The sequence below is a fragment of the Kogia breviceps genome, chromosome 14 (assembly GCF_026419965.1).
Source record: "Kogia breviceps isolate mKogBre1 chromosome 14, mKogBre1 haplotype 1, whole genome shotgun sequence".
Taxonomy (NCBI): Eukaryota; Metazoa; Chordata; class Mammalia; order Artiodactyla; family Physeteridae; genus Kogia; species Kogia breviceps.
The window spans coordinates 77,524,912-78,101,627 of record NC_081323.1 but is presented as its reverse complement, the minus strand read 5'-3'; the positions used below and the strand labels follow the sequence as shown (position 1 = coordinate 78,101,627).

Genomic DNA, 576,716 nt, shown 5'->3' with positions numbered 1-576,716 from the left:
TCAAATAACACTTCCTGGTTGAACTTTCCCTGATCTTTCCAGGCAGAATGAATCCTCCTCCTTGTATGCTACCACTGCATCTTGCTTATACATCCACTTAGCATGTTTTCCTCTATACTGTATGTGAAATCACTTATTTAAGAGTCTGTCTCTCCCATGAGACTGTTAAGTTCATCTTTCCGTCTCCACTTCCTTGTAACGGTCGAGCCCAGAGGAAGTTCTGAATAATAACAATTGCCAGATTACATGTACGCCTGAGAGACGGCCCAGGTGATATGGCTGTGGTGCTGAGGAGGGCAGTCAGGTCATGGTTCTGTAAGGGGGGTCAGTTTCTAGATCCATCAGGCTTGCTCCAAGTCAAGGATCTTCCAGGGAGGAGATCCCATTCTGCACACTGATGCCAAAGCTGGGGCTGGTGACCCCTGTCCCAGGATTGAAATGGGGGTGCAGAGCCTTGTCTCTGAAGCACGATTGCCCTTGGCTGGCTCTGGAGGGCAGGAGCCAAAGGGGAAAGTGGTTTTAGTTACAGCTACACTCACCCAGCCTCTCCGACAGCCTGGCACTACATATCCACCATCTCCAATTTAACACGTCCAGAAGAACTCTTGATTCCTTGTTTCCCCCACCCAGACTCTGTCTCATTCCCTCCCTCCCCTAGTCTCCCCAGCCCTGGAAAGGTCCCCCTTTGCTCAGGCTGAAAAGCCCTAGGGCTGCTCCTTCGCTCCCTTCTTTTGTTCACTCCCCATGTCATCCATCCGCCGGTCCCAGAACCACTACCTTGGGAATAAACCCTGAATCGGAGTGCTTCTCATCCTCTGCCACCAGCACTGTGGGCCAGGCCGCCAACATCTCATCTAGACAACCGCAGAGGCTCCTGACCTCTGTCTGCTTCCACATTTGCCTTCTCCAGGTGTCCCGGGGCCCATTCTCATGTGGTATCAAAGCGTGGCGCATCCGAACCAGAAGTCGTCTTAACAGTGGGGTCCTGAGGCTTTAAACAGATCCTAGAAGTTTAAGCGTTGCTCAAAAGGAGTCTTTGGGGACCCAGGGAAAAAAACGGGAGTGATGGGTTTGGCCACCAGCTGAACATGGAGTCTTTGTACAAATTACTAAAAGTAGCCCCCTTTGGGCAGGTGCAGCCCTCTGGGAACATGCCTGGCATCAGACAGGGTCTTTTTTTTTTTTTTTTTTTCCTGTGGTACACGGGCCTCTCACTGTTGTGGCCTCTCCCGTTGCGGAGCACAGGCTCCGGACGCGCAGGCTCAGCGGCCACGGCTCGCGGGCCCAGCCGCTCCACGGCACGTGGGATCTTCCCGGACCGGGGCACGAACCCGCGTCCCCTGCATTGGCAGGCGGACTCTCAACCACTGCGCCACCAGGGAAGCCCAGACAGGGTCTTTTTGCAAAGGAAAGGGCACAGGACTTGGCAAATGAACCAAATGATTCCAAACGAACCAAATGAACCAAATGAACCAAAAAGGCACAAATGATTTAGCAGGCTGGAGTTTTGGTGCTTTTGTGCAGTCGACAACCTGCTCCTGTATGGCCTGTGGTAGGCTGAATGATGGCCCTCCAAAAAATATCCACCTCTTAATCTCCGGAACCTGTAAATGTTACCTTCCTGGCAAAGGGGACTTGCATATGGGACTAAGTTAAGGATCTTGAGATAGAGAGATGCTCCTGGATTATATGGGTCGGGGGGAACCTGAATGTAATCCCAGGGGTCCTTGTAAGGGGAGGCAGGGAGGTCCAAGGAGGATAGGAAGCAAGAGCTTCGAGTGATTCAAGGAAGAGATCATGAGCCAAGGGATGCAGGCGGCCACCAGAAGTAGAAGAGGCAAGGAAAGGGGTTCTCCCTCGGGCCTCCGAAGGGGTCAGCCCTGCAACACCTCGACTTTAACCCTAGGAGACTGAGTTTGGACTTCTAACCACCAGAACTATAAAATAATAAATCTGTGTTGTTGTAAGTCACCAAGTCTGTAATTTGTTACAGAGGCAGCAGGAGCTGAGTACACAGCCCTTGTGCTACCTCTTTCAAGTAAGCCTTCTGGTTCCGTCTGCAATGTGCATTGGGCTCCAGGTAAGACTGCACTTGAAGAAGGAATACTGCTGCTGAATATGTTTCAGACATCCAGCGCTGGATGGTAAAGTATTGTCTTCAGTGTTAAATTCACTGAAGTTGATAAGTGCACTGTGATTGTAAGAGAATACCTTTATTCTCAGGAAATACATACAGAAGCATATAGTACAATGTATGGAACTTATTCTGAAATGATTCAGAAAAAAATGTGTGTGTGTGTGTGTGTGTGTGTGTGTGTGTGTACACACACACACACATATATGTGAAAAGAGAGTACATGATAAAGCAAATGGGGAAATATTCATAACAGGCAAATCTCAGTAAAAGTATATATACATATTTGTGCTCTTCTTGCAACCTGGCTACAAATTTTGAAATTATTTCCAAAGAATAAGGTTAAAAAAACCCAACAACCCCACTGTGAACCAACTCCTTTCAGGGTATGAGTAAGAACATGGAGGTGGTCAGGAGCTCACACAAGACCTCAAAAACAGTTTGTAGCTGAGCTGGGTCTAGACTCCCTGGCTCCTGATCTAAATGATGTTTTTTTGAGGCAAACGCCCATGGGAAGTCATAGTACATTAAACTAGTTCATGCTGATATAAATGACTTCCTGGCTATTCTCCTGACCCTGGAATCTTGGTTACTTGAAAGCATTTTGATTCCGTAGGTGGATGCAGAGAATGATCTGGAAGCTTGCCAGTTTTTCTGTGCGTTGTCTTGTCCTGCAGGCATCCCATTATGACATTATTTGCCACTATCCTGGATGTCCTTCTACTAAGTCCTGGGGAAGGCTCTGTTTATTCATTCATTCAATCAGTCAACAAATATTATTGAATACACACTATGTGCTCAACTTATTATAAGAGCTGGTTTACACAGATAACACAGCGTGAAAAAGAGAGATGGATCTTGGATGGAGTTTCCCTTCTAGGGGAAAGAGAGAGAGAAACAACAAACAAACAAACAAAAGAAACATTTGTTTAGTGTTAAGTGACAAGAAGACAATAAAATAGGGAGTTAGAGTAGAATAGCAGTTTCCAACTCGTTTTTGTTTTTAAGTTTTTATTTTATCTTTTTGGTCACACCACGCCACAGGTGGGATCTTAGTTCCCTGACCAGGGATTGAACCTGTGCCCCCTGTAGTGGAAACGTGGAGTCTTAACCACTGGACCACCAGGGAAGTCCCCCAACTCTTTTGATTGTACGTATCAAAATTTTTTGAACACTTGTCATAAACACACATTTAGACACATATGTAGTGGTTTATAAATAACACTCGTGTGCCACTGTACTAATGCATTATAAAATATACACAAAATAAAAATGTTACAAAAATAGAGTAGGGCTTCCCTGGTGGCACAGTGGTTAAGAATCCACCTCCGAATGCAGGGGACACAGGTTCAAGACCTGGTCCGGGAAGATCCCACATGCCGCAGAGCAACTAACCCCATGTGCCACAACTACTGAGCCCGCGTTCCACAACTACTGAAGCCTGCGTGCCTAGAGCCCGTGCTCTGCAACAAGAGAAGCCACCGCAATGAGAAACCTGCTCAGTGCAACGAAGAGTAGCCCCTGCTCGCCCCAACTAGAGAAAGCCCGCGTGCAGCAACGAAGACCCAACGCAAATAAATAATAAAAATAAATAAATTAAATAAATAAATAAATAAAATAGATACAACATTAAAGACATAAAAAATGTTTAAAAATAAAAAAATTAAAATGGAGTAAAAAGTAATAGAAATGGAAGTCTATCACTTTCTTCTTGTATCTCATTGTTTCATCTTTGGCACCCCAGCAAGTGTGTCCTATTCTAGGGATCACTGAGAGAGAAGAAAAGGGAAGGGGCTTGCTCTAGACAGAATGGTCGAGGAAGCTCTGAGAAGGTACTACCTGCCCTAAGACCTGACCAATGAGAAGAAGCTGCCAAGAGACCTGTGGGAGAATCTTCTTTGTACAGGAGCCACCAGCTTACCAGGCCCAGAGGAGGCAGCAGGCTTGGTGCTTCTGAGGAAGAGACAGAGGGTCAGGGTGTCTGGAGCAGAGGGAGTGGAGAGCAGAATGGCCAGAGGGTGGTCTGTGAGGAGGCCAGAGGCCAGATCCTGGAGGCCTGCAGGCCATGCTGGGAGTGTGGATTTTATTCTAACACCACAGAAAACAATTAGAGGGTTTCCAGCAAGATGGTGGTGGGATCACATGGACATTTTAAACAATTTCACCAGCTGCTCTGTGAGAAGGGATTGTAGGCGCAGGAGCAGAAGAAGTGAGACCAGGTAGGAACTTCCTGCAATAGTCCAGGGAAGAGATGCTGATGACTTGAAGTTGGGAGGTAACTGAGGAGTGAGCAGGAAGTGGAGGAATTGGGATGAATGAATGAATATTTTGGAGGAAGAGTTGACAGGATTGGGTTGGAAGTGGGGAGCGGTCTGGTGATGGTAGGAGAAGCAGCAAGACTGACTCCCAGGTTTCTGGCCTGAGTCGCCAGCTGAGAGCGGTGCCATTTCCTTGTCTGGGGAGGTCGGGGTGAAGACGTAGTGCTCACTTCTGCTCCAGATGGGGGAGGCAATAAGTAGGCACTTGTGTATACATGTCTGTATATGCACATGGGGGAGGTCAGGACTGCGGGTGTCAACTTGGCTGTCCCAGGGGACAGAGGTGAGGGGTCTGAGGGCAGCCTGTGGGCAGCAGGGGGCAGCTGGAGAGCCCAAGATAGGGAAGCGCTGCAGACAAGAAGCAGGAAATCATCCAAGAGAAACTGCACCCTTGTCACGCTTTGCCCAGATTCAGCCCAAATTGTTTCATATTGTGAAGCAACGCAGTTTGGCCGCAGCCTGGAGCTGCCGCCGCGGGCATGCCTGGAGGATCGACAGGTGGGAGGCTCTGAGCCCCTTTGCTGGGGGAGAATGTCAAGTTCAGACCCCTGGCAGCAGGTGGCCGGGTTGAAAGCCTCTCCACCCTGGCCCCCGAGGAAGGCCTGAGAAGAATCACAGCACTCCCTGACCACCTCCTTCCACTGCATTGCAGCTGCTTCCAGGGCCTGGAGCTCGTGACACCTTGACAAATGATGCAACTGGTAAAGCAAATCAACGTTCCAGCCAGAGAGCTGCAGGTTTCCCCTCGGGGGGTGGGGGTGGGAGCAGGGGGAGATGAATGCATTTTCCCGAGTTTGCCCACAAAGTGGGTACGAATCCCAGCCACGAATCCCTCCTGTAAGAAACTGCGTTTTATTTTCTCATAACTGAATATAATTTCTATGTCAAGTTCCCATGCCACCCAGTGGCAGAAGACATCACCTCCATCAAGTCTGAGTTTCCCGTTTCCTTGAGGTTGTGTCCAGATGCCAGGGCTCTCAGAAGCCAGAGGTGTCAGCCGGGAGGGGGGCGTCAGGCAGGAGGCCTGTGGGTCTTGGTGTTGTCATCTGTGTGGGCTGCGACATCCTTGTGTCCCTCTGGTCCTTGGTCATCCGTCCATTCCCCTCGGGGCCACCAGCTCTCGTTCCCACTCCTCAGCCATCCTTGGGTCCGTGGGGGACATTCCACTGTGCCCCAGTTTCTGGGCCCTTGGACCATCTGCTTCAGGCTCCTCTCGATATGTGTGTTCATGACACTTTTGTGCTGCAACCCGGAATATGGGACCTGCTGAGATCCCATCATGGCCAGTCTGCCCAGTTACACAGCTCTGGTCGATTCGGCTTCTGCCCCAACACAATGGGCCTGGCAGTCCCAAGTTTGGGCCACTTCCTTGGGTTCTGCCCAGGGAACGGGTAGGAGGCTGCTTCGCCCCTTGGAGGCCTGAGCTTATCTAGAAATTTTATTTTCCCCTTGGGTGCAGCCCAGGGAATAGGCCGGAGGGGCCCCTTTGCTCGTTGCTTCCCAGATGCTGATGTTCTAAGAGGCTCAGGACTGCCAGCCTGCCCTGCTCTCACTCGGCCCCTGCCCCCGCCTTTTCTCCACAGGTGGCTCTTGACAGAGGCAAATAAGGTAGATGGGGCAGAGATTCACTGATCGAGCAAACGTTGGTAGAGAAGGTGACCCCCCCACCAATGTGTTAGGTCTGCCTTTTCAGTTCAACTTGGCTTTGGTTAAGACCAAATTCCCCTTCGTTTAACTGGCTGCTTGGGGTTCGATGAAGTAGCTGCATTGGTGTGGTTCACTTCGCAAGGGGTTGGAATGGAGCAATTTAAGTGTGTCTGTAGGCTGGGTCCAATGATGCCCATAGACCCGGTTTCTAGGTAACAATTGGTCTAACAAGAGGAATTTCTCTTACAACTGTTTGTTTTTATGGCGAATGTATTTTATGTCCACAAAACCAGCAGGGCAGTGACAACTTTAATCCAACATAATAATTCATCATTGTACAAAGCCTTATACGTTGCAATGTATATTTCTATCTGCATCCTCATTTGGGAGCCATAAACACCCCGAGAGAAAGGCAGGATGTGTATTAGTTATCCCTGCCTCACCAATAGGGGAAAGTGATGACTGGTCTGGGACCTTGCTCTCCCACCTCTGCTCCGGCACCCTTTCAATTTCCTGGTGTTTCAATCTTCCCACTGAATTGCCTGGTTTTGCAATATGCACCCTTGTGGAAGTAGCCATCCTGACCCACTCTGACCAGCTGTAGACACTGCCTGGGATGCATGCTGACCCTCCGATGTTCTACAGCCATAGGACAAATCCTTGTACTCCTGCCTCCAGTTTGGAGAGATGAGAGAGTGGTTCTAGCACTCAGGAGTGAGGGTCCACCTCACTGTGCATCGAGATCATCCGGGAACTTTAAAAGACAATGTGTCTGCTATGGAAAACAGTATGGTGGCGCCTCAGAAAACTAAAAATAGTATTACCATATGATCCAGCAATTTCACTCCTGGGCATATATCCAGACAAAACTGTAATTCAAAAAGATACATGCACCCCTATGTTCATAGCAGCATTACTCACAATAGCCAAGACATGGAAACAACCTAAATGTCCATCAACAGATGAATGGATAAAGAAGATGTGGTACACATATACAATGGAATATTATTCAGTCATAAAAAAGGATGAAATAATGCCATTTGCAGCAACATGGATGGACCTAGAGATTATCACAGTAAGTGAAGTAAGTCAGACAGAGAAAGACAATACCATATGATATCACTTACATGTGGAATCTAAAATATGACAGAAACATACCTATCCACGAAACAGAAACAGACTCTCAGACATAGAGAACAGACTTGTGGTTGCCAAGGGGGAGGGAGTTGGGGGAGGGATGGAGTGGGAGTTTGGGGTTAGCAGATGGAAGCTTTTATATATAAAAAGGATAAACAACAAGGTCCTAATGTATAGCACGGAGAACTATATTCAAAATCCTATGATAAACCATAATGGAAAAGAATATTTAAAAAACGAATGTATAAATATGTATAACTGAATCACTGTGCTATACAGCAGAAATTAACACAACATCGTAAATCAACTATACTTCAATAAAACAAAACAAAACAAACAAAAAAACAGTGTGTCTGGGTCCCACCCCAGAGGTTTGTTTTGATTGGTTGTTTTTGTTGCCATATTTAAGCTCTTCCAGGTGATTGTCATGTGCAGATAGGGTTGAATACCACTGGGCTACAATATGACCCATTTTACCTTGGCCCTCTTTCTAGGCATTAGACATTAGGTGCATCATTTCTCCTCAGCAGTGGCATTGGCTGCTTCTTGTACTGAAACATCTCTTTTGTGGGCCTCCTGCAGTGCTCCTGGTCCCCCGTGTATGATACAAGAGAGGGTGCCATTTGCTCTCATCTGAGGAGAACTGAGTATCAGTCCATAGCCAGGATCGGGCCTTAGTTGGGGGAAAGTTTGAGAGGACAAGTTCTACCTGCGACAAAGCAACAAAGAGAGACTTGGTCGATGGTTGCCACAGAAATGCCGGTAAACCCCCACTTCCGTGTCCCATCTGAAGTCTCAGGAGTTGGCCTTGTGTGTGGGAGGCTGAAGAGGCAAGCCCAGCACTGCTGACCTCTACCTGGGAGGGATGACCCACTTCCTGGGCCCACGATGGCTTGCTGGCATGGTGGCCTTTCCTGGACCTGGCTCTTGGCCAATCCCTGAAGTGTTGGCCTGGCGTGAAGGAGCACAGGGAAGAAGTGGTGCCTGAGGAAGGCTCAGGGAGTCCTCTTTGAGGAAGCAGCATTGGAGGTGGGCTTCAGAGGATGAGCAGGAGATCCCGGAGGTCGAGATGGGAGGAGATGAGAGCCTTCCTGGCCAAGGGCAAACCAATATCACTTCCCACACTTAGGTATCGTCAGCTCAGCATCGGGGAAGTGGAGAATGGGTTGATTCGGGTCAACGGAAGGGTTGGGCAAGACTCTGTACCTTCTCCGATGCCCTGTGCGGTTGTGGCTGAGGTTGTCAGGCGTGCTGAGCAGCTGCAGACACCACACTTAGGACCAGGGCCCCCAGAGGGAGTGGAGGTTGCACCCCACGCCCTATGGGTTCCTTTGTCCCTCTTTGTCATCCTCATTATCACATAATAAGAACAGGATGCTGTTCAGCTTTCAGGGGCACCACTGTCTCACAATCTTGTGAAGCAAACAGGACTGGGATCATTGTCCCCATTTGACAGATGCAGAAACGGAGGCTCAAAGGGGTTAAATGACATGCGTAATGCATACCGGAACGGCACACCCGATTCCAGGCTCTGGATACGAAGGGCTCATGGCTTCCTTTTTAGGCCTCAGGCACACTTGTGATGGAGACTGAAGTGGCTTTAGGCGCAATCCCCACCAAGACATCCGTACCTGGCCCCGTGCTTCACTGGCAGCGGCATCGTAATCAAATGCTTACTATGAATTGCTCCAAACATCCTCTCTGTTAATCCACGTAGTCCTCACGATATCTACATTTTACAGATGAGGAAACTGAGGCACAGGTATTAGCTGATCAGTTCAAGGAACAGCCCCAGCTCTCAACCATGAGGCCCCACCACCTTGAAAGGAGGCCGACTGGAGAAGGCAGGGACGTCCAAATCAGACAAGTGCAAGTGTGGATCTGGGGCTGTGATGACTTCTCCATCTGAGTCTCCTGCCCGTGACCAGGGGAGCGCTCACTCTGCTGGCTTGTCGTAAAGGTGAGATGAGTTTCCCTCTGCAGAGTACCCTGCGCTGTGCCAGGGACCTGGTCGTATTCACTCTGCACTAGGGATCCTGACTCTGAAACCAATGTTGAGCGTATTGATCAGGTCAGCGGGGACGGGGGGGAGGCTGGAGAGGGATGGCAGGCCCAGTGTGGTGATGTCGCTCTCTGGCGGGACCTGCGATGCCCCCACACTGCGCTCCGCAAAAGCTGCTCCCTTGGCCGAAGCAGAATGTCAAACTAGAGCTGGAAACGTGGCATTAAAATATCGCCACGGCAGAACCACCAGCCATTGGGAATCTGGACAGCAATAAATTAAATGATGCTCCTAGTGTATGTGGCTTCCTGTGGCCTCCCAGGAACACATTTCTATCTAAATAATTTACCAGGTAAAGGGATATTGAACCGGCCACATGGAGCTGCAGGAATAATGATAAATTCTGGTTTTGTGAATCAAAGCGAGGCATCACCTTGTAAAGCAAGGGCCCTGGATCTGGAGTCTGAAGTTCTGGGTCCCTGTCCTGGGTTGGCCCCCGGGACAGCAAACCCACTGGGTGGCTTCGGGCAGAGCCCCGCACACCCCTGGGCCTCTGTCCAGAAAATCAGGTGCCTGCTCAGGCCAGAAAATCGTTCACGTAAATACTTGTACGATTTTTCCTCAACCTTCTCTTGCTTCCTCCTAGCTGCTCTCCAAACAGTGAGCCCTTTGGCGAGTCAGGCCGACTGCAGTTGTTTGAGAGGCATTTCACACACATGCACACACACCCACACGACACTGCAGAAAGAAGTCCTTCTCTCAAGTGTTAACTGTGAACAGATGAAAAATAATGCAAGTGATTTTTCAATGCAACGGAAGGCAGAAGGCAAGCGGACAGGAGGGCAAAGTGGAAATGATAATGGCCAGAGCCCATGGCTGGAAACGTTAACTGTCTCCTTGGGATAGCACAGGAAGGGGAAGTAGCTATTACCCCAGGAAAGGAGCCGGGATGCGTCCTTTGTGGTGCCTCTCCAAAACTCCCTCCTTTTGTTTCAGTCCAGGTTGCCTCCTTGGGCCTGGAGGTCAGTTTCTCCTCTTTCATCAGGACGGCAGCACTGGCTCTGAGCAGGTATGTTGCTGCTGTACCACGTTGCCAGACCCAGCGACCTCTTTCCCGGGCTCACCCTGCCTCTGCTTCCAGCACCGGCTCACGTGTGGGTTGTCTTCTGCTCTGGAGTAGCTATTTTTACTGTCGCCACTTCCCAGAGCTGAGCCTTGGTCAGGAGCTGAGTGTTGGAGCCAACAGAGGCAGCCTGTCTGGTCCATCTCAGCCAGAAAATGAACAAGCAGACAAGAGAAGCTATTCAGTTCCAGATTAGAACCAAAAAGTCTTTACATTCTAATCGTACCTTGATGCCAAAAGAGAATATATTCCACAACACACTTTGTGATCAGAAATAGGTACTGAGTGCACAGAAAGTCACCTCAGGACACAAGAATTCTCTCTCTCCTTCTCTCCCGTCTTTCGTCCCTCCTTCCTTATGGAAATATTTCTCAAGCACATATTGTGAGGAAGAGACTCAGAGTGAGACAAAGGGGGAGGGAGAGAAGACAGAGCCTCTGCTCTCCCGTAGGAGATACAGAAACATTAGGCAACAATTTCAAAGCAGCGCATTAAGTGTTATAATAAAAGGAATATAGGATGCCAGGGGTGCAAAGAAGAGGCATCTTATTTGATTGTGAAATACATAAGATTTAGTATCAGTAAAGCTTCCTAGAAGAGGAGATACTGAAACTGAGCTGCAATAACAAGGTGGGGCTCAGAGCAAGTCAAGGTGGGGCTCAGAGCAAGTCACTGCGGGACAGAGTAACATTCCAGACAGAGCATGCACAAAGCAACCAGCCAGAGAGAGCAATGCCTGCAGCTGAGTGCAGCAAGACAGTGAGGCCAGAGTTTTGCAGGCAGCCTGGACTGCATCCAAAATGAGATAGAGGCATGGGCTCGGGCCAGGTCACTGTAGGCCCAGAGTGCCATGCTAAGAAGTCATAGCTTTGTCCCAAAGGTTCTCTGGAGCTGCATCAGTCAGGGTCTGGTCAGGAAGACATGAGAATCCCACTAGGTATTTCAAAGGCAGGGATTTAATAGAGGGAATTAATTGCACAGGTGCTGGAGGGCTCAAAGAGCAGAAAGGACTCAAGGGAACCCAAAGATAATTGAAGAAAACAGCTACCACCTGTAGGACTTGGGGACAAAGGGAGGAGGGGATTCATGAGAACCTAGAGATGCAGAGGAGGGAGTGCTGTGGAGCTGGTGCTGGGGTCTCTGAAGGGGTGTGTCAGGCTGGTCCTGGGAGTATCAAGAGAAACCAGTCTTCACCCACCTGTTGCCCAGGGCACAGGGCACTGTTTGTGTAACTGGGGGCTTTCCCCACCACCAAGCAATTCTCCAATACCAGCTGGGTGTCCTACAACCCAACTCAATTCTGACACTGTACCTGGAAATACCATCCGGTCCCACAGGTTAAGGGCTCAGTCCCACAAGAGGCCCTCACACCCCCCACCCCCTTCAGATGCTGGTCGCAAATCCAGAGTTTGCGACAACCCCCTCCCTGGGTTCATTTAGTTTGCTAGGGTGGCTCACAGAACTCAGAGGGAAGCATTCTACCTACTGGATTACTGGTTTATTATGAAAGGCTATAACTCGGGAACAGCCAGATGGAAGAGACGCATAGGGCAAGGGATGGGGAAAGGATGGGGAGACTCCATGCTTTCTCTGGGGTATCGTTCTCCCAGCATCTCCACATATTCAGCAACCCTCTCTCTGAACTCTGTCTTTTTTACGTTTTTATGGAGGGCTTCATTACATAGGCATGACTGATTAAATCACTGGCCATTAGTGATGGATTAAACCTCCAGCCCCTCTCCCCTCCCTGGAGGTCAGGTGGGTGGGACTGAAAGTTCCAACCCCCTAATCACATGGTTGGTTCTCCAGGCAACCTGCTCACATCCTCAGGTGCCTCCAAAAGCCGCCTCATTAACATGAAAAAAGACCCTTTATTCTTCCAACTCTCACCATCACAGGAAATTCCAAGGGTTTCAGGAGCTCTGTACCAGAAACAGGGACTAAGACTAAATATATATTTCTTACTATAAGTCACAGTATCACAAAATCACAATGCCACGGCTTGGGTGGAGTTGACCCACGGGAAGGAGCAAGGCCCTTTTCCTCATGCAGAACCTGATGGGGACCAGCTGGCCACATGGTTCACAGAACCTCAGCCCAAGCATCACAGAGCAGGGTGTTGAAGGTGGGTGTGGAGCTGAGAGATACGAGCTGAAGAATCCACATAAAAAGGGACTGATGTGGGTTTGGGTTTTAGAGAGAGCAGTCTGGGTACGGTGTGGAGAAGGAATAGGATAGGCTGGGCAGCCCGTGAGGAGGAAGATGCCTTTCTCCAGGGGGGACATGGTGGGTGGCAGGAGTCAGGCTGGGAAGAAGATTCGGAGATGAGGTGAAGGAACCTGGAGGTCAACCACCCAGTGGGTTTGGGGTAGAAGGAGAGATGGAATTCAAGGCTGAACCACAGACCCCTACTTGGGCGAAGGCATTGGTGGTACTGCTCCCAGCATAAGGCCCATGGATGAAGATAAGGGGGGTTGGGGAGTGGAGAGACAGCCATTCTACCTCTGCTTGTCACTTCGAAGAACAAGACTGTCCGTCCTTGGCAGGACAGCATCCCACTGGTCCCTGTAATTGCTAACATCTCTGCCCTTTCACAGAGGAAACAACTGCCTCCTACAGTCTCCATGCACAGGTCCTAACATCGCCCTCCAGAGCTACACAGAACATTCCTCTTCTCCCAGACAAATATTTGAAGACAACTGTTAATGAAAAGAATGAATAAGAGGTGTGTAAGGGGTTGTAATTCAAATTAAGACTCGCAGAGTGTTTGCTTTTTGGCCCAAAGCAGCACTAGCCAAGCATGTGTCAAGGGCAGGCTGGAACTCGAGGCCGAGAGGAGGTGACGGATGCCTTAGCCTCCCGACAGGGGCTTTTCAGTGAGGGCGATGAGCCCCCAGACAGAATAGAAGAAATGCTGCAGAAAGGAAAGTGGGGGATGCGGAGGATGAAGAGCAGGGGATGGCGTTGGCTTGTGCAGCAGAGTCAGATGTCAGCCCCTTGCAGGCCATGCTCCAATCCCCTTGGAGGTCAGGTGATTCCCAAGGGGTCAGCCTATCGGTGTTGAGAGAGTGAGGTTGTGATGGGCACTGGTGTGGTCTTGGCCCTGGAGACTGTCTGGTCAAAAATAGTGGCCTGGGGCTTCTCTGGTGGTTCAGTGATTAAGAATCTGCCTGTCAATGCAGGGGACATGGGTTCAAGCCCTGGTCCAGGATGATCTCACATGCTGCGGAGCAGCTAAGTTCATGCACCACAACTACTGAGCCCGCGTGCCAAGAGCCTGTGCGCCACAACAAGAGAAGCCACTGCAATGAGAAGCCTGCACACTTCAACAAAGAGTAGCCCCCACTCACTCCAAGTAGAGAAAGACTGCATGCAGCAACGAAGACCCAAGGCAGCCAAAAATAAATAAATAAAATAAATTTAAAATATAATAATAAATAAAGTTTAAAAACAAAACAAAACAAAAGAACAGAGGCCTAATAAGGCTGTAGGGACACACAGCTCCTCACTGTGGAAGTGACAGAGACCAGAGGAGAAATCCTACCTGCTGCCACCATGCAGGGACAGGTGAGGGGGCCACAGGAGACTAGAGAGGAATCCATGGACCTGTGGCCAAAGATGATGCAATACCTGAGATTGCGGAAGGCAACAAGACTGTGGGGGTGATAGTGATAAAAGAGATATGATTTCTGCTCAATGCCCTACACCACTTTGCTAGGGCTGCCATAAAAAATACCACAGATGGGGTGGCTAAGAGAACAGACGTTTATTTTCTTACAGTTCTAGAGGCTAGAAGTCTGAGATCAAGGGGGTGGCAGTGTTGGTTTCCTCTGAGGCCTCACTCTTTGGCTTGCAGATGGCTGTCCTCTCCCTGTGTCCTCACATGGTCTTCTCTCCATGTGCCTGTGTCTTAATGTCCTCCTTTTATAAGGACATTATTTATATGTGGTACACATATACAGTGGAATATTACTCAGTCATAAAAAGGATGAAATAATGCCATTTGCAGCAATATGGATGAACCTAGAGATTATCACACTAAGTGAAGTAAGTCAGACAGCGAAAAACAAATATATGATATCACTTATATGTGGAATCTAAAAAGATCATACAAATAAACTTATTTACAAAACAGAAAAAAAAAGACCCTATCTCAAAATACAACCATATTCTGAGGTACTAGGGGTTAGAACTTCAACCTATGAATTTGGTGGTGGTGGGGACACAGTTTAGCCCATAACTCCCTCTGAAAACAGGGACCATGTCTTTTATATATATATATATATATATTTTTTTTTTTTTTTGCGGTATGTGGGCCTCTCACTGTTGCGGCCTCTCCCGTCGTGGAGCACAGGCTCCAGACGTGCAGGCTCAGCGGCCATGGCTCACAGGACCAGCCCCTCCACGGCATGTGGGATCCTCCCAGACCGGGGCACGAACCCGTGTCCCCTGCATCGGCAGGCAGACTCTCAACCACTGTGCCACCAGGGAAGCCCAGGTCTTATATTTTTAATGCTCTTTTTCTACAACTCATTCTCAGGCCACAGACATAATTGGCCCAGGTTAACTGACTTGAAAACATAGTCTGGGCCCAGCCCTAAAATATCCCTCATTTGCTTTGTTGAATTCTGAACACTTTTTCAGGGCCTCGGTGGAACCCCCCAGGCTCTGCCTAAATATATGGCCTGAGTTAACAACTTTTAGTAAACCACGAAGTATTTGTGAATGAAATCTATCAAAACCCTGCAAATTTTTATTCATGCAGTTTCCATGTATAGAATGATAACTTGTTGGATTTTTTTCCTGGAAGCCTAATGAGGTTTGTTTGTTTGTTTTCCAGTGGGAGGTAGATATTAATGAGCTTTAGGAGAGAAAGTTAATAATTCAATATGATGTATCATGGGCACATCTGTACAAACATATATCTGTCAATGTTTCAAGAAATTTAGAGAAGGGAGTGATATGACACATTCTTCAGTCTCTAGGCCCTCTGAAAAGGACAGAGGAAGCTTTATCCATCAAGAAAACTACTAGAGTTCTTTCTAAACTTTTTTGAAGCATGATACTCAAAATGGATATCTTTCTATTTTCCTTGTTGGACGTCTCATTTGACATAGGCATGAAAACTTGTTTCTTATTTCACTGGATGCATGAAATATGCATTGAAGCTTGCTGTTATACTCAAACATAAGATACATTTTTTATCACGTATGCCTTGAAGAACCAAATTCATCAGAAACTTATTAATTCAAACACGCCTTAGAGCTCCTGATTGCCAAGCATTTAAAAAAGATTATAGCTTTGCTCTACATGCCTACAGAAGAGCCTTCATATTATTAATAATAATGGTTAACATCTATAAATTTCTTACTCTGAGCCTGGTGCTCTGCTGTATATTTTACATTGCATCATTTCATTTAATTCTCCCCATAAGTCTACGCGGTAAGGGTGATAATATCTCCATTTCCCCAAAGCTTAGAGAGCTCATATAACTTGCCCAAGGTCATATAGCTAGAAAGTGTTGGAGCTGAGAGTCAAACCCAAGTCTGGCTGCCAAAGCCTGACTCAACAAATCCATGCCCATGACCTGTCATGGTCCAGCAAGAGTGAGATCCAAGATGGCATTCACGTACTGTATAGCACAGGGAACTCTATTCAATATTCTGTAATAACCTATATGGGAAAAGAATCTGAAAAAGAATATATATATGTATATATATAACTGATTCATTTTGCTGTATACCTGAAACCAACACAACATTGTAAATCAACTCTACTTCAATAAAAATTTTAAAAAATATATTCACACACACACAAAATGTCAGTCAGGAATCCCTATTCTGTCAACAGATATCTACTATATGTCCCAGGCAGGGCTAGACTCTGTGCTAGATACTATTTTTTAAAAAATGGAAGACTCCCTCTTGTGAGAGCACCGGAATCACAACTAACTGCTGAACAATCATCGACAGGAAGACACTGAAACTCACCAAAAATATACCCCACATCCAAAGACAGAGAAGCCACAATGAGACAGTAGGAGGGGTGCGATCACAGTAAAATCAAATCCCATAATTGCTGGGTGGCTGACTCACAGACTGGAGAACACTCATACCACAGAAGTCCACCAACTGGAGTGAAGGTTCTGAGCCCCATGTCAGGCTTCCCAACCTGGGGGTCCAGCAACGGGAGGAGGAATTCCTAGAGAGTCAGACTTTGAAGACTAGTGGGATTTGATTGCAGGACTTTGACAGGACTGGTGGAAAGAAGAGACTCCACACTTGGAGGGCACACACAAAGTAGTGTGCTCAACGGGACCCAGGGGAAGGAGCAGTGACCCCATAGGAGATTGAACCAGACCTACCTGCTAGTCTTGGAGGGTCTCCTGCAGAGGTGGCGGGTGGCTGTGGCTCACCATGAGGACAAGGACACTGGCAGCAGAAGTTCTGGGAAATACTCCTTGGCGTGAGCCCTCCCAGAGTCCGCCATAAACCCAACCAAAGAGCCCGGGTAGGCTCCAGTGTTGGGTTGCCTCAGACCAAACAACCAACAGGGAGGGAACCCAGCCCCACTCATCAGCAGGCAAGCAGATTAAAGTTTTACTGAGCTCTGCCTGCCAGAGCAACACCCAGCTCTACCCACCACCAGTCCCTCCCATCAGGAAGCTTGCACAAGCCTCTAAGATAGCCTCACCCACCAGAGGGCAGACAGCAGAAGCAAGAAGAACTACAATCCTGCAGCCTGTGGAACAAAACCCACATTCACAGAAAGATAGACAAGATGAAAAGGCAGAGGGCTATGTACCAGATGAAGGAATAAGATAAAACCCCAGAAAAACAACTAAATGAAGGGGAGATAGGTAACCTTCCAGAAAAAGAATTCAGAATAATGATAGTGAAGATGATCCAGGACCTTGAAAAAACAATGGAGGCAAAGATGGAGAAGATGCAAGAAATGTTTAACAAACACCTAGAAGAATTAAAGAACAAACACCTAGAAGAATTAAAGAACAAACAAACAGAAATGAACAATACAATAACTGAAATGAAAGATATACTAGAAGGAATCAATAGCAGAATAACTGAGGCAGAAGAACAGATAAGTGACCTGGAAGACAGAATGTTGGAATTCACTGTTGTGGAACAGAATAAAGAAAAAAGAATGAAAAGAAATGAAGACAGCCTAAGAGAGCTCTGGGACAACATTAAATGCAACAACATTCACATTATGGGGATCCCTAAAGGAGAAGAGAGAGAGAAAGGACCCGAGAAAATATCTGAAGAGATTATAGTTGAAAACTTCTCTAACAGGGGAAAGGAAATAGCCACCCAAGTGCAGGAAGTGCAGAGAATCCCAGGCAGGATAAAGCCAAGGAGAAACACACCAAAACACATAGTAATCAATTTGGCAAAATTTAAAGACAAAGAAAAATTATTGCAAGCAACAAGGGAAAAACAACAAATAACATACAAGGGAACTCCCATAAGGTTAACAGCTGATTTCTCAGCAGAAACTCTACAAGCCAGAAGGGAGTGGCATGACATATTTAAAGAGATGAAAGAGAAGAACCTACAACCAAGATTACTCTATCCAGCAAGGATCTCATTCAGATTTGATGGAGAAATCAAAAGCTTTACAGACAAGCAAAAGCTAAGAGAATTCAGCACCACCAAACCAGTTCTACAACAAATGTTAAAGGAACTTCTCTAAGTGGGAAACACAAGAGAAGAAAAGGACCTACAAAAACAAACCCATAACAATTAAGAAAATGGTAATAGGAACATACATATCGATAATTACCTTAAACATGAATGGATTAAATGCTCCAACCAAAAGACACAGGCTCGCTGAATGGATACATAAACAAGACCCAAATATATGCTGTCTACAAGAGACCCACTTCAGACCTAGGGACACATACAGACTGAAAGTGAGGGGATGGAAAAAGATATTCCATGCAGATGGAAATCAAAAGAAAGCTTGAATAGCAATACTCATATCAGATAAAATAGACTTTAAAATAAAGAATGTTACAAGAGACAAGGAAGGACACTACATAATGATCAAGGGATCAATCCAAGAAGAAGATATAACAATTATAATTATATATGCACCCAACATAGGAGCACCTTAGCATAAGGCAACTGCTAACAGCTATAAAAGAGGAAATCGACAGTAACACAATAATAGTGGAGGACTTTAACACCTCACTTACACCAATGGACAGATCATCCAAACAGAAAATAAATAAGGAAACACAAGCTTTAAATGACACAATAGACGAGATAGATTTAATTGATATTTATAGGACATTCCATCCAAAACCAGCAGATTACACTTTCTTCTCAAGTGTGCATGGAACATTCTCCAGGATAGATCACATCTTAGGTCACAAATCAAGCCGTAGTAAATTTAAGAGAATTGAAATCATATCAAGCATCTTTTCTGGCCACAACACTATGAGATTAGAAATCAATTACAGGGCAAAAAACCGTAAAAGACACAAACACATGGAGACTAACCAATACGTTACTAAATAACTAAGAGATCACTGAAAAAATCAAAGAAGAAACCAAAAAATACCTAGAGACAAATGACAATGAAAACATGACGATCCAAAACCTATGGGTTACAGCAAAAAGCAGTTCTAAGAGGGAAGTTTATAACAACACAAGCCTACCTCAAGAAACAAGAAAAATCTCAAATAAACAATCTAACCTTACCCCTAAAGGAACCAGAGAAAGAAGAACAAATAAAACCCAAAGTTAGTAGAAGGAAAGAAATCATAAAGATCAGAGCAGAAATAAATGAAATAGAAACAAAGAAAACAATAGCAAAGATCAATAAAACTAAAAGCTGGTTCTTTGAGAAGATAAACAAAATTGATAAACCTTTAGCCAGACTCATTAAGAAAAAGAGGGAGAGGACTCAAATCAATAAAATTAGAAATGAAAAAGGAGAAGTTACAACGGGCACAGCAGAAATACAAAGCATCCTAAGAGACTATTACAAGCAACTCCATGCCAATAAAATGGACAACCTGGAAGAAATGGACAAATTCTTAGAAAGGTGTAACCTTCCAAGACTGAACCAGGAAGAAATAGAAAATATGAACAGACCAATCACAGGTAATAAAATTGAAACTGTGATTAAAAATCTTCCAACAAACAAAAGTAGAGGACCAGGTGGCTTCACAGGTGAATTCTACCAAACATTTAGAGAAGAGCTAACACCCAACCTTCTCAAACTCTTCCAAAAAACTTCAGAGGAAGGAACACTCCCAAACTCATTCTATGAGGCCACCATCACCCTGATACCAAAACCAGACAACGATACTACAAGAAAAGAAAATTACAGACCAATATCACTGATGAATATAGATGTAAAATTCTAGCAAATTCTAGATCTAAAATGCTAGCAAACAGATTCCAACAACATATTAAAAGGATCATACACCATGATCAAGTGGGATTTATCCCAGAGATGCAAGGATTCTTCAATATATGTAAATCAATCAATGTGATAAACCATATTAACAAATTGAAGAACAAAAACCATATGATCATCTCAGTAGATGCATAAAAAGGTTTTGACAAAATTCAACACCCATTTAGCATAAAAACTCTCCAGAAAGTGGGCATAAAGGGAACCTATCTCGACATATTAAAGGTCATATACGACAAACCCATAGGAAACATCATTCTCAATGGTGAAAAACTGAAAGCATTTCCTCTAAGATCAGGAACATGACAAGGAGGTCCACTCTCACCACTATTATTCAACATAGTTTTGGAAGTCCTAGCCATGGCAATCAGAGAAGAAAAAGAAATAAAAGGAATACAAATTGGAAAAGAAGAAGTAAAATTGTCACTGTTTGCAGATGACATGATACTATACATAGAGAATCCTAAAAATGCCACCAGAAAACTACTAGAGCTAATCAATGAATTTGGTAAAGTTGCAGGATACAAAATTAATGCACAGAAATCTCTTGCATTCCTATACACTAGTGATGAAAAATCTGAAAGAGAAATTAAGGAAACACTCCCATTTACCACTGCAACAAAAAGAATAAAATACCTAGGATAGACCTACCTAGGGAGACAAAAGACCTGTATGTCGAAAACTATAAGACACTGATGAAAGAAATTAAAGATGATACAAACAGATGGAGAGATATACCATATTCTTGGATTGGAAGAATCAATATTGTGAAAATGAGTATACTACCCAAAGCAATCTACAGATTTAATGCAATTCCTAACAAATTACCAATGGCAGTTTTTATAGAACTAGAACAAAAAAATCTTAAAATTTATATGGAGACATAAAAGACCCTGAATAGCCAAAGCAGTCTTGAGGGAAAAAAATGGAGTTGGAGGAATCAGGCTTCCTGACTTCAGACTATACTACAAAGCTACAGTAATCAAGACAATATGGTACTGGCACAAAAGCAGAAATGTAGATTAACGGACCAGGATAGAAAGCCCAGTGATAAACCCATGCACCTATGGTCAACTAATCTATGACAAAGGAGGCAAGGATATACAATGGAGAAAAGACAGCCTCTTCAATAAGTGGTGCTGGGAAAACTGGACAGCTACATGTAAAAGAATGAAATTAGAACACTCCCTAACACCACACACAAAAATAAACTCAAAATGGATTTCAGATCTAAATGTAAGACCGGACACTATAAAACTCTTAGAGGAAAACATAGGCAGAACCCTCTTTGACATAAATCACAGCAAGATCTTTTTTGATCTACCTCCTAGAGTAATGGCAATAAAAACAAAAATAAAGAAATGGGACCTAATGACACTTAAAAGCTTTTGCACAGCAAAGGAAACTACAAACAAGACAAAAAGACAACCCTCTGAATGGGAGAAAATATTTGCAAACGAGTCAACGGACAAAGGATTAATCTCCAAAATATATAAACAGCTCATGCAGCTCAATATTAAAAAAAAAAACAACCCAATCCAAAAATTGGCAGAAGACCTAAACAGATATTTCTCCAAAGAAGACATACTGATGGCCGAGAAGCACATGAAAAGCTGCTCAACATCACTAATTATTAGAGAAATGCAAATCAAAACTACAATGAGGTATCACCTCACACCAGTTAGAATGGGCATCATCAGAAAATCTACAAACGACAAATGCTGGAGAGGGTGTGGAGAAAAGGGAACCCTCTTGCGCTGTTGGTGGGAATGTAAATTGATCCAGCCACTATGGAGAACAGTATGGAGGTTCCTTAAAAAACTAATAATAGAATTACCATATGACCCAGCAATCCCACTACTGAGCATATACCTAGAGAAAACCATCATTCAAAAAGACACATGCACCCCAATGTTCATTGCAGCACTATTTACAATAGCCAGATCATGGAAGCAACCTAAATGCCCATCAACAGATGAATGGATAAAGAAGATGTGGTACATACATACAATGGAATATTACTCAGCCATAAAACAGAACGAAACTGGGTCATTTGTAGAGACGTGGATGGATCTAGAGACTTTCATACAGAGCGAAGTAAGTCAGAATGAGAAAAACAAATATCGTATATTAACGCATATATGTGGAACCTAGAGAAATGGTATAGATGAACCAGTTTGCAGGGCAGAAATTGAGACACAGATGTAGAGAACAAATGTATGGACACAAAGGGGGGAAAGTGGCAGGGGGTGGGTGGTGGTGTGGGGGGATGAATTGGGAGACTGGAATGACATGTATACACTAAGATGTATAACATGGATAACTAATAAGAACCTGTTGTATAAAAATATAAATAAAATAAAATTCAAAAAATAAAACATAAAAATGGAAGAGAGGGACTTCCCTGGTGGTCCAGTGGCTAAGTCTCCTCACTCCCAATGCAGTGGGCCTGGGTCTGATCCCTGGTCAGGGAACTAGATCCCACATGCTGCACTTCAAGATTCTGCATGCCACAACTGAAAAAAAAAAAAAAAGACCTCGCATGCTGCAACTAAGACCCAGCATAGCCAAATAAATAAATTAATAAATAAATTAATTTTAAAAACAAATGGAAGAGAAGCTACCTTCCAGAGACTGAGGAGTGGGGGAGTCCAGGCATAGAGGATCCATTTCCTGAGCCCAGAGGGGAAGGCAGCCACGTACAGGGTAAATTAGCCCATGACAGGCCATGGCCGGAAAGGCACAAAATGTTACATGAGCACAAAGGGACACGCAACTAACCCCAGGGAAGAGGGCAGAGGCGTGCAAGAGGAGGTCGCTGACCTTTGCCCTGATTTTACAGGTAGAAGCAGGAATTTACCAGGCAAACAAGAGGCATGAAAGACAGAATGATTACAGTTGTGCAACGGCCTGGCTGGTTTGAGGGGCAGCGAGGCTTTCAGCAGGGGTGTTGAAGAATGACGATGGCCCCGGCTTGGGAGGCTCAGTGGATGGTGATGTTCATTGAAATCAGAGAGCGAAGAAGATGAGTGTGGTGATGAGGTGTGGAATTCGGGGGGCCTGCAGTACTTTCCAGGGAGAAATCAAGAATAAGAGTGGATGGAGGCTTGGATTTGGGCATCATTGACAGACAAGGGATTGTTGGAGCTGAAGTCACTGATAAGTTCACCCAGGGTGGCATGTAGAACAGAGGGTGAAGTCGGCAGAGGCAGAGGCCTGGAGAAGAGCAAAATCGAGGGGAAGGTAGGGGTGTTGCAATTGGACCGGAAGCCTGGGAGGACCACTGTCAGAGAGGAAAGGGGGAAACCGGGAAAAACCAAGACTTAGGGATGGTCAACAGCATTAGATGCCTCCTAGAGCATTGAGTGAGAGGCTGGTGATAGCCCATTGACGGAGTATTGGTGTTCTAAGTTTCAGCAAATGGTCCAAGTTGAAGAAGGAAGAGAGTGACTCTGGGAGACTTGAACACGCTGGTGAGCTGAGCGGATGCGGGCAGTGAGCACGGAGACGATGCTGTTAAAGCGGAGATGGGCTAACGAGCAGAGCCAGGTGAGGAAGAGGAGGACAGGGCTGAGACCCCGAGCACACATAGAGGAGAAGGTGTCTCTCCAAGGCAGGGGAGGAGGATGGGTGAAGTGAAGTCCAAGGAATTCCTGGGTTGTGACTTCTGTTTACCCTGGGAAGCTGGGGGAAGTTCACTTGTGAAGAGTCGGATGAGAGTGGGTCAGGTAGGTTGAAAGGGAAGGTTGATAGCGATAGTGAAGGTGAGTGAAAGCCAGTGAAAGCGGTGGGTCAGGGCCTGATAAGCGACCAACAAGTGTGTTTAGGAGCCAGCCACACCTCTGTGGTCTCACGACCTGAATATTTATGTAATTTTCCTGAGTAGCACGCGGCCCTTTTGGAGGAAGATAAAAGAAAATAGACAGTTAGATAGACCCTGACCTGGGATATTTGCAGGTGGGAATGGGGGACGACGGGGACACAAGACACATGCAAATACTGGCAGCTAATTCTTCATATTGACCCAGAGGGTCAGGCTGGCTAGGAAAGCCAACGGAGCAAGAAGAGGAGAGCTGAAGGTTGGCAAGAGTAAAGGCTAGAATTCTCCATGAGATTGAAAACAAAAAAGGCAGGCAGGAGAACAAAAGGGCTGGAGCTGGCATGCCACATTCTAAAACTTCTAAGAAAGTGCATTCTGGGTAACGCTGGCGTCCGGGATGGGACTGAGGAGTGGGGGAGTCCAGGCATAGAGCAGCCACTTCCTGAGCTACATCCTTTCCCCATTCACACGCATTTCCCCCAAGTTTGCCTCTGGCCCAGCTTCCAGGCTTCTTTCCCCATGGAAGACAGAGGGGGTGACCGAGAAGGACAAGCAAAGTCTGTGTGTCCTCCCGTCTCCGAAGCATGTGGCCCTGGCCCCCACCCCTACCTGACATGGGCCTCCATGCCTCAGCCCTGGGCTCAGGCCACAGAACCAGTCTTATGGACGGCAGCAGCTGCTAAACCCATCCTCTGCCACCCCCAGATTCTGGGGGGTTTCCCTAGGTAAGTGTGAGATGGCTACACTGTGTATTTACTTATTTTTTATTATTAACTAGAACAGGGAAGGAGAGCCAGAGCTGCAGTGTGCTGAGATCGCAGTGACATCAATCAGCAGGACCCACTGGCCACAGGTGGGAAACCAGGTAGAAAGCCTGCCTCTCCCGCCCGCACTGGGCCATGTCTGATCACTCAAGAGACTGCCATCCGTGCCTCTCGGGGCCGCACACCTCGGGGCCTGATGGAAGGGGACCTACCCCAGGAGCACCAGCCTCTGACAGGTGGTCAAAGGCACCTCACCTCCGCCAGGGGCAGCATGGATTAGACCCTCTCAGCCCCGCACCTGCCAAGAGCCCGAGACACTCTCCGCAGCTGCAAATGCCCACTGCGTTCGTCTGGGGTTCCTGGAGTGTCCATGACATCATCCTGCAGTCCCAGGCCTGAATGGATGAGGATCACCTACAGAATACTGAGGACAGAGGGTCAGAGGAGACGAAGGAATTGCTTGTGCCTGAGCCAGAGCCCCGGCTGGGAGAATTAAGGGGATTTTTCTTCCCTCTCTCTCTGTGAAAGATATAGAAAACAGACTCCGGAGAAGCATTCAGTGTCTCTGCTCCATGGGGCGGTTGTCTTTGCTCCATCAGCACGGTCTGTGTGGCCAGGACTGATTAAGGGTGGAAACAAATCCCCTCCTCTCCCAGTCCTAAGTCCGTTTTTTGTTTGTTTGTCTGTTTTTTAATTTTTTGGCCGCACCTCGCGGCATGTGCGATCTTAGTTCCCCAACCAGGGATCGAACCCACGCCCCCTGCATTGGAAGAGGAGTCCTAACCACTGGACCGCCAGGGAAGTCCCTTCCATTCCTAAGTCTGGATCATGGGAAGCCAGGCTGGTTTACACTCTCACTGAGGCGTCCAAGCAACCAGACCAGAACTTTCTGGTTTCTTCCTGCTCTGTGATTCTGTGTCTAAAAGGTAACATCTCAGACTCAACTGAACATGCAGTCCTGGATTTTTTTCCTTCTCTGAGCGAGTGAAAGTGTAATGGAGGTAAAAAGTGCCGCTAGCTTTCTCAACTAGAGATTTAGCTCCAGAAAATGACTTCGCTTCTTGGCAAGAGGTTCCAAAAATAAAGGTGTTAAAAGTGATGCCTTCAGAGACTTTTAGGATGGCAGAGTGTCTCCAGACTGTTGACTATTCTAAACACCATTGCTCTTAAAAAAAAAAAAAGTTATGTACCAAAAAAAGCAAAGGTTCTCATTTTTCTGACTTTTTTTTTTTTTTTTTTTTAAGTCTCTCAAAAAAGGCAAGCTTGCCAATGGAAGGGAGTAATAATGTGGTAGGTTGCCAAGGGGGTTTTCTTTCAAGAACAAACAACCAGTCACTCCCAGTGGCTCTGGACTCCATCCTGGCCGGTTTGACTCTCTGCTCAGCTGGGGCTGAGCTACTAAAGGTTTCTCAAGCTTCTGTGTTCCCCACTGCAGACAGAGTGACTGTCTCTTTTGCAAGTGAAGTTCTGTTACTTATGAAGCCTCATCACAAGCTAACAACCACGCCATACATATACACATAACCAACACTGGCACTTTTCTCATGCCCCTGAAGATGAACCTTTCCCCAAGTCTGCAACTACAATGAAACATTCAGGCATTTTGTTGTGTCCAGGAAGCAGCAATTATTGGTTCAAAGCAATCTGAAGATCTCTCTAGGTGTTATTATGTCTTCACATAAAAGTGGTCCTTTTACCAGTGTGTGTTTATTGGTAAAACAATACGATAACAACATTAAGGCCATGAAAAACAGAAATAGTCAAATTATACCTTCATCTGTACACGACTGTTATAAATAATACTGAAAGTACATTTCAGTAATCAATCTTTGTCGACTTTTCTCGTTATCGCCTACGAATTTATCCCTACAGGAGGCATTATTGGCTCTAAGAGCAAGGGTATTTTTCGAGATTATTGATACATTTTGCCAGACAGCTTTCCAGAAATAGCATTTTACCACCTCATTGTTATTTAATTTACATTTCTTTGGTTATTAATGAGCTTAAGCAATACTTTATTTGCCATTTATATTTCTTCCTATGAATTGTTTATTTACTTCCTATGTCTCTATACCTTTTTGTCAATTTGTATGAACTCTGCTTATTAAGGTTCTCATATTTATTGCCAACATTTCCCCATTTGCCCTTTAATTTTATTAATATTTTGATATATAGAATTTTAACAATTTTATGTGTTCAAATCTGTTCAACTATCCTTTACTATTTCCGGAATAATATATACCATTAATGGAACACCTACTACATGCTAGGCAATCTGTAAGAGGCTTTATGCTTATGTTCTGTTTGAGCCTTCTGTCAAGCACTGGACACAGGTGATATTATACCCATTATACAGATGAGACTGTGATCATAATGAAATAAAATAATAACAACAATAATGATGGCTAACTTTGAGCAAGAACCATGCTCCAGGTATTGTTATTAGTACTTTAGATGTATTATTAACTCATTTAATACTCAAAACAACCCTACAAGGTCAGTATGATTATCATTCTCATTTAATAGAGGAGAAAACTGAGGACAAAGAGTTAAGCACATTGTCTAAGGATGCATAGCTGGAAAGTGGCAGAGGTCAGACTAGGGGAGATGTCAGAATTTGTCCCAAGTCACAGAATTATTCAATGACAACTGCGTGAGTCAACCCTGGGTCTGATCCTGACAGCCAGGGGTCTTTCTTTTACTGTGGAGTCCTTCCTTATTCAACCATAACACTTGACCTAGTGTCTGTTGTCCTATATTAAAAACCTACATTAATACGGCTCTTGTTTTCTTCCTCATGTCTTGTGTTGCATGAATCATGCTTAATTTTTCATTTTTTACATAGATTTGGAAGATAAACATCTTATATTTTATTCTGTGGCACGAAACCTCACGGTATCTGGGTTTTTGCTGCTTAATGCCACACAATATCCCAAACAAAGTGCAATAAAAATAACATATAAAACCATCAAGACTATTCATTAAAAGGGTATATTAATGTCTCTAATGTGTATTATATACATGTCTGTTTTATTCTTTCTGTGATGAAGGCCATGGCCATTTCCAAAAGTCATGCTTCTCTGGAATTAATGTAAAATGTTGGGACATTTAAATGTCGGTGATCTTTCTTTAGCAAAAGCCCATGAGACCAGGAAGAAGGAGGAGGGCAGGAGAGCTGCCTATGTGTAAGGGAAGAAGCCGTGTATAAATCACGTTCAAAGCAAAGGGCTGCAGAACTTCCCTGGCGGTACAGTGGTTAAGATTCCACGCTTCCACTGCAGGGGGGCGCAGGTTCTATCCCTGCTCAGGGAACTTGCATGCCGTGCAGTGTGGCCAAAAAAAAAAAAAAAAAAAAAAAAATCCCAGAAAACAGAGCAAAGGGCTGACCTTGAGTTAGGGTCTTATGCAGGGAGCAAGGCTGGGTCACATTGAGCTCACACAAATTCAACTACACACATTGCAGAGTGATCATAGGAGTATGTTTTCCTGCTTCTTGGAATGTCTAGTAATTTTAGATTTTGTTTTCTTCCCTCAAATACTGTGCTGAGCTTTTGGCAGGCAGATAAGCTACTGGTTGATCCCTTTGATCCCTTTGAGCTTTGCTAGGGTGGATCTAGAGCAGCCTCCACTCCAGTGATAGTTGAGCCCTACCACTAAAGTGGGGGTCTCTGGGGTCTGCACTGGGTAATCAGTGAGCACTCACCACTCTGCTGATTGGAGCTCAAATGTCTCCCTGCTCTGTGTAGGCTCTGGGAATTGTTCAGCTTAAACACTCAAGGCATCCTTTGTTGCCCTAGTGGAGTTTACTCTACGCATATGTAGCCAGTGCTTGGCAAACAATCGAGGGGATCCCTGTACAGATTTATGAAGCACTTTTCATGCATAGCTCCCTCCTTTGCAGAACTCTGCCCTGAATTTCCAGCTGCCTCAGCCTCCCCAAGCTTCCAGCTCTATCTCTTCAACTCAGAGAGTCCCGACTGTATTCCCTTCCCTACTCCTGTGTTCTGCAAAGAAAGCTGGGCAATCAGAGGGTCACCTCAGTTGTTTCTCTTCCCCCAGGGTTCACAGCCCCGTGCCATCTGTGCCCCAAAGTCCGAAAACAGTTGATTCACAGTCCAGAACCTGGAAACAGAGTGTCCCGTTCTCTAGTTGTTTATGGTGGGAGGTAAAGTTCAATCCTTATTACTCCCAAATAGTCCAACAAGAGTGAGAACAATTTAAGTACCATGGGCTAATCTGCCTGGTGAGTGAATGCCCCAGAGAGCTGTGTGAAAGGAGATCTGACTCTCCTGCTCTCTTGGTTTGTCTTGGGGTCCTTGGGCTACTCTGGGCTGAGGTTCACCCTGTGTTTAAAGAGATGTATTTTTCATACAATATGGCCCCACAGTGCAAGTCAATGGATTCACGTGGTGCTCATTCGAAGAACAAAGGCCTGTCCTCGCTGGAGGAAGAAGTGCCCGGTTGGACTTCTTGAGATATAGTATGTTATTCTCCAGTGGAGCAGACTTTCCAAGGGCCATTTTTACTCTAGGCAATTTTTACATTATGGGCTGATGTTAGGACCCAACCTCCTCCTAAGACACACTCCACAGTACTTGGATCCCCTTTTAGAAGTTGGGTGAACCTGCCTTTTTGCTTAGGAGTCTTGGGGTGAGGAGTTTTGCTCTATTCCTCAACTGGAGTTCCCAGAATATTCTGCACCCAACATTGTACTATTCATGACCAATAGTTCCTACTTTAACCCAGGCCCTGCTTCTACCGAATGACATTTGATACCTACTAGCTTTCTTCCATGGAAGAATCCAAGTATTGTAAATCTGGGCAGGCTTGGTATTAAATTTTCCCTCTTCCTCCTACAGTATAAAGACCAAGGCACAGTCTTTACAGCTCTGAGCCTTGATCTTCTCATTTGTGAATGACAGTAATGATTCTCACCTTGCAGGGTAGTTGGGGTGATGAAATGAGTTCATGCCTTTCTTTTTCAACTCTCTGGTGTGGCTTCCAATCTCACCTCTTCATGGAACTGCTCCTATTAAAGTCACCAACACCTATCAGGTGTCAAATCCAAAGACCCTTCTCTGGTCCTCATTTTACTAGATTGCTCAGCAATATTTGATATTGTAATCACTAGCTTTTTCCTGAAACACTTAAAAAATTTCCATGACATCCTATTCTTCTAGTTTTCCCTCTGACTCTCTGGCCACTCCTTGGCTGGCTCATATTCTTCTATCGCAATGTCCAAATCAGTGGTCTTTCAATTTAATTTTCTTTTGAATCAATCTTAATTTAAAAAATCTCATCCTCAAAATTGTGTATGTTTTATAATGTACAGAATATTTGAGTACAGTGGCTCATGTACATAATTTTAAGTAAATGTGCACATTGGGAGTAGAGGCCTAACATCTTTACTGATGGAGGTGAAGTTGGAAATGCTTTGGAGGGTATCACTGCTCTAAATGTTGGAAATGCTCTGTCTCCATCCTCACAGGGCCATCTTCCCTCCCTGCGCCTCTGTCTTCATATGGCGCTCTCATCTCTGTGTCTCTCTCCTTTTCTTATAAAGACATCAGTCATATAGGATTAAGAGTCTACCCTGGGGCTTCCCTGGTGGCGCAGTGGTTAAGAATCTGCCTGCCAAGGCAGGGGACATGGGTTCGAACCCTGGTCCAGGAAGGTTCCACATGCCGCGGAGCAGCTAAGCCCGTGCGCCACAACTACTGAGCCTGCGCTCTAGAGCCCGTGAGTCACAATGACTGAGCCCGCGTGCCACAACTACTGAAGCCTGCGCGCCTAGAGCCCATGCTCCGCCACAAGAGAAGCCACTGCGGTAAGAAGCCCGTGCACCACAATGAAGAGTAGCCTCCACTTACCGTAACTAAAGGAAGCCCGCGAGCAGCAACAAAGACCCAACACAGCCAAAAATAAGTAAAGTAAAATAAATAAAACATTTTTTAAAAAAGAATAGATTTCATTTGCATTAAAAAAAAAAAAAAAAAGAATCTACCCTGCTCCATTATGACCCATCTGAACTCAGCTAATTACGTTTACAACTACCTTTTTTCCAAACAAGTTTCTTTCTGAAGTACTGGGGGTTTCGACATACCTTTTTTTGAGGGGGGACACAGTTCCACCCATAGCAGCACCTATTTTTCTTTGGTAGCAATTTTACTGTTTACAGTTAATTTTTTGTGTGTGAGGTTACTAGTTTAAAGCTTGTCTCCTCTATTAGTCCATGAGGGTAAAAACTGTGTCCGGTTTATCACCACCGTCTACCCAGAGCCCAGCAGAGACCCTGGCGTAACTATAGTGTCAATATAGAGTACCTACCTAATAACTGGCACATCAAAGAATCCAGCAAATGACAACTCCTTTTGATTCTTTAGGGAATTGCTGGAATATTTTCCATTGTAAGTATCTCACCGGAATCTATTGTATTCTGTACACGTCCAAGGACAGGGAATGAGGGTGGAGCTAAAATACCCAAGGGACATGTGTGTTCATCTTTAAATATTAAGAGTCATGCATGACCGAGGAATGGAATGGCCCTGCTTGGCCCCAGGTGTCTCTGAGGGGACCATGAGCTGCCACGTAAGAATGAGGCCCCTGCTGTGATGCCGAGGTGCACAGGCGGCCTCCGACCGTCTGGAAGAGAGTCTGCAACCCTGCCAGTGATCATCCTTTACCTCTGTCATCCATTTGCCACTGGCAGAGCTTTCTCTGTCTGGCTCAGGGGGGGAATATGAATCAGGCTGTCCCTGGTATCCAGAATTAATAATTTCTCATTCAAATTGATTGTGTACTCCCAGAGCACCAAGTTGAGCCAGAAGTTCTGGAATCTGTTTTCTAAAAAGATTTTCCAACTTGGCAAAAATGTTTCTGCTGGTGGAGGGGGAAAAGGTGAGTTAGGGAGAAGACGGTTAAAGCTTTGTAATAAGGGAATTGATTGTGGAGAGTTGAGATGAGAGCTGACTGCCAGCCAATAGGAGGATGATCGGGCAGTAGTGGGAGGGATGGGGGAGACCAGTGGGGATCAGGAATTCGCAGTGGCATCTTTATAGGGGGTGGTGGTCTTTCTCTAGCACCTCAGTCAGCTGAGAGCCAGAATGAGGCCTTCTTTGGTAGGGGGTGCAAGAGATGGGGGTGGGGGCAAGGGATTTTAGTCTGGAATAGAAAGAATTGACGAAAGTAAGAGCATTAGAAGGAGAAATAAAGGGGTCAAGGAGAAATGGAGCAAAGGAAGGGGTATAGTGGTGAGACAGGCTGGGACCCGGGACCCTGTGCTGAGTGCTTGCACCTGGACAAACGTCTCCTCAAGGAACAGAATACAAGAAACTTTTATGAGAATAAAAATAGCTGTGTGCATGCGCAATTGGGGCAAATTATGGACGACAAGATACAAAAACAACAAACACCCCACCGCCACTTCTGAAGAGCCAGGAGCAAAAGCAGGGTACTACCCATGTCCCCTGCACACAGCAGCACCAAGGGGGTGGGCAGACCACCTAAGCCACGCCTCCAGCCCAGCCCCTGGACACACCCCTCCCCTCCCCCCATGTAAGGAACCAGCCTGCCCCCACCTGAGGAGCGAGCAAGGGACCCTGTTACAGTAAGTCCCCTACATACAAACGAGTTCCATTCCCATCATAAGTCCAACTTGTTTGTGAGTCCAGTAAAGTAAGTTTGTAAGTCAAAGCTGCAATTTCACTCATGCCTGATGTTGATGGAATGCACATTTACATCTTTGAAAGTTCTCAACTTCAAGTTTCATACGTAGGGGACTTACTGGACTTGTTTTCGCTCCCTCCTGCTGCAGCAGGAACCCCTATAAAGCATTGCCTGAATTGTTTTGTCTGGCCCCTTATCAACTTCTATTGATTAAGGAAGGCCAAGAACCCAGGTCAGTAACAGTGAGATAAAGAGGGGGAGTGCTGAAAGGACTGAGGTTATAACACTTGAGTTTAAGATTTGAGAAGTGCAGGTATTCAGAGTGAAGGGGAAAGAAGATCCATTAGTGCGTGGCTGAAACGGAGTGGCAGTGGACGTGACTGGAATTGAAGAGGGAAGGACAGCAGTGGTACAGCTAAGTCTCCCAGCCAATCCAGGCAGGCTTTGAGCCCACCACTCAGTGGCAGCTGCTCTCATCAAGGTCCACAATGACCTCTTGGTGCCATGTGTCTCACCTCATCACACTCCACCTGTTGGCAGCCTTTGACAAGTTGACCACTCCCTCTTCCTTGAAATGCTTTCTTAACTGGTGCTCGACCCCCTAAGCTCTTGGTGTCCATCTCTCCTGGCCACCCCTTATTTCCTTTACTGGCTCCTCTTTCTGACTTCCTAATGTGGACATGCCCAGGCTCTGCCCTCAGACTTCTCCTCTGCACTCTTGCTCTAGATGTTCCCTTCCATACTTCCATTTAAGTACCATGGCTTAAATGCTATCCATACCCTCATGCCTTCCAATTTGCATGTCTAGTCTCTACTTTGCTTCTGAACTCCAGGTATCTGGATCCAAAGGCTTCCTTGACATTTCCACTTAGGTGCCTCATTGGCACCTCAGCTTTAACCTGTCAAAGACAGAAGTCATGATTTCCCTTGCCTAAATGTCCATCCCTCCTGGTCCTCGGCTTAGGAACTGGTGACTCCATCCTTCCGGCTTCTCAGATTTAGTTCAAGATGCTAAGCTTCTTTGTGTTTCCATTTTCTCATCTATAAAACAGAGTGAGTGTTGGTGCTTACTATATAGGGATCCTGTAAGGATTAAATCATTGTATTCAAAGCACTTAACATTGTATCCCAACTCATAGAAAATACTCCTAGTGTTGCCTATTATTACTGTTAATATATATATGCAAAATCCTGACTCTACATTGCCTGCAGCTAACTGATAATGAGCTCCTGATAATGTGACTGGTTTAAAATGGAGTTGTTCTTGCTTAAAAACCATGAAGTCTGGCTTAATAAGAAAGAGTTCAAGATCAGTGTAGGTATTTAGTATTGGGGGAGGTAAGAAATTCCTTATGCTGTTTTAAATTTTGTTTTGGTAGCCAAAACATCTGGATAAAAAACGAGCATTTCATCTGGACAAAAAAACGAGCATTTCTACTTTCAGACATTCTGAGTCTATGAGGCCAAATGTCTGTTTTTTGGCAACCTTGGGGAAACCCATTCCCCAGGCAGCCCGTGCTGGGGCCCCAGCAAGGTCTTGTGGCCAAAGGCCCAGGCTACAGGGTAAGAGTGGGCAGTGGCTGAGCTTTATTCCAAGGTCTGGAATTTAAACAAATCCTGTTTTCAATTATCTAAATATTTCCTAGCAAACAGATGTTTAACATCACATAGCTGCTATAGAGAATAATCAGCTAAAATTCCCAAGCAGCCAGGAGAGAAGTGGAAAAGAACCATCCCTCTTCTGGAGGGTGGCTACAAAAATTTTGCCGCTGGTATTCTGCACCTTCTTTTTCCCCTTCTATAAACCCTTAGGCATATTCTTCAGCTGTGAGAGGAGATGCTATTTCAGAGCTCCTAACAGTTTCTCTCACACTGTTGCCATCTTGGTCATTCCACTCCTCTTGTACATGGCTCTGAAGCTGGGGGAAGTAGTCTTCTTACCGCCATGTCTGGAGAATGCCCTTCTTGAGTGGGAAGGCCATCCTCTTCCACCAAGATGCAGCATTGCATGGGTTGCCTTTAAAGGATTAAGGAGAACTGTGAACTGCCCTTCTGGACCATCCAGGCAGTCTCATCCCTAAGGGCAGATGGAATGATGGAGGTCCCAGCCAGGTCCCCTCGACTCCAGGATGATATTTATAGGAACTCTAAGGAGTAGGCTTTACATTTTAAAAAAGAAATCAATAAACCAAGATTTGCTAAATTTAAACTGCTCAGAGGAAATCAAACATAAAATCTTGAGAGAGAATAAAAACAAATAAATGAAGACATGAAGACTCTGAGGTTGGAGACTCTATAGTTGATATCTCTGTGTCTTAAGTGACAGGTTTTGGAGTCCTGAGTATTCTTGCCCCCAAAGCCCTTTGTCATCTAAGTGGAAGGGGCATGTACAGGGCTGGAGAAAAAGAAGGGGAAGGAGGTTGTGGTGATGCATGTGCCTACGAATCCCCGCCATGAAATGAACCACGCCGTAAGCATGCGGGTATTTTGTGTACATCGCCTCTGAGAACAGACATGTTTCACCTTCAACTTACCACTAAATCTATGATTAAGTACTTGGTGTTTATGCCCACAACCTGAAAGAGGACTGGGGCTCCAGTGCCTTTGTTTCCCATTAATCCAGCCAAGACTTAGTGCAGTGGATGGGGGGGTTGTCTACTGTAGAATCTGCCGCAAGTCCTATCACTGGATCCTGCTGGCCAGCGGAAGATACAGGGAGATTCTGTTAAGAAAACTAAGAGAGAATAAAAAAAAGAAAGAACAAAAAGACGAAGAAGAAAGGAGAAAGGCGAGAAGGAATACCACATCCCCCAAAGAATAAAAGTAGTACACGGTAGGCAAGGGGCTTCTGTGCCTGATGCCAGAGAAAGGCTTGAGAAATAGGAGTGAACGTGCACATTCAATAAAGAATTACCCCCCTTTCAAAGTAGTCCCCTTGAAAGTGAAGTTGTTGCATCCTTTTCTTTTTTAAATTGGGCTATAGTTGTTTTACAATGTGTTGCACCCTTTTCTTGGAAATATTCTGGCAGTCTTTACCATGAACCCCAAAAGTGTTCATACAACTTGAAGAGTCCTCCTTTTATTAGGAAGCAAGTTTAATAATGTGAAATAAGAAATTGTTTTGTATGCAAAGATGTGCATCTCAAACAGTGTTTCTCAACACTTTTCATCCACTAGAATTACCTGGTGAGTTTTTAAAATAGGACTGGTGTCTGGGCCTCAACCCAAACCCTAGGGTGGAGGCAAAGTACAGCTAGTGATGTTTGCTGTTGTGGTTGTTTGTTTTTAAGCTCCCTGGATGAGTCACCACTGATGGAGATGTTTGCTTGACTGAAGCCCTCACACTGGTCAGGACGAATTCAAATTCCATTCCCTCTGAAAGGTTGTCTTGACCCTCCGTCCAGTCCCACACTCCATCCCAGATACTCTATTTTTCTGGTTCACTTTTTTCAAGGTTTATCATCTATTTCTTTCTCCCTGTCTTGCCTTTCCCTAAGATCTTATATCATTATTTTTACTTGGTCTCTAATTCTGAGGACCTGTACTTATGGTAGATGTATGGTAGATTGGGGGCAGGCGATGTGGTGATGGGTAGTTGGTTGCTAGTTATTTAAACTCTAGCCTGGAGAGGCCATAAGGAAAGTTCTGGTCACTTCTCCAGCCTCCCCGATTTCCTGCAGCAGCAGTCAGAGACTCCTACTCTCCAGGCCAATGGTGTTTCCATGACTCCTCCTAGGGTGGCCTCTTCAGCCCCTCAGGTCATCCATTTAGGGGATGCTGTGAGAATCCCCCAGGCTTTGTTGATTCAGAACTCACCTTCTCTGTGGGTTAGAAGCCAAATCAGAATTGTGATCACCAGAATCTTCCACCAGCTACCAATTTTCAAAGGGTAAGCCAGGAAGTTGTGCCCTACTTTGTTCCTAGGGAATTTGAGGACTGTTTTTCCCATTTCAGTTTTTTCTATTTTCCTTGGCTCATTTTGTTAGCTTGGGGAAGAGGAAGAATTATAAAGCCCGTTTGACTCATCATTGTTATCAGGAAGTCAGCAAAAAGGTTTTGGTAATGTAATAAAATGCTGATGTTATAGTGTTCAACCCCCAAACCAGGCTAGATAGATAGTGACTATTTTTAATATAAAAAGTGTGGGCAGAAATACAACAAAATGATAACAGCAGTGGAATTTTTTTGAAGGAATTTCAAAAGAGGTTTAGTTTAAAACTTTGCAGTACTTCTCAAGTTTTCCACAACATTCTAATTTTGCTTTTATAGTGATAAAAGGTACTGTAAAAAAAACAAAAGCACAAAGCAGTCCTCTTTGGAGGCTAAACCCTTTACCTCATAACTCTGTTGTTGCTCAGATAGATAACCCTCCTCTTTCAGGATTGTCTAGATTCTGTGGTCTCTTCTTATGACTGTTGTAACTGAGGGTCCTGTTCACCCAAAGCCTTGGGCCAGGTTTGGTGAATCAGTGAGTGACCTGTCTGGGAAATCCCATTTAACCTCACTGATGGTTAGGGAGCATGGTTAAGTGGTTGGCTTTGAGGTGCCCTCCCAGGGAAGAGCCCCAAGCTGCTTTGCAAACTGACAACAGCTAAAGTTTCTCAAGTGCATACCCTGTTCCAGGCAATACCCTGAGGACTTCATGTGTTCGAGCGCACTTAACACACAAGACAACCCCATGCGTTTGGAATTATTTCAATCCCAATTTTGTAGATGAGAAAACCGAGGGTAAGTCACTTGTTCAAGATCCTGGAGCAAGTGGCAGAGCTTCAATCTAAACTCCTGAGCCCACACTCTCAAACACTGTTCTGTACTAACCTTTGTAGCAAGATGGTGGCATCATTGGGAAGATCCAATGTTCCAAAGAGATGCATTAAAGAGGGCAGGTATGAAACACCTGGTATTACTGTTTCAAGCTGATTGGTTAACTGCAGAGTGACGGAGTATGAGTGAGTAGGGGATGGAGTGGTGGAGTGTTATCCATATTGGGTACCGATCTGTCCCCAAGCACATGGACCGCCGACTAGTGCCAGTACCCAGCAAGGCCGATCCCTACAGCTGAAGGCACTTCAGTATCTTCATAAAGACCCTCATCTGCTATTCTGCCTTGAGAGGGGAAGTTGGTTAAACAGGGCAGCACGTGGGTCATGGTGTCATTTGGTCCCCCAGGACTTGCTATCTCACAAGCATCCACCTGCACACACACCCTTTCCCGTGAGCACTTAGCACTTGGCATATTTTAGAAACAAGCATAGGGCTCCAGTGCTTCACCTAAGGGCTACTGTGCGTGGAATGGTTCCTATTTCTTTCACTTCCCTCCCTTCTCTGTCTCTGTCCTCTTCCCTTATCCTCTCTTGACACTCCTCCTTTTCCCCTCTTTCTTCACTCACCTGCCTTTAAACTGTGCTTCCTAATCTTTTACGAGGTCACGGATGCCTTTGAGAGTCTATGAAAGCCACTGAACTTCTCTCCCACTAAATGCACGGATTCACACACACACACACAAATTCACATACATATGTGCATGTGCGTGTGAAGCTTTTCCATGGACCAATCATGCGCCTCTCTGTGCCTTCAGAAACCCCTGACCTCTGGGTGGAATCCTCCCTTCATCTTTTCCAGAGTCCCCTGCTGACGAGAGCATGCACTTGGCTTCTAACATCCTCTTCATGGACCAGAGAGTGTGTGTGGTCACCCCGCCCCCTTCTCTCAGGCCCTTCCCATGGCCAAGCGATTGAAGGCATGGACCCTGAGGATGGGTCATCTGGGTAAAAATTCTGGTTCTTTCCTTCAGTTATGTGCTCTTGAGCAAGTTTCTTCACCAACACATTGAGAATAACTGTACCTTCCCTAGAAGGATTTAGTATAATTCCTTGCATCAATAACTATAAAAGCCCTTAGAACAATGGCTGGCAGGGAGTAAATATCAGTATTTACCATTTTTATCATTTGAGGGCCCAGTGAAAGAGGGAGCAGGATGTGCCTTTGTTTTGAGAGCTCATGGTTGCTTCTTCCCCTCCATCCTTGTTTCAGGAGGTAGTAGAACTGAGTAGGAACGGCCCAAATAATTTAAATATCTAGGAAACACGGAAGGCCTCTGGGGATGATTAAGATACACTTGTGATCATTAAGGAGCTTAACATTTAGCCCCAGAAATAAAATAACCCAAACAAGTTTAATGCAAGGCAGAATCTGACAAATGTTTCAAGAGAGGAATAAATCCAGGGCTGAGAAAGAGACTCTGTCCAGCTTTAAGGGGGTGGAGGGCGGCCACGGGGAATGTGCAGGGCAGGCCGGGGTGAAGAGCAGGGAATTCTGCAGCAGGAGCAGCGTGGAGAGGTTCTGAGGCTGTCGGCGTCAGAGGGGTCAGGGAAACAGGAGAGCCTGGAGAAGACTGTCCTGGGAAGTGTCAGAAGAAATGTTAAAGAAAACTTTAACCACACGTGTCTTAGAGATAATTTGGTTGCAAGAGCAAAGACCCGCTCAAGCGAACTTACATAAGTAGCGATTCATTTTAAGATATTGTAGTTTCTCACAAAGCTTATGGAGATGACGTAGAGCCGAGTCCTTCAAGAGACTTGAACTGGGAACCAGGAGAAGTACCCACCTAGGTATCCTTCACACTCTTTCCTCATCCATCCATTGCCCCATCTCTCTGCCCTGCTGTGTCTTCATTGCTTTTGAGTCTGTCTCCCACATGTCTCTTCTATTCTCTCTGCTTCCTCTCTAGCATTCGGGATCTCGAAACGGCGGCCCTAAACCCACATCCAAGCGATTTCTGGGGTCTCCGTACCCACAGACCGTCCCCATCCTCTCAGCAGGGTTGCTGTGGATGGTTGGGCAGGTTGTGCCCTGCACAAAGTTTCTCTGCCAAGGGGGTGAGTGACAGCTGAAACCCAGTGAAATTCCCTCACTGATGTATATTGGCCAAAGCAAAGCCCACGAACAAATTTCAAAGGGGATGGGGATGTTTATTTCTATCATGGGTCCAGAAGGTCTTCGTGGGTCCAGACATATTTGGGAGGAGCTCTAAAGTGGATCACGTGGTAAAAAAGTTTAAACTGTACAAAATAATATTCAATGAAAATAATTTTCCACATCAGCACATTCCTTTTAACTGCTGAACATCTCATTCCTATTATGATATGGTGCGTAATATTCCATTCTGTGGCTGTATCATGATTTGTTTATGCTTCCTTTTTAAGGGATATTTGTGCTGTTTTCAGGCTTTCTTTATACTACAGATAATGAGGCAACACATTTCGTTGTATATATATAGAGAGAGAGAGAGAGAGAGATTTTTTTTTTGAGAACATATATCTCTAGGATATGAAGAGAACACACACACGAAAAGATCATCCCCCACTGTTTCAAAAAGATAAAAGCTGGGCTTCCCTGGTGGCGTGGTGGTTGAGAGTCCGCCTGCTGATGCAGGGGACATGGGTTCGTGCCCCGGTCCGGGAAGATCCCACACGCTGCGGAGCGGCTGGGTCCGTGCGCCATGGCCGCTGAGCCTGTGCGTCCGGAGCCTGTGCTCCGCAACGGGAGAGGCCACAACAGTGAGAGGCCCATGTACCGCAAAAAAAAAAAAAAAAAAAAAAAAAAAAGATAAAAAGCTGACCTGGCATCACATTAATGACTTTCTGTGAACCTATCAGAGAATTGAAGTCACAGGACAAACAGCCATCCTGAAGAGAGACGACAGGTGCCTGTAGGGAGACACAGGACCCGAGAATTTGCTTATCTGGGCACAGAAGCTGCTGAATACCATATAAACTGGTAGAAGCATTTTTAAAAATTAAGTTATTTTATTTATTTTTGGCTGCGTTGGGTCTTTGTTGCTGTGCGTGGGTTTTTCTCTAGTTGCGGCAAGCGGGGCCAACTCCTGACCGCAGTGCGTAGGCTCCCCACTGGGGTGGCTTCCCCCATTACGGAGCAACTTGGGGGCCTCAGCAGTCGTGGCTCGCGGGCTTCAGAGCGCAGGCTCAGCAGCTGTGGCTCATGGGCTCAGCTGCTCTGCAGCATGTGGGATCCTCCCACGCCAGGTCCAGAATCCGTGTCCCCTGCATTGGCAGGCGGATTCCCAACTACTGCGCCACCAGGGAAGCCCCTGGTAGAAGCCTTAAACTAGAAGTTTTAGTGATTTGCTGGAGGCCAGATATGGACTAATATGAGAGTATGGGGAGCAGAGATTCCCAGCCTTTTGGGGTTTTTTTCTCCAGGAAACACACCAGGCTCTCACAGGAAGGATGGGGAAAATTTAGAGACATTGGCTGCACAAAGGGAATGGCAGGCACAGTTGAAACTCTACAGAGGCCTTTCTTCCTCACAGAACAAAGGGTTTAAACTGCAGGGGGGTGTATATTGCCAGAGGCCACTCTACTCAGCTCCAGCCTCCAGGTCTCACTTAAGGGAAAAAAACTCAAACTTAATCTGCAGGGATGTTCTCTTCAATGATTGAAGATACTGGAGGCTATTCTCTGCTGCAAGGGGAAGGAATAGGGGTAGAGGGATAAAATAGGGGAGGAGAGGCTGAAGCCATCGCTAAGGCTACATCCCAAGATACAGTATGCTCTGCATACTCCAAAGACTGAGACTTCAGTAGAAAATTAGAGCAGGCTCCCTGTCCTCCACACCCTACCACCATGCTAACAAGCATCTGGTAATAATGATAGTAAGTAAATAATCGTCAGCATAGAGATGGGGGAGCTCCAGAGGCAAAAAACCAAAGACAAAGTCTTGAAAACAGCTGCAGAGGGAGAGGGAGGAAACAAACAAACAAACAAAAACCTTAGTTACAGAGGAACAAGGATATGGCTGTTTTCTCTTCATAAACCATGCAAGCAAGAAGACAAGGGAGGAACACCTTTAAAGTACCGAAAGAAAAAAAACCCTGTCAACCTAGAATTCTATATCCAGTGAAAATATGCTACAAAAGTGAAGGAGAAATGGAGACTTTCTCAAACAAAAACAGGGAATTCACTGCCAGCAGGCCACTATACAAAATAGGGCAAAAGAAGTTCTTCAAGCAGAAGGAATATTAGTAGGGTGAGAAATGTAGATCTACCCAAGGAAATAGAGTACTGGAAATGGGATAAAGGTAAATTATAATATTTTTCTTATTTGTAGTTGCTTGAAAAAAATAACTGTGTAAAGCAATAACAGCAATGATATATTGGTGTTTATGTCATATGTAAATGGGTACATATGTCCACAGTGACACAAAGGAGGAAGGAATGGGGAGTATTCTGTTATAAGGTTCTTTCACTACACATGAAGTGATACTAGAGTATTAAGATAAAATATTGTATAGTGATAAAATATGGACTCAAATTATCTAAAAATGTATATTGTAAGCCCTAAGGAAACCACTAGAAAAGTTAGAGAGAAGTATAAATAATAAGTGAATAGAGAAGATAAAATGGAATCATCAAAGTGTTTAATTAAAACCAGAGAAGGCAAACAAAGGAGGAAATAAGAAACAAAGAATATAAAAAAAAGAAAACAGCCGCAAAAATGATACATTTTAATCCAAATATATCAATAATCACTTTAAATCCAAATGGTATAAACACACCAGTTAAAAGACTTTATAAGATTGGATTTTTAAAAACTCAAGCTTCAACTATATGCTGTCCAAAATAAACACACTTGAAATATAAAAACATGAATAGGTTAAAAGAAAACGGATGGAGAAAAATATACCAGGAAAATATTAATTAAAAGAAAACATGAGTAGTTATGTTAATTTTGGACAAAGTGGACTTCAAAGAAGATTATCAGGGATAGAGAGGGACACCACATAATAATAAAGAGGTCAGTTCTCTAAAAAGATATAACATTCCTAAACCTGTATGAACCTAACAATATAGATTCAAAATACATAAAGCAAAAACTGACAGATCTGAAAGGAGAAGCAAATCTACAATTATAGCTGGAGACCTTAACACTCCTCTCTCAGTGACTTCTAGGAACAGATGACATGAAGAACATTATCAATCAACTTGACCTAAATGACATTTGTAGAACACTTTATTCAAAACACACATTCATCTCAAGTGCACGTGGACCATTCATCAAGAGAGACCATATTCTGGGCATGAACTATACCTTCACAAATTTAAAAGAACAGAAATCATATAGTATGTATTCTTGTATCACATCAAAATTAAATTAGAAATCAATAACAGAAAGATACTGGGAAAAGCCCAAATAATTTGGGAATTAAACAATACACTTCTAAATAGCCCATGGGTCAAAAAGGAAGTCTCAAGGGAAATTTAAAAATACTTTGAAGTAAATGAAAATACAACTTAGCAAAATTTGTAGGATCTGTAAAAAAAAATGGACTGTAAAAAAAAGTGTACATCCTGTTTTATCATCTGCATTTTCCAACTCACAATATATTACTTTTCTACGTGCATATTTTCAGTTGAGTTCTGGGTTGAAAACATGATTGTGAGGGTGGAGGAGTGAGAGGAAGGTGAAGGGTTGGAGGTGTTTGGACTAAACCTCTACCAAGCTCAGTGGTGACAGGAAGGAGAAACATGGGGCAGCAGCCTAAGGATCGGCTGGGTTGAGGAATCATATTTTAAGGATGGATGAAACCATCCTCTTGTAGACCAAGAAACAATTGGGAAAGCGAGAGGGGACTAACGGGAGGAGGTAGGATGGCAGCAGAGGGGGAGGGGTGCTTTTCCAGGAGATGAGAGAAAAGGAGGGGAGTGTGGGTGAGGACACAGAAAAACTGATGCAGAGGGGATGGAATTCAGAGAAGTTTACTTTGTGTGATTCCAGTCTCCCTGAAGCAGATGAGGTCATCAGCTGAGCACAGTTCAGACTGATGTGTGTTTGAGGCCTCTAGGAAGTGGAAAACATTTGGACCAGAGGCTCTGGGAAATGCAGCAGGGAGTCAGTCAGAGCAGCAGAGAGAAGCCAAGTAGGGGAAGAGTCAGAGCATCCACACGGCTCTCTCCAGGACCACTCAGGACTCCGAGAGTGGGAAAGATGGCAGGGAGGCTTGGGCACGGCCAGGGTGCAGACAGCAGGGAGAGATGGATACAGCAGAGCCCTCTGGCCAGGACGAAGCACACTTGGATGTCCAGAACCAGAGGACAAAAGCAGGGGGAGGTTGGCTTTCATGAGCTCTGAGCTCTGCCATCTGCTCAGATAACCTGCCTTCTGCCTTCTTACTTCAGGGTTTCCATTTATGGCCTCCCCCCAACCTGTTTGGCCCTGCCTGGCTACCAGCCTCATCATCCCCTCCTCCTCACACCTGGGGCCTCCTGGTCTCCAGGTGTAGACCCTCCTCATCCCCAGATGCCAGGGAGCAGGGGAAATCAAGCAGTGATCCCCCTGCACCCTTGAACTCCTCAGCAAGGCACATGGGTTCTCCACTGACCCTGCCCAAGAATGTTCAGATGGCTTCCCATCACCCCATGTCCCACCTGCATGACTGTTCAGATCGACAATGTCTTGAGCATCCTTGTGTCAGGCCCTTTGCTGGGCACGAGGGGTGCAGAAATGGATCAGCTCAAGCTGCTGCCTGAGGAAGTTCAGAGTTCAGAGCAGAGACAATAGGGGTAACCTCTACCTCATCCAAGCAAATGATGCCAACACAGCAGGTTCCACCATGACAGAGGTCTGCAAAGGGCAGCCCTAGAGGTGAGCCCCGCAGCACAGTAGGAGGGAATAGGATGAACCCCAGGAGCAAAGGTTCCGAGTCCAGACGAGCCTGAAATGTGGCGTCACCACGATCAGAGCAACCAGAGCCCTTGGCACTGCAGGCCCCGAGCCCCGACAGCGCAGGCTTGCATGTGCTTTGCTGTGGGCTGGGCCCTTGTCCTGCCATTGCTAAGGTGTAACCCAGTGAGGTTTCCACATGGTCTTGGACGCTGGCTGGGCTCTCGGGGCTGCTCAGCCACGCAAGTCCTAAGCCTTCAGAGTGGGCGTTTTGCTCTATATCCCCTCGCTTGGATTCCTGCCTGTGGAAACGTCTCTCCTCCTTTCCCCAATGCTGTCATTCCTGCCAAGGCCTACTGAACGTAGTGGGGACACTGGCGCCCCTTGATCTGTGTTTAATGGAGTGCATTTCCCAGCCGAGTAGCTCCCTCTCCCTGGGTGTCATTTTCTTCACCCTCGCAGAGGGGGGTGCCTAGAAGACATCTAAGACCTCCTCCAGCGCCCCAGTCCAGGTGGCTGCACCCCCAGTTTGCCCTGCCTCGCCTTTCCCCGCTTCCTTCTGCTGAAGCTGCGCTGTACCCTAATCCTCGCCAGCAGGACACATTGTGTACCGTGGTTCATCCTATGCTAATAATGTCATTATGTGCTTATAGGATCAGGTCAGCGGAATACCAGCCAGGACAGGAAATAAATCAAAGCTGGGCGTTGCAGGGAGAAGGTCCAAAATGTCTCTTCAGCAAAAGCCCCCACTGGGCTCCCAGCCCAGGACGTGAGGCCTCCTAGCTGGACCAGGGAAGGAATTTGATGCAGCTGCCTGGCTGTTAATTCGAGGGCAAGTGCGGACAGGCCCCGCCCTCCCAGACCAGCTGCCCCTGGGCCTGGTCGCCAACTAGTGTGGAAAAATGGGGTCGGTCACTAAGGGGCACTTCACAGGTTTCTGAGGTTTCCTCCTGTCCAAAGGAAGCCTGGATCTTAGTCTGGTGTGGTTCTCATACCCATGGTAAAGAGCAGAGAAGCACCTCGGAGTTCATGACCTTGCTAGTTAGGCATGCGAGCTAGCTCCTTAGCGCTTGACTAAGAGACTAGAACGGGTCTTCTGACCCCAGAGAGAAGTGATTTTCACTCCACTCAATGCCCCCTCCAGTACTTGCCCAATCACTCTGGTTCCTTCGGAGCTGAGGGGTCGGGGCGGTGGGTGGAGGCATGGATGCTCGCGCTGGGGCGAGCACAGGTCCCTCCCTTAGATGGTGCTTTTGATACGGTGAGTCATTTAATTCCCACGACAACACTTTTCCGTAGATATCACTCTTCCAATCTCTTACTCACGAGCAAACTGAAGCCTGTGTAAGTAAGAAGGTTGAATAAGCAATAGTTGGCCCCCTACATGGGGCCCTGATCTTGCGTTCTCCCTGCTGGAGCACACTTCCCATCCATCCCGGTACCTCTCGAACTGCAGTGGCCCGAACAGATCCATCTCCACACTGCCAGCGAGGGAAGGCTTTGGTAGAAGGGGGAGGGTTATTGCAGGAGGACGGCATTCACCTCTGCCCTTTGTTTTCTGCCTCTGGCTTTCACAGATGCGCGGGGAACTCCTCTCTCCCAACTGTGGGAAACAGTGGCTTAGGGAAAAAAATACCTTTCCCACAGTGAGGGGCTGGCTTTGAAGGGAAGGGTTCTTTGGGGGACGGCTTAGGACTGCGAAAGCTGGCTCTGAGAAAAAAGGAGAAAGAATTCTAAGTATTAAGGAGAAACAAGGATGTGGTTTGGGGAGGACCCCCAACCTCACCCTCACGGGGGCGGCTGGTAGCTTGGCCACTAAGCCACTCTTCTCAGGCCCCAGTGGCTCTGAGGATTCTACTCGGGGGGTAGCTCTGGAGGGGTGTCAAGTCATCGATTTTGAACCACTAACTCTTGGGTTGAAAGAGGAAGAAATAGGATGAAAAGAAGGGAGAAGGAAGATGGGGGAAAGCAAGAGGGAGGAAGCAGACCCACGTGAAACAGGCCAGGGCTGCGGAGAGCTGAGTGATAATTATACCCCAGTGACCGGGGCCCATCACTTTCCTGTCTCTACGGGCAGGATGGGCTTTCCAAGGGGGAGACCATGAGCGAAGGATTTTTTTTTTAAATTTAATTTAATTTAATTAATTTATTTTTTTTAAACATCTTTATTGGAGTATAACTGTTTTACAATAGTGTGTTAGTTTCTCCTTTACAACAAAGTGAATCAGTTATACATATACATATGTTCCCATATCTCTTCCCTCTTGCATCTCCCTCCCTCCCACCCTCCCTATCCCACCCCTCTAGGTGGTCACAGAGCACAGAGGTGATCTCCCTGTGCTATGCGGCAGCTTCCCACTAGCCATCTAATTTACATTTGCTAGTGTATATATGTCCCTGCCACTCTCTCACTTCGTCACAGCTTACCCTTCCCCCTCCCCATATCCTCAAGTCCATGCTCTAGTAGGTCTGTGTTTTATTCCAGTCCTACCACTAATCTCTTCATGACTTGTTTTTTTCCTTAGAGTCCATATATATGTGTTAGCATACGGTATTTGTTTTTCTCCTTCTGACTTACTTCACTCTGTATGACAGACTCCAGGTCCATCCACCTCATTATAAATAACTCAGTATCATTTCTTTTTATGGCTGAGTAATGTTCCATTGTATATATGTGCCACATCTTCTTTATCCATTCATCTGTTGATGGACACTCAGGTTGCTTCCATGTCCTGGCTATCGTAAATAGAGCTGCAATGAACATTGTGGTACATGACTCTTTTTGAATTATGGTTTTCTCAGGTTATATGCCCAGTAGTGGGATTACTGGGTCATATGGTAGTTCTATTTGCAGTTTTTTAAGGAACCTCCATACTGTTCTCCATAGTGGCTGTATCCATTTACATTCCCACCAGCAGTGCAAGAGGGTTCCCTTTTGAGCAAAGGATTTGTTCATGGAAATCCTAAGGAAGAGTTAATGAGGCTGCCCAGAGGCTCCCTCTCGTCTCTTTCTGGAAGCTCTCACTGCCAGGGGCCCTTTCCCCTCCAAGAACCTCCCAGGACCTGGATTCCATTAAATACCAGGAGGTAAAATACTTTTTAACCATCTGCAAGGTTTGAACTGTTAAAGGCCCATGTCAGTGCTTCTCAAAAGGCAGCCCCTGGATTAGCACCATCGGCGGCACCTGGGAGCGTGTTAGAGAACCGCAGAGGCAGCTAAATTCAATAACAGCGGATTGGAAAGCATCTCTCCTTCAGCAGTTATCCTCTGGCTGCTGATGCCCTTGTCCTGGAGAAGCAAGGAAAGACCAACATTTACCAAGCGCCTGGCAAGTGCCAGGTACGGCGGCAAACACCTCACGAGACACCTCTGTTTTGCAGGGGGAGAAACTGAAGATCAGAGAACTTCAATGACTTACTTGCCCAAGACTGCACCACTACAAGGTAACGGGGCTGGCATATTTGAACCCAGGTCTGACTGCTTCTCTTCTGACTCAGAGTTTCTCTGGAGAAGCCGTCTTCCTTGGGAGATCTGCGCCCCTGGGAAATTGTGTCCACGAGGCCGGTCAGCAGAGGCAGTGTTCTTAAGCCCTTAAGTTCCTTTGAGTAGAGCAGCGGTTTTCACGTCTTTTTGATCTAAGAGTATCTTTGCATTCTGAAAAATTATCGTGAGCCTCAAAAAGCTTTTGCTTCTCTGTGTGTGTGATATCCAGTGATATTTGCCATGTTAGAGGGTAGAGCTGAGAAACTTTTAAAATACGAATTAATTCATTTTAAACAACGATAAACCCATTACACATTAACATCAATAATGTGCTTGGGGAAAAAGAAAGCAACTCAGATTGTTTTTTAAATAGTGAGAAGAAGGCACTGTTTTACATTTTTGCAAATCTCTGTAATATCTGGCTTCACAGAAGACAGCTGGATTCTCATAGCTGCGTTTAATCTGTTGCGAATACCCCATGTCATGTAGTTTCTGGAAAACTCCACTGTAGGCTTGTGAGAGAATGAGAGTACAAACATGTTCATATTATTTACAAGTAGTTTTGATCTTGCAGACACCTTGAAATGTCCTCGGGGGCCCCAGAGGTCCATCTTTCATAAATACTGGATCATCACATCATCCCATTTAATTCTTACAACAACCCCATTTTGCAGCTTTGGAAACTGAGGCATGAAGTGGCTACAAGACTCACCTCAGATTCCATGTCAGCTCAAGAGGTGGAGCTGGAGTTTGATTCCATGTCTGGTCCTAAAGCCTTTCTTAAAGTTGAAGTAGAGTTGATTGAAAGTATTGTGTTAGTTTCAGGTGTGCAGCAAAATAATTCCGTTCTCTATATAGTGTTTTCCAGATTCTTTTCCATTATAAGATTGTGAATACTGTTCCCTGTAGTATATAGTAAATCCTTGTGACTTACCTATTTTATATATAATAGTGTGTATCTGTTAATTCCATACTCCTAATTTATCTCTCCCCCTCTCCTTTTCCCTTTCGGTAACCATAAGTTTGTTTTCTATGTCGGTGAGTCTGTTTCTGTTTTGTAGATAAATTCATGTGTATTATAAGTGACATCTAAAGCCCTGCTTTGAATGACTGTGATAGACACCCCTCCTTCGGAGCCCAAAGAGCAAAGTCAGCTCTTGGGGTGCCACGTGCCATGAGAACCTTGGGGCTGTTTAAGACTTTCACACCGCAGTAGCCTCGTCATTCGGGGTCCTCCAGCAAGCAGACACCAAGACAGGAATTAGACGTGCAGATTATGTGAAAAGCCCACGAGGCTAAGATAGGAAGGAAGCAGGTACAGGCTGGGGAAGACCTGAGACAGTAATGTAAGTCTGACCCCATGAAGGAGAGAGAAGAGGAAGGAAGATCTGGGGCTGCGTGCGGTGCTCTGACGAGGCCCAGCCAGGGCGCCAAGTCTCCCAGGGGCGGGCCTGCCTGAGTGTCCCCGGAGCGCTCAGACGGCTGGGAAGCACAGCCTCAGTGTAAAGGTAGCGATCATCTATCTCAGGGTGCAGCAGCTGGGGCCCAGCGGGAGCTCTGGAGGTGCATTTCCATGGCTGCCACATAGCAATGCCTTCACTGCTTAGAACCAAAGGCTTCCTGGGTTTGACTCACGAGGATGGCGAAACAATCACGCCGACACACGTGGGCAGGCACAGTGATCCCCCCAGGAAATGCCTTTGGGCTCCTTGGCTTTCAAGCTTCAGCTGGACTCTCTCCAAGGGCTCCCCAGAAACATGCCCTCTGAAGCTGCTCACAAGAGGAGTGCAGTCCTTCTGGGGGAGGATGCTGGGAGCCGTCACACTGCCAACGGGTGGGCGAGAAGGAGAGAGAGATGGGTGCAGGGCCAGCCACAGACATGGAGAGAAAACACACGTCATCAGAGAAAAGAAGGGAGGACCCGACCCAGAAGCCTGGGACACGAGGAGGTAGGAAGAAGGCCCGGGGTTACGGATAAGCTGAGCCAGGCTCCAGGAGGAGGATTCAATGGCCTGCAATTGGTTGCACCATAACAGGGCTGAGATGCCAGGCCAAAGCAGGAGTGAGAGGCAAAGTTGGGCTTAGCAGAGAGACACGCCAGGATGCCCAGGACTGGCCACTGAATGCTGTTCAAGCCCGTACACTAGAGAGAAACTGTGGTAGGAGGCCCAATATTCTGTGCCTCCTTAATATCCGGGAAAAGCAGAAGGGCCTCCACCCCGTGTAACTGCAAGCTCCCCTCCACCCTCTGCTCCTGTGGATAAGATATGCCAGCCAAACCATGCTCCTTATCCACTGACCAGGCACAGTTCCTGCTTTTCCTGAGTACTGGGTCTCCGTTCCCTCCCGCTCATGGAACCATTCAAACAAGCCGATCACATCTTCCTGTGGGAACCAGGGTTCACCCCACCCTCTTGAAGCTACAAAGCCTGCCTTGCACAGCCCCTCCTTGTTCATTCAGCTGCCCGTGCAACCCCCTGTGGTCTTGTATGGTGTGTCATGTCCTCTTCCCCCCAGGCTATGAGTACATGTGACTGAGAAACAGCTGTTGATCCCGTCTACCCAGTCCTGTGTGTTTGGCCATCTTCCTAGCCCTAGGGCAGGAATCCCTCCCTCACCAATGGGATGATTAAGAGGTGACCCAAACAAGAACAGACTTCGGCCATGCCCTCAAGGAGTCCAGCTGGGAAGACAAGATGTGAAAGATAACAAAGTGTTACCTGAGCTGCCAGACCAGACAAGAAATCAGTCACTCAGCAAACAGGAAGTGAGCTCCCACTATGTGCCAAGCACTGCTCTAGGCCCTGGAAACACAAGTCTGAAGAAAACAGACCAACTCCCTGCCTCCGTAGAGCTTATACTCTGGGAGCTCTAAGTGGTAGGGAGACAGACAATACGGGTTAGGAAGAAATCGAAGCAGAGTACAGGAGATGGAAGGACCAGGGTAGAGGTGGGGTTGCTATCTGGTTTACACAGGATGCTCGTGGGAGATCTCTCTAGTGAGGAGATATGCAGACAGGAACTTAAAGAACGTGAGGCAGCAAGCCGCGGGAGAAACTGAGGGAAAAGCATCCCCAGCAGAGGGGACAGCCAGGGCAAAGGCTGTGAGTGGAGGAGAGGATGAGGGCTTGCTGTGCGCTAGGAATTTCCGGAAGAGGAAGACTTGAGTAAACTTGGAGAATGGGCAAGTTTTGACCAAAGGAACTTGTGAGATCCTATGTGGACCTCTTCCATGAGCCCCTTATGGTGTGCCCAGGAGCTCAAGAGATGTGTAAAGGGGGCCTGGCGATACCTGGACTTAGACTGCAGACTGGAGTCTAAGAAGTCTCTGCAGAGCCCCATTCCTACCCCTACTTTACAGGACTTGGACCTTAACAAATTATACCAGCTCTAGACCTGATTCCAGATTTCTCCAGCAATAGGACAGATTAGGGCTCACGTTAGGGGCACAGATGTTTGCCTCTATGTCCCCATCCACTTCTGTTGAGAACCAACAGCCTCCTTCCCACTGGCAGCGTGGGGCTGCCCACCTTCCATGAAGGAGCTCACCACATCCCGCCTCTCTCCAAGATCAAGGCAGTGTGCTTAACACCATGGAAACTCTCTGAGCCTCCTCCAAACTGTGGGGTTCCTCAGAGCCATCCTCTTCCACAGTCATCTATTCATTGAACAGTTATTGAGGTCTTAGTCTGGGCAACTCTGCTGGGTGCTGGGTGGACAGATATGAAAAGACGGACTTGGAGCTCGTGAGTGATTTATCCAGCCCGCCAAGATCCCTTGCAATCCCAAGGCTTACAGCTCTTCAGGGTTCCCAGAGGCCACTGTGCTCATTTAAATGCCCAGTTCCTGGGCTTCCCTGGTGGCGCAGTGGTTGAGAATCCACCTGCCGATGCAGGAGACACGGGTTCGTGCCCCGGTCCGGGAAGATCCCACGTGCCGCGGAGCGGCTGGGCCCGTGAGCCATGGCCGCTGAGCCTGCGCGTCCGGAGCCTGTGCTCCGCAACGGGAGAGGCCACAACAGTGAGAGGCCCGCATATCACAAAAAAATAAAAAAATAAATAAATAAATAAATAAATAAATAAATGCCCAGTTCCTGACTTGCCTGGTGGTCCAGTGGTTAAGACTCCTTAACCAATGCAACTTCCAATGCAGGGGGTATGGGTTCAGTCCCTGTTTAGGGAAGTTCCGCATGTCACATGCTGCGGTCAATACAAACAAACAAAAATAGTAATAAATGCCCAGCTCCATCACTAGGAGCCATGACTATGACCCCCCCGGCTAAGCCAATGGAATAGCTACTCCTCCACCCCGAAGCAGACATCCTGCTGTGGACACATGGCCTCCACACACACACATGCACACACACACAGAGCCCTTTCCCTGCATAGGATTTCTGCCTTCCAAGCTAGCTCCATTACCTCCTTTGTACTTTTACTGTGATTAAATTTATTTAATATATTACATATATGTATGTTGGTATAATACATATATTATACATGTATAAAACATGCATAAGATGTATCTGTACACACTGAGGCATTTGTGGGTCAAGTGATGTAACACCTGGAATTGGCTTTAAAGTGCCTAATGCTCCCCCAAATTGGGAGGCATGCATATGTGACACAAAAATAGCAAAAGCAGACAACTGTTGAAGCTGGGGTTTATCATACTATTGCCTCTACTTTGGAGAGTGTTTGAAAATTTCCAAAATTAAAAGTTAGGGCTTCCCTGGCGGGAGAGTCCGCCTGCCGATGCAGGGGACACGGGTTCATGCCCTGGTCTAGGAGGATCCCACATGACACGGAGCTGCTAGGCCCGTGAGCCATGGCCACTGAGCCTGCGTGTTCGGAGCCTGTGCTCCGCAACGGGAAAGGCCACAGCAGTGAGAGACCCGCATACCAAAAAAAAAAAAAAGTTAAACAGAAGTAAATAAAGCAAATTGGCAAAGAATTATGAAGCAAATGCCCAGGTAACTACCATGTAGGTCAAGAAATAGAAAATTGCCAGCCCCCCAAATCCTCTGTCCCCTCACCACACAGAACCATTATTCTAGCTTCTGTGATAATCATTTCCTAAGTTGCTTTATAGTTTCACTACCTAAACAATATACTCTAGTGTTGCCTGTAATTGAGCCCTGTAAATGGAATCACATAGTATGTGTTCTTTCGTGACAAGAGGGAGACAGTTGTGAAGGTATGGGGAAAGAGCATGGTTGAATTGGGAAGGGTTTGTATGAATTGGGAAACTGAAGCCCAGAGAGGTGGAATTCTCACCCCTGGTCCCACAAGATGAAGAGGCTGGACGCCAGGGGTCTCCTTGCATCAGGGCAGAGCTATTCTGCTTACCTAACAGTTTTGTTCAAGGTCATATATTCAGCAGTAGGACTGGGAAGAGGGCCATCATAACAGCTTGAATGAACTTCATGAGGACTTCTGGCCACCAGGTGGATCTGCACACGAAGCAGGTTGCTCAAGGTGGATTTAGCTCAAGGAGGTATAGTTTGTAAAGGACCAAAGTACTTTCATACAGAAGTGACAGAGGACACAACTCCTAGGGAGTAACTTTGAGGACAGTATCATAGGAAGGGGAGCCAGTGCTTTACTTCACAGAAATTTATGCAGTATGTGACCTACGATGTAGGTAGGCTGAATAATGGCCCCAACAAGTCCACATGCTAATACCTAGAATCTGTGGATGTTACCTTACATAGCAAAGCCTTTTCAGATGTCATTAATTAAAGGATCCTGAGATGGGGAGATTATCCTGGATTACACGGTGGTCCCTAAATGCAAGCACAAATGTCTTTATAAGAGGGAGGAAGAGGGAGATGACAGATAGAAGAGGAGAAGGAAATGTGATCACAAAGGTAAAGATGGGAGTGATGTATCCACAAGCCAAGGAACACCAGCCCCCACCAACATAGTAAGAAGCAAGGAACAAATTCTTCCTTAAAGACTGCAGGGAGAGCACAGCCCTGCCAACATCTTAATTTTGGCTCTGTGAAATTGATTTCAGACTTCTGGCCTCCAGAACTGGTGAGAGAAATCTGTATCGTTCTAAGCTACCAAATTTGTGGTAATTTGTTACAGTGGCTGTAGGAAAATAATACAGATGTATGTATTGACTATCTACAGTTCTAGGTACTTGTGATAAAAGAATCAATTAGACATAGCCCCTGATGTCAAGAATTCTAAATAGTCTGATAGAAGGAGAGATGTGTGAAGGAAGGCTTCCTTGGAGGAGGTGATGCTTGAGCCCAATCTAAAAACAATGAGCATTCTTTTTACTTCTTTTTCGCCTCTGATTGCTGTGGCTAAAACTTCCAAAACTATGTTGAATAATACTGGTGAGAGTGGGCAACCTTGTTTCCTGATCTTAGTGGAAATGGTTTCAGTTTTTCACCACTGAGGACGATGTTGGCTGTGGGTTTGTCATATATGGCCTTTATTATGTCGAGGTAAGTTTCCTCTATGCCTACTTTCTGGATAGGTTTTACCATAAATAGGTGTTGAATTTTGCTGAAAGCTTTTTCTGCATCTGTTGAGATGATCATATGGTTTTTTATCCTTCAGTTTGTTAATATGGTTTATCACATTGATGGATTTGAGTATATTGAAGAATCCTTGCATTCCTGGGATAAACCCCACTTAATCATGGTTTATGATCTCTTTAATGTGCTGCTCGATTCTGTTTGCTAGTATTTTGTTGAGAATTTTTGCATCTATGTTCATCAGTGATATCGGCCTATAGTTTTCTTTTTTTGTAACATCTTTCTCTGGTTTTGGTATCAGGGTGACGGTGGCCTCGAAGAATGAGTTTGGGAGTGTTCCTCCCTCTGCTATATTTTGGAAGAGTTTGAGAAGGATAGGTGTTAGCTTTTCTCTAAATGTTTGATAGAATTCGCCTGTGAAGCCGTCTGGTCCTGGGCTTTTGTTTGTTGGAAGATTTTTAATCACAGTCTCAATTTCAGTGCTTGTGATTGGTCTGTTCATATTTTCTATTTCTTCCTGGTTCAGTCTTGGAATGTTGTGCGTTTCTACAAATTTGTCCATTTCTTCCAGGTTGTCCATTTTATTGGCATGTAGTTGCTTGTAGTAATCTCTCATGATCCTTTGTATTTCTGCAGTGTCAGTTGTTACTTCTCCTTTTGCATTTCTAATTCTGTTCATTTGAGTCTTTTTCCTTTTTTTCTTGATAGTGTGGCTAATGGTTAATCAAATTTATCTTCTCAAAGAACCAGCTTTTAGTTTTATTGATCTTTGCTATTGTTTCCTTAATTTCTTTTTCATTTATTTCTTATCTGATGTTTATGATTTCTTTCCTTCTGCTAACTTTGGGGGTTTTTTGTTCTTCTTTCTCTAATTGCTATAGGTGTAAGGTTAGGCTGTTATTTGAAAATTTTCTTGTTTCTTGAGGTAGGATTGTATTGCTATAAACTTCCCTCTTAGAACTGCTTTTGCTGCATTCCATAGGTTTTGGGCTGTTGTGTTTTCATTGTCATTTTTTCTAGGTATTTTTAAATTTCTTCTTTGATTTCTTCAGTGATCTCTTGGTCATTTAGTAGCATATTATTTAGCCTCCATGTGTTTGTATTTTTTACAGTTTTTTTTCCTGTAATTGATATCTAGTCTCATAGCGTTGTGGTCGGAAAAGATACTTGATACAATTTCAATTTTCTTAAATATACCAAGGCTTGATTTGTGACCCAAGATATGATCTATCCTGGAGAATGTTCCATGAGCACTTGAGAAGAAAGTGTATTCTGTTGTTTTTGGATGGAATGTCCTATAAATATCAATTAAGTCCATCTTATTTAATGTATCATTTAAAGATTGTGTTTCCTTATTTATTTTCATTTTGGTTGATCTGTCCATTGGTGAAAGTGGGGTGTTAAAGTCCCCTACTATTACTGTGTTAATGTTGATTTCCCCTTTTATAGCTGTTAGTCTTTGCCTTATGTATTGAGGTGCTCCTATGTTGGGTGCATAAGTATTTACAATTGTTATATCTTCTTCTTGGATTGATCCCTTGATCATTATGTAGTGTCCTTCTTTGTCTCTTGTAATAGTCTTTATTTTAAAGTCTATTTTGTCTGATAAGAGAATTGTTACTCCAGGTTTCTTTCTTTCAAAAAAAAATTTATTTATTTATTTATTTATGGCTGTGTTGGTTCTTCATTTCTGTGTGAGGGCTTTCTCTAGTTGTGGCAAGTGGGGGCCACTCTTCATCATGGTGTGTGGGCCTCTCACTATCACAGCTTCTCTTGTTGCGGAGCACAGGCTCCAGACACGCAGGCTTACTAGTTGTGGCTCACGGGCCCAGTTGCTCCATGGCATGTGGGTTCTTCCCAGACCAGGGCTCAAACCCATGTCTCCTGCATTGGCAGGCAGATTCTCAACCACTACACCACCAGGGAAGCCCTCCAGGTTTCTTTTGATTTCCATTTGCATGGAATATCTTTTCCCATCCCCTCACTTCCAGTCTGCATGTGTCCCTAGGTGTGAAGTGTGTCTCTTGTAGACAGCATATATACAGGTCTTGTTTTCGTATCCATTCAGCCAGTCTGTGTCTTTTGGTTGGAGCATTTAATCCATTTACATTTAAGGTAATTATAGCTATGTATGTTCCTATTACCATTTTCTTAATTGTTTTGGTTTTGTTATTGTAGGTCTTTTCCTTCTCTTGTGTTGCCTAGCTAGAGAAGTTCCTTTAGCATTTGTTGTAATGCTGGTTTGCTGGTGCTGAATTCTCTTAGCTTTTGCTTGTCTGTAAAGGTTTGAATTTCTCCATCCAATCTGAATGAGATCCTTTCTGGGTGATCTTTTTTTTTTTTTAACATCTTTATTGGAGTATAATTGCTTTACAATGGTATGTTAGTTTCTGCTTTATAAAAAATGTGGAATGCTTCACAATTTGCATGTCATCATTGCACGGGGGCCATGCTAATCTTCTCTGTATCGTTCCAATTTTAGTATATGTGCTGCCAAAGCAAGCACACTGGGTAGAGTAATCTTGATTGTAGGTTTTTCCATTTCATCACTTTAAATATGTCCTGCCACTCACTTCTGGCTTGCAGAGTTTCTGCTGAAAGATCAGCTGTTAATCTTATGGGGATTCCCTTGTATGTTATTTGTTGCTTTTCCCTTGTTGCTCTTAATATTTTTTCTTTGTATTTAATTTTTGATAGTGTGATTAATATGTGTCTTGGCATGTTTCTCCTTGGATTTATCCTGTATGGGACTTTCCGCACTTCCTGGACTTGATTCCAAATCAGAAAAGCAGAAGTAAAATTGTCACTGTTTGCAGATGACATCATACTATACATAGAGAATCCTAAAGATGCTACCAGAAAACTACTAGAGCTAATCAATGAATTTGGTAAAGTAGCAGGATACAAAATTAAGGCACAGAAATCTCTTGCATTCCTATACACTAAAGATGAAAAATCTGAAAGATAAATTAAGGAAACATTCCAATTTACCATTGCAACAAAAAGAATAAAATACCTAGCAATAAACCTACCTAAGGAAACAAAAGACCTGTATGCAGAAAACTATAAGACACTGATGAAAGAAATTAAAGATGATAGAAACAGATGGAGAGATATACCATGTTCTTGGAATGGAAGAATCAACATTGTGAAAATGACTATACTACCCAAAGCAATCTACAAATTCAATGCAATCCCTATCAAACTGTCAGTGGCATTTTTCACAGAACTAGAACAAAAAATTTCACAGTTTGTATGGAAACACAAAAGACCCCGAATAGCCAAAGCAGTCTTGAGAAAGAAAAACGGAGCTGGAGGAATCAGGCTCCCTGACTTCAGACTATACCACAAAGCTACAGTAATCAAGACAGAATGGTACTGGCACAAAAACAGAAATATAGATCAATGGAACAGGATAGAAAGCACAGAGATAAACTCACGCACATATGGTCACCTTATCTTTGATAAAGGAGGCAAGAATATACAACGGAGAAAAGACAGCCTCTTCAATAAGTGGTGCTGGGAAAACTGGACAGCTACATGTAAAAGTATGAAATTAGAACACTCCCTAACACCATACACAAAAATAAACTCAAAATGGATTAAAGACCTAAATGTAAGGCCAGACACTATCAAACTCTTAGAGGAAAACATAGGCAGAACACTCTATGACATAAATCACAGCAAGGTCCTTTTTGACCCACCTCTTAGAGAAATGGAAATAAAAACAAAAATAAACACATGGGACCTAATGAAACTTAAATGCTTTTGCACAGCAAAGGAAACCATAAACAAGACCAAAAGACAACCTTCAGAATGGGAGAAAATATTTGCAAATGAAGCAACTGACAAAGGATTAATCTCCAAAATATACAAGCAGCTCATGCAGCTCAGTATCAAAAAAACAAACAGCTCAATCCAAAAATGGGCAGAAGACCTAAAAAGACATTTCTCCAAAGAAGACATACAGATGGCCAACAAACACATGAAAGGATGCTCAACATCCCTAATTATTAGAGAAATGCAAATCAAAACTACAATGAGGTATCACCTCACAGTGGTCAGAATGGCCATCATCCAAAATTCTACAAACAATAAATGCTGGAGAGGGTGTGGAGAAAAGGGAACCCTCTTGCACTGTTGGTGGGAATGTAAATTGATACAGCCACTATGGAGAACAGTATGGAGGTTCCTTAAAAAAATAAAAATAGAATTACCATATGACCTAGCAATCCCACTCCTGGGCATATACCCCGAGAAAACCATAATTCAAAAAGAGTCATGTACCACAAAATTCACTGCAGCTCTATTTACAATATAGAGCTGGCTATTTACAATAGCCAGGACATGGAAGCAACCTAAGTGTCCATCAACAGATGAATGGGTAAAGAAGATGTGGCACATATATACACTGGAATATTACTCAGCCATAAAAAGAAATGAAACTGAGTTATTTGTAGTGAGGTGGATGGACCTAGAGTCTGTCATACAGAGTGAAGTAAGTCAGAAAGAGATAAACAAATACCGTATGCTAACACATATATATGGAATGTAAGAAAAAAAAGGTTCTGAAGAACCTAGGGACAGGACAGGAATAGAGACATAGACTTAGAGAATGGACTTGAGGACACAGGGAGGGGGTAGGGTAAGCTTGGACAAAGTGAGAGAGTGGCATGGACATATATACACCACCAAATGTAAAATAGCTAGCTAGTGGGAAGCAGCCGCATAGCACGGTGAGATCAGGTTGGTGTTTTGTGACCACCTGGAGGGGTGAGATAGGGAGGGTGGGAGGGAGACGCAAGCGGGAGGGGATATGGGGATATATGTATATGTATATGTGATTCACTTTGTTATAAAGCAGAAACTAACACACCATTGTAAAGCAATTATACTCCAATAAAGATGTTTAAAAAAATAAAAAATAAAAAGAGTGAGCACGAGTTAGCCGGGTGAAGAGAAAGAAATATATGCCAACAAGAAGAGTAGCATCAACGATACAGTGAGGACTCCCAGAAGCCCAATAAGGCCTGAGGACCACACCCAGAGGGCATGTAAACAGGAATGAAGTTCAAGGTTGCACTGCAGCGTGGCTCCATGGAGACAGGGCTGCCACTGTGAGCTACTTTTCCTACCCCTCCACTGGGGACTGCATGAGAATTGACCCTATGACTCAGGAATCAGGATTCAAAATGCAGCTGCCACAGCAGCTGCAAAATGACCCCAGGTATCCCCTGCTTCTTCACATTTCTAACTTCAGACTTGGAGTCCAGGCAGGGGCATGTGGTCAGCTGAACCAGGTGGTGGGTCCATGCCAAGCTTCAAGGGAGGCTGGGAAAGTGAGTGTATTGGACTTTCAGCTTCTCAGTTGAAGGTGGGCTATATCAAGAGGGCTCAGAAGCTAGGCAGCCAGAAAGAAAGACAATCACTAGGAATGGAAATGAGGGGATGGATTTAAACGGCTTTGCAAATTTCCTCAGAGAGAAAGTGTCTCAATTACTGAAGGAAATTAAGGAACTCTTGGCCATTAGGATTTTATTAAATCCTAAAGTGAGCCCTCCACTGCCTAAGTGGACACTCTGGCCTTGCAAATTGAATGCCGCTCTCTGCAGTTGCATGATGTTTTATGATCAGCATACTTTACAAACCATCGGCCATTAAGGAAACAGCATGTGTTTCCATCACTGCTTCTCTGATCAGCCCAGTCTGACATTTCAAGTATTTTCTATTTCAACCCAGAAGCCCACGTTCATGTCTTTATCCTGAGCATCTCAGAAGGCTGAGGAGACGATCCTGGGGGCTACGTCTTCCCTAACAGGGATGTGGGAGCCCCCGGGAGCATCCTGGCTTACTCAGTCTTTGTTAGGAGGTCCCGCTTCTCCTTAGAGAGATGCTCTCCCTGGAGTTGAATCTTTTCTTGCTTCTCCTTCTGCAGGGATATCCTCAAATCCAGACAATTTGGAAAGATTTCCATTTTTCCAGAAAACTTGAAGTCACACATCATTGTCATCATTGTTATAATAACCAACTTTCATGGCTCAGCAAGGGCCATAGAGTCCCTTCACTTAATGCCACAACAACTTTTTGAAGGCATATAGATTGTAATTCACATTTTTGGGGGGCCACGCCGCGTGCCTTGCGGGATCTTAATTTCAGAGATTAAACCCGGACCCCAGCAGTGAAAGCGCCGAGTCCTAACCACTGGACCACCAGGGAACTCCCTGTAATTCACATTTCATAGGTGCGGAAGCTGAGACAATGAGAGATTAAGTGATCTAGGTAGCGAGGGTGCCAGGATGTGGATCAAGGCCAGAGGGGATGTGTTCTTCTCTCTCTACATATTTAATCTTAGCTCTGGTCACTCACAAGGATGTAGTAGGGCTTCACACTCAGGTCCTGCTACAGTGACATAAAGAAAAATCCTCTGGGAAGGTGTGAAGAAATGCAACGGTTTGCAGCAACTGAAGATTCCGCTTAGACCCCAAATACCCAGCTGAGAAATACGGACATTTGCTGTGTGGTGGGGAAAGCAAGCAAAAGCCAGTACCATGCTCAAGACTCAGGACCCAGTGACAATGCTCTCTAGGTCCTGCGTGGCAGAAGTGGCCGTGGCCCTGAGAAGCTAGCTCAGGGGCACCGTCAAGGGCAGCAGCAGCGCCAACAGTGCCAGGAGCATGGGGCGGCTACTACCAGCCGTGAGGACTCCGCTTACAGCCAGGCCGGGGGGGTTCAGTGCCGGGGCCCGCAGGAGGAGGGCATCGGTGACCCCTCTTGTACCCACAAGCTCGTGGAGGCTGGGGTGTATGGCGGTCACATCTGTGCTCCTCTCCCCACTCAGTCTGTGCTGACTCGCTGCCTTTCTGCTGTGTCGCTCGCATTTACGTTGGCCACTCTCCCTCTGTGGTGCTTACCGCTTGACCCCTCTCAGACATAAACATTAATGTTGTCAGGAGTCGTTATTAATAACCCAGAGCTGTCACATGGCTAATTTAGGGGAGATAAACGGCGTTGCAGCTTTCATCTTCCTCAAATGAGAGAGGAAGGGGAAAAAACTGTGGGTACCAAAATAGATATTTCTGGATAGCAGCTTCTAACAGGAGAATGATGCTGAGATTTCCCATTTATTTTATGTGCTATGAAGTCAAATCGTTTATAGGCAAAAACAAACACATTACTGAATTTTTAAGAAACCAGCTTATTTAAAAGTGCTAACTCTTTATATGTACCTGGTAAAACCAGTTGAACAGAAAGAATGTGGAGGGGAAAACATGGTAACTTCTGCATTTCAGAGGAGACTGGGCCTGAGGTAGATGGGCTCCCTGGGGTCTGGAATGTGCCCATCCCACCTACATCTTTCCCAAGCTTAGCCTCTTCCCTGGCCAGTCAACTCATCACTGCCGCAAGCTGGGTACCAAAGAACGCAGCAGGATACAAATTTTGGCCAGTAAAAGGGATCCTGATGTATTGCTTGCTGTGCTCTAGGCTTGGCTTTTGAGCCTCGTGTGCCTTAGTTGCCAGTGGAGAGAATATTTCCCTTATGGAAATAAATCAACACACAATTGCTACATAAACCCAGAAGCGACCCACGTGAGTTCCTTATGTCTCTTTAGAGTGGTGGCCTTCCTGTTCTTCCTGTTCACAGCTTTTGCTGCTGTAGCCACTGCAGACCACTTAACACACCTGCTCCCATTTGCTTCCCTAGGAAAAAAAAATTACTCATCAAAATGAGAGAAACTGTTGCTACGCCTGGTGAGACACCGATAGGAAGCAAACAGTGTTGAATTGTTGATTCATTTCTGAAAGTAAATATGCACATAGCCAAATGCAAAACACAAGCCACGTTGCTGGGTCAGGAAACAGAAATGATAGCTATCCCATTTTTCTGTGCTTTTTCTGTATGAGCATGATGTGTTTCAGGGGACTCAATTTAGAGATCAGCCAGAGGAGCCTATGCGAGACTTCTGTGGACATCCAGGTTCTGTGGACATCCTGTGATCTGTGCAGTGTGCAAAGGCCGTTAGCAGTCTACACGGCTGTGGGCTTAGTAATTACTTCTCTAGGGTCTTAGCTGAAAGTCTTGAGATGTGAGCCCCTGTTTCAGACATGCCCACTACGGGAGCCAATTCTGCCAGAGCGGATTAAAGGCATGTGTGGTAGGACAAATCTCTTCCTCCATTAAAGCCACCTTATCCTTGCCTTTTGAAGATGACACTTCTTCTTTTGAAGAAGCCACAGTCACCAGCATGTAAACGAGGAGCTCTTTTCCCAGGATTGGAGATTTTTCCAGTTCTATCCACATGTTCTGGCCTGCTGCTTCCGCAAGAATTGTCAGGTACTGGCCAAGGTCAAGAGACCTGTCTGTGCCCCAGAGGCTGGGACTCAGCAAACTGGCAGAGGAAGGAAGTGACCCTGTGATCCCTTGAGCCAGCCAGGCTCATCAGACCCCAGAGGTGGAGGCAAAGATGGGGAGGGGGGAGAACGCTTAGAGGAAAAACAGTTGACATTTGAACAATGCAGGGGTTGGGGAGTTGACCCCCTGTGCAATCAAAAATCTGCCTATTATTTTTGACTCCCCCAAACTTAACTACTAATAGCCTCCTGCTGACTGGAAGTCTTGATGATAAATGGTCAATTAACATACATTTTGTATGTTATACACATATCCATATATATTTTATGCATTCGTGACATACCTTTTTCTTTTTCTTTTTTTTTTAAATATTTCTGGGCTACATAGTTCATCGTGAGCTTTTCCAAATTTTTGCAAATTTCCAAATTTTCAATGTATTTATAGAAAAAAATCCATGTATAAGTGGACCTGTGCAGTTCAAACCCGTGTTGTTCAAAGGCCAACAGTACCCAGATTTGTTTCACTGTGAAGCTCTCAAAATCAGTCATTTTAATCACAGCCTTCTCCGTGCAGCTTTTAATCAGTGGCTCCATCCTTCCATTTAATAACATCCTTAGCACTTTTTTTGGTCAGAATGCTAAAGGAATTGAGGAATAAAGAGACACTAGGATGCTGTTGATTGCACAAAACAGTCAACACTTGAGAAATTTTAATAGATAAACAAATAAACAAATTTACATGTAACTCTTACACTCCCACACCACGTTTCATTCTACAGAGGCTCTGAGGTAGCTTACAAGAATATAAATAATATGATAAATAAGAGTTGAAATTTTAAATTATAGCATAAGAAAATATAGACATAATAAAGAGATATGTCTGGTAGAAACCCAAGAGTTACATATGGTTCAATAAGGCAAAAGGGTAACTATTAAAATTGGGGAGAGTCTCCTGTCCACCAAAATAACTCAGAAATATAATTTATTACAAATATCACTGTTTGATTCCTTTCCCTTGAATCATATTAATTCTTTGGGCTAAACGAAAATTTTCTGATCAGTGGGTCTAAAATTTTTTTTTTTCACATGGAGCATCACAGAAGAGACAAAGCAACAGCTTCAACATCATGTCTGCAGTAATGCAGAAGTAGGTTTGTGCAGTAGTTTCTTATAGCATTCCTCAGTGTGAGCAGAGGGGCCATTTAAGAAAGACTCTTTTACAAATCAGTGAGCTGGAAGCCAGAGTGGCAGAAATCACTGCCACGGAACAGAATAAAGAAAAAAGAATGAGAAGAAATGAGGATAGCTTGAGAGACCTCTGGAACAATGTCAAACACACCAACATTCTCATTATAGGGGGCCCAGAAGGAGAAGAGGGAGAGAAAAGGCCTGAGAAAATATTTGAAGAGATAATAGCTGAAAAATTCTCCAACATGGGAAAGGAAACAGTCACCCAAGTCCAGGAAGTGCATAGAGTCCCATAGAGAATTAACCCAAGGAGGAACACACTGAGACACATAGTAATCAAACTGACAAAAATTAAAGACAAAGAGAAAATATTAAAAGCAACAAGGGGAAAGCAACAAATAACATACGAGGGAATCCCCATAAGACTATCAGTTGATTTTTCAGCAGAAACCCTACAGGCCAGAAGGGAGTGGCATGATATATTTAAAGTGATGAAATGGAAAAACCTACAACCAAGAATATTCTACCCAGCAAGGCTGTCATTCAGATTTGACAGGAAAATCAAAAGCTTTACAGACAAAAGCTAAAAGAATTCAGGAAAGGCTCTTTTGCTGAAGGAACTAAGTAATATGTAGTTCTCCAATGGTTGGGTCTAATGTCCTCAAGTACATTTGGTGTACTCGGTGTACATCAGAATTATTTGCTAACTTGTTTAAAAATATATAGATACTTAGATTCAGTATCTTGCCATAGATTCAGACTCTGTGAATTGAAGTGGGCATCTGTAATTTTAATAATCTCCCCAGGTGCCCCTTATATCTGCCAAAGACTGAAAACCATCGGTCTGTTCTAGTCCTAGAACTTTTCTGGTTCCATCAGGTAGGGTCCTTCTCTGGGGCTTCTTTTTAGATTTGCTTAACATATTGAGACACTTTAGGTAATTGCTTCAAAAGACACCTCACTGGACCTCCCCAAGTAAACGACCAAATCAATAATCTCAAGACATTTAAAGCTTTACTTTTATATACCAGATCAGCAAGTGCAAGGAAACTTCCCCTGTGTCTTGGATTCTACCATATTTCAGTTGTATAGCATGAATTAAAGTTATATTCATTAAACACCAGGAAGGTAATTATGTTTGGGGATACATAAGTGCTTTCCCTCATGGGTAGGAAAAAAGGCATATTAGAATCTCTACTGGATTCATTTCCCTTTCTCCTGATAACTTTTCCCTTTCCAGAATGTTTTCTTTGTGTCACATGGGGCTCCCAGTTCAGCAATTTAGCTGAAATAGTCAGCTGAATATGAGTTAGTTTGGTTAACAAAAAGTTAATTAAATTGTTTGCTTATTAATTAAATAAGTAGCACATATGTTTAACAAAAACTGGCCTCAAAAACCTACAAAATTATTACATGTACACAAAAATTTTTCAATGAATCATTAAATATATTAGCAAAATATACACATTTAAACATCCATGAAGGAAGGTGGCTAATTAAATTATGTTGTATTCACAGGATGAACTAATATGCAGTCATTAAAAAGTAATCCATTCACCATAAAAAGGAACAAAGTACTAATATTTTGTGAATGAACCTCAAAAATATGATGCTAAGAGAGAGGAGTGATGTCAACAAAATGGCATGAGAGGATGTCCCCAGCTCATAACCACACACACAAATAACAATCTGGCAGCCATTCATGGACAAAAGTGCCTTTGTGGGAGCTTTGAGAACCAGATGGAAGGTTGCAAAAACCTAGTGAAGCCCAAGATCAAAGAGACCTGCTTTGAGAAGGCATGTCCACATCCTGGTGGAAGGCTTGTTGAATGTGGTCACAGCTGCAGACTGAAAGGGGTCTCATTCCCTTGTGGACTCAGCTCTAGCTTCTCTTGGCCATTGTCCTGCAACCAGTCCCAACTGCCACCAACCTATGCCCCTGGTAAGAGGCCTGTTGGCCTCGGTTCCAACTGAAGACTCTGAATCAGGCCCCAACTCCACCATGGTCCAGAGTCAGCCCTGCCTGCCCTGGGACCCAACAATGCCAGTCTTACCCCCTGGTATCAGGCCCATTGACCTCAGTCCTGACTCTGGACTCTGAAGTATCCCTGTGGCCAGCTCTAGCACTGCTGTACTGAAGTCTCAGACCCAGTTCTGCCTGCCCAGGAATGGACCTAGGGACTTGGGGGGAGGACACATTCAGGGACCTGACAGGAGCCACACTCATCTGTGCCACTGGGAGCAGGCTTGCCAGCCATGTACTCACCCATGGACCCAGCATCAGCTACAGGATGAAGCTCCAGTCCCACTCAACTATGATCTCAGAAGCAGTCTCAGTAGGAGAAAGCCTTACCTGCTAAAACCAGTCTGTAAAGAGGTGTTTCTTCTTCAAATGCACAGACATCAATGTAAGGTTACATGGAACATGAAAAAATCCAGCAAACATGACACCACCAAAGCAAACTAATAAAGCTCTGGTAACTGACCCCAAAGAAATATAGATCTATGAATTGCCTAACAAGGAATTCAAGATAATTGTCTTAAGGAAGTTCCGTGAACAGCAAGAAAACAGGGATGAGTCAACAAAATCAGGAAAACAATACATAAACAAAATGAGAACTTCCTCAAAGTGATTAAAAATGATAAAAATAACCAAAGTATGGGACTGAAGAATACAATGAATGAAATGGAAAAAAATGCAATTGAGCTTCAACAGCACAGAAGAAAGAATGTGTGAAGAAAGTAGAAGAAAATATCAGTGAACTTGAAGACAGCTCATTTGAAGTTATCTAGTCAGAGAAAAAAAAAGAAAAAAAGAATTTAAAAATTGAAGAAAGCCTGCAGGATTTATGAGAATCATAAAGTAAATCAGTTTAGGCATTATGGGATTCTCAGAAGGAGAAGAGCAAGATAAAGGGGCAGAAAATTGATTTAAAGAAATAATGGCTGAAAACCCTAAATCTTGGGAGGAATATGGACATCCAGGTTCATGAAGGTCAAAACTCCCCAAACAGGATCAATGCAAAGAAGATTACACCAAGCCATATTATAATTAAAAAGTATCTAAAGTCAAGGACAAAGAGAATTTTGAAAGCATCAGGAGAAAAGTGACTTGTCACATACAAGGGAACCCTGTAAGTATACCAACAAATTTATCAGCAGAAACCTTGCTGCCAGCAGAGAGTGGGATCATAGATTCAAGTCCTAAAAGAAAAAATTGCCAACCAGGAATATTACTCCCAGAAAAGCTATCCTTCATAAATGAAGGAGAGATAAAGACTTTCTCAGATGATCAAAAGCTGAGGGAGTTCATTATCACCAGACCTGCCTTACAAAAATGTTAAAGGGATTTCTTCCAGTTGAAACAAAAGAGTATTAATTAATAACATGAAAGTGTATGAAACTATAAAACTCACTGGTAAAGGTAAGCATATAGCCAAGTTCAGAATACTCTAATAGGGTATTGGTGTTGTGTAAATCACTTATAACTCTAGTATAAAAGTTAAAATTTGAAAATATTAAAGATATATATTCAATAATTTGTTCATGGATATACAATATAAAAAGACCTAAGTTGTGACATCAATAATACAAATGGGGGGGAGAAAAGTGTAGAGTTTTGTACATGATTCAAGTTATCAGATTGAAATAGACTATTATAGCCTATTATGTTATTTTATGTATGCCTCATGGTAACCACAAAGAAAAAAGTCTCTAGCAGATACAAAAAGAGAAAGAAATCAAAACATACCACTACAAAAAAATTATCAAATCACAAAGGAAGATGGCTAGAGAGGAAGAAAGGAACAAAAGAACTACAAAACATTCAGAAAACAACTAACAAAATGGCAGTAGTAGGGATTCCCTCGTGGCGCAGTGGTTGGGAGTCTGCCTGCCGATGCAGGGGGCGCGGGTTCGTGCCCCGGTCCGGGAGGATCCCGCATGCCATGGAGCGGCTGGGCCCGTGGGCCATGGCTGCTGAGCCTGCACGTCCAGGGCCTATGCTCCTCAGCGGGAGAGGCCACAGCAGTGAGAGGCCTGCGTAACGCGCAAAAAAAAAAAAAAAAAAAAAAAAAAAAAAAATGGCAATAGTAAGTCCTTACCTACCATTAATTGCTTTAAGGATATATGGATTAAATTCTCCAATCAAAAGACATACAGTGACTGGGAAAAAAAACCCCACTAGATCCAACTATATGCTTTCTACAAGAGACTCACTTTTGCTTTAAAGAAAAACATCAGCTGAAAGTCAAGGGATGGAAAAAGATATTCCACGTAAATGGTAACCAAAAGGGAGCAAGAGTGGCTATATTTATATCAGACAAAATAGCCTTTAAGTCAAAAACTGTCACAAGAGACAAAGCAGGTCATTATACAAGGATGAAAGGGTCAATTCAACAGGAAGATACAAAATTATAAATATATATGCAACCAGCATCAAAGCACCTAAATGTATAAAAGCATTCTTTAAAGGTAACCTGGACTTGGAAAAATACATAAGGAACTGAACTCAGTACCGAGGAAAGGACACCACATGGTGAGTCACGGGGCCTGGGGTCTGGCTCCGTGGGTTGACACTGGAAAGACCTTTAGCCCCTCTAGGCTTTGGTTGCTGTGTTATTCAGGCTTCTCCAGAGAAACAGAATCAATTGGATATATACATTACATGTATAATATAGACATGCATATATATCAAATAATCATATACATATGAAATCATATAGGAACGGCTCATGAGATTATGGAGGCTGAAAGGTCCCATGACCTGCCATCTGCAAGCTGGAGAACCAGGAAAGCCAATGGTGTAATTCAGTCCAAGTCCAAAGGCATGAGGACCAGGAGCACTGGGGTCTCATGGCAGGAGAAGGATGACCCAGCTCAAGACATGAAAACAAATGTGCCCTTCCTATGCCTTTTTGTTCTCGTTAGGCCCTCAATAGATTGGATGATACCCGTCTTCACTGGTGACGGTGATCTGCTTTACTCAGTCTACTGATTCAAATGCTAATCTTTTCCAGAAACATCTTCACAGACACACCCAGAAATAATGTTTTACCAGCTATCTGGGCATCCCTTAGCCCAGTGAAGTTGACATAAAATTAACCATCACAGTCTCCTTTCTTGTAAAATGATAAAGTTGAAATTAAATGGTCTATAAAATTTGCTCTTTCTGGAGCCAACATTCATTCTGTGATTCTACTTCTAACTCCTGCTGGCCCGATCCTGACTCTTCCCCCCTTGTACCTTTCCTATGTCCACTGTAGTTGAGAGCCTTGCACATTTGCGACAGCAGCTGCCATGCTGTTGCCTAAGCCTGTTAGATCTGCCCACTCCTCTGGGCATGCTGACTTTTTTTTTTTTTAATTTATTTATTTGTTTTTATTTTTGGCTGCGTTGGGTCTTCGTTGCTGTGCGCAGGCTTTCTCTAGTTATGGTGAGCGGGGGCTACTCTTTGTTGCAGTGCGCGGACTTCTCATTGTCGTGGCTTCTCTTGTTGCAGAGCATGGGCTCTAGGCACACGGGCTTCAGTAGTTGTGGCACACGGGCTCAGTAGTTGTGGCTCGCGGGCTCCAGAGCGCAGGCTCAGTAGTTGTGACGCATGGGCTTAGTTGCTCCGCGGCATGTGGGATCTTCCCAGACCAGGGCTCGAACCCATGTCCCCTGCCTTGGCAGGCGGATTCTTAACCACTGCACCACCAGGGAAGCCCCGTGCTGACTTTTTGTTCTTTACAGGTGTCTGTGAGAGGAGACAGGCCCATGGATTGATCAGGCAGCCCTTGCTGTGCTGACTCAAAGCCTGCTGCTTGGAAAAATCACAGGTAAAGCCTCTGACAGCATCATTAGTGTGAGTCAGTGTGGTGTTGTTCAGGCCCAGTATAATGGGGGGAGTGAAGGGTATAATTTGCTTGAACACATACATTCTCCTGCAGAGTAATTACTTTGCAGCCCACATACTTTTAGGGGGCCAGAATTCCTCGTGAACCAAGCACAGCCTTCCTTGTCATATTCTGTCTGAAGAAAGACAGCTTCTCCATGGTCTGAGATGGAAGGTTGAGAAACAAATGGAAAAACAAATAATGCAGAGAGGCAGGATGTTTTTTTTTTTTCATCATGTGCTGCTCAAAGGCTTTCTTTGCCACTGAGAGGAGTAGACACCCACATACTTCATTGTTTCGGACTTTGGTACAAGCCCAAACAGGAGACCTGTCTAGCTTCCAAGCAAGTCAGTTTATCCAAAGCACAGTGCTCCTGATGGCATATGAGACTCTCACCTGTACATGTCTCCCAACCTTTGGAACCATGCCCAAGGTTCCTCCCCAACCCTGGTCTGTTATCACCTCTGCTCTATGCTATGAATCTCGACTTGGAAAAACATATAAGGAGCTGAACTCACCATAGAGGAATGAGCACTACATTACATGCGGAGTCAGGGTGCCTGGGTCTTGGTCTGTGAGTTGAACTTGGAAAAGCAGTTAGCCACCCCAGGCCCTGGTTTCCTCTCTTGCAAAATGATATGGTTGGAATAAACAATCTGTAAAATTTGCTCTTTCTAGAGCCAACATCCTGTGGTTCTATTACTACCTCCATTGACCCGGGTGTCCTGCTGACCTTGACTCTCCTCCCCTCCTTGTCCTTTTCCTATGTCCACTTATTTGAGAGGGCTGGATATTTGAAGACACTGAGGACATACCACCATGGTTTCAGTGATTTAACATAATTCAACATGCAAGTACAAAATAAACCAGTCCAGGGCTTCCCTGGTGGTGCAGTGGTTAATAATCCTCCTGCCAATGCAGGGTTTGAGCCCTGGGCTGGGAAGATCCTACCTGCCGTGGAGCAACTAAGCCCATGAGCCACAACTACTGAGCCTGAGCTCTAGAGCCTGTGTGCCACAACTACTGAGCCCACCTGACACAACTACTGAGCCCACCTGACACAACTACTGAAGCCTGCACGCCTAGAGCCCGTGCTCCGTAACAAGAGAAGCCACCCAATGAGAAGCCCGCGCACCACATCAAGAGTAGCCCCCGCTCGCCTCAACTAGAGAAAGCCCGCGCGCAGCAACGAAGATCCAATGCAGCCAAAAATAAGTAAATAATTCATACAAACAAACAAAAAATACCAGCCCAGTGAAATTATTACCATTACGCTTTCTTTACTGTTCATATAGTAATGAATATTGGGTTTCTGCTTTGGACCTAGCTTGGCACTGGGCTCTCTGAGGTATATCTAAGGAGAATGCGACGTGGCCCCTGTTATACAGAATCTAAGGTTCCCTTGAAGATATTCAACCCTCATGATTTGAGCATTAATATGCGGGCTGACACATGAGAATAAAAGAAGCGCAAAGATGCACTGGACAAAGGTGGAGAGACGTATTTGGGAAGCAAGTATTTGGGGTTGAGGTTGGAGCTTCAAGGATGGGTGGGATCTGTATGGGCAGAAAGAACCACAGGAAGACGGGGAGGAGAAGTCACCAGCGTTGAGGGGCGGTGAAGATCCTGTGCTACTTGGAGCAGAAATTACATGTTGGAAATGAGGTAAAGTAAGAGAGAGGTGTTTACAATCACGCACATAAAGCAGTTGACTCATGAAAGAATTCTTTGTCTGGGTTATCTCGTGTAATGCTTATAACATCCCTCTGAGGGATGGCTTCTGAGGGATCTTGTTTTCTCTTTTGCATAGGTGAAGAAACTGTGACTCAGAGAAGTTACATAACTTGTCAACAGTCACAGAGCTGATGCAAGAAGCCCATGGCTTCCGAATTTAAGTCCAAGTTCCTTTTCTTCTGCAATATGCTTTGAGAGCCAGATTATAGTGGGCCTTAACTGATAGGCCAGATATCAGGAGGAAAGGCCTGAGATTCTAGACTCACAAAGGTTATCATCATAACTTCCATTTTCTCATGTTGTCCCAACAATTTTTACCTGTTTGCCTGACTCAGCACAGAGCCATGGCTTTCGGAGAGGAACAGTTGGAGGGCAGACAAGGGCAGAGCACATGTCTAAAGTGAGGGACTGGTCTGGCTAGGAATTTTGAGGTAGACTGGAGCAAGAGTGGAGGAGAAAAACTCAGCTGGAGGAAGTTAATTCATGGAGAACTTACCACTTCAAGCTTCTTTTCACATATTAAATATTTTATGGAGTACCTACTATGTGCTAGGCGCTAGGCACTATGCCAGGTACTACTTTTTCTTCTTCAATGTTGCCATTCCAACAATGCCTCACCACCTTACAACAGTTTCCTTCTGTGTCCCTCCACTGTTCTGACCTTCAGCTATAAATTCATTTGCTGATCACCTATAACATAACAATCCCTGTGTTAGGCTTAGAGGAAACATACACACTAAAGATAGGCTTCCCACTTCTGGTACAGGAATGAAAAAATTAAATAATGAGATAGAGTTAAAAACAGAAGGCTCTGAAATAGACACAAAATGAATATTGAAATTTGATACATAATTGGAATGGCATTTAAAATCACTGGATAGTGCTGAGATCACACACAATTTGGAAGGCCTTGAACTTGGATCCCTACCTGTACAATAAATAGATAGATTCTGGATGGACTAAAGAGTTAAATATAAAGAAGAAAAACCATAAGAAGAAATTAGAAGATCAAGTTTCTCTTCTCTTTGGATGGGAGAGATTTTTCTAAGCATAAAAGCAAGAGAAGAAATCATATAAAAATATCAATAGATCTAACTTCATATTTTATATTAAAAAGAAAAGGTACACACAAAGAAAAATACTATAAACAATACTGATGGAGGTCTTCCAGGGCAATTTGATGCTGTGAGTTCATGGTTGAATGATGTTCTTTGCTAGAAACTCAGCAACGATGGATAAAAACAAAAAGGAAAACTAAAAGATAGACTGTGGCTCAAGTACAAAATAAATGTCTTCGTAGATTGGACACAGCAGAAAAACAAGCTGAAGCCATAGGCTTGCTGGACCCTGGGTCCAGAATCAGGCCGAGAGTGGGATATCTAAGCTAAAATCACTGCTCTGTTTGAAAACAGTCACTGAAGAGAGGTTTATGAACATCATAAAAGGAGGCTGAAAGCAAAATGCTACAAAAATGCTGCTGAAGGAAAGGAAAACATCTCAGATCATACATCTGATAAGGGACTTGTATCTAGATCACATAAAGAACTCCTATAACTCAACAGTAAAAAGACAAATAACACAATTACACATGGACAAAGGATTTGAATAGGCATTTCTCCAAACAAGATACTCAAGTGGCCAATAAACACATGAAAAGGTGCTCGATGTCCCTCATTAGTCATTTGAGACATGCAAATCAAAACCAGGATGAGATACACGTCACACCCATTAGGATGGCTCTAATAAAGACAGGGAGGGGCTTCCCTGGTGGCGCAGTGGTTGAGAGTCCGCCTGCCGATGCAGGGGACACGGGTTCGTGCCCCGGTCCGGGAGGATCCCACATGCCACGGAGCGGCTGGGCCCGTGAGCCATGGCCGCTGAGCCGGCGCGTCCGGAGCCTGTGCTCCGCAACGGGAGAGGCCACAGCAGTGAGAGGCCCGCCTAGCACAAAAAATAAAAATAAAAAAAAAGAGACAGGGATAATAACAAGTGTTGACAAGGATGTGGAGGAAATGGAATCCTCCATTCCCTCAATCCTACATTGCTTGAGGGAAAGTCAAATGGCACAGCTGCTATGAAAAACTGGTTGGCAGTTCCTCAAAAAGCTAAACCTAAAATTAGCATATGACCAAGTAATTCCACCCCTAGGTATATACCCAAGGTATAAATGCCCATGTAAAAAGTTGTACTGAAATGATCATAGCAGGTGCTATGGATAGCACTGTGTTCCCCCCCAAAATTCATGATGGAAGCCCTAATCCCCAGTGGGATGGAATTTGGAGGTGAGGTTTTTTTGGAGATAATTAGATTTAGATAAGATCATGAGGGTAGGGCCTCTCTGATGGGATTAGTACCCTCATAAGAGACACCAGGAGAGCTTGCCCGTAAGCTCTCTCCCCCAGCCCCCTCCCCAGCCCCACTCTCTCTCTCTGTGCCATGTGAGGACACATCAGGAAGGTGGTCATCTGCAAGCCAGGAGGGCAGTTTCCACCAGAACCCAACCATGCACGCACCCTGATCTCAGAATTCCAGCCTTCAGAACCATGAAAAAGAAATTTCTGGCTTCAGCCACTTAGTCCAGAGTATTCTGTTATGGCAGCCTGAGCTAAGACAGATTTTAATAACAGACAAATCTGTCTTCTGAGCTAAGACAGATTTTAGTACAAAGAAATGGGAGTGCTAAACACATAGAAGCCACTTTGGATCTGGGTAATGGGTAGAGGCTAGAAGAGTTCTGAGGTCCATGCTAGAAATGTGGATGTTATTATTCGACACTCATTCCAACGTGTGGGGTTTTTACCCATACCAAGCAATTCTCTGACACAGCGGGGTGTCCCACAATTTAACTCAATGCTGATACTATCTACCTGGAAATAGAATCAGATCTCACAGGTTGAGGGCTCAGTTCCACAAGACTGCTCACAATTCAGATACCAATCACAGGTCTAGATTGTTACCTGTGCTTCTAACCAACTGGCTGTAAATCAGAGGTTCCCATGACCCCCTCCTTGGGTTAGATTAATTTGCTGGAGTCAACCATAGAATTCAGGAAAACCAGTTCATGCACTAGATTACCAGTTTATTACAAAAGATATTAAAGGAGACTAATCAACAGCCAGATGAAGAGATACATAGGGTGAGATCCTGAACAAAGGAGCTTCTGTCCTCATGGAGATTGGGACCTGGCATGGTGGCACATAGATGCATTCTGGTTTATCAACCTGGAAGCTCTCTGAACTCCATCCTTGTGGGTTTTTATGGAGGCTTCATTACATGGGCACAATTGATTAAATCATTGGCCATTGGCAATTGATCTAGATCTACAGTGCCTCTTCTCTCCCTGATGTCCAGGGATGGGACTGAAGTTCTAATCCTCTAATCACATGGTTGGTTCTCTGTTGGCTGGTCCCCATCCTTTGGTTACCTAAGAGCTTTCCAAAAGTCACCTAGTTAACATAAAAAAAGACACCTTTACAGCTCTCATCACTCAGGACATTCCAAGGGTTTTAGGAACTCTGTTCCAGGAACAGGGATGAGGACGAAATATGTATTTCTTATTACAAATCACAGTATCACAGATGTTAATGGTGATTCTGGGGAGGACTGATAGAAATGCAGAATATGATATGGAAACTGGAGGAAAGGCAATCCTTGCTTTAAAGTGGTAAAGAACTTGGCTGAACTATGTTCTACAGTTCTGTGGAAGGTAGAACTTGTGAGTGATGAAATTGGAGATTTAGCTGAGGAGATCATTCTAAGCAAAGAGTGGAAGGAGCAGCTTTGTTCTTCCTGATTCCTTAGAGGAAAATACAAAAGGAGAGAGATACATTGAAGAAGGAATTGTTAAGCCAAAAGGAACCAGAACTTGAAGATTTGGTAAAATCTCAAACTATACATATTGCAAAACATGAGAAAACTTTGTTCTGTAGAGAACACTAATGGTATGATGGAACAAGCATTTGATAAAGAGATCATGGGTGCACTCGTGAATATAATCAGCTATCTCAGGAGAGGCCAAATAAATAAATAAATAAATAAATAGAGATGGTACTATCCCAGCAAAGACACTACCAGTCTGAACTGATGGGGACAGAGAAAGTGGGATGGAATGAAGGAAGGCTGTCATACTTCTTGGATTCTACAGAACTAGACCATTGACATAGTCAACGAAGAACATGCATTATTCTTCATAAAAAAGAAAGAATGGCCTTCAAGGCAATTCAGAGATCATCAGGACTGCCTCCTTGGTTTCAGAGTGAGGTCTCTGCCTCAGTTTCAACTGGCTGGACAGCCTCCACTAGGTGGAGGGTGGGACTGCCCAGAACCTTGTAGCCAGGACCTCTGCCTGCAAAGCTGAGGAGGCATGATTACCCCCTGAATGTATCATAAAGGCAGGAAGATGGGCTACCAGGCCAAAGAGGATCATTCATAAGACTAAAGATGAAATTCGCCTTGCTAGGTTTTGGACTTGCTTGGGACCTGTCACCCCTTCATTCTTTCCTATTTCATCCTTTTAGAATGTGGATGCCTATCTGGTCCCACAATTATATTGCACATAATTTGTTCGGTTTCACAGGTTCACAGGTAGAAAAGAGGTTTCCTTGAATGTGATGAGAGAAAAAAAAAACAAACAAAAAACCACCTTGTGAAATAAATAGGTGTCACACTCTTCTCATAAACGTTGTAAATGCTATATAAACTTTTTTTTTTTTTTTTTTTTTTTTGCGGTACACGGGCCTCTCACTGTTGTGGCCTCTCCCGTTGCGGAGCACAGGCTCCAGACGCGCAGGCTCAGTGGCCACAGCTCATGGGCCCAGCCGCTCCGCGGCATGTGGGATCTTCCTGGACCGGGGCACAAACCCGTGTCCCCTGCATCGGCAGGCGGATTCTCAACCACTGCGCCACCAGGGAAGCCCCTATATAAACTTCATATGAGCAAACAAGCTCAAAAATGCACATTCATCTCAAAAGTACCATTTCAGTACAAGTTAGAGCAAATTAAGATGAATCTAAGCAGAATAAGTGAAACTAATGTCAAAATCACACATTTATATCTAAGGTAACTTCCTAGGTTCTAAGGTGATATAGAACAAATCTAAGTGAAACTAAGCAGACTGTTTGAAACAAGTAAGAAATGACACATTTAACTCAAATGAAATAGGAGTTAGGGTGAGTTTAGACAAAACTAAGCGGTTTGTGTCAAACAAGCTCAGAATCGATCATTCTTCTTTTCCTTTTTAATTTAAAAAAAAATTATTTTATTTATTTATTTTTGGCTGCATTGGGTCTTCATTGCTTTGCATGGGCTTTCTCTAGTTGCGGCGAGCAGGGGCTACTCTTGGTTGCAGTGTGAAGGCTCCTCATTGCGGTGCCTTCTCTTGTTGCGGGGCACAGGCTCTAGGCAAGCGGGCTACAGTAGCTGTGGCACGTGGGCTCTAAAGTACAGGCTCAGTAGTTGTGGCACACAGGCTTAGTCGCTCTGCAGCATGTGGGATCTTCCCGGACTAGGGCTCAAACCCATGTTCCCTGCATTGGCAGGCAGGTTTCTAACCACTGCACCACCAAGGAAGCCCTATCATTCTTCTTAAAACCAGTTCCTCATGAGGCTTTAGAGCAAGTTGTAGTTGATACTAAACAGTTTATATGAAACCAAGCTCAAAATCACTTGTTCACATCAAACAAAAGTTCTTCCTGCTCATTAGAACTAATTAATATGCAATGAAAAAGTTTATATTAAATCAACTGCAGACTCAAACATTCTTCTCAAAAGTAACATGTTAGGATGAGTTAGAGTGTATGTAAGATGAAAATAAGCTGTATATGTGAAACAAAGTTTAAAGTTCCTAATTCATTTCAAACAAAACTCCTAAGCTTCATAAACTTTTTTTTTTAACATCTTTACTGGAGTATAATTGCTTTACAATAGTGTGTTAGTTTCTGCTTTATAACAAAGTGAATCAGTTAAACACATACATATGTTCCCATATCTCTTTCTTCTTGCGTCTCCCTCCCTCCGACCCTCCCTATCCCACCCCTCTAGGTGGTCAATAACCACCTAGCTGATCTCCCTGTGCTATGAGGCTACTTCCCACTAGCTATCTATTTTACATCTGGTAGTGTATATATGTCCACACCACCCTCTCACTTTGTCACAGCTTACCCCTCCCCCTCCCCATATCCTCAAGTCCATTCTCTAGTAAGTCTGTGTCTCCATTCCCATCTTACCCCTAGGTTCTTCATGACCTTTTTTTTTTCTTAGATTCCATATATATGTGTTAGCATACGGTATTTGTTTTTCTCTTTCTGACATACTTCACTCTGTATAACAGACTCTAGGTCCATCCACCTCACTACAAATAACTCAATTTCATTTTTTTATGGCTGAGTAATATTCCATTGTATATATGTGCCACATCTTCTTTATCCATTCATCTGATGATGGACACTTAGGTTGCTTCCATCTCCTGGCTATTGTAAATAGAGCTGCAATGAACATTTTGGTACATGACTCCTTTTGAATTATGGTTTTCTCAGGGTATATGCTCAGTAGTGGGATTTCTGGGTCATATGGTAATTCTATTTATAGTTTTTTAAGGAACCTCCATAGTGGCTGTATCAATTTACATTCCCACCAACAGTGCAAGAGTGTTCACTTCTCTCCACACCCTCTCCAGCATTTACTGTTTCTAGATTTTTTGATGATGGCCATTCTGACCTGTGTGAGATGATATCTCATTGTAGTTTTGATTTGCATTTCTCTAATGATTAATGATGATGAGCATTCTTTCATGTGTTTGTTGGCCATCGGTATATCTTCTTTGGAGAAATGTATATTTAGATCTTCTGCCCATTTTTGGATTGGGTTGTTTGTTTTTTTGTTACTGAGCTGCATGAGCGGCTTGTAAATTTTGGATATTAAGTCTTTGTCAGTTGCTTAATTTGCAAACATTTTCTCCCATTCTGAGGGTTGTCTTTTGGTCTTGTTTATGGTTTCCTTTGCTGTGCAAAAGCATTTAAGTTTCATTAGGTCCCATGTGTTTATTTTTGTTTTTATTTCCATTTCTCTAGGAGGTGGGTCAAAAAGGATCTTGCTGTGATTTATGTCATAGAGTGTTCTGCCTATGTTTTCCTCTAAGAGTTTGATAGTGTCTGGCCTTACATGTAGGTCTTTAATCCATTTTGATTTTATTTTTGTGTATGGTGTTAGGGAGTGTTCTAATTTCATACTTTCACATGTACCTGTCCAGTTTTACCAGCACCACTTATTGAAGAGGCTGTCTTTTCTCCACTGTATATTCTTGCCTCCTTTATCAAAGATAAGGTGACCATATGTGCGTGGGTTTATCTCTGGGCTTTCTATCCTGTTCCATTGATCTATATTTCTGTTTTTGTGCCAGTACCATACTGTCTTCATTACTGTAGCTTTGTGGTATAGTCTGAAGTCAGGGAGCCTGATTCCTCCAGCTACATTTTTCTTACTCAAGATTGCTTTGGTTATCCGGGGTCTTTTGTGTTTCCATACAAATGGAAAGTTTCTGTTCTAGTTCTGTGAAAAATGCCATTGGTTGTTTCATAGGGATTGCATTGAATCTGTAGATTGCTTTGGGTAGTAGAGTCATTTTCACAATGTTGATTCTTCCAATCCAAGAACATGGTATTTCTCTCCATCTATTTGTATCATCTTTAATTTCTTTCATCAGTGTCTTATAATTTTCTGCATACAGGTCTTTTGTCTCCTTAGGTAGGTTTATTCCTAGATATTTCATTCTTTTTGTTGCAGTGGTAAATGGTAGTGTTTTCTTAATTTCACTTTCAGATTTTTCATCATTAGTGTTCAGGATTGCAAAGATTTCTGTGCATTAATTTTGTATCCTGCTACTTTACCAAATTCATTGATTAGCTCTAGTAGTTTTCTGGGAGCATCTTTAGGATTCCCTATATATAGTATCATGTCATCTGCAAACAGTGACAGCTTTATTTCCTCTTTTCCTATTTGGATTCCTTTTATTTCTTTTTCTTCTCTGATTGCTGTGGCTAAAACGTCCAAAACTATGTTGAATAACAGTGGTGAGAGTGGGCAAACTTGTCTTGTTCCTGATCTTAGTGGAAATGGTTTCAGTTTTTCACCATTGAGGATGATGTTGGCTGTGGGTTTGTCATATATAGCCTTTATTATGTTGAGGAAAGTTCCCTCTATGCCTACTTTCTGCAGGGTGTTTATCATAAATGGGTGTTGCATTTTGTTTAAAGCTTTCTCTGATCTATTGAGATGATCATATGGTTTTTCTCCTTCAATTTGTTAATATGGTGTATCACATTCATTGATTTGCATATATGGAAGAATCCTTGCATTCCTGGGATAAACCCCACTTGATCATGGTTTATGATCTCTTTAATGTGCTGCTTGATTCTGTTTGCTAGTATTTTGTTGAGAATTTTTGCATCTAAGTTCATCAGTGATATTGGTCTGTAGTTTTCTTTCTTTGTGACATATTTGTCTGGTTTTGGTATCAGGGTGATGGTGGCCTCGAAGAATGAGTTTGGGAGTGTTCCTCCCTCTGCTATATTTTGGAAGAGTTTGAGAAGGATAGGTGTTAGCTTTTCTCTAAATGTTTGATAGAATTCGCCTGTGAAGCCATCTGGTCCTGGGCTTTTGTTTGTTGGAAGATTTTTAATCAGTTTCAATTTCAGTGCTTGTGATTGGTCTGTTCATATTTTCTATTTCTTCCTGGTTCGGTGTCAGCAGGTTGTGCATTTCTACGAATTTGTCCATTTTTTCCAGGTTGTCCATTTTATTGGCATATAATTGCTTGTAGTAATCTCTCATGATTCTTTGTATTTCTGCAGTGTCAGTTGTTACTTATCCTTTTGCATTTCTAATTCTACTGATTTGAGTCTTCTCCCTTTTTGTCTTGATGAGTCTGGCTAATGGTTTATCAATTTTGTTTATCTTCTCAAAGAACAAGCTTTTGGTTTTATTGATCTTTGCTATTGTTTCCTTCACTTCTTTTTCATTTATTTCTGATCTGATCTTTATGATTTCTTTCCTTCTGCTAACTTTGGGGGTTTTTTGTTCTTCTTTCTCTAATTGCTTTAGGTGCAAGGTTAGGTTTACTGTTTCTTGTTTCTTAAGGTAGGATTGTATTGCTATAAACTTCCCTCTTAGAACTGTTTTTGCTTCATCCCATAGGTTTTTGGTCATCATGTTTTCATTGTCATTTGTTCCCAGGTATTTTTTGATTTCCTCTTTGATTTCTTCAGTGATCTCTTGGTTATTAAGTAGTGTATTGTTTAGCCTCCATGTGTTTGTATTTTTTACAGACTTTTTCCTGTAATTGATATCTAGTCTCATAGCGTTACGGTCGGAAAAGATACTTGATACGATTTCAGTTTTCTTAAATTTACCAAGGCTACATTTGTGACCCAAGATATGATCTATTCTGGAGAATGTTACATGAGCACTTGAGAAAAATGTGTATTCTGTTGTTTTTGGATGAAATGTCCTATAAATATCAATTAAGTCCATCTTGTTTAATGTATCACTTAAAGCTTGTGTTTCCTTATTCATTTTCATTTTGGATGATCTGTGCATTGGTGAAAGTGGGGTGTTAAAGTCACCTACTATGATTGTGTTACTGTCAATTTCCCGTTTTATGGCTGTTAGCATTTGCCTTATGTACTGAGGTGCTCCTATGTTGGGTGCCAAAATACTTACAATTGTTATGTCTTCTTATGGGATCGATCCCTTGATCATTATGTAGTGTCCTTCTTTGTCTCTTGTAATAGTCTTTATTTTAAAGTCTATTTTGTCTGATATGAGAATTGCTACTCCAGCTTTCTTTTGATTTCCATTTGCATGGAATATCTTTTTCCATCCCCTCACTTTCAGTCTGTATGTGTCCCTAGGTCTGAAGTGGGTCTCTTGTAGACAGCATATATATGGGTCTTGTTTTTGTATCCATTCAGCCAGTCTGTGTCTTTTCGTGGGAGCATTTAATCCATTTACATTTAAGGTAATTATCGATATGTATGTTCCTATTCCCATTTTCTTAATTGCTTTGGGTTTGTTATTGTACGTGTTTTCCTTCTCTTATGTTTCTTGCCTAGAGAAGTTCCTTTAGCATGTGTTGTAAAGCTTGTCTGGTGGTGCTGAACTGTCTCAGCTTTTGCTTGTCTGTAAAGGTTTTAATTTCTCCATCAAATCTGAATGAGATCCTTGCTGGGTAGAGTAATCCTGGTTGTAGATTTTTCTCCTTCATTACTTTAAATATGTCCTGCCACTCCCTTCTGGCTTGCAGAGTTTCTGCTGAAAGATCAGCTGTTAACCTTATGGGGATTCCCTTGTGTGTTATTTGTTGTTTTTCCCTTGCTGCTTTTAACATGTGTTCTTTGTATTTAATTTTTGATAGTTTGATTAATATGTGTCTTGGTGTGTTTCTCCTTGGATTTATCCTGTATGGGACTCTGTGCTTCCTGAACTTGATGAACTATTTCCTTTCCCATATTAGGGAAGTCTTCAACTGTAATGTCTTCAAATATTTTCTCAGTCCCTTTCTTTTTCTCTTCTTCTTCTGGGACCCCTATAATTCGAATGTTGGTGCATTTAATGTTGTCCCAGAAGTCTTTGAGACTGTCCTCAATTGTTTTCATTCTTTTTTCTTTACCCTGCTCTGCAGTAGTTATTTCCACTATTTTATCTTCCAGGTCACTTATCCGTTCTTTTGCCTCAGTTTTTCTGCTATTGATTCATTCTATAGTATTTTTATTTCATTTATTGTGTTGCTCATTACTGCTTGTTTCCTCTTTACTTATTCTAGGTCCTGTTAAATGTTTCTTGCATTTTCTCTATTCTATTTCCAAGATTTTGGATCATCTTTACTATCATTATTCTGAATTGTTTTTCAGGTAGACTGCCTATTTCCTCTTCACTTGTTAGGTCTGGTGGGTTTTTACCTTGCTCCTTCATGTGCTGTGTGTTTTTCTGTCTTCTCATTTTGCTTATCTTACTGTGTTTGGGGTCTCCTTTTTGCAGGCTGCAGGTTCGTAGTTTCCGTTGTTTTTGGTGTGTGTCCCCAGTGGCTAAGGTTGCTTCAGTGGGTTGTGTAGGCTTCCTGGTCAAGGGGACTAGTGTCCGTGTTCTGGTGGATGAGCCTGGCTCTTGTCTTTCTGGTTGTCAGGTCCACATCTGGTGGTGTGTTTTGGGGTGCCTGTGACAGTATTATGATTTTAGGCAGCCTCTCTGCTAATGGGTGGGGCTGTGTTCCCGTCTTGCTAGTTGTTTGGCATAGGGTGTCCAGCACTGTAGCTTGCTGGTCGTTGAGTGAAGCTGGGTCTTGGTGTTGAGATGGAGATCTCTGGGAGATTTTTGCCGTTTGATATTATGTGGAGCTGGGAGGTTTCTTGTGGACCAGTGTCCTGAAGTTGGCTCTCCCACCTCAGTGGCACAGCCCTGACGCCTGACTGGAGCACCAACAGCCTTTCATCCACATGGCTCAGAAAAAAAGGGAGAAAACATAGAAAGAAAGAAAGAGGATAAAATAAAATAAAATAAAGGTATTAAAATAAAAAATAATTATTATGAAAAACTTTTAAAAAGTAAAAAAAGAAAAGAAAAGAAAAACAGAACGGATGGAATCCTAGGAGAAATGGTGAAAGCAAAGCTATACAGACAAAATCTCACACAGAAGCATACACATACACACTCACAAAAATAGGAAAAGGGGAAAAATAATATATCTTGCTTCCAAAGTCCACCTCCTCAATTTGGGATGATTTGTTGTCTGTTCAGGTTTTCCACAGATGCAGGGTACATCAAGTTGATTGTGGAGATTTAAACTGATGCTCCTGAGGCTGCTGGGAGAGATTTCCCTTTCTCTTCTCTGTTCGCACAGCTCCCAGGGTTCAGCTTTGGATTTGGCCCCACCTCTGCGCGTAGGTCGCCAGAGGGCGTCTGTTCTTTGCTCAGACAGGACGGGGTTAAAGGAGCAGCTGATTCAGGGGCTCTGGCTCACTCAGGCCAGGGGTAGGGAGGGGTACAGATGCGGGGCAAGCCTGGGCGGCAGAGGCCGGCGTGACATTGCACCAGCCCGAGGCACGCTCTGCGTTCTCCCGGGGAAGTTGTCCCTGGATCACGGGACTCTGGCAGTAGCGGGCTGCACAGGCTCCCGGGAGGGGAGCTGTGGACAGTGACCTGTGCTCGCACACAGGCTTCTTGGTGGCAGCAGCAGCAGACCTAGCGTCCCATGCCCGTCTCTGGGGTCCGCGCTGATATCAGCGGCTCATGCCCGTCTCTGGAGCTCCTTTAAGCGGTGTGCTTAATCCCCTCTCCTCACGCACCAAGAAACAAAGAGGGAAGAAAAGGTCTCTTGTCTCTTCGGCACCTCCAGACTTTTTCCCGGACTCCCTCCCGGCTAGCCGTGGCGCACTAGCCCCTTCAGGCTGTTTTCACACCGCCAACCCCAGTCCTCTCCCTGGGATCTGATCTCTGAAGCCTGAGTCTCAGTGCCCAGCCCCCGCCCGTCCTGGCCGGGGAGCAGAGGAGCCTCTCGGTCTGGTGAGTGCTGGTCGGCACCAATCCTCTGTGCGGGAACCTCTCCGCTTTGCCCTCCGCACCCTGTTGCTGCGCTCTCCTCCATGGTTCTGGAGCTCCCCCCCATCCGCCACCTGCAGTCTCCACCCGTGAAGGGGCTTCTAGTGTGTAGAAACCTTTCCTCCTTCACAGCTCCCTCCCACTGGTGCAGGTCCCATCCCTATTCTTTTGTCTCTGTTTTTTCTTTTTTCTTTTGCCCTACCAAGGTACGTGGGGAGTTTCTTGCCTTTTGGGAGGTCTGAGGTCATCTGCCAGCGTTCAGTAGGTGTTCCATAGGAGCAGTTCCACGTGTAGATGTATTTCTGATGTATCTCTCTCCATAAAGTTTTTATGTGCAAATAAGACAGAAGAAATGTTCCTTGCCCTGGTTATCAAGGGGTCATTGGATTCAGTGACAATTGGTGCCCACCCCTTGAAAGTCAGATTTGGGTTGTTTTGGATGAAAAGAATAATCTTAGCAGCTCCTTGGGGAAAGCATTTTAGGGACACATTAAGGATGATTTGAAGGTGCTCTAAAGGAATGTACAAACAGTGATGGGACAAAAAGTTAATACCCTCATTGTGTAAAGGGCTAATGAAAATCTGTAAGAAAAAACTGTAAGTCTCCAGTAGAGGAATGGGCCAAGTACAGAGAACTCACAAAGCGGGAAATGCAGTCAGCCAAGAAATATTTGAAACATCTGTAACCTCGAAGGAAATCAGAAAATGTAACTAGGACAAGAAATTAATTTTGCCTCTCTGGATTTCCAAGATTGAAATGATAAACTCTCCATTGTTGCTTAGGTTACAGTAAAACAGGAACTGTTATGTCCTCCTCCTGGGAGGGTTCATGGAAGCAGCCTTTCTGGAAAGCCATTTGCCAGCATGTGAAAGGAGCCTTAGACACATCCACACCTTGCTTATTTATGCAAAAATAAAAAAACATGGGAAGGATAAAGTAAAAAGTAAACAAATCTGTTTTCTATGGAGGAGGGAGAAGTATAAAGAAGGGGAAAGAGGAAGGAAATCTTAGGGACAGGGAGCAAATGACCCGTCTGATATACATACCTTTTATATAGCTCTGAATTTTAGAAACATTGTAATTCTTTACATACCCCCAAATTAATGAATAATTAAAAATCAGCCAGGGGGCTTCCCTGGTGGCACAGTGGTTGAGAGTCCACCTGCCGATGCAAGGGACACGGGTTCGTGCCCCAGTCCGGGAAGATCCCACATGCCGCGGAGCGGCTGGGCCCGTGAGCCATGGCTGCTGAGCCTGTGCATCCAGAGTCTGCGCTCCGCAACGGGAGAGGCCACAACAGTGAGAGGCCCGCGTACCACCAAAAAAAAAAAAAAAAAAAAATCAGCCAGGAAGTAGAGAGACCCCAAACAGAATACAGATAGCAACAAATGAACCTAATTACATTACAAATGATTAACCACACTGAACATAGTGGGGAAGAGGGGAATTAACCTTAGTAACTTTGGAAAATGGGATTTTGACTAGAGATTGCAAGACTAAAGACCCAAAGAGCAGTAAGCATACTGTGCTCAAACTGGTAAGTGTGTTCCTCTCAGGGGTGTAGGCTAATAATTCTGAAACCACTTTATGTGTATAGTAGGATGGAATAAATAAATAAATACGTTGTAGACAGTATATGCAGGGCTTCTCACTGTCAGAGAAAGAAGTTGCAAATAAGGAAAGAGGGAAGGTAGAATTAACCCTGTGGTTTGGGATTGCAGTCAGAGGTATCAGTACGAACTCAGTTCTCAGACAAAAACGTGCAGAAGTAAGCATAACGGTATCTGTATGTGTGGATTAGTATAGCTTCACAGACTGTCTAGCTATGTCCACTGAGAAGGCCTAGAGGCAATGACAACCTAGTAGCAATGAGGATACTTAGCAACCAGATCTTCATTGCTAAACACCCAATGAAAGGAACCAGGACTTGTTGGAGAATTGGATGATTCCAGAGCTGGGGCAGGGAAAAATGCAAGATGAACCTGGAGCATCTTGTGTTGCCAGAAATTAAGGAAGTACTCAAAAACAAAGAAGACACTGAAGGAGCCCCTAATAGCCAAAGCTTGAACAAGTGAAGCAGCAAAATAAATAACTATATTGTGGATTTTAACCCATAGAGTGAAAAACAAAGAAACAAAGGAACAACAAAAAGAAAAGCCTTGAGTCTATATTGAAACAAAAAAATAATTGAATAAATAAATTAATAGGAGTAAAGGGATAACTCCTCTTTATAGAATTTCAATTCATAAATGTAAAAGGAATGAAGAGAATTTTAAAAAAATTATTAGGCAAACACCACAGTAATAATTGTAAGCAAGTTCTACCAACAGATGCTAAAATTAGTAGGAAAAAATTGACATTATTTGTGTTTCCATACACTAACAATGAACAATGTGAAAATGAAAAAAAATTTTTTTTTTTTCCCCGTACGCGGGCCTCTCACTGTTGTGGTCTCTCCCGTTGCGGAGCACGGGCTCTGGACGCGCAGGCTCAGCGGCCACGGCTCACAGGCCCAGCTGCTCCGCGCCATGTGGGATCTTCCCGGACCGGGGCACGAACCCGTGTCCCCTGCATCGGCAGGAGGACTCTCAACCACTGCGCCACGAGGGAACCCCATGACGTTGATTTTTAAAAAAATAAATTTATTTATTTTTATTTTTGGCTGCGTTGGGTCTTTGTTACTGCACGCGGGCTTTTTCTAGTTGCGGCGAGCAGAGGCTACTCTTCGTTGAGGTGCACAGGCTTCTCATTGCGGTTGCTTCTCTTGTTGCAGAGCACAGCCTCTAGGCACGTGGGCTTCAGTAGTTGTGGTACGCAGGCTCAGTAGCTGTGGCTTGTGGGCTCTAGAGCGCAGGCTCAGTAGTTGTGGTGCACGGGCTTAGTTGCTCCGCAGCATGTGGGATCCTCCCAGACCGGGGCACGAACCCGTGTCCCCTGCATCGGCAGGCGGACTCTCAACCACTGCGCCACCAGGGAAGCCCTGGCAGGCGGATTCTTAACCACTGCGCCACCAGGAAATCCCCATGACATTGACTTTTTTGAAGAGCCTGTGCTCTTCAAAGAGCCCCCAGAGCCTGTCTGTCTGACAGTATGCTCTGTACTCTGAAATTGTCACATTACTTCCTTATGGTGTCAGCTGACTGTATCTTCTGTTTTCTTTCAGCTAGAGGTTAACTCTGTACAATATGGTGGCTACTGCCCACATGTAGCTATTGGGTCCTTGAAATGTGGCTAGGGTGACCAAGGAACTGAATTTTTATTTTTATTCAGTTTTAATTAATTTATATTTAAATTTTTTTTAAAAAAGGATACTGCTTACATTCATTGGGAACTTTCAAAGTAACATCACATAGTCACAATCACATAACTCACATATGTGGATCTATTTTTTTTCACTGTATGCTATGAACTCTGATTTGAGATCTGCTTCAGGTGTAAAATACAAACTGAATTTTGAGGACTTGGAAATGAAAAGGAATCCATCCAGCCAGCCAGCCACAAAATCTGAATTCAAGTCGTGGTTAAGAAATGTAGTAACACACACACACAAACACAATTTAAAAAGTCAGAAAGGCACAGGAAGGCAAGGGCAGGCTGAAAAATGACTCACCGGATGGGAATCCTGTATCCCTTACTCACCAATGTATCCGTACTGTCTACACAATACCTGACATGGAGTGGGTGGGTAATGGATATTCGTGGAATGAATGAGAGTGAGGAAGGGAGGGAGTCACCAAATGGTCAGACCCTCCAGGAAGGAAGAATGGCTTTCTTTGCTCAGAGAGTGAAGGGGGCCCTTCCCAGTGGACCAGCCAGCACAAAGAGGCAGACAATGATGCTCTAATATTTTTTAAAAAGGGACTCAAGTGAGCAGAAGCAGGGAGGGCTGGGAAGACCTGGCAAAAACCCAGGATAGCATTCCGAGTTCCTGGCACCGGCTCTGCCGATGCAGCATGGCTGCCAGGGGAGCAAAGAAAGTGACGGAATGAAACGGGATCTGGACATTCTTAGTGTGGGCTTGTTTTGGCTAAAACACCCCCTGAGAGGGGCAGCTCGCTGGGGTCTGCACGTGGGACATGGCTCCTGACAAGCAGGAATGCAGGGTGACACCCGTGGTGGTGAGTGACCTGGCCCAGGTATGAGCCCTGGAAGCTGCATCTGGCCTCCCTGTGCCCTGAACAGGCACACACACAGGGACAGCAGCAGAGACCCTCTTGTCTCTCCCGGGCACAGCATTTGTCTTTCTTTTCTAGTAGAGGACTTGGCAAGTTGGGAACTAACATATGCATATTTTATCATATGAGTTTATTGTGCAAAATACTTAAGTACGTTCCAGATATTATTCTAATCCTGATGCACACTTTACAAGGTAGATATCATTATCCTCAGTTTAGACAGGAAGACATCTGGTTTCAGAGGGGCTGAATAATTCACCTAAGGTCACAAAACTAGTCAGTGTCTGCACCGGCTTCTGAGAGTAGCTGGTCCCCCAGTTGACACTCGTTTTTCACTTCTCCACCTTTCTCTGAGGGAGAATAAGACTATGTAATTCCAATTCCTGTCTGGGTTGTCTTTGCACAGCTTTGGTATCTGAGCCCTACAATAAATCTCTCTTATTAAGTTGTGCTTCCCTAGAGGTATATATGCCATTGTCTGCATTTATATATAAATATTGTATATGTGTATATTACATATATATTGCATTTTTTTCTAATTATATTATAGGAAGGAAGTCTTGCCTTCCAAATTTCTGGACCATATTATTAAAAGCTTGAGGGAAAAACTATTAAATCATAACTCAACTGGCACCAAGCTATTCCTCATAAAAAATGGTTTTCCACATTTGAATCGAATCCGATCCCTAGAACGGCACGGGAACTGTCTTCTTGTAAGACCAGCACTTCCAATCAGTGTCAGACCTTATTGTTTACTACAGAATTGTAGCCTTGGCTCAAGATGCCAAATCCTGGGAATGCAACCCTATGCCTGTCTAAGTGCTTTTATCTAAACATTCTTCCACCGAAAGGTTGAGTGTTTCCATTTGAGAGGGCTTTAGCTTTATAGTGATCAGAAAGAGGGGGGGAAGCATTGATGCTCTGGCTCCCCCCTGAAGCGCATTATCTGTGGAGAGCATTTAAGAAATACTGAACAAGATCCACTTTGGAACCACAAATAAACCTCACTGTGATGCGGTCTGGGAAAACCAAGTTGTACAGAGCTCTTGAAGACTCCTACGTTAAAATGTGGATTGAATATGTACACTTATTTTCACTTCCTTCCTAAATCCAGCTGAAGACAAATATGTAAACACAAATGTATGGGGAAAACAAGAGATGAGAAGATAGCAAAAAATTCTGGGGAGATGGATGGAAGCATATATTTGGTAACTGACTTAGGAAATCCAATAAAGCTACATCCTAAGCCACTGGTGGGCGGAGCTGCAAACCATTCTGATATATCCTGCAAAATCTTGAAGAGCTGTGGGAATTGGTACCTCTGAATCGAGGGGAAAGGCAATGGCTAGAGTGAGAGAACTGGATAAAAACCAAAAAGATCTAAAGCGAGGGAAGTGGAGGGGATGTAGCTCTGGGACCTACATCCTTATGTGTGTAAGATCCAAAGCCATCTTGAGAAGGCTAAGCTAGGCAAAGCCTTCTGTGTGCTTCTCTCCACATCAGCCTAACATGAAACACATCAAGTAAAATTTGTTAAAATAAATGTCAAAAAGCAACTTTTAAAAAGGCAACTGCTTGAGGTTGTAAACAGAGTGAGAATTTGTAGATTAATGGTATGTATATAAGAATTAGTGGTTTTGCCCCATCGGACTAAATCCTCTCCCTCCCTTTGTGTACCTCTGATGGTAGGTGGTGGGAAGTTTCTAAAATATAGAGCTCTGGGGAATGACTCAAATTTCTTAGAGCTAAAAGAATCTCCACCTAAAGGCCCACACAGCTGCTGATAGAAAAACTGTCAGCTTCCTAGAATTTCTTTCTTGCCACCAACTGCTATAAACACCTTTGAGTTACACATTTCTGAAATTCATGAACTACCTTCTAGAAATATACTGAGAGGTCTTTGTCTGGGCTTGGTGGTTTGATTTTCCAGCTATCTGAATTTAGCTCTCGGTCAGATGTAGTAACCTGCCATGGCTTCAGCACCAATGGTATTATAAAACGGCCTAGAAATAATTTTTGTGACAGGTTTGAGTAGTAAATAGAGAGACAGCTTAATGTAGCATAGCATTTTTCAATTTTAAGTGAAGAATCTCCTTGAAAGGGAGGTAAAAACAACAACAACAACAAAAAACCTTTCACATACCTCAAGCATTGACTCAAATTATTTTTTGTTACTGAAACATATACAAACACTAAACAAGACATGTATATTCCTTATGTTTATAGCTCTTAAGCTATATATATAGAGCCAAAACAGGGCTTCCCTGGTGGCGCAGTGGTTGAGAGTCTGGCTGCTAATGCAGGGGACACAGGTTCGAGCCCTAGTCTGGGAAGATCCCACATGCCATGGAGCAACTAGGCCAGTGAGCCACAACTACTGAGCCTGCGCGTCTGGAGCCTGTGCTCCGCAACAAGAGAGGCCGCGATAGTGAGAGGCCCGTGCGCTGTGATGAAGAGTGGCCCCCGCTTGCCACAACTAGGGAAAGCCCTTGCACAGAAACGAAGGCCCAACACAGCCATAAATAAATAAATAAATAAATAAGAAGACCCCAAGATCAAAAAAAAAAAAAAAAAAAAGCCAAAACAGATACTCAAATTTAAACAAAATAGAGCAAACAAATAAAAACAACACTTTTAAATTGATTGAGTTCCCTATAGTTTGGATATAGAAAGTCATGGCAGATTATTGCTCTTGTCATAATGACGAGGAAATAACTGGATAAAGGGAAACTTCACATTTTAAAGATACCAGAGAGCTGTGCGTGCAAATAAATTTAAAGGAATAAATTCCAGGGAGGAGAGAGCCCTTCTTAGGTGAGCAGAGATCAGCAAGCTTCCTTCCTAAAGGAATTTGCCAAATTTGGGCATAAGCAGAGGTTCAGGCTTTGCATAGGCAGATAACTTAGTAAAGGTCATGTGATGGAAAACTGGCAGGTGGGAAAAACCATCTTCCACTTCTTCATGACAATCCACAAGGTCATTAAAAATTATAGTGGCTTCTCTCTTCCTCATAGAGTTTACAAGGGTTGTGATTAAGCCTAGGGCTTGGCTAGAAAGGCAGAGAAAGTGTCCCTACAACCTTCTGGTTCTTGGGAAGGATAATCTCTGGAGGGGAGACCCTGAAATAAACATAAGACAGGTATCACCCTCAATATAGTTGAAAGCAAAGGATAACTAAAACTAACTTAACCTGAAACACAGCCCCAATGCAGCTCAGTTACCTGACAGAGAAAACAGCATGTTTTGTCTGGGGAAAACAGCATTGGTCTCAGTCTCTGTGGCTCTATTATACACAATATCTGTCAGACAATAAAGAATTAAGTGATTTGCAAGGAAACAGTAAAATATGATTCATACTCAAGAGAAATAACATTCTACTGAAACAGACCTACAGAAAACCCATGTTTTATAATTAGCAGAGGACCTTAAAATCATCAGTATAGATGTTTTTCTAATCAAAGAAAATCTAGGCAAAAATGGATGAAAAGATAGAGAATTTCAACAAATAAACAGAATCTATATCAAGAACAAAATGCCATCCTGGAACTTAAAAATACAACATTTGGAAGGAAGAATGGGGTGTGGCAGGGGGGGAACAGGACTTCCTAATTGGTGGAGTGAAAAGAATTAGCAAATCCTCTCCCCAGAAGCAGCTCTAAAACTGGGCACAACTGTTAAGAATAACTACTATAGGCTCCTTGCCTTGTCAAAATTTCTTCTTTTGATTCTTAAGCCTAGATTTCCTGCCAAAACTAGTTCAAGTTGGATTTCTACATTTTGCAACCAAAGAGGTTCTGACTGATGTAATTTTCACCATAAGGAAGAAATATGGAAAGGAATGGTTTAGATCACATCGTCATCACAACTGGAAAAATAATTTAAGTGCTCAAATACTAGTGGCATGTTAGTGATATCATCTTTAAGTATGGTGAACAATTTATATATATATATATACACACATATATATGTGTGTGTGTATACATATATATATATATATATATATATATATATATATATATATATATATATCTCCTCTGAAGTACAGTACTTGCTGAGCCAAACAAACACAAAAGTGGTCCTTGCCAATAAACAATTATAATTCAAAACAACAACAACAACAACTATAGGACTCTGGAAATTGGCCAAAGGCATACAAAAAACTGAGCAGTATTTTATTTGAGAAAAATGACTGGACTTCGGATGAGAACAGTGGGAATCTGTGGTATTTTAGCCTGGAGCTGCTTCTATTCACCATGCTTCTTCCCTCCCCAGCTCTGCTGAGGCAAGTAAAGAAATCCTTCAGCTTGAAAGGGACTGACTTGATTTGTTGCTAAATGCAGAAAAATCCATATTCAGGGCATTGTTGAAAACTATAGTGATCTTGGTAGTAAAACCATCAGAAAAAGCCAATGTCTTAACTAGCCTATTATTGCAGTGAGCAACAGATCAAGCACATTAGCCAGAAATTTAAGAGATCCAGGGAGTGAGATAGACATAAAGGGCTTTGATGAACTTCCTGGTAATTTGTATCGAAATTTGTATGCATGCTCAGGGTTGCTCAGAAATTCAGGAAAGACTGGAGAGGACACTAATGATCTCCTCTACATGTATAGGAGGCCCAGCAGAAAGTATAAACTAGGGCCAGGACCTATAATTTGCAGAGCCTGTTGCAAAGTGAAAATGCAGGAGTCCTTGTTAAAAAAAACTATAATGAATTTCAAGATGGCAATAACACAGCATTAAACAAAACATGAGACCCCTCTAAGCAAGGGACCCCATGAGACTACACAGATCACACACTCATGAAACTGGCTCTGGCTGGAGCTGACTTTTAAACAGTCTGAACTCTGAATGTGTTTCCCAAACTATACACAGATTGGTAAAGAGTAGAAGATTTACTGGCTAAAGGTATTTAAGGCCAACTTTTGACCAACCATTGGCTGATCACTAAGCTATGCTGACTCAGGGTCAAACCTTAAGAAGGGAGGCTCAAGCACAAATACAAATAAACAAATAAAAAACATTAAAAACTGAGCAAACACACTAGTAGCTACACACTGTTGGGGAGACAGGGTCTAAAGAATTAATATAGGCAGGTCACTGAGCAAACAAAATCAGCAACAATAATGATCCCAGAAGGAGAGAATCAGAATTCAGACTTGCTACAATATATTACTTAAAATATTTAGTTTTCAACAACATAAAAACTGTGAGACATGCAAAGAAACAAGAAAGTGTGACCCATACCCAGTAAAAAAAAAAAGGAGTCAACAGAAACTGTCTCTGCTATGATCAGTTGCTGGTATTAACAGCACAGACTTGAAAGAATTTATAAATACGTTCAAAGAATGAAAGGAAACCATGTTTAGTAATTAAAGTGTAATGACAATTTCTCAAAGAAAATATCAATAAAAAGACATAAAATAAATAAAACATAAATAAATAAGAAGAAAATGAAAACTCTGGAATTGAATAGTCCTGATATGAAAAAATGCATTAGAGGAGTTGAAAAGCAGATATGATATGAGTTGGCAGAAGACAGAGTCAGTGAACTTGAAGACAGACAAATAGAAATGATCTAATCTGAAGAACAGAAAGAAAAAAACTATGAAGAAAAGTGAACAGTGGCTCAGAGACCTGTGGGAAACCATCGAATACACCAGTATGGAGTTCCAAGAGCAGATAAAAGAGGGAAAGGGACAGAAAAAATACTCAAAGAAATAATGGATGAAACTTTCTCAAATTTCATGAAAAACATTAATCAACACATCCAAGAAGCTCAATGAACTCTATTATAAATACAAAGAGATTCATACCTAGATACATCATAGTGAGAGAAATTAAAGATCTAAATAAAGAGACAGTCCATGTTCATGCATTGGATACTCAATATTGTTAAGATTGCAGTTTTCCCAAGTTGTGCAATAAATTCAATGCAATCCCTATCAAATGCAAGCAGGACTTTTTCTGGGGAGAAACTGATAAGCTAATACCAAAATTTACATGGAAATTAAAAAAAACTTAAAATCGCCAAAACTATTTTGAATGAGAAGAACAAAGTTTGGGGACTTCCAGTAGCTGATCTCAAAACTTTTTATAATCAAAGAAAGTGTGATGTTAGCATAAGTATAGACACATATATTAATGGAACTGAATAGAATGCCCAGAAATAAATCCTTACATTTATGGTTAATTGATTTTTGGCAAAGGTTTCAAGGCAGTTCAATGGGGAAAAGACAGTATTTTCAATAGATGGTGCTGAAAAAATTGGATATCCATATTTTAGAAAAGGAACTTAGACCTTTGTTTCAAACCACATACAAAAATTAAATCAAAATGGATCATAGACCTACATGTAAGATTAAAAATTATAAAACTTCTTGATGAAAATCTAAATCTTTTTTTTTGCGGTACGTGCAGAGCACAGGCTCCAGACGCACAGGCTCAGCGGTCATGGCTCACGGGCCCAGCTGCTCCGCGGCATGTGGGATCTTCCCGGACCAGGACACGAACCCGCGTTCCCTGCATTGGCAGGCGGACTCTCAACCACTGCGCCACCAGGGAAGCCCTAAGAGAAGTCTTTTTAACCTTGAGTTAAGATTTCTTAGCTATAATCCTCCAAACACAATTTCTATGAAAAGAATAAATTGAACTTCTTTAAAATTAAAGATTTTGCTCATCATAAGATATCCTTAAGAAAATAAAAGATAAGCCACTGACTGACTGAGAGAAAATATTTGCGAGTCATATACCTGATAAAAGACCTGAATCCAGAATACATAAAGAACTCTCAAAACTTAAAAATAAGAAGATAGGACTTCCCTGGTGGTGCAGTGGTTGAGAGTCCACCTGCCGATGCAAGGGACGCAGGTTCGTGCCCCGGTTCGGGAGGATCCCACGTTCCGGGGAGCGGCTGGGCCGGTGGGCCATGGCTGCTGAGCCTGCGCATCCAGAGCCTGTGCTCCGCAATGGGAGAGGCCACAGCAGTGAGAGGCCCGCGTATCGAAAAAAAGAAGAAGATAATCCAATTTTAAAATAGCCAAAAGATATGGAATAGACATTTTACCAAAGAAGATATATATACAAATGGCTATTAAACACATGAAAAAATGCTCAATGTCTTTAGTCATTCGGGAAATGCAAATCAAAAACCACAATGTGATACCACTTCGCATGCACTAGAATGACTATAATCAAAAATATTGACATTACCAAGTTCTGGTGAGCATGTAGAGAAACTGGAAACCTCATATATTGCTAGAGGGAATGTAAAATGGCACAGTTACTTTGGAAAACAATTTGGCCGTTTCTTAAATAGTTCAGCCTGTGCTTATGATATGACACAATAATCTCACTTTTGGTGATCTATGAAGAGAAATGAAAATATATTTCCATGTGAAGACATGTATGTGCATGTTCATAGCAGCATTATCTATAATATCATCAAACTGGAAACTCAGACATGCATCAACTGGTGAATAGATGAACGAAATGTAAAGTTTGCATGTACTTGAATGTTATTCAGCAGTAAAAAGGAACTATTAATACATGTTACAACATGATTGGACCTCAAAAGTGTTATATGCCAAGGAAAGAAGCCAGACACGAAAAAAATACATGCTTTGTAAACCTGTATTTATGTGAAATCATAGGAAAGTCTAGTCTCTAGACACAGGAAGCCGACCACCCTAGTGAGTATCTGGGGCTGGGAGTGGGAGTAAATACTGACTGCCAGTGGACATAATGGAACTTTCTGGGGTAATAAAAATGTTCTGAAACTGTATGGTGGTGATGGTTGAACAACTGTATAAGCTTACTAAAAATCACTGGACTGCACATCTAAAAAGGGTGAATTTTATGGTATGTGAGTTATATACCAATTCCCCTGTTAAATAAATCTGACAAGGAGTTGGGGTAAGGAAAAATTACAGCCTCATTTTACTCATGATCACAGATACAGAAATCCTACCCAGAACGTTAACAGACTGAACCCATGAATATATACAAAAAAGGATGCAGTAGCATCATGAGATTGTGTTATTCCAGGAATGCAAGGTTGGTTGAACATTCAAACTTGAACAATGAACATACTCAGTGGAAATGATGAGACCAACGTCCCATCAGTTTCTGTTGGGTCAGTGGTGAGGGTTCTGCCACCTGGCCCAGTGCGTATGTGCTCAGCTTCATTGGTTGCCTGTCTCCCCTAGTGGTTTGGGGATCCAGCCCTCTGCCTCAAGGGAAGCGTTGTTGGGATTGGGCTATTGGGATTGGGCCCATGGATTGGGCTGCTGCCTCTGCCTAGACCACGAGGCACATTCTGTACTTTTGTCTCAGTCAGATGGAGCGGGACTTTGGCTGTGGCTCTAGGCAGATGGGCTTCCCCACAGTTACCTTTCCAGAAAAGCCAGGATAATCTTCCAGCTCACGTATTTACTGGCCATTACTATGGTTGGGCTGATGTAGGTAACCAAGTTGTTCATAAGATGGTAGTGAGCCTAGGAAGGAACGTACACTACAGTAGCACTAGAAAGTCCATGGAAACTCATTACACGTGATACATAAAGAGGGTTCTACGGAGGAATCCTCAGTGTGGCCACTTTTTTTGTGGTGTTAGAGAATCTTTAATTCTACAGAGGAAATGATGTATTAAGTATACATAATGAGCAATCCATTAGCTTGTGATATATAACCAGAATTCCTAAGGAATTTAAGTTTAGAGAGCAATTAAGCAGGTAAACTAAAGGACATTTCTTCTGAAAAAAAAATGATGGAACACTCAAGAATGTTACTTATGGGTAGAAAGGGATGGGAGTAAGTACATATCATGCCGCCACTAGTATGACAGCTATGTTATCCCCCAATTGATTATTCATTGGTACCCCCCATTTCTGGCCCACATCTACTCTGCCCAAGAAATGCAGATAAAATTCACAGGTGTTCATCACCCTAATTGGCTCCTCAGCTGTAGGTAGGCATACCTGTCCCTGATCCTGTCTCATAGAGCAAATGTGCTTTAGTGACCCCAGGTGACTCCATCCCTTTGCTTCCTTGTATGAACTGAACTGTGGTCATTGCAACCACATCATGTACCAGGAAGGTTGATGCAGGAGAGAGACAGAGAGAGAAGGGGAGAAAACATATGAATGAAACCAGATTTCAGGTTGTATACTTCTAGTCCATCTCCATCTCTTTTTCCTGGCTTCTTTCTATGTGTTTTAAGCATCTTATTCTGGTCTCTGGGCCTTTCTGTTCTGTGACCTCCAGGAGATGCTGCCAGGTAATGCACTTGAGTATCGTTTCATCAAGGTAATTTCCCACATGACACCATTATTGGCTACCTCAAACCAGAAACGATTTGTGATTCTTCATAAAGATAGATTTACCAAACCATGAATGGATTTGCTGAATGTTTGAAACATAAAAAAAAGACAATTTCTTCCTGGTTCTCAAATGCAAAAGAATGAATCGCCACTACTGAAAAATCATCTTATTTATTTGTTCACTGTTATCATGTCTTTCACTGCTCTCTCTACAGTCTAATTCTTGGTTATATTTTTAAAATGAAACAATTTCCTACGGTTGGAATTCATTTAAATTGTATAGTGTAGTTACCATTTTATATTTCAAATGTCATATTAAGCCCATATTGTAAGAGTACTAAGAAGATTAGTTTAAAATTCAAGATGCTTTGGTTTTCTTTCCCCTTCTCCTTTCCTTTCCTTCCCCTTCCCTTCTCTTCTTTTCCTTTCTCTTTCGTCCCCTTCCTCACTCTTTTTTCGTTTCCCTTTTTTGCTTTCCTAAACAATTCAGTCCTGAGGCTGTTAGATAGAACACAGCAATAGAGGTGTCCATGGTGGGAGACATGATGGTCCAGAGGTGGGTGAGGAGGGTGTCCGTACTGGGATGGCCAGAGTGGGATATCAGAGCCATAACAGGGTCATACATAAAATTCATTTCCAGGTTGATCATAAAATTAAATGTGAGAGGCAAAAAAAATAATAAATAAAAAATAAGCTTCTAGAAAATAATACTATTGAATACTGTGTAACTCTGGATTATGGAAATGTTTCTTAAGCAGTGCCATAAAAATCACTAACATAAAAGAGATTGAACATTAAAAACAAAAACGTTGTTCAAGATAAAGCACCATTAAGAGAACAAAAAGACAATCAACAGAGCAGAAGAAATTTGCAATACATATAACCAACAAAAGGGCTTGTGAAAGAATATATAAATAACTTCTACAAAATCAATAAGAAAAACACAGGGAACAGAAAATAAAAATGGACGCGGGCCTTGAACAAGTACTTCAAAAAAGAGCATAAACATCCAATAATCATATGAAAAGGTATTAAATGTCATTAATAACCATGAAAATGACAATCAAACCACAAAGTTATACCACTACACACCCACCAGCCTGGCTAACACTTAAAAGTCTGATGATAACACATTTGTTGACAAAGATGTTAAGCGAGGGGAATTCTCATATACTATTTGTGTTAGTGTAAATTGTTAAAACCACTTTGGAAAATAGATTTTTAAAATATATTAAATTTAAAGATACACAGGACCCATGACCAAAAAACTTCACTCCTAAAAATTCCAACCAATATGAATCCATCCTTATGTGTGCTAAAAGACACGAATAAGAATGTTCTTGAAAGCATTACTCATACAATATGTTACTAATAAAGAATTTGTAATTAAACTATATATAAATTCTTACACATTAATAAGAAAATAATCAACAGGAAAATGCATATAGCATATAAACAATCACTTTATAAAATAAGATATCCAAATGGCAAATAAGCATTTGATAAGATGTTAACCTCATTAACCATCAGGAGAGTGCAAATTAGGACCACTATTCAGTAACACTAGATGCCCACATCACTAGGGAAAAGCAAACACACACATTTGAATGGTTTGACATTCAAACCATCTGAATGGTTAGAGCTCTCCTATATTGCTGGTGAGAGTTTAAGCTTTTGCAACACTGTTTGAACTGAAGTTAAACATAAGGCTGTGTATCTCCCATGACCCTATGACATAGTAATTCTTCCACTTTTAGGTACAGACTTAGGCGAAATGAACACATGGGCCAAAAGACATTTATAGCAGCCTTATCTGTAATAATCCTAAGATGAGACAACCCAAGTTCATGAATGAGTCAGTTGTGATATATTGATTCAGTGGAACACTCGACAGCAACAGAAGTGGATGAACCAGCTCTACACTCGATCACCCAACTGGACCTCATAATTGTAATGCTGAAAGATGCGGGCACAAAGAACGCATAGTATATGAAAACAAACAAATAGGAAAAACGCCAGATGGCTTCACAGACGATGTCTATCAAACGTTTAGAGAAGAGTTAACACCTATCCTTCTCAAACTATTCCAAAAAATTGCAGAGGAAGGAACACTCCCAAGCTCATTCTACGAGGCCACTATTACCCTGACACCAAAACCAGACAAAGATGTCACAAAAAAGAAAGTTACAGGCCAATATCACTGATGAACATTGATGCAAAAATCCTCAACAAAGTACTAGCAAACCGAGTCCAACAACACATTAAAAGGATCATACACCATGATCAAGTGGGATTAATCCCAGGGATGCAAGGATTCTTCAATATACGTAAGTCAATCAATGTGATACACCACATTAGCAAACTGAAGAATAAAAACCATATTATCATCTCAATAGATGCAGGAAAAAGGGAAATGACACAGTTAGGGATGTGTGGTTAGGTGGTAAAACTGTAAGAAAAAACAAGGAAGTCCTTACCATCGACAAAGATTGCCGTTTTGGCCAAACTCTAGACATGCTCCCCAGAGCGTCTTTTTGACTAGGTCTCAACCTTGGCTTATAACAAGGACAGACTCTCACCGAGTCCCCTCACATTCAAAGGCTTAAATAATACTAACACAGTTTCTAGCAGCAAAGGGCCCATCCCTAGGGTGACCTAAGTCCCCTTAAAGTGCCTGCCTGAGAAAGTGCAAGGCTGCCAAGCGGATTTACTGTTTGTTCTAGCCAGCCCGTGAATATAGACCCCTGGCCACCTGTTCTTAGAGCAGGAGCTAAAAATCCTTCCTCTGTCCCTTTGAGATGTATTATGTATCTCCTACAGCTCAAGGCTGACTTTCTTAAGCACCTGAAAGCCATTCCTTTAAAATGTAATCATGAGGAAGGGCAGGTGCCCTGGCTCCCAGTGTCCCGGGAGGAAAGAATCCTAAGGATAATTGCCAGGGACCAGAAACCCTAATCAGCATTGATGCGAACCAATCCTTTGTAATGTTTCACTCACCTGATTCTACTGAGCCCCTGTCTTCCCCTCTTTCTACTCACTCATCCTTGCTTTAAGACACCTAGTCACCTCTGTACAAATCAAAGTTAAATTCAACTTGGGCCCTCTTCCAATAGTATATATTACTAACTAAAGTCTGTCCTTAGCACTTTAGTGTCTGGCTTTATCACTGACATAAAAATGGAGGTGGGGGAGGAGGATATAGATGGCAGGGATGCAAAGAGGGCCCCTGGGTGCTGAAGTTCTAGTTCTTGATTAGGGTATTTGTTACACAGGGGCTGCTTGCTGTTGGTTCCTTGAGCTTCCCTTTTTGGATTTGTAACCATTTCTGTAGGTGTGTTATATTTCACCATTTTTTAAAAGGGTTAAAAAAAAGTACAACTTGCTTTGCTCCTCGCTGGAGGCTGGTACTCAACCAATCACTTTCTAAGAATGTCAACACAAATGCTCATTATCAGCTTCAGGAGACAAACTGCACGGACTTAGGTACTGCTGATATGATTTACTGTAGGAAGAATATAGATTTTTATGTATTTGTAGCTTTTTGAGAAGCCACTTAGATTAGATTTTAAACTTTTGATATTGAATCCTCCCACATGCTTAATCGTTTCTTGACATTTCTTGAAGTGTGTATGACAGCGTAGGAAACTCCTAGGGACTATAGCATCCTGGTAAATCTTGGACTTTGAAGGAAGTTGCATCTTGCTGTTATTCTTTGGTTTTTCTCTAATCAATCACCTCCTCTCACGAGCACACCAAAACCACAACTATCTGCAGAGCAACCATCAATGAAAAAGACCGAAATCTACCAGAAAAGATCTTCTACAACTAAAGACATAAAGACTCAGGTAGGAGGGGTGCAATCACGATATAATCAAGTCCCATACCCATGCCCACCGCCCGTTGGGTGACCCACAAACTGGAGAATAATTACAGCGCAGAGCTTCCCCCCAGGGAGCAAGAGTTCTGAGTCCCACCTCGGGCTCTCCAGCCCGGGGGTCCGGCATGGGGAAGACGAGCCCCCAGAGCACTTGGCTTCGTAGGCCACTGGGGCTTAATTTGGGGAGCCCCATGGGGCTGGGGGAAATAGAGACTCACTCTTAAAGGGCGCATACAAAATCTCACGTGCGCGGGGATCAGAGGCGGAAGTAGTAACTTGATAGGAGCCTGAGTCAGACTTACCTGCTGGTCTTGGAGAGTCTCCTGGAGAGGCATGAGCACAGACAGTGGTGGCAGCCATATTCGGGAGCTCCTGCAGAGGATTGATGTGGGCAGGTCTCATGATGGGGCCCGCCCTCTAGCTCATTAGCACCAAGACCTCCCCCGCCCAACAGCCTGCAGGTGTCAGTGCTGGGAGCCTTGGGCCAAACATCTAAATGGGCCAAGACACAGCCCCACCCATCAGCAGATAGCTGCCTAAAGACTTCCTGAGCCCCCAGCTGCCTCTAGATATGCATCTAGAGGCAGCCCTGCCCACCAGTGGGCCAAGACCCAGTTCCAGACACCAGTGGGCAAGCACTGGCCCTGCCCTCCGGGAAGCTGGCTCTAGCCTCTAGACCAGCCTCATCCACTAGTGGGCAGACACCGGATGCAAGAAAATCATAATCCCACTGACTGTGGACCAAAGCTGCCCACAGTAGGCTAGACCCTGCCCCGGGACCAGCTGGGCCCTGGCTCTGCCCAGTGGCAGACCAACACAAGCTGCAGGACACCCTGTACCCATCAGTGTCAGGAACCACCCCCACTCCCCCTCAGCGATCTGACACCAGCTCTGGGATCCCCAGGCCCTGAAGCCAGACTCCAGATCCCGGCTCTTCCTGACATCGGTCCTGCACTAACCCCAGGACCCAGCTTCATTCACCAGCGTGGGGGCAGGGAGCAGAGCCCCGGAGGCTTCCGGACCCTGAATCCACCCACCAGTGAGCCCGCACTAAGCCTCGGGGCTCCCCGGGTTCTGCAGTCAGCCGCCTCATGACCAGGCCCCACTAACCAGCAGCCAGCAGCACCCACACAAGGCAGGGCCTGGCAACACACCAGGCCGGAGGCCAAGCAAGCCTACCAGATGTATTCACATTATAGAGGTCCCAGAGGGAGAAGAGAGAGAGAGAAGGGGGCTGAGAACATATTTGAAAACATAATAGCTGAAAACTTCCCTACCCTGGGAAAGGAAACAGTCACCCAAGTCCAGGAAGTGAAGAGAGTCCCATACAAGATGAACCCAAAGAGGAACACACCAAGACACACTGTAATTAACATGACAAAAACTAAAGATAAAGAGAGAATACTAAAATCAGCAAGGGAAAAGCAGCAAATAACATACAGGTGAACTCTGATAAGGCTGTCAGCTGATCTTTCAGCAGAAACTCTACAGGCCTGGCACAATACAACTACAATACAGTCAAAGTGATGGAAGGGAAAAACCTACGACCAAGAATACTCTACCCAGCAAAGCTTTCCTTCAGATTTGATGGAGAAATCAAAAGCTTTACAGACAAGCAAAAGCTAAAAGAGTTTAGCACCACCAAACCAGCTTTACAGCATATAAAAGAACTTCTAGGCAAAAAAAGAAAAGGCCACAAGGAGAAATAAGAAAATTACAAAATAAAAAGCTCACTGGTAAAGGCAAACGTATAGTAAAGGCAGGAAATTGTCCACACACAAAGCTTGTAGGGAAGTTAAAAGACAAAAGCAGTAAAATCATCTATATCTACAGTAAGCAATTAAGGGATACACAAAACAATTAGATGTAAAATATAATGTCAAAAACAGTAACCGTGAGGGGAGGAGAGTACAACTGCAGGGTTTCTAAAATGCATTTAAAATTAAGAGATTAGCAACTTAAAACAATCATGTATATATATAGAGAGAGACTGCTAGACAAAAACCTCATGGTAATCATAAAACAAAAATCTATAATAGATATGCACATAAAAAAAGGAATCCAACCATAATGCAAAAGATAGTCATCAAATCACAAAGAAGAGAACAAAAGAAGAAGAAAGGGGGAAAAAGACCTACAAAAGCAAATCCAAAACAATTAACAATGTGGCAATAAGAAGGTATATATTGATAGTTACCTTAAATGTAAATGAACTAAATGCTCCAGCCAAAAGACACGGACTGGATGAATGGATACAGAAACAAGACCCCTATGAATGCTTCCTACAAGAGACTCACTTCAGATCTAGAGACATATATAAACTGAAAGTGAAGGGATGGAAAAATGTATCTCATGCAAATAGAAATCAAAAGAAAGCCAGAGTAGCAATACTTAGACAAATTAGGCTTTAAAATAAGACTGTTAAACCCAATGTTCATAGCAGCTTTATTACAATTGCCAAGGTATGGAAACAACCTGTGTCCATCAACAGATGAATGGATAAAGAAGATGATGTTTTATATGCATACACACACACACACACACACACACACACACACACACACACACACAGGAATACTACTCAGCCATAAAAAAAGAATGAAATTTTGCCATATGCTGCAACACGGATGGACTCGGAGGGCATTATGCTAAGTGAAATAAGTCAGAGGAAGACAGATACCATGTGATATCACTTATATGTGGAATCTAAAAAATACAGCAAACTGGTGAATAAAGCAAAAAAGAAGCAAACTCACAGATATAGAGAACAAACTAGTGGTTACCAGTGGGGACAGGGAAGGGGGAGGGGCAAGATAGGGGTAGGAAAAAAAGAGGGGGTTATTACGGGATTATATGAAATCATGTGCGTGAAACTGGTGAAAATTGTAAAGCACTATAAAATTTAAAGAATCTTTCATTCAATAAAATAAAACACATTTCTGAGTTAATGACTACATCATTCCTGCTTTAACCTCTGTGGACACATGATCAACAGTCATGACTTGACTACTTCCATCAGTCTGCCCTCAAGTTTAACTACTGTAAATTGAATCCATTGTAAGAAGTCTTGGGTACTCCAGCCCTTTCCAAACTTCTAGCTAGCATTCATTTCCCTCTTTTTTTTTTTTTTTTTTTTTTCCCCAAGGCCAGTCTTAGACCCCAGCCCCAAACAACAAATAAACTTTGGAAGAAGTTTCTAAAAACAGCCTTGGAATTTCCTTCTGGGGTATAGTATGCCTCAGGGCCATTGCAAGAGAGGCCTTGTCAAGATTTGTTCTGCAGAAACAAAGGAAGGACTATTTGACTTTCAAAACCTCTGTTCCAACTGTGAGATTCTGCAGTTTCCTGGTTAGACAGAATGAAGGATGGAACCCTGGCATTTACCTATTAAGGCAATGAGGAGAAGGTCTAATTTGTGGTATCTCTAACTGATAGTTTGCATTTTAAGGTTAAGATATTTTATTGCTTCCAGATGGTCAGCTAACTTCCAGCCAGAGGATAGTTACTGCAGAGTTTAAGAATAGCTATGATACAAAGAGAGATTTTAATTATCATGTAAAGGATCTAATTAAAAAGACATACAGTAGTCGGCTTTTCACATGCTCAAGCCTATAAAAATCAGTAGTTTAAAAAATTACCTTAAGGAGGAAATTGGAAAATTATTCAATTTGAAACAGAGACACAAGGAATTTCTCAATGTAGGGAACTAGAATTAGGCTAACTGCTTGTTTCTAGATGCCTTGGAATCCACGTTGTTCCTTCTATTCTGTTTTATGGAACAAGCTCATGAAGGTTCTTTGAGTCTTTTTGCTTCTTTGTTAGTTTATTTCCGGAATAAGGCAGAGTCTCTTCAATCAAGCAAGCAAGGAAGCAAGCAAGAAATCTATTGATCAATTTCTGCATCTCTGAACTTGACACCTGTATTCAGATCCAGATCCTGCTGCTGATTGGGTGACCTTGGGTAAAGCCCATAACCTCTCTGAGCCCCAGCTTCCTGGTTTGTAAAATGACAAGCCCTCTCCTTAGGGTTTCTGGAGCGTATCCTGAGACAATAAAAGTTAGCCATTGTTACCTGCAGAGGTTTAGAATGTGCAACTATTCACAGATGAGGCCAAAGACTGTGGAAGACGGGTAACTAGTGGGTGGAATTCTACAGGCAATATTCTACAAGGCACTGTCTTCTCTGTGACTTCCTCTCCCTGGCTCCTGAGCTCTGCAACACAGAAATATTTTGCAAGAGAAACAGTGATCAGTGTTTGTAGGAGGGATGGGCAGCGTCCTGTTGGAGGCCAACTGAGCTCCTGGATTTAATGATTTGGAACCAGAAATCTACTGAATTGTAACACAATGACCTTGAATAAGCACTGTCTCCTCACTTCCCTGCATGATACATCAAGACCTCCTGACCCACCCGTCCCATTTTTTCTGTTTGGCACCTTGGCACAGTGCTGGAACAAAAAGCTGAAAATGGCCAGCAAACTCAATTTAAAATAAGCCCCATCCATACTGTTTAACTTTGTGGCCTCCAGGTGTCTTTTTTTTTTTCTTTTGTAAAAATTGAAATATAATTGATTTACAATGTCGTGTTAGTTTCAGGTGTATAGCAAAGTGATTCGGTTATACATATATTTGTGTGTATCTATCTATCTCTATATATTCTTTTTCAGATTCTTTTCCCTTATAGTTTATTATAAGATAGTGAATAAAGTTCCCTGTGTTGTACAGTAGGTCCTGTTGTTTATCTATTTTATGTATAGAAGTGTGTATCTGTTAACCCCAAACTCCTAATTTATCCTTCTCCACCTTTCCCCTTTGGTAGCCATAAGTTTGTTTTCTGTGTCTGTGAGTCTGCTTCTTGTCTGCAAATAAGTTTATTTGTATCAGGCCTCCGGTTGTCTAAAAGTCGCTCTAGTCTCCCCACACTTTCTCTCCTTCTCCCTTCCCATTGGAACTTGACCCAGGGAATTCATTTAACCTGAATAAACCTGAAGACTCCAAATATGTCAATCCCATTCTTGGAGGCTGCTCCATAGCAGCCAGTCTGCTCCATAGCTCTGCTAAGTGCAGTAGGCTTGGCCAGATGCTATGAAAGGAAAAAAAAACATCCCTTCTCCTATTGCTCTGTGTTGGAAACCCTAATTTATTTGGTACCAAGCCTTCCTCTTGATAAGCATAGGCCAACCCAACAGCTGACCCACCACCTGTGGAATCTTTACATTTCTGAAGGGAAGGTGATTGAGAGCTGGAGGGGTCGTTGTGTAGTGTAGAGATCTAATGGACAGCATGATGACTACAGTTAGTAATACTGTACTGAATACTGGAAATTTGCTAAAAGAGTAGATTTTAGTTACCCTCAACACAGGAAAAAAAAAAGTATGTGAGATGTGTTAATTACCTTGATTGTAGTAATCCTTTCACTCTGTGTATGTATATCAAATCATTGTGTTGTACAACTTAAATATATAGAATTTTATTTAGGAATAAAATTAAACGAATATATAACTAAAACTTTTTAATCTTGCAAGTGGTAGTTATTACGAATGCATATATTTGTTAAAATTCATTGAAATATATGCTTAAAACAGGTATGTTTTATTACATGTAATTTACACCTCAATAAAATTGGTCTTAAAAAAGAATAGGAAAGCCCAACTCTGAACCCAAATGAATAAACACAAACCAAAAATATTGCTAAGACTTCCGAGTGGGCTGAGGAATTACCATGGGGGTAAAGTAACCAAAACTCACAGCAGGAAGGCAAATCGGTTGTGCCAAATCAGAAATAGTTCAGGTTTCTTCAGGAAGAATTTTTTTCTTCTAGGGGAATTTTCCCCTCCGTAGTAGTTTGCACAGAGCTGTCTTTCTCCAACTGTAACAGTGGTCTGGCTGGTTAAGTTTGAAGGACAGACAGTGGTTAGGTGGTTCTCTATAAAATCACATCTATCAAGCTAAGAGTAAAACCAAGTTACTTGTAAGTGGCAGACGATAAAGGGAAATCAGGGGTTTCTGAACTCAGAAAATGTCAGCTAACATGCTTTTATAGGTCTTCATTGAGACATGAATAAGCTTAGGGATACTCTTATGGGTCTGGGAGGCACAGGGCAGATGCTATGATGTTGGCTTTATAGATACCCATAAAGAAATTCTCCCGTGAATTGGACACAAATAAGCTTTTACCACCTACCAGATTCAAAAATTTCCTTCATTCTTTTTTATAGGAATAAAAGCCTGTATGTACCACATCAAACACAAATCAACTTCCAGTGGAGATGCTCCATATTTCAGGGTGAAGAACATAAACAAGGGCCACTGTGGGTGAGCTTTATGACCCATTCAGACTAGAGGCTGTTCATTTATTTATTAAGTTCATTAATTCATTTACTTCTTCAGCCAATATGCATTGTGAAGCTATCGCATGCCAAGTGTTGAAGACATAGGACATGATTCTGACTTTAAATCTCTAACAGTCCGTTTGGTGACAGCAACGCGAACAAATAATCACAATGCAATATGATCATCGAGGTGAGCATTCACAAAGCGGTGGGAATACAGACAAAGGAGTAACTAACGCAATCCAGGGAATTAGGAAGATTTTTTGCATAGACACACACACACACACACACACACACACACACACACACACACACACACACTCATCTGACAGAGATGCCAAGGCCAGTTTGGTGAGAGATCTCTGACCTTCAACATTCCCTTAAACAATCCACAGTAAGTATTGTAACCGAGCAGGATCCTTAGAGGTCTTCCCAGAACAGACCACCCCCCATGTCCTCCATCTGCCTTTTGCCTGCAGAAAAACTTGAGTCAAAGAATAAATTTAATCAGAGAAGTGAGAACATGAAGAAAGAAAAACAGTCAAGCAAGACAAAATAATAATGCTTTTGTCATTAAACAAAGTCAAGGACCTTCAGTTCTTCCTCAAGGACTGTAGATAATATTCTGAGGCACGTCCTTTGAGCTGTTTTGCAGATGCTGAAAATCCCATCAGGTGGAAGAAGTTAACTGTACGCTGCCCACAAACACATAGACCCTAGACCGGTGGGAACCGGAAGGTTGATGATGCTGACTCCCAATTACCTCACCACCAGCCAATCAGAAGAATGTCCACGAGCTGACCACGCCCTGCTCCTTGAACACTGTAAGACTCCTCACTACCCCCTCCAGGGTGGGACACACAGTCCCGAGGGCATGAGCCCGCTGTGGCCCCCTTTGCCTGGTAAAGCAACAAAGCTATTTCTTTCTACTTCACCCCAAACTCTGTCTCCGAGATTTAATCCAGCACCCGTGTACAGAGGCCAAATTTCGGCAACAGTATATCATCCGTGGATTTCTCTAAACCCATCTAAGGCTGAAAATAACAGAAAAATGAGTAAAGTTGCTTGGAGTGTCTCCAATTCTGGGATGGGCAATCTTATCTCCATCATCCTATGAAAGCATAAACCATCTTCTGGGTCTGAAGAAAATAGCACTTTGGTATGATTTATTCATTCATCTTATTTATTACTGTGTGTAGATGAACATATTGATTGCCATTATGCAATGATACAGATACATTTCCCCCAAATCCACAAGATGCTTGGATTTGGTTACAACACTCTTAACTTCCCGTCTTCGTTCTGGCTTTCCTTGTCTTCCTTTGAGATACCTTCAACTTACTGGTCCTTCTAGGTGAACAGATCAATAAAGAAAAGTGTTACTTGCACATTTTGCAATGACATTCTGAAAAATGCGGGTTAATGATAGAGGACTCTGGAGCTGACTGTATGATGGAGGAGGGAGGGACCTGCTCTGCCCCCTGGGTTCTCCCACAGAGCCCGTCTCCTCCCAGTTATAGATGCTTGATGTCTACCCAAAGGTTCCACCCCTTTCCCCGATCTGGGAGCCAGCCCGGCTTTCAGCTGTCATCGGGAGGCCAGGACATAGGGAGATCATATGGAATGACGCTCAGGGACTCCGCGCATCTGGTGGACCACACTACCCGTCCAGATCCCCAGGTCAAAGTCTCTCCTTGCCCCCTGGTGCTCTCTCTGATCCCTGCCTGGTAGCCATTAGCTCAGGTGTCCTTCTTTTTCCTGGTAGGTCTTCTCTCCCTGATCCCCTAACCTGTGGCCAGGAATCTAAGACCTGATGACGGACCCATATGGTATGGATCAGATCCTTGCATATTTCGTGCCCCAACTTGATCTGGGACTCAGTTTCCTGTTACTGGACCTATCATGGTCCGTTGGGTGCCATGTTTCATCAGCCTGCCCGGACTTCCTCCGTCACCTTCCTCTTTGGTTCTGCCCACTCCCTCAATGCCTGCTGGCACTCCCCTCTTGCCCCCTCCAACCCCCGTGAACAGCATCCTGTGAATGACACCCACCCCCACCTCCACCACGAAGGCTGCTCTTAGTCTATCTCGTCCCCCTGGAGTTGGGTCCCCTGTGTATAGTAAAGATGAAAAAGAGTCATTTGCAAGGCTTTCTTCAGTTTGTTCAGGGCCGTGTTTGCTAAAGTGTGATACCTGTATCCCTAACGGAATCTGAGAACAATAAGTTGGTCTGTGGGTGGGCCATATTGTGTAAAAAAGTTAATCACTTCATGTGCATTTTGAGCAAATATAGTTCTCAAAACAAACCCATGAGAAGAGGCAGCAGCCTATAATGGTTCAGAGCATGAAGTCTAAGGTTAACCTACCTGGTTCCAATCCTGGCTCTTCCACGTACCAGCTGAGGGACCTTGGTAGTTACTAAATGTCTCTGTGACTCAGTGCCCCCATGTGTTAAATAGGCACGATAATAATAGTATCTATGTTAGAGGGCTCTTACGAGGATTAAAATGAGTTAACGCATGTAAAACATGAAATAAGTTAAAACATGTATATTAAAAGCATGACATGACACATTGTAATCACTTACTAAAATGTGCTTTTTAATTTTGTGGCTATTATTGCCTAAAATGTAGCTAACTGAAAAGAGAAGTGACTTTGTTCAGTTAAAAAATGATGTTCATAATAATACCATTGGTACGTAAACATTAAAAGATTGGTAAATATATCCATTAGGGATGGCTCAGTGGTTGCAATGAACAGAGCCCCCAAATTCAGTGGCTTAAAGTACAAGAAGTTTACTATTTTCTTCGCAATGCAGGATAGGTGTTTCTGGTTAGCAGGTGGATTTGCTCCATGTAGTGTTTTGGGGGCCCCAGGGTCCTTTAATCTTGAAGCTCCTCCTATGACTTTGGGTCTCATCATCACCTGCTTGATCAAGGTTGCATTGCTATCTTCAGGTTCTTCAGAGTGTCTTAAAATTCCTGGCCCAGAAGTGGCAACACTACTTCAGCTCATATTCCGTTGGCTAAAACGTACTCACATGTTCATACCTAACTGCCAGGGGAGGCCAGGAAGAGGGGTACAGCTGTGTCCCACGTTTTGGTGGATAGCTAGCTGACTCTGACTGTCAATGACTGAAGTTTGGGAAATGCTGCTCTTGGGGTAGGTGGTGGGATTCTTCTGAAGACCAGGGTCAAGGAGCAAGATGGTAGTTAAGGGATTCCCTGTGACAGGGAAGTGCCAAAGAGTTTTAGGCCCACGGATAGTTAATACTGAGTTTTACTTTTCTCCGTTGTCTGTTGTAATTCCCATGATACACTCTGCTCTTTCAGAAAATCTCTTACATACATGCTTTGAGTTGGAGGGGGCTGGGGCGTGAGGGAGGGGACTACGATAGGGAGAATAATGCTTCCCGCCACCCCACAAAGATGTCAGCACCCTGATCTCCAGAACGTATGAATGTATTAGTTTATCTGGCAAGGAGACTTCGCAGATACAATTAAGATTAAAGACCTAGAGATGGGAGAGTGGCCTTGATTTTCCAGGTGGGGCCAGTCAAGTCATATGAGTCCTCGTAAACAGAAAATCTTTTCTGTCTGTGGTCAGAGAACCAGAGAAATGGCAGTGTAAGAACTCAGCCTGATATTCTTGGCTTTGAAGATGGAGGAAGGGGCCATGAGCCAAGGAATGCAGGCAGCCTCTGGAAGCCAGAAAAAGCAAAGACATGGATTCTGAACTAGAGCCTCCAGGGAAGAGGACAGCCCTGTCAATACCTTGACCTTAGTCCAGTGAGGGCCATGTTGTGCTTCTGATTTACAGAGCTGTAGGATACATTTGTGCTGTTTTAAACCTCTTTGTTTACGGTAATTTTTCACAGTGGCAATAGAAAACTAATACAGGGACCTACTCCCTTGGTTGAGAAAAAATGGCAACATGGAGCATGGAAAAATATTGACTGGGGAACAAAGGGTTACGAGAACGAGATTACAAGGATGGTCAGGTGAAGATGAGCAAACCCAGGGAATCTTACCCTTAGAAGGACTGGGGGAGGGCGTTGGACTTCCTACAGCAGCTGCGATGGAGGATGTTAAAGGAAAGGGTAACCCGGGAGCCTGGAGAACTTGGGGACAATTGGTTTTCACGTCCTTGGCCATGGAGTTAAGGACTGCCAAGACAAAAATCCCATAAACTTCCATTTATTCCAGAACCTCCACCTGCACCATGAGAACTCTAGTAACCTCGTTCTTTTCTGCAAGTACTTGCAGAATGTTTTGGGCTGTTCCACATGAAGTATTAAAAATGATGCCTCCCTGGGTATTTCCTCCAAACGAGTTGTTGCATTCAGCAAAATAACCCAGGAAGCTGTAGTTTCCAGGGTTACCTCTGGAAGCTTCATGAAAGCAACCAGCAGAGCTAGTCTTGAGATCAAGCCACTACCCATTGGAGAGAGGTTCTTGTACCTTATCGACCAGCAGATACGTGTCGACTGAAAAAAAATGCACAACGTGAGAGTTGTGAGTTAAGTTTTATTTGGGGTAAAATGAGGACTATAGCCCAGGAGACAGCATTTCAGAGAGCTCTGAGAAACCACTCCAAAGAGGTCGGGGGAAGGTCAGTATAGATGTGATTTTGGTGAAGGGGGAGTGCATGCAGTCAAGCTCATATCTTTTTTTTGCAGAAGGTTTCTGTTAGTCTCAGGAAGGTTACTGCTAGTCACGAGAAGCAGAAGTCACCATGAAGGATGTTAGTGCTTTACTAGATATGAGGAGAATTGCAAGAATTGGGCTCATAAAATCTTCTCCTGAAAATATCTATCTGAAGACCTGTTCTGCCTGTTCTTCCCAGAGCACAGAGTGCCTCATTTCTGATCTCCACCTTGAACTCCTTTCAGGGGCTGTTGCAGGTCAGCAGCTGCGGCGGCTCAGAATTTAATTCTTGTAGAGTTAGATGGCAAATGCCATTCTGTAGTGGCAGATGTAACAAGAAAGGCATCGTGGAGTGTATGAATACACATTTAATACGGCTCTGGCGTGGAGGTCAGTTTGTGGACGGAGAAAGCAGAGTTGGTGTGGAGGCTGAGGGGAGGTCAGGGAGTGAGGGTTTTGTTGCCGCCCCTCTTCTGGATGATTCCAGACCCTGATCGTCCCCTTTCTTTCTGAGCTGCCTAGTCCACTCAGGCCAGGGTCCTGCTGATCAGCATCACACAGCATCTGTGTGGCCCACGACGGGGAGAATCCAGTCCCTTGGCCTCTCTCCTCCACACCCTCACTCCAAAGCCAAAGCAAGCACCGGTCCTATGAGTTTTACTCATAATAATAATGAGCCATGAACAGACAGTGAAAAGTCACCTTCCTTGCTCCTTCTCTGTGTGTCTCTCTTTTTTCCACTTAGAAAAATGACAGCTCTTTTGGCTGCTATAAATGTTAATTAAGTTAAGAAAAGTTGCATACTTAAATACAACAGGAGCTCCTGCATGTGAAGGACTAGGGTAAGGTTCATCTACACTTGAGAAGAATGTCAGGGCCCAGGCATTCCCCAGCAAGGGAGCTGTCCTTGGGAGGAGTGTGGGAGTCCCTGAGTGAGAATGAGAAGGGGTCCAGCAGCAGGGCGGAGGGAAGGGTATTCCCCCAGCAGCTCCTTGGACTTGGCCCCCTGAAGCCCTATGACTGTATGAACAAACAGCAACCCCCCGCCCCTGCCCACCCCCCAGCGTTAGGCCCCGTTGTTTCTCCTAAGTGCAATTTAATAATTTTGGTCTTACGATTTGTTTACTATTTGCCTGTTCTGCTAGACTGTAAGCTCCCGAGGGCAGGGAACATGCGTCTACCATACCCTGCACACAGTGGCGCACAGCAGGTGCTCAATAAACGTTCAATTAACGAATAAGTCAAGGACTAGATACTTTGTAGATTTGTAGATAAATTTGTGGGTAATTTGTTGATAAAAAGCTGTGCATGTTTAGGCCCTCTGATAGGACTCCACAAAGATTGGGTTGCTGAAATGGCCTTATAAGGGTCTTTTGAGTTTTAGAAGGCATCCAACTTCTGGCAGAAAGGGAGCATTTTAGGGAAAAATACAACCCCAGGGCTGCCATGCAACTCGGCCAGTAGGCAAGTATTTCCTTTTCATGGCAGATCCTACCAGGAAAAGATATGAGAGGTACGTGCCCATTATATGTATCATTATTTCCATTATTTCTTTATTTCCAATTTTTTTTGGCTGTGCTGCGTGGCTTGCAGGATCTCAGTTCCCCAACCAGGGACTGAACCCTGGCCATGGCAGTGGGATGCTGGAAACCTAACTGTTAGGCTGCCAGCAAACTCCCTATGTATCCTCATTTAGAAATTATATCCATGCATCCCTGTCACCGTATATATTAAATATCAATATACGTAGATTTCTTTCTCATTTTGGTTAACAGTACATAGGCGTTCTAATATTTTATTTCTGTGCCCTAGTGGGTTGTCTTGCGCACCCGCTTTGGAAGCCACTGCTGCTGTCTGATGAGGCTGTGGTCAGCGGAGTGGGCCCTGGGCTGGAGGGGGTGACCTACGTCTCTTGGACAGGTGGACCTGCTTTGATGTATGTTTCTACCAACCAGTACTCTTTCTTAGTTCTCAAAATTTTAATAACAGCAATAATAACTAATATTTATTGAGTGATGAGAGGCTGAAATACAAACAGTGGCCAAACCATCTGTGACTGTACAACTCTGACCCACAACCTCTCCAGCAAGCAATCTGGGAAGCCCAACCATAGCCCTTGCTGCCGGGGGCTCAAAATGGTCAGGATTTAGTCAGCAATTGCCAGCTTCTTTAGTTTTTGTCCCCACTTAGGTCCAAATGTAGGACCAATCATAGAAACCAACCAATCGTAGGCCCTATCGTAGAAAGCAACCAATCGTAGGACCAATCATAGAAACCAACCAATCGTAGGACCAATCATAGAAACCAACCAATCGTAGGCCCTATCGTAGAAACCAACCAATCGTAGGACCAATCATAGAAACCAACCAATCGTAGGACCAATCATAGGAAACCAACCAATCGTAGAACCAATCACAGAAAGCCAAATATGTTCTCTTAACTGCTTGATTGCTAGTTATTCTGCCTCTGCTCTCCCCAGGCCAACAGCCTCCAATCAGGGCATATCTGAAGCTTTCCCTTTTTCCACTATAAAGCTTTCCGTCTCCACTGCTTGCCTTTAGTCTCTGCCAAACACAAGTAATGGTGGCTGACTCCTTTGTGTGAGTGAAAGAATGTTGCCTGCCTTATCGGTAAACAAGGGATGTTGCAGCCATCAAGCCATCACATTGCAGCTGCCCATAATGGTGAGCCCTGAAGGAACTCAGGGTGGAAACAGGACACACACCCCCACCCGCCCCTCGCCCTGCATCAAGCCATCAGCCCCTGCAGCTGCCCCCAAACAGTGTACCTGAGGAGACTCAGCATGGGAAATCACAGGATACTGGCCCCATTTAGCTGAGGTACATATCAGAGGAATGATTTCAATGAGCCCAGACATTTGCATCTTCCCATATAGAAAAGCGCTAAATTCCTTAACTCGAGATGCCTGATTTTCTTTAATTAACAGTAATCTTTTGATGTTCTGACCACCTGGTCTTTGTTGCAAAAACTCTTATACATCCTGGCTCCTCCGTGACCTCTTCTGAGCAATCTCTCAGACCAATCTGAGAGGCTGCATCCCAGGCTTAAGTCCTCAGTTTTGTCTGCCAAATAAAACATAATATTCAACTTTTAGGTTGTGCTTTTTTTTGTTGTTTTCAGTCGACACTTGCAATAGCAAACTGAATATACAACCTTTGCTTGTCCTCCGTTGGATGATCTTTATTTCCACAGTGCTTACTATATGCCTAGCCCTGTGCTGAGTGATTCACATGCATTTATCGTTGCAACTTCATGAGGTAGTATTATGGATATCGTTCCTGTTTTACAGCTGGGGAAACAGATGAGACCCAGGGAAGTTAGGTAACTTGCTCAGAATCGCACAGCTAATAAGTGGTGAGTCTAGGCTGATGTGTGTGCAGTGGCTGGCACACAGGCAGGCCTTCAGCACACACAGCAGCTTGGTCTCTCCCCTTTCATTTATCCCCCCCTGTCATAGTCTTTTCTCCCCTTATACTATGCATCCTTGAAGTGGAGGAAAGGATGGATTCTGTCTTTTTTTTTCTCTTTAAAAAGAAACTCCAGTGGGATCCTTTCACAGTGTATACATATATCAAATTATCACACTGTATACTTTAGATTCTCAAATTTTTTTTGTCATTCATATTGCCAATAAAGTTGGGAAAAAAAGAATAAGCAAAAACAAACAAACCAACAAAAAAACCTCCAGTGAAATAAGTCAAACAGAAAAAGACAAATACTATACAACCTCTTATATGTGGAATCTGAAAGCAAAAACCAAAACCCAGAATCATAGGTACAGAGAACAGGAGGGTGGTTGCCAGAGGTGAGTGCTGTGGGAGAGATGGGTGAAGGTGGTCAAAAGGTAGACACTTTCAGCTATAAAACAAATAAGTCATGGGAAAGCAATGTACAGCATGGTGACTGTAGTTAATAATACTATTTGTATGTTTGAAAGTTACTAAGAGAGCAGATCTTAAAAGTTCTCATCACAAGAAAAAAAAATTTGTAACTCTGTATGGTGATGGATGTTAACTAGACTTATTGTGGTGAACATTTCATAATATATACAAATATTGAATCATTATGCTGTATACCTAAAAGTAACGTAATGATGTATGCCAATTATAACTCAGTTAAAAATCCAAATAACAATTCCAGTATCTGCTGTAATGTTCAGGGTTCAGAGTCTCTACCTCTCTGCTTCTGGAAGATTAAGTAAACTCACAAAGCCTCTGGAGAAAGATGAACTCCGGGTTTTCCTTGATGAACTTCCAAGTATTTTTTGTAATAATAAACTGGACTTTGTCAAAATTAAAAGCTTTTCTTCTGCATAAAACATTCTTAACAGAATTAAAATAATATTTGCAAACCATATTTCTTACAAAAGTCTTGTATCCAGAATACATAAAGAACTCTCAGGGGACTTCCCTGGTGGTGCAGTGGTTAAGAATCTGTCTGCCAATATAGGGGACACGGGTACGAGCCCTGGTCTGGGAAGAACTAAGCCCGTGTGCCACAACTACTGAGTCTGCACTCTAGAGCCCGCAAGCCACAACTACTGAGCCTGCATGCCACAACTACTGAAGCCCATGTGCCTAGAGCCCGTGCTCTGCAACAAGAGAAGCCACCGCAATGAGAAGCCCATGCACCACAACGAAGAGTAGCCCCTGCTCACCGCAACTAGAGAAAGCCCGCACAGCAACGAAAACCCAATGCAGCCATAAATAAATAAATAAATTTATTTAAAAAAAAACAACTCTCAAAACTCAACAATAAGAAACAATTTGATTTTTAAAAAATGGTCCAAAGATTTGAATAGACATTTCACCAAAGAAGATATTTGGATGGCAAAGTATTTATTCTTTTGGCTGCATGGCATGAGGGATATTAGTTCTCTGACCAGGGGCCAAACCTGCACCCCCTGCATTGGAAGCACATGTCTTAAGCACTGGACCACCAGGGAAGTCCCAGGATGGCCAAGTATTTTTAACTTTGGTGATGGATTCGGCTGAGATGCGAGAGGTTTTCAACAGGCAAGCAAAGGTAACAGTCCAGTCAAAGCTCCATATCTTCTGGACCCTGGCTGATGAATGAAAAATGTATCCGGAATCAAAATCCTTGGTGACCTACGAACAGAAATACATCAACCTCCTTCCTCTGTTTGCTAAACAAACAAATATACCAATAAACCTCTTTTAAAAAATGCTGTTTGTAGTTTAACTGAATTTTATGCTTAGGAAAGATTTTTGGAGCCATCCAAGAGAAATTTCTTATTTTAAAGTCGAGAACTGACTTGCTTCTTGGTAACAGGGGTAATAAAACCCAGATCCCCTGGTGAACAGACCACACAGCCACTGAGGTATAATTTCGTTGGTTTTACTAGCTGGATTGGGGGCAAATGGTATGTAGACAGATGGTAGTCATTGATTGAGGGAGGTCACTCACCCCTCCGGGAGCCTCTGGGCACATGGCAATTGATGACCCTGTCATCGGGTCCTTTAATCTCTGTGTATGTAGTTTAAGTGGCTAGGTGTGCTCCTTTTAGGCCTGAGAATTTACTCAGCAGGCAGACTCTATTTAGGTCCGTCCCCTCACATCAGTTCAACCTTCATTCATACAAGCATGTTGGCTTTAGTCCAGAGTTTTCTTTCTTCCATCAAGATATGCAAGCAACTGGAGAGCTCCATCAACCTTGTGGTGCCTTGGCACCACTGCTTTCATAAGCAGCTGGCCTACAATAAATATTCATCTGCTTATGTTTTTGCATATCTAACATATGCCAGGCAGGTTCTTAAAATTTGGGTGTCACTGACCACATTAAGAATCTGAAGGAAGTTATGGGTCTTTCCCCCCAGAAAAAATAGCCAAATGATATACACACACAAATTTCTGTATCTGATTGAGGGGTGTTTATGGATTTCTGGTCTACCTCGGACATCTCTGGGGAGAGGAGCTGATTAGGGCCGTGGAACAGTGTTTTTGAGCAGAATGAAGGATCCAGCTCCCATTATACACCACCAATTGGTAATGTCCCCAAGCTTTGGGGTGATATGGTTTTCCAGGTGTCCTCTCTTGCCTGGGTGGGATTGATTCAGAGGTGGGGATAGCCAAACTGGGGGCACAGTGGGAGACGGTGTCTACGAGTGTGTGTGAATCAGGGCCACTACTGGGAATGTGTTTGAAATAAATGAGTAACCAGGAAGGGTAGAGAAGGAAGTCAAGAGGGCATGGAAGGGCTGAAATACTGGGAAGGGAGAGAGGGGTTGCTGGTGGCTGGAGAATCTGGTTGGAATTGAGAGTAGGAAAGCAGTGGGCATAGGGTGGGATCTTAGTGCTGGATTGCATGAGTGCAGCACTTCTGTGTGATGATAGGGTTCAGGGTGTGACCATGACAGTGGGTCACTCATTGGGTCTAGAGTGTCAGATGTCATTTATAAATGTAGCTGTCCAGGAGGCATGTGGAAGGTGAGGGGAGAAACCTGTAAGATTCATGATAAGATCATCAGTTAATTTGGGGAAGGGACCTCTCTGGTTTTAGAGGGAGAAAAGAAATTTCACTGAAGTTGAATTTTGCCTGGAACCATCTCCATTACTCTGAGGCCATTTCCTCTAATTTGCTTCCGGTCTCCTACTCTCAAATATGCATATGCCTGGGAGTCAGACCCATCACGGTTTAGAGCCACTTACTACTGGGACACCCTAGCCTAATGGCTCAACCTCTCCAGCCGCAGTCCTGTGGATGAACGAATGCCCCAAAATTATTTTTGCAGAAGCTTCCCTTGATTGTGCTAGCTTCCCTCCGAGCGTGGTTATAATAACACCTATCTCAGCTGGGTATTCAGTGAGATAACACGGAGAGGGTGCGTGGCCCAGTGCCTGTCTTATAAACTGCTCAATAATTCAGGTTTCTTCCTACTCAACCCCTTTCCTGCCCTACCTGTGGGGTTAAAAACTGTCCCTTGTGGCTTTTGCTGTGCCTTTTTCATCTAACAGTTTTGTATTCACTTTCTTGTAGATTATACAAAGCAAAATCTATTGAACCAGGACACAGAGTTCCAAGGGAATTAAATTAAAACATTGTTATCTTTTTTCATTCACTTAGATTCTATGTTGAAAGTCAACATTTCAAATAATAAATCAGCAACAAAACAAAACACAAAAACCGGGCTTCCCTGGTGGCACAGTGGTTGAGAATCTGCCTGCTAATGCAGGGGACACAGGTTCGAGCCCTGGTCTGGGAGGATCCCACATGCCACGGAACAACTAGGCCTGTGAGCCACAACTACCGAGCCTGCGCGTCTGGAGCCTGTGAGAGGCCCGGGCGCGGCGATGAAGAGCGGCCCCCGCTTGCCACAACTAGAGAAAGCCCTGGCACAGAAGCGAAGACCCAACACAGCAAAAATAAATAAATAAATTAATAAACTCCTACCCCCAACATCTTAAAAAAAACACCAACAACAAACACAAATACCCAACGGTAACGACAACAACAAAACACTTCAATGAGATCGAAATGGTAAGGTGGAAACCACCAGATTTATTGGGCGTCGCTGTCCGATCTTTTTTAGTTGGCAGCCTTATTTCTTGCTTCAGGCCCAAGGAATTAAATGGATCAACGCGGGGTTTTGAATTCCAGCATTTGGAGCTCCTGGCTTTGGGAAGAGGAAGAGATTTCGGAAATCCAAGAGCCAAAATATGGTTCTTACGATAAAATTCGTATAGAGGTGGGAGTGGACACAGAAACTGTAACCTGAACGACGAGAATTCTCACACGGAGGGAACTCACCCAGCCCACTAACGCTCGGCCTGGCTCCCAAAGTAACAGAATCCGAGTCTCCAGGCCAGATTTTCCCTCTAGCCATTCCTGGCCACGCAAAGCGGAGCTGCGAGCACACAGAAAGGGATGTCTTCATCGCCAACCAGGATGGAACAAACCCGCCCGCTCGGGGAGTGCTGAGAACCAAAGGGTCCCTCCAACGCGGGCAGCCGTCAACATGACTTGACTGCCCCCATCGCGCGCGGTCCGCACTCTCCAGGCGCCCCCGGCCTTTCCGGGTGCGCGCGCAAGAGCCGGCGAGCCGCGGAGCTGTGCGTCCAGCAGCCTGCGGGCGGCGGTGGCCGACTGGCTCGCCGGGAGAGGGTTGGCCAGCAGTGGCGGAGGAGGAGCTGGCGCTGCAGCCGGTCCCCTCGGGCCGCGCCCCGCCCTCCGCCGCCACCTGCGCGTCCCCTCAGGGCTCTGGCGCCCCGGGGCAGTGTGGGCTCTCCCTGCCGCAGCGGCGGTATCACCGCGTCCGCCAATTAGAAGACTCGGCGTTTGGCTCCTTGGGGCGCGGGAAGAGCCGCGCTGCCTGTTTTGGCGAGTGGAGGGTGCGACGGCGCGCGTCCCTCCCCTCCGCGCTCCCCGCGACGTTCGTGGAGGGGGTTACAGAACTGCTGTGACTTTTGAGGTCCGACTACTCCTTCCGGCTAGCCTCCCAACGCGCCAGCTCGGAGATAGGCCGGCGTGACCGGCAGGCCCAGAAGACTCGCTGCGTGGGCTCGGGACTTGGAACGTGTCCGGGAGCCCGCGGCGCTGTGCGCGCTGTTGAGTTTGGCGGCGGGGTGGGGTGTCCCTCGGCGCGAGGGGCGGAGAGGACGTTGCGCTCTGCCCCTTCGCCAGCCTCCTTAGTGCTGCCCCCACTTTGAGAGTAATCGAGACTTGAGTGTGACTGCGGAGCCGAGAGGATGCGGGCCCTGGGCGCGGGTTTTTCCTCAGCTCGGCGCGATGGAGCGGGTCAGTGAGCGGAACAAAGGCGCCCGCCCCGGGGAGCCGGTCCTCGGCTGAAGACCGCGGGGCGCGCGCCACGACGGCCGCCTGCGGTCTAGGGTGGTGGCTGTGCGGCCCGAGGCGCGGCGCGCTCCTCCGAAGGCGGGCGGCGAACCCTGAGCCCGGCACCTGCGCGCCGCTCCTGCTGCGGCGCCGGGGCAGCCCCGCCTGCCGGCCCGCGGGCCCCGGGGGTCCGCTGCGCTGGCAGCCCCGCTCCCGGTGACCCAAGGTCCAGCGGCGAACCACTTGGTGGTGCAGAGGAGAGACCCCCCGGCCCTTCGCCAAGAAGCCGAGGCGCCTGCTAGGGGCCGCGCGCCGTGGACTGAGCAGGCATCATCTCTGGGAGCACTTCTGCAGACCGAAGCCTTCGGTGTGAGCCATCTAGCTCTCCTCGCGACCGCCCGGACCTCCCAACAGTCTCCGCTGCCCTAGCCTCCGCGCCGTGGGGCCGGGAGCGGCTGGGATCCTCGCCAAACGTCCGGAGCGCGAGGCTCGCACGGCCCCAGGCTGCCCCGCGCCTCGCCGGAGCCCGAGGGGGCGCGGGTCCGGGGCAAGGGCCGACCGGGCGTGTTTGATGGCTTCATTGAGAAGAGTCAAAGTGCTGTTGGTGTTGAACTTGATCGCGGTGGCCGGCTTCGTGCTCTTCCTGGCCAAGTGCCGGCCCATCTCGGTGCGCAGCGGAGACGCCTTCCACGAGATTCGGCCGCGCGCCGAGGCGGCCAACCTCAGCGCGCATAGCGCCAGCCCCATACAGGATGCGGTCCTGAAGCGCCTCTCGCTGCTCGAGGACATTGTCTACCGGCAACTAAATGGTAAGGACGCACGCGAGTGTCCACGGGGCTTGGCGCGGGCGGGCCGGGCACCGGCTTCCCCCCCCGGGGGCCCTGCGCGCGGTGCGGGAGGCAAGCACCTCCTGGCTCCCCCTCGCCCTTTTACTCTTCCTTTCCAGTCTCGGCCAGGAGGCCAGGGTTGCTGGAAAGAATTACCCGTTTCTTTTCTGTTCTCCAGCTGTAAGTTTGCTTTTATCGTGGAAACACGTCAGCACAGCTGGCTCCCGGGCTCCGCGTGCAGGAATGGTTACCTGGCCGCTCCGGCCCAAGTGCGGAAACTAGACGCGCGGCCAAATGGGACTGGAGGCGCAGGCGACTTAAGGGAGGAAAGAGCTCTTACAGCTTAGCGTTTGGTGGGGTCGGACAGGGGAGGGACACTGGCCTGCTTAAATGTCTACAAAAGTCAAGGCCTCAGGTCTGGAGCTAACGCGCTTCGGTAGTAGGTTGGAGGAATGTCATCTCTCTAGGAGGCGGGCTGCAAGCTAGCAATGAGGACTCCTCCCTTCCCGCAGCTGCCTTGGTGAGCCTGCTATTAAAAACAAGCTCGGATTCTCCCGAGAGAGCTGCCTGAGGGCAATTGTTAAAGTTTGAGGTGGGTTGGGGAAGCAGGTTTTTAGAGAATGTAGCAAAGAGAGGTGTGCCATCCAATCAGCGATAGTTGTCAGAATCTGTCCCATATAAAATGTTCTCCTCAGTGCTTCAGGAGAAGAGGGAGACTTTTAATATACCCTGGTCACATCTGGTCCAGGAACTGATGGGTCATTGGACATTTGCTGCCCCCAAGGTCAGAGTATTACTCACTTGAGTATGGGCAGCTCTCCAGGGTCCATGTGACTGGTATCCAAGTCAGATTCAAGGCTGCCACCTCCCTTCCTGAGTTTCTAACTCATGTCCTCATGGTAATTCCAGAGCTACTGATAGTCATAATGATAATGATAGTAATTAGTGGTGGAATTCTTACTGTGCCAGACACAGTGCCAAGACGGTTACAAATGCATTATCTCACTGACTGGTCACATCAGTCCAGGCTGGTTCCTTCCATTCCCCATATCAGAAATAAGAAAAGGAGGCTTGGAGGGGTTAACTAAGCTGCCTGCTATCCTGCTGCTAGTAAGTGGTAGAGTTTGGAGTCAGAACCCCATGTCTGGTTGACCAAAGAGCCTGTGTTCTTGACAACTTCTATCTACTGTCTCCTCCTAGTTATAAGGAGTATTCATTTTGATTACAAAAAGATTCTACATTAGTAAGACCTGACTCAACTACAGTCCTACCTGCATTTGGAGCAAGAGACCAGTCCGGTGGCAGGCAGGGAGAAGGATGTCACCATATTGTCTTCCTCCTGCTTTCCCATGCTCCCTTCTGGGTCCTTCCTGGTGGGATGGGGTCAGATTTCCAAGCACCCTCTGAAAGGACCCCTTGGTCTTCTTGATGTCATTCAGCAAGTATCCAGGGGATATCTTGAACTTGTATCTGCAGTGGGACGCTGCAAATCCACTGACCCCTTGTAGATAGCGGGGCCCAGCTGTAGGTGTGGCCTGGCTGTAGGTGTCCCCTGTGGGGTTCTTGTGGGAGCTCTTCTCCTGAGTGTTGAAGAACCAAGGCACAGAATGAAACAAAAGCCCACAGTTCATCTCTGGAGGAATTAGATGCTTATGGGATGGGCCTTATTATTTTACACAGATCCGTGCCATAGACCAATCCATAGGACCCAAAAGAGAGAGTGCAAGATAGCTGGTTCCCTCAAGTGTCAGGTTGTACCCAGGGACACAAGTGATTTCAATTAGGAAATGAAATATGATATACCCCCACCCACCCAGTGCCCCAAATCAGAATAATAAAATTCTAAAGGGTATTTACTAAGTGCCACTAAACACGCAGGGACTCGTTAAGTCTTTCCAGCAGCCCTAGGAGATGGGTGCCGATACTTCCCCCTAAGTAGCTTGCTCACAGCCACCCAGCTAGGGGATGACAGAGCTGGGAATTGAACTTGGACAGTCTGGTTCCAGGATTGAGGTTCTCAGCTGCTGCACTGGCGTGTCTCAGCCTTTGCCGTGTGTCAGAGTCACGTGGAGGGCCTGTTAAGATGCAGATTTCTAGGCCCCACCAAAGAATCTCAGATTAAGTAGATCTGGGTGGGTACCCGAGACTTTGCATCTCCCACAAGCCTGTGGCCTGGACCATGGCCCAGTGCCCTCTACTGCCTATGCCAGGCAGAGTAAAGAGGAAAATCCATTTGCCTGTTGGTTGGAGTGGGGGTGGGGACTTCTGGGAAGCTGTGAGTTTGCTTCAGATGGGCTGGGGTTCGGCTTCTTTCCTTGTATACTCCCCTGCCTGGTAAGCGATTCCCTGGGGGTTTGGGGATGTCTGCCACTTGGGACTGGTTAGGTTGGGTTGGGTTGGGTTGGGTGTGGTGGGGTGGGAAGATGAGTTTCCTTTACTTGCAGTCTCTGAGGAAGGCTGGGTTGAGAACTTTTCCTGGGCGAGCCAGGAATTCAAGCTGTAACTAAGGTAGCTGTTCTCTTCCTGGCTGACCAGTGTCATTTGTAATGACCCTCCTCATCTGCCCCCCCCCCCCCAGCGCTCCATCCTCTGCCTGTGCTACTTTTGGGTAAAGCGTGCCCCACCTGTTGATACTGTAGGCCTGCCAGGGTCTACTTGCTGTGGCGGGAGAGTGCCATGGGAGGAGAGTGCCTGGGAGATGGGACCTGGATTTCCGTGTCCACTTGCTCTGCAGCCTGTCTCCAGCTCTTGCTACCGAAGGAGGAGAAGGTAACCTTGACCTTGGTGTTCTTTAGTTCTCAGGAATTAATGGAGGGCTCGAGAGAGCCGGGCACTGGGCACACAGGAGGGACAGAGCCACTTGGGTCCAGCCCCTCGGGTACCGAGTGGGAGCTGGTGTTTTAGCGATGGCTCCGATTTCTCAGACCTTTCCAGTGGACCCTTACGAAGTTCAAGCAGGAGGGACACAGCACAGCCATCTCCAGTGTTCTGTCACTCCTGGAACGGTTTCCTTGGGTTTCCTGAGAGGGGCCCCTGGGCTGGGGGGGGGGCCAGGGATGACCCAAACTTCCTCAGAACTGGCCTCTCCGCTAAGACTCTCGGTGTCTGCCTTTTGAAAATCAGTTACGCGTTTTTATGGTTTTGTTTTTCTTAATATAGGCTGAAAAGGACACTTGAAAGGGAAAGTTGGTATGGAGGGGAAAGCACACAGAGATGAGTTCATTTTTGCCCCTCCAGACTCTCTTGCACCTGCCCTTCCATTCTTTCTGTGAGGTCCCGTCTGCTGCCCCCTTGTTGGTGCTGCAGTACCCTTTAGCCCAGGGCCCTGCCACCCCTCCTTTCTGTGTTTCCAGCTGTCTGCGTGGAAAGCACCTCTTCCAAAGGGCCCAAGACCTTCCGGTGGTTTTGTGTTTCCTAAGGAACCGTGGTCAAGCCTGGAGGCTGACAGGACCACTGCCCCCTCCACCCCCGCCATGTTCCCGCCCTGGTCCAGTGCCTCGGCCTCTTCGAGCAAGACTGCTCTACTTGCTGAAATAACCCTGCATTTGTCTTACGATTGTAGCCTCCACGTTTCAGCCCCCGTCTTTGAGAAGTGCTAGCTGTCCTGGTTTGCTCTCCCCGCCTCCTTTCTGCATCCATCCGTCCTTTAAAGCTTAGCTCAAGGTCACCACCTGGGGGCGGGCAGTGGTGCCAAGCCACACGTCTGAGCTCCCCCTGCTTCAAGGTGCCTAAAGCTTTCTTGTCTGTGTCCATTTGCACCCATGGCTTTGACTTTTGTGCCTCGATGGCTTTATCTTTTGAGTCCAGAACTGGACTGCAGGCTTTCTAAGGTCTCGAACCATATATTGGGTTATTTAATACCACCTCCATCCTTCAGCATGTGTCACAGCACCTTGTACATAATGTGGGCACCAAAGGTGTATTGGTTGATTAATTGGATGGGAGCTAGTTTCAGGAGGTAAATGATAGCCACAGAGGAAATAACCTTGACATTGTAAAGGCTGGATTGGGTTGGGTGGGTTGGGTGGGTGAGGGGAAGGAGTTGTGAAGACTTAGCTGGGCGACTGAGTGTTAGGTAGCCATCTTGCCTGTACCATCCTGTCTCCGCCATCTTGCTTGTGCCATCCTGTCCCCGCCATCTCGCCTGTACCATACTGTCTTCACCATCTCGCCTGTACCATCCTGTCTCCGCCATCTTGCCTGTGCCATCCTGCTCCCCCCATCTCACCTGTACCATCCTGTCTCCACCATCTTGCCTGTACCATCCTGTCTCTGCCGTCTTGCCTGTACCATCCTGTCTCCGCCATCTTGCCTGTGCTATCCTGCTCCCCCCATCTTGCCTGTACCATCTTGTCTCCGCCATCTTGCCTGTACCATCTTGTCTCTGCCATCTTGCCTGTACCATCCTGTCTCCGCCATCTTGCCTGTACCATTCTGTCTCCGCCATCTTGCCTGTACCATCCTGTCTCCGCCATCTTGCCTGTACCATCTTGTCTCCACCATCTTGCCTGTACCATCTTGTCTCCGCCATCTTGCCTGTGCCATCCTGCTCCCCCCATCTTGCCTGTACCATTCTGTCCCCGCCATCTTGCCTGTGCCATCCTGTATCTGCCGTCTTGCCTGTACCATCCTGTCTCTGCCATCTTGCCTGTGCCATCTTGAGGCTGCTCTGGTCCTTCACCAGATCCTAACTAAAGAGCAGCAGATCCTTGGGAGGTGCCTGGAAGTGAAGCAGTCCCCAGGTTAGGGACCAGCACGTTTCAGTATGTTTCCTTTGAATGTGTGATTTTATGACATGATGGTTTTATGTTCCTTTCTCTCTCTAGAATGAAATTAATTCATGTTTTATCGTGGAAACTTTGGAAAATCCAAAACGATTATACAGAAGAAAATAATACCGTGTTAAATTTTTTTTTTTTAATGGTGGTTTTGTACTGGTATAAGGAAAATGGACACAGGGATAGATTTCTTGTTAGAATTCCCGTGTAACTCTGTACAGGGCTTTTGGCTGTCTGTCACCTTCTGAGGAAGTTACTGGTTTCTCTCATTTTAGAGCTGAGAAAAGTGAGACACAGAGATACTGTGTGACTTAGCCAGGATGACACAGCCAGTGAGGGGTAGAGTCAAGATTCCTGAATATCATGGTACTTTTCCCAGGTCCAGCATCCCCCTCATAGGGCAGGCGGGGTGAAGGTCCTGTGCCCCATGCAAGCCCTGAGCTCTGGCTGGTGACCCCGTCCCTCATCCGCACCCCCGTGCGGTGAATCACAGGGGCACGTGTGGCTGCCCCGCCCAGTAAGCCCCGGGCCCCACTGTCATAAGAGGAAATGCAGCCGATTGAGGTTAGGTTCCAAATTTAGTTTTCAGAAGGATATTGAATAGAAGTAGGGTTGCTCGAAGAAATTGAATATCTTTGCGGGCATGGAGAGAAGTCAAAATTACCCAGCCTAGGCCTGCCCCCAAGCCACACAGGCAGATGAAGCTGGAGTCGGAGTTGCAGAAAACCAGCACGTTCCCAAACAACCCACATGTAGCCCACCCAGCCTGCCACATCGGCCAAGCCCACCAGGTGGGGAAAGTGAGTTGGTGCAGAGGGACAGAGGCAGAGATGTGCTCTGTGGGCCTCCCAGTTGGCATCAGGAGAGGGATCGTGTGTTGAAAGCATCTCTTCCTGGATGCCAGAGCTGGCCCTGAGCTGTTGCCTCTTTCCTGGAATATACATATGCTTACATAGACTATTGAGCCGGAAAGTACCAGTGTTTCCAATGGGAAGGAGCTACGGGGGAGAGAGCAGAGGGTGCGTGTTCGTATTAAAATCCCTCCTTGGAGTGAACATGAGAAGGAAACCAGGGCAGTGCAAGCCTTAGGTGCTGCGTGCAGGCCTTCATCGCGGCCTGGTGGCCGGCAGGGGCCCAGGTGTGTGGAAGCCTGGTCAGCAGAGCCAGAGCCTGGGTGCCGGAGGGACACTCACTTCTTTGACCTCCGATCGACTGATCACATCTGGTGGCTCCTGGAGAGATAGGGAGGGAGCCCAGTTCTTGGACAACCCTCAGATACAGGCACATCTGTGTTGGCCAGTGTGTGTGACAGGCTCCCTGCCAGCGGGGGCAGCTGCCGCCTGTCCGGCCCAGAGGTAGCGGGGAGAGGCCTCCAATGTCATTCTCGAGGAAGAACTCCAACACCTTGACCTTTGCTGTTGCCACATCGGGAGTGTCCTTTGTGGGCGCGAAGAAGGCTCCATAATTAGAGCTAAGAGTGACAACGGGGAGGTGGAATGTGGGCGCAGTGAAGCCCATGTTGAGTGAAGAAACACCTAAGATCAGAAACCTCTGAGCCTTTAAGAATAGAATGTTGGGGCTTCCCTGGTGGCGCAGTGGTTGAGAATCCGCCTGCCAATGCAGGGGACACGGGTTCGAGCCCTGGTCCGGGAAGATCCCACATGCCTCAGAGCAACTAAGCCCATGAGCCACAATTACTGAGCCTGCGCTCTAGAGCCCGCGAGCCACAACTACTGAAGCCTGTGCGCCCAGAGCCCATGCTCTGCAACAAGAGAAGCCACCGCAGTGAGAAGCCTGCGCACCGCAATGAAGAGTGGCCCCCGCTCGTTGCAACTAGAGAAATCCCGCGTGCAGCAATGAAGACCCAACGCAGACAAAAAAAAAAAAAAAGAAAAAAGAATAGAATATTGGAAGAAAGGGTGTCCTCCTGGGCGGCAGGCAGATTAGGTTTGATTTCTGGTTCTGTCACTTATTAGCTGTGTGACCTTGGGCCAGCCTCCCCACCTCTCAGCTGTGAAATGGGGTCGCTGTGAGTCAGGATGAATTGGGATTCAAAATGTACAGCATGGGGCTTCCCTGGTGGCACAGTGGTTGAGAATCCGCCTGCCGATGCAGGGGATACGGGTTCGTGCCCCGGTCCGGGAAGATCCCACATGCCGCGGAGCGCCTGGGCCCGTGAGCCATGGCTGCTGAGCCTGTGCGTCCGGAGCCTGTGCTCCGCAACGGGAGAGGCCACAACAGTGAGAGGCCCGCGTACCACAAAAAAAAAAAAAAAAAAAAAAATGTACAGCATGAGCCATTGGGCCTGATGAGTGGCAGCTGGGAGAATGCTCATTCTTTGAAGGAAGGGATCTTGCTTCTTACTCCCTGTCGTCTCTCTGATGCCGAGAACTGCCCCAGCCCATAGTAGGTGCTCAGCAGACATTTCGGGAATGAATGCATGCACAGCTGTGCTACCTTGAGGCAGTGTGTGGTCGTTGTTACCTGCGATGTAAATCTCAAGATGGGGCAGGGGAGGTCCTTTTCACTCAAAGTTGCTTAGACTCTGAATTAACCTGGGATCCTTCTCTTCCATGCATTTGTTTGAGGCTGAATTCTGTTTCCTTCCTCCTTCTCCTTTCTTCCTCTCCATCTTCTGCTTATAATGATGGTGTCTTTGGATGATCACTCTTGATGCTGGGGAGAAGAAATGGTAGCCTGTACATGTCCAATCCCATTACAGAAATGTTGGTCATTTCCATCTCTTTGTGAGCACTTCCTCACTGCTGGGTGTAGACTAGATGCCGGGATACAGAGAGATGCAGATGCCACACATACTTGGACATCTGTGGTCCAGTTAGAAGGATGCATTTGTAGTTTTACCAGGTATATGCTAGATCTCAGAGGAATAGTAAATGAGTATGGGGGTGGTGAGACTTGACTTGGCAAACAGTAGGTTCTTGACCAACCCCTGATGAACAAGAATGACAGAACTCAGAAGTTTTAAGACATGGAACAGAGGACCCAGGCAGTGACACCACCTGGGGACCTGATCTGGAAGCAAATCATAGAAGATGGTCAGGGCCCAGGACTGGGAATCTGCAGGGCAACTGGCAAGGGGGACGGGTAGAGGCAGAGATGTGTGTGAGGACACAAGGAACAAGTGGATCTTGTTGAGAGGACTAAGTGGAGGCTGGACCCAGCCAGGCTTCAGTCTCAGGCTGGTTTGCATGTAGTTCTGTAGACATGGGGAGCTGTTGGGTGACAGGTCACTGCACTGATGTAAGGGGATTGACGCTGTGTTGGGGTTTAGGGTGTGCACGAATAGGCGGGAGAGTGGGTTAGAATCCAGTAGTGGGTGGAAGACGCTGGCGTCGCTGACCCAGCCATGCCTCTGGTTCAGGGCTCAACCAGCCCTCCAATCCTCAGTGATTCCAGGTGCCCCTCACCTCAGACCCCCTCCTTGGCCTCATCGTCAGCTAAGAGTCAGCATCTGGAGTTGCTCCCTTTGGAAAATCTGAATCAGCCCTCAGCGCTCTGGCCTGAGCGCTCCCCACCGGACCCCCAACTTCACTGAGGTGTACTCAGCCCCCCAGCCATGCCCCTTTCTTTCCCTCCCTGTGGCTCCATCCTTCCACGTCCAGCCTGGACAGCCCCTCCCATGGCGAGCCTGTCGGGAGCTCTCTTACCAGCTCCTCCAGGGTCCTCACCTCTATCCACGCCTGTCCTCTGCTCTATCCACCCCGTGACCCCCTAGTCCTGGATCAGCTGATTCCCAAGGAAAGACCCACCGTGGTGGGGGTTGGCGCCCTTACGACGCACACTCTGCAGTCTTAGTTTGACCCTGAGCTTGTCTAGCACCTGATGATAGGTCTCCCTTTCTGTCCCCCATTCCTTCCTGAGCCAGAGGAAGTGGGGTGGGCTGGAGGGATTCTGTGGGAGGCGGTGGTGGTGATGGATGGGAGGAGTTCTCTGCTCCAAACCCGTCTCCTCCCGCCCCTCCCCCACTGCCGCTCTCAGATGACACAGAAGCCTGTCCACTCCATCTGCCGTGGTAGCAGCCCACTGCCCTCAGGCTTTATCCCAACTGTGGCTGTAGCCACAGTTCCCATAGGTCTGCCTTCTGAGACCACCACCAGGCGTCTGGGTCCTCTTGCATTTCATGGATTCAGCTGGAGTGCCGTGTTGCAGGGTAAGACCTGCTTCCTCTGCTGAGGGGACCAGATGATGGAACTCAGAAGATCAGGGGCGCCAACTCCCCACAGGGTGGCCTTTGGCAGCAGGGACAAGATCTCCCTCAGCAGGGAAAGCATTTCTGAATGCAGGGTAGCACTTAAAAATAGATGCAGGACTCACTTGGTTGAAAGACCTTCCTCTGCCTTCGTTATTACCCCTCGCAGGTCTTTAGACTGCTTGACATGTGGATGACAATTGGCTTAGCCACTGATAGAGAAGTTTTCCCTTTTAATAGTGTCCCTGTCATGGCTAACTGTGGAGCCTCAGCCTTGCCATGCATGAGTAATAAACCGCAGCCGTAATTACAGGCGTCCACAGCCACACGCCAACAAACTAGCGTGCTGACAGTTAATAGGGAGCAAGTTTCCAGAAGAGCCTCCTACCATCCCTGCCTCCGACAATGGCTAATCATGTGATTAGTGTTTACTGAAGGGTGTCTTGTGGTTACGTGTGGCTTGTTAGGTGCTGTACCTCCCTGGTAGAAAGAGTGTGAGGAACAGTCAGGAGACCAGGGTTCTAGTTCTCTGTATTTCTAGGGACCAAAGTGTATAAATAAAAGTGATGTGACTTTAGGGTCTTTTAACTCTCAGATTTTGAATAATACCCCCTTCCTCCCACCTCATCCTATTAAAATCTCATGCATTCTCCAAGACCAATTCAGAAGCCATTTATTCCCTGAAACCTTCCCTGCCACTTGGAATTAATTGTTCCTTCTTCTGGGCTCTGATGGTACTCTATATGGGTCTGCTTTTATTTTTTTGAATTTTATTTTATTTATTTATTTTTTATACAGTAGGTTCTTATTATCTGTTTTATACATATTAGTATATATGTTTCAATCCCAATCACCCAATTCATCCCCCCCAACTTTTCCCCCTTGCTGTCCATACATTTGTTCTCTACATCTTTGTCTCAATTTCTGCCCTGCAAACTGGTTCATCTGTACCATTTCTCTAGGTTCCACATATATGCGTTAATATACGATATTTGTTTTTCTCTTTCTGACTTACTTTACTCTGTATGACAGTCTCTAGATCCATCCACGTCTCTACAAATGACCCAATTTCATTCCTTTTCATGGCTGAGTAATATTCCATTGTATATATGTACCACATCTTCTTTATCCATTCGTCTGTTGGTGGACATTTAGGTTGCTTCCATGTCCTGGCTATTGTAAATAGTGCTGCAGTGAACATTGGGGTGCATGTGTGTCTTTTGAATGATGGTTTTCTCTGGGTATATGCCCAGTAGTGGGATTGCTGGGTCATATGGTAATTCTATTATTAGTTTTTTAAGGAACCTCCATACTGTTCTCCATAGTGGCTGTATCAATTTACATTCCCACCAACAGTGCAAGAGGGTTCCCTTTTCTCCACACCCTCTCCAGCATTTGTTGTTTGTAGATTTTCTGATGATGCTCATTCTAACTGGTGTGAGGTGATACCTCATTGTAGTTTTGATTTGCATTTCTCTAATAATTAGTGATGTTGAGCAGCTTTTCATGTGCCTCTTGGCCATTTGTGTACCTTCTTGGGAGAAATGTCTTTTTAGGTCTTCTGCCCATTTTTTGATTGGGCTGTTTTTTTTTTTTTAATATTGAGCTGCATGAGCTGTTTATGCATTTTGGAGATTAATCCTTTGTCTGTTGATTCCTTTGCAAATATTTTCTCCCATTCTGAGGATTGTCTTTTCATCTTGTTTATAGTTTCCTTTGCTGTGCAAAAGCTTTTAAGTTTCATTAGGTCCCATTTGTATATTTTTGTTTTTATTTCCATTACTCTAGGAGGTGGGTCAAAAAAGATCTTGCTGTGATTTATTTCAAAGAGTGTTCTTCCTATGTTTTCTTCTAAGAGTTTTATAGTGTCTGGTCTTACATTAGGGTCTCTAATCCATTTGGAGTTTATTTTTGTGTATGGTGTTAGGGAGTGTTCTAATTTCATACTTTTACATGTAGCTGTCCAGTTTTCCCAGCACCACTTATTGAAGAGGCTGTCTTTTCTCCATTGTATATCCTGCCTCCTTTGTCATAGATTAGTTGACCATATGTGCATGAGTTTATCTCTGGGCTTTCTATCCTGTTCCATTGATCTATATTTCTGTTTTTGTGCCAGTACCATATTTTCTTGATTTCTGTAGCTTTGTAGTATAGTCTAAAGTCAGGGTTTCTGATTCCTCCAGCTCTGCTTTTTTCCTTCAAGATTGCTTTGGCTATTCGGGGTCTTTTGTGTCTCGATACAAATTTTAAGATTTTTTGTTCTAGTTCTGTAAAAAATGCCATTGGTAATTTGATAGGTATTGCATTGAATATGTAGTTTGCTTTGGGTAGTACAGTCATTTTCACAATATTGATTCTTCCAATCCAAGAACATGTTATATCTCTCAAACTGTTTGTGTCATCTTTGATTTCTTTCATCAGTGTCTTATAGTTTTCTGAGTACAAGTCTTTTACCTCCTTAGTTAGGTTTATTCCTAGGTATTTTATTCTTTTTGTTGCAGTGGTGAATGGGATTGTTTCCTTAATTTCTTTCTGATCTTTCATTGTTAGTGTATAGGAATGCAAGAGATTTCTGTGCATTAATTTTGTACCCTGCAACTTTACCAAGTTCATTGATTAGCTCAAGTAGTTTTCTGGTGGCATCTTTAGGATTGTTTATATATAGTATCATGTCATCTGCAAACAGTGACTGTTTTACTTCTTCTTTTCCAATTTGTATTCCTTTTATTTCTTTTTCTTCTCTGATTGCTGTGTCTAGGACTTCCAAAACTGTGTTGAATAATAGTGGTGAGAGTGGACATCCTTTTCTTCTTCCTGATCTTAGAGGAAATGCTTTCAGTTTTTCATCATTGAGAATGATGTTTGTTGTGGGTTTGTTGTATATGGCCTTTATTATGTTGAGGTAGATTCCCTCTATGCCCACTTTCTAGAGAGTTTTTATCATAAATGGATGTTGAATTTTGTCAAAAGCTTTTTCTGCATCTACTGAGATGATCATATGGTTTTTCTCCTTCAATTTGTTAATATGGTGTATCACATTGATTGATTTGCATATATTGAAGAATCCTTGCATCTCTGGGATAAATCCCACTTGATCATGGTGTATGATCCTTTTAATGTGTTGTTGGATTCTGTCTGCTAGTATCTTGTTGAGGATTTTTGCATTTATATTCATCAGTGATATTGGTCTGTAATTTTTTTTTTTTTTTTTGTAGTATCTTTGTCTGGTTTTGGTATCAGGGTTTTGCTGGCCTCATTGAATGAGTCTGGGAGTGTTCCTTCCTCTGCAGTTTTTTGCAAGAGTTTGAGAAGGATGGGTGTTAGCGCTTCTCTAAATGTTTGATAGAATTCACCTGTGAAGCCATCCGGTCCTGGACTTTTGTTTGTTGAAAGATTTTTAATCAGTTTCAATTTCAGTACTTGTGATTGGTTGGTTCATATTTTCTATTTCTTCCTGGTTCAGTCTTGGAAGGTTATACCTTTCTAAGAATTTGTCCATTTCTTCCAGGTTGTCCATTTTTATTGACATATAGTTGCTTGTAGTAGTCTCTTAAGATGCTTTGTATATCTGCGGTGTCTGTTGTAACTTCTCCTTTTTCATTTCTAATTTGTTGATTTGAGTCCTCTCCCTCTTTTTCTTGATGAGTCTGGGTAAAGGTTTATCAATTTTGTTTTATCTTCTCAAAGAACCAGCTTTTAGTTTTATTAATCTTTGCTATAGTTTTCGTTGTTTCTATTTCATTTATTTCTGCTCTGATCTTTATGATTTCTTTCCTTCTGCTAACTTTGGGTTTTCTTTGTTCTTCTTTCTCTAGTTCCTTTAGGTGTAAGGTTAGGTTGTTTATTTGAGATGTTTCTTTTTTCTTGAGGTAGGATTGTATTGCTATAAACTTCCCTCTTAGAACTGCTTTTGCTGCATCCCATAGGTTTTGGATCATCATGTGTTTGTTGTCATTCGTCTCTAGGTATTTTTTTATTTCCTCAGTGACCTCTTGGTTATTTAGTAACGTATTGTTTAGCTTCCATTTGTTGTGTTTTTTACGTTTTTTTCCCTGTAATTTATTTATAATCTCATAGCGTTGTGGTCAGAAATGATGCTTGATATGATTTCAATTTTCTTAAATTTACCAAGGCTTGATTTGTGACCCAAGATTTGATCTATCCTGGAGAATATTCTGTGTGCACTTGAGAAGAAAGTGTAATCTGCTGATGTTGGATGGAATGTCCTGTAAATATCAATTAAATCTATCTGGTCTATTGTGTCATTTAAAGCTTGTGTTTACTTATTAATTTTCTGTCTGGATGATCTGTCCATTGGTGTAAGTGAGGTGTTAAAGTCCCCCACTATTATTGTGTTACTGTCAATTTCCTCTTTTATAGCTGTTAGCATTTGCCTTATGTATTGAGGTGCTCCTATGTTGGGTGCATATTTATTTATAATTGTTATATCTTCTTTTTGGATTGATCCCTTGATCATTATATATTGTCTTTCCTTGTCTCTTTTAACATTCTTTAATTTAAACTCAATTTTATCTGATATAAGTATTGCTACTCCATCTTTCTTTTGATTTCCATCTGCATGGAATATCTTTTTCCATCCCCTTGTTTTCAGTCTGTATGTGTCCCTAGGTCTGAAGTGGGTCTCTTGTAGACAGCATATATATGGGTCTTGTTTTTGTATCCATTCAGCAAAGCTGTGTCTTTTGGTTGGAGCATTTAATCCATTCACATTTAAGGTAATTATTGATATATTTGTTCCTATTACCATTTTCTTAATTGTTTTGGGTTTGTTCTTGTAAGTCCTTTTCTTTTCTTGTGTTTCCCACTTAGAGAAGTTCCTTTAGCATTTGCTGTAGAGCTGGTGTGCTGTTACTGAATTCTCTTAGCTTTGTCTTGTCTGTAAAGCTTTTGATTTCTCTGTCGAATCTGAATGACATTGTTGCCGGGTAGAGTAATCTTGTTGTAGTTTCTTCCCTTTCGTCACTTTAAATATGTCATGCCACTCCCTTCTGGCTTGTAGAGTTTCTGCAGAGAAATCAGCTGTTAACCTTATGAAAGTTCCCTTGTATGTTATTTGTCATTTTTCCCTTGTTGGTTTTAGTAGTTTTTCTTTTTTTTAACATCTTTATTGGAGTGTAATTGCTTTACAATGGTGTGATAGTTTCTGCTTTATAACAAAGTGTGCCAGCTATACATATACATATATCCCCACATTTCCCATAATTTTTCTTTGTCTTTAATTTTTGTCAGTTTGATTACTATATGTCTCAGTGTGTTTCTCCTTGGCTTTATCCTGCCTGGGACTCTCTGCAATTTCTGGACTTAGGTGGCTATTTCCTTTCCCATGTTAGGGAAGTTTTTGACTCTAATCTCTTCAAATATTTTCTTGGGTCCTTTCTCTCTCTCCTCTCCTTTTGGGACCCCTATAATGCGAATGTTGGTGTGTTTAACGTCGTTCCAGAGGTCTCTTAGGCTGTCTTCATTTCTTCTCATTCTTTTTTCTTTATTTTGTTCTGTGGCAGTGAATTCCACCGTTCTGTCTTCTAGGTCACTTATTCATTCTTCTGCCTCAGTTATTCTCCTATTGATTCCTTCTAGTGTTTTTTCATTTCAGTTATTGTATTATTCATCTCTGTTCGTTCTTTAATTCTTCTAAGTGTTTGTTCTTTAATTCTTCTAGGTCTTTGTTAAACATTTCTTGCATCTTCTCAGTCTTTGCCTCCATTCGTTTTCTGAGGTCCTGGATAATCTTCAGTATCATTATTGTAAATACTTTTTCTGGAAGGTTGCCTATCTCCCCTTCATTTAGTTGTTTTTCTGGGGTTTTATCTTGTTCCTTCATCTGGTGCATAGTCCTCTGCCTTTTCATTTGTCTGTCTTTCTGTAAATTTGGTTTTCATTCCTCAGACTGCAGGATTGCAGTCCTTCTTGCTTCTGCTCTCTGCCCCCTGGGTCTTGTTTTAGCTGTTTTTTAAAAAATTATTTATTGATTTGTTTATTTTTGGCTGCATTGGGTCTTCGTTGGTGCATGCGGGCTTTCTCTAGTTGTGGCGAGCAGGGGCTACTCTTTGTTGTGGTGTGCGGGCTTCTCATTGCGGTGACTTCTTTTGTTTCAGAACATGGGCTCTAGGCACATGGGCTTCAGTAGTTGTGGTGTGCAGGCTCAGTAGTTGTAGCTCGTGGTCTCTAGAGCACAGGCTCAGTAGTTGTGGCACATGGGCCCTGTTGCTCTGTGGCATGTGGGATCTTCCTGGACCAGGGCTCGAACTCCTGTCTCCCCCTGCATTAGCAGGTGGATTGTTAACCATCATGCCACTAGGGTAGTCCCTTTTAGCTGTTGTTTATCTGTGTCTTGCATTAGAATGAATCATTTACATGGTAACAGTTTGCAAGAGAATAGGCTTTATTCATTTAAAATTTATTATTATTTATTTATTGAGTAACAGTTGATGTACAATATTATATAAGTTAACAGGTGTATAACATAGGAGTTCATAATTTTTAAAGATTATATTCCAGTTATAGTTATTATAAAACATAGGCTATATGCCCTGTGTTGTACAATATATTCCTGTAGTTTATTTATTTTACATGTAATAGTTTGTACTTCTTAATCTCCTACCCCTGTCTTGCCCCTCTCCCATTCTGTCTCCCCACTGGTAACCACTCATTTGTTCTCTATATCTGTGACTGTTTTTTTCTCTTTTTTATATTTGCTTGTTTGTTTTATTTTTTAGATTCTGCATATAAATGATATCATATAGTATTTGTCTTTCTCTGTCTGACTTATTTCACTAAGCCTTATATCCTCCAAGTCCATCCATTTTGCTGCAAAGCACAAAATTTTATTCTTTTTTATGGCTGAGTAGTATTCCTCTGTATATTTAAAAATTCTTCTCCATGTCATTTAGGAGTTAATTCATCAGAAAGTAACTTGTTCTCACTTAACAGTTCCAGAAGTAGTGGTCACCAGTGTTGGTTTAGAACCAGGAGGTCATCATTATGACATTATAATGTCATAGTTCATTATATTTCCTTGTTTTTTACTTCATGGTTACAAGATGGCTGTGGTAATTCCAGTTATTGCATCATTTTACAAGGTAAGAAGTACTGTACCACTGGCCACATCTCCTATTGTTTAATCAGGAAAGAAAATCTTTTCCAGAAGTCTTCCTGGTAGGCTCATGTGGTCCAGAAAATGGCCACACGACTAACCTTGCTTTAAGAGAACAGTGGCTTTTCAGAGAAAGTAAGTATGGTGGAGGCAAAAGAGAAGGAGAGAAGGAATGGTGTTTGCATTGTGAATCTGTGGTGTCTACCATCCTCTCTACACCCCAATACCTTCTCAGCAAATATTAAAATGAAGCAAGACTCTTTGTTCTCTGGAAATTCAGTGAACTAGAATACTAAGTCCGTGGGCATCCTGGTTAACTTGGACTTGACCTGAAGCCACCTCATAGGTTGACACTACCATGTATAACCATATTTCGTCAATGCTAAGATGCACATTTTTACATCTCTGAAATTGAGATTCATTTTATGATAGTGGTGTGTCATAGTTTAATTGGCAGCACTTCCCCCGTTTCTCGGTGTATAAAAATGGTGCCACTTACAATTGAAGGCATCTTAGATTTGGTGAAACACAATATATGGACTTTGTAAATATGCATGCATACTGTAGTGTGCCATATGCAGTATTTTTATTGGCATCTAATACATATCCAGTGTTTTGTGTTGATTAATTCTACATCAAACCTGTGTACACTATTATACCCATTTTACAGTTGAGGAAGCTGTAACTCAGAGAAATCAGTTGTCCAGAGACATCCACCAGCTGCCTTTCTGTGTCTTCCTTTGTGAAGTTGGCGTTTGCTGACTTCCGGGCATGGAACTCAGTCCCAATTAGTGTTGGTGGCTGGTCCAGGGATTTCAGAGGGGTGGGCATGGGAGTGCAGTGACAGGAGGGCAGCAGGGAACCTTGCTTCCCTTAGGTTTAGCAGCTACTGATGTGTAAAGTTGTAAAGCTGTTAATTCTAGAGCTCTAAATTATGCTGTGTGAGCTTTAGATCCTGCCCATAATTAGAACAAAATGTGAGAAAAGTGAGGTTGATATTAAGTTAATTAAAAGGTTTTGCTTATATTTGCAAGGAAATTAGCACAAGAGTGCTAACAAGTGCGAATTGTTAATTTCTTCTTCGTTTGGGCAACTCTCAGCAGGCCTCAGGCAGGCTTTGTTCTTGGCTTCTGCCCTGTGCCCTCCCTACCATTGAATCTTCATCTTACGGGCGGGTATCATGGTGGCTTTAATTGGGCAAGATGCAGTGTAATCTTCTGATGGTCATTTTTTAATGGATACCAAGCCTTGAGTAGGAGCCACACCATGCAGCTACGGGCCCAGGCCCTAGAGTTGTGTGTGTGTGGGGGGCGGGGGGGTGTCAAAGCTGTGTGTTAACATGAAGCTGATGCAGATGACTGATGTGGTTCCCTCATGTCCAGAAGGTACGCCCTTTGGCCCAATGCACTCTTCTTCTCATTCCTGTTCACCATCTTGATCTAGGCCACAGACCTGGGTTGACGTGTGCAGTGTACAACTTTAATTTGGAGTTCCTAGAAGGGTGGGGGCAATCTTTCTTATGGAATCATTTATATCAGATCAGGGTCTGGGTTAGAGAAGCTGGTATCAGGCAATCTAGAACTACCTTTGTCTCTAGTTGGGGTGGCAGAGGCAATGCCGTGTTCACCAAGAGATTGTTTCTTCCTCTTGGGCACAGAGCAAATCTTCAGGCTCCCCGCAGTTAGGTGGGGGGCAAGTGATTGAGTTCTGGGCATTGGAAGATGGGAGGAAGTGATGTTTGCCGCTGTCAGACCTGGCCCACAAAATATCCTGTAGGGTCGTACATGCCTTCCCTCTTTACCTTCCTGTGGTAGCCTTGGAGTCTACCTCTTGGTGGCATACAGGACGGAAGGATCCTCAATCCCTGAATGACTGTGTGGAACAGAGTATCATCCCATCCTCCCCAGCTCTCTCTTGATATCTCTGTTCATTGGACATTTGTGTTAAGCCATTGAGATCTTGGAGCTTATCTGTTACGACAGCTAGTGTTTTATCATCCTGACTAATTCAATTAGGCAGGTTTTGGAACACTAGTCTCCCTGAGTCACAGGACAATCTCTCTTCATCCTTGATTAATGTGTCAGCAAATACTGAGCAATAAGTTGGGTGGTGTAAGGCGGTTGAATGAAAAACCACCTGCCTCCAGACCTGCTTCTCTGTCCCTGCTGTTGCCTTTAAGAAAGCAGTCTTATTTGTCAGTGTCCCAGTGTTCTATTTACAGAATGATGCAATGATTATAATCATCCCCTACTTATGCTCCATGTTGGAGCTAAGGGATAAGTATTGAAATATGGCTAAGTTGTTTGCAATTATAAACAACTAAATAATATATGCATTGTCTTTATTACGCCTTTGCCTGTTAGGAACTGGCGTTTTTCAAGAGGAGACAAACTGCAAAGGTTAGTTTAAGAATTAGCAATTAAAAAAATCATGATCTTTGCTGCCACTGATTTTAAATCATGCAAACATTTATGTTTGTGCCAGAGTTCCACAGTTTCCTGTAGAGCAATTACTGAAATGCATTCACAAAATAAAAATGGAGTTCAGGGAAGAATATTTAAGAGCTCTTTAATGATGTTAAAAACTTTGCTAATTTGCCAAGTTGTTCTAAAATTCACTTCAATGTTTTTTTTTTTTTTTCCTTCCTACCCATCTTCCTGCAATTGAACTGATTCCAGGAGATTTGAAGAAAGGGTCTGAAACTAATTTTAAAATACACAAATCTCATGAAATATCCTTTCAGGAGCCTTTTCCTCTTCCTTCATTAGCTGAAGGTGAACACTCAGGAAGGTCTAAGGACCCTTGGGCTGTGTTTACTGGCACAAAGCAGTTTGGGGAGAAAACAAAAGCTAAACAGGAGTTACTAAGGGGTGGTTTGGATTCAGTTCTTTCCTTAGATTGCTCTTTGGTAGCGTATATGCATAGGCCTTTGGGGAGGAGTAGACTGCCTTAATTTCTTCATCTTCATCCTCCTTACTCAGATCTCAGCTTGGCTCAACTGCAGCCAGCAAAGGGCTGTGGTTCCGCCAGCATCACTGCTCCATGGGTATTCCAACTTCCCATGGGTCCTGGGGATCCAGTTCCATCCATCCTCTCCTCCACCAGAAAGGATCTAGTGTAATGGTGCACATTTTCATGAGAGTGTAAGTTCATGGTTACCTCTTATGGATGAATCTCTTGAAAGCCTAATCTTCAGTAGAAAAAGTTCAATAGCATTGAGTTCCAGGCAAGAGGTAAAAATGCAACCCTGACCCCCGACAGCTGACCCCACCAGCTACTTCCCTAACCAGATGACCTCTGGGAGGGTGGGAAGGGCATACAATGCACCGAGTATGGGCTTTCCAGCTGGATAGATGAAATCTCAAACTTCCTTATGGCTGCTTAACAAAGCCAAGGCAAAGCTTGGATTTTGGGTGACTCATGACATTGCTGAGCCCCAGTTTGCCCATCTAGAAAACAGCAGCTGCTTCTGTAAGTATGATAAAGATTGTGCAAGATGGGACTTGTCAAATACCTTGAGGAGTGCCTGTATTTAGGAGAATGTCGATGAACCGTTTTATTATACTGTGGCAGTGGTAACAGAACTGTTACTGCTCCTTGGAATAGACATTTAGCCCCTCAGAGAGTCAGCTTTCTCCCTGGTGAACTCTAGATAAGATCTGAAGTCTGTTCAAGTTGCGTAATTTTATGGATCAAAGAGGTAGTCAGTGAATCCAAGAGTGTCTTTTCATGTAAACAACGGCTGCTCAGGATTGGTGAGATTTGCTTTTTTTAAAAAAATTTATGTATTCTTTTAAAAATTTTATTTATTTATTTTTGGTTGCGTTGGGTCTTCGTTGCTGTGCGAGGACTTTCTCTAGTTGTGGCGAGCTGGGGCTACTCTTTCTTGCGGTTTGCAGGCTTCTCATTGCGGCGGCTTCTCTTGTTGTGGAGCACGGGCTCTAGGTGCGCAGGCTTCAGTAGTTGTGGCTCGCGGGCTCAGTTGTTGTGGCTCGCGGGCTCTAGAGCGCAGGCTCAGTAGTTGTGGCGCACGGGCTTAGTTACTCCGTGGCATGTGGGATCTTCCCAGACCAGGGCTCAAGCCTGTGTCCCCTGAATTGGCGGGAGGATTCCTAACCACTGCACCACCAGGGAAGCCCTAGATTTTTATCTTTTGGCAGCAATACAAAGTTCAATCTAAAGGAATGAGAAATGATTTTCCTAGGTGTGGTGGATGGAGGGGGAGGTCTAAGAAGTCTCAGCTGTTCCAGCTCCCAGCTGTTTCTGTCTTTCCAGTGCACGGGCCAGACATGTGAGGGAACAAGCTTCAGTCTCCCCAGCTGATGCCTAGTGGAGCAGACACGAGCTGTCCCCACCCTAAGCCCTGCCCAAATTGCAGATTCATGAGCAAAATAAGTAAAGTGGTTGTTTAAAGCCACTAACTTTTGGGGTGGTTTGTTCTATAGCAATAATGACTGGAACACTGGGCTGGTCTCCTTGTGTTCAATAAAGTGTTTTCCCCTCCTCACCGTGAGGAATAGGGGACTTGATGTTGATGATAACGGTGTTAACAGTAATACACATAACAAAAGCTAACATTTCTTGTGCACTTACTAAAAGTACCCAGCACTGTGCTAAAGACTTAAATGGATATAAAAGTAGGTAATGAATTTTTTTTCTAAGTCTTAAGTTTCTATACCACTGATAGACTATGGATAGCAGCCTAACTATTGCAGAGGGGGTTAGGCTGGCCAAGAAGCTGAGGCATCTTTCAGCCAAGTTTCTGCCTTGGCCTTGACCACAGTGTTTAGGTGGGAGAAGGAAGGGGGCTGGGCCTGCGGTGGCTCTCTCCCACGTAGGCCTCACTTAGTTAACATAGAACATCACGTCTGGTCTCATGGACCCTTGCACCAGTTTGCAGTTGCACAGTTTCCAGTTGCATTGTTTCAGGTCTTATAGCAGAGACAAGAGCACGTTTGACAGAGCCTGTTTCCATAGGAGACAAAATATTTTCCACTTTTCGTGGAACCTGGAGAGTTTGGTGCTTCTACAAAGGATATATATACACTGCAAACCTACAGAGTACCTTATTCTGCAGAACTTTGAATAATAGTGCAAACTTCTTTCATTCTAGTTAAGTAGAGTGGGACATAGGGGGCTTGTCTGAATTATAACAGGAAACAAATCAACATCCCACTATTCCCAGAGTGAGGACATTTTTAATTTCAGTCTGAACTTGAACGCACACAATACCTATGGCGTCAACATTTACTACAGACTAGGGATGCCATAGGCCAGCGGTTCCCATGCCTGTCTGAGCTTCATATTGAGGTGGGGAACTTTGGGAAAAAGTACTAATTCTCAGAACCCTCCAGCTGCATGTTCACATTTTTCAGGGTGGGACTTGGAAAGCCTTATTTTTCAAAAGCTCAGTGGGTGATTCTGAAGAGCAGCTGGGAGCCACGGAGATGGTTGACTCCTCTGCTTTGAAGTGCTTTCCAGTCCTTTCCTGGTGGCAGAAGCTTTAAAGCCTTCATACCGGTGAACTGCTTCTTGGAGGGTAGCTATCACTGCTTGTTTCAGTGTCTGCGTCTGTGAAAAATATCCATTTTATAGGGCTGTTGAGAGGATTAGATGAGTTTAGGCACATCGGATGTCTGATACATCTGTGGCTTCGAGTAGATGATGACGACGATTTACTTTCTAACACTTGATTAACTTAACCAGCATTTGCCTGTTAATTTCAGCGTTTCAAAATGTACCTTCAAAACTGATCTTTTTTTTTTTTTCTTATTATAAGAACATTTAACATGAGACCTACCCTCTTGATAACGGGCATTGCTGTGGCCCATGTTTTTGTGGCTCAGGCAGTGGGCACGCCTTTTGGGGCTTATGGTGCATTCTCTTCTGCCTGCACCAAGCCTTCATCTCATGCCATCTGGGGTGTCTTTTGTTTGATAAGCTGGATCTGGGTGAATATATTTCATTCTGTTTGCTCAGAGGACAGTTTTTACCTTTTCATGTACAACCTGCTTTTCCTCTAGTGTTTCCTAAATCCGTATATTGTAGTATTGATCTGCTGGCTTTGCAAGCTGGTACCTTCCGCCTTCCTTCTCACACCCAACAGTTCTCCATAGCCAACTCCTGATAACTCCCATCTCCTCCATCCTGTTTCTGTGGCCTCTTCTCTGTGCGGCCCACGTGTCCTATGACTTGGGAATCGACTCTGTAATTGTTTCCCCCTCCAAACTCTGCTCTTTTGAGTCTGTGCTGCACTGCACCTCCACTGTTCTCTTCCCCCAATACAATTTGGATGAGGCCACTCCTTCCCTACGCACGCGTGTCCTCAGCCTGGGATTTGTCCTTCATCCCTCGGAGTGCTTCTCAGCCTTTACTGGAGATGTAGCTTTCTTGAAGAAAGTGACCTGTCATCTCAGAGTTCCTGAAAGTTATGGGAGGTTGGTTGGACATGATAACCTAGACTTTAAGAAGGCAGATTCCACAGAGCGCAGAAACCTTCCATATATATTTTTTTATATAAAATAAAAATGGACTTTGCTACAGTTGCAAGTAGTTTTGTCTTTATCAGAGATGCATAAGATGCAATTAAATCTTTAAAACGATTTCCAAACCTCAGATCTATTTAAATAATTTTATTTTAACTTTTGATATTTACTAATTAACATGTATTTTTGCATTTTGGTTAGAATGGGTAATTTTGAATATTTTGCAAGAAAAATAACTTTTTTGAAGACGTCTAAAATAATTAAATTTCAGCTTCTTGCGTTAACACTAATTTACATATTGATTGAACTATATTCAAATTTCGTATGTTTTAATATAATTACATTTATTTTTAATCTGTTCGATTAGTGCTATCAATGGAACACAGATTATGTGAAAATCTTTCTTTTTTTTAATTATTGGTAAGGAGGGAGCTCTGTCATTTTGCTAGTTATTTTCCATATACTTACAGATTTTTTTTGTCCCCCTTTTCTTTTTTTAATTTTTAAAAAAATTTAATTTTTTTTTTACACAACAGGTTCTTATTAGTTATCTATTTTATACATATCAGTGTATACATGTCAATCCCAATCTCCCAATTCATCCCCCCACCCCCGCTTTCCCCCCTTGGGGAAATGTATGTGTCCATACATTTGTTGTCTACATCTTTGTCTCCATTTCTGCCTTGAAAACTGGTTCATCTGTACCATTTTTCTAGATTCCACATATATGCGAGAAACCTTCCATATTTTAAAAAATTTATTTTAAAACTTAATTTTAACTTTATTTATTCATTGAAGTATAGTTGATTTACAGTGTTGTGTTAATTTCTGCTGCACAGCAAAGTGACTCAGTTGGACACATATATACATTGTTTTTTATATTCTTTTCCATTATGGTTTATCCCAGGATATTGAATATAGTTCCCTGTGCTTGACTGGGAGTTTGGGGCTATTTGATGCAAACTATTACATACGGAACGGATAAACAACAAGAAACCTTCCATATTTTATGAACTTTTCCAAATCACGTATGGTTGTCTTGCCCACGTCTAGTTGTCTACCTTCCTTTGTCTAGCTGTTGTTTGAGTCTTTCTAAAGCATCCAGCTTGGTTTTCCCAGTCACCCTCTTTCTTTTCTCACTCATAATGTCATCAATTTATGTAATGTAATAGAATTACATAATTACAGTAACAAGCACAGCTGGTATGAAGAGGTTTGAGGAAACAAACCAATGAACCGTTGGCAGGTATACAACTCAACGGGTGAGAGAAGAAACAGAAAGGCCCATTAGAGAGAGGGGTGCCTACTAGCCTAGCAGACAGCGTGCCCTGGGCATCTTCCTTTATTCCATTTTACAGAGGTGATGATGGAGTGTCATCTGCACCATCAGTGAAGAGAGCATCTACTGGACTTCCCTAGTGGCGCAGTGGTTAAGAATCCTCCTGCCAATGCAGGGGACACAGGTTCAAGCCCTGGTCCAGGAAGATCCCACATGCCATAGAGCAGCTAAGCCCGTGCGCCGCAACTACTGAGCCTGTGCTCTAGAGCCCACGAGCCACAACTACTGAGCCCGTGTGCCACAACTACTGAAGCCCGCATGCCTAGAGCCCATGCTCCGCAACAAGAGAAGCCACCACAATGAGAAGCCCACGCACCGCAGCAAGGAGTAGCTGTTGCTCGCCATAAGAAAGCCTGCGTGCAACAACAAAGACCCAATGAAGCCAAAAATAAATAAATAAAAAATAAATAAATTTAAGAGAGCATCTATTGTGTGAAATGAGCGTGTTCACTGTGATAAATTGTGGAAACAGGGAAAGATAGAAATGAGAAAATAAAATTGTTATAATTCTACAGCATTAAAATAACAGCATTTTGCTGCTTTTTTCCCCTGTAAACATTTTTGCATCTTTAAGATCATACTCTTATTTATTATTTTATTTTATTGAAGTATAGTTGATGTACAATATCCTGTTAGTTTCAGGTGTGCAGCACAGTGATTCAGTTATATATATATGTATTTATTCCTTTTCAGATTCCTTCCCCTTATAGGTTATTACAAAATATTGAGTAGAGTTCCCTGTGCTGTACAGTAGGTCCTTGTTGTTTATCTTTTTTTTTTTTTTTTTTTTTTTTTTTGTGGTGCGCGGGCTTCTCACTGCTGTGGCCTCTCCCGTTGCGGAGCACAGGCTCAGCGGCCATGGCTCACAGGCCCAGCCGCTCTGTGGCATATGGGGTCTTCCCGGACCAGGGCACAAACCCGTGTCCCCTGCATCGGCAGGTGGACTCTCAACCACTGCACCACCAGGGAAGCCCGTTTAATCTATTTTATATATAGTAGTGTGTATATGTTAATCCCAAACTCCTTATTTATCTCTCCCCTCTTTCCCCTTTGGTCACCATAAGTGTTTTCTATGTCTGTGAGTCTCCTTCTGTTTTGTAAATAAGTTCATTTGTATGGTTCACATTCATATTTAAATGTTTGCATCCTTTGCTTCCTCTTAACATTTTTATATAAATATTTCCCCATATTATTAAACACATTATAAACATTAATTTTAGTTGTTAGATATTATTTTCATGCAATGGTTTTACCGTAAGTCACTTTCTTACTTGCCTGTAGGCAGAGACATAGATTGCTCTGTTAGAAAAAAGTCAGATTATTTTCTTCCTGTGTAGGGAAAAACCCAGGTCTTCCCTCCTGTTTCTCTTCTGTGTGTCTCCTTTATCACACAGAATACTTTATTTTTGACACTTTTGCTCACCAAATGGATGGAGGTTTTCTCCCCAACACCAAACAGTTCTCTGTACCACCACCTGGGTGTCCTACAGTTCAACTCAGTTCGGACATTACCTGGAGATAGAATCAGATGCCATGGGTCTTAAGGGCTCAGTCCCTTAACCTCTCTCAGTCTTGAGAGACTACCTCCCTCCTCCCCCACTTCAGATACCAGTCATGAGCGCAGATTGTCACCTGGGCTTCTGATCAGCTATAGATCAGAGGTTCCAAAGACCCCCTCCTTAGGTTTGATTAATTTCTGGAGTGGCTCACAGAACTCAAAGAAACATTTTACTTACTTTTACCAGTTTATTATAAAAGGATATGCTGAAGGATACAGTTGGACCTCCAGATGGAGGAACTGGGTAGGGCAAGGTATGTAGGAAGATGTGAGGGGCCTCCATGTCCTCCCCCGCCACCGCTCTCCCAGCATTTCTGTGTGTTCACCAACCTAGAAGCTCTCTGAACCTCGTACTTTTGGGATCTTACGGAGGCTTTATCGCATGGACATGACGGATCATTAACTCTATTTTCAGCCCTTCTCTCTTCTCAAGAGAATGGAATGAAAATTCCAAGCTCCTAATCATGGCTTGGTCTTTCTGGTGACCAGTCACCATCGAGAGGCCATCCAAGAGTGACATCATTAGAACAAAAGACACTCCTGTCACCCAGGAAGTTTAAAGGGTTTCAGGTGCCCTGTGTCAGGAACTGGGGGCAAAGACCAAATATATATTTTCTATCATCTCACAATTGCTTTCAAATTTTTATTATAAATAATGATGTGATGAATATCTTAATAGATAGAACTTTCTATCCAGCATCAGAAAGAAATAGTCTCAATTGTGGAATAATTAGGCCAAAAGGTATTGGATTTTTTAAAGGCTTTGGATATATTTTGCCAAACTGATTTCCATTAGGTTTTTTTTTTACCAGTTTATACTTTCACCAATTATGCACGAAACGTCCAGGTTATCCTCTTTCACAACGAATAGATATTATAATTTCTAAAACCTCTCTAATTTGATAAACAATCACATCTTCCTGTTTTAGCATGCGTTTTCTTGATTGGTAGTGAGATTGAATATTTTTCCAAATATTTTTTATTTGCAGTTGCATTATTGTAAAATTTTAAGTTCTGACCTGTTAAAAACAGAATTTCTCTGTTGATTATTGCGATTGTTGATTTGCATGTATTTTTTTAGGTAGTGAAGAAATTATCTTTGTCTTCAGTGTTTATTAAAAATAGCCTTTCCAAACTCATTGCTTACTTTTTAATGTTGATGATTTTTTTGGATGGGTTGTATAGGTTTTACATTTTCATAAAGCGTTTAATCTTACAAAGTTTTCTCTCATTCAGTGTTTGAAAAAAATATGTTTTTTTCTGGCTTTATTTAAAAAATTAAGTTGAATTTTTAGCATATGACTAAAAAAAAGCATGGGAATTATGCTTGGAAATTATCCTTGACATTTGAGGTTCTAACTTGATCTTTTCCACTTATTTATTTCAGCCCCATTGGTTGAGTAATGCTGCCTTTTCCACGGATTTGTCATCCTCTTTAATCATGCTCTCAATTGTTATATAGATAAAAAGATAATGTTTCTGAGATGTCTATTCTGCTCTCATGCTATATCTGTACCTGAAGCATTGCCGTGTTCTATTAATTATGTGATCATATTATTCCTATTGTTTCTCTTCTCTTCTTCCTTTTTTTTTTTTTTTTTTTTCCCTTTTTGCTGTGCTCATTGCTGTGTCTCTTTCTGGTCACAACATCTACATACCGGAATTCTTACTTTTGTCTTTCGAAGACCAGTAACCTTCCCAAAGGAAAGGTACATAGATGATAGATTTTCAGAGATCTGCTTTTGTATTTTTCCTTTGCCTTTACATATGTATGCCTTGGCTAATTATAAAATTCCTTTGTCAGAATCTTTCCCCTGAAAGCTATGACATTTAATATTGCAGTGCCTAAGTATAGGTAGTCTGTCTGTCCGTCCATCCCCCCATCCATCCATCCAATCCATCCATCCGTCCATCCAGGACCAGCTATGTAATGTATGGGGTCCAGTGAAAAATGAAAATGCGGGTACCATGTTCAACAATTAACAGTTTCAAGATGGTGACCGCAGAGCATTAAACCAAGTGCCAGGGCCCTTCTAAGCGCAGAGCTCTGTGAGACTGTATGAAGTCACTGTGAAGTCAGCCCTGCCTTCATCCATTTCATGGATACTTATTGAGCATCCACTGTGTGTTGTGTGCTTTAAGGGAAAGAGCCCTGAAGATACTCACAGTCAGTGGAGGACACAGGTGAGTCAGCCGTGGCATGGTTAGTACTTCATGAAGGTGTGCATGGGATTTGTGGATGCACAGAGGAGAGAGAACTCCACCAGAGAGAAGGATTCTGGAGGAGATGACACTTGTACTGCTGTTCTAAGACTTTTGCCGTGAGTGATGCTGGGAGCCTTTGGAGGGTTTTCAGCTCCAAGCAGTGACATGCTCCAATTCAGATGCTTTTAAAAGGTCACCCTGCTGTGTGGAAATGGTGTTTTAGGGGACCAGGGTGAAAGCAAGGATGGAAGCAGTTAGGGGGCTATTACAATAATCCAGGCAAGGGAAGGTGGAAATGGTGGCTGGACCTGTTTGGAATAGTGGAGGTGGTGAGAAGCAGTCATGTCCTAGATTTATTTTGAAGACAGCATTGTGACAACCTGTGGATGAAATAAATATGAGGTAGGGGACAAAGAGAGCAGCTAAGGATAACTGTGAGTTTTAATCTAATCAGTTAGAAGAACAGAATAGTCATTCACTAAGATGGGGGAGACTTGCAGGGGAGTAGGTTTGGGGGGGGAGATGAAACATCCAACATGCATTGAGTTTGAGATACTTACTAAACATCCAAGTGGAGATGCTGAATAGACAGTTGGCTGTGCAATTCTAGATTTGGGCTTGATCAAAGAGGGGGAAGAGAAGGGAAGGAAGAGGCTTTGCCAAGGATGTTGTTGAAAAGAAAAGAAAGACACTGTCGATAAAGTGTTCTTGGTGACTGAGTGTAAAGAGAAGACAGAAACAGATTTAAGACAGTGAAACTGACCAGCTTTTAAGGCCCCTTCCCCCTCGTTCCTCCAGCCTTGGAAGTATTTCTTCTAGGTCAGATTCCTGTGGGAGATGATGAAGGTAATTTCTTGATATTTATTTATGATCAAGAGAGAATTACTGTCACTTAAATGTTGCATTATTAATGATTTAGGAGGAAATGACTTCTTTCAGAAACACCAATTCTGAAGGCTTGTTACATAGAGGCCAGGTAGTAAATGACTTCTTTCAGTGTCAGACCTAAAGAGTTGACGCGTTTTTGAAAGGGGTGCAATGATTACCTTCCATAGGTTGGGTCCAGGCAGTCGTGATTTTGGAAGCAAGTCCAGGGTCAATTTGCTTATGATACTCAGCACATTTTATTTTATTTTTTTAAGAAAGCTTTTTTAAAAATAGATTTATTTATTTTTATTTATCTTTGGCTGTGTTGGGTCTTTGTTGCTGCTCGCGGGCTTTCTCTAGTGCGGCGAGCAGGGGCTACTCTTTGTTGTGGTGCACGGGCTTCTCATTGCGGTGGCTTCTCTTGTTGTGGAGCACGGGCTCTAGGCTCGCGGGCTTCAGTAGTTGTGGCTCAGGGGCTCAGTAGCTGTGGCTCGCGGGCTCTAGAGCACAGGCTCAGTAGTTGTGGTGCACGGGCTTAGTTGCTCCGCGGCATGTGGGATCTCCCCAGACCAGGGCTCGAGCCTGTGTCCCCTGCATCGGCAGGCGGATTCTTAACCACTGCGCCACTAGGGAAGTCCCAACTCAGCACATTTCAGAATCTCATCTTTGCTCATAGACTCTGTTACTCTGGGATTAATCCATAACTAGGGTGAAAGATGGGCCCTCGAGACCCTGTAGATTTGGAACTGAAACAGAACATTTCTAAGATGCAGGGAGGAGCCAGATGGGTCCCAGGCTATTCTGATCCGACTGGCTGAGACCATTCTTCCAGTGTCTGTCTGTCTGTTCCCAGGCGTGGTGGTGAATTACGCAGGGGAAAAATGTACATCCTCATCGCCTTTCAAAATCAAGAGGAATTTTTGCAGAGAAGGGAAATCTGGGAGAAGTACCCTTAAGTAGCACTTGCCATGTGTATTCTGACTCCAGTAGGAAATTCAGTGAGCGGACAGAAACCACAGTGATAAGCTCAATGAGGGGATCAGGTAAATGGTCAGGTAGCCTGGTGAGCGTGAGTGTGTGGAAGTGATAAGGTATTTATTTTGTCATTAACTCAGCCATTCACTCGCTTTCAAAGAAGAGGTTAAATTATCTGAGGACATTTGCTGTGTTCTGAAATGGATTAAAACTCGGCTGTATTTCCAGTGTGTGATTTAAATATTGTATAGCTCATTTCTAATTGAATAAGAACGTAGTGGCTCTTTACAGATTTTGAAGGCATTCTCTCCAAAAAGGCTGTTTTGTTTTCTCCTTTTCAAATAAACATGAATTAGCATAAGAAATAAGGAGCCTGTGAAAGGAATCAATAAAATTAACTGGAATTGGATTTCACACTTTGAATGCCTTACACGTTCCTATTAGGGGAGATATGGAGAAACAGGTAATCAGTTCAAAGAGAAGCTCAGGCTCATAAAAGAGTGACCTATTTCCAGAAGATGAATATTTAAAATAAAAAAAGCTTGAAAAATAATTTGCTTTACACCGATGGACTAAAACTTCAAGTAACAGGGAAACCTAACAAAAAGACAGGCTTTTTCCTGGGATTGGAAAGGACTGGGTGGACATTGTCTTGGGGGTAGCACAGAAGGGTGGGGAAGAAGACAGGGCTTGGAGTCTGAAGATCTTGGTTTGAGTTCTGATGCTGTTGATTAGTTTATTTGAAATATGTGTTTTAGTTTCGACCCTTAGAACTGTTTTCCTTTGTATTGCTAATGGAATGGAATTGACTTTAAAAAAATTTTTTTATTGGAGTATAGTTGTGTCAGTTTCTGCTGCGTAGCAAAGTGAATCAGTTATATATATATATATATATATATACACATATCAATGCTTTTTTTTTAGATTCTTTCTCCATATAGGTCATTACAGAGTACTGAGTAGACTTCCCTGTGTTATACAGTAAGTCTTTATTAGTTATCTATTTTATGTATAGTAGTGGGTGTACGTTAATCCCAAGCTCCCAATTTATCCCTCTCCCACCCTTACCCCCTGGTAACCATAAGTTTGTTTTCTACATCTGTAACTCTGTTTCTCTTTTGTATTGTAGATAAGTTCATTTGTACCCTTTTTTTAGTTTCCACATATAAGTGATATCATGATAGTTGTCTTTGTCTGACTTACTTCACTCAGTATGAGAATCTCTAGGTCCATCCATGTTGCTGCAAATGACATTATTTAATTCTTTTTAATGGCTGAGTAATATTCCATTGCATATATGTACCACATCTTCTTTATCCATTCCTCTGTTGATGGACATTTAGGTTGCTTCCGTGTCCTGGCTATTGTAAGTAGTGCTGCAATGAACACTGGGGCGCATGTATCTTTTCAAATTATGGTTTTCGCCAGATATACGCCTAGGAGTGGGATTGCTGGATCATATGGTAACTGTAATTTTAGTTTTTTGACTTGACTTTTAATGTTGGAATTATGTCTAATTTCTTGGATGTAACAGTGAACCAGGAATTTAGGAGTTCAGACCAAGTTAGATCCAGAATGCAGGGGCTGAGGATGGGGAGTGAGCGTGTCTACAGGAGTGAAAGCCACCTCCCTTGTCTGAGATAGAAGGACCTCAGGGAAACCTCTCTTCTTCCCCACCTGAAGCTCTCCTTACCTCTGGCGGGCGGGGCCTTCTGTAAATGGGGTCCTATACCACGTGGTGTAAATATTCAGGGAGGGGCTCAGTGAAGTGTCTTCCTTCTGAAGAGTTGTCCTTGACAGAATTGTCCTGAGCTCATCCTTAAATCTCAGTGTGTCCATCTGTGGATTTTTCTTTTGCAAGTGAATCTTGGGTCTCAAGGTCGAGCAGCCTGATAGAGCCAAAGTAAAGTCCTCTGCTTACCTGGCAAGTAACACTGAGTTTCCTCCGGAATAAAATGGAGATGATGCCCATCCGATGTGCTCAGAAATCTCCATTCCTTTTTATTTACTTGGGCTTCTTATGTTTTTTTATTTAAAAAATTAAAAAAAAAATTTTTTTTGGGCTGCACCATGAGGTTTGTGGTGTCTTAGTTCCCCGACCAGGGATTGAACCCATGGTCTCGGCAGTGAAAGCATGAAGTCCTAACCACTGGACCACCAGGGAATTCCCTATACATTTTAAATTTTTTTAAAACAGCTTTACTGAGGTATAATTAACATGCAATAAACTGCACATGTCGAAAGGGTACGATTTAATACATTTTGATGTATGCACGCACCCCTAAAACTATCACCGCAATCAAGAGAATAAACATATTTATCACCCCCCAAAAGTTTCCCTGTGCAGTTTTGTAATTCTGCCTGCCCGCCTCTCCCATCCATCTTTCCCCTGGCAACTACTGATCTGCCTTCTGTCACTATAGATTAGTTTGCATTTTTTCCCGAGTTTTACATAAAGGGGATAACATGGAATGTATTCTTTTCTGGCTGATTTCTTTCACTCAGCATAATTGTTTTCAGACTTATCCATGTTGTGGTGTGTTTCAATAATTCATTCCTTTTTATTGCTGAATATATTCCATTATAAGGGTAAGCCACAGCTTGTTTATCCATTCTCTTGTTGATGGACACTTGGGTTGTTTCTAGATTTGGGCTATTCCAAAGAAGACTGCTGGGTACGTTCATGAACAAGTCTTTGGATGAACATAACTTTCATTTTTCTCAGGTAAATACCTAGACGTGGAATGACTAGATCATATAGTAAATATATATATTTAACTTTTTAAGAAACTGCCAACCTAGTTTCCATTTTATAGTCCCTCCAACAGTGTATGAAAGTTCCAGTTCCTTCAGGTCCTTGTCTACACATCTAGATTGTAGCCATTTTTTTTTTTTTTTTTTTTTTTTTGTGATACGCGGGCCTCTCACTGTTGTGGCCTCTCGCGTTGCGGAGCACAGGCTCCGGACGCGCAGGCGCAGCGGCCATGGCTCACGGGCCCAGCCGCTCCGCGGCATGTGGGATCTTCCCGGACCGGGGCACGAACCCGTGTCCCCTGCATCGGCAGGCGGATTCTCAACCACTGCGCCACCAGGGAAGCCCGATTGTAGCCATTTTAATGTGTGTAGTAGTACCTCTTTGTGGTTCTAATTTGCATTTCCCAAATGACTAATGATGTTGAGCATCTTCCTGTGCGCTTACTTGACATCTGTTTACCTCCTCGGTGAAGGCTGTCTTCAAATCTTTGCACATATTTTCTCCTTCTTTTTCTTTTATTATTGACTTTTGAGAATTCTTTATATCTTCTGGATATAAGTACCTTATCAGATATATGACTCACAAATATTTCCCCCAGGTCTGTGGCTTTCGTTTTCATTCTCTTAATAGTGTCTTTCGAGGAGAGGTTTTAAATTTTGATGAAGTCCAATTATCAATTTGTTCTTTTATGGATCATGCTTTTGGTATCATAGCTAAAAAAATCTTTGCCTAACCAGTTGTCACCAATGTTTTCTTTCGTGTTTTATTTTTTTATGTTTCATAGTTTCAGGTTTTACATTTAGATCTGTGATCCATCTTGAGTTCATTTTTGTATATGAACAAAGTTATGGATCGAAGTTTTTTTTTTTTTTGCGGTACGCGGGCCTTTCACTGTTGTGGCCTCTCCTGTTGCAGAGCGCAGGCTCAGCGGCCATGGCTCACGGGCCCAGCCGCTCTGTGGCATGTGGGATCTTCCAGGACCGGGGCACGAACCCGCGTCCCCTGCATCGGCAGGCGGACTCTCACCCACTGTGCCACCGGGGAAGCCCCGAAGTGTGTTTTTTATGTAAATGGGTATCCAGTTGTTCCAGCATCATTTGTTAAAAAGATTATCCTCTTTCCATGAATTGCTTTGGTACATTTGTCAAAAATCAGTTGTCTGTGTATGTGTGGGTCTATTTCTGGACACCCTGTTCTGTTCCATTGCTGTGCTCTTCTACATTTACAACAATCCCGCACTGCCTTGATTACTATAGTTTTATAATGTCTTGAAATGGATAGTATTAGTTGTCCAGCCTTTATACTTCCTTAAAATTGTTTTGGCTGTTCTAGGTCCTTTCCATTTCGCAAAGAATTTTGGAACCAATCAGTTTCTGAAAGTGGGGAAAAATCCCAGTTGGCCATCTTTTAATTTTTTAATTGAAATATAGTTGATTTACATTGTTGTGTTAGTTTCAGGTATACAGCAAAGAAATTCAGTTATGTATGTATATATATATATATATATATATATATATATTCTTTTTCAGATTCTTTTCCATTTATAGGTTATTACAAGATACTGAATATAGTCCCCTGTGCTATACAGTAGGTCCTTGTTGTTTATTTTATATATAGTAGCGTGTATCAATCTCAAACTCCTAATTTATCTCTGCCCTTACTGGCCATCTTTGAAATTTATTGTTGAATTTGATTTGCTAAAATTTCTTTTAGAATTACTGCATCTGTGTATCTGTTGACTGGTAGCAACAGACACTTCTCCTGGACGTTTGTGAGTCCCAGGCACTGTTACCTCTAATCCTTCTGGGAGGTTCTTTCCCCAGGCTTGGATCCTTTCTTCACACTAATGCACTGATCAGTTTTCAGCTGACACTTGAGCGGCGCCTCTGCAGATCTCTGGAATTCTCTCTCTGTGCAGCTCTCTCCTCTCCAGCATGCTGCTAGCAAATTCTAACTGCCATGGTTTCCCTGGACCCTCACCTTTATCCCCTCAACTCAGGGAGGCTGCCGGCGGCCTGGGTTCCCTCCTCCTGCGCTGTGGTCTGGAAATGCTTTCAAGGTAGTGGCTCATCTGTCTCTTGGGAATCACTGCGCTTTGTTGTCTGATACCCACTGTCTTGAAAACTGTTCTCTTCATATATTTTGTCTATTTTTCTGGTTCCAGGTGGGAGAGTATTTGGTCTCTCTTACTCCATCTTGGTTGAAAGTAGAAGTCACTTACTTGGGTTTTACATCATGGTTTCTTATATCATTTGGTTTACTTTTTAGATGCGGTATTGCTGTAGCCAGGCTGTCTGACCTTTTTTATGTGAGTGCAAATTCTGTTCATCCAGAGTTCCCTTTCTTTGTTTCAAATTTATAACACCTTGTCTTAACTCCTGTCATTGTTTTTGGGGTTTTTTTGCTTTTTAAAAAATTGTTTCTCTTTCCTATTTGACTATAGTCTCCTTGTGGAGTATGCCTGAGTTTTATTTACATCGAGCGCTGATAGTAAATGTTTGTTTATATAATGAATGAATGAGAATGAAATTTTCCATTTCCATAAGAATATATAGGCTGTTTCTCCCCTCCCCCGCAAAGAGGTAGATCAAAAAAGAATGTGTTCTGTTTAATGGCTGTAGCTCTATTTAAAATTTAGCTTATTTTGAATTTTGAGTGTGTGTTCGAGTGTACATGCATGCAATAATGATGGGGTGCTTGGTGTTTTAACATTGGTAAAGGGATGGCTCATTGGGAGTTAAATTGCCCCCCAAATAATTCATGGTGTTTTATAAATTTCTCTCCAGGCAATACAGGTCTGGGACTATATGGTCCTTAACTTTGCTTTTTAATGGAAGTTTACTAAACAAGTGACATTATACGTTATAGCTATTTTAAATAATCTGTGCTGTTTAGTTCTTTTTTCATTTTTATTGCTAAGTGGGATAGAGGAAGAATTGCTCAAATACATGATTAATAGGAAGTCTCTATGGGAATTTTCTGTATTTAAGGTGCCTAGTGAGTTTGAGGGAAGAACAGCACTAGAGAAAAAATTTAGTAGAGGGATTATCTCTATGAATAATTATTTTAGAAAGAAAATGTACATCTCAGAAATATTCTCATTAGATTTTTAAAAAAAATAAATTTATTTATTTTATTTACTTATTTTTGGCTGTGTTGGGTGTTTGTTGCTGCATGTGGACTGTCTCTAGTTGCGGCGAGCCGGGGCTACTCTTTTTTTTTTTTTTTTTTTAATAACTCACTAATCGTTTTATTTATTTATTTATTTAGCGGTACGCGGGCCTCTCACTGTTGTGGCCTCTCCCGTTGCGGAGCACAGGCTCCGGACGCGCAGGCTCAGCGGCCATGGCTCATGGGCCCAGCTGCTCCGCGGCACGTGGGATCCTCCCAGACCGGGGCTCGAACCCGTGTCCCCTGCATTGGCAGGCAGATTCCCAACCACTGCACCACCAGGGAAGTCCCCGGGGCTACTCTTGGTTGTGGTGAGCAGGCTTCTTATTGCGGTGGCTTCTCTTGTTGTGGAGCACGGGCTCTAGGTGCACGGGCTTCAGTAGTTGTAGCACGCAGGCTCAGTAGTTGTGGCTCGTGGGCTCTAGAGTGCAGGATCAGTAGTTGTGACACATGGGCTTAGTTGCTCTGCAGCATGTGAGATCTTCCCAGACCAGGGCTCAGACCTATGTCCCCTACATTGGCCGGTGGATTCTTAACCACTGTGCCACCAGGGCAGTCCCTCATTAGAAATTTTTGATTTCCAATTACTTGTAAGTTACTAATTTGGGGAGGTGAATTTACTCATTATTATTACCCTGTACTTTGCTCAATTCTCTGTGATTTGTGCTTATAGCTATAGCAGAATGTAAACTGTAAAATTAATGCAGACTGGGTTTTTAATCTAGGTTAGCAATTTGGAAACTTACGTCCCACTGTAATGGAATTAGCTGTGTAGCGCCAAAGAATTTTTTGATTCTGAAGTTTTTGTGCTATTTATTTCTGTTTTATTTGAAAAAGATTCTGGGATGTGGCCAGAGACCACTGGGAATTGTTTGTAACTATTTTAGAAGTACACGCGATGTGGTTGAACGTGGAAGTGAGGGCGCATATGTTGTACATCATTTCTAGAGTTTTGCTGGGCTTGGAAATGGTTTTTCTTTAACTGATTTTTGTGATCCCATTTGTGAAGAGGTAGCCACTATTGTGAAGAATGTGGGATTACGGGGGTTTTGCATCTAGAACAACGTGAATGAAAGTTTCTATAGTGTTTTCCTTGACTATTTTTAGTTTTCCATTTGGTTTAGATTTACTTTCTGGAAAGAATACTCCTCCCCACCCCCCCAATCTGATCTTCTTCTTGACTTTTTTCAGCTGTTGGGGTTACCTGAATGGTCTAATGTAAGAGGTTATTTTATGGAAGGGAAGGGGATTGAGGGATAGATAGGAGGTAATAACCCTGTAGGACAAAAGAAAACATGATGTAGGAAGAATTTTGGAAGAGGGCAAAGAAGTAAAAAAGAGAGGTGAAGGTGTGTGTGTTCATCAGAACTATTGATGAAGTTAGCCAGGTTTCGGAATGGATTCTAGAGCCCTGAAGTAATCCTTTTCTGTCTCTAGTCTTATCTGAGGATCTTGGTTATGCCTCAAAGCAATGGATAGATGTAGATGACATCTTTTTTTAAATAAGTCTTGTGCCATTGATAATACTTCTTTTTTAAAAAAGCTTATTGAAGTATAGTTGATGTACAATGTTGTCTTAATTTCTGCTATACTGCAAAGTGATTCAGTTATACATACATATATATATATTCTTTTTCACATTCTTTTCCATTATACTTTATCACAGGATATTGAATATAGTTCCCTGTGCTAGACAGTAGGACCTTGTTGTTTTTGACTGCTCTTTAATGCTGATGACCCCATAAAGACTAAGCCCTCTAGAATGAAAGCTATGGAATACTTGAGGGCAAGACTGTGTCACCATCTCCCAGTTTCCACAATGCCTTGCACATAATAATAGCTTAATAAACGTTTACTGAATAAATAAATGTCCCTTAGCCTTGAAATTTCACTCAAACCTCATGAGTTTTTAAAATAAACAGAGTAACCTGATTACTGAGGTAAGCAGTTTGGGGGGCTTTGAAATGTCTTAGTACTTTGGGTTTGGTTTAGAATGAGGATGTTGTTCTGTCCTAAAGGCAAAGAGAAGAGAGGTTATGAAGAACTGACAGCAAGACAAGGAAAACCAGGATAAGGAGATGGGGATTTGGGTTTTGTGTCACTGCCAAGTGACTGTATATTTCTTGTTATCATGATTAGGATTGCTCTGCTTTAAGAGGAAGACGTTTTTTTCTTTTCCTGTTTTTGGTCACAACACAATGCATTGTGTAGCTGCTGGACACTGGCCCTGGACACTGTCCTGTCCATTCTAGAAGAACCTGGGACGAGGATATGCAATGATTTGGTGGTTTCTCTGAGCCTCAGATGTGGTAGGTGGTGCATGTAGGGCCCTCAGGAACTCTCAGGGCTTGGCGGAATGGTTCTGGGTGTGGGTCCTGGAATCCCCAGCCATGTCAATGGGAAACAAGATGGCAGGCCTGCCCTCCTGGGGTCATGGTACGACCATGGCCTTCAACTCTTGGGCTGTGCATATTTTGATACAGTGATGTGTGTCATTGCTTAATGGGACGAGAGATTGTTCAGCCTAATGATATGACTAAATATTTTATCTTTCTAATACTCTTATTTTTCTTATTAAAAGGAAACCACATGAGCACAGAGACTTTTGTCTGTTTTATTCACTTCGTTTCCTCAATACCTAGAGCAATACTTGGAACAGAGTATATGCACTCAGTAGATGTTAGTTGAATTTGTAGGCTGCGTAACTACAATAAATGGGGGTCAGGTGAGGGAGGGAGAGGGTGAAGAGGACTGAATACACTTGTCCTTGAACGGATTTCTGTCTGTTTGAGATTTTTTTCCTCTGAGGCAACTTAAGAGATTCTTCAGTGCTTGCTGTGTCCCAGTGAAACAAAGCAGGACCCTATAGGGTCCTTCCCCCATGTCCTCCACCTGCCCTTTGTCTGTGGAGAAACTTTAGCCAAAGAATAAGTTTAATCAAAGAAGTGAGAAAATGCAGAAGCAAAGAAAACCAGGACAAAACAATAATAGTTAAGTCAGTAAGCAAAGTGAAGGCCCTTTAATTCCTTCTCAAGGGCTATAGATAATATTCTGAGCCATATCCCATGAGCCGTCTTGTAGATACTGAAACCCACACCGGGTGGAAGAAGTTAACTGCATGATTACCGGACTAGCCATGACGTAAGCTGCCACAATTCCAAGAACTGGCCTCAAGGAAATGGGAACAAACCGACCCGGAACTAAAGACTAACTGTACTTAAAACAATCAAGATGACGCTGGTCAGAGCACCACAGGACCAATTTGAAGATGACTGTCAGAGCTGACTGTGCTGTTTCTGTATGTAGCCCCCTCCCTCCATCTATAAAAGCTCTTGCCCGCTGATTGTCAGTGGGGGAGTCGGCCTTTGGACAGGAGTCCACCCTCCCCTGCAGTTGCCGGCATCCAAGATAAAGCAAACTTTCCTCTCCACCAACCTTGCCTCTTTATTGGCTTTTGAGTGGCGAGCAGCCAGACCCCACTTTTGGTTACACCAGCACAGCGCCAGGTGCCGAGTGGACCCATGGGGGAGACCCAGCCTTGCGCTTGAGGAGGTCTTACTCAAGCCAGAGGGAGATGGTGGGGAATAAACCATCTCCATCTCTTATCGAATAAACCATAAGCCACTTAGAGTGCTGCTGTGGGGTCTGCTCGAATGCTGGGGGAATCCTGGTCAGGCCTCCAAGGTCAGGGAGGCCTCCCAGAGGAGGGGACATGTGAGCTGAGTGTTGACACCTTCATAGATGGCAGAGAAAGAAACCAGGGGGAGTTCCTCTACCCAGAGGTCACTCCAGAGCACTGGCACCAAGGTGTGAGGTCTTGGCCCCATCAGGGATCTGCATATGGTTAGGTGTGCTTGGAGCTCTGGGGGCCTGTGAGGGGCGGTCCAGGCATGGAACAGGGCATCAGCAGAAGCCAAATGAAGAAGAAGCTTGGGTATCATGCTTAGGAGTTTGGATTTCCATCTGGAAGTAACTGAAGGTTTCTTTTCTTTTTTTTTTTTTTTTTTTGCGGTACGCGGGCCTCTCACTGTCACGGCCTCTCCCGTCGTGGAGCACAGGCTCCGGACGCGCAGGCTCAGCGGCCATGGCTCACGGGCCCAGCCACTCCGCGGCATGTGGGATCCTCCCGGACGGGGGCACGAACCCACGTCCCCTGCATCGGCAGGCGGACTCTCAACCACTGCGCCACCAGGGAAGCCCTGAAGGTTTATTTTCATTTTTAAAAACCATTTTAAGTAGAAAATTTTAACATGTATAAAGGTAGAAAGTACAGTACATGATATCCATAAACTCAACCTCTAGATTCTATAATTTTTCCATATTTGGTCCATCCACCTTCTATATATTGTTTGTACATCCATCTATCCAGGAGTTTAAGTAGGGATGTGATTTGTGTTTAAGAGGGCCCCTTTGAGAGGACCATGGAGGATGAAAGAGTGAAGGAAGGGAAAAAAGGTTGGGAAAACTCATTGAGATTCTGTTGAAATTGTTGTGGTGAGAGCTGATGGTGGCCTGAACTAAAATTTGATAAAACACTAGGTGGAACAATATTGAATGTTATGATGTAGGCTTTGAAGTCATGTCCCATCACTTTCTGTACCTTCTAGTCATGAAGACGGTCACAAGTTCGAGGAGGGAAAATAGTCTTCACCTCTTGACGGGGAGTGGCAGGATTCTAGAAGTGCCTGTGGGTCTGGAAATATTGCTGTTGACCATTTTTGGAAAATGCAGTCTGTCCAAGGGCTGAAATGACAGAATTTGTAGTTGGATGTGGGGAAGGAGGAAGGGCAAGGAGTCTGAGATGACACCTAGACCTCTAGGGTGAGGGGGCATCATTCATAGAAAGGCAATAGGGACAGGATTTATTCATAGAAAGGACAGAGGGACAGGCCTCACCAGGAAAGGGGAGATGATGAGGAAGGAATTTGGGCTTGGGTCCCATTGATTTGTCCGTAAATCCTGCATCAGAATAGCTTTGTAAACTGCAAAGCCACAGGTGTAGCATTGTTCTAGGAACGGTGAACTGAGTTCGCCAGTAGTTTTCTGATAGCTTTGAGCTGAGTTGGGTTTCCTGGCCTCCTTGCCTGTTGAGAATGCTGTGGCCCTCAGCATTTGCTTTCTTCAGTGGAGTTAGAGCAGCCAGTCAGGACCCGGCACTTATTGAATTCATGCAGCAGGCATTTATTGAGCACCTGTGGTATGCTGGGACCAAAAGAATTCAAGTGTAATAACCAACATTGTCAGTGATGATGCCTGGGGCTACATGCTCTCCTCACTAAGCTCCAAGGATACAGACTTCCCAGCAGGAGCAGATGTAAAATACATCTGCTGGGCCCTTCCTTGCCTCTGGGTTCCCCACGGGGTGCACTGCTGCCTCTTTTGGAGCCACATACATTTTTATTCAAGAGAAGAGACCAAGCCACTGTCCTCACATGATATGGGACATTTAGAGACATTGGGCTTTTTCAGTTCCCAGATCAAACTCAGCGTCAACAAGGTTACATCCCCTCCCTTGCCCCTGGGGCAGAAGGCAGAGCCGGTGCCCAGATGACCTTGACCTGTATCTCTGTCTCCATTCATCCAGTGTCCCAGAAAGCCTGCTTCCCTGGGAACACTGCACCCCACTCCTCACTCATGGCTTCCTACATCTGGAATCTGATTTAGTGTCATCCTTCCTGGGTGGTTCTGATACTGTTTATTCTGAAAACCTTGACTTAAAGTCCGCTTCCCTGTAGCTTGTACATAAATGACTATATTTCAAGTTAGAGATTACTGAAATGCTAAAAGAGTTCCATTAAAGGAGGGGGCCCTTCTGCCTGGTGAGACGAGGGAAGTACCTGTGAGCTGTACTTTGAAAGTCAGATAGAGTTGAATATACAGAGATGATGGAGATGATGGAAAAAGCATTCCAGTTAAGAGTACCAGCTTGAAAAAAAAGCAGGGAACAGGACAGATGGGGTGTTTTATTCTAAATGATTCTTATCAGCAAGCTGCTCAAATGAGCATGCATATAGTTTGTGTGAGGTTATTTACCTTTATGTCTTGAAATTCTTGTTGATATTATTGCATCCTGCCTATATGCAGACATTTGTTTTTATCAAGAAACCTGAGTAGATCCACTCAACTGAATCTAGATTATAGGTTATCTGAATAGAATCATCAAATTGGTAACATTTTGCTGGAACATTTTTGGTCAAAAGTTTTGAGGTGTTTTGGAAAGAGTTGTAGCATTTTAAAATCAATACTAAAGTTTGATATAGAATGTATATTTATTTCTGTTAAAATTAAGAAAAATAAACCAGGAGGGTAAAGTTTGCTTGCATGAAGATTTAAGTAATCTAAACTGTGTAATTTTCCAGTAGCCCTCTGTTTTTAATTCAGAGACCACAGCATGCATGTCATTTCCAGTGATATTCATGCCTTTCTGTAGATTTGTATTTACCATCTGCAGTAACTCAGACCAAAGAACTTCCTTTAGCATTTCTTTCTTTTTTTTTTTGCGGTACGCGGGCCTCTCACTGTTGTGGCCTCTCCTGTTGCGGAGCACAGGCTCCGCACGCGCAGGCTCAGTGGCCATGGCTCACGGGCCCAGCCGCTCTGCGGCATGTGGGATCCTCCCGGACCGGGGCACGAACCCGTGTCCCCTGCATCGACAGTTGGACTCCCAACCACTGTGCCACCAGGGAAGCCCCCATTTTCATTTCTGAAGGATGGTTTTGCTGTGTATTGAATTCTGGGTTGACAGTTTATTGGTTCAGTATATTAAAGACACTGTTCCACTGTCTTCTGTTCTCCATGGTTTCTGATGAGAAGTCCACCATTTGGATTATTTTTATTGTTGTTTTAATTGTCATTTGTATTATTGTTGTATTATTATTGTCCCATGTATGTAACATGTCACTTTTCTCCAGCTGTTTTCAAAATTTTAACTTTATATTTCAGCAGTTTGCTTAGATGCAGTTTTCTTCATCCTACTTATGTTTTGTTGAGTTTTGTGAATCTATTTGTCTTTCACTAAATTTGGAAGTTTTACGCTTATTTCTTCAAAAAATTTTTCTGCCCCAATATCTGTTTCCTCTGCTTCTGCTACTCCAGATATAAGTTGAACTGATTGATATTGTCACACAGGTTTCAGAGGCTCTGTTCACTTTTCTTCAATTTGTTTTTCTGTTCTTCAGATTGGATAGTTTCTGTTGGTCTATCTGCTATCTCTAATGTGCTGTTAATACCATTCCAATTATTGTTCACAGTTGTTAATTCTATTTCTAGAATTCCCATTTTGTTCTGTTTGCACAGTATCTAATTTTCTGAGATCCCCTATCTGTTTATTAATTGTGTATATATTTTCATTTAAAAATTCTTGAACATATGTAAAATAGCTGCTTTAAATCCTTGTTTGGAATTTGAACATCTGGGTCATCTTTGGGTTGATTTGAAAATTATTTTTTCTCTAAGATGGGTTATATTTTCCTCTTTCTTGCATGTCTAGTGATTTTTTAAATCAGTTCCTGGACATTATGAAATATATGGTACAGAGACTCTGGATCCTGTTCTATTCCTTTCAACAGGATTTTTGTTCTAACAGTTAACTTGGCTGGTTTCTAAGTCCAATCTCAGTCCCTTGTGCTAGGCAGCAACTGACATCTCCACTTATTTCTTTCAGCTTCCAGCTGCTGCTTTTTCACACCACCGCCTGAGGCCTCTCACCTCCATGTGTAGTTTAGAAGTCAGCCAGGAATCTGGGTGAATTTGTACACAGATTTTCTGAACTCATCCCAACTGTAGTTGCCTCCCTCCCAGGATTTTACCTCTAACTTTCTAGCTACTCTTCTAGCAGGCGAGTTTTCCTCTGATACTTCAAGCCAGTTAAGGCTGTGGCTTTCTGCCAGCCCTAGATACATGCAAATTGCGGATTGCCTTCAGGCAAAAGCCTGCTGCAAACTCACAAATCTCACCTTCTGCAATTGTCTTTCAAAGGTAGACTCCTGTCTGTTTTCTGCCTGCTTTTGGTCCCTCTCCACCTTTAAATATGTTTTTTTTAAAAAAATTACATTTTGTCTAGATTTGATCATTGTTACCTGCAGAAGAGTTAGTCTGTACAAACTATTCGGACATACTGGAAGCCAGGGTCAACAACTGGATTTTCTTTCCAGGTTTATTGAGGTATGATTGATGTCTAATACACAGTACATATTTAAAATATACAACTTGATAAATTTTAATATATGTTTACACTTTTCAAACCATCACTACAATCAAGATAACAGTGAGTTTTTGAGTTTTATTAAGACGTGATAGGAAGATGAGTGGTAGGAAATAAGGCTCTTCCACGCTTTATATTTTACAGATTGCTTTCAAATGCAGTATCTCACTTTGATCTTCACAGTACCCCTGAGTTATGGACGGAATGTTTGTCTTCCCCTCCATCCACCCCAAAATCATAGATTGAGATCCTAACTCCCGATGTGATAGCATTTGGAGATGGGGCTTTTGGGAGGTGAGTAGGTCATGAGGGTGGAGCCCTTATGAATATGATTAGTGCCTGTATAAGAAGAGACAGGAGAGCTTGCTTTCTTTCTCTGTTCTCCACCGTGTCAGGATATAACAAGGTGGCAATCTGCAAACCAGGAAGGGGCATTCACCACATACAGGATCTGCTGGTACCTTGGACTTCCAAGCCTCCAGGACTGTGAGAAATAAATATTTGTTGTTTAAGCCATCCAGTCTATGGTAACTTGTCCCCGAACTAAGACATTTTGTGAATGTCCAGTGGTTTTGAATGTCACCCTTCTGTGGGTGAAACACTGAGGTGGCTGGGTTCAGTGGCTTGCCCTTTTCATGATACCCGCCACGCTTCCTAACACCACCGTCCACCTGAGGAGATACATACATTGTGGTCCTGCCTTCAGGAGTTCGATTTTATTTCGAGTGGGGAGAGAAGACTTCTCAGAGCAGGGACAGCTAGGTTTGGGGTGGAGAATTTGGAGACCAGGAAAGCCAAGTGGAGGCGTTTGGAGCAGATGTGGAGTGCAGTGGGGAGTACCACAGTGTTTGCGTGGAGGGTTTTGTGACACGCGGGGCAGCTGTGTGCACGAGGAAGGAAGGGGCTCAAGGAAGAACAGAGAGACCAGTCGAGGCAGGTGCAGTCAGCCCCGTGTGATGTGATGAGCATGGTTGTTGTGGAAATGAAAAGGAAAATGGGTATTAGGGTCTTACCAGAGGAAGAGCTGCAAGGAAGTAGGATACTGGATGTAAGAGAAAAAAAGTAGAAGAGTCTAGGGCAGCTTCTTTATTAATTCCTGACACCTGTGTTTTTTCACTGTGCCAGATACAAATGCCTGTTGAATGTGAGTTGAAATAAATTGAACGGCAATGAGAATAAGGGTGAGGGGGTGAAGCTTGCTTCCAAACCACTAAATCAACACTTCCCTAACTGGCCGGTGCTTCAGGATCACCACCTGAGTTTCTGATTCCCTAGGTCTGGAGTGGCCCCTCCCCCGTAATTTACATTTCTCACCGCTTGTGCTGATGCTGCTGGCCCAGGGCCATACTTTGAGAACCAGCTGCTCAAAGTCAAGAGAACCTTTATGAATTCTGCTGTCTGCCCTTTCTGCTTCGGGGCTGACTGTATATGAATGTGTTCCTCCGTCCTGTCAACGGGAGTCGACGGTCAGAGAGGTGACTTTGGAATCATTAATCACGATTTAACATTTGTGAGAAGTCTACCTTATGACTTCACTTGAACTCCGGAGCCTTGTTTCAGGAGCCTCTCGGGTAACGTTTGGAGAGCACTGCGTGTTCTGTGCAGATTCTTCATGAGCAAACAAGGCAGCTTTCCAAATGGTCCAGCAGCGCCCGTGTCCCGGGGAGGGCAGAGGTGGCTGTTCTGGCAGCAGATCGGGAGGTTCTGGGATTACGTGGCGCTCATTAGCTCATCTGCAGAATCTTCGCGTATCATGGGGAGGGTGTCCTGACATCTCCCCAATTTGTTGGGTATCTTCTTGGGTTTCCGTTTGGATTGCACAGAGAACTATGTTTCTGTTAATGAACCACTTGAGTTTTCAGGCTCTGCAAGCTGGGTCTTTGGATGCAGAGGGTAATTAATTGTTTCTTAGAACAAACCATGTGCATTTCATGCCAGGGCTGTTGGGGCACTGTGGACCTTGCAGAATTCTGTGACTCTTTTATGATTTTAAGACCCAGATGTGCAGAGCGAGGGGGTTCAGCTTTTTTTCCATTTAGTGTCAGTTTATGGCAGGAGCTGTGCCTGAGAAATGACAGTGTCATTTCTCCAGGAACTAAGCCTGAGCACTGGACTGCACACCCACTCTCTGGCTGGACATTTAGCCATTTCACCCATCTGGTCCAGGGCAGCTGATGGCTTTGCTGTCCCCATTCACTTCTTCCCAGGGCAGCTCTTGAAGACAGGAGAAATCACCCTGAGGAAACACCACTGGCCTGGACCCGGCCTGCTGTCCAGACGTTGAAGCTTCTCCAATTCTTAAGTTCTCTGCCTGGAAGGCATGTATTTTACAAAGGCCCCCAGGCCCACGTTTTGGAGATCCAGGGACCTCACGGGCTTATTGAATTCCTCCCAAGGAGTTTTCCCTGTAGTGGTTTCTCCAGGTGAGAGTTGATTCTGGGTATCATGTCTGACCCCTTCAAGAACTCATCTCAGAGCGGGCCCCCCGCCCCCCCCGCCCCATGGCCAGAGTCTAGTGTCTGCGGCTGCTTGTCTTTTTTTTTTTTTTTTTTTTTTTAGCGGTACGCAGGCCTCTCACTGTTGTGGCCTCTCCCCTTGCGGAGCACAGGCTCCGGACGCGCAGGCTCAGCGGCCATGGCTCACGGGCCCAGCCGCTCCGCGGCACGTGGGATCTTCCCGGACCGGGGCACGAACCCGTGTCCTGTGCATCGGCAGGCGGACTCCCAACCACTGCGCCACCAGGGAAGCCCTGGCTGCTTGTCTTTAAAAGCCAACGAAGAAGTGGCAGCAACGATCACACCTTCACTAAGGACTGCCACACAGTGTGTTATGGGCTGAATTGTGTTGTGTCCGCCCCCCCCCCCCCCACCCCTGCCGCCAAAGTCATATGTTTGGTCCTAACCCCTAAAACCTCAGAATGTAATCATATTTGGAGGTAAGGTCTTTAATGACATAATTAAATTAAAAAGAGGTCTTTGGCAGTGGGCCCTAGTCCAATATGACTGGAATCCTTATAATAAAGAGGAAATGTAGACACAGAGGGAAGACCATGTGAGGACACAGTGAGAAGGTGACCATCTACAAGCTGTGGAGAGGAGCCTCAGAAGAAACCAACCCTGCCCACACCTTGATCTGAGATTTCTAGCCTCCAGCCTGTGAGAAAATAAATGCCTGTTGTTTAAGCCACTGAGTCTATGGTGCTTTTTGTTAGGCAGCCCTAGCAAGCTAATACACAGTGTTGGGACTTCCCTGGTGCTCCAGTGGTTAGGACTCTGCCCTTCCACTGCAGGGGGCTCGGGTTCGATCTGTGGTCAGGGAACTAATAATATTTCGCATGCCACGTGGCCCAAACAACACAAAACAAACAAAAAACACAGTGTCATGCCGTTGAAGCCACCCAGATCTTTTAGATGATTTATCTCCTTTCTTAGCTTGGGTGCCATGGCCCATCTGCACCATCTTCCCCAGCTCTGTCCCTTAGGCGTATGTAGAAAAGCTATAATCACACACAGCCTCTGTGGGTTGTTTATCTCCACTGACATACTTCACCTCAGGTAAACCCTCTCCGTCTTCAGCTCAGCCATCTAAGAGACTTGCCCTCTTGGGATAGGTTCTGCTGGGTTAGAGAATGCCCCCTCTGACTCAATTTGCTGACTACCTGGCCCAGCTGTCAGTCTTTCCTTTCCTTTCTCAGGATAGAAAACAGCTGGTTACTGTAAAGAGGCCAATCACTTACTTACCTTCTTGGCTTTAGTGTATGGCCGGTATTTAATATTAAAGACCCATTTTACGTTATTCTGTGTGTAGCCATACCTACAAATGCTGAGCCAGCGCCATTACCTGGAACCCTAAATTGACTCCTATTGCAGCGCTAAAAATTGCATGGGAAATGATGGAGGGAGTTTAGGGCAGTTTAGGGCTAAACCTGGAATCGGCCAGCTACACCAACTGTGGGACCAGGTGATGGGCATTATCTAATTTTCTACGACTCAGCTTCCGTGTCTGCGAAATGGGGGTAATAATTAGTCATAGGGTGGTTGTGTATCTCTACACTTAGAGATAGAATATATGAAGCACAGGCTCTACCAGAGTGAACACTCAGGAAAAGTTAGTTAGCTGTTAGGATTATTACTTTCGTGGTAAAGACGTCCAAGCTAATTCAAGTTTCCTGTGTGACCTCTGAATCAACAGAGATATATAAAATAATGGTGGTTATAATCTTTGTGTTGAGTATCAGTTACTCTATTTAGGATCTCCAAAAATGGTAATCCATGTAACTAGATATGTAACATGTTTTTGTTTTTTTTGTTTTTTTGGCTTATAAACAACAGGAATTTATTCCTCACAGCTCTGGAGGCTGGAAGTGCAAGCTCATGGTGCCAGCAGATTTGGTGTGTGGTGAGAACCCGCTTCCTGTAACATGTTTTTGAACAAAGAGAATTCTGCTGTTTTGTGGGTCTTGAAGTCATTAGATGTGTATTTCCTGGTTAATTTCCTTTTTTTTTTTTTGGCTGCTCTGGCACAGCATGTGGGATCTTAGTTCCCTGACTAGGGATCAAACCCCTGCCCCCTGCATTGGGAGCACAGAATCTTAACCACTGGACCGCCAGGGAAATTCCCTGGTTAATTTCCTTTTGTTATGTAAAACCAGAAGCTAAAGTTGCATCTCTTGCTAATTTTCCTTTCTGCTCTCCAAGAGGAGGGAGCACTTGTCTACTTGGGTTAGAATGTAGGAGCCGGATGGGGCCATGGTCATGGTGGACTGGTTGTAGCTGGCAAACCTTGTGCATCAGAGTGTGGCCTCTTTTGCTTTCTCCCATCTATGCTACAACCCTAAGCTGAGCTGGGCGCCGCCTCCTGGGGCAGGTCCAAATATCTTCCTGTCTTTGCTCTTCTCCTGTGGGCGCTCCATGGCTTTTATGTTTTAAGTACAGAGTATGAGAGCTCGCATTTTGGGTTTGGGCTTAGCAGGTGGGAGGGGCTCCTAGAGCTTGATCCTAAGACTCCTGTAACCAACCAGATTTCACTTCACATTTGCCATTGCCTTTTGGTTGCTGATCAACCTTGGGAGCATGATGGAAAGGAGGGGTGATTAGCCTAATAGCATCAAAACTCCAAACTCAGTTCCCTAACAAAAGAACTTATAGCTGCGATTTCCCTAACCAGTACCAAAATGAAAGTGGGATTTGAGTCTATACAAACTAACTCAGCTACCTGGTCCTGTAAGTCAAGACGAACCCTATAATGGGAAAATAAGTATTTTCCCCGAGGCAAGAAGCAAGAAAGGCTGGGCTTGTAGCAGTTTGCAACTCCTTCCCTCAGAATGGAGCCTGTGTTTCTCTTATTTTCTCTTTTTCTCCCCAAAAGTAAACCCCCAGGCAGAGACAGCTGTCCCCACCTCTGCTCCCCAGATCCCCTTCCTGTTTTCTCTGGATTTTGTATTTAAAAGCAAATCTTAAATCTCTGACAAATGGGCCCAGCCACAGGGTGAGAAGGCATTCACTGCAAAAAAGGGACAACATCTCCAAGTTAGTAGATACCTGAAAATGATTAATTCAACAAGAAAATCTCGGATAAAGACATGGTGAAACTTGTGAGGGACGAGTAGAAATCTCTCCTGAGTTACGCTCACTTTTGTCTGCTTTGTCTATTTAGATCATTGTTGTTAGTTTTGCTCAGTAGTTTTTTTTTTTTTTTTTTTTGCGGGCCTCTCACTGTTGTGGCCTCTCCCATTGCGGAGCACAGGCTCCGGACGCGCAGGCTCAGCGGCCATGGCTCACGGGCCCAGCCGCTCAGCGGCATGTGGGATCTTCCCGGACCGGGGCACGAACCCGCGTCCCCTGCATCGGCAGGCGGATTCTCAACCACTGCGCCACCAGGGAAGCCCGGTAGTTTTGTTTTTAAAGAAGCCAGAAAAATAAATTGTTTCCTACTATTATTTTTTTCCTCCTGTCCATTTTCCATTGTGGGATACTTTGTTCTTTTGAGAGTATAGTTTGTACTTAAAAGTCGGGAGATGCTGTCCTGCATGTAGGTTGCTGTTGTGCGTGGGGCAGTGCTGCCTGTTGAGACCCAAGTCACTTTACTTGTTGAAATGTCTGCAGCAAAGCTTTGGACACATCACTGGGTCACTGGACGCAAGTGTATGTTATAAGAAATGGGCCCAGGGGAGAGTGAGTATGCAGGGAAGGGCTTTTCTGGAGGGGAAGCCCAGTTTAAACATAAGGTACACCTTGGTGTATCAAGTATGTGTGTTTTGATTCATGCCCCACAGCTCTTAAAGAAGGTAAAACAAGGTTTTGAAACAAGGAAGTGAGGAAGGCTGTACAGAAGGGTTTGATGCACCTTGGAAGACAGCCTTTCTCATGGTCCTTCACTCAAGTTGTTTCTGCCAAGAGAGGCGAGGGGTGGCATGCCTGATGTGTAGGTACCAGAGGGGTCAAGGAGAACTGAGGACTGGCTGGTCTACAGTCTCAGTTCCTGGAAGGGACGGGCAATTGGAGAGAGGGAGGCAGGAGCGATCTTGGCCATGAGAGCTGACTAGTCGGTGTGGGCCAGTGGTTAGTGCAGGCAGAAAGCAAGGATGCAGGTCATTGATGCTGTGGTCATGCTCTGAGGAGGCTGCCCCAAATGATGTCATGGGTGGGAGGTTGGGAGAAGGGTTGGCCTGTCCTCATCCCTGCCTCAAGCAGAGCATCTTTACTTTGAAATTTTATATATTGGGCATGTCCCATAGCACTGTTTGAACAAAGACCGTAGATGAAATAAGGTTAAAAACCACTTCTTCTGAGGGATCCCGAGAGGCCTGAGGCTTGGTCATTAGGAACAGCTGGTCATTAAGGAAAAGCAGCTGCACAAGATGAGCTTGAGCTTGAATTTGAAATGTGAAGCTAATGCACAGAGTCCAACAAAAAAGAAAGCTAAATTTAGAGCTAAGATCCCGCCCTTCTGTTTCTTGAAAAAAAATTTTTTTTTTAGTATTTCTAAATTGGGGTGTAATTTACATATAAAGTGAGATGCACAGATCTTGACTGTACAGTTTGATCAGTTTGGACAAACCTCATTCATATGTGTAAGAAAATTCTCTTGTACCTCTCCCCAGTCAGTTTTCCACATCCACCAGAAACAAGCACAATTCTGGTATTTTTTTGCCATAGATTAGTACTCCCTTTTCTAGAATTTCACAGAAATGAAATCATGAAGTATGTACGCTTTTCTTTCTTTCTTTTTTCTCTACACTCAGCATAATGTTTTTGCATTTATCTTTGTTAGGGGTCTGCAAACTTTTTATTAAAAGAGCAGGTAGTAAATATTTCAGGCTTGCCAGTCACAAGATCTCTGACAATATGCAAATGTTTCAATAAAAACATTTCTGTTCTGTTTCAATAAAACTTTATTTACAAAAAACAGGTGGCTGGTTTGCAGGTAGAGTTTGCTGACCTCGGATCTGTGTTATTTTGTTTATCAGGAGTCTTGTTCCTTTTTATTTCTGACAAGTATTCCATGTGTGGATATATCACAGTTTATATATTGATTCTTCTGTTGATGGACAGACACCCAGGCCCTTTCCACTTTGGGGGGATTATAAGTAAAGCTACTATGAATGTTTTGTGTAAGACTTTTCTGTGCCTAAATTTTAATTTCTCTTGTATGAAAACCTAGGAGTGGAATTACTGTGTTGTAACTCTAGATGAAACTGCCAGATAGTTCTACAAAGTCATTGTACCAAGTTATACTTCTGTCAGCAACATGTGAGAGTTCCAGTTGCTCCTCACCCTTGCCAACATTTGGTGTTGTCAGTCTTTTTCATTTTACCCATTATAGTGGGTGTGGAGTGGTGGCTCATCCTACTCTGACTGCTTCTTGGTTGATGAGCTTCAGTCCTAGGCGTTGTCTTTATTGCAAGACACGCCTCTTACTGTTATCAACCTCCCAGGCATTTAATAGCCTCTCCTTACACAGAACCTGGTGGAGTAAGTGGCATGTGTTTACCCAGAGTCTTTGACAGTATGTATTTTGGTCTTTAATCATCAACTACTTAAATTGTCCACATGAATCAGATTTTACACTGATACCCCTTTGCTTTCTTTTCTGTAAAGACTCCACTTCCTTGGCTCAGTCAGTGGAGCAGAGCTGGGAGAAAGAAGGCAAGAGTGACATCATTTCTGGTTTCACAAATGCCATGGTCTTTCTTCCTTCAGAGCTTTCAGACCAGGCTGGCTCCCATTTATTGAAACACTCAGTCAATTCCTTCCTGCCATATGGTTGATTTTCCCTGAGGGTGAGGGGGAAGATTGAGAAAAGAGACTCATATACTGCTGGTTATTCTGTTGTGTTTGGATGTGGATTTTAATTTGTGTCGGAAAATAGCAGTATTCTTACTTCATTGATTTCTTGTTTGCTTCTTTTACGAAAGGAAAGAAGGAAAGCTGGGAAATTAGCTACAGAAATAGCAAGTGAATAATAAAATAGTGAGTTGTTGGTCCACGTACAGTTAAAAAAGGAAGAATGTTTTACTTTCTTTTGATGTGAATTGACAAAAAGCCTACTGGCTTCTTGTATCAGTGTGGTGTTTTAAGAGATATAAATCATTATTGTATCTGCTCTCTTACTAATAAAAATAAACCTGTGAAATTATTAGATATGATGCTCGTTTTATAAATGAGGAATCTGAGGATCACAGGGATGTGGTACCTTGCCCAAGGTCACTTAGCTTGGACTGTGGTCCTGGTTGAATAGGGATTTGAAATTGCAAATTTCTTGGTTTGTTGTAAGATACTTAAGAGAATTTTTTAATAGTGACTAATTTTTTTCCCACCTTGGAAAAGGAGATATAGGATCATAAAAAAAAAGTTTTTGGGTCTTCAAGGTCAAAATAGTAGGTTTTGGGGAAGAGACCTTTACATAGAGATTCATCCATGTGATGAAAGAGAGCCTGCCTCTGGCATAGGTGCTTACCAGTGGGGACATGAGGTGATGGGGGTGACAGTCTGGGCCCTGAGGAACAGTTCTGTCCTCAGTTCTGAGGAACCATCTGTCCCTAGTGAGGTCATTTAATCCCTCTGTACCTCTGTTTCTCATCTATAAAATGGGTTCTTGGATATGATATGTTCTTTCTTGGATATGGATATGATCTTTCTTCCTTCCAGCTCTAAACTTTACTCATTATCTAAATTAACTTCAGTTTCCCCCATTTTAGTTGCTCCCTTGAATTAAAGAGTGATGTCGGAAGCTTCCCTGGTGGCACAGTGGTTGAGAGTCCGCCTGCCGATGAAGGGGACGTGGGTTCGTGCCCCGGTCCAGGAGGATCCTACATGCCGCGGAGCGGCTGGGCCTGTGAGCCATGGCCACTGAGCCTGCGCATCCGGAGCCTGTGCTCCGCAACAGGAGAGGCCACAGCAGTGAGAGGCCCGCGTACCGCAAAAAAAAAAAAAAAAAAAGAAGAATGATGTCTTTATCATCCTTAGGTATCAACAACCGTCAGTGTCCAGCACTGTCTCAGATTTGTATGGTGCTATTGGAGTAAAGTTCTTAAGGAATTAAATAGATCAAGAGATGGATAAGAGATGTCTGTTCCTGTGTCTGGAGACACTGTAATGGCCTCTGGCCACAGCTTGAGACTGTTACTGAACTTATTATAGCCTTATTACTCATCTGTGATAGGGGATGAAAATACCATCTTCTAATGGATGTGGTCTGGGGTAAATGAAAAATAGGCACATAGTAGCCCCCAACAAATACTGTGTGTACATTATTTTTTGCTGTCCCTTCCAAAGCCGAAACTAACCAGAATGAGTGTGAGGAGCACGTGGGCATTGCTGCAAGAAAGCAAAGGCCTTCAGTTTGTTTCCCATGATCATTTCCTTAATCCATGGAGTTATATTCCTTGCTCTCTGCTGATCTCGACTATACCCTTTAAACTTGGCCCTGTACTGGGAGACTGAGAGGAAGCCAAAAGACCTTGAACTTACAGAATTTCCTCTGGGGTGTCTGGAATAGCTAACACAAGAACTCTAAGAACAAAGAAACTCATGATTAACCATAGTGTAGCCTGCGTAGCTTGGAAAGGTAGGTTGATTGGCAGACCACTTTAGTCACGGTTTCTGGAAGTGGTGTGGTTGGAAATTATGGTATCAAAGGGATTTTAATGTCTGCCTTTCATCCAGAAAGTCTCTGGGTTTTCCATCAAAGAAACATATTTTTTTCCTCTCCCCCCTCTTAAAAAAAAGAAATCTGGGTCAAAACAGAGTGTGGAGTTCCTTCATTTTTGTGCTGTCGCGGGGGTTCAGCATCACCTGGAGGTCTGGGTGGGGCCTGAGAATTTGCCTTTCTAAACAGTTCCCATTTGGTGCTGGTGCCGCTCCCGGTCACACTTCGGAAACCTCTCTGCTGACCTGCAGCTCCTAATGCAGCAGAGTTGACCCTGGCTGAGAAACATCTCTCTTCTTTGTCAAGAGTGATTCCTTTAACCACTTCACTATGCGATGTTCACCCTGATTAAATAACTGAGGAGTTTAAGCTTCATTTACCCTGCATTTTTTCTTTGAAAGATCTTACAAATGTTCTATTTATTTTTTCAGGGGATGACTTTTCAAGTCTTTTGTTTGTTCTCCTGTTTGGCTTGTGTTCAGAACACCACTGTTCCTACAGTGTAACTTTTGTCACCCACCGGTATATTTATTTTTATTTTATTTTATTTTTTTAACATCTTTATTGGAGTATAATTGCTCTACAAGGGTGTGTTACTTTCTGCTTTATAACAAAGTGAATCAGCTATGCATATACATATATCCCCATATCTCCTCCCTCTTGTGTCTCCCTCCCTCCCACCCTCCCTATCCCCCCCCTCTCGGTGGTCACAAAACAACGAGCTGATCTCCCTGTGCTATGAAGCTGCTTCCCACTAGCTAGCTATTTTACATTTGGTAGTGTATATATGTCCATGCCACTCTCTCACTTCGTCCCAGCTTACCCTTCCGCATCCCCATGTCCTCAAGTCCATTCTCTACGTCTGCGTCTTTATTCCAGTCCTGCCCCTAGGTACTTCAGAACCATTTTTTTTTTTAGATGCCATATATATATGTTAGCATATGGTGTTTGTTTTTCTCTTTCTGACTTACTTCACTCTGTATGACAATCTCTAGGTCCATCCACCTCACTACAAATAACTCAATTTCCTTTCGTTTTATGGCTGAGTAATATTCCATTGTATATATGTGCCACATCTTCTTTATCCATTCATCTGTCGAAGGACACTGAGGTTGCTTCCATGTCCTGGCTGTTGTAAATAGTGCTGCAGTGAACAATGTGGTACACATCTCTTTTTGAATTATGGTTTTCTCAGGGTATATGCCCAGTAGTGGGATTGCTGGGTCATATGTTAGTTCTATTTTCAGTTTTTTAAGGAACCTCCATACTGTTCTCCACAGTGGCTGTATCAATTTGCATTCCCACCAACAGTGCAAGAGGGTTCCCTTTTCTCCACACCCTCTCTAGCATTTATTGTTCGTAGATATTTTGGTGATGGCCATTCTGACTGGTATGAGGTGATACCTCACTGTAGTTTTGATTTGTATTTCTCTAATGATTAGTGATATTGAGCATCCTTTCATGTGTTTGTTGGCAATCTGTATATCTTCTTTGGAGAAATGTCTATTTAGATCTTCTGTCCATTTTTGGATTAGGTTGTTTGTTTTTTTTGATATTGAGGTGCATGAGTTGCCTGTATATTTTGGAGATTAATCCTTCGTCAGTTGCTTCATTTGCAAATATTTTCTCCCATTCTGAGTGTTGTCTTTTGGTCTTGTTTATGATTTCCTTTGCTGTGCAAAAGCTTTTAAATTTCATTAGGTCCCATTTGTTTATTTTTGTTTTTGTTTCCATTTCTCTAGGAGGTGGATCAAAAAGGATCTTGCTGTGATTTATGTCACAGAATGTTCTGCCTATGTTTTCCTCTAAGAGTTTTATAGTGTCTGACCTTACATTTAGGTCTTTAATCCATTTTGAGTTTATTTTTGTGTATGGTGTTAGGGAGTGTTCTAATTTCATTCTTTTACATGTAGCTGTCCAGTTTTCCCAGCACCAATTATTGAAGAGGCTGTCTTTTCTCCATTGTATATTCTTGCCTCCTTTATCAAAGATAAGGTGACCATATGTGCATGGGTTTATCTCTGGGCTTTCTATCCTGTTCCATTGATCTATATTTCTGTTTTTGTGCCAGTACTATACTGTCTTGATTACTGTAGCTTTGTAATATAGTCTGAAGTCCAGGAGCTTGATTCCTCCAGCTACATTTTTCTTACTCAAGATTGCTTTGGTTATCCGGGGTCTTTTGTGTTTCCATTCAAATGGTGAAAGTTTCTGTTCTAGTTCTGTGAAAAATGCCATTGGTTGTTTCACTGAATCTGTAGATTGCTTTGGGTAGTATAGTCATTTTCACAATGTTGATTCTAATCCAAGAACATGGTATATCTCTCCATCTGTTTGTATCATCTTTAATTTCTTTCATCAGTGTCTTATAGTTTTCTGCATACAGGTCTTTTGTCTCCTTAGGTAGGTTTATTCCTAGGTATTTTATTCGTTTTGTTGCAGTGGTAAATGGGAGTGTTTCCTTAATTTCTCTTTCACATTTTTCTTCATTAGTGTATAGGAATGCTAGAGATTTCTGTGCATTAATTTTGTATCCTGCAACTTTACCAAATTCATTGATCACCTCTAGTAGTTTTCTGGTGGCATCTTTAGGATTATCTATGTATAGTATCATGTCATCTGAAAACAGTGACAGTTTTACTTCTTCTTTTCCAATTTGGATTCCTTTTATATCTTTGTCTTCTCTGATTGCTGTAGCTAAAACTTCCAAAAGTATTTTGCATAATAGTGGTGAGGGTGGACAACCTTCTCTTGTTCCTGATCTTAGAGGAAATGGTTTTAGTTTTTCACCATGGAGAACGATGTAGGCTGTGGGTTTTTAATATATGGCCTTTATTATGTTGAGGTAAGTTCCCTCTATGCCTAGTTTCTGGAGGGTTTTTATCATAAATGGGTGTTGAATATTGTTGAAAGCTTTTTCTGCATCTATTGAGATGATCATATGGTTTTTATCTTTCAATTTGTTAATATGTTTTGCATTGATTGATTTGCATATATGGAAGAATCCTTGCATTCCTGGGATAAACCCCACTTGATCATGGTGTATGATCCATTTAATGTGCTGTTGGATTCTGTTTGCTAGTATTTTGTTGAGGATTTTTGCATCTATGTTCATCAGTGATATTGGCCTGTAGTTTTCTTTCTTTGTGACATCTTTGTCTAGTTTTGGTATCAGGGTGATGGTGGCCTCGTAGAATGAGTTGGGGAGTGTTTCTCCCTCTGCTGTATATTGGAAGAGTTTGAGAAGGATAGGTGTTAGCTCTTCTCTAAATGTTTGATAGAATTCGCCTGTGAAGACATCTGGTCCTGGGCTTTTGTTTGTTGGAAGATATTTAAACACAATCTCAGTTTCAGTGCTTGTGATTGCTTATATTTTCTATTTCTTCCTGGTTCAGTCTCGGAAGGTTGTACTTTTCTACGAATTTGTCCATTTCTTCCAGGTTGTCCATTTTATTGGCATATAGTTGCTTGTATTAATCTCTCATGATTGTTTGTATTTCTGCAATGTCAGTTGTTACTTCTCCTTTTGCATTTCTAATTCTATTGATTTGAGTCTTCTCCCTTTTTTTCTTGATGAGTCTGGCTAATGGTTTATCAATTTTGTTTATCTTCTCAAAGAACCAGCTTTTAGTTTTATTGATCTTTGCTATTGTTTCCTTAATTTCTTTTTCATTTATTTCTGATCTGATGTTTACGATTTCTTTCCTTCTGCTAACTTTGGGGTTTTTTTGTTCTTCTTTCTCTAATTGCTTTAGTTGTAAGGTTAGGTTGTTTAGTTTCTTGAGGTATGGTTGTATTGCAATAAACTTCCCACTTAGAACCACTTTTGCTGGATCCCATAGGTTTTGGGTTGTCGTGTTTTCATTGTCATTTGTTTCTATGTATTTTTTGATTTCCTCTTTGATTTCTTCAGTGATCTCTTGGTTATTTAGTAATGTATTGTTTAGCCTCCATGTATTTGTATTGTTTACAGAATTTTTCCTGTAATTGATATCTAGTCTCAGAGCATTGTTGTTGGAAAAGATAACTGATATGATTTCAATTTTCTTAAATTTACGAAGGCTTGATTTGTGACCCAAGATATGATCTATCCTGGAGAATGTTCCATGAGCACTTGAGAAGAAAGGGTATTCTGTTGTTTTTGGATGGAATGCCCTATAAATATCAATTAAGCCCATCTAGTTTAATGTATCATTTAAAGCTTGGAATTCCTGATTTATTTTCATTTTGGATGATCTGTCCATTGGTGATAATGGGGTGTTAAAGTCCCCTACTATGATTGTGTTACTGTTGATTTCCCATTTTATGGCTGTTAGCATTTGCCTTATGTATCGAGGTGCTCCTATGTTGGGTGCATAAATATTTACAATTGTTATATCTTCTTCTTGATTGATCCCTTGATCATTATGTAGTGTCCTTCTTTGTCTCTTATAATAGTCTTAATTTTAATGTTGATTTTGTCTGATATGAGAATTGTAACTACAGCTTTCGTTTGATTTCCATTTTCATGGAATATCTTTTCCCATCCCCTCACTTTCAGTCTGTATGTGTCTCTAGGTCAGAAGTGGGTCTCTTATAGACAGCATATATACGAGTCTTGTTTTTGTATCCATTCAGCCAGTCTATGTCTTTTAGTTGGAGCATTTAATACATTTACACTTAAGGTAGTTATCGATATGTATGTTCCTATTACCATTTTCTTAATTGTTTTGGGTTTGCTATTGTAGGTCTTTTCCTTCTCTTGTGTTTCCTGCCTAGAGAAGTTCCTTTAGCATTTGTTGTAAAGCTGGTTTGGTGGTGCTGAATTCTCTTAACTTTTGCTTCCCTGTAAAGCTTTTAATTTCTCCATGGAATCTGAATGAGATCCTTGCTGGGTAGAGAAATCTTGGTTGTAGGTTTTTCCCTATCATCACTTTAAATATGTCCTGCCACTCCCTTCTGGCTTGCAGAGTTTCTGCTGAAAGATCAGCTGTTAACCTTATGGGGATTCCCTTGTATGTTATTTGTTTTTTTCCCTTGCTGCTTTTAATATTTTTTCTTTGTACTTAAATTTTGGTAGGTTTTTTTTTTTTTTTTTTTCTTTGTGGTACGCGGGCCTCTCATTGCTGTGGCTTCTCCCATTGCGGAGCACAGACTCCGGATGCGCAGGCTCAGTGGCCATGGCTCACAGGCCCAGCCACTCTGTGGCATGTGGGATCTTCCCGGACCGGGGCACGAACTCGTGTCCCCTGCATCGGCAGGCGGATTCTCAACCACTGCGCCACCAGGGAAGCCCAATTTTTGGTAGTTTGATTAATATGTGTCTTGGCATGTTTCTCCTTAGATTTATCCTTATGGGACTCTCTGTGCTTCCTGGACTTGATTGACTATTTCCTCTCCCATATTAGGGAAGTTTTCACCTTTAATCTCTTCAAATATTTTCTCAGTCTTTTTCTTTTTCTCTTCTTCTTCTGGGACCCGTATAATTCGAATGTTGGTGCGTTTCATGTTGTCCCAGAGGTCTCTGAGACTGTCCTCAATTCTTTTCATTCTTTTTTCTTTACTGTGCTCTGCAGTTGTTATTTCCACTATTTTATCTTCCAGGTCACTTATCTGTGCTTCTGCCTCAGTTATTCTGCTATTGCTTCCTTCTAGAGAATTTTAAATTTCATTTATTGTGTTGTTCATCATTGTTTGTTTGCTCTTTAGTTCTTCTAGGTCCTTGTTAAACATTTCTTGTATTGTCTCCATTCTATTTCCAAAATTTTGGATTATCTTTACTATCATTACTCTGAATTCTTTTTCAGGTAGACTGCCTATTTCCCTTTCATGTGTTTGGTCTGGTGGGTTTTTACCTCGCTCCTTCATCTGCTGTGTGTTTTTCTGTCTTCTCATTTTGCTTAACTTACTATGTTTGGGGTCACCTTTTTGCAGACTGCTGGTTCGTAGTTCCCATTGATTTTGGTGTCTGCCCCCAGTGGCTAAGGTTGGTTCAGTGGATTGTGTAGGCTTTCTGGTCGAGGGGGCTGGTGCCTGTGTTCTGGTGGATGAGTCTGGCTCTTGTCTTTCTGGTGGGCAGGACCATGTCCGGTTGGTGTGTTTGGGGGTGTCTGTGAGCTTATTATGATTTTAGGCAGTCTCTCTGCTAATGGGGGGGGGGGCTGTGTTCATGTCTTGTTAGTTGTTTGGCATAGGGTGTCCAGCACTGTAGTTTGCTGGTTGTTGAGTGGAGCTGGGTCTTTGCATTGAGATGGGGATCTCTGGGGGAGCTTTTGCTACTTGTTATTAAGTGGAGTTGGGAGATCTCTGGACCCACCGGTATATTTTAAATGTTAGAGCAGATCCTTGTAGATTAGGATTCATAATCATGCATGCATGCATCCATCCATCTACCTATCCAGCCATCCAGTTGTCCAGGCATTTAACCATCTATCCATTCATCCATCCACCTACCTACCTGTTTTTCTCCCTATCCATCTATCTATCCCCCCAACTGTCTACTCACTCAGCCAGCCAGCTCTCCACCAAGACAACTACTCACCCAGCCACCGAAACACCTGCCCAGTCATCCACCCAGCCAGCCACCTAGCCAGACAGACAACCAGCCATCCACCCATCTACCTGTCCACCCACCCATTCATTCAGCCATCTAGCTGTACAGGCATTTAACCATCTATCCATTCATCTCTTCACCTACCTACTTAACCGTCCTCCTATCCATCTGCCTGTCCACCTATCCACCCATCCAGCCAGCTACCCATCTACCCATGCAGCTATCCACACAGCCAGCCATTAACCTGCCCAGCCAGTTACCTAGCCAACCATCCACCCATTCACCCACTCAGCCAGCCACCCATTCACCCAGCCACCCATCCAGCCTTCCATCCAGACACACATCCAGCCATTCACCTATCCGGCCATCCAGCCATCCACCCAACATCATATGCTGGCAGGCTGTAGAGTTGTAAAGAAAGATAAAACCTTGTGCCTGCTCTCAAGAGGTTGATGTCACTGTAATAGAAACTGCTCTTTCCTGTCTTTGTTAAAGTAAAATGTGCATTTCTTTCTTCTTAATGAATTGAGATAATAATTGAATCCTTTGCATTAATATTGCTGCTTCCCCACAAACATATATTTTCCCAGAAAGTGTTTTGAGGAAGCTGTTAATTTCTTGACAGAAAGGCATAAATGTTTTTAACGCAGTGTGTTGTGTTGAAAAGCAATTCCTTCCAAAGATGCTTTTCGTAGCCTTTTGATGATAATGACAGAAAGGTTTTCTCTGAATAAGGATGCTACATTTTAGAGCCCTTTGCTATGTTATCAGTTTATCTTGAAATGTCTGTGTCAGTAAGCCTAGCCAGTGGCTCTGTGCAGGCTGTTTGTGGAAGGTGTTTTCAGACTGATGGATCACCCTAGCTTAGTCTACCTACGCTGTGTGCTCTTCACCGTTATGAGCACCCCTGTAAATAATTCCAGAACACCTTCTGCGGGACCCTTTGCTCAAGTACCATTTTGGCTTTCACTGCACATGTCTGTGGCTGTGAATGCTTTAATGGTTTCTCAAAGCCAGTCCTGAAGAATTTAAAGTGGTGTATTCGCTCTGTGTGTACTTTAATCCTGCAGAAGTGTTTTAAAAATTTCATTATAAACTTTTATTACAATGGCCAAATTATTTTCATCTCTCCTTGTCCTCATTCCATCTTTATTTAAATACGTGGAGCTTTTTACATGGTGGAAGTCATTATGGATATACAATTTTTTTGGATTCACATTATTTTGTAAATGTTCTTTCTTGCTCCTACGTGGCTGTCATGACCCTGTAATAGTCCACGGTTTAATATACCTTTATTGCTTTTCCATTTTCTATTGCTGGATTTTAGGTCATTTCTACCTTTTAAAAATAACCAAATGTTGGGGCTTCCCTGGTGGCGCAGTGGTTAAGAATCCTCCTGCCAGTACAGGAGACATAGTTTTGAGCCCTGGTCCGGGAAGATCCCACATGCCACGGAGCAACTACACCCGTGTACCACAACTACTGAGCCTGCACTCTAGAGCCCGCGAGCCACAACTACTGAACCCGTGTGCCACAAATACTGAAGCCTGCGCACGTAGAGCCCATGCTCCCAACAAGAGAAGCCACCACAGTGAGAAGCCTGTGCACCACAATGAAGAGTAGCCCCTGCTTGCCGCAACCAGAGAAAAGCCCACATATAGCAACAAAGACCCAACGCAGCCAATAATAAAATAAATAAAATAAATTTATATAAAAAAATAACCAAATGCTTCTTTCTATTTCTGTCATCTGTAAATGGAAAGGAAAAAGAAAACCCCACAAGCAAACTCTTTTTTTCTTCTTTTTAATTATTTACATACATTTATATGATTGGGCTATTGTTGTTGTCATATTTTTAATTACTCTTGATACAACTAGTCAGACTTTCTTTCCACAGAATTGAGTCAATCTCCTTACCTCCCTGCCAAAACCAGGCTTAATAATTTTTCTCATTTTTCCAATTTAATAAATTTTCAAGAGTTTGCCCACTGGTTTGATTTGCATTTCTGTAATTACTAGCACCATTAAACCCATTTTCAGTTATTGTTTTACCAAAGGAGTTCATTCACCCGCATGTTCATGTTTGTGCTGGAGACGGGTAGAATGTTTTCCCTTTGTATGAGGTATTTGTATATATACTGTTTTGTGTGTGTGCGCATGTGTGTGTGCATGTGTGGGGGGGTGTAATTAGTGACATTTATGTTTGAGTTTTCCAATTCTATTGTCTTCCTTTTGTTTAAGGTTTTCTGGGCTTCTTAAAAGTTGATAATATTTACAGAATTAGATGTAGTAGTAACTGCTGCCTGATAAGAACTCAGATATTTATTAAGTGAATGAATATTTATCTTTCCTTTGAAATCTGTTCTATAACAATAACTTTAAAAACCTTTAACTTGGGAGGAGAATATTATTTTGTTTAATCTAGTTTTTCCTATGGTTTGATTTGTTATATTTATTTGTTACAAAACCATATATATAGTTGTTATATATATGGTATGATTTGTTATATATGTTTGATTTTGTAATATTTTCCCACTAAATTTAGATTGGGTATGGATCTAAGCTTATTTTTCTACATTTTGTTGTTTCTGTCATTATGTATGACATTTTATTTTACTTTTCCATTCACTTAATTCTTTAAAAATTTGGATCTACTTCTGGAGTCCCACTTCTGCCTCAGTGATCTGCGGCTGGGCTTTAAGCCATTATTACTGTTTATGATATGTTTGTTTTGAACATATTCTAGTATTTAATGGAGAAAATCGCCTTTATTCATCCCTTTTTATTTATTCTCCCTCCCCCAATACTAATATTTTTGTTTTTTTTGCTGTTTTTAGCTAGATTTTATATACAACAGTGTAAATAAGTAAGGAAAAGTTTTATGGAACAAAAATAATTGTAAAGAGCAGCTTTCCCTTTTCTAGTTCCAGTGAAATATAATTAAAGAAGCTTTAACTATGTTAAAAAAACACAGTACACATAACTGATTGTGGTATTCTATACACACACACATTTTTATATATACATGTTGTACACCTAAAATGAATCCAGTGTTATATGTCAATTATATCTCACTAATAAAAAAAATCATCACACAGACAATGTTACAACAATAGTAACGAAAATAAAGTGAAAAACTTACCCACAATAACCTGTAATATTTTCTTGAAGTGTACACATAATCCTTTTGTATATGAAGTTTTACTGGTCTTTAATTTTAGCTAAACTTAAGTTCCATATTTTACATTTATCCATTTAACTGTATATTACAAAGATTTCTCCATATGATTATGTTTCAATAATGATTGTTTTATGTGAGTCAGTAAACTCTATTCCATTGAGTCATTGTTTAGCAATTTACCTAACCAGTTCTTTTGCTAAAAAAATTAAGCTGTTTCTAACATTTTGCTGTTATAGATAATGCAGTAATAAACTTTGTAGTCCATATGGCTTTTTCTTGTTGAGAATGACTTTTTAGGATATGTCACTACAATGAGGTCACTAGGCCACAGCATATAGACATACCGGTATCTATAGAAATTGCGAAGTTGCTTTCTCAGCTTGAGAATTTGTACAAATTATGTAATGTAAACAAATGCTTGGTGAATTTTACCACATCTTTGCTTTTTCATACAATAGGTATTCATATATATATATATGTTGCTATATACATTTCATAAAATGTGTATTCTTATACATAGCTCTATATAGCAATATTTATTTCATAAAATGTATATTCATATATATGTAGAGCAATAGTCACCTTGTATGCATGAAATTAGCAATATATATGTGTGTGTGTATGTATATTTCATGTGTACAAGGTGACCACATAATTTCAGTTTGTATTTCTTCAAGGTTGAACATTTCTCCATTTGTTCAATTACATGGTACTTCTTGCATGAGCTGTGTCACTTGTGCAACTTATCCTTTCAACAGAGCTTTTCTGAGCACCCATCAGGAGGCTGCTCCAAGCAGCAATAGCTGTCCCCACCCACTCAGCGGAGGGGAGGTGGACGATTCCACAGCGTGAGAGGGACCACAGTGCGGGGGGGGAGTTAACACTGCCGGGCAGCACACATGGCAGGGCACCTAACCAGACCTAGATTCCCCCCCTTCCCCAGTGCATGAGCCCTTCCTGACCACAGCAGTGATGAGTAGACCAGGGGACCCCCTAAGGACAATATAACTACATGACCCCCCTCCTTTATTTTTTTTGGCCGTGCTGTGGCTTGTGGGATCCTAGTTCCCCAACCAGGGATTGAACCCCTGCCCCCGCAATGGAAGCATAGAGTCCTAACCAGTGGACCGCCGGGGAATTGTCAACTACATGACTTATTATCTGCCTTGACTTGGCCTTGGCGGCAGGAGAAGCGGTGGCACCAGAAACTCTCTTGAGTCTGGAGGCCCAAGTTAATCTTTCTGTAACTAAGTCAAATTCTTCCTGTCGGTGATATTACTCTTTGAGGTAACTCATTCCCCAAATTCCTCCCCTGGGATTCCCTCATAGGCAGTATGTAGCCCTGATTCTAACAGTATTATATTATGGTTTTCTCAGGATGATAACATTCCATGAGGTGTAGGGAAGGGTTCTGTTGTCAGGGCAAACAAGGTGGTGGGTTTCCACTGAAGCTTTGATGAAGACTTCTACTTGGGCAGACTCCCTTACTTCTCTGGCTGTAGGATGCCAACCACTCCTGCGTTCTCCTACTTTCTCTCTTGGTTTTGCTCTCTGTTCAAGGTCCCCCTTTTCTCCTCAAGACTGCTCAGTAAATTCAGTTTCTCTGGAATCTACCAGCCTAATTTTTGATGCCTTTCTCTCCTCCCATCAAAGGGAGCCCTTTTCTGAAATTTCCCTTTGATTGGTTGTTTTGTATCTTTAGTAAGCAACCTATATATAGATTTTAATGCAATTTCAATGGCTTTTTCTTTTTCAACTTATGTTTGTATGTTTGTCGTATCTTATCTTTTAGTTGTCATATCTTACCTTTCAGTTTTATTTTTGACATCTTGTATTATTGTGTTACCACCCTCTTATTTACCATCACCTGCCTCCACTTTCCCGTCTTCTGTTGTATAGAGTCAGAATAATTTCATTTACTTTCATTTTCTGTCGTGATGGGGAAGATAAGATACCCTAGTTCATTCTTCTGTTCATAGGTACTAAGGACTGAAAGGAGTTCATCAGGCAAAGTGGATAGTAGAGGTGATGGACGCTGGATTGGGTGGGTGTGGGGATAGAGTAGGGTACGTGTCACGTCAGTTGGGCTGGCTGAGCAAGGGCTTCCGGAGGCAAGAATCAACATGCTGATGTAAGTATCACCAGTGCCTGGAATGTAGGGAGGGGGTAGTGAGAAATGAACTGAGAGTTAGTCACCAGTCTTTGGGGGCCGTATGTGCCATACTCTTGAGCCATTGGAGCTAAGCCGTCAGCATGTTTTTGAAATGGAGGAACAAAAGTTCATTGAAGAAGGTTTTCTGGTCACTGCCCTTGCCTGGGCATTTGTCATAGGCACACATTTTGGAGCCATTGGTACATGTTCAGGTTATGAGATGGATACACAGTGGGGTAATTAAACTATTTTGTAATTGTAATAGGATGTCATTATCATTCAACTAACAAGTAAATGCCCTAGAGACAACATATTAATAAAGCCTGGGATGAGTTTCGCTCTTGGGCTCCTTATTACTCTTAACGATGGTGCAGGAGAGAGACTGGGTGTGAATCTGGCCCCCACTTGGAAGTACAATGGCCTTCAAGTTATTTATCCTTTGTGTGCCTTGAAGTACAAATAGTGTTGTAAGTACAAATAGTGTTTACATTTATTCAAGTTCATTGTAGATCTTTCAGTTTTTGGAAGGGTAAATTGTGAATGTATGTGTCAACATGGGTGTAGTTTTTTCTTTTCTTTTTTACAATTGCTTGTTTTCTCTCCAATTGTTGATTTGTTTAAATTTTATATTTCCCATTGGCTTGGTATTTTAAACTTTAAAATGGATGACTAAATTCTGCCAGTGTGATTTTATGGTGTGTCACTACAACAGAGATTCTATGACGTTCTGTACGTTGGCAATCCGCTTTTATTTATTTGTATTTTATTGACATTTATTATTTGAGCAATGTTCAGCATTCTCTGGTTTTCAGTTCTCAGTATCTTTTTAACATTTTATAATGACCATTTATAGTTTGTTAATTTTTGTCTCATATAAGGTAACCTAGCCATTTTTGCTTTTTTTAAAAAAATCTGTACACATCCTTTTATATTCACATTTGGTTCATGTGTAATAGATTTTGATTTCTAATCCAGTCAGGAACTCTTTTTCCCCAACCATGGGGTAATAATTATATTCTTTTGTATTTGTTGTGACATTTGGATCATCTTCTGTCATCCTAATTTTTATTTTCATTTTTATAGTCCTTTTGACATCTCTTTCCAATTATAATGACAGAATCTTGGCCATTTCCTCAATGGCCTTATTCCTTCTTTTTTAAAAATACCCCTATTGATTTTATTCTTCTGGTAACCAGCCTCTTTCTACTGTAATATTGCTGAATCCAGTGGGTCAGCAAACACTCATTTCTATGTACATATGTTTAAATTTTTAGCCACTAAAACCAGCAACTTTGGTTTAAAACTTTTTAAAATAAAATTCTATATATGTAAGGTATACAGCATGATGATTTGATATGCACACACATAGCGAAATGATTACTACAGCCAAGCTAATTTAACCTATCATCTTCTTCCAGAGTTACCATTTTTTTAGTGTGTGTGTGATGAGAGCTCCTGAAATCTACTCTTTTAGCAAATTTCCAGTATTCAATACAGTATCATTAACTGTAGTCACCATATTGTACACTAGACCGCTAGAACTTATTCATCTTATAGCTGGAGGTTTGTATCCTTTCGTCGACATCTCCCCATTTCCCTCCCCTCCCCTCCCCTGGTAACCACCATTCTACTCTCCGCTTCTGTGTTTGCAACTTTTTTAGATTCTGCATAGAAATGAGACCATGCAGTGCTTTTTTTTTCTGTCTGGCTTATGTCACTTTGCATAATGTCAGCAATTTTGGATGCTCTCTGTGGAACAAGAGCAGTTGTGTACCCCGACTCCCACCCTGTCCCTGGCCTTTCCTCCACACGTTGAAACTTCGGGAAGCTCAGGCACTGGTTTTCTTTCCTTCTCAGTAGCTTTGTCTTTGATGCCACATTTGGCATGGTTGTCACTGATATGTGATTGTATTGACTCTTATTCCTCACTGTATGGCAGCCCTTCCCATTTAGTGCCCTTTATTTACCTTTTGGAGTTGGCATTTAAACTCAGTTGCTGCTTTGAAGTCATTTCAGAAGGGACATTTGTCAGTAAGGGGTGTGAGCAACAAATAATGCCTTCAGGCGTTGGACACATTTAGGTCCTTTTGTCGCAGGGCTCTGAAGTGACAGCTTTTCAGGGTAAAGAATACCTGAAGTCTCTGCTTTTATTTCTGAAGGTTTATGCCTATCGCTAAGGTCTAAGATGAGAATTCCAAGAAAAGGCTTGTTTGTTGTGTTTCTTTAAACGTGACCTGCTCTTTGATTTTTAGTGCATTAAGGGGGCATTTCCTAGGAGAGAGCTTGGTGTCTTCCTCCTTGCTTGTGGACTCTGGGAGAAATGTGTGAGCCCCTTTCATCTCCAGACTAAGATTTTAAGCAATCTGGTTCCTTCTAGGGCACTTTTCCCCTTCTCTGTTTCTCGATTCATCTTTTAGAGGTGTCCTTGCCATTTGAAGGTCAGGCTCCCTACTGTTGTATACTTTTTCTCCCCTGTATTGGCTTAGCTTTCCTCCATACTCCAGACTGTTGTTCCATTGATGCGATGTTTTGCAGAACCGATTCTGCTTGTGACTAAATTTCTGGGAAGTTCTTAATTGTGTTATCATTTTATCATAGTCTTCTTTGAAATCCCATGTTAATCTTGATTGATTTTTGTAATGCCCCCTTTCACCTTTTCAAGAAAAGATGCCAGCTGTCTCTTGAATGTCATTTTTGAGTCTGGTAGTTGTTGCGTTTTGCTTATCAAATGTGATTCTGGGCCCACGGGCCCACCCACCTCTGGCCAGCTTCCAGGGTTTTGCACTAATGCCACATAATACATTTTCATCCATCCCGGGGTTTTTGATTTTAGTTTTACTGTGCTAAAATTTATTTCTTCTGTTTTATTTGCTTTCTGTTTTATTAGTATTTTTAATGGAGGAGCCTGTTTTGCCATCTTTAATTTTTAGAAGGTGTTTTCATTATGATTATTTTTCAGAATGTTCTGTTAACTATTACTGTAATACTCATTTTTATTTTAGTTGTATTGTAAGAATAAAATTTAAAATTCTACACAAAAGTAGAAAGGATTGTATAATGCCCCCCATGTACCCCATGTAGAGACCCATGTACCACCCAGCTTTAGAACTGATCAGTTTTTCATTTTTGCTTTATTCCCACTCACAGACACTCCACAGACACCCCTTGTTTGTCCTGGAGTATTTTATTTATTTATTTAATTTAAAATTTTTTATTATTTATTTTGTGCTGTGTTAGGTCTTTGTTGCTGCATGCGGGCTTTCTCTAGTTGTGGCGAGCAGGGGCTACTCTTCGTTGCAGTGCGTGGGCTTCTCATTGTGGTGGCTTCTCTTGTTGCGGAGCACAGGCTCTAGGTGCGAGGGCTTCAGTAGTTGTGGCTCACAGGCTCTAGAGTACAGGCTCAGGAGTTGTGGCTCACGGGCTTAGTTGCTGCATGGCATGTGGGCTCTTCCCAGACCCGGGCTCAAACCCGTGTCCCCTGCATTGGCAGGCAGATTCTTAACCACTGCGCCACCAGGGAAGTCCCTGTCCTGGAGTATTTTAAAAGAAGTCCCAGATATCATATCATTTCACCTGTAAATGTCAGATATTAGATTCCTGGTCATGACTGATGTTCTTCATGGTGTCGTTAAATTTGCTTCCTTAGAACCCATACTTCTTATAAACTGGGAGTTGGATCAGGTCAAGGCTTCTCAATCTTTTTGGACTTACAACCCTTTCACAATCTTACAAATCATCAAGGACCCCAAATGTTTTTATTTATGTGGGTTGTATCTATTGATAGTATATTAGAAATTAAAATGCAGACTTTCTTTTTTATTTTTATTACCTGGCTGTGTCAGGTCTTAGTTGTGGCACACGGGATATTTGTTGCGGTGCGTGGGCTTCTCTAGTTGTGGTGCACGGGCTTCTCTAGTTGTGGTGCACGGGCTTCTCTAGTTGTGGTGTGCGGGCTTCTCCCCAGTTGCAGCGTGACCAATTAGATTGTTTTTGTCTAGGACAGTGATTGTTATATTTTAAATACCTTATATCATTCTAGTTTTTCCACCTTTTAGTTCTCGCCTCCTTTAGTCATGCCTTCCTTTTTTAAAATTTTCATAAAAGTACCTAAGTCATATGTACATACATCGTTATTGAAAAAAATCCCATAGGGAAGTGGAAAAACAAAAGCTGTTTCTGCAAACTTTTCCCCACCCCGTGCTTAATTAGCACCATTGATAGTTTAGCCGTGCCTTTACAAAACTGTTTTTATACAGTTATCCACCAGTATTGACACACGTAGACATAAAAGTAAATGCTTGTGTTTTTAAATGGTTTTTAAAAATGATAAATGAGTATGTGCACTGTGTATTTTTCTGCATCTTACTTTGTCTTTCAACCTGATAGCATGTCTTGAAAGTCGGTCTGTGTTGGTAAAATACCTCTGACTGCATCCTTTCGGATTCCGCATGGCCTGGTATAGATTCACTACAGTTTATTCAACCAGACTGCTGTTGCTGGACATTAGGATGTTTCCACTGTTTTCCTATGGCAACCACTGCTGCAGTTAGCATCTTTGTTGCAGCCTGTTTGGGATATTTATAGTGTTTCTCCACATAGAAACCTAGAAATAGGAATACCCGGTAAAAAGTTCTATACATTTTGAATTGTAGCAGACACCACCAAGGTCTCCCAACAGAGCTATACCAAGAAGTGAATATCCTGTTCTCATAGCTTGTCCGTTTTCCCATCGAGTTGTTTGTAGGCACGGATTTTACATTCTGGATGTTAGTCCGTCGTTACATTTATTTTAGTGGCAAATATTTGCTTCAAGTATTTTGCTTGGCTTTTAGCTTTGTCAGCATTGTAAATTTCTTAATCTTTTAGAATTTGTTAATTTCTTTTCGCAACAAAACTTCTCAGTCCCTTTAGAGTGTTTTCTATGTGTCTTTTGCATACTTTAAATGTTCTCACGTCTGGACTATTCTCTTTTGACGGCTTTGTGATTTAATTCCAGCACCATCACCACTCATGATAGATAACCTCATTACTCGAGACTTCTTGGAGAGGTCTGAGGGGAAGGTGGGTTAAAGTGGGGACCCTAGTCTGGCTCTTGTTGTACTCCATCCTCAGCTACCAGTATTTTGTACTCTCTAATCCCTCCACGATGTTTCATGCCCGTGTCAGTATTTGCATTCTTTTCCAACTGGAATGCACCCTCTTTTGTCTGGCTGCTGTTTGTTGAGTGCTGGGAATGTGCAGGGCACCCTGAGAGGGACATCAAGTATGTCACCTCTGCTTCCTCCCATTCTCCTGCAAGGGTCAAGGTGGTCCTCTCCAATGGTGACCCTAGATGTACCATGCCTCCTGGTTTGCCGCCCGTGTCTATTGCCCTTCCACGCTGAAGCTACGCTGGCCATGACTTGCTCTAGCCAGTACAGCATGGCGGAAGTGAGGCCATGGCGACGCTGGGCATTAGCCTTAGGAAGGCCTGTGTGCATAGGAGTAAAGCCATATCTGTGGTAGACATATTGGCCAACCATTGGCCAAACTTTATCTGAGAATAAAAAAATGGTTCCGCAGTCAGATAAGTTGGGGTCATTCTGCTTATCATTTCTCTGGCTTGGATATTTACAGTGGGTATTAGCAGGTGAGATGCTGCGGGAAGTCTTAGATTTTAGAAATCTGTTTAACTCTCTTTAATATAGCATTTTTACAAACATACTTCAATGTGTTGCTAAATGTCTTTAGAAATATGGTATCCATTTTATAGGAGGAAGAGCTCATTTGCTTTACCTGGAAGTTGATAGTCAGAAAGAAGGGAGGCTGCCTAATATACTAAAGAGCACAGTCTTTGACTGGGTTCAGAGACCCCAGTTCAAATCCTCCACTAACCTACTTACTGGCTTTGTGGCCTCAGTGAATTACTTAACCTCTCTGTGCCTTTGTAAGTTGAAAACCTAATCTGTTTTCATTTCTAAGCATTTTATTTCTAATGCATGTAAAATATCTTGATGCAGAATCAACAGTAGCCATGCTTTTACTAAAAAAAAAAAAAAAAAAAAAAAAAAAAAAAAAGGTGGCTTGTGTGCCCTTGCACGCCTGGGCCCCCATGTAAGGGAGAGGCCCCGATACTGAGTGGAAACAGAGGGGAGAAAGGCCAGCTCTGCCACTGTCCAGCTGAGCCCAGCCTTCTGTCTGTCCCGGCCCAGGCCCCAGACTATGAGTGAAGCTGTCTTGGGTGCTGCAACCATCGAACCAGCAGGAGAACCGATCAGCTGAGCCCAGCCAACCCACAGAATCATGAGAAATAATAAAGTCATGGTGGTGTTAAAATACTAGGTTTGGGGGTGGTTTCTTATGCTGTAAGAGATATTGAAACAGTGAGGCATAAATAATTGCTCTGAATATATTAGGGCTAGAGATGAAAGGACTTTTAGAAATAATATTAACAATAGCCATCATTCAGTGAAGTGTCTACAGTGGTCCAGGCATGGTGTAGATATGTACACATGTTCTGCATGGCAAACTGCTCCATGCCCTTCAGGGATTGTTAGTGCTTTTATAAGACCATGAGTAATAACAGCTACTATTTATTAAGCAGCAAAAACAGGCTGGACAGTCTCTCTAGGTAGTTTGTGCGGGTTATTCTCGGGCCGACTCTAGTCCATCCTTCAGGACTGTGTCTGGAGGGAGGAGAGGGGCTACTACAGTGCCTGAGTCGTGTCCTTGTTTCCCTTTGCTTGTAGGGCATCTGCTACAGAGCTGTGAGCTTGTAGCACTGTATACCTACCTATCTCTCTGCCCCTTCCCTCCTGGTACCTGCATATGATAGCTGTTGGTTGAATCCATTATTTATCTTCTTATGACTCTATATGTATCGTTCCCCAATAGCCCAGGGAACTATGAAGACATGTTTACTCTTGTACAATTTCTGCAGTTGATAATTGCCTCACTTTTGTCCTTTGCTTGTTTGGATGTTTTTGTTGGAGCTTTTGGGTTACTATTTCAGACACTCTGACAACAGTGTAACCCCCTCTGGATGCTCTTTGCCCCATTGTCAAGCACATTCATTCCATTTTCTGTTGTGTTTTTGTTCTTTCCTTGGAGACGGTCCTCTCAGTGCCACGGGGTGTCTGGTGGGCAGCCCTCCTCCTTGGGATCCCCTGTGCCTCCTGTACTCTGTGCCCTGTTTCCACGAGCCATTCTCTCTCTGTTTTGAAAAATTTGCTCCCTTGGGATCTTCAGTTCGAGTATGTATTTATTTATTAAACGTTTACCTCGTCTGTTTTCTCTGTTCTCTAGTTTCTGGGCTGCTTCTACACCAGATGCTAAACTTCCTTGATTGAACCTGTGATGTTTCTTATTTCTCTCATATTTCTTGACGTTTTGTCTTTTTATCCAGTTTCCTGGGAGATATGGTCTCCCAACTCTTAAAATTTAAAAGTTTTTCTATATTTAATTCTGAAACATTTTCTCATTCTCTAGTGATCCTCTTCTGAATACCCTGTTTCTATTTTGTGAGTGTAGCATCTTTTCCTCAACTCTTGGGGATTATGGGGGTGTTTCCCCATGATCTGCATGGAGTCCACACAGTCCACGTTCCAAGTGTATGTCATCTATTTGTAGGTTTTGGCGTCTGCCCTCCTGTTGTTAATTTTCCTCGAGGCCTGGTGATGCTTTGTTCTCTCACATTGAGGAGGAAGGTGTCGGGGCATTTGGGAGCTTTCTGTGCATTGTGGGGTAGAACAATCAATGGTCCCCACTGGTGGGCAGATCAAGTAGGTGGGCAGCTGTTTCCCTGGATGTTACAGGCTGAACTGTGTCTCTCCCGAAATTCATATGTTGAAGTCTTAACCCCCAGCACCTCCGAATGTGACTGTGTTTGGAGATAGGACATTGAAAGAGGGAATTCAGGTTAAATGAGACCATTAGGGTGGATCCTAATCCAATCGGACTAGTGTCCGGATAAGGAAAGGAGCTTAGGACACAGAGGCCCACAGAGGGAAGACCATGTAAAGACACCAGGGAGAAGGTGACCACCTACAAGCCAAGGAGAAAGGCCTCAGAAGACACCAACCCTGTTGACACCTTGATTTCAGACTTCCAGCCTCCAGAACTGTGAGAAAATGAACTTCTGCTGTTTGAGCCAGCCATTCTGTGGTACTTTGTTATGCAGCCTGAGCTGACTGATACACCAGGTAAAGCTCACATATCAGTATCTGTAGCTTTTTCCTCTGAGGCCATTCACTTTTTCTAGAGAAGAAACTCCCAGCCTTCTGCAGGGTTGTAGACCTGCCTGTGTGCACTGTGGGAGCTTGTGATAGAGTTCAGGGCAGGGAGCTAGATTTCCATGTGAACTTCATCTGTTCCCTTTGACCCCTCGCCCTCCTTGATGCCTAGGGCTCTGGCGCCGGCGCCTCTTAGGCGGAGATGCAGTCAGCTGTCTGGGTGGGATTTGCACAGGGGGCAGAAGGTGGAAGGCTAGGGGCAAAGCTGTACCTCATACAGAATTATAGCCATGCTTCTTTCTCAATCCTACACTCTGCCCCCACCTTCTGGAGCCTTCTTCCTAGGGTCCTGGGCATGAATTGGCATCTTTCTCCACTTTCAGTTGGTATTCTACTCTGCTGGCTCCTCCTCCCTCATTTCTTCTTCCAAATTTCAGTTCATGCTGCCTGTCTGTAGTTCACTCTCCTACTTCTTGTCCTTGTAAGTCCATAGATTTCCCTCCTGTGGATAAGAAGGGAATTTATTGGTTCAAGGCAGTGGGTAGTCCAGGGTGGGGTGGGGGGCGTCAGCATCCTCATGCAGTGGACAAATGTCATCCAGGACTTGTCTCTTTCCATCTCTCCTTGCTGCTGCCCCGAGTAAGCTTCAATTTTAACTTTCTATTTTGAAAGAATTTTAGACTTACAGAAGAGTTGCAAAAATAGTACAGTGAGTTCCCTAATGATGACATCTTATATAATGTTGGTATGACTCTCCAAGCTAAGAAATTAACTCTAGTACAACACCAGTGCTAAACTAAAAATGCTAAACTAAATGCTAATAACTAAATGGTAGACTTGATTCAGATTTTATCAGATTTCTTAGTAATGTTCTTTTTACCTGAATCCCAGGTCCAATCTGGGACCCTACCTTGTATTTAATTGTCAAATTTTCTTTTTTAAAAAATATTTATTTATTTATTTATTTTTGGCTGTGTTGGGTCTTCGTTGCTGTGTGCGGGCTTTCTCTAGTTGTGGTGAGTGGGGGCTACTCTTCGTTTCTGTGCATGGGCTTCTCATTGCGGTGGCTTCTCTTGTTGTGGAGCAGGGACTCTAGGCACGCGGTCTTCAGGAGTTGTGGCATGCGGGCTCAGTAGTTGTGGCTCGCAAGCTCTAGAGCGCAGGCTCAGTAGCTGTGGTGCACGGGCTTACCTGCTCTGCGGCATGTGGGATCGTCCTGGACCAGGGCTCGAACCCATGTCCCCTGCATTGGCAGGCGGATTCTTAAACACTGTGCCACCCGAGGAGCCCCTCAAATTTTCTTAGTGTCTTCTAATCTGTCAGCTTACCTCGTGTTTCACAACCTCAGCACTTTTGAAGAGCACTGTATTTTGTAGAATGTCTCTTAATTTGGGCTTTTCTGGCATTTTCTGATGATTTGATTGAGGTAGGGATTTGGGGGAAGCACACCACAGAGGTGATGAGCCCTCTCAGAGCCTCATATCAGGGGGTACCTGATGTCAGTATGACCAGTGACGTTCATACAATCACTTGCTAATGTGGCCTCCGCCACGTTTTTCCCTGTAAAGTTCCAGTGGAGGGCAAAGGTTTCCTCTTTGTAATTAATACATATTTGGGTGATAGCCATGCAAATATCCTATTTCTCCTTAAACTTTTGCCCTCTATTTTTAGCGTTCATTGGTGGACGTTGCCTGCCGCGATGATTACTGTGGTGTCTAGTAGAGATTTTCTATTTCTCTCATTCCTTCTATGCTTCTTAACTGGAATTCTTCTCTAAGGAAAACTTGTCCCTTCTCCTCAATTTATTTGCTTATTCAATGATTTATTTTTATCAGTATGGACTTATGAATATTTATTTTATTCTTTGGGCTATATTCAATACTATGTTTATTTCTCTTTTTGCTTAGATTTCTCTTTTTGTTCTAGCATTGGTCATTGCGAGCTCTTTCGGGTTGTCTTTTTTTTCTTGTGTCCTTTCAATGTGCCTCCAACCTTTCTTTTTCTTTTTTTAAACACTTCCTTACTGACACCACAAGATGCTTCAGGCTCATCTTATATAGTTTGTAGACTTAAATTTTTTTTTAACTTCTGTTTTAATAAGGTTTCAGAAGTGGACAGAGAAGAAGTGTCCAACGAAATGTTATCCCTAAACTTTTTTGTAAAGATTTTCTATGTTTCTTGTGATGTTATGGTTAATTAATTTATATTTACTGTTGTCTAAATAAATAATCTCTCAAGTAGACATCTGTTTGAAGGAGTGCATCCAGTCCTGGTTTTTCCAGAAACTATAACCTGAATTTCCTTGCTCATCCTTAGCCTGGTGCCCTTGGGACTAACAATACATCTAACTCCAGCACATGACCCAACTTGGTTTAAAATATTAGGCACATTCCATCCTAGTCAGAGGCACCAAACCACAAGAAAACCTTTTCTAGTGCTTCTGGGAAGGAGAAGCTTTCTCTTTCTTCCATAGAAGCAACCAGAAGAAATGTTCTCCCTTTTCTTGGATGATGATGTGTTCTCAGGTCTGGAACTGCTGCAGCCATTTTGCCACCATGAGTTAAGAGCCAGGAGCTACTATAGGGAGCTGTCTCCATGAAGAGTTTAAGGGTGAAGCCAACCCAGGAAGGAAGAAGATACTGGAAGAACCAGCACACTGGGGCTTTGTTTGAGTTGCTGCTGTAGGTAGCTTCACCTGACCTCCGTTTGGACGTCCTGCTCCTGGCCGGAAATATTCCCTTTATTGTTGAAGCCAATTTGCTCATTTTCCTGGAACCTTCATTCCTAACTCTTATAATCTCATTCTTACAGAAATTGTGCTTTACTACAGTAAATGCACAAGGAGGGCATGCAGTAGGGATCGTAATAATCTCCATTGATCTGCACATAGTTTGAAGCAGTCACATCTAACTTTCTGTTTCCAGATTGTTCTGCACTTTCTGCTGCGTCATGATGGCACTGATGGTTTTGGAAGCTGCTTCTTTGACATCTGAGATGTTTGTGGCTATCAGCTCACCGCCCCCGGGCTTCTCTTAGATAGGTAGCATTAAGTCCAGTCAATAAATAGGGCTGCATGTTAGTTTTCACACACAGAACAGTCCTGTACCGTGTAATCTAAGAGATTTCCTCGAATATCTTGTTGCAGTGGATGACACAGCTGGCCTTTTGATGAAGCATTTACATCTTAGGAAATTATCTCAAGGAAATAAGCAGACAAGTGTGCAGTACACAGGGAAGGAATGTGTCTGAAGGTTACTGCAGTGTTGTTATTACCCAAGAAAATTGGGTATGGCATAAATGACCAATAATGGGTAACTGGTTAAGTAAATTATGTCACATTCATGCAATGGCATACTATGCAGCCATTAAACAATAATGTTGATGTATATTTTTTGACAATGAAATGATGTTTATGATGCATTACTAGGTTAAAAAGTTACATACAGTAAGTACAGTATGATTGCATTTTGTAAAAAATTACGTATATGCATAAAATTACGTATATGCATATAAAAAGTTAGAGGTCCTATTATAGTGTATTTTATCCTTTTGATTATTTGTTTTTTAATTTTTCTAAATCAAATCAATATCACTTGTCAGTAGTCTATTAATAAAACAGTAATATATTAATTACTATATATTAATATAGTAATACATTAATTAGAACAAAAGTGAGTCATATGACACTAGTGCCCTTCTTCGGGAACTTAAATTTCTGAGCAACGAGTGAAGTGTGTAGGAAGTGATTCTTTAATGACTTGTCATTCAATGAACCGTTAAGGTCTTAAGTGCCTGGGATTAGGATATTTTTCCTATACCACTCACCTTGCCCTTCTCGCAGTTGGCTTGGGCAGCCGGGGGTGGGGAGCCAGGGCCTCCTTTGGGGAACAGCAGGGCAAAGGTGGGTATAAAAAGCAATGACCTGGATTCTAACTTGGGAGCTTTCATTTCCTGTCTTTGTCGTCTAGTCCTTGGTTACGTTGGGGCACGGGAACGGCTTCTCCGCTTCATAGCAGTGCAGTAACAAGAGAGAGAATCTACCTGAAAGAGCCTTATAAATGAATGTAAAATGTCATTGGAAAGGCTCTGTGCGCCTTTCAGGTCTTGTTTGGAAAAGAGCTGGGATGTTGGCTTTGTCCCTTAGTTTCTTAGGTTGAATCTGTACCATCCCATGGTGCCTTCATTTTTTTTTTTTAATTTTTTTTTAATTTAATTTTTTTTTTTTTTTGCTGTTCGCGGGCGGCCTCTCCTGTTGCAGAGCACAGGTTCCGGACGCGCAGGCTCAGCGGCCATGGTTCACGGGCCCAGCCGCTCGGCGGCATGTGGGATCTTCCCGGACCGGGACACGAACTCGTGTCCCCTGCATCGGCAGGAGGACTCTCAACCACTGCGCCACCAGGGAAGCCCTACGCTGCCTTCTTTGGAAGGGGAGGAAGCTTGGCGATCATCATGGCCTCTCCAGCCTTTGACCCCTCCTCAGATTCTATCCTTCAGGCGTTCAGTAGGGAGAATCTGGAAGTCAAGTGGCAGGTTGCTGGGAGAGTTCAGGTGGGAACCTGGTTCTCTTGAGGTCCATCCTTCTGCCTCCCTGTGTATCCCGTCTAATACACTCCTTGTCCCATTTGACTGCTTTGCATGCATGTACAGTTTGGATGCTTTGGGCTCTTCATAAGCCATGATTCTGTTCCTTTGGCAAGAGGCCCCCGTTATCCTTCCTACCCTCTTTGCTTGATGGCTTAATTTCCTTTGCTCCCACCATTTGATTTGATTTGATGGTATGCAGCATGAGGTCCCCAAGTCATTTCTGCCTGTTGAGCAAACGTGTATTTCTGGGATTGATGTTTTAATGTAATGAAACACCTTCTAATGAGAGTCAGCTGTAGCCATGAATTTTCTTATGAGTGATTTGCTGAAAAGCACATCAACTGGTAACATCTTGTGCTTGGCTGAGTGAGTCCGAGATTCCTTGTTCCAGGACATGGATTGAACGAGACACGGGGAGAGACGCCGCTGGCCTTGGCGTGCCTGCCTTCTTACGCTGTGTGCCACGGTCAGGTCCTTTGCTTGTATGCTGGTGGCTCTTGGATGCCTTATGCCCAGGGCTCCCTTTCACTGTTAGAGAACATTCAGGATCCTTCAGCCCAGTAGAGGAGCAAACAGTGGTCCCAGAGGATCCCAGCTTGGTATTTGCTCAGGGAGCCACCTTCAGAATATAACAGGGCAGAGAATCAGGAGGGCCTTGCTTGATGTGTGTGTGTGTGTGTGTGTATGTGTGTGTGTCTGCATGTGTGTACGTGTGTACACACATGTGTGTGTTGTGGGCTCAGGTGGGAAGGAGAGGTCCGAGTCTCAGTGAAGGAACCTGGGGCTGACACAGCTGGTTTCCTGCCGAGAAGCCGCTCTCCCTTGTATTAGTTTCCTGCTGCTGCTGTAACAAATGATCACAAACTCAGTGGCTTAAAACCACAGACATTTATTCTCTCATTGTTCTGGAGGCCAGTGTCCAAAGTCATTGGATTGAAGTCAGGGTGTCAGCAGGGCTTTGATACCTCTGGATGCTGAAGGGGAGAATCTCTTGCTCCTTCCAGCTTCTGCTGGCTGCCGGCATTCCTTGGCTTGTGGCCATCTCCATTCTTCAAGGCCAGCAGGTTCACATCTCTCTCTGCTCTGTCTTTATCTCACCTTCTCCCCTCCTGTGTGCGTCTGTTGAATTTCCCTCTGCCTCCTTCATGGAAGGACACTTGTGATTGATTTCAGGGCCCACCTGGATAATCCATGAGAATCTCTCTGTCTCAAGATTCTTAACTTGATCACATCTGCAGAGACCCCTTTCCCAACTAGATTATATTCATAGGTTCCAGGGATTAGTACCTGCTGTCTTTGGGACATCCTTCAACCTGCAACAGGCCTTCTTTCTCCCTTGCAAGGCCCTGTTTGATCCTACTTGGTCAGTTCCTCTACTGAGGTCTAGTCCCCTGCACCTGGCTGGTCTGGGATGTGACTCAGTTCTGGTCCACGAGGTGAGGGGCAAATTGGCATTAGGCATCCAGAATTTGCTTCCATCCTTGCCAAAGAGAGCCCCACAAGGAGGACGTCCTTTTGCTCTTTCTTTTCTGCTCTGGGTGCTGCTGTTTGAGGGCATGACTCAGAGGTGATGTAGCCTTCTTACAATCCCTGGAGGACGTCCAAGAGAATTGCAGACTCTGACCTAGAGTTCAGGCAAGACTGCCTGCTTCCGTGTCTCCCTGGCTTAAGCCTCTGCTTGTTAAGAGTTGCAGCCAGAAGGCTGTTCACTGACCTGGACTTCACGTGAGAGGCCCTTCTGCTCAGGCTGACAGGCCAGCCTGACATCAGTGGCCTTGGGGTGGGGGGGCGGGTAAGGTTACCATGGACCCAGTGTGGATCCCAGAGACATCTCTTGGAGTAGTTTTAGGTGCTTTCAGGGGCCACGGCACATTTGAGCGCTGCTGGCCACACGGTTTGGCCACAGGCTGTGCTGATACTGAGCTTTACTGGCTGGTAGCCAGGGGGTCTGAATGATAAGGTCAAGTCAGGGAAATCCACAGGCAGCAGACAAATTTAGGGACTCTTAGGAGTTGTCCCTCTTCTTGCTATGGAGAGAAGCCTCCAAGCTGTCCCCAACAGCCCCTGATGTCCAGGCAAATGGAGGTACAGGATGCCTTGACTTTTCGAAAGATTCCTAACTCGATTCAGCAAACGTTAAGTGTGTGCTGGTAGCTGGACCGTGGTCACATGTGTGCGGTGAGAAGGGCTGGGGCTCCACCCACCCTGTTCATTCAGCTCGGTGTCTGTGACAGGCTGTGCCCAGGGTGTGACAGATTCTTACTTAGGTCACCTCATAGTCAGAAGGCAAATAATGGGATGAAGCCAAGAGCAGCAACCTGCATCTCTGATGGGCTCAGACTGACTGAGCCAAAGGCCAGCTAACCCTAACCCCCTAATCCTTACCTTGACCCTTATCCTATCCCTAACCCTAACCCGCAGAGAGGATCTTAGGCATCACCCAGCCCAGACCAGACACTGTGTAGAACTTGAGCCAGTGGCTGAGGCTTATGGAAGAAGAGCCATGAGGAGTAGGTCCTGTCAGTGAAACGACAAGAGGATGGAGTAGGTTTGGACTGGAGAAGAGAAAGCTGAGGGTGTATCTTGTATTAGTATTATTATTATTATTTTTAAAGTATCTTCTCTTGCCTTTATTTATTTATTTTTGGCCATGCTATGCGACCTGCGGGATCCTAGTTCCCCGACCAGAGATCGAACTCGTGCCCCCTGCAGTGGAAGCGCAGAGTCTTAAACACTGGACCGCCAGGGATGTCCTGTCTTACATTATTACTGCTGTTTCTGCTCTGTGAATCTCCTCATCCCCCCATGAGAAAGACGCTGAATGTCCAGTTGGTTAAAATTAAATTAAATTACTACCCCACTTTAATTTTAACCAATTATTTCGTATTTGGACATTCAGCATGGTAGTACTATATTGAAGGCTTTCAGCCTCAAGAAACAGAAAACCAACTAAAAGGAAATTAAATAGGGAGTTTGTTTTACTCAAGATCAAGAGTTTGGGAATGGGCTGCTACTGCATAGGGTCAGAAGCTGAATATCAGGGATTCCCTCATGGCTGCAAGGAGGCTGCCACAGCTCCAGGCATGCTGCCTATATTCAACAAGGAGGAAGGGAAGTTGGCACCAGCATCAGGGGAACAATAACTTTCTCAGGCCTCCCTCCCCATCCCCCCAGCAGATTTTTCCTTTGTCTCTTTGATCAGAACTTTGTCACCTGGCTACCCATAACTGCAGAGGAGGCTGGGATGGTGAGGATTTGGGGGTTGGGAATGAAGCTGATTTAGGCAGCCAACAGGGCTGGCACAGCACTGCTTGTAGAACTTTAGAATCTGGGCACCTGCAGGAAGAGAGAATTATGAGCAATAAACCCTGCCAAGGAGGAAGGGATGGAATCCATACCCACCCCTGGGTGCATTTCAGGTGCCATAAACTTCTGGTTCTGCAGACCCCTCCCCCATGGGTGTGTCCAAAGATAGGCCACATAGGACAGTGGTTTTCAAAGTGTCCCTAGACACGAGCGTGGTCGGTATCACCTGAGAGCTTGTTAGAAATGTACATTCTTGAGCCCCACCCAGACCTACTGAATCAGAAACTCTGGGGTGGGGACCAGTGATCTGTGTGTTAACAAGCCCTCTTGCTGATTCTGGTACACATTTGGATTTGAGAACCACCGACTTAGAGTCTGGGAAGTCTGAGATCAGGGTGCCGGCAAGGGCAGGTTCTGATGAGAGCCTTCTTTCTGGCTTGCAGATGGTCACTTTCTTGCTGGGTCCTTACAGAGTGGAAAGGAAGAGGGGGAAAGGGGAAAGGGGGAGGGAGGGAGGGGGGCCCTGCATCCAACCTCACCTCCATCTCACCATCATCACATTGGGAGTTAGGGCTTCAACATATGAATTTGGGGGGTGGCACACAAAACATTCAGTCCAAAACGAACGACGGGCAGGTAGGGTCTGGACGGCTGGCCTCCCTTGGGGGCATAAGAGGGTCTTTAGCATCCCCAGAATTCCCTGAGTTATGCTCCAAGTCACCATTCACTTTGGAGAATTCTCAGATTGCCACAAAGACCAGTGAGTACTGGGAAGCTTGGGGGGATTATCAACTAAACCCACAAGGTGAGGCCTCCACTCCTTCTCCTGTCGGACTTGACTGCTTGTCTCCCTTTCTCTAGTCACCCCCCATTGCACTGGGGCAAGGGTGACAGCCCCTCCTGGGGCCTTGGTGGTCAGGGTCAATGGGGGGGGGGTCACAGCATTCCAGAGCATACTGTACCTCCACTGACCACCCCAGGGTCACTTTTATTTTCGCAGGGGCAGTAGAGGAGAGGAGGGGGCATAGATGCAGAAGGAGTGGGAGGCCAGGGGGGATTTTCATAGGTGATTGAGAGCAACGTACGTTTCCATGGTGAAATCCAAATTCTTCCACATCATCTCATTGAATCCTCTCAACAACCCTGTGAGGTAGGGTGTAGTCTCTGTGTTACAGAAGGGGAAACTGAGGTACAGAGAGCTGAAGGCTGTGCCACCAACTGGGAAGAAAGCCAAGTTCTAAGGTGTCAGGTGTTCCGCTGATCCTGGCTGTCTCCCCGCCATATGCACCCTCCCTCACACCTTCCTTTCTTTTCTTTTTTTTTTTTTTTTTTGTTGGCTGAGCTGTGTGGCTTGCGGGATCTCAGTTCCCCGACCGGGGATTGAACCTGGGCCACGGCAGTGAAAGCCTGGAATCCTAACCACTAGGCCACCAGAGAACTCCCCTCACACCTTCCTTTCTAAGCGTGGAGTCTGTGAGTTATCGAGCTGTGGGCTTCGTAGAGAGCAGAGCCGGGTTGAGGACCACTCCCCACCTTATAGTCTTATATCCTGTTTTCACAGAATTGGGACAAGGTGTAGGTGGGAGAGGATGGAGCTGGAGCTAGGGAACACCTTTCTTAGACGGCCCATCCTGGGTCCCCATCTTGTCCTCTGTTCTGAAGGCTCCAAAGGTGGTGGCCGTGTGAAGGACTCATTAGCTGGAAATCACATTCAATAGAAGTAGACCCTACAATGCCAGTGGGTTAAACTGCAAGGAAAAGTACGACTGCTCGAAGGTTTATATTGGCATGACCAGCACAAGAGCTGTCTGTTGACTGTATGGAAAGCCAAAGAATAAGAGAAGTTTACTTTGTGAGCCTGGAATCCAGACAAGGGAGCCAAACGGATCAGTGTGTCATGGCCCCAGTCTAGGGCAGTGGCTGCATCCGTGCTGCCTTGTGAAGGGTGGTCCTGCCTTTGGGACTCTCATTCCGGGATCCTGAGCTGACCTTGGTCCTTTGGAGCGCACACTTGTGGCTTTAGATGTTGAACACAGTGGACCAGCCTACCGTCTGGGAGCCATGCTGTCTCTTTTGGGTGACTTTGCACGTTCGATTTCTGAGCTAGTGTATCCTGACATTATACTTAATCTTGTAGGACAAACAGGATGTGAAGGGCAGGGTAGGGTGAAGGGAGGGAAACTAAACTCTTAACTCCCATGCATTGGCCAGATGTTCTGGAACAGATCTTCATTTCATCCATGCGAGTAACTAACCATGTTCTTATGGAGCTTTCTGCAATGATAAACCACAGTATTGGACCAGATTGCTCTATTCCCACTGTAGAAACAAACTACATTCTACGGATGCTGATTCCTGAGTTTGGGGACAGGAGGTCTGGTTCTGGCATTAAATGCCTTTTCGTGCCTTGACTGCCCCTGCGTAGGGACTGTTGGATCTTCTGCCTGTTAGTGGCCACTGGAGGTTTAACTTTGTCCTTATCGATAAAAACTGTCTGCCCATCTTATTTTTTTTTTAATTATTATTTTTTTTGCGGAATGTGGGCCTCTCACTGTTGTGGCCTCTCCCGTTGCGGAGCACAGACTCCAGATGCGCAGGCTCAGTGGCCATGGCTCATGGGCCCAGCCGCTCCGCGGCATGTGGGATCTTCCCGGACCGGGGCACGAACCCGTGTCCCCCGCATCGGCAGGCGGACTCTCAACCACTGCGCCACCAGGGAAGCCCCAGTCTGCTCATCTTGGTTCTGCGCTTGATTGGGAAGGAGACCCTCTGTCCAGGATTTGAGACTTTGCTACACAGAAGCCCCCTTTACCCGGTGTCTCGAGTTGTAATACCGCAACAGAATTTCATTTTGCTGTTTCTGTTTGCTAAGGACCTGAAGTGACTTGGATGGAATTAACGCTGGAATAAATGATGTGTGAAATGAGAAATCTTTGTCCAGTACCTCACGGGGAAGGGATAGGGAAAAAGAGGGCCACAGACCGAACTGCCGCCGTACAGAATTAGCGACGATGAGTCGGAAAATGCAGAAGGATAAGGCAAAGGATCATCAGGTAGTCTCCTCCATTTTTATTGAAAAGTCAGGCTTTTATCAGTCTCCCATCAAGCCTCCCTTTCAGGCTCCCAGTGATGCAAAGTGGATCTTACACTAAATGAGAACAGACTTTTACTTAGTCCTGCCTGTGGCCTGTGTTTTGCGGGGGCCCAGCACCGGGGAGGATTTTGAAGGCGTGTTTTTCTCCTTCCAGCCCCTCCTCCCACATTGGGGTGACCCTTCCTCCCCCCCAGTTATCAGTAACCCTCGTTCTTTCATCTCTTTTGCCTTGAAAAGTCTGCTCTCTCAAGAAAGGAGCTGACAAACTCATCCCCACTGAGGTTTACATGGTGGATAGGGCTTCACTGCTAACTTCTCTTGGGGTGTTTTAATTTTGAATGGTGTGAAATCAAGATCCAAGAGCTGAACCAGGAAAACTGGAACTTTATACACCAGAAAGCAGGCTGTGCCTTCTCAGGGTGCACACCCTTGGGGTTCAGCCACATGGCCTCACTTCTCATAGCCTTATGGCTGCGTGAGCCCCATTTCCTTTTTGGGGTGCTTTCCCCGTGCTCTGCAAACCACCCGTCCTGGGTGGCCACACCCTCTCCTGGTTGTAAGGCTGCCTGATTCTTTATCCAAGGAGGAGACAATTGCACTGTTTTGCCCCCAAGCTCCCGCCGGGTGCTCCTGGATCTCCAGATGAAACCTCCAGGCCGTGCCATTGATCTGAACCAGAGAGACACTAACAAGAAACATGAAATCTGGGCCAGCCCTCAGTGGGGGGCACCTGCCCTTGACCTCGCTCACAGCACTTCTGGGGGGTGTTTACAGAAACTGCACCTGCTGCTTCACTGATTCACTGATGGTCGTGCTGGGAAAAAAAAAAATCATAATGTAAACCGCTAGAAAGGGAGAAGAAAAGAAAGCCAGCCCGGGGAAGGCAATGATCCGTCCTCTGCTCTATTTTTGTCTCTGCTGCGCGCTCGCTGAGTGTCCTTGAGGGACTTGCCTCCCTCCTTTGTCTTGGTTTGTTCCTGCCCTGGCAGCGTTTCGTGCGTTGCTTGCCAGAACTCTCAGGGAATCTCATGCATCCCTGACAACACACAGGCAGACGAGCACATGCTTCTTGGGGGCCAGAGGGTGGGAGGTGGGGCCGTAAGTAATGGGAGGGGAGCAGTGGTGCCCAGATTCATCAGATTGTAGGCAAATTGAATCCTTCTTTGTCCTGCCCCGAGAGTGGGTCTCTTCGTCCCCATCTGTAACCCAAAGGAGCTTCCCCCTCATGACCTGCCTGGTGGGGCAGAATAGCTGACGCCTGCTGACTGTTTACTCTGTTCTCTACACCAACTTTATGTGCGTGATTCCACTTGCTTCCCATTTTCAGAATGAGAGGATTGGGGCTCAGAGGGATCCAGTCATTTTCCTGGAGCAGGATGGGAAGATCTCTTCATTTTCAGGCCCCAGCACCCAGCCTAGCATGTAGTAGGTGCTCTGTACATAGATGGTGGCTGAATAGGAGTTGGGAACTCGGGGGCTGTTATCCATGCTCTGCTGCTGTCTCTTAGTGCTTTGATTTATTCACCCGTAAAATAGGGGTGTGGACTAGATGCTTGGCTCCCAGAGTGCAGGGGGGTGGGATGGTTGGGGGGAGGGCAGTTGTCAGCACCCTGTCTACCCCTCCTGGGTTTGAAATCACTTGAGAGAAAAGCACAGGAATCAGGACAGTGGAGTAAAGACATACCTACTTTATTAGTGATAAAAGTTGGCTTGAAGGGTGTGGCTTAAATCTGCGCGCACAGTGGGTCTTCTGCTACTTCACCCCGGAATTATACTTATCTGCCAAACACAGCCAGAGCTGGACAGCTCCCCCGTAGGAGGGCAGATCAGCCACACCCTCTCTGTGGCAGACAGAGTTGCAAGAGGGAGAGAGCCCCAGGGGGTGCTGAGCCAAGAGCAGTGACTTTCTTCCTTACTCTTTTCATCCTGGGTCACTCTGGTTCTGGGGTGGGGGCAGGGAATGTGAGGAGCCGGAGAGAGGTGACTTCTGAAGACTTTCACACTTGCATCTGGCTACATTCAGTATTTGTTAAATGGATGGGTTAAGCACCAAAGGCTGGCGGACTGCGGGTTCCCCAGCCCAGGCATCTCTCGGATTCTGTGTTTGTTCCTGCCCTCAGTGAAATAATAAAATGATGCCTCCCTTTAGATGCAGGCAAAGCCCTGCCCTTATCATCACAAGGAGGTCGTGGTAGGCAACCTCCAAGGTGGATCCCAGGGATCCGTGTCTCCTGTATTTACACCCCTGTGTGGTCCTCTCTCCCTGAATGTGGGTGGAACTGTTGATTCCTTCTAATGAACACAGTGTAGCGGATGTGCTCTATGACCCTTGTGAAATTAGGTTGTTAAATAACTGTGGCTTCCGTCTGGGGGATGCCCTTTCTCACTCTCCCTTACATTGCTCACCTGGGAGAACCCAGCTGCCACATCAAGATGCAGCCCTGTGGAGAGGCCCACTTGACAAGGGATGGAGGCCTGCCAAACGTGTGCGTGGAGCCTAGAAGAGAATTCCATTCAACCCCACTTGAAACTTCACATGAGACAGCAGCCCTGGTGGACGGTTTAGTTGCATCCCAGTGAGATACCTTGAACCAGAGGCACCAAGCTAAGCTGTGCCCAGATTTCCGACCCTTAGAAACTGTGAGAAGATAAATACTATTTAAGCCAGTACATCTTGGAGTAATCTTGTATGCGATGATAGATAGCTAATACAGAAGTCTTCTTTCCCTGAACAAGGGCCCCTGCAAAGTAGCATTACCAAGAAGGCCCAGTGAAGTCTTAACTCCACTGCCTTTTCTTCAAAAGGAAACAAGACTGCCTGTTTGAAGCAGCTCAGCCAAACCACGCCCAGGATTTTTTTTTTTTTTTTTTTTTTTCACCCCAGCCCGCAGACTAAGGATACAGACAAGCTGGACCACGTGACGAGGCTCTGCAAACAGGTTTAAAAATAACATTACTAGATCACACTATGAAATTTAAGCCATCCATTTAGGAAATACTGAGTGCAGCTGGGAAAATTATTTTTATGTTATTACTCTTCAAGAACAAAGTGATGAGTGACTTTGGAGTCAGAGGAGGTGTTGGTTTATGGAGTTTATGAAAAATAAGCTGTCATCTTTGTCCTATATTACATTGGAGTCGCTGGGAGTTAGAACTCAGTTTTCTTAAATGTGGGTGTTTTAAGGGACCTTGGACATATTGAAATAAAAGAATGCCTCACAGTTACGCAGAAACGACATTTCCCACTTCTTTCCTTAGAGGATGGAGCATTAAAAGCACGCTTATTCTTTCAGATTCTTACCACGTAGCTACTCTGCGGTGCCCGGGGAAGAGCCAGAAATAGACAGAGATACATGTGTTGCCCCAGCCGCCTCAGCTCAGACTGGAGGGATTGTCAGTTGTATTTAGATAAGACATATCTCAGATATCAAGTATACTTTCTAGTGGCATTTGGGGAATCTGGTCGTTCTGTTTCCCTAGCTCCCAGCTTGTCCGTAGGATCTTGGAAAGTGGCTTGTTTTGCCAATATATGTAGCATATTCCCAAAGTTAAACACTCCCAAGGAGACTAAAACCCTTGGGTGACCCTCTGTCTTCTTGTTTTTTCTCTCCTCCTTGGTTTGGCTGATCTGGGCCGGGCTCTGATGGGAGAGTGGTTTGGGTAAGTCAGCTCCTTGGGGATAGACAGCATGCTTCCTTTGTGTCCTTCACCCTTTGTGACGAGGACTGTGTGTTGCCCCCCGACCCCAGCCCCACTTCTGAGCTCCCCATCTTCCCTAGATAGAGATGTTATGGCTGCATATACACAGCCACCCGGAAGAGCACTCCATTTTCTAGCCTCCCTTGCGGTGTAGCACAGGGATAGGGACTAATGGGGTTTGCACAGAAGTGCCACGTGCTGTTTCCGCACTTGCCCTTAAAGTGAAGGACGGCGCGCTCCTCTTCCCCTCCCCCCTTACCGCTGGCTGGAGTGCAGATGTAGTTTCGAGCCACCTTGGAGCACAAGGAAGAGGGTGACAAGCTAGGCATGGTGGGGAAGCGCAAAGCAAGACTGCCACCCGCCTTGCTTCCACCAGCGTCATTTTCAGTCTCCATCACACACAGCACAAGTACAGTAGCCTAACTCCTACCCCTTTATATCTCCCGGGATGCCTGGAGAAGGTACCCAGGGTTCACTGAGTTATGGGGTTGGACAAGCCACCACCCTAGGTAAAGACAACCACTGCAGACGAACTCTGCCTTCCTTCCTTAGTCTGTCACCTCCAACCACTTAGGCCATTAGAATCTTAGAGTTGGAAAGAATCTTCTAGATCATCTCTCTAGTCCACCCATCACTGGCATCAATTTCTGCACATCATTCATTCTTGATGCTTTTAGCTTCTAGCTTGGTGATGCAACACATTATGGGGCAGTCTTAATTGTACCAGTTTCCACCTTTGCTCTTATTTTCCTCTTCGAGCCTTCTCCAGACAATACATTGGGGGGGGGCAGATTTTTCAGGGAGGTAGTGATAAACGGTGTCCAAACTCATGTAAAAGTGAAAAATGTCCGTTAACGTCAGGACTGAAGAAGCATCTCTATTGGGCTTGACAGTTCAGAGGGCATGGATGTCCTTGGCCTCTGAATAAGGGGTGGCAGCCAGATTGAAGTGGGAAAATGGGGAAAGGGAGCTGACGGATGGAGACGCGAGCAGAAGAGAGTTGGAGTTGCGGGGCTACAGGAAGCGTTTGCTGTGCCTGTCGATAGGATGTGAGGGACTTGAACAGATTTAGCAGCTAAGAGAGTTCAGACCGAGGGGACAGGTGAAGTTGCAGGGCAGAGAAGGCGTGGCTGAGAGAGCATTGTCTGCGGAGAGTGGGGAGGGCAGTGAGAATGAAATTGGGCCGCTTGACGATGACAGATGGAGAGACATTTCATCCTTTGCGACCAGAGGGAGGGAGGGAGGGAGGGACAGAAGATGTGCCAAAGGGGATTTGCTGCGAAGCCCTAGCAAATCTTTTCCATCCAGAAGCCCAGGGAGATAAGCTTGGTGGAATCAGTGAGGTAGGAGGCAAGAATGTGTGCCAAGCACAGGGGTGAACTTTAAACAAGCAGCTGGGGTAACATGGTGATGATTTGCAACAGTTGTGACGGGCGAGGGAAAGGGAGCCTTAAAGACCTGTGTGAGGGCTGATCACGGTGGCCAGCTGAGGTACTAGGACTTCCAAAACTCCGTTGTAGGGGCATTTCACATGATATGTGTGTCCATGGTGATTACAGGCCTGGAGGGGGTGGATTTCAGCTTTGATCCATGGGTTGGGTGGTACCCTGGAGGGCCAGGGATGCTTGGGAGTGGAAATGAGAGTAAGAGAACAGTGCAGGGGCCAACCTTGGGCTCTGGGCAGGTAGAGAAAGGACACTGCAGCAGTTGCTGCCTTATTAGAGCTGTTTCCCCAGAAGGTGGGAGAGGTGGAAGGCTTGTGGGCAAGGCACAGCCATGTCCTATATGCTTCTGGCCCCAGAAGGTGCTGTCTCCATCTCATTTAGGACAGTCCTGTGTGTTTTCCTGAGCCTCCACCTTTGGTCTGCAATCTAGTCTCTTCCTTGAATCTCCTGGCGCCCTTCTCCCCCACCCTGCCCGAGGGTCCAGCCGTCGCCACTCGATGCCCATCCCTGTTCAGCACAGATTTCTCTTGGCTGTGCGGGCATCCTCTGAACTGTTCTAGATCAGTGCACGCCTTCTCTGCTCCCTCTCGTTCGGCCTCACCGTGGGTCTGCCATCAGCATGGAGAGAGCTTGCCATTGTCATTCTGGCTTTGACTAAGTGCCAAGGCACCGTCAGCTGTTCCCAGCAGTTAAGAGTGCTAACACCATCGTATCCTGTTCTGGGGCTCACTGACTCTTCTAAGAGAGACAGAGAGGTTGGTGGTCAGGAGTCACACAGACCTAACTGTGAACCTTTCTTTTGCCCTTTATTTGCTGTGTGATGTTGAGTAAATGATTCAGCCTCTTTGTCCCCCTCTGTACAGTGGGGATAATGGAAAGTTATCCTCAAGGATAACTCTTAGGCTTGGGGTGATGAATAAAAGAGAGATGGCACGAGCTTGGTGGGAATGAAGATCTCACAATAAAGACAGCCAGTGGGATGCCTAACATTGCCAAAACTTGGATTAGAAATCAACCAAAAAACTCATCCATCTATTGGGAAGGCCCCCCCCCCACAAAGAAATGGGTATTTCTAAGGGAAAGCAATTGATCTGTCTTACATAGCCCCACCCTAGACATTCCCCAATTCCTCATGGTATTTGTGTTGTTTACTGAGTCATAGACAACAAGCCATTCAGTAATTACATTCCAATCTTGGGCATCCAGTCACCCCGGTCTTCTACCCACCGACTGTGTGGAACCTTTGTCACAGCCTACGAATCATGTGATTGTGATCTGTGGGTTTTTTTCTAACTGAATACACATTGCATAATAATCGGGACGATTCTGTGGGAGCCATGGTAAGAGTGTGTGCTGAAAAGATGGGCTGTATTATTTTATTTTTTAATTAATTAATTAAATTTTGGCTGCGTTGGGTCTTCGTTACTGCGCGAAGGCTTTCTGTAGTTGCGATGGGGGGGGCTACTCCTCATTGCGATGTGCGGCGTGCCTCTCATCGTGGGGGCCTCTCCTGCTGCAGAGCACGGGATCTAGGCGTGCGGGCTTCAGTAGCCATGGCTCACAGGCTCCAGACCACAGGCTCAGCAGTTGTGTCCCATGGGCCCAGTTGCTCCGCGGCATGTGGGTTCCTCCCGGACCAGGGCTCGAACCCGTGTCCCCCGCATTGGCAGGTGGACTCTCAACCACTGTGCCACCCCGGAAACCCCAAGATGGGCTGTTTTAAAAAACCATCTTGATTTTGGGAGGCAGACTGTTGTGCCATTTTTTGTTTGCACTGCATGTCACCCAAGATATAAAGGAGGGCAAGGGTTTGAAGTTGTCCATGTTGATAGTGACACTCAAAGCAGATCTGTTGTCTTTGGGCTGCTTGGAAAGGAAGAGGCAGGCAGGAGAATATACAGTGCCAGGCTGGGTGCAGTTGGAGAAACGCTATTTTGCTAGGAAAAACTGGGGGCTCTGAAGGCACTCCAGGCTTGTGTGCTACTAGTTCTAAGTCTCTGTGAATAGTTCTGTGGATACTGGGGACTGGACTGGTTGGGTGTTTAGATGTTGTGGCTTTCTGATGGGCAAAGGCTAGAGATAATTAAAGGGGGGGGTCTGTGTAAATTGGTATTTCAAATTAGTTTTCTGGAGATGAAAAAAATTGAGAAAAAAAAAGGGCAGAAAACACTCAATAAAAACAGAGGAAAGCAACAGGAGAAGGCTAGCATGAATTGTGAAATCTACAGAGAGGAGAATTTTTTGCCAAGAAATACTTGCTTCCCACTGTAGTTAAGGTTTTGCCTGGACCCATAAGGCTCCCAGCTCTCTGGGACCTTGTAAATTTAGAGTTACACTTTTGGAAAGCCATTTGGAAGTGCATCTCATGAGCCGTAAAAATATTTCATACCTTCTGAACTAGTAATCTCCCTTCTGGGAATTTATCCTAAGACAATCAATCTGAGAGAGAAAAAAAAGTACCACATGCATAAAAATGCTAATTGCCTCATTGCTTTCAATATTAAGAATTTGGAAGCCACCTAAAAGGCCAACAGGAATGGAATGGTCGTTGAAGTGATGGTATATTGAATCACAGAGTATCATGCATTCATTAAGATTATAATTATGAATACCATGTAGAAGTATACATCTATCTGAAATAGCAACCTTTTATGATATAAGTAAGTGAAAATAAGCGTAATGTAAGTTGCCGTCTGAGCTATGATTTATGTATAAAATAAAGATATATACACATGAATAGGGCCTGGAAGGAACATGCAGAAAATGAGCATATTTGATGGATTCATGGGGTGAAAACAGGAGTGCTTGTTTTTCCTTTTTCAGGTATCTTCATTATTTCTGCTAAAGATCAAATCCTAATTTTGTCATGGAATCACATCGATTTTGTCATCTGTACAATGGGTATAATAATACTTGATATTACCACCTTATCTCCCTCTAGGCTCTGTTCCTGGCCCGACCATCAATTCTTGGGCAGACTTCCCCATGCCCCTGGGGTAGGTACTTACAGACAGGCAGGGGAGCCTGGGCTTGTCCTATGTAGGTCACTGAGAGCAGGGTTGGGCTTCCAAACTCCCATGATTTGAGTGGTTTGACGGCAAAGGCAGCGCCCTCACCTGCCTCCTCATCAGGTCTCTTTCACCTCTGCTTTCCTGGCACTTTCTAAATGTGTTGTGAGAGTAGAGGTAATGTATGCTCCCTTCGGGCCTGATATTTAGTAAATTCAGTAAACAGTAGCTGCTAATCACCATCCTCATTATAACGTTTGTATAATAAAGTAGTAAGAAAAAAATAACAAAAGTAGAATGGGTACCTTGAGGTCCATGTAGATGGTGAGTAAAACTTCCAGATCATCTTTCCAGATACCTGTCCTCTTTTCATGAATTCTTTTTTAAATACGTTTATTTATTCATTTATTTTTGGCTGCGTTGGGTCTTCGTTGCTGCGCGTGGGCTTCCTCTAGTTGCGGCAAGCGGGGACCACTCTTCCTTGTGGGGCGAGGGCTTCTCATTGCGGTGGCTTCTCTTGTTGTGGAGCACGGGCTCTAGGCGCATGGGCTTCAGTAGTTGGGGCACGTGGGCTCAGTATTTATGGCTCGTGGGCTCTAGAGCACAGGTTCAGTAGTTGTAGCGCACGGGCTCAGTTGCTCTGCGGCATGTGGGATCTTCCCAGACCAGGGCTCGAACCTGTGTCCCCTGAATTGGCAGGTGGATTCCCAGCCACTGAGCCACCAGGGAAGTGCTTTTCATGAATTCTTAAGGTCCATCTTTAAATAACAGCATCTGTTACAGATTTTCTTTCTTATGTGGGGTAAACATACCTCCTGCAATGATATTTAAGCTATTGCCTTTGTTCAACAAAGCCTTGTTATAATGAACACTGGATACTTTAAACCTGGATGAGGCCAAAAGAACACTGAGTTTTGACCAGCTAGGTCAGAAGCAACAACTCTCTCTAGTTAGATCTCTGTATTTATAATGCTTTGCCTCTCTTTGGTACTCCATCCTTCTTTCAAAGCATTTGCATATTTATTTTTTCTCTCCTGAAGTTGGTGAGTTATGTGGTTGGTCTCTCCATTCAACGGATTGTGATGTCTCATTAAAAAAAATTTTTTACCCCTATTGGTGAAAAATTTTGAGCACACCCTCTAATACCTGTATATTTGTTTACTTATAAATGATATGAGTGGCTCACAGTGCTGGTGGATCATACGTAAAAGCATGAGATGATAAGATGAAATAAGCAGTGTTTAAAAAATAGTTTTTGGAAAAAAAAAAGTTTTTGGGCTTCTGTGGTGCAGTGGTTGAGAATCTGCCTGCCAACGCAGGGAACGCAGACTGGAGCCCTGGTCGGGGAAGATCCCACATGCCGCGGAGCAACTAAGCCCACGCGCCACAACTACTGAGCCTGCGCTTTACAGCCCGCGAGCCACTACTGAGCCCCCGTGCCTAGAGCCCGTGCTCCGCAACAAGAGAAGCCACCACAATGAGAAGCCTGTGCACCGCAACGAAGAGGAGCCCCTGCTCGCCGCAACTAGAGGAAGCCTGCACGCAGCCAAAAATAAATAAATAAATAAACAAAATAAATTTATTCAAAAAATAGTTGTCATAAAGTTTTATTTACTAGCCTAGGAGACCTTTTTGTTCTCATTAAAATATCATGACTTGGGCTTCCCTGGTGGCGCAGTGGTTGAGAGTCCGCCTGCCGATGCAGGAGACACGGGTTCGTGCCCTGGTCCGGGAGGATCCCACATGCCGCGGAGCAGCTAAGCCCGTGAGCCATGGCCGCTGAGCCTGCGCGTCCGGAGCCTGTGCTCCGCAGCGGGAGAGGCCACAACAGTGAGAGGCCCGCATACCGCAAAAAAAAAAAAAAAAATAAAATAAAATAAAATAAAATATCATGACTAGTCCTATTTTCAATCAGAGCAGTGTGAGTGGGTATGTTTTATTATTTTCAAAAATCTTGATTTAGTACTTCATGATACAGTAATTCAAATGTCTGATTTTAATTCACTTATTCTTGGTCTCAGTAGCTGAAAAGGTACCTGGAGAAGACATGTAGAGCCAAGTGGAAGAAGTTCATAGATGGAGGTGCTTCCTAAATTATGACTCTTATTTTTCAGTCCCATCCATGAATTATGCAAAGGTTTTTGTTGAAATTCAGCGAGTAAATTTCCATTTCTCATGATGTCAGCCACTTGTTCTTGTAAACTAAATGAAAGGTGCCACATTTTTAATATTTTTAACCAATGGGTTCAAAACCTGCCGAAATTCTTCATTTGGAAGATGTTTAAGAGACTAGACAAATCTGTTTGCAAGTTTTTGAAGTGTGCAGATATATTTTTATAAATCAAATTACAGGGCTTTTGGCCACAAATCATTAATCATGGAAATGTTTCTAAACATCATTTTCAAAATGCCTCTCCACTAGTACTCTTTTTTTTTTTTTTTTGGCGGGGGGAAGCATTGCTTTCATATTCATTGTTAAAATGTCATCTTTACCTTGAAGGAACAAATTAAATATGTTTATTCTTCCTGAAAATATCTGCTGGATGGCATAGCTCTTGACCTGTCAAGAGCTGTCAAGCTCTGTTAGCTGTCAAGTCACCTGTCATCCAAGAACAGGTCATCAAATTTTGAACTTAAAAAAAAAAGAATGAATAATATATATATTTTTAAAGTTAGATTTTTAAATTTTATTTTATTTTTATTTATTAAAAAGATTAATTTTTGGCTGCATTGGGTCTTCATTGCTGTGCGCGGGCTTTCTCTAGTTGTGGCGAGTGGGGGCTACTCTTCATTGTGGTGGGCCTTCTCATTGTGGTGGCTTCTCCTGTTGCGGAGCACGGGCTGTAGGTGCGCAGGCTTCAGTAGTTGTGGCACGTGGGCTCAGTAGTTGTGGCTCACGGGCTCTAGAGTGCAGGCTCAGTAGTTGTGGTGCACAGGCTTAGCTGCTCCACGGCATGTGGGATCTTCCCAGACCAGGGCTTGATCCTGTGTTCCCTACATTGACAGGGGGATTCTTAACCACTGCGCCACCCTCAGTCCCACATAATATATTTTTATATTTGCAGCTCTTCTAAAGTTCTTTGACACTGGGTAACCAGCAAACTTCTGGGTGTCTCAGAAGATAGAGGTCACTGCCCATCTTATTCACAAAGTTTGGTAAAGATGCAACTGCATCGTAAATATCTTGTGTTTTTACAATTGACATCCTGAAGCCTTTGGTGCCTCTTGCTACGGTCACTTGCCAGGGATGATGGAGTGAATGAATTTCTCTGTGCTTCTAGCTCTGGTCCTTCATCCCCCAAACCCTGCTTTGATTCAGGCAGAGCAGCCACTGCCTCAGGAGCTACATTCAGACAGTTTCCCTCTGGAACAATATTCTCATTTAAGAAGCCATTCAGCTCCAAACAGGAATTTACTGTAAATCTTTCGTTAATCGACTCACAAAAAAAATGCACTTTATGTGTGTCATTACAGCTATGGAATCTAGGAAATGCCACAGACTGAACCATGTTGTGAAACGGTCACCCCAGAGTGCAAAGCCAGCCTCCATGCTGTGTGAATCTTTTGCACATTTCTCCTTTCAAATTGTCACCAATGTTTTTGCATACATTTTTCCAAAGGTATTTGCTGACAAAGGCACGTGTTTAATTTGTGGCCCTTTGTGTAGCGTGTTGTGGTTCAGCTAGTTTGGGTGCGATCAGGAGAATGGGCATCTCTCGCAGGTGGCTTCCCTACCTTTTCCAATCAAGTAAGAAACCGTAAAAGAGAGTCAGGATGTTTACATTTGGTTGGAAGAAAATTTGGAAGGCACTTGGGTTGTGTCTAGTACATGTTAAATATCACGGAAAACATTGCGGAAATGCGTCTTCAATTTCTGTATGTTTCATCTTGAAATGTCATCTCAAGTGAGACGGTTTCCTGCTATGCTTAGCTAATAGCTCAAGGCACAATATATTCTTAAGGTAGGCGGCACTGTTTGGTAATGGATCTGCACCCATGTATTTCAGTACTCTTCTTGATGCTTCCTTTTTTCCTTATTGGATCAGTGTCAGATTGTCACTGTTTTGCCCTTGTATTGTGGCTGAAGACAAGCTCCCATCTGAAGGAAAAGTGTCAGCTTTGTCCCGTTGGGTTATTACCTTGTGTTTGCCTTCCTGCCATCATCTGCAGTGCACAGGTTCTTGGCCAAAATCTTCAAGTCTCTGGCCTGTTTGATGGGGGCTGGTTTCATGAAACCCATGTCCTGGAATCTGTACACTGCCTGCATGGACACAGGTAAACTGCATGTTCGGGGGAGGCTGTGATCACATCCAAGCAGGGGTGTTCCTGTTGCCTCCCCCAGGGGGTCAAAGTGCTGGGCTCACCAGGGGCTTTCACCCCACTTTCTTACCACACGTGACATCCCCCCTCCAGAGGGATGCCACCACCAGCGCTTGTATTAGTGAACTCTAATGGAAACTAGGGACTTCGTGTCATAGTGATGTTCAGTGTAGGGCCATTGGTTGTAACACATGTGGGGGATGTTGAACATGGGTGGGGGGCCGCCACGCCTGTGTGGGTGTAGGGGGTGTATGGGAAACCTTCCGCTCCATTTTGCTGTGAACCTAAAACTGCTCTAAAAAAATAATAGTTTTTAAAAAGGTGGTAAAGCCTAACCCTAACTGAATAAAAGGCTATTTATGCTATGCATTTATCCCATTTGGTGTGACTGTGTTTACTATGTATAGGGCAGGAATAGTCACGTGTGAATCTGGGGTGCTGGCCCAGGTCCATCAGAGTATTCGGTCTTATAGTTGAAGGTAACATACTATCTTTCTAGAACCTCGAAAATTCTGATTCTGAAACGCAGCTGGATCCAAGATTTTGGTTATGGAACTGTGACCCTGTGTTTTCTTCCCATAGCCCTGTGGATTGTTCGGGCTCTCCTTGGACCCTGTGTTAAGCGCATAGAGGGTGAACCCCAAGCCCAAGGGAGTCGCCACTGGCCCCGCGTTGACCGGCATTTCCTGGAAGCAAGAAATGAGACTGGACCAGGGCTGCTCTCACCAAATCACAAATCCTGTTACCCATCTGAGGAGAAGCCTCTGGGTCTGCTTAAAACCCCGAGCTTCCCCAAGAGAACACGTATATATCTAGGTGGCCTTCTGCCCAGAGAAGATTTCATTCCCCGCAGCATCCACTGTGATAGGCGCGGGCAGCGAGGGAGAGGCATCTAGAATCACAGAATGTTCAAGGAAGAACGTTTTGTCAATGGATTCATTTCCATTTCGCTCACCCATTCAACACATTATGTATTAATCCTGCGCTGAGAATGGAGCTGAGGCTGGGGGTGCCAAGAGGAGAAGTCTGTCAGTCTCTGCATGCTCTGGAGGTGTTAACAGTTTACTGGGGGACAGACATGCAGATTGCAAGCGTCCAGTTCCAGGGTAACTGCTTGTGGGTTCAGGGGAGAGAGAGTTCTTCCTCTGCAGATGAGTGAGTATGGGCTTAGGATGGGAAAATAGCCCTTTACCAGAAACTTGCAGGTTGACTAGGACTTTTTCAGGTGAATTGCCTGGAGAAGGCGTGCCCAGTTGAGGGAACAGCATGGCGTCGACTGAAAAAAAAAAGCACAACCTAAGAGTTGAGAATTATGTTTTATTTGGTGGACATACTGAGGACGTAAGCCCTGGAGACAGCCTGTCAGATAGCTCCGAGGGACTGTTCTGGACAGGTAAAGGAAGAGCCAGGATCTATAGGAGTTGTTGCAAAACAAAAACAAAAACAGAACAAAACAAAACACCCAGGTAGTCTTGGAACATCAAAAGATTGCTGTTAATTAAAGAAAACTTGGCATCTCAAGTTAATGAATTTAGCACTTTTCTAAATGTATGGGAAGCTGCTAGAGTCTGGGCTCATGGAAATCACGCCTTTGATGTGCACCTTAAGTATCGAGGGACAGTATCTTGTTTTTCTCCATCCTGATCCCCTCACGGAGCACAGTCGGGGCAGCTGCAGTGGCTGGTGGCTTGATGGCTGGAACATCCTTTGTTTATTGACAGAGTAGGTGACATTTTTCTGTCCTCAGTGGCTAAAGGTGTGGTGGCTGGCCGGGAGACATCCTGTGTCTCAGTGTATCTCAGTGTATTACGGTAACTCAGTATTATTGGGGGTTAATGTGAGAAGTAAGAGAGGTGGGTGATGAAACCAGCTTGATGAACAGGGGTCCTGTCACCCCAGGCCCTGTGCCAGGGGGGTGTACATTTCCAACATGAAGCTAGTGAACCCATTAGAGCAGGAAAGGACACATTTGTCTAAAAGCACTCCCCAACCCCTGCGGTCGCTGGAATTCCTTCTACAGCATCCCTGCTGGATGGGTGAGTGGTCTCTGCTTGACCACTTCTGGGGACGTTATTTGCTTAGCATAGAAATAAATTTCTTTTATGTAGCTCACAATTTTGTCACCTGTGCTGTTTCTAAAAACTGGCATTTTAAGGCTGTCTGCACAACTTCAACTTGTTCTTTTTTGGGAAATGGTGCGAGATACTTCAATTTAATTCCTTCTGCATTCTCATTTTTCACACCAGTTGTCTTATTATTCTTTTTTTAAAATTTTATAAATTCATTTATTTTTGGCTGCATCGGGTCTTCGTTGCTGTGCGCAGGCTTTCTCTAGTTGCGGCGCGCGGGGGCTACTCTTCGTTGCGGTGCGTGGACTTCTCATTGTAGTGGCTTCTCTTCTTGGAAGCACAGGCTCTAGGTGCACGGGCTTCAGGATTTGTGGCACGCAGGCTCAGTAGTTGTGGCTCGCGGTCTCTAGAGCACAGGCTCAGTAGTTGTGGCGCACGGGCTTAGTTCCTCCACGGCATGTGGGATCCTCCCGGACCAGGGCTCGAGCCCGTATCCCCTGCATTAGCAGGCGGATTCTCAGCCACTGTGCCACGAGGGAAGCCCTGTCTTATTATTCTTAATTATTATTAAAAGGAATGATAAAAAGTAATTAATCATCTGGAACAGATTCATGCCTACATTAGTCAGGGCATCGATTATAAAACCTCCTGAAAGTTCAGCCTTGGAAATAGATTCTCCAAGTAGGTGGAGTAGCTAATGAATTTTTCTTCTCCGAAGGCTAGTGTATTTTCCCAGCACAGCCAGAACTTCTATTGCCCATTTTTCAAAGAGGGAAAAAGTAGAACTGAAAGTAGAAATGGGTTGTCAATTTACCGTGTAAAAGCTGTAGATTTGATACGGTTTTTGTAAGGCTTCTGCACTATACTTTTCCACGAATATTTGTGGATTTAGTGTGACACGTAACATTGGCTTCGGGAAGATAACTGTATTCAGTGATTGCTTCCTTCAGGGTGCCTGGAAAGCACCCCTGGTCACTTCTCGTCCATGATGGGGAAGCTGGAGATGGGTCTGCAGCAGGACAGTGCCAAGGGGGGAGTGTCAGAGTCTCAGCTTGTTCTGTGTGGGTTCTACAGTGAGTTTTAGGGGGACTTGGAATTTGACAGAAGGAGGAAATTACATTGTTATTGGTTCAGCTTTGTGTGCTGCCTGGTTCCATGAGTCATTCTCTCCCAGACCGTCCTGGGCATGGCCAGGCTGTCTGACTCTTGGAAGACCTGTGTGACACTTTGGTTCTACTGTGTTGACCCTCCGTGCTAGCCCTTTGCACATGTACACCCAGATGGTTGCTTCCCTCTGCTACCTCCCTGGCCTCCCGCCATTGTTGACACCCAGAAACTGACAGGAGTGCCTCAAGGCAACCCCTCCAGATTCAGGGCTGACCTGGAGCTAACACGAATTCAGACCCAAAAGTCCCTTGGGGAGAAGTAGCTGCCCCCAGATACTTCTTCCTGGATACGGAACACAGGGCCGGACCTCCAAGGGCCAGGAGGCTGACTCACCATCGTCTGTGTCAACAAGAAGCATTTGCTTTTTCCCAGTTCTGAAACCTTTCATGGTGCTCAGAATTCCCAAAGTGCCACGCTGATTCATGGCCAAGAGCCATGCTTCATGAACTGTTCCATGGTTTCGTGTTAGCCTGGTAAGACCTAACTCAAGTATGATTTTTTTCATGAAGGCTGGGCATTGCTAGCTTGCAAGTCGATTCTCTTCGACAAATACTTATACAGCACCTTTTGTATTCTGAGCTACGTGCTGCAATCTGGGGGTCCGGGGTTGAATGAGGCATGGATCTGTCCCCAAGGAGTTCTCAGTCTGCTGGTAGATGCATGAATGGAAAGGTTACAGATAAACATGCTACGTGCTCGAGAGAGGTCTCAGACATATGCTGCAGGGTCCTGGAGAGAAGAAAGCCTTACCATCTACTTGGGAGGCTTAGGAAAACCTTCGAAGGGAGGATGATATTTATGCTGGGTCTTGATGCATTCATAGGGCTTTGCCAAGTTGAAAGCAGGTTGAAGGGGTGGGGTGGACAGTTGAAGCAGAAAAAGGACATAGACAGAAGCAAGGCTTGAAAAGCCATGGGGTGGGGCATGGTGTGTTTCTGGAGACTGACACTCAGGGTGTATGTACAGGGGGCAAGCGTGAGGCTGGAGCCTCTCATGATGTTGCTCTTGCCTTAGACCCCGAGCCTGGCACACAGTACCCACTGGGGGGGAGGGGCCAGGATGGGAACCCAGGATGAATTCACAGGCTAGAGCTGGAGCAGGGAGCACCCACTTTCAGGAAGAGTGATGAAATCTGAACGCCTAGGGGATTCCAAGCCCAGAAGTGTCAAAAGCAGGGATCAAAGCCGCAGGTCTCTGAGCGAGAGGAGGGAGTGGGGTGTGAGAAGAAACAGAAGCAGGTTGTTTCTACCAGGCGTGAATGAGTGATTGCCTTTTCCTGTTTCATGCATGAATGTCTTTTCTCTTCAAACAGATTATATGATACTTGAAGGTAGGAGGATGGCTTTAAATTTCTTTTTAAGTTCTGTACACTAGGGTCTAATAAAGTATCATTAATGCATACAAGAGCTTGTGCCACTTGCCCACGATTATAGGGTTTGTAGGGCGGTAGAGTTTGAGACTGTGTGTTTACCACGGCTCTGCACGGCTGCTACAGGCCGAATGTGTGTGTCTCCCCCAAATTCGTATGTTGAAATGTAATTCCTAACGTGGAAATATTTGGAGATGGGGCCTTTGAGAGGTGATTAGGTCAGAAGGGTGGAGCCCTCATGAATGGGATTAGTGCCCTTATAAAAGAGGCCCCAGAGAGCTCCCTAACCCCTTCCTCCCTAGCCCCTTCCACCATGTGAGGACACAGCCAGAAGTGGGCTGTCTATGAACAAAGCGGGTCCTCATTAGACACAGAATCTTCCAGTGCCTTGATCTTAGACTTCTCAGCCTCCAGAACTGTGAGAAATTAATGTTTCCTGTTAAGCCACTGAGTGTGTGGTATTCTTTTTTTTTTAAAAAAAAATATTTTATTTATTTATTTTGGATGTGCCGGGTCTTAGTTGCGGCATGTGGGATCTTTAGCTGTGGCATGTGGACTTCTTAGTTGCGGCATGTGGGATCTAGGTCCCCGACCAGGGATTGAACCGGCCCCCACGCATTGGGAGCACAGAGCGTTAACCACTGGACCACCAGGGAAGTCCCAAATGTGTGGTATTCTGTTATGGCAGCCTGAGCGGACGAAGACAATGGCCTCCAGTTGAGAGCAGGTAATGGCCCCTGTCCTGTGGGTCAGATCTCAACCAGAGAAAGTGCTTAGTGGACAGCATCACATGTAAGAAAGGACATTAACAAAGTAAAGTGCGTGCAGAGGACAGAGACTTGCTGTCCTTGGTCTTGTCCTATGAAAGAAAAAGGGAGCAGAGAAGACACCAGGGCGGCTTGTGAGGTGGGGGGCTCACTGTCATTGGATATTTGTGGGAATTTCATGTAGAAGAAGGATTCGCCTGGGCTGGCCTTGGGGACAGTAGATGGATGTTGCAGTGAGGCTGATCTCCCCCTAACTGCTGGGGCTGTCTCCGATTGCGCTGGGCTGTCTAGAAACAGTAAGACTCTCTGGCTGAGAGGCAAAGACAGCAGGAGTACTGTCAAGGAGCTTCCTCCTCTGGTTGGGAGATCCCAGCAGATGATATGCAATGTCTCTTCCAATCTGGGGATTCTACAAATCTCTTGATGTTGCTATAATTCTTCCATTCTCCCCTGGCTCCCAGGAGAGGCCTGGCTCTGTGAAGACATGAGAAGCTGAGAGGGTGGCTGACTGACACCCAGCCTTTGTCTTCATTATTTCAGTGTGTGGGAGCCATTTGCCAAAAGAAATTGGGGAAAGTATTTTTAGCCAAGGCATTTGCTTTCCTGGGACCCAGTTTCCTAGAAATGCTCAATTCCTTCCCTTTCATGCCATACCTCATCGTTCCCCAGGGTTTTTTCTCCTTGGGGTGCTATTTGGATTATTTTCTTTTTCATCTCTTAAGCTGGTTTGATTCCAGAAGGATTAAGACACAGTTGTTAGATTTCAATGCATAGAGACAATGTCTTATACCATCCTATTGATTGTCACAGAAAATACCCCCTCCCAAGTGGGCTGCTGGCTTTGAAGCAGGGCTCTCTCAGTCTTGTCTGCACTTTGGAATCACTTGGGGAACAGTTGAAAAATCACAGTGCCCAGGCTACACGCAGACCGGTTGGACCAGAACCCTGGGTGGGCCCAGCACCAGAGGGTTTTAGAGCTGTCTGGGTGGTTCCAACGTGTAGTCAGGTCTGAGAATCACAGCTTACGATACATTCTGGATTCTACCTGGCAGGACCCCTTGTCTCCTGTTCCATAAAGGCATTGAGCAGAGCAGCTTGCAGTTCCCCGACCTGCAGCCTGTGTATCTTGAGGAAGTGATTTGACTTCTTGGAGCCTTGGTATGGAGCTCCTAGAAGATTGGCTTCATGTGCCTCCAGTTCTTGACGTGACTTGGCAAGGAGCTCACCCTGATGCTGTTAGCTATGATGATGATGGTGATGGTGACGGTGATAACAATATTGATGATGACAGTAGTGATATTTCTGCTGCAGCTGATGCTGATGATATTGATGATGACGTTGATGATGATCATTGATGATGGTGATGATGGTGATGATGATGACAGAGTTGATGCTGATGACGGAAAAGATTACAACGTTGATGAGGATGAGGACAAGGATGTTAATAATGACGGCAGCCATATTGAACACTGGTTGGGCTTCCTCCTGTGTAGGTGTGGCCTCTGTGCCAGGTGTTTTGTGCATGTAGCTTCCTTATTCCTCTCAACAATCTCTTTGGTGGTTACTCTTGTTATCTTACCTTTTTAAAATCACCACTCCATGGAAAATGATGACATTTGTACAGAACACGGGAGTAAAAGTGTGACACCTGGTGGGGGCTGGAGGTGATGGGCCTGGCCCTCATTCCAGGAGCCTTCAGCACTGAGAGGATTAATATTTTGGGTACCGCTTAACCCCTGACGTGTAGCCAGGAAGCTCTGCCTTTTACAGTTGATGGTGGTGAAGAAGAAGAGTGTCCTCACTCTTCAGGATCAATTGCTCTGTTGGTCCCTTATGGACAGGTCACTTCTCACTGCAGGCAAGTTGCAGGTTTTCACATGGCATGATTTGAATTCTTGGGAAATATTATGGCTGAATTGTGTCCCCCAAATGAATATGTTAAAGTCCTAACCCCCTGCACCTCAGAATATAACCATATTTGGAGGTCAGGGGAGGTAATTAAGTTATAATCAGGTCTTTGGGGTGGGCCCTAATCTAGTGTGGCTAGTGTCCTTATAAGAAGAGGAAATTGTACAAAGGAAGACGATGTGAGGACCCAGGAGAGGAAGGCCATCTACAAGCCAAGGAGAGAGGCCTCAGAAGAAACCAGTCCTGCTGACACCTTGATCTTGGACTTCCAGCCTCCAGCACCACGAAATCCTAAGTTTCTGTTGTTTGAGCCACCCAGTCTGTGGCACTTTGTTATGGCAGCCCCAGCATAAACGAATCCAGGGGCAGAGACCTCTACGCTTTCTGGAGTTTGCCTTTAGAGCTTCCTTGGGCTCCCCTTGCCTCTGGAAAAGTGGTTCTAAAACTTTAGTGGGCTCAGAACACGCAGAGTTCTGGTGAAAGCAGATTGCTGGGCTTCACCCGCAGAGTTTCTGATGTTTCAGTTTGTAGGAGCAGGTGGGGCCTGGGAATTTGCATTTCTAGTGTGTTCCCAGGTATCTTAGTCAGTTTGGGCTGCTCTAACGAAGTGCCGTAGACTGGGTGGCTCATAAACAACAGAAGTGTGTTTCCCACAGTTCTGGAGGCTGGAAATCCAAGATCAGGATGCCGGCATGGTTGGGTCCTCGTGAGAGTCCTCTTCTTTGCTGCAGACTGCTGACTTCTGACTGTGTCCTCATTCGGTGGAAAGAGAGGAAGCGAGCTCTCTGGCCTCCTCTTATAAGGGCACTAATCCCATTGACAGCGGCCCTGCCCTCATGACCTAATTGGGGATGATAACTGATGACAGCAAAGGCCCACCTCCAGATACCATCACACCGGGGATTAAGGCTTCAGCATATGAATTCTAGGGGGATGCAAACGTCCAGTCCGTAGCATCCGGTTACGTGGCTGCTGCTGGCCTTGGGGACTGCACTTGGAAAAGCACTGCTCTGACAAATGCAACCCTGTAAATGGCACCCAGTAGGCCTTCCAAGCTTTTTGAATATTTTGACTGTGGGAGTGATGGGGGCGCATCAGGGCTAGCTTGCCTGGGGTGACTGGCGTTTCAAATCCTGGCTTCTTCCCTCTCTCTGACCCACTCTTCAGGGTCTGAGCATTCGATAAACTCCTCCTATCTCCTAGGCCCTCTTCGTTGGCAAAGCAGAAGGGTATAACCTGTATCTAGCCTTGTAGTCAGTCGTTCTCCCTGTGTTGTTAGGGTTCCTCTCTGTTCTGGTCTTACCTGGGCAGGTACATCCCTGGGATTACAGAGGTGATGAAGGCAGACAGTCACGTAAATGGTTATTGTAAAAATGTCATATTTCTGAAGAAGTTCCTGGTGGGGAATTCCGTGTGATGATAGAGTACAGAGTGACTAACTTTGTACAGGGAGGGAAAAGAAGGTTGGACAAAGGTAGCAGCCTCACACCTGGAGAGTGACTGATGAGCAGAGATTTTTCCTGGCAGAGAGGAGGGCTCAGGGTGCTGTCCTCTGAGAGGGCAGTAGGTGCAAAGGCCATGGGGCTGGAAACGATCCAGCCTCTTTGGGGAAGAGTTAAGGAGTTAAGTGTAGCTTGAAGCATAAGGTCTGTGGGTGGAGATGTGGTGGGAGCTGAGGTGGAAGAGGTAGGTGAGCACCACCTCCATCTCCTGGGGGTTTGATATTTATCTTTTAAGAAATGAGGGCATGTACAATATTAGTTTCATATTTCTTCTGTAAAAATGACTACAAACTTAAGTGACTTAGAACAAGCCAAATGTTTTACAATTTTTGAGGTCAGAAGTCTGAAATGAGTCTTATAAGACTAAAATCAATGTGTTGTCATGGCTGCATTCCTTCTAGAAGCTCTAAAGGAGAATCGAATCGGTTCCTGGGCTGTACCAGCTTCTAGAGGCTGCTAGCTTTTCTTGGCTGTAGCTGCGTCGCTCCAGTCTCTGCTTTTGTGGTCACCTGGCCTTCTCTGACTTTGATTCTCCTGCGTTCCTCTTCTAAGGACCCTTGTGATTTACAGGGGGCTCAGCCAGACAATCCAGGATAATCTCTCCACCTCAAGATCCTTAACTTACACCTTAAAAGCTCCTTTTGACACAGAAGGTAACATTCATAGGTTCTGGGGATTAGGATGTGGATACCTTTTAGGAGCCATTATTCAGCCTACCACAGGGCATCTGAGGAATTCTAAGTTACCTGGACAAGGGGAGAGAAATCCAAGCTCTGCTGGTCCTCAAGGGCATGTAAGGCTTGAGGAGGGCCTGGACCCAAAGGGTGTCATTGGGGGTGGAGAGGAGATGGGGGCTTGAATTGAGAGGAAAAAATTGGTGAGAATTCAGTAGTGGAGGATGAAGGCATAGGAAACATGGAGGATAACCCTGAGGTTTAAAATGGTGTCGTCCTGGGCTTCCCTGGTGGCGCAGTGGTTGAGAGTCCGCCTGCCGATGCAGGGGACGCGGGTTCGTGCCCCGGTCCGGGAAGATCCCACATGCCGCGGAGCGGCTGGGCCCGTGAGCCATGGCCGCTGAGCCTGTGCTCCGCAACGGGAGAGGCCACAGCAGTGAGAAGCCCACGTACCGCAAATAAAATAAATAAATAAAATGGTGTCGTTCTTTTTTTTTGCTTTTGCATTTTAAAAATTGAAGTATAGCTGATTTACAGTGTTGTGTTAATTTCTGCGTACAGCAAAGTGATTCAGTTTTTCACATATATACATTCTTTTTTATATTCGTTTCCATTATGGTTTATCACAGGATATTGAATACAGTTCCCTGTGCTGTACCGTAGGACCTTGTTTATCCATTCTCTACGTAGCAGTTTGCATCTGCTAACCCCAAACTCCCACTCCATCTCCCCTACTCCTCCTTCCCCTTGGCAACCACAAGTCCATTCTCTAGGTCTCTGAGTCTGTTTGTTTCATAGATAAGTTCTAAAATGGTGTCATTCTTAATGGTCTTGTTAATCAAGAGAAAGAGGACAGGTCCTTCCATCTCCTTGCCTGCCTCACTTCTCTGGTCTTTAGAATTTTCAGGAATCCTTCCCTGGCAGGTGTAGTGCTGTCCTCGGGTTCCCAAAGCGCCCTGCTTCCCGTTAGCCGACAACGTGTTTACTTGCCTGTCTCACGTGTTAGGCTGCAAGTTTCTGGAGCACCTGGGAAGGTGTCGGCTGCATAGCAGGCTCTGGTTCTGGTCTGTTGAGTTCCTCTTTCTGTATGTAGAGATTTGGACGCCCTTGGGCAGCCCTGAAGCCGGCAACCAGGAGATCGCTGTTGCTAAGACCCTTTTCTCACTCTCACGCCTTCCTGGAATGACGAAGCGGTCTGAGTTATTAACCTTGATCTACACAGTTATGAATATTTTAGTTTTCGCCCCTTCAGGGAGTCATGTATCTTCCAGAATGTCAGGTAGCCTTTAAAATGGGTGTAAATAAACCTAATAGCTGGAAAGGACTTGGAAATCCTTTATCAAGGAGGGATAATTCAGCTGGAAATATGAGAAGGCTATTTTCAAGGCTACTTGCCTGCATGTTTCCAGAAATGTGCTCTCCCTTGAGATGCTATTTCTTGCATCTGATTCAGTAAATATCTGTTCTGTTCATTTGCTGATGGGTTTTTGAAGCTCTCCGTCTCCTGTGTGTTCTGGCTCTTTCTCAGCCTCTTTTATCCTGCTTATTCCTTAAAGACATGGAGGATAGTAGTTTCCTTTATTTAAAAGCAAGGAGTGGGATGTTGAAGGGAACTTCTCCTTTTGCTTGGGAATTCTGGTTTCTGCCCTCAGGCTGAGAGCAGTGCGGGAGAATTTTCCATATTCATAGCGAGGATGGAGCCCTTAGGGGAGGAGCTATCCAAAGATAGCAAGATTGGTCCAGCACCTCAACAACCTCTCCTCTATAAAAACAAGATGATTTCATGAGTTCATGGAGGAGATAGTTGCGGGAGAGATAGGATGTTTCTATTTCCTTCCCAGTAGGAGTGATTCCCCCCCCCCCAGGTCAAATGGGGAGATCTAAGCAGAACACACGAAGAGATCGAGGGTACTTTGCTGAAGAGGAGACTGGCGTCTCCCTCCCTGGCTGGATGCTTGCTGAGCTATAGCTCTCATAGGCCTGTCTTTAGACCAGGAAGCAGAGTTTGGTGAGAATGTTCCTGGGAGCCTCTGGAATGTGGAAGAAATTGACATGAGTTCCCTGGACTGGGGGGACCTGCATGGACATGGGGGAATTCTGAAGTCAGGAGGCCAGTGGGCAGCAGGGTGAGTACCCTTCCACTGTCTCCCCCTACCTACATGGCGAGCAGGTGGGAGTGTCCTGTGGACCCCTGGAGGCCTGGAGTGGGCAAGGGGCAGGCTGGAAAGGGGGTCTGCTGTGGAGCAGACATGAGCACTGAGACTGCCAAGGTCAGGTCCAATAAAATTCCTAGAAGAGCTCATCCCCATGTCAGGGAGCCCTGCAGTATGGAGGGCCTCCCGGCAGGGCCTGGACGGATCCCTCAGATGTGTCCCGTAGGAGAGACCGCCTTTGCTCACCTGCCAGGAGGTAACGACGCACAGTAGCAGCAAAGCCTTTAAAAGACAGGATTTTGCTTCTCTCGCTCCGTCTGCTCCATTCTCCCTCTGCCTTGGTCTTGGAGGAGCCAGGGAGCAGGTGGGAGGAGAAGGAAGTGTGGAGGACCGGCCAGTGGTCCACCTGCCTGTGGCCTTCAACCCGAAGCTGGGGGAAGGGATGAAGCTGGGAATTGGACGTCAGTTGAAGGGTTCGCTGTGGGCTGCGCTGTACCAGTGAAATCCTAAAACTGAATGTTAATTTCCGAACGTATTTTGTTCTTGTAACTGAACATTGAGTGGGAGGCTGAGGGGTCTGTCCGAGATTATCATCAGGCAAAGGAGGGAGAGGGTAGAGCGCAGCTGGGGCAGCAGTGGAAGAAAAATGGAGCCATTTGCCTTTTTAATCTATGGAGTTCAGGCCACTCAGTAAATTTGTTACAAAACCTGACAGGAGCACAGTGCAGGGTATCAACTCAGGATCAGAGATTTAATACAGTCTGTGAACTGCTTTGTACTGATTTAGAGGCTTTAGCAATATTGTGGGCATGCGTGTGTATTTGTAGATATCACGTCTCCCTATGTAATAGCATGTGGCAGGTACTTTTCAATGTCTCTCTGCTGCTCCACACATGTAATAAATGCGCTTCAAACTCATTTAATCCTCACAACAACCATGTGAGTTGGTCCTGTTATAAGCCCTATTTTACAAATAAGAAACTGAAGCACAGAGAGGTTAAGAAACTTGCCTAAGGGCACACAGCAAGTGTGGAGGAGCAGAGAGCTGTGCCTAGGCCTTCTGGCTCCCTGCACCATTCTCTTTCTTTCTCTCTCTCTCTGCCCTTTTCTGCTCTTCCCCCCACCCCCATCCCCATCATCTCTGTCTCTCAATTTTTTAATATGGAACTTTACAAACATAAAGTAGAGAGAATATTGTAATGGACTCGACATACACTCACTCAGCCTCAGCAATTCTCAGTTTATAAGCTGTGCTCTAAACCCCCATGCTCTTCTGCCTCTCTTAGCAAATCTGTTTGAGGTGGTGGATGTTTGCTGAGAGGATGGATTAAAAAAAAAAACAGTTGAAGAGTAATTGCCATTTGATACAGAACAGAAGGGCTTAGCTTTGGTTTAAGCTGTTCATTTCCCCTCCCACATTCTGAAGTTCAGCTGCAGGAAGAAAAAAAAGTAATTCAAGTAATTTAAATTCTGCATGCTGACTTAGTTTTGTCCTCATCTTATCTGACCTTATTTAGTCAGACAAAAAAAAAGGAAAAGAAAAGGACCAGGAAGGCGTTTTCCAGGGATTTCATCCTGACCCTTTAAATGAAGCTTCCATTTATACTTATATAATTATTTCATATTGGATAGTCTTAATAATATCAAATTTCATTTCTAAAGCGAGCTGACAGAAGCTTTTAAAGACTCACTCATTCAAATGTGTTAGAGAAGCTGAGAATAACAATTTGCTGCCAGTTCATTTCCTTTCGGTTATTTTCTGCCTAAGGGTGCTTCACTTTTCCTTTAAAAAAACCCCGCAGTTACAGCAAAAACCGTACACTCTGATCCCAGATCCCTGTCCCAGGTCGTATAATGTAAGAAATGGCCACCCCTTAGATTTCAGTGGGCACAGCCCCGGCATCTTTCTTGCTCTGCCTGTGAGGGTGGTGATGCTTAGAGGGGAACTGGGGCTCCCACAGGGTCACTGTCAGCTGGAGGCAGACTGTGCCCGGTTCCTGTTCATCCCACCCCATATCCAGCCTCATTCGCCCTCAGATACCTCGTGTCTGGGAAGCAGGCTTTGCTAAAGTGCCAGAAGCAGCTTTGGAAGCAATCTGGTCTCATGGGAGTGCATTTAAAAACCTCTGGCCCTCATTCAGGTTTTTCTGTTTAAATGAAATTTATTGAAGTCGAATTTGCATGTAATAAAATTCACCTTTTGTAGGTGTACAGTTCCATGTCTTTCGACAATGTATGCGGCCATGCATCTCTCACCTCAGTTGAGATACAGAGCAGTTCCATCACCCTAGAAGCTTCCCTTTTGCCCTTTCATAGTCAATCCTCAATTGCATCCTCAGGCAGCCACTGATCTGCTCCCTGCTTGTATGATTTTCTTTCCTAGAATGTCATACAAGTGGGATCATACAGCATGTAGCCTTTTGGGTCTGGCTTCTTTCACTCAGTGTAGTGCTTTAGAGATTCATGTGTGTGGTTGCATCTATCAGAAATTCATTCCTTCTCAGTGCTGAGTAGTTTTCCAATGTACGAATGGATATTTGGGTTGTTCGCAGTTTAGGGCAATCATCAATAAAGTTGCTGTTAAATGTTCATAGACAGCCTTTGTGTGAACATATGTTTTCATTTCTTTTGGGTGGACACCCAGGAGTGGGATTGCTGGGCCATATGGTGAGTGTGTGCATTCTCAGCAGCAATGTATCAGAGTTCTAGTTACTCCATATCCTTGCCAGCACTTGTTATTATCAGGAATCCTTTTAGTCATTCTATGATGTGCGTAGATGTCATGCAAATTCTTATATGTGGAAGGGCAGGGAGGCACTGTTAAAAAGCTGGCTTCAGTTATTGCCCCCATGAGCCTCTTTCTCCTGTATGCCTTCAGCTTATACTTCAGGAACTTGACTACAGGCTTCCCTGGGAATGGGTGTACTTTGTGCCACTTGGTGGGAGACTTTGCCGTGGAATGCTTGGTGAGGTGGGCATGGCTGCAGGGCTGATGAGGGCCCCTGTGGCACGGTGGGAAGAACATACTCTCGGAAGTCTGGGACCAAATTCCCTTTCTGCTACTTATGACGCCTGTAACCCCCGCAAATCATTAAAGCCTGCATGTCCCCTTCTGTGAAATGGAGATAATCGTGGCTCCTTGCCCATGCTATAGAGAGTGAAGAAGAGCCTTGAAAACGGAAACGTGCAATCCAAAGAAGAAAGGGGGGTATGATTATTTTTATTGCTTTCGAGCCATTTTTATTGCTGTTGGCTAAAACCTCAGGATTGAAGTAAAGCATTATTGTTATAAGCAATGAAGGTCGACGAGACTGTTTTTCATTTGCTTTGTTATTTTTAACCATTTTGTAGACATACAGTTCCATGGAAATGTCACGAAGACTGCTTGGAGTAGAAGCTGCATATTCCATTGTGATTTTTTTTTCTTTTTGCGGTACGCGGGCCTCTCACTGTTGTGGCCTCTCCCGTTGCAGAGCACAGGCTCCAGACGCGCAGGCTCAGCGGCCATGGCTCACGGGCCCAGCCGCTCCGCGGCATGTGGGATCTTCCCGGACCGGGGCACGAACCCGTGTCCCCTGCATCGGCAGGTGGACTCCCAACCACTGCACCACCAGGGAAGCCCCATTGTGATTTTTAATATAAAATTCACTTTAGGCATAGGCAACTTCTTGTAATCACTCACCTCGCTTCCCAGATACTAGTCCTCTGAAATGTTATTGGGGGCCTTGCTCTGATTTCAAATACTGTCAACTCTTGCTCATAAAAGGAACTGTTTATATAGTTTGTGGATTATTTCTTTTCCCTCTTGGACCATTTTTTTTACTGCTTAGTGCCATCCTCAGCTGGTTCAGGCAGGAGAAATGGAAGATCATGAAATGTAGGCTGGATTATTTTCTCCCTGGTGATGGCTGTATTTGAAAGTTTGGCTCAAATATAGTTTTTTGGGTTGTCTGGGGATTTGAATTATTCATGCTATACCCCTTTTCTCTGTTAGCAAAGTCAGCAAAGATTTGATGAAGGGGGACAGTGAGATATTCCCGTTTGTGGTCTATGGGTTCTATCCTATATCTACCAGAATATTGTGTTCAGAGTTGCTATGGAGCAAAATTTCTTAGGAGCTTAGTTCTCCTAAGGGACTTTGGAGGCAACAGATATTTCTTTCAGGGAAGTAGAAAAAGGGGGCAGAATAAAGAGCCTTTAGTTGAGCATTCTTTTGATCAGCTATGAAAAGTTTGATTGTTACTGACGGTCAAATAAAACAGTGGCATTTCTAAACAATTTTCTCTAATGAGATAATGTGTGTGTGTGTTTGTGTGTGTGTGTGTGTGAAAGAGAGAGAGAGAATCATAGGTTTCCAATGACCTCCGTTTTAATTCCAAAGATTCATTTTTGAGACATCCACCCACAGAAAGTGTCTGGCTTCTAAGCCCAGCAAGCACCACATTTAAGAATACTCATGTTGCTGCCAAGCAATGCTGTGTTGGCAAACTAACTCTCTAATCAGGAAGAGGGGAGAGGGTATGTGGTGGTGGTTAGGTGGGAGCCTTGATGCAGATCTTCGCACCGTGGTCTATTTCAAGCCTCCAGTGGTTGACAGCTGGCTGGCAAAGCTTCTGCATATTTAACAGCAGGCTCTGGCAGAGCTGACTCCTGCCCACCACTCATTTCAAGGGACATTCTGCTTCTTTCAGAGATCCACCGTCAAGTGTTTAATTTTCCCAGAGGTGCCCTCGTAAGACATTTGTCAAGAGCATTGCACTTGACGTCAGCACACACGATAATAGGTTAAAGTACACTCGAAGATGCCACCTGGCTGGTTTCAGTGGTCTGATGGGAAACTCCCTTACGTCCGTGCTCTGGTGTCTTTGCGTGGGTGCACTGGGCCTGTGGATGCTGCGGGAACTGGGTGGACAGGAAAGCTCAGGGCTTTCTTCTGATTTGCACTTCAAATGAGGACAAGAAGTCCTTGAAGAAAAAGTTAGTTATCTGATTGACAACGTGGTTATTGAGGTAGTGCTGTGATGGGGACCAGCCTCGGCCCTGGGTATCCAAAGCTGAGCAGATCATGACCCCTGCCCTCTTGTCCCTGGTCTCCACAGGGGGGTGCCGACGCAGGCTGTGAGGGCCTGTCTCAGGAGTCAGGTCCCTGAGCTGACTGCTGTGTGTTTTCAGTGCAGGGAGGCCCTGTAAAATGAACGTAGGAGTAATGTGTTTGCCTCCTGCCACCCTGGCAAATGGTTTACTTTGCAGGGCCTCAGTTTCCCCCCTCAGTTTCTCAGAGGTGGAGGGGGTCCCCAGATCTGCAACAGCAGCATCCACTGCCGACTTGTTGGAAATGCAGATTCCTGGATATCACCCGAGACCCCAGAACCAGAAGCTCTGGGGTTGGCCCAGCGATGGACCTGAGTTTGCCCAGCTCCGCAGGTGTTGCCAATGCCCACTCAGGTGTGAGACCACAGAATCTGGGACTCTGTGGATCTCTGTGGCCCAGGTGTGAACACTTAGCCCAGTGGCCTCTGCCACCTGCAGCTCCATGGAGGGCACTCTGAGGGAGATAACATTTCAGGCGGTCTGTGGGTTGAGGAAGGGGGGCAGATAATGCTGCCAGCTCTATGGTGGTGACTTTGTGTGAAGGTGCGGCCAGGAGAGGAAGGAAGCAGGGCTGCTTTTACAGGGTTAAGTTAGGGAACGCCCTCTTTCTCAGGCGTGGGCTGCTTCATTCTCTTCTTGCCCAGCTTATAGATGTCCCTTGGGTAAGTTGGGGCAGTCCTTTGTCCTGACTCATGGAGCGCTAGAACTTGGGTCTTAACTACGGAGAGGTAGAAACAAAGGTGAGATGGATCACCCTTCCTGGAGTCCACACCCACCAGCTCCTGTCACCCCCACACTCTTGGTTATTTCATTTTCTTCACAGCACTTATTACTTCCTGCACTTATGTTTATCATGTGTTATTATATATAGTGTTTACTTGTCTCTTGTCTCTCCTGCCCAGCAGACCATGTAGGCAGAGACATTATCTGTTTTGTTTGCTGCCATCTCCCAGCACCTTCGAACAGTGGCCAGCTCATGACAGGTGTCCCCGTAAATGTCTGTGGAATGACTGTGTGGGAGGATGAGTGAGTATTCTGAGGGACAGAAAGTGTGCAAATCTGGGCATTTCACAGATGTAAAGAGGTGGGGTTTGCATCACAGTTTGTGTATGTCTTTGGAAGCACTGAAAAAAGCCATTAGAAAGTAGACAGCTAAACAAAGTAGAGGCATCCCATTTCCTGATTTTGAAATATATTACAGAGCTACAGTAACTAAAACAGTACGGTACATGCATAAAGACAGACATGTAGACAAATGGAACAGAATAGAGAGCCCAGAAATAAACCCTCACAAATACGGGCAACTGATCTCTGACAAGGGTGCCAAGAACACACAATGAGGAGAGGATAGTTTTTTCAATAAATGGCACTGGGAAAACTGTATATCCACATGTAGAAGAATGAAATTGCACCATTATCTTACATCACATAAAAAAATCAACCCCAAATGTATTAAAGACTTAAATATAAGACCTGAAACTATAAAACTCCTAGAAGAAAACATAGCAGAAAATCTTCTTGACATTGGTGTTGGCAGTGATTTCTTGGATATGACACCAAAAGCACAAGCAACAAAAGCAAAAATAGACACAAGGGTCTACCTGAAACTAAAAAGTTTCTGCACAGCAAAGGAAACAATCACAGAATGAAAAGGCAACTTACAGAATGGGAGAAAATACTTGCAAACCATATATCTGACAAGGGTTTAATATTCAAAATATGTAACGAACTCCTACAACTCAAGAGCAAAAAACTAAAATAATCTGATTAAAATATGGGCAAAAACTTGAATAGGCATTTCTCCAAAGAAGGTATACAAATGGCCAACACATATATGGAAAAGTGCTTAACATCACTAATCATCAGGGAAATGAAAATCAAGTGAGATATCACCTCACACTTGTTAAGATGGCTATTATCAAAAAAACAAAATAACAAAAAACCAAGAGACAAGTGTTGGTGAAGAGATAGATAGAGAAATTGAAACTCTTATACACTTCTGTTGGGATGTGAAATGGTGCAGTCTCTATGAAAAACAGTATAGAGATTCCTCAAAAAATTAACACTAGAACTACCAATATGATCTATCAATCCAACTTCTGGGTATTTACCCAAAAGAATTGAAATCAGGATATTGAAGATATATCTGTACTCCCATGTTCATTGTAACATTATTCACAATAGCCAAGAAGTGGAAACAACCTAAATGTCTATCAACAGGTGAATAGATAAAATGTGGTATATAATACAGTGGAATTTTATCCAGCCTTTAAGAAGAAGGAAATTCTGCCATATGTGACAACACGGATGAATGTGGAGGAGATTTTGTTGGTGAAACTGGTTGTCACAGAAGAACAGATACCGCATGATCGCAATTATATGAGCTACTTAAACTATTTAAACCACTGCATCAAGCTCATAGATGAGGAGAGTAAAATGGTGGTTGCCAAGGGATTGGGGGAGGGGAGCTTGTTCAGTGGGTATAAAATTTTGATTATGCAAGATGAGTAAGTTCTAGAGATCTGCTGTACAACGTAGTGCCTGTCGTTAGCAATACTGTACTGTGCGCTTAAAAAAAATGTGGTAAGAGAGTAGATCTCATATTAGATGTTCTTTTTACTGCCACCCTCCCCCAGAAAAGAAAAAACAAGGGGGCATAAGGAAACATATGTTTATTACCTTGATTGTGGTAATGGTTTCACAAGTGTATGCATGTGTCCTAACTCATCAAATTGTACACATTAAAGTATGTGCAGTTTTGTATATCAATTATACTTCAGTAAAGCTGAAGAGAGAGAGAGAGAAAAGAAAGTAAGGAAGGAGGAAGAAAGGCAGAAAGAAAGGAGACAAAAGGAAAGAAAGAAAGGAAGGAAAGAAGAAGACAGCTGTCTGAGGAAGGGAGAGAGTTTTCTCCTTTCAGGACTAATGATGAGTGCAGTGTTTCTCATCCCAGTCCCCTTCTGGGGTCTTGGTTTTCATTTATTTGCGTGCTGCTTTTATGCCCAGCTTTTCTCCCCTGAAGGAAAGCATCTCAGTTACACGAAAGGGAAGGAAACTTGAAATGCATTGCTTCTTTTTAGTTTGAAAAATTAATTTGTGAACAGAGATTGTATTTGGAGCCTAAGATATTTGGGTATTTTTTCCTAACTTCTCTTTGATGATACTTAAAAGTCAAGCTAGGCAGCTCATCTTAACTTTTGAGATGTGCCCAGGGGAGGGAGGGAGGATGAGGGATACATCTATAAATAATAATGATAATAATTATATATAATATAAAATATATTCTTTATTATATATTATTGTATATTATTTATGCCATTTAATATATTATTTGTAGATTATATTCTGTATTATAAGATATACTAATATATAATAATTAACAATAATAATAATATATAATAATTAACAATAATACAATAATAAACAATAATAGTTATATGTACAATAGGTAATGATGTAATATATGTAATAATTATATAATGTATAATATGTAATTATTATATAAATATTAAAACTATAATATAAATTAATTATTACCTTATATATGCAATAATAATTGTACTTTATTATTACTTAATAAATTTTTACTATTATTGCTTATGTAATATATATATTGTATGTATGTATATATATATAGAGAGAGAGAGACAGAGAGAAGAGATTTATCACAGGAATTGGCTTGAGACCCAGGAAAACTAGTGGTGTAATTCAGTCTGAATCCGAAGACATGGAAACAGGGGAGCAGCTGATGGTGTAAATCCCCGTCCGAGGGCAGGAGAAGATGAGGTGGGATGTCCCAGCTCAAGCTGTGAGGCAGAAATAAAAGCTGGAGGTGGGGGGTGAATTTCTCCTTCCTCTGCCTTTTATTCTACTAAGGCCCTTAATGGCTTGGATGATTCCCACCCACACTGGGGAGGGTGGAATCTACTTGACTGAGTCCACTGATTCCAATGCTAATCTCACCTGGAAACAACCTCACAGGCACACCCAGAAATAATATTTAATCTGGGCATCCTATGGCCGGTCACGTGGACAGATAAAATTAACCATCACTCCATGCTTTTACTTAATCCTCGTGACAACCCTGTGAGTCAGTCCTGTTATTAGTATTTCTGTTCCCAGAGGAGGAAACTGAGGCTCAGAGAGGTTAAGTGACTGACCCCAGCTCACCTGCACCCTTGTATCCGTTTCCCAGGACTTGTGTGACAAATAACCACAAACTGGGTGGCTTACACCAACGAACATTTATTCTAGATTTCTGGAGCCTAGAAGTCTGAAATCATCAAGGTGTCTGCAGGACCATGCTTCCTCTGAAGCCTCTAGGGAAGAATCCTTCCCTGCCTGTTCTAGCTTCTTAGTTGTACCAGAAGCCGTGGGTGTTCCTTGCCTTGCAGCTGCATCACTGCAATCTCTGTCTCCATCTTTACGTGTGGCCTCTTCCCTCTGTGTGTCCTCTTCTTATAAGAACACCCGTCATTGGATTTAGGGCCCGTCCTAACCCAGTGTGGCCTCATCTGAACTTAAGTGCAACTGCAGAGATCCTATTTCCAAGTAAGATCATATTCTGAGGTTCCGGTGGACATGAATTTTTGGAGGACACCATTTAACCACTACAACAGGTCTGACTGTTCATTCAGAGCCGAGTCTTCTCCGCTGCCTTCTACAGGCTAGCATCTAACGTGGAGGGATTTCCTCGGAGGGGTGCCCAGGCCTGGAGGAACAGGGGAAGGTGGTCTGGGAGCAGGGAGAAAATTGCACCAGTGCGGTGATGTCCGGCTTTGCTAACATTCTTTAGAACGTCAGAGTATTTTGCACGTAAGCTTTCTTCACAGTCATGTCTTCACTGGGGATTTTACCTTTTATCAAAACTAAATAGCCGTCTGGCCCATTTAATGACTTTTATTTCTCAGTCCTCTTTGATAACAACGTGGAGTTCTTTCTTTCTATTTGTGTTCGGTCAGTATATCTTGGGGCATGATTTTAATGGGTCTGGGTTGTATTGTTTTAAGCATATTTTGTTCAGGTGGAGAGACTATAGCATTTTCTACCCCATTGGGAGGTTGTTTTTTTTGCCTTTGGATGTGAGAGAGGAGTAAGAGAGGGAGGGAATGGGGTCCAGACCCCCAGAGGATACAAGGACACTGCCCCCCACTCCCCTGTGTTCTTTTGTCTTCGTGGTTACCCAGTGAGGTAGGTGGGATTATCTCCATTTTACCGCACTGGAAGCTGAGATGTTCAGTAACCTCTCCATGGTCACGTGGCTCGTTGGTGGCACAGCAGGATGAAGTCACTATGACAGCTGCCTCTACTTCCCACTTCCACCAGGAGGGGAAGGCAGCAGATGGGAGCAGAAGTGAAAAGGATCAGGATGAGGACACCGATGTAGGAATATCTGGTTAACAAGATGGTCTTGTTCCAAATGACAGAAAACCAATTTATCCTTATTTAAGCATGAAAAGGAGGAGATAGGGATTTATTTTTATTTATTTATTTTTTATTTTTTGGCGATACGCAGGCCTCTCACTGTTGTGGCCTCTCCCGTTGCGGAGCACAGGCTCCGGACGCGCAGGCCTAGCGGCCACGGCTCACGGGCCCAGCCGCTCCGCGGCATGTGGGATCTTCCTGGACCGGGGCGCGAACCCGCGTCCCCTGCATCGGCAGGTGGATTCTCAACCACTGCGCCACCAGGGAAGCCCCGAGATAGGGATTTATTAGCCCCTGTAACTGAGAATTCTGGGGGTTTCAATGGTGTCTTCAAGACCCTGCCCCCCTGTCTATCTTGTAGACAGGCTTTCTCATCTGATAGCTAAGACAGTAGCTGGAGAAAGAAGCTCTTCCTGGAAAGTTCCATCAGAGACGTCTTAGGAAAGTCTCTGGTCTGGTTTGAGGCATGTGCCTGTCTCTGAACACATCACAAGGGCCTAGGGTTTGTGAGTGGCCTCGTCTCCATCCCACGCCTGCTTGTGCTGTAGCAGAGTAGGACCAGCCTGGGGCACACGGGGTGGGGTTCACACACAGACGAGGAGTTCTGTTCCCACAAACAGGGGGTTGGGGTGCTGCACAGATGCCCAGAGGTGATGGTGGTCTCGCCAGGAGAGTAGATGGCTTCAGCCCAGGAACCATTGAGAGAAGGAGAAGCAGGAACCACAGGACCAGCTGTTGGGAATGCCCAGCGTGCAGGTCTGAGGAGCTCAGAAATAGGAGAACCTGGAAGGAGGCCCAGTTGAAATAAATACCATGTTATTCCACAGGGTTAAGCGCTAGTGGTAAGTTCAGGCATCTACTCTAGGCACTGTCTGAGCTAAGACTGCATCCAGGTGGAGGCTGTCTCAGTCAGCTTGGGCGGCTGTAACAAAGATACGATAGACTGGGGGCTCGAACAATAGACGTCTGTTTCTCACAGTCTGGAGGCTGGGAAGTCTGAGATCAGGGCGCTCATATGGTCGAGTTCTGGGAAGGCCCTGCTTCCTGGTTCAGACCTCTGCCTTCTCACTGTGTCCTCACATGACAGCAGAGAGAGAGGGATGGCTCTCTTCCTCTTTTTCCAAGAATGCTAATCCCGTCATCGGGTTCCACCCTCATGACCTTTTAACCTCCCAAAGACTGCACCTCTGAGTACCATCACCTTCAGGCTTCCACATATGAATTTTGGGGGGACACAAGTACTCAGTCCATAGCAGAGGGCTGGCAAGAGCCCAGCCAAAGATGGAGAATTAGTTCTTAGATGGACCAGTAGGATGCTTTAGCCTTGATATGTATAAAAATCAGCCAATTAAGTTTCAAGGCCTGCCTAGCCATCGTCAAGAGTTAACTTCAGGAGAAATCCACCCTTGACTCTAAATTCTGGTGGATTCTCTCCCCTGCCCTCAGCCCCAGAGTGTGCAGGTGGTGAATGCACAGGTGGAGGCAATCCTGATGGCCTTCTTGCTGTTGGAACAGAGGCCGCCATTGCAGAGCTCCAGCACAGGGCCATCTTGCTGAGGAAGGAGAGAATGCCGTTTAGCTCGAAGGAATCGGCTCCCTTGACCTCCAGCTCCAGTGCAGACAGGAAAATAGTCCCTTTCCTGGAATCAGCAAATGTCCACACGCAGGTGCGTGGGCCGGAGAAAGTCATTTCAGACACGTTGCTGCAGCTTTGATAGGATTTGGGTCCCATGTGCTGTGACAGCCCAGGAAGTGACAGGATCCGGGTGGCAGCTTCTCTGCTGAGCCTCTAATGAGCATCGGTGTAGACATGCATTAGTTCTTTTATTTGTGATCTTCTGCCACCTCTCACTTTTCCCTTTGTGATCACATCACGGAGTTGAGTCCTTTCCAAAGTCAGCTGCAGTGTCAGGGCGCCACTGTTTCCTTCTGCTAGGCATGGTGTCTGCGGTTTTGAGTCAGTGAGAAAATTATATATATTTCCTGATATCAGAAAAATCCATTTTGACCTAACCACTTCCCCATGTGGGAACAATGTATGATTTTCTAGTCGAAGTTTTGAGACTTCATTTGGAATAAAAAAAAAAAAGTGACCCATAGATTTCAGGTTAGCCTCCCGGGATGCAGATGGGTCACCTGCCAGAGCCAGTTCTGTTCTGGAACAAACCTGGTTTCTTGTCATCCCCTACTAGGGTCTGGGTTACAGGACCCTCTGTGTTAACCCTGATGTGTTAACTGTTTCTTTCTCCAGGTTCTCCAAGCTTCCCTTGTTGGTGAGTGAGAGGGCCCCCTTCCTCGGGCTCCTGGGTCTTCGCTGAACCTTGCTTTCATGGGGACGTACCCGAGAGGCATCCATGGGGTTCAGGCCATCTCATGAAATACCAGACTCATTCAGTGGGATGCTTTCTTGTATGACCTCAAGCTCAGGCAAAAGCTTGTTCATTCCAATGACAACTGGCACACTTGTAACTCCCAACCACGAGAGTGGGACCGATATGGGCTACTTTATTTTCAGTTCAGTTTAGCAAACGTTTGGGGTTTGAGACACAGCCACGTGGGGACCTTTGAGCCTGCCGGGAGAGATCAGGGTCTCAGCAGAGTGTGGGGAAGAGCAGCGCTAGGGAGAAGGGACAGGAAAGGGTGGTGTTCTTGGCTCTCATGTTAGGTCCAGCATCCAGTGCTGTGTCAGGCACATGGCGGGCGCTCTTTCCATGTGCGATGGATGGATGGATGGGTGGATGGATGGAAGGAAGAGCCTCAGCCAGACTGGAGAGCTTAGAGCATGTTTATACACCAAAAGGGAAACCTTGCAAGAGGGCAGAGGAGGGGAGGAATGCTTGCAAATAGGTTGGGGGTTGGGGAGAATGTCCCATATGGACTCCGGGTTTGGGTGATGAGTCCACCTAAAGGGGAAGAGGTGTCTGCATCTTTGGGGAGGGTCAGGTTTCAGGGACAGCACATGAGGTTGGGGGGTGGGTTTGCTGCAAAGAGGCTGAAGCCACATGGAATTCTAACCTGCTGTGGGACGGGGTCTTTGAGGCCACTTGGGGAGGGTTTGCTGGGGGGGGAGAGAGGCTTTCCAGGAGGGCGGGGCACTGGGCAGGGTGGGGGTGAGGTTCAGAAAGGACTGATGGCAGGAGGGCCGCTGAGTGTGACCAGGACACACAGGTGGAGGGGTGGCATTCGCTGGAAGAGCCCTCCCAGAGCCCAGGTGGGAAGAGTAGCTCTGATGCCTCTCAGCCATGTGGTTCCCAGGACTGATTTGTTCTCCTCCTTCCCCTTAAAATTGTGATTCCAGTTTTCATCATGGGTTAATTATATTGATTTTATTGTACCATAAGCTACCTTCAAGTTATTCTCATATAGGGTCCATACATATAAATCCGTTCGCTTAAAAAAAAAAAAAAGCTCTTCATCGAGCTTAAAAAGCCACGCTCGCCTTTCAGGGAGTTAGTATTGATGTGTACTTGGGTAAGAGTTTCTTCCCATCTATTCCAGACAAAGCAGTTTCTTAAAGAGTTCTAGACAAAGAGTTCTGTGAGTTTTCATGGTTAGAAGATTCTCTCTCTTCTGTGTAACTGTGCTACCCACTGCTGTACAAATCCATTTTCTTTTTGTCCTTTGCTGGAGAGGCTTTAAAATCAGTGCGCATGTTTTTTGAAAGGAAATTCGGAGCTGTTTTTCATAAGTGACTGAAACTGATGGAAATGAAAAACGTTAGAGCACTCAATTAGGAGGCTTGGGATTCAGAGTTTATTGGGGCTTTTGAAGCTTATACAATTTTGGCTCCCTCTTTAAGGAAAAGAATGTAAAATTAGAAATACAGAATTAGGTGCAAAATAAATATGTATCTAGAATGAGAAAAAAGTGTAAAAAAAATGCCAAGTTAAAAAAGCTGACAAATATTATCAACATCACAGATTCCAGGAAAATAATATGTTTGTATTAGCTACCCTATATACCTTTATAATCTTTTTTTCTTACATTTTTGGACTACATATTATTTGACTGACTTCATATGACAGCAATTAGGAATATCCTTTTCAGCTGAGAGAATAGAAAGGCATTTGGTCTTTCTTTCAGGATGTTTGATTGATACTTTTTTTTAAGAGTTGATACTTTAGAAAATGAATTTTAGCTTCACAATTCAGTATTGGCCATGTCAGGTACATTTATAAAATGGCTGTCAAATTTAGGGTGACTTCTGTCCATGTGCTATGTGGGATGTAAGACTGCAAGGCATTTCATGATTTTTTGTGGTGACTTGTATTAAATGTACTTTGAATTGATGACATCATGAGTGTTCTTGGAAGCTGTTGCTATTCCAGGGCAGCATAACAATATCTGGGAGACCGGGAACCATTGTAGACATATTCCACTGAAGCTAAACCAAATGTATTCTTTTTTTTTTTTTTTTTTTTTTTTGCGGTACGCGGGCCTCTCACTGTTGTGGCCTCTCCCGCTGCGGAGCGCAGGCTCTGGACGCGCAGGCTCAGCGGCCATGGCTCACGGGCCCAGCAGCTCCGCGGCACGTGGGATCCTCCCGGACCGGGGCACGAACCCATGTCCCCTGTATCGGCAGGCGGACTCTCAACCACTGTGTCACCAGGGAAGCCCCCAAATGTATTCTTAACTTAAATTTTCCAAAACCAAATTCTAATGAAATGCCCCTCCCTCATTGCCCCACCACCAGAGCTCTGACAGAGTGCAAACTGGAGGGACAAGAGATAGTCATCTTAGCTGATTGCAACAAAAGTATCTTACTTTTGCAAATGTTAGAGAAACATCAGACCATGGGCACACACTGTTGGGGCCCTTTCAGAGAGAGGCTTTGGAAGGGGCCCATGTAAGTGAGGGGCCCCGAAGCTTAAGCTTCAGAAGCTTCATGGTAAATCCAACTCTGCACTCGTTGATTACTTCTGAACGTGAATATTTACTAAATCCCCTGGGTGAGGGACCTGGGATAGCACATCCTGGTTTTTTCTCTTTTCTAATAGACCTTTAAATATTCAAAAAAAATTTTTTCCCTTGAAATAGGCGTTAAGAATCCTTGCCCAAATGATAATTACATTTCCTTACATCTGTGTAGTGGTTTACAGTTTGCAAGGGTTCACAATGCTTGATTTTATTTCATCTCCACTCCAGCCCTGTGAGCTAGACAGGGCCGGTATTATTCCTGTTTGCAAATAAGGAAGCCAGCTCTGAGCTTGCCAGGGTTTTTTCCATCTGCCTCTCAGGAGGAGCATTTGCAGCAGGAGGTGTCTAGGTGTGATCAGGGACCACAGGGCACCAATCCACAGGCCTGTGACTGTGCCAGCTCCGGCACAAGCTGGCCGTAAGTTCTTGTCTTCAACCTTCCCAAGCCCCGGTTTCCTCATTTGTCAAGGAGAAATGATCTCCTAGAGGTGAACTTTAAGGCCCTTTTCCTACACTGTCCTCTACTTGATCAAGAAGAGGGTTCCTGCCTCTTGTCTCACATCCAGATAGGAGATGGAGCTTTTACTGTCCTTATTTCTCTGACTCCTGATATCCTTTTACTTCCTGGCATTGTTCTGACATCCTATCAGGGTCTATTTTCCCGACTGTAAGCCCTGAGCTGGCTGGATCATTGTGGAAATTGTTTTTATGCTCCTTTGATTTCAGAAGCAGAGCTCAGACACGCAGGTATGTAAGCACCTGAATCTCCCCAGAGGGTCCCGCCGCGGGCTCACGGGCCCAGTGACAGCACCGTGGCCCTGCTTTTTGGAGAGTTTTTTGACTATGGTTCTGCTGCCTCATCTCCGGCTTTGATGCACGCATTCACCTGGAAATTCCAAGGCTCCCACGATTTCAGAACTAACCCTAACCATCCTGCTGGAGGGTGCAGGAGAGGGGAGTCCGCTGACCCTGGGAACATTTGGTTCTGGATATATTTCTTTTGATGAGGCTAGCGTTTCCTCAGATTTTTCTTTAAATGATTAAATTAATGCCAAAGCATGATTTGGTTCCTATAGTTGAAAAGACAGTAAATGACATAGTTCAGTGTGCCCATTTTACATAGGGGGAAACTGAGGTCCACTGATGAGAAGTCAGGAGTCCTGGATCAAACAGATAAGTGGGAACCCGGAATGTGTGTTTAGGCTACCTCCTCCCTGTGTGTCCATCATTGGGCCACACGTCTTTTTCTTTGCAATCTTATTTTGTGCCTAATTAGCATATTGGGCATATTTAATGAGGAAACGATTGAGTTTTGAATATTCTGGGTTTTCTTTTGCCTTTACATATATTTACTTATTTAATTTTACATGTAAATATAGAGATACCCTTATATGTATTTCAGTATTTAAATTTAAGTGTTTCTTTTCTTCTCTTAGTTTTTTAATTTCCTTTTTCAAAATGTTACGTTTTTATTATGGTAAAATTCACATAACATAAAATTCATCATTTTAAAGTGTACAATTCAGTGGATTTTAGTATTTTCACAATGTGCTATAACCATCACCACCATCTAATTCTAGAACATTTTCATCACTCGCCAAAGAAACTCCATGCCCATTAGCTGTCGAATATTCCATTTGTAAAGGTTTGCTAAATCATGATGCTGAGCATGTGCTTATATGTGTGTGTGTGTGTGTGTCTTCCTCCAGTGGGTGTATATCTTTTGCTTGATAATGACTGTCTTTGGAGAGGTTTCTGTCCGGGCAGGAGGTCCAGGAATGTGCTTATTTTTTGAACCTGCCCTGGATTGCAAAGCCTTCTTTCTCCTGGCTGATGCTGTAAGAGTGAACTGGGGAAGGTGCTCTAGGGAGTCCCTTAGCAGAGGCTGGAGGGGTAGTGGGAGGGGAGAGAGAGTGGAGCCCATGGACGCCCCTCTGCTTTCCAAACCCTGATGAGCCAGCCCAGCACAGCAAGGAAGAGAGTTGAGCTGCAGAGGGGCTGCCTGCAGAGAGGCAGTGAGCCAAGGTCCTGGGTGGCTGGTCTATTAAAAAGCTCCCTCCACAATTTTGACAAAAGCACCAGTGTTGACTGGTCGCATCCTGATTTAGATCCTTAGCTTCTGTCTCTGAAAACCCTCCCTGAAGGTCCATTTGCATGTGTTATTAGATTCTCTCTGCGTCTGTCTGCTGTGGATTACGTACTCCAGTTCTGCAAACTTATATGTGCAGACTCCAGAGAGCTGCATCCGTTTCTAAAAGGTGATAATTGGAAACAGTATGGTTAGATAGATGTAATGCTGATAGACACAGTGCTCATCCAGGCTCTCTGCCTGCTGTGTGACCCTGGCCAAGTCACTTGCCTTCTCTGAGGTTTGATTTGCTCGTTTTTTAAAATTTTTATTTTATACTGGGGCATAGTTGATTAACAATGTTGTGTTAGTTTCAGGTGTACAGCAAAGTGAGTCAGTTAACATAACATGTATCTATTCTTTTTCAATTTTTTTTTCCCATTTAGGTTTTTTACAGAATATTGAGCAGAGTTCTCTGTACTATACAGTAGGTCCTTGTTGGTTATCTGTTTTAAATATAGTCGTGTGTACATGTCAGTCCCACACTCCCAATCATTTTTATTTATTGATTTTTATTTTTTAACATCTTTATTGGAGTATAATTGCTCTACAATGTTGTGTTAGTTTCTACTTTATAACAAAGTGAATCAGCTATACATATACATATACATATACATATATCCCCATATCTCCTCCCTCTTGCATCTCCCTCCCACCCTCCCTATCCCACCCCTCTAGGTGGTCACAGAGCACCGAGCTGATCTCCCTGTGCTATGCAGCAGCTTCCCATTAGCCATCCATTTTACATTTGGTAGTCTATATATGTCAATGCTACCCTCTCGCTTTGTCCCAGCTTCCCCTCCAATCATTTCAAAGTGAGTTGGTTGGAATAAATGGTCTAGAAGTAATAATACCTATTTTATAGGAATTGCTGTCAGGATTAAATGAGATAGTACATGAAAATCCTTTGTCAAAATGCCTGGCATAAAGCTTAAGTGCCCCCAAATGGTTATTAATAGAAATGTACTTATGATTATTAATATACTCACCTTAATAAACTGGTTTATCCATCCAGAGTTAACGCCCAGTTTCCCCAACACCATTTGGTATATAATGGCGTCCTTAATTTGTAACGCCTTTTTTTTTTTTTCCCATATATTAAGTTCTTATGTATTCTTGGCCTGCTGCTGGACTGCTTTTATTCTCTTGGTCTGTTTGCTGATCATTTTATTAGAATAACGTAATTTAATGATTATGGTTTATTAAGCTATCTTGGAGTAATGCTTCTCACAATTTAAAAAGAATTTTGAGTCTTCTTACCTTCCTATTCTTCTGTGGACTCTTAAGAACTATTTTGTTGGATTGCCCCCAAATTCTACTGGGAGTGATTAGCAGCCAGGTATATTATAGCTACGTCTTGGTTTGTGAAAACTTGGCTTCTTCACAATACTGTCTTACCATCCGGAGAAAGGGTGTACCTCTTCATTGGTTTAAATATTTTCTATCTTTCTAAATATTTATTGCCAGGGTTATTCCTACACATTTATTTTTTTAATTGAGGCATAATTGACATATAACATTGCATTAGCTTCAGGTAATGACTATATACATGATTTTATATATATATATATATAATTATATATAATCTGTATAACCGTATATAATCTGCATATATTGCAAAATGATCACCACATTAAGTCTAGTTATAGAAATATAATATATGTAGTATATTATAATATGAAATGTGTGTATGTATGTGTAAATATGTGTGTAAACACGCACAGTTTTTTTTCGCTGTGTGACACGACCTTGGCCCCCATCATGGCACATGAGCCTGCTACGCCAGTAGATTACTCCTCTCAAAGCTACAGATGTCAGGAAAGATGGGAACTTAGTTCCTTTTTTTTTTTTGCGGTATGCGGGCCTCTCACCGCTGTGGTCTCTCCCCTTGGGGAGCACAGGCTCCGGACGCGCAGGCCCAGTGGCCATGGCTCACGGGCCCAGCCGCTCCGCGGCACGTGGGATCCTCCCGGACCGGGGCACGAACCCGCGTCCCCTGCATCGGCAGGTGGACTCCCAACCACTGCGCCACCAGGGAAGCCTGGGAACCTAGTTCTTTAGCCCAATTCCTGCCTGCCTGCTGGCAGTCTTCTACTCTTGTATTGGTGGATTTTTTTTTTTTTTTTTTTTTTTTTTTGCGGTATGCGGGCCTCTCACTGTTGTGGCCTCTCCCGTTGTGGAGCACAGGCTCCGGACGCGCAGGCCCAGTGGCCATGGCTCACGGGCTCAGTTGCTCCGCGGCATGTGGGATCTTCCCGGACCAGGGCACGAACCCTTGTCTCCTGCATCGGCAGGTGGACTCCCAACCACTGCGCCACCAGGGAAGCCTGGGAACCTAGTTCTTTAGCCCAATTCCTGCCTGCCTGCTGGCAGTCTTCTACTCTTGTATTGGTGGATTAAAGAGAAGCCTGTACTTACCCCCATTGTGGATTAAGTGAAAACTCTCAAGGCTCTTCTTTCCCTGTTGGGAAGGTACATCTCACACACGTGGTGCCACTACAGCCTCTACTTTTGGCCATGCTCTTTTTTGGGAGCCACAGTTTCAAAACTGATCTTATGAAACAAGAAGGAGTTGCCTGGAAATGTTCGTAAAGATCTTACTCCTAATAGACCTAATCTGGAAACAGCCCAAATGTCAATCAACAGGTGAATGAATAAACAAACTATTATATTCATGTTGTGGGGTATTATTCAGCAATGAAACGGAATGAACTACCAATGTGTGCAACAAAATGGGTGAATCTAAAAAATTTCATGTTTAACAAAAGAAGCACCTAACAATAGGAGTCCATTTCTAAAAAGTTCTAGAAGAGCAAACGTAACCTCTGGTGATGAAGTGACGATGTGGTGTTTATCTCTGGGGTCATATGGGCACTTTCTCATGATCTGGAAGTAAGTGTTCTAGATCCTGTCTCAGGTGATGGTTACACATCAGGTCTTTAGAAGCACTGAACTTTTGATCTCTGTATTTTATTGTATGTAAGTTTTACATCAGTAAACTACATGCTCATGCTTTTGCAAAAAAAAAAAAAAATAGGAGGAGTGAGATACTGTTTCACAACCACTAGGCTATAGTCAAACAAGCAGAAAATAACAGATACTGGTGAGGATGTGAAGAAATTGGAAACCTTGTACATTGCTGGTGAGAATGTAAATGGTGCAGCCAGGTGGAAGAGTCTGTTGGCTCCTCAGAAAGTTACACATAGAATTACCCTTTGACCCAGCAATTCCACTCCTAGGTATACACCTCAAGGAATTGAAGACAGGTATTCAAACAAATACTTATGCACAGTACTTGTTTACAACAACCAAAAGGTGGAAACAACCCAAATATCCATCAGTGGATAAATGGATAAACAGAATGTGTTATATCCATACATGGAATACTATTCAGTCATAAAAAGGAATGAAGTTCTAATGTGCTCTGCGATGTGGATGAACCTCAAAAACATTATGCTAAGTGAAAGAAGCCCCCCCAAAGTCATATTGTATGATTTCATTTATATGAAATATCTAGAAAGCAGATTAATGGTTGCTAGTGGCTTGGGGGAGAGAATAGGATGTGACTGTCTAGTGGGAATGGAGTCCTCTTATGAGTGAAGAAAATGTTTTGGAGCTAGCTGTGTTGGTGGTACAGTATTGTGGACGTACTAAATGCACTCCGATACATTTAAAATGGTTCATTTTATGTTATGTGAATTTCCCTTCAATTTAACAAAATCCATACAATAAGAATGAAAAATTTGGGGAACAAAGAAATATGGTAGCCAAAGTAAAATATGAATATGATTCAGAAAAAGATGTACTGAAGTTGAAGTTGAGAGCCTGCCTCAGGAGGCATGGAAGAGTCTTAGCATCACAGATCTATGCTTTCAGTGGGACACGGATAGAAATTTATTTTGAGTATGGGGACGCCTGTTTCAAAGTTGACAGACGAATGCATTTTAATCCCAAGATACGGAATGTGATTTTAAAAAATAGTAGCTGCCTGGGCTTCCCTGGTGGCGCAGTGGTTGAGAGCCCACCTGCCGATGCAGGGGACACGGGTTCGTGCCCCGGTCCGGGAAGATCCCACGTGCCTCGGAGCGGCTGGGCCCGTGAGCCATGGCCGCTGAGCCTGCGCATCCGGAGCCTGTGCTCCGCAACGGGAGAGGCTACAGCAGTGAGAGGCTCGCGTACCACAAAAGAAAAAAAATGTAGCTGCCTAAGGGAGCTGGGCAGGGAAACGGGGCTGATGGTGTGATGGTGGATCTGCACATCTCCGTGAGGGGGCACGTGAGTGTTTTCACACCAGTTACTTGTGGATGCTGAGTTACTGCGCTGTAACTGACCAGCAGAGTTATGATGGTGAGAGGGCGGGGCCTCTCAGCCACACACACAGAGAAAGAAAGACTCTGCCCCCACGACCGTAATTAGAGCACCGGGGCCCACCCCTCAGTTTACAGGTGAGCAGCCTTCGCCCTGGAGAGTGAAGGACTTGTGAAGAGCTGAGTCCCACCTAGATCAATGCTCTTGGCACTTTATTAACTTTTCTCCTGGGCGTTTTTTTTTTTTTTTAAATATTTATTTATTTGGTTGCGCTGGGTCTTAGTTGCAGCAGGAGGGCTCCCTAGTTGCAGCATGCGAACTGAATTCCCAGGTGCAGCTTGCATGTGGGATCTAGTTCCTCGACCAGGGACGGAACCCGGGCCCCCTGTACTGGGAGCGCAGAGACTTAACCGCTGCGCCACCAGGGAAGTCCCCTGGGCGTTGTTTCGATCCGCCTGGATTATTGTCACGAGTCCTCGTGTACAGAGAGCCTGGGAACTGCCTTTTATGAAGCTACCTCCAAGGAGCTGGGTGCTCGTCAAACTCATGAATTCCTCGCAGCGGACCTGTGAGGTGGGGATTATCTGCCCCACTGAACAGATAAGGAAACTGGGGCTTATGCCAAAAGGATTTGTGACACGATGAACCCCACCCCCTGGCCCTGTGCCTCCATAATAATACAACCTTGGTTTTCGTTGTGTAGATTCAATAGGCGTCTGCTGTATGCCAGACCCTGGACACACATGTTTTGCCCTCAAAGGGTGTGCAGCCTGCCCCATGATGCAATCAGTGCTGTTTCTTTCACAGTTGGAGAATCAGTGGGGTTTAGTGCAGACATGATGTGCAGTGGACAGAGTGCCAGTGGTCAGGGCAGCCGTGTGTCCTTCACGTGCCTGTGCTACTAGTTCTTTGGAGGGAATAATTCACCCTCATAATCACAGCATAACAGAGCCTGCCCTTTCTTCAAGCCTGGCACCCAGTGGAGAAAAATGTCTTGCTATGTTCAATCAGACCCTTGAGGGAGATGATTTAAGTTGCTTTGATAACCACCGTTGGGAGTTGGAGCTCCTTTTAATAATTTAGGGTGAAAGAATGTATGGTCTCATTACAGAGGGGAGAGGGGAGAGGGGAGGTGGATTTGGGCTCCAGCCTTGAAGTCTTTCTTTCTACAGGGAGACTTGTTGAGTTTAAAAATCAATATGACACTGAAACGCATGCTGGGAAACAAGAGATCTGCCTGCCTTTTTTTGGTGCGTTCCTCCATCTCTGCCAGAGCAAACGTGGCTGAGCTTTTCCGAATCGCTGACTATTGTACGTTCGTGGACTTGGACAGGATAACAAGTGGAAGGGGGTTATTTTCTGACCCTAATAAGTGAGAAACAGCTGTTCCTCCTAGCTTGGGAGGCAAGTCGTTTGTCTTTTCCACGCACACTCGCACACGTATACACATATCGTTATCAACATGCCGCAAGGGAAAATTAAAACTTGCACACGGTGGAACTTTCCCGATGGTGCAGTGGTTAGGACCCTGCACTTCCACTGCAGGGGGCACGGGTTCAATCCCTGGTTGGGGAACTAAGGTCCCACACGTTGTGTGGCATGGCCAAAAGAAATTGCATATGGTACTTCTAAAAGGGGAAGAAGAGGAAAGGGATTTCCAGAGATCCAACCATGATCCCCGTTGCTACATCTCCTCATAATATGGATGCTGTGTGTACACATCCTGGGCATACAGAGCGTGTTCCTTGGGTGGACTTGAGGCTGGCCTTGAGCTCCTGGGACCTCCCTCCATCCTCCAGCTGGAGCTAAGGAGACATTAGCTGCTCTGATGGCCTTGGAAACTGGAATGGGTCCTTTTCCATAACTTATCATCTGGCATTTATTTCACTATACCAGACAGTTACTTTTATTTTATTTTATTTATTTATTTTTCCATCTTTATTAGAGTATAATTGTTTTACAATGTTGTGTGAGTTTCTGCTGTACAACAAAGTGAATCAGCTATATGTTTACATATAGCCCCATATCCCCTCCCTCTTGAGCCGCCCTCTCACCCTCCCCATCCCACCAGACACTTACTTTTAAAACAAATAATATTTACTCCATTAACATTTAAAATAATTATTGACAGGGAAGGGTTTGCTACTGCCATTTTGTTATTTTCTGTTAGTCTTGTAGTTCTTTTGCCTTTCAACAGGTGTAAAGTTTCCGTTAAGCAAGAGGAATATGTTCTAGAGATCTGCTGTGCAATTTGTACCTGTAGTTAACAATGTAATAGCGGACACTTAATAGTTTGTTAAGAGGGTAGATCTCATGTTAAGTGTTCTTACCACAATACAATAAAATTCAGAAAAAAAAGAATGGTGTAAATGGTAGATAAATTAAGGAGTATGCATCCGTGAAAAAGGAATTTAACTATCATTTGAATTAACCACTTATTGGTAGCTCATGCTTTTTACGTAGGAGAGGAAAGTTAAGAACTTGCTATGGACAGTAACTTTGAAAATATAGTCTTAGTAGGTATAGAGTGTGATCACAAGCAATGAGACAGTTTCTTAAACATATACTTCAATTTGTATTTCAAAATGAGTGTTCTCTAACTTAGTTATAACTAACGTTGATCACGGTGGAATATTATCCAGTCATTTCAGTGCTTGAAAGATACACACATAAAAGTGCGAGGCTGTGTGTGCACACACAACCCTCTCTTGATTGTTCTTGACACTTAAGTCTTCTTGTCCTTTGCTACCAAGCTCAGATCCTATAACTACATAGAGTGTTACCACAGTGGGGAGAGATAGCTGGGCTGATTTGGTGAAAATCTGGAAATACTATTTTACTGGGTTTTATTAGTTTTAGTGAGTTTATTATTTTCAGAAACATAGCATGACTCTGCTGTTAAAAAAATTGTCTAAAGTTGAGACTTTGTTGAACTTGTGTTGTTTCATGCATTTGTTGTCTGGAGCAGTGATGTGATTTTCATGCATGTAATTAGTATAGTAAGATCCTTAAAAATATGATGGCTTCTGTAGGTCAGGCATGGACTTAATTGCTTTCTTTTCATTTTCTTCACAAATTAGACCACAGTGAAATTAGCTAGCCCATTTGGAGTGAATGATCCTTAACTCTGAATTGGAAAGGGTCTGTTCATGACTGTGGCTTGAATATACATTGGGATGCTTGAGGGGAAAGCAGGCATGGTCAAATACAAACATGGTATTTTTTCCAACTTGTGTTGGAAAGATGTCTGACTCTAATCTTTCTCGTTAATGTGGTAATTATAGATACTTAGCACACTGATCTGTTACTTGGAAGCGATTCACATAGTCTCTGGTATCGGGGAATTACTCTCTTTGTTTCTGCACGACTCAGATTAGGTTGGACTCCCCTTCATCATATTTAAAGCCCTTACATTTGATGAAGAGCCACATTCCTTGCAAAATTCGACCCCAAACATTTGAGATTAGCCCTTGGAATTTCTCTTTATAGAAGTAGAAGTCTGACAACAAACCTTGGTGCGTTTTGCTCTCCAGGATCCAAAGAATAGCTAAACTCCTCGGGGAGAGCTGTGAGGCAAGTATTTTAAAAACAACCACATTACAGTCGCCTGGAGACTGCAAATAAGAGTCGGCTCTTATTCTTCTACACGTGTCTCAGGGAGCGCACGTGTGGGTTTGAGTCCATTAAAATACGAAACAAGGTTGTCTGTCAAGAATGGAGCTTTTCACTTTTAATTTCTCTCACTCATCTCTCAAGCACACCTCGCTAGTTTGACCCAAAACACACCTCATAATATTCAACTGTATATATGTGCCACATCTTCTTTATCCATTCATCCGTCGATGGACACTTAGGTTGTTTCCATGTCCTGGCTATTGTAAATAGAGCTGCAATGAACATATTGGTACATGACTCTTTTTGAACTATGGTTTGCTCAGGGTATATGCCCAGTAGTGGAATTGCTGGGACGTAGGGTAGTTCTATTTGTAGTTTTTTAAGGAACCTCCATACTGTTCTCCATAGTGGCTGTATCAGTTTACATTCCCACCAACATTACTCAGCCATAAAAAGAAACGAAATTGAGTTATTTGTAGTGAGGTGGGTGAACCTAGAGTCTGTCATACAGAGTGAAGTAAGTCAGAAAGAGAAAAACAAATACTGTATGCTAACACACATATATGGAATCTAAGAAAAAAAAAAAGTCATGAAGAACCTAGGGGTAAGACGGGAATAAAGACACAGACCTACTAGAGAATGGACTTGAGGATATGGGGAGGGGGAAGGGTAAGCTGGGACAAAGTGAGAGAGTGGCATGGACATATATACACTACCAAACGTAAAATAGATAGCTAGTGGGAAGCAGCGGTAGTTTGTGACCACCTAGAGGGGTGGGATTGGGAGGGTGGGAGGGAGGGAGACACAAGAGGGAAGAGATATGGGAACATATGTATATGTATAAGTGATTCACTTTGTTATAAAGCAGAAACTAACACACCATTGTAAAGCAATTATACTCCAATAAAGACGTTAAAAAAAACCACAAAACACACCTCATTTCTGCTCTTTAGGTAGCCACCAACTTGATTTTTGCAAGCATTCCTTCTTCAGAGAATCAGCAGAACTCAAGCGATTTTCATTCATTCACTGATTCTTTTGCTCTTTTACCCAACAAATAATTTCTGAGCATTTACAAAGTGCCAGGCATGGCTTAGGCTCTGGGAACACAAAGTTCCAGGCCTCTAGAGCTTATTTTCTGGGGAAACTGACAAACAAATACCTAAGTAAGATAGCAGTGAGGGCTAGAAAGAAAAGAAAGCAGAGCAGGGGGATGGAGGCTAGTGGGAGGTTCTGCTAACATTTTTTTTAAAGAATTTATATGAATACTTTAATTTTTTATCAACAATGTCTCTAGGATACTTTATTTTTATTTTTTTAAAATTTACTTATTTATTTATTTTTACAGTAGGTCCTTGTTGGTTATAGCAGTGTGTACGTGTTAATCCCAAACTCCCGATCTATTTGCCACCCGCCCCCCGCACCACCCCCACCTTAACCATAAGTTCATTCTCTAAGTCTGTGAGTCCGTTTCTATTTTGTAAATAAGTTCATTTGTATCATTTTTGTTTTTTAGATTCCACATGTAAGCACCTTCTTTAGAGTGATATTTGAGCAAAGATCTCAAAGTAGCAAGGGCTGAAGCCATACAGACATCTGGGGAAAGGGGGACTTTAGTTAGAGGAAACAGCACTTGCAAAGGCCCTGAGGCAGGAGCCAGAAAATAGAAGGAATCGCCAAAGGAGACTGAAAATAAACCACTGATGAGATGGGAGGAAAAACCAGGAGAGGTTGGCATCCTGGGATGTTGATGGGAAAGAAATGTTTCAGGGAAGAAGGGGTAAAATCCTATGAATATTCAGGATTTAAGGTGGTCTAGAAAGGTAAACTGAGAGAGAGAAAGGGAGAGAGAAAGAGAGAGATTTATTATAGGAATTGGCTTGAGACCCAGAAAAGACAGTGAGGTGATTTAGGCTGAGTCCGGAGGCCTAGGAACCAGGGGAGCCGATGGTGTAAAAATCAGCCCCAGGGGGCTTCCCTGGTGGCGCAGTGGTTGAGAGTCCGCCTGCCAATTCAGGGGACACGGGTTCGTGCCCCGGTCCGGGAAGGTCCCACATGCCACGGAGCGGCTGGGCCCGTGAGCCATGGCCGCTGAGCCTGTGTGTCCGGAGCCTGTGCTCCACAATGGGAGAGGCCACAACGGTGAGAGGCCCGTGTACGAAAAAAAAAAAAAAAATCAGTCCCAGGGCAGAAGATGAGGTGGCATGTCCCAGCTCAAGCTGTGAGGCAGAAATAAAAGCTGGAGGTGGGGGGTGAATTTCTCCTTCCTCTGCCTTTTATTCTACTAAGGCCCTTAATGGCTTGGATGATTCCCACCCACACTGGGGAGGGTGGAATCTACTTGACTGAGTCCACTGATTCCAATGCTAATCTCACCTGGAAACAGCCTCACAGGCACACCCAGAAATAATATTTAATCTGGGCATCCTATGGCCGGTCACGTGGACAGATAAAATTAACCATCACTCCGTGCTTTTACTTAATCCTCGTGACAACCCTATGAGTCAGTCCTGTTATTAGTATTTCTGTTCCCAGAGGAGGAAACTGAGGCTCAGAGAGGTTAAGTGACTGACCCCAGCTCACCTGCACCCTTGTATCCGTTTCCCAGGACTTGTGTGACAAATAACCACAAACTGGGTGGCTTACACCAACGAACATTTATTCTAGATTTCTGGAGCCTAGAAGTCTGAAATCATCAAGGTGTCTGCAGGACCGTGCTTCCTCTGAAGCCTCTAGGGAAGAATCCTTCCTTGCCTGTTCTAGCTTCTTAGTTGTACCAGAAGCTGTGGGTGTTCCTTGCCTTGCAGCTGCATCACTGCAATCTCTGTCTCCATCTTCCCTCTGTGTGTCTGTCCTCTGTTTTTTTTTTTTTAAATAAATAAATTTATTTATTTATTTATTTTTGGCTGTGTTGGGCCTTCATTGCTGCACATGGGCTTTCTCTAGTTGTGGTGAGTAGGGGCTACTCTTTGTTGCAGTGCATGGGCTTCTCATTGCGGTGGCTTCTCTTGTTGTGTAGCACGGGCTCTAGGCATGTGGGCTTCAGTAGTTGTGGCACGTGGGCTCAGTAGTTGTGGCTCGCGGTAGAGCGCAGACTCAGTAGCTGTGGCACACGGGCTTTGTTGCTCCACGACATGTGGGATCTTCCTGGACCAGTGCTCGAGCCTGCGTCCCCTGCATTGGCAGGCGGATTCTTAACCACTGCACCACCAGGGAAGTCCCTGTCCTCTTCTTAAAAGGACACCAGTCATTGAATTTAGGGCCCATCCTAATCCTCATCTTAGCTTAATTACAACTGGAAAGAAAGTGAGAAAGTGAGAAAGGAAGAAAGAGGCAATGTAGACCCGACGGCTGTGGGAGGGAGGGGGGCATGCAGCAGGAATGGGTATGGAGAGCCTTGGACCATGATGCAAATCTAACAGAGCCAGACTCTTGGTTGACTCTTGGTTGTTTTGATTGTCTGTCCCACGTTGGACAGAAGTGATGAGCCCCTGCTACCCTGGTCGTGCTCAGTCGGTGGCCACGAAGAGCATGGCCACTGCTCCAGAGATGGGGTAGATCAAAAGGTGCTCACAGCTGGAGGCTGTCCATTGGGCAAGTTCTTTCTGGAAGGGAGAGTCAGGCAGTGCACCTGCATTGCTGCCATTCCTGGTGCCATCTTTTCCTGCATTACTTCAAGGTTCTCCGTGGAGGGGATGGGGCTGGTCCTCACCTTGTCTCACTGTTGCCTTAAGATGCAGCTTCATCACTTGATCAGGATTATTACCATTCATCCACATGCTTCGAGCATCCGAAATCCTGTTCCGATGGTTTCCTCTTCTGTGCGCCCATCCATGAAGGTTTATGCCTTCAGAAATAAATGCCTTTTCTGAAGTTTAGTTGGGGTGGGGGTGAGGTTGGGGAGAGAACACAATTATATGGGTATGCTCAGTCTGCTGTGTTTATCCAGAAATTTAGTAATATTTTCCAATGGGAAAAGACAAAGCACAGAGGTGGGGAAGAGAAGTTAAGGATAAAAAACACTGACTTCCAATTTGGAAGAGTCACTACCTGTATATATAGATCTAAAGCTAAATTAATTGAAAAGGGGTGGAGAGGTGAATTAGGGATTCATCCGTCTGTAGATGGAATCTGAAGGCAAGGGGGTGGGGGGAGGGGGAGATGACACCAGTGGTTCAGGCAATGGATCCCTCCCTTTGTAGCTTGAATGGTTGTGGGGAAATTTCTAATGACCCTGAATAGGTGTCTGAATATGTTTGGTTACATTCAGTCAATGGGTAAAACACTGAACACGGAGAGGGCTTTGATTACATAGTGTTACATGCATGTTTTTATTGGAAATACTCCAGAGGCATCATTCTTGGGCTGTATTAAGGTCTGATCAACTGGAAACCTCTCAGTTTTCAGGGCTCCCAAGATCCAAATTACCTGTGCCAAGGGGATACCTGAGTTTGGAGAGCTTCGGTTTGTGCTTCTTTTCCTAGTGTGTTGGAAAATGGTCTGCTAAATGAGCACCCATTGCTAGTCCATTATTTTACTTAGAAATCCAGTATTTTTCTTCTGTGGGTGTTATACACTGAATCGTGTCCCCCTAAAATTCATATGTTGAAGTCCTAACCCGAAGTTCCTCAGAATATGACTGTATTTGGGGATCGGGTCTTTACAGAGGTAATTAAGTTAAAATGAGTCTATTAGGGGCTTCCCTGGTGGTCCAGTGGTTAAGGCTCTGTGCTCCCAATGCAGGGGGCCTGGGTTCGATTCCTGGTCAGGGAACTAGATCCCACATGCATGCTGCAACTAAGGTCCCCCATGCTGCAAGTGAAGATCCCACGTGCTGCAACTAAGACCTGGCACGGCCAAATAAATAAATATCATACAAAAACAAAATGAGTCCGTTAAGATGGTCCTAATGTGATCTGACGGGTGTCTTTATAAGAAGAGGAGATTAAGAAAGAGACACACAGAGGGAAGACCAGATGAGGACGCGGGGAGAAGGTGGCCGTCTCCAAACCAAGGACAGAGGCCTCAGCAAAAACCAATCCTGCTGGCACTTTGGTTTTGAACTTATAGAACTCCAGAACTCTGAGAAAGTAAATTTCTGTTGTATAAGCCCCCCAGTCTGTGTGGTATTTTGTTACAGCAGCCCAAGCAGACGAATACAATGGGGAAACAAAAAAACCCAAGGTTGCAATAGAAGTAGATGGAGATACAGATACAAGTGTATGGATATATAAATTTAAATACCTTAATCCCTAATTTCATTATTTTTCTTCTATCAAACATAATCCGATTTGGAGCAAAAAAGGCTTTGAGCACATTTTAATTTTGTTGGTTTCTCAAGAGAGGTTTAGTTACCTATTTTTTTACACTCCTGCTCCCAGGACTAGTAAATTAGTAGATGCAAATATAAAACTTTATATATTAGCAAATCTGGGCCTCACTTCTTTCTTCCTGGGGCAACTTTCCTTAGGTTGTAGATCAAATCCGGCTCCAGGCTAAAGCACCACCATTTCTCTTTTCTCTTTCTGGCTGACGCATGGCAAGAATACATTTTTCTTTTCCTTGGGATGGCAGATCCTGTCCTGGAAATTCACAGGAATGAAATTGTTAGCAGTCGCTCTTAAAATCTGGTCCCATCTTTTTTTTTTGCGGAGATGTGTCTCTGACATGCCCTTGAAGAGTAAAGCTGTCACAGGGTCCGGTTTTGGGTGGCTGTCCGGAAGACGGCCACGGCAGGGCCTCTTTTGGATGTTGTCCTCACAGCTCCATGTGGGATCAGTGGTCAGGGACACTCCAGGCTGCTTATCTGGCATCACGGGCTTTGGCCATGGAGCTGGAGAGTTTCCGTGTTTCAACTACCATTTAGATTTCAGGAGTGGTCAACTTAGCTGACTGGCCATAGAAGACCGTTTCCCTGACATCCTGCCACTTCTTTTTTTAAAATTTAAATTCGGGTTCCCTGGAAAGCCACTGGCTGTTGTAAGAAGGAGAGCATCATGATTTGATTTACATTAAATTTTTTTTTTAAATTGTGGTAGACTATACATAACATAAAATTTACCACCTTAATCATTTGTAACTGTACAGTTTGGGAGCGTTAAGTACATTCACAGTGTTATGCAAACAGTCGCCAGAACTTTTTTGTCTTCCCAAACTGAAACCCTATACACCCATTAAACAGTGACCACTCCTTCTCCCCTCCCTGCAGCCCCTGGCACCCACCATGTGACTTTCTTTGTCTATGAACATGACATGAGGCACTCTAGGTGCCTCACGTAAGTGAAATTATTCAGTATTTGTCTTTTTTTGGTGTGACTGGTTTATTTCACTTAGCATCATGTTTTCAACGTTCACCCACGTTGTAGCATGCGACAGAATTTCCTTCCCGTTTAAGGCTGCATAATATTCCATTGTATGTATAGACCACATTCTGGGTATCCATTCGTCTATACCTGGACACTTGGGTTGCTTCCAGCTTCTGGCTATTGTGAATAATGCTGCTATGAATATAGTGCTATGTGAATGCAAATGTCTCTTTGAGATCCTACTTTAAATTCCTTCATATATATATCTAGGAGTGGGATTGCTGGATCATATCATAATTCTATGTTTAGTTTTTTGAGGAGCTGCCGTACTGTCAGGTACTTTGCAGGAGATCAGCAAATATCCATAGCAGCTGCACCATTTTCCATTCCCACCAACAGTGTACAGGGTTCCAATTTCTCCATATCCTCAACGACACTTGTTATATTCTGTTTTTTTTTTTCTTTGACACAGCCATCCTGATGGGTGTGAGGTGGTATCTCGCTGTGGTTTCCGCCACGATTTTGAATGCCTGCTGTGTGTGCATTACATCTTCAGGTGCTAGTGTGCAGAAAGACCCAGTTCCTGCCACAAGGGAGGAGTGTCATGGTCTGTTGGAGGAGAGAGGCATCTAAACAGAAAATTATAATGCAACATACCAAGTATCATGACAGAGACAGGTCTTAGAGTGGATGCAATCAAGGAAGACTTCCCAGAGGTGGGGCTACTTCTTAAAGCGTTCTTTAACGCCTACTTGGTAGAAAGAACCAGAAAATGAAAAACTAAACCTAAATTCTAAGTGGTTGGTAGGTTTGGGTCAGAGCCATATTTTTGGAATAGAATGACGTTTGAAGCATTGTTTCCTTTCGGTCTGTGTGTCTCTCTGGCGCTGAGGGGCTGTAAAGGTCACTTAATCAGGAGACGTACCTTACAGTTTGTGGTTATCAGCAAGAGGCCAAACTGAGATCTTTGGGGCAGGTAAGTAGGTGGGAGGTGCTCACGGAGCCTGACCCAAGGGACGTGTGATTGCTGCTTCATCCGTTCCGGGGACGTTCAAAGGTTCTGGGTCCCGGGAGTCTGTCACATGGAGGAAGGTGCAGTGACAAGATACGGAGAGAGAAGCAAATTATATAAAGGCCTGCTATTTTAAAATGGTTCTCTTCTTGTTGTGATGACTGACACTTGTCCCACCTTTGAGGCTCTCTGCAGAGGAAGAAAGGATTGAATTGCAGCTTGGAGTGGGCAGTCGGCCTCCCGCTCCTGGGATGCAGGCTGTGTGTGATCTCACCCGTGTTTCTGAGGGCCGTCCTGACACTCAGACTGCGCTGTACCCATTCTCATTCCTCTGCGTTGCCTCTTCTAAAACTGCTTTTAAAAGAGGTAGCGGGGGCTCCCCTGGTGGCGTAGTGGTTGAGAGTCCGCCTGCCGATGCAGGGGACACGGGTTCGTGCCCCGGTCCAGGAGGACCCCACATGCCGCGGAGCGGCTGGGCCCGTGAGCCGTGGCCGCTGAGCCTGTGCATCCGGAGCCTGTGCTCCGCAACGGGAGAGGCCACAACAGTGAGAGGCCCGCGTACCGCAATAAAAAAAAAAAAAAAAAAAGAGGTAGCGGGTCTGATGTCACAAGATCTGTCTGCCTTTCTCAGGGAGGAGAGAGACAGAGAAACGGAGAGTGAATATAATTTTGCTCAACTCCTGTATCAAAATCCCCCCCCCCCCAAAGTTTGATTTAGTGCTTGTGTATTTAGTACACGCTCCTCGGAAGGTCCCCTGGAAACCCGTCTCTCTCCCAGAGAGTTCTGTGCACCCCCCACTCCTCGGCCCGGAACCTGCAGAGTGTCAGGTATGTTGCAGGAGATCAGCAAATATAGGCACGTGAATGAAGGGACAGACCCTCTGGGCTCTGCTCCCGGAGCATCTTTCCCTTCTCTCTGCTCTCTTTACACACTTCTCTTAGTTCACGGCCTTTTTAATCTGACTTGGACAGCTGACGTCACCTTCTAATGGTCTTTTCTCCCCTCTGTGTCATTTTCCCCACTTTTGTCAGAATCACCTTTATACCGTCTAACATACGCCTGATCATTTCTCTTTCTTACCCGGAACGTTTCAGGGTTTACTTTGAGCCAGAGACCCAAATCCACGACCCTTTGCAAGCTGATTCCTGTCTGTCGTTCTGACCTGGCCACCTTCACACCCCGCCTCTCTCCCATCTCTTTCTGCTCTGAATTTCTTCTCCCTGCGGTGGTGCAAGGTCTGTGCCTTCCCTTCCCCTGGGAATGTGCCTCTTCCACCCCTCTTTGGCCTGGCATCCACCCACGTGTCCTTCAGAGGGAAACCCAAATGTCACCTCCTTGGGGAAGCTGTCCATGCCCCTTCAGGGAGAGAAAGCCATACCTTCTTCTGGGTTCCCATAACCTTTATACAAACCTTCATTTTGCCACTTACCCCATAAATCCCCCAAAGTCTCTTTTCTTTATTCACTTATTAATTTAAAGAATCATTTGAGACGAAATAGAAATTACCTACTACAGGGACTTCCCTGGCAGTCCAGTGGTTAAGATTCCCCACTTCCAAGGCGGGGGGGGCACGGGTTTGATCCCATGGTCAGGAACTAAGATCCACATGCCGCATGGTGTGGCCAATAAATAAATAAAATTTAAAAAAAAGAAATTATATACTATATAGAATTATCCTTATGAATATAGAATGTGATACTATAATGGTAGTTACGTAAGGAGTTCATGATAAAGGGGACATGAGGCTGAAGCTAGAAGTCACGTGACTGTGAATAGTCTGTGTTGTAAAGTCCAGTATATTTGCCAGAAATGGAGCACAAATTTGCACCTGTGTTTCCTACCAGCCAACACCAAGAAGGAAATATCATCCATGGAGTTCACCTTATCTGCAGGAAAAAGCAAGTCAGAAGCTGCTCAGCTATACCTAGTGCTGAGACCCTAAAAAAATTTCTCTTAAGTTGACATAAAGTACACCCGGAATCATATCACTATGTCTTCAAAGGTATATGAGGTTGTAAAAAATTAATAGACAGAAACGTTAATTAAATAGAATCAGGAGACCAGAGGGGGAGCTCTCATGCCCTGTGATGATAGCAGAGCCCAACAGGAAGAAGAAAGACTCCTCTTCTTTCCTGGCAAGCACTCAGCTAATGAAAAGCCCTGGACCCTTTGTTTACTACAGCCCTGCCGACTTCCTTTCCCCCTCTATAAAAGAGTTCTCCTTCCCTTGCTGTGTGGGGACTTGTATGTAGCTCATCATGGTTGCAGATCCCAAATTACAATTCTTTGATGATTCCAAATCCACCTTTACTGGAGAGATATCTGACAGTCCATTTATTTCAGGTCAGCAAGGTAAATATAACCGCACATTTTGTGCCTAATCGTATTTATTTGCAAATAACAGAATTCCTAGCAGTGTCTGAACCTGTGAAGACATTTAGTATTTTCTTGACAAGCATTCTAGAGATCCAAGGTCCCAGGCTTGTTAGGAATTCTATGGTGTCTGGTGTGTGGTTCCCTTCCTGGTTGGCTGCACTCTTTCCCTCGTGGCTGATCCAAACATAACGTCCTGACACCAGCATCCCAAGCAGAATTAGTTGTATAATTAGTTGCCTAATATACATCTGCCCCTTTAGGCTGTAAGAGGCATTAAGTCAGGAATTGTGTCTGTTTTACTTGTGGCTAAATCTCTAGGTCTGGGGCAAAGTAGGTGCTCAGTAAATCTATATTGGTTGAAGGCAGGAATGACTCTCTTCCTTTCTGTTCCATTTGCTGTACCCTTGTCACATGTCTCCTGGACCATTCCTAGCTGTGCTTACTAGTGGGGTGCACACTGGTCATGCTTGGTGGACTTGGCAGGTGGGGGCTTCTCCAAAGAGAAAGCTATAAAATTCCAACCCAGAGTCCATGTTGGGGGGAGCCACAGACTTTTCCACTTACGGAACTAGGACCATCATTTCTTACCATCCTTGGATTTTATGAACATAAATACGTTATTCTAAGCCCATATGGATCTCTCAATTCTCTGAATCATCCTAAAAATTATTCTCAGGGAGTCTTTATTTTGACCACTTAAGCCATGTGGATGTATCTCAGCTTCCTGTCCAGACTGTAGATTCCAGGAGAGCAAGGCTACATCCCAGAATGCTTTTTCCCTCCAGGTACCCATCTGAGTACTTGGAATGACACTTTTTCAGTAAGCTGAAATTGGAAAGATTAAATGAGAAAAGATAGTAATCAGGAAGCAAAGGTCCCACTAGCTAGCTATTTTACGTTTGGTAGTGTATAGATGTCCATGCCACTCTCTCACTTTGTCCCAGCTTACCCTTCCCCCTCCCTGTATCCTCAAGTCCATTCTCTAGTAGGTCTGTGTCTTTATTCCCGTCTTGCCCCTAGGTTCTTCAGAACTTTTTTTTATATTCCATATATGTGTGTTAGCATATGGTATTTGTTTTTCTCTTTCTGACTTACTTCACTGTGTATAACAGACTCTAGGTCCATCCACCTCACTACAAATAACTCAATTTCATTTCTTTTTATGGCTGAGTAATATTCCAGCTGCATAGCACAGGGAGATCAGCTCGGTGCTTTGTGGCCCCCTAGAGGGTTGGGATAGGGAGGGTGGGAGGGAGGGAGACACAAGAGGGAGGAGATATGGGGATATATGTATATGTATAACTGATTCACTTTGTTATAAAGCAGAAACTAACACACCATTTGTAAAGCAATTATACTCCAATAAAGATGTTAAAAAAAAAAAAAGAAGCAAAGGTTCCCCTGCAGCTTGGCCAACTGTACAATGCAATGACGATCCACAGTTCTTGTTTCTCTTTAGGAAAGAAGAATGATCAAGAATGAAAAATGGCCTCGGGTGGGGGCACGGGGAAACAACTTCAATGTATCAGGTGAACACTCTGCAAAGGAGACTTTTTGACCTTAAAAAAGGGCGAGCCATAGCTCAGTAAAAGCTAATGAGGGGAGAGAAGGAGCTAGTCTGGGGAGAACATGTATATCGACTCAGAGTTTCCCTCTCCGAAGGCAGTTTGCATAACAATGATTACATATTGGATTGGAGGTTCATGGAACCCTTCCAGAGTAACTATTGCGGGTGCCAAGCCCCCTTAGAAAGCTGGTTTTAAAAGGAAATTAAATATGAAGGGTTGCATTGAAGTCGTTGTTAGCCTTGGGAAGGGATTAGAGGGGACGCTTTGTCATGTGAGAGGTCGGGAAAATTCATGAGGAGTTCGGCAGGTTGTCTACTTGATAAAAAATCTTCCTCCTAATGGATTTTGAAAAAGGTAATTTAATTTTGGCGCACTATTAGCCATCGTGGGCAGGGGCGGGGCAGCTTGTTGCCCTTCATCCTTACAGGGAGTGTGAGTTTTTCTACCTTATAAAATAAAATGCAACGGAAACATATTTTTTTGTCTGTAGTTTATTACTCTGCAGACAGTGGAATGGGAAAGTTATAGTAGTTAATTATTCCCGAAGAATAGAAAAGTGTGCGTGTGTGAGCGTGTGTGTGTGTAACCATGACACAAAACGGCTTCTAATTTATTTGGCAAGGGTAACTTGTTAGACAGGATAAATATGGTAGTTAGAGAACTGTGCAGAGGAAAGGAAGTAGAAGGAAATTTTAAATAGAGGATGCATAGATAGATAGACAGATAGATGGATAGATAAAGAGAGAGTTGGAGCTGGATATGTATGACCCAGTAGAGAAAGACGCAAAGACCTTTTCTGTGTTGGTCTCAGGCGACTGCCTTAGGGCCTAAAGAGGTTGCTCTGAGCTTGATGGTCATAAAATTTTGAAGTGAACACAAGAAAGTTGAGGGAAGAGGAGTAAAGAGTCCTTACTATATTTTTTTGCTGCATATTATCTTTTTATTTTTTTCAATTACTTTTAAAGTATATATTAAGGTATATTAAATTAAATATATATATTATATAAATATATAATAAATAATATATATAATATCTTATATATATTATATGTATAATATATATTATATATAATATATAATAAATATATTAATATATATAAATTTAATATATATTAAATTAAATATATTAAAGTATATATTAAGGTATATAAGTCATATACCTTAAAATTCACTCTTTTAAAGTATACTAATCTCTGCTAGCTAATTCTGGGGTATTTTCTTCACCCCCAAAAGAAACTCTGTAACCATTAGCAATCACTCCCATTCCATCCTGTCCCTGTTCCCCAATAACTTTGTTTTTTTCCCCCTCTATGCCTTTGCCTATTCTGGATATTTCATTTAAATGCAATCACACAATATATTTGATTGTCTGGCTTTTTTTTTTAACATGTTTTTTGGAGTATAATTGCTTTACAATGCTGTGTTAGTTTCTGCTTTACAACAAAGTGAATCACTTATACATATACATATGTTCCCATATCTCTTCCCTCTTGTGTCTCCCTCCCTATCCCACCGCTCTAGGTGGTCACAAACCACCGAGCTGATCTCCCTGTGCTATGCGGCTGCTTCCCACTAGCTATCTATTTTACGTTTGGTAGTGTATATATGTCCATGCCACTCTCTCACTTTGTCACAGCTTACCCTTCCCCCTCCGCATATCCTCAAGTCCATGCTCTAGTAGGTCTGTGTCTTTATTCCCATCTTACCCCTAGGTTCTTCATGACATTTTTTTTCTTAGATTCCATATATATGTGTTAATATATGGTATTTGTCTTTCTCTTTCTGACTCACTTCACTCTGTATGACAGACTCTAGGTCCATCCACCTCACTACAAATAACTCAATTTCGTTTCTTTTTATGGCTGAGAAATATTCCAGCCGCATAACGTAGCATAATGTTTTCAAGTTTTATCCATGCTGTAGCGTGTATCACTACTACATTCCTTTTTTTTTTTCTTTACTTAACACCTTTAATGGTCCCAGTATTGGGGGAAATACAAAATAAGTGTCTGTTCTTGAGGAATTATATCTGCAAGGAACACACCAAAAACTCAATTATTTGGGCAAAGTGATGGGTGGGAGGCAAGAAGTACACCTTGAATTTCTGGTGCTGATGAGGGCTTGTCCCTCAAAGTTTTCACTATGAAGTGGGAATAATATTACTTGTTTCCTCCTTTTTAAAAACTCTTTTTTTTAATTGAGGTGTGACATTATATTTGTTTCTGGTGTACAACAAAATGATTCAATATATGTATGTATTGTGAAATGATATTCATTCCTTTTTATGGCTGAAATGTATTCCATTTTATGGATGCACCACATTTTGTTTATTCACTTGTTGATGGATATATGAGCTGTTTCCACTTTGGGGCTATTGTAAATAATGCCGCTATGAACATTTGTGTACAAGTGTCTGTGGGAGAAATGTTTTCATTTCTCTAGAGTATATGTCTAAGGGTGGGGTTGCTGGGTCATATGGAAACTCTTTGTTTAACCTTTGAGGAACTGTTAATTAAACTGTTTTCAAAAATGGCCACACGAGTGTACATCCCTGCCAGCAGCGTACAAGAGTGCCCTTTACTATGTGAGCCCCTGCTGTCTGCCAAGCACTGTATTATCCCCTTGGTGTGTGTCTGTCAAATGAGCTTATAGTCCTCATTCCTTCTTTACAGGGTGAGAAACTGAGGCTCTGAGTGTTTAAGACAGAAAGAGAGATCACTGAGGTTATCGCTCTATGACCAACTGGTATCTCCCCTAAGACTGAACCCTGAAACCTGTCCGCCCCGGTGGGGGTCACTTGAAACTAGCCTATAACAAGTAATGCAACAGACCGGTTTTGGGTAGAGCCACTGTGTCCAGTGTAGCAGCAGGGACACTGCAGAGTAACCAGCCTTTCTGCTGTGTCTGCAGCTGGAACCAAGGCAGAAGCCAGGAGCCTCATGGGCCATGTGGGGCCCAACAGGACACTGTGGATGAGAACCAGAGGGAGGACAGAATGGGCTGGTCTGGGTCCCCGACTGTGGTGGGAGCCACTGGACATCCTGAGACCACCTGTACACGTATCTTCTGCCTCTGTCCTCACCCATCCACACCTGCCTTAGATTAGAAACCCAAAGAGTATTGATCCATAATTTCATTTCGTCGCTTCTCAGTTATTTATCATTCTCTCCATTCTTGATTTTTGCCTCCGTTATTGTTATTTTTGCAAGTAGGAGGGATGTAAAGAAGTACATCCCAAGTTAAAGAGCTCCTCCGTGCCAAGTTAAAGCAGCACCGTGTAACCTGGGCACCTCCTCTGGAGTGCAGAAAAGCTGGCGATGCCACTCACACCTGCACACCTGGGCAAGTGTTTGCCTCACACCTCCGGAATGTTCTGGCCCTGGCCTGAGGTTAACAAGCACTTGCTGGGGAGAGTGGACCGGGTGCCAGAAAGAAGAACAATGGAGACACTCCTTCCATGTCCATTCACGGCAGCTTTTTGGAAATGGAAACTGGGATTTCAGTGTTGGGGCCTCTTAGAATGGACATGTTTGTTCTGTAGGTCATTAACTCCTCTAAGGCTTCCAGTTCCTTCCAAGCCAAGAGCAGTATATTCAGGGTGTTTTTCATAGATTATTTCCTCAAACTCTGGCCATAAAGGTCATTTTCTAAGAGGTGGAGAATAACTGGGGCATGGAAGTGTGTATGTTTTCTCTTGGCCTCTTGTAACCACTTGCATCTTTCTTTAGTGAAATCTGCAAACTGTTCTGCTTCTTTACCTGTGTAACTCTGCAGCCTGCAGGTGGAGCTGGGTAGGTCTGCTACCCACCCTGAGAGACAGGTGTCTGTTTCCCCGTGGAATACTCAACCTCTACTAGGCCTGTTTTTCCCATCTGAGAATTCTAGCAAGGGAAGAAAGCAAAGTCACGTGGGACAGGGAGGAGCATGAAAGGTGAACTGGGGAAGAGTGAAAATGGAGAAAACCATCCTGGTCAAAGGATGCCTTGAGTTTGGGGGATTGTGGTGGCAGTGATGAGCTCTGGAGCTCTGAGGAACAGGCCTTTTCTGTGTGTTCACAGGCAGAATTAAGACCGAGATGTGGAAGATATCACAATGAGGCTGCTGTTGACTCTATTTAGAGAACATTTAAAATGAGCCCTGTGGAGGAGGCTGTTTGAGGGCTCACAAGTGAGTTTGTACCTCTGGAGGTTTTTATTCTGAGGCTGGACTCCGTCCAGGCATAGTGTGGAGGATGTATACTGCATTAGGTCAAGGACCAGAGTGGCCCTACATGATCCCGAGAGTCTAGGTTTTTGCATATTTGGTCAGTTCATATTTATTGGTGTTGGAGGGTCTATTCTGTATCGGCTGAGTTTATCAATTCTCCAAGAAGCTGGATTTTACCACGTGTACATCTAGCAGATACATCCTAAGCTAGTATTTATATTGCTGCACCTGGGTCTGCCCAGATCAAGAAGAATTTTGCCTCTTAGTTTCCTTCTTCTGGTTTCTGGGGTTTGAATCAGGTGTTGAGAGACCTCACAATTTCCTACCCAGAGCCACACAACCCCTGTAAGAGAATCTGTAGATTTCCTCTGGAAGTCTGTTGATTTCCAGAGATAGTCATGTTATTCCACACGCCTTGTTTACCGATGGATGTGCTTTCTTGCTGTCCTCATTCTGTCATGTATGTTTTCACACTGGAGCTGCAGAGAGACGAGCTTGAAATCTGAGCTCCAAGGGGTCTCAGACAGTCTTCTGTCACGTCCCTGTTTTACACGTGTGTGCTTTGTGGCTGGGATTTGTCTAAGGTCATCATTGACTGGGCAGAGCTGGCCCTAGGATCTACAGACCCACATCTCACACATGCGGAGCTTCATTGTTTTTCTCTGTCAGGGTAATTGTTTTTCCATAGTGAACCCTAAAATAAAAGCAGCACATTTCTTTGCTCTCTCTTTTTTTTTTTTTTCTTTTGCTCTCTCTTTTGCCTGGACCTGCTGTCTTCATTTCTTCACCTCTTGTTCTCTTTCGAACCTACTCTGGGCTTTGGTTCCCCGAAATTAGTTCTGCAAAATTCACTGATGTCTCGGCATTATCCAACAATCCAAGGGTTGGTTCTCGGACCCTATCATTTCCAGGTGTTCTGTCTACATTCCTCTCGGTTTTCCTTCCTTGGCTCTTCTCCTTCTGGTCCTCAGGATTCAGGCTTCCTTTTTCTCTGTGTATCTCTGTTGCCTAGGTGACTCCTCAAGGTTCATGTCTTTAAATTCCCTTTAGCCACTGGTGAATCTCAATTTTATATCTCCAAACCTGACCTCATCCCATATCATATGCTTGATATCTCCATTTTGATGTCTTTTAAGCATCTCCAATTGAATATATCCCACACAAACTCTTCATTCTGTCCACCTCACACCCCCAAATCTTTTCCTTCCCTGCTTCTCCATCTTAATTAATGGCACCAACATCCAACATTCTTCATGACTCAGGCCAGAAATGTGAAAGGGAGCTATTTTTGAAGCCTCTCTTTCTCTCATCTGTCTTCAGATAGGCAGAGGTTTGGCTGATCTGGGCTGAGTTCGGCTGGGCTTGGTTCTAAGCTGCACATTGGATCCAGCTGCCCCATGTGTCTCTCCCCCTTCTTGGACCAGTGGGCCACCAAAAGCACATTGTCATGATGATACCAAGATGAAGAGGCCAAGACCAGCAGTGCAAGCACATTTCACACCTCTGCTCATGTCACAGCCGCTAGTCCCTTGTTGGCCAAAGCAAGTCTCATGGCCCAGCTGAAAGTTAAGGGTGAGAAAGTACACGCTGCCCAGCTAAATGGTCAGGCTTAGTATCAATGGAGTGGGATATGTACTCCTCCCAGGGGCATGGAGGGCAGAGAGTAAATATCTGCTGAACAGAAACCTACCTTGGGGATGTGCTTAAAAGAAGAGAAGAAATTTACTTATAAGTAAATGAAATCTTGTCAGTAGGGTCTTTAGTGAGGAACTGGGTGTGTGTTTTTTAAACCTGCGGTGCTTCTGAATAGCTCTTTGAGAATAGGTATTTTGTTTTCAGGTTCTAATAATTAATTAGGGATGGTGATGGTGGTGATGGTGGTGGTGATGGCGCTGTGTGTGTGTGTGTGTGTGTGTGTGTGTGTGTGTGTGTTCAAAGTAGGTGATACTGATGATTTGGGTGGGGTGAAGGAAGTAGAAACACTTCCCTAGGGTGGTTCCTTTTGTTTGTCTTACTCTTCCGTATCCCTCCTCTGAATTCATAATTTACCTTCTATGATGTGACCACAGTTGTCACTCAACATCTGTGGATCTACACATATGATATTCAAAGATTATATGCTTTTTGCAGAATTTGGTGAAGGGTTAGTGTTGCTAATGTCGACTGCCCCCCCTCTCTCTCCTCTTGACCCCTCTCACGAGGAATAAAATCCTAGGCAGGCTTCCGGCATGAGAAGGGAGGAAAGGCGTTTCCTCTGAAAGCCATCAGGACCGGCAGGTGCTGAGTGAATGTGGCACGTGGCCTGGTCTGCGGTGTCTTGTGTGCATTTGACGCCAGCAGGTTTCTTAGGTTGTGGCAGAGGGCTTTCTTCCATTCAGCATATTTCCTACCCAGCCCTCGGTCAGCTTTATTTTCCTTTGTGTGGTTTTTTTGTAAGTGATGTGAGGCTAAGTGAGACAATTAACCTGTGCAGCCAACGTCTTTCATCCATCAGCTACAAGCGATCCTGACAATTGCCAAACTCTTCTATTCTTTATTTTGTTAGAAGTAGTCTTTTCACCTACACCCTCAGGCATATGAATCAACCGGGGCTTGGACAAGGCCACAGACATGTGTTTATCACCTCTACACACAGGGAGATGCTTATACCAATGTTTGCTTTGCACTGAGAATGGAATTCAGGGCTCTTTCATCCCTTTCATCACAGTTGCATGAAATCTGAGAGTGCATTTTGTTAAGGCATGCTTGGCAGCCTGATATACGGAGACCCAGGTTCCAGATCCACCACTGACTACCTTCAGTGACCTAAAGAACATTCTTCATCTTCATTGGGCGTTCCTTTTCTTGTGTGCTGAATGTGGATGGGGTTATTCTTAGGATCAAATTAAATAATCTTTGTAGAAATATTCCAGGAAGTCTAAAGCTCATAATGTGTGTAAGACATGTCATTTTGAATAAAACGGCAGTTTGAAAATTTATAGACAGCTTGTTGCAAAAGGACTTCAAACACATAACAGTGATTCATATCTCTTGGAACTGCAAAGGCTGCACGAGCAGTTCAGTTAATGGGCAGAAATGTACTTCCAGGATTCTGGCTCCGGGGGTGGGGCGCACATGTCCAGAGACTTATTAGTCATTGTTTAGTCTTCTAGGACAGAATCCAGCAGTGGATGGCCATCTGTTATGGACTGAATGTTTATGTTCCCCCCGCCCTGCCCAGTTCATATGTTGTGGCCCTAACCCCCATGTGACAGTATTAGGAGGTGGGCTTTTGGAATTAAATAGGATTAGATGAGATCATGGGTTGGGTCTCCATGATGGAATTAATAACCTTATAAGAAGAGGAAAAGGCAAACACAGTTTGCTCCTTCTCCATCATGTGAGGACACAGCAAGGAGGTGGCTGTCTGCAGGCCCTGACCAGGAACCCAGTCTTCTGGTACCTTAATCTTGAACTTTCCAGCCTCCAGAATTCTGGTAAGTAAATGTCTGTTGTTTAAATCACTTGATCTTTACTATTTTGTTATAGTAGCTCGAACAGACTAAGACATCAGGGAAAATTTGAAAACATGGTCTTATAAAGATGATTGAAGGGCTAGATATGTTTAGTCTGGAAAAAAAGAAAAAATGAGGACAGATCATGATAATGTCTTGAAATATTTGAAAATTACATGGAAGTGTAATTATTTGCATGATAGATGTAGAAGAGAGAAATAAGACCACCGGGTAGAAGAAACCAAACTATACATTTTTTTAAAAACTCAATTGATTTAAACCAGAAAACAAAATAAAAAATAGTTTACTTATTTTTCCCACCTCCTACCCTTTGTCTCTGGCAACCACCAGACTGTTCTCTGTATCTATGAGCTTGGTATGTATGGATGCATGTATGGATGTATGTTTAGGTTTCACATATAATAGAGATCATACAGTATTTGTCATTCTCCATCGGACTTATTTCACTTAGCATAATGCCCTCAAGGTCCATCCATGTTGTCGTAAATGGCAAGATTTCATTCTTTTTTTTATGGCTAATATCCCATTGTATTTATACCTATCTACCTACCTATCTATCTGTCTGTCTCACAGTTTCTTCATCCATTCATTCATTGATGGACACTTACGTTGTTTCCATATCTTGGCTATTGGAAATAATGCTGCAATGAACATGAGGGTGCAGTTATCTTTTCAAGGTAGTGTTTTCATTTTCTTCAGATAGATACCCGGAAATGGAATTGCCAAATCATATGGTAGTTCTATTTTTAATTTTTTGGAGGAATTTCCATACTATTTTCTGTAGTTGGCTGCACCAATTTACATTCCCACCAACAGTGAACATGGGTTCCTTTTCTCCACATCATTGCCAGCACTTGTTATTTCTAGTCTTTTTGATAACAGCCATTATAACAGGTGTGAGGTGATATCTCATTGTGGTTTTGTTTTGCATTTCCCTGATGATAAATGATGTAAAACATCTTTTCATGTATCTGTTGGCCATCTGAATGTCTTCTTTTGAAAAATATATTGGTATATTTGAATCCTCTGCTCACTTTTGAAATCAGATTGTTTGTTTTCTTAGCTATTGAGTTGTATGAGTTCTTTATATGTTCTGAATATTATCCCCTATTTGATACATGATTTGCAAATATTTTTTCTCATTTGGTAGGTTGTCTTTCATTTTGTTGATGGTTTCCTTTTCTGTATAGAAGCTTTTTAGTTTGATGTAGTCCTACTTGTTATTTTTGCTTTTGTTGCTTTTGCTTTTGGTGTCAGATTAAAAAAATCATTAAGACCTATGTCAAGGATGTCACTGCCTATGTTTTCTTCTAGGAGTTTTATGGTTTCAGATCTTACATTCAAGTCTTTAATCCATTTTGAGTTAATTTTTGTGTATGGTGTAAGATAGTGGTCCAGTTTGTTTTTTAATAATTATTTTGTGCATGTGGCTGTCCAATTTCCCCAAAACCATTTATTGAAAAGACTGTCCTTTCCCCATTGTATATTCTTGGCTTCTTTGTCATAAATTAATTGACCATGTATGTGTGGGTTTATTTCTGGGCTCTCTGTTCTGTTTCATTGGTCTTTGTGTTGGTTTTTATGCTAATACCATACAGTTTTAATTACTATATCTTTGTAATATACTTTGAAATGTTACTCTCTTCCTTTGTGGTTTGGTGACTTTCTATAGTGGTATGCTTATATTCCTTTATCTTTTGTCTAGTTACTATAGTTTTTTGCTTTGTGATACTGTGAAACTTGCATATAGCAATTTATATCTATAATAGTCTATTTTAAGTTGCTAAGTTTGATCCCATTGTAAAGATCAACATTATTACTGTCTCCCTACCACAATTTATATTTTTGATGTCATACTTTACATCTTTTTATCTTGTATATCCCTTTAATTACTGTAATCATAGTTGTTTAGTTCTTTTTTCTTTTAACTTTCATACTAATTTTATGTAATTAATCCACTACTTTTACTATATATTTACCTTTCCAGTGAGATTTATTTTTTCATAAGTATTCTTGTTGTTAACTAATGATGTTTTTTTTTTTCAACTTAAAGAAGTCCCTTTAACATTTCTTGTGAGGCCAGTTTAGTGGTGATGATCTCTTTTAGCTTTTGTTGGTCTGGAAAACTCTTTATCTCTCCTTCACTTCTGAATGATAACTTTGCTGGGCAGAGTATTTTAGTTGGAAGTTTGTTTTTTCAGCACTTTGAATGTATCATGCCACTCCTTTCTGGACTGCAAAGTTTCTTCTGAAAAATCTGCTGATAGTCTTATGGGGGTTCCCTTGTACATAAAAAGTAGCACATAAAAAGCTACTTTTTTGGGTGGCGGGGTATGCAGGCCTCTCACTGTTGTGGCCTCTCCCATTGTGGAGCACAGGCTCCAGACGCACAGGCTCAGCGGCCATGGCTCACGGGCTCAGCTGCTCCGCGGCATGTGGGATCTTCCCGGACCGGGGCACGAACCCGTGTCCCCTGCATCGGCAGGCTGTCTCTCAACCACTGCGCCCCCAGGGAAGCCCCTAAAAAGCTACTTTTAATATTCTCTCCTTGTCTTTAACTTGTGACATTTTAATTATAATGTTTTTTGGTGTGGGTCTTATTGGGTTCCTCTTATTTGGAACTCTCTGGGCTTCCTGGATCTTGATGTCAGTTTCCTTCCCAAGGCAAGGGAAGTTTTTGGCTATCATTTCTTCAAATAAGATTTCTGCCCCTTTCTCTCTTCCTTTGGGAGTTCTATAATGCAAATGTTAGTTCTTTTGTTGTTGTCTCATAAGTTCCTTAAGCTGTCTTCACTTTTTTTCTTTTTCCTTTTTTTTTCTTTTCTTTTTGCTTCTCTGATTGAGTTCCACATTCCACTACCTTGCCTTTGAGTTGACTAATCCTTTCTTCTGCTTCATGTTGTCTGTTGTGGAATCCCTCTAGTGTATTTTTCAGTTCAGTTATTTTATTCTTCAGCTCTGTGACTTCTCTTTGGCACTTTCTTATATTTTCCATCTCTTTGCTTTAGTTCTCATTGTGTTCATTCATTCTTCTCCCCAGTTTAGTGACCTTCTTTATGACCATCACTTTGAACTCTTTATCAGGTAAATTACTTATTTCCATTTCATTAAGGTTTCTTCTAAGTTTTATCTTGTTCTTTCATTTGAAGTGTATTCCTGTGTTTCTTCATTTTGCTTGACTCTCTGTGTAGGTTTCTATACGGTAAATGAAACAGCCACCTCTCCCCGTCTTGAAGGCGTGGTCTTGTGTAGGAGATGAACCTTGTCATTCAGCCCTGCCTAAGCTCTTATCTCTTAAACCTCTGTGCTTGTCCAAGCAGCCTGTTATATTTTTAATAGCTCCCAGTAATTGAGGACGCACAAGACCTGTTAGTGTCCCAAAGGGGAGCACCTCAGTACCTAGATTCAGACTGACTAGAAGCCAAATCTTCAGGGATCAGCTTTTGGAAGTATGCAAATATATACAGTCCTGTGGGACTGAAAGCATAAACCCTGATAGCCACCAGAGCCAGGTCATCTGGAGGTGTCCCCTGGTGGCAGTTACAAAAACTGGGGCTCCAGGTGAGTGTATAAGCTCTCTTCTGGGTGATACCAGTGAGCTATAGCAAGGCAGAGGGAGAGCACCAAGATGGCGTCCACAGCCTACATCCCTTGAGACCACCTCTGTAGGCCACTAAATGCGTGCAATCCTGAAGCCTGCCCCTCAGGTTGAAGCTCCAGGACCGACAAAGCGGACTCCTTCTCAGAAGTACTGGGGGGTGTGCCTCAGTCTACTGTCTGTGCAGTGGCCTGGGGTGGTAGCCTGCCAAGACCCTTCTCTCTGATTCCATAGTCTGTGGGACCCAGTAATACAAGTAGCCCTTGCCCCCTGCCATCAAAGGCAGGCACTCATGGGATACCCCCTGGGTGGCAACTGCAAAAACTGGGCCACCAGATACAGAAACCAGGGAAGCAGAGGCTTGTAAAACTCCCCTTCAGGAAACACTGGCACTCTAGAGCACAGCAGAGGATGAGGATGAAGATAGCTTCCCTCTGAAGTCTCTAGAAGGGATTACAACCAGCCCTTACTTAGATGCATGTTTAATTAGAATCCTTCCCCTAGGCCATAGTCATGATAATCAGCTAGTAGGCCTCCTTCGTGGAAAGACTGATTGCTTGGGTCTGTTGCCTGTTACTGCACCCATGGGGTGGTAGCTGTTTAAGAACTCTTTCTTCATTGTTTACAGCTCTGGAGGATCCATAAGCGTACGCCCCACTGGCCTCCAGAGCCAGCCGATCAAGTGACATCCCCTAGATGGCAGCCACAAAAATTGGGGCACCAGATGTAGGTGAAAGCACTCTTCTGGTAGATACTGGTGCCCTAGAGCAGAGGGAGGGTACGAAGATGGAGCCTGCCAGTCTCAGTCCCTGGAGAGTGTTCTAAAAACCTCCTAGATGTGTATTAAACTAGACGCCTGCCCCTCAGACCAACGCTTTCACATAAACAGTTGAGCCTCCTTCACTTCAAGTCTAGGCGCGGTCCATCAGCTGCCTCTTTGCTGGTCCCCGGGATGGGCGAGTCTGAGCTCATGAGCCTTTAAGAGCGGATTCTCGGATTGCTTCAGTTGTGTGGGTTTCAGGACGCGAGCCCTGTTGGTTTTCAAAGTTAGATGTTTGAGGGCTCCTCTTTCAAGTATGTGTCTTAAAGGTTGGGGTGCCTGATGTGGGGTTCGAACCCTTTGTTCCTCAGGGCGAAGCTCTGGGTTTTGAGTTCCCTCCTGATTGTGGGTCCCTGTGCCAGGGATGGGGTTTATGGTGTGCCAGCCTCTCCTACCTGCTTCAACGTGGTTTCCTCCTTGTTTGTCCAACGTGTAGTTGTTATTCAGCCAGCTTTCAGGTTTTTTAAAGAGGAAATTGTTCCATATGTAGCTGTAGACTCAGTGTGTCCATGGGAGGAGGTGAGCTCAGGGCCTTCCTACGTCGCCATCTTGAACTGGAACTCCAAGTTAAACATGTTTGAAATGTTATCTAGTTGAGCTGTAAACCAGGAATGCCCTGCCTTGCAAGGTGGTGAGTTCATTATTCCTGGAGGAACACAGTACAAACTGGGTGGCCATCTCTCTGGAATTCCTGCACTTGATGGGGCAGGGTGCTGGGGGAGTTGATCTCTCTTTCCTTCCAACTCAAGATTGTGAGTAGGAACCCAAGTGTCCTATTTGCCTTAGACTCAGAGAATGATTTACTCAGTTCTCTTCCACGAGGAAGCAACTGATGTACTTGAGCTCTGATGCCTTCATTGAAGATATTAAGACTAACGTAACCTGTGGACATTATGTCTGGGAAGCACTGAGGATACAGGGCAGAAAATGTCAAAATCAGCATAATAATGCAGATGTCAACCAAAGTCAAGATCATCACACTGATATATGAACTGGGGAATCAATAAGGATTTGACATGAGTTCATGAAGCAGTGTTTACCCATTTCTGACATGTCTCCAGGAAATTTCTGTGTCAACACTAGCACGTGGTAATATATTTAGTCAGCTCATCGTACCGTGTGGCTTACTCACTCAATTTATTCACTCGCATTGCTCATCTATCCATTCCTTCATGTGTACAACATGTATGAGATGCTTACTATGAGCAAGGCTATCTGTAAGACACAGAGGTGTCATCCTGTTTGCAAGAAGCCTGTGCCCTTGTGAGTGAACAGTCAAGGACACCTATAATAGGATAGAAGCAAGGCTGTGGTTGAGATTTCTACCAAGGAGCAGCATCTGACTTTCTGGGGTGGGTAGTACTCAGCAAGGATTTGCAGTGTTGTGTTGAGTAACAAGGATGACTGGTAGAGGCATTGAGAGGCAGTGGCTGCTTAGAAGCATCAGAGGAGGGTGGGGTAGCTAAAAGGATGCAACAGAGAGGCAGGTGGAGGATGAGGCCGGCCAGGGAGTCAGCTAGTGAGTGGCTTTGTCTATTACATGACAATTTTTGGATTTTTTTAGGCAGCAGCAGGAATGCACGAATGAATTTTAAGCTTAGAAGTCAGATGTGCATGTTAGAAAGCTCACTTTGCAAGACACAGTGTTAGGAGTTGACCACAGCAGCTCAAGGAAGAGATGACTTGCATTTGAACCTGGGTGGCGGCAGAAGGGATGGAGGGGAGGAACAGAGTCCAGAGGTGTAACAGCTAGCACCAGGGGTCATTTGAGTAATGAATTTGAAATATTATAGTTAGATAGATAGTGAATATATATTATATAGCACAATTTATATAGTTAGCATGTATGTTTAACATTAATATTATATATATGTATGTAATGAAGTGCTTAGTACAATGCTTTGTATGTAATGAACATTTGTCAGGAAAATGAGCGTTTGTATCCAAAAATGGTGCTTCCACTCTCTCTTTTGGCAGTATTTCCGGACGAGCTTTTCTGTTCCATTGATCCACCTGTCATTTCTTCTTTCATTATCTCACTATCTTTTTTAAAAGTAATTTTTATTGGAGTATAGTTGATTTACAACGTTGTTTTAGTTTCAAGTGTACAGCAAAGTGAATCAGTTATTCGTGTACATATATCTACTGTTTTTTTAGATTCTTTTCCCACATAGGTCATTACAGAGTACTGAATAGAGTTCCCTGTGCTATACGGCAGGTCCTTATTAGTTATCTCTTTTATATATAGTAGTGGGTATACGTCAGTCCCAATCTCCCAATTTATCCCTCCCCCACTTTCCCCCTTGGTAACCGTAAGTTTGTTTTCTACATCTGGGATTCTATTTCTGTTTTGTAAATAAGCGCATTTGTACCAGTTTTTTAGATTCCACATATGCGCGATAGCATATGATATTTGTCTCTGTCTGACTTACTTCACTCAGTATGACGATCTCTAGGTCCATCCGTGTCGCTGCAAATGGCATTATTTCGTTCTTTATTAAATGGCTGAGTAATATTCCATTATGTGTATGTACTCACTATCTTAATAATTAGAGCTTTTCAGTGTGTTTTCCTAGCTGATAGGTTAAATCCCTTCCTGGCTCTTCTTCACACATTCTTCTCTGTCTCTGCGATCATGCTGGCTTCCTCAGGAAGGCCCCCTCACTCTCCCAGGTGTACATGGAGTTCCGGAATAAGCCTGGCATTACTGCTCACTATTAAGCTTATGGCTGTGACTTCCTGAGTGTCTGTAAGTTTTATCAGGTTCCAAATGCTTTAACATCGTGTGGAATCTCCCTGGGACTCTGTGAGTTTCAGGAGGCGTTGGGGCCTCTGTAGAGACCCCCCCAACACACGCTTTCCCAATGGAAGAAGGCCATGCAACATGCTGGGCTCTTTGGCTGTGTGTGTGTTTGTGTGTGTCCGTGCGTGTGTGTGTTGTGTGTGTCTGTGTTGGTGGGTGTGGTTTCCCCCACACTAGGCTGTGGCTGCCAAGATGATGAGCTTTATGAGTTGACAAGGCACCAGACTGCCTTTTGTTTCTGTCTCTATCCTGGAGTTTGTGCGTCTGTTTTGAGTTGCGTCCCTGTTTCTGAAAGAATCATGCTGGTTATCTGTAAACTCATCAGTTTAAACTGTAACCCTGGAGAAAATTATGTCCGTAGTTGTATGCAGGGAGGTGGGAAGGTAGCTGGGAGCTGATTTACAAGCTTGGCTCTTTATTTTTGCTGTCACTATGGAGCCTTTGTAGCTTGGGCCAAACCGAAGACAGAGGTGGGCGGAGTGGTTTATTCTTGCTGAGAGGTTATCAGGCCAGGGTACCTCGGGACTCCTGGGCTCAGTGTGAGACAGATGAAGCTGCCCCCTCATCCACATGAGGTGTCCTGCAGAGATTCGGTGTTGACTCAACTGCACTAGAAGGGAATTTCTAAAATTTCAGAGGTAGAGGTTATTTTTATTAATTAATATTTGGAAAATTGGGTGGCTATTTGAGAAAAGAATGTATAGTTTAGAGCATCTATGCTCTAACCTCTCTGCATCTAGGTAATATTTCCTCTCAGTCACCATAGCACTTTTTTTTTTTAACATCTTCATTGGAGTGTAATTACTTTACAATGGTGTGTTAGTTTCTGCTTTGTAACAAAGTGAATCAGTTATACATATACATATGTCCCCATATCTCTTGCCTCTCCCTCCCTCCCACCCTCCCTAACCATAGCACTTTAATTAGTATTGCTTTATTTCTTAATATCAGATAGGCCTCCCCCTCAGTTTTCTTCTTTTAGAAAAATATCTAAGTTTTATCACCTCTGTGTTCTTCTAGGTTAATTTTAGAACCTTGTGTTATGTTTCAGAAAAAAATTCCATTTGGAATTACATTAAAGCTGTACATTAAAAAGACATAATGGTATCTTTGTAACATTCCATCTTCTAATTAAGAAACATGTCTCCCTTTTCCAGTTTATATATGTCTCATTTTATCCATTTAGTAAAATTTTATAATTTTCCTCATATTGGTTAAAGTTATATCTAAGTGTACTGTCATAGTTGTTGCTTTTACAAATAGAAATTGTTTTTTACATTTGATACTCTGGTTGCTTATAGCCAGAATACAAAACACTGCCCTGGAAGCACTTAATGTCACTGGCATGGCCATCTTCAAGGTTACCAGGGCCCTTTTCACTGCCAAACCAAATGGCCCTTTTCAGGCTTGATTTCCCTGTGAGTCCATCAGTGTGGACTCTCTTTTCCTTTATGAATATACATGTACTATAATATATAGTGGTAGTCCCTCTTCTCCTAGTAGATGTTTTTCTCATGGGTATTTGATTTTCTTTCTCAACATCACTTTAGAATAGATGGCTCCAAGTTCAATCTTCAGATCTCATCCCTACTCATCCATATCTACTCAACCGTTTTTAAGACCTTTCTATGGGTCAGGCACTAGGGTGACCACATCCCTGCCATTAAGTACCTAGATGTGGAACCATGGGAAAAGCCTTCCTACGGGACAGGTAAGATGCTGTATTTGTCAGGATCCCAGCAGGAAACAAATGGCACACTCAGAAGGGGTGATTAAAGGGATTTTAGCAAAACATTTACAAAGGTTTGGGCGGAGTTAAGGGAAATCAGCAAGGAGTGACCAGGCATGGTGAATTACTCCAAGGCTAGGAACAGAGGAGGAAGCAGTTGCCATGCCAATGCCTAAAGGGGCAGGACGAGGGAGAGGTTAACAGAACACGGGGTTAGCTCCAAGCCTAGGCTAACCCTAGGAGATACCTGCCTGAACACAACTGTGCCATAGTAGAATGCAGCCTCTACCAAACCACACCTGGTTGGGAGGGAGCTGGGGGATAGATACCCCAACCTCTCTCTCTTCTTGTCCATCAGTCTCCTCAAGGCAGCTCCTGGTGGTTGAGCCCAAACCAAAGCCAGAAGGCAAGGGAACCCATGATGCTGTCTGTCTGTCTCCTGGGGCATAAAGCAGAGAAAAAGGGTGGAGAGAAACATGAAGAATATTCAGTAAAGGTGCGATGGGATGGCTGACCTCAATTTGTTCTTCCTTCTTCCTTACCTTCAACTTCTTGCCAATAGCATCCCCTGGCTCTGCAGTCTTCAGCTACAGTAACTCAAGAGGCAGCGCCTCTTGAGGGAGAAGAAGGCAGTGCCGAGTCCTCTCCGGCCTGGGGCCAAGCAGCCATCCCATTATCTTCCCTCTTTCCCTCCTTCTTCTCTTTGCCAATTGCAACTTCCATGCCGACATGTTCATATCAGTCTGCAGCGGCTGCAGTTGCTTCTGGCCAAAAAGCAAAGGGCACTTTCAGAAAAGAAGGTTCCCTGGGTGCGTGGAGTCACCCCAACTTGTCCCAGTGGCATCTTTTCCCAGCTAAGTAAGCTCCGACTTGAGTCTTGTTGGTGAACTTGAACTTTTATTTATTGTTGCCAACAGTTTCTGGGACCTGCTAAGTAAGCACATTAAAATGCAAGTGAAAATTTTTACTGCTTTGTTGAACCTTTCTGGCAGATTCAGGTGGGGGTAAATGGGAACACATGGACCACAAAATATATAATTCATAGCTGTCACATTGCACGCTGAGGAATGATCTTTTTTGAGGCTGCTAAGTAGGTGCCTTTCATGATGGAAGAAATAATGCCACAGAAAAGGGAAAAAAAATCTCACTTGGGAGGTGGCATTCCCCGTGTGTCCTTGGTAGGATTAGCCTGCATTCCTAGACTTAATTCCTATGCCATTTTGTAATAAATTCCCTCCCTGGCCCCTCTGCCTGCATTGGAAAGGCTGCCCATGGGAGCATATTGGGCAAACACAGCTGAGATGCATTTTAGCTCCAAGGTGGCATTTAATGACCGGGGATTGGAAGCTGTCTATTTAGACTGGACAAAAGAAATGCTGTATCGTCAAGGGGAGAAAAAGGTGTGCACGGATGAAATACGAGGAAGAATCAGATGTTTTCCACCGAAGCTGCTGAGTTAAGTTGAAGGTCAATCCTGCTCCATTGGGGCAGTCTCTCTTCTTGACCCTTGGGCTCCATGCTGGCAAGAAAACCGCAGAAGGCTGAGTTTCTGGCTTTCGAGAAGAGGCTGCAAATATTGGGGAGGGAAAAGGGAAACCCAGGGTGAATGATCAAAAGCAGACACAATGAGGAGAAAAACCCAGTGTCAGTAATCTATTTATCATCTTCTAAAATTATGTAATATTTCATACATCATATATACCACATATGTGTCAGGTAATAATTAGATAATGAATACTAGCTGTGTCTCGCTCCCAGCTTTACAATGGAGCATTACCAGAATCTTGAGGTCCTATGGGTGTCCTTCTCCCATCATAATCCATGCTCTCTTTTACTGCTGTTTATAGTTTCAGTACATAGATTTTTATTTCTAAACTGTATTTTGATTACTTTTTGAAACTTTGTACAAATGGAATTCTATGCGTTTTTTTTTTTTTTTTTTTTTTTTTGCGGTATGCGGGCCTCTCACTGTTGTGGCCTCTCCCATTGCGGAGCACAGGCTCCGGACGCGCAGGCCCAGCGGCCGTGGCTCACGGGCTTAGTTGCTCCGCGGCATGTGGGATCTTCCCGGACCAGGGCACGAACCCGTGTCTCCTGCATCGGCAGGCGGGCTCTCAACCGCTGCGCCACCAGGGAAGCCCTCTATGCGTTTTTTTTTTTTTTTTTTTTTTTTTTTTTTGTGGTATGCGGGCCTCTCACTGTTGTGGCCTCTCCCGTTGTGGAGCACAGGCTCCGGACGCGCAGGCCCAGCGGCCATGGCTCACGGGCCCAGCCGCTCCGCGGCATGTGGGATCTTCCCGGACCGGGGCACGAACCTGTATCCCCTGCATCGGCAGGCGGATTCTCAACCACTGCGCCACCAGGGAAGCCCCCTCTATGCGTTTTTTAAACATCTTTATTGGTATAGAATTGCTTTACAATGATGTGTTAGTTTCTGCTGGGTAACAAAGTGAATCAACTATACGTATACATATATCCCCATATCCCCTCCCTCTTGCATCTCCCTCCCACCCTCCTTATTCCACCCCTCTAGGTGGACACGAAGCACCAAGCTGATCTCCCTGTGCTATGCGGCTGCTTCCCACTAGTTATCTGTTTTACATTTGATAGTATATATAAGTCCATGCGACTCTCTCACTTCATCCCAGCTTCCCCTTCCCCTTCCCTGTGTCCTCAAATCCATTTTCTATGTCTGCATCTTTATTCCTGTGCTGCCCCTAGGTTCTTCAGAACCTTTTTTTTTTTTTTTTTTTTAGATTCCACTTATATGTGTTAGCATAGGGTATTTGTTTTTTACTTTCTGACTTCACTCTGTATGAGTCTCTAGGTCCATCCACCTCACTACAAATAACTCAATTTCATTTCTTTTTATGGCTGCCTAATATCCCATTGTATATATGTGCCACATCTTCTTTATCTATTCGTCGGTCAATGGATACTTAGGTTGCTTCCGTGTCCTGGCTATTGTAAATAGAGCTGCAATGAACATTGTTGTATATGACTCTTTTTGAGTTATGGTTTTCTCAGGGTATATGCCCAGTAGTGGGATTGCGGGGTTGTATGGTAGTTCTATTTTTAGTTTTTTGAGGACCCTCCATACTATTCTCCACAGTGGCTGTATCAATTTACATTCCCACCAACAGTGCAAGAGGGTTCCCTTTTCTCCACACCCTCTCCTGCATTTATTGTTTGCAGATTTTTTGATGGTGGCCATTCTGACCAGTGTGAGGTGATAACTCATTGTAGTTTTTTTTTTTTTTTTTTTTTTTGGCGGTACACGGGCCTCTCACTGTTGCGGCCTCTCCCGCTGCGGAGCACAGGCTCTCGACGTGCAGGCTTAGCGGCAATGGCTCACAGGCCCAGCAGCTCTGCGGCATGTGGGATCCTCCCTGACTGAGGCACGAACCTGCGTCCCCTGCATCAGCAGGTGGACTCCCAACCACTGCGCCACCAGGGAAGCCCCTCACTGTAGTTTTGATTTGCATATCTCTAATGATTAGTGATATTGAGCATCCTTTCATTTGTTTGTTGGCAATCTGTATATCTTCTTTGGAAAAATGTCTATTTAGGTCTTCTGCCCATTTTGGATTGGGTTTTTTTTTTTTTTTGATATTGAGCTGCATGAGCTGCTTCTATATTTTGGATATTAATCCTTTGTCAGTTGCTTCATTTGCAAATATTTTCTCCCATTCTGAGGGTTATCTTTTCATCTTGTTTATGGTTTCCTTTGCTGTGCAAAAGCTTTTAAGTTTCATTAGGTCCCATTTGTTTATTTTTGTTTTTATTTCCATTTCTCTAGGAGGTGGGTCAAAAAGGATCTATGTTTTCCTTTAAGAGTTTTATAGTGTCTGGCCTTTCATTTAGGTCTTTAATCCATTTTGAGTTTATTTTTGAGTATGGTGTTAGGGAGTGTTCTAATTCCATTCTTTTACATGTAGCTGTCCAGTTTTCTCAGCACCACTTATTGAAGAGGCTGTCTTTTCTCCATTGTATATTCTTGCCTCCTTTATCAAAGATAAGGTGACCATATGTGTGTGGGTTTATCTCTGGGCTTTCTATCCTGTTCCACTGATCTATATTTCTGTTTTTGTGCCAGTACCATACTGTCTTGATTACTGTAGCTTTGTATATAGTCTGAAGTCTGGGAGCCTGATTCCTCCAGCTCCATTTTTCTTCCTCAAGATTGCTTTGGTTATCCGGGGTCTTTTATGTTTCCATACAAATTGTGAAATTTTTTGTTCTAGTTCTGTGAAAAATGCCAATGATAGTTTGATAGAGATTGCATTGAATTTGTAGATTGCTTTGGGTAGTATAGTCATTTTCACAATGTTAATTCTTCCAATCCAAGAATATTGTCTATCTCTCCATCTGTTTGTATCATCTTTAATTTCTTTCATCAGTGTCTTATAGTTTTCTGCATACAGGTCTTTAGTCTCTTTAGGTAGGTTTATTCCTAGGTATTTTATTCTTTTTGTTGCAATGGTAAATGGGAGTGTTTCCTTAATTTCTCTTTCAGCTTTATTGTCATCAGTGTATAGGAATTCAAGATATTTTTGTGTATTAATTTTTTATCCTGCTACTTTACCAAATTCATTGATTAGCTCTAGTAGTTTTCTGGTAGCATCTTTAGGATTCTGTGTGTATAGTATCATATCATCTGCAAGCAGTAACAGTTTTATTTCTTCTTTTCTGATTTGGATTCCTTTTATTTCTTTTTCTTCTGTGATTGCTGTGGCTAAAACTCCCAAAACTGTGTTGAATAATAGTGGTGAGAGTGGGCAACCTTGTCTTGTTCCTGATCTTAGTGGAAATGGTTTCAGTTTTTCACCATTGAGAATGATGTTGGCTGTGGGTTTGTCGTATGTGGCTTTTATTATGTTGAGGTAGGTTCCCTCTATGCCCACTTTCTAGAGAGTTTTTATCATAAATGCATGTTGAATTTTGTCAAAAGCTTTTTCTGAATCTATTGAGATGATCATATGGTTTTTCTTCTTCAATTTGTTAATATGATGTATCACATTGATTGATTTGCGTATATTGAAGAATCCTTCCATTCCTGGGATAAACCCCACTTGATCATGGTGTATGATCCTTTTAATGTGCTGTTAGATTCTGTTTGCTAGTATTTTGTTGAGGATTTTTGCATCTGTGTTCATCAGTGATATTGGCTTGTAGTTTTCTTTTTTTGTGGCATCTTTGTCTGGTTTTGGTATCAGGGTGATGATGGCCTTGTAGAATGAGTTTGGGAGTGTTCCTCCCTCTGCTGTATATTGGAAGAGTTTGAGAAGGATAGGTGTTAGGTCTTCTTTAAATGTTTGATAGAATTCGCCTGTGAAGCCATCTGGTCCTGGGCTTTTGTTTGTTGTAAGGTATTTAATCACAGTCTCAATTTCAGTGCTTGTGATTGGTCTGTTTATATTTTCTATTTCCTCCTGGTTCAGTCTCAGAAGGTTGTCCTTTTCTAAGAATTTTTCCATTTCTTCCAGGTTGTCCATTTTACTGGCATATAGTTGCTTGTACTAATCTCTCATGATCCTTTGTATTTCTACATTGTCAGTTGTTACTTCTCCTTTTTCATTTCTATTTCTATTGATTTGAGACTTCTCCCTTTTTGTCTTGAGGAGTCGGGCTAATGGTTTATCAATTTTGTTTATCTTCTCATAGAACCAGCTTTTAGTTTTATTGATCTTTGCTATTGTTTCCTTCATTTCTTTTTCATTTATTTCTGATCTTGTCTTTATTATTTCTTTCCTTCTGCTAACTTTGGGTTTTTTTGGTTCTTCTTTCTCTAATTGCTTTAGGTGTAAGGCTAGGTTGTTTATTTCAGATGTTTCTTGTTTCTTGAAGTAGGATTGTATTGCTGTAAACTTCCCTCTTAGAACTGCTTAAGCTGCATCCCATAGATTTTGGGCCTTCGTGTTTTCATTGTCATTTGTTTCTAGGTATTTTTTGATTTTCTCTTTTTTAAAAAAATTTAATTTTATTTATTGTTTTAAACAGCAGGTTCTTATTAGTTATCCATTTTACACATATTAGTGTATATATGTCAATCCCAATCTCCCAGTTTATCACCCCCCCCACCCCCTGCCAGATTTCCTCTTTGATTTCTTCAGTGATCTCTTGGTTATTTAGTAGTGTATTGTTTAGCCTCCATGTGTTTGTATTTTTTACACATTTTTTCCTGTAATTGATATCTAGTCTCAGAGCTTTGTGGTCAGAAAAGATACTTGATATGACTTCCATTTTCTTAAATTTACCAAGCCTTGATTTGTGACCCAAGATATGATCTATCCTGGAGAATGTTCCATGAACACTTGAGAAGAAAGTGTAATCTGCTGTTTTGGATGGAATGTCCTATAAATATCAAGTAAGCCCATCTTGTTTAATGTATCATTTAAAGCTTGTGTTTCCTTATTTATTTTCATTTTGGATGATCTGTCCATTGGTGAAAGTGGGGTGTTAAAGTCCCCTACTATGATTGTGTTACTGTCGATTTCCCCTTTTATGGCTGTTAGCATTTGCCTTATGTATTGAGGTGCTCCTATGCTGGTTGCATAAATATTTACAATTGTTATATCTTCTTCTTGGATTTATCCCCAATCATTATATAGTGTCCTTCATTGTCTCTTGTAATAGTCTTTATTTTAAATTCTGTTTTGTGTGTTATGACAGTTTCTACTCCAGCTTTCTTTTTATTTCCATTTGCTTGGAATATCTTTTTCCATCCCCTCACTTTCAGTCTGTATGTGTCTCTAGGTCTGAAGTGGGTCTCTGGTAGACAGCATATATATGGGTGTTGTTTTTGCATCCATTCAGCCAGTCTGTGTCTTTTGGTTGGAGCATTTAATCCATTTACATTTAAGGTAGTTATCAATATGTATGTTCCTATTACTATTTTCTTAATTGTTTTGGGTTTGTTATTGTAAGTCTTTTCCTTCTCTTGTGTTTCCTGCCTAGAGAAGTTCCTTTAGCATTTGTTGTAGAGCTGGTTTGGTGGTGCTGAATTCTCTTAGCTTTTGCTTTTCTGTAAAGGTTTTAATTTCTCCATCGAATCTGAATGAGATCCTTGCTGGGTAGAGTAATCTTGATTGTAGGGTTTTCCCTTTCATCACTTTAAATATGTCCTGACACTTACTTCTCACTTGCAGAGTTCCTGCTGAAAGATCAGCTGTTAACCTTATGGGGATTCCCTTTTATATTCATTGTTGCTTTTCCCTTGCTGCTTTTAATATTTTTTCTTTGTATTTAATTTTTGATAGTTTGGTGAATATGTGTGTTGGCATGTTTCTCCTTGTATTTATCCTGTATGGGACTCTCTGTGCTTCCTGGACTTGATTGACTATTTCCTTTCCCATATTAGGGAAGTCTTCAACTGTAATGTCTTCAAATATTTTCTCAGTCCCTTTTTCTTTCTCTTCTACATCTGGGACCCTTATAATTTGAATGTTGGTGTGTTTAATGTTGTCTCAAAGGTCTCTGAGACTGTCCTCAATTCTTTTCATTCTTTTTTCTTTATTCTGCTCTGCAGTAGTTATTTCCACTATTTTATCTTCCAGATCACTTATCCGTTCTTCTGCCTCAGTTATTCTGCTACTGATTCCTTCTAGAGAATTTTTAATTTCATTTATTGTGTTTTTCATCATTGTCTGTTTGCTCTTTAGTTCTTCTAGGTCCTTTTTAAACATTTCTTGTATTGTCTCCATTCTATTTCCAAGATTTTGGATCATCTTTACTATCATTACTTTCAATTATTTTTCAGGTAGACTGCCTATTTCCTCTTCATTTCTTTGGTCTGGTGGGTTTTTACCTCGCTCCTTCATCTGCTTTGTGTATCTCTGTCTTCTTATTTTGCTTAACTTACTGTGTTTGAGGTCTCCTTTTTGCAGGCTGCCCCCAGTTTTTCCTGTTGTTTTTGGTGTCTGCCCCCAGTGGCTAAGGTTGGTTCAGTGGATTGTGTAGGCTTCCTGGTGGAGGGGACTGGTGTCTGTGCTCTGGTGGATGAGGCTGGCTCTTGTCTTTCTGGTGGGCAGGACCATGTCCAGTGGTGTGTTTTGGGGTGTCTGTGAGCTTATTATTATTTTAGGCAGCCTCTCTGCTAACGGGTGGGGTTGTGTTCCTGTCTTGCTAGTTGTTTGGCATAGGGTGTCCTGCACTGTAGCTTGCTGGTTATTGAGTGGAGCTGGGTCTTAGTATTGAGCTGGAGATCTCTGGGAGAGCTTTCACCATTTGATATTACATGAAGCCAGGAGGTCTCTGGTGGACCAATGTCCTGACCTCGGCTCTCCCACCTCAGAGGCTCAGGCCTGACACCTGGCCAGAGCACCAAGACCCTGTCAGCCGCACAGCTCAGAAGAAAATGGAGGGAAAAAAAAGAACGAACAAAAGAAAAGAAAATAAGTAAAATAATAAAGGTATTAAAATAGGAAAAAGTTATTAAAAATAAAAAAGTAATTTAAAAAAAGAAAGAGAAAGAAAGAAGAGAGCAACCAAATCAAAAACAAATCCACAAATGGCAAGAAGCACTAAAAACTATACTAAGAAAAAAAAAGCCCCAGATAGAACCCTCGGACAAATGGCAAAAGCAAAGCTATACAGACAAAATCACACTAAGAAGCATATACATACACACTCACAAAAAGAGAAAAAGGAAATAGAAAGTATGTGTATATATATATATATATATATATATATATATATATATGTGTGTGTGTGTGTGTGTATATATATATAAAAGGAAGAGAGCAACCAAATCAATAAACAAATGTACCAGTGATAATAAGCTCTAAATAGTAAACTAAGATAAACATAAAACCAGAAACCAGTCAGTCACATATAGCCAATCCCTAGTCTACTGTTGCTCTCAAAGTCCAACGCCTCAATTTTGGGATGATTCGTTGTCTATTCAGGTATTCCACAGATGCAGGGTACATCAAGTTGATTGTGGAGATTTAATCTGCTGCTCCTGAGGCTGCTGGGATAAATTTCCCTTTCTGTTCTTTGTTCACACAGCTCCTGGGGTTCAGCTTTGGATTTGTCCCCGCCTCTGCATGTAGGTCACCTGAGAGCATCTGTTTCCCCCCCAGACAGGATGGGGTTAAAGGAGCTGCTGATTCGGGGGCTCTGGCTCACTCAGGCCGGGGGAAGGGAGGGGTACGGAGTGTGGGGCGAGCCTGCGGCAGCAGAGGCCAGCATGATGTTGCAACAGCCTGAGGCGCCATGCGTTCTCCCGGGGAAGTTGTCCCTGGATCACAGGCCCCTGGCAGTGGCGGGCTGCACAGCCTCCCGGGGGTGTGTGTGTGGTTAGTGACCTGTGCTTACACACAGGCTTCTTGGTGGCAGCAGCAGCAGCCTTAGGGTCTCATGCCAGTCTCTGGTGTCCACGCTGATAACTGCAGCTCGTGCCCGTCTCTGGAGCTCGTTTAGGCAGTGCTCTGAATCTCCTCTCCTCGTGCACCCTGGTGTCTTGCCTCTTTGGCAGTTCCAGACCTTTTCCCAAACTCCCTCCAGCTAGCCGTGGCATACTAGCCCCTTCAGGCTGTGTTCACGCAGCCAACCCCAGTCCTCTCCCTGGGATCCGACCGAAGCCCGAACCTTAGCTCCCAGCCCCCGCCTGTCCTGGCGGGTGAGCAGACAAGCCTCTCGGGCTGGTGAATGCTGGTTGGCAGCGATCCTCTGTGCGGGAATCTCTCCGCTTTGCCCTCTGCACCCCTGTGGCTGAGCTCTCCTCTGTGGCTGCTATGTTTCCCCCCCGCCACCCCCATCTCCACCAGTGAAGGGGCTTCCTAGTGTGTGGAAACTTTTCCTCCTTCACAACTCCCTCCCAGAGGTGCAGGTCCTGTCCCTATTCTTTTTTTCTCTGTTTTTCCTTTTTTCTTTTGCCCTACCCAGGTACGTGGGGAGTTTTTTGCCTTTTGGGAAGTCTGAGGTCTTCTTCCATCATTCAGTAGGTGTTCTGTAGGAGTTGTTCCACATGTAGATGTAGTTTTGATGTATTTGTGGGGAGGAAGGTGATCTCCACATCTTACTCATCCGCCATCTTGAAGGCGCCCCTCAATTCTATGCATTTTTGATGCTCGCTCTTTACATGCAATCTATGAGATTTATCTGTTTATCTACAAGTCATTCATTCTCATTGCTGTATAGTATTCCTTTTTAATGAGTCTGTTACCGTTTATTTACCATTCTTCATTGTATTTTGAACACTGGATTCTTCCTTCCTACAAAATTTCCTGGGCAGAGTATTTGTGTGTATGTTGGGAGCTGGGTAGAATGTCTTATTCTGTCCCCATTACTTTTGGATGGTCAAATAATTAATCCTTCTAAGCTTCCATTTTTTCATCTCTAAAGTGATCATGTTAATATCTACCCTGCCTGCCTAAGAGAAAAATGAATACAAAAGCATTTAAAAATTTTGAAGCCTAAACAACAGTCAACAGTGGGTGGAGAGAGAGTGGTCAAGTGGATTTATGAAGACAGCAGAAAGTTTAAGCACTTGGTTGGTATTGAGATGTTTCTCCATCCTTTTAAGTCTTCTTTCCTTGAAGTCTTGAGCTTCAAATGAAGCTTCAATGAGAACATGCATGCAGAGTACCAGAAGTAGTAAGTCCTAAAGTATGCAACTCCTACTGTAGATATGGTGGAAGCATAAGAGGGCGTGTGGTCAGAGAACACTTCCTGAGCATCGTCTCTTTGTTCTTGCTACTCAACATCTTGGCCCTCCCACTCCTTACAATGACTATGATTCCCCTCCAAACTGATAGCTGCCAGGGTTCATGTTTTGGGCCTCCTCTACCGTCTGAACTTCCATGCCCAAGTGTTTCAGCTCCCCACTGGACATATGATCCTATCTGAATGTCCCGTGAATGCTCCATATACCACATGTAGAGACTAGAGTGCATCTTCTTGAACTTCCTTCTGTGTGCCCGTTTTGTCAGTGATACTGCCACTCAGTCCTCTCACTGGAAACCCCAAGCTCACTCAGCTTATTCCTTCTCTCTCACCCTAACTCATGTCTGTCTCCTGCCTTGTGATGATATCTCTTAAATGTTTCTCAAATCTCTCCTCTTTTTGATCACCACCACTCATACCTTAACATGATGCCCCTTCTATCCTTGTCTGGGCTGCTGTAACAGCTCCAGAACTAGTCTCCTTATCCATCACAGAGACCATGTTTTATCCTCCCTTGTATCTCTAACTATATCCAGAACTCAGGTCTCATCTTCCTTTAACAGCTGCAGAACCTTAACAAAGTTACCACGTTCTCAGGTTCAGTGTCCTCATTTGTCAAATAGAGATCATTCTCATACCTTCCTCATGAGGTTTTCAAAAGCTTAGATGAAACAGTGATAGAATATATGTAAAGCTTAGCAGCGTGCTTCCCAGCACACAACAGATGCTCAATAAATGGTAGTTGGCCTTACTGTTAGTGCCTGGGGTCTGTCCTTGTGCTATCTACCTTTTAGGTAAAAATTGTAAATTGTGCCTCAGGTCGTGTTACTTTCCTTCTCCATCCTTTAGGTACCTTGTCACTTACAGATAAAATCTAACCTCAAGGGAACCAAGGCTGCATAATGAATTTTGGGGGCCCTAAGCACTTTGGCCTTCACAGAAAAACAATAAAACAACAATTTTAAAAAGAGTATTAAAAATTTTATTTGATAACTGTGTCTTTCTGATTTTAAAAGAAATTTAAACATCTTCCTGAACCCTTTAAAATATTGGGGGACCTAGGCACTGTGTTTACTATGATGAATAGATAAGTCCTCCCTGAAGGGGCCATGTACCTTCTCTCTTTCTTTTTATCCCCAGTCTTGCTGAGGTTATTTCCTCCCACCCATCTTTTTTTCTTTTAGTTTCTCTCTCTCTCTTTCCTCCTTCCCTCCCTCCCTTTGTTCCTTCCTTCCTCTCTCTCTCCATCCCTCACTGTTACTCCTTTCTTCCTTGATGTCTTTTTTTTGTTTCATTAGTTTTCATTCTTTTGTTTATTATTGCTTTCTTCGGGCTTCCTCTCTCTTTTTTTTTTTCTAATTCCTTGGGTTAGATGCTTACCTTATTAATTATCAGTTCTTCCTTTCCCCCCCTTAATATGTGCATTTATATAGTTACTTCCAAGTATTGCATTAGCACGATCCTACAAGTTTTGAGATGTACTGTTTCATGTTCTGTTAGTTTCATGTAACTAATGGCAATATGATTAATTATTTGACCCACATTTGTTTTAGAAGTCTTTTAAAAGTGCCCAAATTTGTGAATCCTTTGTGGTATTTTTATTGCTGCCTTCTGTTTTTTATTGCTTTATGGTCAAAGATGACCTGTAAGCTAGGTTGAGACTTGTTTGTGGCCTGTCAATTGTTTAAATGTTCCATATACTCTTTTAGAGAATATACGATTATTAGAAAGTCAGGTGCAATGTCCATTAGATCAAACATCTTAATTTTGTTGTTCAGTTCTACCGTATCTTTGCTAAATTTTTGTCCTTATCTGTTCAGTACTGAGAGATGTGTTAATATTTCCCACTGTGATTGTGGATTTTTTCATTTCTTCTTGTAATGTGGTCCATTTTTGCTTTATGTAATTTGAAGCTATGTTGTTAGGTGCTTGGTAGTTTGTAATTCCTAAGAGTTTCTGGTGGATTGTTACTTTTATCATTATGTAACGACCTTCTTCATCCCGATAAGGCTGTTTGCCCTAAAGTCTGTTTTTATCTGATGTTTATAGAGTGATTCCAACTTTCTTTTGGTTAGTATCGTCATGGTCTATATTTTCTTTATCCAATTCCACTCTGTTTTTTTGATATTGATTGTATTCATTTTGTGTAGTTACTATAACCAATTACCATAATCTTGATGGCTTAAAACAACAGAAATTTTTTCTCTCACAGTTTGAGGCTAGAATTCTGAAATCAAGACGTTGGCCAAGCCATGCTTTCTCTGAAGGGTCTAGGAAGTAATCCTCCCTTTCCTCTTCCTAGCTTCTGGGAGTTGTTAGCAATCCTGGGCATTGCTTGGCTCGCAGCTGTATCCTTCAATATCTGTTGTCAAATGACCTTCTTCCCTCTGTGTATCTGTGTTTCTATCTCTAAATTTTTCTCATATGAGTACACCAGTTATATTAATTTGATGACATATGCAAAACCCCTATTTCCAAATAAAGTCATGCTCATAGGTTCAGAGTAGACAGGGGGCCACTGATCAACTCAGTACCTTCATAATTAGAAATTATGAAACATTTAAGGCATACAAAAGGTCTCGTATTCTGTGCATGTTTGAGCTCCAAAACGCCAGCCTTTAGTTAATGAGTAATGCATCCTTCACTCCATCCCAGCAGATAGAGTCTCAACTCTGATTATAGCTTACCTCTGGACATTTCCTTTAACTTCTTGCAAGCTCAGCTATGCATTTACAGTATTAAATAAGTTTTCATTCAGAATTTCTAGGTAGTTTATTGGAAAGTTTTCCTGTTGTTTTAGCCTTCCATCTTGCTGGAAATAGAATTGTCTATCATAAGTGGGTTTTTCAAAATAGCTTTATTGAGATTTTTTTCACATGATATCATTCATCCACTGAAAGTGTACAATTTAGTGGTTTTTAGTATATTCACAAAGTTGTGCAAACATCACCACACTCTATTTCCAGAACATTTCCATCGCCCCAAAAGACACTCGATACACATTAGCAGTCACTCCCCATTCCCTCCCCAAGTACCCACCACCCTAAGCAGATACAGATCTACTTTCTATCTCTATAGATGTGCCTATTCTGTGCATTTCAGGTAAACAGAACCGTACAGTATGTGGTCTTTCCTGTCCAGCATTATTTACTTGGCATGTTTTCAAGGTTCACTCATGTTGTATATATCACTACAGACAGTCTCTGACTTACAGTGGTTCGATTTATGATTTTTTTGACTTTATGATGGTACAAAAGTGGTAAGCATTCAGTAGAAACCATTCTTTGAATTTTGATCTTTTCCTGGGCCAGCGGTATGCAGTACGGTACTGTTTTAAGATGCTGGGTGGTTGCAGCGAGCCGCAGCGCCCAGTCAGTCATGTAATGAAGGTAAACAACCAACACATTTACAGCCATTTTGTACCCATGCAACCATTCCGTTTTACACTTTCAGTACAGTATTCAATAAATTACATGAGATATTCAACACCCTTTATTATAAAACATGCTTTGTGTTAGAATGAGTTTGCCCGACTGTAGGTAAGTGATCTGAGCACATTAAGGGAGGCTAGGCTAAGCTATGATGTTTGGTAGGTTAGATGTTTTAAATGCATTTTCAACTTACAATATTTTCAACTTATGATGGGTTTATTGGGAGGTAACTCTTTTGTAAGTTGAGGAAGACCTGTGCTTTTTTAAAAAGATAGTTTTTTATTGCCAAATAATATCACACGGTGTGGATGTACCACATTTTGTTTTATCCACTTATCAGTTGATAGACACAGCTAATATGAATAATGCTTCTGTGAACATTTGTGTACAAGTTTTCAAGTGGGCATATCTTTTCATTTCTCTAGGGTAAAAATGGAACTGCCGGATCATATGGTAAAACTACGCTTAGCATTTTGAAGAACTGCCAAAGTATTTTCCAAAGTAGCTGCCTCATTGTGCTTAATGTCCTATCGGGAGTGATTTTAAAATCCAGCACAGGTGGGCTTCCCTGGTGGCGCAGTGGTTGAGAATCCGCCTGCCGATGCAGGGGTCACGGGTTCGTGCCCCGGTCCGGGAAGATCCCACATGCCGCGGAGCGGCTGGGCCCGTGAGCCATGGCCGCTGAGCCTGCGCGTCCGGAGCCTGTGCTCCGCAACGGGAGAGGCCACGGCAGTGAGAGGCCCGCGTACCACAAAAAAAAAAAAAAAAAAAAAAAATCCAGCACAGGTGTCTGTACTTGACCTGGGACGAGTCCTTACCGATTTTGGAGCACAGTGAAGATGATGTTATTGGAATGGTTGGTGCACGCTGATGTGGCATGAGAGATTAAAGACCAGGAAGTGTTGGAGTCAGCCAGTTCTCAGCTGATGGTTCCTCTGTTGGGCTGGTGGAGGGCAGAAAAGATGTCAGGGTTCCCAAAGAACACCATGGACGGTGGAAATGATTCTCAGGTAGAAAAATGATGTTCACTTGAGATCAATCCTGAGATGCTTGCTGAACCTTTCCTTTTTTTTTTTTTTTTTTGTGATATGCGGGCCTCTCACTGCCGTGGCCTCTCCCGTTGCGAAGCACAGGCTCCGGACGCGCGGGCTCAGCGGCCACGGCTCACGGGCCCAGCCGCTCCGCTGCACGTGGGATCCTCCTGGACCGGGGCACGAACCCGCGTCCCCTGCATCGGCAGGCGGACTCTCAACCACTGCGCCACCAGGGAAGCCCCTGAACCTTTCCTTTTTGATTTTATCTCACAGAAAATAATTTTTTATTTTCAGAGAAGCAGGAAAGGGAATATAGGTCTTGCCATTATGGGGTGGAGGACCATTCTGTGACTGGAGCAGATTTACTGGCCTTTGACTTACTTGAGGATGCCTTCCTGGGAGTTTATGGTCCTCCTAGGCTTTGTGGTCTGCCCTCCATGGGAGCTGAGGATGCTTTTTACATCTCTGGTCCATGGTCTTCCTGCCAGTGGCAGGAAGTGGGGTGTGTGTGTGTGTGTGTGTGTATGTGTGTGTACACACCTGATGGTGAACAGGGTAGCTTGAGCATTTGAAATAGCAAAAGAGAGTGAGAGCCCTTAACAGCAAAAGTTTTCAAGCCAAGAAGTAAAATCTCCCATAACTGTAGGATTTAAAAATTACCCATCAAGCTGTTTATCGTTTAATGGAACAATAGGTACAAAGCTACCACCATCCGGGGAACGTGCAATTGCTCAATGAGGCTTGTTACAGAGGCCTTCTACTCTACTGGAAACGGTTATCACCCTTATGGGTTTTTCTTCTCTGTGATTTATTCTCAAACATTTTGTATTTCCTTTTGCCATTTAAATGAGATTTAAATAAAACCATTAGGTATAGAACGGTGGCAGATGGTTACACACTTTAAACTCACGATAAAGTCAATCTGTATATTATTCTCTGTTCAAATGAAGCAAAAACACCTGCAGTCTGGAAGTTCCCTATTACTGCCTTTTCTGTGTTGTACTGGGCATCTCCTGGAATATCTAGCCTTGTGGTAATTGATCATGAAGAAAAGAAATCAGGCAGGGATGACAGCCCCAGTTCTGTTCCATTTTGTGTGTCTTCCTTGGTCCACATGTCCCCTGCTTTTGGCAGTCCCTCCCTTTTATAGACCGCCCCTGCCGTCCACCCCATTTCCCAAAAGGAGGGAGAGGCTCTTCATGGGTGAGCCTTAACCCCACACCTCACAGTTGCTCTGACCTTCCTCTCAATTGAAATGTGTTCAGGGCATATTCCAATATCAATAAATTGAGAACATAATTTTTTCTGCGACGGGTATGTTAAAATTTCCACTGAAGCTATATCTGAGCCTGAGTGGCATATTCTGGTATGGTGGTTTTCAAATAATTCTTTTTCTCCCCCTCCTTTTTCTAGGTTTATCTAAATCCCTTGGGCTCATTGAAGGTTATGGTGGGCGAGGCAAAGGGGGCCTTCCTGCTACCCTTTCCCCAGCTGAAGAAGAGAAAGCCAAGGGACCCCATGAGAAGTATGGCTACAATTCCTACCTCAGTGAAAAAATTTCACTGGATCGTTCCATTCCGGATTATCGTCCCACAAAGTAAGTTCTGATTCAGTCATTCAGAGGAGCTTGCTTTATCAGATCGTTGGGTGTAGACCCATGTCTGTGACATTTTCTTGTGTTACTTGTAACTAGTGGAGGGGCTTTTATCTCATCTCCTCCATAATCAATAAATAGTACTATTGATTAGGAAACTAAATAGAGCTAAATAAGAATTTTTAATTTTTATAAAATAATACAGAAGCATAGAGAAAGGTCCGTGATACAAAAACTTTTTAAGTAAAAATTTAAAAATCAACATGATCTCATTACCTAGAGGTGGTGACTGGTAAAATACTAGTATTTTGTCTTTGAGTCTATTTTCTATACAGATTATGAGCATATGATGTGTTTCATTTATGCTTTTTTTCATTTATTATTTCATGAGCATTTTCTGATGTTATTAGTTATGATCATTATTTTCATTGTTAGAAATTTAGACTCTTACCAGTTTTCATTATTATAAATAATACTTTGATGACTATCTCCCCACTCAAATCTTTATGTATATTGATTTGGTATTTACTTTCTTAACCCACACTTCTAAAGGTGTAATCCTTAGATCACATTGTAGGAGTACTTTTGGAGGCTCTAGATACATCTAGTGATATTTTCCTCCAGAAAGTTTATAGAAGTTTCTGCTCCTATTGGAATTTTACTAGAGCCTTCCCAAACTGGGTACTAGCATTTAAGTAATGCTTTACCCAGCTGTTAGGTGAAAGAGTACATCCTGTGGTTGTTTCAACAATTTTTCTTTGAGATTCTTACCTTTGGAACAGTTTGTTTGCGTCTTGGTTGGTTTATGAGAGGTCTTTGTTCTGTGCTCTCAGATTTAAGAATTATTTGTTTTCTCTTGTGAAAGAGAGAAGAGAGATTGGTGGGAAAATCAAGATGCTGGGGGAAAACATCCTATTTTCGAGGCAGTAGTCCTCCTTGGCTTTTCAAACAGACGCTTCATCTTCTGTTAGATTTGTGGTGTCTCTTTCTTTCATTCGCAGTGTGCCCTTGCTTAGAGTAGATTATTTCTTTTTCAAATGGATTTGGTACAAATCAGTTAAGTATCCTGGTTTCTGAGAAAAATAGATTCAAGATAAGGAAAATTATCTTAAATGGATTTAAAATTGCAGCATTAGCTGAGAAAACTGTTAAATCTCTCTCTGCCTAATAAGCATATATTCATTTTGAATCACTAGGAAAACATAACATCACCCCTGTTGGAAGCTATTTTGTGTTCCTGGACTTTTGCTCTCAAAAACATCTGGCTGTTTTCATTTCCTGGTGCTCTCTGATTAGCCTTTCTTATTTGGATGTTGGCAAATAAACAGAGCTGTAATTTTTGTAGTCCTGTGAGAATGAAGATGCTTCCAGCATGGAGCGTAGTGGAAATGGGTCAGTTGAACAATATCAGTGAGCACCTATTAGGTACCAGATGCTTTTCCCAACACTAGAGGCAGAACATTGGATAAGATAGTCCTTGCCTACATACTCTTGTCTAGGGAGGGAGACAGATATGCAAGCAGATCAATCCAGCACATTGTGGTCTATGTGGGTATGTCAGGCCAGAGACATACCCAGTATGTACAGGGAGGATCTGGGAAGGTTTCCTGCTTGAGATAATGCATAAGCTTCATCTTGAAGGCCCATTAAGGGTTAGAAGATTAAAGAGAGGAGACAGATAAAGACAAGTGGGAAGGGTGAATAGCAAGAGCAGAGCTGGGGATGCAAAGAAAAGCATGGCACGCCCAGGGAGGAATACACAGCTCTGTAGTGCTCTATAGTGTAGCATGGTCGCTTGACTCTACCAGGGGTCCCCAACCCCCCGGGCCGCGGACCGGTACCGGTCCGTGGCCTGTTAGGAACCGGGCCGCACGGCAGGAGGTGAGCGGAGGGCGAGTGAGTGAAGCTTCATCTGTATTTACAGCCGCTCCCCGTCGCTCGCGTCACCGCCTGGACCATCCCCTTCCCTCCCAACCCCACGCCCACGGAAAAATTGTCCTCCAGGAAACCGGTCCCTGGTGCCAAAAAGTTTGGGGACCGCTGGAATACGCCACTTAGGTTCCGTCCCTCCGGAAACTTTACTAAGATGATAGTAAAGGACTACAGAGGATGACAGCCTATAAGGGACAAAGACAGGTTAGGCTCCCACAGCAGGGGAGAAACACCCACAAAGTTTTGGAAGACGGAAAGAGGATGGATGAATGGTACCTGACACAGCAAACTCGATGAGGCTGAGACCCAACCTTCTACTTATGGTGGGAAGTGGTAGGAAGGGCAGAAGAATATAGCCTAGTCACACCTCAGAACCCCAGAGACTCAGGGATTGGAGGTTCTGGGTACCTCTGATGGCTGGGAGGTAGATTTGAATAGAAGGATTATAGCTGTGTCCCCAGATCCTTTCTGCAACTTTACAGAGCCAGTCACTGCCCTTCCCTACCTGGTGGAACATGAGAGGTTTATTCCCTGGAGAAGATGAACTCTGGGCTTTAGTTCATAAGATGACAGAGGATAGGGCTGTGTACTAAGTGGGGACACCCTTGGCCTCGTTACCTCTTCAAGCTTTCACACTCCTGTAGTCCAGATTTGGAAGAATCCACTCTAAGGAAGCCATTCAACCTAAGAGAAATGCCCATAGATCTGGTAGGTCCCCCGCATCCCCGAAATGTCTGGGTTCTACTCAGTAAACATTAGTAAGGCTCGTGCATCTACACAGAGCTGTCTCACTCTAATATAAGAAAGGAGAACCAGGATCCCTAGACATTTCAGGAGAGTCTCTATTATAAAGGGCTTTAGCAACAAGAAGAAGAACAATAGAAAAGGCATTTGGAGGAAACAGACACACTTTAAAACTATAATTAATGTCTTAGTTCGTGGAATGTTTTGTTTTATTCACAAAATAAGAATCAAGTGCTATGTTAAAGTGATAATCAGAGAACGAACAAGAGATCTTGGAAGTTAAGAATAAGATAGAAATAAATAGTTCAATGAAAGGTTAGATAAATTATTGTGATCACTTCAAAATATATACAAATATCAAATCATTATATTATATACCTGAAACTAATACTAGGTTATATAGCCACCGTGCTGTACAATACGTCCTCATGACTTATTTTATAACTGGAGTTTGTACCTGTTGACTCACTTCATCCATCCCCACCCCCTTCTCACCTCTGGCAACTGTGCTCTGTTCTGTCAATGAGCTTGGGTTTGTTTTTTAAAAGAGTCTGCATATAAGTGAGATCTTACAGTATTTGTTTCTCTGACTTCCTTCACTTAACATAATGACCTCAAAGTCTATTCATGTCATTGCAATTGGCAAGATTTCATTCTTTTTATGGCTGACTCATATCTATATGTATCCCTTTCTCTTTATCCATTCATCCCTTTGTGTACACTTAGTTTGTTTCCATATTGTGCCTATTGTAAACATGGGGAGGGTGAATATATCTTTGTGAATTCGTGTTTTTGTTGTTTTTTATATAATACCCAGAAGTGGAATTGCTAGATCATATGGTAGTTCTATTTTTAATTTTTTGAGAAACCTCCACATTGATTTCCATAATGGCTGCACCAGTTTACATATCTAGCAACAGTGCAAAAGGGCTCCCTTTTCTCCACATCCTTGCCAACACTTGTTTCTTCTAGTCTTTTTGTTAATAGGCATTCTAACAGGTGTGAGGTGATATCTCATTTTTTAAAAATTTTTTGGCTGCATTGTGTCTTCATTGCTGCGCGTGGGCTTTCTCTAGTTGCGGCGAGCGGGGGCTACTCTTCGTTGTGGTGCGCGGGCTTCTCATCGCGGTGGCTTCTCTTGTTGTGGAGCACGGGCTCAGTAGTTGCGGCTCACGGGCTCTAGAGCACTAGTTGTAGTGCACTGGCTCAGTTGCTCCACAGCGTGTGGGATGTTCCCGGAGCAGGGCTCAAACCTGTGTCCCCTGCATGGGCGGGCGGATTCTTAACCACTGCGCCACCAGGGAAGTCCCTCTCAATGTTTTTTTATTTACATTTGCCTGATGATTAGTGATGTTGAGCATCTTTTCATGTACCTGTTGCCCATCTGTATATCTTCTTTGGGAAAGTGTCTATTCAGATCCTCTGCCCATTTAAAAATCAGATTGTATGGGGTTTTTTTGCTGTTCAGTTATATTAATTCTTTATATATTTTAGATATTAATCTCTCATCAGATTTATGATTTGCAAATACTTTCTCCCATTCAGTAGGTCGTCTTTTCATTTTGTTGATGGTTTTCTTTGCTGTGAAGAAACGAATTTAGTCCCCCTTATTTATTTTTGCTTTCGTTGTCTTTGCAAACAAAAAAAAAATTTTTACCATTCTTTCAGAAAGTTTAAAACTGAATTAGTGATGGACACACACACACACACACACACACACACACACGCACACAGCTTGTGAAAAAGGAAAGCAATTATTAGCACAGAAAAAAACCAAAAGTTCCTCAAGAAAGGAATTTGCAATTCCATATATTCTGTGGCTGAGCTGTGAGCTGTATAATCATACAAATATTGAATAGGTATTAAACCACAAATTATGGTGTAACTCTGTTGGAAGAAAGAAGAGGCAAAATGTGTATGTGAGGTGTGGGTAGTATAAGAAAATTAAACCTTTATGGTCAGAAACAGAAAATCAATTGAAAATATCTAAAATTTAAACATCAGGAATTGCAGCATAATGATTATTATTTAGAAACATTGAGAGTACAGAAATGGGATAAGACTGTATACATTTTGTTTTAATAAAATAAAAGTTTAATTATGCCATAAATGTAAATCTACACCAAAAAATTAAGTGCAAGGTAGAAGGGTGAAAGTATAATAGAAGAAAGAGTTGGAGAACTGGGTTGAATGATGTGACCACTTCTGCCTTTTTAGATTTTTCTGGCAGCTATATGGAGGATGAATTTGAAGGTGAAATTAAAGATGAACTTGAGAGCTTGCCCACAGGTCACACATGGTAACCAGAGGTAGCGTTATAAATTCTGGGCTCCACAGCCAAAGGTACCAAATTAACCTTGGTTAGTTGCAAATTCATCCTTGCCGCCAAAGAAGGGCAAGGGCCTTGCTTGTAGGAGCTGCTCCTCTGATATTTGAGCCCAGGGGATAGGAAGAGAGGCAGCTGTCTGGGGCCAGACCACTTTCTTTCCTCCCCGTGCAGCCCAAGCCCAGGAGGAAATATCCGTCCACGGGCAAGATGTTGCTTGTGACACTGCCCCAAAGCTCTCTTGAGCTTAGAGAACTGAAATTGGCTAATTTCATTGCAATTTTATACAGAACCTCAAGTTGCTTTAATTCTTATTGGTTTATTATTACACTACTCTTGACAGAGTTGTTTCTCTTATAAATATGAGTGAATTGGGGGGTAATAGTGGGATTAACCATTTGTTGGTCACATTTCATGCAAATGGATTCCAAAATGTTTTCTGTTTTATTTTAATTCTGTGATTTTTTTTTTTTCTTCCCCTGGACAGATATTTTAAATTTGTATGAACTCCCAACTGTCAATCTTTCCATCTTCATTTCTTCACTGCTTTAAAGCAGAGAAAGTACTCATAAATATTCTACTCTGTTTTGTGTTCCTTTTCCATGACTCTGTTTCACTCCTCCATCCATCCAGAGCTTATTTTGGAATATGGTACAAGATATGTATCTTTTGTTTCAAATGTCTGTCCTTTTTTTTCAAAGCAGCTTTTTCAAAATGATTTTGGAAATAACGCTTCTCTTTCTCTTATTTGGAGCTGTTAAATAGAATACATTTTGTACTTTTTATACACAAATGGGCTTATTTTCTAGACTCTGTGCTATTTCTTTGGTCTGTTTTTTGTTTTTCATTTTCTTCTCTTTCCTTTCTTTTTTTTAAATCATGGAAAATGATTTTTGACTGAAGTTCCCAGTCTGCCAGACACTGTGCTAAAGACATGGTGAGAAACAAGGCACATCTTGGCCCCCTAAGAAATCAAAGCAAGTGGGGGAGGCAGGTGGGGCTTTGCAATCCTTTGACTTGTTTTCAGAGGACCTTAGAAACTAAGATAAGGGGATGTACACTTCTGGGAGAGTCAGAGGGCAGCGCAGAGGTGACCTTGATCTTTTTTTTTTTTTTTTCTTTTTTTTTTTTTTGCGGTACGCGGACCTCTCACTGCTGTGGCCTCTCCCGTTGTGGAGCACAAGCTCCGGACGCACGGGCTCAGCGGCCACGGCTCACGGGCCCAGCCGCTCCGCCGCATGTGGGATCTTCCCGGACCGGGGCACGAACCCGCGTCCCCTGCATCGGCAGGCGGACTCTCAACCACTGCGCCACCAGGGAAGCCCGGTGACCTTGATCTTAATGGTGAAGACAGAACATTGGAGTGAGTGAACAGCATGTGCAAGAGGACTGGGAAAGTTCTGGGATTTCAGGGCTGGGGGAACAGCACAGAAACCTTGGGTTGAGTCATAGGGTCTCCAGAGTGAATCTTGGAAGAAGAGGTTGGAGGGAAAGGCGGAGGCAGGTTGTAAAGCACCTTACGTGCCACCGCTGTGTTAGGTGGGGCTGTTCGTCGTTGTCATTGGATGCCAATGAAGGACTTGAGTCAAGATTGCGTTTTTGTGGTAACTTCTTAAAAAAAAAATAATGTTTAACTGTGACAAGAATGTGGAGAAAGGTTAGAGGCATTGGAGGCTGGGAGCAGGATGGCTAAATAAAATCTCTTCTTTTCCCACTCAACACCTGTTGAGCGCCAACCATTTGCTAGGCATTGCTTGACAAAAGAGAAAGACTTGATAATACAGTGGGTGTTTTATAATTATCCTATTCCTTTTACGGAAGTGATTTCTCTGTAAAAAAACAAGGACTAAGCAGGAATGGAGTGGAAGGGCTCGATTCAAGAAAAACTAAGAATCAGTGAGATGAGTCAGTTAATTGGATATGGGGGAATTGGGTGCAATCCGAAGTTTCTAGCTTGGGAGACAGAGTGGAAGTGATTTCCTGTTTTGCAGGGAGGTGGGGTGGCAATGCTGCTTGTCCAGGGCTGTTGAGGGAACCATGAGATTAATCTGTCTGGTTTTATTCATTATTTGACTCTGTGTGTGCCAGCGAGGAGGTGATGTTTGCAGACAACAGAAGCCAGACAAGGCTTTATTAACTGCCACTCCTTTCCCTTGCCGAGATATCCCATTCTGTATCATGTTGTGGCATATTAATTATCTGCCTGCCCACTTATCTCATAATATGGGGGAGGGGCCACCTAGAAGCACAGAAATCTGTCTGAGCTTGTTAAAGCCACAGCTGAGATCCCTGCATACATTCTGTGGCTCGCTTTCTCCTCCCAGACCATGTAGGTAATTTATGGGCAGTTTCTACTGCTGTTATCTTCAGTTTCTCCTTTGGCCTCGTGCTTATAAATCCAGATGTCAGCTTTCTTTGGAATTCATTTTGCTTCACTCACAAAGACTCCTCTTTTCTTTAATGCCACCAATTCTAAGTTGCTGTAGTCCAACAATGTCTGCTTTGGACACATATGGTGTGAGATGTCTGTGGACCATCTTCACGTCACATCTAGCGGACAATTTTGTATATTTGGGTCTGGAGGTCAGGAATGATGTCTGGCCCAACTGCAGAGATTTGCAATCATCCAAGTCCAGTGGGTATTTTGAGTCTGTGTGTATGTGAGTTACGGTGTTATCATTTAGTATAATGCATCTACTCATTGGTCAAGACCCAACTCAAGTTTTCCATCCCCTGTGAAAAGGACACATTTGATAATTATAGCTGTGACTGGCCTTTTTTTGTTTTCTGAGTCATTCTTTTGATGATGGGTATCCTGCGTCTTACAGGCTGGTCTTCAACTAGAGTGAAAGCACCTTAAAGAAGGTCAGGAATCCTATGTTCAACTTTCTCTTTTACAGGTGTGGGCACAGAGGGTAGCCATCCAGCAAATCCTTGTTGGTTGAAATAATAAGTAGTTGCCTGATTAGGAATGTCTTTGAACCACTAACCACAATAATTATTCCCTTTTATTGACTGCCTTTTATGTTTTTGTCACTGTGCTGCATGTTTTATTGATCTCTTTTAAATTTAACCACTCTCCGAAGTAGCTGTGACCATCTTTGTTTTATAAATGAGGGAAGGGGCATTTGAAGGGGTGAACCAACCTGCCTGAGGTCACCCAGTCAGGCAGTGAGGGAATCCAGATTCGAACCCAGCTGCGTGGGTGTCTTTGAGTCCTGTGCACATACCCGCACACATAGTTGCCTCTGCCTACCCATCTAGATCTGTGGGATGGAACTTTCTACTCCATGCTGGTATCATTAGAAGGCAAAAACATTTTGAGTCTTAGAGAAGGGACAGTCCCTTTGGGGAAGTGAGTGTAAGTGCATGCACGCACGCCTGTGTGTTTGTGTACATGCATATGCAAGTGTTTTTGTGTGTGCATGTATGTTTGTGTACTTGTGTGTGTTTACTTCCTACGTTTTCTTCTCTTGCTCCCTTTTACCCCTTCCAACTCTACCAAAATTCCACTACCAAAGGGGCAGTATCCTGAATTTGATTAACCCTTGCCTATTAAGACCTCCTAGTATATAGTGTAATATAGTTGAAATCCTCTTTAAAAGATACGGTATTTTGGGGGGTGGGTAAAACTCAGTAAAAATAAATACTGTAATTTTATTAGGTTCAGGAAATGTCTTACCATAAAGTTGATTTCACCTAGAGGCATAACCAGGGAGAACTTCTTTGCTTAGGGCTGGTCCTCACCTGGCTCGGGGGTGGGAGACTGATGGGAAATCCACATGGGGTCGGGGGTGGGGTGCCCTCTCTTTCAATATGTGAGGGTGATAATTCCTGAAGTATTTGTAAGTGAACATTCATCCCACTTTCATTGGTTCCCTAGGTATGAAAAGCATGTCTGGGTCACTTAAAAGCCTTAATAAGAGAATTTTTTATGGAGGTCAAGTGCACAGACTTGGAAATATGACTGAGTTATAATCCCAGCTTTGCCTCTTACAAGCTCTGCCACCTTGGGCAAGTTATTTACCCTTCTGTGCCTCAGTTTCCTCATATGTGAAACGGTGATATCAACTTCATAGAATCGTTGTGCAGAGTAAATCGATTATTCCATGTGACCCGCAGAGACTAATATACCAGGCATTACTCTGAGACCTTCTCATGAATTAATGATATCTGATCAATAAATATTAGCCGTGATTATTTTTTAAAAGCTCCTTTACCGTATATACCCCTTATCCTTAAAATACCGTGCAAGATTTAATGACAGAATCTTCAGGAAAGTATCTACCCAAATGAAATACGGGTACAGCTGTGTGCCTCACTCCCATATGGAAAACTCAAGTCTAAGGTCATGGGCATTCCCTTGTCCCCAGGTCAGCACAGAATTCCAGGGGACCGGCCTGAGACAGACACCAGGCTGTGGTGAGCGCCTAGGAAGGAACGCTCACTTCCTAAGGCTCTTCCAGGACAGATCGGGAGGCTCACCTTTGGGATTCACCGCAGCTTCCATATTGAGGAAGTCCAGCCAGGTGTCCTGAGGGCACAGGAGACTTTGGTTCCCCCTGTTGAGAACCCCTAAGGTAGTAAGGAGAGTTTTGCAAGAGTGGGCATTGTTCAGCTGTGGCCTTGGCTGTAGAAAGCCTTTATTCTCAGTAGAGTTTTGATTTCGGAGACTTTCTGTGAAGCTGCTCCAGTGTGGAGCGTGACTGGGCCTCAGAAGCCAACCTTTGGTGAGGGGCAGGGGTGGGGAGTAGGGGGTGCAGCTGAGAGAGGGCAGAGGAAGGGCTGCCTTACCCTCCAGGTTGTTCTGGGGTCTGGGCATCAAATGACTCCATTTGCATCATTTCCTGCCTGTTATGAAAAGATGGAAGTCTTAGAGTAAATATGGTGATTCAGACAGGGGTCTGGAATGTTCCTGGGGTGAAAGTGTCAGAAGTTGCAAGAGTGACATGTGGAAGCTTGTATAGGGCCTGCAACCCTGCTTGCTTAAAGACCCCTGGTCTCTCCACACAGGTGGTTCTTGGGAAAGCCTGACATAGGTTCTCAGCCTTCACTGGGCATTGACATCACCTGGGAAGCTTTTAACTTTGGGAGCCCAGACTTCACCCCGGAGTGTATGCGGAACCCATGGGTATGGAGGGCCTACTGTAATTAAAATCAGAATCCCTGGGAGTGGGGCTCAAGCATCAGTATTAATTTCTCGTTAATAGGAACTCCAGGTAACCCCAGTGTCTCAAAACATTGAGAACCTGTGGGCCTTCATGTTTTAGGAAGTGTGGTCTTTGCATTTGAATCACCAAGGCTGCTGGTTAAAAATGTCAAGTCTTGGCCCAGCTACAGAGCTAGTAGACTGGTAAATCTACACTATTTCCCAAGATCCCTGAGTGATTCTTATTTTTAAATTTGGAGCATCCTAGGGCCCTGCCATTTTCTGAGATTCTGTGGAGGCAGATGGAAGAGAAAATGAGGGGCGGGGCAGGGCACGGGTTCCCATGCTTGAGAAGTTCCTGCTCCTTGTTGATTTACCTTGTGTCCGTTCCTTCTCTCTGGCTTGTTCCTTTCCATCCCATATCTTTGAGTACATCTGTTTATTTAGTGAATGAAAATGAATAGAAATCAGCCTCATTTTGAATGATTTTCCTTTTAGAAATTCATTATACCCCATAAAATGGTTGAAACTCTTGGCAGTGTTTCAAACATAGAGATACAGAGTAGAAAGATAAATATGAAGCGGAGATACTATTTGCGCTACGAGGGGCGTCATTAATATGATGAGGGTCAAAGACTTAGCTAATTTTTAAGAAAGGATTCCCACATCTCCTGGAGGTAGTGCCAGCCTGGCTGTCCCCAAGTTTATGAATTGGCAAAGTTAACTTAATCTTTTATTGGGCCCTGAAAAGATTAGCATCTAAATGCATTAAAGTGAGGCTGCAGAAAAGATTCCCCTTTATTTCTGTTCTAGAGAGCTTTCTGGACAAGCTTCAATTTCTTGCATAGGGAACTTGGAATCAGTGGGTAGAAACCAATGTGAACCTTGTCCTGTCTACGTAAATGTATCTGCTCTGTGGTCTGTTTACAACCCACAGGGTCATTGAATTCCAGATTCACTTTCCCCAGATGTAGATGTGACTATGGGAAATGGAATTCTTGATTTATAACCTTGAGTTAAACCAATGTTGGAATTTACAGCAGCAGTGGTTCTTGCTTCTCTAACCCTTTGATTACTTTATGTGAGGTTTGTTGGCACTGGAGAGAACTGTAGGAGAACAGCTTCACCTCGTGTCATTCTCAGAAATTCCCGTGATGGCCGTTACTGGGGACTCCAGACTTTGAATCTGCAATGTGTATGTTTCTAGAGGATTTTCCTGTCTGCCCAGTTACTGTGTCTCTCACCCTATCAGTGCACTTTGACATAAAACAAACTCACACACACACACACACACACACACACCCCTGCAAGAAAGCCCAAGCTAGCCTATGAGAGTCCCTCTTAGGCAACCTGCCTAATTCCACTCTGGTGGGTCCAGTGGATACTTATTTGAAATACTTTCCTGAAAACATTTGTTTCTCAGCCCTGAATATCATCAATAGAAGAAACGTCTCTGCAATCACAACACCTTGTTTATGTGTGGAGTTCGTTGGTTTTGCTCTGTGAGTCAAGTAAACATCCCCCAGACTGGCAGCAGGGCAGTGCCACAGCGCTTTGTAACGAGGTGAGATTTACAGTGCCATAGCAGCTGGAGGGGTGAATAAGGCAAAATGGGCTAAATTCAGGTATTAATGGGAGTGTTATACGGGTATTGCAAACGGAGACAGGCTCACCAGTATTACAGATGGAATGTCCTCAGAGTTAATTTAGAAGAAATTCTGATCAGCCAACAGAACTTTGAGGATGGATGCAGCAAAAAGGAGACTGTGGCATATGGAGAGAACATATTTGTTCTTGCAAAATCAGTAGAAAATGTTTATAATGTTATCGTAACCTCATTTGCATCAAAATAGTCGTAAGCAGCAAACCAGATGAAAGCAAAGGAAGACGTGATGGAACCAATGCTGTTTGTGTTTCATTTCATTATGAATAACATAAATAATTCAACTGAATAAATAAGTACAAAATTGCTTCGAGTAGATGTACTGCAAATTATTATCCCTGGACAATTCCTTTAATGGTACAAGTTGTGATGATGAAGTAATGAGATATGCCTCCGAGGGCAGCACTTGCCGTATACTTGACCCCTGATAACACTGTTGACCTCTCCATAACTCTCCAGTGTTGTATGGCTACAAATGAATTCTGTAGGAGCACAGTCCTAGTTCATAACATAACCTTGAAGAAGTTAAATCAGCCACGGCTTATCGTCATGGTGGATGCAGTTGCACTTTGCGCATGGGAATGCTTAGGCAATTTCTGGTAATTGGCAGTTTGGTGAGTCTGGGACCATGCTATGCTAGATACGTAATTCTTACTATTTGCAACCCTGGTGGCAGAATTGTAGCCACTGCTTTTGTCTTACAAAGTCTGATTAGGAGAATTCTTGTGTAAGTACACATTGTGGCATGGAGAAAATGGATGGCATTTATTAGTTAGTTGATTTCAACCCACATTTTCAAGGGCTATGAAGGTAGCCTTGGGCAGGTGCTGTAGGAGTTCTAACAGATGTGTATGATGCAGTTCCTGTATGCATTTGAATTTATTCATTAACTCAACAAATACTCATTGAATAGCTCCCATCTAACAGGTACTACGTTGGATGCTGAGACGGTAATGGGAGATGTAATAAACTGGGAAAAAGCAAACACGAGATCATTACAGGTTGCGATAAGTGCGTTGAAGTAAATAAACAGGGTGCTAATCTGTGGAGTAGCTGGAAACGAGGGTGTACTTTAAAGAAGGTCCACTGAGGAAGTAGAGGAGATGAGGATGAATTCAGTGATGCAAACATGTGGCAGAAAAACCCTCCTGACGGAAGGAACGGTCCTCAGAAAGGTCCTGAGTTTGGAAGGGGTTTGGCTGTATTTAGGAACTGATAAGGTATACTGGCAAATGATTTAAGGAGGATGGAGAGGTAGGTAGGAACCGGATTGTGCAGGGTCAAGAGCAATGATAAAGAGTTTGGGATTTAGTCCAGTGGGATTAAAAGTGGCATATTGGGTTGAAATTCTGTCTGGAATCTTAGAAGGTGACCTGACGTGGAGATAGGGTCTTTGCAAATGAAATTAGTTAAAATGAGGTCGCACTAGATTAGGGTGTGCCCTAAATCCAAGATGACTGGTGTCCGCAGAGGAGAGGAGAGACACAGAGATGCAGACAGACACAGAGGGAAAGGAGGCTATGGGTAGACACAAGCAGAGATTGGAGTCATGCACCTAGAAGAGAGGGAACACCAAGGATTGTCAGCAATGTCCAGAAGCTATGAGAAGGCAAGGATGGATTCTTCCCTAGAGCCTTCAGTGCCTGGCCCTGCCAAATACCATGATTTCAGACTTCTGGCCTCTAAAACTGTGAGAGAATAAATTTCTCCTGTTTGAAGCCATCCAATTTGTGATACTTTGTTATGACAGCCCTAGGAAACTCATGTTGATAGTAATGGAAGCCACTGGGGATTTGATATGGGGAAGTGTCGTGATCTGGTTTATATTTTTAAAGGGTCATTCTTTCTGCTGTTGGAGGATGGGCTGCAGAGAGCAAGAGTAAATCAAGGAGACCAGTTGGGAGGATAGTTCAGGTAGGAGGTAATAGTAATTCCAATTAGGGTGAGCACAGTGAGATGGAGAAAGAAACACAGAGATTTTTGTTGGAGGTAATCAAGGAAGACCTCCAGGTTTTCAGATAGAAATGTGTAGGTGGAAGTGGTGCCATTTACTGGGCTGAGGGAAACAGACAGATTTGGGGAGATCTTTAAGAAATCTACACCGAACATGTTAGGTTTGACTTGATTTTTGGTCATTCACTTGGAGATATCAAAGAGGTGACTGATTGATGAGTCTGGAACTCAGGAGAGAGGTGGGAGTTGGAGGTACACCTTTGGGGCATCAGCATAGAGACGGCCATCAAGGCTGAGATCATTACGGAGAGCTAGAGAAGCAGCTAGGGCACAGCATTGAGTGCTGTGTCACTCCAGGATTTAGATGTCACTCCTGAAAGAGGAGAGGAATTCAGCACAAGATGTGGAGAAGGAACAGCTAATGAAGAAGGAAGAAATCCTGGAGAACGCAGTGACATAGAGGAGAGTGCTTCTAGAAGGAAGGAGGGGTCCCTAGCAGTGACTGGTACTGAGATGCCAGAAGTGGTCAGTGGATTTGGCAACAGGAAGTTCATTGATCATCTTGACGAAGGTATTGAACCCTGATTGGGGTTGGTTAAGGAAGGAACGTGAGGGAGAAAATGGAGAGAGCAAATTAACTAGTCTTGACAGATTTTATCGTGAAGGGGAGAAGAGTCGTCTGCCTGCAGCTGAGGGCTTTGGGAATCAGAGGAGGTTGTTATTATGATCATTATTGCTTATTTTTAAATTTTTGTTTCTGTATAACTTCAGACTTACAGAAATGTTGCAAGAATAGTACAAAAAAAATTATACATACCCTTTACCCTGATTCCACAAAAATGTCAACATTTTACAATATTTGTATCTTTCTATATGCACGTATTTTTCTCTGAACTATTTGAGAGTAAGTTGCACACATGATGCGCCTTTCCCTCTAAATAGTGTGTGTATCCTAAGAACAAGGGCATTTTCTTACATAACCACAGTGCGCTATGATAATATTGTCATATCTACTATCTGTAGACCGTCTTCGGATTTCACCAACTGTCTCAATAAGTCCTTTATAGAAGAAGAAAGTCCTAGATCACGTATTACATTCATTTGTCATGATTTTTTGTTTTGAAATGGTCCTTCAGTATTTATTTGTCTTTCATGACAGGGACAGTTTTGAAGACTGAAGACCAGTTATTTGGAAAAATGTCTCTCGATTTGGATTTTTCTGTTTCTTTGGAATTAGATTCAGGCTATGCTGTGGTGCAGGAATGCTACAAAAGTGATGTGTTTATCTCAGTGCATCTTATGAGGACGCACATGGGATCTATTTGTCTCATTCCTGGGGGTGTTAACATTGATGATTTGGCTAAAGGTGGTGTCTGCCTGGTAGTCGATTACATTTCCTGATTCCTGTAGAACAATGTTGAATTAGGAGAACAAGTTGGCACCCATGCCTTGTTCCTGACCGTAATAGACCTTAATAGAAGAAGTGCCTTTACTGTTTCCCCATTAAAATGCTGGCTTTATAACTATGGTATAGTTCTTTACCATGTTAAGAATATCCATCAATTTTTTTTTTTTTTTTAGTTTTATTAGAAGGAGTTGAATTTTTGAAGGTTTTTAAAAGTAATTTCAGTATCTCTACAAATAATCATAGATTATTTTATCCCCATATCTATTAATATTGTGTATTAGACTATTGGATTTCCTAATATTGAACAAACTTTTCATTCCTGGAAAAAATTCCACTATGTCATGATGTATTTTTTTTCTTAATGTAATATTCACTAATATTTTACTTAGAAATTTTGCATCAATATTTGTAATTCTTTCTCTCTCTTTTTGTACTGTCCTTAAGAGGTTTAGATTTTCAAAAATTATGCAAAGAATTAGGAGTTTTCTTTCCTTTTCAATGCTCTGGAACTATCTATGGAGCATTAGGACTATCTGTTCTTTGAAAGTTGGGTAGAATTCACCTGTGAAATCATCTGGTCCTGATGGTTTTTAAGCAGTAATTTCTTGATAGTTTTCTCTATTTCTCCTGGGAATAGGTCTGTTAAAGTTTTGTCTCTAATGGAGTCAACCTTGGCAAACTGCCTTTCCCTAGGAAAGTCTCCATTTCATCTAGGCTTTCAAATTTGTTTATAGACATCTGCAAATTAGTCTCTCTTTTAAAAAATTCTTGTTTAAATGGTTATTTCTCTCTTTTTTCTTATTTTATATCTTTGTTCTTTCTTCCTTTTTTTCCCCAATTAAATTAGCTAAAGGTTGTCTTATTTTGATGATTACTTTTTAAAAACCAGAATTTTGATTTATTGATTACATTTTGTATTTTTCTTTTCTCTAGCTCATTGACTTCTGCTTTTATATTTTTTATTTCCTTCCTTGTATTTCCTTTAGGTTTACTTTGTTGTTCTTTTCCTAGCTTTCTGAGCTGGTAATGAAATTCAAGTATTTTTATTGCTAAAAGTTTTTAAGGCTTTGAATATTCTTCTTATTGCTTGAAAGTGTCCCACTGATTCTTTTATGTGGTGTTTTCATTATCATTATTTTAGAAATTTAAAAGTTTTGGTTTGTATTTACCCTGGTCTCAAGATTTGTTTAGTAGTTTTAAAAAATTTCCAGGTGGATGGCTTTTAAAAAAATTATTAAGAATTTAAAATTCTATTGCATTCTGATCAGACAATGTTGTTTGTAATACTTCTATTTTATGAAATGTACTGATGTTTCCTTTGGGACTGTTTCTTATAACTCTTTCCCTGAGGTTGCAAAGAAGGCATATTGTCTATTTTCTGAGAGTAAAGTTTGACGCATATCCATAAGTTCTAGCTTATTAATTATGTTATTTAACCTATATTTTTACTCATTGTCTCTTTGATTTGCTTGTACTTAAAGTGTTAATATCTACTATTTTTGAGGGTTCTGCCCTATGTCTTCTTGCATCTACCTTATTGATTCATAAAGATAGTTGCTATATTTTTTGGTGCATAAATATGAAAACCTGTTATTTCTTCACTGTCAATTATGGCTTTTAGCATTAAAAAATGGCCTTCTTTGTCATATTTAATTTGTTGGATTTAATACTTTCTGGCTTGAATCTTACTTTTTGTGATATCAGGATAACTACCGCTGCTTTCTTATTTTTCTACTTAAAGATAATTTGAAGTTTAGGGGGTTCTCTGTCTTATAGTAATGCTATGATTTTATTTGTCCTTTTAGCCATTATTTATTACTTTTTTATGTTATGCTATTTGTTTTTTTTATGTTTGTAGATACTAGATTCAAAGTTTATACTGGTCGGAATGTCTACCTACATCAGTGGAGCAAATGCATCAAAATCCCTTGGGGCTCTTGTTGAACTACAGATTCCTGGACTCTACCCTGTATTGATTAAATTAGAATGTCTGGAATTGGGGCTCAGTAATTTGTATTTCAAGTGAGACCTCAGACGGTTCTTATAGTCTTTAAAGTTTGGGAGTCAGTGATACAGATGGTAAAAAATAGAAAGTCAGGGCTTCCCTGGTGGCGCAGTGGTTGAGAACCTGCCTGCCAATGCAGGGGACACGGGTTCGAGCCCTGGTCTGGGAAGATCCCACATGCCGTGGAGCGACTAGGCCCGTGAGCCACAACTACTGAGCCTACATGTCTGGAGCCTGTGCTCCTCGACAAGAGAGGCCGCGACAGTGAGAGGCACGTGCACCGCGATGAAGAGAGGCCCCCGCTCGCTGCAACTAGAGAAAGCCCTCGCACAGAAACGAAGACCCAACACAGCCAAAAATAAATAAATAAATTGAAATATAAAGTCCAATATAGAAAAGGCTACTGTTGGCCGTGACACTGCAGCCAGGAATTTGGGGGACTTTGGGTAACTCACACAATATTTATGAGCCCCATTGTGTCCTTCATTTATACATTCATTCAACAAGAACTTATTGCCACCAATAACTTCTGTCAGGATCATTTGTTTCTTTATGTGAATTATAGCCATCAGAAAGTTAAAAAAGAAATCTCTCCATATACATATTTTATACCTTTTTATTAAGAGAGAGAACAAATGACAATCTATTTAATATCTGAGAGTTAGTAAAAAACAAAGCATTTTCAGTGTCTGTCATTATAAACAGATCAGGCCAGTCTCGCATGTCCTGTCTGCCGGCTGTATTTAGAGTTATAAATGATGCTTCACAACCGTGTTCCCGGGAACTTGGAAAATGACTTTTCCATCACAGACTAGCTCTTCCTTCCGGGTTCCTGCTTCAGTGATTCATCTGAAGTGGAAATCACGTTTCTTCTTTTTGCTCATGAGCCGTGATGGTGGAGATCACATCTCGTCTGAATTGGTCATCTTAATATCTGGATGATCAGATGAAATAAGTTTTAAACAAATGAGTTTGAGTCCTTTTAAAATAGGAAATATGTCAAATTGTGTTCAGTAGATTTCCTTTAGTACTGTGTGTGTTTTCATTGTATTCGGTTGAGCCATATGAAATTACTGGTTTTGACTAGAAATGACAGTTATATATGGTGCAACCTAACACTTCAGTTCTTTGCAACTTGGCCTGTGTATGGTTTAGCCAAGTGGCTTCCCATTAATCAGAATAGTCAGGTAACCACAACTGTGCCTTCTTCTTCGTCATGGGTCAATTATTGACTTAGCGACAACTTGTCAGATTTTTTAAAAAGTTCTTCTTATGCACCAAGGGCTAAATGAATTATTTCACACTTGACTGGAAGACCTCAAATGGTTTCAGTGATATAAATGGAAATCAACCCAGGATTGGATTATCATTAAAAAAAAATGGAGTCTTGCATTTTCGCTGTGATTTGGGAGTCAGCAAGCTTTATCACTTTATGCCTTTCATGGTAAGTTTCAGCACTTAAAACCCACTAACACCATTTCCATGACCTAGAATGGCCTTGAAGGTCCCTTCCCCTTTTCATGTTCTTCTCTGTTCCTTCTCACTTTAATTCTGGGGAAGAATTCAGTTTAAAAAATAGCGATTACTGTTGACTATGGGGTAGACACAGAGTTGAGAGCTTGAGGAATGAAGAAACGAACAAGACATGCTACGTACCTGCAAGGAGTTTTTAATCTAGTAGGAGAAGTGGGCGTCTGTGGTTGTAATACTTAGCAACATGAAATAGCCGTGACTTTGAGTTTCCATTTGAGCCTTTACTTCTGTGGGGTAGATTGAATGTCTCCTGCTGCAGGTTGCAAATCCTCGTGACTGCAGCACAATATATGTTATAAATAGATAGCATGGCATCTTGACTGCAAATGAACTCAGAAAGCGAATGGGCAGAGAGGAACAGGAAAGGTTGTGCACAATTTGGCCATTTGTTTATGAGATTGAACTGCGTCCTAGTGCTGTGAATGTCTGGAAGAGGCAGCCTCTTTGCCTGTGTGAGATGTTGTCTCTGTGACTAAAACACTTCTGGTGAGCGTGTCTGTGTGCAAACTCGCATTCTGCCCGTGAGCATGTGTGTTCATGCTTAACTAATTCAACGGCTACATTTCCCCAACATATTACACCAGATGATCTTAACAGCAATTAGAATGTTTGCTGCCCGCTGTGTGCAAATCTCCCCAGTATAAGTAATTCTGAAGATTAAAGCCGGTGATTTGCAGAACGCTTGGTTTGTTTGCTTCCCGCAAATATCAAGATTAACAAAGAAATTCATTGATCCCATTTTGCCTCCTTGAAGCTGGTGCATTGGCCTCAGGGAGTACATCACGCGTGGCTCACGCGTGGCTCTGTGATTTGGATAAAGACTTGCTGTTGCTTTCCTTCATGGCCAAGATGCTGATTTCGTGGCATTTCTCTTGGCAAAGGTGTCCCGAGAAAACGAATCCGTTTCTGTATATTTTTAGAGGAAATACTCCACTCAACCCTTCCCTGGTAACAACCTTCTCAGTGGCTTGTGAAGGAAGCATGGCCAATTTGTAGCTGTTGAAAGGTCAACTCAGGTCCCTACTCAAAGACCGTGCCCTGCTTGTGTGATGTTGGCTAGTCCCAGCCCCCTGGACACACTTTCCTCCAGCTGTGAACACTGGCCCTTAAACAAGATGCTGCTTCCATTTCTAAAGTGTTAATATACTCAAGAACCAATATTTTTGGAGTATGGATGATGTGCCCTGGATTGCACCAGGCGCTGGGAAATACAGCGGTGATTATGAGGCAGAGTCCTTGCCCTCAGAGCAGAGAAATCTTTTCCAAATACATTATGTCCTGGTCACTCTTTTTGTTTTGTTACATTTCTATTTGGTTTTGATTTTTATTTATTTTTAATTAATTTTTATTGGACTCTAGTTGCTTTACAGTGTTGTGTTAGTTTCTTCTGTACAGCAAAGTGAGTCAGCTATACGTGTACCTATATCCCCTCTTTTTGGGATTTCCTGCCCATTTAGGTCACCACAGAGCATTGAGTAGAGTTCCCTGTGCTATACAAGAGGTTCTCATTAGTTATCTATTTTATACAGAGTATCAATAGTGTATATATGTCCATCCCAATCTCCTAATTTATCCCACCTCCCTATCCCCCATTAGTAACCATACGTTTGTTCTCTACATCTGTGTCTCTATTTCTGCTTTGCAAATAAGTTCATCTGTACCATTTTTCTAGATTCCACATGTAAGCAATGTTATATATTTGTTTTTCTCTTTCGGACTTAGTTCACTCTGTATGACCGTCTCTAGGTCCATCCCCGTTTCTGCAAATGGCACAATTTTATTCCTTTTTATGGCCGAGTCATTGTCCTGGTCACTCTTTAGAGACGGGTGGCCCATGTCGGCTGCCACGTTAGACGCTTCTTGGGACAGCCCTGCCTTCTCATTCCCTTCGATCCAGACCTTCCTGTGCGCAGTCTCATCTTCCCAGCTTGGAATTCTCTTGCCTCCGCTCTCTGACTTCAAACCAGCTCCTTTTGCCCCTTCTCCCAGGTCCTTCCCCTTCCTCACCCCCAACCCGGCGCAGTTAAGTAACTTTGCTCATGGCTGGTAAGACCTGGGATTCAGAGTCAGGTCTGCTCTGAATCTTTACAACTCAGAGTGTGACCTGTGTACCCCCGGACCCCTCATCGGCTGGGAGCTCGTTAGAAATGTGAAATCTCGGGCCTCGCTCCAAACCTACCGAATTGGAACCCACTTTTTTTTTTTTTTTTGCCGTACACGGGCCTCTCACTGTTGTGGCCTCTCCCGTTGCAGACGGGCTCCGGACGCGCAGGCTCAGCGGCCATGGCTCACGGGGCCCAGCCGCTCCACGGCGTGTGGGATCTTCCCGGACCGGGGCACGAACCCGCGTCCCCTGCATCGGCAGGCGGACTCCCAACCACTGCGCCACCAGGGAAGCCCAGAACCCACGTTTGAACAAGGTTCTCTGGTGGTTCACAGACACAGTCAAGTCTGAGAAACCTTGTATTAGACCTGCACACTGACTGGCCTCTCATTAACCTTTTTTTTTTCCCCCCAAGGCCTTGGCTATTTTTATTTGTTGAGGCTCCCAATGAAAGAGAAATGCCACCACAAGATTACAAAACGTACGCAGTGAATTCTAAATGTTTACCCTTTGAAAATTTAGATTTTTAACAGACACACAAAAACAGTGCAGTGGATTCACAGCACCATGACAAGATTTACTTTTAAGAAATGGACATGTATGGCCCTGTAGTTGGAGAGACATTTAAATTTGTCTGATGTCTGCTGTCCTCCCTCAATTGCCATAACTAGATGTAGAGCCTCAGAGATCCATTCAGTCTGAATATGAGGATCCCTGGTGTTATGGGGTAAACTATGTCCCCCCCATTAAAAGTCATTTTAAGGGCTTCCCTGGTGGTGCAGTGGTTGGGAGTCCGCCTGCCGATGCAGGGGACGCGGGTTCGTGCCCCGGTCCGGGAAGATCCCACGTGCCGCGGAGTGGCTGGGCCCATGAGCCACGGCAGCTGGGCCTGCGCGTCCGGAGCCTGTGCTCCACAGCGGGAGAGGCCACAACAGTGAGAGGCTCGCGTACCACCAAAAAATAAAAAAAATTAAAAATTAAAAAAATTTTTTAAAAAAGTCATTTTTAAAAAGATATGTTGAAGCCCTAATCCTCAGTACCTCAGAATGTGACCTTATTTAGAAATAGGATCTTTATAGAAGTAATCAGGTTAAAATGAAGTCTAATTCGTGGACCCTAATCCAATATGAATGGTATCCTTATAAAAGGGGGGAATTTGGATATGTAGACACACACAGAGAGAAGACTCTGAAAAGGCCCAGGGAGAATGTTAATGTGAGGACAGAGGATTGGGTGATGCGTCTACAAGTCAGGGAACTCCAGAGATTGCTGGCATATCACCAGAAGCTAGGACGGCCTCCCGTTAACCTTTATTGTCACCTTGCAGAGCTGAGATGGTCTGGCCGATTCCCCACTAGCAGGTGAAGTGGGTGATGTTCTCCCCATGGCTTGACTTGCACATCTCCTGTGCTCCTGGTGGCCAGACCCTGGGGCCGAGAGGCTCTCCTACCCCGGCCTTACCCAGGCCTGAGAACTTCACTACATCCAACATCATTGAACCCAACAGGTAGCTTGGGGAGGACAGCAGAAAGACATGTACATACAGTAACTTTCAGCCAAGTCAAGGAGCTGTGGAAAGGGGTTCCCAAAGGTACTGAATGATCATATACAGACGGGAGTCGAGGCAAAGTGCCCTGGCTTCTCCAGATTGACAAGTAACAATCCAGTACTTTCTTCAACCTGCAACGCACACAAATATTTTGCACCCTGCGCACTTCCCTGGGTACCAACGAGCCCACGGTCCACCCTGGCACTAGCCAGGCCTGGAAGGGTCCACAGCCTGCCCAGGGGATCCGCAGAGCCCCCTTTGAAGTTCAAGGTGTACAGTATCAAGTGGCTGCTAAACATTATCATCGGACATCAGTCGAAGAAGTTCCAGCAGGAGATGCCCTCCATAGCTTTCCTTGACATATGTACTCATTTCCTTTGCTGACACTTAAGATGGCTACTTGGGGCTGTTGATGTCTCCAGAAACCCTCTGGTGTTCCAGCCCTAGCAAGCCCGTCCTTTTGCCAAAATTTTGCATCTTTTGCAGTTTTCCTGATTTCCTTGCCACGCCCACTTGGACACAGAGATAGTAGGTGTAGGAAAAAGTCTTGCAATTCTCCAGTGCCACCACCAGCTCCTGTCCCTGGAGCAGTAGACAGGTAAGGAAGTCTTTGGAGCCAGCCTCCTGCTTCAGAAAGGCTTCGTATGTATCAGGACAGATGACGCTGCTGAGGGACATCTTCCCTGGGGCTGGAGTCTGCCTCAGCCTTGACCTTTTAAGCCAGGCTGTCTGGCCCTCTCTCATATACTGGCTGGTCCAGATATTGAGCTTCCTATTGTGAAAATTGCATGCAAACTCTTGGCTTAATATACTGATTTCTAACCCCTCCAACAGATTTGGTGATTGGCCTTCTCGATTCCTGGCATTTTAGACCTTTGTGCTCCTACACAGTTTTTTTCTTTTCTGACTCTGTCTTAAGGAAGCCTCTCACTCCAGCCCTAGACCTTACAGGATCAAAATCCCACCCAGGCGTACCCCGGCCCCTCTTCTGTGAGACGTTTGTGTAGGGGTACAATTCCCAATAGAACACCATTTTGCCCAGCAACAGTGACGTTCCCATAAATATTCTTCGGACCAATGTGCAGACAGTTTGCTACATATTTTTTCATTATAACTCATTTGTCATTACTCATTAAAGCAAATTTTAAACATCCACATGGACACAGAGTCAGGGAGTAAAACGTCTCAGGAAGAGAAGAGTTGGATGTGTCAGGACACTCATTTTGAAAAGTCATTACTTTGCCTGCTAGACCTTAGCATGCTTCCTGCCTGCAATCAGGCCTCCTGGCAAAATGAGGAACAAGATTCTTCAAGGATGTAGGAGCATGAGACCAGAGGGGCTCATTGGCTGGGGCTGAATTCCAAATGAAGTTTCCTCTTTTTAAACCTGCTTCTGTGCACTTCCTTTCCTTCCACTCCCAGGCTTCTGGGAGGAATCATCTTGATTCACTGGATCTACCACCCACTCCAGGACTCCTCGTAGGAAACACTACAGGCAGACCTCAGAGATATTGTGGGTTTGGTTCCAGACTCCTGCAATAAAGTCGATACCACAATAAAATGAGTCACACAACTTTCTGGTTTCCCAGTGCATGGAAGAGTTATGTTTACACTCTACTGTAGCCCATCCAGTGTGCAATAGCATTATGTCTAAAAAAATGGACATACCTTAATTAAAAATACTGCTAAAAATGCTAACCAACATCTGAGCCTTCGGTGAGTCATAATCTTTTTGCAAGAGTAATGTCAAAGATCACTGATCACAGGTCATCATAACAAATATAAAAATAATGAAAACGTTTGGAATATTGTGAGAATGACCAAAATGTGACACAGAGACATGAAGTGAGCAAATGCTATTGGAAAAATGGCGCTGATAGACTTGTTGGACTCAGGATTGCCACAAGCCTTCAATTTGTAAAAAAATGTAATATCTGAGAAATGCAATAAAACAGGATATGCCGGTTATGTTGAACTGTACAGGTGTCTCCTATGATTTTCTAACTGCCATATCTATGTTTTGTCTTTTTTTTTTAATTTAAAGAAGGTATACAGATAACAGTTGAATGTATTATTTGTGAGTTATTTAGATGGAGAGAGAGCGAGAAAAATCCCTCTTAAAGCCTGAGCTCCAAACCTTACTCTTCTCAAAAAATGTAACCACTATCAGCTGTTTGGTGTGTATCTGACATTTTCTCATGCCTGGGTATGCTGGGCATATTTTTAATTTTGAAAGATGCTGCTAATTTGATCTCAAATAGACTTTGCCTGTTTGTTTGGCCAACCTGAATTCAGGATACAAAGCATGTTTCCTTAGAGCACTTGGACGCATATCTTTGATTACTATAGAGATTGATCATCTTTTCGTGTATTTATTGGATATTTTTATTTCTTTGAATTTCTGAGAGATGTGTTGGTGTCTCTCACTGTGGTTGTAAATTTGTCTTTTACTTCTTGGCTTTTCAATACATTTTGCTTCATGTGTTTTCAAACTATGTTGTTAGGTGCATACATTCATGACCATTTAATTGTCCTAAGTCATACATTTTATCAATAAAAAACTTGACCCTGAATCCTTCTGTGTCTCTTGTAAAACCACTCCAATTATCTTCTTAATGATCTTCCTCCTTTCCTGATGCCTTCTTTTTGTTTGTTTGTTTGTTTTTGTTTTGTTTTGTTTTTTAACATCTTTATTGGAGTATAACTGTTTTACAATAGTGTGTTAGCTTCTTCTTTACAACAAAGTGAATCAGTTATACATATACATATGTTCCCATATCTCTTCCCTCTTGCGTCACCCTCCCTATCCCACCCCTCTAGGTGGTCACAAAGCACAGAGGTGATCTCCTTGTGCTACGCGGCAGCTTCCCACTAGCTATCTAACTTACATTTGGTAGTGTATATATGTCCATGCCACTCTCTCACTTCGTCACAGCTTACCCTTCCCCCTCCCCATATCCTCAAGTCCATGCTCTAGTAGGTCTGTGTGCCTCCTTTTCAAAATGTTTTCCTCATTGCCTTCACAATATCTTTCGGAAGTGTAGATTCAGTCCTAGCTGGATATTAGCATAAGGATAAGTTAATGAAAGGTATGCGGCCAAAAAGAGTATTGGTGGAAACCTGGAGTTCCAGTCCCCTGGGCAGGTGGGGGGTGGGGGGAGGAGATGTTCCTTGCTTAGCTACCATTGTAATGCTGCATGGTCCACTGGCCTTTGGTATAGGCAGAGCTACCCTTCTGTTTGACACATTTGTTGGTTATTTCTGGATGGGCATCCCCAAGTAATGTGGGTTTGCCTTTAAGGGGCAGGGCCAGGGCCAGGTTAGGGTGAGGCCCCCTAATGTCTGAGGCTGCACAGAAATTGGGACTTCAGATCTGGCAAGTTGCCTGCTTCTTTGCCTGGTCTTACCTAGTCATTGATGAGTCCACCAGCTCCTGCTAAATTTAATTTCACAGGTCAGCCCCGTTCCTTTGGGGGCTTTGCCTATGAGATAAAATGCCTTATCCACAGTGCTGATGACTTGAACTGAAAAACATCATTTTCTGCCAATAATGCAGTGAACTGTAGGTTTATGTGATCAAGGAGGGACTTTTTGTCCATGGGGTAGAGAGGACGCGTCAAAGATGCACTCTGAGAGCTAGTGGGCAGGCCACAGTTTTAGGACCTAGGAGAGGAATTGGAGCGTCCAATTCTGTTGTGGGTACCATTGGAGGATGTCTCCAGAGGCTCCAAATGTCCCAGGGCCAATTGGGGCAGAATCTCTGAGGGCGGTTGAAGAGCAGATGAACAGGCACGGTGAGAAGCTTGTAATCCAGGCAGCCTGACACGATAGAGCTCCTTGTACGGGGAACGTTTATCCCCGTGTCCTTTTTTTTTTTTTTTTTTTAATAAAATTTATTTATTTTTGGCTGCGTTGGGTCTTCATTGCTGCACGCAGGCTGTCTCTAGTTGCAGTGAGCGGGGGCTACTGTTGGTTGGGGTGCACGGGCTTCTCATTGTCGTGGCTTCTCTTTGTTGTGGAACACGGGCTCTAGGCGGGCAGGCTCAGTAGTTGTGGCGCATGGGCTCAGTAGTTGTGGCTCATGGGCTCCGGACACACAGGCTCAGTAGCTGTGGCGCACGGGCCTAGTTGCTCTGCGGCATGTGGGATCTTCACGGACCAGGGCTTGCACCCGTGTCCCCTGCATTGGCAGGCGGATTCTTAACCACTGCATCACCAGAGAAGGCCCCCATGTCCTTTTTGAGAACCTGGATCTTTGCCTGTGAGGTTGTGTCTTGGGCCGACTTGAAGAGAGGCCTCTCTTTGATTTAGACACATGCCATGTGTTGTCATGTCACTTCCCTGGTCAATAGTCTTTGATGTCCTGGCTTCCCACTGCTGGCGGATCGGGTCTGAATTTTATAAACAGGCTTCAGTGTAGCTGGTTGACTGCTCTTTTCTTTTCCTCACCCCAGACACCCTCTGAAATACCTATTTCTGTTTCCTGGTGGTGCAGTGTACATTTTCTCTCCTGTTTTTGCACATGCTACTCATTTCATTTTGCTTCAAGAGTTTCTCCCTTCTTCCTCTCTCTCCCTTCACAGGCCCTCACCTGGAAATTACCTATTCATGCTTCATAGCCCAGATCAAATTTTATCTCCTTTGCGAAACCTTCCCTGGGTGGGCCCCCATCTATCTCTTTGCAGGCAGAACTAAGTTCCCAGAGCATCCCAAATAAACCTCCCTTGTGACATTTATCATCCCATAATCATAATTATGATTTGCCTGTCTTTCCCCCTTATGGAGCTGTGAGCTTTCCCAGGGTATTAGGGAGGTTTAAAAAAAAATTTCTCTATCTTCAACACCTTGCTGGTCTGTAATTGATGTTCGGTGTGTGCAAATGTCACAGTTAAGCTAATGTTTCCTGGTGATACAGATACACTTGTCCTTTGGTGTGTTAAAAATAAAGGAACAGGTTTTTTGGGTGAACACAAGATCCATATTAAATCAAGAGATAGGCATTGCCTTCCATCTGTCATAAGCGTTGAGGCGTATTTGTGCTGCTTAGTTTTCTAGAAGTTTTCCCTCTCCTGGATCTTGCTAACAGGAAAAAAAAAAAAATGTTTGGAATTAAATAAAGTCACCATCCTCAGCAAGGTGAGCTGCTGCTCCAGTGCTTTGATGGACAGCTTCAAACAGGCAAAGGAGGTACCCTGGGAGGGGACTCAGTTTTCCTGTGATTATAGGCTCTTTGTTTAATCTTTGGAATTCCAGAACTGCGTGCTCCATATAACCCTTTTACGCCACAGGTGACTAGAATTTCTTTTCTCTATTTTATTTGTTCATGTATTTAACAAATATTTATTGAGCATCTGGGATGAGCCCAACCCATGTGCTGGAGATACATCAATCAAACAGATGTGGTCCCTGACTTCATGGAATCTACAGACTAGAGATGAGAAGGGTTAGTGTTGGGGCCAAAGGCTGCATGGAAAGATTTATAACAGTGCCTCTGCTTCATGTATCCGCTGCCATTTCTGTATCTCTCTCACCAGCCCAAGATGTGAGGACTTGTGTCAACACGGAGGTCTCCAAGTTCGCTTCAGATTTTACCTGTGGGATTTTAGAAAGGAAGTCATTACCTGGAAAAGACTGAAAAGAATGAGAGAAGAATGAGAGCTACGTATTATTCACATATGTCTGTGGGATGGTACAAGTGGCAGAGAGAATTCTACGGCACATGGAGAAATCAATGGATTTGAGTTTGAAAGAGAGTTGAAGTTTCTTTTCAGGCCATTTTACTCCAGAGCAGAAGTACATCCTCGAGTTAGGAACTGGTCACACAAGTAATTCGATTGTTTTATACATGGTTATTAATAGGTGAGACTAGATGCCTGGCAAGCTCAGTTGGATGGTTCAGTTTCTCTACAAAATGCCCGGGCTTGGGTTCCCATCCCGTGTAGCATTTATTATCATTGTAAATGGAAGTTCCCATAGCTTTAAGAAATTGGCATATGGCTGGAGCTAACTGGGCCTTTATCAAATTACAGTCATTTTATGTTTAAGTTTCTCATGCCTTTTCAAAGCTACATGTTGGCTAACAGAGGAAGGTCTGTGAGTGATTGGTTTTATGTTTATTATACGAGGCCATCATGGAATAGCTTCTGGGTAGAGCAAAATATGTTTGTTTTCTAGAATAAATAACACGAGGTCGGGGCGTGTCATCTTTCTCCCACATCTGCCTTTGAAAAGAGAATAGTTGTAATTTTCGTTTTGACTCAGAATTCTCTTTCCTATTGTGGCCTCAGAGGGCATGTTGTGGGATGACACGGGGTGTCGATTATTTATGCCAATTGATGTCACACACAAAAATCCAAGAGCATGTAGCCAAGCACTGCTATTCCCTTTAATTTTGCAATATGGTTCTGTCATCATGCATTAACTTAAACTGATGTGGTTTTCTGTGTTATGTTCGCTCACTATAAAAAATAAGAACAGAAAATGTGTAAAGAAGCAAGAAAACATTATTGATGATTTCACCACCTAGAGGCAAAATGACATTTCATTATTGTTTTACTTTGAATTTCTCTTATTACTCTTGAGGATCCACCTCTTCTCATGTTTATTTGTTTCTTTTGTTCTCTGAATTTTGTGTTCATGGTTTTTGTTTATTTACCTAATTGTGTGCTTTGGATTTTCATTATCTTTTACTCTTTTGTAATTGCTGTAAAATTTTTTGGTAGTTTGCTGTTGTCTTAATTTTATTACTTTTGATAATCAGAGGTTTGCAATTATTATCAAACTGTTGATTCTTTTTTTTTTTTTTTTTTTTTTCTTGTGGTACACGGGCCTCTCACTGTTGTGGCCTCTCCCTTTGCGGAGCGCAGGCTCCGGACACGCAGGCGCAGCGGCCGTGGCTCACGGGCCCAGCCGCTCCGCGGCATGTGGGATCTTCCCGGACCGGGGCGCGAACCCGCGTCCCCTGCATCGGCAGGCGGACTCTCAACCACTGCGCCACCAGGGAAGCCCTGTTGATTCTTTAATATCTCGAGTTTGTATGAATATTCATTTTCATTTTTATTTAACTTTCCTTGTATTTTGAGTTCTCAATTTAACTGTTTTATCTATCTAAAACTTATTTTGTGGTGTGTTTGGAGGGGAGACTCACAGTTTTACCCAACAGGGAGACAGTAGTCCCAGCACATTTTTTGAATGATTCTTCCCCTACCCTTTGGTTCGTGGTGTGTTCTTGGCATACATTCTCTAAGATCAGCTTTGTTTCTGGTCTCTTAGTTCTGTTTCACTTGTCAATCAACTTGTTATTGATTAAATTATATTAGCTCTTAACATCATATATGTCTCTGGGTTTTAACATCATATTGGATTTTAACATCACGGATGTCTCTGGGTTTCTTTAGTACCCTTTCCCCCTCAACGGCTTTGTTATTTATTCTTACCTGTTTACTCTTTCAGGTCAGTGCTGAAATCATGTGTTAAGTGCTAAAATGATTTCCGTAAAAACCTGTCAAAAAGTAACATTCATAGTATTTTTCAAGTTATGTTTGGTGTGGAATATAAAGGAAGAAACAGAAGCCATCAAAATCCCTCCACCCAGACCCTCCTTGATAAGTCATTTCTTTTTGCAGAGGCTAAGACAAGGGGCTTTGCAGTCAGGTGGATCTGGGTTGAAAGCCTCGCTCTCAAGTAGACTCAAGTGAGTCTACCACTCAGTTGCCTTTGGGCTTGTGACTCTGAGCCTCCTTTTTCTCATCAGCAAAATGGGGATACCCACATGACTGGCTCATGGTGAAAAGTGATTAGATAATGTATACCCTGGAAAGTTCTTGGTGTGCTGAGCAGCTGCATTGGCTGGGCTCACGCAGTGTCCTGTGCGGTATGTCACTTTCTTACCACCCAGCTTCCATCCTCATCTGGGACCAGAGAGCCAGCCCAGTGCTTCTCAGGTGATGGACAAAGGCATGAGACCCTCTCTTGAGGCTCATGCTTGGAGCTGGCACAAGCACTTCAGCTTGTCCTGCCTGTCAAAACAGGTCATGGGGCTGAGCCCAGATCCAATGAGTGGGGAAATAGACTTTGCCTCTTTAGTGAGAACTTCAGAATCATGTGGCAAAGGACCTGCATACCTTGAGGGGTGAAGGACTGGGGATCTGCTGAATTGCTTTAGTGGTCCAGAGAGGGAGAAGGCATTTTCTGTCCAGTAAGACAGGCGTGGCCAGGTTAGGACTAAGCAAAACCTGGAGGGGCTGGTGTGTCAGATTTAACTCAGAGTAAGGAGGGCCAGTCTTTGGGGAAGACGTTATGGATGGAGGTAACAACAATGGAAGCAACAACAATAATAAATTAGGGGTTTGGGACGAACAGATACACACTACTGTATATAAAATAGGTAAATGACAAAGACCTACTGTATAACGCAGGGAACTGTATTCAATATCTTATAATAACCTAAAATGGAAAAGAATCTGAAAAATATATATATATATATAAAACCGAATCACTTTGCTGTACACCTGCAACTAGCACAACATTATAAATCAACTACACTTCAATTTTGAAAATTGGGGGGAAAAAAGTAGCAACGGTAATGCCAAGGATGGCCCAGATGCAGGAATAAACAGAAGTGTTTTCAGGGTCGGTGTCTATAAAAAGATAGGCTTGACTGGCCAGTTTGGCTTGAACATTAAAAGGAAAAATAGCTAGTTTGGTAATATGTTTCTCGTTGCTGTGCTGAAGTGACAGGGTAACAACCTTTAGAACCAGATTGGCATTTTGTCAGGGGCTGGGGGTGGAAAGAGGGGGGACTGGCTGAGAGCAGAGTGTTGTATGGCCTTCAATTTCTATGAAGAATCTTTTTGACCAAATTTTGGATCCTCTGGGCTTTGGGACACCGCTATTTGTTATTTCCAATCTGCATCATTTCCTAATGTATTTTTGTCCCTCCTGCAGCAGTCGGGGCTGTCCCTGCACTTTAGAAAGCTTATAGGATAAATACTATGTGTGAATAACTTAGGCAGTATTTCCTGTGTCTTAAGTGCCCTGAGGCTTTCTTAGCTGTGGCCTGAAACTGTCTGCATTAATTTATCCGTAATTGTTTTTAGAAATTCTCCTCCTGAGCCACTGCTTAATAGAACTCGAGGGTTTTTCTTTTCTTCTTCTGTTCCCTTCAGTTGAAGACAGCAAGGTAAGCTACATCATACTCAGGCAGATTCATCTATTAGGCTGAGAATCTGAAGGATGCCCCTGCCCCAGCCCCATATGTACGTGGTTTCCCCTTTCTTTTAGGGAAAGCAGTGCTGCACAGAGCAAGAGACTGTGTTTGGAACTGAGGGTTAAAGATGGTGAATCAACCATTTTCACTTAATGAAAAAAAAAAAAAAAACTTCTGAAGATAGAGAGAGACAGGTAGGGTTTCTTTGCCCACGTCAGGACCTCCTACTATATCTTGAAACTGGCATAGTGTCATCTGGCCAAGCAGTGCTGAGTCTCATGGATTTTCTGGCTAAAGACAATTGCCCTGTCCTTGGAAAAGCAACTCTTCACAACTCAGTGAAAGAGACTTCCCAGGAAGCTATGGAGCCAGTCAGTATTCAGTCCAAAAATCAAAGGTGGTTTGGGGACCATTCCAAAATAAATATTTATAGGAACCAGGCTGGCAGGGGAAGCATAGAGCTTTGTTTACCCCACGGTGCTTGAAAACAGGGTGTGAGTCTGGCACTGGTCTTGACCAGGGTGTGGGCCTGCAACTGACAATGGTCCTCGCTGGCTGTATGGCTTGGGTTCCTCCCCTCCCACGGCTCTCCTGTGGGAAGCCGATGCATCCTCGAAAAAACAAATCCTCCTACACCCACAACATCTTGCATCCAATTTCTGGAGCTTTTCCTGGGGCTCCCTGGACCTCAAGATAGGAACCCATGCCATTCATGGAGCAGGCTGAATCTTGATTCATGAAAATTGCCCCAATACAACTGATAGGCAGGATGCATGCAGACTCAAATGCTGCAGTGGGCAGTTCATCTCGGAGACCGCTCTGTGCGGCAACTGAGCTAATGAGGTGTGCTGCTTCTTCCTGGATGAACTGAGCTCAACAAGAGGAAATTAAACCACTCATAAAAGTGTGCATTTTCCCTAATGAGGAGAGATCCAAAAGAGGGGCCTCATACATCTCATTTATTCAGCCCCATATCTTGTTTTGCAAGGTTTGCTGTTGCTAAAAACGATAGCACTCTTTCTTAGGACTATAGGCAAGGCTTGATGAGGAGAGAAGAAAAAAAGAGAATTTGGGGCTTGTTAATGCACTTGACCCAAGCAGCCTTTAGAATTTGAGCTCTGATTAGTAAATCAAGGGAGACAGTTGTGTTCAGAATGGTATCTTTTAAGTGTTGAGGTGCCATCACTGAAGTTATAATTGCGGGAGGAGATAAGTGATGCCTTTGATCATAAAGGTGGAGGGAATAAATTGGGAAGATAGGAGGACTTTGGCTTTTCATTTGTTCATTCAGTAACCATTTATCTGCCAAGTATTGTTCTGGGTTCTGGAGAAACAAAAAAGAAAGAAGACCCACTGGCTGCCCCCCAGTGGGAGAGGACAGCGTGAAGAGTGTCCGGGTGACAGCGTGCAGAGGGAGAGAAAGTGACAAAGGACAGGGCATGACATCCCGTTGGGGGTCTGGGAGAGCTGCCCGGAGCTGGGCTGAGGGAGGAGGACAGGTTACGCAGAAGGAAGGGCACTTTAGACAGAGTGAAAGGTGTGTGAATTGAGGGGCAGCGTTTCCGGTTCTGGGAAATACAAATAGTTTACAGTTCCTGTGGGAAACAACAGGGAGGAGATGAGGTTGGAGAGATGAGCTGGGGCTGAACGTGGGTGCCAAGCAAAGAAGTCTGAAGCTAATTCTGAAAGCTACAGAGAGCCAAGGGGATAGTGGAAATAGAAGAGTGAACATTTGCTTCTTAGAGAGATCATGCTAGCCACAGTGAGGTGGATACATACCAACCCACAGAGGGCTTCAGATGGACAGACCGGAGGCCAGGGACCGGTTAGGTGGCTTTGGGTGTCATCCGGGGGGAACGATGTGGAGTGGAGGTGTGGCAGTAGAAATGGGGGTGGAGGGGAGTGTCATAAAGAGATCCTAAAGATGGTAGAATCTTTAGGACTTGGTGACATGTTGAACGGGACATGATTTTGACTTGACTCCCAAAGAGAAAGAGTGGTGGCCTCCAAGGAAGACAGGAAGGTGCAGAGAGCAGGTGTCAGTTTCAGGTATGCTGTATTTGGGATGCTGATGAGACGTCCAAGTGGAGATGCCCAGTGGGAAGCAGAAACGTGAAGCATCCAGACTAGAGATGGGGGTTTGGAAGTTGCTGGCATCGTGGTTGGAGTTGTAGAATTGGATGAGATCACCCAGAAAGAGTTGACCAGGTGAGAAGAGGAGGAGGCAGAAGAAGGAGCCTTGAGGCATTTTGGAATTTGGAGGATTAGCACAAAAGGGCAACCTGTGAAATAAACAAGTGGCCAGGACAGATCTCCAGTGGGAGAAAAAGCAAAAGTGGGGATGAGGAGATGGCGAGGGTGCCAGGATCCAGGAGTAAATACTGTTTATGGAAGGAGAGAGGCAACCGTGTTGAACACTGCAGAAAGGATCATCAGCTGGGGTGAGGTTGGGAAGTTTCCATTGATTCGGGCCACGTAGATGTCACTGGAAACTAACAAGAGCAGTTTTAGCAGAATAAGGTAACTAGGAGGCAAATGATGGTCGAGTGAGGGACAAATGACAGATAAAGGAGGAAGTCAGGGAGGGCAGACAAGGAGAAGAGTCTGATTAAGGCGGTGGGGCAAGGGATTTTTTGGATGTAAATGGGAGAGACTTGAGTCCCTTCCTTGAGTGGAAAAAGTCAGTGGAAGAAGAGTGAAGCTAGAGGAGAGAGAATAATGGGTGAAGCAAGGCGTTTGGATGGGAGGAGGCTGGGGAATCCACAGCACAGAGGAGGGGGTTACCTTTGACCTCCTGAGGCTGCCTCCTTCAAGGCTGAGTTCAGAGGTTGATAAGCTTTTAGGTGGCGAGGGGGACTCGGGAAGTGCTTCTCACATTTCCATGTGGAGCAGAGAAGCCGCCTGCAGAATTGCTAAGGGACTCTGAGCCAGTGGGTGTGGGTGGACCAAGCTGGTGCATTTTTAACAGGCTGCTGGGCGATGCTGCCACAGGCCTGAGACCACACTTGGATGTTCCTGCTGGTGACCTTGATTCCCTCTGTGGAGTAGGAGGTACCTGCAAGAGAGAGGTTGGCTCGAGGAAAGCGGGAAAAGGAGGAAGCAGAGATCGGGATGAGGATGGGGGAATTGAGAGTTCTGAAAAGCCTCCAAAAGAAGGGTGCAGGGCAGCTCCCAGGGCTTCACGGGGACTGGGGACCTTGGATTTGTCTTGTCACCACTGCAGTGGTGGGCCTTTTTCTTGCAGTGTCAGCAGTGTGTGTGAAGCGGAGGAAAGTTAGATGGATGAGTGATTCCCAGCTGGGGTTCTTCAGGGCTGGTGGGAAAGAAGGCCAAGGGGGGAACCAATAGGATATCTATCTATCTATCCATCCATCCATCCATCCATCCATCCATTCATCCATCCATCCATCTATCTGTCCATCTAGCTATCTATCTCTATGTAAAGAGATAAGATAGGGTATCTAAGACATAAATGGGATATAGATAACATACAGATAGGTGATAGAGATATCTGTACATAAGATATAGATAGATGATAGACAGAGACATAGATAGGTACATAGATGGAAAGCAAGAGTCGTTTATTTTAAGGACTTTGGTTTACATAACTGTGGAGGCTGACATGTCCAAAATCTTCAAGGCTCACCAGCAGCCATGAGACCCAGGGAGGAGTTGATGTTGCAGCTCATGTCCAAAGGCAGTCTGCTGGCAGAATTCCCTCTTCCTCAGGGGCCCTCTGTCTTTTTTCTCTTAAAGCTTTCAACTGATTGGATGAGGCTCCCCCACATGTTGAAGGGTAATCTGCTTTACTCCAAGCCTACTGATCTGAATGTTAATCTCATCTAAAAATACCTTCACAGAAACACCTACAATAACCTTTGACCAAATATCTGGGTACCGTGGCCTAGCCAAGTTGTCACATAAAATTAACCATCATGGGCAGTTAGACTTGCTTGGTGACCTGATTTCATGATCTGGCCCTGTGTCCACAGGGAGACAGAGAGAGGAGGGAGGAGTTTATTTGCTGGTTGAAGAAAAGGCGAGGTTGGTGGACGTGGTGCGCCCTAGAAAACGTGTGGTGTATCCTGCTGTTTTGTGTCAGTCAGCACGCATGGGGTCAATGGTCATGGCCATGTCCGAGCTCAAGAGGGGTGGCCTTCTGCGCTCTAGAGCCCGCGAGCCACAACTACCGAGCCCGCGAGCCACAACTACTGAAGCCCGGGCGCCTAGAGCCCGTGCTCCGCCGCGAGAGAAGCCACCGCAATGAGAAGCCCGGGCACCGCAACGAAGAGTAGCCCCCGCTCGCCGCAACTAGAGAAAGCCCGCGTGCAGCAACGAAGACCCAACGCAACCAAAAATAAATAAATAAAATAAATAAATTGATAAAACAAAAGAATGGTGGCCTATCTGCAATAGGGCTTCCAAGGAGGAGCTCATTTCTATTCTTGGCAGGGCCTAACCCATGGCTTGGGATACCTTGGATTGATGTGCACCGTCGTCACGTCTGTGGTTCAGCATCTGCTCTCAGTGTCTGTGGCCACGTGGAATTCAGACAGCAGCCAAGAGGCGACTTTTCCAACACACTCGCCTTTCCTTTCTGGTTCCTTCTACCTGGCAACTGGATACTATTTGAAAAATGAATCTTCTTCCTAAGTGGCTGGGCCACACTAACGCTTTCTCGGGAACAGAGCCCTTCTGGCTCTCAGTTTGAGAGTGTGGGCTTTGGGCTGTATGTGGAGTGTGTCGGATGCTGACCCGTGAGGGTCTGGCCAAGCCAAGGAAGCGTGTGCCGGCACAGCTGGGGGAGCTGGCAGGCTTGGAAGTGCAGCGGGGAACGGGGGTGCTTTCCAGGTTTGCTCGCATATGTAGAGCACGATCAGTATTTAAAGGGTATAGCTACCCAAGGACCTGGACCGTCCATTTAGAGGTGGATTTGATGTCGTGTGGATGTGATGCTGGGAGTCCTTGCTCCCACATCTGCCCTCAGCGGAGGGAGGAGTAGAGGTGAAGATGTGTCTGTTGCCTGCCCGTCACAATTCTCAAGGGTTTTCTCATTGGAGCACAGCTGCTCTTGGGATGGCAAGGTGGGGTTTGATGACTCAAAGTGCCTATTCTGTTTGACGCCCCTCCCTCCCCTCCCTCTCCTTTTACTCCACGTTGCCCTCCCGAACTCAGAAAGGTTGGTGGAGAGGCCTGGCACTGAGGCAGCACGGACTCTGCTGTCAGCTGTAGAACCTTTATTAATGAGTTTTTAGGACCTTACGCATGTTTTTGGAGCACCTTGGAAACGAAAAAGGAATCAGCCCGGTAGACTTTGCAGAGCCCCACATGAGTCTCTGGTTGCACAACTTGGCTCTTTAGCGCCCCAGCTCTAAGCAAGCTGAGACAGTTTTTTTATTTTTTTTCTGGAAGGCGTTGGAAGAGAGGAAGGGAACCCTAGTGCCTCTGTGTGCTCAGAAGTGCTGATCTCCTGTCCCTCCCTCTGTTCTTGACCAAGCAAGTGTCGTCCGTTGATCCATCTTTCAAACCCAGCCCACAGCTCATCTTCTTGGCCCTCCCGGTCCATGTCAACTTACCTGTCACATCTGGTGTAGGTCTAGTTGCCCCTCGGTATCCATGGGTCCCACATCTGCAGAGTCAACCAGCTGTAGATTTGGATCCGCAGTTGTCTGAATCCGCGGATCCGGAGGGCCCCCTGTACCGTGCATTTTAGATAAGGGACTTGAGCATCTGCGGGGTTTGCTTTCTGCAGGGGTCCTGGAACCAATCCCCTGTGGATCCCAAGGGGTGACTGTGTAGCATTTGCCGCCTTGCGTTGCACTGCCTTGTCATCGTGTCGAGTGCGTTTTAGCCGTCAAACCCAAGACCCTGGTTACTGACAGCGGGCTTAGTGCTCGGACAGTGCTTGGTGCTGGTCCCGTCACGAGGGTCGGGAAGACGGTGGCACAGAGGCTGCAGGGCATTGTTGCACTTGGGAGCCAGAGCTGAGGTGAGCGGCTAGGAAGGCCCTGCAGGTTGGCTGCACAGTGATGGGTCATGTGAGCCGAGCGACACGGAGAAACCAGGTGGGCTCAGTGAAGGGGAGCCCTCACCTTAGACGGGATCCGAGGAGCTGATGACCCGGAGGGGCACCAGGGGCAAGGACTGGAGCCTGGGCTCAGACCCTGGGGGCAGCCCCACCTACCATCCTGAGCGCACACAGGTGCACCCTCCACGCCCAGCCTTATAGGTCCTGGGGTTCCCTGCCTCTGCCCTGAGGGCTGCTGGGGACCCACAGAGACGGGCCTGAGTGCATGAGGACAGAAGTGGTTCATAAGCAGCAGAACCTTGGCAATGTCCTGGCGTGGCTGAGAGCAGGCGTGGCCCGCCTTTGCTTGGGGTCTTCAGTTAAAAGACTTTGATAACTCGTCGGGGACCAGCACTCAGTTGGCCCCTTGCCCAGATTCGTAGCCAGAACACTAGGAGATTTGCCCACATCCCCATCAGCCTTATCAGCCCCCGGGGGTGACACGGCTGGCTCCTGCTCGCCTGTCCCACTTGAAGGCACCTCTCCTGGTCTGCACTCTGCCCCCAGCAGCCCTTGCGTATGGTGCAGCTGGCCACGGAGGACCGCCACCTTGTTGGGGCTTTTAGGGCAGAGAAAAGGAAGCTGAGGCTCAGAGAGACCAAACAAGTTAGCCAAGGCCCCCCAGCTAGGGAGGGGCTGGGCTGGAAATTGAGTAGAGGCTCGTCTCTTGTAGCTACCACACCCTGCCTTGGGCACGCAGGGGCGTTTGCAAGAGTCTAAAAGCCAGATGGTGATGTTCACGTCCAGGCATCCCTGCAGCTTTTCGGACTTGCTGTGTGACTTAGGGCAAGTGACTTCACCTCTCTGTGCCCCAGTTTCCTCAGCTGTGACATGAGGATGAAAATACTGCCTACCTTATAGGAGCGTTGTTCACACTAAATGAGACAGTACAGTACAGGGAAGCTTCCAGCAGTTTTTGGCACCTGTACTATGAAGTGTTGGTTATTATTATTATTATTAACATTATTATCTGTGATCTTCTGGGTCTCCTAGAGGTTGCATCTAAATATTTTTACAATGATGGGGATCTTTTGGGGTCCTCTTTTTGTTTCCATGTTGGCAGACTGGACCACAAGTGTGTTTTGATACCCCTTACCTGTATCACATTGGGGTCGTAGAACTTGTTTCCCTCACAGGTGTTCGTGGCCAGGGCTCTGCTTCTGAGAGGGCGTGGGCGTCTCTTGGGGCTTTGACTTCTTCCCTGCTGGAGACCTTGACCCTTGATCGTGGCACTTGACTCTCTAGTGGGTTCCCAGAGGCGGCCCAGTCTCCCGAACTCTTCTTACTCAGCCTCAGTGAAGGAAGAGCACGGGAACTTTGGGTGCTAAGTGAAGTCAATGCCAGTGACTCTGCGGTGAGGAGGATGGGGGAGTGGGGACAGTGGTTACCCTCGGGCAGTTCCGGAGTTCAGGGAGGCATCCCGGACAGATAGACAGATGGACAGTGGTAAGGTGTCTAAGAGACACTTGGTTGGTTATTGGTCTCTGCCGTCTTTTCTCTGTGAGGACAGCTTCACAGAGAATCTGGTCCCTTGTTAGCCCTTTGAGGAGAGGAACGTGGTCTTGAATTTCTTTGTAGCTGCCCTCCTGGCCTGGAGCTTTGATTGGAATTGATCCAGACCTTAAGATAGCTTTCCCGCCAAACATTTTCTTTCAGACAAAAGATTGTTTATTTCTTTCCTTTCTTTTATAAGTTTATTTATTTATGATTGTGTTGGGTCTTCGTTGCTGCGCGTGGGCTTCTCACTGTGGTGGCTTCTTTTGTTGTGGAGCACGGACTCTAGGCGCACAGGCTGCAGTAGTTGTGGCACATGGGCTCAGTAGTTGTGGCTTGCGGGCTCTACAGTGCAGACTCAGTAGTTGTGGCGCACGGACTTAGTTGCTCCGCGGCATGTGGGGTCTTCCCGGACCAGGGCTCAAATCCGTGTTGCCTGCATTGGCGGGTGGATTCTTAACCACTGCGCCACCGGCGAAGTCCCAAGATCGTTTATTTCTTACTGACTAGTTATTGAAAGGAAATGTGTGTTTTCTGGGACCCGTCTCTGAGTCTGTGTTTCTAGAGGACACACACAAAGCCCTGTGGATTTTTAGTTATTTTGCAGTTTCTGTGGCATGCCGGCCTCTCCCCAGGCATCTTTCAAATCTGGAACCTGTTCTTTTATCTGCACGACCTTCCAGGTTTCTCTCATTCACCTGGATTTTGCAGTCGGGGAGGCAGGAAACGTATCTGATTCCTGTATGTTCCATGATATAAAGACAAGGCTGGATGCTGAGCTGAGCTGACTGCTCCTTCCCCAGATCCGCCTGCCTGTGGGCCGTTGTACACCACCTTGGCACTGAGCGCCCTCCAGCTGGTCGGCTCTGCAGGAACTCGGAAGTGAAGGGAGGATGCTTCTTTCATGTCAGCCCTAGTCTGCAGGGTACCCAGATCTGTGTGGTTTGGAAACACCATCCAAGCATCATCAGGCCGCAGGGAGGACTGGTCCAGCATCAACTCTGGGGGCAGGAGCCGTACCTGTTCTCTTCCTCTGTGCCGTCTCTAGTATTTCTAAGGCCTGTGTGGCCTCCCTGTTTCCTTTTCATCATCCATCCTTAATCTCCCTTCCCGCACTCATCTGCTGCCTTGGGCATTGGGTGTCTATCGGAAGTAACGTATGTTTCAGTCTATGCCTCCCCTTTGCATCAGGTGCTTACGGCCTCAGTTTTCCATCTCCCCCACATATTGTGGCCGTTCCTGCATATCAGGCCATAAGCCAGGCTTAGGGTAGAGTCTGCCTCTCTAGAGCAACAAAAACCATGTTGATTTTCATAATGACCGTATTCATATTGTCTGCCTATTGGGAAACCCTGAGATGTCGGGTACAGGAAAGGTGAATCGCTGTGAGCTGGGTGAGGTTGGAGCCCAGAGCCCTTTCGGGGAGCAGAGTCCTGGGTGGGTCCTGCAGTGTCTGGGCTGAGTGAAAACTCCGGAAACCTGGCCCATCGTCATAGGAAGTCTACAAAAGGGATCAGAGGAGGCAGGAGGGAGGATGGAGGGGCCAGGCAGGCAGGCTGGTTTTTCCATTAGTGGTACGTTGCGTTTTCCCAGGCCTCTCAAAGGCTGGTCTCACCTGATCCTTATGAGGGCCTTAGCCAGGCACCTAGAACTACATACAGTGAGGATTATTTTGACAGTTTTAGAGATGAAAAAAACCTGAGCACTGTGCCCAGGGTGACAGGTTCAATGGGTGGCAGGGAGCTTCTTGCTTTTGAGATTCCCCCATGATTTACTGAACGGCCACCTTGACGGTGAAGCAGCAGGACCGGGGGCCCACGAGTCCCACCTCAGCGGAGGGAATTGCCTGCTCCGGCCAAGAGGCTTAACCCACCACTCAGCCTTAATGGCAGCCCGACCCCATTGCCTGTAGCTGGAGAAGACGGTGCCGGTACGATGCAGTTTGGCCTTTTTTCTTCTTAATTTCAAGGGCCAGAATCTGTTTAAAAACAAAGGCCCAAAGAAAACAAAGGCCCTGAGACTTCCCTGGTGGTCCAGTGGTTAAGACTCCCCGCTTCCAGTGCAGGGGGCACGGGTTCGATCCCTGGTCAGGGAACTAAGATCCCAAATGCCGAGCAGTGCAGCCAAAAGAAAGAAAGAAAGAAACCAGGCCCAGGAGTGCATGTCAGAGGAGGTCCGTGTGTACGGTCGGCGTGCTCTCGTGTGTGGTGAGGAGCGGGCCGAGAAGGGGCAGCTGCTGGCCTGCCAGGCTCAGGATGGCTGCCGGCCCTGTCCTGGAGGCTCCGGGGGACCTTCTGGGGTGTGCCCTCCTCCCCCGGATCACCACGCAGGAAATGAGATGATCCCCGCCAACTGCCCGTGAGCCCATCAATCACCATTCTAATCTCCTCGGCAGCCCCCAGAAGTGAACTTACAGCATCCAGGTAAAAATGAGGCTGCATGCTCAGTGGATCCCTGGATGGTCTCCTCTAGGAGACACAGATGTACATTGTAACAAAACTTCCTTTTCTTCTGAAAATTGCCTACGTGATTAATAGGGCCCAACACAGCCGAAGCTGTTGAGCATTAAAAAAAAACAGCTGTATTTCTTGCTCTCCCTTCAGTGCTGCTTCCCTTTCACTCCATCCCTTCGTCTTGTTCCCTTTGTTTTGCTCTGGAACACATTGTGCCGTATACTGTACAGTCTCACACAGAGAGGAGGAGGATGCGTTGAAATGCACTAGCTCTGTATTCCATTCTGCTCTGTTTCCACTTGGTATTTCTGTTGTGGCTCAGACTATGCATAAAGCCAAATCCCCTAGTGCTCCCAGGACAGAGCACGGGTGCTTCCATCACTGAGCCATGCAGAGCTGGTTCCCTGGGTACCGGTCATCTCTTCCATCACTGGGCGCCCCCAGGGAGGCCCAAGCCCTATGCCCCTGAGTCCAGCCTGGATGAAAAACATTCTTCTCTTTCACCTTGTCTTCAGGTATGGGGGAGTGGCTGGATATTAGAAGGGAGGACCTCTTAGGCGGGTGGTCGCATTTCCAGTCCCCAGGGGAGATTCTAGGAACGCTTGCAAGAAGAGTTCGGGTGTGTCAGGCAGCACAGTCCTAGCAGGTAGGGGCCCCTCTTCCTTGATCATGATCAATTTCATGTGTGTTTCATGTCCTTTCCCAGAGTGTAAGCTCCGTGAGAGCAGAGGTCTCCTGTACAGTTCTGGGTACCTGGTAGGTCCGATAGATGTCTTAGTCTGGGTTCTCCCAGAAGCAGACCCTGAAACAAAGATTTGAGTTTATATGGGCAGGGCAAAGAGCACCACTAGGGGAAGTAGGACTGGGAAGGGAAGGTGTCCCCGAAAGAGGGCGTTATGCAGATTGCTACCATGGGTGAGGGAGCTTATATCCCACCGGGGGAAACTCTGGGAGCCAGTGTAAAACCCACCCCTCAGAGTCAACCACCTCAAGGGCTGAGGGAGCTGGGGTATTTATACATCATCTCCCAGCTGCCTCTGGATGAGAAACGCTGGGGGTGAGGCAGTTGCTCAGAAAGCAGCAAAGCGGGCTCCGAGGAAGGAAACGCAGGAGCCTGGAGTGGGAAGTCGGGGCAGGTGTGCCCTGAAGTGAGACCAGGGGGTACGTGTGGGCGTGGCAGCCTGGGAAACAGTCGATGCGTGCCCAAGACTGATGCTTCTCGTTCCCGTGGGGTGGTACATGTGGGAGAAGTGGAGCTGGATTTCTTAGCTGTCTCCTCCTTGGGTTTTATTCTCAGGTATTAGCCAAGAGAGGCCAAGAGGGAACCAACGACTCTCACCTCGGGACGACGTGTACCAGCCTTGGGCTGGCAGCCTTACCGTGTGCAGCCGCAGTGCCCGCGCCTTGCCCCTGCCTCTGACTCTCTCTCCCCTGCCGTCTCCCCCCAGGTGTAAGGGGCTGAAGTACTCCAAGGAGCTGCCCCAGATATCCATCATATTTATCTTCGTGAACGAGGCCCTGTCGGTGATCCTGCGGTCCGTTCACAGCGCGGTCAACCACACACCGACCCACCTGCTGAAGGAAATCATCCTGGTGGATGACGACAGTGATGAAGGTATGGGGCCCGCCAACCTGCGTGCAAGTGTTGGAGAAGACGGTGCGAGCACACGATGGCAGCAGGGGGGAAGGGTCGCTCTCATTCCATCCTGAGCCCAAGCGGCTTTGTCTCCTGTCCCTGGGGCATAGCTGGAGGATGGGGGGCTGCTTTGAGGGGAAGAAATCCAGGCAAACGCTAGTTAATTAGTCCTTGAGTCCTCTAGGGCTCTTAAGAATAAACTGCTGGTGATGCGTCTGGACTCATTTCCCCTCTTCATATTACCCAAGGCGGATGACACTGAAGAGCTGAGTTCCTCCGCGATCCCCACCCCCCCATCCCATCTCCTTGGTCCTTTTCCCAGAGGCAGAAGAAAAAGGGAAATTCTGTCCTGCGATGGGAACGGTCGATCATACGTCAGAATTCCCCTCTGGCCCCAAGTGACTGTGGGTAGAAATGCAGCAGGGTTTGCAGGTCTTTAGGAGTTCGGTTCTACTGGGAATGATGGCTCGATTAAAAAATATAACCAATACTTTTTATATTTGTTATATGACAATATCAACGCTCCTTTGAAGTCCTTGGAGACGGAGGCCTAGAGTGAAAGTGGTGGTAGGGGGGTTGCTTTGGCTAATTGTACCTTTGTGTTGGATCCCAGCCTACAAAATCCACCGCGGGGAGAAACCCGCACAAGCCGATGACATCAAAGAAAGGCAGCCAGTGTGCATGCTTAAGGCCAAGAAGGCTTATCTTCTGAGCAATGGAAAGATTAGGAGCAGGCTGAACCCCTTGCTCTCGGTGTGATCAGTAGAAGATTATCCCGTGCTCCCCGGTCAGGAGAGGGTGAGGAAGAGGCAGGACAGTGTCATGGGTCCTGTTGGAAACCTGATTATCTTCAGGAGCTCCAGTGAGCTCACGTCTCATCGGCCCAGGACTTGAAGTCCCCCTGACCCTTCTGACCCAGCTGATTGTCACCAGTGAAGTGTGTGAGTGGGTCTAGACCCAGCATTACACCCATCAGGGCACCACCATCTCCCACATTTTGAGGACTAGTGGGTCATTTGCTGGATTTTTCACATCCTTATTTTAAAACTTACATTGAGAGTCTTCTTGGGAGAAGGCGGTTCTTTCAGTTCCCTGAAGCCTCTAAGTCAGCCGGCAAAGTCGTGGCTCACAGTGGCCTTCTCCGCAGCCTCTCTGTGTGCCCCTGCAGACCTCTGGCTTCAGAAGTACTGCCAAACCCTCTGCAGGGACCTGACTCCTACTTCCTCCCTCCGTTTGCTGGCTAAATCCCTCTCGTCCCCCAGGTGTCCCCTATGTGTCACTTCCTGGGAGATTCCTTTGCTGACATCCTAAGACCCTTGCTCTGTGCTGCCCCAGCTCCCTGTATCCTCCTGTAGCACGTAGCACGTGAGGTCGCTGTGCCTTGCAGAGCTGGACACCCAGTACTGGGCAGGACTTGGTTTCCCAGGGCCTGCCTGGTAGCCAGCGCTCTGTGAGTCTCACCCTGTTACCGAACACAAGTTCGTATGCCCGACACACAGTGAGGCCAAACAAACCGAAACGTCAGGGTTTGGAGCAGAGAAAGGTTTATTGCAGGGCCATCCAAGGAGAGAGGTGGCTCATGCCACCAAAAGAACCCCCAAACTCCTTGAAAGATTTCAGCAAAGCACTTCTAAAGGCCATGATTAGTTGTTGCAAACGTCTCAGTGTCAGAATCCCTTGTTCTTATATTTGTCCATGTAGGCCAGGTCAGGATATTCCTCCAAACCTCCAAGACAAGTGTTATTCTGTTCTGCAACTCTTTATCACTACATGAATGGAAAAGTGTTATACCCTTAAAGGTCAGAGCCTTGAAAATAGGCTATCCTGTGTATCAGGCTAAAGGCAACATTCTTTTACAAAAGGTGAAGAGCCAGCATGACTAAATACAGGCAACAGAGCACAAAGGTTAAAGTAAAAGGAACAGATCTAATATGGAGTCGGATTTGTTCTTCCCTGTTACAGCCCAGCCAGGGAGTAAATGATGAAGCTGAATAGGGCTGGGAATGGGCTAGCAGGGGCAAAGCAACGAAGTGACCAGAGGTGGTGCAGAGAAGAGCTAGCAGACCCAGAGAAGAAAGCAAACAGTAGGTGCTGGACTGAATTGGGGTGAGGGCTCACTACCAGTGGGGCTCCTTTCCCCGAGGAAATCTCAGCAGACCCAGCCCAAGAGGAAGAAATGGAAGAAGAGGTCAGTCTCAACCAGAACACAAGCTCTGTGAGAATGGGGGTCTCCAGGAGATGTCTTAGCGTGGGTTCTCCCAGAACAGCCCCTGAAACTAAGATTTGAGTACATTAGTTTATTTGGGACGTAAAGTGCACCATCAGAGGAGTGGGGAAGTAGGATAAGGAAGGGAAGGCAAAGCCAGTGTAAAACCCACCCCTCAAGAGTTGACCTGCTCAAGGGTGAGGGAGCTGGGATATTTATATACACCTTTAGCATCAGATGCTTTCACATCAGAACCTCCTGGAACCCTGACCTGGAGGAAGTTCTGCATCAAGAGGTCTGGGGTGGGTCTGAGAATTTGCATCTCTTGCAAGTTCTCCAGTGATGCTGCTGGTCTAGGGACCACACTTTGAGACCCACTGGGTTAAGTACCATTTCAGTGGTTCACACTTCAGGTCTAAATGAAGATGTTTAATGGGTGAGAAAAAAGTAGGGAAGAGTTATTTGTTTCAGTCTGATCATAAAGTTAATTCCCATTCATCCTCTCCTGTCCCCCGAGATACCTGGGGAACACAGAGTGGACTACATTAATATTGTTTCCCTGTTTTCTTTCCCCAGCTCTTGCCTCTATATTTTCTCCAGGCTAGAAGTGCCTTCTCTTTAACTGGAAGAGGAAATTAACATTTTTTTTGCATTGTGACTAGTATTAACAAATTTTGTATATGTTCTATACACCCTTGAAAAAACACCCCTACTCTATAATCATGAAATTGAATTCCTGCCAGACATCAACTCTGTGTGTTTAGCTAGACGATGAGATTATTTTTTTTAAGTCTTTTTGATAATGGTGTTTTAACATCTCCTCCTACAATGACTACTCCTTCCTGTGTTCCTAATAGTGTTTGATTTCTGTATCTTGTTGTCAATTTCTTTGGCAACTGTAGATTTGTATCTAAATGGCTTCACTATTAGCAGTGGTTGTTACCATTATATAATGCTCCCTTTATCTTAAAAGCATACTTTTTCCCCCTGCCTTGAATTTAGTTTGTCTAACATTAATATTGTTATCCCTGCTTACCTTCTGTTTGAATTTGATTAAACCATTTTCTTCCAGCCTTACCAATTTTTTTTCTGCTCTTAAAAGTAATGAACGCTCTTTGTAGGAACATTTGAATTTATCAAAAAGCACATATAATTGGACAAAAACAAATTCTGAAGAGACTAACCAGAAGCAACTGCTCATTTGCCTGTGTTTCACCCTCTTTTCTCAATGAATGTTTTACATTAAGATCCTATAGTAAAAACAAGTTAATGTTATTCTTTTTTCTCCTCTGAACTGTGAGGCATAATATCTCCCTTTTTATTAAGAAAAAGTTCTGCAACCATCATTTTAATTAGGGTAGAATGGTCCATTCTCAGGCTAGTCAAGAATGGCTCAGGTGGAAACTGCAGCCCTCCACTTCCATGTTATCAAATACATTCAAGAAAAAAAGAGGCTTTTCAGAGGGCAGACAGCAGAGGCAAGAAGAACTATAATCCTGCAGCCTGTGGAATGAAAACCACGCTCACAGAAAGATAGACAAAATGAAAAGGCAGAAGACTATGTACCCAGATGAAGGAACAAGATAAAACCCTAGAAAAACAACTAAATGAAGTGGAGATAGGCAACCTTCCAGAAAAAGAATTCAGAATAATAATAGTGAAGATGATCCAGGACCTTGAAAAATGAATGGAGGCAAAGATCAAGAAGATGCAAGAAATGTTTAACAGAGACCTAGAAGAATTAAAGAACAAACAAACAGAGATGAACAATACAATAACTTAAATGAAAAATACACTAGAAGGAATCAGTTAGAAGAATAACTGAGGCAGAAGAATGGATAAGTGACCTGGAAGACAGAAATGGTGGAAATCACTGCCATGGAACAGAATAAAGGAAAAAGAATGAAAAGTAATGCAGACAGCCTAAGAAACCTCTGGGACAACATTAGGCGCACGAACGTTTGCATTATAGGGGTCCCAGAAGAAGAGAGAGGGAAATGACCCGAGAAAATATTTGAAGAGATTATAGTTGAAAACTTCCCTAACATGGGAAAAGAAATAGCCATCCAAGTCCAGGAAGCGCAGAGAGTCCCAGGCAGGATAAACCCACGGAGAAACACGCTGAGACACATAGTAATCAAATTGAAAACAAAGACAAAGAAAATTTATTAAAAGCAACAAGGGAAAAATGACAAATAACATGCAAGGGAACTCCCATAAGGTTAACTGCTGATTTCTCAGCAGAAACTCTACAAGCCAGAAGGGAGTGGCATGACATATTTAAAGTGATGAAAGGGAAGAACCTACAACCAAGATTACTCTACCTGGTAAGGATCTTATTCAGATTCAACAGAGAAATCCAAAGCTTTACAGACAAGCAAAAGCTAAGAGAATTCAGCACCACCAAACCAGCTTTACAACAAATGCTAAAGGAACTTCTCTAAGTGGGAAACACAAGAGAAGAAAAGGACCTACAAAAACACCCAAAACAATTAAGATAGTGGTAATAGGAACATACATATTGATAACTACCTTAAATGTGAATGGATTAAATGCTCCAACCAAAAGACACAGGCTCGCTGAATGGACACAAGAACAAGACCCATATATATGCTGTCTACAAGAGACCCACTTCAGACCTAGGGACACATACAGACTGAAAGTGAGGGATGGAAAAGATATTCCATGCAAGTGGAAATCAAAAGAAAGCTGGAGTAACAATACTCATATCAGATAAAATTGACTTTAAAATAAAGAATTTACAAGGAAGGACACTACATAATGATCAAGGGATCAATCCAAGAATATATAACAATGATAAATGTATATGCACCCAACATAGGGGCACCTCAATACATTAGGCAAATGCTAACAGCTATAAAAGAGGAAATTGACAGTAACGCAATAATAGTGGGGGACTTTAACACCTCACTTACACCAATGGACAGATCATCCAAACAGAAAATTAATAAGGAAACACAAGCTTTAAATGACACAATAGACCAGATAGATTTAATTGCTATTTATAGGACATTCCATCCAAAAACAGCAGATTACACTTTCTTCTCAAGTGCACATGGAACATTCTCCAGGATAGATCACATCTTGGATCACAAATCAAGCCTTGGTAAATTTAAGAAAATTGAAATCATATCAGGCATCTTTTCCGACCAAAACACTGTGAGATTAGAAATCCATTACAGGAAAGAAAACCATAAAAAACACAAATATGTGGACGCTAAACCATATGTTACTAAGTAACCAAGAGATCACTGAAGAAATCAGAGGAAATCAAAAAATACCTAGAGACAAATGACAATGAAAACACGATGATCCAAACCCTATGGGATGCAGCAAAGGCGGTTCTAAGGGGGAAGTTTATAGCAATACAAGCCTACCTCAAGAAACAAGAAAAATCTCAAATAAACAATCTAACCTTACACCCAAAGGAACTAGAGAAAGAAGAACAAACAAAACCCAAAGTTAGTAGAAGGAAATAAATCATAAAGATCAGAGCAGAAATAAATGAAATAGAAACAAAGAAAACAATAGCAAAGATCAATAAAACTAAAAGCTGGTTCTTTGAGAAGATAAACAAAATTGATAAACCATTAGCCAGACTCATCAAAAAGAGGGAGAGTACACAAATCAATAAAATTAGAAATGAAAAAGGAGAAGTTAAAACGGACACCGCAGAAATACGAAGAATCATAAGAGACTACTACAAGTAACTATGTCAATAAAATGGACAACCTGGAAGAAATGGACAAATTCTTAGACAGGTATAACCTTCCAATACAGAACCAGGAAGAAATAGAAAATATGAACCGACCAATCACAAGTACTGAAATTGAAACTGATTGAAAATCTTCCAGCAAACAAAAGTCCAGGACCAGATGGCTTCACAGGTAAATTCTATCAAACATTTAGAGAAGAGCTAACACCCATCCTTCTCAGACTCTTCCAAAAAACTGCAGAGGGAGGAACAGTCCCAAACTCATTCTATGAGGCTACAATCACCCTGATACCAAAACCAGACAAAGATACTACAAAAAAAAATTACAGACCAATATTACTGATGAATATAGATGCAAAAATCCTCAACAAGCTACTAGCAAACAGAATCCAAGAATACATTAAAAGGATCATACACTATGATCAAGTGGGATTTATCCCAGGGATGCAAGGATTCTTCAATGTATGCAAATCAATCAATGTGATACACCATAGGAACAAATTGAAGGAGAAAAACCATATGATCATCTCAATAGATGCAGAAAAAGCTTTTGACGAAACTCAACATCCATTTATAATAAAAACTCTCTAGAAAGTGGGCATAGAAGGAACCTACCTCAACCTAATAAAGGCCATATACAACAAACCCACAGCAAAAATCATAGTCAATGGTGAAAAACTGAAAGCATTTCCTCTAAGATCAGGAAAAAGACAAGGATGTACACTCTTGCCACTATTATTCAACATAGTTTTGGAAGTTTTAGCCATGGCAATCAGAGAAGAAAAAGAAAGAAAAGGAATCCAAATTGGAAAAGAAGAAATAAAACTGTAACTGTTTGTAGATGACATGATGCTATACATAGTAAATCCTAAAAATGCCACCAGAAATCTACTAGAGCTAATCAATAAACTTGCAGGATACAAAATTAATGCACAGAAATCTCTTGCATTCTTATACACTAACAACAAAAGATCAGAAAGAGAAACTAAGGAAACAGTCCCATTCACCACTGCAACAAAAAGAATAAAACACCTAGGAATAAACCTACCTAAGGAGGTAAAAGACCTGTATGCAGGAAACTATAAGACACTGATGAAAGAAGTCAAAGAAGACACAAACAGATGGAGAGATATACCATGTTCTTGCATTGGAAGAATCAATATTGTGAAATGACTGTACTACCCAAAGCAATCTACAGATTCAATGCAATCCCTATCAAATTACCAATGGCATTTTTTACAGAACTAGACAAAAAATCTTAAAATTTTTATCAAGACACAAAAGACCCCAAATAGCCAAAGCAATTTTGAGGGAAAAAAACAAAGCTGGAGAAATAAGACACCCTGACTTCAGACTATACTACAAAGCTACAGTAATCAAGACAATATGGTACTGGCACAGAAACAGAAATATATATCAATGGAACAGGATAGAAAGCCCAGAGATAAACCCACACACATATGATCAACTAATCTGTGGCAGAGGAGGGAAGGATATACAATGGAGAAAAGACAGTCTTTTCAGTAAGTGATGATGGGAAAACTGGACAGCTACATGTGAAAGAATAAAATTAGAACACTCCCTAACACCATACACAAAAATAAACTCAAACTGGATTAACGACCTAAATGTAAGACCGGACACTATAAAGCTCTTAGTGGAAAGCATAGGAAGAACACTCTTTGACATAAATGACAGCAAGATCTTTTTTGACCCACCTCCTAGAGTAATGGAAATAAAACCAAAAATAAACAAATGGGACCTAATGAAACTTAAAAGCTTTTTCACAGCAAAGGAAACTATAAACAGGATAAAAATACAACCCTCAGAATGGGAGAAAATATTTGAAGATGAATCAATGGACAAAGGGTTAATCTCCAAAATATGTAAACAGCTCATGCAGCTCAATATTTTAAAAACAAACAACGCATTCCAAAAATAGGCAGAAGACCTAAATAGACATTTCTCCAAAGAAGACACACAGATGGCCAACAGGCACATGAAAAGCTGCTCAACATCACTAATTATTAGAGAATGCAAATCAAAACTACAATGAGGCATCACCTTACATCAGTTAGAATGAGGCATCACCTCACATCAGTTAGAATGGGTGGGCATCATCAGAAAATCTACAAATAAATGCTGGAGAGGGTGTGGAGAAAAGGGAACCCTCTTGCACTGTTGGGGGGAATGTAAACTGATACAGCCACTGTGGAGAACAGTATGGAGGTTCCTCAAAAAACTGAAAATAGAATTACCGTATGACCCAGCAATCCCACTACTGGGCATATACCCAGAGAAAACCATAATTCAAAAAGACACATGCACCCCAATGTTCACTGCAGCACTATTTACAATAGCCAGGTCATGGAAGCAACCTAAATGCCCATCAACAGACGAACAGATAAAGATGATGTGGTACATATATACAATGGAATATTACTGAGCCATAAAAAGGAATGAAATTGGGTCATTTGTAGAGACGTGGATGGATCTAGAGACTGTCATACAGAGTGAAGTAAGTCAGAAAGAGGAAAACAAATATAATATGTTAACATATATGTGCGGAACCTAGAAAAATGGTACAAGTGAACCGGTTTGCAGGGCAGAAATAGAGACACAGATGTAGAGAGCAAACGTATGGACACCAAGGGGGGAAAGCGTGGTCGAGGGGTGGTGGTAGGATGAATTGGGGGATTGGGATTGACATGTATACACTGATATGTATAAAATAGATAACTAATAAGAACCTGCTGTATAAAAAATTAAACTTTAAAAAAAAAAAGGAAGAAGAGGTTTTTAAAGAACTTACCAAAAAAAAAAAAAGACTGGCTTGGGGAAAGTGTGAATAAAGCCAGGTAACTCTGGATCTGAGTACACAGGCAAGTCAGGGATTTTCCCTTTTAGTTTTTGTTTTTTCAAGTCATTTGTTTCATTCAGCTTGAATATTGACGTTGGCCTAGGTTAATCCCTAGTAAGAGGCAATTCTTTGTACCTTTGTGCATTATTATACTGAAATCAGTCTGGCAAAATCACTGCTCGCCACATCCAGCGGGCACTTTCCTTCTCCCATCCGGCCACATCTGACATTGCTGGCAGCTTCCTTCTTTGCGTCGTTCTCCTCTGGAGGCCCTGGCAGCCCTGTCTTCTGATTATCCTTCAGTCGTCCTTTTCCTTGGCTTTGTGCTTCAGTTGGGGTCACTCATGGTTCTCACCGTCAGGATACACTGGGCAACCTCCTCCACTGTGCACATTCTGGGGACCTCCAAAACCACCCCCCAAGCTCCACACCTGTGTGTCCTCTGTCTCCTAGGTGGCTACCCAGGGCCCCCCTGAGACCAGAAACTCAGTCAGTCCAGTGACTAACTTACCGTTCTCCTTTCATATCCTCTTCAAATAGTGATGATTTTATTTCTTGCTTTCCAATCTGGATACCTTTTTTTTTCTTGCTTAGTTTTCCTGACTCCTTTATTTTATTAAAAAAACTTTTTTTCTTTTTTTTAAATAGAAGTATAGGCGATTTACAAGAGTGTGTTAATTTCTTCTGTACAGCAAAGTGATTCAGTTGTATGTATATATACATTTTTAAAATATTCTTTTCCATTATGGTTTATCATAGGATACTGAATGTAGTTCTCTGTGCTCTACAGTAGGACCTTGTTGTTTATCCATTCTCTATATAACAGCTTCCATCTGCTAACCCCAACCTCCCACTCCATCCTTCCCCTAGCCCCACCCCCCTTGGCAACCACAAGTCTGTTCTCTATGTCTGTGAGTCTGTTTCTGTTTCATAAATAGGTTCATTTGTCTGACTCCTTTATTTTTTTTAAAAAACAAGTACTTCCTAATAAATACTCATTATCCTACCATGTCAAGAACAAGAAATTGGCCATTGTGCTTTCCTAAGAGTTACAAAAGCCTCTTCTGGGGGAGACAGCTAGGTCATCAATGACCCCAGAGAAATACAGGGCTTACCCCAGTGGGGGCACCTGGCAGGGCTATTGTGTGAACCAGGTACTGGGTATAAGGCAAAAATCTGGACAGATGGAATGACGTGTCCTCTATTTTCTGGTTCTGACCTTATCAAGGCGTACTGCCTACGTTCAGGAGGAGGTCAGAGCATAAGGATGAAATGAATGACCTCAGCTGGTCCAAGCAGCAGGCATGGAAAAACAGCACAAACCTAGTCAGCCTCTGGTCAGAACATCTAATTATAGGGAAGAATGGGGACCAGACTCATTCAGCTGATCTACCCTCAGCTTTAAGTGTGGTCACTTTGCAGGAGAGATAGTAATGGTAACTCTCAATGCGTCTGCCTCAAGCCACACCGCTCCCATGTGGATGGTTGGCCATGGTGGATCTATCTCTCTTCCCCATCCTCCTGGAGATCTCCTTTGCCCCCCCCCACCTATGATGGATCCCATGCCTCTCTCTTTCTTGGTTTAGATACTGATTTTGGTGAAACTCAACATCTAGAAGTTTCTTGAGAAATATTACAAAGAAGATAAAATCTTTTCTTCTGTGTGAACGATGGCCTGATTGAGTTAGATATCACCTTCTTTCAGAATATTGATGGGTTTGCTCCATTATCTTCTTTCAGTGTTTTTGAGAAGAAACAAAGTCCTGATTCCTGATCTTTTGCGTGTTTCTTTCCTTTCTGGAAGCTTGAATCTTCATTTTGTTTCGCAGAGTTTGGAAATTCACAATGATGAGCCTTGGTGTGGGTCATCCGGTGGCTTCAATCCGGAGTCTAATGTCAGTTTTCAGAAAATTTCTTGGAATATTTAATTGATAATGCCTCCCCATTTTTTCTCAGTTATCTTTCAGCATCTCCCACTGTATTCCATTTTTAAACCTCCTAAACTGAACCCCCAATTTTCTTATGTTTTCTCTGCTTGCTTACCTTTCCTTATCTTTTTGCTCTGATATATTTGCTTTCTTCAATTTTATCTCCCTTCCATTCTGTTCAGTTTTTTATATCTGCTATCATGATTCTGCTTCCAGGTCCTCATTTTTATTCTCTGAAAGTTCCTTTTTATAGCATATTGTTTTTATTTAATGGAAGCAATATGTTTTCTGATCCCTTGGAGGATATTAATAATGTCTTGTTTTGTTTTTCAGTTTTTTCCCTGTATATTCTGTTTCCAGAAGGTGCTTTTTTTCTTCGTTATTTAGTTTCTATCTCCCACCTTGGAGGCTTTCTCGCCCCTCCCGCGAGCCTGTTGTCTGCTCATGATTACCTCTTAAGAGGTGATTAGGCAGCCAGGGGCTGGGGGACGGAAAATGGGGAGTTAGTGTTTAATAGATACAGAGTTTCCGTTTGGGAAGATGAAAAAGTTCTGGAAATGGATGGTGGTAATGTGCTTGCACAACAGTGTGATTATACTTAATATCACTGAACTGTGAAGTAAAATGGAATATTTCACATTGTTTGTTACATATATGTACGTGCGCACACACACACACTCTGAGTGCTTGGACTTCCAGGGTTTGACAGCAGGGGGGTCGGACACATCTGTTGATCTGTGAATCCGCTTTCCAGACTCCCCAGATTCATGGTTGATGTCCCGTCTTGTGTCTTCTCTGCCCTTGGAAGGTTATGGGTTTATTTTATTTATTTATTTATTTATTTTAATTTTGCGGTGCGCGGGCGTCTCACTGTTGTGGCCTCTCCCGCTGCGGAGCACAGGCTCCGGACGCGCAGGCTCAGCGGCCATGGCTCACGGGCCCAGCCGCTCCGCGGCACGTGGGATCTTCCCGGACCGGGGTACGAACCCGCGTCCCCTGCATCGGCAGGCAGACTCTCAACCACTGCGCTACCAGGGAAGCCCGGGTTTATTTTATTTTATTTTTAAATCCCTTTACTGTAGTTTTCAGTGACTTTGTCCAATTTACGAGTTAAATTTATTATCTTATCCTAGAAGTTACATATTCATTTTTAAGAACTTTTAATAGGAATTGATAACTTGTTCTCCAGATATGTGTACTGTCCCATGAAAAGTATACAAAACTGTCTCTTTCTCTGTATCCTCACCAAGTCTTATTAATCTTTGTCTTCTTTGCTGTTCTGATGAGTGAAAACTGGCATATCATTTTTAGATCTGCATTTTTTGAATATTAGTGATATTGAACACTTTTTCATGCATTTGACCATATTTCATTTTTAAGGATTTGCCCATTAATGACACTCATTTTTTTTCTATTGGAATATTTATCTTATTAATTTTTAAGAACTTTGTATATATTTTTTAACTTTTTTTTTTTTTTTTTTTTTTTTTTTTTGCGGTACGCGGTCCTCTCACTGTTGTGGCCTCTCCCGTTGCGGAGCACAGGCTCCGGACGCGCAGGCTCAGCGGCCATGGCTCACGGGCCTAGTTGCTCCGCGGCATGTGGGATCCTCCCGGACCAGGGCACGAACCCGTGTCCCCTGCATCGGCAGGCGGATTCTCAACCACTGCGCCACCAGGGAAGCCCTATATTTTTAAACTTTTTACATTCATTTCACAGATATTTCTCTCAATTTGAGCTTTCACTTTAATTTGTTTACAGTATTTTTAGACAAGCCTAAATTTTACATTTTTATATAGTCGAATCCATCAGTCTTTTCCTTTAGTAACATCCTAAGAAAGTTATTCATGACCCCTAGAAGGTACAAATATTCATGCATATTTTCTTATAGGTAAATATTTCTTTTCAAAATAAATGCCAATAGATTATGTATTTTTATATCAGGTGTGAGAAAGTTTTAACCTACAGACCCTTGTCTCAAAGTATGGTTATCTCAATGTATTTAATAATTCATCCTCACCACTTATTTGAAATATGCTGTTTTCGTATGCTAAAATATTTTACATTTGGAAACATTGAGGCTGAATCACGTGAGGACTGATTGGTTATGAAGGAGGGTAAAGAGGAGGGAGGGGTCAAAGAGGACTCCCAGGGTCCTGGCTCTGGTGACAGGACAGGTTGGTGCCATCCACTAAGATAAGGAGTATGGTAGGATAGGTTTGGGAGAGGGATTGAGTTCACCTTTTGGATATGTCAAGTCCACATTCCCATGGAATTTTACTGTGCCTTCCAAACGGAGGGGTAACTTTAGCCATCAAGTTGAAATAACACTAGAAGCTTCTTCATTTCCACTATTACAATCTTTAATACATAAGATTTTATATATATATATAATACATGTCTTATCAATAGATTTTAACTACTTTTGAAAAACTTTCTTCCTCTTTTCCTCAAGCAATAGTATGTGGAGGTCTTGGCCAAGTCACTTACCTTTTCTGAGCTTGAGTAAATTGGGGATGATAGTGGCTTTTATGCAGGGTTTAAATTACAAGCTTTCGAGGCAATACTTGTAAAGCACGTAGCACAAGTCCTGGCAGTATAATAAAGGGCGTAACTGTTGAGTGCACTTGTGGTGTTATTTGATTTGCCAGCTCCAGCTTACTCCTCAACATTCTACTTCTGTGTCACTTCGGCTGGGAAGCCCTCCTGGATTTCCCAGGTGTGGCTGGGTTGGGGGTCTCTGCTCCCAGGCATCAGTGTGTGCTTTGGCACAACACTTGGCTCGCTGAATCGCCTCTGTGCACTTGCCCATCTCTAAACTATAAGACCCTTGAGAGCAAGAACCATAGTTCCTTCTGTGCTACGTCCCCAGTGCCTTGCACATCAAGTTATAGGGATCGCTGAATACAGTCCTTCAAACTGCATGTGTGCAAAGTGTTTTTTTCTACTTCCACTGGCATCATCTTGGGAGTTTTTGTATTTGGCATTGTTGTACATATCTTGGCTTCAATGCTCTAGTTGTTTTGGTTTAGGTCCCCCAAGCCACCTATCTCCAGTCATCATGATTTGCATCTCTCGGTGGCTGTAGACCTTGTCACTAATATTTCCCCATGGAGCAAGCACACCTGATCAAGCTCTTCTCTTGGTCGGTGTGTTCAATGGTTGAAAGAAGAATGGCTCAAGTTAGAACTTTTTTCAGTGGAAGGTTCAACCCTCTGGGCTTTCAAAAGGGATTTTGGAGAAGGCATACTGACATTGTTTGCTTTTCTTCTTGGTTTATAATTTCAGAGATAGGAGAGGTCTTGTGTTTCGGGAAGATAACATTTTTCCTGTGTTGTCGAGTCTCTGAGTAAAGTAGCCAAGAGACACCTTGTTATCACACAGCTCCACGCTGGGCCAGGCTTCCTTACTGGAATAGCATCTGCCTCTCCCCCGCTTGTAAAGAGCCTTTCTGATTGGAAATAATACTTGTTTTTGTCCCCAACCAGATCACTGCAATGTGACGGCATTTGCTCTGTGGGTCTGTAATTAGGATGTGCATTGACATTCCTCCCTGTGTATTTTAGGCCGTGGGGAGGAGAGGAGAAGGAGTGTGTATATTTTTACACAAGAGAGAGTGTGAGAACCCCGGCTACAGCTTCGTATGCTAACTGGCTTAAAAAAGTGATGACTGGGGCTTCCCTGGTGGCGCAGTGGTTGAGAGTCCACCTGCCGATGCAGGGGACACGGGTTTGTGCCCCGGTCCGGGAGGATCCCACATGCCGCGGAGAGGCTGGGCCCGTGAGCCATGGCTGCTGCGCCTGCGCGTCCGGAGCCTGTGCTCCGCAACGGGAGAGGCCACGGCAGTGAGAGGCCCGTGTACCGCAAAAAAAAAAAAAAAAAAAAAAGTGATGACAACAAAAAACCTTGTCATTTTGAAATAATTTTAGATTCACAAGAAGTTACACAAATGTACAAGGGGTCTTATGTGCCCTTCACTTAGTTTCCCCCGCTGGTAACATCTTGCTACACTAGTGCATTAATCACAACCTATAAATTGACTCTGGTGCAATTCACAAATTGTATGATCAGAACTTATTCTGATTTCACCAGTTTAACGTGTGTGTGTGTGTGTGTGTGTGTGTGTGTGTGTGTGTGTTGGTGTTGGTGTTTCTATACAATTTGTTCACAGGTGAGATTCCCCACAGTTCAGATACAGAACTGCCCCATCACCGCAAAGCTCGCCCATGCTATCCCTTTATTACCACCCAACTCCCCAATATTCTGTAAATTGAACCATAACCTTTGTGATTGGCTTTTTCCTTCTGCAGAGTGTTCCATGGTGTGGGTTTACCAAGTTTGTTTAACCCTTCACCTGCTGAAGGACATTTGGGTTGTTTCAGTTTGGGGTTTTTACAGATAACGGTGCTATGAACATTGGTGTACAGATGTTGGTGTGAAAATAAATTTTCATTTCCTTGGGATAAATGCCCAAGAGCCTCATTACTTGAGTTATGGTAGACACATGTTCAAGCAAACTTCTTTGGTCATCTGGTCCACTTATGTGACACCATGTCTTTAAAAATCTGATGGATTTTTAAAAATCTTTCAGCCCAGCCTCCAGTGGAGGAAAAGTTTCTGTGTTAGTCTTGGTGACCTTGACTATGGTACTAAGGGGAATGGGTTGCATTCCTGCAGAATCAGGAGCGATCCATAAACTGTGTTGAAAGTGTTGCCCTGGGATCCGATTTTGAGCTCCTATTAGGTAAGACCCAACAATATAAGGTCCTGGAGGGGCTGATATACCCCAGGGATGGGTGTGAGGCTGAGATAAGGGAAAGTGAGACTCAGGCACTCAGATATTGCCAGCTTTCTGTGTCCCGGGTCTCCACTGTCTCTGAGCCCTGCTGTTCCCCTGTCCGCTTGGGAAGGCTGGCCACCTCCAGTTTTCCAGGCCATCTGGAGGGAAATATGGCTGCAAAGATGGCCCAAAGTTGACATTGTAATTACAGCTGCAGCCACTGTAGGGGGACAGGACCACCTCTCCAGGGGAACCCCAGGGAAGGGAACGGGTGCTCTAGTTTGGGTCAGATACCCTTCGGTGGACCTGTCAACTGTGGCCAGCAGGGCAGGGTCATGCATAGAACTACCACACACCAGTAACCGTGGAGGGAGTCTTCAGAAATGGAGGGGGCAGGGTGGACAGGCAGGCCATGGACCCCAAATGTTGTAACAACGTCCATGGGATTCACACTTGGGAGTTCCCACGAGTTGGGGACATAAATGAGAAGGATGTGGCACCTGAGTTGGACCATGAGAGACAGTTAGAACTTGGACATGTGGATGGGAGGAAACAGCAGTCAGGGGAAGTAGACAAACCCGGATCTCAAGGCACAGATGCTTGGGGCATAGAGAGGGAGGCGTGCAATGGGATTTGACGTGTAAGAATTGATGGGTGGGTTGGAGTTTCAGAGAGAGAGTCCCAGTCAGCGATGGGGGATCTTGCTGGGCCACAGGATTGAGGAGGGACACCTTGACCACGTCCTGTGACAGTGCTGAGCAGCCGAAGAGCAGGAGGGATTAAAAAAAAAAAAAAAAAGGCTCCTTGAACAGCCTAGCCCAGGCTGGAGATCAGAGAAGCTGACACATGAGACAGAGGGAAAGGTGGATCAAGAAAGCCCAGGGGTTGGTAGAAATATCGTCAGGAAGGCCAGACGTGGCCATTTTCACCTTTGTTCCCCAGAGAGGGGTGTTGGAGCTTTAATGTTATTTTCTTCGAAAAGTGAGGTGGATCCTTGAGTTGGCATTGCCAAGAGTACCTTTAGGTCACTTTAGCTGTGAGCTTTGGGCTGCTTGCCGGGCAGAGGCTCTGTGGCCTCAGGCTGTGCTGTAGGGTCTGGGAGGGACTGTGCCCGGCACATGCACACAGTTTGGAACAAATCTTTTCCTTTCCTCTTACCCCTAGGGCAGGATGGCTGCCTTCTGAATCCTGAGGGCCAGGTCCTGCTTGGCTGCTAGCTTCCTTGTCTTACACATCAGATGTCTGGTCTCAAGAGGGCCTGCGAGTGAATGACCCCTGTAGGATGTCAAGAAACCCCGGATTGGGCAGCTCAAATGCAGAGGGGCCCTGACAACTCCCTTTCCCCTCCTGGGCAGGACTCCATGGTGCTAACTGAGCACGCATCTCCTTGAGTCTTGACCACGCCCTTTGACACTGGGAGATGGTCACTGATATCCATTGTAAAAAAGAAGTTAAAGTTCAGAGAGGGAAGTGCTTTAATCCACGGTAGCGCAGCCAGAATTTGCAGGAGCCTGGGCTCCAATTCAGCCAGCCATCCTCGTCCTGGAACCAGGACTCTGGAGCCTCCTCCCTGGGAACTGTCAACCTCCCTCTTTCCCGCTTCCTTCCGGTTTAAGACTCCCTCCCCCGCAGCCCTCCTGTCCCCTTACCAGATTCATCTCATTGTTTCCTAAGACGTGTCCACTCTCCCTTCAGTATACAGTGACACACGCGATAAAAAATGAGTAATAATTTTAACATCTCTCGAGTGCTTCTGTGTGCCCGGCACTGAACTAAGTTCTTTGCCTGCATCCTCTTATTTAATACCCCAAACAGCCCTCTCAGGTAGGGACCACTATTACCCCTATTAACTGTTTACCCTGACATCGTGCAGCAGCTCACGATTAATGCTCCTGACCAGGTGTGTCACTGCCTCGCAGGTGCCCCCAGGCTTAGTGTAGGAGCATGACGCACAAATGCACGTGACCCCAAGGTACCCTCCCTCCCAGAGACCTTTCCGTTTTCATTCTTTGTCCACCTCAGAACGTCCCTGCTCTGTGCACCCTGGGGGTACCTAATCAGTAGCACTTTTTCGAGCCTTCAGTCCAAATGAGTGCCCTGTGTGTGACCGTCAGGTGTGGTGATGGTTTGGGATCTGCAGAGCTGCTGTTCAGCCAGCACGTTCTGGCGTGGCCTTCCAGCTCGCATCTGTTCTGACTGGTCATTGCCTGTCTTTGGCTGTTATATATCTTGATCGTCTCCCCTGGGCTAGAAGAGACATGTTAGGTTCTGCAGACCTCTTGGACCCTAATAAAAGCTGCTATTTATAGAACATTTTCGTGCTACCTAACACCTTCACCTGCACCACTTTTTGGTGAGCGTCCATAAGCACTTTTCGCTTTGCACAGGACCCACACTGCCTTTCACCTTGGAGGATTCAGGGCTCTGAATACAGAGGTCCCCAAAATACTGGGGAAGGGAAAACTGACCAGATGCTGTACTCTACTTATTCCATTCCTGGCTGCCAAATGCACTTAAAGAAAACTCCAAGAAGTGACCAAGCGCCACGCTGTGACCCTGTTCTCCCCAGGGTTTCCTGTTTCCTGTGTGCCGTTTTGCTCCCCCCTGAGCCCCCTTAATGATGGTGACTTTGGCTATTTAAAGTAAGAGGATTGCCAGCTTCAGAGCGTTCAGAATCAATATCACAGTAAATAAGAAACATAATGAAAGAAAAACACACTCCAGGCTGCAGACAAATTTTATCGCTTAAATTCACATGTTATTATTAGAATCAGCTGCAAGTACCGGACTTTCAACTGCCTTTTGATGGGGTGAGATAGGGGAACGCTCTTAATTTGGGGGAACAATCTGGAGGCACCCCTAGAGGCATTACTGTGTTTTCCTGTTGGTTTGGGCTCCTTGTATTTATTTTTTTTTAAAAGATGAAATTTAAATGGAAGAAGCGGTGGAGAGGAATTTCTTAACAAAGGAGTTGAAAGCAGAGATGGCTTTCCTTTTCAAAGCCCCTCTCCTGAATGCACAACTCCGTGTGATATATTTAGTTCAACACCTCGGTATTTTGCACCTCACATCTTTTTTCTTGCTTCTTTTCGTTCGTCTTTCGCTTTCTTTTCTCCTTGCTTTGATCTCACTATGGAATCACCTTTAAAATGCTTTCATACACAGCAAAAACATCCCTTTTTAATCTCCCCTATTCTTCCCAAAATTTCTGGCTCTCGCCTCACCTCTTTTTCACTCCCACAGTCAGAAAATGCATTGTTTAAGTCCACAAAGCTGAGCGATGCCCAGAGAATGAAACATACAGTATAGACGCCTTCTGGGTTATTTCGTCTTGGGTTTTTATGCACTCGCCAGGTCCCTGCAATGGAGCGGTGGGCGTGGCAGCGGAGGGGAGGGGCGTGGCTCTTACGTCACTGCTGTCCCTTCAGAGTTTAGTGGGGTTGTCCGGAGGAGTTTGAAATTCAGCTGGTTCTCCTGGCTACCCCGTCCCTTGGAGCCTCTCAATCAGCCAGGGGGGGATTCTTCTCTGGAGAGGGCCAACCACTGTCAGTGGATGGCTGGCTGGAAAGGTGTGCCCAGAGCAGAAGCGTGGGGGCTTCAGAGTTTCAGAGAGAGCCGGTTCCCGGGCAAGCCTGAGTCAGGCCTCGACTTCCCACGTTCGAGGCTCAGTTCCGCACGAGCAGATGAACGACTTGCGTTTTCACGGCCTCGCATCCGCAGGAATCAGGCAGCAAGACAAGGAGGGCAGGCATGGCGCTTATGAAGTGTGTGACTTTTAGCGGAGTGCTTACCCTCTCTGGGCCTCAGTTTCTTTCTCCATAAAATGGGGATCATAATACCCCTTACATCACAGAGTGCTGACGAGGGTAGAAAGAGTTGCCAGAGGTAAAGGAGTTACAGCAGAATATCCTTAATTAGGATTCAGTAAGTGTGAAAGCAAAACTCGAGGAATGTTACGAGTTTGCAAGAGAGATCATTCTCGAGTTAAATACGGGAGGGGAACTCATCTGAGTAGTATTTTGGAGCATTTCATGATGAGCTGACATTTTTAGTCAGCTTGGCTAGCAATTTGGGGTTATCAGTATTTTATTATAGATACAGACAAACATAGTATTTGAAATGTTCGAAAAGTAGTGATTGTCAGCCAAAAAGCAATTTTGCATCCAAGAAGCCCGCCTCACAGGGTGTGCTCACCTTGAAGCTCAGGAAGCTCATGATTGGGGCCCCTCACTTGTGTGGAGATGGCAGGGGTTAGGGAGCCTACCCATGGTTCACAGGCCTGTGGGTTTTTGTAAAATTTACAAAAGAGAGATTTTTTTTTTTTTCTTAAAGGGCATCCTTCAGATTATATAAACTTCAGGTCCTTCAAAGCCCCGATTCGTTTCTGGGACTTAACTAATTCCATCTGACAGATAGAAACCCACATATTGCATGAGGTTTCTCCCCCTTCCCTTTTTAAATTAAAAAACATTAATTTAAAAAATGCATTATTGATCTTTGGCCACTTTTATGCCTTTAGTTTTGGTTAGTTATTTCAGGCATAAAGGTATTCTCAGGTATACCTGAAAATCCAGGTGTTCTAAATCTATTTTTTGTTTTCTTTCGGTGGCATCATGGCTGATTCACGTATTTTTAAAAAAAATCTCAAAAAAAAAAGGCACTGCAGAAATGTAGGGCATCATATGCCTAATGGCTGCACTGAATCTGTGTTACGGACCGTGTTTTTTCCCTCTGCTGACTTAAAGCCCCCAAGTATGGTGAGCTGGAAGTTTCCATCAGGGGTAGGGAGAAAGGCTGGTGTCAGGGGGACACTGGGGGTGTGAACACAGATCCAAGGGTTGGATCCTCCCCTCCCAGAGGCTAGAACCCCCTTTAATGAGTCTGGAGGGGCTTTGCGAATAAGCTTCCCGTCAACCAAATTACCAGGGTGGGGATCAGAAAAGCAAATGGGCCGCAGAACAAGGAATCAGACCTTCAGTAAGGCCTAGGGATTTAACTTCACACTCAAGAAAAATACTTCGCCCCCCCCCCCCGCCCCTTCAAACTCAACCAGGGCTTACAGATACAAAAGGCCACATCTTGTAGGATTCTATTTTTATGAAATATCCAGAAGAGGCAAATTCATAGAGATGGAAAGCAGATTCGTGGTCGCCAGGGGCTGCGGGGAGGGCAGGACATGGAGAGTGACTGCTTAATGGGTGTGAGGTTTCCTTTGGGGCTGATGAGAAGTTCTGAAACTAGATAGCAGTGAAGGTTGCACCACATTGTGAATGTGCACTTAATGCCATTGTACTCTTTAAAATGGTCCAAAAGGTTAATTTTATGTGTATCTAACCAGGGTAAAAACAATGAAAGAAAAATCAGGCAGTGCTTTTGAGAAGTTCTGCGTTTGCAGGAGAATCATCTGGAGTGCTGGTCAACCCCACCAAAGCCCACTAAATTAGAACTGCCTAGGGCAGCCCGGGAACCTGCATCGCCTGCCAGGTGATTCCTACGTAGAGCGGAATCTCACATTCTGAGGAACGCTGGCTTTGAGGCAGGCGGGGGGTTTTTTTGTTTTTTTTTTTTTAAATTGGAACGTATGCCATATGTGGTATTTTCTCATCCCAGCTGCCACAACCCATGCATTCCCAGTGAGCAGCATGCCCACACCTCAGCAGCTGCTGGCAGGGAGAAGTGTTGGTTCTAAGTGGCTGTGATGGTGATGGTGGCACACATGGCAGCAGAAGCAGTGTTGGTAGCATTGTACCACTTGTCATTGTAATAGATTGTGGGAGTGAGAGGAGAAGCCAGGAGCGTCAGGGGTCCTTGTCAAGGGACTAAGGGTGAGGTTGTTCTATTGGGGGTGGGGTGGGGGGGTAGCCATCAGGATCCCAGTTTGGGAAATGGCAAGACAAACCCTCACCTTGTAGACTGAGGTCGTCTCCAAGGGGTTCCATCTTTCAGACAAGGCGGAACAAGAAGGCCCAGGCAGTGGGAAAAGCAGCGACAGGCGGTGGCCAACACTGGGATTTGGAACGTCTGCTCAGTTCGGATGAGACCTATTCTGTGCACAGGGGTTAGTTCATCACAGGTGGGGTTGGATAGGGGGTCAGCTCGAAGTCAGCGCTACTCCAAGTGCATTCACCAGAACAGCTGTGGCAGCCTCATGGAGCTTGTTAGAAATGCAAGTTCTTGGGCCACAGACCTACTGGTGATTTTCATGCAGGTTAAAGTTGGAGAAACACCATCTTAACTTAGACTGATTCTCTTGAGTCTCCATACCTTGAGGAGAATTACAACGTTCAGTAAGTCTCATCAGCAAGACTTGATAACTTGCGGGTTAAGAGGTACAGGTGGGGCCCAACCCAGGACGGTGTGGCCACTTCCAAGCCCACGTCTGTGTGGTACCCAGGTTCGTGCACTAGTTTTGGGAGCAGGTGGAGATGCCTTCTGTGTCCACACTTTTTTCTGAGCAGGGTTTAGAGACGAGACTAGACTGATGTTTTATTCTCTAATATCACTGAAATTGTGGGATCTGGATACAATTCTGTAATAATGTTTTTTGCTTTAGTTCGCACTATAACTTTCTTGTTGTCGAAGTCTACTCCTTAAGCCTGGATGACAGGCGGTACTTTTATTGTTAAGGAGCAGATATATCTCCCTTCTGGTCCCTTCCGATCATGGGCAGTGGTTGCCTTTCCCCTCTTGACCCTCAAGTGCTACTTACCAAAACCTTAAGAAACACAAGCATTCCCAGATGGCTCTAGACCAATTTAGTATTGGATTTGATAACATTGATAGGTAAACATTTATTTTTGCAGAAGTGAGTTTTTATTTTCTTCTCTGAGTCTGCTGGTGAGAAAAATCCTATGTAAAATGTTTTTCTTACTGTCGTTATAATGTCCAGGAATGGTTTCATCTGTTAAGGATGATAAAGGATCTTAGGTGATGGGTGTGACATTTCTTACCGCTGTCAGGTTGAGGGTTTGTTTCCTTCCATGGTGAGCCTGGGGGCCTTGTTTTTATTCAGTTAACTTGTCGGCTTTCTCACTTTAAAGCAACTTCGAAATCTCAACGCCCCAATGCCCTCAGGCTGTCACAAGTCTGTTCCATCAGGACCAGCCTTTCTGGAAATCTCTCCTGAGCTGTCCTACTCATCCACTTCTCCCGAAGCTAACCCTGTCCCCGAAGGGCCCAGCTGCATCCAGAAGGGAATTCTTTTTTCTCACTGTTCCCATCAGGAAGCTACTGTCTGTCTAGGTCAGTGGCCTGTTCTCAGCTCTCATTTTCTCTAACTCATTTGACTTCCTTGACATTGGATGTTGAATAACTCTTTGAGAACAGGGATTGTGTCATTTTCAACCATGTAGGCGCTCTATAAATATTTATGAAATGAATGCACAGATTCTTCTTTTGGAAACTCTACGCTTGATATGATTCTGCCCCTGTGATGCTGTTTCTAGCCCGTCTTGTCCTCCAGCTCTGCTTCCTTCCTCCTGAACGCACATGTTTCCCAAAGTGGGGTTCTAAGTCTTCTGGAACTCTCACTCCCTCCTGTGCCATCGTCTCTCCCCACCATGTCCCTGACACTCTGTGCCCTGTCTTCTCACTCTGGACCATTATCCTGGTTCAGCAGTCAGCCCCCGAAGGTCTGCTAGCCGCCCAACCTGCCCCCAGGTGAACCCATCATCTTCTGCTTCTCTTTTTTTCCTCTTTTCTGATTAGTGGCATTTTCCCGGTCTCCCAGACACTAGTGACTGTCACCTCAGCAGATCCAGTTCCACACCTGTGTTTTGCTGTGTGCTTGTGTATTCTGGAATAGTGAGAGCACACGTCCAAACCTGCTGATTAACTCAGATACGACCTTCTCCATGGACACCCCCAGCCAAAATCATTTCTCCCTTTGTGACCCGCCCCCCAACCCTCCATCACACTTTCCCTCTACGACCATTTTTCTTTGGCCCTTAGCTCCTCAATATTGGAAATTTTTGAACATGTCTCATCTCTTTGCCCAGATTGTAAGCATCTCAAGGGAGTGCTTGTGTCCGAATTGATTTTAAATCCAGGCGGGGGCACAACTCAATACCTTATTGCGTCCAGAATCACACACAGGGACGGGGAAATGAAGCCTTCTCAGTGTCTCTTGTTCTTGAGCCCTGCTAATAGGATGCTGGCATCTTCCTTCGTGTTCCCATGAAAGACCCGAGGGCGTCACTTCAGTTGTGTCTGGAACAATGTGTCACTGAGTCTTGAAAGACCGAGGCTGGTGACTACTGCTATAAAATGATAGTGCCTGGAGTTTAAAATGATATTGACTCGCTAGAAGGATGTGCTGTTGTTCATGGAGTATTCTAAAATGGATCAATATGAATAATATTAATAGACCAATTAGTATTAGAAATAAGATTTTGAATGCATGTCAAAGGCTTTATATGTAAATCTTATTTATTCTTAGCTACCATAGGCTAGTACCAAATGATGAGGCATTATCCTTTTATCCCTTTAGACTTTTCAAAGCACTTTAATATTCATATCCCACTAGCCTGGAGATGTTGAAGAGCCGTGGTAGCAAACCTCACTCTTTTTTGCCAGACTTGTAAATGCCTGTTTATCTCTCTCCTCTGAAGGCTCAGCCACAACCGCTGAACAAATGTGGAGAGCACTCGATACTTAGACATGGTGACCAGCGTGTCTGGGAGCTGACACCCAGTGACAGGGCAGAGCACCTCAGGGTCCCAGGCCGCCTGGCAGCTGAAGGTCAACCATGCCTGCAGGTCCCTGTCATGGCGCCTGGCACTCAGCGCCCAGAATGTTCTCTCTGAACTTCCAGAGATTCTTGCGATTCCTGCCATCCCAGGCCAACCCTAGAGGGTGAGCAGGATTCCCACCGTATTATTCTGTGGTGGGTCCATTGCCCAGTCCATTGCCTTCCATGCTGTGTCCCTCATTCCCTGCCCACCCAGCCAGCACTCGAGGGGAACAAATGGAAAACCAAGCAAGCATGGCCCGCCCCACCTTCTTGCTAGCATTCTCGTTCCAAGACATTTAACGAACAGATGGGAAAATGCAGCCAACGTTCAGTCAGAAGATGGTCTCTAAAAGCTGAAAGTTCTTTGGACCACCCCAGTCCCATGTACCTGGCTGAGTGAAGAATTCGACGGTCCCCACAGCCTGGCTTCTGCACCAGGCCCCTCACCGGCTCTGGGATGATGGCAAAGATGATAGCAAAGCCGGCACAAAGACGAACAATAGATAACTTACTGAGGGTGTCATGCTACCTGCCAAGCATTCAGACTCAGTGGTTCTCAGAGTGTGGTTCCCCATACCAGGGCATGGGTGCCCCCGCCTAGACTTCTGAAAATGAACCCCGTGGGCGAGGGACCCAGCAATCCATTTCAACCCCTCCAGTTGATGCTACTGGTGGCCTCCAGTTTGAGAACCAGAGTTCTGGTTTACAGTCCTACTTTTCCACCTTGGACATGGCTTCCTCAGGCTCCCTGGGCTGCTTTGACCTAGTGCCCTAAACCTATATGCAGGGAAAGAGGGAAAGTCATTACTAGTATCAGCTACTCCGGGTTGAGCATTTACACTGTGCCAGGGATAATTTTGAGCATTCTTGAATTTATTAACATCTGTAATCCTCACCACAACCTGTGGTGTCCGTACTGTTGCTGTCAGCCCTCAGTATCCCTGGATGTGAAACCTGCAGGTACAGGTGACCAAATATAAGGGACTTGAGCATCTGTGGATTTGGTATCCCTGGGGGTCCTAGAACCTGCAAATACTGAGGGATGACTGTATTATCATCCCCCTTCGGTAGATGAGGGGACCGAGGGCCACATTGCCGGGCTAAATTGCCCAGCGCCACTCAGGTAGTAAAAGGTAGCACAGAGTTCTGAACCCAAGGCCGTCTGAGTCCAGTCTGAACACCCACCCACCTTGTGCCTCCTTAGCGTCTCTGCCCCTTCTCCACCCAGGTTCTATTCTCTTCTCCTTTCCAAACTAATTCCTCCCTGTATGAGTTTGCTAGGGCTGCTATAGCAAAGTACCACAGACTGGGGGACTTAAACCACAAAATTTATTTTCTCCCTTTTCTGGAGGCTGGAAGTCCAAGATCAAGGTGTTGGCAGGGTTGGTTTTTCCTGAGGCCTCTGTTCTTGGTTGCAGTCGGCCACCATCTCCCTGTGTCCTTGTATGGTCCTTCCTCTGTGCGTGTGCTCCTGGGGACTGTGTGTGTTCAAATCTCTTCTTCTTTTTTTTTTCCGGTACGCGGGCCTCTCACTGTTGTGGCCTCTCCCGTTGCGGAGCACAGGCTCCGGACGCGCAGGCTCAGCGGCCATGGCTCACGGGCCCAGCCGCTCCGCGGCATGTGGGATCTTCCCGGACCGGGGCACGAACCCGTGTCCCCGCATCGGCAGGCGGACTCTCAACCACTGCGCCACCAGGGAAGCCCTCAAATCTCTTCTTCTTAAGGACACTGCTCAGATTGGATTAAGACCTACCCTAAGGACCTCATTTTAACTTAATCACCTCTTTAAAGACCCTATCTCCAAATATGGTCACATTCTGAGTTACTGGGTATTAGGGCTTTAACAGATGAATTTGGGGGGGTGGGTACACAATTCAGCCCGTAGCACTCCTGTTTCCCCACCATCCATGCCTTCGGCTGACAGGAACTACGTCATGTCTCGTTACCCTTGGGGACTCTTTCACTCCCATCCATCTAAACTCCCCATTTTCTGTGCTTGTTCCTGAGTCACATGGCTGCATCGTTCCCAGAGACAACAGCCATGACCTAGAGAGGGCAGCCTCTACATGTGCTGCAAATATATGGCTTTAATTTGCCAAACATTGCTGTGTATAACTAGGAAGTGAGGGGTCTGCACAATGTCTGTAAATACAGCCTTGTGGGTTTTTCTAGAGCAAGGGCAGAGGTGACGATGTCTCCAAAAGTATTGTCTGTGGACCACTCGCATCTGAGTCAGCTGGGCTGCTTCTGGACCCCTGAGGGTCTCCAAGGACGCATCCTTGGAGTGTGCATATCTCAGAATCCCCTCTCTGTCAACCCTTCCCTGTCCATCCTTCGACACCTGCTGATTTTCCCCCATTTTTACTGAGATATAATTGACATACAGCACTGCCTGAGTTTAGGGGATGCAGCATAATGATTGACTGACATAAACTGTGAAGTGATTACCACAATCAGTTTAGTTAATATCCTCATCTCATATAGATACAAAAAAACAAAAATTTTTTAAAAAGTTTTTTTCCTTGTGATGAGACAGTGATTCTCAGGTACACAGAGGTATCCCTTTGTGTCTGTGGAATTAGACACATGTGACCCATCTGTTCCTAGGTTGTGATCTCGGGACAGGTTAGTCTCTCTAAGACTGTTCTTAATTTGCAATGTGGAATTCATCTAGTTAATTAATGGGATTAATCTAGCAACCACCTAGCTGTAAGGATTAAATTAGATCACATAGATCACGCACTTTGTACCACCTGCTGGTGGCAGGAGGGAGTGTTCAAGCCCTGATGGCCTTCCTTTCATCATCACGGTAGCGTTTCTACTGCTGAGCGTAGATTTCTTTCACATCCTGTGACCAAAGCACAAACCCTGTTAATGTTGCATCTAGGGTGTGACTCTGGGTCTGGACCTCCCAGAACACATTCTGTGAGAACCAGCGTATGTGCAGATGGAAAAACCCATATAAAGTTGATAAACAAGACCCAGGGGACAGCAGGGGCACAGGAATGCTGGCCAAGGAAGGAGGGAGTGTCAGAAAGAAATCCCAAAGGACATCAGTCAGAGATGTCTCCTGAATCACTGGGACCAAGTTTACTTTTCTAGTAAAATGACTAACATGCAAAATTTTCTGCAATCTCTGAACTAACTGAAGATCCGTCGGCCTCACAGTGGGTTGGATGCACATTTGACATGTTTACGGAGCTTCCTGTGTTTTGTCACTTGTAGAGGAGCTGAAGGCCCCTTTGGAGGAGTATGTCCACAAACGCTACCCTGGGCTGGTGAAGGTGGTGAGAAATCAGAAAAGAGAGGGCCTGATCCGAGCTCGCATCGAGGGTTGGAAGGTGGCCACTGGCCAGGTCACCGGCTTCTTTGATGCCCACGTGGAATTCACCGCTGGCTGGTAGGTCACAAGCTGAACCCTAGAAGCACTCGGGACTTGCAGCATGGTCAGGAGGGCTGGAGTCTGGGAGGTGAGGCACTTTGGCCGTTTCCTCTGGGGCCCTGGCAAGAATGGAGAAGGGGTGGTTGGGAATAAGGTGAGACCATAGTTTGGAATAAAACTGGGAAGCGGGAGAAATATGTCTGCTGTCTACTCTGTCATCATCATCATCATCACCGTCATCAATATTCCTGGTGAAAACGATGTATTAGTTGGACAGAACCTCAAGATGATCCTTGCTAAGGAGACAAGACCGTCCTATTCCTATTGTTCTCTTTGGCTACTTTGCTCGTTTCCATTTCTGGGGAGGATGGTTGACTGTTACTATGAAAAAAAGAGATTCAGTTATAATTTTACCTACTCAGGCAAAGCTTCCCAGAATTTATGGGATTGTGACTTCCCTGGTAGTCCAGTGGTATAAGACTCCGCGCTTCCAATGCAAGGGGTGAGGGCCTGATCCCTGGTTGGGGAACTGTGATCCTGCATGTCGTGTGGCCAAAAGAAAAAAAAAAAAAAATTATGGGATCATCTTTAACATCATTTGGAGGAAGGGAAGGGTTTCTCTCTGCCGATGTGGCCCCTCATGTTTTTCCCGGTGAAAAGAACAATATGAGAGAAATCGATGAGCATACAAGGAGTAGATTTTGGATGTAAGAGAGTCAAGTGTCAAAAATGCCCAAATCAGTCAATGAGCGTGTTAAAATTAGGTTAGAGCGTTACAGGTATATGATTATTTCTAACTAACCAATGATACATCAAGTCAGAGGTTAAACCCCTATGCCAGCATTGCTTAATTAGTAAGAAGCAGAGTCTTTAATTTCATTAATAATGTTTATTTACACTCAGTGATACCATCTTGAAATAGGTTCACGGTACCATATTTGAAGAGCCAGCATCCCATCACTGATTACACCTTAAAATGTCTATTCTTCATTTGAAACAAACTTTAGCATCCTTTTAATGGCCAGAGAAGAGGATGGTTATGCACGTGACCACACAGGTTTGGAACACGTGGGGTCACTGTTAACAGTGGTCCTTTCACTTGCACACAGGCATCTGCTGCCATCTCAGACCCCAGTTTTCTTCCTTGTTTTTTCTGCCACCATCAGACCCTGATACACACAGCTGTAGGTGTGCAGCCCTGACCTCCCCTGAACCTCACCACTGTTCATCTCTCATAATCATTCTCCAAGTGTGGTCCCCAGACCAGCAGTGTCAGCATCACCTGGGAACGTGTTAGAAATGCAGATTCCTGGGCTCCACCCAGACCTATGACATCAGAAGCTCTGGGGATGGGGCCCAGTAAGCTGCTTTAACCAGCACCCCCCCCCCACCAGGAGACTCTGCTGCTCAGTCAAGTTTGGGAACCCTTGAGGTAGAAGCCTTCCGAACAGATGCCCTAGAATGTTCCATTGGAGCCTCAGCCTTGCCCTGTCTCACCTTTTCCTCCATATCATTCCCTCCTCATTTCTCTCCTGTCAAAACTGGTGGTACCACCCATGTCCCCGTCCCTTGATTCTTCTCTCCTCATCGTGTTACTCATCCAAGCCACCTCCAGCTTTAGCTGGTTTTTCCTCTGTTTCTCTACCTTTTCCTCTCCATTTTGACCTCCACATTCCCGGCTCAGACCTTCATTATCTTTCACTTAAACTAACTGACAAATATTTGCTGGATGGTGACCACGTCCCAAAGACCGCTCTAGGCTGTGATTGGGGTGGCTGTCTGATCGGGTTTGCCCAGTGCTGAGGGATTTCCCAAAATGCAAGACTTTCACTAGTAAAATCAGAACAGTCTTGGGCAAAGAGGACACTTGGTCACTCAGCTGGCGTTCCGAATCTGGTGAGATTTGGTATCCGCCCTCCAGGAGCCTATAGTCTAATTCTGACTGATGTCTGTGATCCAGTCTTAGCCCTTCAGACTCATTTTCCAGACTTCCAGCAGAGGGGTGTATGTCCTCGTGGCAGATAGACAGTGTGTCTCAACTCTCACTAGGTCACACTGCAGTAACAACCTCCGTCCTGTCCACGTGGCAGATCCGCTGTGGGTGGTCTGTCCGTGGCTCTGCTCCATACGACCTCTGCGTCCCAAGACCCAAGGAACACTCCTGCCTAGGATGTACCATTTTTGTAGCTCAGGGAAAAGGATAACAGTTTCTGCTCAGAAGTGACAGGGTCACACCTTCTGTTGGCCAAAGTAGGTCACATGTCCAAGCTAAACATTAATTGGGGTTGAGGGAGAGTGTGTCCCTCTGCAGGGAAACACCGCAGGCCTCAGGGTCATCAGCGGGATGTCCCGAGGGAGGTGAGCAAATCACTGGGAACAGTTGTACGCTCTGTCACAGACTGGGAGACCGAACTCCTCAGCTTCAGAAGCGTGATTTGAACCAAGGTCTTCTGCCCGGCGCTCAGTAACTTTCCCCACACAGTGACGGCCGAGCTGAATGCTTCTACCTGCGGGGCACCAGACCAGCCTAGGGGAAGGCGGACCCATCCAAGGAGGCTGTGGAGCTTAGGGGTTGGGCCTGAAGCCAGACCATCCGGGTTAGCAACCTGGTTCTACCTCCAGCTGGCTGTGTGGGCTGGGGCATAACCTCCGTGGGCCTCCGTTTCCTCATGTGTAAAATGATGATCATAGTATTTGCCTCCTATGATCGTTACGAGATTTATATTAGTCAGCTCATACTAAATGTTGGGGATGGTGCCTGGCAAGTAGTAAGTGCTTGATAAACGTCTGCTATCGTGAGCTTATAAGGAAGAAAAACGTGTGTTCAAAGATCAGCAAAGACAGCGTGTTATCAGGGTGACTTGAATAGGATGGAGAAGATGCTCTAAGAGTTGAGAGGATGGAGAGAGGCTTCTACTGGGGGAAATTAAGGCAGGCTTCTTGGAAGAGGTGTCATTTGATTAGAGAAGCTTGTGTGGGTGGCTAGATTTCCTGCCTGGGCCCAAGGGCATTCCTGGAGGAGAACAGCAGGAGTGAGGAGTTGGAGGGGGCGGAGCTCTGAAGCACGTCTAGAAACCAGGGAAAGTCAGTCCCATTTGGTATCGGTCTCTAAGGTGTGCGCAAAAGTATCGGAGGCAGGGCTTCCCTGGTGGCGCAGTGGTTGAGAATCTGCCTGCCGATGCAGGAGACACGGGTTCGTGCCCTGGTCCGGGAGGATCCCACATGCCGCGGAGCAACTAAGCCCGTGAGCCATGGCCGCTAGGCCTGCGTGTCCGGAGCCTGTGCTCCGCAACGGGAGAGGCCACAACAGTGAGAGGCCCGCATACCGCAAAAAAAAAAAAAAAAAGTATCGGAGGCAGTAAATGGCCCAGGGTATATTTTATTGCTCGTTTCAAATAGAAACATGAGATGTGCCAACAGGTAATTCAGTAGCTGCAAATGAAAAGAGATGGAACGGAGGCCGAGCGTTCTCATTATTCTTTGAAATAATGCAGAGGAATGGGATTTTCACTTGATTCCTTTCCAAAGCCTGCGCCCTGTTCTAAGCAGGGAGATTAATGCCCTGGTTTATGAGAACCATCTTTTTGTTCTCGAATATGGGAAATTATCCCTTCCTACATCTACGTCGGAGATGCACTCTGGCAGGGGTGCCTGACCATCTGCTTTCTCCTAAGCTGGCAGGGCTATGCCTTAAACCCGGAGCCAGGTCCCTGCCTGTTGCCCGCTGTCTCCCTGAGCGGGTGGGCTAGCTGAGAGGCAGGATCCTGCCTGCCTTTGCATTCAGTTAGTTCCTGCCTGCCATCCCTAACCCGTCCAATTAGATCCCTTTTAAGAAATCAATTAAATAATCAATTGAAACAACTGAAATAGGCACGCGCACAAAGAAGCTAGTGCAAGGCTTATTGAAACCAGGCCATCAAGGGCAGAAGTGACCTATTTGGGGAAAAAGCAATTCAGCTCCAGCAGAAAAAAAAACCCAGAGGCATCGGCCAGTGCCTGAGGGGAAACTGAAAACACTGTACAAGACCGTAGGGAGATGCAAACCCTATCAGGAGGGCCTTGATAGGAAGGCTCACACTTTTTTATTCTTCCTTATATCTGTCTAAGCTTTGGCTTAGACACTGTTGGTATAACAGACAGGCCATACTTTCTGGGGCAGAAGCCCTCGTGTTCTGAGTCCCTGCTTCAGGCCTTTCATGCCAACGCAGGCAGCACTGTGGGAACCCCACAGGGGTGAGGGCATGAGCTGCACGTCACAGGGCTCCTTTAAAGCCACCTGATCGAGCTGGAGCCGCCACTTGGGAGCCCAGTTTCCCTCTGAGTTCCAGCCTGCCCAAAGCCCAGCCTTTAGCGACGATGCTTCTATTCATTGTCTGTGGTCTTGGGGTCTGGGCCGGTGGAGGTGTGGGTGAGCCCCAGGTGGAAGGTTTTATGTCCGCTTCTCTGTGTTTCAGGGCCGAGCCAGTTCTCTCGCGGATACAGGAGGACCGGAAGCGGGTGATCCTCCCCTCCATCGACAACATCAAACAGGACACCTTCGAGGTGCAGCGGTATGAGAACTCGGCCCACGGGTACAGCTGGGAGCTGTGGTGCATGTACATCAGCCCCCCGAAAGACTGGTGGGACGCCGGAGACCCTTCCCTTCCCATCAGGTCTGTGCCAAGCGCGCGCTCCAGTGACCTTTTTGTCCCCAGATCCCAGGGGAGAGAGGACCCCACCCAGACGGGGAGGGGGGGGAGGGAAGGAGGCTGGAAGAGACCACTTGGGGATGGAGCTGCAGTGTGGAAGTAGCTGCTTTAGGAATTTGGGGTGTCTTCCCACTGAAGTCTTCTTGCTGAGAGAGGACGCTGCATTTTGCTTCTTTCGCTAAAATTTTCCAGTGCAGCTTAATCAAACAGCAGTCCCGAAGGATGGAAATTGATGGGACGGCTCACACTTTTTTCTAGTCTTCCTCATGTCTGTTGAACTGTGTTCAGGAGCTTTTAAGTGTGAAGTTTGAAAGGTATGAATTCCTGGGACTTTTTCATACTTGGATGCTTCACGATCGCCGTGATGCGGGAGCACTTAGAAAAGGACAATATTTGTATGGTACCTGGGATAACCCAGGGTCTTTGGGCAGCTCTGTATGATTTTTGCCCCAGGCCCCACCCAGCATCCCCTGGAGGCAAGGAGATAGATCCCTCGTGTCGTACCAGTTGGGAAACTCAAATATAAAGGATGGGGAATGAAGTAGGTGGATTTTGATGTCGTATTCGTTTCCTGTGGCCTCTGTAACAAATTACCACAAATTCAGGGGCTTAAAGCACAGAAATGTATTCTCTTACTTTCTAAAGGTACTGCAGTAATCTGGAGTGAGCCTTAGAGAGCTAAACGCAGGGTGTCTACAGGGCTGGGTCCTTCTGGAGGCTGGAGGGGAGAATCCACTTCCTTGCCTGTTCCAGCTTCGGGAGGCTGTTCTCATTCCTTGGCTCACGGCTACATCCCCTCCCTTTCTCCCCCTGCTTCCTTCGTCACGTGGCTGCCTTCTTTCCTCGACGTTGCTGCCTCCCCTCACATAAGGGCCTTTATGATGACATTTGGGGTCCACATGAATAACCCACGATAGTCTCCCTCTTCTCAAGATCCTTTACGTAATCATACCTGGGAAGTCCTTTTTTTCCAGATAAGGTAACATTTGCGGTTTCCAGAGATTAGGATGTGGATTTTTGGGGGGTGGACGGGGAATATTGTTCAGCCGACAGCAAATGCTTTGATTTTCAGCTAAGCTGATACCCGAGTTACAGTTCAATACTTTCTGTGAGTCCTACATGAGGATCAAAACTGGCTTAGTATCTTCGTGGTTCCACGTTAGAAGAGGTGGAAGGGGCCGTCTTACTTTGCCCTCGTTTTAGGACAGTGTTTGTTGGTATAAAGGGGGCAATTGTGAAGCAGGAGTGAGGACTTTTTGCGAGTACCCATAAAGTTCTTTATCAGTTTATAAATTTTTAATCAACCAGAGTAGGATTTTGAGATGGACAGACCCCCCCCCCCTCCCTGTTGCATATTCTCTTATTTTCTGGCACAAATTGAAAGCTGACAGATTGCATTAGGGTAGAGCCACTCATGGGCAAATTTATGCAACAAAGAAGGTAATCTTTGGGGCTAACTTGCTTAGCTGGAAATGTCTCGTGGCTCAGTTCCCAGCCCAGCCTAGATGTTCAGTGTCTTCGTGTACTGCTACAGGGCTGTGCTCTCAGATTTCTGCAAATAATAGTGTAGACTCATCACCAAGGTGTTATCTGAGAACCAAAGCATAACCTTCAGAGATATTTAAAATATAATGGTTGAGATTACACCCATGAGGATGGCTACTGTATTGAAAAAAAAAGCAAAATAACAGGTGTTGGCAAGAATGTGGAGAAATTGGAATCCTTGAGCATTGCTGGTGGGAATATAAAGTGGTACAGCTGCTATGGAAAACAGTATGACAGTTCCTAAAAAATTAAAAATAGAATTACCATATGGTCCAGTGATTCTGCCTATGGGTATATACCCCAAAGAGTTGAAAGCAGGGTCTCGAAATGTTTGTACTCCCGTATTCATAGCAGCATTATTCACAATAGCCCAAAGGTGGAGGTAACCCAAATGTCCATCAACAGATGAACGGAGAAACAAAATGTGATATGTACATACAATGAAATATTATTCAGCCTTAAGAAAAAGAAGGAAATTTTGACTCATGCTACAGTATGGATGAGCCTTGGGGACATTACACTAAGTGAAATAAGCCAGTCACCAAAGACAGATACTACATGATTCCACTCACATGAAGTAGCTAGAATAGCCAGATTCACAGAGACCGGGAGTAGAATGGTAGTTTCCAGGGGCTGGGGAGAAGGGAGGAACGGGGAGTTATTATTTGATGGTGTGGGGGTTCAGTGGTGCAAGGTGAAAAGAGTTCTGGAATTCGTTTGCACAATCCTGCAAATGTACTTAACGCTACTGAACCGTAATGTAAAAATGGTTAAGACAGTACATTTTACGTTATGTGTATTGTACCCGATTATCACAAAATTCATGGGGTGTGCTTAAAGACCCTGTGACCTTCAGATCTTGTAGCGATGGCTTGACAGTGAGTTTTGTATTTTTTTCCAAGCACTGCTCTTCCTCCCTGACACACGGGGAGGCTGAGCTCCAGCCGTGACGGATAAGGGAGTGAAAGTGTAACAGTGGTGTTAGTGACAGAGGAGGAGGAATGGATACAGTGCAGTGCTTTGGGATGCCCAGAACGCAGAGCTATCCCGGAGTATGTGAGGTACTAGGCGAAAACGGAGCGTGTACTTTAGCTGACGTTAACAGAGGATTAATACGCGTTTTAAAAAGACCGAAGAAAATGGAGTCGTGATCATGAGTCATCAATATCTCTCATGTACACAACAGAATCAGATGATCTCTTTTTAATGTATCATAACTTATGCAATGCTTAATTTGTTAATAGTTGATGGAGATATTTAATTGTAGGAAGGAATTTTTATGGCCCTTCTGATGTTATTAAGCAGATACAATACTCTTTTTCTTTTCCTTTTTTTAAAAAATTAACCATTTTATTTATCTATTTTTTATAAATTTATTTATTTACTTTTGGCTGCGTTAGGTCTTTGCTGCTGCGCGCGGGCTTTCTCTAGTCGTGGCGAGCGGGGGCTCCTCTTCGTTGCGGTGCGCGGGCTTCTCGTTGCGGTGGCTTCTCTTGTTGCGGAGCAGGGGTTCTAGGTCGCGGGCTTCGGTAGTTGTGGCACTTGGGCTCAGTAGTTGTGGCTCGCAGGCTCTAGAGCTCAGGCTCAGTGGTTGTGGCGCACGGGCTTAGTTGCTCCGCGGCATGCGGGATCCTCCCAGACCAGGGCTCGAACCCGTGTCCCCTGCATTGGCAGGCGGATTCTTAACCTTTGCACCACCAGGGAAGTCCCAACAATACTCTTTCTTAAATGTCAGGGTGTGATGGTTCCCCCTCCTCCTTGTGATCTCAGTATTTTAAAAGTAGTGATTATTTTGCTAAGGGGTAGGATGAAGAGAACTTTTTCACCATCCAAATGGAATTAGATTGGATGAACCTTTAGATTCTGAGTCTTCCCAGTAGGCTACACAATATAGGAGATGTTGCACATTCAGGGAATGTATATCCTTTCTGTTTTACTTCTTTTTCTCTTTCTTCCTTTGTAACGTTTCTTTCTTCCTGTTTGGTAAACAGCTATTTCCCAAGGGTTTTCCTCTGCTCTTCTTTGTCTACACCAGAGGTTCAAGCATCGAGAGTAGACAGGTGCCATCAGAGAGGGGGGAGCCAAGTGTGAGGGCTGGCAGGGGGACTGAAGACCACATGGCCCAGCCAAGGAGCCAGCGGCTGCCAGCCCCACGTGACGGTGACGGGGGCACAGAGGGCCGGCGTTGTCAGGTCCTCAGACTTTTTAGAAAAGACCCAAATTCAGATCATTTTGTGAAATCTCCTGACTTCTAAATAATGGCAATAAACCTCTCTGCTTCAAAAGTATGAGGGCCAAACATGTTTCTAGAGAGGATTTGACCACCCGGACCCCCAGAATTTGGTCTGTGCTCTACACTTGCTCCCATGAAGACCTCGGTCATTCCCAAGGACAGTCTTAGTCCATGGTTCTCATGCTGGGAGCTGTGGCACCTGCGGTCTGTGACCTTACGGTGGGGCTGAGGGGTTTGGGGAAAGTGTCACTCAAAGCCATAGAAGAAACATGGCTGGACTTCCTGGAGCTTGAGTTAAGGCATCAGAGATCCCCTGCCGCCTCTGTTGTGTGTCACAGTCCTCTGCTGCTGAGACTCTTATGTCAAAGGCTCTGAGAAGCACTGACCCCACTCTCACCTCGGGGCAGAGAAGCCTCTCAAATCTATGTCTTAAGCCCTGATTTTTCTCCAAAGTGACATCATCTCTAACGTCACGTCAACAACCTATCATTAGACCAGTGGAGTTTAAACTTTTTTGAGTCGAGGACCTCTTCGATAATCTAATGAAAGCCATAGATCACCTCACTCCTGAGCACGTATGAGTGAACAGAACTTCGCATATAATTTCATGAAGTTTATAGATGCCTGGAAGCCAACCTGCTTATGATCCACAGGGCTTATATTAGGAACCACTGCAAGGGAATTCCCTGGCAGTCCAGTGGTTAGGACCCTGCGCTCTCACTGCTGAGGGCCCAGCGTGAATCCTTGGTCGGGGAACTAAGATCCCACGAGCCGTGTGGCCAAAAAAAAAAAAAAAAGAACCACTGCTAGATATTCGACCTGGTTCTCCCAGTGGAAGAGCCTTTCTTTACCATTCTTTATCAGCTACTAGTCTATATGCTTTATGAAGCCAGGCCTGTGGTTTTTTCCTACTGTAACCCCAGTGACTAATGAGTACTTAGCACTTAGTAGGGATGCTGAAAACATGTAGTGAACAAACGAATGGCTGAGTGACATTGGAGGCTCAGAAGAGAAGTCAGGGTTAGTGAACGATTAGGAAGAGGACGAGATTGCCTCACCCATTATGCATTCCTTTTCCTCCCTCCCCGCAGCCCCTGACAGCTCCCAATCTTTCTGTCTCTATGGATTTGCCTATTCTGGACAATTCAAATAAGTGGAATCATATAATATGTGGCTTTTGGGGTCATCCATGTTGCAGCATGTGTCAGTATTTCATTCCTTTTTCTAGTGAGTTTTTACAGTGTACACTTGAACGTGGTCACAGATCAACATCCTTTCTGCCTTCCGTATCTGGTTTCCAAGACTCACACACCTTTGTTCTGCGTGGGAGGGGAGAGGTGACTTCTCACGCACAGGGCCCCCGTCTGCTCCACTGGCCACTTTTCACTTGCTTAGCCTGAGTCAGGCACCAGTGAGTATGTTTCTCCACTGCCGGGAGTGCTGACCACCAGGCTTGGGGTGAGGTGGTAGGATGTCCACCCTCTCCCCTTGGGGAAGGGGATTCAGGGTACACCTCGCTCCAGGGAATCTCTCCCGACACACGCCTCGCCCAAACTCTACTTACTCATCCTCATTAGGCAGCTAGCTGCTTTTTGGTTACCTGCTTTGAACTTTTTGCATGATCTCTTTGAGTATAGCATCTGTTGCCCGAACATCCTCAGCCCAGATGTGGACATGAAAGGTCTCATTTTAACACAGTACATACACCTGAGGGCATGAAGCAAGGAGCGCGGGAAGGTCTGAAGACACAGAAAGGAGGGAGGGTGCTGATTGGGAAAGAAGGACCCTGAAGAGGAAGTAGGGGATGGGGTCAAGAACGCGAATTGTAGGCCTTCCCTGGTGGCGCAGTGGTTGAGAGTCCGCCTGCCGATGCAGGGGATACGGGTTCGTGCCCTGGTCTGGGAGGATCCCACATGCCGCGGAGCGGCTGGGCCCGTGAGCCATGGCCGCTGAGCCTGCGTGTCCGGAGCCTGTGCTCCGCAAAGGGAGACCACAATAGTGGTCTGTGTACCGCAAAAAAAAAAAAAAAAAAAAAAAAAAAAAAAGAACGCGAATTGTAGTCTGATCTTGAAGAGCAGGAAGAGAGAGCTTATGCTGTGTGACCTACATTATGAATTCAGAGACGAAATCACTTCTGAGAGGGAGAGAGAAATTTTGGATCGGGGGCTACAGAAAAAATGATAAATAAAGGTCTGGCATAATTGCCAAGAGGGATGGGAATGGGTGAGCTGACCTAGAACCCAAAAACTAATTGGTGGCTGTCTTGGGGGCCCAGAAATATAAAATCAATAGATCGTCCAAGAAGATTTCTTGACAAAAACTACTATGAATTCCGTCATGCTTTGATACCAACTTAAATTGTATTATTCATAGTATTATGTCCATATATGTGAAAAATAGTAGCAAAGGTAAGAAGGAGGGATATACTATCTTTAGCCTGAAGGCACCATGAATTCATGGGAACTTGCCTTAGCTCAGCAGCCTTCAGAGCTCTGTAGCTCACAACTTGGGAACCGCTGATCTTTACAGTTCTTTCCAGATGTAAAATCCCGTGACTTTTACCAGGGGAGGGAAGGGTCTGTGGAGTCATCAGCGATGGGAAGTTTTACAGCACCTTGCTTTCAGGGCACTGGCTGAAGCTGAGTCAGGCATCTTCTGTGAAGTGCCAGTGGTGCCCGCCTGCTCTGTGCTAGGTGACCCTGTAATTAGCGACATTACTCATTAATAACTAATTCAAGCTGATGATTAACAATTAGCAATCCTTAATCCAACATATAATTTGATAATAAATTATAAGGTACAGGAGCCATTAGAGCCTGTTAGACTCTGGGAGTTGAAAGGGCTGTCCTGGATATGTATAGTTGCTGGAATCTCAAATTCTGTGCACAAATGTATATAAAAGAAGAAGGTTATTTTTTTTTCCTCCCTAGAGGAAGAAGACTGGCTTGCTGAGAGGAAATCTTTAAGTGAAGAATTGTCTTAGACTTGGAAATAGAGCTATCGTCCTTATGCATCAGCAGATATATTTTAGGAACCAACTGTGTGCTCAGCCTTGTGGTGGGAACTTCTGGGGGGACAGTATTGGTAAATTACATGATCTTCTTGGGGGAGTTACTGGACTAGTTGGAGACACAGGGCTCAACTGTGCATAATCACACTTTAGCGCAGGTAAGTGTGGATTTGTAGGAGGGGGGAAGCTTTGTGAGAGGAGTGGTTGGGAAAGCTTATAAAAACTAACACTGGAATTTTCTATGTGCCTGGCACTTTTCTTTTGCTTTATACAGTACAAATCCATGTATACCTCAGACTAGCCCTATGGGATAAGTATTACTATCATCCCCATTTCACAGGCATGGCTACTGAGGCCAGGGGCAGCACTTTACCCAAGGTCACACTCCCAGTAAGAGCTGAAGCTGGGATTCGGAGCTAGTGGGTCCAGAGCCTGTGCCCTTCCCTACTGTGCTGTCCCTCCTGAAAAGGCGGTGACTTGCGGGCCTTGCAAGCTGCAGGGGATCTTCACTGGCAGAGTATATGGGAGATGACGCAATTAGAGGTATAGTAGCGGAAATGAGTGTGTTTGGCGTTGCCAAGACCACCCTCCGGTTTGATGATCCACTAGAAGGACTCATCAACTCAGAAGAGCTTTTATGCTCATGGTTATCGTTTATCACAGTGAAAGGATACAGATTAGAATCAGCAAGGAAAAAAGAGGCATGGGACTGAGTCCAGGAGAAACCAAGCGTGAGCTTCTGCTTGTCCTCTCCCTGTGGAGCTGCATGGACAGAGCTTCAGTCTCCCAGAAATGATTTATAACAACATTATGAAGTTTTGCAGACCAGGGAAGCTCGCCGGAGCCTTAGTGTTCCTGGTTTTTACTGGGGGTCAGTCCCGTAGGCGTGCAGCACCCGTGTGACCAACCTTGGCTCCTTGGTCTCCAGCTCCTCCCCACCTCCACCTGCAGAGGTTAAGCCAATACAGCATGGCCCAGGGCCTCATGGACACTCACTCTTATGGGGCAGGATATTCCAGGGTTTAGTGGTTATCTTACAGGAGCCTGGCAAGGGTGAGTTCTTTCTTTGGGATGTGCAGGGTTTGGGCAACTCAAGTCCATTGAGTTACCCCTCTACTGACAGCACACTGAGGATGGGGTGTTTAGCATCTGGTGAGGAGACGAAGGTAGAGAATGTGCATTAAAAAGTGGAGGGGAGAAAAAATAGAGGAAAGATGGAAGACTAAGTAGATTGAAACAGGAGGTCCACTTTGTGGAGAGCTCTAGAAGCCAAAAGGAGGAACCCGGACTCAATCCACGGTTCCAATGAGCTGGAATGAAAATGAATACAAAGCTAATTGGGAGAGATAAAAAAAAAGTAGAATAGTGGTTGCCTAGGGCTAAGGGAGGAGTGGGAGAGAGGAATGATTGTTAATGAGTACAGGGTTTTGGGGGGGGCATGAGGAAAATGTTCTAACATTGATTTGGGTGATGATTGTACAACTCTGTGAACATACTAGAATCTATTGAATTGTAGACTTTAAATGGATGAATTGTATGGAATGTGAATTCTACCTTAGGAGCTGGTGGCCGTCAGTAGATGGCAGATGGCCAATCTTGCAACAAGATGAAGACACTTGGGTATTCATCCTTGGCTCAGAGTCTTGGGTGGACCTCCCTCTTTGGGGAAGTGGCAGGACAGCACAGAGAACACACCAGGAGGTCAAACTGGGGTCCAATCCCAGAGCAGCAGAATTTGTCGTGGTAGAATGGCAAGCGAGGATTTGGAAACCAAGGAGCATCGTGGGCAGAGAAGTTGAATGTCTCACAGAGACAGACCCACCGACTCTGTCCACGAACCTGGGCTGTGTCTATGGTGCTGGCCAAGTGCAACACATTGTGTGGAGAGGACAGGGTTAGAGACCACAGTGCTTAGGACTTCCCTTTGGGTCTAGGAAAGGAGAGTCAGAAAAGGAATCTAGCTCAGGGGCCAAGGGAAGCCTGTCAAAATTCAGGAAGAGAAAAATCATAAGAGAAAAGCTAGCCATCCTCCACCCTCTTTTCCTGCCCTCACAGTCTACCAGTAACAGGAATGACCTGTTCAATTTTGCCACCAACAGGGTCTGTGTCATTAGGTGGGTCACTCACCATCTGTGTAAATGAGCTTTAAAATTTTCTATCCATAAAACCTACCCAGCATTTAAAGGTATATTGTTGCAGTAGTGGAACATTTCCATAACAAAGCTTTTGATCCCTCAGATGAAAAGCTCTAATTGTAAACTCTCTGAGTTTATGGCGTGAGGTGTTGTAGGTAATTAAATGTTTCGGTTAATAGAGTTCTACAGAAGCAAGTCACGGGGGAAATTTACAGTTAAAAACCTCTATAAAACTCTACATGCTTCCTTCTGGGAACAATCCTGGAGGAGCCCGGCTGATAGAAGGTGTTGGTTCCGTCAGTACTGGTCAACCGTGGGGTGTCATGCTCCTACAGAAGCATCGTTATAAAATGGGATCAGGAATCGGGGGTGGCTTTGCGGTGCTCCGTTTGTTCCCTCCTTGGCTTGATGAGCATTGATTGATTCCTATTGTGTATAAACCTCTGTTCTGAGCAGAACGGGGGATACTCTGCTTCTGCCACAGTCCTTGTCAAATTTATCCACGTCGACATATTTTTGAGACCCCAGTGAGAATTCAGTGGATGACAATGACCGCTGAAGAAGCAAGGAGTAAGGGTTGCCCTTCTGTGAGGCTGTCTCATGGAAGACATATCCGTTTCTTTAAAACATGGGTCATGTAGTCAGACAATTAGCTGGAGAGAATGCCTCAGCGAGAACACAGTTCACTGAGACTTTGAAGGATCATCGACCTCAACTTTGTCACTTCCTGGGAAAGCAGCAGGTACAGTCCACATGGAAACACAGGACGTCGCTGCCCAGTTGCCTGCTCTGCGTAGCCCTCCATAGCTGACTGCTGCCTTCTCTTGGTGCTCAAAGAATACCTGACCCCAACAGCTGGGGGCACGTTGTTCTCAAATGACTTGAAGTGTCCGCAGCATGATGGGGTGGAGAGAACATGCCCAGGTCCCAAGACTTGTTCTCTAGGCTAGACTTGGCGCCTGGCTTTGAGCCTCAGCTTACTTCTCTGTATAAAAACTAGATGGGCTACAGACCCATTCTAGGAAAACTTGGTCAAGCTACTTAATTCTCTGGGCCTCCGATTCTTCATCTGTAAATAGGGATGATCATCTATTTTGCAGGGCGGCTGTGAAGCTTAAATGAGACAATGCATGTAAGATGCCTGAAAATGCTAGCTGTTATTATTGGTGCTATTGGTATTATTGTTCCTCTGTAGCCTACAAGAGCAAACCTTGTTCCCCACTGTGGGAATCCTATAGCCCTTTTCTTATCATCTGGGCATTCATACGGCTGGATGATTATGACAAATAACCTAATCATTGTATTATCCTTGAGTTAGTGTCCTACATAAGGAGCCAGAACCCTGGGTGCTAGCAAGGAGAGGCATTTTTTAAATTAATTTTTATTGGAGTCTAGTTGACTTACAATGTTGTGTTAGTGTCTTCTGTCCAGCAAAGTGAATCAGTTATACATATACGTATCTCCACTCTTTTTTAGATTCTTTTCCCATATAGGTCATTACAGAGTATTGAGTAGAGTTCCCTGTGCTATACAGTAGGTTATTATCTATTTCATATATATATAGTAGTGTGTATATGTCAATCCCAATCTCCCAATTTATCCCCCCCTTCCCCCCTTGGTAACCATAAGTTCATTTTCTACATCTGTGACTCTATTTCTGTTTCGTAAATAAGTTCATTTCTACCATGTTTTTTAGATTCCACATATAAGTGATATCATATATTTGTCTTTGTCTCACTTACTTCACTCAGTATGATCATCTCTAGGTCCATCCATGTCACTGCAAATGGCATTATTTTGTTCTTTCTGAGTAATATTCCATTGTATATATGTACCTCATCTTCTTTATCCATTCATCTGTCAATGGACATTTAGGTTGTTTCCATGTCCTGGCTATTGTAAATAGGGCTGCAATGAACATTGGGGTGCATGTGTCTTTTTGAATTATGGTTTTCTCTGGATATATGCCCGGGAGTGGGACTGCTGGATCATATGGTAGCCTTATTGTTATTTTTTTAAGGAACCTCCATACTGTTCTCCATAGTGTCTGCACCAATTTACACTCCCACCCACAGTGTAGGAGGGTTCCCTTTTAAGGAGAGGCATTTTTAATGCCAGCGGATTTGCACAGGAAAATAAGGGGCCCACATTTCCCAAGTCAATCCCTTGAGGGAGGCAGTTCATTATAAAATGAAGTACGTTTATTCAATGGTGAACACACTGCTTTTGGGTGAAATTAATGGTATTTTTTGACATCACCTCTGTACCTTCAACACCAGCCTGGGTAGATCAGTTTTTCTTTTTTCATGACACATTGATATCGCTGCTAGATACCTTCCCTTTGGAAGCAGAATTCCCAGACAGTGCCCTGGAGCGAGAGCAAAGCTTGCAGGGTAACCGTTCTCAGCATTGACAAGCACCATCCTGCCTCTGTCAACCGACATGTGTCGTGACAGCTCACAGAAGCCAAGTAGGTGAATCTGAATAATGTTGGAAAGGTTTTCCTCCTCGCCCACGGAAAGGTGCAGTGTGGTGGGCTGAAGAGCAGGTAAGTTTCACTTTAAATTTAAGGATTTTTAAAAATGGAAGACACTTTAGCTCTGAGTTAAATGTCTGGCTCCTGAGTTATTCCTGGACATAAATAGCAGAGCCAGCAGTACCATGACTTGTAGCAAGTTGATCCGGTGGGGGAAGAACAATAAGGTTCCGATCTCTCTTTGGATGGAGCTGAATGGGTAGGACTGCGGAGAGGGGTAGGCTCCAGCCATTCATTTTGAGAGCTTTAATCCCTCCTTTCTAGATGATGCGAGAATGTGCTGTCAGCTGGGCCCTTTAATATTCCTTTTTTCTCCTGCCCTGTCTTCCCATTCCTTTTTTTCTATCCCACCCTCATAGCCCAAAAAGTAACTAGAGGAGATTCTCACATTGAGTTCAGAGCAGAAAATACTCTTTTCTCCCTTTCTTCTTCACTGCCCCGTAGTTTTCTTTACAGCACAGTTCAGAACTCTTTCTGCATCTCCTGTTCCATCTGGTCCTCAGTGCAAAGTTAATTATTCCATAGTCGTTTTTAGGGGATCCCTTGGACGCAGTGGCTAAGCTACAGATTATAACTTGTTCTCAAACCCAAACAGCCTTTTCCATTTACGCAACTGTCCAGTAGCACTTGGAAGAGTTTCCATCCTCCAAGACTGGTCAGTTCTCATCAGGCCTCACCAGTTGGCACAGTGTTTGTTATGTTCAAGGCTCCATTTGGAGCCTGACGCCTATCCATTTTCTCCTCTCTTTTATGAAAATTCAGGAACACGTGACTCTCACTTCTCTTAGATTGGAGAGAAAGCAAATAGAATTTTCTTTCCAAGCTCGGGAAATTCATCATAAGCACTGATGGCAGAGCCTGTAGTGACCTTCTCTGCCAAATAATGAACTGTCGGCTGCCCCGCCGACACAAGTGACCATTTGCTGTTACTTTCCTGGCCACTGAGACATTCTTCTTCCCGGACCCCGGCACCGTTTCTAAGGCTGCAGGAGTTTTTACCCAGACTTTCCCGAAGCAGGGAAATTTGGGCTGACATTTTGCAGTCTCACTGGAGTTTTAGGTCACAGTCTTCACTCTTTTTGCTGCCAATGTGGCTCTAAAAATAACTTCTGCAACCAAGCACACAAGAAGCAATGAGTTTCATTTTCTGAACTCCAGGCTCCTGTGTCTTAAACTGCCCTGGTAGCACATCCTCATAGCAGCAGAGGGGCTTGTTTTACTGGTTTAAACAATGTAACTACCTGTTCTGAATGATGGAGCAGTGGCCCCTTCAAAGCATTTTGAGAACCGGGCAGTGTGAGAACCCCGGCAAAATTCACCCACCGAGGAGGCCCTTTATAGACTTGGTAGGATGCCCAAGTCAGTATTTTGGAGTCTGACTTCTGTGCATGAAGTTCAGTGGACCCCAGGCTCCTAAGAAGTTTAACTTAAAGGAAAGAGGAGAAAAATGTTCCCTCGAGTGTCTTTGATTAACACTGAATTTCCGAGTGTGGCGTGCTTGGTAGCTGCGGGCTGTTTCCAAGACAGAACCAGCTGTGGGGTGAGCAGTTCCCATGCTCCAGCCAAACCTGAAGTTTCAGGTGGAGGGAAGGGCTCTGAGAATGACTCCTGGCAAGTGGCAGCTTTTCACTTTAGAGGTCAATCCCATCTCCAATCCAAATTCAATTTATTGTAAGCCAGTAGTGGGGTATCTATTTATTTATTAATTCATTCATTCACCATTGATGTATTCATTTATTTCGCCATCCCTCAGTAAAGGTTTGTAGCAAGTTGCTTTCTTCTGTACTGAAAAACAAACTGACAATAACTCTTAATCCAGATGTTACTCTTAATTCTGTATATACCCCCCCATTCCCCTGATGTATGTGATGATGAAGTAAACGGAAGCAAAAAGGCAATGAGGCCAAAGAAAGGTTGTGAACATGAACTTTCTCACCTGGCCTCTGGTACCCTCGTCTCAATTAAATGCTCTGATGTGGAGATGAATGATAAAATATCACATCTGCCATTAGGTTGTTAGCAAATTTCTTCAGTTTCTTTTTTTTTTAGAATAAATTTATTTTATTTATTTATTTATTTTTGGCTGTGTTGGGTCTTTGTTGCTGCACGCAGGCTTTCTCTAGTTTCTAGGAGCGCAGGCTTCAGTAGTTGTGGCACCTGGGCTCAGTAGTTGTGGCTCGCGGGCTCTAGAGCACAGGCTCAGTAGCTGTGGCGCATGGGCTTGGTTGCTCCGTGGCATGTGGGGTCTTCCCGGATCAGGGCTTGAACCCGTGTCCCCTGCATTGGCAGGTGGATGCTTAACCACTGTGCCACCAGAGAAGCCCTAATTTCTTTAGTTTTAAATTGCATGTCATAGACAGGAAAGAGCAGAATATTCAATCGTTCATTCACTCACTGGCAAATATTGATTGAGCCCTTAGTGTACACCAGACTCAGCCAATTCAGAAATCTGGTGACTGCTGCTGGGTTTGGGTTACCGACAGTAGGTCATTTCTTTGGAAATGTGCAGCCTCTTCAGGAAAGAATGCTCGTCTCAGATGGTTTCTGTGTGTGTGTGGACAGATAGGCTTATTCCCCCTAAATGGCTGAGCAGAAGCTCAGGGTCTTTGTGTGTCTCCTCTTCCCTTGGGCAGTGTCCTTGGCCCTCCTGGCTGTTCCTCGCCCTGCTACTGTCACTGGCAAATGTCTGCAGCTGGCCTAACTTGTGATCTGACTTCTTGGCTTGATGAGGGCCCGTCTGCCTTGGGTCTCTGTAGCCCATGCTGGCTGCAGACACCGGAGCTTAGGTCATGTTTCCCCCCACCCATGCCAGCAGGCTCATCTCACTGGAAGGGGGACCCTCAGCTGCTCCTCTGGCTTTCAACTCCGCCTCCCCCTTCTCTCCATGGGAACCGAACCTCCCGCCACACGGCCCCACTGCGCCATCATGGTCACTTGGATGAGATGGGCCCCAGATGGATATGAGGCCACCTGTGAGGCAGGCTTCTTCCACAGTCCCCATGGAAAATGGGAGCAGAAGTCCCCCCACCCCCACGCTCTGTGCCAACCTCACTATCAGACACATCTCTCCATGTCTCTGGACCAAACCTGGGCACATGTCCCCTCTCCCCACCTTCCTGTCCCTTGTCCCCTCCCTATGAGATCTTAGATGAGAAAACCGTGAGCTTTTATTTAAAACGCTTCTTAATTCTTCCCTGCACCAGCCCCAGTACTTGGCTTTCTCTCCAATTATAGAGCCCATGGTCTGCTTCCTCTGAGCGTTACATCACCTCCTGAAGGCTTTACCTCTTGCAGAGCAAAGGAAAGGGAATTTCGGAAGGAGAGCTTCCCCTCAGGCCCTGTATCACCCAGGCTTTGGAGGACGAGTGGGGATAGCAGTGAGGACCCGTGTCTTTGGTCAGCCCTGCCCTTCATCCCCTAGCTTGTTCTCTCCCCGGCTCCTCCGAGGCCCCTGCCCTACTTTCTTGTTCGCACACCCAGCCCCACTCTAGGTCCTGGGCCAGGACATCTGACATGGGGGTCAAGGCTCAAAACCAGCAGCTGCGCTGTGAGCTGAGAAGCTGGGTTCACATCTTGAACTGGGAACCTCCGGGCATCCTTGCCAGAATCCCATTCACCAGCTCTGCTCTCACGGGTCCTTGTTCTGATCATGAGGCTCTGGAGTGACGTCCCCATAATTGACATGCTCCAGTCCACGAGTATGCCCTGTTCATAGACTCCTGGCTTCTGGAGAGCCGGGGCCTTTCTGACTCTGGCCAGTCTGTCTCTCGGGATACCAGCCATCCACTCAGAGTCCCAGGCTTCTAGAAATGTTTGCAGTACCTGCCTGCCCTGGAATCACACCTCTGAATCCTGCTTCTTTGTTGGCCTGCTGCGCCCCTGCCCCAGCTCCAAGGTCGCCCTTTGGATTCCTGGTGCTCCGATGGATCACTGAACTCTGGTTCTACATTGCTGGGACCCTCAAATGCAGTGATTGTGTTTGAAGGGCCGAACTGGGACTTCCCTGGTGGTCCAGTGGTTAAGACTCCGAGTTTCCACTGCAGGGGGCGCGGGTTTGATCCCTGGTCAAGGAGCTAAGATCCCGCATGCCGTGCTTGGCGTGACCAAAAAATCAAATAAAAAATAAAAATAAAAATGAAGGGCTGCACTTTTTCAGGCCACCTCTGTGCCTCTGTGGCTGGTATAAAACGTTCCTTGACTCCAAATGGCCATCTTGACCTTTCTAACCCCAGTCTTGATGTATCCCCTTGTATATACTCTCATGCCTCTCAGTTGTGAAGGAGGGTGGTCTCATTGATTGTAAATTTTTATGTGACCAGGACTTCCATACTCTCCTCTCCCAAACCCTGTAGTAGTTTCTTAAAAGAAACTGTGCCCAGAAAAAAAAAAAAAAAAGAAAAGAAAACTTAAATCTTGTTATCTCTGGAAAACTGGAATATTGGCATGAAGAAACTTGAAATTGCAGAGACTTCAAATCCTGAAGAATATGAGGAAGGAGGAGCTGAGGCTGACAGCCATGAAATTAGAGCTCTATAATTTGTCTATAGGCTTTCAGGAACGGAAGAAATAAGAATAATTTTCTGCCCTGCTTCTAATCCAGATGTCTTCCAGCCCAGCAGAGGAGAACAAGGGGCAGGGACGAGGACACTGGAGAATTTAAAAATCACATTGTTAATAATACTTTTTAAATTATTCATGGTAAAATTTATTATGTATGCATTGTAAGTTTAATATTCATTGGAAAAATTTAAAAATAAAAAAGGATTAAGTAATTGCTCATAATCACACCACCTAGTGATAACTGCTATTAATATTTCATTAGTTTCTTACATGTTTTAAATTATTTTGTAGTTTTATAAAAATTATATATGGATGTGTTTGAAAAGTCAAACATATATTCTGCAAGGCTTTATTCACTCTCTAGAGGCACCACTCTCCACTCCTGTAAATGATCCTTTTGTTTACCTTTCTATCACCACATACTTACAGTTCTACTTCTTGTTTTTTGAGATGTAGGTGTGATTTCTTAACTTCCTACTATGAAAGATGATGTAATAACTCTTTATCACTCACCCACATCCACAACCATATTTACACATCCTTCTCATTCCTTCCCCCATCCTCCATTATAATTATATTGTAATTTTGTTTAGATCATTTTTTAATATTTACGTTATTATAACTACTTACAGCTGATTCACACAAGGTTATTTCCCTTTTCCTGCACAGCTTTTTGTTTTCTGTATGCTTAATTATTGCCTTTCTGTTTGTTTGCTTACTTCGTTCTCTATATACTTTTTTCTTTAACGTCTTTATTGGAGTATAATTGTTTTACATTGGTGTGTTAGTTTCTGCTTTATAACAAAGTGAATCAGTTATACATATACATATGTTCCCATATCTCTTCCCTCTTGTGTCTCCCTCCCTCCCACTCTCTCTATCCCACCCCTCTAGGTGGTCACAAACCACCGAGCTGATCTCCCTGTGCTATGCGGCTGCTTCCCACGAGCTATCTAATATTACTCAGCCATAAAAAGAAGTGAAATTGAGATATTTGTAGTGAGGTGGATGGACCTAGGGTCTGTCATACAGAGTGAGGTAAGTCAGAAAGAGAAAAACAAATACTGTATGCTAACACATATATATGGAATCTAAGAAAAAAAAAAAGGTCATGAAGAACCTAGGGGTAAGATGGGAATAAAGACACAGACCTACTAGAGAATGGACTTGAGGATATGGGGAGGGGGAAGGGTAAGCTGGGACAAAGTGAGAGAGTGGCATGGACATATATACACTACCAAATCTCTATATACTTTTCACTAACTCAATCCCAGACCCTCTGCCTCTTGTCTGAATTCTCTCTCAGTCCTCTCAGCCACATTAGATATTCTGTCCAGTTCATCTTTTTGAAGAAGACTTTCCAGAGTGCTCTGACCCTTTCCATCAGGCCTGGCTGCCCAGTGGAACACAGATTCCGGGGTTCCCTTCACTTCTTTCCTGTATTGGATCCCCTGTGTCCTGATCCCATGTCTTTCTTTTCTTGACGTACTCCTTCATTTTAGTGTTGAATCCTCCTCAAGTAAATTTTTTAGTCCTTGCATACCTAAAACTATCTGGATTCCAACTTCCCACTTGGAATGATTTTCCCTCCTGTGTTCCATTGTCTCCACGCTTCCAATATAGCTATTTGGGAGTCCAGGGCCATTCTGACTCCTGGTTTTTTGAAAGTAACTTTTCTTTATCGTTTTAGAAATCCTTTTAACCCAAGTGTTCTGAAATTTCATGATGATGTGCCTTGGGAGAAATTTACATTTATCCATGAGGCTGAACCCTCGTTAGAACTTTCCGACGGAAACTCATGTTCATGGTTGATATTCTTCGTGTGTGTGTGTGTGTGTGTGTGTGTGTGTGTGTGTGTGTGTGTGTGTGTCTCCATTTTTTGGAACTCGTTTTGTTTGGGTGTTGAACCTCCTGGACTGGTTCTCTAATTTTCTTATCTTTTACTTTCTTATTTTTCATTTTTTTGTGTTTTGACTACACTTTCTGAGAAACTTACTTAACTTTATTTTCTAAACTTGCTTTTTCTGCTTTTGCATTTCAATTTGCCAGAGTTCTTATTGGTTCTTTAGCTGATGTTTTGTTATAGCACCCAGTTCTTGTTTTATGAATGCAATATATTCTCTAATTATCTGAGGATATTCATGCTATTTTTTTCAAAACAAAAAGCATGCCCATCTCTCAAACATAATATTAAATCAAAGAATCTAGATCCCAAAGAGTCTATATACAGTTTTATTCTTTTTAATGTAAATTTCAAACACAACTAATCTACAGTGTTGGAACTCAGAATGGGGGAGGTAACAAGAGGGTCATGACTGAGAGAGCACACAGGAGGATTCTGGGACAGTGGTTATTTCTGATTCTTGACTTGATAATGGTTAAATGGGTGTGTTCCATTTGTGAAAATTGACAGAAGCCAAACACTTGAGATTTGCACACTTTTCTGTATCTGTGCTCTACTTTAATAAAAAACTTTCATTAGAAATAACAACTGACAACACTTCTGAAGCCTTCATACTTCTAAAGATTTTTGCTGATTTTCTTGTTTTTATTTTTCAAGGTGAAGCATCACATTACGAACAAATAAACATAATGTTGCCTCTTTCTTTCCTTTCATTATATTTAACTTTTGTATTGTTTCAAGTGAAATCTACCAAACAATACTGAATATGAATGGTGATCTTTATTTCAGCAGATCTTATTTCATTCCTGACAATGAAATCCTTTGAGTGTTTCACCAGTATGCCTAATATTGGATATTTGTTTTAAAGAGATATCAAGTTAGGGAAGTTTTCTTTCTAATTTAGTAGGAGTTTTTCTTGGGAATACATACTGAATGTTTTTACATGGCTTTTTGGCATTTATGAAGGCCATTATATGTTTTTTCTCTTGGTTTATTACTATTTTAAATTACATTAATAAATTATCTAAAATAAGGCCATATTTGTATCCCTGAAATAAACTCTACTTGGTCCTAGTGTGTTAGGTGCCAGTATTTTAGTTAAAAATTTCAACCCTCAACTGATTAGTGAAACTTGTATGTAGGCTTCTCTTTTGTGTGTGTTGTCTTTTTTTAAAAAAAAATAACAGCATTGTTGAGATATAATTCACGTCATATGTTTTATCCATTTAAAGTGTACGATTAAATGTTTTTTAGTATATCCAGCAAGTTGTGCAACCATCACCATGATTATAGCACATACTCATCACCTTAAAGAAATCTGTTACTTATTTCCCCTGACCCACACAGTCCTTAATTTACTAATCTTTCTGTCTTTATGGATTTGCCTATTCTGGACATTTCATGTAAATGGAAAAAGTGGTAATTTGGTGACTGGCGTCTTTCACTTAGCATAATGTTTCCAAGGTGTATGTGATGGATTTACTGCTTTTATCATGAGCATTATACATGCTTAGAGAAAATTACAAACTTTTACATTTTCTTTTATGTTCTGGGCTACTTCAGATTTCATGCCATTTTCTCTTCCTCAAAAAATAAACAGAATGTACTTGTACAGTCTGGGTCTAGTGCCTTTTTGGACAGTAATTCTTGATGACTTTTCCAGGCTTTTCAGTGAATAGTCTATGCCAGTTTTCTGCTCTGTCTCAGAAAGCTTTCTGGAGTGACATTTCTGCCATTTATTTATCATTAAGACATTTAAAAGCTTCTTTATATTTGTGGTCAAAGCCCTTTCTCAGTCCTCATGGCATTTATATGTTGTTTTTTCTTTCCTTTTAAAATTAGATTTAATTTTAAAATCTATTTCATTGCCCTTTTCAAAGAACCAACTCCTTATTTATCAATTCCTGTTCTTCTCTGGATATGAATTCTACAATTTGGTTTGTCTTTTCTTCTTTTACCCTTGGTTTCTCGCTTTTTATGCCTCTGAGTTGAAAAACTCAGTTCATTTATTTTCCTTTTGTCTTGCTTAATAGCAAAAGCCTTATGTGTTTTTCTCTTGAGCACAGATCTTCCCACAGCTCATAAGTTTTTATATGTAGTGTTAGAGTTGTCACTATTTTGTAAATAGTGTAAAATTTCAATTTTTATTTCCTCTTTGATCTAAGAATTATTTAGAAGTATTTTTATAACCAATGTTTAAATGTTAGTTTTTTTAATATATGTTAAGCCTTCATTCTTAATTTCTTGCTTAAACTGCATTGTGATGATTTTTAAATTATTATTAAGATTTTTTGGATCAACTTTTATAATGGTTATTGGAAAAGAAATTGTGTTCTCATTGTATTGTCCATTGAAAGAAAATACTGTGTTTTACTCATTGGCATTTGCTTCTGGTTTGTCCCTGAGGAGTGGTACAAGCTGAGCTGAGCTGGGGTGGCCCTCTGTCTACTTTCTAGTTCAGTGTCTCATGGGAATGGGAATCTCCAGTGGGTACAGGCTCAGGGGCTCTGGAGCAAAAGTAAATTACATTGCTTTTTTTTTTTTTTCCTGGCAAGTTCTGTTTCATGAAGTATAGTCAGAATATTTACTCTGCTCAATCCTGGGTAGCTTGTTTTCAGTTTTCCTCCATATGCCTTAAAAAGGTTGTCATTTCTGCCTAGATCCTGGCCCTGATTCTCCATCAGTCTTAGTATTCTTACTTGTCTCATCCATCATTTTCTCTGTTCTCATTGGTGGCTCAGTGAGTCCCAGACTCTGAACTCTAGGAGGAGCCATGCTTACCTTAGTTATTGTTATCTTTCTAAGGTGTAGTCCCCAGCCTGAAACATAGTATTTTTTTTGCATGAATGCAAGTTGAGAGTGGCTGGCTGTGTTGGGGAGGTGTTGCTAACTGATTTCATTTTTTTTAAAATTGAAGTCTAGTTGATTTACAATGTTGTGTTAATTACTGCTGTACAGCAAAGTGATTCAGCTATACATATATGTATATATTCCTTTTAAAATATTCTTTTCTGTTATGGTTTATCCTAGGATATTGAATATAGTTCTCTGTGCTATACAGTAGGACCTTGTTGTTTATCCATTCTGTATATAATAGCTTCCATCTACTAACCCCAACCTCCCACTCCATCTCTCCCCCATGGCAACCACCAGTCTGTTCTCTATGTCTGTGATTCTGTTTCTGTTTCATAGATAAAACCAATTTCATTTTGAACATCATTCATAATTATATTCTAGATATTTGTCTAGTATAGTAACCTGGGTAATCAGCAAACTTGATTCTAAAATATTCACTGTGGACATTCTTTAATATCTATCCTTTCTATGTAAGATAGTGTAGAAAGGACAGATGTGGAAAGGCTGGGAAGTGAGCAGCATGGGAGGATGTTCTCCCATCCTCCTCCTTTAGACCACTTCATGTTTTTTTCAGCAGCCTTCTCCTCCTCATCAGGTCCTCACTGGATGCTGAATGCGTTCATCTGGCTCCTTTTGTCCACATCAGCAGACACACTGATTGACCCACCCACATCCCTCTTGAAAGAACTTTTTCTATCTGGACCTGGCTCAGTAACTGACTTGCTAATCCCTTATAAACCCTTGCATATTACAATTCAAAAATATTATATAATAACTTAATATGTCCCATGAGTATTAAGCCTTTTCAGGTTTCTTTTGGGGAGTGGGTTGGTTTTTTAATCAGAGTCTTTACTCATCTTCTTGTTTGTTGATTCAGCAAACATTTCTTGAACAGCACCGTGAATCAGGCACTGTACCAGACCCGGGGGACAACAAGAGTTAATACTTACAGAGAAGACAGCTGTCTTGCAGTTCATGCTCCCCAGCCTGGGTCGGGGAAGGGTGTTCCATCTGGAACCTCAGATCCCACTGGGCAAACACCACACTGGGCAGGCCATGACCTTTCTTTTTTTTTTTTTTTTTTTTTTTTGCATTACGTGGGCCTCTCACTGTCGTGGCCTCTCCCGTTGCGGAGCACAGGCTCCGGACGCGCAGGCCCAGCGGCCATGGCTCACGGGCCCAGCAGCTGCTCCGCGGCATGTGGGATCTTCCCAGACCGGGGCACGAACCCGTGTCCCCTGCATTGGCAGGCGGACTCCCAACCACTGCGCCACCAGGGAAGCCCATGACCTTTCTTTAAAAGATAGTCCTGTTTGCCTAAGAGAACAAGTCAGACTTTTAAAACCAAGTAGACTTTTAAAACCAAGTAGATCTGGATCAGACTTTGGCCTCAGGACTTGTTAGCTATCTGTTACCCAAGGACTGGGTTTGCCTCTTGGTGGGTGTCAAGCCAGAAGACACAACCAAGCCAAAGATCAGAAGAAGGAAGGATTCATTACTAGCAGCAAGGAAGGAGAACACCAGGCATCTTTCCCAAAGCAGCGTCTCCCTCCACAGGGAGGGAGCTTTAAGCTCAGGGTACCTGCATATTCCTGAAGGGGCTTGGGTGGTCGAGTTCGAGCTTTAGTTGATTGAAGTCACAAGGGTCAGAAAAAGTCAACATCATCATCTCTTAGGTTCCAGTAGATCTGGTGGTTGAGCTTCAGGCTAATCTTTACCATTAAAACAGAACTGGATAGAGGGGTGGGATAGGGAGGGTGGGAGGGAGGGAGACTCACGAGGGAAGAGATATGGGGATATATGTATGTGTATAGCTGATTCAGTTTGTTATAAAGCAGAAACTAACACACCATTGTAAAGCAATTATACTCCAATAAAGATGCTTTAAAAGAAGCAGAACTGGGGCTTCCCTGGTGGCTCAGTGGTTGAGAATCCGCCTGCCAATGCAGGAGACACGGGTTCGTGCCCTGGTCCGGGAAGATCCCACATGCCGCGGAGCAACTAAGCCCGTGAGCCATGGCCGCTGGGCCTGCGCGTCCGGAGCCTGTGCTCCGCAACGGGAGAGGCCACAGCAGTGAGAGGCCCGCGTACCACAAAAAAAAAAAAAAAAAAAAAAAAAAAAGAAGCAGAACTGGAGTCTTTACAACTGATATATTACCTTTGCTATTGCCTGATAATAGGCAATGTTTCTGCATTCTTTTGTTACCTTATGATCATTTACTACTAAGACCTGTTCAAGGACAAGCACTGTGTGGCCAGGCTAAGATTGCAAAATGGCTCAGGCCCAAAATGGCTTCTCTCATGTCAAGAAAGCCATGCCCAATTCTCTTTCTCTGGGGATCCCCTACCCTATTTGCTTACGTGTCTTGGTTCATTTCACTGAGCCTCAAGTCCCATGAGAAGTCTCAGCAGAGATTGTTACCTCTCAGGGCTCCTGTGAAGCTTAAGGGAGGTGGCACGTACAATGCCATTTATCTGAGTTAGTTCTTTCCTACACTCCCGAAAATCAAGTACGAGGCCTGGGAATGGGGGTCGTTGGTGCTATAGCATTTACATCTTATAATAAGCCTCTTTGGAGAAAGGAGCTAATGACACTTTATCCCAAACAGTGGGCATCAGTGGGAGGTAGGGCACACAGCCACCCCCTGCCCCCACTCTGTGAAGCCATGCTGTGTTCCCCAGTATGGCCTCTGTTATCACCTACCCCATCCTGCCATGGAGTTACCACAGCAAAGCTCAATGTGTGAGGTCATCCAGACCTGCTGCCAGGTTTAGCAGCTGGCTGGTCCATTTTCCACCACAGGTGTAGTGGGGCTCTATTCTGTGTATCAGAAGACTAACATCTGACTGATCTTTGATTGCTCCAGGACCAAAGAAAGTAGAACTCTTTCCCATTGAATTAAAAGCTGCACAGAGCAATAGGTGAGCACCTCAGATACACAGGTGGACTTAGAGCTTTCCATCAAATAGACAAGGATGGCGGTGTTGGACCATAGGATTGGGGGGGATAGTGAAATACCATGAGGTCCCTGTTTCTTAAGTAGAAGTTTAGATCACACATGACAAAAAAAAATAAACAGAAGCTGTATGAGAGGAAAAGTCTTCTCTTCTACTCTTCTAGGTTCTTGACTGGTACCTGGTAACGAAAGACAGATAAACAAAAGAAAAGCAGACAGAAATGTATTGACATGTATATCTCATATATACCTGGGAGAAACTCAGGGATGAGTAAACTCAGAGGTGGCTTAGAATTGAGGCTTAAATATCATCTTCTGCTAAAACAAAGGAAGAGGGATGTGGAGGAGAACAATTACAGGACGAAGACCAGGAAAAGTACAGTAAACAAGGAAGAATAAAGTTTGTTATGCAGATTTAAGTCCGTGTCTTCTCCAAGAGTCCCTTGTGATTTAGAGACATCCTCTCTTCCTGGTACAGAGGGGGAAACACCCTTTCAAGTGGAAATTTTCTTTATAAATGTTAATTTCCCTTACAAAAAGATAACTTATACTCTGTTTGCAGAGCTTCCTCTGTGTCTACTGTTTCTCAAAATAATCATCATGCCAAAGAGGCATATTTTGGGTGACATATTTTGGTTTCCTACAGTCATATTTTGGGGTGGCATATTAGGGTTGCCTACACAACTAAATTACCACCATTAACAACTCCAAGCAGAGCTGTTATTTGCAGAGCCACTGTCCACCTGTTACTCGTATACGTGACCAGATCTTTTTGAAGGCTAAGGGGTAAAGTAGATCTCACACCAAGGACTGGGTTTAGGACTAAAATTAAGAGGAGGGGGGAAGTTAGAGAGATATAAAACTTCACATTCCTGAAAACCTTTGTTGCTGAACGCAGGTTCGTGTGCCCAACACCAAGTGAGCCCAAACAAATGGAAATATTGGAGTTTGGAGCAAAGAAAGGTTTATTGCAGGGCCATGTAAGGAGAACGGGCGGCTCATGCTCAAAAAGCCCAACCCATCCCCCACCATGGTTTTCAGGGAAGAGTTTTTATAGGCAAAACTTGGAGTGAGGGCTGCAGGGTGTGTGCCTTTCTTCTGATTGGTCGGTGGTGAGGTTACAGGGCAGTGTTCCAGGAATCCTATGCTCAGCCCTTAAGTTACCATCCCTCCCCCGCTTCCCCTGTAGGGGCCTTATTTCCTTCAGAAGAACTCAAAGGTATATTGTTATGTGTATCCCTTGAGGAGGACCAGGACCCGGCCCCACAGCTGCACTATTGTTTCTTGACTGCTCTTCCTTTGTTTCTGCATTCCCTCTCTTTTCTAATTAGTGACTGTTTGAATCTGTCCTTTGGTATTCAGGGAAGGTCTAGGAGGCAGAAACCTCTTTCCTACAAAGAAAATGGGGACACAAAAGGCTTTTGTGCCTGGGAGGGCCCTGCAGGGTCCTGCTCCATTTCACTTTTTCATGCTCATGATGGAAACCCAGGCATTCAAGAATGTATTAGTCAGGACTTCCCTGGTGGTCCAGTGGTTAAGACTCCACCTTTCCAATTCAGGGGACCCGGGTTCAATCCCTGGTCGAGGAACTAAGATCCCAAAGGCCACGTGGCACGGCCAAAAAAAGAAAAAATGTATTAGTCAAAATCTCACCATCCTATATATCTAGGTCTTACAGATGGCCTCGCAGACTTGTCAAAGGAAGGCCAAATCCAAACTTTACTGGGAACTTTGGAAATACATGTCATGGATGTTAGACAAACACTTTAAAAAAAAACAGGTTGTGTAAAAAATGGAGACAGAATGTAAGAATGGGCCTTTCATTTTTCTTAAGCAGGAGGTGTTGAAATAAATTGTTGACCTACTACATTCTCTTCTCATTAAGAAACCAAGTATTTAATGACTTCTAAGTATTCAAAACAGGGAGGTGATAATAGAAGGATTTCTTAGAAGTAGAGTAAAGCAGTCCATCATCCAAGAGGCTTTAGAAGAGTATTTGGACAGTGATTGCTGAGGGCTATGGTTTTATTTCATGTGTGTGTTAATCCTTTTTACTCAATGGGGCATAGATATAACATCATTTAAACTAACATAAAAAGTCAGAAATGGGACCTCCATTAATATATCCTCAGGAGGGAGTGAGTGCTTCCCACATGATTGCCTGGTGCCATTGCCGCCCTGGAGCTGGGCTGGCTGGCAGGACCTCCTGCTGACCCCTTCCTGGTTCTTTGCCTTTTGCTGTCCAGTTCCAGCAAGTTCTACATCTTAGCACTCTGTCCCACAGATGCCCCAGTGGGGCTGAGTTATTTATTATGCAACTGTTATGAACTTGCTGCCCTCCTGGGCAAGAAATGATGCATGTCTTTAGTTTGGGGATCCTTTGAAAACTGGCTTAATTAGCTAGATGTGCAGGAAATGCCTTTATTCAGTTCTCCTGTTTCCCACCTATTTCATCAAGGACACAAAAGTCCTGGGAAGGCATAGCAGACCCTTGTGCTCAGTGACGGTGGGGATAAGAGCTGCTTCGGGTTACAGACCCACCCTTCGTGCAGATCTGGAGGATGCTTCCTGCTGCCCAGCCTTCCGAAGGCATCTGTGCAGCCATTCCCGGTCAGGGCATTGAGGGGACCAGGGCAAAGTTCTCCCCCGTAGTAATGCTTATCCCCACCCCAGCCATTCATCCCCTCCATTCAACGGGCTCTAAAAAGCTTTATGATGCTTATTTAATGGTAAGGAAGACTGTATTCAAGATTATTGCAGTAGGGGTTGACTCTTTTGTCATGGGGGAGAGAGATCAAGCTCAATTTTGAATACAAGGACAGTGGAGATTTATAGCCAAGGATCAGGGTGACAGGGTCAGTGGATGGGAAATTATGAAGAGGAGCATCCAGGGTCGGAGGATTCTTGCTAAACTGAGCTAACAGGTTCTTGCTGAAGTCAGGCCAAGGATGTAGACATCAAGGGTGGGAGATGAGGAACTTGATTAAATACGAAGGGGGTAGGATTCTGTCCACACTGACTTCACAGCATCCTTGTGTCAACTGAAAAAAAAAAAAAAAAAAGCACAACATGAGAGTTGTGAGTTAAGTTTTATTTGGGGCAAAGTGAGGACTATAGCCCGGGAGACAGCATTCCAGATAGTTCTAAGAAACTGTTCCAAAGAGGTAGGGGGAAGGTCAGTGTTATATATGATCTTAGTGAATGGGGTCCGTGCAGTTAAGCACACATTTTAGCAGAAGCCAGCTGCTAGTCACAAGGAGCAGATGTCATTGTTAATGATTGTAGTGCTTTTCTAGATATGAGGAGATGCGAGAATTGGGCTCATAAAATCTTCTCCTGAAAATATCTAACTATCTAAAGGTCTGTTCTGCCAGTTTTTCCCAGAGCACAGAGTGCCTCATTCCTGATCTCCACCCTCAACTCCTTTCAGGGGGTGCTGAAGGTCAGCAGCCGCAGTGGCCCATGATTTAATCCTTGTAGAGTAGATGGCAAGTGCCAACTTGTGGTTGGCACTTGCTAAAACTGGGCTTGGCAAGGATGGACACAGAAGGCCAAGGCCTGGTGGAAAAGCAGGCTCAGAGGAGCATGGCTGAAGTTGGGTCAAGGAGAGAGTCTTCGTTGGGGGTCATCTGCCTACATCCCTTTGCCCTCATGCCCGAGCTGAACCTAACCTCAAAGCAGGGGTGGGATGGGGGCTTTCTTCAGAGATGCCCCTGAAATGGAAAGAAGCTGTTTTATGACCCTCTGTTTCCCCTCCCCCAGGGCAAACTTCAGACCACAAAGATTTGCTGGGAAAATGATCTTTTCATTCTTTCCTGTCTCCTTGTGCCAAGACAAGGGCAGGAGTTAGGACACTCCTTGGCAGTCCTTTCACATTTCTCATCTCTGACCACGTGGGGTCCATGGATGGCATCAGGATCCCGGAAACCCTGGTGCTGGGGGACTGATGAGAGACAGAGAGGAGATGGCTTTCTTTTCTGATTGTTTCCCTTCCTCCTACTGTTGCCTTCAGCTTCCTAAACACACTTTAGTTCCAGAGTTACAACATAAGCTAAAGAAGAAAAGCTTTAAGGAATCTTAATTTAACCTACTTAGCTTGCTCTCTTGAGAGTTTACCAAATCTACTGCTTTCTCTTTTTTTGGCCGTGTGGCTTGTGGGATCTTAGTTCCCCGACCAGGGATTGAACCCAGGCCACCTCGGTAAAAGCACCGAGTCGTAACACTGGACCACCAGGGAATTCCCCAGAGCTACTTCTTTTTTTTTTTTTTTTTAATTAATTTATTTATTTTTGGCTGCATTGGGTCTTTGTTGCTGTGCGCGGGCTTTCTCTAGTTGTGGCGAGCAGGGGCTACTCTTCGTTGTGGTGCACGGGCTTCTCACTGCGGTGGCTTCTCTTGTAGTGGAGTGTGGGCTCCAGGCATGTGGGCTTCAGTAGTTGCAGCTCACAGGCCCAGTAGTTGTGGTGCACAGCCATGCTTGCTCCTCAGCATGTGGGATCTTCCTGAACCAGGGCTCAAACCCTTGTACCCTGCATTGGCAGGTGGATTCTTAACCACTGTGCCACCAGGGAAGTCCCAGCCTGATCTACTTCTTCATACGTGAGGTTTGATAGCCTTCACTCTCCCCAAGATGACTGCCTGATAGACATATACAAATGGGGTGGAGCCTTCCTCCCCAGCTCTGTCTTCTCCTACTATGTCTAAGCTACCAGCACCCAACATTGGTGGTAAAAGCTTCCTTCTCTCATCAAGGCTGCTTCTCTCATCAAGGCTGCTTAGAAGAAGCATTAGCTCTTGCTTTGCTTTCTACTCACCTGCTTTCTCTCTTCCTCAAGTCTAATCCCTCTTTCAAGTTACGTCTCTACATAGTTCTTGGGTGGACAGCAGTAATGGCTCCAGGATCTATAAAGAAGTTGGAAAGCTGTCCTTTTCCATCCCGGGGACATCTGTCTGGTCGGAAAGGGGCTGCAGTGGGACTGGGCAGCATGTCTTAGAGCCATTTGCACATCAGCTATGCTGTGTTATAGATGAGGAGGGTCAGCTGTGTCTTCTAAATAGGCTTTTATTCACATAAGACCCACAGGAGATGGAGTACATGCCCATTGTCTGTATTACAAAAGCATCTCTTTAAAAGAATTGGGTTAATTTGGGGCAGTGGGGGACACAGCCATGCCTGCAAGATAGTGACCATCAATAGAGAAACACAAAGGCAAGGAGCCCTCTTTTTCATCAGAAGTACAGAGTCACCTTGCTTTATGTAAGAGATGTGTGCTTGAAAAAGTGGCCTTTAAAGTAATTTCTGCACTTGAATCCTGTTTGTTTGACTCCCTCCTCATGGCAGGACTCAGCCTGATGAGGTACCAGTTTACTGGTGGCAAGAAGGTTTGGGATTCTGGGGGCCTGAGGCTCATGCAAAGAGCTCCATTCTAGACACCAGGGAACGTGGAAAGCCAAAGAAAGCTCCAAGTCTATGGGGAAACCTGAAGTCTAAGAAATGAGAAAATCAGACGTGGATGACAGCTGTGATGGAGACCAAGGGGTCTCAGAACCAAAACGTACAGGCTGGTGTCTACACAGACTGGAACAATGGCACAAGGGCCCTCGGTGAGGGCTTCTGCACCAGCCGGACCTCGCATCTGAGTTGTATGAACTGGCGTGTGGGGGAGAGTGTGGGTGTGTTCTGGGGGCCATTCTTGATATCACAGATGGGCCCCCCTGAATTCTCACTGGCTTGTGCTCTTGACCTGGTCATCCGCAGTGTCTGTCCCTGCACGGGGAGTTCGGGGTTCTCCTCCCGGGGCTGCCCTCATTCTTTCACTCATTCATCTCGCAGTCTGTCATTCACTTGTTCTTTCATTCCTTCAGTAAAAATTTATTGAGCTCTTATTATTTGCTGGCTTCAGGGCCATAATCATAAGCCAAAATAGACGTTCCGGGGCTTCCCTGGTGGCGCAGTGGTTGAGAGCCCGCCTGCCGATGCGGGGGACGCGGGTTCGTGCCCCGGTCCGGGAAGATCCCACGTGCCGCGGAGCGGCTGGGCCCGTGAGCCATGGCCGCTGAGCCTGCGCGTCCGGAGGCTGTGCCCCGCAATGGGAGAGGCCACAGCAGTGAGAGGCCCACGTACCGCAAAAAAACAAACAAACAAACAAAATAGATGTTCCTGCTGCTTAAGGGAGCTCAGAGATTAGTGGGGGAGAGAGACATTTATCACATCATCACAGAAATGAACTCACAGCTGCAAAGTGAGGTAAGTGCGTGGCCCGTAAAGATGAGATGTGAGAAGGTGATGGGGAAGGTTCCCTCACAATGGGGACATTGGAGTGGAGATGCGACGGGGATATGAAATATGTAGGAGATCAACAGGCAAAAGAATGGGAGAGAAGGGAGAATGGATTGTCAGAATGGTGGCAACCGTTCTGGGCTCTGGGAATGGTCACTGGAGGTTCTGGGTGTGGGGAGGAAAAACAAAATCACAGTTTCCAGGAACCGCTAGGAGGTCGTGTTGCTGGAGGGAGGAGGGATAGAGGAACCATGTAAAAGAAGGTTCTGGAGTCCCAGAGGCCTGGGTTCAAATGTTAGCTCCACTCTATCACTTTGGGCAAGTTATTTCAACTTTATTAGCCTCAGAGTTCCTCATTTGTAAATTAACAGTCCTACAAGCATGGTGACTATGCTTCATTATATACTTGAAATTTGCTAAGAGAGCAGATCTTACATGTTCTCAGCACAAAATAGAAGTGATAGTTATTAATTACGAAATTTTTTTAAAAAAGAAATGATAGTCATGTGAAATGATGGAGGTGATAACTAACCTTGCTTTGCTAATCACTTCTCAGTTTATGCATGTATCAGATCATCACCTTGTACACCTTAAACTTACACAATGCTATATGTCAATTATATCTCAGTTAAACCTGGAAAAAATAATAGCAGTGGTCCCTATCCCTAGGGCGATTGTTAGTAATATCACCCACTGTGTGTGGCCTTTAAAGACTGAGGCCAGGGACCAGAGGACCAACGTGACTTTATCATGCAATTACAGTTATTGTCCGTCAGGGGTGAAAAACAGAAACAGAAAATGTTGGTCTCAACATATATAGTACCCTTACATTTAAGTTTGTAGTATGGTTAGGAGGTTAGTAGCAATGGTATATTTCCAAAAATAAGAGATAGGATATGAATACAGAGTTAAGATTGGTGGGGTGGGGGAGGATTTTGGTTGGTTAGTTGATGGGTGGGTTGGTTGGTTGATTGGTTTTTGGTCTCTCCAGTGGTTGGAAGAGAAACACCCGGTGGAAGCCAAGTTGAAGGGAGCATTTTGGATGGAAGGTCTCTTGGCTTTGGTCAGTCCCCTTCCTATCTGCAGTATCCATGGGTCTCTCTCTGGTTGTTCAGACCCAGATTCAGAAAGGAAAAACTCCTTTTAAACTGCTGGGTTTTAGAAATGAAAAGACTGATCTGAGCTGAAGGAGCGAGGTGGTATAAAAGCCACAACCTATAGGCAGAGATTTTAAATGGATCAGGAAGCAAACAGACTGGAGAACTTGCTCAACTGAAAGACACCTAAGGGAACCTGGAGTTCTGAAAACAAGTGACTGAGAATCACAAATGAAGTCATCTGTCTGACTTTTGGATTTCAGAGAGTGAGGGTGCATGTTTTGCATATGGAATAATCTTTTTTTTTAGACAGAGTGATCATTGCTTCTCCTTATTTCCCTTTTATTTTTTACTTTTTTTTCAGGCAAATTCATTAAATTTGAGATGTGGCAATGGAACTGGCATCCTGCCAATCTGATTCCCTACACCACAGTTAATCTGTTGGACATTTTGAAAAGCATCCATACAGTTTTAAAATATAATTATGCATGACCCAACGTGACTGGGGCCCTGTTTTCAATCCCTGCCTCCTTCGAGAAGTAGAGCTCAGCACTGAATCCTCCAAAAACAAATTCGACTCCCCAAAGCATGTTTTGTGTAAAATAGATTTCACAGACAATTAACGCGAGATGTAGTAGAGAAGGCCGTGTCACATGCCACATTAAAACTTGACATAATTGCTATTAAAACCTGATTCTACCCTTCGGTTTCCTCGCGGGCTCCCACTTAACCTTCCCCCTCCTCCCCCGATATCTTTCTGTGCTTCTCTTACACTAAGCACATTACCTCTTAGGTTTTCCAGTCTGATTTTCTCAAGCCCGTCATCCCTTTCAGCAAACAAAGGACCCTTCTAGAGCTGCATGCTTTGCATTTGGGGATTAGAAGTAACCCATAATGCTTTGCCATCACAGATGTTTATTTTTCAGTTTGCATACGTGTGTTGGCTCAGTCCTGATATTTGCATTTTATGATTGTGTTCTGAAGTAAGAGAAGAATAACCCAATTCTCCTCGACAGGGTAGATCACTACGTCTACCCTCAGGGAGCCTGATCTGTGCTTTATTTCTCACGTGGGTTGTCATGAAGATGTGTACTGAACTCCCAAAGCAAACTCCAAGCTTTTACGGACTCAGGACAAAGCCAACTTAATGGGACCTTACAGGTCTTTTAGTCCAGCCACCACTTTATGACAGTACAGTACAGTGGGCCCTCGAGCCAGACCATCCTTCCTAGCTGTGTGAACTTAGACAAGTCTCTTAACCTCTCTGGGACTCAATTTTATCATCTTTAAAATGGGGAAAATTAACAGCACCTGTCTCGTGGGCTTGTTGTGTGAGTTATTGAGTTAATACTGTGAAAGCATACTTCTCAAAAAGGTAAAATCGTGTTTTGCATGCAAATATAAATGGAAGACGCAATATTTTATTCACGTTATTAACTTGTGGAAGACGTCAAGTCCAGTTAAATGGAAGTTTGATTTACAGAGATTTATATTCTTTACCAGAAAAAGAGTTCACTACAGGTGGCATCTTCATTCTTCTCAGTTTTCCAGAATGTGGCAGCCACCTCTGCAGGGGGTGGCTGGCGAATGCCCCCTTCCCCAAAGATATCCGCATCCCAATCCCTAGAACATGTGACTGTTACCTGGCAAAAACGACTTTTGCAGACGTGACTAAAGATTTTGAGAAGAAGAGATTATCCTAGATTGTCCCAGTGGACCCTAAATGGAACCACATGTATCCCATGATATTCTTATCCAAGTGCAGCCACGGAGACAGAGAATGGAGTGATGTAGCCACCAGCCAAAAAATGCCGGCAGCTGCCACATACTGGAAGAAGCAGGAACAGAGTCTCTCATGCAGAGTATGAAGGCAGGGCCCCAGGTGTCATGATTTGAGCCCAGTGAAACTCAGAGAGCGTACATTTCTGTTGTTTGTTAAGCCACCCAGTTCGTGACACTTTGTTACAGCAGCTGCAGGAGTTGGCTACAGAGTCGGAAAATAGCTCCCTCAACAGAGAGTTGAGGTGCACACTCCCCAGAGGCTCTGCTGGACCACACCCAGCATTTCACTGAAAGGATCGGGACTCTCTTACCTGTTCCCAAATTCAGACACTTCTTCCTGATGGTCTTGGGATATATGTAAAGTCTCAAGTGCTCGAAATCTACATAAAGCATCTGCTTCATAGTAAGGTTTGCTGTGTAAGCCTTAGCTAGGATACCTACTCCTAAGAATAATTAATTATCCGCCTTCGTCATCACCAGCATCATAGTTATTATTATCTTCATTGTGCTTCATGTTTGCGGTTGGTTCTTTTCACTTGGTGGGCTGTGTTGACTGGGAACCAGTGATTCAGTCATCTCGTTGGGATCCATGTCCTGTGGAAGAGAATAATGAATGAGGTTATGAGTGAAAGGATGGTTGCTCTAGTTGGAGGTTACTACTCCAGCTCTTAGGTGGAGGTGGGAGGTGTTAGCAGTGATGGGCTTTGTATTATCCAAGCCTCTCAGCTGCTGGGAAGACACACACAGCAAAAAGGACAGTTAAATGAAAAGATGTGTGGTTTTCAACAAACAAAAGTCATGGAGCTTGCCCATAGGATACAAAAACACTTGCTCACAAATCCCCTGAATAGCTGAAGTAAGTGCCTTATCGCTAGCTTATAAGGAGATTGTATTTTTTTCTTTAATGAATGAGGATAAACCATAGGTTGATGAGAATGCTGAAGAAATGGAGTGTGACACTTAGTAGAATTTTGAATCAATCTAGGACTGTGGTTCTCAAGGGAATGGGTGAGGATTTTGTCCTCCAGGGGACCTTTGCAGTCAATATATGGTGATATTTTTTTTTTTTGGTCATTACAGCTAGGGGTGCTGCTGGCATCTAGTCAGTAGAGAACAGGGATGCTGCTAAACATCTTGAGAGACACAGGACAGCCCACAACGAAGAATTATGCAGCCCAAGACGTCAGGGGAGCTGAGGCTGAGAGGCTTGCATCTAGGGTGAGAGTCTGAGCCTTGCAGAATCAGAACCCTGGACGGAAACTTGGAAATGGCATGCAAAGTTGAGTGGTTTTCAGATGATGTCCTTCAGATCCCACAGGGTGGGATGAGGATGGCTCAGGGGCGATAGTGGGGCCAGAGGGGAGGGGGAGGGGTTCTCCAGGTGTCACCCATCACATCACCCCATCATCTACCCTCTTTACTCTGCTCTTGTGCTGGTGTGAGACTGAGTATTTCAGCTGCATCCTCCTGCTGCTCAACAGAAGTTTGAGAATAACCCATGTGTTTTAATCCTTCCATTGTGTAGTTGGACACTAGAACTCTGATGGTTGTAGCACAGGTCACAGTGCCAGGTGGGGACCCTGGGCTATGGCTTCCCCTGTGCCATTGCTGACCCTCTCGTGTATCCATTCTGACCCCGTTAGAAAAACCTGTGGGGTCTCAAACCCATGTCTGAAAATCTCCCACACATGAACTGCTGTGGTTTCTGACCATAACGAACACATCCAACAGGATACAATAAAAGAGCTCTCCTTTTATTGAGAATCTCATTGAGACCATTCACTGAGACATTTACTGTGCCTACCTGTACTTGGCTCCGAACGCTTAGGGGCTGTAGGATTTATAGCTGAAATTGTCCAATTCCAGTACATATTCTGGAAGTTGGAGTTTTAACTAAATCCACAGCTGATGTTTTTGCCTCTTCTGAACACAGAATGGTAAGGGCCAGGAAAAATAAGGATCCTGCTGTCATCTGTCACCCTGCTTGATGGCTACCTAGCACCTGGGCCCACCTTCCTTATATTTGGGGGAGTTTCCACCATGAGTCTCTCTAAGCTCAGAGAAACTCGCTTTCCCGCCTCCCTTGCAGCTAAGGCCAGTCGGAGAACCAGGTTCTCCAATCAGACTCACCTACAGGGGGCCTGGGGAGACAGTGAAAGGAGGAGGTATCATAATGGCTCTTCTGGCGACAGGAAGGAGAAGCCTCTGAGAGGCAGAAGTGGGGCCTGTCTTTGTTGTGGCATCTTGTTCCCACAGGGACAAAGTGGCAGCTGGGTACGTGCATCCTTTAATAAATTCCTGTTCTGCTAAACTAGCTAAGGTCAGTTCTGTAGACTGTAGCTCAGAAGCCCTCCTGCTGCAGAAGGAGAAATGGAACAACAGAACCATCTCAGAGGCCAAATCCCTTTGCCTTTCTGCATTTTTTGGTGCAATACTCACTGTAACCATCAGGCAAACCTTCATGGCCCCCACCTCTTCCATGTTGCCCACTCTCATTAGGCAGGTTTGGGGAGAACAACCTAATGGTTGTATCTTGTCTGTAGACCAGAAATCATCTCTCACAGTTGAGTTCAAGACCAGTGGCTTTATTTGCAGCAACATGGATGGACCTAGAGATGATCATACTAAGTGAAGTAAGTCAGAAAAAGACAAGCACCATCTGATATCACTTATATGTGGAATCTAAAATATGACACAAATGAACTTATCTACAAAACAGAAACAGATTCACAGACATAGAAAACAAACTTATGGTTACCAAAGTGGAAAGGGGGTGGGGGAGGGATAAATTAGGAGTTTGGGATTCGCAGATACAAAGTACTATATATAAAATAGATAAACAACAAGGTCCTACTGTATAGCACAGGGAACTGTATTCAATATCCTGTAATAAACCATAATGAAAAAGAATATGAAAAAGAATGTATATATATAACTGAATCACTTTGCTGTACAGCAGAAATTAACACAACTTTGTAAATCAACTATACTTCAATTTAAAAAAAAAACGACCAGTGACTTTATGACAGGGACTTGCACAGCCCATGGTGACCATATGGATGACTGACTCAATCTCTATACTTGAATTTCAAAAAACATTTCAAGTAAATTTTTAAAAAAACCAAAAAGTTAATCTTTTTCTACCCAGTTTTCCACTATGTTTCTCAACGCATATGGCTTTAGGTGGGCTCTGTCTTAACAGATTCTTGGTGGAAGCCACAGAGGAGTGGCCATGACAGGCTGACAGCACTGCCTTGATTACAGCTCGGCATGGCTTCAAATGACACTCAGGTAGCTAATTCATTCAGGCAAGAGAATTTGTGAGTGATAACAGCACAGACCTTTTCTTTTCAGCTGTTCCTTGAGGAAGAGGTCTCCCTAATTCAGTCTTAGAGGAGGATTTTTTTTTTCCTCTTGCTGGAACTCATTCATTTGCAAACAGAAAGATGTTTAAATGTCTGTAGAAATTTGTAAAATTTCTCTTTACAAGTTAAAGATTGTAAAATTGAAGACAGAGATGGCATCAGACTCATGCTCAGATGAAAAACAAAGTCGCATTTGAACTTTGGGCCGGGGCTTGAAGGACTGCTTCAAGCATTGCTCTGATGTTCTCAGGCTATAGGGTCCACTTTGGGGTTGTTTTAGCCATTTTTCTACAGTGTTCCAATGGAAGCACTACACCAGATCTGCTTTTGTGAGTCACGTCACATCTTTCACGATGCTGACAGAGCCATATTCGTTCTCCTTTGAAGTAAACCCCTTCTCGGCCAAGCAGTTCTATCCTTTGAGAAGAAGCTTTTGGTACCAAGTGTGCCTTGATCCTTTGATGACTTGTTTTCTAGGCCATGCTAACCAGCTGGGCAGGTGATTAACAACTTGGTCCCAGGAATGGTCACAGGTCACTGGCTCTTGGGAACCCCTCAGAGGACTCCTACACAGTTCTGGCAGAATCGTGCAGTCTGTTCTCCTCGCCACCAGAATGATGCCCTCCACTTTTCTCTCCCAATGCCCTGTGATGTCTCTCCTGTTGCTTTGATGCCCCAAATGCCAACACTGTGGGCGGCACAGTGCCCGTGGCAGGCACAGCCATCCACGCTCACCCAAGGTGCTTTGGTGACCCATGTGGCCCGTCAGTGAAGCCAGTAGAGTCTGATGTCAAGGCCTTTGTCTCTCATCATTGCAGAAGTGGCTGGTGCCTACCCTGCTGAGCCTGTGCTTTCAAAACCCTACAGAAGATTTTCCTGAACAAGGCCTTTCACTGCAGCTCGGTCAGCACAGAGCTCCAGAGCGGGGAGCCTTTGCAGCCTGCCTGTGAAGATCATAAGACAAAGAGACCACATATCCCAGGCTTGCAGTCACCTCTCTCCTTTGAATGTGGTCCCCCAGCTTTGTGCCAAACCAGTGCGCTTTCTCAGGAGGCAGCTCGGAGTCCCGTATGAAAGCCTGCCTGATGAGTCCTTCAGCTTAGATGAAAGCTGGGTGTGGTGGTTTGGGGATGTGTCCGCTTGGCCTGGCTGAACTACACTTCCCCAAATCTCCTTCCCTATGTGTTTTCCAGTAGGATGGTCCACAAGAGAGATTCCTAGGGGAGATATGGACGATGGAGGTGAGACAGCAGCCATTTTGTAGCTCATGCACATTTTCACTCCTCTGCTGCCTCCACCTGTTGGCTGCTCTGTAGTTGCTCCACTTTTCCCAAGAGCTTCTTTAGCTGCTCTGCCTCCTGGGCCTGGTGCATGTGTTTAGCTCCGTGATGAAGGGCCTTGGCTTCTGCAGGACTTCCCAGACCACCAAGGTCAGAGGCAAGGAGACATTTTGACAAGTTTCATTTGTCCCCCTGGGCTCCAGCTTGTGCTTGTGGATTCCAGCTTGTTCCTTTTTTTAAAAAAAAATTTTTATTTTATATTGGAGTATAGTTGATTTACAATGTTGTGTTAGTTTCAGGTGTACAGCAAAGTGATTCAGTTATACATATACATATTTTTATTCTTTTTCCACATAGATTATTACAAAGTATTGAATATAGTTCCCTGTGCTATGCAGTAGGTCCTTGTTAATTGTCTATTTTCTATATAGTAATGTCTACATGTTAATCCCAAACTTCTAATTTATCCCTCCGCCACACCTTTCCCCTTTGGTAACCACAAGTCTGTTCTCTATGTCTGTGAGTTTATTTCTCTTTTATAAATAATTTCATTTGTATCACTTTTTTAGATTCCACATATAAGTGATATTTGTCTTTGTCGACTTACTTACTTCACTTCTTCACAAATAAGTCTGTCTGACTTATCTCAGTATGGTAATCTCTAGGTCCATCCATGTTGCTGCAAGTGGCATTATTTCATTCTTTTTTATGGCTGAGTAATATTCCATTGTATACATGTACCACATCTTCTTTATCCATTCATCTGTCGATGGCCACTTAGGTTACTTCCATGTCTTGGCTATTGTAAAAAGTGCTGCAGTGAACATAGGGGTGCATGTATCTTTTCAAATTATGGTTTTCTCTGGATATATGCCCAGGAGTGGGATTGGGTTCCATCTTGAGCTTGCTTCTCTATCTTATAGCCATCGTCTCCCCTTCTTGACCATCTACCCTGTGGAATTGAAGCTCCAGCATCAGATGTGAAGACAGCAGCCTTCCAGAGACTGCCTAACCAGCTCCCTAACCAGCAGTTGTGTGTGGGGTCAAATCTCTGTAGCAAGCCATCTGTCTATGTATCTCCATCTCCATCTCCATCTCCATCTCCTAGTGGTTCGGCTTCTCAGCTTGAACCCTGACTGGTGCACTGGGCACCCTGTTTCAGGTGTTTTTGTTCCTCTAGCTCACTAATCTGAGATCTTACTTTGGCCTCTGCTTTCAGTCTGATCAGAAGTGTGATAGTCCTAGCTTCTGACTGCGTACGCTGGCTCAGACTTTGTTCTTTCGAATGACCTTTATCGCGGGTGTTTATTCTGCCCTTGGTGCCATCACTGAGAGATAATCTCACTACATTTCACCCAGACATGCTTATGGCTCAGTGGAGGTGGGCTTTGAGACCATCCACTATGTCCCTTCTAATTTTGTGTCCCACCAACACCTCCTGCTGCACGGTTAAGGGACAAGCAGGTGATATGCTAGCATTTCTGGAACTAAGGTGTGGTTTGTGGTCTTGTCATTTGCTGTCATTGTAGCTCCCTTGGCATCCCCTGTGGATTTACTTCATAGTGACATTTTTTTTTTTAGATTCAGTCATAATCCATCCTCTGGACTGAAGAGGCTGGTGAGCATTTGCTTTGTTCCCCAGAAGTTATGTGGGCTATGGAGTCAGATGCGACAGGGCACAGTACTTCCTCTTAAGAAATTCATAACCTAATCATCATCTTTCCCTGCCTGAAGCAAAAGCATGTTTCACTGACCCAGATTTTATAGTATGAGAATAGGCAGAGCTCCAGCTACCAGTGTTCAATAGATCTGATGGACTTAAGGTACACTGAATATATTTTCGTCCTGGTCTTGATTGTGTTTGTAATGGCAGATCTTTGTGATTTCTTAGACTGTCGAGACCTTTCAGTGTGGACCGTAGCCCATTGCTTCTCACAGCAGCGGAAGCCTTGGTTGTATGCCAGTGCTCTATGGATGCTGCGGTCTGTCACCTACATCTGTCCTTTCAAGACCAAGGAACTTACTTGTTCCTCCAGCTGGGGGGACTGTTACCTCCTCACAGCTCACAGCTGAGTCCCTCTCCTCACATCTCGATGACAAGAGGGTGCTGCCTTGCCCAAGGTTCTGTCCTTGTATGTCCCCAAGTACGGCCATCACCCACTGACTATTCATTGTGGGGCCTGGGGGTCCAGCCCTCTTGCCTGATTTGAGACATCTCTGTAGGGCAGCTCTGATCCAGAGCCTCCCAAGGGATCAGCTGAGGTCTTTGTTGTAACTGCATCATGGTTCACCTCCTCTCCTATCTGGTTCCCTCACACCCTGCACCCAAGTGCAGAGACGTCAGAGACTTCAGAGACTATGTCTCCGGGGGACCTGGCATATGACTGGTATCTCCATCAGGAGGCTGAAGGTTTTCCTGAAGCATTTCCCAGTTTGCTGGAGTATGAACATGAGTTTGTTCATATATTTCCTTGGCCATGCTTCACTGGGACAGGATGGGGTAGACCAAGAAGAAACCAGCATCTGGAAACTAGAGCAGGTGGGTCAGAAGTTTGGTGACGGTACCGAAAGCCTGTCCAGGGCCCAGGGAATCACTGGGGGCTAAGCAATGACAGACTGAAGGCAAGAATGAGGCCGTAGGCAGTCAGCACAAGGGGCAGTGGGGAAGGGGATGGTGAAGGGACCTGCTAGGGTGGAGACCATAGGGTATCCGGGCAGGCAAGCTCAGGAGGTCCTGTAGGAGAGAGCAGGACCCAGCATCCCACCTGATGGAATTCAGGGGAGGCGTACAGACTTTGGAGAATGTGAAGGAATTTTCAGGACAATGGCAGGTTCCACACAGGGAGCAGAAGTGCACCCAGTTACACATCGGGACACAACCTGAGCCGAGGTTCTCAAACTGGAGAGGCAAATCGGGTCTCCTGGCAGGCTTGTTGAAATGCAGTTCCTGGCGTGCCCCCTCCCGCCCCAGATTTTCTCATTCAGCAGGCCGGTGGGGGGTGGGGCCCAAGGAGTTGCATTTTTAACACATTCCCAGGTGACTCTGATGCTGGTGGACTGGGGCCATGGTCTGAGTACCTTGACATAGAACAAGACCAGAAGACAGGTCAGCTTGACACCAACACCCGAAGATAGCCCTCCAAGGTCTTATTCACACCCAGCTGCTCTAGGCAAGGACAGAGACCCGAAGTAAGATCAGGAGATTCATATACAGCAGACTGATTGATCTCATCAACAGACTTTGGAGTCAGATATTCACTATGGGAAGTGACTCAAGTGCTCTGAGCCCGGTTCTTCCTCTGAGCAAAGTTCATCTGAACACCAGCTATCAGGGAGGGTGGTTGTAGAACTGGGAAGAATTGACTGAGATCAAGTATAGAAGGTGCTAACCTGAACAAACTCTCACTAGATAGAATGACAGCAAGATCGAATAACTAGATAGAATGAAAGAGAACGATCGATCGCATGATGAAATGGTGATAGCAAAGCCCCTGTTAAGTGTTTGTAGAGCACACGGGGGGTGCAGGCAGAGTGGTGCAGCATTTGTGTGTGTGTGTGTGTGTGTGTGTGTGTGTGTGTGTGTGTGTGTGTGTGTAACCACACCGTGTGGCCCGTGGGAGCCCAGCTCCCCGACCAGGGATTGAACCCGGGCCATCAGCAGTGATAGCGTGGAGTCCTAACCACTGGACCACCAGGGAATTCCCTGGGACAGCATCTGGAGAGACCAGGTTGGTGTTCCGTGGTCAAGGGGAGCCAGTCCCTGCAAAATGTTGGCATTCTGATGCCCTGGGCTCTGTCTCCTGCCCATTCTCCTGGGCCTTTGTGGTGATATTGAGTGGCTGGGCCAGTGGTAGAGGTGGCAGGAGTGGAGGTAAGGGTGGCAGTGGTTTTATTTTTCCTAAGGCAGGGAATGCAAGAAGCTGTCAAGACGATTTCTTTCCACCAGTTGCATTTTACAGCTTATGATTTGTAATGAGGGCCATCCTGGCCTGTGAAGCACACAGCGTTATTTATATGTTTGTTCCCTGCCTAGTTCTGGGGAAGATTTAAGGCAGCCACACACCCCGGGAAATTAATCTACTATTCCGTTCACAGCCCAGGCAGATAGGCTGGGTGGAAGTGGCCCTAGATTGAGTGGTCTTGGTGGCAGACCCCAGCGCCATCCTGATGCAGTTGGAAAAGACACCCCGGACCAGCTGTGCAGAGGATTTGTTCAAGCACAGATTGCTGCGCCCCACGCAGATTTTCCAATCCATTAGGTCTAGGGCAGCCTTAAGGATTTGCATCTCTAACAAGTCACCAGACGCTACTGATGCCACTGGTCTGGGAGCCAGGCTTTGAGAAGCACTGACCTAGAGGAATCTGCACTGAGATCTTTCTTCTGTAAGCAGGAGCTGGATCCCGTGTTCATGCTTCCAGGGGTAACTGGACCTGTTTTAGGTCCTCTTTCCCAGCACAGAACTGTATCATTTATACCCATTTTCCCGAAATGCATCCTGTGCTAGAACTTTCCAGCCTTGGCACCCATAGAGACCCTCAATTCTTTGGCTGTTACTTACAGGGCCTTGTCAGGAGCCAACGTCCCAATTCCATGGTGTTTTTATGAAGGCATCAGATAATGGGTGGCTGGTGGCGGCTCTGCCCTGGCAGAGCAGAAGAGAGAGGCTTTGGTGGCTGCAGGACTTGGGTTCAAAAAGTACATTGAACCCAAGTTCAGGCAAGGGACTTCCCTGGAGGTCCAGTGGTTAAGACTCCGTGCTTCCACTGCAGGGGGCATGGTGCAGGTTCGATCCCTAGTCAGGGAACTGAGGTCTTGCATGCCTTGCAGCACGGCCAAAAGAACCCCAAAAAGCAAAAAAACAACAACAAAAAACGTTGGCAGATGCTTGGATGAAACTGGGCAAGTTACTTAAATTCTCTCAGTTGATTAATCTGTAAAATGGAGAGAATACAGTTTCATAGAACCGTCGTGAGTATTCAGTTTGATGATACAAAGAACTCGACACCATATCATCATTCTTCCCTTTTCCTTCCAAAATGCATTGTAGTAAGAGTCCTCTCTTGAAGAAATGACCCAAATGGAGAGCGTATGATGGGCCAGAGCAGTAATTGTGGGAATATTTTGGGGCCAGGGGTCCCCCTGTAGCATTCCGTAGTTCACATGCTCTGGATGGATGTGTCCCTCTCAGCCCCCTGATTCCCACTTGTATCTGAATAAACTGCATAAATAAATACATATTTTAGTTGAAATGGTCAGTTTCCAGAGTGAAATAGTTTTGATTTCCACTCCTGTTCCTGCTTAAATTCTGGCAGGTATCAGGTGCCAGGGCTGGGTGCTGGGGGCACAGAGATCAGTGAGCATTGCCTGGCCTCCCAGGAGCTCAGGCTTATGCCCAGATCCAGCCCGAGTCTTTCGGGGGCTCTTGTGAGCTCTCCCCCAAGCCAGATCCCTGCCAGTGCATCTTCTATTGTCTGGATGTTCTTGAATGGGCCCCAGTTTACCTTCATGTTGAAGAAAATTACGTTCACTTGATAAGGAGAAGGAACTTAGCTTTGATTGGCCTCCTTCCTTTCCCTCCCCTTCTCCTTCCTTCTCACATCACCCCACTCTGCCTTTCCCCTCTGAACGATGCAGGTACTTCCATTTAGATCTTTTAGGTGTTCTCTCACTTTCTGATAAACAGAGGAGAGAAGCCTAGGAGGGACTATATATACTCTATATCCTGTGTGAGGACAGTGATGACAGTGGACTTGGAGGGTATTATGCTTAGTGAAATAAGTCAGAGAGAGAAAGACAAATACTGTATGTTATCACTTATATGTGGAACCAAAAATAAAACAAATGATTGACTATAACAAGAAAGAAACTGACTCACAGATATAGAGAACAAACTAGTAGTTACCACTGGTGAGAGGGAAGGGGGAAGGGGCAAGATAGGGGTCTGGGACTAAGAGGTACAAACTGCTGTGTAGAAAATAAATAAGCTACAAGGACGTATTGTACAGCACAGGGAATGTAGCCAATATTTTATAATAACTTTAAATGGAGTATAATCTATAAAAATTTTGTATCACTGTGTTGTACACCTGAAACTAATATAATATTGTAAAGTAGCAAAACCTCAATTAAAAGAGAGAAAAAGTAAAGAAAAAAACAATGACAACAATAATGGCTATCTTTATTGAGCACATACTATGTGCCATAATGGCTATCTTTATTGAGCACATACTATGTGCCAGGCACAGTGCTCATCACTTTCCATGGATCAGTAACTTATTATTACTCAAAACAAGCCAGTGAAGGAGGTACTATTATTATTATCTTCATTTCTGTTGAGGCAGAAAGGGATTCAGTAGCTCGCCTGAGACCAGCAGTGGCAGAGCTGGATTTCAATGTAGTACTGAGGTCTGACTCCAGTACCCAGGCCCTAACCTCTGAGTCCTGACCGGGCCTGGGAAGGGAGCACTGTATCTTGGTGCAGCCACCATAACTGGAGGATGTGTGATGGTCGTGTGGAGAGGCTGGTGATTTCTCTGCTTGAATTGGAAATAATAATCCTTCTGCCACAGCTTATGCCCCCCTTCCCCTCCTCTCTGCAAGTGTGTAGGAGGCTGCAGGGTAGCAAGGAGGGAGTTCTAGGAATGTCTAGTTTTGGTCTAGAGAATGATAAAAAAAAAAGGCAAGTCCAGTGACCTGCAAATGCCACCAAGGCTAGAGGAGCCATCTATGTGTGCTTGGGAATCAAAGAAAAGGGGAAGTCCTTTCCCAGTTCCCCATGTTCTTTGAGGCACATAAAAGAGGATCACAGAAGCTCCCTGGGCTTGAGAGTGACGGGCCCAGAGGCGGGCAGGGCACGGAGAAATGCCCAGGTGGCTGCGTGATGGAGCCAATGGGAGACAAGGTGGCCTCTCTCTGGTGGGGGCGGGGAGGACCTTATCATTAGAGGGGAGCCCCTCCCCAGAAAAACTGCGTACCACACAGCCTGTTCGGTGAACACCACATCGGTGAGGCCACGAGCCCCAACTGGGGCCCAAGACAGCCACGGTGACCACAGAGCACCCCTCCAGCACTGACATCCTCTGGTGACGTAAGACCGTCTCCACCCCCCCTTGTAACACTGCCACGTCCCCCATTTCTGTCCCTCCTGCTCCCGAAGCCCAACCTCAGAGGAGTGAAGAGGGAGAGGTATTTCAGAACTGGCAGCATCCTCTTTCTTGTTCCAGACCCTTCTAGCTGCCCCAGATAGGGTGAGAGGAACAAAAATCAGCATTCTCAACTGGACTCAAATGAGTTTCAGTCCGTGAAAGTGACTTGAGAGTTAGGACATTTGTCCCAGGAGAGGAATTTGGATCCATCTCTTTGAACTGGGAGCAGGGACTTGATGAACAAATGTTTTCCTACATCTCTCTCCAGTGAGCTGACTTTCCTCCCTGTGTCAATTTGCTCCTCTGCCAGCACAAGTTACCACAGACTGGGTGGCTTAAAACAACAGAAATTTTGTTCTTCCAATTCTGGAGACTACAAGTTTGAGATCAAGGTGTCAGCTGGGTTGGTTTCTTCTGAGGCCTCTCTCCTTGGTTTGCAGACGACCGTCTTCTCCCTGGATCTTCACATGGTCTTCCCTCTGTGTACGTCTGTGTCCAAACCTTTTCTTCTATAAGGACACTATCCAGATTGGATTCAGGTCCACCCTAATGGCCTCATTTTTTTTTTTTTTTTTTTTTTTTTTTTGCCGTACGCGGGCCTCTCACTGTCGTGGCCTCTCCCGCTGCAGAGCACAGGCTCCGGACGCGCAGGCTCAGCGGCCATGGCTCACGGGCCCAGCCGCTCCGCGGCATGTGGGATCCTCCCGGACCGGGGCACGACCCCGCGTCCCCTGCAACGGCAGGCGGACTCTCAACCACGGCGCCACCAGGGAAGCCCCCAAGGTGCTCTTTGTGACGATTCGTCCTACAGATGCTGGGACTTGGGGAAGAAGAACACACACTCTATACTATTATTCTGTGTACAAGGCAGTTTGCAAAGCAGACAGGACAGCATGATTCCACTTCAAAGCGTGCGTGCGCACACGTGCATGTGTGATCATGCCTCGTATCCATGCAAGCAAAGAACTCTGATGTGGCAGCCCAGCGGGCACAGAGGTTATCCCTGCAGGCAGGAAGACGGGTGATTGCAGTTTCAAAAAATCCTTACTCGTGTTTGCCAAATTTTCTACAACAAATCTAGATTTACTTTGGTACCATAGAAGTGAGAAAGGGCTATAGGACCAAGAAAAAGGAAAATACTGAAAAGGTGAAGGTTTAGCCTCAGAGTTGGTGTCAGTGAATGGAATTTGGATTTCTGAGCCAGGACTTGAAATGTCAGAGTGACGGGCTGGGGGGTACAAGAGAGAATGGAGTGTACAGGAGGGGATGTCCATTTGCCCAGAGTCGAGATGACTGGGAGCAGAGGATCAGGACATGGCAGAGGCTGCGAGTGGAGGACCCGTAGGTGTAGTTGTGAAGCAGTGACAATGAACTACTATGCTGTCTCAGAAAACCCTGGAGATGGATGTTCCAGCAGGAGCCAGGTAACTGTGTCAAAGAGATGAATAGGGTTGAAATGGATGGCATTTAAGGTCCCTCCTAACCCTGAGATTCTGTGGTTCCGTGAAAATGCAAAGCTCCTGAGTTAAGCTATCTTGGAGAGATGGTGACATTTGATGCTGAGAGCATCTGTTGATATTTTCTTTGAAATCTGTGCTCTGCCAACTCTACCTGTAAGGATGACCCGCAGGACTTTGGAATACTTTGTAAATCTCCATAGCAACTCTTTTGGCAGAAGTGTATTCTTAGGAGGCTCCAAAGGCAGGAAGACGGTGTGGCAGTAGTTTTTCATCTCCAAGCCTCATGTCCAAGTTAACTACCATTTAATGAAATGGCATTTCTTTCTTAGATCTTCCTTTTTCCTGCATCTTAATACCCGTCAACAGAATTTGTGGGTGTGTTAGATGTGGGGGATGAGGAAGAGGGAGGAATTGAGGATGATATCTAGACCCTTAGCTTGAGCCATGGGATGTAGGATGGTGACGCCATCTCCTAAGATGGCAGAGACTTGGGTGGGGGGAGGATGTGTGTCACAGGGTGACTTATGAGTTTTATTTTGGTTGTGTTGAATCTGAGATACCTATTGGACGTTCACGTGGACATGCTGAGTAGGTGGCAGTGGCTGGATATATGAGTCTGCAGAAATCAGGGCTGGCGTGAGATATTTGGGAGCTCAGTATCGTTATTTAAACCCATGAGGCTGAGAAGGTCACTTAGAGAAGATGTGTAGTTACACAGAGAGAAAAGCAGAAAAACACCACACAGAGGGCTGGGGACACCCACATGTAGAGAAGGATTAGCCCCTGAGCAAGGAGGAAACCCACGAGAGGGTGCAAGGTACCTTTGGCCAAAAGGGAAAGTGAGTTGCCCTGCCCCCCAGCCAGAAGCATCATCCTCGACACCTCCTGTCCCTCACCCTCCGTGTCCCATTCAGCTCTCAATGTTATGTCCTGAATTTCTCTCTAGGCTCTCTGCTTCTCTGCCTCTGTGCTGCAGCCACCCTAGACTAAGCTGCTGCATCTTTTACTTGCACCTCTGCTGTAAACCTTTGGAATGGTTTACCTCCATCCCCTTCTGACATTCTCTTCTTTCTATCACAATCCCAGGGTTTTTGTCAAAATGCAAATTAGATCACACACCCCCACCCCATGCTTGAGTGCTCACACATTAAATAATGCAGTGGCTTTTCCCGGCTTTTAGGATTAGAAGTCTCATCCTTTACTTGGCCCACAGAGTCTGGGTGCTGTGGCTGTATCTACCTCTCCAGCCCCAGCTGGAACAATTCCACCCCTCGCTTTGTTTGTTCTCAGCCCACTAGCCCTCCTCCTCTTCTTCCCTTCTGCATCGCCCCCTGCCACAGGCCCTTTTCACATCCCTCTGCTGGGATGTCTTGTCCTCCCTCTTCCATCAGTTAATTCCTTCTCATCACTCAGAATTCAGCTTCTCTGGAGAACCTGCAGGGTACTCTTGATGAGATCAGATTCTTCTATTATACTCTGTTAGCATGTGCTTCTCCTTCTGGGTGTCCAACTCCAGAGATTCCACAGTTAATTGTGTGATTATTTGATTACATTTTCATCCTGAGTATAAGCTCCTTGAAGGCCCTCCGTAGATGCCTCTTCTCAGAGACCTCAGCAAAAAATGTGAGGACAGAGAGAGAAAGAAGTGATTATGTCTGCCAGCATTTCTCTTAGCTCTTTAATAAGCATTTCAGGATGTATACCTGAAATGTAGAAGCCACAGCCTTCATTGCTCTAGTATTTTTTTTTTTTCTTTCTGCCTCTTGGCTAAAGTGAAATTAAGAATCAAAACTGAGCAGGAGGCCACACCAGCCGAGTTACAGAAGGAAGGCTTCAAAAAGGCGCGTTCGATGCACCAGAAGGTGTGAGGTCTCCACCCCATTTCCCCTTCCTGGACACAGCAATTTTGATCCTGAACTTATTGGGTAGCCTTTTTTAATACAATGATAATGAAATTCGGGGAATTCCCTGGTGGTCCAGTGGTTAGGACTCCACGCTTCCACTTCAGGGGCCCAGGTTTGCTCCCTGGTTGGGCAACTAAGATCCCGAAAGCCACATGGAGGGGCCAAAAAAAAAAGAAAAAAAGAAATTCAGCCAAAATGATGGAAAGCGCTTGGTCTTTATGTATGCCACCGAGGTGTTTCTGGAGAAAACCTTGTCACGGGTCTGGAATAATTTTAAGATGGTCTGCTGGAAGTAAACACTTATCCCAGTCCCTTTTGACCCTCAAGTGGGGAATTTTTTGTGTGTGGGCTGCCTTGATACACTGAAGAATTAAACCGGCTTGTGTCTGTGGGCACAGCTGGGTCCCCAAGCCAGTGTGCTGCTTAATCGTCCAGCCGTGTCCCTTTAACACAGCAGTAATTTGCATATTCTGATTACCTACTTATTACCTGCTAGATAAAAGAGTAGTCTAGAACATTGCACATTTTCCCACAGGAGGAAAGGAGCTACAGTGCAGGTCTCCATGGCTGGGAAGTGTTTGAAGGGGGGCTGAGGAAGGGAAAGGAAGCATCTCCCTCCAGGATAAGCCTAATTGTTTTAAGAAGGGGTTTCAAGTTCCGTACACCTGAGATCAGCATTCAGCTCACAGGATTTGCTAAGCTGGTATGACAGGATAAGCTCCTTTGTTCAATGCCCGAGAAGGATATTTTCTGTATTATTAGAAAAGTCAATGAAGATAAAACAAAATATTAACTATTTTAAGCTGCACTAGTCCACCCACAAGAAATTAAGCCACTGCATTCGAATCGTGCCCAGCTTTCCTTGTCCTAATGAGATGGCACTGAGCCGTGGGCGTGAAGTGTTGGGTTTGCAGGGATCCAAAGCCATGCACTCACTACCAGCAAGCTTCACCTTTCCTCCACTTTGCTTCTTTCCCTTGGGTGATGTGTAGAGCCTGGGGACCCAGTTTCCAGGAGAAGAAAGAAATGAAATCTAAACGAAGACCACAAGGGTGTGACATCCATCAGCATATTTTAAAAAGTCATCTTTTTTTTTTTTTTTTTTTTTTGCGGTACGCGGGCCTCTCACTGCTGTGGCCTCTCCCGTTGCGGAGCGCAGGCTCCGGACGCGCAGGCTCAGCGGCCATGGCTCACGGGCCCAGCCGCTCTGCGGCATGTGGGATCTTCCCGGACCGGGGCACGAACCCGTGTCCTCCGCATAGGCAGGCAGACCCTCAACCACTGCACCACCAGGGAAGCCCTAAAAGGTCATCTTATGTGTCTTTTGCAATTATGGTAAGCCAGCTAATTCTGGGTCTGAGTTTTGGCAAGTTGGAAACATTATAGCAACTCATCAAGCAGAAACTGCTGGTCCCAGATTTGCATCTGTGACACTGCGCAATTTCCCATTGGCTGTTTAAGACAGAAACATATGTGATATGGTGAGAGCTTTGCCTACTTTTCTGGTTCCTTTGAGCGAGAGCAGCCGTGAAAAAAAGGGGTGAGACACACACAGCCCTTTTCTGGCAGGTCAGCTGAGGGGGAGCTGCTGTCCTCCGTGTAGGTGACTGTTTCAGGCTCTGCCCACGCTGGTCCTGATGACCTAAGACTTCCGGGTCCCCAGCCTTGCCCAGCTCGGGGCCGTGGCCCTGGTTTTGCAGATGAGGAATCTGTAGTAGGAGGTGTGACAGTCTTCCTGCTCCACTGCCCTCCAGAGGACCACGGTCCCTCCGCATGACAAGCCTCAGACCCAAGCACTGCCATTGTGGAGCGTCGGAGGTTCCCGGGAAAAAGCCACGAATGCCATTGTGTGTGTGTTGAGTGCATGCACGCATGCGTGTGTGTACACATGTGTATGTGTGTGGACAGCTCCTCACCCTAGTTACCTTCCGGTCGCTCGCCTGTCCACTGCACTCACTCCTATCTCTGTTAGTTCTTGCACTCAGCGCCGTTCTGCATGTTTATATTTGCTGTCTTATTTAATTTCCACAAGAATGTTTATGAAGTGGATGTAATTATCTCTGTTTTGTAGCTAAGGAAACACTTGGCTTCCCTGAGTCTTAAACTTGCCCAAAGCTAATAAGTTTGTGGCAGAGCTAGGATTCAAACCAGAGCCTGTGTCTTAGTGGGGGATGCCCCCAAAGACCCCGAGGCTGGGATTCGAGGCAAGCAGTTTATCGGGGGGAAGGTTCCAGAAAGCACAGTGAAAGGGAAGCAAGGCAGTGAGGGGGGGCTTTTAGCAAGTGAGCCATTGCTGAGGGCGGCAGGGGTCAGCCCCGTGGGACCTTGGAAAACCTGCATGGAACACAGTCAGCATTTTCTCAGGAGAAGACTCGGGGTCTTTTTATTAAAAGTTTTATTGAGATGTAATTCATATGCCGTACAATTCTCCCATTTAAAGCGTACATATGCTTTTGGCATATTCACAGAGCTGCGCGTCTCTCACCATAATCAACTTTAGAACATGTCCAACATGCCAGAAAGCAACCCCGTACTTCATAGCCACCACCCCTCACCTCCTCCATCCCTCCCAGCCCTAGATAAACACTAGTCTACTTTCTGTCTCATAGATTTTGGAGATTTTGTTCACCAAAATTCTTGGGTCCTCCATCACTTGAGTCACTCCTGGGTGTTGATTTCCTGGCACATCCGGCCTGCCCAGAGTACAGGCTCACGGCCAAGCTCACATCCACCTGGAGAACACATAACATCCCCAGGCAGAGAGGCCTGGAAACAGAAGACCTCAGTAGGTGTCTGGGTCTGTGTGTGTTGGGGTGTTTCAGGGCTGTGGACTGGGTTCTGACAGCATCTGCTTACCGTGCTGCTTCCCGATGCTGCCCCTGGTATCTTCCCACCCAACTATCTTCTTTGCTTCCCTCCGTTCAAAGGCACCTCTTCCTTCCAAGATCCAGGACCACTGTTGTGAAAAGCCTCTCACCCTCATGTTTAAATATGGCCTCATGAATAATGGCCCCATATACATAAATTCGAACTTTATGTTCTGGCAGTAGGAGGAACACCAGCCATTGGCAAAGAGCAATGAGCCACTTCTGCAGGACCAAAGGGTTCTGGAGCAGGTGGGGCTTTTTGTCTGTAAATAAAGATTTTGCAAACTTAATCATTTTAGATTCCCACTCCTTCCCAATAATGAATCTGACCTTGGCATAGTAGATTTGCTGGAGGTGAGAATTCAGTCCTCTTGGGAGCTTTTCTGCTCTTAAGTTCTGGATCTGACCCTCAGTCTTTACTACCTCTAGGATGCAGTAGATACGATACTTTTATATTTTACCAGGGAGATCTTCTAGCTTTCATACTTTGCCTTGAATTAGTAAATAATCATCCTCTACTGTTCTTTTTATATTTTTTCTCTACTGCATCAGTAGCATCCAGCAAGAGCCACTTGGTTCTATAGTAATTATAACTGCCACTTCCCTGAAACTCTGGGAATGTCTGAGACGGTGTACGCACCAGAGCATTCCCTTCCATGATATCCTATTCGCATTCACCGGTGGAGAAAATCACATGCCAGAGACTCATGCACTGTGGCCCTCATCTACTGCATCCTCTTCCCAGGTGGGAGGGACTGTGGCTTTCGAAAGGATGGTCAGGGCATGCGTCTCCCCTCTGAGACCTGCGGGAGGACTGGACAGCCGAGCAGAGTTCCGGGGGGACAGCACCCACAGGCAAATGGGGAAAGGAAGAATAGCCTTCGAGTTTGCAAGGATCAGGTAGCAAGCCCAAGGGCCTGGGGCGGGACTCCTGAGGGCTGAGGGCCATGATGAAGTGGGGAGAGAGGGTGGGGGCAAGGTCCTGCACACAGGCTCTTGGTGACCGTGGTAAGGTGTTTGCATTGGATTCCAAAAGCAGTGGGAAGCCTTGAAGAGCGTTAATTAGCAGGGACTCGACCTGATCTGACCTCCTGTTGAGACGTTGTCCACCCGCTTAACGACTTCATCCCTTTAGCCCTGGGTTTCCTGTTAGTCTTCTCCAACCCCACCTGGCCCTCATCCAGCCATTAAACACCAGTCCCATGACAGGTCACTAGCACCCTTGCTGGCCCCAACAGCACTTTGTGCAAATTAGGAAAAGGCACGAGACACTTTACTGCCCTCTGCTGGAAAACCATCCTAATTAATATACACATCTATGGTGATGCCCCCCTAAATTTGGGCAGTGCACAACCTGCACCACCACGTGTGGCAGCCCTGCCTGCCATCCACGGCAGACTTCTCTGACACTGTTGCGAGTAGCAGGGTTCCCTTCTCTTGGCAGACATCCCCGAGTCCTACCTCTGCTATGTGTGTCTGATAGTTGCTGCCACGTGCCACTGTGCTCCTAGGACCCATGTCCCATCTTCCTGGTTGGAAAGAAATTTTCTTTCTTTTCTTAAATGTTTTTTTTGTTTGTTTGTTTGTTTTTTGCGGTACGCGGGCCTCTCACTGTTGTGGCCTCTCCCGCTGTGGAGCACAGGCTCCGGACGCACAGGCTCAGCCGCCATGGCTCACGGGCCCAGCCGCTCCGCGGCACGTGGGATCTTCCCGGACCGGGGCACAAACCCGTGTCCCCTGCATCGGCAGACGGACTCTCAACCACTGTGCCACCAGGAAAGCCCTAAATGTATTTTTTATTGAGGTATAATTGACATTGTTTTTAACTTAAGGAATTCTTTCTTTTACCTGCAATAGGGTTTGTTCCCATACACTGACTGTATATCAATGTACAGCTAACTTGGGATCCATCTTCCTGACCTCACTGAGGTCACCCTTCCTTGCCCAGATGTGCTATGCGGTGTGACAGTGAGAAGTGGCTTAGGGGGCATTTTTTCTACCTCTCTTCTCGCCACCTGTGTGGACAGCCCCTGACTTCAAGCACCTACGTCAGCCTGGCCGCCTGGACCCCACAAAAGACCTGTGGCCTCTACCTTTCAGGGAGCTGCCGCATGAGAAAATGTCTGCCTGTGTCATTGCACAGACGTTCAGAGGGCAGCTTTGCTTTCCAGCTCCCTCTGTTTCCTGGTTCTGGGCCTCCATCTTATGTGCGTTGGGGGATAAGAAATATTTGAGGCTGGAGATGTTTTCCAGGCTCTCAGCTCCACCACCTGGGAAGTGGCCCAGTTATCCCATTAGGCTATGCCCCAGTTATCCTGGTACTAAGCTGTGCTCTGGTGCTGCCCGGGGCATCATTTTCTCTCGCTTCTGACAGCCAGGCACGGACTTGGCTCCGTGTATGTGTGTGTGTGTGTATGTGGGGTGGGGTGGGGTGTGAGGAACGTGGTATGGGAGGCGCATGGGGAGAAACAGGCCCGAGGCCCAGGCCACCTGTCAAGGGAAACATTTCGTTGTTGTCAAATGGGCCAAGATTCCTTTAGCTACAACCTGGCCTCCTCTTTTGGAGCTCTGCGATTTCCCAAAATGGCAAACGGAAACTAAAACACTACATTAAATAGCATTTCTATGCAATGAAAACACATTAAAATGGCAATTAAGTTTCGCAAACAGCCTTCTCTATGTTCCCCGGGTTGATTTGGCTGTTTGTGTAGCTCTTCAAGGATGGTCTGTTGTAATTAAAGGCTGAGTCGTCTTTTTAGGGAATGAGCCACATTCCATGGGAGGCAAGGCACCCTGCGTTCTGAATCTTTTATTCTTCCCCTGGCGATTTCAGCTTATTTTTATTTTTAACTCTGTATTATGGAAAGCTTCAAGCATTTACAAAAGTAAAGAGAACAGTGCGGCACACCTCCATGGACCCATCACCCATCTTCAACAAAGATCAACTCACAGGCCATCTCCCTTTGGTTATTCTCCTTCTCCCTAAGGTATTACTTATTATTTTTCCTAAAGAGAAAAACAATGTAGAACAATTCTGGGAAGAGAAGTTGACATGGGCTAAAAGCTTTCTGATAAACCGTAATGGAAAAGAATTGAAGAAAAAAAATATATATATATATATGTGTGTGTGTGACCAAATCACTTTGCTGTGCACCTGAAACTGACAAAATATTTTAAATCAACTCTACCTCAATAAAAATAAATAAATAAACCTTTCTGCATCCCGGCACTGTGGCTGCAGTGATATTCCAAAGACAAGTGGTAGCCTGGCCCTAAGGAGCTTAAGGTCTGGCTGGGAAAACTGATGAGTCAAGTCCAAGAAGTCATGATGTGATTGGTGTTACTGTCCCTCCAAGGCACGGCGGGATCATGTGGGGTGAAGGGTCCCTCACTCAGCTGGGGAGTGATCGGCGAGGCGTCCTGGTCAAAGCTGAATGGGGAGGCGTTAGCCAGGTGAGAGGTAGGAGCCTTTTGAACTGATGAGCAGTGTTCCTTCCTTTTCGGGACGGGGGTCTTGCTGTCAGAGGCGCCTTCCTTGAGAGATGAGGGACCGGTTCCTACTGGCTCCGCCCTCGTAACTCTCCACCAGCTGTCCCCTCTCCACCTGCGCCCTCGTCAGACGCCCATCCCTCTGTCTTGGCAAACTGACTCACCCCCTTCAGCCATACACCTGTCCGCCCTCCCTCCCAGATGTCTGGTTAATGCTTCTGAAACCCACTCTCATCCCACCGTTACCTTGCTCAACCTTGTACCGCCTCCAGCCGTGTCCCTTCCTCCACAGATTGAAATCCAAAGGCTTGCTTTGCACTCACCAAAAGCTAAATTTCTTGCTTTGGTCAATTTCAGTCAGACAGAGAGCAGGTCTGTGAGCAGTGAAGTTGACATCCCCCAGGAGTGCACCTCTCCTCTCCCCCTCACGCCCCAGGGGTCTGTGCAGCTGCCGGGAGACCCCCTGGGTAGATGTCACTACTCACCTCCCGCTGAAGCTTGTCCGTGTCTACGGTCTACATCACCCCAGTTTCTCTGTGTCGTTCATTTTCCCCCTTGTGGGCTCCGTGGTCTAGAAAGGATTTCATCAGGGCTGCCAGTAAGGCCTTTTGAGGTTGGGCTTCTTAGGAACATTCCCTAAGGTTCGGACAGGGCCTGTGATGGTCCCCCCTCTCTCCTCATTCAGGGATGCAGGACCTCTTTAAAGTGGCTCATCCATTCTTTTTCTCCCTGCGGGGAGAGGTGAGATATTACCTTTCTCATCCTTATAGTTGTGGAACTGAGTAGTTGTTCAGTATCTATGGTGATTAGTAGCAGAGGAGGATGAGGACTTGGGTTTCACTGTCTTGGAGGAGTGATGGAACGGTCCTCAGCCTATGTTCGCAGGGTCGTGGGGTCGACTGTAGAACCCCTTCATTCTAGAACAGGCCATCTGAGGGGTGGAGAAACAGCCCCTTCTTCTCCTCCTTGCCTGCTTCCTGGGGAGCCTGCTGCAGATGAGGGCAGAGGGGGCAGGGTGCATCTCAGGCTCCTCGGGTATGTAGGTTTCTTGCGGAAGATGGAAACAGGCAGGAGGTACCTGAGGTCAGCCCACAGGTGTGACAGAGCAGCCCCCCTGCCCCAGTTGGCACCCACTTCCTCCTCTTCTGCCCGACCCCCTCTCACCCACCACAGAGTCCCTGTTCATCCAAGATTCCTGCTTTGTCCTTTGGGGCTGGACGTACCGTGTTTGTCCTAGCTAGAAGCTACTCCATTCTCCCAGTTTCTCCCTTGCTGTCTTCGAGCTTAGAGCTCACAGCACCCCAGTGGGGTTTCCTGGGCCACCTGGGATGAATGTCCTCTTGGCCAACTTTATCTTGTCTCTTGTGTCACCATTCCTCAGAGCTTGAAGTCACCCCAGGAGCAGCTGACAGTCATGTAGGGATGTCAGAGAACTCAGGAGGGGACCACTGCTTCCCCTGCTTCTTTGCCCATCTTACTGATTTTCATGTGAAGCTGTTTCAGGAATGACACAACTTCAGAGCGTCCTTTTTCCAGTCCGTGTCATTAAATTCTGTTTTCAGTTTTGTGGTTGTTGTTTTTCCTATTAGATTAGACATCACTCTATATAAGACTTAAGGACGGGGTGAGGGAGGGATAGATTAGGAGTTTGGGATTAGCAGATACAAACTTCTATATATACAAAATAGATAAACAACAGGGTCCAATTGTATAGCCCAGGGAACTATATTTAATATCTTGTAATAAAACATAATAGAAAAGAATATGAAAAAGAATATATATATGTATGTATAACTGAATCACTTTGCACAACATTGTAAATCAACTACCATTTTTTAAAAAGATTTAAGATTAATATAGGATAGTGAAGGTCAGTCATTTAATAAAAAAGATTTATTGACTGCACCTACAGTTCTCATTGGGGATACATTCCAAAAGCCCCAGTGGATGCCTGAAGCAGCGGATAGTACCAAACTCCATAAACGATGTTTTTTTCCTATACATACAAACCTATGATACAGTTTAATTTATAAAGCAATTACAGTAAGAGATTAACAACAATAACTAACAAGAAAATAGAACAATTATAATAACATCCTGTAATAAAAGTTATGTGAATGTAGTCTCAGAGCATCTTAGCATGGACATTGAATACCTTTTCTATCTTAAACACTTATCATGCACTGTGGCCCTAACTTTGCAGCTTGAAGTGTGACAGCAAAACTAGCACAAATTTCCTTTTCCTTCTTCACAATTTCACGGAGAGAAGATTGCGTCTTCCCATAGATCCTAGCAACCTCAACATAGGATTTTTTTTTTTCCCCCTTCGTTACGAAGCTGAGAAGTTTGTCCTTTTCACTTAAAGGAAGCACTTTACAGCTTCTCTTTGGCACAAATTGCCAGCATCCCTCTTCTTGTGCTTCGGAGCCATTATTAAATAAAATAAGAGTCACGAATCTAAGCACTATGATTCTTCGACAGTTCATCTGATAACCGAAGCAGCCGCTAAGTGACTAAGGGGCGGGATACGCTGAACAAAGGGAATATTCACGTCCCAGGTGGGATGGAGTGGGATGGCGTGCCACTTAAAACTTCTGAGATGTTTATGTCTGGAGTTTTCCACTTAATGTTTTTGACCCGTGATTGACCACAGGGAATTTAAACCTCAGAAAGCAAAGCCCCGGAAAAGGGGAGGATGACTGCCCCTATGCCAGGGGCTGCTCCAGATTTAGAGATCTCAGTGGTGAATGACACAGAGAACCCCTCTTTCCATGGTGCTTACAAATGAAAACCATGAAACCAACCAGCCCCAAGCAAATTAAAACAGAAAACCCGAGTCTGTGATAAATGTTCTGTAGGAAATTGAGGAGGGTGATGTGAGTGTGACATGGGGACTGCTGCAGAGAAGCTCAGGAAGGATCAGCCGTGGGGAAAGGGAGCAGCTTATGAAAGTCCCCCGGGGAAGAAAGTGCTGGGCCCCTTGTGGGAACTCGAGGTCGAGCAGAGAGGCAGGAGCTGGTGGCGGGAGCAGAGAAGGCAGCCAAGGCCAGATCAGGTGGGCTTTCTCTGCCAGGGCAAGCAGGGAGCATTTTATTCTTAGCTCAAGGAGAAGCCTTTAGAGGGTTTTCCATAGGGGCGTGGGTGATCTGCTCTAGTTAATAAAAATAGAAATGAGGGCTTCCCTGGTGGCGCAGTGGTTGAGAATCCGCCTGCCGATGCAGGGGACACGGGTTCGTGCCCCGGTCCGGGAGGATCCCACGTGCCGCGGAGCGGCTGGTCCCGTGAGCCATGGCCACTGAGCCTGCGCGTCCGGAGCCTGTGCTCCGCAAAGGGAGAGGCCACAGCAGTGAGAGGCCCGCGTACCGCAAAAAAAAAAAAAAAAAAAAAAAAAATAGAAATGAAATGCAAGGATGCTCATAGGTGAGGACCATCCTGTACATCTACTTTCTTATTTTCTATTGGTTCCGCTCACTTGTTTCCCTTGATTTCTGAAGAAGGCAATGACTTCATCTTCATATCATCATTTTTACTGGCTCTTTCCTTTGGGATCCAAGTTCTCCCCCAGAAATTGCTTTCCCCAAGGAACTCTGGTTGGGTGATTTGCCATCACTTCACGTCATCCGAACCTGCTCCGCTTGATTGTGGAGTTTCTGAAAGTCCTGGATAAGCTGTGAGATTTAATCACCCAAGAGCCACAGTCCAGCATGTACTACTCAAATCCATATGCCTTCAGATTGTTATTTCCAGAATGTCTTCTCACTCGGTGAGTCACCAGGAAGCTTCAGAATAGCTGTGAAGCTCCAAAACACTGCAGCTTTCTCTAATCATGATTCGGATAGACTCTCACACAGCCCCTTGGGCGGGAGGAGAAAAGATGGATGTTCTGAACAACACATCTTTCTAAAAGCCACTGGCAGGCAAGATTAAAACCTTTGCCTGGAAGGAAATTGGAAGATTCTCTGAGTTCCAATAAATGGTTCCATGCCTATTTTTACCCTGCCCCTTGCTTGGATTAGGTCAGTGGTTTAATCAGTGAACATTGACCAGTTCATTCATTTATTCTCACATTCATTCATTTTGTAACCACACACCCTGCCAGATGTCCTGGAAGACTCTGAGAAGAGAAAGACATCGTTTCTTCCCTGCAAGAAATCACAGGGATGGTCATGGTTGAGGACATTCAGGAATATTTCTGTTTTCCAAGTTAAAGTGCTTGCATCAGGTAGGGGGCGGATAACTTCAGAGCAGAAAAAGCCAGGAGGAAACAGTCAAGTTGGCTCAGGGGGGTGACAGATAGAGAGGTGTGATCTAGAAGTAGATTCAGCAGTTATTCTAAAGAGATCTGTGTAACTACCATGTCAGTATGGGATGCAGGAGGAGTGGAGAGGCAGAAATGAGCTGGGGCCATTATCTAACCAGAAGGCAACAATATTCATTCAATCAGTGAACATTTATCCAGCACTTACTATGTGCTGGGCTTCGTAGGAGGCTCTGAGAAGTCAGTGAGATGCAGCAGCCCTGGCTCACCAAGAGTTCACAGTCCAAGGGGGAGACATCCATTTAGGTAGGTTATTATAATACAGTGGGGTTAGACTATGGTGGATTTATGCACGGAGTCCCACGAGGACCTAGAGTTGGGGGGGCTTTCCATCCTATGTGACCTCTCCAAACCTCTTCCTGGAATTCCGTGTTAAGGGAGATGGGGTGGGACATCTGGGCCAAGGGACCAGCATAGGCAAGGAGGTAGGAAGCAGGATGGTGTGTGTATGGAAGCTACAAATGCATCCTTGAAGTGGATAATGGGAAAGGCAGGAGGATGGAGGGGCCACCCTCCCTTGCCCTGGATCCTGATGCCAGTAAGTTGGCTTTTTTATTCTTGGTCAGGGTGATTCCTGGAAAGTTTACTAGGCGGGGATGGGGGTTAGGAGTCTGGAGCAAGCGTGGAGGGAGAAGATGGGGTGTGAGATACAGGCACCCAGCAAAAGCACTGCCAGGAAGAGAGACTAGGAAAGCACGAACAGGAACAGCCAGTGGATGGCTTGGATTCAGTTTGGCTGAGTGGTGAATGATGTCGGTTCCCTCTGTTTCACCGTGGAACCCTACGGTAAAATCTGCTAAGGGGTCAGTGTGATCTTTGGGCATTCTCTCCAGGTAGGGGGGAGTGGAGGAGAGCGAAAGCTGACCGTGGGAGATTCCTGAGGGCCATGGAGAGCCTGATGATTCCGGGTGTGTGTGTGTGTGTGTGTGTGTGTGTGTGTGTGCGCACTTAGTGGGTGCCGGAGTCCAGAATGTCACATACACTTCTTTGTAGCACAACCGAGCTGTGACTATAGATGCCCAGACAGATGCCAGCTGTCTTTCTGAAGGCAGATTCCGGGGCTGGCATGAGTTTACTTCTGCGTTTGCGTGCTAGCGAGTCAAAGGCCAGGCTTAACACACCTGTCCCCAGGTGGCCAGAGTGGCCAGGTCTGCCCAGTATAGAGGTTGCTTTCTGCCCCTATGCTTGTTCACCTGCCCAGGGAACCTCCTTCAGCCTCTGCTCACCTCTCCCTGGGGTCTGGACCACCGATTTGCAGGGCCTGCCTGGGACCCCATGTTTGTATTAACGGCTGCTGGCCGCACCCTCTCCATGGAAAGTCCTCGGAACCCTGGTGCCAGCGTGGCAGCCTTTCTGCCCCCGGTGGATGAGGGCGGCAGTTCATTCAGATCACAGTGGCTGAGGCCAGCTCGGGGCCTGCTGCTGATGTAGGCTCCTCCACTCTCTTCCTCTTGGACTTCTTTTTTTTTTTTTTTTTTTTGCGGTATGCGGGCCTCTCACTGTTGTGGCCTCTCCCGTTGCGGAGCACAGGCTCCGGACACGCAGGCCTAGCGGCCACGGCTCACAGGCTTAGTTGCTCCACGGCACGTGGGATCTTCCCGGACCAGGGCACGAACCCGTGTCTCCTGCATCGGCAGGTGGATTCTCAACCACTGCGCCACCAGGGAAGCCCAGGACTTCTTGTGTCCAGGCTCTGAGGCCAACATGTGTCACCATGCTGGCTTGCTGGGAAATGGTTTCTTCCCGAAGCATCTGGTGGCAGGTTGAATATCGTCCATCATACTGTAAAGAAAGGACAACAGATTACTAGCTGATGGCATTGTTGTATTTATGACATATCTGAAACGGTAACAGATGGTCTGTATTAAAAGTGTAACTGTTGAGTGAGTACTCCCACAATCCTAGAGAATTTATTCCCCTAAAGTTTTGCTTTTAGAAGAAGTCATAGAACATTAGACCATAAGAGCCCCTGAAAAGCTTCTCATCCAAATGTCTCCTTTTGCAAACAAGAAAACCAAAATACAGTGACGCTAAGTGATTTGCCCACGGTCACTGAGCTACTTAGTGATGAAGGTGAGATAAACCCTGGGCCCCTGGCATTCAATCTGGTGTTGTTTGCACAGTGCCCTTGGGCCTCAGGATCTGCTTTGTCTTCTCTAGGAGAAAGAAAGAAGAACATGCCAGAAACCCATAGGGTTGATGTGTTCCTGGCCCAACGTCAAAGCTGCAGACAGTCCTTGCATCCTTTCTGCAGTGATGCAGGTGATTCTTGGGGCCTGTGCTGGCGTAAACTGATCACACACGTTCACTAGCCCTCTCCTCAGGCCAGTGAGGGGGTCACAGAGCCCGGGCCTCCTCCCTGGTGGAATCTGGTTTCCCCTGGGATAGTTTTCTTGAGACTGAGAATGTTTGGATCAGTAGGGGAATAGATCATCCAAGTTAAGGGTTCTCCAAGTTTGCTTCCTAGACCAGCAGCAGTATCGTTCCCTGGTAACTTATGAGAAATGCAGATTCTCAGCTCCCCTTCCCCCAGCCCTAGTGACTAAGAAATTTGGGGGATGGGCCCAGCAAATCCTCCAAGTGACTCTGATGCCACCCACATCCAAGGACCACTGGTCTAGGCTGTCCCTGGTACACAGAGCTCCAGCAGAACTCTACCCAAAGTCCATGCATGACCCCGGTCTCCAACCAGCTGAGCAGATGGCCGCGGTAGACCAGATGGATTTCCTAAAACATTTGGTACTTGCCCTTGGAGAAAGATGTTCAAGGAAGTGATGTCCTTGTGTTCTTGAGATTATAACCCCTCTGTCTTAACCTTATGAAAAATAGTGAGTGAGCCTTATCAGCACAACTGTCTGATTTATATGGGGGTAGAGGCACTGACTTTCATTGTTCTGAAATTAATGCTGCCACCCTTGTTTTCTTTTTGTTTGTTTTGGCCTGATAAATCTTTGTCGATCTTTTTAACCTTCCTCTGTCATTCTGTTTCCAGCATGTTGCTTGTGAGTAGTACGTGGATGAATTTTGTTTTTGAACTTACTGTAAGAGTCTTTCCATTTTAGGATAGGGTTCTGAATTCTATGTGATTATTGTCAGCAAAAAACATCATCGCCCTTACTTTGTGTTCTGGTTTTTGCCTTCTATTTGCATACTTCCTTGGCCTTCATTTTCTATCTTTTTCTCTGCTGTATGTTTTCTTTGTTTTTGTCTTCTCCAGTGATTTGGAAGACATACATTTTCCTTTTAGTTCTATTACTTCTATTTATATTTTCAAAAACCCTTGAAGCCTATATTTTTAAATGATCAAACTCAAGAAGAAATCCCTCTTGGTTGACTCCATCCCAAATAAGACAAGGTGTTTAACTCATTTAAATTTTTCCTGTCCCTTGTCTTCCCTGCTCCGTTCCTTCTATTAATGAAACCTGAGCGTTTAGGCCTACATTATTATCAGTTTATTAATTTTTACATTAGCTATCATCTCTTTGAAGAATAAGACTGACAGTTGCATGTGTTTCTGTGACCACATCTATTATAATCATTAGACCTGTTTAAATGTTTTTAGTGCCAGCCACAAATTCGTTTAGTCCAAAATTTTCCCACTTTTCCTTTTTCATTTGGATTCTTCTTTTAGTAGGATGTTAGACTTTTTTTCTCAGCAAAAAGTTGACGTGACTGCTGCTTACACATGGTGCCAGGAATAGAAACAGGACCTAGGTCATTTCAATTTCCTTCTCTCTCTCTCAAACACCAATTTCTCTTCCGGAATCTGCAGCCAATTCTTCACAAACTGGTTGAACCTAGCCAGAGGACCAGGCAAAGCTTCTCACTTTGAAATGCAAAATATATTGTTTTGTAAACTGGAGTCACACCATGCTCTCAACATTTCCAGACACTGCCCTGCTTCGTTTAACCGACAAGGTTACATCTGCTTAAAATTACCTCCTCGACTACCAATGCCCAGAAGCAGGCTCAGCTTTCCCAGTGCCACCTCCTCCATGAAGCCCACCTTCATCTCCACATTTGATGTAATCTCTCCACGGCCCCTCCGTCTGCACCTCCTTTATGGCAACGGTCATTTTCTTTGCTTTATTAGTTATTAAATGTCATATCCCTGTCACTTCCATCAGCCTCCAAGTTCTTTGAGAGTCTTTCATTAGAATTTTAAGATAGAATCTAGTCCTATTTATTTATGTGTCCAGCCTATATCTAGCACAATGTATTGCTTATTTATGAGCATGCCATCCGCTGTTGTTGCCATAATTATGATTGTTGATGGAGATATTCAATAGACTCTGAATGAATGACATGAATTCAGCATATGTGAAAACATCCCTTCAGTAAAATATTAAAAGGGAAGGAAGGTCTAAAGATAGTTCAGTATGATATCTAAAAATCACACAGGAAAACCATTATGAATGTCATTAAGCAATACGAATCCACAGAATAGAAGAATTAGAACCAAGTCATCACAGAACGCCACCATTTAAGTGTGAAGAACGACTGCTTTACCTCTGATTATGTGAGATCAGTCCTTCGAGAATGTCATTAGGTTTCCTGGGGTGTAATTGAAAGAGCTCTTAGACTGGAGATTTCAAAGCCCCAGCTACGTGGAGATCCATTTTTCCTTTGATTCTGATCCGATTATTATCCTGTCCTCCGCAGGCTGACGTTGAAGGCTCACTTTGGTCTTGACTTCAAGGATTGTGTAAACTTTTAACTGTCTTTTCTCACTGTGCTCATTTTACAGTTGGTGTGTTAATAAATATTTGCCATCTGTAGCAAATCTTCAAATGTAGCAAAATCTTAAAATGTCTGCAGTAAAAAGCGAGACAAGGAACCTGGCATTTCATCAGAAGAGACCTTGATTTTTCTCCTTAAATACGCACACATGTGCGCTCTCTCTCTCTCTCTCTCTCTCTCTCTCTCTCTCTCTCTCTCTCTCTGTCTCACACACACACACACACACACACACACACACACTCTCCCTATCACCGTCCCCTTTCTGTATTCATCTTTTCTCCACTTTTGAAATATGACTGTTGGACCAAGATTTTTACCAAAATTCCCTTCCATTTTGGGGGGGCTAAGTAATTGAGGCTGGTGTGCCAAACCCAAAGGGTCTCTGCAAGGGAGATATAAACCCAGCAGAGAGCCTGAAAATGACTCACAGCAGGACAGGGGGCTCCCACCTCTCCTTGCCGTCTGGGATACAGGATTATGGAGCGCCCTTGGATTTCATTGTTGCAGTTTTTGGTATCACCTCATCGTCTGGGAATTCTTTCCGTTTCACATACTTCTGTTTTCTTGGCCAGAAGGTTTCAGGCAAGTGTAACACACGTGTGTCTCTGACCTTAGATCACGCATGGTGTCCCACGAGCTGATCCCAGCTGGGATGCTTCATCGGATTGGGCCAGGATTCCAGTCTTGTCCTTTTGCATCAGCTAAAACCAAGTTAAGAAGAGTGCTTATGCTCTGTTATGTGGCATAACCAGTGACCCAGAATCTTGGTGGCCTCAAGAGAAAAGGTCATTGTTGCTCATGTCACATGTCATCTGCGGGCAGCCATGTAACTCTTCTCCGAGCTATGGATTGACTGGGAATCTGTTCTATGTCTTCTTGTTCAGGGACCCAACCAAAGAGTCGTACCTGTGGGTATGTGATAGTCTTATGGGGGGACGGGGGCAGGAGTAATCAGAGCCGGAGCGCACAAGGGCACTGGAAGATCTCGTTTGCATACGGCCTGCATCACCTCCATTCACACGCCATTGGCCCAAGCAAGTCACACAACCAAGATCATGGTCGGTGAGGGCGGGAGCTACCCAGGAAAGCATGGTCAGAGCAGGGAGAAGATGAACAATTGTGTTCGGTTAATACAGGCTGTCTCCCTTTGTAACTCTGGTGTGTTCAGGGGGGGATTAGAAATCCTAGTGAGTTTAGTTACCAAGTGGTAGCTGTTACCCACAGCATGGAAGAATCATTTGGCTGGATGGGGGGATGGATGGATGAATTGATAACCACCTATTTGCAGAAAAAATGTGAGGAGACTTACAGTAAAAGCATAGATATATAAAACTTAAACCATGTGACATAAGATTAAATGTGTAAAAAAGATTTCATATAAAATAAAATATAACGTTACATGTAAAGTGAAAATATGAAGTTTCAGTGATTGAAATGGTCCACCTAGCAGTCAAGGCAAAGAAGGAGAGATGGAATACTCAGCTCTCATTTGGTGCTAGTGAGATGTGTACAAGCACATTACAAGAGACAACTTTTCCCAGCTCTGAGCTTCCAGAACATTTATGATCTGGTTCTTTGCATAAAGGGAATCAGCGGCCTCTTGACTCAGTAGCACATTACGCATGCCGTGTGTGTCTCCTCTGTAGGCGGGAAGGTTGAGGGCATGTGTTGCAAGCACCGCTAGGTAATTAATAATCCGTGAATTTTAGTCCTGTTTACTTCAATATTTGCAAAGCTAATTACGCAATCAGGAATTCATTGTTACAAACTTGTTGTTTAAATTTGACTCGTGGGCTTTTCTATGGAAAGCTCTGAAGTATAAATACCAATAAAATGTAAACATACTTTTGTTTAAAAATAAAGATTAATTGTGACCGTCAGAGTCGAAGCATTTGCTAAACAATGAGCTTTGTGATTCAAAAGGTGAGCAGGAACAAATAGCTTGTGACTCAGGCAGCGTTTGGCTACTCATTATCCTTTCTGCTACTTACCTGGTCACCTGTCATGTAGTGACAGACTTCCGCTGAGAAGGTGGCAAGCAAAACAGGGTCCCTTCTGTCCATTCAGGACAGTTGATATGCTCCTGATCATCTGGGTTGACAGAGATTTTGTTTTAAGTTGGAGCCATCTCTGAAATTGTGATTTCTATTATTCTGGTGAATTGTGAGAGAACAGTATTTTGTTTGTCTATAACACACACACACACACACACACACACACACACACACTTCTCTTAAGGACATTTTAGGAGGCGTGTTAAGAGACAAATACCCCATCCCCATCTCAGTTAGCCTTAAAGTGTGGTTGGAGAAGACCCACATCAGCTCACTTGAGGGGCTCTGTTAACACTGATTGCACAAACCCTCTAAATCAGCATCTTTTGGAGGAGCACAGGAATTTTATTTTATTTTATTATTATTATTATTTTTAGGAATTTTATTTTTAACAAGCTCTCCAGTTGATTTCTAGGCACATTGTCCAAATAGAGCTTTCTGGGATGATGGAAATGTTCCATATCTGCACTTCCCACTATGGTAGCCACGTGAGCCCTTGAAATGTAACCAGTGCAACTGAGTAACTGAATTCTTCATTTAGTTTTATTTTCATTAATTTATGTTAAACTTTAAATCGCTACATGTGGCTAGTGCCTACTGTATTGGATAACGTAGCGATAGATGATAATTTAATAACAGTAACACATGTAGTAATATAATAGTAGTAACAATAGCCAGTTGTATGTGACTTGACTCTTGGGTTTTTCAAGTTCACTAGACGCCAGACACTAGTCTAGGTACTTTCCACGTGTTAACTCATTTAAGCCTCACAAAATTCTAGGGTATTTCCTAAAGGTAGTGGGTCAGTCAGGATCCAGTCAGGAACATAGGTATTTCAAACAGAGAGGGTGTTTGTTTTTTTTAATTTTTATTGGAGTATAGTTGATTTACAATGTTGTGTAAGTTTCAGGTGTACAGCAAAGTGAATCAGTTATACATATATCTACTCTTTTTTAAGATGCTTTTCCCATATAGGCCATTACAGAGTATTGAGTAGAGTTCCCTGTGCTATACGGTAGGTTCTTATTAGTGAGCTATTTTATATATAGTAGGGTGTATATGTCCACCCCAATCTCCCAGTTTATCCCTCCCCACCCCGCCCCCTATCGCCTGCTAACCATAAGTTTGTCACATCTGTGACTCTACTTTTGTTTTGTAAATAAGTTCATATGCTCAGTTCACCTGGGGATGCAGTGCATGTGGTACCAGGAACTCTGCAGTTCCCTGGAGTTTGGGGCTCTTGTCTTCCTTTGCTTCTTGAGAGATGTAGCTCCAAGCCTACGTCAGGGGATGAGTCCTGTTTCCTTCCCCTGACTTCCTGTCTCCTGCCAGTGCCTCCCATTGGCAGACATCTAATTTTATGGCACACAGAATCCATAGAACCTAATTTCATCAGATTCTAATCAGAAATCTAATCAGAATATAATCAGGCAAAGGGGTCTGGGAAATGTCCTTTGGGGACTTCCTGCCCCAGTATCACAATGCCGGGTTGAGAAGGGTGGGTTTGGCGCTGAGGGAGATTAGAAAAATCACCTGAAGACAGTTTCTTGATTAGCGTGTCTTTTTTTTTTTTTTTTTTTTTGCCACACTGCAGGGCCCGTGGGATCCCAGTTCCTCAACCAGGGATCAAAGCCAGGCCTTCGGCAGTGAAAGCACAGAGTCTTAACCACTGGACCACCAGGGAATTCACTAGCACGTCTCTTAAACTTGCGTATGTCTAACTGTATGAATGACATCATCGCTTTCCAAGCTCAATAGCACGGATCAGACCATGTCTCCTGAGATGGTTTGGATCTAAAGAACCAAATCTTGACTAATTGTTAGTTTCCACATTCCCCTCAGCTGGGGTCTGTGCATAGGTATAAAGGCACAAGAGGGCTACCAGCCCCTTTCATGGAGATTTCATCCCTATTTTGCTAATTGGTCTCCTCTCTGATAAGCCTTGGGGCGTCCCTCGTGCAGAGCTTGAAGCTTTAGAGGCAAAACCCCAAGGAACCTGCTTTTTGCCTTTCCCCCCGGCTCCACGCCTGCCCATAGCCCTCCAAAGCTTGCTGCTCTCAAGCGGGGAGGAAAAAAAGAACTAAAAATACATGGAAGAGAAGTTGCCTCTTGCTACACCTGTTTACAGGTTCTGTGCTTCTCCCAGTAAAAGCCCCGTTGCCTTCGTAGGGCCTCTGTGTCTCCTCCTTTCGGCCAAGCTCTTCATCTCTGGAGATGCACCTCACCTCCACCCACAGCCCCATGTGAGGGACCAGAGTAGTTGATGCTTGCGTTTCTCTTTTACCCAACACTCAGACCAAACATTTCGAAATATACTTCTTATTAAAAATTTGAATCACCTAAAGGAATGTATCTTCATCGTGCAAGTTAAAAGTCCTCCCATGGAAGCAAAGCTAAGGCATTGAGGCAGGAACCAAGAGGAGTCAGTAATATGAGTGACTAGCTCATGAATTTATTCAACTGTAGGGGAACAAATGTGTGTCCTGCTTCCCTGCCAGAATTCGTAAAATAAATATAAAGTATAATGTCTTAGAAAATACATTAGGGAAGATCATGAGACAAATGCAGTGGATGATGACAAACTTTTTCTTTTTTTCAATTTCTGGTTCCTGTAGCTGGTAATTTCAGAGCTCTTCTCTTTCTTGGAGATTTCAGGAAGATATTTTCTTTCCCTTGCATTGCAGTGTTTTTCCACAGACTGTCATCCTCAGGAGGCGTGCCGGGCAAAATGGTTGATTATCTTAGGCTTGAGTTGGCAGTCAGTCAGAGCCCGTTCTCCATCTTGACAGCCACACGGATCACAGGTAGATGTCTGGAAGCTTCATTTATGAGCCTTTGCTGGGCTGAGGTGGCATCATATCTTCACCCCATCCCTGGGGGGTCTCTAAGGCTCTGTACATTTGCTTCCGCATGTTTGTTTGGGGGTTCTTTGCATGCATGTTGCATATTGAGTCACTGTCTCGGTGCTACCTTCTCCCTTCCCTGCTCACTTGGGAGAACCGCACTTCTGTGATACGGTATATCACAATTCCTCTGGCCATATTTCCAGACTGTTGTTTTCTGGGAGTTTTAGTTTCCTAAGGGAGAATGGAACAACCCAATATCTTGTCCCGTAAAATAGTAAGAGCCAAGCTGCCCAGTTTTTTTTTTTTCTCTCTCTACCCCTTCTACCAGTGGAAGGATGGTGAGAAAGCATCATTTAGCTTTCTTATCACCCTTTACAAGAGGGCAAGAATACTGTTTCAAGAGAGAGTCCAGAGTTGTGTTTTGTCCATCCAGCCCCATTGACTTGGGGTTAGTAGCAGTTTCGGCCAGATTCTGGCCATAGCTTGCCTGAATCCAAGCTTTAGAATGATTAGAAATTTTTATGTTCTTCTGTATTTTCATCCATCTTGCCACATGGCATATGGGTGCTAGCCAGATGCTAACTGATCTCTGAATCCAGCTCATGCTATTCTTATTCTCCTGTCTCTTTGTTCTGAAATGTTATCAGGATTCATGCAGATGAGGACACCAGATTAGATCTGTATGGAAGAGAAGGACAGTTGAGTAAAATCTGGTACATTTCCTTTAATTTCTATGCATTTTTACCTGTGAAGTCAAAGTAGTAAAGATTCTGTTGGGGGACCATTGAATTCTATTATCAACAGATGATTGTACAAACAGTAAGTAATCCCACTTTGTGATGCTTCCTTCTAACATATGGCTTGGTGATGACCACGCTGTCTTTGTCTCCAGAGTTTGCATCAAGCATCTGTGTTAGGAGAAGTGGTGGGTGTGAAATCTGTGGTCATGTGGTCATGATTTCATTTTATCTGCTTATTAAGAAGATAGATGTTATTTCTGAACCAAGTGTCAAGACCTGACCAGGGGTTACTTAGCAATTGGAATATGAGTTGGTAAACATTAAGTATTTCTGCACCTGAGGCCGATTTCCCCAAGGCAATTTAATTTGTAGAAATAAATGCATTTAATTTCCAACAGTTGGAATTTTCGACTCTGTGTATAGTAATGCTGAAGCCATATCTATATAACACCCCAGCCAGGCCATTATCAGAGCGTGTTTACTCATAAAAATTAATGAATTCAGCCTAACAACTCATATTATGACTCAACTGACTGTCTTAGCAATCAGTCTATTTGGGTATTTAGCTGTCAGAGATTAAAGACCAAACATCAATGGCTGTTCATAGCAGGAGAGATTGTTTATCAGTATTAGCCTTTGCTCTTTTCACTGAATTCTTTTTCCCAGAGATAGCTCAGAGAGCCGGCTGTAATTAGTAGACTTGTTCCCCCAGGTTTCTGATTATACCCAATACTCTGTGTTTGGGGGGCTCCTACATCTGGGCCTTACCCTTTCTCCAGGCACAGCTGGAGCAGCCTGGCACATAAGTCCAGCCTTGGACACAGTCATGTTCATTGCTCAGGAGGAAGCAAAGAAGACAGACCTTTAGCCTTGAAGAGCTCCTTGTATAATGGGGTGCACACAGGTATGGATAAGTTTGAAGTGACCAGCCTTTGAAAAGTTGAGTGATGGCAAGTGCTTGGCAAGATGTAGACTTGGAAGGACCAGATCCTTCACAGCGTGACCCCACATGGTAAATCCCGTCTCGCGCTTCCTCCCGCAAGACACACACACAAGGGTGCTGTGCTCCTGTCCCCTTGGATAGCTTTGCCTGCTCCGGACATACCATGCACGTTCAAACCTCCATTCCTCCCTCCATGCGCCCATGATCTTTCTGCTGCCTGGGACGCCCGTTCTCATCCTACCGCATCTCTGTCTGCCTAGTGATGGCTTATTTATTCTTTAAGGCTCAGCCCGAATGCCTGCTTCCTCCTCTTATGGCTTTCTCCTAAATCAGTCTTCCAGCTTCAAGACTGTTGTTTCCATCTACCTTTTATATTTCACAGCACATTGTATCACAGTTACTTGATGATATATAACAGACTAAGAACGCTTCAACGGGGAGAATTGTGGCTTATGTATCTTTATATCCTCAGTGCTTACCATAGGGTGGTAGATTGAATGGTGCCCCCCCCGCAAAGGATATGTGCACATCCTGATCCCTAGAACCTGTGATTGTGACCTTATGTGGAAAGGAGGCGAGTCTTTGCAGACGTGATTGGGTTGAGGATGTCTAGATGAGACCATCCTTCATTACGCAGCTGGGTCCTAAGACCCATGGCAAGTGTCCTTACAAGAGTCAGAAGAGGAGACACACAGAGGAAAGGGCTGGAATTGGAGGTATGCAGTCACAGGCCAAGGAACTCCTGGGGCCACTGGAGGCTGGAAGTATCAGAGACAGATTCTTCCTTAGAGCCTTCCGAGAGGGTGCAGCCTGCTTATGCTTTGATTTTGGACTTCCAGCTTGCAGAATGCTGAGAGGATAAATTTCTAACCTAAGCCACCCAGTTTGTGATTATTATGCTATGGCAGCCCAAGGAAACTAACCTACAGAGTGACTCGTACGAAATGGGGGCTCAGCTGTTAACTAAATAAACATTGCTAGCTTTGTGCTTAGTGGTTATAACGATATTTAAAAAGAAAGGGAAAATTCTAAACGTGTTTTGTACCCAAATCACATTTTTATGAATCCGTTTGAGACCCTGGAAATCAGAGCTTCCCAATGCTGTTTCAAGAACTGTGCTCCATCCTTTATCCTTCCTGAAGGATGAAATGGCCTCCTATTTCTTTAGCCCTTAAGCCAGCGGCACATGGAGGTCGACCGCACCCCCTCTGTTTCATTTTCAGTGGGGATAAGAGACTAAGAACTCCACATCGAGTCTTACTGTCAAGCCGATAGCACATGGCAGATGGCAGAGCAAAAGTGCATGGATGAGATCGTCAATTAACCTAATAAAATTGATTTAAAGGCCTTTAAACTTGAGAGCGAGTTCAGTGCCTGTGAAAGTTCTCCTTAGTCCCTTGAAGTGATGAAATAAAATGATCAATTGCCCTTATCAATCTCCCTTTTTGGGGTAATGCAGTGGCAGGAACAGCTTCACTGTCAAATTAACCCTCGTTTTATAAAGCGTTTCTCCAGTCCCTCCTCTGAGCTGAGCCCTTGGGATGACTTGTCCCTCACCTCACATCCTATTGGAGGGCTGGGAGGGGCAGCACGGGCCAGCGATGATTATCGACTGCCCTTTATGCAAGTTACTGGCCCTGGCCCTTGGTACAGGGAGATTTTCTTGGAGGCTGAGAGGTTTTTTTAATGTTTAAATTTCAAAACTAGAAAAATGTTTATTGTAAAAAATTCACCTCTTGGAGAATTATATAAACTGAGAGTTCCTTATCTCACTCCCTTCCTTTGAGCTGTTTGTATACAGCCTTCCAGACCCTTTATGCATTTACCAATATGTGTGCCTGTGTGTGTAGCGTGTACATGTGCTCATAAACATACATGACACCTTCTGTGTAAATTCAACAAACATTTTCCAGCAAATACACACACACACACACACACACACACACACACACATTTTTTTAAATTGAAGTATAGTTCATTTACAATGTTGTGTTAGTTTCAGGTGTACAGCAAATTGATTCAGTTATATATATAGATATATAATTTCTTTTTCAGGTTAACTATAGGTTATTATAAGATGCTGAATATAGTTCCCTGTGCTATACAGTAGGTCCTTGTTGTTTATCTATTTTATACATAGTCGTGTGTATCTGTTAATCCCAAACTCCTAATTTATCCCTCCCCTCAGTTTATTTTCTATGTGAGTCTGTTTCTTCCAACAAATATTTTGGTGGCACCTACAAGCGCCAAATTCCTAGTACATCATTCACTTTATTCTGTAACTTGCTTTTTTTAACTTAATATACGTCAAGGATACATATCCATAGCTGGAATTTAGTTCGACCTCAGTCGTTTTAACAGTTGAATGCCATCCTGTTCATCTTGTAAACACTTATTAAGCACCTGCTGTGAGGCAGCAGTGTTCTAGGTGCTGGGCTTACAGCAGTACATGTGACAGACAGAAGTCCATCTGTCCTTGGAGGCTTTTAATCAGGACCTATTGATGGACACTAGGTTATTTCTATTTTTTTTCATTCCAACAAATACAATAGTGATTAGCCTTAAATGTATATTTTGTTACACAGGTATATTTCTGGGCCAGTTTCCTAGAAGTAGAAGTGTTCTGTTCAAACACACGAGCATGACTGTGTCATAATTCACAAACCAGAACCGCCCATGAAGACGGTGTTCACCAGTGGGCCATTTCCTTTCTTAACAGAAGGCTCGTTACCGTCAATAACGCATTAGATCCACTTCGGCTTTGAATCTGTACTCTGTCCTTGCCGGCCCTGGATTCTTTAAGCCACCACACAGAGTGGAGCAGGTAGTGTGGGGAGGGAATTCTTAAGTCTCCTCTTCCCACTCCCAGCCCCCCTTCTACGTGTGTAACGTGGCCACTATTCTACTCTTTCCCAATCTGGGACGATGTAAGGAGCTAGAAGCTGGAGTACCTTCCTATGAATTCTTCCTGAGAACCAATGTGATCAGGCTGCAAATCTGAAACAAGAATGAAAAGGACAACTTCATTATGAATATGACTGCTTAGAGACGTGCAGGCCATTTCTTTCTAAATTCCTGCCGCTCTCGTATGAATACACAGGAAGGCCCTTTGCAGAGAAGACTTCTTGAAGCAGAAAGCTTACCGAAGAAAGAGTGTCCCACTCAGGCCCATCCATTCATTTGCTCCCCAACAAATTTTTTTTTTTTTTTTTTTTTTTTTCAGTACGCGGGCCTCTCACTGTTGTGGCCTCTCCCGTTGCGGAGCACAGGCTCCGGACGCGCAGGCTCAGCGGCCATGGCTCACGGGCCCAGCCGCTCCGCGGCATGTGGGATCTTCCCGGACCGGGGCACGAACCCGTGTCCCCTGCATCGGCAGGCGGACTCTCAACCACTGCGCCACCAGGGAAGCCCCGCAACAAATATTTATAGAGCACTTACTCAATGAAAGATACTGTGTTAAGTGCTGCTGATGATTCACAAGGGAACTAGAACATGGGCACATTTTTAGAGCAGGAGAACTCAGTCATGTAGGTGGATAATGGCCATAGAAGGTAGAAAGCAATAAGTGCCTAAAAGAGGTAAGGAACGAAGCTTGCTTAGAGTCTAGAGGACATACTTCCCTTTGCTGTTGATTGCCCTGTAACTCTGGGAGAAGCTGTGTTTCTTTAATAAAAGTTAATGAGAAGGTTATTGAAGTTGACAAGGATGTAGCTGGAGCGGGATCTATAGATCTGCATTCTACTTGCCTTGCCCTTTTGAGAATTAGAATACACAGCAGATATTTTGCAAGCAGATTTACCCAGACTCCTCTGCCAAGGGTAATGAATCCACAGCCTCATCAGATTTGAGATCCCACCTGGCAGATGTGTTGAATCCCAATAACTTATAAATTTGGGATATCAGCGTATAGAAATCAAGCCTGTTTGGTGTGTGAGGGTGTCTGCAGCTGAACAGTTTGTTTCCGTGTCTCTAGGGGGGAAATGCTTGAGAGCCCACGCACCCAAAGAATTTCATTTCTCCTTGTCCTTTGGTGAAAGAGTTGCAGTAACCCGTGGTTGACTTATGGTTTCAACCCACGGTTGAGAATATGTTTCTTATCATGTGCCCTGCCTGTGAAATTGACCCTAACAGAGTTCCCATCCAGTTTATTTTCCCCTAAAATAGGGAGGAAATGAACGAGGCATTGTCTCCCTCCCACCCCAAATGATGAAGCCCAGAGTGCTAGGAGTTCATTCTAACTGGCTGCAGCCAGCAATTCACCTTTTTTTTTTTTTTTTGCTGTATGTGGGCCTCTCACTGTTGCGGCCTGTCCCATTGAGGAGCACAGGCTCCGGAGGCGCAGCGGCCATGGCTCACGGGCCCAGCCGCTCCGCAGCATGTGGGATCTTCCCGGACCGGGGCATGAACCCGTGTCCCCTGCATCGGCAGGCGGACTCTCAACCACTGCGCCACCAAGGAAGCCCCCACAATTCACCTTTTTTGCAAGCCAGTCCAGGCTAGTTCTGCCTAAGCAGATAGCGGGTGCTCTCAAAGACAAGGAAGGAAAGTTGCTCTGTGGTTCTGAGGTTCTGTGGTTGACTTCACACTGTGGAGACTCAGGTAACTTGGCAAAGTTTCCTCCATTATCATCCCTGTTGGCATCTGCTATGGTCTGACTGTGTGTCCCCCCACCCCCAGATTCATATGTTGTAATACTGAAGCCCAATGCCCAAGGTGATGGTATTAGGAGGTGAGGCCTTTGGGAGGTGATGAAGTAATGAAGGCAGGACCCTCGTGAATGAGATTAATGTCTTTAAAAAGGCCTGAGACCTCTCTTGTTCCTTCCCTATGTGAAGACACTGAGAAGTTTGCAACCCAGAAGAGGGTCCTCACCAAACCATACTGGTATCCTGATCTCAGACTTCCAGCCTTTAGAACTGTGAGAAATAAATGTCTGTTGTTTATAAGCTGCCCGGCCAGTGGTATTTTGTTACAGCAACCCAAACAGACTAAGACAGCAGCACCCTTTGATTAAAAAATATTCATCAAGAAGGGATGTAGTAGAGAGGAGAGGCTCTTGGATTCTGAAAATCCCCTTTGGTTTTCAACTTCACCATTGATGAGCTGTATGATTTTATGTAAGTCCCTCACATCTTTCTTAGCTTCCATCTTGTCATCTGTAAGGTGAGTAATTTAATACCTGTAGCTTTATTGCATGGATTTTTTTTTTTTTTTTTTTTTTTTTTTTTTTTTTTTCGGTATGCGGGCCTCTCACTGTTGTGGCCTCTCCTGTTGCGGAGCACAGGCTCCGGACGCGCAGGCCCAGCGGCCATGGCTCACGGGCTTAGTTGCTCCGCGGCATGTGGGATCTTCCCGGACCGGGGCACGAACCCTTGTCTCCTGCATCGGCAGGCGGATTCTCAACCACTGTGCCACCAGGGAAGCCCTATTGCATGGATTTTTAAAAGATCAAATGAAGGGCTTCCCTGGTGGCGCAGTGGTTGCGAGTCCGCGCCGATGCAGGGGACACGGGTTCGTGCCCCGGTCCGGGAAGATCCCACATGCCACGGAGCAGCTGGGCCCGTGAGCCATGGCCGCTGGGCCTGCGCGTCTGGAGCCTGTGCTCCGCAACAGCAGAGGCCACAACAGTGAGAGGCCCGCGTACCGCCAAAAAACAAACAAAAAAATCAAATGAATTATAGGAGTTAACCTCTAAAGTTTTATTTATAAATTATAAAGCTTTATTCGAATGTAGACCATTTAGTAATTTCCACTGCTGTTGGCCACAGGGAGGAATTGCCCAGGTACCAGTAGCTTGCTGGCTAAGGTTGGCATGTCAGGAGCCAACTTTCATTATCTCTTAATCTCTTTTGCATATTTTCCATCTCTTTATAGGCACTAAGGGTAATTTCATCAATCTTTCCCTTTGTTCACTCCATTTCCCTCTTCAGCTAAGTATAATTTACTCTTTGACTTTACTATTACAAATTTACTCTTTACAAGTTTACTATTTGTTGTGTTTTAAATTTCAAAGACTATAATTTTCATTTCTAGAAGTTTCATTTGCTTATTCTGCTTGGGTATTCTTCATAGGGTCTTCTTATGTTTTGGATCCTTATTTTTATATTTTTAATCATCCCGAACACTTTTATTTTACGGTCTCTATCTGGTAGTTGTTGGGGCAAGGGCCTTGGAAGTTTCCCCCTCTATCCCTCTTGCCTTCTTTGGCTGGACTAATAATAAAATTGACACAAGACAGATTAACAGGAGAAAAAGAAACAAATTTTTAATTCGTGAGCATGGAGGTCTCATAGAAATGGGTCTCGTAGCAGTGGCCAAAGAAGGCAGCTTTTATTTTAGACAAAGAAACAATAAATTTGAGAGGACTTGATAAGACAAAGAGACAGGTTTTGGGTGCCCAACGAGTGAAGAATCTAAACAGAGTTTGGGTTTAGGGTAGCAAATTAAAGAAGTAACAAGGTTTGTTTGTAGACGTCTCAGCCTGAATTTCTCCTCTCTGGTGATAAGGGTGGCCTTCTACCTCCAGATGCAAGGAATGTACCTTTTGCTTGAGATATTTATTTCCTGTTTTCAAGGAGACAGAAAGCAGAGTGTCAAGAGTGTTTCTCTTGCATTGGCCATTTCTTGTGTAACTTTAATTCAGAATAATCAAAATATTCAATATGCCATTGTGACATATTCTGGGATGGTCTGCCCTGAGCCCCAAGATAGTTCTATTATCTCAAGTTCTTGGGGGTTCTAATCCTGTTGTATTTGCTGACTGTCACTCATGGTGGATTGTTTCCTTATATTTTTGTAATTTTAGATGATGAGCTCACCTTCAGTGGAGCTTCTGGGTTGGAACTCAGTGTTGTCTGGCTCTGGGTTGAATGTGCATGTCTCCAGTGAGGTTTTGCATTTGCTTTTTTGCCTGTCGCTACTAGTTGTCACCAGCGGGGGCGACTATATCTCATGTAAATTTCTAGGCTGCTTGTTTCCTGACTATGCAGCTAATGTAAATTAAAACCTCAAACCCCCTTAGGGGCAGGTCATTATGAATTTTCAGGGGACACTTTTTATTCATGCCCAGAGCTCAAGAGGAGACAGGTTTCCTTGGGACTTTGTTTAGAGCAGATGTTCTGAATGCAGACAGCCTACGTAATCACTGTGTTGAGAGTCTGGGAAATGAGGCTAGGCATTTTCTTTACTTTATTAGAGCAAGGCACCCAACTTCTCTGAACTTCAGTGTTCCTAACCCTCAACAACAGGTACTACTCCTCTAAAAGCATTGTTGTGAGAATCAGATGGGGTCACAAATATATGGTGAAGCTCACGGCCTCGGACCCGCTGTAGAAAAACAGTCCATCAATGGTAGCTGTTCTTGGTCTCTTGACTGCCGAGGTGAGAAAACTTAGACCCAGAAAGACTCAGTCATGGCAACACTAGACAGAGCATACACAGGGCATTAGCCTCGTCTCAAAAACCCTTTCATGGGTCCACGTGTCCACATTTGGGTAAATTTGCCTGCCTTTGAACAATAGAAGAGCTAAGTGTTTTATTTTCACGCTTCTCATTTTCTTAAATATTGTCCCAAACTTAGAGCTTGGTTCCCGGTGTCAGCCTGCAGCCAGAGAGAAATCCAAACAGACAGAGGAGGGCCCATCACAGTTTTCATTGATAATGAAGGCAATTTTCAGGTAATAAAGGAAGTGCAATAAAAGCCATCTCACATAATGGCTTTCCTTACCCATTCTCTTCTCTTTTCTAAACAATAGGTTATTAGCCATATGCAGCAAGGGCTGAAGCTAATTGTTTTCCCTGTCTTTCAAATAAAGAAATGAATTGTGCACAGTGATTTCTTGAGGATACTTCTAGCGCTAATATCCTGTGAATTGGTTTAGCTGAGAGCCTCATGGGAGGGTTCAGAGTTCATGGAGACTGAGAATTCTGTTCATCTTTTAGTTTTCTTGAGCGATAGAGGCACATTGCTGTCTCACTCCACTGCCAAATGACACCAAAGACACAACCGTTTCTTATGCCTTACCGCCCCTGGTTATCTAGGTTTGACCCGTGCCAGCCTCCACGCCTTCCTTCCTTTCTGTGTCAGGAGGGAGGAGACGGGCTGCCTTTGGGATCCAGCTTTTCCCATCATTTTCTCAGTGACCTAGAAGCAAGCATTTTTCTAAGCCTCTGACCTGCTCATCTGTGAGGGGACTAATTCTCGCCCTCCTCCTGTACCAAATTATCACGAGGCTCTAATAAAATAGGCAAACTTAGGCGTTTGGGATTAACATATACATACTACTATATATAAAATAGGTAATCAACAACCATATAGCCCAGGGAACTCTACTCAATATTCTATAATAACCTATATGGGAAAAGAGTCTGAAAAACAGTGGCTATATGAATATATGTAACTGAATCACTTTGCTGTACACCTGAAACGAACACAGCATTGTCAATCAACTACACTCCAATATACAATAAAAATTAAATAAAATAGGCAAACTTTGGAAGTGTAGAATCTGGCACAAATGGGAAAGAAAAGAAGGTTCTGTTGGGGTGTTATATTGTCTATGTTGGATTGTGTGCAGAAAAGAGTTAGCATAGGAGGCCTAAGCATTTATTCTTAAAAAGGCCTGCTTACAAGGTTGGCCCTTGGCCGGCTTCTTGGATATCTGATAAGAGTAACTCACTGTATCTGAACTACTTGAAGAAACAATATGGTTTATGCCAAGTGCCTGCTTTCCGTCTGGGAGACTGGAATTTTGGTACATGCTCGGCAGAGGGTACCTCCATGATCACCCTCCCAGTAACCCCCCAGGTACTGAGTTCCCACTGAGCCTTCCTGGTAGACACCATTTCGCACGTGTTGTCACAGCTCGTTGCTGTGCTGTGTAACTCCACTGGGAGAGGATCTTGAAAGCTTGTGCCTGGTTTCCCCCAGACTTTGTTCCATGCCCCTTCCCTTTGCCGATTTCTCTTTGACTCTTTTTGCTGTAATAAGTCATAGCCATGGTATAACCATATGTTGTGTCCTATGAACCTTCCTCGTGAGTGCTCAAACCTGGGAGGAGTCTTGGGGACCCCCTGATGCAGATGTCATTAGAACTGAGGCTGCAGTAACACAGTGTGCCGGACTCCCCTAAACACCTCCGTCGCCCCTGTGCCCTTGACCGCACAGGACTCAGAGCACAGGCTGTGAGTCTCAGCAGGGCTTGTGTCTCAGAGAAAGAACAGGACTCAGGGGTCTGACTGAAGCAGGAAGGATGCAGGCTAGAGGAGCGGGGAAGGTATACGTTCCCTGGAGACAAGATGCTGGGAGATCAGGGGTGCTAGAGTTGGTGGGGAGGGCGTGCAGGAAGAATCTGCCTGAAGGAGCACATGCCCCAGGGGAGGACCAGCCCCATCGCTGCTCTGTGGACCACTCCCAGTACTGTGGTTCTCCCCCCAGGCAAGGGCCAGGACTCACCCAAAGGTGAGGCAGGCAGGTGGAGAAGGTCAGGTAGGGAGAAAGCTCCAAGGGCCTTGCCTGAGAGCCTGAGTTCCGGTCTTGGCTGCACCACTTACTGGTAGTTTGCTACTGGGAAAATGATCTACTTCCTTTGTGCCTCAGTTTCTTCATCTTTAAATTGGGGATATTAATAGCCTCTACCGCATAGGTTGTTGGGAGGCTTAGGTAAAATAATGTTTAGAACATAATGATTAGGTAAATGCTTAGAACAGTGCCTAAGACTTGCCAAGCACTCAATACACCTGAGCTGTTACGGTGTTGGTGGCAAAGCAGCAAACTTAGTGGGTCAAAAACCACTGCCGCTCAAGATGGGCAGCAGAGCCCCCTCACAGTTGACAGGTGAGGAGAGGTACCCCTAGGCCCATAGAAACCAGTTGAAATCGTAGCTGCCCAGTCAATCCCCAGGAGATATACTTCCTGCTCTGATTTTTGCTCTGCAGCTCCTCCCTGTGGGTCTGGACTTCACTCTGACCCTGAATTTGGATTTTCTGGCCTCTCACTGGAAAACGTTTGGAGCCTTGTCTTTGAAACTCTGGACCCGGCCAGGCTGCCAAGCACACCCCAGCCCTGTACAAAAGGCCAGCCTCGTGCTGATCTTCCGGGTTCCATCCCGGGTTGCCAAGCTCCCTCCTACCCAGCTGCTCCCTGTGAGTCAAAGCTGTTCTTAGTATCTCATTCCCTTCTGGCCTCCTCTCAAAGCCCACAGTGACAGAATTATTCTGCTCTTTTGGACCCAATCTGATGTGTGGATGGCAGGGAGGCAGTGCAGTCATCATATCCATTAAAGGCTGACTCATGCGCTGCTGCTGATTCATGGTACCCAAGCGCTCCCATCACTGAAGCCTGTGGGCACAGTGTCTGATTAGGAAAAGAGCAATATGGCCATTTCCCTAGTCCTGCGACCTGGAGGTAGGGGTGGGGAGACACGGAAAAGTGAAAAACAGAACAGCACACTTGCCAAAGGACTGTTGCAGACAGCAGGTACTCTAGAGGTGGAGAGCCGCTGTGCGGAACTGTCCAGAAGACTCATGGAGGCCACGGGGCTGCAGCTAACCCCATAAAATAGAAGGACTTGAGTAGAAAGGAGCAGAGGATGGCGTAAACACGGAGAAGGAAGCACAAATGCTCTTGGCATGTGAGTGAGGATTCCCAGAAGAGATTGTAGAAAAGACATTTGGGAAGCTAGGAAGGGGTCAAGGCTCTGCCAGCCTTGAAGGCTGCCCGGGAGTTTGGGATCCATCAGGCAGGTGTTGGGGATGCCTTGAAAGTGAGCGTAGGAGTGACCTTTGAGAGGCTGTTGCCCGTGCCCTTGGAGGTGGCTGGGAAAAAGCATTTCAGGGATGGTGTTTTGAGGCGGAGCCAGCTGGTCTCACTGTGCTGGCTGTCCTGTCTTCTTCCTCAGAGCAGAGACCTTTACAAAAAGAACGATTTCATTAAGGAATAAAAAAAAGCAGCCAAAGTCCCGTTCCTGTAGAGTATTGCTTAATTCCATGTGTTACATCTCCATGTAATTATCAACTAATCAGCCTTGGAAGGAAATACCGGACTGCAGTTGATTTCACTGAGCCAGGAAGCGAGTGAGGGTGTGTGAGAAACCACTTTCTTCGGAGCTTCTGGGGGTTCTGGATCCAGTGAAACCCCTTGCCAGCCTCTGGACCCTGGTGACTACTTGGCCTTTGTGAAAAACCACTTCCTCGTGTCATTATCTCTGGGATGGCAGGACAGTACAGTCCATGCTTCATGTGCTCTGGCTCTTATTCCAGTACGTTTCCCACACCCCACGTCTGCTTGGCCAAGATTATCAGTCCTGGACACCTGCTTCTCTGTCAATTTGATTCCTGAATGGAATTCCAGAGGCTTTTTAGACCCGTGCGGGTTGAAGAGGTGATAGAAGGAAGTTTTCCTTCATGAGCTTCTAGGTCAAGCATCTATAAGACCGTGAGAAGAGATCATAATATAAATCTTATTATATTATAAGATTTAATATGTCTTCTTATACTAAAGGAGTGTTTCTGTTTTCTCCTTGAGTTGTGTTAGAAAAGCCCTTCTTGTTATCCCAGCTCGGTATATGCCAGGCCCAGGAAGGGATGGGGACATGCCAAACTGCTGCAAGAATATTTTGGGGAAAAGAATCCCATCCTGTTACATGTTCTCCTGTTAGGAGAAGAAAAGAAATGTTTTAGAGGGAAAGCTTGACAGGCTGTCCATAGAAACATCCAGAAAAGAGCAGCTATATATCAACCTCACTCAAGTAATAACCATGTTTGAACATTAACCATCTCCTGTCTTTCAGAGCATTAACCCCAACTTACTTAAAAATAGAATAATTAGAATGTGACATGTGCAAAGTAAGTGTAGCTCAAATGGGTCCTGCCCCAATTTGGAACTGAGAACTACAAAGATGGTTAGTGTTGTATTTTTAAATGAAACTAAGCAAAAGCAATTTTTGTTTCTGATTTTAAAAGCCAACAGGGTTATGGTATAAACATGAAAAAAAGTTCAAAGAAGAAAATAAAAATAACCCACAACCTCGAAACTGGAAATAGTGATTGGTAATATTTTTAGCATATTCCCTTACAATATACCATATATATTTAAATAAAGAGATCATACATTGATACCATAGTGTTTTGACTTTTTTTTTTTTTTAACACAGCACAGGTCATTTTATGCTGTTGATAAGCTGTCTCGTTGTGGTTCCTTCTTTATGTCCTTAGCAGTAGAAGATATTTTCTGGTAGGTTCTGGTCTTTTTTCATCAATGGCTGTTCTGCATATAGTTGTGATTTTGGTGCACCCATGAGAGGAAGTGAGCTCAGGGTCTTTCTACTCTGCCATCTTGGCCCATCTCCTGAGAAACTGTATTTTGACTTTTTTATTAGCATTAAATTAAGTATTTTAAAAAATGATGTTTTAATAGCTGCATACATTTCATCATGGGAATATGCCAAAATACATTTAACTATATCCCTATTGATGGAAATTCAGAAGGTGTCCAGTCTTTCTTCATGATAAGTAATGTTTTGATTAAAAATTTTATACAAAAACATTTTTAAAAAATCTTTATTTCTTTTTCTTTTCCCTTCTGTCTACTTATAAGATTTTGTCCCTGTTTTTTTAACTTTTAAAATTTCATTATGACGTATCTAGGTATGGATTTTTTTTTTTTTTAAATTCTGCTTAATATTTGCTGGGCTTCTTGAATCTATGGGTTGATGTCTTTCTTCGGTTCTGGGACATTCTCAGTCATTACCTCTTCAAATATTGCCTTGCCCTATTTCTTCTCTTCTGGGATTTCTGAAGCCTATGTCAGACCTCATCATTGCATTCTCTGTTTCACTTATCCTCTTTCATGTGTTTTCCATCTTTTTATCTCTGTGCTTCTTTCTGGAAATTTTCTTTTGATCTGTCATCTACTTCAATAATGTTCTCTTCAGCTGTGTCTAATCTGCTATTAAACTACCCAGTGAGTTCTTAATTTTACTCAACTTTTCATTTCTAGATTTTTCTCTTTTTTTCAAACCTGATGTGTCACTTTTTGTAGTTTCTAGTTCTCTCTTGAAATTTTTAAGTTTTTTTAAAAAAATCTCCTCAAACATAGTAAACATAGATATTTTGCAATTAGTGTCTGATAGTACCAATATCTGTAGGTCCTGGGGCAACCTTTCCCTTATCTCTTATTTCCACAGGTCGAACTTTTGACATCTTGATTCCTGATGCTTCTAATTATCTTTGGTTTTATGTTAGAGATTGCATTTGAAAACTTATTTACTGAATTAATTTGAAACCTAGGGCGGTATGATCTGCCTATAGTGAAAATTTTTGCTTACTTCTGTAAACACGGGAGTGCTAGCAGCCCTGGTGCCCTTAACTGAATTTTAAGATTTGAGGTTCTCTGGACCACCCAGATGACATGAAGCGGCCTGGCAGCCTGTGGGAGGGCAGGTTGATTTCCAGTAGACAGTTACTCTAAGGACAGCCTTTCAGGGTCCTAGACAAAATTGGAGGGTAGCTTCTCAGGTTATTCATCCCTGGGGAACCCTGAAGTCCAACTTTTAACTCCCTAGTCTTTTGAGGTTGCTCCTCTGTGTTCACTGCTGATGTTCGTGTTCCTAGTCCTAATCTTCAGGCCAAAAATGCAACCTCAAAAGGGGACTCAGCCTCTCAGCTTCCTTTCTGGACTAGTACATACCTCCGAGCAGGAGCAAACCCACTGCTGGGCTTCTCTCTCTTTGTTCCATTCTCAGCGAAATCTCAACTCAATCATTTCCATTTGTTCGTCTTTAGTGGTTTTATTAAGATTTAAATTTTTTGCCCGGTTTCTTCCATTGTTTTTACCTAGAGAGTTGTGCAAATCACATAATCTGATATTCTCAGAGGCAGATGTCATTATTATTCTCTAGGATATATTCCTAGGAATGAAATTTCTAGGTCCAACACATGTCCATTTCTGAGACTCATGTGACATAGTGCCAAATTATTTTCCAGAAAAGTTGTTTCTCTTATGTGACTCCTTTGTTCTTTTTCCCTCTTTATTTTCTCTTGGTGTCTTCGAGTCCATTTATTTTTGTAAGTACTCTAAATACTTCTTCTAAGTACTCTGTAGCAGGTTTTACATTGCAGTTGCAAGTCAGATGTAAAAATTATTGACTTATTTTTTCATATATGAATTCAGCTTGGTCTCTAACTCCCGTTTCACTGATGATGGAAATGAAAACTAATCATGTCACTTCAAGGTAACTCAGTTTCTTCCAATTTAAATCCCCATCTCTTTGAAGTCAGTTGCTCAGCAAAATCAGGATTAAACGGGTTATATTCTTTGTAAGGGCCACTCTTCCTCCTCAGAGGGTTTCCTTCTCTTGCCTCCCCTCTTGAATAGCACTTAGGAGCAAGGGGAGCCCTCCATGGGGAGAGTTGCTGGGCTGCAGGCTGCCCTCTGGAACCTTCCTGGCCCCGGCTGATTTATCTCACACATCCCCATCTTCAGAGCTTTCCCCCTCTGTATTCACTGCTGATGTCCTTGGTGTTGGTCTTGAACTCTGGGCACAATATCTACCTATTTTGTGCCCTCCAGTCTCCTGACTCCTCATGATCCAGCCTGATGACTATTTTGCCACCCCTTCCCTGGGGAATGCAGGAACATCAGGATTCCGTGCCACACCAGGAGCTGGCTGTGAGCACTGGGAATGCTATTGTAGGTCTTCTTTCTGCCTAAATATCTCTCCATCATATCTGCCCCACTCTGGGCACCCTGCAACATTTTCTCCCTCCCCCCAGAGTTCTAGGCAGCAAGCAAAGCATCATCCCAGCTGCCTTCCTAGTCTATTTGCAGGCCTGCTCTCCCCACCCTGACTTCCAGCCTAAGCAGTAAGACTAGACGAGGTCTTCTCTCAGGGCTATTCTTTTCTCCACTCCCCCTTCAGCCTTCAACCCCAACCCAGGAAAAACTAGCCTCCTTTTGGGATTGGAAACAGCCCATCTGTCATGGTTCTTAACCCTCGTTGCACTTTTGACTCAAACATGGATGTCGAACAGTTGAATCAGAGTGTCTGGAAGGGAGCCCGAGCACAGGTAATTTTTCAAAGCTCCCCAGGTGAGCCTAAGGTGAGTGAGCAGTGAGACCCACAGCCCTGTTACACCTTCCATCCTCTGGCTTTGCCTGACCGCTGTCCTTGATATTTTCAGGGATGTTCCCAGTTTAGAAAACACTTTCTCCCGTGTCTGGCTCATGCTCATGAAATCCTGGCTTTGAGACTGTTTCAGAAGTTAGCTTCAAGGGTTGGTTTTATCGTCACAACCGAAAATTAACATCTTTCTGCTTCTTTTCATCCTAGTCTTAAAGCATCCCAGTCCCATCTCAAAGCTACTGATCTCAGGTGGCCTCAGCCTGCAGCGACTTGAAGCAGGATTTTAGTTCCCGGCCAGAGATTGAAGTCAGGGCGCAGCAGTGAGAGCGCTGAATCCTAGCCACTAGACCACCAGGGACCAGTGGCCAGTGACAAGGCCCTGGCCCATCAGCTGTATAGAAATGAATTTCCACATAGAGACAGAACATAGTGAAACATGTAAAGCGTTTATTAGGAGGAAAAAGAGTACATGTGGATAGACACACGGGTGGATTCAGAGAGAGTCGCGCCCTCGTGGGTAGTTTGAATCACTTATACAGGGCATTTCTTCCGGGTTTCCTTTGACCAGTCATCTTGCTTTGCCTGAGATGAGTCCGTATTTGGTACATCTCATTTACTTACTTTTAATTTTCTGTTATCCCATAGAGCCTGCATTTATATAGGATGTTCTAAAATCTTCTCGGGAAAATTCTCCAGCATGCCCAAATCTCAACACTCTTCTTTTTGTACAGGAGGAAAAGTAATTTTCCCTCTACCCTTCTAGGTTCTCGGCTGAGAACCGCCCCCCACCCCGCCCCATAATAAAAGGACAGATTAATAGGAGAAAAACAAACATCTGTTTAATAACCTGTATGCCTTGGGTATTCATGGAGATACCCAAGAACACTGAGTAATTCCCAGAAATGGCCAAAGCCACCACCTGAAATACCATCTCCAGCTAAAGATAAAGGAAGATGTTGGGGAGCAGGGAGGCCTGTTGATGGAAAGTGACCAAGAAAAGCCCAGTAAACAAAGGTAAGGTTTGTCACACGTAGATTTAAGCTGGTGTCGTCTCCATTGGGGAGAGTTTATGGAGATTTAAGGTCATCCTTGTCTTCCGGTGCAGAGAGGGAGACACCCTTACAAATGGAGATTTCCTTTCTGAATGTAAACTTCTCTTTCAAAAGAGTTACTTTTAGATTCTTCAGAGCTTCTCCTAAATCTGCTGTTTCTTAAAAATAACCAGCCCAAGAGAATCCTGTGTCAAAGAGGCGTATTTTGGGGTGGCACATTCTGCCACCTTCACTTTCTTTTATAGAACAACACGTGTGTCGGGAGCCTGATGCCATTTTCAAGTGTAAGGCCCAAAGCATTTATCAAATTTCTTCTTACATCAGCTCTGGAAGCTGCAGCAGGACTATTATCCCCCTTTAACAGATGAGAAAGAGGCTCTTCTATCTTCCAAGTCTTTCTCTCCCCCTGAGGCCCTTATCTGTCCTTCTCCAAGTTCCCTTCCGGCCACTTGCCAGGTAGGTACCAAGTTGTTCCACGTGGCATCTGGACTTCCCTCCAGGGCTCCTGTTCTAGAACAGAATTCAGCAAAATTGTTCTGTAAAGGGACAAATAGTCCATATTTTTAAGCTTCAGGATCCAAGACACACTAAATCCAAGCTATTATGTAGGTACTTTTGAACAAGAGCAAAACCCAACTTCCACAAATATTTTACTGGTGAAATTCAAAACATAATAAGAACGAGTTCAATTTTTTGGAGTCCGGGTCTGCTAATGAGGAAAATTGAATTTTTGCTGGGGGAGGGGTAGCATTTTGCTTCACTGAGATTCAAAGCTAGTGCTTCCATCTTCAAATGGATTATAAATGTTCGTCTGTGAAAAATGTTCTTAGCTCTCTGTCTGGACAGAAACAACCAGAACCTTGCTCTGGACCTTTCTTCTTTTTCTCTTCCCCAAACATTCACTGAATCTATGTTTCATCTCACAAGATAGCATATGTCATATATATATATATATATATATATATATATATATATGCCACATATATGGATGGCTGATAGCTACTTAATGTGTTACCACTTCTTCTGAAACTTGATGCTTTGACAAAAATAGCCTTCAAAGGATACTTTGCAAATCGGTTTCTCAAAGCCTAAAGAAACTATGATTAGCAAAGAGCAAAAGTGTTATGATGAGAAAATTATTTGTAGGAAACATCTTGCTGCAGAGTTTTGTTAGGGTCTTTGTTTTAATAAATCCAGCTCAGGCAAATCAGTGAGCCAAGGAAAAGCTTTTAGGACTTTAGCAACTTCAATCCCCACTGACACTTTCTGCATCTGTGAAAAATCGCACTGCAGAGAGATGAGCACTGCCTTTATCCTTCACAAGGAGAGGCTCTTAATACGCAGACAGTTCACTTCCCAATCTGGAGGAAGTTGTTTCAGCGTGAATTATCTTTTCGGCAACAAAAGGGAACGTGTTACCTCTATTTAACAGGCGAAGCACTGGCCTTTGGGCCCTATTTTCTGGTGGGATATTTGTGTGCTGGACCCAGCATTTGATTTTTTAGAAAGGCAGCGGTGCTTACCCTTTTGGTATTTATATGTATAGCAGAGGCAAATGGAACTCTGAGTATTAAATTACTGTACTGTGCCAGTTGAGAATTCTATGAGAGCCAGCCAACTCCTTCCCCCAAATTGTATTTTTACTGTTCAGCAGCTGCAAGTTCCCAGGCATCTTCAAAGCAGGACCACTTATCTTACCCAGTGTGAGAGCTCTTAGCCGCTGCCGCTGTTCAGTGATCTCGTCTGGGAGGCAGCAGGATACCTAGGACGGTGTGGGATCAGACACCACCAGGTTGCTCCTAGATCTGAACTTATTTGCATGTGTCTGCCCTTGGACGGTTCACTTAACCCCTAGCCTCAGTTTCCTTGGCTCGAAAGTGGCGCTAATAACTACCAGGTAGAGCTGCTTTGAGGATTAGGAGTAATTATGAATTGTACTCCTGCAGTGCCGGATGCATCTGCAACAGGGCGCTGTTGGCCTGGCTGACGCGGTGCCTGCTGGTTTCTCCTCTGCCGTCCCTGCCCTGTCTTTTGGTCACTTTCGCAAACCAGTGTCTGTGCCAGAGGGTGACTGAGGACGGTGACATCCACTTCAGGAACTTGTGTTTATTCGGAAATGGTGTAAAAGAACTCATGCTGTGTGATGTTATAATAAAATGCACTGAAATCAGTGCATTTTTGATTAACCAAGCTACTTATTGCTGAAAAACGTGCTGGTGCCCCCAAAATACCCAGTGCTGGCTGGGCTCTGAGAATGGGATTTGCAGAAATTCATGCAAAGACAGCTTCAGGGATGGCAAAGCGTCGTCTATGTTTTTCCTACAAAGGGGGCCTTAGTGTTAGAAGATTCTCAGCTAACAGGCCTGGATATTAGCTGAAGCAGAGCTGAGACCGAGGAAAATGGCAGGGGTTGAGTCTGAGGACAAAGAAAGGCAGCTTGGCCCAAAGAAAAGAGAGGGTAAGCTCCGGACCCCTGACTCCTGACTCCTGATCATCCAGACATGCCTTTGGAGATGTGGCCACTGGGCTGGCAGTGGTGGGGGGCAGATGGGAGCTCCAAGAGCGGCAGGAGGTAAGAGGTGGGCAGGGCAAAGCAAGGGGCAGGCAGACACTCCAGCCCCTGTAGCCACCGTGGTGACCTAGGCCGCCAGCCACGCTGTGACACGCACACACCCCGGTGCCCCGGTAAGAGCCGTCGCCGAAAAGGGGAGGCGGGAAGGCCCTTCCCGATGGGGGCTTTGTTCTGGAGACAGCTCATCACCGTGTCCGCACGCCACAGATCCACGGTCTCCGTTTCTAGCTCCTTCTTTCCCCTGCACCCCTGGAGTCAGCCTTGCTGACGCATATAGATACAGACATATAGATACATAGCTATAACTCCATAGCTTCAACCAGAAACCGTTTTTACTGAGGAACACCAAGAAATAGTGCTTGCTTTACTTCCCCACTAAGACGATTGCTTAGTGTGTCTTTATCTCCTCAAGTGCGTGGTACATAGTCTAACAAAGGCATCCTCCATTGCCTGGTAATGCTTGTTGACCAGATGAACAAATGCACAGATGGGCAGCCACACTTGACCCCTACTCAGAGCCCTTCTGTGAGGTGCGGATAAGGCATTGAGTTGAACAAGTGCCAGGAGCAGCAAGGAGGTGGCATCTCACACAGTTTCTCCTGGACCCCGCAGACTGACCCTGACCTCAGGGCTGAGAGGAGGTGACCTCTGGACGGGCTGGGCCATCGGCAGGGCTAAGCGTCCTTCACCCGTCACTGCAAGGTGGACAGGCATTTCTCCTGGGCCACTGTGACCGCCCCACTCTCTTGCCTGGGGTGTTTGCATCCACCCACCCCGGATACTGACCTCAGACTTCACACCTTTATACCATGTTGTGTGCTAGACTTCCTTATTTCTCTCTCCTCCTAGCACTCAGGCTTCCTTCGCTGCCTGGCTCGTTCTAGACCCAAAGTATTTCCTGGAGTGACGCCATTTGCCAGGATACTCCCTCACCAGCTTCTCCCCTCTGCCCCCTCCCCCTCCCCCTCAGTCCTTCCACCCTCTGCTTTTCTTTAAAGTTTTTGGTAACACCTCACACGTGTTGAGTACATTGTCCTGCACGGAGACCATGTGTTTTCATCACCTCATCAGATTCTAACCACAATCCTATTAGGTCTCCAGGGCAGAGTCTCATGCCCAGTTTCCTGATGAGGAGACTGAGTCACAGATGGATGGACACCACCCAGCAGGACGTTTAGATTCATGTGCTTTCCCTGAGCCCTGGGGCCGTGTGTCCCCAGCCATCCTAGGGGGAGCACCTTGGTGCTGGCGCCATTTATCCCAGAGCGTGGAAATAGGGTGTTTGGGCTAAAACTGGAAGCATCTTGGGACGGTATCTCCAGAGTGCTAGAAAATCTGTCTCCAGGAATAGAAGGTAAGGATGGAGACAGAACCACCCCTGCAGTCTCCTGCCCTCTGTTTAACGGCAACTGGAAAATTTGGGTTCCCATTTATAATGTAATGTGACAATCAAAGGAAGCTTAAGGATTATTATCACCAGTTCCACATTTTTTAATGTGGTAAAATACATATACAATTTACCATTTTACATGTATAACTCAGTGGCATTGAGTACATTCATAATATTTGCAACCATCACCACTATTTACTTCCAGGATATTGTCATCCAAATGGGAACCCTTACCCATTAGACAGTCACTCCCTACTATCCCCTCCCCCCTGCCCCTGGCAACCACCAATGGGCTTTCTATCTCTATGAATTTCCCTGTTCTAGACGTTTCCTGTAAAGGGAATCATGTAATATAAGACCTTCTTTCTTCAGTTACTTAACGTGATGTTTTCAAGGTTCATCCATGTTACGGCATGTCTCAGAACTGTAATCCATTGTACAGGTAGACCATATACATTTTGTTTATCCATGCATCCGTTGATGGACATTTGGGCTCAGCCTTTTGGCCACCGTGAAAGATGCTACTGTGAACATGCACGTACAAGTACAAGTTGTACTTGTACAAGTGGTTGTTGGAATGCCTCTTTTCAGTTATTTTTGAGCGTATACCTAGGAATGTAGCTGGAGCAGAGAGGGCAAGAAGAAGCTCAGAAACACAGACTGTCCAGATGGAGCCTTGGAGGCTGTTGTGAGACCCTGACTTTTCCTCTGAAGGAAATGGGGAACCATTGGAGGGTTTCCAGCAGATGCATAGCCTGATCTGACTTCTGTTTCAATAGACCATTGAGAGCTGGCTGCAAGAGAGCAGGGTGAAAGCCAGTTGGGAGCCATGGTGGTAATGCAGGCAATATGGTGATGATGGTTCAGATTACATGGTGGCAGTGAAGATGGTGAGAGGTCCTCAGATCCCAGATGTATTTTGAAGGCAGAGCCATGAGAATTTCTGACCAGTTGGCGCCAAAGCCGACACCAAGGTTTTTACCCCAACATTTGGAAGAATGGAGCTGACGTTACCTAAGATAGAAAAGATAGGTGGGACGGGTTTGAGTGGAAGGAAGGTTAACGATTCCTTTCCAACTGTGTCTAAGGGAAAGATTCAGACTGGAGTGTAAATTTGGAAACTATTGGAATATAAATGCTATTGAAAGCCAAGAAAGCAAACATGATCACCGAGGAATGAATGCAGATGGAGAAGAAAAGAGATCCAAGGGCTCTGCCCTGGAGTCCTTCTACCCTGAACATCAGAAAGCAAAGGAAGAGTCAAGAAGGAAGATTGAAAGGGGCATCCAAGAAGACACCGGTCATGGAGAGCCTGCTTCCAGGGAAAGGGAATGATCTGCTGTATCAGATGCAGCTAGGAGGGCACATGTGACGAGGACTGAGAATTGGCCATTGGATTTAGGGTGAGTTGTCTCTGACCTTGACAAATGCACTTGCCGTGGAGCGGTGAGGCTGAGAGCCTGGCTGAGCGGCTTAGAAGAGAACTGGAGAGAAAATTGGAGACATCAGGTGTACACAGCTCTTTAATTTATTTTATTTATTTATTTATTTATTTTTGGCTGCATTGGGTCTTCGTTGCTGTGCGCGGGCTTTCTCTAGTTGCGGAGAGCGGGGGCTACTCTTCATTGCGGTGCGCGGGCTTCTCATTGCCGTGGTTTCTCCTGTTGCAGAGCACAGGCTCTAGGTGCGCGGCCTTCAGTAGTTGTGGAGCACGGGCTCAGTAGTTGTGGTGCGCGGGCTCAGTAGTTGTGGTGTGCAGACTCAGTGGTTGTGGCCTGTGGGCTCTAGAGCGCAGGTTCAGTAGTTGTGGCGCATGGGCTTAGTTGCCCCACGGCATGTGGGATCTTCCCGAACCAGGGCTCAAACCCGTGTCCCCTGCATTGGCAGGCGGATTCTTAACCACTGCGCCACCAGGGAAGCCCCTACACAGCTCTTTAAAGGGGCTTTGCTGTAAGGGGGAGCAAAAAATGAGGAGAGGTAGCTGTAAGGGAAGTGGGTCAAGAGGGGAACTGTAGACTGTGAGCTTCTAGGAATGAGCCAGCCCAGGATGGAAGACGTGATAATGTACAGTGTTGTTCTAACACGTACGCAGGGTTTTTAAATTCAGATATGGCAAGGACAACACATTATTGCCATTAAAAAGATCGTTTGTTACCCACAGTTTCCAAGAGAAGGAGGCCTGCCATTCCACACAGGGCCATCCGGGGAAGCACCTGGGGCAGTTAGGAGGAGAAGAAGTGAGGAGAAGGCAAGAGCCCAAGTCTTTACTGTGGTTTCTTCCAGAAGAAATGGGCGAGGCAATGTAAGCAGCTGATCTGGCTTAGGATCGGCTAGTTGGAACATTTTGGGGTGTAGGGGGCTGTCTCCAGTTACCTGGTTCCTGGCCCTGGGATGATCAGGGTAGAGGGCTATTGCTTCCTGGAGTGTAAAGACCAGGTAGAGGAGGTGACTGGGAGTGTGGGCTCTGGGCTGGTTAGTTTGCATAGGAGAGGCATCCTCTCCGGCTGGTTTTTTGCTGTCTCTGAGAATCGGCGAGTCCTGGGAGGGGCAGTCTCTCCCCAGTCAACAAGGCCCCAAGTGCCAAAGCATCAAGAATACAGAAAATAAGAATAGATATTTAATACAGGTGTATTTAGGGGAGGGGGGATGGCTGAAGTGAGATCCTTGAGCAGCAAGAGAGGATGGGTGGAGAGGTTGGCCTCAGCTAAGAGCATGGACAGTTCAATTACAGCAAAAGGGAGGCAGGCGGGTGACGGGGGCCACTAAGTGGGTGGACGTGAGAGGTGGGGACATTTGCTTTTGTTTGCTGCTTTCTTAGGGAAGTGGGCAGGAACGTGGCTGCTTGAGAGGGAGGAGGTCGTGTGGGAGGTTTGCGGAGGAAGGAGAAGCCGGGGCAGAGTCTCCTAGGAGAGTCAGGCTGGAGGGACTCGGGCCCTGGAGCAGGCTTGTAAGACACCGCTGAGGACCCACTGGACACACACAGCCCTGAATTTAAAGCCAAATCAGCTTGCGGAGAGTTGCACTTATCAGCATCGGCGTTCTGCCAACAAAGCAAAGTAGGAGTGGGGAAGCCAGGGCGCTCTTACAATAAGCAACCATGGCTTTGAGCTTGGGGGGTGGGAAAAACACAAGAGGAGGGGTTCCACTGTCAAGGTGGCAGTGCCAGTGGACTGCAGGTCCCAGTGGGGTGGATCCGGTGAACTTGAGGAGGTGAACTGGAACGGCAGGGGCTGGATGAGAGAGTTGAGAGCTTACGGCCAGAGAGCACAGATGAGTTTATTGTTTTCTTATTTTTGTCAAGGTATATTTTCTGTAAGACATATATCTTTGTTTTCTGCAACAAAAAAAAGATACATATGTTTTGAGGGGTGGGTAGGATTTGGGCTGACGGAGGTGGTCTTGTGGAGGACATTTCTGGAGAAGGACGTCCAGGCATAAGTTGGGACACATTTCCCGAACGATGAATCACCCAGTGTGGTCAAGCCATGGGCAGGCATGCTAAGGAAGAACTTTACTTAACTCAGGAGAGAGTAGGGAGCCAGTGAAGGGTTTTGGGCGTGGACACAGGTGGGCCCTTTGTCACCAATGAAGAGAGGAAGCAGTGACATTGACAGAGCTCTGCATATCTGGCTGGAAATTCCTGGGCCTGCCGCCCTCTCCTCCCCTGTCTCTCCCTCCCTTTCTCCTCTCTCTCTCAGCTGGAACTGTCCTGTATGTTGCAATATATTCTCTGGAACAGCAACAATAAAAGCGATTATTTTTAATTTCTGTTCTTCTCCTCTGTAATGGAGCTATTAGACTTTGGCAGATCCCTTAATATGATTATCCTTTTTGAATGATTTCGAACTGAAATGTTTGTGCTGACGGTGGTAGTCGCAGTGGAGTTTGAAGAACGAGGCTGTAGGCTCACGCTCCAGGAGCTCATCACCCCGAAGGGCCATCAACTGCGGTTTGATGGGCAGGTGAAGACGAAACCTTGGAGGGGAAGTGGGGCCCCGGTGGGCTCTTGGCTCTGCTTGTAAGGACGGGTCTGGCTAACGATGCCAGCAGTGCAGTGGGTCCCAGATAGGGCCAGGTGGAGGCTGTCTGTTGGAGACCTGCTTCTCCCGAGCAGTGAGGACGGCTGTCCACCATCAATGCAGAATTCAGAGCAGGCATCCACTGAGCTCACCAGCAACACTCGCTGGCCCAGCCGTGGGTGAGGATATGCCTTTTAATGTTCTAGTTTCCACATCGACCAGTGATACATCAGTCACCTGCTTGAACCTTGCCCTGCTCCCAGCACGGTGGGGCAGCCTCGGAGCCCTGCTGTTTGCAGGACTGCGTTCCTGGCTTAGCAGGGAGGCCGTCTCCTCGGCGCTGGTCTCCCAGGCTGCTTCCAGCCCCTCCTCTGCACCATCCCTGTCAAGCTTGGCCTCATTAGAGGGCCAAGATGTGTACCAGCGCCCAGGTACCCTCTTGACACGGTGGCAGGTGTTTGACCGTGGCCTTTAGGGGACCTTTCCACATGCCACCAGCAGCAGTAATGATCACATGCTCGTTCCGCATCTTCGCTGCGTGAGGACCAGCCTCCCGCCCCTCATCTTTGGGTTCGGACGGCCCGCCAGGATGCAGACAGCAGCCCGCTTGTCCGGTGACCTCTTTGGGGGGCCTCGTGACAGCTGGGTGGCTGCTGTGGCCTAACTTTAATGAGGAGGCACCAGGGGACCTCTCCATCCTGTCTTGGGGAATCCTAGGGCTTCTGATGTGGGACCTGCTGGAATACGCTGAATAGAGCTCTGAGCGGCAGGTAGAGGACCCAGGGTGACTCGCACTGTGTTGTATGGTTGCCACCGCAACCGAACAACATCATCCAGATAAAGCCAGTTATATGAAAATATCAGGCTGCGTGATGGCCAAAGATGTTTCCGAAAGGGCCGTCTGAGAGGTGTCGGGCAGGGAGAAGCGGCCTGTGTCCTTGACAGTGAAAGTTCTGTGCTTTGACTCCTTCCCTCCTCCCCTCCCTCCTCCTCCTCTCCCTCTGCTTCTCTCCTTCTCTGTTCATCCTTCTCGCCCCTAGCGACCGCACACCGTCCTGCTGCCCTTGGCCTCTGGTTCCGGTCAGCTAGTTTGTCCCTGGGGCATCACGGGGCCCTTTCCCACCAGGAGCGGTCACCAGATCTGTTACACTCATTCATCCACTCAACAGTATCTAGCTCTGTGTCAGCAATGCACTCCCTCCTGGGAATACAACGAGAAATTAGGGGGATAACTTCTCTGCTCTTGGAGACCTGGCAGTTCAAGAGGAAGATGGTTCCACAGGCTGGTCCTGCGGGTAGAAGCACAAATTCCTAAGTCCCGTCTCTGTAAGTCTGGTTCCATGGTCTGGGCTGCACCGAGGAATCTGCATTTTCTAAGGAGCCCTCCGGGTGATGCTGGTGTAGGTGGATCCTGAACCAGTCTCAGAGAAACATGCTTTTCAGCCATGGGGCTGTGCCCAGAGCCACCCCTTCGAGAGTGTGTGCTGAGTGCTGTGCCCTGTGATTCTAACTGCCCTGCTTGCCCTCGAGGGGTTAGAAAGCACAGCGTCTTAGAGCAGGATCTTAATTACACACGCGTGTTAACATTGGGAATTTTCAGACCTTGAGCTTAGGGGTTGGAGAGACTGTTCTAACTGCTCAGAATTTCTTGATGTGCTCAGCAATGGCTCTCTAGAAAACTAGGGTGACACCAGCACTGGCTCCCGTTCCCCCTTCTCTGCAGACTCCCGCCCTCCCTGGACCACATGTCCCATCTCCAAGCACACATGTCACTGGCATTTCTCCATCACTCGAGGGACTCTGGCTTGTAACTCTCCCAGATTGAATCTTCCCTGAAGTTTGCCTCTTCTGGCTGTGTGATAAAACATCCACCCCCCACCAGATCATAAGTAGAGGGTGGGGGAGATAGCACGTGTCATCGGCACCATTCAGTTGCAAAGAACAGAAACCTGTCTAATACACACGGGTTAAGTCAAGGAGGACAGATCGGGCTTCCCTGGTGGCACAGTGGTTGGGAATCTGCCTACCAATGCAGGGGACACGGGTTCGAGGCCTGGTCCGGGAGGGTCCCGCATGCCGCGGAGCAACTGGGCCCGTGCGCCGCAACTACTGAGCCTGCGCTCTGGAGCCCGTGAGCCGCAACTGCTGAGCCCTCTGTGCCACAACTACTGAAGCCCGCGCACCTGGAGCCCGTGCTCCACAACAAGAGAAACCACCACAATGAGAGAAGCCCGTGCACCGCAACGAAGGGTAGCCCCCGCTCGCCGCAACTAGAGAAAGCTCGTGGGCAGCAATGAAGACCCAACGCGGCCAAAAATAAATAAAATAAAATATAAATAAATAAGTAAGTAAATAAAAGGAGGACAGATCTCAAAGACCCAGGGGGCTTGCACATGACCCAGGGGCAGAGAGCGGAGCCAGCCCTGTCAGCAGATGGGCAGCCGAAGACAGCAGGCCGCCCCCCATCCCGTGGTCTCACACCCCCACAGTGCATCTGCCTCCCTCTTCTCAGCCATCCTTGTACAGGGACCCCCAGATGGCAGCCTGAGCCCTACAGATGGAGAAGTCCATCTAGCTCTAGCTCCCAGCACCGTCTCGATCCCAAGTTTCGGGAAGAACATAATTTGATTGACCCCCTTTGGGATCTCTGCTCACTCCTGGTTCAGTTAACTGAGATAAGAGTTGGGCTCACATAGTGCTTTTGCAAGCGAGGGGTCAGCTGCTTCTCTCCGAGGGACCAGAGGCTGCAGGAAATGACTGATGGTGTAGTGGTTGCTGTCCTGGTGTTAACTGGTACAGCTGCCCCAGTAGAGGGCAGTGTCCTGTGTCCATAGGTGTGATTGGTGTGAGCTTCCTGGAGAAACGCGGAGGGCAGAGGAGCATTGTTTATGGAGCCCCTGCTCTCTGCACTGAGCTCATTGCATATCTTTTCACAGCGATACTCCACAGAGACTTAACTGGGATCCAGGAGGGTCCGTTAACTTCACACAAGTGCACTTCCCCATGGCAGCCCCCATGTTCATCAAACTAGGCCCGTTCAACTCTGAACACTCACCTTTCCGGTGAGCCCCAGTGCTGCTGCAACACTTGGGTACCGAGAGGAGTCAAAAATCTGGACATTAAGGTCAAAGTCAAGCTCAGGATCTGGAGGAGCAGACGAGGATCTAACATCGAGGCCTACAGTTCAGCTCACGATCATCCCACCGAAGAGCTTCCCGGCGGCCCCAGTGGAGTTTCATGGGGCCTCCTGTATGAGGCGTCTGTTTCGCCCAGGAAAGCATGTGAGCAGCGTTTCTGGCGTTTGGCGGTCTGGGGGTTTTGCCGGCTCTTTCACGAAGCCATTTCTGAAGAGTGCAGTGAAGCAGAAAGGCTACAATGAAGGGCTTTGCACTTGGCTGGGTCCTGACCTCTACTCTCGTGATTCACGCCAGGTGGCGAGCTCTCCACGGGCTTCAGCTGGAGAGGTCCTACCTCCTTCACACGACCGTGGATGTTTTTAAGTGAGAGTGTGTGAAATGTGCTTTGCATTTATGCTTGAGATGTAGTAATCACTCGATAAATGGCTGCGATAATCACAGTAATAATAATAACTTAGTTGCTTGAACACAGGAAGTATGTCGTGTGTTTCTTTACCCCCCACAGCACCAGTAAAATGCCTTAGAGGCGGCCTCTCCTCCTCCTGCTCCTTCAAGTGAGATACAATTGACATATAACACTGTATATGTTTAAAGTATACAGCGTGTTGATTTGATCTCTGCGTTGCAATAACATAACCGCCATAGCATTAGCTAATGCCCCAACAGGTCACATAATTATCGTTTCTTTTTGTGATGAGAATATTTAAGATCTCTCCTGGCACCTTTGAAGTATATAAATACAGTATTTTTTTAAAAATATTTTATTTATTTAGGCTGCATGGGGTATAGTTGTGGCACAGAGGATCTTTTAGTTGTGGCATGGAGGCTCTTAGTTGTGGCATGTATGTGGGATCTAGTTCCCCAAACCCAGGCCCCCTGCTTTGGGAGTGCGGAGTCTTACCCACTGGACCACCAGGGAAGTCCAGTATTCTTTTTTTTTTTTTAAATAAATTTATTTATTAATTCATTTATTTTTGGCCACGTTGGGTCTTTGTTGCTGTGCGCAGGCTTTCTCTAGTTGAGACGAGCTGGGGCTACTCTTCATTGCAGTGTGCAGGCCTCTCACTGCGGTGGCCTCTCCTGTTACGGAGCACGGGCTCCAGGCGCACGGGCTTCAGTAGCTGTGGCTCTCGGGCTCCAGAACGCAGGCCCAGCAGTTGTGGCGCACAGGCCCAGCCGCTCCGTGGCATGTGCGATCCTCCGGGACCAGGGGTCAAACCTGTGTCCCCTGCGTGGGCAGGCGGACTCCCAACCACTGTGCCACCAGGGAAACCCCAAGTCCAGTATTCTTTTTTTTTTTTTTTTTGTGGTACGCGGGCCTCTCACTGTTGTGGCCTCTCCCGTTGCGGAGCACAGGCTCCGGACGCGCAGGCCTAGCGGCCATGGCTCACGGGCTTAGTTGCTCCGCGGCATGTGGGATCTTCCCGGACCAGGGCACGAACCCGTGTCTCCTGCATCGGCAGGCGGATTCTCAACCACTGCGCCACCAGGGAAGCCCCCAAGTCCAGTATTCTTAACGGTAATCACAGTGCTGTGCATTAGATCCCCAGAACTTGTTTATCTTCTAACTGCAACTTTAGACCCTTTGACCAACATCTCCCCAATTCCTCCATCCCCCAGCCTCTGGTAACCACCAATCTACTCTCTGTTTCTATGAGTTTGACTGTTTTAGATTCCACATATAAGAGAGTTCTACAGTATTTGTCTTTCTCTGACTTGTCCCACTCAGCATAACGCCCTCAAGGTCCATCTGTGGTGTTGCAGATGGCAGGATTTTCTTTTCTTATGGCTGAGTAATATTCTGCATGTATGTAACACGTGACTGTTGCTTCTTTCTCCCTCCCGCAGAACACCAGCCATGATTGGCTGCTCGTTTGTGGTCAACAGGAAGTTCTTTGGTGAAATTGGTCTTCTGGACCCTGGGATGGATGTGTATGGAGGAGAAAATATCGAACTTGGAATCAAGGTTTGTGACATGGCCTCCTTTCCTGTTAGTCTGTTTGTGTTTATGAGCGGAACTGCCTGGTCATTTTTGATGTGGATTTGAAGCTTCTTTAGCTGGTGAATGACAGAATCATTCACCCCACTTCTGTTCCTAAAGATGTTCCAGCAGGGCTTGTCACCCCACCTCAGACGCGGGGAGACCTGGGCTTTCCCCCTCGAAAGGTTGAACAAATCTGTCCGTGCCTGGGCGACCCAATCTGGACATTAGCTAGAGAATTTGGTTCCCACTCCCATCCAGTCTCACTCTCTCCTTAAATTTTTCTTAAAATTAAATCATCTCCTTAAATTAGAATTTACATGCTACATATTTTGATAACTCATGTACATCATAGAATCATAAGATGCCAGAGGAGAGAAGGACCGTGTTCTGTGGGACTCTCCCGTTTCTCAGAAATGCTTCTAAGGAAGATAATGGGAGGGGGAAGAGGAAAAAGACACCGAATAGGCCTCTTGCTGGCCCCCCCATTCACATCAGCTCCACTGCTGGATATTTTAGACACTGGGTATTACTTAAGGTTCTGTTTGAAAGATGAAGTTCACCGTAAAAAAAAAGTTGGACAAATTGATGCATTCCAACCTCTTCACTTTAGAGTTAAGATAAATGAACCCGAATGAGGGGTGTGGGTGAGGGACACCTGGTAACCACTTAGCTGGTACGTCCTCCTCCACGCAAAGAGGGGGGTCCTGGGGGATGATACCCAGCTGGGGTCTCTGTGTCCCCACTGCTCCCTGTCCTGAGCTTGTGCATTCCTGAGCCCCTGGGAAGTAGCTTGTTGGAAACGACTCAGGACACAACTGTAAGGTTTAAGTTTATTGAATTTCTTTCTCCTTCCGCTGCTGGAATCTCCTTCTTGTTCTACCAGGCAAGTACCCAGTGCAGCACCCCTAGCTCCAGTCAAAGCCCGCTGCTCTCTGTGTCAGATTTCACTCGTTATCCCTAACTGCTCAGGACCTTTAAGACGCTGCATCGCCCCCTCCTCTACACTTGAGCCCCCTTCGTGCAATGGAAGGCTTCATGTCCTCATGATGTAATGAACGTCCAAGGCTGCAGAAGCAAAGAGGGTGGTGGAGACCTTCCCTGGATCCTAAAATCACTCCCTTTTGGAGACTGCAGACACTTCCTGTGTTTTCAGTTCCAGGCTGGGTTCTTTCCCAAGTGGAATTTGCATAAGATTTCTTTGAAAGCCGAGCAATTAAAAAGCCCATGAATATGTTATCGTAGCTAATATACTTGGCATTCACCCTTTTGAAATTTAATTGAAGGAAAACGTTTGGGCCCAGCATGTTGAACTTGGCCTGTTAACTTCAGTGTCTGCCCTGCTCCCATCTCCTCATCCCTCCTTAACGCTGCTCTTTTCCTTAGCTCTCATCCGCTTCTAGCATGCCAGGGAACTGACTTATTTATTATGCGTACCGTATTTCTCTACCTTTGCTAGCTAGATTGCAAGCTTTATGGGGCACAGACCTCTGTGGGGCTCCCCTTTGCATCCCAAGCATGTAGAACCATGCTTAACACATGGCTCAATAGGTATCTGTTAGATTGATGACTGAATGCCTATAAGGACCCAACATGCGTAGAAGCAGTGACATCATGGAGACAAGCCCGATGGTGGAATGGGAGGTGATAACTTGTCCAGGTACTTCTTTGTGAAAGGAAGGAGCTGAAGGCAGCCCTGCATTGAGATGGTTAAGCTTTTTAATAAATTTTATGATAGTTTATAAAATTATATGTATATTTTATATAATATGTATACAATTATTACAATTTATAATAATTTTGTAAATTATTAATGTTAATAATTTAATACTTTTATTAAGGGAGATTTGAATGTCTCCATATGCTGTGAGAAGGAACCCAGTGGAGGGTAAGACGTCACCAACAGAGGGAAGAACAGGATGAGGGAAGGAGCCCTATCCCTACAGAGGCAGGGGCACAGGTGGAGGGGTTATGGGGACAGGAGGACCCCCAGATTTGATTGCCGTGGCAGGCTGCGCTCTGGGGAGAACGGAGGTGGTGACAGCGGAACCCACTGCTAAGGCTTGCTAGGATGCTGGTCTCCCCGTGCTTGCAAAGCAAAGGTCTGGGTGCCCGGCCCTACCAGGCTTCATGTTGATGACAGTGCCAGTGCTTCGTGGCTACCCGATCCCTGCAGGAGGGGAGGGGCTTGTCAGTCTTGGCCCTGCAGCAGCACAGCCTAGTAGAGCACAGCCCCTGTGCCATGAGCTGAGGGCCCGTGAGTTCCGCTCTGCATCTCCCTGTGGCAGGCTGGAGCCATGGGGCCCAGAGCCTGCTCTCTGACTTGTCTTCTCCGGGGTAGCTCCGTGCCTGGCTGTTCTCCACGCGTCTTTATGAAAGCATCCGATGGATGGGGCTCGGATCCCACCCTCATGCAATCACTTGCCTCTTAATCCCGGGCACGTCCGGCATCCGTGCCGGACATTTGGGAATGTTTATGCCTCTTCCTTCCCATAGACCATGTCATCCCAAGACCTACGAGCTGACTCTCCACAGAAGCCTTGGTTTTCTGCTGATTCCCAAAGCAGGAATTGACTGCTGTTGGTACCCTAAGGGCCAAGGCCTGGGTCCAGGGTCCACGTAGCCACCGTCTACACAGTAGTCTGTGTTCTTAAGGTGTGGTCTCTGACCAGCACATCCACGTCACCTGGCCCTTGTTACCAATGCAGGTTCTCGGGCCCCATCCTACACTTACTGACGCTCTGGGGTGGCGTCCAGCCACCTGTGTTTTAATAAGCCTTCCAGATGATTCTGTTACACACCCAAGTTTGAGAGCCTCTGGTCTACACCCGACCTTAGCCGGCTTCCTGGCAACTACGTATCTATTCTCAGAAACGAGCCCGGGTGAGACCAACATGCTTGAAGGCCCACCTTGAAAAATACATTATTAAGAAAGCCATCCCTGCTGCTTGAAAAAAAATCAGAGCTTATGTAATATATGTACACATATATACACGTATATAATTATATAAAGTGTACACACATACATTATATAAATTAACCTATAAGAACCTATATGAAATGATATAAAATTCTATGCTTTAGTTAAGTGGGGAAATTTTAATATGAGACCACATCGTTGTAATTTCTTTGACTAAGAAATAGGACCATCTGTGATCTGACTATTCTCTAACATTTTTCATAACTTTTAAATTCCATCCTCAGTAATTAAAGAATAGAAAGTCTCACTGTGGTTCAGGGCAAAAAAAAAAACAGTAGGGTTTACTCTAGGGCTATTGCTTGGGTGAAAGGCAAGTTTGCCTGTGACCAAAACAGTCGATACAGTGGAGGGGAAAAAAAAGCTTTCCAGGGCTGAGAAAATAAATGAGATCAGAAATCGAAAAGTTTCATTTTGTTCTGAGTAACATTAATCAGAAACTATTAATGAGGCATGTTACAGTAACATGTCTAAATGGTAAGAGGAAAAAAAATTCTCCGAGGAGAAAAGACCAGATAGATGACTTTTAAGTGGTATAAAATCAGATGGCTTCAGGTTTCTCTAATATATCCGTCTGCTTTGGGAAGAAAAGGCACTGTCTTATTCTGAGCTCTCATATAAGAGTGTGACATACACCACTACTGAATCCTGTCTGGCAGCTATTCTGAAAGGAAGGCAGTAGAAATATGCTGTCAGATCCTCAAGCCATCAGAAAAGGTCTTAGCTCACCATGAATCTCAAGAACTGAATCAAAGGCAGAATTCCTATGTGTGTACATTGTTGTTGAAAATATTGTTGGGACCAACGTTTGAAGGACTGCCTCCTTCAAAGGGCTTAGAAATTATGGGCTGTCTGGGGTGGCCTAAGTCCCAGGGCTCCAGATGAACATGGAATCTCCCTCTCCTACTCTTTGCCCCATCTTTTGTTCTTTCTTTCTTTCTTTCTTTTTTTTTTTTTTTTTTTGCTCCCGATCTTGTGTCTTGTCTCTGACAAGCTGGTGGTATAATTCGTTGTGAGTCCAAAGGCCTCATAATTGGAGTGGGCTGATGGCATAGACAGTCCCGGTCTGACTCTGAAAGTTCAAGAATTAGGAGTACTGATGTCTGAGAGTGAAGATGGACAACTCAGCCCAAGTGCAAACATGAAACAGGTCTGACAAGTGCTGTTGACTGATGCTCTGTTCCCCACCCCGGCCACTCCTCCATCCATGGGCTTTGGGACTCGTCACCCAGCATCCATTTGAACCATGAAGGATCCTCCCCGCCCGCTGTCAGACCCCTGACATCAAAATCCCCGGTGTCCGGAAGCCTCTTGTGCCCTTTGTCTCCCATTTGGAGCTCTTGGGCTTAAGTCTCCTCCATCTATTGGATGTTGTGATTTGGATAATGGTCGCTCCTGGAGGTGACCCAACCATCAGTTCTGTCTCGTTTTCCTAATCCTTAGGTTGTATGAGTCTTTGGTTCCTCCTTCCCTGTTGGCGTTGGTCATCTCTGGCTACGGGAAGGTCTTTGTAGTGCAGGGTTAGAGTATACCTGTGATAAAATTCAGAGCGGAAGTTCCTGGTCTTGTGTAGACAGAATAGGCTTTGGGATTCCACCGACTGGTCTTTAATCTGGATGCATATGTTTCAGGTGGCCACCAGTTCAGATGAATGCTTTTGGACATAACGGGGAGCCTTCTCTGCTCTACCAGACGCTTTCACTAGGGAGACCACAGTAGACAGACATGGTCTCTATCTCCATGAAATTTATAGTCAGGCAGAAAAACCGTTCATTTAACAAGTAATTACCAATGGGATGAATGTGAAAAGATAGGACAAGCGGGGGCTTCCCTGGTGGCGCAGTGGTTGAGAGTCCGCCTGCCGATGCAGGGGACGCGGGTTCGTGTCCCGGTCCGGGAAGATCCCACATGCCGCGGAGCGGCTGGACCCGTGAGCCATGGCCGCTAAGCCTGCGTCTCCGGAGCCTGTGCCCCACAACGGGAGAGGCCACGACAGTGAGAGGCCCGCGTACCGCAAAAAAAAAAAAAAAAAAAAAAAGGAAATCCCTAGACATCATATCATTCTGCCTATAAAAACTCTAGAGTGCATTCCTAATATATAAAGACTTTTTAAAAGCATAGGCTCAAAATAAATTTACACATAGTAAAATCCATTACCTGTTCATGTTGCTCAAAAATATTTCTCAAAATTCTGTGAGATATTTTCAGCAACAAAAACAACAGCAAATGTGATTTGTAGACCTTTCCAAACAAGGCCTACACATTGCATTTGGTTGATATGCCTCTTTTCAGTTTTTTAAATTTTTAATTGAAGTTCAGTTGATTTACAGTATTGTGTCAGTTTCATGTGTATTGCAAAGTGATTCAGTTATATATATTTTCAGGTTCTTTTCTATTATAGGTTATTACAAGATATTGAATAGAGTTCCCTGTGCTCTACAGTAAATCCTTGGTGTTTATCTATAATATATAGTGGTGTGTGTCTGTTAATCCCATACTCCGAATTTATCCCTCCCCACCCAGATTCCTCTTAAGTATCTTTTAATCTAAACATTTCCCCTCATCTTTATTATTCGCACGTCATTCATTTACTGAAGACGCCAAACCATCTGTCTTGTAAAATTTTGCACAGTCTGGACTTAACAGAATGATTCCACCTAATGTCTTCAACACGTTCCTCTAATCTCCATTTTCTCTAAGCCGTGTTAGATCTAGAAGGTTGATTAGACTCAGTTTCCTTCTTTCTAGCCCTTCCTTCTTTCCCACAAGAACACTTTAGGTGATGCTGTGAACTTCCTATCACATCACATCAGGAGCTGCATACTATCTGGTTGTCTGGATTTTAGTGATGTTAAGATTCAACAGTAGGTCCATGTGTTTTCAGACTGATTTATCCATTATAAAATTCCCCACTCAACCTTTCATCTAATGGTTTTAGCAGCCACTAATGATCATTGCCCAGATCCATTGTTTCATTAGGGCTTACAAAATGGTGATTTTTAAATTTTACATTCATCCTGCGTCTCTAAGCCATAGTTCTACTAAAAATGAACTTAACCTCATCGACTATTTGGATACTCTGAAATATAGTTGAAATAGGAAAGGCCGGATAAATGCTCGATTCTTTCCTTTTATTTTAACAGTTTTAGAATATTGATTTGGTGCCATAGCAACCTCCAAAAGTGACCAATAGGCTCTTCTCCAGTAGTGTTATTTTTTAAAAATATATTGGAGAATGGACTTGAGGATATGGGGAGGGGGGAAGGGTAAGCTGTGACGAAGTGAGAGAGTGGCAGGGACATATATACACTACCAAACGTAGGGTGGATGGCTAGTGGGAAGCAGCCACATAGCACAGGAAGATCAGCTCCGTGCTTTGTGACCACCTAGAAGGGTGGGATAGGGAGGGTGGGAGGGAGGGAGACGCAAGAGGGAAGAGATATGGGAACATAAGTATATGTATAGCTGATTCACTTTGTTGTAAAGCAGAAACTAACACACCACTGTAAAGCAATTATACTCCAATAAAGATGTTAAAAAATATACATTTTTTAAATGTTTCTAAATCCATTACAGTCATTATTCATTTTTTGCCCATTCTGTATGTGTTTTTATTAAAGTCTTATTTAATACAGTAAAATGCAGATTTTCAGTCTTCAGTCTAATGGGTTTCACAGTTACATACATCCCAATAATCACCTCCCCAAACATGACATGGAACATTTCCTTTGCCTGAGAAAGTCCCTCGTTGCCACTTTCCTATCTTTTCTCTCTACTCCCCTACACCACCTGCTCCAGGCAACCATTTTCTGATTTTTATCACCATCCGTTAGTTGTGTCTGTTCTAGAACTTCCCATAAATGGAATCAAGCCTTATATACTCTAATCTTTTAACTAATTAATGTTTTTGAGATTCCTCCATATTGTTTTTATTTCTGAGAAGTACTCCATTGTGTGAAAATATGATCATTTGTATATTTATTTTTTTGCTGAAGGATAGTTGGGTTCTTTCCAATTTAGGACTGTTATGAACATACACGTTAAAGGTTTTTTTGGACATATGTTTAGATTTTATTGGGTAAGTACATAAGAATTTAATAGCCGGAATGTAGTGAAGATGTATGTTTCACTTTTTAAGAAATGGTCAAACAAGTCTCTAAAGTGTTTGTACCATTTTCCCCTCACACCACCATTGTATGAGAGGTCCAGGTGTCCACATCTTTGCCAGTATTTGGTATTGTCAGTATTTATTTTAGCGAATCCAGTAGGTTTAAAGTGGTACCTCGGTGTAGTTTCCATTTACATTTCCTTGATAGCTGATGATGTTGAACATCTCTTGTGCCTATGGGTAATTTGCACATCTTCTTTTGCCCATTTTAAAATATTGTGTTGTTTTATTTTTATTGTTTATTTGTAGGGATTCATTATATGTGTTCTGGGTATGATCTCTTTTTTCAGATATACATACTGTGAATATTTTTCTCTAGTCTGTGGCTTGTTTATTCATTTTCCACTATATTTTCTTCTGGAAGCTTTATGGTTCTAGCTTTTACCTTCGGGTCTATGATCCATACAACCCTGAAGAAAACAAAAGAGAATATCTTGAGGTAGGCAATACTTTTTGGACTGGGTACAAAAAACATTAACAGTTTTTTAACAAAGTGATCAATAGGATTTAATCAAAATTTAAAATTTCAGCTCATCAAAGCATAACCTTTAAAAATGTATAGGCAAGCCACACACTGGGATAAGTATTGATAAGGGCCTATATCTGACAAAGGAATCTTATCCAGATTATATATAACACAACCTAAAAGTCAAGACTAAAAAAATGGCAGAACACCTGAACAGCCACTTTGCAGAGCTTCCTTGCTTTCTGGCCCAAGAAGTTCCAGACTTGTCCCATATATTTCATGTCCCAAACCTGGAATCAGCCATTACTCTCAGGCCCCCTGATTCCTTCTAGGCGGAAATTAGAGACCAGAGTCTTGTCAGTGGAGGTGCTCACTGCTACTGGGTTGTTATCCTGTCTGAGACTTTTCAAAAAAGCTGGACAATACTGACTTTTTTTAGAAAGAGAAATGTAAGTCGTTCTTTCATACTAATATTTCCAATCCAGATTTGTGATGACAGGATTTTTACTTCTTTGATTTTATACTTATCTTTCACTGAAAGCCTTATTATAATATACATAGAATGTCATATTCTTATTGACATAATTTATTTGCTTTATTTTACTGTGTATATTATATATGTATGTATATATATTCAAAATAAGAATGGCAGCTAAAACGTTGACTGAATGAAATTCAGTGTTTCTTTGTGGTTTATTTTGTCCTTAGAATGTATTCCACTAGTCACGTGTGGTCAATGCTCTGTGTTTTAAAGGTATTTGAAATCATTTTTCTCTCTGTGGTTATGCCACCCCCTTGATATAGGATGTTAGAGCCAAATGACAATGAACAACGAAGTTTACTTTTCTAAAAAATCTTGCTGAGGTTACAAGTTAGTTGACAACTTATTTGACCTGAAGTTTTGGCTTTTTTTTTTTTTTTTTTTAATTGCCGTACGCGGGTCTCTCACTCCTGTGGCCTCTCCCGTTGCAGAGCGCAGCCTCAGCGGCCATGGCTCACGGGCCCAGCCGCTCCGCGGCACGTGGGATCTTCCCGGACCGGGGCACGAACCCGCATCCCCTGCATCGGCAGGTGGACCCTCAACCACCGCACCACCAGGAAAACCCTTGGCTATTTTTTAAGACTATTTTTTTTAAGAGCAGTTTTAGGTTCACAGCAAAATTGACAGCACAGTAGAGAGACTTCCCCACAGATACATAGTCTCTCCCATTATAACATCCCTGACCAGAGTGGTACACTTGTTACAGCAGATGAACCTACACTGACACATCCTAATCACCCAAAGACCGTAGTTTACATTATGGTTCATTCTTGGTGTTGTACATTTTACGGGCTTGGGCAATGACAGGTGTCCATCACTGTAGTGTATACAGAGTATTTTCACTGCCCTAAAATTTTACTGTGCTCCACCTTTTCATCCCTCCCACCCAGCCCCAACCCCTGACAACCACTGATCTTTTTGCTGTCTCCATAGCTTTGCATTTTCTAAAATGTCTATTTGTAATTGTACAGTATGTAGCCTTTTCAGATTGGCTTCGTTCACATAGTAATTTGCATTTAAAGTTCCCCCATGTCTTTTCGTGACTTGATTGCCCATTTCTTTTTAGTGCTGAATAATATTCCGTTGTTTGGATGTACCACAGTTTACTTATCCATTCCTCTGCTAAAGGATATCTTGATTGCTTCCAAGATTTGGAAATTATGAATAAAACTGCTATACATGCCTGTGTGTAATTTTGGCAACACTGTATAATAATAGCAGTGTGGGCCAAGCCCTCTGTTTTTGGCTGATTTCTACCCAGCACCCTCTCAGCCTTTTGGTTCTGTGATGTCCAGCAGCCCACACTGCCAGAGGAGCTGCAGGTCTGGACTGCTGCTTCACGTGGATTCATTTTGTGTATAAATCTGTCCCAGCCCACCTTCACTGTGGCTGAGCTCATGTATCTGATTCACCGGGGGCCCTAGGATTGTTACTGTTGTTAGAGTATTGGAAAAAAAAAATGCAAGAACTGCCACGCATAAAAAAAACTACTCCTCCCTCCCCCTCCCCTGCAAAAAAGCATCATATTGATTGTCAAAGCTAAATTAAATCATTGCATACCAAAGCTAAACCAGGGACTTTGCTGGTGGCACAGTGGTTAAGACTCCACGGTCCCAATGCAGGAGGCCCGGGTTCTATCCCTGTTCAGGGAACTAGATCCCACACGCCTGCCACAACTAAGAGTTCGCATGCCACAACTAAGGAGCCGGCAAGCCGCAACTAAGGAACACACCTGCCACAACTAAGAGCCGGCATAACCATAAATAAATAAATACACAAAGCTAAACCAGAGAGGAAAAATTACCCATATAGAGGTAAAGACAGGACCCCGAAAATTCTGAAAGTGGGCAGAGAATGTCAAGAAACACCTACACCATCATCAATAAGTAGAGGGACACCAGGGAGAAGAGAAGGGAGGCCCTGGTGAGAAGAACCCACAGGCTTGACCTTCTCTATAACCTTCACTGAGATCTTACAGCTGATAAATAGAAGAGCCAGAAGTCAACCCCAATTTTTCTGACTCTAAGGCTCTCTGAGGTTTTCACTCACCTATTGCTTAGAATATTTATTCATCCACAGCACTGCATCCCTCCACCCTGTGAATGGAGGTGACAGCACTGCTGATTATGTAATGATGTCATCATATAGTAGGTGCTCAAGATGTTGGTTGTATATAATACCTATCATAAAGTACTTCAATTTGCAGTAGATTCAGTGCTCATAATTCCTGTGTAGACACACAGATAGATACGATGCCCATCCATCTCTATCATGTAATGCACTATCTCATATAGAGAGAACTGTAGTTATGCAATAAACAAAAACGTGTTTGAAACAGCATGAAATTGGATCTCCTCATCCATAACTTGTGTGATATTTACGTGTAAGTTATAGTTTGAGAAACGGAACAGCGATGTTGATATTTTTGTAAATGGTATCTAATGTATTTCTATTAAGGGGAGATATATTTGCCATGCTGGAATGTATTATCATAATAGCCAAGCCATCTACTCTACCACTGGAAAATATTGTGGTATTCCATCTGGAATTTCACTTGCCTGCTCCCAGACTGACAGATCTATTGTCAATTATTGTAGGCATCTGTGAGTTATTTTATAGGAAGCATCCATCTATTTTTACAACTCTGAAGAGTCTGTCACTCTCATTCATCTCCCTGGGAATAAAGCAATAATTTGATTCTCTATAAATGTGAACCTGAATTTACACCATCCTCTCCAGTTAAGACTGTAGTGATGTAGGTGGTCTATAGCTCTGGGTTTCTGGGGCAGGAGACTGGAAGGTAGCATCTTTGCCTGGTGTGTTTGTTGCCATTTTCCACTATTTCTACATGAAAGGGGGTGGGAATCAACCTGTCCCTATTCTACAATATTTAGGGCATAATTGTCTTGTTCCCTGTACCACGTAGGCTTGTGGAATTCCATGCCACAAAGAACAGCCACCCAGATCCTGAGCCACTTCATTCAGCCCAGGATCCAGTAGTGGGGTGGATGTCTGCAAACAGGGGCCTTGGGTACTGTGATGTGCTCAGCTTTCAGGAAAACTGTCACTGCGAAGTTCTTAGGGCTTCAGCAGGAAAATAGTTGAGTGTCTGGGGGCATCTCAGATATTTGCCGTCGTGCAGAGAGCCAGCTGGACAAACCCAGGTTAGCCATCCTTGGCATCCCATCTTTTGGCCCATTGAAGGAGAGCTTGCCTGAGAAACGTCAGTGTTTTATCCCCTCTTCCCTTGCTAAGGTGCCAAGGAGGGAGCCATCCTTAGTCAGCTGCCTGGGGTACTATGGAACCGAGGTTGTTTGGGCCTAGAAAGCTGATGCTTCCGGGGTCAGAGAAGTGGGCAGTGGGGAGAGAGCTTGAATAATCACTAAAATGAGAACATAAGGGACATGAGGAGGAATCAGGGCTGGAGTGTGTAGCCAGAGAACCAGAGAGCTGGGAAGACCAGAGGGAGAAATGATGGACCGGGCATGCAATGTGGAGAGAAATCCTGGAGGAGTACCGGAGACAGGTGGGTTCCAGTGCCCTGGGCTGGCTCCCTCACACATTCTGCAGCCCGATGCTTGCGTGGGCCGGCTGCACTTCAAGGCCCTCAGGATAGGGCAGCCCTTCACTCAGCTGCGGTCCCCACTGAGGGAGAGGATTCAAGCATGAAATCTGACATCTGACATCTCTTTATCATGTTCTGAATTGGGAAATTTGGGGTGGAGACTCTTCCCAGATGGAACCATTTGTCCTTAAAGGTCATTTCCTAAGTATTACATACCAGCCCAGCTCAGCAAGGAAACTCTTTGTTTATGCTAATGGCCTTTATTTTTGTGGAAGCTCTTATCTAAGCCGGTTAGTTTTGGGAAAAGAAGTCTAAGTGGACATATGGTGAGTGGATTGGCCGAAGGTTGCCCTCAGCTTTGAAGCCACCATTCGTCCACGTGCAAAATGCCACGTAGGGGCACATCTTCCAGGGACAGCCACGCATAGCCACTGTCTGCTTCACCGAGCATGAAACGGCACCTCGTTTGACTATTTTGTAATTAATCCCCCCCGCCGCCCCGCTTTGGAAAATCTGAAAGGGAAATATATTGTGCATTTGACAACGCCATAAATTTTAAAGTACTCACGCTTAGAAATACATCTATACGTTGCCTCTATGTGACAGAAATGGGAGGCATTAAAAACTCACATATGTTTCCTGACTGGCATTTAGAGTCTTTTTAACCTTTGGGTGACACATTCAAATTCCACTCCTCCTACAAGAACAAACATGTAGGAAATTACAAAGGTCCGTTCTATTGATGCGAAGAGACCAAAAGAATGTGCAGATTTCAGTGAAAGGTTATCATTTTCTTTTAAAAATGTTTTTTACCTCCACTGATGCTCATACCAAGTTCTCCTGTTTTGCTCACCCAGAAAATCAGCCAGTCCTTTGGGCTTAGAATGGTTGTGGCAAATTTGGGGCTCTTTTTTGGAAAGTTATCAAAGAAAAATTAGCCCAGATGCAAGATGCTTAGTCTTCTTAAAGAACTGGCAGCTATGACAAACTCTAGTAAAGCTGTTAAGAAGAGATCTGTATCCAGGCAGGAAAGTGGGAGGCACAACTTCTCAAGATCCAGATGATGGAAGAGTTGGATGGGCTTGAGGGAATTGGTTGATGTTCCAGTTCTATCTGCATAGAAAATAGCCCCAGGGAATTCCCTGGTGGTTCAGTGGTTAGGACTCCACTGCAGGGGGTCCGGGTTCAATCCCTGGTCCAGGAACTAAGATCCCGCAAGCCATGTGGCACAGCCAAAAAAAAAAAAGAAAGTAGCCCCCAAATGAGTGGCTTAAAACAATAACCATCATTTCACTACCTCTCCTGTGAGTGGGGAATTCAGACAGGGCACAATGTGCTGTGAGATGAATTATGGCCCCCTTCCCCAAGAGATGTTGAAGTCCTAACTTCCGGTACCTAGGATTGTAGCCTTGTTTGGAAAGAAGGTCTCTGCAGATGTAATCAAGGTAAAATGATGTCATTAGGGCCATACCCTAATTAGGTCATACCCTAATCCAGTATGACCAGTGTTCTGATAAGAAGAGGCGAAGACACAGACACATAGTGAGAACATTTTGTGACAACAGAAACAGATATGGGAGCGATGCAGCTACAAGCCAGGGAATGCCAAGGGACACAGAGAACTGGAGGCCACACCAGAAGCTTGGAAGAGGCAAGGGAGGATTCAGAGAGAGCATGGTCCTAGCAATACCTTGGTGGACTCCAGCCTCCAGAACTATGAGAAAATACATTTCTGTTTTCGGACCCCCAGTTTGAGGTCCTCATCACAGCAGTCCAAAGAAACTAATACATGTATTGTGGGGATGGTTTGTCTCTGGTCCACCATGCCTGGGGCCTTAGCTAGAAAGACTTAAAGGATGGGAGTTGGAACCATCTAGAATATTCAGGCCCATGTCTGGTAGCTGGTGCTGGCTTTTAACTGTCTCCTGAGCTTGGCTTCCAGGGAGGACACCTCCACATGGCTCTCCAGGTCATCTCCCGGGTGGGCTGGTTTGGGCACCTTCTCAACATGACGAGACTAAGCATCTCAAAAGAGCCAAATGGATGTTGCATCCCCTTTTATGACGTTGCCACCCAAGTCACCCAGTGTCATGTCTACTGTAGTCACAATTCAAGGGAAGCCTGGGGTTCAAAAGGAGGGGACATAGACCCGACTTCTGGACGGGTAGAATCACATTACAGAAGAGCATGTGGAATGGAAGAGATGGTTACGACAATTTGGGGGGAAATATAACCTACACATTGGAGAATGTTTTCCACCTCATTTTGGCTGGATTAGACATCCGCCATCCAATGGCAGGGGGCTGAGATAGTCTCTGCAGTCTCTCCTCCCTCCCTTCCTCTGCTGACTCTGCCATCTCCTTTATGGGTTGTCCCTGCTGCCACGTCTGGTTCTTGCAACCTTGGTCTAGCCTTCCACCCTAGAGGGAGTTACATTTAGTCCAATAGGCATGTCTGGAGTCCTGCGTGCCAGAAAGTGAGCTAAGTGTCGCATCAGGCCCCGTGTCGGCAGAGAGGGGAAAGGTTGCAGGCTGGGAGGACTTGCGGTGATGGAGAACAGTGACAGGTGTGCAGCTGACCGCGGTACAGGCCAGATGTGATTTAGTGCTGCATGTCACGTGGAAGCAAAGTTGGTGGGGAATCAGGAGATCGAAAGAGGGCTCCTGGTGGAGGTGCTGAGGATTGGTTCCATTTCTGGGCCCCCCTATGACAGGTGCTGCAAGGCTGCCTTGCAGGACAAGGTGGGGCCTGTGGGTCTCTGCCCCTGGCGTCCCTCTGCACCCCTCAGATTCCTCATCTCTTCCCGTGACCCCTCCACTCTGCTGTAACCGCACCTCAGCTTCATTTCTTACTCTGACGGAAGACGCAGTTTTCCAATTCAGAGGAGGCAGGAACCACCCACGTTCTAGAAGAGACTGGCCTCTCTGATAACACTGACTGAGGGCTGACTGCCTCAGAAGCAGCAAGGTGTGTCCTTAACATACTGTAGCTAAAAACTGGCTTTCTTGGTCAGCAGGGATACCGGTGACACTCACAGAATGTGTGTGCTGATCTCACCCACATGGAGACACAACAGCTGTGCTCGCCTTTTCTCTTATCTGCATTTGGTGGTAGTTTGTTGTTTCCAGGGTGACTTTTGGGTTTGTTTGGAAGCTTTTGATTCTTTTTTTATCTAGGGTGTGCTGGCACTCTGAGAGGCCTGGGGGTTTCAGGTCTCTGACATCATAGAGCTGACAGTCTGGTTAGGGGATCATACAGTAAGTAACTAAACACACACAGACAGACAGTGATGCCTTGAGATACGTTATATGGAGGAAGAACACTAAGCGCTCGGCAAAGAACAGGGGATGGTAGGCTGTCCCCAGGGTGGTAGGCTGGGGACATTTGTGGTCAGGGAGGATCTGTCTCGGGAATGATATTGAAGCATGACTGGAGGGTGAAGGAGACAGCAGAGAACAGAATTCACAGGGCCTCGAGCTCCAGAGACAGGCAGGTTTGTTGAGCCCCAGGCAGGGATGGCTGAGCAGATCAGTCAGCGTGCAGACTGAGAGTGAAGAGGTCGGAAAGGCAGGAAGGACCCAGATCACATTCTGACTGGTGTGAGGTGATACCTCATTGTAGTTTTGATTTGCATTTCTCTAATAGTTAGTGATGTTGAGCAGCTTTTCATGTGCTTCTCGGCCATCAGTATGTCTTCTTTGGAGAAATGTCTATTTAGGTCTTCTGCCCATTTTTGGATTGGGTTGTTTGGTTTTTTTTAATATTGAGCTGCATGAGCTGTTTATGTATTTTGGAGATTAATCCTTTGTCCGTTGATTCTTTTGAAAATATTTTCTCCCATTCTGAGGGTTGTCTTTTCATCTTGTTTATGGTTTCCTTTGCTTTCCAAGAGCTTTTAAGTTTCATTAGGTCCCATTTGTTTATTTTTGTTTTTGTTTCCATTACCCTGGGAGGTGGATCAAAAAAGATCTTGCTGTGATTTATGTCAAAGAGTGTTCTTCCTAGGTTTTCCTCTAAGAGTTTTATAGGGTCCGGTCTTACATTTAGGTCTCTAATCCATTATGAGTTTATTTTTGTGGGTGGTGTTAGGAAGTGTTCTAATTTCATTCTTTTACATGTAGGTGTCCGGTTTTCCCAGCACCACTTAATGAAGAGACTGTCTTTTCTCCATTGTATATCCTTGCCTCTGTCATAGATTAGTTGACCATAGGTGCGTGGGTTTATCTCTGGGCTTTCTATCTTGTTCCATTGATCTATATTTCTGTTTTTGTGCCGGTACCATATTGTCTTGATTACTGTAGCTTTGTAGTATAGTCAGAAGTCAGGGAGTCTGATTCCTCCAGCTCCATTTTTTTCCCTCAAGACTGCTTTGGCTATTCGGGGTCTTTTGTGTCTCGATACAAATTTTAAGATTTTTTGTTCTAGTTCTGTAAAAAATACCATTGGTAATTTGATAGGAATTGCATTGAATCTGTATATTGCTTTGGGTAGTATAGTCATTTTCACAACATTGATTCTTCCAATCCAAGAATATGGTATATGTCTCCATCTGTTGGTATCATCTTTAATTTCTTTCATCAGTGTCTTATAGTTTTCTTCATAAAGGTCTTTTGTCTCCCTACGTAGGTTTATTCCTAGGTATTTTATTCTTTTTGTTGCAGTGGTAAATGGGATTGTTTCCTTAATTTCTCTTTCAGATTTTTCATCATTAGTGTATAGGAATGCAAGAGATTTCTGTGCATTTTTTTTTTTTTGTATCATGCAACTTACCAAATTCATTGATTAGCTCTAGTAGTTTTCTGGTGACATCTTTAGGATTCTCTGTGTATAGTATCATGTCATCTGCAAACAACGACAGTTTTACTTCTTCTTTTCCGATTTGTATTCCTTTTATTTCTTTTTCTTCTCTGATTACCATAGCTAGGACTTCCAAAACTATGTTGAATAATAGTGATGAGAGTGGATATCCTTGTCTTGTTCCTGATCTTAGAGGAAATGCTTTCAGTTTTTCACCATTGAGAATGATGTTTGCTGTGGGTTTGTTTTATATGGCCTTTATTATGTTGAGGTAGGTTCCCTGTATGCCCACTTTCTGGAGAGTTTTTATCATAAACGGGTGTTGAATTTTGTCAAAAGCTTTCTCTGCATCTGTTGAGATGATCATATGGTTTTTCTCCTTCAATTTGTTAATATGGTGTATCACATTGATTGATTTGTGTATATTGAAGAATCCTTGCATCCCTGGGATAAATCCCACTTGATGATGGTGTAATGATCCTTTTAATGTGTTGTTGGATTCTGTTTGCTAGTATTTTGTTGCAGATTTTTGCATCTGTATTCATGAGTGATATTGGTCTGTAATTTTCTTTTTTGTAGTATCTTTGTCTGGTTTTGGTATCAGGGTGATGGTGGCCTCATAGAATGAGTTTGGGAGTGTTCCTTCCTCTGCAATTTTTTGGAAGAGTTTGAGAAGGATGGGTGTTAGCGCTTCTCTAAATGTTTGATAGAATTCACCTGTGAAGCCATCTGGTTATGGACTTTTGTTTGTTGGAAGATTTTTAATCACAGTTTCAATTTCATTACTTGTCATTGGTCTGTTCAAATTTTCTATTTCTTCCTGGTTCAGTCTTGGAAGATTATACATGTCTGAGAATTTGTCCATTTCTTCCAGGTTGTCCATTTTATTTGCATAGAGTTGCCTGTAGTAGTCTCTTAGGACGCTTTGTATTTCTACAGTGTCTGTTGTAACTTCTCCTTTTTCATTTCCAATTTTACTGATTTGAGTCCTCTCCCTCTTTTTCTTGATGAATCTGGCTAATGGTTTATCAATTTTATTTACCTTCTCAAAGAACCAGCTTTTAGTTTTATTGATCTTTGGTATTGTTTTCTTTGCTTCTATTTCATTTACTTCTTCTCTGATCTTAATGATTTCTCTCCTTCTGCTAACTTTGGGTTTTCTTTGTTCTTCTTTCTCTAATTCCTTTAGGTGTAACGTTAGATTGTTTATTTGAGATTTTTCTTATTTCTTGAGGTAGGCTTGTATAGCTATAAACTTCCCTCTTAGAACTGCTTTTGCTGTATCCTATAGGTTTTGGATCGCAGTGTTTTCACTGTCATTTGTCTCTAGGTATTTTTTGATTTCCTCTTTGATTTCTTCAGTGATCTCTTGGTTATTTAGTAACGTATTGTTTAGCCTCCACGTGTTTCTGTTTTTTACATTTTTTTCCATGTAATTGATTTCTAATCTCATAGCATTGTGGTCAGAAAAGATGCTTGGTATGATTTCAATTTTCTTAAATTAATGAGACTTGATTTATGACCCAAGATGTGATCTGTCCTGGAGAATGTTCTGTGCACACTTGAGAAGAAAGTGTAATCTGCTGGTTTTGGATGGAATGTCCTATAAATATCAATTAAATCTATCTGGTCTATTGTGTAATTTAAAGCTTGTGTTGCCTTATTAATTTTCTGTTTGGATGATCTGTCCATTGGTGTAAGTGAGGTGTTAAAGTCCCCCACTATTATTGTGTTACTGTCGATTTCCTCTTTTATAGCTGTTAGCAGTTGCCTTATGTATTGAGGTGCTCCTATGTTGGCTGCATATATATTTATAACTGTTATATCTTCTTCTTGGGTTGATCCTTTGATCATTATGTAGTGTCCTTCCTTGTCTCTTGTAACATTCTTTATTTTAAAATCTATTTTATCTAATATGAGTATTGCTACTCCAGCTTTCTTTTAATTTCCATTTGCATGGAATATCTTTTTCCATCCCTCACTTTCAGTCTGTATGTGTCCCTAGGTCTCAAGTGGGTCTCTTGTAGACAGCACATATATGGGTCTTGTTTTTATATCCTTTCAGCAAGCCTGTGTCTTTTGGTTGCAGCATTTACTCCATTCACATTTAAGGTAATTATCGATATGTATGTTCCTATGACCTTTTTCTTAATTGTTTTGGGTTTGTTTTTGTAGGTCCTTTTCTTCTCTTGTGTTTCCCACTTAGAGAAGTTCCTTTAGCATTTGTTGTAGAGCTGGTTTGGTGGTGCTGAATTCTCTTAGCTTTTGCTTGTCTGTAAAGCTTTTGATTTCTCCGTTGAATCTGAATGAGATCCTTGCTGGGTAGAGTAATCTTGGTTGTAGGTTCCTCCCTTTCATCACTTTAAGTATATCATGCACTCCCTTCTGGCTTGTAGAGTTTCTGCTGAGAAATCAGCTGTTAACCTTTTGGGAGTTCCCTTGTATGTTATTTGTCATTTTTCCCTTGCTGCTTTCAGTAATTTCTCTTTGTCTTTAATTTTTGCCAATTTGATTACTATGTGTCTTGGCGTGTTTCTCCTCGGGTTTATCCTGTATGGGACTCTCTGCGCTTCCTGGACTTGGATGGCTATTTCCTTTCCCATGTTAGGGAAGTTTTCGACTATAATCTCCTCAAATATTTTCTCAGGTCCTTTCTCTCTCTCTTCTCCTTCTGGGACCCCTATAATGAGAATGTTGTTGTGTTTAATGTTGTCCCAGAGGTCTCTTAGGCTGTCTTCATTTCTTTTCATTCTTTTTTCTTTATTCTGTTCTGTAGCAGTGAATTCCACCATTCTGTCTTCCAGGTCACTTATCTGTTCTTCTGCCTCAGTTATTCTGCTTTTGAAACATTCTAGTGTATTTTTCATTTAAGTTATTATATTGTTCATCTCTGTTTGTTTGTTCTTTAATTCTTCTAGATCTTTGTTAAACATTTCTTACATCTTCTCGATCTTTGCCTCCATTCTTTTTCTGAGGTCCTGGATCATCTTCACTATCATTATTCTGAATGCTTTTTTTTTTTAACATCTTTATTTGAGTATAACTGTTTTACAACACTGAATTCTTTTTCTGGAAGCTTGCCTATCTCCACTTCATTTAGTTGTTTTTCTGGGGTTTTATCTTGTTCCTTCATCTGGTACGTAGCCCTCTACCTTTTCCTCTTGTCTGTCTTTCTGTGAATGTGGTTTTTGTTCCACAGGCTGCAGGATTGTAGTTCTTCTTGCTTCTGCTGTCTGCCCTCTGGTGGATGAGGCTATCTAAGAGGCTTGTGCGAGTTTCCTGATGGGGGGGACTGGTGGTGAGTAGAGCTGGCTGTTGCTTTGGTGGGCAGAGCTCAGTAAAACTTTAATCTGCTTGTCTGCTGATGTGTGAGGCTGGGTTCCCTCCATGTTGGTTGTTTGGTCTGAGGCGACCCAACACTGGAGCCTACCTGGGCTCTTTGGTGGGGCTAATGGGGGATTCTGAGAGGACTCATGCCAAGGAGTACTTCCCATAATTTCTGCTACCAGTGTCCTTGTCCTCATAAGCTCAAGATCTTCTAGGGAAGCAATTTTGTGAGCATCCCTCATTTTTTAAAAAAAAGTGGATTATTTCACATGCAAAGGAGGTTATCTACAAAGAGAAGTAAAGCTATTTCATGCCATCTGGGGGGCAAGTATTAATCCCATTCTCAGATTCCAGATTTTATCCTGTCCAGAGGGCTCACTGCTGGAGAGGCAGCTCCCAGCCCCCGGCACACCCCCCCAAACAGATAGACCCTCCTCTGCTCTCCAGTGGTGACCTGGGAAGACAGCAAGGGCTGAATCTTTGATGTTTCAACTTGGAAAAGTTGCTTTAAGTAGAATAATTGGAGCATTTAAACTAGGAATGGAAGTATGATAATTGACTCTATGTGTTGCTCTCTCCAAGATGGTTCTTGCACACAGATTAGATATAGCTCCTCTCTCTCTCTCTCTCTCTCTCTCTTTCTCTCTCCAGCTGTTTGAGTGATCCAGAGTGCCTGCAGCCATGTTCCAGGGGAAATACCCCATCAGCCTCAGATTCACTGTAGGGGTCTGTTGGGAGGGACCTAAAAGTTCATATATCACTTGTCAGCCAGGCTGTGCTTGAACTCCTGTGGCGACAAGGTGCCCATCACCTGACACCCCACCAGAGTCGTCAGACCACTGGAAATATTGCTACAGATGCCTCACATTTCAGAATGCTGACCATAAACCAGATACTATGCTAAGTGCTCATTGCTTTATTCAATACTTAGGTCTGCCCAATGAGCTGTTATCATCAACATTGCATATATGGGAAGCTGAGTTGCAGGGCTAGCAAATGGAAAAGGATGACATCAGACTCAGGCAGAATGAACCACCATGCAGTATTGCTTTATAATTATTTCATAGTAGCTTTAATGCTGTGTCTCCCTGTGGCTCTTGTACAGGGCATGGTTCTACCCTTTGGAGCTCTTCAGTGCAAGTTCAATTCCTCTTCTGATAAAATCCCTTCACATAAAAGACCCCAGTGGTGGGTCTTCCCCATCCCCTCCCCCATCCATCCCCTCTTCTGCAGGATAAACATACCTGGTTCCTCTCTGGTTCTGATCTCATGCTTCAAATCTCCTATCGTCCAGGGCCTTCTCCTCTTGTGTTGCTCAGAAAAGAATGTGACTCTTCATACATGGCCAAGAGCAGGGTGGGGGGCACATGTCCTAGTCCTTATTCTGGAAGTTATGCTTCAAGCCTAAGATCACATCACACTGTGGATGGATACTGAGTGAACAAACCCACTTGTTTTCTCACAGACAAAGAAACGTTTTGAGGAATTCCCTTTAAAACTAATTACCGAAGCTACATAGAGAAGATCTGAGTCAGGGATACCTAGAAAGCTGTCTCCGTACTCTACCCTCAGACTTGACCCCTCTTTCAACACTGTATATTTAAACTTAAGGAAGACTTGCCTTTGTGCCAACATTCTGTTTATTCATTCATTCATTCAATATTTCCAGAGAGTAGTACACCTACTAGGTTTCAAGCAGAGCCCTGGGTTTGGGGATACACTGTAAAGAAGTCATAGGTCCTGTTCCCAAAGACGAAAAAGAAGAAATCCATACGTAGAAGAAAGTGTGATGAGCACGATAATACAGATGTGCCAGGATATTCTGGGATTACAGAAGAGGATTCCAGGGTCAAGGTGGTCCAGAATCACATCTGGCTATACCTTAAAAGACACATAGGGGTAATGGTGTTCCAGGAGAAGAGAAGGCATGATCAGAGGAAAGAGAAGTTCATTTAGCCTAAGGGATGCTTTCCAAGATCAAGGGGGGCGAATTAATATAAATCATATTGGAAGAGACTTACCAATTTAAATATTTATGGACTGCAGCTAAGGGTGCACATCCTTCAGGCATCACTCACCCCATTCTGAATCTGTCACCATTTGTGGCCACTGTGTTCCAATGGCCAGCACTTAATGTGAAGAGAGTAAAGGAGACTCACAGCTCCTGGCAGTGTTATCTTTTTGTGAAATTGTCCTTTCTCCTATCTCCTTCCACCAGAGGGATGTTCTGTATTTATTGATCTTTTGTAACATCTGGTCTTATCTCACAGCAGAGATGGTACATCTGTATTTTTACAGAGTATGTAAAGGTTCTTACTTCTGGTATCCTGGTGGCTTGATCGTAATGTCGCATTGCTCGGTTGGCCTTATACCCATCCTTCTCATCCTCTGCTCTTCCAGTTTGTAAACGGTCATGTGATTGGTGAATTTCTTAGGAGATTCTTGGTTTTGCTGAATTTACTTCTGTCAGCTTTAACCATTGTTGTTAACTCTCATTCACACTCATACACATGATCACAGGTACACACACACACACACACACACACACACACACACACGAATCCTGTTTTAATTTATCTTGCTCACAATCTTGGATCACAGGTCTCTACAATAGGGTGAGACAGACTGATACATTCAAGAAGCCACAGGCAATATTAATGGAGCTTATAATGAATCTGAAAAAGGGGACAGTGTCGGGGAGAGGCAAAGCTAAGAACTATTTGGTGATCAGAAATAAATGGCCCATTTCTCCCCAACTAGATGTCTTGTTAAAATACAAGCTGATATCACCCAAAATGATGATATGGTGAGAAGCCCATTAAAAATACTTCCAGATACTGCCTGAGAGATAAAAGAGTTTTATCATCAATTCATTGGACTCAAGAAAGTATGTGAACGAACAGAAAAAAATATCTAAAGCCTATGAAAACGTTTTGTAACACAGAAGAATAAAGTCATGAAAGTTTAAACGTGCATCTAAATTATTTCTTACTTGAAACCCATGGTAAAGTTAGGAAACCATTATTACAGATTCTCAATGAGACAGAGGGGGACTTTATTGATCATAAACAGAGTGGAATTAAAACTGTAAGAAGCTATGTGCTGGCTTTTTCTTTCTTTTTTTTTTTTTTTGGTTGTAGTAGAAAGCAAAATTATACACTGAAGAAGATAAAGAGATACACTTAAGAAATATTTCCAGAAGAATGCAAGAAAATATGATGGACATGGTAATAAAACATAGAGATAGAATCTATGAATGATAGGAGCTCCCAAAGAAAAAGAGGGGGGAAAAAATCCCCAGATGAAAAGAGGATGAGAAGAATTTGCTGTCTCTTGATTTTCACTCTTCCTTGGTGCTTGCTCAACAGATCAGACCGAATGTGGACCAAACCTCCTTCCTTCCTTGTTGATGGTCAGCATACCTGGAGACACAGCGATATTTCCTGAAGAACCATATCAGTCAGGATAAGATAAACTCTGCTGCAGTAACAACTAAACCCTGAACTTTAAGTTACATAACACACAGAAGTTATGTCTCACTCATGGAAATTTTAGTAAGAGTTGGTGGCTCTCCAAGGCAGTCCCCTTACAAGTGGTAACTCAGGAACTCAGTTTGCTTCCAACTGGCATAACACAGGGTGCCCATGGTTCTGTTTCCTCCAAGAAAATCCTGTTGTCCTGACATAATTATTACAAGTTCCTCTTTTTCTCCCCCAAATGTATATGTGACTGCATCAGTTACATAGTCATCTTAGCTACACCATCTAGAACTGGCTTCCAGGTCCCCACAGCAGGGAAGGGAGAAACTGGAGACTCACATATCTGTTTTGTCCATAAATGCTCTGGCCCAGGTGTGATGCACATTATTTCACTCACTGCTCATTGGAATCCGAGAGCTTCATCTAACTCTGAGGAGGACAGGACGTGTAGGTGAGCACATGGATAGTCAGTGAGTGGTAAATATCACTCTCCCAGTAACCTTGGTGAAAACCAAAATGAAAGGAATAGCTACACAAGTACAGCAGTATCAAAATAATGAAGTCTCTAAGTGCAGTCAGAGAATGTTTAGCTCTTCGACTGTAACCACAGGAGATCTGAACTCTACCCGGTCTCCTCCACTTCCTGCCAGGTCTACACCAAACACCAAACTCATTTTTGGAGCCAGCTGTATAGTCACCTGGACATCCTTTATTCCTCCTGATCAAAGCCAAGAGAGATGATCCAACTGTTCAACTCTTCTCATCCAGGGCCTTCATTACAGTGTGGATGTCTACACTGGAGGATGTGCCTTGTTCTGTCTCCCCGGCATTGGTTCATTGATTTATTTTTTGCCTGGGCTTGCCTATAGAGATTACGGATTCAGAATGAGTGGCCCTTTGAGGGCTAGTCAGGGACCAGTAGGCCTGAAACAGGAGAACTGGTGTCACACATGTTCATTTGTGAGTGCGAGAGCTTGAAGAAGAGGGCAAAGGACCACCTACTGTTGAGATGAACAAGGAACGAGGTACAAAGCCCCAGTGAATCAGAGCTGCCACAAGTAGAAATTGTTAGTCCACCATTCTTAACATATGAAACTGAGAAAAGAAAGAGAGATAAAGAAATGATACAGTTGATATGAAAGATATAATTAATTCAACTTAATCATAGTTAACAAACATTTATTCATCAATTATATAATGAATGAATGAATGAATGAGTGAACACATAATTAGCAAAGGTATATATTTTTGGAACTTGACTACTTCCCAGAAGGAGAATACAGCTTCTTTTCAACTGTCCATGGATCAGTCACAAAAACTGATTATATCCTAGCCTGCAAAATTTTCATACATCTTAAAAAGCAGAAATCTTACAGATCTTATTCTCTGATCACAATATAATAAAATCATGAATTGATAATATAGGATTAAATAAAAAGACCCCTGGGGAAGGAAGGCTTTGCCATTTAAAAATATTTGCCTCTAAATATAGCACTGTTTGGGCAAAGGAGAACACCAAGAAAATCCTAACAAGTGACTGAGAAATAATACACGTGAAAAGAGTACTTATCAAATCCAAGGACTGTTGCTCAAAGGCAAATGGACAGCTTTCACAGTAGTCATTACAATTACATGCAGTGCTCGGAGCTGGTAGGGGGGATCAGGAATATTCAATCTCGGTCAAAAATTCCCTTGACCGGCAGCCACACAGCCTCTGAACATGTGTCTCCAGCTCTTTATTTTGCTTCCCATCCAATTCATCCAGGGGTTCCCTCCGAGAACCCTCAGACTGTCTTCCAGCCACGCTGCTCTCTATGCCCCTTGCCTACCCTCATTTAGACTGTTATTTCCACCTCCTGGGATTTTTCAACCATCCCTTCTTTCTGAAACAGATAGGGACCTGCTGTTCCCCTCGTGAGAAGCCTTTGCCGTATCCCTACTGCTGTCAGAGTGAAATCTGTCCTCCGTGGGTGGGCACTCAAGGCCCCTTCCCCAGAGGACCCCAGTCAAATGCACTGATTTCAAGATCCAGCTCAAGTGCCAGGTCACCTCTAGTTACAAGCCACCATGCATTCCAACCCAGCAGCCCCCGCCCTGGCTCGCAGTCGGTGCGACATCATTGTATCGTAGACAGACACACATCTGCTGACTTGTCTTTGTTCCTCAGTAGCTTTTATAAGCTCCCTTCCCATGTGCTATGTATGCCTTTATGAATCTCTTTGTCCCTTCTCTTCGTCACGATGCCTAAGCACAATGCCTTTGTTTGCTAGATGACAGAGCATCCTTCCTGGGCCCTAGAGCAGTCACAGACATTCAAAAAGCATTCACTTGCATGTTGGCACTAACATATTAAACGTTTGGGAAAAGGGGGAAACTGTATATTATCCAGTGCCGTGAAAGTGCTAAAGGAATTCAGAGAAAGAAGATTGTAGTGTGGAATAACCCAGGAGGCCCTGATATGGTTTCTGGCCTTGCAGAAGGGAAAACCTTGGAACCATGGCCTGGAATTTCTGACTGAAGCAATAGGACCCAAAGCAGAGAGAAGGAGTGAGTGTGGCGACAGTGGCATTGCCACCTTAGCTGCAGGGAACAATCTCCAATGAGGATGACAGGTGAGTTTGGAGGGTCCACACACCCGCTACCCTGCCACACTTTGGGTGCCAGTTGGCCCCGTTTCGTGTCTCTAAAGCATCAGTGGATGAAGAAATTGGTATCATTCAGCCCAAGGAAGGTTTCTTTGTTCTTGGAAAACTTGCTTAGCTGGTACTAACAATGTCAGTGAATTCAAATGGAACATTCCCCTAACGTAGAAGACTTTATCGACCGTTTGCAAAGTTAGACTAAGGGCGTAAAGGAACGTGAGTTCAGACCCTGAGTTCACGTGTGTGGGAGAAGAGGGCATTTTACCGAATTGTTTGGCTTCTTTTCTCTATGCTGGTTTTCATCCCACCGCGGCTAAATCTAGTCCAACATACACCCTGTCCAAAGTGCTGTGCATATGGAAATAGCCCTTTAGACGCTCAGGATTAGTCAGTTTGTATGGTACGTAATTACTCTGCCTGCGTTTCAGCATGGACGACTGGCCGTCAGCGCATGCCCTTTGTGTGCTTGGTTAAAATTTAGTTAAATCAAAGTAATGCGTGGAGAAGAGATTGTGTTTAGGAACCCATCGTGCTGCTGTTCTGATTAGGCATAAGCTCTTTAGCTACTGTGTCAATGAGATGTGCCGTCGTATTAATAAGCTGTAAATTCTAAATAATTGCTTGATAGAATGAGAATCTAAAGCGGTGGGCGCCTTTCCAGAATGCTGATTATTCCCCTCAGTCCTAGAAGGCAAGAAAACCCGTTCCTACAGTCGTTTCCCTTTGGAAAGGAAAGGGCGTTTTGGCCTGGCATATTGATGGAAAGCACTTAAAATTTCCTTGGTGCTCCTTGAGCTTCTGGTTTGTCAGACATGAGCTGGGCAACGTGAAGTCTTCCGCATGGGCCACTTAGTTTCAATTTGCTGATCCCCATGAATGACAAACACTGCTGCTTTTTCTGGTCAGAGAATGGAAATTCTGTTGCCTGAGGCGACAGGGTCCCCAGGTACAAACGGAGCTTCCCCCAAGAGTCATAACCTGAAGATGGGTGACTTGGCCACTCTCTCCCTGATCTCCAAGCTCCAGCAGACATTTCTGACGCGGGGCAGCTCAGCTCTGAATCCAAGCCAGCGCTGGTGGTTGGTTCCAATTAAAAAGCAATCGCATTCCCCCAAGTTCAAGGCTGCAGCCCAAGATGCAGCATGTTCAAAAACGTGTGATCTTGTTTTGAGGGGCAGTTACTCCAGAAAGGGCTAGGTGCTGCCAGGGAGGACTAATGAGGGTACATTTGTAGGTGATAAACATTTTAAAGTTCAAAGAAACCCATAGAAGATGATTTACTTTAGAGTTGTTTGTAGATGGCAATGAGGGTTTTCTGTTGTTGATTTGTTTTTTTTCCCCTGACATTAAACAGCCCATTTATTAGAGGACAAATAGGAATTGACCTTTAGCTAGACAGGGAGGAAACAGAGCCATCACATTAAGGAAATCAAATGCAAAAGTACCAAAGGGTTACAGCGTTAGCCAGCCCTGGGAAGCAGTGTTATTCTGCAGGTGCATCAGCCGAATCAGAGTCCGTCTTCTCATGAGCAGTTGTTGCTTTCTGGGAGGACCGGCGAGACACAGAGCTGAGAGAGGCATTCCAGGTCATTGCCTTCAGTCTCCTCCACTGGTTGAATGGTTATGTCTGGGTATTTTTAGTTACCCCCTCTATCTTGTTTGGCTCCAGGACACATAATTTCAAAAAAATCAAGTATAAAAAACTCATAGCATTGAGAGTCAAGAACCCCAGTTTATTCCAGGTCTAGCTCACTAACTATAAGAGCTAGAACAAGTCTTTGAACCTCTCTGGGCATTCGTTGGGAGTTGCAATTTTATTTTAGTTCTAATAGTCCAGGATTTTACGATAAAACCCTTTAACCTCATCCCCCACAAAGTTAGTGTTTCAAAACCAACAACAAAAAAAAAATCCCTTAATTCCCAGTTTTTTTCTGTGAACATATTAAGTTAAGCCAACCCCAATTTGTCTTCTGGCGATGATGGCTCTTGGGGTCATTTCCACCCTCATCCAGTTTTCCTTAAGGGAGAAATGGATGACTGTTTCCTTTGAAGACAGCCTGTTTCAAGACCATTGTGACTGGAGAGAATCTTCTAACACGGGTGGGGTAGCTTCTGGTGGGGAGGAACATTGCCTGGAAGGGACGGTGCCTGGAGGGGAAGGGCAGGGGATGATGATGCAAGAGTGAGAGCAGAGAGCACAGGTGCTAATCTCATTGCCAGTGCTCTGTGTAGCTGAACAGACTCTTCGTCGTATTTAATTTCAGATGCAGTTGTTCACTTGGGACCTTATCCAGACCAGCTCCCAGACCGCTAACCTGCTCTGTCCCCTTGTTGCAGCCTCTGTCCCTTTATTACTCTCCCAGCCCTCCATCCACTGGCCAGCCCCCAAGTCACCTGGGTGGTCGGCCCCAGGTGTGGCTTTTCCAGCCTGTGTGTGGCGTAGGTTAAATCACCCTGGCTCTCTTCTCCGTCTGCTCTTTCGAAGCAAAGTACCTTCTGATTCCCTTACTCTGCATCAACTCCTTTTCTCTCCAAAAGCCTCTGAATGGATGAGGCATGGCCTCCACTTGGCTTGACAGGAAGGCAACAGAGTATCTGCTGATGATTCCAGGTGCAGGAGGGCTAGCCCTCATCTCTCCCACCTCTAAAGAAAGCAGGTGCAGCATAAGGCCGCAGGAAGAAACCTATGTTGCAGTTCTAAGCAGTGCTTGGGAGGGCAAGACCGTGCTTCTGTCAAATGGAGTGAGTGTCTGTCCAGCTGACCTCACAGGTGGGTGGGACAGGAGGCCTTGGCACACCTACTGGGGCGCCATGTAAATATTTTAATACAGTTTTTAAAGCTTATGCTCCACTTACAGTTATTACAGAATATTGGCTCTGTTCCCCATGTTGTACGGTACATCCTTGTAGCCTAACTCACACCCAATAGTTTGTACCTCCCATTCCCTCCCCCTTATAATGCCCTCCCCGCCCCCGGCCCACTGGTAACCACTAGTTTGCTTCCTGTATCTGTGATTCTGCTTCTTTTTTGTTACATTCACTAGTTGTTTTTTTTTTTTAGATTCCACATATAAGTGATATCATACAGTATTTGTCTTTCTCTGTCTGACTTATTTCACTTATTTCACATAATGCCCTCCGTGTCCATCCACGTCGCTGAACGTGCCAAAATTTCATTCTTTTTTATGGCTGAGTAGTATTCCATTGTATATACGTACCACATCGTTTTTATCCGTTCATCTCTTGATGAACACTGCACCATGTGCCTGGCAGGTGGCCTCCAAACTCTGTCTAAACCAGACTAAGGCTTTTAATAGAATCTGGACTTGTTCTTGGAGCCTGAGGTGGGCAGTTACCTTGGTGCCTCAAGGTAAGCTTGAAGTCAACTAGATCCAAGATTCCTTGCTCTTCCCAAGCACCGTTTCTCATCATAGAAACTGGCCGGTCTCCTCCCATTCTAGGTGTGGTTTCGTCTCCCCCTCTTTTATTTCCAGGCCCACCTGGAAATAAAAGGTGGGCCCTGCATACCACGGCCCTTTCCCTCCAGTGTTCCTCCATCTGTCAACCGGGAAAACACCAGCTCTCCAGCCACTCCTGCCCAGGGACAGGGAGCCTGAGGTGAGGCACTTGTCACGCTCTTTATCGTTCATCTTATGAATGAGATTCCAAAGAAAGGAGTGAAGTAAAGTTTCCTCCCTTCTTCTTTATCCCTAAGATTAGTTGGAAGTGTGAAATGACATCCCCTTCACTTTGCTTGTGGTGTTATATTTGGAGAAATGTGAACCTTTCTGCTTTCTTCTTTGATCAATACATCGCTCATTGTTCACCATGTCTGAAAGTTTTTTGAGATCATTCTTTTCACCCAGAGAGTAATTTTGAAATAAGGTGGAGAGAATAGGGAAATGCACCAAATCTTTATGGCAGAAAAGGAATAATTGTCCGAAGCATAAAGCCTTCTCTGTGTCAAGTTTCTGCTGACCTCTTCAGCTATTCTGGCTGTCGTTCTTTGCTGGCCCCAGCGAGCATTTTTCTTCCCCTTTGGATAAATATCAGCTTCATTCTGATTCTCAATTTCCATAGGCTTGCAAATTCAGATCACACTGAAGGCCAGATTACTGCCTTGAGGACAATGGCCTCGGTCTGATTGCTAATCGGGCATTTAGTGTATCACTCAAAAGACAGGATTGGGGTCTGAGATTTTACGGGGTTGCATTTTTGAAAAACTCAGTTAATTGTAGGCTTAAGTCATGTATTCGAATGCAGATATGAGAGATACCACAATCACACATTTTAATTAGATCCTTAGGTAAAGAGAATTTGAGCCGGGTATAAATTCAGTGTGAACGACTTCAGTGAGAAGACACTTGCTTTTTAAATGCCTGGCTTTCTTTTTTTCTCCCTTGCCTTACATCTGTGCTCTCATGGCACCCAGAACATCTTTTTCTTCTCAGTGTGCTTGAAATACTTGTAATTGCCTCATCAGTTCCCTTATCTGTTAGATTGCAAGCTCCCTAAGAAGAGGGTCTGTGTCTATTTTATTCATCAGTGTATCCTCTGAGCAACCACATATGGTGCCTGGCATGTCATTGGCCTTTAAGAAATATTTATAGTAGGGGTGGATGGATGGATGGACGGATGGACGGATGGATGGGTGGGTGGACGGACGGACGGACGTGTGGGTGGATGGATGGATGGTTGGATGGATGGATGGATGGACGGATGGATGGATAGATGGATGGACGGGCGGACGGACGGACGGATGGGTGGGTGGTTGGATGGACAGATGGACGGATGGATGGAAGGACAGATCAACAAATGCATGGATGGGTGGACAGATGGACAATGGATAAAAATATTTATTTTCCTATCTTCTATGTTTGGAAACCATGATAAGATCATAGCATCCTAGGGTAGAATTACAACCTTCATTTTGTTTTAAAGGTTCCCCTTGGCTTTTCTTCCACACTGGCCACATGGTGTGTCTCTAGGAAAGGGCTCTTGTCCTCTTTCTTTATTCAAGCTCAGTAAAATATCTTTCCTTTGATCATGATCTCTGGGGCTTAATTTTTCCATCTGTAAACTCCCCCCACAAAAAGAAAATGTCCTTCCTAGTAGATGCTTGGGGACCTGCTTGTTTTTCATCTCCTTAGAGATGAAGAACCAGTTACTAGACCCCAAGTTAGTCTGCCCAGCTCCTTTGCTGCAGGGATTTCTGACACGTGGTACTTTGGAGTGATGGCTTCAGAACATACCATACAGGGAAGGGGACTCAGCACAGAATGTACATAAATGGAGTCCCTGGTGGCCCTGCTCTCGGGCAGGCAGAAAGCCTGTTGTGCCGGCTAACATTATGAGGTCGCTCCATTGTATCCATCAAACTGTGTTAGGCATTCTTTTTCTGGGGCTTTCAGAGCATAAAATGATGGTCTCACAGTATATATTGGAACAGAAAATGAGAGCATACTTTCCCAAGTGGTAGAAGCATGAGTTCAAACGCTGGCCACAGAGGTTGTTAAGATTTACTGAGAGTGGCTTGAACCCTGGGTCTTCAGAAGTCCCTAGGATGAGCGGCCTTTGCCCGCCAGCCCTCTGTGGGCCCACTCTCACTAACGCCTTTGTGTCTCTTAGCTTCTGCTGGCTTTATTCTTGGATGCATCCACTTGCCCTGACTCCCGCCTTGCCCCACTACAATTGGAAGCTTCTCTCCAGGTCATTTCAGGATCTGACACTTTCTGGACGTGGCATCTCTCAGGAGCTGACCTGACTCCGTCTGGTTTAGGCTTTATCACTCCTGTTCATAGGCTGAGAGACTGCCCTTCGGATCTGGTTTGAGCCAGGAGGTGGTAGAAAGACTGGGGTGATTTCAAACTCTTCAGAAAATCCTCCATAAATGTGGACTCTCCCAGCCAAGTCCTAAGATGCTATAGCAGTGGGGAGTGGGCAGTGGCTCTCTGGTGATGGTTGGAATGCCTCTTATAAACCCCGGGTGGGACTTTGAGAGTTTCATAAGGAAGTGAGTCAGGGGTCTTCACACCCAGACTTTCCTCACTGGCCCGTCTCCTCATAACTCCCTCTCTCTACCCCCTCCTTACCGTCTGCTCCTGTCTGCATTTTATTCCTCTTCAATGCCAGATTCTCTCCTCTGCATGAGTGCAATGTTTGACCTGCAGCACGAGTCATCTGCCCCTTCCCATCTTCCTGGATCTGGATGTCATCCTTCCTTTCAGTCTCTGAGCTCCTCCCCTCCCTGAGAATAGATATCTCATCGTGTTCTGTCTGTACGGCATACCCATAAAGAGCATGGACTTTAGCACCAGGCTTCCTGAATGCAAACCCTTCCTCTGAAGTTTACTAGCTGTGTGGCCTTGGGCAAGTTACTTAACCTCTCTGTGCCTTCTAGTCCTCATCAGCAAAACGAGGATGACAATAGCATCTAGTTTCCAGGGTTGTGAGGATTAAATAAATATATACACACAAATGACTAAAACAGCACCTGGCACAAAGGAAACCCTTAGTCGGTGTAAGCTCTATCACTGTTATCAGCAATAGTACCTCCTGGCATGGAAGTTCTCAGGAAATGTGCACTCGGTGAGCCTCTGTGTGTGCAAGTCTGCACACACAGAAGCATGCAGGCTTCCTCCTTGCCTCTCAACCTCATTTCCACCCTCCTCCCTTCTTCCATCACCAGGTGATGGTAAGAGGAAAGACCAAAACTCAGGTTGCTGAAAGACCCAAAAGTTGAATCTATAATGAACCGCGTCCCGAAAACCCACATCAGAACGAGAGCTCAAATGTCTCCTGAGATGTCAAGGGAGCTGGCAGGAGAGGGCCTGTCACAGATGGAGGGAGGTCACGGCCACCCAGGGCATTTCCCGATGGCTTCATGGTGTTGGCCGCTGCCCCATCTGTGCTTATGAGCTGTCTGGGGCAGCAGAGAGGTCTGATTTCCCACGCACGGGGCCCATCAGAGACTAATGAAGAGAGCCCTGGGAGGTCAGGGAACTTCCAGCCGCCACCGTCCCCGAGTCTCCTCCTAGCGGGCAGAGAAGCAGCTCCCACCGTGGGCACAGAGGGCAGTGCGGGGGAGGGAAGAGTCTGATGGGTGCCCGAGAAGGTTACTGGACCCGTGAGCTGGGGTGTTACAGGCCGTCCCTTCTCTTTTCTGAGTGTATGAAATGAACGCGTTCAGCAACCACCAAAGCTCTGACAGTCTGTGTTTCTCTGAGACTTAAACTTGAGAGGCCAGATGCCTTTTCCATACGTTGTGGGCTAAATTGTGTACACCCCACAAGACTCATATGTTGAAGCCCTAACCCCCCAAACCTCAGAATCTGACTATATTTGGAGACAGTGTCTTTAAAGAAGTGATTGGGTTAAAATGAGGTCATTAAGATGGGCCCTAATCGAGTATGACATGGTGCCTTGTAAGAAGAGAAGATCAGGACACAGACACAGAGAGGGCAGACCACGTGAGGACACAGGGAGAAGACAGCCATCTATAAGCTAAGGAGAGGGGCCTCAGGAGAAACCCACCCTGCTGACCCCTTGATCTCGGACTTCCAGCCTCCAGCACTGAGACAAACTTCTGTTGTTTCCACCACCCCATCTGCAGTACTTTGTTACGGCAGCCCAAGCAGACTAATGTAGCATCCGTTATGTTCTCTGAGCCTGCATCCAACAGTTCAACAGATCATTGTTTTGAACTGAGACTTATTTCTTTGTCCTCTAAATAATTCCTCCAGGAGAGGATGAATGACCACGGTTTAAGGACATAAGCTAAAGATTCTTCTGAAAAAAATACACCATCTGGGCATCTGAGAGAGAGCTCAGGGGATCTGGGCACTAAATGCAGCTCTGATGCCCCTGTACTTTGGCTCGTCTCCCAAGAGGAGAGAGTGAGAAACTATAGGCATCTTCAAGGTAGAACGAATCCACCTCTGGTTAGAAAGAAATGAGGAAATGAATTTGAGTCTCCAGTGTATGCCAAGTCTTGTGCTGAGCCTTGGGAAGAGAGAATGACCACAGCCAAGGTCATGGTTGTTTCAGGAGCCCCATTGCTCCTCGTAATGAGCAGGATTCAAAGCTGGGTGATGGGGCCCCAATGCACAGGTGCTGGTCCCCCAGGAACCTCTGCGTCAGCCCAGACGAAGAAGCAGTTCTGCTTTTTACTGATTGACTTCCAATGACCCGTGGCTTTGGGGCAAAGGAACATGAATTCATAAAACCTCAGGCTCAGTTTTTTTTTTTTCCAAAGTGTATTCTTTGGAATGCTGGTTCCACGGGTTGTCATGGGTCTCCTACCAAAAGTAAGGGAGTGTATGTAATTTAAAGTAATGGAGTTGGAAGCTTCTGACTTAAACAGAGGTAAGCGGGCTTCAGTGCCCAGTGGACGTGGCTCCTAGCTCTTTACGATGATGCCGAGGTCACGGCAGGTGTGTGGGAGGAAGGCATTTCCCAGATTAGTGTTTTCTGCGGAGCAACTGCTGCACTGGTTACCCACAGTCTAGAAGGAGCCTCTCCAGATGGCCTGCGAGGCTCCCCATAGCTGTCCGGAGATGTCCAGATGATAAGCAGTGAGTGGTCACAGGGCAGATGACCAGGAGAGCCAGAACACTGCGAGTGACCGATGGGCACGGCCGTGGCCGCCTCCTCCTCATCTTTCAGAGATTCACAAGACCCAACGGGTAGATTCTAGGTAAGGGAACCCACCAACATCCAGAATTGTAATCAGCATAACGCCTTAACTGTAATGTACAAGGGAAATACAAGAAAGGGAATTTACAAGAATATGTATATTGCTATGCTCAGCACACTGCTAGCTGACAAGAGCACCCGCACAGATTTCCAGATCCCTCCTGGGGGCAGCGCCCGCCTACCCAGCACCCCAGCAGTGCTTGTCAAACTATCTGTGCCATGCATTCTGATCAAGAGTGATATGGTCCCCAACGGGATGAAAATTGGCTCTTGGAGGGGGATGCAAAAACGTATTATTCTTTTTAGGTGTAAACCACAAGCATACATACAGCACACAAACAGATATACAGACTATCTCTGGTGTTACAATTTCATGGGGGGAGCCGAGCAGGTGGCTGGGGGTGGGGAAAATCTAAAGGTGCTCCACAAGGGGGCAGTAGTGGAGAAAAGGTTGAGAAATACTGATGTCTAGTAAAAGACCAGGTCTTTTCTTATTTCCAATCTCTCAAGAACTGCTAAAATGCAATAAAAATGAATTACTAGAAAAATAAAATAGAGGAAAAAAAGAAACAAACACAAACCCTTAATTTTTATTACTGGATTCAACTGATATACAGTTGCTCAGAATTGCTATAAATGCTTTTAAAGCTGACTCACAATTTTCTTCGGAGTCTTTTTCTGCAGACCGTTGGTGGACAGGCTGTGGCCACACTTTGGGAAGCCCTGGTCTGGGGCTGCTGGGATGGGAGGGGACAAGCAGGGGTGTTCAGGACAGGCTTTGAGGAGGGCACCCCTGAGGGGGTCTTAGAAGCACCAGTGGGAGTTAGGGAAGGAGGAAGCGTGTTTCAGCAGAAGATGCAGTCTGGGCAGAGCCCTCAAGGGAAGCGCGTGGCACCTGTGAGGATGTCGTGGCGAGGGGGCAGGTACAAGGTAGGCCTCTGGCAGAGGGTGGGGGCCAGAGGGGGAGCGCAGGCCTAGCAGAGGGCAGAGCACATGGCTTCGGGCAGGAGCTGGACCCACGGCCCTGCGGGCTGCACTCGCATCCTGTTCTACCACGTGCCCCTTCATGTTTTGGGGTCAGTGGCCACTTGGAGATTCTGAGGGCACCAACAGACCCCTTCCCGGAAGACTGAACGAACTCAAGACATCGTATGAACAATCTGTGGGTTGGGCGGGTTTCGAAGTCCCGTAAGCTGCAACCTAAGTCTCCAGACTCAGAGCCAGTGTAGAGAGCTGAGCCGATCCCTCTGAACTGTTCTCTTGAGCTCATTCATTCAGGCTGCCGCGTTTATGTATCCCGACTGTGTGCTGACTCCCGTTCTAACTGGTCTGCCTGGTACACACGGGACAGCCACCACCCAGAGGTTAGCCTGGGTTCCAGGGAGCTGGGGGCAAAGCCACACCCTTCCCTTGGCCGAGCTCCCGTGACGGAGGAGTGGAGGGTAAACCCAAGACATCTTGGGGGACAAGGGACTTGGTGTCCTCCTAACGGGCTGACAATCCCCCTCCCCCCCGTATAGTCTGGTCCTCCCTTCCCCAACCTCTCTGTGTCAGACCAGCTCTGCATTTTAATCCCTTTCATGCACTTATTTTTGTGAACTTGCACTGGCTGGCGACGAGGCCACTCAGGACCAGAATGCCGCTGGGGTTTGTGAGGATTGGAGCATACTTAGTGGGCAATTTCATCAGTGATTGTACAGAATGTAAAAATGAACCAGCAAGTGGAAGCGTATCCAGGGAGGCAGCTGGGATAATTGGCCCTCACAAACACACAAGAAGTGCTCTTCTAAAAATACCAGGGCAACACTGAAAAGGCAGGCCTGGGACTCAACTCAGCAAGAGTTGAAAATGGCAAAGACAAAATGTTTGGATCTTCCAGTGCAATCCAGCAATCATGGAGCTTGGCACTGAGGACTCGAGAGAGGTGCCATTTTAGTTGTAAAGAAACAGCAAATCTGACAGAGACTCCACTGTTGGATTCAAACCCAAGAATACTGTGTGTTGATGATAAGAATATAAACTCAGATGCAGGTTCTTCAATTCATTTATTCATGCAACAGGTATCCACTGGACACTTACTGTGTGCCAGGCCCTGTTCTGGCACTGGCATGCAACAGTCAACAGAACGGACATATTCCCTGCCCTGATGGAGTAGCCAATACCTATTATGTATGGAGCAAGGGGACAGAGGTTGGGGTTTGGGGGAGAGATTGTTTTGAATAGTGTAGACAAGGAATATTTTTAGGATAGGGAAGTATTGAAGTAGTAGACCCGGATGATGTAAAGGGACAAGGGATGTGGATTTCTGAGGGAAAACGGTCCCTTGCAGAAGGCACAGCGCGTGCAAAGGCCCTGTGGCGAGTACAGGCTGCGCCCCGTTGAGGAACAGCGGGAGGTCCATGTGGCTGGAGGTGCAAGAGCAGGGGCGGAGCGAGAGGAGATGACGGGCAGACGAGGAGTGACCCTCAGCCATCGTCTGGATTGTGGCGTGTACTCTCGGTACGGTGCGGCCACAGGAGGGTGTTGAGCAGCAGATTGACGACTTTGACTCATGTTCTGAAAGGATCCCTCATTGCTATACGGAGATTCTACCGGGAAAAGAGCAGTAACAAGGGTCCAGCGTGGCAGTTTAAGGTGGTAATGATCCAGGTAAGAGCAGCAGGTGTCTTCAACTCAGGTGGGCAAGTGGAGGCGCTTGAAGCTGATGGCAAACTTTGAGGAAGAACAAAATCAGCCAGCAACCCATCTAAGACTTTGAGGGCCTGAAGCAACCCTCCGGCACCCTCTGCGGGGGCCCAGAAGCCACATCACACGGGGATCCTTTAAAGGATCCGGAGATGTTTAAACTAAAGAGAGAAAGAAAAAGAGATGCCCTTACAAGGAGGACCGTTAGGACTCTAGATAGGGAAGGGCCTGTGTCCCGCCAAGCTCTCCCACCATGAACAGGCAGCTTCGGTGATGCTGAGCCCTCGTCACGTCCCGTGGGACCCCCCGTCAGGATGCTGTGGGCACTGGGGGCCCCGCCCCACTTCAGAGTCGCCTTTGCATTTCTTCATCCCTCTGATATGTATGGGGTTCTCTTGCCAGCTGCTGGGGCTTGAATATTGAACAAGATCCGGTCCCACCTCTTAGAGAGGGGAGACGATGTTGGGTGCTCCAAGGGGATGGGAGTGTTCCTAGAGGGGCTCTCGTCAGGCTTAGGGGCAAGAGAGTGGTAACTGAGACCAAGCTTGGAAGCACAAACAGCCTTAGCCACGGAATGGATCTGTGCGTCTGTGTGCTTTGGGGACAAGGGGCGAGGGGAGAACTGGGCACCTTCCTGGACATGGAGAATAAGACCGGAGCGTGACGGGTAAGGAGGAGCAGTGGGCCGATGCAGAGGGTGCCCCGATCTTATACATGGACTCATACTCTGGATCCGGGCTCAGAGGGAGGCGTGTGAGGTGAGCCGTGCACCTGTAGGGTGGGAGCCTGTCTTTACTGACAATTTTGACATTTTGCTCGTTATGGATTTGTTGCATTATTTTTGATTTCTAAAATATTGCATCAGAATATTATTTATCTCCATTCCTGAGTTTTTAGGGTGCCCCTTACATGTTATGTGCAGACATTGCCTCGTTTGCCTCACCCCAGGCTCAGCCTTGCTCTAGACTGGGGAGGTTTCCCAGGGTGGGGCATTTGGGGGCAACGTGGGAAGTTTGCGTCATAAAAGTAGCGGAAGGGGCCTTAAGATCAGAGCCCATCTACCCGGACACTTCACGTAGGGGAAGACTGGGGCTAACAGCATCCTGGGGGCCAGCAGAACCCTGCAGTCAGCTGATGCATTCAGGGAGGGCTCCCCCTGGGATGCGTCTGAATCAGGAGCAAAGTTCTTCTGCGGAGAAGGGAGTGTAAGAGTGCGAGAGGGGTAAGTGGCCGAGGAAGTGAACACAGCTGTCGGAACATGCCACCTCGTTATTTATTTATTTAGGGGGACTGCTGTTCTCACTGCTCATCTTCATATCGCATGCCTCATTGCCCTCTGAAGGCCCTGAGAGGTCTCTCGTAGCATTTATTTGGTCGAATTTGTTCCTGAAGTCCTGTTTCTGGGTTCTCATTACTCGCTCTCCTGCAAGGACCAGAGAGGAAGGGAATTGTAGGAGAGGCAGGCCAGCGGGTGGCAAATCCAGGCCATCATCACTGGCAATTAGCAGGTAAGGACCGAAGGAAAAAAACGCCCATTTTTACTTTCCATTTGAAACAAGCGTCCAGCTACATCAGGAATCGTGAGGGCAGCGTGGCAGCCCTGGGCGAGGCAGAGACAAAGGAGGGAGACTGGTGCCTGTGCTTAGAGATGGGGCCGGAGCACAGGGAGGCCTCCCCCTCCCTGCCGGGGTCCGAGACTGCGAGGCCTCCTCGCGGGGTCCCCAGAGGCCTGGAGAGAGGACAGGGTCTCTGGGAGGGGCGACGTCTTGGGTCCTGGGTGAGGAGGCATTGGCCAGGTGGCTGTTTGGGCAGGTGGGGCTTCCCTGAGAGCCCCCGCACTGGCCCCTGCATTTTCCGCCTCTCCCCTTTCAGACCTCTGGCCTGGGCTGGTCCATCCCTTGGCTACTCTTTCAGCATCGACACCTCCTCACATTTGGTGGGCCGGGATTGTTCGCACATGTCTTTGCTCCTGATGGGAGGCGCTCAGCCTCTTCACGCTTTCTCTGCAGGACTGTCCCGGGCCCAGGTCACCCAGGATCTGGCCGAGGTGGCCAGATACATTGTCCTCAGTGCCCCGGCGCTCAGTTCTTGTTTACAAACAAGCAGCTTTGTTTCACTAAGTTCTGTTTTCTCCCTCAAAAGCTAGTTCCGACAAGGTCTATTTTCTGCCCTGTGTTTCCACACACACCCAACTGCCATCCCAGGGGTCGGGGGCTGGTGAGGTGCAGGCCTGCTCTCTGCCCTGAGGTTGGAGCTCCTGGGGTCTGAAGCCTCACAGGCCAGCTTGGCTCTTTTGGGTGCCCAAATGGGGTCACTTGCTGTAAGAGGGACCAAACCAGGGCAGGCCTGGAGGAAAGCCACTGATGGAGACCTCTGTTCTCAGAAGCCCCCTCAGGACACCAGGGCTAGAGGGGCAGGTGACCCCAGGCCCCCGAGGCCTGGCAAGGACCAAGCACTACACGTCCACCCCAGCTTTAAGGGCAGAGGAGCTGGAAGGCAAATCAGAGGGCGTTATTTGCTTACACTGAGGTCTGGATACCAGGGAACTTAAAAGCTGTACTAGCCACAAACGAAATGCATTCGAAAAGAGGGTTGAGAAATTTGGGGGATAGGAGGACAACAGATAATTATCGGAAAAACACGGGTTATTTTTCCTGCATCATGGGGGGCAATGATGACACGCGAACCCAAAGTGACAGTCCTTATCCTGCCACTCGTTCGCTATGCAGCAAAAGTTATTTACCTTCTCGCAGCTTCAGTTTTTCATTTGTAAAATGAAAGGTAATTTGGTAGAATAATCGTAAGAATTAAATGAATAAGCTATAAGGTGCCTAGTCCGAGGCCTTGCGCGTCAGAGATGTAATTATTCTTTTTCAGACTGTCATGGTCATGGTAATAAAGGATGTTGCATTGTCGCTTGTCTGGCCTCATGGATCGTAGGACTGACTCAGGGAACCACTTTCCTGTTCAGAGACCAGACTCCCTGAGAATCCTGGCTCCACGCGTTAATATTCTGGTTATTCAGTAAATGTCTGCGATGTCAGAGACATCCCTCTGTGCTGGGCTTCGGACGACAGTAAATGTCTGCGATGTCAGAGACACCCCTCTGTGCTGGGCTTCGGACGAGGAATCAGAGGCGGGGCACCTGGGTGACCTGACAACATGATGGGAACGTACACAAGGAAACAGCAGGCAGAATGGAAATGCTACGGCTGGAGAAGTAAACGAGGCGTCTGTGGGGCATGCAGCTCCGAGGGAGGGCTAGGGAAGCTTCTAGAGAAGGCGACATTGAGATGAGACCCGAGGATGGAGGGCGGGGAGAGATGGAGGGTGGAGGAGGAGTCTCGTTATCAGGCAGAATTGGGCCAAGAGGATTTTTCTGGGGGGAACAGAGAGCCTTTCACTGTGGCTGGAGCATCGGTGGGGGAGACAGGAGCAGATCAGCAGAGACCCCGTCTTCCAGGCTTTGTGGGTAGATTTTAGACCATCTCCTGAGGTCATGTGAAGCCCCTGAAGATGGAAGATGGACAGAGCTGAGGTGCGATCGGCACTCTGGAAAGCTCAGCCTGACGGGGTTGTGGAGAAATGCAGACCCTTTGTCCAGTCCAAGGTGGTAGCTTTGCCAAGAGAGTGCAGAGGAGGGCAGGGCGCAGGGGCGCAACGAGAGGTGCAAGAGAGAATTCCAAGGGACAGAGGAGGGACTGTAAGACGAGCTGGAAAGGAAGAGCTAGGCAGAGCCCAAGTAGGAGGGGCAGGATATGCCAGTAGCAGGGTGCGGAGCACCCCCCGCCGCCCCGTTCAGCTACTACCTCCCTGGGTGATTCGTGCTTCGGCCTTAATTGATAAAGGTGATTGAGTGATGACACAGAGAGGTCAATGCCACTGAAAGACAAGTTTACTGTTGCTGACGCTTCTCCTTAGAAATGAGTGACATGCCACAAAGTCAGGAGGCAAAAGGAGTGAGGGGAACGCCCGGCCAAAGCCCTTATTGACGTTTCTGCCGGATTGGTGGGGCAGGGTAAACAGTTTAGGGTTGGCTGCTTTGAATAATTCTGCCACACTTGGGGCATAGGGGCTGTCCCAAGGCGTCTGGTGCCTGGCCCTGGGTGCTTTAGGGCAGGAGGAGTCTTGGCTTGGTATGTGAGTTAGGTAAGGAGAGGGCTCAGAGTATGAGCCCTGGATGGCAGGGGAGATGTAGACAATGTGGTTTAGCCCTGTGTGTGGTTCGGCCTTGTGATTAATGGACGCCACATAGACAAACATAGAGTCTAAGAAAATGCGGTTAGGACGCTGGGTGTCTTTGGGCAATTTGCTTAAACTCTCTTTGCCTCAATTTCTTTGTTTCTAAAATGGGGAACAGTAACAGCACTTACCTCATAATGTTATTATGTGCTTGAGTTAGTAATGAGTTAGTAAACGTGAAGTGCTTAAAATACAGTGAAGTGTTAGCTCTCATTCTTTTGTTGTTAATTTTACCATCACGGGCATCACATGGCCTGAGCCCCCCCCCCCCCACTTCTGAAAAGCTTCAGTGGTAGTAAGTGAATGAGAGAAACGGAAGAAACGAAAAGGGGCCTGGAGTCAGAGCGGCTCGTTGCGCATTGGCCAGTGCAGAACTGTGGGAACAGGGCATTGCTGTAGAGGGTGAGGGTCACTGCACACGGGGAGGTTTGGACATTGCTCAGCACTGGCTCTGTACGCGACGCACGAAGTGGAGTCACGTACAATGTGCTCGTGCACAGCGTACATTTTAGACCGTCTGCTTCATCTGGGAAATCGTGGCACAAATATGGAGTGTTATAATAGATGAGGATAGGGGGCTGCCCCTCCCTTGGATGGTTAGAAAAGTGCTTCCTCGGAGGGGTCTCTGGCCTTGAAAAGTGGGTGGAATTTAGCTGGGCAGAGAGGCCAGGAGAGGGAGGTCCTGATGTGGACACAGCGTGGGCACTGACTGAGTTTAGAATGGACAGGAGAGCTTGTGGTGAGTGTGCTGGGGGAGATGCAGCAGGTGAATCTGGGAGTGTAGGCTTGGGCCGGAGTAACAGACGCAAATAATGAAATGGAGTGCTTTTTTTTAATATCTATAAATTTATTTCTTTATTTCTTTTTGGCTGCGTTGGGTCTGTGTTGCTGCACGCGGGCTTTCTCTAGTTGCGGCGGGCAGGGGCTACTCTTCGTTGCGGTGCGTGGGCTTCTCATTACGGTGGCTTCTCTTGTTGCGGAGCACGGGCTCTAGGCGCGCGGGCTTCAGTAGCTGTGGCACGTGGGCTCAGTAGTTGTGGCTCGCGGGCTCTAGAGCGCAGGCTCAGTAGCTGTGGCTCGCGGGCTTAGTTGCTCCACAGCATGTGGGATCTTCCCGGACCAGGGTTCGAACCCGTGTCCCCTGCACTGGCAGGTGGATTCTTAACCACTGCGCCACGAGGGAAGTCCCTGAAACGGTCCTGTCGATATTCTGGTTTGGGTACCTGCCCTCAGTGTATAATGAGGGCTCTAAGTCTGGGATCCTGGGGACTGAGACTCAGGACGCTTTGTGAGGGAAGAACATTGCTTTGAAAGGAGTCAACAGAAAAAACGATCTGAGATTTGAGTGGCACTGGGTGATTTTATGAGACCCTTTCACGGATGAAGCTGTGTCTAAGTGGATCACACTCTTATCTCCAGGGTGCACACCTGGGAGACAGGCTCCGCTTTCTCCCCCCCAGAGGTCTGGGCTATGCCCACCAGTGTCCTGGAGGTGCTGCTGTGTGCATCCTCGCCAGGCTGGTGTTTGCATCCTACCACCAGAGGCTCTGATGCAGAAGAATTGCACAAGGAGGCCCGCGGGGACGGCTCAGCCCCCTCCAGCAGGCGAAGTGGAACGCCTTGTTACCTCTGCCACGGAGATGAATAATTGTGCGCAGCCTGGGAAACACTGAAACCCACCTACACCACAGCACACAACTGCAAGTGGCAAGCAAGAAGTGCTCTCGGCTATTAAATGCTTTGCGAGCATGCACACAATCCTATTATCCTGGGATCTAGTGCAGAGCTAAGCACAGCAGACTTTCTGGTGCCCATAAAGCATTGCTCCTAGTTGCTACGTGGAGCTCTCTGTTATTGCTTTATCCAGTTGAAACTTCAGGTAAATCTCATAAGAGGAAGATGTGCTCCCACAAGGCAAAGGAAAGGGTGGTTGATTACGGGAAGAGTCTATTCTTCTCATGAATAGATCTCTGGCACCGTTTGCTCTGAATAAGGGATAATCATTTCTCGCAATCTGGGAACCGTGTTATTTAGAAAATTAGGGTAAGTACAAAACAAAGCAAGAGTGGAGAAAAAAATAACTTTCATCTTAGAATGCCAGGATGCTGACAAAAAGATAAATCATGCAAGATTTTCCCTTGTGAGATTTGCATGAATGTTATTTCTTGTGGTTGCTATTCCACTAGCGGTAGTTAATTTCTAAATCAATCATTTAATATAGTCCCTTTTGCGTGGAAGAAAAGATCAAAATATCCATGCAGCCTTCTCGTTGCCAAAGAAAATCACATACCGCTTTGTCTTGATTTAACCTCTTGTAAAACCTATTTGGGGAGAGATGAAAAAAAAATCTCTTGAAATCCATATTCTAAATTTTTTAGATGATAGCTGACTATAGCCCCCAAACAAGGGAGTTTAGCCTGGAGTCCATGCATCTCCAAGGAGTCTGATAAAATCGAGGGGTCTGTCAACTTGGTCAGGAATGTAAAATGCATGTTTTATGTTCACTCATCTCTAACCGACATTAGCAATTATTTCAATTATGAATGGAGGCCATAGGTCCCTGTACCATTAGCCATACTGTGCTTTTGACTCCAACAGGAATCACAGACAAGCGTATATTACATCCTAGTTCTTACAGGCTTCGTGAAATACTTAGGTCTCCTCCTGTCTATAAGAGGAGTTTAAATTTATAGCAGTTATTAAATCCACACTTGATTTTGTTTAATGTCTTAAAGAAGTACATGTATCACTAGATCATGATTTGTAATGCTTGATCTGGACTTCCCTGGTGGTCCAGTGGTTAGGACTCTGTGCATCCCCTGCCTGGGGTCTGGGTTTGATGCCTGGTCAGGGAGCTGAGATCCCACCAGCCGTGCAGCAAAAAAAAAAAAAAAAAAAAAAAAAAAAACCAAACAAACAAACCTTGATGACTATATTTCAACAGAATTGGTTTCCAGAGTAATTCTACGCATATTGTTTTATTTGATGCATTTTTTTAAAATTGGGGTATAGTTGTTTTACAATGTTGTCTTAGTTTCTGCTGTACAGCAAAGTGGAGTTCCCAGTGCTATACAGCAAGTTCTCATTCGTTATCTATTTTATACATATTAGTGTATATAAGTCAATCCCAATCTCCCAATTCATCCCACCACCACCCCACCCCACTTTCCCCCCTTGCTGTCCATACGTTTGTTCTCTACATCTGTGTCTCTATTTCTGCCTTGCAAACCGGTTCATCTGTACCATTTTTCTAGATTCCACATATATGCGTTAACATACGATATTTGTTTTTGTCTTTCTGACTTACTTCACTCTGTATGACAGTCTCTAGGTCCATCCACGTCTCTACAAATGACCTAATTTTGTTCCTCTTTATGGCTGAGTAATATTCCATTGTATATATGTGCCACATCTTTATCCATTCCCCTGGCGACGGACATTTAGGTTGCTTCCATGATGTTTGATGCATTTTTATTCTGAGAAGGGATCCATAGGCTTCTCCAGACTGCACAGGTGTCCATGGCACAATATTTCAGGCTCTTTCCCTAGTTCCAAGCAAGTAGATACCCTAAGCTTGTAAAATGTGATGCTCAGGCCCTTCCCAAGATCCACTAAATCAGCACCTCAGGGACTGGGACCTAGGTGTGTGTGTTCTTCACAAGCTCCCCAGGTGATGAGGACGCAGTTAGCTCAAGTCGGAGGTCTGTTATTTGGAAACCTCTGACTTAGATCATCTGTATCCCAATAACCCAGCCCTCGGAATTTGGAGGTGACTCTGCTGAGAGGCTGGAGCATAGAGAGACTAGGTCTTCTCACACTTCTGGAAGTGTGTAAGGTGGGAAAGAGTACGGGGCTTAAACAGACCCCAGTTTACTTTGGGGCCTTAATAAAGGTGTGTCTGGGGCATGCTCCTTAAAGCCCCAAGCCTCAGTTTCCTCCTTTGTAACTTGGGGAATGACCCGCCTCACAGGTTTGTTGTGAGAATGAAATAAAATCATGAATATCAAGTACTTTGCAGAGTGGCTGAGTAGGTCTTAGGTACCATTGTTGTTAAAGATAGTGATGTCCTTGCTTGTGAGCTCGGAGCTATTCTCTGGCTGGTATGGGAAGCAATGGTTATAGAAAGGCAGTAAGACCTGGCTTCCAAAGCTCGGTAGGGTGTTTCTCCTAGAGGTTACAGTGCAGCTGTGTTCAGCTGTGTTAGAGGATCTGCTCCCAATGTTTCCAATATCAACTATCCCAGGTGGGCTGACATGTCACCAGGGGTACGGGGCTGTCTGCTGATGCCTTTTCTATGATCCTGAGAGGGCAGCATCCCTCCTGACCACCCCACTTCTTCACATGGAAGGTAACATCTCATTTTGTGGAGGAAGCTCCTTCCTGTCTGCGGGCCAGAAACCGCTTTCCCTCCATACGCGAAGCACTTTAACCAAATCTCCTGTTTCTAAGAGGGGACTTGAAATGTTTTCCCAAAGCGGGCCTCTAAGCTAATAACAAAAGGTGCTACAATTTCATAGGCAGCTAACTACTTCAAGATGAATCTTCTGAAGGAAAGTTTTCCTTTACAGAACCTCCTCTGGATTCTCTACCCCCTTCTATTGGCCCTGTTCTCTCCGGGTTCCTCCAGGGCAGTGCCCTGTGATGAAATCCAGGGAAAATGTAGGAAGGATATTGTATTAGTTTGCTAGGGCTGCCATACCAAAGCACCACAAGCCTCAGTGGCTTAAACAACAAAAATTCATTTCCTCACACTTCTGGAGGCTAGAAGTTCAAGATCAAGGTGTCAGCAGAGTTGATGTCTTCTGACACCTCTCTCCTTGGCTTATAGGTGGCCAGATTCTGTCTGTGGCCTCATATGCTCTTCTCTCTGTCTGTGCATGTCTGTGTCCTAATCTCCTCTTCTTATAGACACACCTGTCCTCTTGGATTAGGGCCCCACCCTAATGACCTCAGTTACCTTCAATTCTCTCTTTAAAGGCTCTATCTCCAAATACGGTCACATTCTGAGGTCCTGGGAGCTAGGGCTTCAACATATAAATTTGCCAGGGGGTCGGGGGCGGGGGGTGGAGGTGGGGGAATGGAGTTCAGCCCATAACAGTCATGTTTTCTTCCTGTCCCCTGAGCACTCCTCCTAAGACCCAGGGGTGGCAAGAAAAGGCAGGAGCAAAGAGCATCTGTTAAGGATGTCAGACACGAGGAACTTCAATCACAGGCCGGATTGTGTTTCGAATTCTCCAGGACAAAGGCCGTGAGGAGGCCTTTGAAGTAACCCCAAGCTGCTGGTTCTTTAAGGTTTCAAAATCCATGCCATTCTATGGCATTCTAAGAACTATCAGAAACCCAACCCCACAGACCCCAGGATTTTCACAAAAGGGAGAAAAGGGTACATTCAAGATAATACAATGTCATTCCTGTGTTTTCTCTGAGCCAGAGAGCGGGTAGACTTATTTTGGTCAGGCTGGCTTTTTTTGGACCCTGCTTTCTGTGAATGGGTAGTGAGCTCCGGCATTCGGCCTCACAGCCTCTGTAGGAGCCAGGCCCCTGGCTGCTTACAGCAGCAGAAGTCAGCAGGTAGGAGATGGCATTTTAGAATTGTTCAGAGAGACCCCAGGCCTGGAAGCTATGCTGGACACAGCGTTGAGAGCAAGAACAAAGCAGTGCCAGGGAGAACTGTTTAAAAATTTAAAAGACTATTTCCCTCTATCATCTCTGCTGCTGGCTACCATTTCAGCCATTTGCCAAACATGAAACTGACCCCATGCAGGGCAGAGGACAGACTAGGATGAGGGCACATCACTGCAGGCGTCAGTATTCAGATGCAATAGTCAGCTTCCACAGAGGGATGGATTGTTTTCTGGGAGAGAAATGGAAATAAAATTATTGGGTTGGAAGGAAGCTCCGGGAGGCCACTTGCTTCAGGTCATCAAATCCATTCAAATGCCTGGGATTCCTGTCGATGTTTAAAAATTCGACACACTTTCAAGTCAAAACAGGAGATGGGGCATCTCTGGGGCTGGCCGTTCTGGCCACGGAACAAGCAAACCTCCAAACCTCAGGGGCTTCACTGGGATTTTAGTAAAAACCAGTTGTGGATGTTCACAGTTGGCAGGTAGCCTTCCTTGTGGTCATTTGGGGACCTCGGCCCCTTCCACATGTGGCTCCTCCACCTTTAATAGGTGACTTAAGAATGAGTCTTAAGGCCACATCTCCCGTGGGGAAGCCAGACTTGTGGGTGCCCAGGAGGCTGTGGTGCCCAGGCTGCAGCCTTTGCCGTAGAGTCTGCAGGAACCGGTGCTGACGCTGGCAGAGGTTGACCCCATCTTCCCCATGCGCGGTGCCGTGTTTAGGTTTGGCTGGTCGGGGACGGTTATGGGCCCAAGGAGAGCATCACATGATCCTCTGGTCCACCTGGGCACCAAAATAGAAGCTGGAATTCAATAGAAGAGACTGAGATTTGTCACCTTCTCAGCATATGCATGTCTACTCCCATCTTGAGGATCCTTTCTTGATCAAAGCCCTAAGGTTTACACCAAAACACTTGAAGAGCTGTTGAAATCTACCGACATTGTAACTCCTCAGGCCCCGAGCCACCAGCCGCAGGCCCAGATTGACTTAGGAGGGTCACCTGATGGTTCTGAGTTTCCTTTCGTGCCCAGACGCAAGTGAACCGGGATCTGTGTTTGTCTTTCCCTTGCTTTAAACCACCCAGCGTCTCCGAGGGCACTGAGTGACATGATGGCCCGGAATTTCTGGCCTCCAGACTTGCCTACGGTGGCAGCATCCTGGCCCCTAAGGTCACCCCTGCCCAGCCCCTGCTGACCATCAGTAACGACTGGGCCATCCGCTTTGCCCCCGAGTCCCTGGACCCTGATGCTCCATCCTGTCCCTTTCCGGACTCACGGTTTATTATCAGTCCAGTTACTAGTCCAACATTAAAAAAATTAGTTGACGTTCTCAGCAGTGGATGCAAAAAGAAAAGGCTTGTATGGAATTATTGGAAGGGTTCTGAGGAGCCCCCAGCCTTGAAAGGTCTTAATGTCTTTCGAGTGGGCTGGGAGGTGGACTCGCTTTCTGTTTACATTTACCTTCCAGTTATTCTTGTCGCTCTTTTTTCTTTGCGGATCCTGGGAACCTGAGTGTGTGTTCATCCGTCAGGGAGGCCTCCCGTGCGAACCAGCTCACAGGGGAAGGAAGCTGGTGACACCCCTCATCTCGGCTGCAGGAGAAGGGAGTGGAAAGGGAATGGAAACCTTCCTGCACTGGACGATGCCTCCTCGTGGCCCCGTCACCACCAAGGCCAGTGTGTTTGGTGATGTCCTTCCTGTGTCCACCAGCCAGAGGCCCTGCTGCTGTCACTGCTCAGGACACAGCTCATTTGCTGCCACTCTCGTGGTCAGCAAACAATCGCTAACTTAGGTTTTCCCAGCGTTTACTATGAGCACCATCGTGATAACAAGTTTTACGTACATCACCTCGTCTCTTCCTCACCACATCCGTCAAATCGGGTGCTGTTATCACCTGCCCTTCGTGGTTGAGGAAACCAAAGCCCAGAGATGAGCGTATTGCAGCTGCCATGTGGCCGAGCTGGATGTGAGCCCAGCGCTTCAAAGCTAGCCCTGCCCTTTTGTGATGTCACAATCTACAGCAGTCACAATAGTAGCCTGTGGGAAGCCTGGAGCCAGCGGGCCCAGCAGTTCCCGTAGTGACTCTCAGGGTCCTCGACGTCCACTTCCTCCCGCCTGCAGAAGTGGGCCCCGCCCTCCCCTCACCAGCTCTCCCCACCACCCTTGGCTCTGTCTTGGCCTCAGATCCTGGTCTGGGGCACCCGGATTGATGGCTTGTTGTGTGGTGCTTCTCAAACTCTGTCTGGATCTGGACGTGTCCACTGATCCAGACTTTGGCGGTTCACCCGTGGGATCCAAGCTTTGGAACTTGAGTGAGGGGTTCTCACGTTTCTATCCCCAGTGACAAGGGAGAGTGGGCTCCCTCTGGCCCCCACTGGGGAAGAAAGAAGAGTGAGCTAAGCAGCCAGGTTCTCCCCAAGGCATGTCTCAGGCAGACTGTGTCCTAAGGAATGGGACGGGAGGTCCTTATTAGACGATGGCCAGTGGGTAGATGGGCTGTTTCATCTGGTGCAGCTATGGAGGGCTCCTCCGTCCTGGCCTCTCATTAGTCCTGGTCCAAAACTGCAGGCAACCCCGAAGCCACAGTCCCCTTCTGCTGATTTCTGGGAGAGCTCATTGTCAAGGTCTTTTAGTTAACCCTGACCAAGTCAGTTTCGGGGAGGGAACTCGGGCGCTAGAGAAAGCGATCCCAACCTTCGAGGGCCTTTTGAACCGTGACGGCGGGTTAGTCTTTGAAGCATGCGGCCATTCCAGTCTGCTTCCAGATCACTGTACACAATCTCAAAGCTCTGGCCCTTTGGGGTTAAAGACAGAATTGAATCGAAATTAAAGAAGATGTGGTATATTCTACGATAGAATACGACTTGGCCATAAAAAAAAGAATAAAATCATGCCATTTGCAGCAACATGGATGGACCTACAGATGATCGTACTATGTGAAATCAGAAAGAGGAAGACAAACACCGTATGATGTCACTTACATGTGGAATCTGAAATATGATACAAATGAACTTATTTACAAAACAGAAACAGACTCACAGACCTAGAAAACAACCTTATGTTTAGCAAATGGGAAAGGGGGTGGGGGAGGGACAAATTAGGAGTATGGGATTAGCAGATACAAACTACTCTATATAAAATAGATAAACAAAGACATACTCTATAGCACAGGGAATTATATTCAATATCCTGTAAAAAACCGTAATGGTAATAATACGAAAAAGAATATATACATACATATACACATATATATACCTTTTGCTGCACACCAGAAACTAACACAACATTGTAAATCAACTATACTTCAACAAAAAATAAAAATTTTAAAAACAAAAAAGAACTGAATCTAATTCACTTTCCTCTCTGGTTGAGCATAGTTCATCCACAGCGGCACCCTACCAGCTCCTCTTTAATCCTAGGCAAAATGCAGACCGAATGATAGTAGAGCATGGTTGCGTACGTGGGGAAATGAATGCAGTTTTATCACCCGCCCCCCATTCTGGCTGCTTCCACCCCAAGGTTCTAGAGCAGTCCTCGACACTTTCCTGCATTTCCAGTTTTAAACTCTGAGGAAAGAACAAAGTCTATGAATGGGATTCATGTCTCAGTTATCTTTACATCTCTGGCAACATTTAGCTCTGAGCTCTGGTCTTAGTGAACATGTATGGAGCATTGAATTGAACGACTAAGGGAAGTCAAAGGCATCAGGCTGGGTGTTGGGGATGCAAAGATGGGTAAAATGCTTGATATCTACTTAGTCGGAGCTGCTTTTTCAAGAAGGGATAGTCCAAAGGAAGGAGTCTGTAAACAGGGCAGAGATGGCAGGACAGAAACAGCAGCCAGAGCAAGCCAACGTGGGGCAGTCTAAGGATAGGGAAAGAGGTAGGCAAGGGAGGGGGAAAGACAGGGCCAAGCTGACCCAAAAGCGCATGATTAAGGCTGCTTTGAGCTATTTTTCTAACATAGAAGACCACCCCTCTCTGACCATATCATACTAGCAGGCTGGATAGTAAGGCTGGCGAAAATTTTAAATCGGTGAGCGTAAACCTGATATTATTTGTTCCCACCCCCTCCCCTTATTATTCTTTTACGTGCATAAGCAACGGCAACTAACATCAAAAGAAAAGGCAAAAAAGCCCTCCCAGCACCTTTTTCATGCTCTGTCAATCAAGCTGCTCTCAGTGTGCGTTTCTTTTCTCCTCTGAATCACGTGGCCTTTGCCAAGCTTCGTTTTAATTCCTCATCTTGCATTAAGAGAAATGACTTGCGGGGAAGCAGAATCCCACGGGAAGCGGAGAATGAAGGAGGGCTGGCTGCGCCTCAAAGAAATCCATGTGATCAACGTTTGTGTCCGTCTTTATGAAGATGTCCTTGCGGCACCTGTGAACATATAGCAGTTTTAAGAAATGGGGGGGTCGAGGAAGATGACGGAAGAGTAAGACGCGGAGATCACCTTCCTCCCCACAGAGACATCAGAAATACATCTACACGTGGAACTGCTCCTCTAGAACACCCACCAAACGCGGCAGAAGACCTCAGACCTCCCCAAAGCCGTGTGGATGAAAGGCTCTTGGCGCTCCAGCCAGGCGTCAGGGCTGTGCCTCTGAGGTGGGAGAGCCGAGTTCAGGACACTGGTCCACAAGAGACCTCCCAGCTCCACGTAATATCAAACGGCGAGAATCTCCCAGACATCTCCATCTCAACACCAAGACCCAGCTTCACTCAACAACCAGCAAGCTACAGTGCTGGACACCCTATGCCAACAACTAGCAAGACAGGAACACAGCCCCACCCATTAGCAGAGAGGCTGCCTAAAATCATAATAAGGCTACCAACATCCCCATACACACCACCAGACGTGGACCTGCCCACCAGAAAGACAAGATCCAGCCTCATCCACCAGAACACAGGCACTGGTCCCCTCCACCAGGAAGCCTACACAACCCACTGAACCAACCTTAGCCACTGGGGACAGACACCAAAAACAACGGGAACTACAAACCTGCAGCCTGAAAAAAGGAGACCCCGAACACAGTGAGATAAGCAAAATGAGAAGACAGAGAAACACACAGCAGGTGAAGGAGCAAAGTAAAAACCCACCGGACCTAACAAATGAAGAGGAATTAGGCAGTCTACCTGAAAAAGAATTCAGAATAATGATAGTAAAGATGATCCAAAATCTTGGAAATAGAATAGAGAAAATGCAAGAGAAATGACTTGCATCAACTGGCAGTGGAATCCAGGTATTTAGGGGTTCTCGCCGCTGTGGTATTTAAATTGAGATACGTTTTGAGGTCCACATCGGTAAATCCTATTACTGAGAAACAGTAATAAATAGAGGTTTGAAACTGAAGTTCTGGAAAAGGACTTGAGGAGGAAAGCCATTATGTGCCCGTCCAGTGTGGTGGAGAGAGACTGCGCATGTAGACTGGGAAAAGTCAGCTGCCGTCCCCAGGATGGCAGAGGGGAGCGCTGAGGGGCTGGGGTGAGTCCTCGCCTCTGGGAAGTGGGTTACCAGGGAGTCCTGAAACGGATTGGGAGGACAGAAGTAACAAAATAGTCTCTTAGCCAGCAATCTGTGTTGTCTTGAAAAGATTTTGCCAGCCAACAAAAGGCTAAAATTTGCCTGCCCTTAGATTACCGAATGGGGTTATTTACATAATTTCTGCACTAAGCACTCCTTCAGTGTTGCTTTTAACATTGTAAATGGGTTTAAATGGTTTCCAGAGTGACTTCACATCTGATACCAGGAAGAATTCCTGTCTCTGGGGAGGCAACATAGAGAGACCAGCTCCAGAGCAGTAGGGCTTCCCTCCCTAAGAGAGAGGATGGGAGGGGTGCCCAGGACAGGGCTTCCAGGTTCTCTGGGGTCACATACTAGCTCAGGCCTTGAAAGGAGCGCATGCAAGTAAGGATGCTGGAGGTGAAGGTCGGGGGCTCCCCTTCTGTGCAGAGATGGATTATAGGGGCTGCAGGGGCCTATGTGGCCCTAGAACACTTTGTGATCCAGAATACCAGGATGTGGTCGCAGGAACCACATTGGTTTATTTACCTCTGTGTCCTTTGACTCCCCTCCCCCACTTTTTTTAGGGGTAAACTTTTTTCTCACCTATATTCCAAATCTACATGACAAAATCTAGAGAAACGTATGTTGTCTTCTCTCCTAAGAGAGATCAGTGAAATCTCCCGTTACTTCAGGTATCTGTCCCTTTGAGTCGGGAAGAAAGCTTGCTAAAAACAGACCGGAGGGCTTCACAGAGAAGCCTGCCACTTTCTGGCTGGCTGACCTGTCAACTGCCTGGAATTCTCCCACTGGAGTCCTGAGATTCCTATTCTCACGTGGAGAAAAGCCAAACATAACTTATGAAAAAGCAGCACCCTGAAAGACATCAGAGTAGGACACTGCATCGTTTCCAGGTAGCCTGGGGGGTGCAGGGCTGTCTTGCTAGGTTTGGCTGAGACACTGGGATGGAGAGCCTGGGGCACCTGGGGGGAGAGGGAGAAAGTGACTTGTTTAACGTCATACAGCTGGTCTTTGGAGGAGGTTGAACGAGAATATTGGCCTCTGCTGCAGTTCATTCCTCTGCACCTCACAGCCCCCTCCACGCCAGCTCTAGACAGAGCCCAGGGGACAGACTGCCCATAAGGAATGATTTGAAAGGTCTTTCACACTGGCATCCAAAAAGATGATGAAGACTGAGGCAAGAGAAAGAGAAATGACACTGGAAGGCAACTTCATTTTCACCCTAAGGCCTCAGCTCATGATAAAAAGACAAACAACCCATTTAGAAATTGGGCAGGGGATCTGAATATATATTTTCAAAGACAGACAAATGGCCAATAAGCACATGAAAAGATACTCAACATCAGCCATCGGGGAAATGCAAATCAAAACCACAATGCGATACTACTTCACACCCACTAGGATGGATATAATCAAAAAGATGGACAATAACAAGGGTTAGCGGGGATGGGGAGAATTTAGAACCCTCATTACACTGCTGGTGGGAATGCAAAATGGTGCAGCCACTTTGGAGAAGTCTAGCAATTCATCAAAAGGTTAAACATAGAGTTTACCCTATGACCCAGCAATTCCACTCCTAGGGTATGTACCCAAAGGAAATGATAACGTATATCCATATAAAAACTTGTATATGAATGTTCATAGCAGGGTTATTTGTAACAGCCAAAATGGAAACAACCCAAGTGTCCATCAACGGATAAATGTATAAACAAGATGTAGGACATCCATACACTGGAATCGTATTCTACTGTAAAAAGGAATGCAATAATGATATTTGTTACAACATGGGTAAAACTTGAAAACATGATGCGAAGTGAAAGAAGCCACAGCCATCTGAGATCCTCACCAAGCTCTGCTTTGCTTTTTCCAGTCCTCCAGAGCCTCCCCAAACTGGAATCCATCCCTTGAATCTTCTTTTCCCCATCTGTCTGTGTATTTATTTATTTATCTATCTATTTTTGTCACAGCTTTGTTGAGATAATCACATACTACTATAGCTCGCCCATTTAATGTGTACAACTCAATGGTTTTTAGTATATTCAGGACTTATGCAGTATTCACCACTATCAATATGAGAACATTTTCATCACCCTAAAAAGAAACCCATACCCGCTAGCAGTCACTCTATTCCTCTGACCCCACCCTCAGCCTTAGGCAACCATCAACTTACTTTCTGTCTCTATGGGTTTTCTTTTACTGGACATTTCATATAAATGGAATCAAATAACATACAGTCCTTTGTGACCGGCCTCTTTCACTTACGTAAGTTGTCAGGGTTCATTCAGGCTGTAGCATGTGTCTGTATTTTGTTTTTGTTGCTAAATAATATCATATAGATATACCATGTTTTGTTTATCAGTTGATGTACCTTTGCCTAATCCTAGATCATGAACTTTACTCTTCCGTTTTCTTCTAAGTGTTCTATAGTTTTGGCTCTTACATTTAGGTTTTTGATCTGTTTTGAGTTCATTGTTGTATATGTTGTGAGGTAGTGGTCCAAATTCATTGTTTTCCATGTTGCCCCAGAAGTGGAAGTCCTCCAAATTTGTGCTCTTCAAGGTTATTTTGGGTCCCTTGTATTTCCATATGAAATTTAGGATCAGTTTGTTACTTTCTGCAAAGAAGCCTTTGGGGGTTTGATAAGAATTGTGATGACTATTTAAATCAATTTGGGAAGTATTGCTAATTGTTAATATTGTTAATATTAAATCTTCTAATCTGTGAACAGGAGATGTCTTTCTGTTCATTCTCAGAATTCTGAAACTGTCTAGGGCCGCCTACCCATGGAACTCTGGGGCTTTGTGTGTTACCCACTCCTGGAAATTCAGCCACCTTCTTTTACCCTGTAAGGTCTCTTGCCTCTATTCCCCCATAGGCCTTTTGCCATATTTTGCTTCCCTGACTTGGCTTCCATCCACTGCCAACAGCTGAGTCTGCCCCAATTCATGGGGGCATCTAGTTGCCAGGTCACAAATCAAACTAGTCTGGATCACCTACTGTCTACCAATCTCTTAGCTCACAGTCTCCTCCTTGAAGAAACGGGCAAGGTGAAGATTCTTGGTTATGAGGAGAATTTTCCATCTGTATTATTTCCTTGTGGTGCAGCCAGAGTTGGGAAATAGAAACAGAAGATCACATACACACACACACACACACACACACACACACACACACACACAAATTTGCCACTAAATTCAATCAATAAAGGCCCAGGGGAGGTGTGCAAACACTCAAGAGGGTCCCAGTATCCTCGAGGAGGGAGTTTGGGAAACTGAAGGTAGAAATGCTTGAAGTGACCTAGGTTGAGATGAGCATACATGGCCTGTGCTGACCTGAGTTAGCTCACTGGCACACTCTCATTTACAGGGAGTATACAGGACTGTCTCATGGGTCCTTGAAACCTCTCTGTGTCTTCTTCCTCTTCTCCTCACCAGTACCAGGAATTCATTTTCACAAATCAGTCCTTCTTGACAATCAGAAATGCTTTGATTATCCTGCTTGGGACTGAGAGAAGTTGGGTGGTCCTGTTTCCTCTGGGAACAGGGCCTTTTGAGCCTGGAAGCCTGCCATGCTCCTGCAAGAGGATGGCAAGTTGTCACTTCCTTGGGCTTTTGCATCCCTTAAAGGCAATTAACATTTCAGCCTTCCACTTAAATATTCTAGCAACAAGTGCTACCTGTACATGATGGCATTGGGGTGGATGCTTCCAGAAGGCCGGGCATCTGTGCTCTTAGGACTCCAAAGCAGAGCCTATTAATAAATGGAGAATTAAACTGTTGTACACTTTGTGCTGATATGAACAAAGATATTCTGTTTTTTTAGTTTGAATTTTCCATTATAGCTCCATAGGGCCCAGCTTCAGCCAGATGGGAAATAAAACCTTCACAGGTGACCACTGTGCATTACTGAGAACTTAAGAAAACCCGTGCGTCACCAGGAGCACATCACATATATTGGCGTTTCTTAGGAAGAGCTGCATTTTAATATCCTGAGCTGCTGTATCTATAAAAATCTCCCTGAAACCATCTTTTCTACCAGTTTTAGTCAGGTGAGGTTAGGCTATGCTGCAGTAACGAACCAACCCTGAAAGCTCAGTGGCTTTATATATGAAAACACATTTCTCACTCAGGCTGTCTCCTGAACCATTCCTTTCGGGCCTGGGGGAGGGAGCAGTGGCCTCTGGGAATTTCTCTGTCAGGCTGATGAAGTCCTCGCCCCCCTCCCCAGGTGTGGCTGTGCGGGGGCAGCATGGAGGTCCTGCCTTGCTCACGGGTGGCCCACATCGAGCGGAAGAAGAAACCATACAACAGCAACATCGGCTTCTACACCAAGAGGAATGCTCTCCGGGTTGCCGAGGTCTGGATGGACGATTACAAGTCTCATGTGTACATAGCGTGGAATCTGCCACTGGAGGTAGGACCAAATAGCCCTTCCCCATCACCCTAGAACACTGACGTTATGTTTGATGGGTCACTGATCCCTTTACTAAGCCGATGGTTCCTCCCCAGAAAGATGCTCACCCTTGCAAAATTATAAGTGTACTTTGAGGTGGCTTACAGACCTCCAGGTTTTAGAACCCCTGCTTTCCATGGGGATCGGCACCATGGAAATCTCTAAATCCATTTACAGAGATTAGAGGGGTCTCACTGTGTTAATTCTGGTCTCATTATATTAATCTTGACACCCTGCTTCTGAATGTACACCGTGTCCACAATATCCTTGCCCAAAGTTTTTGGCACCAGACCCTGCCGTCTGCTCTCACAGTGTGCCCTCCCGTGGAGCTCCAGCTGCCCCGTGACGTATGTCCCTACTGTACGCTGGATCTTTGTTTACATGGCTCTTCGGTTCTCTTCCATATTCTACCCAGAATATAATCTAGGAAAATCGCCATGTTACTACAGCCCCACAGGAGTATTGCACGGCGGTTGTGCTCTGGCTTGGTTGGGATCCCAGCCCTGCCATTTACGGTTATGACATCTTGAACAAATCTACTTATCATCTCTGTATCTTAGGTTCCTCAGCTATAAAATGGGGAGAATGTCAGGTCCTCCTTCCTAGGGTGATTGTGAGAACTAAATCAGAAGTACTTAATCTAAGTACTAAAGTACTAAAACTAAGTACATGTGATGTACTTAAAGCAGTGCCTGGCACAGGATATGGAATGTTGGCAAGCATTTCTGTCCTCCATAGCACAGCGGGGTGACCTGTACCCTCAGCCACAGTTGGGCTTATCTGTTCAGCCAGAGCACCTGTAGGCATCCGAGCTGTGGAATTGTTCCCACTGAGAAATGGCAGCCCCTGCGTTTCAGGAGGCTGGAGCCCAGGACACCAGAAATGCAGTTGAATATGTGCAGGTTTGTGGATAAAGAGGATAAAAGTGAAGAATTTTTATATCATTGTTGTTACAGTTATTGAAATAATGTTCTAAAGTGCTGCAAACCCCCTTATGGCCATGCAGCACTTTATAGCTGTTAAACTAGAAATGATTTTCTACATTATTATATAAAAATAGGCAACCTTGGGCTTCCCTGGTGGCGCAGTGGTTGAGAGTCCGCCTGCCGATGCAGGGGACATGGGTTCGTGCCCCGGTCCGGGAGGATCCCACATGCCGCAGAGCGGCTGGGCCCGTGAGCCATGGCCTCTGAGCCTGCGCGTCCGGAGCCTGTGCTCTGCAATGGGAGAGGCCACAACAGTGAGAGGCCTGCCTACCAAAAAAAAAAAAAAAATTACCAATAACTAAAAAGTTATCCTTCAAGAAGGTATAAAGTGCAAATAAAGTATAATAATGTTTGAGTTTTAACATTCCACATAATATTAACAAAAGACTGAAAATTAACATCAACTGATGAAGAAGTCGGTAAAAGTTCTTGTATTACATACCACTTGACCCTTCATTTTGGAGGCTCAGAGATTAATTTTTTTAAAAAAAATTAGAGGTTACTAAAATGTAATTATAAGAACAGGGCATATACAGTGCACATGATGAGAAAGCTTTTATTTTCTTTTTTTGCGGTACGCGGGCCTCTCACTGTTGTGACCTCTCCTGTTGCGGAGTGCAGGTTGGGCAAGGATGTGAACTGGCATCTTCACTCAACTCTGCCCACAGCCCTGTGACATCAGTGGAACAGACGCTGTCATTTTTCTCATTTGCAGATGAGAGTTGTGATCTAGGATCGGGGTGTGACTTGGGGTCAGAAGAAGGGAGGGCTGCCAACCCTATTCCAGTGCTTCTCCACCATCACAAACCACCTCGGTCCCTAATGCCAGTGTTCCCTACCAGGCTTTTCATAAATGACCATCCTCATTAATCACGCTAAGTATATTAAAACAAAGAGTTAAATGATCACTGCCCAGGTTTGCCTTTGGATATTAATGTTTGACATTTAAAGGGACTTTGCTTTAAAAAAAAAATCACTGTTTGGCTGCTGAAGAAGAAATCTTAATGAAATCATTTAAACGCTTCTCCTGCTCCAAGATGATGCTTGGCTGTCCGCCGTGGAGGAGAGCATATCCTGTGTGGCTGACTCTGGAATCGTATTTCAGCTACTTTATTTTCCCCTGTCAGCACACAGCAGCACATTACAGGTTCATTTCTGTAAAAGCAGAGTGAATTATTCATTAGAACATCATTACAAGCTTTGCAGTGGAAAATTATTGTCACATCTGCATATAATGAACTTCGCAAAGAGCCAGCAAAGGGGGGAAATTACACGTGTACTGAAAAGAAAGACGGGAGGAGGTTATGGACATTTATTTTCTCATCTTAATCAAATAATTCCTCTAATAATTGGGTCCTGAGAGTCACTGAAGAAGTGGCAGAGATGGAGATGGGGCCTAGGTTGTCAATATCAGTGTATCGCGGGATCCCTTTCATGATGGTAAGGTAAGCTGACTTTGGGGGTTGCGTGCTGTGCTCGGGGGACAGTATTGTCTAGCTCGGGGCTAGATGATCAAGTAGGGGCTTCAGATTTCTCTCTGACGGTTTCCCCGAAGGTGACGCTGCCTGTCCTCCACTCTGGCCAGCGCCTCCTGATCACGAATGCCCTTTGCTTACTTTCAGAATCCAGGAATTGACATAGGCGATGTCTCAGAAAGAAAAGCCTTAAGGAAAAGTTTAAAGTGTAAGAATTTCCAGTGGTACCTGGACCACGTCTACCCAGAAATGAGAAGATACAATAACACCATTGCCTACGGGGAGGTAATTAAGACCACGCATGCTCTCGGCTTGGATGGCTGTGCGGTGGGCTGTGGATCGCTTGGCTGGGGGAAAACAGGGAACAGAGTCATTCGCTCATTCATTCATTCATTCATTCAATGATTAGTTTTCGGAGGTGCAGGCTTTGACAGCAAGCCTCTCACCGGCTGGGGGGGGATACATGTAATCAGTGGGGGGCGTGGGCCATCGTTTTGCCTACAGTGTGTAGTGGACCATGAGTTCTGTTTAGGTCATTCTGAGGTCCCCTGGGACCTGTACCTGGCACAGTGAGCAGGAAGTTGGGTGTAAAGAGAGGCGGGGACGGCACCTGTCTGTCCACTGCCCAGTGCCGTGGGCCAGAGCCACTTACTGCCAAAGAAAGGGTACGGATACTCTTCTCAGATTTTCTATGATGTCACCTTTCTGAATATTAAAACAAATTGACTTTTCTCTTAGTACAAGTGCCATAAACCTGCATTTTAGAAAAGTTTGAAAATAGCAATAATAGCAATGAACACTTACAATGTGCTGGTCCTGTTCTAAGTGCTTTTCACATATGAGTTCAGTCATCCTCACTCTACTTTAGTCAGTAGTGTTATTTCCATTTTATTGATAGGAACGCTGAGAGTGAGAGACATGAAATACATTATCTAAGGTCTCATAGCTTGTAAGTCATGAAGCCAGGATTAGACGTAAGCATTCTACTTCCAAAGATAATGTGTACATTTGGATGTATGGTCTGCTTTATTGTGTGTGTGTGTGTGTGTGTATTTCTTTTTACTAAAAATATATTTTTTATATACATACATATACTTTTTATATACACAATTCTCTAAGGATATAGATATGGATATAGATGTATATAGATATTTGAGACTAAAACCAGGCTGTCCACAATGCCTAATAATTTGAAATGTTACTAAAAATAGAGAATATTTTCCTGTGTTGTTAAGCCTTTTTCTGCAACATTATTTTTTTTTAACATCTTTATTGGAGTATAACTGTTTTACAATAGTGTTAGTTTTTCCTTTACAACAAAGTGAATCAGTTATACATATACATATGTTCCCATATCTCTTCCCTCTTGCGTCACCCCTTCTCCCACCCTCCCTGTCCCACCCCTCTAGGTGGTCACAAAGCACAGAGGTGATCTCCCTGTCTGCAACATTATTAATGACTGTATAAGATGGTACCTTTTGTGTATGCTGTGTTTTGCTTGAAAACATAGACATTTCTGTTGTTTCCTTTAAAAAATATATTATAAGCAGCACTGCTGAGAACATGCATATGTATAAGCACTTGGACATCTTCCGTGTTACATCCCTGTGTGTTCGGATGAGGAATCAGTGGCACAGATTCCGGTCAGGGCTCAGGGAGCCCGGTGCTCTGGACCCATCAGAGATACCCCACTACCTCTGGCATTTGGATTTCTTCCCAGGGCTCCCTGGAACTTCCCCGTGACAATCAAGCTGAAGCTAGGAAGACTCTCATGGACTTACAGAGTGTTTCCTTTTTCTACAACTGTGAATTTTTCTATGTATGCGAGAAGCCTTTTGTAAGGGGTAAATCAGCCCCAGGTTAAATCATCACGGTGCAGGTGAAGTGTCCCTTTGGGGCTGGAGTTTGGATGGGGAGCTTGCTTCTTGCAGGGGCAGTGAGTGTAGTGGTTAAGGACTAATGAAGATTCTGGAGCCAGCCTGCTGGATTCAAGTCCGAGTGGCTCCTTTCACCTTCTGTCCCTTCATCTGTAAAATGGGGAAGTGAAAGTACCTACTGCGTGGACTTGTTGGGAAGATGAAACAAGCTGCCATATATAGAGTTCTTAGACCAGTACTCGGTACGTCCTACTACTTATTAATAGGCCCACATGTTTGTTTTTGGTTTTCAAAGATCAAATATAAAGGAGGCATCGAAAAACAGTGGGCAGTAAATGTGGAGTATTCGTAAGACGATTGGTTAAATTGCCCAGCTCTTTGGAAGAGAGGACGACTTAGATTTTTACAGCATGTCCTATCCCCCCAAGTATATTTCAGAAGGACTATAGCATTAAATGAAAGAAAAGAAGCCATAATTGAACCATCCGGAAATAGATATTAATCTGAACTCTGGGGACGGGCTCTCTAAGAATGAAAGCTATGGAAGAAAATGCAAAGAAAAATGATATTTGATATGAGCTTATAAATATTAAAATAATCTATATATCAACTGAATGGAGAAATAATATTCCAAGCTGGAAATCTGTATGTCATAAATACTATAGATGAATGGATAATACCATTAATGTATAATTAATTCTGTGAATTGATTTAAATAAAAAATTTTGATTTAAATAAGAAAGTAAAACATCCCCAAAGAAAAATAGACAAAGTACAAGAGAACATACAAGTGGATGAAATTTTTATATTTATTTCATAATCAAAGAAATTAAAATTTAAAATACACTGAGGTAGCTTTTTTCCTTCTACCAAATGAACAAAGGTTCAGTTTTGGAATATATGTTGATACTTTGCCAGCGAGATCTTAGTAATATGAAAAAGCACAGGTCCTCTGGTGAGAGTGCAAATTGAAACAAGCTTTTTATAAAGCAATTTGAACCACATGTATTAAAAGGCTTAATGATAGTCATACTTTCCTCTCCACTCTTATCCCAAGCAAATAATCTGAAATGAGGACAAAGATTTGTGAGTAAAATTGTTCATCTCAAGGATTTATTTTTTCCTTGATCAAAAATTTGAATTTAACTTGAAGGTTAGTTAAATATACTATATTAATGGTTTGCAGTAGTTTGCAGCCATTTCAAAAGGTGTATACAAAAGTTTAATGACGTGAGAAAAATAGTGATAATATAAGACTTAAGAGGAAAAAGTCAGGATTATAAAATTAGATTAGCTACCATTTTAGATTGGAAATAAGCAAGACAATAGTATTGGGAAGTGAAACTTCTACATAGTGGGACAGACAGTTTTTATGTGGATATTTTGTCATGTTTTCCCAAGTGTCACTAATGTTTATGTGATAATTTTATAAATGAAGAAAAAAAAAGAGAAAGAATAAAAATGAGAAAATGCCAGAAGTCCAGGGCACAGTTCCACAGGCTGTGGACTGCACAACTCCAGGGCCTGCCGTTCACATGAAGCACAGTGTAAATGACAACTTTGGCGCTGAAGGGTGGAGTGGCCTTGGAGATCACATAGAGATCATAATTTGATTTTTGGAGGGGGGAAGCCTTTTGTTGTGGCAAACTTTCCTATCTTTTTAAAGCAATAAATTCAATACATAGATTACATAGAAAACAAAAAGATAAAAACAAAACTTACGTCCAATCCCAATTCCCGGGACTTCCTCCATGTTGCAGTGGTTAAGAATCCGCCTGCCAACGCAGGGGACACGGGTTTGAGCCCTGGTGTGGGAAGATCCCACAACTAAGCCTGTGCACCACAACTACTGAAGCTTGCGCACCTAGAGCCCATGCTCCGCAACAAGAGAAGCCACCGCAATGAGAAGTCTGCGCACAGCAACGAAGACCCAAGGCAGCCAAAAATAAATTAATTAATTAATTATTTTTTTAAAAAAAATCTCAATTCCCAGCTATGATCAATGTTAACATGTTAGGGCATTGGTTTCTCTTACTCCTTCTCTGCTTGCTGAGCTCACCATATACTGAAATATATTTCAGGTGGACTATAGTATTAAATGGAAGAAACCAAACTGAATCAAATTCAGTTTGGTAACAAAATCTAGCATTATTTAGACAACTCTGTTTTTAACACTCCTGTGGGTTCTTTTCACCACACCCAGACTCCAGAGCAGTGGGAAAAAGAGGAAGGCAGACTGAATATCATACTCTATGAGTACTTTCTAGCCTTTGTTTTTCATGTACAATTCTGTTTGAGAGTTTTTCCCCAGACCAGTGAGTATTTCTGGTTTTAATGCTCCTTGCTCTTTCTTCATTTTTTAGCTAGCTTGTTTGGGGGCTTTCAAAAAGCTTTCTCGGGCTTCCCTGGTGGCGCAGTGGTTGAGAGTCCGCCTGCCGATGCAGGAGACACGGGTGTTCGTGCCCCGGTCCGGGAAGATCCCACATGCTGCGGAGCGGCTGGGCCCGTGAGCCATGGCCGCTGAGCCTGCACTCCGCAACGGGAGAGGTCACAACAGTGAGAGGCCCGCATAACGCAAAAAAAGAAAAAAAAAGCTTTCTCATCATGTGCACTGTATATGCCCTGTGCTTATCATTACATTTTAGTAACCTCTAATTTTAAAAAAAAAAATTAATCTCTGAGCCTCCAAAATGAAGGGTCAAGTGGTATGTAATACAAGAACTTTTACCGACCTCTTCATCAGTTGATGTTAATTTTCAGTCTTTTGTTAATATTATGTGGAATGTTAAAACTCAAACATTATTATACTTTGTTTGCACTTTATACCTTCTTGAAGGATAACTTTTTAGTCAAATGCAGTTCTGTGACAGAATTTACCATTATTCAAGACAATTGTATTTTAATGCCCGCTGCTACTAGTTCTTTTTGCCACACCAGACCCCAGCACAGAGGCAAAGGGAGACAGACACCTCTGAGCAGGTGTCAGCCCCTGGTGTTTCTGCCTCACCCTACAAGCAGTGTTGGGGCCCATACCCACTTAGGTAATAAGTCATTCTTCCTTGAGTTGTAAATTTTTATTCCTCTCTATTAGCTGGAATGTCTTAAATTAATTTTTAAAGGAAGATATGCAGGGAGGGATAAAGTAGGAGTTGAGGATTTGCAGATACAACTACTACATATAGAGTAAACAACAAGGTCCTACTGTGTAACACAAAGAACTATATTCAATATCTTATCATAAACTATAAAGGGAAAGAATATGAAAAAGAATATATATATATAAGAATATATATATAAAAGATACACACACACACTCATATATAACTGAATCACTTTGCTACACACCAGAAACTAACACAACATTGTAAATTAACTATACGTCAATAAAAAGACAAAAATTTTTAAAGATATGCAAATACTTTATGTCCCGACTCTTACATGTGTACGATATTGCCTTTCCAATGCAAAAGCACTTCAATGTGCACAGAAGCATTAGCCCCAACTCTTCTGTTCAAAATTCTGTGCTCGGCCCATACTGAAAAGCCTTTGCTCCCTAGTTCACTTTTGCTCATCTTTTTGTTTCTTTTAGCATTATTTATATGAAATATGACACACATACAATATGCATAAACCAAACGTGTGCAACATAATAATATAAAGCAAAAATCCATGTAGCCGTCCCCTGGGTGCAAAACAGAACATTGCCAGCATCTCTTCCACTTAAATCCTCTTTAACGTTTAGCTCAGGACTGATCTCCCCTTCACCTCTGAAGCCCTCAGATGGGGTGAAGGCAGGCTCCTCGCTGCCCTGGCATAATTCAGTCATTGTACTAGCTCTTCCTCTGGCTGTCTCTCTCTCTCCAGACCATGCTTCAGAGCAGGGACCCTTTTTTTTTTTTAATCTTTGTGCTCGTTACACTTAGTACAGTACCAGGCCCTCAATAAATATTTATTAAATTACTGAATGAGAGATGTGCTTGCATAAACATTAGAAACAAAATTTAAAAGCCTGGCTTTCTGAAATCATTATATGGAACACACATGCCACAAAAACATTAATATCCTTAATATGTAAAGAGCTCTTACAAATCTATAATGAAACCACTTGAGAGCCCAATGGGAAAATACATAGGTAATTCTCAAAAAGGGAATAATTTCTAAACATGAAGCATTCCAATTTACTATTCAGTATAAATTTATAAAAACGGGATATCTTTTGTCTGCTCTCAAACAGTAATATTTTTTATTAATTTTTATCACCTCTAATTTTTATTTTACACTTAGTTTAAATGCTTTGTTAGACTTCAGTAGACATTTTTTACCATATTGCTCTTATGTATACATAAAAAGAAAAATAAAAGCAGAATACATTGGTAAAGGCATTTCTAAAATTTCTTCACTTTCAAAAATCTAACTCTTCTGAATTACTTTTTGACTCAGAAGTTGTCTGGGCTTTTCCATGTAATTAATCTTTGCACCATTGAAAGCACTGGCAACAAGCATTTCCTTAAAGCATCCATAAAAGAACTAAAGTCATAGTGCTGGTCTCCTAAGCTAGCTTTGCAATTCTTTAAAGATAATTCTCTTTGGACCAACTTTGGGAATGTTGTTTAATAGGTCTGATTCATCACTTCTCTCTATATCCCTCTTTATGGACTTTTGGAACCTTGGGTTTAAAAAGAATGCTACAAGGAAGGAAGGAAGGAGGGGAGAATGAAAGAAAGGAAGGAAGGAAGGAAGAAAGAAAGAAAGAGAGAGAGAAAGAGAGAGAGAGAGAAAGAAAGAAAGAAAGAAAAAGAGTAAAGAAAAAGAATCTATCCTAGGTATTTCAAACATGGGATTTAATATAAGGAATTGGTTTCCAAGAGAAAAGGGGTGATAGATATCAGAAGCTGCTTTACCTCTGGCTTGAAACCTGTAGCTTACAAAAAAAAAGAACGCTCCCCCATTGATATTTTTTTCCCAAGCTGCTGTTCTTTTTCTTTCTCTCTGTCCAGCTTTGAGATATAATTGACATATAACATTGTATAAGTTTAAGCTGTACAACTTGTTGATTTGATACACTTATATATTGCAAAAGGATTACCACCATAGCGTTAGCTAACATGCCACATAATTGCCGTTTCTTTTCTGTGATGAGAACATTTAAGATCTGCTCACTTAGCAACTGTCAAGTATGTTGCTATCAATATTGTCAGCTATAATTACCATGCTGTACATAGATGCCCAGAACTTACTCATCTTACAACTAGGAGTTTGTACACTTTGATCAACACAATACCTTTAAATGGTGAAACTCAGGACTGGTTAAGTATTTACATACCTTCTGGATAGGAATATCAATTAGTCCAAAGCTTCCAGAAAGCAGTTGGGCAGCATGTTTTAAGAACATTAAGGTCTCCATACCCTTTGATACCGTAGTCTCAGTTCTAGGAGTCTATTCTTAAGGAAATCTGAAACACGAACAAAGCTTTATGCTTTGTTGCTCGTTACAGCCAAAACTGAACAAAATTAAATTGTCCAAAATTGGGGAAAAAATTGTGTAAGAGGATTGTGAACCCTTGTTACTTCCCTCTGTATTTTCCAAAACACCTCAATGAGATGGTGTTACTTTTTAAACCTTTTTTAAAAAGTTATTAAAAGTCTGCTCAGTTGTCTGAACCCAGACACTACTTGGGTGCACAAAAGCAGATTGTCCCGTGCCTCTATTCTTGATTTATCCCAGGTTAGTTTGGTTTCCATGGAGAATAGAGTCTGGAGGGGGCTCAGATATATGGGGTAGACCAACAGTGTCGCCATTTTCCCACTGGTTGCGATTTCAGGTGGTGGGTGGGATGGACACCAATATAGAATCCCAGTGGGCCTGGAGATCCAAATTAAGTAAGTTCCTGCATGCTTCCAAAGAGACACGCCTAGATTCAGGGATGATGTCTTGGGAACTTTTGTTTTTTCCTCCACAGATTCATTCCGAGCACTTAGAATGGTACCCGGTCCAGTGTATGCATTCAGTAAATATTTTTTGAATATATGAATGAATGTTGCTTGAGCTTTCCCTGACGGCAAGATTTTTTTTTCTGTTTTGATGACGACTTTCCATGCCTCTATGCCAGTAATGAACTGAAAAGCTGACCCATGGCTCCCAGGGTTGTGGAAACCGGTGCTGGTGCCGAGGTCCACTTGGATAACCAATGTGTAGTCGATGTTCCTATGTCCAAAGGTTCTCTGAGATCTTCCTTTGTGCTGGGGATGGGGGAGCTATGTGCATGTGTGTGGGTCACAGGCAGAGGGCCAGAACCCACACCACCCACTGGAGGACTTTGTTGCTAAAGCGATCACCTCCCAGACTGAAGCTTCGGTCCTTATTTGGGGGCGGGGGTGTGGGTCTCATGGCCTTTGCATCAAGAAGTCAGAGCCAAGCCACAGCGGAGCAGTGGCTGGGTAGCAGTAACTCCACCAGTTGAGCTCTGACGGGTCATGTTTTGCCTATTCCTGCAGCTTCGCAACAGCAAGGCAAAAGACGTCTGCTTGGACCAGGGGCCGCTGGAGAACCACACAGCGATACTGTACCCGTGCCATGGCTGGGGACCCCAGGTAGGAGCCCGTCTCTGACCAGGAAGGGAGTAAGTCCACCGGACCTACAGGGGATTTGAAGGACTTCTGGGAACTTGTGTCCTCTACTTTGGTAATGGTTACGTGTTCTGAGCAGCCAAGAGGCTTTCTGGTGGTTTCTCTGTAGAGACTAGGGAAAAGAGTCACAAGTGGTAGCTTCAACACAAATATTAAGAGGATCAATGGGCACATTTCCTACTGAAAGGAGACTGCATACGATGTGTGTCATTTGCTAATAGGCAAATGGATGCCACGTGTACATATGTTTAATTATAACCAAATATGCCAGTTTACAACTTCAAAGAAAGAGTTAGCAGCTTCCCTCATGAGAACCTGATTGATATCTCTGTTCTGAAAGGCCATGCATCGCCAGTTTGGTGGTGAGCATGGCCTGGTCTATAAGTGCTGGTACAAGTGCCAAGCAGTGATTGAGAAGGAGAAATGTGCTTGCAGTAATATTTCAAAGAACACACGTGTCTTCTGGTCTCCAAGGAGATAGCAAAGATAACCAAAAAGGACAAAACAGTCAACCAACAGAGTAAAAATAGAGCCTGGTAAATGAATTTCCTTTGACAGCTGTGTGCTAGCCCACAGTGAGTGTGTGTGTGTGTGTGTGTGTGTGTGTGTGTGTGTGTGTGTGCGCGCGCGCGTGCACGTATATGGGTGTGTGCACCAAGAGCTTAGCAGAAATCCTCCAGAACTGGCAGAAAATAGATCCAAAAATGTCATTAGACTTGACATGCATCAAAGTTTAAACCAATTTTATGTCAACCAATAGTAATAAAAGGCAAGCTACAAGCTGGGAAAACGTCTTCAATCCCAGAGGAGTACAAGATGCGTGGTTCTAAGCCAGACTCACAATCTGTTTGTTCATCTGTAAAAGGAAAACAGTGGACAGAATGCCCCGTAAGCTGCCTTCAGCTCTCTCATGCTTTATGGACACACACCTTACGTGCCAAGTTCATGTTCATCGGTCATACACACAGACTCTCGCGTGCATTTATGGCTCATGTTCTCTCTGCCCAGAGCACTTTTGCTTTCCCATTAAGCCAGCATCTGGAAGAGAAGAGCTGTATTTCCTTTCCTATCCCCACAGGTAGTTCTCATAATCCAGACCCTCCGCTCCCTTCCGTGTGTGATGTGTCCTCTGAAAGTGGACAAGTGACGCCGGCCTGAATTTGCTCCTTTTCTCCTTGTGGCCACTCTAGGAGGCAAGCAGGCAGCATGGGGAAACTGAGGCACAGAGGAGCAAGTGCCTGTGTACAGGCTCGTTTGGGTTGCTCTGGGGCGGGCTCTCCAGCGCAACCCAAGCATTTTACATTCAAATCCAGTCCATTTCATCCCAGCTAGTTTCCTGAGCCCTACCACTGCCTAAAAGTGCCCCAGGGAGGAGAAGAACGACCAGGAAGCCTAGACCTGCTTCCTTCCACGGAGAAACAGAGCTTTAGCGTCAAAGGCAAGATGCACTCAAGAGCCCGGTGTCTTCATCCATTCATTTCTTCCTTCACTCGACAGATGGGTCTTGAGCACGTACTGCAGACGTTGGTGGCGACCATATTTGACAGTTGATAAGCTACCGCCCCTGCTCTCAAGTGCTTTACACTGGAGGCGGGAAGACCAGGAAAGCTACAGCGTAGAAGATGTGAGGAGAGTGAGATAGCCCGGGGTGCTGGGCGCCAAGAGACAGAAGGTGGCCCAGTTTGGCCAGGGCTTAGAATGCCAGAGGGAAGGACGTGCCGAGAGAGGAGGCGGAAGAGAGATGGAGAGGCGGCTCTCCAAGGCCTCATGAGACACGTTCCAAGGCACTGGGTCTCACGTGTCAGTGTGCAGCGGAATCGTCTGGAAGGCTTATGACAGCACCAGCTCCTGGGCCCCATCCTCAGAGTCTCTGAGTCGGTGGGGCGTGGGGGGCGCTGAGATATTGCATTTCTAACAGGTTCCCAGTGATGCCATGATGCTGGCCTGGGGGGTTTGGGACTTGACCCTGAGGGCACTGGGGAGCCCTTGAAGGTTCATCTGCCGCTGGGGTGGGGGGCAGTGTGGTAATGGTGTGTTTAGATCAGGCACAGCCAGTCCCGGAGGAGTCCAGAGTGGAATGGACGCTCTGGAGCCATCCTGACCTTCAGTCCCTACTGACTCTCCAGTTCTTCCCTCCCAGGGCCTGCAGGAGTAAAGTACCCTAAAAGTCTCGGTGGCCAGGGACATGGAGATGGGGAGTTGGGGCCTGAAGGGGATGGTTGTGTCGGCCATTTAAGAGGCTGCAGCTTGGGAGAGGTCAGATGACAAGTCGGTGATCCACCCGCACTAGTCTCGGGCGGGATGGCTGGGAGAGGAGGTGGTGACGTGGAGGTACTGGGCCAGGAGGGCAGCTGGAGCCCGGACGCCGAGCCTCGGGGCTGCCCACTCCTTGGCCACCGTGCCCTACGTGACCGTCATTTCGGGAAATGCCAGGAGTAGCTTTTAGAACACTGAGCTCCCAGGTTTCCTCGTCCGGTCTTCTGAAGAGGTCCCATTGGAACTGAGTACTTATTAACTGCGAGGTAACAGACACTATCACATGCAGGGATCTGCGTAATCAAAAACCAGCCCCGTGAAGCCAACTTCTGCGAATGAGAAAAGGAGTAAAGATGGTCCAATAAAGGTCTCCCAGAGACCTGAGGGCTTCCTCCTACGGCTCTAAGCAGTGCCTTTTTACCTGGGTGTTGCAGGGGGAGGTTTTCTAAGCCACTCAGGAAGTCTTTGGCTGAACCTGAGGGCCAGGGCATGAAGGCGGCTGCATCTGCCTTTCGTAGCCCTGCGGCCACCTCGTCCCAGGGCCCCCTGGCCTCCCCGTGGACCCTGACTGCTCAGAACCCCCATCTGACACCCGTGTGATGCCCACAGCTGCAAACGGTCTGGGGCAGTTCCCTGAGAACCGGACCTTCCTCCCGCTTCTGATCGCAGCCTTTACTCCTGGGGCATCCCCTCCCTCAAGGTCCCACCTGGTCACCTGCTAAACCAGGTAGCCTACCTCCCAGACAGCACAGGTGAAATGTAAGGAGAGTCTTCTCCCTGGTGACTCCCTGCCTACTCGCTGCCAGGACAGGAGCCGGGCACCAAGTTCTCCTCTCCTGCTGGGAGCTGGCGGCCTTCACAGCCCAGTACAGGGGGGCTTTGTTGGGAAATATCTAGAATTCATCGTTCACCCATTCCGCCTGCATGCAGAACTTTTCCAAGTGAATTCTCCTTCCATTTAGTTGATGATGGAACAGCAAACCAAATCAGGCCGGTCCTTGCTCCCCCGCCCCCCAACTCTGGGCTGAATTCCTGTACGCGGGGACCATGGTCGTTTCCCATCAGCTGATTTTTTGAAAGTAGATCTAATGTTTTGTTTCGGTTTGTTTTCTCTTCCGCCACATGTGCTGAGTTAGAGTTGCGTCCTTGGCGCTGCTTTCCAGCCCGTCCTCATGTTCACCAAGGTTTCCCCCCCCTCCTGCCCAAACCCGCTCCCCCTAAGCTCAGAGCGTTGCCCCACCAGTCACGTGCCTTGGCATCTTTTGAAACCACTTCATGAAGTGCTGTTGGGCAAACAAACTGAATCAAAGCTCCCGTAACAAGGCAACCCCCAGAAGAAGGAGCTGGTGTTCCACAGACATTGTTAGCTTAATTAATGGACTCTATGTTGTAATTTATTATCAAACAGCAATTAAACAGAGTTAAAATAGGCACCGAGGAGGGTAATTTCCTGCCTTGCAACATGTGTTTGTCAGCAAGATGGAAACGGTTCCCAGCCACTCAGAGAGCCTGATGAATCACGAGCTAGTGACCAGCCTTGCTCTTGTCTGGTTCCTAATTTGCATTAGACAAACAGCTGTTTCTTTTCTGAGCCAGTGTTTTCTTTAAATTTTCTTTTTCTTTAAACTGGCTGTCTTTTTATCTTACAATTATTTCAAAATAAATTTTATATCACAAGCATAAAAGAAACAGACGTCGAGGGCACAGTGGTGGCCTTCGGTGTTGGCTCGAACCCATTCAGAGCAGGAGGTCTTGTCTAGGGAGGCCCAGGGCTCTCCCCCACACTCCCAGCTTCTGCCATCCTGGGCCCAGGTCCCCGGGGGTCCCTTCACTGCAGCAGCCAAGGTCTCCCTGCAGGGATATGGGCCGTGGGATCGTCGTCCTCGGCCAGCCCCTTCCTGTTCTCTCTCCCAGTCCACCTGGTCAACCTGTCTACCTTCCCCATTCTGATTTCCCTTGAGGGCAGAGGTCAAGAAGAGACAACAAGATAGGCAGGGCTGGGCCCGGGGCATCTTCCTTTAATTTCGTGGTGCTCTCAAGTCCCTGCGACCGAGCTGCTGCCCGAGGTCCCGGTGACGCAGCTTCATGGGCCAGTGCCGTGGCTGGATCGAGACAGGGAGCAAAAGGCAGACGATAAACCCATTTCTGGTTTGGGTAACGTTTATCCTATCGGGTAAGTAGTGACTCCCCCAGCCCCTCTGAAAGTTGAGATTCGGGTAATGCCAGGCCGCTTTCCAAACCATCCTGTGACTCCTGGTCTTGGATGCTGGGCTGTACATTCGTGGGAGGGAATGTGTCTCACATTCCTGAGCCCCCAGACGTTCTCAAGCCCCCCGCAAGGCATGGGAGAAAGACTTGAAGCATGTGTAGGGGCGACGCATCGAACCTGAGGAGCAGCTTCGCTGGGGGTGTTCGTGGGGGCCACCCACGCGGCCTCACCGATTCCAACGCGGGCCCCTCCCTCCCGAGCTGGGGACCGACCACAGCTTCCAGCAGCCCCGCCATGGACAGAACTTGACCAGCAAGCATTCCAAGTGCGGTGGCCCTGGGAACTCCATAGAGCACTCTTTGAAAGAGCTACAAGCTGTAAAGGCTGTTCTTAAGACGAGGTGTGCACCTTGGAGAGGAATTGAGAGAAGTCAGGCTTTGTTCCAAAGAACTTTCCTGTCCAGTGCGTTCCTGGGAGGGTATCACAGGTCTCCGCTGTTTGTCCTTTGGTCGGTACGTTTAGTCTTCCTCTCCCCTCTTTTCTGAGAAGCTCACATTCCCTCCCTCAGTTAATTCATCAACAGAATGACAGATGAGAATTCTTTTATCCCATAATTAAATGTAATCTGATCTTGGACTTATTCCTTGATGGCTTCATCGTTTAAGCAATCCATCATCCAAACACCTTGTCATGAAGATGCATTTTGCCAATAAGGCACGAGTGCCCCGTGGAGTGACAGAGCTTAGCCTGTGGGAGGCACTCGGAAAATGCAGCAGTTATTGACATCCAGCAGCCTTGGCTTCCAGGTGAAGTCACGTAAGTGGTGGGCTCAAGGGATGGAGCCATGGAGAGCACATAGGAGTTAGCACCCAGGGCAAGGTGGCTCTGCCCCCAGCAAACGGGCCCGTGTTTCTGGGAGCCAGCCTCCCACATTCGGTAAGAAGCAAACCCTGCAATCCCTCGATTCCTGGAAACCACCGTGAGGTCAAAGCAGGGCAACCTTAGACGCTGTGGGAAAATAGGGTTGGAGGAGCGAGGGCAGGTATTTCTGATGTTTGGGAAACCCCCCCCACACAAAAAAAGGGACAACGGAAGGCAGGAGAGACAATACCGGTGCTGAAACGGGACATCTCGGAGGTTCTGAGCTGCAATATTTCCACCTCCCGTCTTTTATGCAATGTTTTGAAAAACCCTCCCCTGAATTCCAGTGTGACACTTATAAATCTGTTATGCTTCACGGCAGATTCTCCTTTTTCGTTCCTCTGACTCATCTTCTCTCCCAATATTCAAAACGTGTCTGGTTTGATTAGTTCAGGGCTGTTAGCTCCTGCCTCCCGGGCTGTGCCTTCGTCCAGCCTGTGTGGACATCCCTCACGCCCAGCCTCTTCGCAGACCTCGAAGGAGAGCAGGGTTACTTGCTTCCTGCTCCCTGAGACTTTTCCTGAGACTTAGCGGGAGACCCAAGCCTCTCTCTCTGCCATCTGCTTTGCTTTGCTTTCCTATTTCCAGTCCCTGGTTCCCACTTTCTAATTATCCCTGAAAGGTAGATCTCACAGACCACAAGACAGGGAACAGGGATGCTTGATGTCCTAAATAGCATACAGAACTACAGACACGTGTATTTGATTTTGCTTAAGGGGGACCCCAGGTTAAGGAGGAATTCCTGTACTTCTTCTCTCTTGCCAGAATGGGTTGATGAGCTAGTCTTTCCAGAAAATCGGAGTTACCATCATAAGTTGTTTTCCAGTGAAGATTCTTAATTAAATTTTACATCTCCTTGGAAGTTAGTGGGTGTTGGTTTTGTTTGTTTGGGCCACTCCGAGGGGCTTGTGGGGCTTGTGGGGTCCTAGTTCCCCAGCCAGGGATTGAACCCAGGCCACAGCACTGAAAGCTCTTGAGTCCTAACCACTGGACCGCCAGGAAATTCCCATCTCCTTAGAAGCTGAGTTAATTTTCCTCCAGACACAAAAAGTGATCCAGGCAGGTTTTGTGTTGCTGTTAGGCTTGGAATAATGAAATCAGATGGAACGCTAGGATGGTGGCCACATTACCAACTGAGCCTTCCTACCTTGCCCAGAGCTATTAAATTCAAAGCGAGTCACTGCCAATCTTTTTCTTGTTCCCTAAAGGTGCAACAGCATTATGGTGAATTTGAAAAAGACAAATTTAAATCATCTATAATCCTACCACCCTCAAACAACATTATCATTTCTGAGGCTTGCTTTCAGCCTTTTTTTTTTTTTTTTTTCAAAGAAATATGTTGCTTTCTTAGGTGGTTTTCTTATCACCGAATTAATAAGGAAACAACATTGCTGCTTCTGAAGGACAAGGGGGAAGGTGAAACCACCTAGTCAAAAGGTCTTTGTGGTCTTAGCACCATGAGATGCAGCACAGCAAATACAGAATGTTTGTCCCATGACCGTTCAGTTCCGTTTTGATTTCTCTTTGGAGCAGTGGTATCCGTTGAGTGATTATTTTCAAAGATATTGCTTGTTTGAAATGAAGAGGGTCTGAGAACATGGCCAATCGATCAGAATTAAGGGTGGATCCTAATGTCGACTGAAAAAAAATGCACAACCTAAAAGTTGGGAGTTATGTTTTATTCGGCGGACGTTCTTAGAACTTCGAGCCCGAGAGACAGCTTCTCAGATAAAACGCTGAGAAAACTATTCCAAAGAGGAAGGGGGGACCCCAGGATAGGTAGGAGTTTTAACAACAACCCCAGGTAGTCAGAAGAAAAGGTTACTGTAAATAAAAGAAAACTAGACTTCTCAAGTTGCGGAATTTAGCGCTTTTCTGTGTATGGGAAGATGCAAGGGTCTGGGCTCACTGATGTCATTCCTTTGATATGCACCCCTGCTATCTGGGGCCAGTAGCCTGTGTTTTCTCATTCTGAGGCTGCACCGTCGTCTGGGGTGGTATAGTTTGATGGCTGCTAGATGGCAGGTATCCTCTGTTTCCTTCCTGAGTTCCCTCAGGGCTCACCGCGGAGGTGGCTGCAATCGCTGAGGACTGTGACATCCTTTGCTCACTGATATGGCAGGCAATATTTTATTTCTCACTAAAGAGTTTAGGGCTAGTGGAGTTTAGGCCATTGGTACAGGATGGCGGGGCCTCTGGAGTCTGGGTTTCCATCAGACGAGGCCAAAGGAAGAACGTGGGTGGCTGAAGGTTCTAGACTGTCCTCACTGGACCATCTGCCTGGCTCAGGAGCTTGGGTTGTCCAAAGTGCCAAGTATGAGACACCTTGCTGGAATTCCACCCACACAGTGGACCACTGAGGGGGCCATAGGTGCACAGAGGTTGGTTCTAGAAGGTGTGAATGAAGGCCTTCTTCAGGTTGCTCTGTGACGTGGTCTTGCCATCACCAGCCACCTGTTGGGAGGGCCCTGCACAGACCGCTCGTGGTTTCCTCCACAGCTTCAGGGTCTCAGTGTCAGGCGACGGACTCTGCTTTCAAGGGACTCTGATCAATCATCTTGACTGCTTGATTCTGCTCCGTAAAGACTACGTTCATGTCTGTGAAGTTCCTGCATGCCTGAGTCTGTGGCCCCTCCACGGAGACGTAAATGTCAATCAGCCATAGATTGAAGGTGAATCACAAGACACCTTGCAAGAAGGTTTTTTTGTACAGGATGCGGGTTCTCATCTGCTCAATCTCAGTATCCCCTACGTAAATAGTTGGCTTGACCATGAGCAGGAAAGGAGATTTCAACTTGGTGGACATACGGACAGCCAAAGGGTCACCCTAGCACTCCAGGTATTTTGTCATGCAGGCTCTGTTGGGGGTGAGGCTCCTGATACACTGCCAAGCTGAGCCAGGAGCTAGCCAGAGTCACACGTGGCTAGTGAAGGTCTTTGGTTCCTGCATCTTAGCAAAACTGGAAACCAGGAAATGACCCTTCACATCCTTCACCAAACGGATTCCTCCCTGGCGATGCTAAGAGAGGTATTGCCTTCCCGTGTGCTCTTCTGTCCAGTGGGAGTTCCACATCACACCATATGTCTCCCTTCTTCCACAAACCTCAATAGTATTACAAAAAGTCCCTCTTTGTAAGAGGAAAGTCTGTGAGGAACCGGAGCAGAAAGCCACTTTTCTACTAGACTCATTCATAATTGGGAAATCCATAGTAAAATAACACTAAGGTTCTATTTCTCACCCATGATATTTGCAAAAAGTTTTTACTGTGACAACATACTCTGTTGTCAAGGTTCTGGAGAAATAGCCAATGTCATAGATTGCTGGTAGAAATGCAAACTGGTGCCACCATTCTGGAGGAGAGTTTGGTAGCACCCAACAAAGCTTCAACTTAATTTTCCACTTACTTTTTGTCCCAGCCGTCCCACTTCCAGAAATCTACTCTGAAGATACATCTTCAACAACATGAAAATCCAGATGTACATTGCTGTATTGTTTGCAGTTGCAAAATGTTGGAAGCTACCTTCATGCCAGGTCATGGGAGAGAGTAGTTGAATTATCTAAGCTGTGGCACATCCACACCGTGGAGTAGTATGCAGCTATGAAAATTAACAAGGGCAATTGCTATGAACTAATACAGAGTGATTTTAACATACTGTTAAGTGAAAAAGGCAAAGTAGAAAAGAATACGTATAGTATGCTACGCCTTATTTAAGACAAATGCTAAAATAAAAATAAACCCCTATATCTGCTCATCTGTGCAAAAAAGATGCAGGAAGGACCAACCAGAAACTAATGAGATTGGTTACCTACGGGGGGTGGGTGAGAATGGGACGGAAAGGACGTGGGAATGGAAGCAGGACAGAAGGAATGAAGGGACACTCTCTCCGGGTCCCTTTATACACAAATCTGACTCTTAGAACTACGATGGTGTTTCAAATGGCCAAAAATAATAATACATTCAACTAGAATGTGGGGAACAGGACCCAACACGGAATGCCAATGGTGAAAACTGAACCCGATGAGATTATAAATGAATTATGTAACCGTACGGAAGGATGGGAAGAACATCACTAAGTAACTTTGGAACTGTTTGGACAATTTTGACTTGATACTATAAGGTTAAAGAAAAAGGAACCACCGCATATACTGTATTCTAGTAAGTAAGCTTGTTTTCTGCAGGGGTGTGGGCGAACAGTTCACAAGGAAAAAGGGATGGTTAGACTGAATCCTGGGACATTGGACTGGAATGTGCAGGATCAGGATGAATTTATTTTATATGTTATATATGCACACATATACATATATAAACACATTTACATATATAGAAATAAGTTTGTAAAAATATGGAAAAAAAATGTGTGCACAGGTTAGTATACATGCATATATTTCCCAGCTCTGAGGGGGTCTAGAAGCAATGAAACCCTGGTAACAATGAAAACATCTAGTGCCCAGATTTTGGATGATTCCAGAAGGAAAGTCTTGTGATGTCAGAATAAAAGGAAATTCTGAAAAGGAGGTGGTGGCTTGTCAAACGAACTCAGAAACCACCCTAAAAGAGATCCTAATGGCCAAAGCTGGAACTAGTTGAGCAACAAAGTAAATAATAATACTATTGGAGTGCCATCCATATAATAATTTTTTAAAAGTCGGCAAGTACATACTGATATAAATAAATAAATGGTGGGAGAGAGACAGCTCTTCCTTTCAGTAGAGTCCACTTAAAAAATGTAGAAGGGGGACTTCCCTGGTGGCGCAGTGGTTAAGAATCCACTCGCCAATGCAGGGGACATGGGTTCGATCCTTGGTCTGGGAAGATCCCACATGCCGCAGGGCAACTAAGCTTGTGCACCACAACTACTGAGCCCATGTGTCACAACTACTGAAACCCGCGCGCCTAGAGCCCGTGCTCCGCAGCAAGAGAAGCCACTGCGGTGGGAAGCCCATGCACCTCAAGGAAGAGTAGCCTCTGCTCGCCGCAACTAGAGAAAGCCCATGCGCAGCAGTGAAGACCCAAAACAGCCAAAAATAAATTTAAAAAATAAATGTAGAAAGGATGTGGGAAATGAAAATCACCATGGCAATCATGACAGTAATAGCTCAATTTTTAAAATTTATTTATTTTATTTATATATTTTTTGGCTGCATTGGGTCTTCGTTGCTGAGTGTGGGCTTTCTTTATCTGCTGTGAGCGGGGCCTACTCTTCGTTGTGGTGCACGGGCTTCTCATTGTGGTGGCTTCTCTTGTTGCAGAGCACGGGCTTTAGGCGGGCAGGCTCAGTAGTTGTGGCTCATGGGCTCTAGAGTGCAGACTCAGTAGTTGTGACACACGGGCTTAGCTGCTCCATGACATGTGGGATCTTCCCGGACCAGGGCTCAAACCCATGTCTCCTGCATTGGCAGACAGATTCTTAACAACTGCGCCACCAGGGAAGCCCATAACTCATTTTTTAAAAAATGATTGTTATTCCTTATCTGAACACAAATCAACCAGTACTAGATACTCAATAAAGAGTTACTGTAATTGCTCTATAAATACTATTTAGAACATATAGTGTGTAATGTGTATATCGTTAGTATATTATATATTTTATTTGTATAAATAAAAGTGTGTTATATAAAAAATTTTAGAAAAGAAGATATTTACATAGCTTCAAATTATCTCCCTTTGTAAAGGGAAAATAGTAACGTTACAATTGAGAAGCCCAGAAGACACCACCTTAACCAAAAGATCAAGGTTAATGTCACTGGTAATAAGACACCACAAACCCCCAGTCTGATGCCCTGAAGGGGCACAACATCACCTCTGGTTTTCTTGCTAAAAAATGTATAACTATAACCTTAATTTTAATCATGAGAAGACATCAGACAAGTCTACATCAAGGGACATTCTAAAAATAACTGTCCAGTACTCTTCAAAAGTGTCAAAGTCATTGCAAAAATAAATGAAAAAAAAAAATAAATGAAGAGAAAAGATAGTTCTGCCTAGACCAAAGATGATAGTGTTTGTGAACCAAGGATCATAATTAACCAGATTTTGTATGTCTGAGGTCCCCCTAAGCCGTCAAAAGATAGAAATAAACAAGATTAAAACTAGTATTTTAACGAAAAACAAAAAAGAAACGAGAGACTGAGGAGCTATCCCAGGTCAAAGGAGACCAAGAGACATAAGCCTGAGATGCAATGTGGATTCAGGACTGGATCCTGAAGAAGAAAGGGACATAGTTGGAAAACTGGGGAAATTCCCACGAGGTCTGTAGATTAGTTAACAGGACTGTACCAATGTTAATTCCCTGGCTTTGCTAATTGCGTCATGAGGATGGAAGATGTTAACTTTAGGATAAGCTGAATGTTAGGCATACAGGACCTCTCTGTACTATTTATGCAAGGTTTTTGTAAGACTAGAACTCTTTCAACTTGAAAAGCTTTATAAAGCTGTTCAGGAGGTCAAGTTGGCTGGAGTTGATGGTTGAGAGGTCAAGGAAAGGGACAAGGAGATGAAGGTGACAAGTCCCTGGCTGGACAAGCAGAGCGTGGTGCCTTTTGCTGAGGTTGGGGTCCCAGGATGCCGAGTTCTGTTGTGGGCCCTGTGAGTTTGGGGGTGGGGCTTTGGGAATCCCAACGTGGTGTCCTCCCCAGGCAGCTGAACATTCCAACTCAGTGCTGAGGGCAGAGCTGCAGAGGCCGATGGGGCTCCAGGTGCGTCCCAGGGAACAGCAGGCCAGGGGTCCTAGGACAGACCCTAGTGTGGCTCCACATTTAGTGGGTGATGGGGCCAGAGCACTGGACACCAGAAAGGTGGGTGTCACACCAACCAAGGAAGAGCAGAGCCAAACACTGCTGCCCAGAGGGCCAGTAGCCAGACTGCACTGCATGTTCAAGGCAGTAACCCAAAAACCGTGGGTAAGAGGAAGCCAGGCTGGATTGGGTGCAGGGGAGAAAGGGAGGTGAGGAGGTGGAGACATGATGGAGAGAACTTTCCGGAAGCTTGACTTTGAGGGAAGGTGAGAAGACAGATGAAGTGGCTACGAGGGACCAGCACTTGGAAGCGTGTTTAAAAGCAGAATAAGGGGGATAAAAGACTAAACAAAAAGAAACTAGTTATGTTTCTAAAACGTTAGTGGAAAATCTAGAGAACGGTGAGAATTAATGCTCAGAAAGTAGATGTCTGTCATCTGAATTTGAGAAAAACTATAATTTCCCACACATCGAATTATGGGATATTGGAGCAGAAATGTAGGCTTTTTTCTTTTTTTCCTAAGAGGAATTTATGAATTCGCCTCAACAGAGACATGGAAATCAATGGGTCCACCAGCCCAGGTTTACCCTCCAAGACCTACAATTTCTAGCTCACCTAGCACAGGTTACAATGTTGAAGCCTCCAAATTCCAGGGACGGGCATTCTTCCAGGGAGTTCCAGGGATGTGTTCTCTCCGTGGAACATGAAGAGGCCGTGGCACGTGGTGGGCAACATACAAATGTTTAATGTTGAATGAGGGACACATAAATGGCCTATTAACTCCTGGGGCAGGAGGAGGGGGCCAGATGCTTTGGCCAAGCCTGTGAGGTGGCCCTGGGGTGAGCCCAGGGTGGCTTCAGGCTGGGACAAACACAGGATACACTGGTGGGCTCAGCTGGGAGGGTGGAGACGGACAGCATGAAAGGAACCACTGTGCCAGTGGGAGTTTTGGCTTCTAGAATCGAGGGAAAAAATATAGTGTCTTCATTGGAAAAAAAAAACGGGGGGGGGCGTGCCCTGACTTTTGTAGGGTCATTGTCGTGGGTTAAATAACATCCTGCCAATGAACACCCCCAGAACAAGGCCCGGAGTATAATGGGTGTTCAGTGACGATGGAAACCTCGTCCTAAATCTCTGGGGCTGGTTCCATATCAGAGCATCTTCACACCCACTCTCACGTGTGGACATCGTAACCAGGCCCACGTCAAACTCCTCTGTTAAGGCTCTGAATTTTCGGGTGGTCCAGGCTGATCTAGACTGGCTTCTAGCCGATGGTTTGCCTGGATTCATCAGGGAGCATGCCAGGAGCAGAAAACAGGCTGAGCTCTTCTTCCCCCACTGCAGAGGTGCTGCAGGAGGGGCAGAGTCCAAGATGAGAGGCCAGGGGCGCTAACGCCCCAGGGCAGACATCCGTGGAACACACAGTGGCTTTGGGGATGCTGAGTATCAAGAGCCCAATTCAAGGCCCAACCCTTTCAGGAATCTGGCCCATTCCAGGCAAGGGCATGTAGGATCTGGACCAGACCAGGGAAGGGAAGTGGGGGAGGGGAGGGGAAGGACAGGAGCAGAGCAGTAGGAGATGGAGGGTCAGGCGTCCAACCCAAGAAATGCACACACCCAGCCCAAGGGAGCTTGACGGGCTGGGTAGCTGCGTGAGGGTCCTGGGCTGCCCAGCAGTATTGCTGAAGCCGTCGGGGCAGCCTCCCCTGGGCAAATGGTTCTGGAGACAGTGGGAAGCCTGGAGTGGCTGTGGGTCAGGAAGGAACTAGGGCTGGGAGACGCTGGTCACGTGAGCCCACACGGGAGCCGAGAGGGAGGAACAGGGATCTGTAGTGAAGCAGGAACAAGGCCGCAGTTCTCCACTGGTGTGTGAGGTCTGGGGAAATAAGGGTAACAAGCACACAGGGTTTACTATACACTGCATCCTCTTCTCACTAATTTGTTTGGTTCCATAACTACCCCCTGAGATAAATCCTAAAATTATCCCCGTTCTGAAGGTGAGGAAACAGACTTCCAGAAGGCAAAGTAACTGGCCCAGGGTCAGAAAATTATTTAGTGGCAGGGCTTGGATTTCTTCAACAGGCTCCAGAGTCTGAGTCCTTAACCGTATAATATGCTATCTCCTTCGATGACACAGCACAAAGCCAGGCTGCTGTTTGAATTGGCAGAATGAGAAGGTGAGACAGATTTAACTAAGATCAGCTGAAAAGGGAAAAAAAATGTTTGCCAGCATTTCCATACCGTACCGGGATATAATCCTACCTTCCTATTTCACAGATAGAGACAAGAAAGAAATGCATCTGCTTACTGAAAAATAACGTCTGTCTCATTCGAAAGCAGAGTCTTTGCTCCTCTGACCAATTTAGCAGTCAGGGTGAGGTTGGCAGGCACGCTTAGGAATTTGCTTGTGATCCTTGGGAAGCTGGACGGGACTATACTACTCACCCATCCCCTCTCCCACTTGGCTCTTCCGACCCTCCTCCTGGTGCCCCCCACCCTCAGGACCCCTCTCCCAGAGGCCCCCAGCTCTCGCCACAAAGCTGTGTGGTCCAGACCCTGTCATCCCCGTACCTCCAGAGACACTGCCCCAATCCATCCACTCCTGGACCCGTCTGCAGGAAAATCAACCTAAGGTTTTGTAGCACAAATACGTCTCCCCATTCATTCCAAGTAGCAAGTGCATTTTCTGGAAATACCGTGCTTGAATCCAGCATGGTGGGTCATAAGGGTGGATGGGAGAAGATTGAGGAGAGAGGTCCTGGGCACCATCGCACCCCCCAGGAGCTGGCTCTCTCTGCAGGAAATGTATCTGGTTCCATAGCATGCCTTCCAAGCTCCCAGATAGATTTTTAACTCAACTTTATTGAAGTATAAGGTCGGTGCAATAAACTGCATCTGTTTAAAGTGTACAATTGGAGGCGTTCTGGCAGGAGTACACACCTGTGGAACTCCCTGCTCAATCAAACTACAGAACATTTCCATTCCATCTCCATTCCTGCCCCCACCCCGAGATTCTTCCTGCTCCTTTTCTCCACCCCGGCTCCCAGGCAGCCACTATACATCCACTCTGAGATATAGTTGGAAATATTTGTGTGTGTGTGTTTGGTTTGAGTTCTGGCACTCCCTGCACAGTGGTGGAGAAAGTCTATTTGTTTTTTAAAATTGTACACATGTACACGTAGTCACCAGAAACCACTCTTGTGGGTTCAGCCATGCAACAAACAAATAAATTCACCCCAGAGCAGTTTTGAATCAACAGAACCCATCTCTCTGTCTCCTGGGTAGAAACTGGATAAACTGCATTTTTCATTTAGCAATGGTTTTCTACCCTCACTAGGCCTGATTTTAAACTGATAAGAAAGACTCTTAATGTGAAAGCCATTGCAAGCCATGTTTTTATTGACAATCTGATAGATTTTGCTGTGTTCCGGAGTTATTCACAATTATTTGGCTGGTTTTTGTTTATTTGGCTATAACCTGCATATTTGAGTTTTCCCTCAAGGTTGTTAAATGTGGGTTAATAGTTTTACATGCCTCTGAGATCATTTCTAATAGAAAATTCCTTTTTCTCCTAAATGAGAATTAACTGTATTTGAGCTCAGAGGGTTTTTTCCTAATGCATTAGGTTTGTGGATAATGACATTTATTTCTCATGGGCCCAGAAGCCAAATCTAGAATAATCCCATTCAATTCAAAAGACATTTATAGAGCTTTTGCTCTTTGCGAGATACTTTTCTTGGTCCTTCTGCTATATGACAATGGGTAGGACGCTGCGATACTAAAACAACGACAAAAATCTGTAACAGGGAAAGACATATTAATATCACACAAGTACGTAAGCTGAAATAGATCACATGGTGGGGTGGCTTTGTGGAATGAAGCGAGATGGGGTAGGGGTAGGGTGGGGTTATAATTTATTCAGGGAAGACTGTTGGCTCTTTTTGAGAAACTCCAAGTCATCTGTCAGACTAAGCCGAGAATCAAAGAGTTAAAACAAAAGGTGAGTTGGGGACCTCTAGTAGAAGATCATGGTTACAAGTTTACTCACAAATCCGTGGGCATTAGGAGCCATTGAAGGTTGAGGCAGGGAATGATAGAATCTGAATGTGCAGGATTGGGAAGGACAGATGGAAACTGTGAGGGGCTGGAAGGAGGAGGACCAGTTACAAGCCTACTGCAGCAGTTCAGTTCCCAGAAGAGTCTTAGCCGGGATGTTAGAAGGAAATACATGAGAAATTGGCCCTTCTTATCTGTGCTTCTGAATCTGCAGATCGAACCAACGGAGAATCATGTAGTACACATTTCTTGAAAAAAATCCACATGTAAGTGGACCTGCCTAGTTCAAATCTGTGTTGTTCAAGGGTCAACTGTATAAACAAGAGAATCGATGTTCACATAAAAACTTATACAGAACTGTTCATAACAGCATAATTTATAATAATAATTTATAATATAAATGTAATATAAATAATATAAATATAATTTATAATAACCCCAGTTCAGACATCCATCCCCCGGTGAATGGACACACAGGATCATCCAGAGGAGATGGGACTCGTCCGTGCCTTGAAGGGAGGCACCAGAGAATATGGATGCATGTTGCCCCAGACTGGAGAGGAGGTGACTGGGGGCTGCAAGAATGAAAGGAGACGTTGTGGAATGGAGAGAATTGCGTTGAGCTCTAGGAGAGTTGAAGCCAGAAGGTTCTAGAAGGAGCCCAGTAACTAACGTTCCCAGGCAGGGAAACAGCTGAAGCAAAGCCCTGGAGGCAGGAAAGCAAGGTGGACATGCAGAGGACGGGGAGCAGAGGTCCTTACAGAAGGAGCACTAGGGGGTGGGCAGTGGTGGGGCTTGACGAGATGGGCTCTCAGTCCAGGACCGGGGAAACTGGGGGACCTGGTGGATGTCAGGTCTCCGCACTCACCACCTTTCCCCTGACCCTGGCCCCTTGGCCAGGCCAGCAGAGCCCGTGCATGTGGCCTCCTTGTACGGGTTCCCCGTGTGAGAAACCACCTTCCCTCAGAAAAGAAATCCCACAGGGCCCTCCTTGCCTGGGGCTGGATATGTGGCCTTTTGCAGGTCCCGGAAGTCTGGGTCTTATTGTTTCCATGTCCTAAAAGACCTCAGAAAGGAGAGCTTCTAACTCCCAGTGGCATTTAGCTTCACTCTTTAAACATCTGGGTCACAGATATGCTCAGTTAATTAATGTTCTTAGCGCCACTCGCGTGCCTGCTGGGTAATAGATTGATTCATAATTTCAATAAGCAGCTGTGTATATCTTTCCCCGAACATAAAGGCAGCTTGCTGTCATTCATCACTTTGCATTTGATGAATTTAAACACGTTCAGAGAGACATTGTTGAAGGAGGGATGGGGCAGGGCTTCTGATTTTTGTTTTACCATTTTGCCTCTAACGGTTATTCTGATTTGGAACTAATTTGGCTCTAAAACACATGTTAACCACATCTCTCTCTCAAGGGCATTTAATAAACTGTCACTTGCTCCTGAGGGGATCAGGCAGGGTCCCTTTGGGGATCAGAACAGAGGCTTTCTGAGCAGCTTTCACCAGAAGAGAGAGCCCCTGCAGAGCATCTTATCCCCTGATGAGGCACTTGTGTCCTGCGGCAGAGCTACTTTTCTGCGGCATTCCTGGCCAGCAGGGCCCAGGCTCTCAGGAAACCAGGATCATCTGAGAGGAGGCTCCTCTGCTGCTCAGCTGCTGGGCCAAGGCCGCCAACCATCGAGCCTCCGGGCACCCAAGGATAGAATCCAGGACCCGGCCAGGTGACCAGATGTCTTCATGCCGGTTTCCTCTTCTTTGAAATGGGAAGGGTAATAGCACCTACCTCACAGGTTATTGTAGAAATTACATTATTTATTCTCTGTCCCATGCTTAGAAATGGGGCAGAGTATGCCTCCAATACATGCTGGCTGGTAATATTATCCTGTAATGGATTAGGCGTCCGTTGTATATTAATAACGGTCATCACTCCTGCTCCAGCCACCTCACAGCATCATGAGAATGAACGTGAAGATTGTGCCTGCCTCTCGCCAACCTGCCCTGGAATCATATCTCAGTGGGAATACAGCCCCATCCTTGTATTCTCAGTGCCTGTCCCCAGCCTGGGCACACAGAGGACTCTTCAAAACGTGTGTGTGGAGTTTAAAGGAACAGCTCTGGCTACAATTTTGTAAATGATGACGTTCATCACATTTGTAATGTGCTCATTCACAAACATGTTCAGAGCCCTTTGGTCTGTGATTGTCTCCTAGGAAGAATGAAATAAATTGGACACGATCCCTGCCCCAAAGGAGTGTGAAAGACAGGTGAATGTATTTGTTCAAAAGTTGGAATACAGGGTTTTAAACAACATGGGCAGTCAGGAGAGGCCAAGGCACCAAACTCGTATGGACTCGCAACTAGTTGTGAGAAGGATTGTCAGGCAATATCACCTGTGTATCAGATAGCTATTGCTGCATAACAACTACCCCCAAACTTAGTGGCATAAAACAATATGCATGTATTTGTTATTGCTTACAAGTCTATGGGTCATCTGGATGGTTCTGTGATGTGGCCCAGGCTCAGGTGATTTGGGTTGGACTCTTTCACGCACCTCCCATCAGCCAGCAGCTCGGCTGGGGGCTGCCTGATCTACGATGACTTCATCCACTTGTCTGGTGGTTGACTGGCTGGTTGTTTGGGCCACGTGGCTCTCATCCTTTAGCAGGCCATCCTGGACTTACTGCCATGGTAGCAGTAGGGTTCCGGGAGGGTGGAAATATGCAAGGTGTATACCAGCAACAGACGCATCCCCCTTTCTGCTACATTCTGTTGTCCAAAGCAAGTCACAAAGCCAACCAGTATTCAAGGATGAGGAAACAGACTCCACTTCCTAACAGAAATTGCAGCAAAGTCATATTGCCCAGGGTGCATAGGAAGATGTGGCCGTCTTGGGAATCGACCCAATGCTAGCTAGCATTTGTTGCAGTACACGGAGCATGGAGCAAGTACCAGGACGAGGTTGCTCATTGAGGGTGTTTCTGCCTTTCCATCATTAGAAATAACATTGCAATAAATGCCCTGTACCTAAACCTTTTTCTTCCAGTTTTATTGATATAACTGACATACAGCCCTGTATAAGTTTAAGGTGCACAGCATAATGATTTGACTTCCATACGTCATGAAATGATCATCACAGTAAGTTTAGTGAACATCCATCATCTCTCCTGGATACAAAATTAACTAGAAAGAAATTTTTTTTCTTGTGATGAGAACTCTTAGGATTTACTGTCTTAACTTTCATATATAACATACACCAGGGTTAATTATATTTATCATGCAGTACATTACATCCCTAGTACTTATTTATATTATAAGTGGAAGTTTGTACCTTTTAACTGCCCTCATCCAATTCCCCCTCCTCCCCACCCCTCTACATAAACTTTTGTTCACAGTGCTAATTATTTTCTTGGGATAGATTTTTTTTCTTTCTTTTTTTTTTTTTCTTTTTTCTTTTTTTTTTTTGCAGTACACAGGCTTCTCACTGTTGTGGCCTCTCCCGTTGCGGAGCACAGGCTCCGGACGCGCAGGCTCAGCGGCCACGGCTCACGGGCCCAGCCGCTCCGCGGCATGTGGGATCCTCCCGGACCGGGGCACGAACCCATGTCCCCTGCATCGGCAGGCGGACTCTCAACCACTGTGCCATCAGGGAAGCCCGATTTTTTTTTTTTTCTTTTTTCTTTTCTTTGGCCACACCTCATGACTTACGAAGGGATCTTAGTTCCTCGACCAGGGACTGAACCTGCACCCTCGGCAGTGAAAGTGCGGAGTCTTAACCACAGGACCACCAGGGAATTCCCAAGATTTTTTTTAAAGTAGATTTATTGGGTCAAAGGAGAGAAACATTTTAAAAGCACACTGCTTATGTTTTGCAATTCCTGTTTGAAAGGTTGTAGTAATTTACCCTCCCTCCAGCCCATCTTAGGCTCACCTTGACAAAATACAAATAATCTCTTTTTTTAAAACGTGGTGTCTCATTGTTTTGATTTTTGATTTATTTCAATACCTAGGAAGTTGAATGCTTTTTCATATGCCTGTTTCTTCTGCAGTGAACTGACTGTTTGGGCCCTTTTGCAGCAGGGTAGATTTAATTAATCCCGGTTTACAGATGAGGAGGAAACGGACGCTCAGAGAGGTTAATTGACTTGTTCAAGGTGGCCCAGCCAGCTGGAAGCAGAGCCAAGCTTTAGAAATCAGATGTCCCGCTTTTTCACTTATTCCTGCTCCCTGCGTTGTTGAACAGAAGGCCAGACTCCTGAAACATTGACCGAGGACATGCTTAGAAGGAAATCAAGGAGTGGCTCTGTATCCAGGCTTAGCAAGCCGTGGGCTTCCTGGACGGGGCGCCCCTGTGAGTTGGGTGCGTGTGTGGATGTGTGACAGGGACTGCAGCATGAACAAAGTCCTGGGTGACCCATGTGTCCCTCGTGGTCTCACCTCTACCTTCCGTGGCCCTGCCGCTCTGCTCTCTCCCCAGCTGGCCCGCTACACCAAGGAGGGCTTCCTGCACCTGGGGGCCCTGGGGACCACCACGCTCCTCCCGGACACCCGCTGCCTGGTGGACAACTCCAAGAGTCGTCTGCCCCAGCTCCTGGACTGCGACAAGGTCAAGAGCAGCCTGTACAAGCGCTGGAACTTCATCCAGGTAAGTGCTCCACGGACAGGCCTGGCGGCCCAGAGCATGTGAGGATGCTGCGAGCTCCCCCGGAAAGGGCAGCCAGCAAAGTGCAACCCAAGGTCTCCAGCTTAAGGCTAGGCACGTGGACTGCTGCACATGTTCAGGTGGAATCTCTGGGGGCTTTCCCTGTGAGACAGCCTTCAGGATCCCTGCAGCAGCGCTAGGCTGGGCTGGGCTCTGATACATCTCGAGAGGGAGTTCGGGGTGATTTCTCTGGAATCTTCTAAATGCCAGAGGGATGGAGAAAAAGACTGAGACTATGCCTGGCAGTCCCCCATCGTGACGCCACCCCCTACCAATGCTTGCACCTGGTTCAGCCACTCAGACTTGGTGAAGCTTATTTATTTTCTGACTTTAAGGTTTCCAGAGAAGGCCAAAAGGCCCAACGATCCCTTCCCCGCTGTGCACAGAACTTTGGTGGGATTGTTCCCCAAGAGGGGCCGTGTGCTGGGCGCTATGGTGGTTAAGTCTCTCTCTCTCTCTCTCTCCCCCTCCCTCCCCTTCTCCCTGTCTCTGTATCTCTGTCTCTCCCTGTCTCTTTGTATCTGTCTCTCTTTGTTTCTATCTCTCTGTTTCTCTCTGTCTCTCATTCTCTATATCTTTCGCTGTCTCTGTCTATCTCTCTGTCTGTCTCTCCATCCTTGTCTCTGTCTCTCTCTGTTTCTTTGGTCCTGTCTCTCTGTCTCTCTGTTCCCGTCTCTGTCTCTGTCTTTCCGTCTCATCTCTCTGGCTCCTTCTCCGTCTGTCTCTTCTCCCTCTCACCCCCACGTGCTCCCAGAATGGCGCCGTCATGAACAAGGGCACAGGGCGCTGCCTGGAGGTGGAGAACCGAGGCCTGGCTGGCATCGACCTCATCCTCCGCAGCTGCACGGGACAGAGGTGGACGATTAAGAACTTCATCAAGTAGTGGGAGGAGCTGGGGGCCTCGGAGCCTGGCCCCCGGGACAGGGTCTGCGTCCTCTGGACCAGCCACGCTGGGCGAGAACCAGCAAGGAGTCGGCAGGTGCTCGGTGGGCCTCCCAGGGCTTTTCCAGGGCAGCCTGGGGCCCAGACGGAGACGCTGCCTCTGCATCAGGCATCCAGCTGCCTGAGGCTCATGCACCCTGGCAGAGCTCCCTGACCCTTCTCTGGGAGCACAGGAGCCGTGTACGCTGCAGCCTGGATGTGGACCTGGTTCCGAGGGGTGACACATCCCACGTCCTCCTGCTCTTCTTCCCACCCACTTGCAGGACTGGGACTGGCGGGGGTCCCTCCTTTTTCTCATCTCTCGTAGCAGCAGCAGCAGCTTCTGAATTCCACCCGAGCCCTCAACGAAGTGGAGGGGGCGGGGTGCTGGGCCACAGCCTAGCTCCCCCTCCTCTGAGGAGGCAGCGAGGCCCTGAGGCTCATGTCCCCCCCGTTGCTTCTGCCCAGACTCCTGTTCACAGCCCAAGATCGCCAGCCCCCAAACCTTTCCAGCAGGTGGCCTTGGACTTTTCTGGGCCCCGCCCCCGAGATGACCTGGAAGGAGCTGATGCTTCCACGGGCACCTGGGCGCTAGGATCCTCTGTGCCTGGATCGGCTCCTCCACCTGTGTCGTCAGCCGGGAGCCAGAGAGCACGTGCGGTGGTCTCAGCTGTGAGGGCCCCCAGGCTGGAGCCGGGCCCATTCTTCTCTGCCTGCCCAGGGCCCGGGGAGCCCGGACTCACAGGGGCTCCCGCAGCGGGGACGGCAAGCAGCCCCCATCGGGAGCCTCAGGACTGACGTCGGCACAGCGTAGGCGGCCAGGACCCTGGAGGATGCTCTCGTGTCTCCCTGTGCCCTGCCGGCTGACAGGGAAGAAGGCAGTCGAGTCCCCTCTGAAGAGTAATAACTTCTTTCTGATTGCCCTCTGGTCAGGGTGCGCTTATAACTCAGAGTTAATATATGGACGGGTGTGCATGCGTATGAGGCTGTGTGCCTGGTGGGGCGAGCGTGCTGCTGCCTGTGCGAGCGTGCATGGCGCGTGCGTCCGGGCGTGTGCGTCTGAGTGCGCGGTAGAGCAGGTGCAGAGCTGTGGCCTCGGACTTGCCGCATTACTGCCAGCCCAGGTCAGGCCTAGGATGCCGAGGAGCTTGCGGGGGGGCGGGTTGGCCAGCAGGATGGGCAGGGCTGGCACCCCAGATGGAAGGCCGCCCTCTGCCGGTCCCGGTCTGTGTCCCTCATGCTGTCCGGCCAAGCCCTGCCCAGAACCAAACCCCATAGCTGCCCAGTTCGGGGTTCACAGTGTCTCATTTGGTGGCATCTTACTGGTGATCATCTCCCCCTTTGTGAAATAAATACATACGAGCACTTCCCAGCTCAGCCTGTTTGCTTCTTGATTCTTCCAGAGCCCGGGCCAGGAGGCATTTCCCGGGACGTGGCAAGGGCTTCGGGTTTATGAAAGGCAAAGAGCATTCACCTCGTGGGGCGGGGACACGGCCAGCCTGCCCTTGCTCTCGCGTCCCCCCCAGAGCAGGACGGAACCTGACGTTGGACACCTGCTTGCTAACCCCCTGTTGACCCCAGCTTAGAAGGGTCAGGTAGGTGCAGAAAGCTGGGACGGAGAGGAGGGCCGCGGGTGACCTGGCCAAGCGTCCCGATCCGCCTCTTCCTGCTGCTGGCAACCACTCCCATCTCTCGAGACCAGAGAGCCCGTAGTGGAAGCAGCTGCCCCTTCTATTAGTGGAGAAGTGAAATCCAAAACGATGGCAGGCCTTCTGCCCTGGAAATGAGCCTGGAAGGACACGGGCTGAAGTCCCCTGGGCATTGACAGCCCCAAGTCTCTTCCCTCCCAGGAAGCCAAGAAGATCTGGCTTGTTCCGTGTAACCCAACCCACAGACGTGCGTGTCAGCTGCCGTTTGGGGGGGGCTCTTTGAAAATCTGGGTCCGTGAGCACAGATGGAAAATTCTGCTGTCTGGTGAGGAGGAGTTCATCAAACTTAAATATCAGCTCCTCGCGGTAACTATTAAGTCAAAAGAGCCAAGGGTCCGCCTGTCCCCCGCGGGGTCAAGGGGGCCTTGGGTGGCATTCCAAGGCAGTGCTTTGAGGAGTGGTCCTGCCCAGACTGAGCCATTCTCCTCCTGTGTGGGTCTGAAGGTAGAAGCTCAAAGAAGGCAAATATTCCATTTTACCATTAGCTGAGGCTTTGAGCCCAGATCCCCCTGAGGTACTCAGTGGGCCCCTGTGGGATCCTCCATCCTCCGGGAAATGGGCCGAAATGGCCTCGGACCAGAGCAGCCGCAAGACCTGCTCTGTGTTCCCTTAACATCCAAACTCACGTCCCCCCGATGGAGTTGGAGCCCCACCCTCTGACTTGTTCACTGCGCTTTGGGCTCATTTCTTTTTTTTTTTAAATTTATTTATTTTTTATTTTTTGCGGTACGCGGGCCTCTCACTGCTGTGGCCTCTCCCTTTGCGGAGCACAGGCTCCGGACGCACAGGCTCAGCGGCCATGGCTCACGGGCCCAGCCGCTCCGCGGCACGTGGGATCCTCCCGGACCGGGACACGAACCCGCGCCCCCTGCATCGGCAGGCGGACTCCCAACCACCGCGCCACCAGGGAAGCCCCCTGGGCTCATTTCTATTCCTAAGGCTGCACCCCTAGCATACAGACAGCAGGAAGTGCCCTGGAGTTTTCAAGAGAGAAGTGCTGCTTTTCTTCAGGGCCACAAGGCAGCAGGCAGGATGTTTGGCTTTGCTTGTTCACATGATGGGGATGAGGGTCCCGGTTTAGGGCCATGGGGGGCTCTCAGCCTCCCGGCACAGCACGTGTGATGCAAATGCTGCCTCTGGCCCTTGCTTCCAGCATCCGGGAAGCCTGGGCTGTCTGTTCATGTCAGCACTGGTTCCTCCCAAAGGCCAGAGCCTGAGGCCAGCATCTGGGTCAGCATCCTCATTGCCCCACAGCCTCCCAGGGGACCTGAAGGCTTGGGGGTAGCAGGCCAGCGGCCAAAGCAGAGAAGAGGAATTAACTGTAGCCAGAGAGGGAGGAGAGAAAAGACAAGCGGGGCCCGGGGGGAGCCTGGGGTCTCAGTGCTTCAGGGGAAATTGGAAGCTCCAGAGACCCATACCTCTGCATATCTCAGGCAGCAGGCTGCAAGCACCGGGCTTGAGTTCTGACAGCCTCTGTGCACGCCCCTCCATCCGCGCGGTCCCGTCACCTAGGCGCTCCCCACTCTCCTGTCTGGGGGCCATTTCCTCCTCTTTCATTTCCTCCCCCTCAATTCATAGGGCAAAAAAGAAAAACCATCACCGACGGTATCCCTGAGCCATGTCCAAGCCATCAAAGCTGACGCCTTCGAATGTGTGATTTCTCCAATGTGTTCTTTATACTGATTCTGGGGGCTACAGAAGAAGAAACCGAAAGGACAGAGAGAGGTCAGTTCGGGCCAGAAGTCATCATCGTAAGCTGCTACTCCAGACCCTTTGACTTTGGGTTTCTGAAGCCACGTTTTTTTCATCTGATATTTTCCCCACTATTCTCAGGAAGTATTCCTGTTTCACAAAGGGCAGAAGTCAGGCCTGGGCAGAGCCGGTGGCCCACACACCACTGGGCTGTCCGGTGATCGGCTGTCCCCGCTGGGTATGCAACCTCTCCTCCTTCCACTTTGCTCTCAAGGGCTGCTCGGAGAAGAGCAGAGTGTCAGCGGCCCAGGGATGGACTGGGGAGGAGCTCGGAGCCTGCACGAGGAACCAGGTGATCCACGAAGCCTGGCCACTGCCAAGGGGCCAGCAGCGGGTTCCCAAAGCCCACTTGTTGCTAGCATGCGAGCCTCTTGTTTTGATTTGAGCCCCAGATGAGCCGTTGGGCTGGCAGATCACCAGCTCCTAATCAGCTGCCCCTTCCTCTCGCCCGAAGCACAAATCCCTGAGTCCCTCGGCTACTCTGCTTTCTCACTTAGGCAAGTTTCCGAGACCTACATATAGGGACAGGTGGCGGGCCCCGAACTCCAGAGGTTTACTTCAGTCCAGTTCCACACATATATACGGACACCTGTTTTGTGGTTTGCTTTTTAAGACTTCCTGGAAGGAAGGAAGGGAGAGGGGGAGAGAAGGAGGGAGGGAGGGAGGGAGAGAGCAAAAGCATATTGAGCAATTGCAAGGCACCATGATGAATGATGAGTATCATGGTATTTACCCTGTGAAGCTTATATTTGAAAGAAGAAAACAGACACAATATATTGGGCCTCCCCACCCCTGGAGCCGGGGCAGTCATGAGATGGGGTCTATGCCTATCAGTATAAATGGGGTTCTTGGCGTGTTAGCAGATCCCAGTGATCTTTCCCCAAAGAGGCTCCAGCCAATGGGTAGCTCTTGCAAGTGTGGCTCCCAGCTTAACTTCTGCTGCTGCTTATTGATGTGGGCCCCCAACACTCTCCAAACACAAAAAGCCAAGATGAGGAAGTGAGAAAGCCAGAAAGGCATCACTGAGGCTGCTGCTTGTTCCGGGACCCTGGAGACTGTCAGACTCTCCAGTGACCAGACCTCCTTAATAGATGGTCAGGGGTTCCCGGTACTCCAGGCTCTAAATACCATCTAATCCACCCTCCCATGGGATGCCCATGCACCAGTCCGCTATCGGCTTGATAAACTCTAGAGGCAGCTAGTTCTAGGGCAGAAACCCTCTTGCTGACAGTGAACCAAACAAGGTCTGAATATCAGTAACTTCTTCCCACTGTCCGGCCCTCTGGAACTCTGAAAACAAGATTAACTGCCTGTTAAAATCCACCTTGCACCTTAAGTCGGGGCCCCTCCTTGAAGCTTTAATGCTGCTGGTTGTAACTGAGAGAGAAACAACTTATGTTCCCTTGACAACTTTCTCACGGACAGAATTCATCTCTGCCGCCTGGTGAAATGGTTCACTGTCTTGGCTAGGCAGCCACAATCCATTTGCCACAGACTAGGGTGCTCTGTGGTACCCCCTTATCCGCGGGGATATGTTCCCAGACCCCTAGTGGATGCCCCAGACTACAAGCGTACCAAGCCCTATATATACTGTTTTTCCTACACGTACATAGCTTCGACAACGTGTAATTCATAAATTAGGCACAGTAAGAGATTAACAACGATAATGATAACACAGAACAGTATACTGTAATAAAAGTTGTGTGAATATGGTCTCTCTCTCTCTCTCTCTCTCTCAGTATTTCTTATTGTACAAATTTAATGCCCTTTCCATCTTAACTAAGCACTTGTCACACGCTGTGGCCATAACTTTTGCAGTTTGACGTGCGGCAGCAAATCTAGCTCGTGTTTCTTTTTCCTTCTTCACAGTTTCACAGATAGAAGATTCATTCTCACTGCAGATCTTAGTAACGTCAACATATGACTTTTTTCTTTCCTTATTAAGTGGAGAATTTTCACCTTTCACTAAAGAAAGCACTTCATGGCACAGCCAAGTTGATCAGAGTGAAGCTGAGAGATTCCTGGCGCACTTGATCAATTTCGGCTGGACTCATCTTTTCACCAAATATGTAGTTCATGGGTAGCTAACATTATGAACCCTCCCTCAGCCCCGGGAGTCTGGGCTTGCATCCAGTGTGGGATCCAGCTTTGAACAGCAGTAAGAGCAGAGCTTTCAATGGCCACATCCAACAGGCACTGGGCGAGCCTTGAACATCTGCAACTTCAGATGCTGAAATTTCTACAGAGGCCTGGGGCACCGTCCTCGGTTAGTTATAAGGCAGGTTTATAATCCAGCCATGCAGATAACAAACAAGAATGTACAGGCTGCCATATACACAATGGAATATTACTCAGCCATGAAAAGGAATGAAATTGGGTCATTTGTAGAGACGTGGATGGACCTAGAGTCTGTCATACAGAGGGAAGTAAGTCAGAAAGAGAGAAACAAATATCGTATATTAACGCATATATGTGGAATCTAGAAAAATGGTACAGATGAACCTATTTGCAGGGCAGGAACAGAGACGCAGATGTAGAGAACGGACGTGTGGACACAGTGGGGGAGGCAGGGTGGGATGAACTGGGAGATTGGAATTGACATATGGGAGGGAGGTCCAAGAGGGAGGGAATATATGTATATATATATAGCTGATTCACTTAGCTGTACAGCAGAAACTCACACAAAGTTGTAAAGCAACTATACCCACCCCTCAAAAAAAAAAAAAAAAAAAAAAAAAAGAATGTACAGGCTGCTCTGCTTAAAACTCTCCCCAGACTTTTTTGCCCTTGAAAATACACAAAGAAGAACAAAAGTTCCCCGTCCTGGCCCAAGTCACCAAAGCAAGTTTCTGGTGCCCAAATTCATGTCTCCGAATTTCTCTGCATCCTTCCAAGTCCCGACCTCTCTAATTCAGTATTCCAGATACCTGAGTAAATGTTTGCCTGGACATTTGCTCCTATGACCAAAGCTTAGGAAATGAAGATTATTTCACTGCACAGTTGCGGAGTGCCTCCGAGACCCCCTTGGACACGCATCCCACCACTCTGCTATTATACCCAACCCACATCTTAGAAGAGTGTCCCCCCGCCAGTGCCAACGCGGTAATCAGAGGAAAGTTCTGGTTCCCATGTGCACTGAGAATGCATCTCCTTTCCACTCTTTTAGAATTCAGAGTCCCTTTGTCCCCAGAAGCCCAACCCTAACCCACCACGAATTTGTCCAAATTAGTGAGGTTCTAAGTCTGTCTTGGGACTGTTTCTAGAATCCTTTTTGAAGGTGGAATTGCTTCTCTGGCTCCTGGAGAGAACATGTGTTCCTTTCTGGAGCATTTCTGTGAGGCTCTGGTCAGTAACCAGCACGCGGCGCTAGGCTCCAAGCAGGCAGGGCACAGGGGAAGTCAGCTCTCTGCAGGAGCTCAGGGCAGAAGAGGCCAGAAACTCCTGCTTTCCATCCACCCTGTGGTCAGGTGGTCCACAGCCTGACTCTGACCCTGACCCTGACCCTGATGGAGAGCCTCTGCTCTCCTGGGCTCTCCCAGTGCACGTGACAGTCTCCCAGAGGTGTCATATTAGACAGAGTCCAGCTCTTGACAGCTGTGAGATAACCATGCTTGATGACAGCTCAGTGGAAGAAAGCTGCCATCTCTGTGGAGGAAATAGTCTGTGCTTTGGGTCGTTGTGGTGGGAAGTTTGTTGCTGTTCTTCGGTTTTGTTTTTGGTCTTAAGTTTTAGGGTTTTGAGTTATCTGCTGTTTAAAGACCTTTCTTACCCCAAAAGAACTATCCAGAAGAGTGAGGAAGTTTCCCACTGGTACCTAGATATTGGCGAAGCTGAGTGCGGGCAGTGTTTCTCTCAAACACAGGGAGGTTCTGTGTTTGGTTTGGTTTTGCTATTTTTTTGTTTTTACTGCTTTCCCTGGATTTCCATTGTTGGTGGGCCTGTTTCCTCATCAGGCTGGTGCTAACCGCTGTTGCGGGTGCTGGGGAGGATTTGCTTGGCAGGACGGGACCAGCCTTGTGCCTGGGAGTGGGGCACAAAAGTGTCATCATCACCATAGTTATAACAGCCACCTTTATTTGAGCACGTCCTGTGTGCAGGCCATAGGCAAAGGCTTTTTTACAAGCACCCTCTCTCTTAATTTTCCCAACGACCTCCCGGCCAGTACTATTATCTTCCCTTTATAGGTGAGAACACCTGGGCTCAGAGAGATAGAACATGTCGCAATGTCCCGTAGTCTGTAAGGGGCAGGTTTGCGATTCAGACTCCCTCAAAAGCACTTGTTCGTAATCATTAGGCAACACGACCTGTCCAGCAGCTTTGCTCCAAGCCCTCTGTTCTAACATAAAAGCCTCGGAGAAGACAGGAGGAGGCTGCCGAAGCAGTTACAGGAATATGTCTAGGTCCTCTGCCGTGGATGCTTGCATGATGGAGGAGCAGAGAGTCACCAACTTCATTTCACATGTCCCCAGGCCCTGGGAGCATCTTGGTCCCTGGGAGGCGGCCGCTGACTCACAACAGCCAGGGCTGCCTTAGGCTCCGCCTCCTGCCCAGACCTCGGCTTCCCTCTGGTCAGCTTGAAGTGGCAACACATACATACTTTAAGGTGAAAAAGGAATGGCAGGATCTGTCTGAAATGGTTCGAAGAGCCCTCAGCAGGCTAGGAAAATAGTCCAAGCAAAAATCTGGGGGGTAAGTTACAAATGAATTGAAGGTTGATTAGAGAAAAATTAAATAATAGAGGTAAGTAATAACAAGAGGAAAATAACATCAAGAATCCCACCATCCAACCTAGAGATGATCATACTAAGTGAAGTCAGAAAGAGAAAGACAAATGCCATATGATATCACTTATATGTGGAATCTAAAATATGACACAAATGAACTCATCTATGGAACAGAAACAGACTCACAGACAGAGAGAACAGACTTGGGGTTGCTGGGCGGGGAGAGGGGTGGATTGGGAGTTTGGGATTAACAGATGCAAACTACTACATACAGAAGGGATAAACAACAAGGTCCCACTGTATAGCACAGGGAACTATATTCAATATCCTGGGAAACCCTAACGGAAAAGAATATAAAAAAGAATGTATGTATGTGTATAACTGACTCACTTTGCTGTATGGCAGAAATTAACACAACATTGTAAATCATATACTGCAATTAAAAAATTAAAAAACATAAGCACTGTCTTATCCAATCATCTCAGGCACAGGATGCCAGGGTCTGGGAAGTAGCTGTCCATCTGCCCAGGAGATAGCACTGCCACTCTCTTATACTTGGCCACTATTAGCTGTAACAAAGACACAGTGGCCTGGGGACATCCTTCAGCAGAGCCATAAAAGTGCAATGATACAGACAGTTTAGTCAATACCGTTAATGGCTATTATGGAAAAGCCAGTTGGGATTTGGATCTGGGGAATATGTTTCTGCTCCTGTAGAGGGTGTATCAGAGACTGCCAGTTACCTATCCAATTCCCCTTCTTCTTTGATAAGAGAATCTCAGTATTGCTGTGTGCAACAAGGTGCCCAGCTAGGAAACCACATTTCCCAGCCTCCCTTGCCAATAGGAAATGTTCTTTAAAGAGGCTCATTCAGCTTGGAGATATACCCTTTGGCCCTTGCCCCCTCCTTTCCCTGCTTCCTGGAACATGGACGTGATGGCTAGAGCTGCAGCAACCATATTATAACTAGAAGGTGACTTTGAGAACGGTGCAGCAAAAAATAATGGTACCTTGGGCTTCTGATGAAGCTATCATACTAACTCAGGGTTGCCTACTTAAAGGTTTCTTTACATGAGAGAAAAATAAAGTGAAAAAATAAACCTCTTATTTATTTATTTAAGTCTCCCAAGAATCCTGCTTAAATCCAGTATTTACTCTGATTTAGTGAGGCCCATTGACAGAAGGAAACTGAGCCCCGGAGAGGTTCTTTAGCTTGTCCAGGGTTACACAGGTCATCAGTGGTAGAGAGAGAACGAGCTGGGTAGGGCCAGCGCCTGTGTTTGTCTTCCCATGCCTCCATCTGGGCTCCAGGTGCATCCTACCCAGCACTGAGGCTGCCCAGAAACAGGAAATAGAAATCACTCACCTAGGAGCCTGAAAAAGAGGCTACTTACCCACCCCCGTCCCTCTACACAGTCCCTGCTTCCATGAGCTGCAGGGTTGGCACCCAGCCCCAAAGAACTGCCTGCAGCCTTAGGAGGGAATCCTGAGGGGGTGTGTGTGTGATTGACAGAGCGACGGAGGGAGACGGAAGGAGAGAGGCAGAAAGAGACATATATAAAGAGAGAGAACAAGCACAGAAGGACAGGAAGAAATAAACAGTGTTAGAGATAGCAACGAGAGAGACATTCAGACAGAAAGGTGACAAAGAGAAAAGAAAAAAAAAAAAAGAGACGTCAGAGAAAGAGCAAGATAGGCAGAGAGTGGGATGGACAGGCAGAGAGAGAAAAAAAAAACAGTGAGTAGAGAGCAGGCTGGTCACCTCCGATCCTTCTTTCAAGGCACATCTTTTTAGGAAGGAGAAATGCAGGTGGGCTCTCCTCGCACCTGCATACCCAGCGCCCCCTGGTGGAAATTTGAGTTCCGTTCCTCAGTGGCAGGGACCCTGCGTCCCCCATACCTGTTGAAAGGGCAGAGAATGGTGGGGTCTGAAAGGACAGCGAATTGTTAAGCCGGCCCAGGTTGCCCGTGGCTCGGTCTGGCCCGGGTGTGTGGAGTGGTTGCCAGGGACGGTGGCGCCGTGTGCCGCGTGGGAGGCGGGGAGTTGGTGGTCGGGGCTCCGTCGATGCACCGCCTCCCGTAGGCGGCTCTGAGCGATGCGGCTGCACCCCCTGCCGGCGCCAGACACTGATTTCCGCGGCTCCCTTCCTCTGAAATGGGTTAAAAGAAAACCAGGGAAGGTTGTGCCCCTTGCGTGATTCCCCAGGGGGTGGGGAAGAGGAGCGGCTCGGAGGAGACCAGCACAGTCTGGGACCTTCCCCGTGTGCTCTGGCCTCTGGTCTGACAGGTGGTACCAGCCTGGGTTGACCTTGTATCTTCTGACATTTGAGGGCCTGCCAGGGGGGTTTAACATTTTCCACCCCATGGACCCTTTCAGCAGTCTGTGGAAGCTTACAGAGCCCTTCTTAGAATAAAGTTTTAGAAATGTGTAAAATAAAGTACATAGGATCACCAAGAAGCCCACTTATATAGAAATACACAAATGTTATGATATGGAAATATATATACCATTTTATTAATACATTAAATAAGATGTGATATCTTATCACTGTAACATATAAAGTTGTATGGGTATAGATGATATTGTAAGATTTCTGCAACAAATAATTTGACATGAAACTATCTGTGATTTTTATTGGTGACAAAGGTACAGGTACGTTTTCATCACTTGTGGTTTGTTACCTCCTTTCATAATGAAAGGAAATGCTAAATTTCATTTAGAGGAAAAAGAAACCAAGGGCGTCATTCTTTTCTCATCCAAGTTCACAGACTCCCTGAATCCTACCCATGGAGCCCTTAGGAGTCCATGGACCTGAGCTTAGGACGCTGCAGAGGTCGAGTTCTTGTCCCAATCTCATTTTACCAGGGCACCGCCTGATGCCAGACAGGTTTCTTGGAGCCAAAGCTCCCGAGCAAGTTAAAGGCATGCAGCAATTCAATGGATGGACTCCCTCATCACTAATAATAATAGTAACAGTACACACTTTAGGAAAACAAAAGATGGCCAAAATGTCTTATGTGCCAACACCATGCAGAAGCCTTTATCTCATTCACTCTGTCCGCCCCAAACTCCATCACCAGCCCAGACAACCCGACAATATCCCAGCAGAATGCTGATTTCCGGGGTCATCACAGGCAGCCTCCAGCCCCAGGTCCCTGAAGGATGCAGGTCAGAAGGGCATCTCTCAGCCTCTGCA

General features: G+C 44.8%; 1 protein-coding gene, 1 long non-coding RNA gene and 1 other non-coding gene across 3 annotated transcripts; 1 reads left to right on the top strand and 2 right to left on the bottom strand.

The window, feature by feature from the left end:
- Nucleotides 1-56,110: 56,110 nt before the first annotated feature.
- LOC131741932 (U6 spliceosomal RNA) lies at nt 56,111-56,216 on the bottom strand. Its single transcript, XR_009331284.1, has one exon. It is a non-coding gene; the product is annotated as a U6 spliceosomal RNA (small nuclear RNA).
- Nucleotides 56,217-101,121: 44,905 nt separating this feature from the next.
- Nucleotides 101,122-120,160, bottom strand: LOC136792502 (uncharacterized). Its single transcript, XR_010836382.1, has 4 exons — nt 119,586-120,160; nt 106,568-106,705; nt 104,892-105,032; nt 101,122-101,191 (listed from the first exon to the last, which is right to left on the bottom strand). It is a non-coding gene; the product is annotated as an uncharacterized lncRNA (long non-coding RNA).
- Nucleotides 119,664-566,706, top strand: GALNT17 (polypeptide N-acetylgalactosaminyltransferase 17). The gene is made up of 11 exons (XM_059038422.2): nt 119,664-121,417; nt 300,347-300,530; nt 343,564-343,730; nt 371,218-371,392; nt 375,829-376,026; nt 475,249-475,366; nt 532,340-532,525; nt 535,173-535,310; nt 543,398-543,493; nt 564,189-564,356; nt 565,168-566,706. Exons 1-11 carry the CDS (start codon nt 121,180-121,182, stop codon nt 565,294-565,296), a joined length of 1,797 nt encoding a protein of 598 aa, XP_058894405.1. The 5' UTR covers nt 119,664-121,179; the 3' UTR covers nt 565,297-566,706.
- The last annotated feature ends 10,010 nt before the right edge of the window (nt 566,707-576,716 follow it).

Coding starts and splice junctions, on each gene's coding strand:
- GALNT17 (XM_059038422.2), top strand. CDS start 121,180: ATGGCTTCATTGAGAAGAGTCAAAGTGCTGTTGGTGTTGAACTTGATC. Junction 300,531..343,563: donor CCGGATTATCGTCCCACAAA/GTAAGTTCTGAT, acceptor GTCTCCCCCCAG/GTGTAAGGGGCTGAAGTACT. Junction 371,393..375,828: donor GTGGAATTCACCGCTGGCTG/GTAGGTCACAAG, acceptor TCTGTGTTTCAG/GGCCGAGCCAGTTCTCTCGC.